The sequence below is a fragment of the Eublepharis macularius genome, chromosome 1 (genome assembly GCF_028583425.1).
Source record: "Eublepharis macularius isolate TG4126 chromosome 1, MPM_Emac_v1.0, whole genome shotgun sequence".
Taxonomy (NCBI): Eukaryota; Metazoa; Chordata; class Lepidosauria; order Squamata; family Eublepharidae; genus Eublepharis; species Eublepharis macularius.
Window position 1 is genome coordinate 165,159,618 of NC_072790.1, and position 515,721 is coordinate 165,675,338.

General features: G+C 42.2%; 3 protein-coding genes across 4 annotated transcripts; 2 read left to right on the plus strand and 1 right to left on the minus strand.

Moving 5' to 3' along the window:
* Positions 1–85,570: 85,570 nt before the first annotated feature.
* NLRC4 (NLR family CARD domain containing 4) lies at positions 85,571–113,138 on the minus strand. Its single transcript, XM_054972219.1, has 7 exons — positions 112,841–113,138; positions 108,716–110,728; positions 103,845–103,934; positions 103,069–103,239; positions 99,364–99,456; positions 97,014–97,181; positions 85,571–86,393 (listed from the first exon to the last, which is right to left on the minus strand). Exons 1-7 carry the CDS (start codon positions 113,136–113,138, stop codon positions 86,077–86,079), a joined length of 3,150 nt encoding a protein of 1,049 aa, XP_054828194.1. The 3' UTR covers positions 85,571–86,076.
* Positions 113,139–123,415: 10,277 nt separating this feature from the next.
* Positions 123,416–133,123, plus strand: YIPF4 (Yip1 domain family member 4). Its single transcript, XM_054976777.1, has 6 exons — positions 123,416–123,626; positions 126,474–126,636; positions 127,636–127,807; positions 128,854–128,931; positions 129,525–129,638; positions 132,182–133,123. The coding sequence occupies exons 1-6, from the start codon at positions 123,518–123,520 to the stop codon at positions 132,317–132,319; spliced, it is 774 nt and encodes a 257-aa protein (XP_054832752.1). The 5' UTR covers positions 123,416–123,517; the 3' UTR covers positions 132,320–133,123.
* A 6,524-nt stretch (positions 133,124–139,647) lies between these two features.
* On the plus strand, positions 139,648–469,866 carry BIRC6 (baculoviral IAP repeat containing 6). Of its 2 annotated transcripts, none has more exons than XM_054976787.1 (74): positions 139,648–139,964; positions 153,320–153,501; positions 160,021–160,158; positions 162,087–162,280; positions 162,569–162,680; positions 165,754–165,836; positions 169,714–169,936; positions 170,023–170,183; positions 174,045–174,103; positions 175,356–176,762; positions 180,206–180,355; positions 180,837–181,062; positions 182,699–182,859; positions 183,949–184,080; positions 186,730–186,861; positions 187,081–187,259; positions 208,439–208,569; positions 212,735–212,896; positions 212,980–213,111; positions 224,272–224,369; positions 224,538–224,685; positions 225,836–225,969; positions 233,771–233,917; positions 234,611–234,798; positions 235,915–236,229; positions 236,627–236,726; positions 237,691–237,905; positions 238,024–238,232; positions 238,447–238,793; positions 239,487–239,706; positions 241,221–241,354; positions 242,146–242,283; positions 254,339–254,466; positions 255,107–255,238; positions 256,996–257,211; positions 258,382–258,565; positions 259,302–259,457; positions 260,936–261,069; positions 264,256–264,409; positions 265,023–265,139; positions 284,268–284,422; positions 285,805–285,931; positions 306,625–306,735; positions 307,739–307,872; positions 308,228–308,355; positions 311,810–312,372; positions 315,769–315,944; positions 316,998–317,094; positions 317,782–317,976; positions 319,002–319,202; positions 331,301–331,580; positions 332,854–333,110; positions 333,378–333,486; positions 342,978–343,199; positions 343,457–344,237; positions 350,390–350,533; positions 353,898–354,027; positions 362,583–362,714; positions 363,424–363,591; positions 365,880–366,053; positions 366,800–366,996; positions 368,874–369,174; positions 371,321–371,538; positions 373,285–373,449; positions 374,198–374,366; positions 437,285–437,495; positions 448,655–448,800; positions 449,391–449,501; positions 451,768–451,985; positions 452,977–453,138; positions 454,074–454,151; positions 459,095–459,283; positions 465,658–465,792; positions 469,018–469,866. In XM_054976787.1, exons 1-74 carry the CDS (start codon positions 139,718–139,720, stop codon positions 469,195–469,197), a joined length of 14,589 nt encoding a protein of 4,862 aa, XP_054832762.1. In that variant the 5' UTR covers positions 139,648–139,717; the 3' UTR covers positions 469,198–469,866. The 2 variants fall into 2 exon arrangements, with proteins under 2 accessions (XP_054832762.1, XP_054832768.1); XM_054976793.1 differs by having other exon boundaries at positions 233,771–233,905.
* Positions 469,867–515,721: the final 45,855 nt, after the last annotated feature.

The window sequence follows — 515,721 nt, forward strand, 5'->3', positions numbered from 1 at the left end:
TAGTCCCAGGTCCCATCCCTGGAATTTCCACATAACAGGTTCAGGTAGTAGACAGTGTGAAAAACTTCTGCCTGAGACTTGGAAGACCCGCAGCCAATCAGATGAGACAGTACTGACCTTGTAGACCAATGGTCTGACTTGGTGCAAGGCAGCTTCATGGGATCATTTCAAGAAAGTAGGCCCTCGTAGATGATATGAGGCCATTGCTATCTACTCCTCCTTTAACTTAAAGGTTAAAGGAGATCTCAAGATAATAATAACTACAATAAATAACTGAGCTAAGCCCTGTTCCCACCTTTTAAAAAAAGTAAGTATGCTGGGCTCACCCAGGCCTGCCTCACGTATTTGTTATTATGGTATACCATCTCTCCAGAGATGTTGAAGGCAGAACCTGCTCACTCTTTTGAGTGGTTTAGAAAGTTGTAACCCCCAACTGTCTGAAATGAAGGGTTACAAAAACATACAGTTTCAAATAGTAAGGGGAGGAAAAGGATGATGAAGAAAACGGCACAACTCTTAAGAGCATATCTACACTACAAAATTACAGCAGTCATGGCTTCCTGTAAAGAATCCCAGTTTGGTGAGGTAGCTGAGGATTTTCGGTTAAAAATTCTGATCCCCTTGAACAATTACAAACCCCAGGGTTCCCTGAAATGCAATCTTAAACAAAGTCCCACCCATCTTAAATACACTGATGTCAATGGGCTTAGAAGGGTGTAATTCAGTTTAGGATGGCACTATAGATCTGTAGCCTCTCCGCTTGGAAATCAAAAAGAGTCCAGTAGCACCTTTAAGACTAACCAACTTTATGGTAGCATAAGCTTTCGAGAATCACAGTTCTCTTCGTCACATGCATCTGACGAACAGAACTGTGATTCTCGAAAGCTTATGCTACAATAAAGTTGGTTAGTCTTAAAGGTGCTGCTGGACTCTTTTTGATTTTGCTACTACAGACTAACACGGCTAACTCCTCTGCATCTATGATGCTTGGAAATAACGTTGATAAAAATGGGTTTTTAAAAATATATCTGAAGAAATAAGAACCTCAATGTAAAATACTGCTTGGTATTTCAGTGTTTTACATTACCAACGAAGAGCATTGTTTAACTATGGCCTTCACATTTTGAATAATGGCATTTTTTTTATTTGGGTGCACCAGGAGTGATCAACGATTAATTTGCTTCAAGAGGTCAACTGTATTATGTTTCATTGGTTTGTTTGATGGCCAAGCTGCAGTCTCTCCATGAAAGAAACAGCTCTTTTAAAAACAAATTGCAAAGCTCTGCAGAAATTTTCTTACCACTTTGAATGCTTATAGGCCCATGTAGTGGGCTACATGCTGACTTTGTATGTCAACTTCTAGTTCTAAAAGATTAATCTCCAATTAGCTAGTTTGTAGTTAAGCCTCTTTGGGAATTCTTGTGAGTACCCTTCAGCTGACAAAGCACTATTTTTCAATCAAGATTCAACGTTTTATGCAGCAACATATGAGCCACAGGTGCCCAACTCTATACTTTTTGGATGGAGATTGTAATAAAAGAGGTTTGATATTGTACAATAAGGAGCTTCGGCCAAGATTTATAATGTTCAAAATGATTGGATACATTTGCCATTGTTGTGTTTTTAAGGATCCCAAACGTTTGGGGGAGGTCTCATTTTTAGTGGAAATATTACCATAGTCTTTCACAACAAGAATAATGCCTGTCAAGTGGACCGATACTACTACTACTACTACTACTACTACTACTACTACAACAACAAGCGGAACTAATGCTGTCAGATATGGCTCACCTGAAGGAAGACCCACTCCTGTTAGTATGAATTCTATGGAGCTAAATTAGGAACTAAACTTGCAAAACAAATAAATTAAGAAATGTATTTAAGTCAAAACCTTTCAATAGTCAGAATAATATAACTAGATTTTTATAACTATACTCACAGGTGTAAACTAGAAGAGAAACTTGCAGCAAATAATATCTTTGAATTCAGTTAAGTAAATGTTTCCTTCTTGGTATCACTTCCGGATGAGTTAGGGTTTCTGGTGCCCTGGTGGGGGTGGGAAATCCCCCATTCCCAGCCTTCGCCCCCTGCCACCACTCATTGCCCAACCAGGAAGCCAGATCTCACCCGAGAGATGGAATGTGCAAACATGAGGAGAAACAGGTGAGGCCAGCTTGACCCCCTTCCTTGCACTGAAGGCACACTAAGAATCCTGATACAATAGGGCTTTCCTGGAGTTTCTGAATTAATCAACGCATCCCATCCTAGTGATCTCACTTTAACCACTTTCCTATTCTTAAGCAATTTAGAAGACTGATAGTCTCACCTATCCATCTCATGGCTCATCAATCATAATTTGATAACTTTACTGCCACCTGGGAAGACTTAATCAAATCTTCCTAATTCTTTGTTACACCCCAGAAACGGTTTACTGGCATATTGTCCCACTTTGGAGACTGCTAGCTCTTCATCTCACTACAGAGACAACTATGCAATCCTGTGTCCCACCCTGGGATCAACCTCTCAAACCTTTGTTCTTGGGGTAAAAGATGCAATTTTGCCCCAAGGTAGGCTCCATGATATAAAGTAGGCTTCCCTTCAGCCCCAAACTGTGTGCATACTTGGATCCAGCATTCCACCCTCGAACTCTGTTCAAGTCCTCCCACCTTGAAGCGCCAGCTGCTCAATGCTCCATCTCTCTCAGATGTCTGGATGGTAACTATCCCCCAACTTTTACTCCCTTTCCTAGTTAGCCTTGAATATGTGTTGCTTGTTGTGTGAATGTGCTGTGTGCACCTAATTTTTGTTATTATCAATAAAGATTCTCTGTTTGAAATATCTGCTTGTTTATTGAAAGAAGTTCCCTAGTTGGGACAATCCTCGTATACATAGACTAAGTTACCCCACCTCTTGCTGCCTTCTCCTTGTTGCTAATTCCTCCCAATTTGCAAGGAGGCTGCCTTTGAGTATCAGATTAAAATATCTTTTTTGTCATCCTATAAAACTCAGGGCATTCCATGATATTAAAATATGTGCTGCCAACCCCCCACCATTCCTATGTGAGAGACCTTAGGAGTCAAACAGACAAAGGAGTGAAGAAGGACCAGGGGCACACTGCTCAACCATCAGGGAGCAGAAAAAGAGAAGCCCTTCTAGGCACCAAACCTCCCTAAGCTCAAACCTTCCTCTGCTCAAACCTTCCTCTGCAGCTTTTCTGAGAGGGAGACTTGTTTATTCAATTGGATGTATGGGGGGGGGGAATCCCTCCGGGTTTCCGGGGGGGCTGAAAACAGGAGTTCCACACCTCTGCTGAGATCTCACAGCTCAGCCTTCCAGGAAGGGGTGGGGCATCTATACAAAGGGGGGTGGGCAATCCCCACGTCAGAAACCACGGCAGTGTTTCTTGCTGTCAGCTAGAATCAACTCTTTCCCACCTGTTTGTCCTCAGCCACCACCGATCTCCATTATTATCTATGGAGGAAACAATGGGGGCTATCGAGGGGGATGGGGTGGAATTTTGCAAAATAAATCTACAATTTTTTCAGGGGACCAACTGCTAACTGTCCTCTAAAGACCACCCAAGTTTCAGGGAGATTGGACCTTGGGAAGCCATTTTAGGGCCCCCCAAAGAAGGTGCTATCAGCTGCCCCATTTTTTCCTATTGTGAAGAGAAAATGACAGGAACTGGGAAACCTATGGATCATACCTTTTCCAGATATTCAATCTCCCCAAAACTTGGGGAGTCTTTGGAGGACAGTGAGGAGTAGATCTCCTGCAAATCTGGTGGATTTTGGACCTTGGGGAGGTCATTTTGAAGCCCCTCAAAGTAGGTGCCATCAGCCACCCTGTTTTTTACTATTGTGAAGAGAAAATGACAGGAACAGAGGAAACCCATGGATCATGCCTTTCCATGGTCAGTTCTTTTGAAAACATGGGGAGTCTTTAGGGGACAGAGAGGACTTGCTCCCCTGCAAATTTGGTGGATTTTGCTTGCAAAATGCCATCCCTATCTTCCTAGATAGCTCCCCTAGTTTTCCCCATATGGAATGATGGAAATTGAAAGTGAATTGCTCAGATGCTTAATTGTGTTGCCACAATCTTTCTTCCCACCTCCTCCTTATCCTGACTGAAGACGTTGCATGAAGAGGAGGAGGAAGTTTAGAGGGAAGGAGGGTGCAGGAAGGAGGAGTAGGGAGGCAGCAGCATCAATTAGAAAATGGGAGAATTTAAAACTTATCAGATAAAAAGTAAAATAGTTTGAGTGTAAGCCAGATCTAAGGACAAAAAGAGGGAAGAGAGAAGCAGAAGCCACTCAAAATTGACACTCTGCAATGGCAACTTGCTGATTATGACTATGGACACTCACAACCACAACTGCACCAGTTACCCAACATGTGCACGGACTAGGACTACAGGACATGTGTTTATCAGGGGTAAAATGGACACAGGCAGGAACAGATTATTCTAGACACTCACATTACCTTGTGTAATTCCCCTTGTCTAGTTTGGCTCTTAAAGTCTGGTTAGGTGACCAAGACCATGGATCTTAGACAAACTCAAAGGCAGAGTGGTGGAACAAAACCCAAGATGGAATAGGCATTTTCACAATACAGTCGTTCAACTTCTAACTAAAACAGAGATCAACAGCCAAAACAGTCAGTTGGTTCTGCTAAAAAAACCAGCATGGTTAAAAACACACACAATTCATTCCAAACCCCAGCTGGAGCCAGAACAGACTGTAAACAGTTCATAGGAAGAGAGAGTCCCTTACACAAAGGAAGAAGCTGAGAAATGAGCTGAAGCTAAATAAGAGAGAAATGAAAAACAAAACTGTCTATACATCATAGGTTTCTCCCCCCTTTGGGTTGGAAAATTTAGGCAAGTCACAGAGGAACCCACGGGCAATTACTGTATGTCAATACATGCTGTAATAGCAGCCTCGAATACTGCCCCCTCCAATGTGTTTTTGTATCAGAGGGCATTGGGGAGTTTTTATAAGATTATTCATTTTGGCAAACAATACATTTTAGAGGGTCAAATTTCAGGAGAGCCACATTGAGATACTACCCCAAGTCACATTGAAAACCAACCCCATTTTTACATAAAAGGCGAGCTTCTCAGAAATATACAATGGAGGCTGCTAAAACAATACATAGGTGAATACCTGATAAGCACTCAAAGGTGCAAAAGCAAGTTCTAAAATTCTTAAAGGAAACATCCACTCCACCATTATCCGAAGGCGGGAGCAAGTTCTGTAGATGCGGAGGAGCTGCATTTCATTGCTAACAGAGAGCTGAAAATATGTCCCGATTAATGTTTTGGAAACAGCTGCTGCTGAGATAAAGATGTTTTAAATGACACGGAAGTAAAAATGCCAGCAGATGGTAATATTGCAGCTATAGTGTGAAGGGGGAGGCACTTTGGTTCTAAGCTCGCAGCTCCATAAGAGCAGAGCAGCCCATGATATCACAACAAGACAAATAGCCCCCTGTAAAAGAGACTTTTATTGCATTACAGGACTGAACTTTAACTAATGATCTCAAAGCTGAAAGCATACATTTAAAAGAAAGCCGATATTTGATCTTTTCTTTTTAGTCTTCATTTCTTTTTAAAATAGAATTGCAACTGCCAAATTTTTATGGGGCTTTTGTAGGGTTTCTACTTGATGTCTAAATTCAGCTAATTTAATCCATTTAATAATCTTAGACAAAAACTCATTTAAAAGTAACATTTAAGATACATACTCAGTTTTACCAAGATTCAAATTAATAATATTGCTTCAAAAGTAAGCAAAATGCTCAAAAATTCTTTAGGAGTGTTACCTTTGCCCTCACTGTCTTATATAATCCCAAACCAATGAATTTCTTTTTATAAAGACACATTCCAATGCCTTAGCTATTAGTTTCTGCAGTCCTGCTGATTTATGCAGGACACCATTGATTAAGGCTCAGTGGAGGTGTGGGGGAGCAGCTGATCAGGCCACTCTACCCACGCCTTGCCCCTGCCGAGGAACGGGCAGATTATATAATCAGAGCAAGGTTGCTGGGTTTCACACAGCTTTTGATAAGCCTTTCCATTTGGAAGTGAATTGTACACAGCAATCAAATCTCCATTTTTTAAAAAAGTTCCAACATGGTTTCCCTTTAGAAGTACTCACAGTGAACCTGAAAGAAAACAGATCTGAATTAGTATGGACACCATGAAACAGGAATCATTACTAGAAGCTGATAATCCTGCAAATCTAGAAACTTTGTTAATTGTTGAAATATTGGAATAAGCTTTAAAGAACTGAAAAGAATATTAATTGTCCCAAAAGACCACATGGCTGTACTCGCTTCACAAGGCAATAAAGCCTCCTTAAAGAGCATTTAAGACTGCCAATCTATGTTCAAAGAACAATTTGTTCTATTGTTCACCAGCTGATCTGGCATCAGATAAACATCGTTAATATCATGAAATGAAGGCTTCAGTTTCCTCCCCCAGATTCTTTAGAGCTGAGTGAGGTATAGTATCCCGTGGAGACTGCTTTGGTGAACTGAGGTTGCCTAAAGCTCCAGAGGATCCTGGCACTAGAGGTGGGTGATGACTGACCCAAAGAGGGACCACTCATCGGACCATTTGGTCCTGGCAAATGTCGCCTCTGAACCTCAGTGTTAAGAAGCATTACATCAAATTCATGGTCACATGCACAGGTTATGGTAGTTGCAGGCAGGAAAAGGCAGCCTGTTCCACCCAGTAACTGAAATAAAGCAAGAGAGAGTCTGGATGTGCAGGGAGCCCATTGTTCTCTACACAGGCAGACACATCTCAATTAAACAAAGTCCTTGGTCCAATGTTCCTGAAGCAAGCATAACTTTACTTAAAACGGGGACCTAGGAGAAGGAGTTGCTGTCATTAAATAAAATAAACCCATAACAAAATAAAGAAAATAAAAAGTATTTCCTCCCTCCCCTCTAATTCCTTAAACTAAAAGTTGTGTTCAAACAAGAACACTGTGTGGAACAAAACCACAACAAAGCAAGAGAACTTAGTTCTAGAGTATCAGCCTTCCTCAACAGCAGGATCAGTAATAATCAATAAACCCTTAACCCAAAAACAAATGGTACATTCCACCAGAATCACCCAGGACTAAGCCAAAATAAAAGAAGTAAACCTAGCTTCCTAATTACAACCCTCAAACTTAAACAACTTTAGAGCAATAACTGCTTACTGTAATTCAAACAACCAATAACTTAATATCAAAACCAGAGTAAAAGCCCAATCCCTAGACATAAAACAACAAACGCTTCTCTGTATATCACTGGAGGGTCACTAAATTTTAGGGTTGACAATTCACTCAAGCCAGTGCAGGAAACCAGAAAGTTAGAGGGGAAAAGTCCTAGAATTTATTTTGCAGCTGCCATTCTATTATCCAGTAAGGGCTTTGCATCCCAATATCAACGCAGAAAAAACCTGATTCAGACAATGGGCAGGGCACCAATTGATAGGGAATTTTTTAAAAATACTCTGCTGCCAATCATAAATTTCCCTACTACCACTTACCCAAGACTCCAATAACCGTGATACAAAGAAATACGAGTTCTCACTCAGATGCATATCTCTTCTCTAGCTCATATGTATAAAGAATAGTTATATCAGAGAATCTTAAATACCTTTGCACTAATTGTTTACAGAATAAAAGACAAAGAAGTTAATACAAACATCTCTTCAGAATTACATTTTCCCAGAATATATGGCACCAGACAAGCCTGAGTGACAGGTCAGTCATACAAACATTTCAAAAGCTGGAGCCATACTTTGTTATGAGTTTGAAATACTTCTGGGAAGTAACACATCCAAAGCTGAAATCTTAGTTGCTGGAACTCACTCACTTGTTTTGAGCTCAAGCTAACCCTGCAGCTTAATCTCAACAGTGGGGGTGGGGGTGGGGGAGAGACTTTTGCCACTGAGGCAAGTTTTGCCCTTCTTGTGTGAATGTCTTGCATGAATAATGCTCACATATGGATTCTAGAAGAGGGGTCCAAGAAAAATCCCTTAACAAAAAGTTAGGTTTGCAGCTTAGGAGTCCTGCTTGGCAGAGCAGTCATCTTCAAAAGCCAGGTGGCTCAGAGTGCATCTGCCAATTCGTCTGGTGCATCAGCTGTGCCTGTTCCTGGTTTAGTCATATCTAACCACAGTGATCCATGTCTTAGTTACATCTTGAGTGAACTATTGCAATGCACTCTACTTGGAACTACCATTGAAGAGTGGAAGCTGAAGCTAGTGCAGAATACTGTGGTTAGACTGCTGGTCAAGGCCAGCTACCAGGAACATTACAGCAATTACACTGGCTACTAAATTGCTCCAGTGCCCAATTCAAGGTGTTGGTTCTAGCCTTTAAAGCCCTATGTGATTTAAAATCAGGGTATCTGAGGGGTCATCTTCTCCCAGTCTGGAAGTGAAGATCCCAGGGAGAGGCCCTCCTGGCTGTCCCATCAACCAAAGAAGCTTGGTGGTAAGTACATGACAGAGGGCCTTCTTGGTGGCAGTTCCACTACTATCTCCCCAAGGAAGTATGCTAGGCCTCCTTACTCTCAATCTTAAAGAGACAACTGAAGACTTTTATTTATAACAGCTTTTGTTTAGCCACTTTTTAATGTATCTGTGTTTTTAACTGTTTTGATGCATTTTATATTGTTTTTGTTTTATATTGTAAGCAGCTTTGAGTTCCTCTAAGGTGGAAAGGCAACTAATAAACAAACAAACAAACAAATAAATTATGCCAGAGTTAAAAAGTATAATTAATTAGAACTCTTGCTGTATGCAAGGATTCCATACCTCTGAAGGAACCAAAGTAAGTACAAAGTTCTGCCCTCACACAGAATGTCTAAAAGCAGTATACCTGTCTAAAGAAAGTTGACTGCTAATCAAGAAGAATATTACCTTCTACAATACCCTACACCCAGACAATGTATCACCCAAGGCAATGCCTTATAGAGTCCTACAAAATGTTGCAATAAATGCCTACATTACTGCCTTACAAATGCCTCTGACGGAAGCATTGGTGTCCATTGATGCACATCTGCTGGAAATGGACAAGAGAATCTTAATTTTGTGGTTAAATTCCATGATATGAAGTCAGAAAATCTGCACTATAGTTTTCTGAGTATGTTGGAAGCTTTTTGTGTACTCCAGAGACTAATTAAATGTGGTGGTTACAGACCCATTTTCCAGAATGCAGGCTACCACTAAACAAATATAAAGTATCGTTGGATTTCATGTGAAGGGGAAGTTCATTAACCTTTCCATTTCCCACCCTTTCCCTGATCAGATGTTTATCTCCTACATGGGCTCCAGGATCAGAAGTAAAATCTGTGAGAAAAGCACCTGGGGGAAGACGGTTTCATGGAAAGAAGTACAGACGGATGAAGGGTTCTGTACCCACTCCCATCCTATCCCTTATCTGCCTAAAATTGTACATTTCCCCTTCTTTTGCCCAGTTTGCCCTGCTCCCAGCTTTAGACTTATATGGCAAAATTCATAGAAAGGTCAGCACAAATATCACTTAGTCCCTAGGCCAAGAGAAATAAAACTTAACTGTATTTAGGATTCTGTGCCAGAAGCACAGAATAGCACTACTGAGCAGGCCTTCAGTTGAAATTATGTTATTGAACCAGAAGATAATTTTTAAAAATCTAACCTTTTGAAACTCAGCCACAAAATGATTGTAAATTGTCACCCGTTTCTTAGCCAATTTTTATTTTTGCTGCAATAGCAAGATGTCAGCGATACATCAGCTGGAATTTGACCACAGAACAAGGTTTCAGGTCTGTTGCCCACAGTCCCTCCATCTTTGAACACTTTGCAATCATTCCCCTGTGTATGTGTAACTTTTCACATAAGCTCATATCCGACTCCTGGGAAGGCAGCACTCTTATCTCGGATGGGTCACCACAGCGGCCTTGGGACGGTTCAGTCCAACTCTCCCTCTGACTATGCCCAGCTGGTTGGGCACTGAGGGTGGGGGGCTTACATGGAGGGACTGGAACTTTGTAGCAAACATTCCATACGTCATTCTCAACTAGAGTTCTGTGTACAGCCAGACGCTTTTAATTGCTTCTGTGTAACCTATGGACATATATACGCTTTAGTTATGATTTCTCAATAAAATACCTTCTCAAGAGAGCTTGGGTTTCTTGCTGCAAGGGGGGAGTTAGCTTCAACATATCCCGTTTTCCATAGACTGACATATTGTTGAGAATCAATCCTTTCTCCCTTCAACCTACACCACAGAGAGATGGCTACCGGATTTACACCGATCGAGTCATACGACCTGGGAGAGGAGGTGGAGGGCCTTTCCAATCAACCACCAGAGTCTTTAGACCCAATACCGCTGGGCAGAAGGCCATGGGCCAACTTAGGTGCGATCCCCAGGAGCAGGGCTTCACATCTGTCGTGGACATCCCTGCCTACCCCGAGACAGTGGGTCCCTAGGCCACGCGAGGAGAAGGAGTGGCGCAGAGGGACTCTGTTTGCACACTACTCTGCAGGGACGGGACTCAGTAGCAGTCTGGACCCCCAGCTACCCGCCATCCCCGAATCCTTGTCAGGGTGGGAAATGGGGGGAGACTATGCTTGGGAGTCACTCCAAATGTCTACAGCGGTGCTTCACACAGCCATGCTCAGCGACCTTCCCGATCTCTGGTGGGATGAGATGGCTGGGTGTTATGTGGAGGCGCAGGGAAGTGAGACAGCCGCCCCCCCACATGCCACCTGGAAAGAGTTGGGGACCACCACCTGGTGGGGTACAACACATGGGGGAACGTCTAGATGTCCTCATGGAACAAATTCAAATAACACGCTATGATATGCTAGCGGTAACCGGCCTTACTCAGGGATGGACAGACAGTGCCTGTGGACTGCCACAACCCCTGGATATCTGGGGCTTGGGACTGTACTCCGCTGCACGTGCTGCCCCATCAATCCCCCTGGACGTGGCGCAATCGGCTCCACGCGATGTACAAATACTGGAATTAGCCAGTGAAATCCGCGAAGAGCCCCAAGAGGGTAGTTCATCAGGATCGAGTGACTACCAGGATGCTTCTGGGACACCTGTTGGAGCGGGCACCACTCAAAATTCCAGAGCCCCAACAGAACCAGACTTCTCAGCTGAAGAGTGGGAGCAAGCGTGGAATTTACAACGTGCCTGGGAGGAGGAAATCCTCCAGGCCACAGCCCCTGCCCCGGAAGCTCCCGGCGGGGAGGAAGAACTTTTGGCCACACAGGCCAAAGAAGCTCGTTATGCTGCACTGGAGGCCCAAGTGCAGGCGATAAGGGGAGAGTTGGCGCACGCGGCACAGCTTATGGAACTCATGATGGCCCAGCCGGCGGGGCCACCAGCACCTCATTAGAGGAGGCTCCACCTGTCCCGCTGCCGCCGCCACCGCAGCCTGTGCCCGTGGTAGCCCAATCCATCACCACAGAGACTGAACCCATTCATCCTCCCATGGCACCAGCAACTTCCAGTGCAAGACAAACCGTAGGGCCCAGACAGGGACCACCCTTAATGCCAGCACGTGGACCTGGGCCCTACCAGGGACTGCCGAGACCCTGGGGGACGGGGTCATTTGCCCCATCTCTGCCATGGCGGTGCCCGACCGTGCCTCCAAGAACCATCCAAGGCAGAAGGACTCCAATCGCAGGCCCTCCTCCGCTGCCACAGCAGGCTGCACCATATGCCCCTTTGGTCGGAGGACCACCACCACCCAGACATGGAGAACGGGCCGATGTTCATCCCCCCTGAACGGGGCTACCCAGTGACTCCTGCCAATGCCTATCCAGATACTCGAGAGAGGCCTGTGGAAATCCTGATGGGATGGGTGAAACTAGAAGCCACCTTTGACGGAGAGCCGTGAAAACTGGGCTTTTTTATAGTTCAAGTGTTGCAATTCTTTAATGAGTGGGGCCACCTGTTCCCTTCCAAACAGACCCGCGTTATCCACCTGGGATCCCGACTGGAAAGGTTGGCAGCAGAATGGTACGTGACTCTTCATGATACCGGAGCCCCCGAGTTGTATGATTTGCAAGCCTTCCTTACTACATTATGAGCCCAGTATGAAGACCCCATGGAGGGGGAGAGAACACGCACTAGGCTCCGGGCCATTCGGCAAGGTTCTCGGCCAGTGAGGGACTACGCCACCGAGTTTTGCCAACTTTCCGCCAAGTGCCCAAGCTATCATGAGGAGGTCAAGATAGAACTGTTCAGAAATGGACTAAATCCCAAACTACTGGATCGGGCCCTGATGCAAGATGACCCGTCCACCCTCCTAGGCTGGATTCAACTGGCTTGTGAAGGCGAAAACCGCACCCAGGTAGTTCACCTAGTGAAGCAGCACCAACTCTCAGGAGCGAGGCGAACTTCCGGTTTATCCACCCGTGGCCGAACTACACCAGGAGGACCTGGACCCGGCAGGGAAATTAGAGACTCTTGTTGGAGGCAAGTCTTGTGTCTCCAGTGTGGGAATAGCGGACATTTCGCAGTGCAGTGTCCCCTGAAGGCCCCTCCGGATAGAGGAGCGCCCAGACCCATAACAGCGCCGCAAGCCCTGAAAGCGGAACGCAAGGTCCCCGTATGGCAAGGGAAGCCAGATACCAGCCTGGAAGCAGAGGAGTTGCCCACTGAACACATCTACTCCCCCCAAGAAGGTGACGTGCCCGCACTGTTGGGAAACATGGAGGACCTGCTGTAAAAGGGCCCCAGCAGCAGGTCACCAAGGAGTCCACCCCTTCCGAGGTGAGAGAAAGGGGGGCCATATTGTTCATGCCGGTAGTTCTTGTAAACCCAAAATGAGGGACTCATGTGCGAGTACAAGCCCTCATAGACTCCGGGTGTTCTCGAGATATCATCTCACCCGCCCTAGTAAACGGACTAGGCTTGAAAACCCATGAACTGGAGGATCCCATTGTTTTTGAGCAAATGGATGGGTCAAGCATGAGTCCTGCCCCCTTTGAAACCAAACCCGTGCCCACAGGAATGGGGAAGCACTGGGAGACCCGCCCCTATGTAGTCAGCAATGCAGCTAAATACCCTCTGATCCTGGGTAGCCACTGGCTAGGAGATCACAACCCCTACCTCAAATAGTCTGAGGGGGCTATCATATTCAAAGGAAGTCAGTGCGGTGCACATGTGTGGATGAGGGAGTGGGGCAGGACACCTCCCTCCCCTCTGAATGTCACCTTATTAGCCGAGGAGGAGGAGAAAACCATCCCCCGGGAGTACAGGAATCTCTGCCTAGCGTTCAGCGAAAAGGAAGCGGATGAGCTTCCCCCTCACCGCAACACTGACTGTACTATTGAACTAATTCCCAGGGAGAAGTTACCTAAAGGCAAACTATACTCAATAAGCCCAGCAGAGTGCCAGGAGCTGCGGAAGTTCATAGATAAAAATTTGGAGAGAGGGTTCATCAGGCCAGCTAGTTCCCCGCATGCTGCCCCCGTCCTGTTCGTCAAAAAGAAGGACGGAGGATTAAGACTGTGCACAGATTTTAGAGTCATCAATGTGGTATCCATGTCAAATGCCTACCCCTTCCCTTTGATTCAGGATCTACTAAGCATGGTAGCCCAAGGCAAAATCTTCTCAAAACTGGACTTGAAAGATGCCTATTTCCGCGTTGGGATACAGGAGGAGGATGAATGGAAGACCGCCTTTAACACGCCCTTAGGCCAATTAGAATGCCTAGTCATGCCTTTTGGCCTTAAAGGCACCCCAGCTATATACATGACACTCATTCATGAAGTACTACATGAGTACCTGTACAAAGGGGTGGCCGTATACCTTGATGACGTGCTTATTTACACAGCGGACAAGGAATCACATGTTGAACTAGTCCAGAAAGTGCTAAATGCCCTAATAAAGCATAAGTTGCCTGTAAAGTTGTCCAAATGTGAGTTACATAAGGAAGAATTGGATTATCTGGGTTATCGTATATCTAGTCAAGGACTGAAAATGGACCCAGCAAAGATCCAGGCACTGGAGGGGTGGGAAGCGCCCCAAACGAAGAGGCAACTGCAATCTTTTCTGGGATTTGCCAACTTCTATAGGCCGTTTATAGAAAACTTTGCCCAAATAGCCCTGCCTTTAACGGACTTACTAAAAACCAGGGGGAAAGGGGTGCAAGAGAAAAAAACCTGAGCCAAATTACATTGGACCGTAGAGTGTCAGCAGGCATTCGAAAAGCTGAAAAGTAAATTTGTCTCAGAGCCGGTGCTACAGCACCCAGACGAAAACCACAAATTTGTTGTGCAAGTGGATGCCAGCGACGCAGCAGTAGGGGGGGGGTGTTGCTACAACATGATGAAGAAGGCAAACTCCGCCCCTGTGCCTACTTATCCAAGAAGTTTACTGATGCGGAACGCAACTGGAGCGTATGGGAGAAGGAAACTTTTGCTGTTAAACTTGCTCTTACCACATGGAGGCAGTGGCTGGAGGGGGCCTGAAACCCGTTCAAGGTTTGGACTGATCATAAGAACCTAGAGGCTCTCCGCACCCGCCGGAAGCTAAATGCTAAACAACTCCGCTAGGCTGAGTTCTTCTCCAAGTTTGACTTCACACTCAAACGCCTTCCAGGGCGAACCAACTTCCTAGCAGATGCACTGTCAAGAATGCCCCAACATGACAGCCAGAGAGAAGAAGTTATTGACACAATGATTTCACCAACCCAACTGGGAGGGGCAGTGACAACCCGCAGTCAAACGGTGAGGCAGCAGCTCAACAAGAAACTCGATCTCTCATACTGGAAGGGGAGGGTAAAAGACGAAGTGGAAAAGGAGGGAGAGGGCGTGCCTCGAAACGAGCTTACACAAACAGATGCGGGTGAGTGGTACAAAGGCAACAAACTTTATATTCCACACAGTTTACGCAAGGAAATTCTTCAGCAGTACCATGACGCCAAAATAGCTGGTCACTTCGGCTACTTAAAAACACTTCACCTAATTCAGCGCCAGTTCTGGTGGCCCAACATGAGATGGGACGTCTCCCAATACGTGTCCACCTGCCCAGTCTGCATAATGGGAAAATCCAGAAGGGGAAAAACCCCAGGACTACTCCAACCATTAGAGACTCCCTCCAGGCCTTGGGCAGTAATCTCTATGGTCTTCATCATCAACCTACCCCCCTCCAAAGGGCACACGTGTGGTGGATCTGTTCTCCAAATAAGCACACTTCATCCCGTGCACCACCATCCCAACAGCCAAAAAACTAGCTAAACTGTTCATTAAACATGTAATGAGGCTCCACTCGTTTCCTCTTAAAGTGATCTCGGATCGGGGAATACAGTTTGTGGCCAACTTCTGGTGGGAGCTCCTCCATATTGCAGGCATTGAGCAAGGATTAAGCTCATCATCCTCAAACCAATGGACAAACTGAATGCACTAATCAAGTGCTGGAGCAATTTCTACGCTGCTACATCAACTACCAGCAAGACAACTGGGCAGACTTTCTCCATTTTGCTGAAAATGCGTACAATAATGCACTACATAGTTCTACAGGGGTTTCCCCCTTTAAAATAGTGCACGGATACGAGGGACAAGCCCTACCATTTGCCACAAAACCAGAGACTCATAAGACAGGAGACCTAGGAGAATGGTGGTCCTCCTTAACAGCTCAATGGATTATCATCTATGCAACTTTAAAGAAAGCCAAAGAGGATTTTAAAAAGTATGCAGATCGGCATCGCACCTAACAGTGGAACCTGCAACCCGGAGACAGTGTGTGTGTGTCCACTAAAAACTTCAAAAGTGACCAGCCATGCAAAAAACTAGGACTCAAATACATGGGTCCCTCCCCAGTCAAAAAGGTAATCAACGACATGACAGTAGAACTCGAATTACCAAAGAACCTATGCCAAATGCACCCAACCTTCCACTTCAGTCTGTTGAAGAAAGCTCCCCCTCCAAATGAGTGGCACCCCGAGAAAGGCATTCCACATCCTACCCTAGTTGATGGCCAAGTCCACTACGAAGTGGAAGAGATCGTGGACTCTAAATGGAGAAACAAAAAACTCTACTACTTAATTAGATGGAAAGACTTTGATGAGTGCTTCAGGGAGTGGGTTGAGCACTTCCACATTAATGTGCCTCGTCTTACAGCTAACTTCCACAAGAAATACCCCAACAAGCTGGGGCCTGGGTGAAGGGGGCCTTTGGGGGGGGCAAAATGTCAGGTCTGTTGCCCACAGTCCCTCCATTTTTGAACACTTTGCAATCATTCCCCTGTGTGTGTGTGTGTGTGTGTGTAACTTTTCACATAAGCTCATATCCGACTCCTGGGAAGGCAGCACTCTTATCTCGGATGGCTCACCACAGCAGCCTTGGGACGGTTCAGTCCAACTCTCCCACTGACTATGCCCAGCTGGTTGGGCACTGAGGGTGGGGGGCTTACAGGGAGGGACTGGAACTTTGTAGCAAACATTCCATACGTCATTCTCAACAAGAGTTCTGTGTACAGCCAGATGCTTTTAATTGCTTCTGTGTAACCTATGGACATAAATATGCTTTAGTGATGATTTCTCAATAAAAAACCTTGACTCAAGAGAGCTTGGATTTCTTGCTGCAAGGGGGGAGTCAGCTTCAACGTATCCTGTTTTCCATAGACTGACACAAGGCCTCTTCCAGTAAGTTACAAACACATAGTAGATATTTTTTCAGTTAAATGCTTCAAAATCTTATAAACAAAGTGATTAAAAATCTACTGGTGTTTGTATATCAGTTTTAAAAAATCTGCTTAGGATGGTAAGAGATCTCCTCATGGTGGGATAATATTTTTGTTATGGTCTTTAAGATGGTATCAGGCAACCCATATTTCCCTATCACTTGCATAACAGAAGTGCAGATATAAATTCACTCCTTACTGACTAGAACAACAAGAAGTGCTGTTGTAAAGCAACCAACAAAGAGCTTGACCCTTCTTATGTGAAAAATTCCCGATTGCAAGATTCTGGATATAAAACAGTAAAACAATGCCAGCACCTGAAACAGGAAATGTGAATTCCCTACACTTGAACAAAGTTATTATTAAACTGCCATTGCACTGCACCAATCAGTAAGGATAACTGTTAGAGCAAAACCAGAAAGTAAAATTCTGAGAGAACATATAATTCTTCAAGCTTGTGCATGTTCCATTTTTTGATCTTTGCCATAGAATTTTACTAGAAGTGACCTGAGAGGCATCAAAAATTCCAAAGTATCTCTTACTCTAAATTTTTCATAAATAATCCCAATGTAAGTGCGATTGAAATAAATAGATATAATTCAGAACAATTGTATTTGGAAAAAGAAAAAGAAAACAAAAGCCTCTTGTTCTTTAAGCAATTTATTTTACAGTTTAAACTGAGCCTCCTTTAAACAGCCTTTAAATCTGCCTCAATGGCAAGGTTATTTCAAAGTTTAAAAATACCTCTATCATTATTTATGTACTAAAAAGGTTTTTTTCCAGGATCGTATATTATGTTGGAGGTTGTTTCCCCAAGAGGTCTATGATTAACTGAAGTCTACGGCTACAGTTGGAAGGTCTGCAAGTCATACTGTGTATGTCAAACCTTTTAGGTCCCAGTCCTCTGAACACTGAAGACGTTACATGCCCTACAATGTCATTCCAGATATGTGGCATTGGACCCAGGGGACTATTCAGAGGGGTTAGCTGGAGCAGCTGTTGCTAGGAAACTATAGATACAGATTACAGTAATGACTTCTACAGAACTTAATCTCAAAGCATTTCCTTCCTCCAGCATTTTATTACCACTTTAGGGCTTGTCTGCTCAAACAGGTCTATTTCATAACATCACATACATATCCTATAAGCAGTAACTGTTTTGTCCCTCTTTGTTCATATAAATATCTTTTGAGTCATTTTAGATTCAGGTATCTTCTCCCTAAGTCTTGGCTCAGATGAAATCCAATGTGTTTCCATAGCTGGGAATCTAAAGATCACATCTCTGTGCTCTGTTAATATATGTTTCTTTGTTACAGTTGAATGAAAACAGCAGTTGTATCCATTGCCTTCCTAAAAATTACTTTATATAGGTTGAATGCAGGTCAGTAAATGGGAGGCTTCCTTCCACCTAAAACTATCTGAGAAAATAGGATATGATTAATCATGTACAAAGGGTAAGGATGCTTGGGAAGGGCACAAAGGATAAGGGTGTTTCAAGGGGGGAGAATAAGGGACTTTCAAAGGGAGAGGTGAGGGAAAGACTCTTTGAGAGACAGGGGGAAGAAAAAAAAAAGGCTGTCTGGGGAGCAAAACAACTGGATAGGGTGGGTGGGTAGGGGGCCAGTAACAGGGAAGGTTCCTGGGACAACTGTTAAGACAATTGCGTTCATAATCTGCAACATTTTGTTGTCCTCCTGCCCCCCTTTGTATTACTCCTATTTTAAGTCTCCTTCTTCACTACCTGCCAATTAGTCTCCAGGTCCAATTCAATTCAAGGTAGTGGTGCTTATATTTAAAGCCCTCTCAGACACGATGACCCGTGGCCCACACACCTGAAATACCCCCTCTTCCTGCAAGTTCCCACACAGCAGTTTCACTCTTTGCGGCAGGACATGTTGTCTGTGGACTGTTCAATGCTTGTGAAACACCCTCCTGGAAGAGGTCAGGGAAGCTTCCATTCTCCTAACTTTCTAACCATGTTATAAAGCTGAATTATTCCACAGAGCTCTGGGGGCAGCCTGAGTCTGAACCAATGAGAATATTTTTTTACAGCTGTGGTTTATTGTTGTTTTAACTTAGTTTTAATATATTTTACTTATCATCATCATTTTAATGTTTTTAATTTTGTGATTTTATATACATTTTTATTGTACTGTTGTTAAACACCTTGGGCCCTGCATTGCTCAAGAGACAGGTGGGGATATATGAATATTTTAATCAATCAATTGCCATTTCTTCTAAAGAACATATGAGTTGGTAGACTGACTGTCCCCCTTAACTCTACAGTTGTCAGATCCTTAACTGGAGATATGCCTGCTTCTTTAAAACTAGAAGATACAACTAAGAGAGTGTGGTTAATAGATCAAGATGAGTAGCCATGTTAGTGTGGTAGGGTATGAGCTAACAAACATTTGTGGTAGGGTATGAGCTTTTGTGAGTCACAGCTCACTTTTTCAGAACTGTGACTCATGAAAGCTCATACCCTACCACAAATATTGTTAATCTTATAGCTGCTACTGGACTCTTGCTCTTGTCTACCGCTAAGAGAATGTGGACTCTGCCCTACTGTTTCATGGTTCAAAAGCCATTGCCTGCTATTCTTTCTTGCACATTCTGTAAAAAATTAGATGCTTATTGTTTATTTATACCCTGATTTTCTTCCCAACAGGAAACCAAAGCAACTTACATTCTCCCATTCTCTATCTTATCTCTACATAAGAACCTTATGAGGAGTGCTAGTATTTATGTAGCAGTTAGAGTGTTGGGCTAGGGTCTAGATCAAGATGCATAGCTGTGTTAGTCTGTCTTTAGCAGTAGAAAAGAGCAAGAGTTCAGTAACACCTATAAGACTAACAAAATTTGTGGCAGAGTATGAGCTGTTGTGAGTCACAGCTCACATCTGAAAAAGTGAACTAGGACTAGGATCTGGAAGACTCAGGTTCTGTCATAGAAGTTTGCTGGGTGAACTTGGGCCAGTCATACTCTCTTAGCCTAACCAGTAGATAAATTTAAACAAACGAACAGAGTGTGACAGGTCCAAGGTCATCCATAGCCAGCATGCTTCCATGGCAAATTCAGGATTCATCCCCAGTTCTCCCAGATCCTAGACCAACACTCTAGTCACCATGCTTCACCAGGTCTCCTGAGATGTGAGAGCTAAGCAGATGGATAACCAGAGTGACTAGAAGTATGGGAGGTAGCAAGCATAGTAGTAGCATAGTCTCACAATATGAGCCTTTAAAGAGGCATATACCAACTCTGCATGTAGCTCTTGTAGAGTTGCCAGGTCCCCTAGAGCCCAAACTGGGGGACAGGGATCTGGCACCTTCATGAGTCCCGCACAGGGGCCTTCACTTCTTTGTCCCACCAGGAATGATATCATATCACAGGATTTGAGCTCTGTGGGGCTCCTAGTGCCATTCTCTGTGCCTTTTCCCCCTACCGGCCAGGTGAGAGGTGATGGGGGGGGGGTAGAGGCTGGGAGTGGGAATCCTCTGCCCTCGTGGGTGTTAGTCATAGAATCTTTAACATTCGGAGGTCTGGGCTCCTGCATCTTTGACTGCATGTAAATAGAAATTAAACAGATAAAGCTTTTCCTAGTATGCAGATTTGGAAAAGGTTTCATTGAAGAGTTTTTGTTTAGCACACACACTGATAACATGTGGCAACCCTATCACTGCACTATGCAGATATGGCAAGAAATTTATCTGCCACTGACACCCAGATGTGACCAGCATTCCCAGACATATGGGGGTTTTACAGAAACATGTGAACATTATTCATGTCAAGAAACTCACTTGCCTAGCTTGTTTCTTGGCCTATTCCCATACTTTGGTTCAGGCTTCTTGGCCTAGTTATAGTCAGTTCCCTGCTAGATAAGAGGATGAGATGATGCCACAGGTACAAGACCTTAGAAGCTTCAAGATCAAAACATTTGAGGGAGGATAGCACTTGCATTCCATCTCAGTAATGCATGGCATTATGGGAGTGGAATGATTAGTTTACCCCCCACACTTGTGAAGACAGGCAACTGTAGAGTGTGTCATGACAGATCAAACCCTTTCATGACTGGTCAAGCTGGTCAGGCTATACTGTGGAAACTTCAGTCTAGCTGACTCCCAGGTAACATCCAGTAAAGCCAGAGGCTTATTTTCTTCAGTCTCTATGCTAGGAATAGTGGGAAATGGTGGCAGGTCAGCCCCTCTGTGTTTAGGAATGCTCTGCTAGAACTTGGATTTTAACCCCCATTTCTGCTGACCATAACTGACCAGTGGGCCTCTTAATAATCCTTGACAGTATACAGTTGCTAAGGATGTTCAATAGATGAATGGATGTCCATAACTTCCATTAAATCTGTTTTGGTCCTTATTTGAGATCTTTTCAGTTCAGCTTCCTATTTTGACACTACCATTGCTAGAGCAGCTTGCCTTATGGACTGATCCTACACATACAAATTCAGAAACAAGCCACAGCAGATACAATGGAACTTACTCCCAGGTAAATCTGTGTATGATCATGGCTTTTTCCCAAGAATGTCTTCTTCAACCAGTCTAGTCAATTACATTTATTAACAAGAACAGTGCACAGTTCTAATTTTTTAAAATTAGCAGTTTTTAGCTTAATTTTCAAAAAAGAACTATATATCTCCATAGCTTTTTGGATCGAGAAAATACATGCTTATTTCAAAAAGTTCAATGAGATAGCTTTCTATTCCCACAGTCATCCAAACAACATCCCTCAGTTTTGTTTTGGAAATACTGCAGCATAATAAAGATATGACCATTGTAAATCACAAGGAGTATGTTTAATACAGCCCAAACTTGCAAGTAAAGTTTCTTGCCTTAGCTTAATGCCAAGAGGTTACTTGTGTCCAAGAAAATCAATTTATATGATTTCATTAAAAAAGCCTTTGTCCTTTTGTATTTCAATTAAAGGAAGTATTATAGTGCTAGCACACATGTGCTTTAAAGTGAAATGGCCTCCAGAAGGTAATAAGAGCAAATAGTGCAGGATGACCTGCTGTGGAGTGGGGATGTTCCAGCCCACGATTTCATCCGCATCCCTTCTGCCTGAGTAATTTTTAAGACACTAAAACCTTTGGGAATGGAAAATAATAAGTAGGCTCAATGGTGAGATATTTCTGGCCGCTGGAGCAGACCCTTTGTTTGAACTCTATGTATAAGAATCAACACTGGATGAAATGGAGATAAACATTTGCCAGCTGCAGCAAAAATAAAAAAATGTTAAAATTTGGGAACGGAATATTCTACAGGCTTTTCCACCCTAAAGAATCTAAATATCAGTTCCACCTCTAACTATCCATTTAGCCCTGCATAATCTAAAGGACCACTTTGTCCCATAGGAACCTGGCCAAGACCTAAAATCTTCTAAGGCCCTTCTTCAGTCGCTTCTGCTTTCAGCCATTAAGCAAGTGCCTGTTGGTTTGAGGGTTTTTGCTGTGATTTTGGAACATCTTCCCTAGAGAGACTCACTTGATTCTGCTAATACTATCTAGATAACCCATTCACTTGAGCTCTAAATAGTTACCAATTTTATGTCCATTTACACCTGCTGAAATGTGAGTGTATGATGTTGACTGTTTTTATTTTGGTTTGGAGGATGTGATTTTAATGTTTTGTAAACCAAGAGTAGTGGAGGGAGTTGTTTGATTTTTTTTGTGTACATGTGAAATTGAAACGTACGGTATGTTTTTTAAAATAAAGATTGGTATATGTTTCAGATCAACTTGCAGCATATCTTCATACTGGTTCAGTTGTACCTATTTCTCTCTGCTACTTCAGGGATCTCTAATCAGACCACAGCTACACAGATAAGGGAATCACATGGTGTTTGGCATCCATATTTGCATTGTTCATTGGTTGTTTTATGCTGCTCATCTGCATGGTTTTATATCTGGTAATCCACCCTGGGTCTCAGTAAGAAAAGCAGACTATAAACAAAGTAAAATAAAAATAAATTAATATTTTCTGTCAGTCATAGGCACAAAATACATACACAGAAGCATGTACATTTTCTTTCTCTTCTATGCCATTTCTCAGGTTTTGTACATAAATACTGATGCCCATTTTATTCATCATGCAGAAATATCCCTTCAACAAGTAAAGATGGAAAGTGAAGGTGTAATGGGAAGCAAAATGGAATCTTCTATTAACAATAGCTCACCAAGTTGAATGTTAAACTCCTGTGTACTACATGTAAAACTAGTGAACTGCACCAGAGAATAAATCTGTAACCATCTGTATGAATTATATACATCACTCCTGCTATTCTTTAATATATCTAGCATATTTATTGAAGGGGTATCCAAAGACATTTGGATATTCTCAAAGGTAGAACATGGCCCAGCTAGCAAATCGAAGGTATTTGAATTTGAAGTGTAAACTATATTCGCACAAATATTGTAGGAACCTATTGACTAGTGATTATGTCCAATGTGATTTTAATCCTTGGATAATAACATTTAGTTTGGCTCCAACATTGAACATTGAATGTATATTTAACCTTATATCCTTCACACTGGCAGATCTGCCTATTATCTCAAATGTACGGATGCAATTTAGCAGACTGTTATAGTATTTAATTTAAAATACATTTGTGAAAAAATGAGGGAATAAGATTGTTGTATTTTTGTAAACACATCAGTCACAAATTAATCTTCCTTTATTTTTCTGTGTGAAAACTCCTGCTTTATTACTCTAATGAGAGCCCTCGCTTTAGTTTTCAAAACAAAAATAACTTGATGTTCTGCCTCATGTTCAGCACCTTTCATAGACCTTTTCTTTCTTTTTCTCTCCCTCCTTCTTTTATACAATTTTAGGCTGTTCATACCTTCTCCTCATGTACATTGTGAATGGATGTAGGCAATTTTGATCATGGCCAATACCCCTAAATATCACACAATCAGCTGAAGTTGTACATAAAACTGTTCTCATGTAACCTCTGCATGTAAGGCCAAGCCATGCTTTTTGCATGGCTTCTCATCATGCAAACAAAACCTATGCCCAAGTATACATGCACAGGGCTCCCTCTGCTGCATTTACTGAACATGCAAGCAGAGTTACAGCATCAGAACAAGGTATGTACACATTTTTCAAACTCTGGAAACTGATCTCATCTTTCCCTGCCATTCTCCATGGCACAGTACTTTCCCCCTGCATTAGCCTATCCATCCAGCCATTGAGGAAAAGAAATTGTACTGGGGACAATGGTGAATTAGCATTTCTTTAAGTTATGGGGGGGGTGCTAAGTAAATTCCAAGAATGTTTATGTTGTTGTTGTCTGGAAAGGCTGTTAGATGGCAGAGTTTACCTCTTTCAAAAGTGAGAGACAAAAGTGCCAACCTGTCCCTGACCATCTTTCCCTTGAAACAATGGGAAAAAGTTATTCGTTTACAACAAGTAATAAGAGACCTATCTCAAATATGAATTAGTTGTTCAAACTAGGCAAAAATGATCCAGATTCCAATCTGAAATTAAAGGCACTAAAGACTGACAGCATGTTACATGCTAATAAATTTTAAAAAGTGACAAGGGGATAAATACTAGTATGAGTAAACATTCACATGACTCTTAAATCTCTCAGAGTTACAGCTGTAGACAGTGACCCTGATCCAGCTAACAAAAAATGCAAGAAAGGTCCCGGTTGTCAACTAGAAAGGAAAGCATTTCTTAGACAAGAATAGGAATGTCCTGGCTGCATTTCTGTTGCTCAGCTTCTGGATGACAGCCAGCTTTTAAGAGAGTGACTTTTGTAAAATTCCTGGAAAAGAGCCATCCTGTGACAGCATTAATGCCTGTCCATCTGGGAAACGACCTTAAAGTGCTGCAACCATACAAGCTGCTCATGTTATCTGCTGGAATTCTGCCCTGTCTGCAGTGAGTCTAATCTACATCTATGACTTTATCACCATGTTTGGACCACGAAAATATTAATAAAAGGTCTGTGTAAAATATATACCAAATGTACACTTTCGGGCATGATGAAATGGAGGAGGATAATAAATCCAGATTGCAATAGTTTTATATTGACGGAATTCTTTGGTATTCCCTTCTTTTTAAAAAATAAAAAAAAAATAAAAGAACCAGCATGGGAACTTCTTGTGTGTGTTACCGGAAGTGGTCTCCTTGCCAAAATATGATTTATGGGGGAATTAGCAAGAAAGGAAGACGGCTATATGAGAGGCGGTAACTGGGATCTGTCACCTTTGTATACCAGTCCCTTCCAACAATAGAACAGTGAGTCTGGTGCTTAATATCAAACAATAACTTTTATTGAACACAAGAACTTCATCCACATACAGACGAATTACTGGGGAAAATAATTACACACATGCACAGAGTCCTAGGAAATGTAGCCAGAGATTGGGAATAGAGAGAGAGAGGGAGTAAGTATATCTACCTGTCCTGGAGAGTAGTCCAGTCCACGGTGAGAAGAGAGAGAGAAACTTCAAACATCCAGCATCCTTGGCCAAGAGAGCAAGAGGCTTTACAGCAAACCTCAAGGGAACAGCACTTGTGGATCTGGAAACGTGTTCGATTTGAATGGGGCTAAGGGTCTGCTTTTATAGGTAAAATGTGCCCCAAGGTGGAGGAGAGTTCTTCTAGCAGTTAGGACAAAGACTCCAATGGTCAGTTCCTGGTTTAGACAAAAGGCTTGATTGCCTTGATGGATAGCTGCCGGGGTGTGTGAATGCAGATGCAAAACTAGTTCTAGCGCTGCACAAAAAGGAGTTTTCTGATGAAGTCCACCAGAGCTAGGTTAAGTACTTTTAGGGAGGGAACGCATTGTGCCAGGAATGACTGTCTATACTTATGAATGTCATTTGATTAGCTCCTCAATCAAGGACAGGAGATCTCATCATGAAAGGAGGGAAAGGAATGTGCTAATTGGGGATGACTCTGCGAGACCTTTGATGCACTGGACCCTTCTGGGGCTGGGATGGCAGTAAATCCAATCAAGCCGCAATAACTCCGCATTCCAGGGCAGCATTCCTTGCATGCCTGGTTCTCCCGGGTGGGATGTAGCAACAGCAGAGGTTATCTGGTGGCTATACAGTAGCCATTTTAAACTCCAGAGGCTTGTACACTTTTAATATTACACACAGCTATATGAAAACTGCTGTACAACTGGTGAAGGCTGGGCTGACTGTTTACATGTGTGCTCCCCCCTCAGATTCCGTTGTTTTATAAAAAAGATTAAAGGGTCTCAGCTATAATTTCAGAGAAAGTTTCTAGCTCTTCTGGTCATTGATATAACATTAACACTGGATTGCAGCACGAAGAATACTCACCAATACCAAACCAAATAAAAATAATAAAAACAGTGTGGATTGTTTGTTTTCAGATTTTTTCTTTTCTGATCCTATCATCTGATTTGTCATGGAATAGTTATTTTTCATTAACTACTTACTCCCAGATAAATATGCATGGAATCAGGCTACACAATAGCTTTAGTGAAATGTTTTCTATGCCTCAAGTTAACACAGCATGTTATCACATGAAGAAATTATTTAGTTGGAATATTTAACAAAGGTCTACCATATCAGCCACAATTGCAATATAGTTATGGGATGGAGCCATTTTTGTTGACACTGAAGCAATACTAAAATCTAAAAGGAATATGACAAAGGGAGCTTTGACTCTTGAAAGCTTATGCCCTGAAAATCTTGTCAGTCTTTAAGATACCTTTGGACTAAAATCTTACTGTAACACTAGAACTTGTTTCAGCTGGAAGAATAGTCCAGTCATACAGTCCACTGCTATCTGCACAGATCTGTTGCGTGACAAATTTCAGCATGGATGTCTGAGCTGTCTGTATTGTACTCCAATGTTCAGTGCATTAATACATGTTCACAAATTTGTGAATGGGGGAAAATTTTTAAAAAGTCATATTTCATTTCACATGTCTTAAAATTTAAAAACAATGCAGGTTAAGTGCTCAGATGCAAACTGTTTTGGGACATAATGTAAGTGCCATTGATACTATCCAGTTCTTGCGTTTTCTGTTCATATTGCCATCCAGATGAGAGGGTGACCTTTCCTATAACCAACTCCAATGTTTACTGTTAGTCATTAGATTACCTTTCAAGGATTCTCATCCAAGTATTGATCTGCTAAGCTTGTGCAAGCTAAAAATACTACAGCATTAAGTGGTATAAGATGCACAAGTTAGTAGAAACATGAACACTGTGTATTTGGGGAGGTCAAGCGGCAGCCCATCCAGTCATTAGAACCATAACATCTGGTTCCTAGTGAACTTACCCAAATTTACACAAGATGTGATAAATGCTATGAAAAAAATACATATTATCAAGTTATAAATGATGGAGTCTGTCCATGTTTGTTTGTTTGTTTGTTTGTTTGTTTGTTTGTTTGTTTGTTTGTTTGTTTGTTTGTTTGTTTGTTTGTTTGTTTGTTTGTTTGTTTGTTTGTTTGTTTGTTTGTTTGTTTGTAGCCTGCCTTCCTACCTGAGACTTAATGTTGCATATTCCTGAGATTTATATGCCTGAGTGCTCCACAGTTGGGGGTGCCCTTACTGCAATATAAAACTTGGCCATTAATTAGGAAGTCAGTTACGTAGCAAAACATACTTTGAGTTCTTATGCTGTAGGCTGTAGTGTGGCCTTCAAAGAACAGATATACTATCCCTGTCATATAGGATCATAGGGGAGAAATATAATACCCTAGATCTGAGCCAGAAACTATTTGTTTGCTGCTGTTGCTGTTCCCCAGTTGGGAGGGGGAAGAAGGGAATGGGAAATAAGTGGCCAATCCTTGCAGGAGCTCTCCTTCTCTAGCCAATGGGATTCTCTAGAAGAAGAGTGCCTTTTTAAAACTGTTCTGCAAGGAGTTAAATAGGCAGGCAGGCATCAGAGCAGCATCCATTTTGTTTGGTGTGTGCTCTGGCTGCCTGGAGAGAGCTGAGTTACTGCCTCCCTGCTGCTGGCTGTTGGCTCTCTTTCTGTTGACTGGCCTGGCCTGCTTTGGACTCATGGATTGGATCCTGTTGTTCAGTGGATTCCTCCTGTTTCCTCCTGCAACCTGCTGCTGCTGCACCTGGAGAACTTCTGCTGCTGTCTGGTTTGAGAGTCGTGGATTTTTTTTTTAATCTTTGAGGGGAGGGAGTTGGTCTACTGTCTGAGATGGATAGGGTTGGGGGTACAGGAGAAGGGTTTTTTACTTTGCATTTTAAAAACTGTTTTTTGGCTATGTGAGGGGTGCTTTGGTTGGGCTTTCGTGTGTGAGAGGCTTTGGTTTGAAGTTGGTTATATTTACAGTTCCTGTTGCTGCTTGTTCTTCTGGGGGGTGTCTTTTAGTTTTATTCTGTTGTGAGTGATTTGCTGTTTGGTATTTTATAGTTCCAGTTAATTTTATTAAATTCACCTGTTCTTGGGGGAGGGCACTGCTTTCCCCAGTTGTGGGTGAGCTTCTTTGGTGGGGGAGAGATACTGACACCACACGGCTGCCAGCTAGCCAGCAGGGGGGTCATCCTGCAACAACTTTTGGCACCCTCCCCAAGGTTTTCTATTAGGAAGGGACACCAAGCATCTCTGCTGGAGATGTTTGGTGTGCATGGTACTAGTATGCCAAGAGGGGGGATCCAGAGAGCATCTAGGCTCATCACTCAAAAGATTGCAGAGATGATTGCCTTAGACAGGCAGCCTTTCTCTGTAGAAGAGGACTTCATCTTCCGAGGACTGGTCCAGCTAGTCTGTCCTGCACACACCACATTGAGCAGGACTGTGGTGCCCTCTCTTTACAGGGCTGCCAAGGAGCATGTGAAGGCACAGTTGTCTCATGCCACTTGGAGAACTATGCACTTTATGTCAGACATTGGGATCTGCACTCAGTTGCAGTATGCATACTTCTTGCTTACTGCACATTGGTGGCAAACCGATGACCTTCATGGTGGGGTGGGACAACCAGCTCAAGCCGGGCCAGATGGGGGACCACTGGGCTTTCTACTGCAAGGCTTTGCTCCTTGCTGAGATTCATGACAAGGTGCACATAATGGAGAACATTCCTGTCGCCATCAAGAGGAAATTAGGTCAGATACGCATCACCACAGGATACATGGTGACCGATGGTGGTACAAACATGAAGGTAGCGGCAGTACAAATGGGCCTCAAGTGCATTTACTGTGTGAAGAAGCAAGTACTTCTTCACACAAACAGAAATTAACACATGGAATTCACTGCCACAGGAGGTGGTGGCAGTTTCAAGCATAGAGAGCTTCAAGAGGGGATTGGATAAACAAATGGAGCAGAGGTCCATCAGTGGCTATTAGCTATAATGTATAGCTGTAACTCTCTGTCTAGGGCAGTGATGGTCTGTATTCTTGGTGTTTGGGGGGACAATCAGTGGGAGGGCTTCTAGTGACCCTTCCCCACTGGCAGACCTCCTGACGACTCCTGGTTTTTTGGGCCACTGTGTGACATAGAGTGTTGGACTGAGTGGACCTTTGGCCTGATCCAACATGGCTTCTCTTACGTTCTTATGTTCTTATGTCCTGTGTGGCTTACAAACTTCACCTAGTGGTGAAGGATGTGCTTGGTCTGGACTCCTCCAAGGAACCTGCAGAGGACCTCACAACTTGTGAGTTCAGTGTCTCTTCCAAAACTGCCAGTGACGCACAAGTCACTTCTCACACAGCATCAAAACAACTCATCAACTGTACCAATAGCAGGACAGGACAGGTGTACTGGAGCATCGCCTGATCTCTGATGTTGTCACACGCTGGAACTCAACCCATGCATTTGGTGGAACCACAGACTGCCTTCACAGTGTGGTTCTCAGAGAGCAACTCTTTGAGGAGGGTGGGTGAGTTCAGCCCAGAGGATTGGCTCATCATTTCCCAGACAGTGGAGGTTCTGAGCCCCTTCAAGGAATTCACTGTCGTGGTCTTGTCTGACACGGTGACCTTGGGTCTGGTCATTCCTCTGGTGCATATGCTTCATAATGCTATGGCCTCCATCCTGGACCCAGACGCAGGATGTACAAACTTTGTTCCCGAAGTGTGTGTGCTTGTGAGAAGGCTGCAACAAGACATCATGTCTCAGCTGCAGCCTCTCACCGAGAAGGAGTTGTACATGTTGGTGACCATGTGCAACCCGCACATCAAGGACACTTTCACCAAGTGGGCTGAGAACTTTGCATTGCATTCACCTGGACCTCTAGAGAGTTGAGCTATTGGTCTTCCTGAAAGTGAACATGCCACTCTTCAATTTCCCAACCCTGGATTTCCAGAGAGAATGTGAGCCCACCTTGTGGCCTGTATCCTCTTGGAGTCCATGGAGGTGGAGAAAAATCTTTTCCCCAAGATTAAAAGTTAGGTAGAAAACCAGCAGGAGAAGGACAGTTGATGCAGTTGGCACAACAAATGCATAATCCAATTCCCACCCCCCATACACACATACACCGCAAAACCACCAGCCCACATTAGCACTAATTTCTGAAGATAATTGAAAAAAGAGGCCCCAGAAATATTGTTCTCTTGCCACTGGGATGGGAAGTGTCAGAGAGAGATGTTATGGAAAGTAGAGAAAAACACACCATGTATCACAGAGGGAAACCCACAGAAACATCCAAACAAAGCTACAGAATGCTGTTGTGTAATATAATGTATGTAATGCGTAGTTCTAATCTGAATTTAATTTTCCTCATTGCAGGGGTGGAAGGGATAGCCAACGATAAAAGGCTGCAGAGAGAGAGGACTACTTGAAGTTCTCAAGTACTTCAACTCTCACTTTCAGCCTGAGGTCACATGGGTGGGATCCATCTTATGCAAATGTGCTTGCTTGCCATTGCCTTGTGCTTGTGGCTGGGTACTGTTTGGTTCTGGTCTGTGGTGTTTCCCCACTGGCTGAATCCAGTGGCTGGCTGCTGTGAATGACACTGGTTCCTTTGGACTAAGTTGCAAGAGTGTCCCTTGCTGCAGTTTGGTTTGATTAGAATGGATGTGTTTCTATGGCGTGAAGTTGGTCCACTGGCTTGACTTTGGTTCTGGGGAGATTCTATTCCCTTGATTTATTATTTTATTAATTTATTTATGTCATTTATAGTCCGCCTTTCTCACTGAGACTCAAGGCGGATTACATAGTGTGAAATTAGTACAATCAGTATCAAGGACACTTCCATACTGTGTCAAGGACATTTCCATAAACAATGTCATAGGATTTTACAAAGACATAGCATTGGCAAGGATCCAATGTACAATGTCTTTCAAGATCTCTGCCTTCGCACAAGCATCAGTCTTGTCTGGCTTCAATTTCAATTTGTTATTTTTTAGCCATTTCACCATGGCTGTCAGGCAGCAATCTAAGATTTCTACTGCATCCTGTGGGGACCTGGATAGCGAGATATAGAGTTGAGTGTCATCTGCATATTGATGACACCCCACTCCATAGCTGTGAATGAGTTCTCCTAAAGATTTACATAGAGGTTGAATAACATGGGAGATAAGATTGCGCCCTGCAGAACCCCACAAGATAGTTTCCATTCTGGAGACAGCTGATATCATATGGCAACCCTTTGAGTCCGTTCCATGAGAAATGATTTAAACCAGTCCAGGGCATCATCCTTTGATGCCCACTTCTGTTTCTAAATGCCTCAACAGGATAGCATGGTCTACTGTGTCAAAGACTGCAGACTGATCCAGGAGGATTCTCTGGTGTGGTGTTGGTCCTCATAGGGAACAATGGAGACTGGCTGGTCAGCCTTGGTTCTGTTGCACTGTCTGGTGTGGAGCTTGCATTTGGGAGTGTGCCTCTAGCAATGGCAGCCTTGGTCCAAGTGTTTTTGCAGTGGAAGTCAACTTGGACTTTCCCCCCACAATAGCCACAAATGGAGTGGCTCGGAATCCAATATTTCTGAAATTGGGGGGGGGGGGTTGGAGGACAATCAGTAGTAGGTGCCCTGAAAAGTTGGTGGATTTTTCTTGCAAAATCCCCCACCCCCTGGATATCCCCCAGATAGTTTTCCTCATAGAAAATAATGGAGATTGGAGAGTGGCTGGGGGCACCTTCCTTGAGGAGACATAAAATGGCTCCCCGGGGTCTAATCTTTATGAAACTTGGAGAGTCTTTATAGGACAGTAAGAAGTAGCTTCCCTCCAAGTTTGGTGAAATTTGGTCAAAAATGACCCCCCCACACACACACGGCAACTGGATAAACCCAAATTAAATTTCCTTTAGGAAACAATAGCCAAATTTTATTGAATTTGCTCTGTATTACCAAACCAAATTAGAGAATCAATTTGGTATTCAGGGAATACCAATTTTTTTCTCCAGTTCAGTATCATCAAACCAAATTTACCAATTTTTGTTCTTTGCACACTCCTATACTCCACCCTTTCAAAAACAATCCTGCCTGCCCCCACAGCAAAAGGAAAAGTTATGGGGAAAACACAGGTCTGTTTGGGCAGAGTGTATATGGAAGTCAGACAATCATTCTGCCTGCCTACCTTGGGTGATGGAGAAGATTGGCAGTGAGAATTCTCTGTTTTGCAGCAGAACACTGAGCATCAAAAAGGAGGATTCAGATTTCCTCCTCATTGAAGGAACAAAACTACAAATCACAAGGAAACAGCAGAAACAGGCAACAGCAGAATGTGAAAGTAATAATTTATTGGCACTATAGAAAAAGAAAAAAGTGAACATGAAGCAGGATTGTTTTTAATGTTGCTGCACTACACTGGTTAGAGCACTCTGCTGTTTGGGACCAACCTTACCACTGCTGCCCCTTTGTCAGTCGGATTCCCTTCATAGCAGTATCCACTGATACTGACATTGCGCCAAACTCACACGAGAAAACGCGATATTTCGCGTTTTCCCCGTCGCGATCCGGAACATGGCAGCATGCAGCGCCTTCAGGTTAGTCGTCTGGAATCGGCCCTTCTATGGGATGCGTTGTTGTGTGCATGTTATTGTGCTTGAGAAAAAACTTAGTGATCGATGGTCTAGACTAAGAGCAGAGACTAATGTGGTTTTTGGTTAAGCCTCATTTCCCCAACCTACCTTGAAAAGAACAGTGTGTGTGTGTGCAGCTGCCCAACACACACTTTGATGCCTTCCCCAAGCTGTGTGTACTCGAACTTGGTGGATCAATGGTTTAGAGATTCTAAACAGCATGAGAGGAGTCACTCTAAACTAAGGCAACCTTCCTGCCTCGCCTCTCTCACTCAGCCTTTGGTGCCCCTGAAATTGTGCTCTTGTGTTTCAGTGGATCCAAAGGAACAGTGCAGGAAACAAATTGGGAGGAACAGTGTGGGGAACAAATGCCTCCCAATGCTGCACTGATAGAAGGGCCTTAGAATCCAAGCTCCTGCATTTTATTCCCCTTTGACCCTATTATTCAATTTTCTTTCTATATGCCAATCAATAGATTGCTGCTAACTGAGGGCACACCATGCTTTTAACAAAATGGGCTCTGGACAAGGAAGGCTTATTCCACAATAAATCTGTTAATCTTTAAAATGCCCCCTAGATTCCTTTTTCTTTTTATACTACAACTATTGTCATTTTTTTAAAAAAACACTTAAAGTGAAGGAAAGTTGTCAGCATAGGAGATAGCAACAAACTTTACTGTACATCCTGAGAATCAGTCTGCAGATCTCCACAATCTGCAAAAACAGGGTAAATAAAAGAAAACACACATGGGAAACCAGAACAGGAAACCCTCTCCCAACACCCAGTTTCTGTAGCCTAGCTCAGCTTATAACAGGGAAAGGGACCGTGTAACAGGAGCTGTTGCTGAAGACACATCTCTTTTACTTCACTGATAATATTATTTGTTAGTTGTTAATCGTGTTTGACTAAGATTCATAATGTGAGGCCCGCTCTCCCAAAGTTACCTTCTTGTTAGCCTCATGAAAAATAGCCACTGCAGATGCACTTTAAGAGCCAGTTGCCTCGCAACAAAAAGTCTATCCCCTGGGAGAATCCCCTGTTGCTCTAGCAACAGCCTTTTGACAGATGCTGTGAGCTCTAAGCAAAGCTGGTGCTGATGAGACTAGACCAAAGGCCTCTTTACTGATACTTCAAGCTATGCTATACAAACAGATTACTTCACCAGTAACACTTGCTTTTCTGTGAACTTGTGGTAAATTCACACTTCAGAGTGCATTTCTTAAATGTTATAAAGACCTCAGGTATACTAGTTAGAAAATTAAGTGCTTCTATCTGAAATCTTAAAACAAGATGGGAGTCAAGCAATTCACAAATCACTCTTTTCCCAGGAATGACAATGTATGTGAACTGTAGTACACAGAATATGTAAGGAATTAAGCCAGGAAGAAAACATCAATCTATCTTCTTCTTCTTTTGTATTTTCCACTGTGTAAAATGAGCCCCATAATTTTGTCTATGTTTAGTTCAACATTTAAAATATTGATAGTAAGCAGGCTAGGTGGCAGAGTATTGATTCAGCTTTTAGGACACTGTCCACCTATTTCAGCTCTGCGATAATTGCCATACTGATTTTCTTGTGGGTCAAATTAAACACTAGCGGCAGACACATTTGTTTAAACCCTGGTCTACCATAGTTATATATAACAAGGCAGGTGAGGGACTCAAAGTTTATTTCCTTGCATTTTGTTATCCTGGAAGATTTATTCCTGTGCCTTACTGTTTCTGCTATCATAAGTGAGCTTTGCTGAAAGAAAAGTGCTATTCAGCTCCCTTTAACTGCATTACCCTTTGCTTTAAAAATTGGGCCCCCTACATCTGTGGCTGGAGCAGAGGCAGGTTTAAACAAACAGCCCTGCTACTTGCAGTTTGGTGTCGTTGTGAGAGTGTTGAGCTTGCAGTTTGGTGTCGTTGAGAGTGTTGAGTTCCCCTCTGCCACAAATCAGAACTTGGTAGTTCTTTCTCAGTGTAACTTATCTCATAAGGTCGTTCCCTCCTCCTTTTTATTCTTACTACACTATGAGGTAGATTAGGCTGACAAAGTAGTTTTAGCCTGCAAGTGTTTTAATATCTGATAGGATGTATTTATTTACACAACATGTTTTAGATGGTTGTTGTGGGTTTTCCAGGCTGTATTGCCATGGTCTTGGCATTGTAGTTCCTGACGTTTCGCCAGCAGCTGTGGCTGGCATCTTCAGAGGTGTAGCACCAAAAGACAGAGCTCTCTCAGTGTCACAGTGGAAAAGATGTTTGCAGGTCATTTATATCTACTCAGGAGGGGTGGGGTTGAGCTGAGTCATCCTGTAAGAGTTTCCCAGGGTGTGGAATGCTAATGGTGGGAGGCTTCACTGTATCCTGAGGAGGTTCTTTTGCATATGGATTGGTGCTTGATGTGCTAATCTTCTCTGCAGGGCTATTGTCGGGTATAGAGTGTTTCCAATCACCACCCCCGACAGAAAAGAGGCATAATGAAAACATTAGTGGATCATGCAAGACGGATATGTGAGCTGCACTTTCTCAATGAGGAAATTAATCATCTAAACCACGCACTTCAGGCAAATGGCTACTCCAGAAATGAAATCCGAAGAGCAATCAAACCCAGGATGAATCAAACAACCAAGGAAAAACAGTCTCCTACAGGAAAAGTGTTTTTGCCATATATCAAAGGAATTACTGATCAGATGGGAAAGCTTATGAAAAAGCATAACCTTCAAGCAGTATTCAGACCCACCCGAAAAATACAACAGATGCTATGATCAGCAAAAGACAGTAGAGACCCCCTCACCTCTGCAGGAGTATACCGTATACCCTGCAGCTGTGGACAGGTTTACATCGGGACCACAAAGCGTAGCATCCAGACAAGAATAAAAGAACATGAAAGACACTGCAGACTTGGATAACCTGAAAAATCAGCAGTGGCTGAACATAGCCTAACTCAAACAGGGCACAGTATCTTATTCCAGGACACCAAAATACTGGACAACACTTCCAACTACTTTGTCAGACTGCACAAGGAAGCCATTGAAATTCACAAGCATAAGCAAAACTTCAACAGGAAAGAAGAAACCTTAAGAATGAACAGAGCATGGTTTCCAGTTCTGAAAAACACCAGGCTAACAAAACACTCTATATCCGACAATAGCCCTGCAGAGAAGATTAGCACATTAAACACCAATCCATATGCAAAAGAACCTCCTCAGGATACAGTGAAGCCTCCCACCATTAGCATTCCACACCCTGGGAAACTCTTACAGGATGACTCAGCTCAACCCCACCCCTCCTGAGTAAATATAAATGACCTGCCAACATCTTTTCCACACTGTGACACTGAGAGATCTCTGTCTTTTGGTGCTACACCTCTGAAGATGCCAGCCACAGCTTCTGGCAAAACGTCAGGAACTACAATGCCAAGACCACGGCAATACAGCCCGGAAAACCCACAACAACCATCGTTCTCCGGCCATGAAAGCCTTCGACAATACAACATGTTTTAGCTTCACCATTGATTTTGCTTAGAAGAAATTTATTTTGAATGTAAGCATCCCCGACCCTCTGTCTCCTAAAAACTGGTTAATATAGATTTATAGCATAAACAGTAATATTCTAGCATTAACATTAACATTAATTCTCCCTAGAAGCTAAAATAACAGAACTGAGGCTATCATACCTTGGTCACATGATGAGAAGACAAGATTCTCTACAAAATCCAATAATGCTAGGAAAAGTGGAAGACAGTAGGAAAAGAGGAAGACCTAAAACGAGATGGCTTGTCTCAATAAAAAAAGCCATGTCCTCCAGTTTGCAGGATGTGAGCAAGTTTGTTAATGATAAGACATTTTGGAGGTTTTTCATTCATAGGGTTGCCATAGGTCAGAGGCAACTTGACGGCACATAACACACACAAACTTTAACTGAACAACCAACTGAAACAAAGTAAATATATTGCTGTGCCTACATATAAGACAGCAATTTGATACATACTTACTTGAAGGTAAACCTTATTGAATTTGGTGGGAATTATTTCTGAGTAAACATCCTTAAGGTTAGGATGCATATTTACACAGTTTTAAAATTCAGCCAAATTTAAGAATTTCAGCTCCCCAAAAGAGAATTTCAAATATTGTATACGAAAATTTTGCAGCTATTTGTGGCTAAATGTAGTAATCCAACATGTCAAATGAAAATATAATCAGGAAGCATGTTAAAATCAATGCGATTCTAGACAAAGGTTTCCAGTAAAATTATCCTTTTCCATTTCAGGAGTTGGGGGCGAGGGCAGCAGGCTGGAGATTTCTTTGGAACTGTTCCAACCAGTTTAGTTTATAATTAGTTATGTTGGAGAGTCATCTGCAAAGAAATAGATACACAGCCTTCACTCACCATCACCTCAGTTCTTACTTTCACAGAGACCAGTCTACAAAGTTTTCCTCTTTAAAAAAAATTGGGTTCTCCTGATTTTAATGGTACAAAATTGGATTGAGTCCAAGTATTTGTTTAAATGAGGTGAGGATTAAGCTGATTGATACACTTTTCAATGTGCCCTATGGGCCTCACCTAACTTCCACTGAAGCCAAAGGGACTTTTTCCATTGACTTCACAGGGAGCTCTATCAAGTTTTGTTTGTCTGAGAAAAGCTAATGTGGAATTTAACTGAATAAACACTTTAGCAGTGAAGATTACAAAGTAACCTTTCACTTGGGCTTTTTCTTAAACAGAAGGGAGATGTTTTGCTGCCAGCCTGGGTGTTTATTTTCCAGTTTCCATAGAAAATAATTGGTCTTCTATTTTTTTCCTCTAGGAATAAATACCTTTATTCATGCTCCCCAAACTTAGCAGCATACACAGCCAAGAGTCATGCTGAGGCTCCATCCGTGCTGTCTGCTGCCCCAACTCACTGTGGACAGATAAGACTGTACCATTTTTATGTGGGCCTTTGAACTGTTGGATGGAAGTATCTTTCTGGCAGCACATTTGCCCATTGACTTCTGCTGTTCCAAACCAGAGACAGATTACTAAAAAGAGAATATTCATCTGCCATAAAGGCAACGAGCCCAGCAAAGACAGCACCCCCTGCAAGCTGTTATTATTTACAATTAATGACATAATCATTTTCCTTATCATCCTAACATCCATCATAATTCTGATTATTTCCATTTCCGTTTCATTTTAATTGATTGTGCATGCACACAAATATTTTCCACAAAGAGGGATCTAAGTACAGCCCAACTGGATGAAGAAATCAGTATACTGAATCCAGTATCCCTTACTGATATCGAGCTGCTACTGCCAAGGAAAAACAAGAGTTTTGTGGCACCTTAACAACTTAACAAATTTATAGTAGCATAACTTTTTGTGGCCGAGAACTCACTTCGTCAGATATTATTATTATTAATAATAATGATGATGATGATGTCATTTATAGTCTTCCTTTCTCACTGAGACTCAAGTCTCATACACAGTATGAGATTAGAACAATCTGTATCAAGTATATTTCAATACAGTATCAAGGACATTTCTATAAACAATGCCATAGGGTAAATAGATACAAATTTAAAAGACAAAGTATTAGCAAGAATCCAATACAGAGTAGAAAAAATACTGAAGCAGAACATAATCCATTCTAGGACTAACATTAGACAACATGGAGTGCTGGTGGTACATAGGAGTACATATTTAAAGCAACAGATAATATGTAAGGCAATATAGTGATGAATAGAGATGGGCACGAACCGCATTACGAACTTCAAAAACCCACAAAAATAGCGATCGCGCGATCGCAATCCAGCGGCTCGTGATCGTCCACGGCCAATGAACCAGCGTTCGGAAGAGGCCTGGTTCGGTGCGTTCAGCTATGGTTCGGGAAGCCAGACACTCAGGCGTCAGCAATCAATTCCCCTGGCAACGGAGCCAAGGGAATGTCTGAACTCTGTCTGCACTCTTTCTGTCGCCCTGGAAACCCGAATGGTTACCTTGATCGGCAGGTCTTCCTTCCAACCACGGAGCTGCAAAGCAGTTACAAGTTGGGAGGAGACACCCAGGGGAGAGGTGGGTACTGTCCCTAACTCATTAGTGAAGCATCTGAGACCCTGTCTCTACAATATAGCCCTCCCTTTTGAGTAAAAAGCCTTTTTGAATAGTTCGGTTTTGCATCATTTACAAAAAGCCAGGAGAGTGGAGCTCTTCTGACTTCCTCAGGCAGGTCATTCCACAGGATAGGGGTCACCACAAAGAAAGCCCATGTATAGGCTGCTGCTGACTTCACCCGTGTGCAACCTGGCACACAGATACATGCTGTAATAAATTTGTTGGTCTTAAGCTGCCACAAAATTCTTATTTGGTTTGTGCTGCAACAAACTAACATAGCTATCCTACTAGAATCTGGCTTGCAAGAAAATCTCCAAAAGAAAAATGAATTGCGTAATTCATTTTCTGCCATTTAGATTCTGGCATTCTGAGCTGTAAGTATAATTTCATTATATCTGGGCCTGTAGCCACATATATTGCTCCATATGCTCCACTCACCCAAGAAGTTTCAGAGCTACCAGCTCAACATCTCTTAATAATATCTGCCTGATTTACAAGCATCTTCCAGCACCCCTAGAGAGCAAGACTGCACTGCCACCCCAGTTAGCTACTTATCATTTTGGTGTTAGAGCCAGTTTGGTGGGAGAGCCGGTTTAGTGTAATGGTTAAGAGCAGCGAGACTCTAATCTGGAGAACCATGTTTGATTCCCCACTCCTCCACTTGAAGCCAGCTGGGTGACCTTGGGTCAGTCACAGCTCCCCCAGAGCTCTCGCAGCTCAACCCACCTCACAGAGTGATTGTTGTGGGGATAATAATAACATACTTTATAAACTGCTCTGAGTGGATGTTAAGTTGTCATGAAGGGCAGTATATAAATCAAATGTTATTATTATAATTACTCTTTGCCCATTCTGACTGTAAAACTGCTGCTTCGGCTGTCTTTGCACCCCCTTCTCTCAGCTGAATGTGAGTCCCTTTCCGAAAACCATCTCCTTACTATTAGCTCCCATTGATAAAAACAAACTGGCCAACCAGGGCAATTAATTATTAATCTGCCAAACAAAGGAATGGCCATTGCCAAGCAACTGTAACAATATTATCTCCCCCCAAAATTTCTGTAAGATGCTGTTAAGTTGGATTTTTTCAAATACAGAATTCTTTGTTTGGTTCAACACCTACTTCAGCTTTTTCCATGTTACCATGTTATAACTCTATTTACATTTTCCCCTCCCCCTTTTTTCCCTGCACAGTGATTGTTAGACCCTCAATGTTGAGCTACACCCATTATCCCCCTTTCACTCTATTCCCTCCCTCCCTTTCTTACCTTTTGCTGTGCAATGTTCAAAAGGTAACAAAAACTTTGTCTCAAACAGCTAAGTCTCTCTACATGAGACACCTCAGCACATGTTCGTCAGGTATAGGGAGACGCAATGTTAGCTGGGAAGTGTAACTTAAATAATGTTACACTGTATGGAAATGTTCCACTGTACGGAAGTGTAACTTAAAATGACAAAGCCAGAAGAGATCGCTCTTCAGAGGGTGCATTAATTTCATCTTTGCCTTCCTGAAGGCTCTTCACCTCTCTAGTCTAAAATTGTGTGGGGTCACAACCAGAGGGCAGCAAGGAATGGAAATGGGCTGGAGCTGCCTTCCATAGCTGGGCTTGGACCTGGAGAGGTTATAAGGGGCTGAAGTTTCCCTTCTGGCATTCCACAGCCCCTTCACACAACTCCGGTGTATAGCAAAGCCTTTGCGCTGCCACCGGCTCTGTCTTTTTAAACTACCCTTCCTGGCTAACATTGCATCTCCCAACACATGTTCTTCAAGTATCAGATATCTCCTGTATAGAGACTCAATGACTCACCTCTGCTTTCTAGAATCCTCATCAGAGAATCCCATCAGCAACCTGAACAGTACACCAGAGCTAGGGGACTTTCTGGAGGCCTTCAGAATAAGGGAAAGCATGGAGGCAGGTAAGTTGTCTTGCTAGTGGGTTGGTTTGCAAAAGTCCTTGCAAATTTTCTTCAACTATTGTCTGCATGAGAGTCTGGTAATTAATTACTAGGAATCTAAGATCCTAGTTTTCAGCAAAAGTATGAGATGGTCAATTAACAGGTTCAATGTTGAGCAAGTTAGGACCTTTCTTATTTGAGGTTTCTGTTTTCAGCAGATTTATCTTGGAATCCCCAATTTAAAATAGTGCTTAACAAAATAAAACCATGTGCAAACACTATGAACAGGTTTTTCTATAATATGAGTGGAGTATATTCCTGGGGCAGAGTGCCCTCAAGTCAGAGCAGACTTATGGCAACCCCTGGTGGAGTTTTCATGGCAAGAGACTAACAGAGATGGTTTGTTGTTGCCTGCCTCTGCAACCCTGGTCATTATTGGAGGTGTCCCATCCAATTACTAACCAAGGCCAACCCTGCTTCACTTTTGAGATCTGATGGGATCAGGCTCACCTAGAGGTATGCAAGTTTTTAAGTTGAAAGTGGCTCCTCTAAATTTTGACTAGCATTGATCAGTCAAATGGGTGAATCCTGTCTCGCAGAGCAGCTCAGAATTTGGGGGGGGGGAAATGTCCCCCTTTTTAGGTGGGTGCTGGCCATAAGCTCCCCAGTATGTCCAGATTCCTGAATTATGTTAAGAAGGATGGACACTTCGTCATACTACCAAAATGTCCCTCTTTGTCATTTGGGTGGCATTTTGAGACCAACATTGGTAAGTTGCAGCATTTTAGTGTCTGTTGTTAAATAGCAGGATAGTGTGTAAAAATAGTGTTTGATTGGTGATCCCCACACATTTGACCTCTAGGATAACTAGTGGTTTGATCCTGTTTGATATTCCCACCCTTCACCCAAGGCCACTGGCCACTTCGAATATAAACCTGTATGCGCACTGGAAATGATAATCCTCCTGGACTGTTTTTTTCCACTTCTAGCACTATACTTACCTACATCACTCCCCTGGCCAAACTATTGTTGATGTTTGTTATTTGTAGGGAAGACAACACAATTGTTACCCAATAAAGCATTTTTTCCCTCAAAGAAGTCAAAGGTAATGGATCACTGTTCTGTTGTGATCTCCCCTTGTCACGATCTCCCTTTTCTCATCCCTTTTCACAGAAAAAAGCAGGATACAATATGTTAGAAGTTGAAAAACGACATCAAACTTTATTTAAACTTGTGACACCATCAACAAGAAGGAGACTCAAATTAACTAAGCGCTCAAGGGCTCCACTTCCACCAACCGACATCAATGGGAGTTGAAATCTAAGAACTGGGCTATAGCATTTCTAACTTCCTGTCAAACCTCAAAGTGGTCCCTAACATTCCTGTCACATGGAACTGCATTAATGGGAACTATCACTGAATCAGGCTGTGGACAGTCCAGCAAAACAGCTTGACCTTTTCTCTTGCATATCTTGTGGAGGATGACACACACTATTACTACACTGGTCATATTCTCCTAGAAAACCATCAGTCTGGATGATAGACAATGCAACTGCATAATAAATACATACATATTATAATATTTCATACACAATGATTGATTACCCAATGACCAATAACAAATACATTCAAATTTATAATATCTCATAGACAATGGATGAACTATCAAAAAACAGATGGACCAAATGTGTTTCGGCCCCTAAAAGCCTTCCTTGGTGGTCAATGTAATATTATGCAAAAACACACATCCAAGAATGTAATATACCAATCATAATTATAAAAATTAAGAACCAAGGTGTTGCTGTCTACAACTTAAATAATGTGTGGTTACTTAAAGTTTATACATAAAACCATGGATAGACTCTCATGGTAACTTCACCCGCACATCAGAATGTTCTGCTCAATGTTATTCTGGTGTAGTACGCACTGTCACTGAATATGTGAAGACTCCATCAAAAGTTGCAATCAAATAGTTGAAGTTTCTCTCACATATATTACTACATCTCCCATAAGGCTTCATTAGCCAACACCTCATTGAGTAGGTGCCATCAAAGACTACTAGTGGCGGGATTGAGACACCGTCCAAAGTCAGTGTGGGATTTCCTGGCACAAAGACCCCTGTGTCCATAGCCATGCAGACAGTAGAGTTCGCAAAAACTAAGGTGTTGTGGTTTCTACCACTCCAACCAACCTCCACATCAATGAAATGACCAGAGTGGTCAACTATTCCCTGAAGCAGGATGGAGTATTTTTCCTGTTCTTGTATTCATTGATTCTCCCTCAGGGTGCCCACATCATGATGTGAATCTTCCACTGCACCCACACAGTGAGGAAACCCCAGATGCAAAAATCTGTCCATAATCTAAAAAGAGAAAAAATGTAGAGTAGTATGTTGTTCTACAAAAGGAAACATTACACAAGCACATTTCCATTAGAGATTAAGACAGCTACAGTACCATTAAAATATTAACTATTCAATGTATAGCAATAATAATAATAACAACAACAACAACAACATTCGATTTATATACCGCCCTTCAGGACAACTTAATGCCACTCAGAGCGGTTTACAAAGTGTTATTATTACCCCACAACAATCACCCTGTGAGGTGGGTGGGGCTGAGAGAGCTCCAGAGAACTGTGACTTGCCCAAGGTCACCCAGCTGGCTTTCGTGGAGGAGTGGGGAATCAAACCCGGCTCTCCAGATTAGAGTCCCGTGCTCTTAACCACTACACCAAACTGGCTCAATGTTACAATGGTATTCTTTTTAAACAGTTTTTTTGTAACCCAACACACAATCCAGAAGAGCACTAGAGGTAACAGGAATAAGAGGAAAAATGTAAGTAAGGGTGCCTTTTTCTGAGAGAAATTTTTATTTTATTAGCAAGATAAAAAGCCCAGTAAAAAGGGCAAAGAAATAAAAGAAAAAGTAAAGAAGAAAGAATACAGAAAAATGAGAGAAAGACAAAGATTAGAAATAACAAAAAAATATACATTTCATTTTCCGTTTCTCTCTACAACACCTAACATATTTTAACAAACATTATACTTTTATTTTAGGTATCTCCAAAATTTACCTTTTCCAATACTGCTCCCTTCTATTTATTTTTCCTAAATTTATCTTCTTAAAGATCAAACCCACAAATCATCAGTTCATTTTTCCTTGTCTCATGCAGAAAGTCAAGAAGGGGTTTCCATTTAACCATAAAAATAGACAATGTTTTATCTCTGATCAGAGCTGTACGTTTAGCCATCTCCGCTAACTCTCATTTTCATAATCCAGTCCTCGATTGAAGGCAATACTGTACTTTTCCATTTTTGCGCATATAAAAGCCTAGCCACCATAGTTATATATAGAAATAAAACACCTTGTTGATTTTCCAATTGTTTATCCATTAATTCCAACAAAAAGGCTTCTGGTTTAAATTGTATATTGATCTTCAACATTTTTTATATTATCATATGAATTTGTGACCAAATTATTTTAGCTTTAGAGTAAGTTCATCAAAGATGATAAAATGTTCATGTTGCTCACATTTCCAACATTTGTTTTACATGCCTTTACTCGTTTTTGCTAATTTGTCAGAAGACATATACCACTGATATATCATTTTACAGAAATTTTCTTCAAGTGTGGAACTCAAAGTAAATTTAAGCCCCTTTGCCCACATATTTTCCTGCTGGTTCATTGGTATATTATACTCACCGTTTTTAGTCCATTTAACCATTAAATCTTTCACAGATTCTTCTTTTTTCAAATTTCAATAGAAGTTTATACATTTTGGAAATAACATGTTTGTCATTTGTATAGAGCTCTTTTTCAAACTCTGTCTTTTTATAATCAAAACCCCATAATTTTTTATCTGATCTGAACCTTTCTAGAAGTTGAACATAGAAAAACCATTGGCATTTATAACCTTTAGCTATTAAATCCTCCCTTGTCTTCAATTTACAATCTCCTTGTGAGAATTCTAATAAGTCTCCATAAGTCAACCATCCCTGTTTGGTAGTCATCTCCCTTATATAAAATGCTTCCTGTGTTGAAATACAAAGCAGTGTCTTCTGTGATAATCTCGGTTTGTATTTATTCCAAATTCTCAAGATGGCTCTCCTAATATAATGATTTTTGAAATCTGCACTGAACTTTACTTTATCATACCACAAATAAGCATGCCATCCAAATCTCAGGTCATGATCTTCCAATTTTAAGATCCTCTGATTTCTCAGAAGCATCCATTCCTTTATCCACATTAGACATGTGGCATCATAAATACACCTTCAAGTCCGGTAAACCTAGGCCGCCTCTCTCCTTCTTATCTTGTAAAATGTTATATTTAACTCTTGGTTTTTTCTCTTGCCATATAAATGTTGAAAGATCCTTTTGTCACTGTTTAAATGGTACATCTGAAGTTAACACAGGTATTGTCTGAAAGAGGAAAAGCATTCTAGGTAAAACATTCATCTTAGTAACTGATATTCTCCCCAACAAGGACAACTGTACTCTGTCCCATCTTAACGTATCTTTTTTTATTTCTTCCCATGTCTTAACATAATTATTTTAAAATAGCATACAGTTCATCGCTGTCAGTGTGATACCTAAATATTTTACCTTTTTTTCAACCTTAAAACCTGTTATTTTCATCAATTCTTCCTGATTTTTAATATCCATATTTTTGTTAACATTTTTTTTTCTGTTCATTTGTTCTGAAACCCTCCACAGTACCAAACTCTCTCAGCTTCTCCATCAGTAATTCATTTCCCTCCAATGGGTCTTCCAGGATTAAAACTAAATCATCTGCAAAGGCTCTTAATTTGTATGGCTCTTTTTAAATTTTTACACCTCTAATCCTTTCCTCATGCCTAATGTCTGTATTCAGAACCTCCAACACCAAAATGAAAAGGACCGATGACAACGGACATCCTAGATGTGTTCCTTTTTTAATCTCACAAGGTTTAGTTAATTCTCCATTAATAATAATTTTGGCATTCTGTGAAGTGTAGATTGATTTAACCCATTTTATAAAATTCTCCCCAAAACTCATCTTTTCTAATTCTTCAAACAGGAAAATCCAGTTCAAATTGTGAAAGGTCTTATCAGCATCCAAGAAAATTAGACCTGCTTGTTTTGTTTTTAATATTTATTCTATTTACATCATAAAAAGGCATTTTGCACAAAAACAAATTTCAAAATAACGAGAAAAGAAGTAAAAAAAAATTATGACCATTTCATGGACCTTCAGAAGACCACCGCCCCCCCCAACACCTACACTGTGGCTTAAAATCAGTAATTGCTTGCCACTGTCAATTCATATTATCTATTTATCTTCACTATTTTAACTACTATATTGGAGCCAGAATAGATAAATATGTTTTCGCACAGGCCAATTTCCAACAACAATAGAATAACAATAAGCAATGTAACACTGTAGACAGCTGCTTGTTTTTCATTATGTTTATCCAAATATTCCACTAAGTCTAATACAGTTCTGACATTGTCTTTCAACTGTCTTTTGGGTAAAAAACCACTTTGATCTTCATGAATAAAGTCTTTGAGAACAAGTCTTTCTGCTAAAATTGTGATAAATAATTTATAGTTATTCAGCAATGATATAGGTCTATAATTTTTTGCTAATATCAAATCTTCCCTTCTTTAGGTATCAGTGTAACGTTAGCATCTTTCCAAGTCTCTAGCATCTTTCCTCCCAATAAAACTGAATTCATTTTATTTTGCAAGGGTACTAAAATCTCATCTTCAAAGCATTTATAATATCGACCAGATAGTCCATCAGGGCCTGGTGACTTCCCTGTTTTCATTTTTTTAATTGCTTCCACCACTTCTTGAATCATTATTGGACTGTTCATCACCTGATGTTGTTCCTCTGTAATTTTAGATAATTAATTTTGTTAAATAATCATTCAATTTCTTTAAAAAAATATCCTGTCTTATATACAAGTTTGAATAATACTTAAAAAGAGTCTTTTGGATGGCCCCATTTTCTGTTAGCATAGTATTCCCATCTTGCAATTTCAAGATCATTTTCTCTCTCTCTCATTTCTCAATCTATAGACCAACCACCTTCCCAGTTCATGAGCGAATTCGAAATTTTTCTGCTTAGCATAATTCAGTTTTTTCTCTAAACCCCTTACTGTTAACATTGGCCATTTCCACATGTCTTACATGCCGCCAGAACATTGCGCAAAACACCCAGAAGACAGCATCTTCTTGCGCAAAATCGCGCCAGGAATACGTGATTTCACGAAAAACTCCTGGATGACAGCTTCTTCCTGGTGCAATTTCGCACAAGAAGATGCTGTCTTCCAAGTGTTTTGCACAATGTTCTGGCAGCAGGTAAGACATGTGGAAACAACCAATGATAGCTGTTGTTGTAAACATTTTATCTCTTGTTGCACCTTAATATTTCCCAGTACAGTTTTTAATTCTTCCTCCTTTTTCATATTTCTTGTAAAATACCTTCCATTTTTCCTGCTTTCTCCCCTTTAATTCCATGTTATGACATATATATTGGCCTCTTATAAATGTTTTGCTTACATCCCAAACCATTCTCAAGTCTGTACCCTTGTACAAATTTAATTCAAATAATTTTTAGCCTTTTTTACAATAAACAACAATTGCCTCTTTCGGTAGTAAAGATTCATTTACTTGCCACCTAGATGTATTAGATTTGGTTCTATAACTTACTCTTATAGGATTATGGTCCGAAAAAGACTTAGGCAATATCTCCACTTTAACCATTTTAGTCACTAAATTTTTTGATTCCCAGACCACATCTATACGTGACAAAGATTTATGTCTCTCTGAGTAAAATGTATATTCTCTTGAATCCCCATTTTTTTGTCTCCAAACATCCAACAAACCCATATTATCAATCATGGCAAAACAAACCTTTCATAATTTGCCTTGAGTATCTTTTATGTTTTTTTCAGAGCACCTATCTATTTGTGGAGACACTACACCATTCCAATCACCCATCAGTCAACAATTTTCAAAGGCCAAATTAGCCAATTTTCCACAAAGATATTTGTAGAACCTCCCCTTCTCCTCATTTGGTGCATAGATTCCCACCATCATAATTTTACTCCCATTTAATGTCACCTCCACTGTAGGTTAGCTGGAGTTGGCACACCACCCAGTTTGCCTTGGCAACTCTTTACATTCCTAATTTCTGGTCAGTTGGCACACCACAACAGGAATCAGGGAGTAGTTATAATATGTTTTATCTTGTTCTCTCACCCTTCACAGAGCACAATATTCCCATACACTCTAAGTAATATTCTTACATGTCTTAAGGTCCACTGTGTTCCTTTCGCTATGCCTAATAGATAAGACAGAAGGCTGATCACAGCATATCTGTCCAGTGGCCTGTAACTGGTTCAGACCTAGTTTAGAACACACTACTATTGTTGTAACTATTGCTATAGACATATTTGGGCATTGCTCTTTTCCGGGTTCCTGAAAGCTTTCTCAATAAAACACTCGCCTCCATGTTGGAGGGACAGACTTTGCATCCAGATCTTGTCTTGTGTCGTTACTACATCTGGTGCCCGAACAGCCAGGGACCCTCCCCCATCTACCAGCGCCTGGAACAGGCCCCTTTGAGTGCACTCCGTCGTTTCTGCGCACTCCACCCCCACAAATCTACCATGGTTGTCAGATACAACAAGTTCTGGTTTCAGTGCTGGCTTTAGATACAATACCACCCCATTTTCCTTTTTGTTATCTGAAGAGACAGATTTCCCCCCCCAAAAATTTGTAATCTAAATACTTGATGTCTTTTTTTCTGATATGAGTTTCTTGTAAACAAATGATGTCTGCTCTCATTTTTTTCAGATAATGAAATATTTTCTGTCTTTTTTGAGGAGTATTCGTCCCATTTATAATCCACGATATGCATTTGTAATCCATACTTAGGTTTTAATTATTATCAGAGTCCATATATTCCTCGTCTTTCTGTTCCAATGAGGGCTGTTGTGGATCTTCTGAAGACTCTTCAAAATCTTTCTTGTATCTTTAAAAAAAAACTCTCTTGCTTTTGGAACTGAATTCAACCTAAATCTCTGTTGTTTGAAAGTGAAAATCACTCCTTCCAGCTTGTCCCATCTAAATGGGATTTTCTTCTGTTTCAATTTTTCAGGTAAGAATACATAGTCTCTTTGTTTCCTCAGGATTCTGAGTGGTATCTCCTTTAAGATAGTAACTGCAACTTCCTGTATTCTCAATTTCTTCCTATAATGTTGTTGTAGAACTTGATCTCTTATCGACTTTCTGACAAAATGCACTATGATCTTTCAGTAGCTTGTTGTGTGTCGCATATCTGGTGGGAACTCTGTATACTTTATCCAATTGCATGTCAACTCTTGGGATGTCCCACTGCAGAAATTCTGCCAAGGCCTCAACCACCCTGTATCAAATATCTTCATCTTGTGTCTTCTTAACTGCTCTTAGCCTTAGAACATATTCTTTCTCCCTTAGTGCCAATAAGGCTAAGTTATCTTGATGTTTCTCCGACTCTATCAAACGCTGCTGTTCTACTGTCCAAGATCTCCACTTGATTATTCAACTTTTTTACCTCCTCAGAGGTTTTTTTTAACAGCATCTTCAATATTTTTAATTTGCTCAGTTAAATCTGTTTTAAATTTCATAAAATTATATTCCATTCTCTTTTCAAATGAATCTAGTTTATCACCTAATTGATCAAGAAGTTTTTGCATCAAATCTGTGGATGTAGGAGTATCTATAGATGTAGACCACTTTCTTGTACCTTGAGACATTTTCCCTCTAGCTGGCTCTGTTTATCTGTGAATAAACTGTGAGGCCTTTTTATAGATAGTATGATTAACTTGCTGTAAACTTTCAGTTTTGTTCAGCATTAATCAGCTTCATTTACATTCCATGAGTTTTCAAGGTTATTGCTTCAACCTTAGCTTCTTCTACGCAATTTTTATTTAACCAGTCTGGCAAAAGCACTTTCTCCCAATCTATGTTCACAAATTACAGAGAAAAACAAACAATAAGCTTTTAATTCTCGGTCAGTTTAAAAGCTTCCTCCTAATGATGTGTTGTTATTCTTATCTCAGTTACAGGGTGGGGGAGAAAAAAGTCCAAGAAAGCAGAATATTGTCTCACCACACAGTAAATAATTGTGTCCTAGAGTTGGTTAATTCTTTGACGTTAGTAAATTTAAGACTTGAGAGTAGCTTGGCTTTGAACTCCAATTGCAGTGGTGAGTAGGTGTTTTCTCCACATCTCCAGTCAGGCCTAAATTTCCAGCCACCACCCAGGACAAACCTGGGCAGTAAGACCTTCAGCAAAGCTGTCAAATGGAGCGCAAGTGGATAAATTCACGATCCCGCTTTATCCAGAGTGATTTATCAGCTGAAGTTACATCTCCAGCCATTAATCAAAGTTGTGTTGTCTCTCCCAGCTGGGAAAGCTTCAAGCACCCATGCCCTCATGTCACGAGATCCAGGGGAGGGGTGTCTTGAGAGAAAAGATTGAATTAAGGAGAAACACTTCATAGATAAATGGATCACCATTTTATGGATTGCAATGTAACAACAACATTAATTGTAGGAAAACAATGAAAGAATTAAAAAAAGTTTGAGGAAAAGGGGAAGGGTTTAGTACCTTTCCAATTTCACTCTCAAGTAACATTGTTTTCCATAGCAGCTCCAACTTGAGGACAAAGTAGACTTCAAGCACTCTTTCTTCCACCATTAACAACCTCAAACTGTTGTTTGTAGGGGTGTGTGATTCAGTATATCTGGTCCAAATATATAGCTGGAAAAAACCTTATCAGTATCTTTGAGTGTATTCATGAATCTCAATCAAATTTAGGATTCTCAGATGTACCAGTATTGCCTTCTTGGTTAATTACAAATATATTCATAATTAGCCAAGTTTATTATTTCCTTTGGGGAAAACTTTCTGAGGGACTGAAGAGTCTGTTTTTAAGGAAAACTTCACCAAAATTTCAGCATAGTGAGGGCTGCCTGTCCTTTAAAGACTAGCTAAGCTTCAGGTGAATCGAACCAAGGGGTCTAATTCTATTGGCCCTGAACAAGTTTCCCCCAGCCATTCTCTATTGTCTGGAAATTTCATCTGGAAATTTTCAAGCACTGTTGGTGTCTAGTCCCAGATTTGGAGTACAAAGTTGTCCCACCAGTTGTTGCTTCTCAGATTAGACCCTGCAGTGACCGGAAACATGCACTCATGCAAGAGCATACCATCTCTGCCTTGCTCTGCGAGTGCTCTGGTTGCAGTTCACACGAATATGTGTTATTTTTTACCTGGAAGAGGTCTCAATGAGAGCACACTTTTTTGAACAAATCTGTCTCATAAACAGAGAGCAGGCATCCATGGTGCTCTTTAGATAGGTAAGGATGACCTGTATCAAGGAGATCACAACTGGGTTAGGAACCCTTATAATTAGTTATAAACTCTAAGCAGACACTCTGATACCAAAAAAACTCGAACCACTCCTGTGGAAGTCAGTGAGATGAACAGTTGCGCAGAAGTAATTTTTAAGTTTTCCTCCATAATTCCACAGCCAACCACCTCTCAATAACACCATCAAGTACAGGGGATTCCCAACATGGCAGGTGACTGAAGGGACTCATTTCTGTCCCTCTCATGCTGATTCTGCTCCCTGGGCTTTTTAAAAAAGCCAGGCGGATTGAAGAAATCAGCCGTGAACCTGTCTCTTGGTAAGAGACACCCTAGCGTGTCTCTTATCTTAGGAGCCCCATGGCGCAGAGTGTTAAGCTAAGACCTAAGAGACACCCTAGCATGTCTCTTATCTTAGGAGCCCTGTGGTGCAGATTGGTAAATTGTAGTACTGCAGCCCAAGCTCTGCTCACAACCGGAGTTCAATCCTGGCAGAAGCTGGAGTCAGCTCAAGGTTGACTCAGCCTTCCATCCTTCCAAGTTCGGTAAAATGAGTACCTAGTTTCCTGGGGGTAAAATGTAGATGACTGGGGAAGGCAATGGCAAACCACCCCATAACAAAAAGTCTGCCAAGAAAACATCATGATGCGATGTCCCCCCATGGGTCAGTAATGACTCCGTGCTTGCACAGAGGACTACCTACCATTACCTTTACCCTAGTATGCAGTGCCAGGTTGCTCTGGGGATTATTTGGTTCTTTTTAATTAGAGAGTTGGAAACTCCCTCCCCATCTCCCTGTGGATACAAGAAAAATCTTTTGTTGGAGCAGGATTGTACACGGCTGAAATGCCAAATAAGCCGACCCTGGGACTATCTGTAAATATTTCTTGGACTGTGCTAGGACCTTTTTACTTTCCTCTTTCTTTCCCCCCCCCCCTTCTTCAAAAAGAAACTGTGAACTCTGTTTTATCTCTGCTCAGGATGAAGGACACTTACTTTGTACCTCTTTCTACAAAAGAAACTGTGAACTGCAGTTTATCTTCGCTCTCTGACTAATGATGTCTGTCTAAAAGCTCTGCATTTCTCGCCAGAAGTAAGAACCAATTTCTTACACTTAGTTTTGGGGATTTAAAAATAACAAGGATGCTGACGCTTACTATTTTAATTGCATCTGGGAATTCAGGCAGTTTCTGGCTTTAATATACGTCCTGTCTCATTTTACTTTTCTTTTCTGCAAAGAAACAAAGACGGGGTAGCTGATTTTAAAGTGTTTTTATTATTAGACTAATTTTGGACTATAAACTATCTAAAATATACATTGTTGAATTAGAACGGTTGCTTTATAACTTTTTTTTTTGAGACAGTCCATGGTTTTGAGAGAGGAGAAAATATGGTTGAATATTGAACTCTTGAAATCTTATACTTTTAAGTCACAGGCTGACTGAGAATGATATTTCTGATACTTAATTACCACCTACTGGCCTGAAGAAGGAACTGACTTTCATTTTAAGGACAGATTTTTTGAGGTATTTAGTTGAAGAAGGAATTAAATTCAAGGAAATGGTTGCAGTTATGGAAAAGTTCAAAGTCAAACTAATCTCAGAAGATGTTATAGACATAATATCTCAAAAGTAATTCTTCACTTTCAAGTAAAATTGGAACCTTGTTTAAAGAAATAAAGCAAGAATATAAAAACATTTTAACCCAGTTGCAGCAAGGGGATGAGGAGAGTCAAGAATCAGTTCTGGAAGATAAGAAACCATCAATTCATTCACAACAAACAGACCAGGCCATGCAAGGATTTTCCATTGGATTATTCTCTGGATTGCAAAAAACAAACCAAGAAACTCAAGAAAGCAATGAAGCTATTCAAAGAATATAAGAAACAGCTGAAGGGATTCAGAGGGCTACAAGAGGAAAAATGAATTAGTACAAACATCACAAGTAAGCCCATTAACAAGAGCAGACTGGAGAAAGGGAAACTGGGAAATGGAATTCAGAAGCAATAACCTGGATTTTTGTGGAACACAACAAATTTTGGACCTCATGGACTTAAGAGACCCAGGAGTCCTGTTCTAATGTGATGATCCAATGATCATATGGCTTTTTGGAAGTTGATTAAATTACTGGAATTGATCCAAGGCACACAAGTAAGATGAAGGCATGAAGAAAAGGGATACAAATGGAGACTGAGTGGGAGATCTATTCTGAGGCTTTGTTACTAACAATTATTGTTGACTTATATGACTATGTTATCAAATTTTCTTCTCCTTTTTTAAAATACTATTCTTACTTCTGTGGGCTTGTATTTTCTTCTTTTTGTATGACTGGATGAATTTTTTAAATATATAATGGAAATTTATTAAATTTGGAATATATAAGTAGTACAAAATGCAGCTCTCCCAGCGCGGCAGAATGCCGCTCAAGCTGGGAGCCGTCCTTTGCGGCCCCGCCCTGGAGGAAAGGAGACAGGCTCCCTTCCCAGGCATCCTGGGCTTAGCTGGGGGGCGGAGCCAAGAGCCTGATCCAGGCGGCTCCGCTCTCTCCAGCTGCAGTCTCTTCGAGCGCTCGGTGAAGCAAGAGCTCTTTGCTCTGCCTTCCTTTGAGTGGTGAAGCTGAAGGGAGGAATGTGTGCTGAACAAGCATTGATGGCGGCAGTGGAGGCAGTTGGAAAGTGGCGATAGCAGTCAGCTCTTGGAGGCTGTTGGAGGCAGCTGGCACCTGCAGCTGCAGCGCACAATACAGGCCAGGGCTTCAGGGCCTTTTGGGGCTAGAGTAATTGAGCGGTTTAATTGAGCAGGCTGGTTGGGCACTGGGGTGGCGGGCAGCTAGGCTGTATCAGAGGGACTTTGGCCCAACTTGGGTGTGGTCACTCCCCTTAATAGTTGTCTTGGAGAGAGTGGGTGGTGAGAGCCCTCTCCCCACCCCCACTTACACATAAACCACTCTTCCTGCCATAAGCCTGTTTGTTTCCATTTAGCCTCCCCCCACCCCTGGCAAGAAGCAATATAAAGTAACTTAAAAACAGAGCCTGTGTTCTTCACTTTGGCTTACTGGTAAAGCGGCACCTAAGCCTATATTCCCTGTGACATTCCCCAAGGTTGGGGAACAGGGTCTGTCATTAGGGCGGTATGCTTGGGCGGCTACCATCAGGGAGGGCAGACGCCTGAGTGGATCCCCGGGAACAAGGCCTAACCTCATGCTTGGGCGGCTGGGGCGCAACAGGTGCTTGAGTGGGGATCCGAGGGCCTAGCTGGCCGGGTTGCAGCCATTCCTGAGATGGCCTACACCCGGGGCATTGGGGCTCGCCCAGACAGGCAAGGCGGTGGTCAGTGTGCTGACCCCAGGGCTTGACCTGTACCGCTTAGTTAGCTCTTGCCGTGCATTACCTTTATGGTCATTTTAATAAACGGCCCTTTATTCCAAGTCTGTGTCTGTCTCTTCCTTCCGGCTGGGGTTGCAATGCGGCTCTCCCAGCGCGGCAGAATGCCGCTCAAGCTGGGAGCCGTCCTTTGCGGCCCCGCCCTGGAGGAAAGGAGACAGGCTCCCTTCCCAGGCATCCTGGGCTTAGCTGGGGGGCGGAGCCAAGAGCCTGATCCAGGCGGCTCCGCTCTCTCCAGCTGCAGTCTCTTCGAGCGCTCGGCCCACCCACCTCACCCTGTTTTTAGTGCAGGAATAGCCGGCTGCTGGGTTCAGAGCCAGGTAGGAATTTTTACCTCTTTTCCCTGATTGGCTTTTGGGAAGGGGTTTTTTTTCGCCTACCTTGCACTAATTGCAGTGTTCTGAGTTATTGTTGGGTTGTGCTGTTTCGTTAGTAGTTGGCAGGAGATTTTGGGAATAGGGTGCGGGCCGGTGAGCCCCTGTGGCATTCCCCAAGGTTGGGGAACAGGGTCTGTCATTAGGGCGGTATGCTTGGGCGGCTACCGTCAGGGAGGGCAGACGCCTGAGTGGATCCCCGGGAACAAGGCCTAACCTCATGCTTGGGCGGCTGGGGCGCAACAGGTGCTTGAGTGGGGATCCGAGGGCCTAGCTGGCCGGGTTGCAGCCATTCCTGAGATGGCCTACACCCGGGGCATTGGGGCTCGCCCAGACAGGCAAGGTGGTGGTCAGTGTGCTGACCCCAGGGCTTGACCTGTACCGCTTAGTTAGCTCTTGCCGTGCATTACCTTTATGGTCATTTTAATAAACGGCCCTTTATTCCAAGTCTGTGTCTGTCTCTTCCTTCCAGCTGGGGTTGCAAATAGACTAATAGTTAAAAAAAACAGTTAAACTAGAAAGCTCAGATATTAAATTTTATCAGGCTGAGTAAAATGTTGAAAACAAAACGTTTATGGTATTACCCTGTTTTTGAAGCTTATATACTTCGGTATTTTTTAATCATTGTGATTTATATAATTAGGCCACAGAGGTTTCTAAATGTTTCTTTTTAAATTTTATTATTCTTACAATGGTCTTTTTATATGAATAGATGAATCTTTTATATATATAATAGGTCAATCTACCAAATTTAGAAGGTATAAATAATACTAAAAAGACAAACAGATAAGCTAAACAGTTAAACTAATAAACGAATATACCTAATATTGTGAGGTTGAACATAATGTGGTATATAAAATGTTTAAAGTCCCACCTTAGGTTGAATTCCCCCCTCATCCTAAAAATATGTTATTAGATTATCTAGAAGTACTATAATCCACTTACCTTTTCTTTTTTTTAATAACAGATTAATTGAAGGAGAGAATTTAAAGTATATTAAGTTTTGTTATATATTGTGCTTGTATTTCCTAACCAGCTTAAATCTATTTTGTATAAGTTTCTATGCACTTTCTATTTCTATTATTTTATTGTTTTTTTACTTTTTCTTTCTTAAATAATTTTTAAAAAACCACCATTAGTACAGAAGGAGGGAAAGCCAATCCAAATAACATCCCCAAAGACTGAATATCAACAAAAAGTGTCATAAGTAGAGTGTGCAGAAAAGCCCCTCGTACTGGTTTCTGTGTTTAAACTGTTGTCTGATGTGTTAGGCTGCAGTCTTGACTACTCCTAACCAGTCTGAAATTCCTAGTTCTTGTTGCACTGCCTGGGCTTCTTACCCAGTTCCAAATACTAGCTTACATCTACTTTGGCTTCCATCTTTACTCTTCTCCAACACTCCATCCAGCTCTGGTGTCTGTTTTGCTGAAATTGTACTTCACTTCTCATATGTTCAGCTGCCTGGGTTGGGAAATTCCTGAAGATTTGGGTGTGGAACCCAAGGAAGGTGGGGTCTGGGGAGGAGAGGAACCTCGGTGGGGTATAATGCCATAGAATTCACCCTCCAAATCATCCATTTCTCAAGTGAAACTGATCTCTGTAGGCTGGAGGTCATTTATAAATCCAGCAGATCTCCAAGCCCCACCAGAAGGCTGGCAACCCTAGACAAATCTGTTATAGAAATCTGTGATACCATGAGAAGGGACTTTTATTTGCTTAACATTTAGGTTAGCTCATGTATCAGCTGATCTTTTTTTTTTTTTTTGGCTAAACAGAGCTGCAAACTACTGGTTACGCTGCAGAAACTGGAGCAACCCAATAGGAGTACATGGCCACTTGGCGTTAAACACCAAATATTTTTAATGTGAAAAAGTAGTGCATTCTGCAACAGATGATCTATGACAAAAAGCTCCTAGCTCAAATAGAAAAGAGATTTATGTATCATTTAAAGCAAAAAATTAAAAATCAAAATGGTATCAGAAGGAAAAGGCTGCTACTGTTTGCCTTCAGGCTTTGAAGCAAAACAAAAGAAACTATATTTGTGGCTGGCAGCAAACCAAGCACTTATCTTTTTCTCAACATAAACTGAGAAAAAAGAATCTATAGTAAATGTTAGAACTAAAAAGAAAGGAAGAAAGTTTCAAAACAATGAGATATCAACTATGCTATCTTCTTCAAGTTACATTCACCTAATTGTTGTTAGATCTTTTTACCATAAAGATAGGTTAACGTAATGGATTTATGCTAGTGTTGCACCACAGTTGTGCCAAAGTCACATCATGCTTGCATCACACCACCAGTGCAAATGGCAAAAATAAACAGAGAATTAGGAGCTGAGGTAGAAGGAGGTTTAGTTGAAATAATGTGCTTACCTACATATTCTCCCACCCCCATGCCCAACATAGTTAAGCTCTCAGGGTGCAGTCAATAGGCAATTAAAATAAAGCTTCATGAACCTAAAAAAAATTAGCTGCTGTACATTTCAAAAGCTATTTATCCAAATATAATGGAGGAGATGAGAAACATATCTTCCTCAAGGCTTCTTGCACAAAGCATTCAATCAGTTGTCAAAGAAAACCAACTTTTTATTTCTGGTATATTTAGTTAGAGAGAGAAGGAATAAATTAAAAGAAATCAAGAATTATATCCACCAAACAGCTCATTTATTTCTGGTATGTGTTTTTTAATTTTAATTGCCTGTAAAACCAGGATTCTTTCTCTGCTATCTCTGGAATTTGGCAGGGATGATTCCTTGGTCGAGGAGTAAACAAATGAAAATGTCATCTAAATTGGATGGAAAACATAGATGCTGTAGCCAAAAATGAGCTTCCTTTAAAAGGCAATGGAAAACAAAATGATAATAAATTAATACAAAAACAAGTGAAAAAAATTAATGACATTTTAAAAACAAAAATGAAATTAAAACAAAATGAAAAGAATGCATACCTCTATTGAGAGAAACCATCTGTATGCTTGAACTTTACCTACCTTGACTAACAGCATTTTGCAGTGTGTGTGTGTGTGTGTGTGTGTAAAAGACAGTGTTAGCAATCAGACGCCCTCATGATATTAAGGAGGCTTATGAATAGAGCAATAAGCCCTCACTGTATGTGTTTTAAACACAGAAACACTGCCTAAGCCGGGCATAAAAATGGAATCCAGCTCACAGCCAGGGGATGGAAAATTACTAGCATGTGAGATGCCAGGAGAGGCCAGCTTTCAGCCCCTATGCCCCGGAGATGTGCAAAGATCCTAAGACAATAGGATCTTCCTGAAGTTCCTGAACTGATCACCTTAACACACCCTACCAATATTCCCTTATCCACTCTCCCATTTTCAGGCAATTCAGGACTCTGATAGCCTTACCCACATATCCATCATGGATCATCAATAGTTGCTGGTAACTTTAGTTTTACCCAAGGTTTTATATAAAAAAAAAAACAGTTTATTGTCTCACCCAGGAGACAGCTCACCAGTTCATTGTCCCACCCTAGAGACAACCTTTCAGTTCTTTGTCTCAACCCAGAGACAACCATTACGATATTGTTTTGGGGGCAGAAGACATAATCTTGTCTCACAATATGTTCCAGAGTAAATTGTACTACCCCTCCACCATAGTTGTGTGCTTGCCCTCGGATCCAGCATCCACCCTCAGACTTCTGTTCGAGCTCTTCTGCATTGATGCACTGGTTGCTCAATGCTTTCTCTCCTGGACGCCCTCTTCTGGATGGTAACTATCACCCAATCCCTCAAACTCTATCCAGTTTTCACTACTGCTTTCTAGTTAGCTCTGGGTGTATGTTGTGTGTGTTCTTGCATGCTATTGATTGTTATTATTTTCAATATCCCCCTTCTAATTGAACATCTGCCTTGTTATTGAAAGAGTTCTCTAGCAGGGACAATCTTCATATACATAAATGAAGATCTCACTAAGTTACCTGCCTCTCACTGCTTCTCCTTGCACATTAATTCCCCCAACTTGCAAAGAGACCTTCTCATTGGATAACAAGAGAGTCTCAAAATGTTTAGAGCAAGAAGGGTAGACTGTCTGTAGCAGTAGAAAAGAGCAAGAGACCAGTAGCACCTATAAGACTAACAAAATTTGTGGCATGATATAAGCCTTCATGAGTCACAGCTCACTTCTTCAGATACAGCTAGAATGTGAGTCCATCTGGCCTTATATCTTGGAGAGTGGAGTGATTTCAGATGTTGAATGACAAAAGATGGTGAATGACAATAGCAGTCATAACTGGATAGGGTGGGGTATGCAGAAGGGGAGCAGGTGTGGAGAAATCAGCATTAGTAATGAGGTAGGAAGCCTAGGTCTCGATTCAATTCCGGTGGATGCATTGTCCTGAGCTTCATTATCAGTTGTAATTTAGCAGTCTCTCTTTCTAATCTCCCTTTGAAATTCCTCTGCAGGATAACTGCTACTTTTAGATCAGCAACTGAATGTCCTAGAATGTTAAAATGTTCCACCACTGTTTTTTGAATGTTATGGTTTCTGATGTTAGATATATGTCCATGAATTCTTTGTTGAAGAGACTGGCCAGTTTGTCTCATGGAGATGGTGGAAAGACATTGCTGACGTGTGATAGCACAAATCACTTTCAAGGATGAGCAGGAGTACGAACCTGAGATGGTATGGCGGATGTTGTTGGGTCCACTGATGATGATGCTAGCATTCATATGGGAGCAAAGCTGGCATTTTGGTTTGTTGCAGGTTTTGGTACCAGAGTCCATGTTACTGTTAACTAGTTTATCATTGTGGGTGAATAATTATTTGCAGGCTATCTGTAAGCAAGAAAAGATCAGGTCCCCAGTGCTTGTATGAAGGAAGTGTCACTTCTGTTTAGGTGTCAATGCTTCTGTTGAGGGAGGGGTTGGATCCAGTCAGCTTTTTCACTGAGGGCCAAGCTACACATGACGAATGACACTTGAACGGCAAGTGGATTGAGTGGAGGGCATGTGAACAGGGAGAAATACACTTGCCGTTCAAGTGTCATTCGTCATGTGTAGCTTGGCCCTCAGTCTTGCCTACTTCCCCTCCACATGGCCCCAATTCCACATAGTTTTTGTACATGCAGATCCCATGATTCTCAGTATATCCTTTCTTGGTGGCACAAGAGGACCCTTCCTTCCTTTTTCACCAGCAGAAAAGCTCATTGGATCCAGCCTAGGGAATGGTTTTAGATTCAATGAAAGGAGCATCTATGAGTAAATGGTTTTCATCTAGATCCTAACAATCTCAGCATCTATTGGCTATTTGCAAACATTCCCTTTTGGAGCAAGTGCTTGTAGGTCATGAGCATGCCAACTTCAATCATATCTAGCTGATGCTAACTATCTAGACCAATTTCAGTCTGACTTCTGATCCAGTTTGGAAACCAAAGCTGCCTTGGTCAATTTGGTAGAAATACAAAATGATAATCAAACTGGTTGATTCTCCTAGGCGTCCCCTGGCTTTCAAATTCAATTCCTTTCATAGCTTTCTTCTGAACCAGCTGTCTGGAATTAGAAATGAGGTGTAGTTTGATTTTTCCTGTACAATATGTCATATCCAGAAGTGTCATTGGGGCACTGCTTTTCTGAATTATTGGGCTGCATAATGTTCCGTCTTGCCTCCCATGCAGATTAAAATCTACATTAAATTTCTAGAGCGGTCACTTGGGGATATGATATGAGTGTCATCAGTTTGCTCTATTTCCAGTTACCAGGTAAGGCTGAGGAGAGAGGGGGGTGGGGGGAGGGCATGAACAGATCAGATCTAAACTTTGAGGGAATCTCTTCTTTTAGAAGGAATTTTTAGGTGCAGATCACTTCAGATCTAGATTTAGTCACATGCTTCTTATTTCCCAATAATTTTTCAATTCCTTAGTTTCTATTTTTAGAGACAGAATGGAGACTAGATTATCTCTTGGTTTATTGTTTCTTTTTGCAGATACAAGACCTTTCTGAGGGACTGGTTCCTTCCTTGTCAAGGCACAGAAAAACATAAGTAATTTTGTAACAGCATTGTTACACTGTTTTGTAACAACTCCAGTTCCATATTGGCTAATTTTTGGTTTCCTGCTGTAAATTCACATACTTCTTCCTAAATTTTCAATATATTCTTCATGTTTATTTAATTTCTTTTCAAAACTCGAAAAAAAGAATAGTATATAATTTTCATCTAACTTTTTATTATTTTTATTATCTGCCCTCAATTATAAGCTAATCCTCTCACCCCCAGCTCCCCAGCTGCATTGTGGGGATAATAATAAGTAACTTGTTCACCACTCTGTATCAGATTTCTGCTTGTTTTCAAATTTCTATAATCCTTACCCGAATGTATTCGCTACCAAATGTTTATTGACAGTCCCAGCCATTGATTGACCTTCATTTTGTAATCTGCCTCGAGTTTCAGTGAGAAAGGTGTGTCCAGGGTCCAAGGCTCAGCCCCCAGACTTGCCAGAAAGAGGGAATGGGGGCCGAGAGGCGCACACACCTACCTGGGATACTGGTTCCAAGGCAGAGAGGCCAGAAGCCCCTTCCCATGCCACAGGGGGAGCCAGCAGCTACACATCCTCAAGGAACCAGCCAGGACCCAGGAGGCCAGGGCAGCTCCTGGCAAGCAGAGGCAGAAGCGGCCCTGCCACATCGCCTGGAAAGGCCCTGCCAGCCCCATCCTACAGGAAAGGATAGGAGAGCTGGGAGGAATGAGAGGAGGAACATCTCAGGGCATCTCCAGCTGGGAGGCAGCCCAGGAGTGGAAGAGAGCCAGGGAGAGAGGTAGGGAAGAATTTGGGAAAGTCCTATAAAGGCAGGCTCTGAAAAGAAGTCATGGTGGGTTGTGGAGGAGCATGGTAGAATTTAGGAGAGTGAGAGAGAAGCTGGCAGGAGGAAGATCGAGGGAGATGAAAGAGAAGAGGAAGAGTGAGCCTGGAGGAGGGTGGAGGTTTGGAAGACAAGAAGTAAAGGGAGGCAGCCGGGACTGTCAGGTTGAGCAGGTCTGTGAGTGGACTGAGAGGGAGCAAGGGTGGTATATACCCCCCCTCCTGCCACAGAGCGAGAGCCTGCACTGTCCCTGACGGCCTCCCAGAACCGAGGTCAGGCACGCCACGCTCATGGCAGAACCTGACAAAGTAGACTATAAATAGCATGAATAAAATAAAATAAAAATAAATAAATGTTGCAAGCCACTTTGAATTTGATTTGAATTAGGGATATAAATGTTTAGTGTGGTAGGTAGTAGGTAGTTATTAGTAGACTACACTGATGGAAGCTGTTTCAGAGTCACTCTCACTTTCCTGGACGACACTTGAAGGGGCAGCTTACATGCGATTAACTAGGAGAGCTATAGCTATTGCCACTGAGATAAAGGAGGAAAGGGATTTTCTGTCTTTACTAGAAGGCATCAAGAAGTAGTAAAGAAGACACTGAGCCACTCCAGCAGCACCATGTAAGCATATGGTGTGGATGCAGGTGATGACATCACTTGTCTGCTCTGAGTTCTACTATCCACTGAATACCTGTATGCTTGCATGGTACTGCAGCAACAGTGCTGATATCTTCATTGCTATCTCCTGATACCTTCTAGTAAAAGCACCATTTCCAGGGTGCTCAGTGATGGTAGTCCTCCTAATGAACCACATAAAAGTCACCCCTGCATCTCTTGTCATAAAGATTTCATATAGCAGGTTTGGGGGAAGACTTTTCTCTGCCTCATGCCCTGGAAATGACTTGCAGATTACAACAGACAGTACTGAGGTAGAAAGACTAGTGATATAAGGTATCTGGATATATTTAAAAATTTCATTAAGATTAAAAATGTGAACAAGATTCTTCTCCCCCCATTGCCCCTTGCTCAATAATCTTAAGTAATTGTAATCATATTCAAAGAGTCTTAACATATCCTGAATATCCTTTTGGTCATTCAGAAAATAAGTTTTATTGTACTTAAAGCTCTACAGAAAAATAGAAATCAAAGTTTTTTAATGTTTTGTTTTCTACTCAAACAGTAGATGTCCAGCTATTATTGTGGCCATATTTTTTTCCATAGTTGTTACTCATATGTCAGAAAAAATTATTTGAATCACTAAAACAACATGGCTTTCAGCTGGATTTAATTTTTCAAAGTGCTAGAAATAAACAGTAGCCACAGATGTCACAGAGATTTCTTTACATGGCATGTCACTTTGTCCTATAGCCTGAAGGCCAGGGGATGATATTTAGTTCCTTCATGTAGTTTGTCAATAGAAATGTCACAGCTGGCAGGGGATAAGGCTATAAAGAAGACAGAAGGGGTGTAATGTAATGCATCTTGCACTTTAATATAGGCCAAGGGATGGAAACAGAAGAAAGGAGTTGGTGTTTCATTGGCAATATGTATTTTCCATTAATCTATTCCTATCACTAGGCATGCTTAGGCAAGGCTGTCTAGTGTAACAGTCACCAAACATGACCACTGAGCATGATGTAGATTGTATGAAAATGTTGTTGGGATCCTCCCAGAGCCCTTGCAGTCTAAGGCTGACTAAAATAGTGAGCTGACTGAGTGACTGATGGATTATTGGGAGAAAGAGTCCCTTACAGTACAGGAGAATCAGGCAGCAGACCTGTGCAACTGTGTTTGATGAGGGTTTACTCCAAGTCCATACAGATAACTGGAAAGTCCAGTGGTGGAAAAGAAAAAAGACAATATTTCAATATTTAGTGTAAGGTATCAGAGTATCTAAGGCTAGAATGGAGTATTCTCACTTTTTTAAAAAATCACCGATGTTGTTACATCATCTCATTATTTTGATCAAATCAGGCTCAATTTACATTATTTTTCAATGTGGAAAATGTGGCTCAAGATTTTTTCACCCCAGGTGTACCGTGCTGAATCCAACCATACCTGGTGATAAAAAGGTTTAATATTGTAATTCTTTCCTATATGGACTTCCAGAGATGCTTCTCCCTATTGTTTGTAGCTTATTCAGAATATGGCAACTTGAACCACAATTACACACATCCTTCCTGCCCATTTTACATAGGCTTATACATTGGGGCACTGTTGGGATAAAGTGCCAAAACGGGTTTACAGCTGAACACCAAGAAGACAAAAGTAATATTTAAAAGCAAATGAGAATTAGTCATAAGTTAAACATCTTGAATATAAAAGTAAAAAGAAGTAGATTTTTGAGCATAAACATTTTTAATTTTTTTATTATGAGATACGCAATGACTTCCCTTATGTAATTTGATATATTATCCATTTGTTAAAATTATATTGGCTATGTAGAAGTGGCAAAAGTATGTAATATTGGATATGTAGCAATGATGAAACCAATAATATAGTTGCAAAAGATAAGTTATGAAATCTGTAACTTCAAATGTTGAATATAAACGTACCCTAATATAAGTATCATATCTCATAGATAGTGTCTTATAAAATTTAATGAAGGGGATGTTGGAGAGAAATACTTCTGTTTTATATATTCTGTTATATAAAATTATTTCTGATTTACACAATTATGCTACATGATCCCTTTTTTTCCTTTCTGTATCCCCTTTTATTATTTTGTGTTTTTTTAAAAAATAAAAAATATATTATTAAAAAAGACAAAAGTAATGAGTACCAAGGAATTACACAATTTTCAATTTGACACTGAAAAAACTGAAATTGTTAAAGATTTTCTATTCTTTGGTTCAGTCATCAACTAAATAGGAGACTGCAACCAAGAAATCAGAAGAAAATTGAGACATGAAGGAACTAGAAAAGATCCTTAAAAATAAGGATGTGTCGCTGCGGACCAAGATCAAGATAATTCATACCGTGGTATTCCCCATTACAATGTGTGGATATGAAAGTTGGACAATGAAGAATGCTGACAGGAAGAAAAATTATTAATTGATATGTGGTGTAGGAGAAAAGTTTTATGGATACGATGGATTGCCAAAAAGACAAATAAGTGTGTTGTTGGTGAAATAAAGCCTGAATTCTCCCTGGAAGTTAATATGATGAAACTGGGGCCATTGTACTTTGGTCACATCATGAGAAGATGAAACTCACTGGAAAAGACTATAATGCTAAGAAAGGAGGGATGCAGTAGGAAAAGAGTAAGACCCAACATGAGATGGCTTGACTCCATAAAGGAAGCCACAGCCTTCCGTTTGCAATACCTGAGTATGGCTGTCAATGATAGGACATTTTGAAGAGCATTCATGCATATGGTAGTCAGAAGTTAGAGCAACTTGAAAGCACATAACACACACACATACTCAAGATGCAGGCATTGGTAGGCCATGTGCTCATGCAGGCTGCAACTACACTTTGACTTTATATAAAGACAGAACTATATACTATAAGTGTTGTTCAGTGTATAAGTGGGCAGGAATTTGGATCAGGATCTGATGTTTAGTTGGGAAAGATTACAGCACCAATCCCTGATGCAGTGTCTATGAGTGTCATGGCATTCACCAATGTGTTTTCTGGTGAGCAATTTACTACTCTGTTTCTTGACTCCTTCCACACTCCTTATCCCTTTTCAAGTTCCTTTCTCTTTGCCTTCCTGCCTCATTCACACTCCTTTCAAGTTCCTTTTTTCATTGCCATGCAAATCAGAAGTCAGTGGGCTTAAAAGAATATAAAACTTCTTGGGATGGCATGGTTAGTCACTTTTCACATAAGCTTTCTCTGCTCCTCTTTCTCTCTTGAGTCTCTCTGCCTTAAACATCTGTACTACTCCAATTATCCAGGTAGCTTCAAGGTGTACTAAAGGCAATGGGAAGCTGGAGAGTCAATATCCAGATGCATCTCACAAAATCTGTACAGTATTGTAAAGAGTAAAGGGCAGTGAAGCTCACAGCTTGGCTTTGTTGGTCTTTGGGGAGTTGCTTAAAGCGACTTCATCACAACAACAGATCTACTAGGTGGATGTCTATAAATAGTGAAAATAAATACAAGAAGAGCCAATAGACATGAGGAAAGAGAAGGAGGAGGATGAGAAGGATGAAGGATTTAAGTTCTCTCTGTTTCAGTCAAAAAAACCCACCACAATTTCCCAGCACCGGCAACATCCAGAATGCCTTCACAGATCCTACCACCCCAAAGCTCCCTTCACTTTAGCTAGTTCCCTCTTCTAAGCTTTAAAAGGTGACTAGACAGAATAATATTCAAAGATGTAAGGCCCCTTGAGTGGATATGTAAAATTGTTAAGAGACAATACCTTTCCTTTTTGTCAAAGACGCTGCTTTACCTAAAGTGTGCCAGTTGAGTCCAAGCCCACAGGATCGATCCATTCAAAAATAGCAAACTTGGGCTATTACATTGTTACCTGAAAATGTTCTTGCCCTCAACCCCCTGCAAAAAAAAATAAAATCTTCCTTGCCACCCTCAATAGTTAATTTAATCAAAACTTTATTTTCAACATATTATGAGGGAGGGTGAGAACTCCCTGTGGGAGCCATTTTGTGATGACACCCACCCTTTCTCAAAATTCCAAAAGTGTCCATAGGCTCAACAAGGCTGGGGTCCTCCTGCGAGTTTATTTATTTGATTTATACCATGCCCTCCCCACAAATGGGCTCAGGGCGGCTAACAACATTCATAAAATACAGTGAATTAACCATAAAACTATAAAATCAATAATCTTAAGACAATCAATTAAAATAGTCCAGGCACAGGCTATTTAAATAAATAGTCTGTATATGGGCATATATATGGGCATAGCACATGGCCAAGGGCAGTTCCAGAAAAAATGGTGGTCTTAGGTTGAAGAAGGGGAACACCTGCTGACACTCAGCCAAAGGCCCAGTGGAACATCTCTGTTTTACAGGCCCTGCGGAACTGTAACAGGTCCCATGGGTCCCAGATCTCAAGCAAGAGATCTTTCCACCAGGCCAGGGCAGAAAAAGCCCTGGCCTGGTTAATGCCAGATGGATGTCCTTCGTGTTGGGGATCACCAGGAGTTGCATGTCTGTGGCGCGCATGAGAATATACTGTCACCCCCGTCCAGGGATTAAAATGACTATTTGTTGATGTGGAAACAACAGGTCAGTGATTATGATTTATTTCCTTTAGGTTCTAGCAATGGAAAAATACATGTGTTATGCACATGATTTGATTTTGTATTTCAGCGGAGAATCACGCCCCTGACGAAGCGAGGGGGACGAAATCTGTACCTTCAGCCGGCCCCAGATTGGGCGTGGTCTTTGGGTGCTTTGCTTTCTTCACCCGTTGGACACTAAGAAGAAACCTTTGAACATTGTTGCTTTACTTTCACAAAGAAAACAACATAATTCTGGACGTTGTTGTTTTTTCTACAAAGAAAATGCAAGGCAGGTTGAGCCTGCGGACTTTATGTTCAGTTAGGTCATCCTGTATTCTGATCAACTGTAAAAAATTACGTTATATTGTGATTTGACTGTAATGAATTTGATTTGACTGTAATGAATTGTAACGTATACTGATTCTAGAATAGTTTTCCTTATCATATTATTGCTGTGTGCTCCCGTGGGTTTACCCTTTGTTTGTGCTGCTGTTTCACAGGGGTAGTGTCATGGGCTGGGCCAGCCCAAGCAGGGTGGTTCAAGTCCAAACCTTAAGGCCAAAGTCAAAGGGGAGTTCCAAGAGCAAAAGCCAAGTCAAACCGGTGGTCAGAGCACGAGATAAAGCCAGGAGTGAGTCCAGAGTCCAAGAGCAAGGTCAGGCACAGTCCAAGGTCAGTCACCAATAGTGTCAGGTCCAAAAGCAGGCACGGGCAAGGTTCACGGAACACGGAGTGGTTGCAGTTAGTAGACACGTTGCTTCCACACCCAGCAGTTCCTCCAGACTGGCTCTTATAGCCAGGCGTAGTTTTCAGCCAGCTGCTGGGGCTCTATTCTGCCACTACTCATCATCACTCTCCAGCAGCTGGCGTTGGCTCAAGAGGCGAGCACTGCGCCGTCTCTCCTGCAGTTCCAGTCTCTGGCGCTGCCTGCGGCATTCCTTGGGCGTGGGTGAACCTGGGGGGGTGGAGGCTCTTGGCTGCGCTGCACCTGTAGAAGTCCCTGGCTGAGCTTCCTCTGTAGTATTGGAGCTAGAGGGTGCTGGTGCCTCAGCTGCTGGCTGTAAGCTCTGATCAGCCAGCAGCTGTTGCTCCTGATTGCTGGCTTCTGCTGAATCAGGGCTAGGGCTGGCTACACAGGGCTCCTCTTCTCCTGAGGAGTCCTGGCTGGCTACACGAGGCTCCTCTCCTCCAGAGGAGACCTCACTCTCAGACTGGGCCATGACAGGTAGCCTTCTTTCACACTATTGAGGAAACATGCAGGCCATTGGTACCTATGGTATCTACAATGAGACAAATAATGCCCTTGGACCATTTCAGGTAAAGAAAATGGCATGGGGGTGAAGTTTTAAACCCCCCCCCCTCTGTATGCCACATAATCTAAACAACAACATTCGATTTATATACCGCCCTTCAGGATGACTTAACACCCACTCAGAGCAGATTACAAAGTATGCCATTATTATCCCCACAACAACAAACACCCTATGAGGTGGGTGGGGCTGAGAGACCTCCTAGAAGCTGCGACTGACCCAAAGTCACCCAGCTGGCTTTAAGTGGAGGAGTGGGGAATCAAACCCAGTGCTCCAGAATAGAGTCCCACACTCTTAACCACTACACCAAACTGGCTCATCCCTTATGCACCTGCAAAATGAATTACAGGCATACAGCTAATCTTCAGAACCTGGTAAAGATGTGAGGAAAAAATGTGTAGTTAGGACCTCTATTGCTGACAATAATATTAATGCTGATAGCTGTTTCGGCTTTTTCATTGGCTTTATCTGTAGCAGGCTTTGTGCCACCTTTCAGAAAAGATCAGGAAATCATTTGCTCTGCTGGAACTTAAGAAGTCATGCAAGACAGAGAAATTTGGGAGACCCTCTTGCTGATTATATTATGATACTAGGTTTGGAACATTGCACCAGGAGGCATGATATTTTTCTGTGTGTGGCCTTTTAAAAATTCTGTTTTAATCAAGAGTAATGTTTTTGCTACAGACAATACCAATCATCAGTGACTCTAAGCAATTTGAAAAATGGCAGAGGAAAGTATCAGACTTTGTATGGGCAGGCAAGAAGCCTCGAGTGAAAATGAAAGTTTTACAAGATGCAAAAGAAAGAGGCGGAATGCAACTGCCCAATTTAAGACTTTACCATGACGCAATTTGCTTGGTGTGGTTGAAGGAGTGGATGACGCTAAAGAATAAGAAATTATTAGCCCTAGAGGGATATAAAAAGATATTTGGATGGCACGCATATTTATGGCATGATAAAGTAAAGGCGAACTCGATGTTCCTGCATCACTATATACGGAGAAGTTTATATATAATCTGGAAGAAGTACAGAATCTATCTGGAAGAAGGAACCCCCTTGTGGGTAGTTCTATACGAGGTGATAGATCCGAGAGCTGTTGATAATGAGCAACAATGTTTAACTTATAAAGAAATAACTAGAATGGAAGAATCCAAACTTAGAATAAAGACTCAGGAGGAACTATCACCTTATTACGATTGGTTCCAGTATAGACAGATCAGAGATTTATATAACTCGGACTCTGTAAAGGGAGGAATACGAACAGAAAACTCGGAACTAGAGCAGATCCTTCTTAAAGAGGATAAGAAAAGAATATCTAAGGTATACCAAGCACTGCTGAAATGGTATACTGAGGATGAAGTAGTTAAAGGACAAATGGTGAAATGGGCCATAAATTTCAACAAAGAAATAACAATGGAGGCATGGGAATACTTGTGGAAGACTACAATGAAAACAACGACATGCACTAGTATTAAAGAGAACATTTACAAAATGATTTACCGTTGGTACATGACACCAAAGAAGATTGCGCTAGGGAATTTGAACACTTCTAATAAATGCTGGAAATGCAGGAAGCATGAGGGCTCCCTCTACCATATGTGGTGGACGTGTGAGGTAGCTAGGCAGTACTGGGGGGAAATAATAAGAGAAATGAGTGAAATTTTACAATTTCAAATTAATAAGAACCCAGAACTCCTGCTACTAAACTTGGGAATGGAGGGAATTCCAGCCCATCATAGGACGTTGATATTTTACATGACGGCAGCAGCTAGACTTTTGTATGCGCAAAAATGGAAAATACAAGAAGTGCCAACCATTGAAGATTGGATCCACAAATTGCTGTATATGGCAGAAATGGACAAAATGACAAGAAAATTGAGAAACCTGGACTCAGGACAGTTTAACACAGACTGGGAGAAGCTGAAACAATATTTGGAGAAGAAATGGGAGGTGGGAGGAGAACTGTGGCAGTTTGAGAACTACTGAAGTACAATAAAATGGAGAGGGGGGTGACTTTACCGGGGAGGAGAAGAGGTAAAAGAGAATTTCTAAGCAGTTATGATATTAGATTGATATATATAGAATAATAAATAGAACATTGATAGAAAACAATTAATTATAAGGGTTAACTATAAGGATTGACTAACTAATAATATTTTCTTTTTGATTCCGTACAATGTACCAAACTGAATATGTTTATTTGAAGCTGTATATGAGTCAAATGGATTGATATCATATACAGACTTATGATTGAAGGGGAATAGAAATATTAATGTAAACAAATATAATTAAAATAGAAAGAAGAAGAAATAATGACATAGAATAAGAATAGAATAACATATAGAGTATAAGTTAAACTGATTGATTTATATGAATGTATGGTTTACATAGTTTATGATATATAGAAATGTTTGAAAGTGAAATAATGAAAAAAGGGATAAATTGTTTATCCATTATGGAAAAAGGGACTCATAGGCAGGGTACAGAGTATTAAAAATAGTTAAAGAAGTATTGCTTAGAATAAAGGGAGAATATATATTTGCTAGATAGAGGAATATATAAAGAGTAAGGGAAAAGGGATAAAGGGTTGGAAAACTGTTGGAAGTCAACAAAATGGGGGGGGGAAGGGAGGGGGTTAGAAATTGGGAAATGGGAATATTGACTGTAATGTGTAAACATTTGATCCTAACCCAATAAAAAATTTTTCAAAAAAAAAAAAATTCTGTTTTAAGATGTCAGGTTTTCTTACTGCTTATATATATGGTTTACTGAATAAAAATTAGTCACTATGCCACAAAAGTTCTTGGTATACTAGACAATTTTTTTGTATAAAGGTATTAGTAAAAGGCCTCATGGTTCAGTGAAAAAGTGATCCGCCCCCAAAAAAGTATTGAGTTACCCAAGGGCATATTTCCTGATTCTCTCTAGCCTACATATGTAGCAAATAGTGACACCCAGAGGCCGGTAAAATCACTGACAATATGTTCTAATTTTTGCCTGTACTACAACTACAGTGTTTCAAAGGTATTTTAATATGAGTCCCTTTCAGCCACAACGAAAGCCTATATTGCCATCACTCCAGCTCATATTTATGCTATGAGAAAGCTAATGTTTATCAACCCATTCCCATCATCTATAATGACAATCATTCTGTGTATGTGTGTGTGCACACAAGTGTACACACCTACATGCACACAGCTTTTCTTAAATGTTCCAAGTGTTTCACATACATCATCTGAGGTCTAATTCACTCATTGAGCACTTGCTGCCATATGTTCAGACTAAGGAAGCACAAAAACTTCTAGTTCCATAGCAACAAGAATGCATGTATTTGCAAATACATGTTAAGTCCTGTTAATACATACCTGCATACATATATACATATATACATGTGTGTACGTGTGTGTAAAATATTTGCTGGATGAAACATCCCTCAGTAAACCTTTACAATAACCATACTTATATTATTGTTCCTTTGCAGAAACAGGGTAATGATCACTCATCCTGTACAGAAACTTGCCTTCATCCATGTAAAGAAAATGGCTTTTCTGTTCAAACTGTGGTAGGGCTGAAGGTCCCTATACCCTCCCGGCGAGAGAGGAGGGACCTGGCACTTACCTTGTGCCACTGGCAAGGTCCTCTTCATTGTGCGCACACTCTGGCGCCTGCACAATGATGTTACTTCTGGAAGCAACATCATAGTGCCAGCCATAGGAGCACTCCCACATTCTGTGAGGGGCTGATTCGGCCCATTTGGAGCTGAAATTGGCCCCAAACGAAGCACAAGAAGACTCTCGCAGCTGGTGCGATGATGTCACTTCCGGAAGTGATTGCTGCCCCTTTTGGGAACATGCACACGGCATGTGTTCCTGAGATGCCTGTCGGTGGCAGGCAACCTCTGTGAGCTTGCCACCTCCCGCTGACTGATCGGCAGGCAAGCTGGCAAACCCCCAGGAGTTTGCCCACCATTGGCAGGCACCTGGAAACCCTAAACTGTGGCCATCTTAAAATCTTTTGTTCAAGGAAAGGCCTGAGAAAGTTAACAGAGCTTGCTCTAAGAGCGCGGGACTCTAATCTGGAGAGCCAGGTTTGATTCCCCACTCCTGCACGTGAAGCCAGCTGGGTAATCTTGGGCTAGACACTGTCCTCTGGAGCTCTCTCAGCCCCACCCACCTCACAGGGTGTTTTGTTGTGGGGATAATAATGGCATACTTTGTAAACTGCTCTGAATGGCCATTAAGTTCTCCTGAAGGGCGGTATATAAATCAAATGTGTTATTGCTAGCAGATTCAGTACACAACAACCTTGGAGATAAGGTATAACTTGTTAGCAGAGCCTCCATTGCACAGCTTTGAACCAATTAACATTCCTTAGCACTAAGTATAACTCACACCCGTGGGAAAGAGGCTGAACCAAGAATGCAGATTGGTTTCATTTCTGCCCGCTCACATGTTCATGCTAGCAACAGAGACATCAATTCTTGGGGTTCTGATTGGCTAAACAGGCCTGAGCCGATTGAGCCTCCCCCCCACCCCAAGAAAGTTAAGTTAGCAACTAGGGGTGTGCAGTTCGGGTTTCAGAAACCCGAAAAAAACCTGAAACAAACTTGTTTCGGGTTGTTTCAGGTTATCCGAAACGTTTTGGGAAACCCGAAACGTTTCGGGTAACCCGAAACAACAAAACCCGAAACATTTCGGGTTGTTTCGGGTTTTGTTTCGGGTTCCGAGAATCGCCATTTTGTTTTTGCTAGGCGTTTGCCTTTGCAAGCGTCTAGCAAAATCCTGCTGGAAGCTAAGGCTTCCTGCAGGCTCTTAGAAGAGGGGAGAGGGGGAGAAGGAGTGAGTGACTCACTCCTTCTTTCACCCCTCACCCCTCTTGCATAGGAGGGAATCCTTTGCTTTGCAAATGCAAGGTGCATTAGCATTGCACTTTGCATTTGCAAAGCAATGCCAGATTCCAGCCAAAATTAACAGGCAAGGGAGGGGGGACTTTAGGAGTCACCAATCCCACTGCTGCATCCTTCTGCCAGCCAATAGATTCAAATCTTTGGCTGAGGCTGCAGCAGGGGATTTAAATTTGGGGCAAGACTGGTCTAGAACAGTTCTGTTGCTGCTGCTGACCGAGAGAGGAGAGAGACTGCACCTGGAGGACATCTGCCTGGAGGATCAACTGTGCTGGACATCCTGAGAGGAGACCTGGTAGGCCTTTTTTAATTTTTGTAAATTTATTGATGCTGGGCAATGTGCTGCTGTGGCCTTCCTCTGCAAAAAGATGCTTCAGTTTAGTCTGTCTTGGCATGGCCTGGTGGGACAGGTTGGGCAGAAGAGGACAATGTTTGGGCGTGGGGGGGGTCAGCATTGGTGGTTGTGCTTGCCTTCTTTAATGTTTCCTTTGTCATGCTTGAGTGTGGGGTGGGCTTGATCTACTGTTTCCCAGGCCTAAAAAATGAGTGTGCCAGCTTTGGGCCTACACAGGCCAGAAGCCTGCTGCTCTGGCTTTGGTGCCTCTCTGCTGGCTGGCCTGGCACTCACAATTATGCTTCACAAACTGGATTGGTGTGGCTTGCTTTGCTGTTTCTGGTCCCCTTCATCCAATGCCTCCCACCAGGCTCTTAAACAAGTGTGCCAGCCTCTGGCCTACACACAGGCCTGCTGCTCTGGCTTTGGTGCTTTTGTGCTGGCTGGCCTGGCTCTCACAATTATGCTTCACAAACTGGATTGGTGTGGCTTGCTTTGCTGTTTCTGGTCCCCTTCATCCAATGCTTCCCACCAGGCTCTTAAACAAGTGTGCCAGCCTCTGGCCTACACACAGGCCTGCTGCTCTGGCTTTGGTGCTTTTGTGCTGGCTGGCCTGGCTCTCACAATTATGCTTCACAAACAGGTTGCTGACCGTTCGTGGACCTCTTCTGGACTGGACTGCACTTGGAGGACATCGGCCTGGAGACCTCTGCGTGTGGAGGATCAACTTTGCTGCTGGACATCTGGAGAGGAGGACTGGTAGGTTTTTTTTAAAAAAAATATTTTTTGAATTTATTGCTGCTGCTGTGGCAATCTGATAGCATATGCTTTAGTTTGGTCTTTATGGCTTGGGCTAGGGGGGCATTTTCTAGTTGGGCAAGAGGACATTGTTTGGGGGTTGGGGGGGTTCAGTATTGATTGTTGTGCTTGCTTTCTTTAATGTTTCCTTTGTTATGCTTGAGTGTGGGGTGGGCTTGATCTACTGTTTCCCAGGACTAAAAAATGAGTGTGCCAGCTTCGGGCCTACACACAGGCCTGCTCTGCAGGGTGGATGTGTTGTGTTTTACCACTGGTTGGCCCTAGCCTTTCGGGGGGGGAGGTTCTTGCTTGCCACCTGACTTTTAACTCTGGCACCGCTTCCTCACAATGGCTTCATGACTGTCTAGGCCCAAAGCGAATCGGGGCCTTGACTTTTGGGGGTTGTGTGTGCAACGTGTGTTATTGACTCTGTTAACATTCCACCTTTCTTGACAGCATCACGGAGGAGAGGAGGACCAGCTGCAAGACCGCGGGAACATCGCTGGACTGCAGGACTGGTGAGTGAGTCTGGGTTTACATTTGGGTGGGCTTAGGGGTGGGTTCTTGCTAGCTTGGGAGGGGGAGGCACATTTTCAGACCACCACATCCACACCGACACACCACAGAAACATTGTTCCCGCTAAATAGTGTCTTAGGTAGGTAGGCCAGTTGGTAGGTATTCAGTGGCTAATTGCCCTCAACGTAATTGATAGGGAAACCAAGCATAGTTTTTTAAAAAAAACTAAATAGGGACTCAGCAGGAAAAGCATTAGTGAGTGAGAGTTAGGGTTGAATTCTATATATATACGAATTTGGAATAGCTGTCAATAGGCTTCCCATTAGTGCCCCCTTAACTAGGGTTCCACTGCCCATCTCTGGCACCCGTGGTGGTGCCAGGCCGGCCCGGGCATACTAGTGTGTGAGTGTCTAAGGCTGTCACCTGTTATTGGGGTTTAGGGCCAGCTGTTTGGCAGGCACAGGTTCCCCGACATAAATAGGGTCGCTTAAAAAGGCACTTGATTGTTCATCTCCAAGTCACAGAGCCACTAGAAGCACAGATTTAGAGCAGGTAACTTAGGTCTCGAAAACAAAGTTGACCTTTGTTTTCCCTTGGTTTCTGAGTAGTTAGTGTAGCTTCCGTGAGGGGAAAGGATGGCAGAGAGGAAAGCAGAGAGGGGCCCCGGGGGAAAGGTTAGGGAGAAATCTAGATGGGAGGAGGGGAGGGAGAGGAGGACTGCTGCAGCAGTCCCCCCATCTGAGCGGAGGAGGCCCTCCCCTGCGCTGCTGCCGTTCACCAGCCTGGCTTCTGGTGACAGGAAGAGGGTTCGCAAGGCTCTCTTTCCTGAGGCAGCTGCTGGAGGGCCACCCCCAAACCGGGTGCGTGAGGCAGGGGCTGGCACTGGGCAGGGGCCTGCTGCTGAGGCTCCTCCTCCTCCTCCAGTGGTTGCAAGCCAGCTGCTGGAGGAGGGGCAGCATGTGGTGTCTCCTGGGATGGACGTGGGGCATGTGACTTTTCCATCCCTCACGATCACCCCAGGAACCCGGAGGATGTTGGAGGAACTGCCCGTGAGACCCCCCCTGGGGCGGTCCACCCCAGTTTCCTCTGAGTCCAGCAGCAGGCCTCTCGTGGCTGTGCAGGAGGAGAGGATGCAGGAGGAAGAGGCAGAGACTGTGGTGGAAGAGCCCACATCTCTGCCCCTTCAGCCTCGTCCATCCCCAACTGCCCGGCCGAGAGTGGGACACGGTGTGTCCAGCCAGAGCACCTCACAGGAGGTGCCTCAGGGTGGGCCTGAAAGTGCTTCTCCTGTGAAGCGTGGGCCGTCCTGTTACTCCGAAATCTGGAAGCACTTCCAGACAATGGAGGATCCCCGAGCAGCCCAGTGCCTGCATTGTAGGCAGCGCATCAGCTGTGGCAGAGATGTGCTGCATCTCTCCACGTCTGGAATGAGGACCCACGTGAAGAGGCACCACCAGGTGGTGCTTCTTTGGTGGAAAGTTCAAGTGGCGCCACACGGCCGCCAGCTATCCAGAAGGAGGAAGGCTCCTCTGGTGCTCTCCCCGCAAGGGTTCCTGTAGGGAAGGGACGCCAAGCCTCTCTCCCAGATATGCTTGGTAAGCAGGGCCTTAGTGTGCCCAGAGAGAGGATCCAGAGGGCGAGCCGGTGCCTCACACGCCACATCGTCAACATGGTAGTGGTGGATGGGAGACCGTTTTCCATAGTAGAAGACTTTGGCTTCTCAGGGCTGCTCCACGATTTCTTTCCCTGATACGCCATCCCTGCTCGCACGACATTGAGCAGATCGGTGGTGCCCTCGTTTTACAGGGCTGCCAGGGACCATGTGAAGGCACAGCTGTTCCGGGTTGCCGGGAGAACTGTGCACTTCACATCCGACATCTGGACCTGCCCAAGTGTGCAGCAAGTGTACCTCTCGCTTACTGCTCACTGGTGGGAACCTGAGGCGGTTCTGGGTGGGGGCCGGGGGGAGGTGCCTAGCACAGCTAGCCAGGGAAGGATGGGAGACCGCCGGGCCGGCTACTGCAAGGCCTTGCTTCACGCTGAGGTGCTCAACGTGTCCCACATGGCAGAGAACATCGCTGCCACCTTGAGGAGACAGTTGGAAGAGTGGGTAGGCCAGGGAGCCGCCACCGTGGGATGCATGGTGACGGACGGTGGCAAGAACATGAGGGCAGCAGTGCTTCTAGTGAGCCAAGAGTGCATCTACTGTGTGGCTCACAAACTTCACCTAGTGGTGAGAGATGCGCTGAGGTTGGGCTCCTCGAAGGAACCCCTTGATACCCGGACTCGTGAACTCCAGTTACTGATCCAGAAATGTCGGAGGCTCACGAGTCACTTCTTGCGCAGCGTGAAAACCACGCACGAACTGTGCCAAACACAGGTCAGGACAGGTGTGCCGGAGCACGCTCTGATCACTGACGTAAGCACTCGCTGGAACTCCACCTGCGCCATGCTTGAGCACTTGGTGGAGCAGCAGGCCGCACTCCACGCGTGGCTCTCCGAGAACCGCGGTGCGAGTCAGGTGGGTGAGTTCAGCCGGGAGGATTGGCTCACCGTCACCCAGACAGTGGAGGTCCTGAAGCCCTTCAAGGACTTCACTGTGGCGGTCTCGTCAGACACGGCGACCCTCGGTCTGGTCATTCCCCTGGTGCACACGCTCCAGAGGAATCTGGCCACCCTTGCAGACTGGGTTGCGCCCCGTGCTGACCTTGTTCCAGCGGTGCGCGCACTGGTGAGAAGGCTGCAGCATGGCATAGTTGCCAGGCTAACTCCTCTCACGCAGATCGAGTCATACATGTTGGCGACCATGTGTGACCCGAGCATAAAGGGCAATTTCGCCGAGCGGGACGGGAACCTCACCCAAGCCAGAAACGGGCTCTGCTCTTGGGTGAGACGCAGGCAGGCCGAGCAGGGACACCTGTCGACAGAGCGGACGCGAGAGGGGCCCTGCTGTGTGGGTCCCTCTGACGCCCCCTCTGCGCAGGCCCCCCCCCCACGGCCACCACCGGAGTGCCGATGGAGATGGAGCTGCTCCGGTGGGCCCTCGTCCCCTCTGGGGTCGTGAGGACCGTGAGAGAGGATCCGGTGGAGGCAATGGTCAGGGACTACCTCGCGGAGCCACTCTCCACCAATCCGCTCAGCTACTGGGCCAAGAAGGAGTCAGTCTGGCCAGACCTCTCCCTCGAGGCGCAGCGGCTGCTCTCATGCCCTCCGACGAGCATGGAGAGCGAACGTGTGTTTTCTCATGTGGGCGACATTGTCGGCCCACATCGCACTCGCCTTCTCCCATGGAGAGTCGAGCAGTTGACCTTCCTGAAGGTCAACTCTTGCCTCTTCGATTTCTCAGGGCTGGACTTCCAGAGTGACTGAGGTGAGCCTGCATCCTCTGCGAGTCCAATCCTTTGGAATCGCGCTCTCCCCTGCATAAAACCCTGTAGATGCAGTTAAAACCGGCCAGTAGAGGGAGGGTGGTTAGGAACCAGTGGCAAAAGGAATCCACCCAGAAATTTGAAAGCCCCCCCCCCAAGGGAATTCAAAACATCTCCCAGCACTGAGACAGACCCTGTGGGACCAAATTTATTCTGAAAAATAATGCCCCAGAAACATGGATTGCCACTGGAAGGAGAAATAGGTTAGATAGGGATTGCTTAGGTGGGGATTAGGGAATGGGAAAATGTCAGATCCTGCTGTTTGGAATGTTTAAAATGTTTTTCACAGTTGAAATCTTTGTTTAAAAAAAAAACCCAAAAAATTGAAATGTTTTTTAAGAGTTGATTTTCTTAAAAAAAAAAAAAACCAAAAAAAAGTTGTAATAATGTTTTTTCAAAGTTGAAATGTTCATTTATAAAAAAAAAACCCAAAAAAGTTGTAATAATGTTTTTTCAAAGTTGAAATGTTCATTTATAAAAAAAAAAACCCAAAAAGTTGTAATAATGTTTTTTCAAAGTTGAAATGTTACTGTTTGGTTTGCTTTGTGGGGGGGGGGGGAGAATACAGGAAGAGTTGGGGCTGGGCACCAGCCAATGATGATCTCTCGCAGATGTTTCCAGGTAAATGCTGAGGCTGGTGTGGGGGTGGGGGGAAACCTCTGCAACACTGCTCCAGAAATACCACTGTGCAGTGCCTTGGCAGTGCCCAGTCCAGCTTTTTGTGGCTGAACTGAAAGCATAGCCACAGGAAATGACATTGGTTCTGCTGGACCTTGTTGCAGTGGTTTCCCCCCATTAAGTTTGGTTATGGAGGGATGGTTGGGAGATGGGCTCACGCGCATAGAGATAAAGAAATTTTGAAACAGAAAAAGTCTTTGTGTGGTTTTTTGTTGTTATGGCGGAGGTGTTGAGCGGTTAAGCAAATAAGTTTTTTATTTCATGATAGTTGTGTTGTTTTCTGACCAAGACAATGCTGACCTGCCTGTGGGTGTGCCCTGCTACTGTGTAACCTAAATCTGTTCAAGAACGAAAGTGTTTTTGACCCATTTTGCCCTCCCGCTGTGTTATACACATCTTGTACAGACGTTTTGAAGCTTTGGTGATTGTCTGATATTTATTGAGTTGTGTTATGTTTGAGTAGTGTGACTCACTGCAAGCATGCTGTTATTATGCCCTTTTGTGCCCTACTGCTGTGTAAATTTAAGCAGTTCATGAGGAGTTTTTGAAAGGTCTTGTGGTTTTGTTGTATGAAGCTAGTAGTTATGTTAATTTTGTCTAGTGGACTTCTTTTTCCATGCCCTGTTGTGCCCTAGTACTATGTAACCTGAATCTGTTCAAAAATTTAGAGTTTGTAAAAAAAAAAAAAATTTTTTTTAAGATTCTCTGATGTGTAGTGAATTGTGTTGTCCTTTTGTGTGGGGGACGGTTAGTGTGATTTGCCGTGATGTGTTGACCTATTGTACTTTGAAAGTGATAAAATAAAGTTTTTTAAACTTGAATCATTGTGTGTGTGTGTGCTTCATTCTTTGATGTGAGGTTGGTTCCCAGCATAGGGAACAATGGGGCAGGCTGGCCAGCCTTCTCTGTAGGTGGTGGGGGTGTCAGGGGGTGGTTGTCTGTGTGTCAGGTGCTCTTTCCCAGGGACAAGTTGGCACTCAGAATTGTGCCCACCATTGTGGCACCCCTGGGCTGTGCGGAATTGCCCTGGGAAAGAGAGTTTAGAAGATCCCAGCATAGGGAACAAAGGGGGAGGGCTGGCCAGCCTGTTCCTGGGGTTATGGGTGTGGGGCTGCTGGGGGTGGATTTGGGTCTGTGAGGGGCTAATGTGGGGATTTGGGTCTGTGTGTGGCTGCTGGGGAGGAATTGGGTTTGTGTGGGGCTGTAGGGGGGACTTTGGGGGCTGAGAGCACCTACTTGGGGAGGCCATGAAATGGCCCCACCAAGTGGGAGCAGGCTGAGCCTTGGTGGGGGGTGGGAGTAGAGGTGGGAGAAGGGCCCCAGAGGGTTGGGGGGCATTTTGCGCGCAAAATGCCACCCCTGGAAAGACAAGCCTGCCTCTTCATTTTTTCCCCATAGGAAATAATGAAGAAGATTAGCAGCAGCAAGCTAAAAAGACCCTCACTTTTCCCTTTCTTAGGCGAGGATAGGGGGACCTGGTCCAATCGGTCTGAAACTTGGGGGGTTGTTATAGAGGAGTTAGAGGAAGGTCCCCTCCAATATTGGCTTGATTCGGTGGGAAAATGCCTCCCCCAGGCATCTGGGAAGACGGAGGCATTTTCCCATTGAAAACAACCCGAAACAACCCGAAACAACCCGAATCGATATCCGAAACGCTAAACCCGAAACGACTAGCCGTTTCGGGTTTTGCTGTATCCGAAACGGATTCTCGTTTTGGGTAAACCCGAAACGAGAAACCTGAAACGGTATGCCTTTGCACACCCCTATTAGCAACATGAAGCTAGGACTCCAAGGAGGACTCCAGAGACTATGGAGACTCAATAGAGTCCTGACGTCGTTTACAAGATGGCTGTTCCTTCGCAACCATCTCTTTGTCTGCTGTTATGGGTCTAACACCTAAGATACTGCTTGTCTCTATGCAAGAGACTCTGAAGTCATTTGCACCTATATGTTTGCCTTCTGAAACTACTGTAGATTGTGTAGTTAGAGCTTATTGCTATGTCTTTGTTATTTTATCCCCACAATCTTTTGACTATCTTGTCTTTTTGAATATATTTGCACTTAATAAATAATTAAATTTTTTCTCTGTTGTGGTTCCTGACTCCTAAACCTCAAAAGGCCGAAGCCGATGTCTTGATCTTGAACCACCTGCCAGGTAAAACTTTGTTGAGAAACTCTGTTTGCAAGTCACCCTTGCAGGGAAGACTTTATGTTTTAGTTCCCTAACAAGCCAGGAGGTCCTTTTACTCCTGTGCTTTGGGATAGACAAAAAGAATGGTGGCAGCTACCTAGGCAAATGTGGGAGCAGTCTCTCATTGGTATTTTTGTAAATCCTCTTTATACCAGAGCTGGAGGCTGGCGTGCATTCATCCCTGGCTTGGGTGAAGGTAGAGGGGTCCCGGTGTCTGTGATAGTCCATCCAATTATATAGCAGCTAATCTGAGTCTTGATGCAGTGACTTACCGGCCATTGCTGATTCATTCAATGCCATATTACACTACAGAATGAAAGGCCACATCCAGAGACCATGTAATGTGTATATAACTCCTAGGGATCCCCATTTTGCAGCCCACGGACAACTAAGTATTTTGTGTGTGTGTGTGTGTGTGTGCGCGCGCGCACCAAGGTATATTCATGCACCCCTGTATTGACCCTGCAAGTCTGTGGTTTTGAGCTCAAAGAATTTGTGATTCTAATCAGACAAACACATTAATATTTAGCCTGGTCAAGGTTAATAATCCACAGCAGACCAACATTAAATGAGTAGTGTGTGATCAGGGCTGGCGTGCATTGAGGCCAGGTAGGCAGTGGCCTCAGGGTGCGAGGGCACCGGAGGGGCACTGTAGGGGTGTCAGGGGTGGAGGCATGCTCCGCAGAGCTGGCGTGGCTGGGCTGCAGCTGCTGCAGCCAGCCAGCCCCGTGCCGCCACCGCCACCACACGCCCCCAGCCAGTTGCAGCAGCCACAAGCCGCTGCCGGGGCGGCATGCAGAGCGTGGAGCAGCCTCCGCCCGCCACCCCAGCCATCCGCCGGCCAATGCTCCCGGCCTGTGCTGCATGATGACATCATCGTGTGATGACATTATCACGCAGTCTGTGGTGCACGCACGCTGCACGCATGCTCATCGAGGGTTGGCTGCAGGCACCAGAAACCCTGGCGCCAGCAGTGTGTGTGATTTAAGGAGGCTCTTTCCTATAGGAAACATTTGCCATAATAAATATTTTATTTACTTACTTACTTCAATTATATCATGCACCTTTCTTGTTGAGTCTCAAGGAATATTACAATTTTTAATTAAAACTCACAATGCATAAAACAGTATAATAATACAACAGACAATGTAATAAAGTGGATTACAAAATTTAAAACAATGTAACACATCCAATATATTACTCTTGCCTGACTCTTAACAAATTACTATCCTACTTGAAACAGGAGTAACTCGATACAAGATTCTAAGTAGCCCATTGGGTGTGGTTCTATTTCTTCATTTAACACCCCCCTTCCCCCTACACTCAAACAAAACCATGTGCCCGTCCTCCTGTGAGGTAGGTTAGGAGTTCCTCAGTCCAAACACTCAGTCATAGTCAAACAGTCAATCATCCTGGATTACACTGCTGAACTCTACCTATTCTATGGTGCAATAATAACAGAAATGTAACCATTGCTATATAGTCCATCAGCTTTGCCTATCTGCTACCTTGTATTCTACAGCATACTTTTGTATTTGAATTTTAAATATTATGAAATGTCCCATATTGCTTTCCCTTCCTGTTATGAGGGCAGCTGAAATGAGGGAGCACTGTCTTCCTCTCACCACGGGCAAAGCTGACTGCAGCTTGATTGCTTTTCAGAGCAAAATTTCTCTGACTGCTGATTTGCCTCCGGCTGTGTTTCTCTGTGGTTATTTATTTATTTATTTTGGCCTGGTGAGTGATAGCTGGGGAGGGGGGGTGGCTTTGTTTCCTTTCTGGTTCTTTTTAAAAATCTTCTTTTGTTTTATTTTGTACTGTTTTGTTGGGATCTCGTGGCTTGTTTTATGATTTTTAATTTTAACTGCTTTAGACTTAAATCTTTAAAAGGTTCATGTGAGTGGATTTTGCTGGTTGTTGCTGTTTTTAAAAGTTTATCTTTTGGCATTATTCTGTTTTTACATTTATTCTGTCATTGTTTTAAAGATCTTTCTGGGTTGTGTTTTTGGGGGAAGTGATTTAGTGGAGTTGTGGGATGTTACTATTGGTTTTGAAAAAATGAATTGTTCTGAAGGAAATTTCTAGTTAGGTTTCAAGAACAGTTAACTGTAGGTAAGGATTTAGATGTTTTAGAAAATACAAAATAAATTTCAGCTTAGGGTTCAGTGGTCTAAAAAAATAATTAGACTTTTGTTAGGCTTCCAAAATAAGAAGAAGCCAGGTTTGTTTGTTTTTTAATTGGAGCTTAAGTTTACTATGCCCCGACCAGGATACCCCAGGCAAGCCAGATGTTGTCAGATCTCAGAAGCTAAGCAGGGTCAGCCTTGGTTAGTAATTGGATGGGAGACCTACAGCAAAGACCAGGTTTCAGAGGCAGGCAATGGCAAAGCACCTCTGTTAGTCTCTTGCCATGAAAACCCCACCAAGGGTTGCCATTAGGGTTGCCAGCCTCCAGGTAGTGGCTGGAGATCCCCCAGAATTACAACTGGTCTCCAGGCCACAGAGATCAGTTCACCTGGAGAAAATGGCTACTTTGTGGGGTAGACTCTATGAAATTATGTCATACCAAGGTCCTTTCCCTCCCCAAACACCACTTTCTCCAGGTTTCTCCAGGTTTCACTCCCCAGATCTCCAGGAATTTCCCAACTTGGAGCTGGCAACCCTAGTTGCCATAAGTCAGCTATGACTTGACAGCATCTTCACCATGAAGTTTACTGTAAGAAATTATCAGGTTGACCTGGGTTTCAAAACCATTGAAGTCAGGTGATTTTCTAAAAATAAGGTTTAGGCTGGCCTTTTACTCTTCATAAAATTGAAGTCAGATTTTCAGAAAAACTAGGGATTCGCTTAATTTGGAAGGAGAGGAAAAGGCTTTGCTTTTAGGCTAGGAAAATCTCTAGACTACAGAGATCACTTCTCCTGGAGAAAAATGGCAGCTTCAGACATCAAACTATATGGTATGCTATAGATTCTACGTGAAATCTGTCGCAAATTCTACATGCACCACCCCCAAATCTCCAGGAATTTCCCAACTCTATCTCCAGATGACCTGTCCTGCTAGCTTCATGTACTTTACATAACACAGAAGTCAAGATAAAACCTTGCAGTACTCTACAAACTAATAGCTTTGGGGTCAAGCAGATATCCTCAGTAGCATTTTCTGGAACTTACTTTCAAAGAATTTAATGAGTATAGCATTACACTTCTTAAGCCCAGTTAATATCACTCTTGTATGCCATTTGCCTGTTAGAGAAGTTAAGTGAGGAAATACACTGCACATTCCAAGACTTTATGTTGAGTAAATGTAATTGCTGTAAGCATATGTAGTAGCTCAAGGACAGGGTAAAATTACATTTGGTGTAATAATTTTGCTAATAGCTACAAACTGCTAAAAAGTTAACAATTACTTACTGTTTGGAATTTATACAAAAGGGCGATTTTTCTGTCAATCCCCATCTTGAAAGCAGATTAGCCACTTATTATGGGATAGTCATCTACAAATGTTATAGGCATTCATCTAATCTTATTAACAAGCCTCTAAGGGGCATTAAGAGTACTTTTATTACTCTTGTGGGAAATAGTCCAAATAAAACAAACTTCAAAGCTGCTTATCTCCATACAAAAGCAGTTGTTTATAACCAATGAGATTTGGGATTGAAGAATACAGATATCTAGCACTAATTCTGAAATAACTTGTCTCATTGGAACTTGGTTATGTGAGCAGAGTGAAATGTCATAATTGCCTCAAAATTACTATACGAACCTCCCCTCCACCTAGGGTTGCCAGTTCCAGGATGGGAAATTCTGGGAGATTTGGGGGATAGAGCCTAGAGAGGGTGGAGTTTAGGGAGAGGAGGGACCTCAGTAGGGTATAATGCCATAGAGTCTACCCTCCAAAGCAGCCATTTTCTCCAGGTGAACTGACATCTGTCAGCTGGAGATCAGTTGTAATTCTGGGAGATCTCCAACTACCACCTGGAGGCTGGCAACTCTATCTCCACCAGTTATGTTACAAGAGGTATTTGCTACCATTAAGAATCAGACAAGCCTTTATGTATATAAAAGAGGGTTGCCAGTAGAGTTGTCAGCCTACAGGTGACAGCTGGAGATCTCCCGGAATTACACTGATCCCCAGGCCAGAGATCAGTTCCCCTGCAGAAAATGGCTACTTTGTAAAGTGGACTCTATGGCATTATACCCTGCTGAGGCCCTTTAACTCTCCAAACCCCACCCTCTCCACCCCCAAAATCTCCAGAAATTTCACAACGTAAAGCTGGCAATCCTACTTTCAAAACAGGCATTTAAACCTATTGTCATTAAACAAACTATACAAAAAAGCAGGTTGAGAGCATTTACTGGTTTATTTTTCTTACTCGTTTTTTTAAAAAAGGAAATTTCTCTCTCCCTCATAATAGAGCCAAACTACAAGTGACGCCTGACACAGGTTGGACACTTGTCAGTTTCCCTCAAGTTTTGATTGGAAATGTAGGCAGCTTGGCAGAATGTTGGACAAGTGACAGTTGAAAAGTCCATTGGACAGCAGTCGGAGAGCCAAGCTGCAAGACCAGGATGCCTACATTTCCCATCAAAACTTGAGGGAAGCTGACAAGTGTCCGACCTGTATCAGGCATCACTTGTATCTTGGCTCATAGTCTATCTTTCATGTACCATAACCCATGTTGTTCCCCAGTGAAGAAATCATTCATTGTTCATCACTTAAAGCCTGAATCACGAAGATGTATCAGAAGGTCAACAGCCTAAAGTTGCCATATGCCCATTGGGGTGGGAAATCTCCCATCCCCCAACAGGCATTGCCTACTGGCATTCCAGCAACCAGCAAAAGAAAAAAAATTAAAATGCCATAAGCAATAGCATGATATCACTTGGTTTTACCATAGAGTTTCATGCAATTCCTAGAAAGGCATGGCATCACTTCTGGGTTTTCCTGGAAGTCATATCATTCATCACTAATGACCATCACCCTCGTATTCCCACCCCTCAGTTTCCCACTGATTGCCAGTTTGGGCCTGGCAACCCTGTATGACAAGTCTAAGTTGGGTTTACATGGATCAGAATGTTTATGCTCTAAAATGGTCTTGTTTCACTGTTTATGACTTTGGTCATAGAAACAGTAATTAAGAAGAACTGGCCTTGTTTAAGAAATGATAACTTGCAATTCATTTCTGCAACTGCTACTTGCATTGTTAATCTCTCCACGATCAGTGGCATCAAACTGCCAACCAGACAGGTTGATTTCTTGTAAAGAATCCAATTGGGTTATCATACGGCATAGTGACAGGACCAGCTTGGAAGAAGGATGAAAGGTTTGTTTTCTGCTGAAATCTAGAAATGTTAGTTTCTGGAGACTGGGTAGTACGTGTAGGATGGTAAGCCAGCCATCACTTGTCATGTAATTCTCTGCCATGTCCAGATGCTGGAGTTCTCTCAGGAATGCCTTCTCAAAAAAAGTACCTGTGGATATATTTTCAAAGTAGATTGTTTTCAACAGTTTCTTGTTAAACTTCCCAATCTAATGGTGAGAAAATAACTATTCAGGACAGCACATAATTTTATACTTCTGGATAAAAATGTGTTCCCACGCTAAAATCCAATGCTAAGATAAATCCAAGGCCAATATTCTACATCTCAGAAGAAATATTCTGAAAAAGCCTTTATTACATAAATTCAAAGGCCACAAATCAAAATAAAACTCCTCTTTGAGCCTCCAAGAACCATAGCAGTATAGGAAGAGCCTTGCTCTAGCTCCCAGTCTTTTAGTGAATTAAATCTTATAGCATTTAGAGCAGGGATCTCCAACACTGTGCCCATGGGTGCCATGGCACACACTGACACACTTCCTGGTGCCCACCAAATGTTTTTAAAAAGTGGATGGGGCCAGATGTGCAGGACCTCTGATTGACCATTGGAGATTTGATTGGCTGTGAACATTTTTAAAAACAGCTTTGGTAGCAGCTACCACCACAGCACAAGGATTTTCATTGTATCATTGAAGGTAAGCTTAGGGATCCCTGGTGCCCACAGGTTTACCTGCTTGCCTGTCAGTTGCTGGTGACCAGTAGGAGGTTTCTGGCTACCCGAAGATTGCCTTTCACCGGCAGGCACCCTAGGAATACATGCGGCACATGTGCTCCTAGCGGACATGACAACATCACTTCTGGAAGTGATATCATTGTACTGGCCATGGGAGTGGTCCTGAACTTTGTTTGAAGCTAATTTTGGCCCCAAAGGGAGTGCTCCCTCAGCCAGTATGACAACATCACTTCTGTAAATGATATTGTTGCATCCACTGGAAGTGTGCATACACTTTGCACACAGGCAAACAGAAGATTCCCGGTAAGTACCAGGGTCCCCCCACCGCCACCAGGACAGTATAGGGACTGGGAACCCTAGGTAAGTTGTTTGTGTGAAAGAAAATATTTTTGAACAATATGTCCATATTAAAAGGCATCCTGTTAAACAAAGCTTCTGCCTGAAATGATGAAGTTAAATTAAAGTTGTGTATAACCTCACTCCTTGATATTTTGTGGCTGCAGCAGCCATTTTGTGGTTGTGCCCATGACCCAATGTCAGAATTCTAAAGGTGACCACAGGTTCAAAAAGATTGGGGGCCCATAATTTAGAGCAAGGCCTTCTGAGTGGTGGTATCACAGTTATGAAGCAGCCTGTCTAGGAAGATCCACCAAACCACCTCATTGTTCAATCTCATATACTTGTGAAATATTCATTTCTCATGGATTTGAAAGTTAATATTAATCCTCCTGTACATGATTTCTTACTTTGTTATTTTCAGATTTTTAAGTTGGTCTTGTACTTTGTCTTTAGTATTTTATAGAAACAGTAATTAAAATTTGACATAGTCTAGCACACAGAAAATACTTATAGAAATGCATTTATATGAAATACTTTGATTATTATGATTAGATAGATTCATGGAGGATAGGTCCATCAATGGTTACTAGCTATGATGACTAATGGAAACTTCCATATTCAGGGGAAGCCAAAGTTTTACTGCTAGCAGATAGCATCTGGAGCAGGTCTAGGTTTCAGTACGCTGTTTGTTGGCCATCAACAGCAACTGCTTGCTCACTGCGATGATACTGGACCAGATGGCTCACTGGTCTCATACAGCAGGGCACTTCTTATGTTCTTATGCATTAAAGTATATGTCTACTACTGGGGTGGAGACAAAAGTTTACACCCAGTGACTAAAGCACACGCAGAACCCTATGCTTTGCTTCACAGAGATTCCTACAGTAGTGTGTAGCGTGGGTTGCCAGCGCCCAGGACAAGGCAAGTATTGCACTCTCTAACCCATGGACCATTAGCACTCCCTGAGTCTCTTCCACCAGTCCAGTATTGAACCCCTTACCCCCCCCACGCACTTGTATTTTAAGAAAAGACTGATGCCATTAAAGTAAAATGAATTTAATGCAATTATACTCAAATTTATACCTCTATAGAAATGCAACAAAGTACTCCTAATTTTAAGCAGTACACATTATATGGAGAACCAGCGTAACCTACCTCACTGGACTGTTGTGAAGGTTAAATAGAGGAGACAAATGTACACTGCTGTGCAGGGCTTTTTTCAGCTGGAAAGTGGTGGAACGGCATTCCGGTACCTCTAGAAAATGGTCACGTGGCTGGTGGCCCCACCCTGATTGCCAGACAGCAGGGAGTTTAGATTGCCCTCTGTGCCACTCATGAGCAGCACCGAGGGCAATTTTAACTTTAAAAAACATCCCTCCTTGCTCCAGCTGACTGGCACCAGTCAGCTGGGGCGAGTAGGGATTTTAGATCTCCAGAGGCACAGAGGGTGATTTAAACTCTCCCCGCTTATGAGAGTGCTCCCAAGGGATGACTGCACCCTGCGTGATGAGGTCACTTCCTGGAAGTGATGTCATCACACAGTCCCAGGAGTGCGCACATGCATATGGTACCAGAGGCACCACCTCCTGCCAAGAGTTGCCCCATGTGCTGGCAACCTACTCAGTTCTACCACCTCTTTTCCCAGAAAAAAAGGCCTGCTGCTGTGATATCCTTGGAAGAAGGGTGGCTAAAAATGTAGTAAATAAAATAAATTCTAGAGCACTATCACACATAGAACACTATGAAATCCCTTAAATGTGAGTTTGAAAGAGAAAATAAACTTACACTTGGTTTATATTTAGAAAAGAGTTCTTTTTTAGGAACTCAAAACTTTGATAGGAAAGGAAGACATATAGATCCTATCTACCTATCTAGTCTAAGGATGGACATGGATAGCAGGACAAGTCCTGCATCCATGGTGGAGTATGGAGAGAAGGGACAGAAGCGTGACCAAGCCAGGAAGAGAAGGATGTCATAAGAGAGGAAGTCCTGAGAATAGCAATCTATACATCAAAGGATAGCAGAGCATTAAACAGTAAACAGAAGCTCTGATACTGACCTCTCTATCTTTCTAACTTTTGGGTTTGTTCCTCTCTGAAACCTGAGGGAAGGGAAAACTCCATGGCACAGGGAGGTTCCTGTGCCACTGTCACCCACCTGCCCCGGCTGGGAGCCAGAGGGGGAGAGCATCGGGGTGGCAGTCATTGGGGGACCCTCCTGATCTTCTGCCCAGGACTCCGTAATTGCTAAGAGGGCCACTCACTCTGGCATCCAGAGTAGCTCTGCTGGAGCCAGGGCTTTCCTGCTACATGCGCAAAGAACCTCCGTGTTCAGGGGCAGTCAACCCCTGGAGGCACAGCAGTCATTATACCCTACGTTGTATGTTTGTATGTATACCATATTTGTATGTATGTTTTGTTCAGAGCATGCCTGTTCCTTTCCCTGCAGTGTTAGGAATATGGTGGACAAACTGATCCTCCCTAAAATGGAATGATTTTTGATTTACTATTTTAGTTGTTCTTACTTCCTTGAGTGATAAAGAAACAGTTCCACAATCCCTGTCCCTTTACTGATGGATTTCTTTTGAGACAGTTGAGAAATTCCTGGAGATATGTAGTGGCAAAAATTGATGTACAGGGGACAAAAACATTGGTGGTGGGTCTTTACACTCCAAATAAGAATAAAACTGGATTTTATTTAAAAAATTGGGGATTGTTTAACATATCTAACATATGAAAACTATTGTTTGATGGGGGATTGGAATGGAGTAATCGATCCAAAGATAGATAGATGCTCTGAGAAACATATTAAGATGACCCAGGGCAAACTACCTAAAGCCTTTTTTGATCTAATGGATAATTTGGATCTGATTAATTTGTGGAGACAGAAAAATGGTAACGCAAGAGAGTATACTTTTTTTCAGAAAGACACAGATCTTTCTCAAGAATAGATATGATTTGGATATCAATGGACATTGCCACCAAGGTGGTTAAAATAGAGGTCCTACCTAAGACATTTTCAGACCATAACCCACTATCTATGACTTATGGGGGGGAAAGGGGTACCTTTAGATGGAGATTAAATGAAGCTCTGTTACAAAATGAAGGGACTATCAAAGACGTTAAAAATAAACTAAAAGAATATTTTGAATTAAACTTAAACAAAAGTACAGATACGAGAATGGTCTGGGATGACAGTAAAGCATGTATTAGAGGTTGCCTAATTCAATATAATGCTCAACTGAGAAGAAAAAACCAAGAGAAAAAACAACATATTTTGGAAGAGATAAAGAGCAAAGAAGAACTCAAGAGAGCTCCTGGAAAAACTAATATATTGCAACATATTAAGATCTCACAACAACAACTATCAATGTTAATGTCAAGTGAAATGGAAATTAAATTGAATTATGCTAAACAAAGAACATTTGAATATGCAAATAAGCCGGGAAAATGGTTGGCTTATAAACTGAGAAAGGAGAGAGAAAAGAGAATGATATTGAAAATACAAGAGGCGGATGAGGCATTAACAGACACTGCAGATATACAAAAAGCATTTTATCAGTACTATACAAATCTGTATAAGAATTGTGATGTGTAAGTGGAAAAAATAGATGAATATATTAATAAACAGAAGTTACCTAAGATCACGGAACAACAAAGACAAATTATGAATGGACCTATAACAGTAAGAGAAGTGGGAGAAGCCATAAAAAAGAGTAAGTTGGGAAAAGCTCCTGGACCAAATGGCCTCCCAAGTAGCTACTATAAGTGTTATGAGGATGAACTTCTTCAGCCTTTACAAAAGATGATGAACTCTATTTTAGAGGGAGGGAAAATGCCGGACTCATGGAAGGACGCCAACATACCACTTATTCCAAAAGAGGGACAAGATCACACATTGACAAGAAACTACAGGCCAATATCATTATTAAATAATGATTATAAGCTGTTTGCATTGATCATGGCAGGAAGACTTAAAAGTATCCTATGGGACATTATTCATGAAGACCAAAGTGGATTCCTACCTAAGAGGCATCTAAAGGACAATGTAAGAACAGTATAGGACGTTCTAGTTGCTTTGATTTTCCTAGATGCCGAGAAGGCTTTTGACAACTTAAACTAGAAATTTTTGTTTAAGATATTGGAAGATATGGACTTTGACTTAGTCCATTTAATACAATTGTCCCCAATCTATACAACCCAGACTGCAAGGATAGTTGTGAATGGAGAGTTAACTAAACCATGTGGAATACAAAGAGGCACAAGACAAGGTTGCCCATTGTCACCTTTGTTATTTATACTGATGCTTGAAGTTTTGAATAGGAACATAAGAAAAGATGAGAGAATTCGAGGTGTTAAGGTGAAACAGGAGAACTACAAACTGAGAGCCTTTGCAGATGATTTGGTGTTGATTTTGGAGGAACCTTTGAAAGGAATTGAAATCCTAATGACAAAATTGAAAGAATTTGGTGTAGTGGCTGGTTTTAAGGTTAATAAGCAGAAAACCAGTCTTAACTAAAAATATGAAAATACAAGATCAAATGAAACTTGAGAGCATAACAGTGTTTAAAGTTGAGAAAAGGGTAAAATATTTGGGTATTACTTTGTCAAATATGTACTGTATGTTATTCCAAAATAATTATATTAAGACTTGGAAAGAAATTAAAAGGGATATGCTAAGATGGGATAAAACTCAATTATCACTGTTGGGAAGAATAGCTACAATTAAAATGAACGTCTTACCTAGAATGTTATTCCTATTTCAGACAATTCCGGTTTTGACAACAGAGACACCATTTAAGCAATGGCAGAAGGATATATAGAGATTTATATGGCAAGGCAAAAAGCCAAGGGTTAAATTTAAGGTTCTACAGGACGCAAAAGAAAGGGGAGGTTTGGGCCTCCCAGATTTGAGATTATATTTTGCGGCTAACTGTTCAGTTTGGATGAAGGAATGGATACTGTTAAAAAATAGAAGATTACTGGACCTGGAAGGGCATGATCTAAAATGTGGGTGGCATGGATATCTATGGTATGACAAAGTTAAAGCCAACGCAGAGTTTTATAATCATTATGTAAGGCGTGCAATCCTGAGAATATGGAATAAATACAAACTTAGGTTTTGTCCGAAAATACTTCTTTGGCTGTCATCACAGGAAGCTCATTTTAGAAGGGAAATTGTTAGTCCACTTAAATGGTTAACTTATCAGGATTTATTGGAATTCTCGCAGGACCAAGTTAAAATTAAATCAAGAGAGGACTTAGCAGCAGAAGGGCATGCCTGTCAGTGGTTTCCATATATGCAAATTTTGGAAAGATTCAAACTAGACTAGAGTCATTATGACTTTGAGAAATCTAACACTGAATTTGAAATAGCCCTTTGTACAAATGAAGAACATGTTATTTCTAAAGTGTATAAACTTCTGTTGAGGTTTGAGACAGAGGAAGAGCAAGTAAAAGAATGCATGATTAAGTGGGCAAAAAATTGTGGACATGATATATTAATGGAACAATGGGAAAATATGTGGATAAGGGGGCTGAAATTTTCATTAAGCTCCAGTAGTAAAGAAAATTTTTACAAAATGATGTATCATTGGTATATGACTCCTGAAAAATTGGCTAGAATGTATAAGGGGGCGTCAAATGTATGTTGGAAATGTGCTAAACAAGAAGGGACATTTTTTCCTATGTGGCGGACATGTAAGAAAGCAAAGAGTTTTTGGTTGCAGATACAATCATTGATTCAGAAGATTTTGAAGATTAAACTTCAGCTGAAACCAGAGACTTTTCTGTTGGGAATAATGGACAGCCAGTTGGAAAAAAGTTTTAGAACACTGTTTTTATTCTTTATTACAGCAGCAAGAGTACTTTATGTAGAAAAGTGGAAAACTACAACATTGCCTACAGTGGAGGAACGGTTGACAAAAGTTTTGGAGTTTGCGTTAATGGCAAAACTTACTGCATTGATTAGAGAAAGGACATTAGTTAACTTCTTGTCTGAATGGAAACCGCTAATAGACTTTTTGCATGAAATGGATAACAAAGATTTGATGACATCTGGATTTATGGATTAAGAAACAGGAACAAGAGAAAAAAGAGGGGTTTTGTGACTAACTTAGAATAAGTGGGACTCTAGAAATGATATATACGTGTGGCAGAGAAAATTGGAACTCAACTTGTAGTTTAATCTAGGTGTTTTTTTTTAATTTTCTTTTTTCTTTTCCTCTTAATTTTATAGATATATGTATTGTTAGTGTGTTATGTTTAGAAATGTGTTTTTTTTTGTTCTTTATGTTTGCTGTTTATTGTCTTGTGGTGTGTAGTTTATAGTTTAAATAAATAAAATTTTAACTGAGAAATTCCTGGAGTTTGTGGGAGAGACCTGGTAGTGGAGTGAGCTCAACAGTGTACAATGCCATAGAGTCTATGAGCCAAAGCAGCCAAGTAATCTCTGTGGCCTAGAGATCCATTGTAATTCCAGAAGATCTGCAGCCACCACCTGGAGTCTGGAACCCAGCAGGATGTGGATGAGGTGAAGAAGCACTTTGGTCCCATGGAACCAGGATTGCTGGCTGGCCTATCCTTCCCCTGGCCCTATGCATATTTTTTCACTCCCTGCCCATGTCTCCCTGCAGGGTTCGGTAAATGCTCATCTCCTCTCTCACACACACACATGCACAAGGGTGGCTGTGCATGCACGCTTTCAGCTTGGGGCGGGTGCAATGGGCGTCCCAGCCCAGCCATGGAGCTTCTGCTAGAGCAAGAGTTGCGACGCTTCCCCTTGACGATCTTGGCTCCTTCTCCTGCAGCTAGGAGCCCATTGGCTCCCACCGGGTGTCCGTCGCTGCTCCTGAGTGTGCCTGCAATCATGGTGCCCACGGGACTACATCTCCCAGCATGCTCCTGGCCCAGCTGTCCTTCCAGCCAATGGTAGCGAGCAGCCACGCACAGCACCCAATTAGGAGGCCGCAGTGAAGAGGAGGGCGGGCGTGCACTGTTTGCTGCTGATGTGCAGCAATCCAGTGTGAGTGGCTACTCGAGGAAGGGAGCCTGGATCATTGTGAGGAACAGTTATCCCCAATAGATACCAGCAACTTACCTTGGCTGCCCTGGGGAGGGTAGAGGTGGGGCTGGAGAAATTTTGCGCCCCTAAGAAGATTGCACCTGGGGCAACCGCCCCTCTTTCCCCCCTATGCAACACCACTGTCCTATAGCCCAATCATGAGCTCTGTACCTATTTATCCATAGATGAGGCAATATGGGCACAGCCTTAGAGTTAGAAGTGGGCCTATAGACCATCTATTCTAACTCTTTTCAGGAAATCCAAAACTAGAATATTCCCAACATATGGCTGTTTAGCTTCTGGCGGAAGTTCTCCAATAAAAAGAGCCCTCAACCTCCATGAATTGATTTAATTGTCTCCCCAATTTTACTGCTATGAAGTCTCTTCTAATGTTAAATCAAAATCCACCCTCCTGTAACTTAAGTCTGTTAGATCTGGTCTGTCTTCTGAAGCAGCAGAGAACAAGTCTTTGCCCACTTCCTTGTGACAGCTCATCAAGTATTTGAAAAGCATGACTGTCTCCCCCTCAGTCTTCCCTTCTCCAAGCTAAATGTACCCCAGTTCCTTCCACTTTTCCTTGTCGGGCTTGTTTTCCAGTCCCCTGACTATCTTCAATGCCCTCCTTTGAATTCATTCCAATTTGTCTAAATCTGATTAACTGACTGATTGATTGATATGTACCACACCTTTCCTCTTGGCTGCAGCTCCTTAATGTACAGCACCTAGAACTGGACACAATACTCCAGAACAGGTCTTACTAGTATAGAGTGGAACAAATACTTCTTATGGCTTGAATACAATGCATCTGTTAATGCAGCCTAAAATGGTATTGGCCTTTCAGGGGGGATCTGTATATCACGCTGGTGAATCATGTTCAGCTTGTGATCAAGTGCAATCTTTCTCACAGATTCTACCACCAAGTCAGGTATCTCCCATCCTATACATGAGCTTTTATTTTTATTTTTTTACTAAAGGCAGAACTTTGCCTTTGTTTCTGCTGCTTTTCATTTTGTTAGATACAGTCCAGCTTTCCAAGCTATCAAGGTCATTTTTAATTTTATTTCTGTCTTCTAAGGTGTTGGCTGTCCCTTCTAGCATTGTATCATCCACATGCCTTCATTAAAGACATTGAAAAATGTTGAAGAGTACCAGGAAAGAGCATTGCTGCGCCCCAGTCAAGACCACCTTCCACAATGATGAGGTATGATAGATACGCTCCTATAGTGCAGTTTTCCAGTCATCTGTGAATCCTGGCAGTACGATCATCTAGCTCATGTTTAACCACATTGCTAGCCAAAATATCACAGAAGACTTTGTCATATGCCTTGTTGAAATCAAGCTATGTTATGTATGTTCACAGTATTCCTATGACTAGTAACTAGAGATAGGCACAAACTAAAATACGAACCAAAATTAAGCACAAACCAGGCCGCTTCATGGTTCATGAACCGCGGTTTGTCAGATCCCATTTCTGATGCACCGCCATGAACTTTAGGCTGATTCGTTTAGTTCATTTTTTGGTTCGTGACTGCAGACAGCCTGGTGCCAATCAATCAGTTTCCTAGGCAACAGGGGATGGACTTCCTGCAGACATTCTGCTAACCCAGAAGTGACCTTCTGCTGACCCAGAAGTGATAATTTTCTGACCCAGATGTGACGTGGAAGGGGCAGGTTCGTGGAAGTTTGTGGTTCTTGAAGTCTGACAAACCACGAACTGCACGGTTCGGGTTTTTTCCGGTTCATGCCCATCTCTACTAGTAACGGATAAAAAGGCATCTTGCAGGAATTGTTCTTAATAAATTGATTCTGACTTCTAGTTATCACTGCATTGTTTTCAAGATGCTTACAGAATGACTGCTAGTTCAGAGTGATTGTTTAGACTGTAAGGAAGTGGTCTCAAGAGATCCATCAGAAAAGGGATAAGGAGGGACCACAGACTTCACTACTATTGTTGTAAATGGTGAGGGACCATAGACTTCAGTACTATTGCTACCAGTATGATCCTACTAGGTAGTTCCTATGTTGTTTAATATGTGTAATGGAATTTGCCTGTGCTCTGTTTCAACATTGCTAAATCTTCAAACCTTTCTTTCCATTCTTTCTCTTTAAATTTTGCAAATTCATGTTTATACCCATTACATGTATATTGAAACGTCTTTATATTGATTGTACTGACTCACACTATTTAATCCGCCTTGAGTCTCAGTAAGAAAGGTGGACTATAATTTTAATTAAATAAAAATAATTAATTAAATGTTAAATTAAAATAATTTAAAATGAAAAATAATTAAATTAAATTAAAATGGAATTAAATTTAAAATAAAAATTAAAAAATTAAAACAAATGAAAAATAAAAATAATCATCTTCATGAGTCTCTCAGGGCCAAACTAGACATGATGGTGTCCATGGGTTGAACCCATAGATGCCACTACCACTTTAAAGAGTAGTGAGGCAATTCAACTCTTGCACATTTTCAAGTGCTGAAACAGCCACAGGGGGAGGAGGGAACAAGTGCCTCAGCCTGCTGCACTGTGACCTGATCAGGATCAAGCATTTGCAGTATTTTTAAATTTTTAAATGACAGCAACAGCCATGAGTCAGTTTAGTTTGGCCCTTGTTTTACTTAACTGCATACTTACCAAGAATTCCAGCCTCAGAGTCTGTGATGGTCCATTTCTTCAAGCCAAGTTTTATCAGCTGAGGCTTTCTTTCTAGCTGTTCTAGCAGCTTGATGAGACAGGTATTTGCCTCATCCTCCCAGGGGAGCATTAGTACTTTCATCTTTGGTTGGATATTTAAGCTGTCAACTGAAAATTGTCTTGAATAAGTGTCACTGAAATTGTTATAGAGAAACTAAATAATACCTTTCAAAGTACCTCATCAACAAATGAATTACTAACAGTGGAATTACAGGACTTTTGTAGTGAAAAAAAACCCCTTCTAAAATGATTTGGCAAGTGGTTTAATGGCTAGGATCAAAGCATAACACAGGATACTTTCCCATATTGGGTTTTGTAAGCATCTCAGAGTTTTTTCATCTGTTGCAATATTTGCAGAACATGGGAGAGTAGCTTTCCATGTTACACTCTCCATTATTTTGAGCTTGATTTCAACTGCTAATGTAAAAAAGATATACGCTCATATCAAGTGATGAAACCAAAACAATTTCTGTGATCAGCCAAGAATAATCTCATGATGCCCACACCTATTATAAACTATGAGGGCACATGCAGAAATATTCATGGTAGTTACTCTGAGAGTTACATTTCCTTGAGAAGTGTTGACATGGAACAATTTTCAAAGACATGGTATGACATTTTTATCTCAGCTAGCAATTTAATGGTGAGCAATGCCACACTGGAAGTGAAATCAAAATGACCCATTCACCTTTGAAAATGATATCTCAGTTGGATTCTGCTGCCAGAAACAATTATCTCTCTCTGCCTCAACAGAAGACTGGCCTTGGAAACTGGAATTAAATGCAGACTTTTGCACTTGTGTTTTTCTAAGTATATTAAATCTTTTAAAAAGTTAAATATGCCATAAAATGTCTAGTGGGCAGAGGAACATATATATGTATTTTATCTTATATACTAATAGACAAGTGACCCTGATCTGTGGATACTTTGGATACTTAAATCCGGAGAGTGGAGCCATGAATGGACTTCCTACACAAATGAAAAATGCCCCAGGTTTGCAGAAAAACCTGAATTTAAAAAAAATACATTGGGAGGTTAAAAAACCCCAAAATGCTAAAAAGAGTGTCTGTAGCTTTAACCAGATACCCTCAGCAGCTGTTGCTAGGCAACCATAACAGTTTAGCCAGTATTCCAAGCTTGGTTCCTATCATAAAAGGCAGGGAAGCATGGAGGCAGGATTGTTTTGGCCTTTAAAAGAATATTCATTGGGGCAGGGCCAGAAGCAACCACCAGGCAACTTGATATCACATGATTTTCATAACTCACCCAGACCCAGCTACCTGCTACTTTTCAACACCTGCCACCTTATGAAAGCCAGTGTGGTGGTCAGAGTTTCAGACAAGGATCTGCGAGATCCAGGTTGGAATCCTCCACTCTAGTGTGGAAGCTCACTGGGTGACTTTGGGCCAGTCACACCATCTCAGCCTAACTTACCCTCACAAGGTTGTTGTAAGGATAATATGGAGACAAAGAGAGTGATGTAAGCTGCTTTGGGTTTCCATTGTAGAGAAAGGCAGTATTTAATGAAGTAGCTGCCTTGAAATTATGGAGGGTAGAAGCTGACAATATTTGATATCTGCTTTACATGCACATTTTCTTACATAGAAAGAACTTCTGTATAGAGAAATGCATTAAGCCCCAATGTCGGTCATTTTGCATTACAGACAAGCAGCATAAAAATGCGAGCTAAGATAATTGGATAGCCTTCAGTGTTTTTCTGCAAAGCCACTCATATTTTTCATTATCTCATAGAAGTGAAATTGTAGGACTTTCTCAGTGATGGTACCTACATTGTGGAGCACTCTTCCTAGTAGGAAGGCCCACAACACATTCTTTATATACAGAATTGTCCCTGGTTCAATCCCAGCTATCTCCAGTCAAGGATGGATTTGAGTTAGCAGAGCTGGAAAAACTTTTCTTGACACCAGCCCTGGATCAGAGTAAAAAATACTTAGCTAGACAAGTCAACAATATAAGACAGCTTCATATGCTTATAAGGAGGCTCAGCAGATAACTTCCTAAAATTTGTTTCACAGGCAGGTGTGACTCAAAGGCCTTTTCAGTCTTAGAATTTTGATTCTACTTTTAATTTTGACTCTGTAAATGGACATGAATATGTTTTTAGTAGAAAACTGATGCTTAAACTACATTTTCCTTAAAAAATTAATGAGATAGAATTTGATGCGCACTAAGGCATTTCAACATATCACAATGTAGTCCAAAGCACAATCTGGATAAAATGCCACAAGGAGTCTTCAGTTTTAACAATATACATAGTATCCTCTCTTACCCAGTTTGAGAAGAGCTTCTTTTCCTCCATTTCCTAAATAATTATCAGATAAATTAAGAGCATACAGGTTGTGTAAATCCCCAAGATTCTGGGCTATAAAACAAACAAATGCAAATGATTAATTCATTAACTTAAATTAATTGTAGTCATCTTTCATAAAATATGGGGAAATGTAAAAAACTTGAAAAAATCTTTACGGTTTAGCTATTTCTGAAATTAATCCTATATCTATGATCCTAATTACATACTTTTCCACAACCACATTATTTATTTATTTTATTTATTTATTTTATCACATTTCTAGACCGCCCTCCCCGTCAGACGGGCTCAGGGAGGTTTAACAACAGTTTAAAACAGTAAAAACATTATAAAAACATTAAAACATCATATCAAAACAATTAAAATTGGCAGGTATAAAATATTAAAATACTGCATTTTCCTGCACGAGTGGTGGAGGTCTTCAGTAGTATGGCCGGTGAAAGGACAGCCTAGCCCCCACCAAATGCCTGGCGGAACATCTCCGTCTTGCAGGCCCAGCGGAAAGATAACAAATCCTGCCAGGCCCTAGTTGCCTCAGACAGAGAGTTCCACCAGGTCGGAGCCAGGACAGAAAAGGCCCTGGCTCTGGTAGAGGCCAGGTGGACCGCTCTGGGGCCAGGGACCATCAGCAAGTTCTTAGTGGCTGATCGAAGCGACCTCCGGGGAACATATGGGGAGAGGCGGTCCCGAAGGTATGCTGGACCCAGTCCGCATAGGGCTTTATAGGTCAACACCAAAACCTTGAACCGGACCTGGTACTCAACCGGTAACCAGTGCAGCTGACGGAGGATAGGTGTTATATGAGCCATGATTGGTGCTCTGGCAACCACCCGTGCAGCTTTATTCTGAACCAGCTGCAGTTTCTGGATCAAGCCCAAGGGAAGCACTGCATAGAGCGAGTTGCAGTAGTTTAATCTGGAGGTGACCGTTGCCTGGATCACTGTTGTAAGGTCATGGGTCGATAAGTAGGGGACAAGTTGTCTTAGATAGAAGAATGAGGATCGAACAACTGCTGCGACCTGTGCCTCCATAGACAAGGAAGCATCCAGGACCACCCCCAGGCTCCTCACTCTCGACACTGGCGTAAGTGGCGCTCCATCGAGAGTGGGGAGCCGGAGTCCCGCACCCATGGACCCTAGACTCACATGCAGGACCTCTGTCTTCAAGGGATTCAGTCTCAGCCGACTCTGCTTCAACCATCCAGTCACAGCTCCGAAGGCACGTTCCAGGACATCTGGGGCAGAGTCAGGCCGGCTGTCCATCATCAAATACAATTGGGTGTCATCTGCATATTGATGGCACCCAAGTCTGAAACTCCGTACCAGCTGGGTGAGGGGGCACATATATACGTTAAATAGCAGGGGGGAGAGTATTGCCCCTTGAGGGACACCACACACCAATGGGTGGCGAGATGACAACTTCTCCCCTAGTGCCACCCTCTGTCCCCGACTGTGGAGAAAAGAGACAAACCACTGCAGAGCTGTCCCTCGAATCCCCACATCAGCAAGGCGGTGGATCAACAGGTCATGATCGACCGTGTCGAATGCTGCTGATAGGTCTAACAATATCAGCAGCGCCAACCCGCCTTGATCCAGCTGTCTATGGAGATCATCCATCAGGGCGACCAGCAATGTCTCCGTCCCATGTCCTGGACGGAAGACAGACTGGAAAGGATCTAGGGATGAGGAATCATTCAGGAAGACCTGCAGCTGCTCTACCACCGCCCGCTCAATCACCTTACCCAGAAACGGGAGGTTCGAAACTGGGTGGTAACTGACCAGGTCGGTAGGGTCCAAAGATGTTTTTTTCAGGAGAGGCCTAACCACAGCTTCCTTCAACACTTCCAGAAAGATCCCAGAGCTCAGAGACATGTTGACAATGGCCTCCAGGGCATCCCATAGCCCATCTACGCTGACCTTCACCAGCCACAAAGGGCATGGGTCCAAGGAGCATGTGGTAGGCCTAACTGTTTGCAGGATCCTGTCAATCTCATCCCCAGAGAGTGGACTGAAATGGTCTAATATCATCTCAGAAGGCGGCCAAGGGGCCTCCAGTTCGCACACTGTATCAACTGTGGCTGGGAGATTATGGCGGAGAGACAAGATTTTATCAGCAAAAAAGCTCCCCACAGCCTCACAGCTAATATCCGAATTTGAATTTTGACAGTCCCCTCCTGATAAGGAGACCAAAGACCGAACCACATTGAACAGTTTTGCTGGGCATGAGCTAGTTAATGCAATGGAGGCTGCATAAAACTCTTTATTTGTAGCCTTCACTGTCATCTCATAGGCCTTCATAAACATCCTATAAGATGCTCTTGCATCTTTGTCATGAGTTCGCCGCCACACACTGGTACATTCAGTACCAGTCAGTGGGGAAAGGACCGGTCTATGTGATAAAAGGTTTTCCTTATGATGTTAAAAACATCCTTGTGTGTCCAGGAAAATAATTGTGTGGACATCTTTACCTTGCAACGTAAAACCAAACACAGAGCATGTCATTCATTTTTACCCACTCACCCTACAAACCAGACTGTTGTAGTGGTAGTTAAGCTGCAGTCTGTCTGTCTGTCTTACAGGGTGGGGGAAGGATTTAGGTTGGGAAAACAATGTAGGAGACAAGGGCTAAAGACCCCCTCTTCCAGAACTGCTGGTTTATTCAAATTTAATCCCCCATGGCTGTATTAAAGAAAAAAATGGAGATCTAGAGAGCAATCTTAAGCAGATCTACCCAAAAACTTACTCGGGTCTATTCAGTAGGCTAGGGCTTATTCCCAGGAAAATGTTCTTAGGATTGAACTGCTCATCATGGCTCTTCCACATATGTGCAGTTTGGTCATATTTGCTCATATGTAACAACATCTGGGCAGGCTATAGCCCAGTAGTAAGTGGCAACAGTAGTAAGTGGCTACACTCAATTTTTTCAATGTTTTCCCTAGCTTTACTGATTCTTCTGTTTTCCCAGCTAGTTCTTGAGTTTTTTAAAACCAGTGTTGATTCCATCTGTCCTGCAACAGCTATGCCCCTATATCATCATTAGGTCTCTCACTAGAAACCAAATCCATCTACAAATCACTAGAGATGGGCACAAACTGAAATATGAACCAAAGTTTGTCACGAACCGAGTCGGTTCGTGGTTCGCGAACCAGCAGTTCATCGGAGCCCATTTCTGACAAACCTCCATGAACTTTAGGCCGGTTCATTTGGTTTGTTTTTGGTTCATCACTGCAGATAGCCTGGCATGGATCAATCAGTTTCCTAGGTAATGGAGGAATGGGCTTTCTGCAGACTTTTTGTTGCCCCAGAAGTGATGTTTTCATGAACCAAACGAACTGGTTTATGAACCGGGGCAAGTTTGTGAAAGTTCGTGGTTCAAGAAATGTGACAAACCACAAACCGCACAGTTCAGAATTTTCCCAGTTTGTGCCCATCTCTAAAAATCACTCAAATGTAATAGTCACTTCCCCAGAGGTCAACAGATACTGAAAGACCCATTTTGGCCATCTGAAATCCAAAATGAGAGGAATTAAATAAACTTGGATCCAATTTAACTGGGTTGTTTGGTTAGATTATACCATACTTTTACAAATACATTTATAGAATAAAATAAGCTTTTTATTAAAAAAATAAATTAAATTCAGGCAGAAAAGGTCATCATTTTACATACCAAGAAAGTTCACAGCAATCCCAGAAAGACCACAATTGACTAGATGGATTTCTTTCAAATCTTTGAGGCAGATAGGTATTAATTTTACTATGTATGTCATCCCATCCCCAAGGTCCAAAAGATTACTCAAATTCAAAATATCAATTTTTTTCAAATTCCTGAAGCCTTCAGCTATAAACAATAAGAAAAAAAAGTTAAATTTTTAATCTCTTATTTGATTAGAGTTTGTTTTGAACAAGGAGAAAATCAGATTTGATCATATGGCTGCCATTTTAATTTTTGTTCTGTCACTAAACATTAAGCCTGGTAGTTCTCTAAGATGGAAGAAGACCAGAAGAGAAACAAGCAAGCAGACATCTAGACTACTTTTTCATGTTCTGCCATATTCCACCACCATCTTGATACTGATGTCCCTATGTTCTCCCTACCTGCCCCAAAACTACCCAGCTATCCAGGTACCTAAACAAATATCCTTAACATGATCAAATTATAAACTCAACAGCAGTGAAAGCATACACAAGAACTGCACCCAAAGTTCTCAAATGGAGGAAGGGAGTTGCTATCATCAACAGTAATCCCTCTCCCAGCTTTCATTAATGCTATAAAGTCTCAAGGATGCATGTCAAAACTTACTATCAAATCTAGAATAAGCATACCTCTCTGAAATCAGTTTTTTTAATATACAGACACTTCACAAAGAATGTAATGGCTGCCATCTACATATTCAAAATTACTTGTTTGATCGTACAATGAATATTTAAAGAAAATGCAGGTACCTAATTTTTCGGCATTAGCCTCATTCATCTTGATGTTATCAAATACCAGCTTTTCCAGGTTGACCAGATCTGGTATTCCATCAATAAGCCCTCCAAACAAACAAAAAAAAACAGATTACATAACTTTATAATGCTACAGCACAACATATTGAGTATGTTGTATATGTTGCTACTTTTGTGACATTTTCCTCTTCTAATAAATACTGTCATGCAGCACATTCCTGAGACCTGTTGAAGTGGAGGTGGCTGGCCACCAGCTCAACAGCAGCACCTTTGGTCCAGTGCCTAAAGGAAGCCTGCAGATGCAAATGTCATGGCAGCAGAGCTGTGACCATGCCAGCATCCCCAGTAACAGCAGCATCATGCTCAAAAAATGTCACAAGGATGAAGCAATGTGGATGTGATGGATGGGGGAATCAACCATCCAGAGTGGTAGCCATGGGCAACAGGCCCTAGGGACATTCAAACGGAGGGAGGAGGGGCCAGGTTCGTGTGGGGAGCTGGATGCGGGCCCTAGGATGCAAGAAGGCCTTCCAAACAAACTGTCCCTCTAACCAGCTCCTCTTTCCCCCAGCCACCACATGGCCCACACCCAGAAGGTGGCCCTTCCTTCTGCCACCCTACCACTATAGGTGAAAATATTGCTTGATGACCTGGTAGGTACCAGATGGGAGGGCTATCAGGTGTACTGAATAGCTCTGATTAGGCTATATAGGTGAGAGGAAGCAAAGGAAGGCTTTGATGAGATTGGGCAAGGAGTTTTCTCTTCTTATCTCTGCATTTCTCTGGAGCATGGAGGGATAGTCAGTAGTCACCCACCTGACTCAAGTCATGATAACTTTCCAATCCTCCTACCCAGCTGGCAACTGCTCTGGACCAGGCAGTGCCTTTGACTTATGACATATGAAGAAGGGATTTATGATATCCATTCATCAACTGCCCTGTCAGCATGGAGAGGGCGTCTGACTGCTAACATCCCCATCTTGCAGAAAATGCTGCCATCCCTCCATTTTCTCACCATGGGTTTTTTCCAAGTAGTTGTGGCCAAAGTCCTAGCGAGAGGTGTCCTTGGCCTCAGCAAGCCACTGCCTCCACAGATTCCTGGTTGCAATGCTGCTACACCTACAGGTACGTGTGCATTTGCCCACAGAAGAGGTGGAACTGGCATATATCCATGCTGGGTTTGCTGTAGTTGCAGGCTTCCTGAATGTCATGACAGCCATTGGCTGCACCCACACTGTAGTTGTCATCCCTGGAGGAGCCACAGGACTACCAAGCAATACTAGGTTTACAGCTTGAATGCACAGGCCAGGTGCAACCAACAGGGCATCCCCATGGCCAAGTTCTCAGGCAATGTGCATGATGCACAGACCTTTGCCCCATCCATGCTCAACTGCCTGCTGGCTGCTTGGTCATTTCCCTGCCGAAGTGGGGCTGAGCAGGGTGGAGGCTTGATGGTTGTCCTCTGCACCACAGGTAACTGGGGCTGCCCCCTGCTCCCACTTGAGTGTCACCCACACAATAACCAGATCAGCAAGGGACATTGGCCCTGGCGCACCCTGCTCTCCATCCCTAGTAGGGTTGCCAACTTTGGGTGAGGAAATTCCTAGAGACCTGGAGGCAGAGCCTCAGGAGGTTGGAGTTTGGGGAGGGGAGAGGGAAGGGAGGAAGCTCAGCATGGATTGTATACCATATAGTCCACCCTCCAAAGCTGCCATTTTCTTTAGGGGAACTGATCTCTGTAGCCTTGAGATCAGTTGTAATTCTGGGAGATCTCCAGGCACCACCTGGAAGTTGACAGCCATACCCACCCACTCCCGTTGACTGGTCCACTGCATCCTATGGCCTGGACAGGGTGCGAGGATCTGAGTGGCCAGTTCCTCACACAACCATGCACTAACTGTGCCCCCATTCCTTTCCACAGGACCATTGTTTATAACAGTTCTGGTGGTTTAGCACTACATGGAGACTTGGCTGGATCAGGTGGTAACTATCGTGTAGCACCTAGAGATGGAGGTGAACGGCACAAGCCAACTCCAGCATGACTCAGAGCACTACCTGTGCAGCATACATGTGGCCAGCACAGGCCTGCTCCATGGTGGTTGGCCCATGGGCCTGGAGAACATCATGAGAGTATTTGCACCAGCTTGCCATGGGCATGGGCAGGCTGTCAGACCTCCTAGAGGCAGCAATGGGTGCAGAGTGCTGAAAGGAACAGTAGCCACCACTCCCATGATGCCAGAGGGCATACAGGTGGCCTGCACCACCACCACCTCTGACTTCTTCCCCTCTTATTGTGTTGTTCATGTACAAAGTTTACTGCTTTTTACATGCTACACCACAGAGGTTGCTGGAGTAAGTTTCTGCTGGATCTAGGGGATGGAGCACCTTAGGGATCTGATTAACTCTTGCCATGCCCCTTGGCCCACCCCCCACCCTTACCCACATAGGGGGGTTGCACTGGCAGCACTCTGGTGGGTGGCCATGGTTGCTCCTTGGTGCTTAGTAGAGTGGCACTTTGAGAAATGCCAGCATAGCTGCCAATCAGCTCTCTTCGTGCTTTCACTCCTCACCCACAATGTTCCACTTGTACTCAGTTTCTATATTGAACTGACACTCATCTTTCCGCATATGACCCTTAGCCCAAAGGAGAGAAGGAGTAAGGCTGGCTAGAGAAACTGGCAGGCTATGGAATTTGCTGATGGGCCACTACAAGGAGGATGTGCATGCTGCCGCCATTGCGGCTGAGCAACAGTTTCTGTTGTAAAGGAATTATAAAGAGGTTAAAACATACTCTGTCCTCACCCTCAACTCCCTACATGCCTCTTTTAGTTCAACAGTTCCAAATGCCTAAATTACCCCATCTTGCACTTTTAAAACATCCCACCTGTGCATGTTGATATGGTGCTAAAAATGACAGCAGCATGTATCAAAATTTGAAGTTCATGCCTCAGGTAGGTACGTGAAAGAGAGAAGCTACCACTCTCTTGGGGTGTGTGTGTGTGGAATACAAATATCCACTGCCCTCAAAGCAGAGATGTTTATTTTTCTCCAGCTTTCTAGTATTTTGACCTGCGCCCCCCAACACAAACATGGTTAGGGTGTACTGGTGTGGGGAGAGCTATATTTGCAAAGGGAGAGGGGAGATGAGAAAAAGCCATTGTCATTTTCTTCTCCCCTCCCACTCCAGACAAGTTGTCACTCTGATTTCAGCCTGAACTTGCTGCCATGAATAGTTCATTGGCTCCCAGAAGCCGGGGGGGGGGAGCAGCGGTAGCAGTTTTGATCAAAGGAGACATGTCAGTGGTGGCAACTACAGAGGTACATTTGGAGAACTCCCTTCACTCCATCATCACCTTAATTATGCCCCTGAAGTGTGTGGCAGCCACCTCCTCCACAAATATAACTGGCGCCAAGGAAGACACAGGAGGATGAGGACAGAGGGGAGGTGAAGGAGGAGGGTAGACAGCAGGAGTTCGGAGAGCCCCCCCAAAAGGTTCTGGTGCAGAGCTGCTGTAGCATAGAGGTTAAGTTTGTGGGCTGTGAGTTAACACTGGTGGTTTAAATCTCTCCACTGCCATGAGCTCAGCAAGTGGTCTTTGTAAGCCACACCTCTCAGCCCCAGCTCCCCAGCTGCAATGTGGGGATAATAATAACACAGACTATGTTCACCACTCTGAGTAGGCACTAATCTGTCTAGAAGACCAGTATATAAGTACACAGTTGTTGTTATTATGGTATATTGTACAGGTGCATACCAGATACCATCACAAAAAAAGCTCAGCTAAGCAGTAAAAGCAGCTGGAGTTTCAAGGAATGGTGGTTCACAGGATTATGTTTGGTAGTGATGGAGTGTTCATATATAAAATATTGGCTGTTTCCATACAGCTGGTCTTTCTCATCCTTGTCCCACTTATTGTGTGTGTTTTGCTGAGTCATTCTGAAAACTCAAACTCCACACACACACCCTCAAAAGCATTTACTTTGTGCTTTGTGGTTGCAGACTTGCAGGAGCCTCAGCAGCTCCTTTAAAAAGCAAGTTTGGAGGGAAGTTTGAGCACTTTTGTCAATGTTGCCCGCCTCCCTTTTCAAAATTTTTTTTTTGTTCTGAGCATGCATGATCACATGCTGAAAGCTTGAGGGGAGGAGCTGGGCAGCGATTGGAGGATTCTTTGGAGCCTTTTTAGCATTCACATACCCAAGAATGAAAAAACCCTCTCCATCAAGCTGCAGCAAAAGAAAAGACTGAGGAAAGTGCTTTAGCAGAAGAAACGCCTAAAAAACGGTCGGTGAATACCCTGCACCCATTTTGAAAACTGAGACATCTGGAGTCAAGAGGAAAAGCTGCCAGCTGTCCATTTAAGGGTGTATGGAAATAGTCATTGTTTAGCATAATGTGCATTTTCATTTGCTGCAAAAACTAACAGTTCCCTTTTGCCTCTATACAAACATCTTTAGTATTAATTATTTTTAAAAATGAGTGGTGTGTCTGGCCTAGATATCAGGTGGGGGGCCTGGCCAGAGCTCTGTTGCTGATGGGCGGAATTATGATAGCAGTATGATTGAGGAAGAAAGAAAGTCAAATTGGTAGACACAGATCCTGACATTCTATCACTAAATATAACTTAAAAGACAGTATCTTCTGATTGCTGCTGCTACAGATAGAACAAACATACCCTAGATAGTATAGGGGCTTCATCACAGAGGCTAGCAGAGGAGAAAGGGAATGGCACATCCCACATTGGCCTATCGCACAACTGTTAGTTTATCTCTTGCTAATAGCATATGGGGATGTGAAGCAGGATTCCTGACTGACTGATACCCTCTGGAGACTACAACATACAGGTCTGTCATAGTTATTGTCTACCTACCATTTAGACTTCCGTCCTGAAGATCTTTTATCTCGATGGTTTTCAGCATCTCCATTGCTGCTATTTGTTGCTCATCTTCTGTAGTAAGAGGTGTTGATTCCACAGTAAGATCCTGCATGTTCTTACAGCTTTTGAGGACTTCCTTCAGCTTTCCTGTGATGCCAGGGCTTTTGCTGATATGCAACCTGAGACTTGAGGCAGAGCAGCATATTTTTTCTAAATATTTGATATCACCTTTTTCTAACTTGTTGAAATCTTTAAGTGTAATTTCTAAAGATTGTAGCTTTCGTTCCCAGTTGAAAAATAAGGCTACAGCCTTTTCAGGGATTACTGTTTTCCATGGATTGGTTTTAAAGCATTCCTTTTTCTCATCTTCCACATCACCCCAAGAGTAACAGCCCAAAAAATCTAACTTGATGAGTTCTAATGCACTTACACAATTGGAGAAGTGTTCAAAAAAGCCACAGATATACACAGGAATGCACTGAGTGTTGATGTATAGACTTTTACCATGAAAGAATTCCTCAAACTCTTCACTCACAGTTGATTTGGAGATACTTTCATAAAGAAAGCTAGTGGCACATTCCACAAGTGAGTTCATAGAAGCTGCGCTCAAGTTTTCTTCTTCTTGTCCATTTCTTCCATTTTTCATGGGTTGCAGTCCTGATGACTGATTATTGAGAGAGCACAATTCAGAAAAACTGCCTTGTTTGTGAATGGCTGACAGGTACTTGATAATAGTTCTGGTGGCTTCTGTGGAAGATCCACATGTATAAAGGAGTAAATTGCGGTAAGTAGAAATAATATCTGGGATGTTATCAATTTTTTGAAGGTAACTAAGTCCTTTAGACATCTCCTCATCTTTATGTGATGTTAGTAGCCTGGAAAGTCTCCTGCCTGCAATGTATTCCTGAAAGGATTTATGAAAAAATCTATACACAGGCTTTAGTCTCTGTACTGTGTACTTATGCATGAGGCCTGTAGCTAGCAGGACTTTTTCTTGTATGTGGAAGAAATCCTCAGGGGGGAAATCAAATTTGTTGTCAAAAACTCCCTTTAAGGCCAAGTCTCCACAGTGGTTTATGCTCAGAAGAAAATCTTTATTACCAGTTTCTTTGATCTTGGGCTTGTTCCTCTCCAGCAATAAATCATAAAGTGTGGAGAATAGAGTTGTTTGTGTGTGTGGATTAAAAGTGGTTTCCCCCATTTGGATGGCACAAGCAATTATTACAAATAAAGGGGTCTTCATGAGGTTCCCAAACTGAGAGCCTGAATTTTGAAAAGTGGAATCTGTTGACTCTAGCTGAGACAACAGCCCCTCTGCTAACTTCTCTTCCAGTACATTTCTAACCAGTTGTCTTGCGCTTTCTTTTGTCAGATCACCTGTTTCAGCTATCAGGGATCCAACATACCTAACCCTGCTCATTGTTTCAGTTCTGGTAGTAACAATAACTGTGTTTTTGAATCTATGGTTTTCTTTGATCAGTGATTCTATTTCTTGGCAGCTCTGGGATATAAATTCATCATACCCATCTAACAAAAAGAGGGCTTTTTCTCGTAGTGAACTTAACATCCTCATAAAGTTAACTTTGCTTATTCTATAATTTTCTGTAAGAAGCTGTTCACACACTGTCTCATATAATCCAGCCCGTGCACCACTCAGATCAATAAAGAAAACAAGTTTGAATTTCTTTAAAGAAGGATGATCTCCATTTGCCCAGAGTAAAGCAATTCTCTTGAGAAGAGTAGTTTTTCCTTTTCCAGCTTCTCCTTCTATAATACAAGGATTTTCTAATTCATGTAAAAGTTCATTTAAATTCTTTTGTCCTTGCCTGGTGTTACGAGTATCTTTCTTCCAAAGCAAAGTATCAGTATAAGAAGTTGTCAAATCAAAAACTATGTCAATTTCCTCCCCCAGAGGATGAAATTTTTCAAATACTGCAGCCTGATAAAAATCGATTAAGTCTTGAGCCAAGCAATCTAAGTCTTCCTGTGTTACTTGCTCAGCAGCTTCTAAAAGAAACAATACAAGGAAATGTATTGTCATTAAACAACTACATAAGTGTTATACAAACTGGAATAAGCTAGAGAGGTCATTTGCACAGATTCCTTTAAGATTGTCATACTGCTTTTTAGGTCTCACCATTTCACCAAAGAACATGAACAATGGAGCCCATCAGCAATGGTTCTGATTACAGACTCTTCTCCTTACACCTTAAAAATTCCTCTCTACCAGCTTTGTGGGGAAAGGGAAAGAGACTACAGTTATAAAGCAATAAGCATTCAGAGACTAGGCACATTTAACCCTTTCCCAAACCCCAGTATCACCAGGATTCTGTTGCCTGGTATTTGGTTTCTTGTAAATGACACATGGGTAGAAGAACAGGTGCCCCTCCTCTCCTCCACACTGCAATTCCAATCAGGATTGGGCTCCTGTGGCATTTGTAAACTGAAGGTATTTTATCCCTAAAATTGCAGCGGCATACCCATGATGGACTTGGGGATGTTATCATGTCTAGTTGAGCCCACAGCACATTTCCTCTACTGCCATTTTGTGTCTGTTTTCAATATTTTTTTAAAAAATGCAGCTGATAGAAAATTCTGCTGGTGGGAAACTGAGATCTCACAGAATAGTAGTAAAGCAGTCCTGCTCTTGAAACCACTGGTCACTTTTCTACCAAGTGACACCAGTGTAATGTAGCATTTGCAGTGCCAGGTTGGGATGGGGAAAAACCTGGCTCAAATCCTCCACTCTGCTACAAAGTTCATTAGGTGACTTTGTGCACAAAAACATCTCTTTGCCTATTCTCTCTCTTGGAGTTGCTGTGAAGATAAAATGGGGAGGGAACAATGTATGTGATGAATCCCTTGGAGGAGGAGGATTGGGACAAACATGAAATAAAGTCATAAAGTGAAGAATGATTCTGGGGGAAATGAACTGGAGTACAAGGGGGAGGAGTCAATGGCCAAGAAGATAAGGTTTTGATCTAAATTTATCAAGTGATGTCCCTAACGTTTTAGCTTTGTGTTGAAAACCATCTTGTGTGCCATTTTAATGACAGAAAGGAGGCATATAGATTTTCCAGTGTAGGACAACTTAAAGAAGGAAAAAATGGAGCAAGAATCTCAACCAGAAAGTTCAATTGGGAACATAATCCATAAATTACGCAAGACTATTTTGATTTAAGTCGGCTGAGAATCAAATAAGTCACCTAAAAATATGCATGTGAATAAGTTAGAGCTGGATCAGATTCTATAGCTATTTCCTCATGTTAAAAATTCTGTGCACATAGAAAACTAATATATCAGGAAGAAGGCTACACTAGAACCCTCAGCCTCAACCTACAGGGAATAGTTAGCCCTAAATACTTTTGCTTGTGGATCAGATTTTGAAAGCTGGGGAGCACTAATATTTTTGCCCAAGACTACCTTGAAACAACAGGTTTGTAAAATATTAATTTATGAGCTTTGCTGAGCTTACATTCAAGGTTTTAAAAACTCCATATTCCTCCTGAATGTGTGTGTACACATGTGCAAAAACACACAAAATCTTTAAAAAATGTTATATTGCTTGCCTGTTATATCTTGCTACTTCATACATAGGTTTTAGCTGTTTCTCGATCATTGCTTGCCTCTTACATCTTGCTACTTCATACATTGGTTTTAGCTGTTTCTCTATCATTCATTTTTACATGGCTTGGATTCCACAGATTATTTTCATGAATTGATGGAATTTCTATCTGTGGAACATATTTTCTTCACTTCCCCCTCTTGCTGCAGGCCAACCCCCCTATGCGGCTTCTGGCGGGCATGGGACCCTCAGAAACAGCATGAGGGGGGGATCTGGAGCCTGCAATGATAGAAGGAGTCAGTAAAAATTGCCACCTTTCATTAGTCGAAAATCCCTAGCCCATATCTTGAAACTTGTGTAAAAGAACACACACACTAAGGCCACAATCCTACTTCAAAGTAACCCCAATTGAATTCAATGGGACTAGTTTCTGAGTAAACATGCTCAAGATTGAGTTGCATGACTATTGAAGCCTTTCACTATGGAGGCAAAATTTAGGAAGTTTTGAGTGCTATAGAATGGTTTGGAGAGAAATAAGGTTTAGTTCTACTTACGGTGTCCTTGTAGGTTCTGATAAAGAAAAGGATCTCTCTTCTTCAGTAATTGGACCAAAAGGTCACAGGCTCTTTCACCTTTTCTCAAAATGGAGTGGATTAAACTTCTTGAGGCATCCTGCCTAATCTTTTGGCAAATAACATCTGTCTCTTCATCAGACAAAACAGAACTTGCAAACAGATCATCTGCAATTTGCTTGATAGTTGGCATCCCCAATCCTTCAATAAGGTATACACTGTTACTCTTTATGAACTCCACTGGGAAAAAGAACCCTTTGGTTAGGGATAGTGCCCACATGTTTGTTTAACATGAAAATGGTGCAGCACCGGTTAGTTTCTTACCTTACAAGATTAAATAATACAAAGAGGGGGCCCACGACACTCACATTGGGGACCCCATCCTTTCCCCCTTCTTTGCTCGCGGGGCCACCTACTCTCTGTGCCACCCACAGACTGACCAGCCTGCTTGCTTGCAGCACTGCCACTCCTGCATGCCTGGTTCTGCTGCCACTTACCTAGGTTATATGGCATCCAATTGGGCAGTAGTGGCAGTGAGGAAGGGCTGTGTTTGGCATGTGTGGCAGGAGGTGCCTGACAGCAGAGGACGATGAGAAAGAAAAGCTGTTCCACCCACTTCACACTTCTCACAGGAAGCAATTGTACTAGGAATTGTATATTAGTTTAGTTTAATTCAGCTGAGTTTAGCAGAGTTACTCGGTCAGGGATGCTTGAACCCATCGTGCATAGATCTTCAGGCAATTAGATTGTAAAAAAGCCAGAACTTACATTTATTGAGATAGCTTCCTATTCACAGCATTTCTTGGAGAAGAAATAAAAATCCTAGTCTGAAAAGAACTTTCCCTAGTCACATGGCCAGTTTGTCCCGCATCATGTGTGCATGGATATACATGGTCAAGCCTCCGTGGCAGAAGAAAGACATAGGTGCGTAACCAGGAGGCATGCACATGATCATCATCCTTTGCTGATGACCTTATTTCCAGCATGACCTGGAAGTGACAGTATTGTTCTAGGGCCAATTCTTTAGCACGCAGTCAAAAACATAGCATTTAAACTGGCCACAACGCAACACTGTCACTTCTGGGTCATGCCAGAAGTGATGTAATTGGCCAGGGAAAAACCTTCAAACCCCACCCCCCTAAACACACACAATTTTGCTGGCCTACCTCCTCAGCTGGGGATCAGCATGCAGAGGCAGGGATTGATGGGAGATTGCCGGTTGAAAGCTTAGTTGGTCCCAAATCATATATGGTTCATTGATCAATACCAACACCTTGAAATGGGCCTGGAAACTAACTAGGAGACAGTATAGGTGGAACAAGAGTGGAGTGATATGGTCCCTCTATGGCTCACTCAAGTCAGCATTCTGGCTGCAGCAACTGTAGCTTCTGAACAGTTTTAAGGAGCAACCCCACATAGAGTGCATTGCAGTAGTCTAATCTAGATGTTACCAAGGCACGTACCACTGTGGAAAGATCTTTTTTGCCCAGGAAAGGCAGCAGCTGTCTCACCAGCTGAAGCTGGTGAAGGGCTCCTCTGGCTGTCACTGCTACCTGTTTACCTAGCAGAAAGTTTGGGTCCAGCCACACTCTCAAGATACGAATCTGCTCCTTTAGGAGGAGTGCAACCCCATCCAGAATAGGAGACACATTGATTTCTGGGTCAATCCTTCCGCCAACCAGTGGCACCTCCATTTTGTTAGGATTAAATTTTATCTTATAAGCCCTCATCTATCCCAAACCGTCTCCAAGCTCCAGTTCACAATTTTCCCACCCTCCTTGGGATCTGCTGGAAGTGCATGTTAAACCTATCATCTGCATATTGGTGACAATCCAGTCCAATTCTCCGGATCATCTCCACCAGCAGTTTCAGATAGGTGTTAAAAAGCATGGGGGACAAAATGGAAACCAATGGCCAAGGGACCAGAAGTCCCCCAGCATCACCATCTGAAACCTACCTTCCAGGTAGGGCTGAAACCATTGCAAAACAGTGCCTCTCAGTCCCAACCTCAAAAGGTAGTCTAGAAAGAAACCAAGACTGATGGTATCAAAAGCCACTGAGAGGTCCAGGAGGATCAACAAGGTTGCACTCCCCCATCCATCTTCCAGTACAGGTCATCCACCAGGACAACCAATGCTATTTCAGTCCAATGAGTAGGTCTGAAAACCACTCTCCTACCAGCAGATTTAAGCAACTAGAAGGGGTAAAGGTCATACAAGCACATGATAGACCTCAGACTTCCTAGAATCCTGTCTACATCCTCAGAGATAATAAACTGAAAAGTATATCTGATAGCATGTTGTGTTCAGATTGCAAACAACAACGAAATCCTACTCTTTTTCTATATTGTTGTGTACAAACATACAGAGGTGCTGAGAACCTCTACCAGCCCCCAGACAAGATTCCATCTGCCCCTGCAACACTGAGGACCAATTCAAACACCACTTGAAAACAAATCACAAGACTCCACCTCCATGGATTTCCTGAGTGACCAGGGCCACCAGAACCTTGTGTCCCTAGACAATCATAGGGCTAAACTAGACAATACCACACCCCAAGCCTGCCATGTGGGATACAGCGCCATTTTAGACCTTGTTTTTTAACTTTTCAAATGATGTGGGGTCATGATACTGCTGGGGTTTGTGGGGTTGATGAGATCCTATCACCCTCCACCATGGTACTTTCAAAAGCATGGCCTGCTCTTGAAAATGGTGTAGAGGGGGAAACAGGATCCCCTCATTGCCCTGTGCCACTGTACCCAGCAGGATTCAGGCCTTACAGTGTTTTGAAAAGTTAAAAAACAAGCTCTAAAATGGCACCGCATCCTTCTGGTAGACTTGGGGGTGCAGTTTCATCTAATAAAGACCTAAGACTGTGTGACAGCATAGGAATTTATAATGTTAATTTCTGATGAAAGGTAGTGCTTCAAAATCTACAATCTCAGAGCCAAGCTACAAGTGACGCCTGACACAGGTTGGACACTTGTCAGCTTCCCTCAAGTTTTGATGGGAAATGTAGGTGTCCTGGTCTTGCAGCTGTAATGGAGAGCCAAGCTGTAAGACCAGGACGCCTACATTTCCCATCAAAACTTGAGGTAAGTTGACAAGTGTCCAACCTGTGTAAGGCATCACTTGTAGCTTGGCTCTTAGTAAAGAGAAGCATAAGAGAAAACAAACCATCTTTTCTTTCAGGACAGTAAATGAATAAAGTGCTCTGGCACTTTGAATAGTGGAAGAGAGGAAGAATAATATAAATGAATAAAGATGGAATAATTAATACAATGTTCTCTATTGTATCTACATTTTGTAAAAATCAAATACTTACTTATTCTGATTTAAAGATTTTGAGTCAGAACATATTCAAGGGTATAACAGCTGGATTCCAACTTTGCATTATTTCTTCCTCTGAAACGGTGACCAGTTAGAGAATACTCATCAGAAACCCATATTTAAACCATCTAATGTACTTCTTTCTGAAAGTGAACTATTGCGTCACAGAAGAAGCAATATTATAAGAATTCCGTTTAACTGACAAATATTCATACTCCAGCTTTTTGTTATGAGGGTTAAGGATCTGATTGTGGATGGGTCTGTCACAAATGAACATCAATGTTCCTTAGCAGCTGTAGATATTTCACAGTGTGGAAAAACATCAGATTTGGACTTTCGAAGTCTGGGAAAGAGAAAAGCAAAGAGACAGTTATGGATGAGCTAAGAGAAGCCCCTTGGGGTATACTATCTCTCATTCTTCTGATGTGGGCTGTAAGATAACAGCTCACAGGTGCTGTGCTGCCCCACTAGTGTTTCCTCTCAGGTGTGCCCATTTGCTCTGCTTAAATACAGCAAACAGCAAGTCTGTAATCTAAAGGAAACAAAACCCATTAGCACTATCCCTGAAGAAGGGGGAGAGCACCTAACAGTATTTAGCAGGACATTTTAAATGGTACTAATTATATCCTGATAAATTTTTTCACTGGAAAAATATTTGTACTCCCATCTTTTCATTAGTCTTTGGAAAGTATGTATGCTTACAATACTGGAAGTAGTTGATAAGGCTGTAGCTTGAAAGGTAAAGGCTAGAGGAGCTGTGTAAGCAGCAGGAAGGCTGGTGGAAGCAATGGCAGTGCAAAGATAAAGGTCAGCAAGCTGCTGCCAGCCTGTCCAATACCTAAAACTCAGATACTAATCTCTCATTCCGTTATGGTTTACCCAAGATTTATTGCAGGGGCTGCCCGACTATGCCACATGCCACATTTCTCAGTTCTTCTAGTTCCCCAATGGCATTGCACAGGCCAGCCAAAGGAAAAGAATTCCCTTTTTGATATTTATGCCTTGATATGGAGGGAAGAAAATGAAACATCAGATCAAAAATAAGTGCAGTAAGATGAGGAAGTATACCGTGTGTGTGTGTGCACAATCATCTCTCTCCCACTCCTCCTTCCACAAGTCAAATTGTAAATACAAACATAACAGTAACTGCATAATATAAATTTGTTCAGAAAGCCATAATATAAATACTTCCAAATGATTGGCTAGGAAAGAAAGACAGACATGTTAGCAGGGCTTTTGTTTCAGGGAGAGCACGGGGGAACAGAGTTCCAGCATCTCTTGAAAATACTCGGCAATAGTGCTTGAAAATAATGATTTCAAAGAATCCCATGTGTTTCTTCCTCATTTCCCTGTTGAGAGTTCCACCACCTCTCTTCCCAGAAAAAAAACCCTGCATGTTAGAAAGAAATCAAAAGAAAGCAAAATTACCTCCTCCCAAATGGTATCAGGGGGGAAAATGTTATCAACAGGCAGCAGTTTTAGTTCCTTCTTGTGCTCTTTATACTTTTCAGTCACTTCCTGATTGCAACAACAATGAGTTGGGCAATATCCACTGTGAGCACTGTGTCGCTTTTGTGGTGGCGTATATCACAGGTGTCATTTCGTAGAAAAAGAGGTGCAGGAAATCATTAACATAACTCACTAGCATAACTCATTAACATATGCAATACCCCTTGACCAGGCCAAAATGGCCAGGATTCGGCTGCTGCCAGAGTGGGGAGTGTTCCCCCACCTGGCAGTGGCCCGATCAGGGCCGTTTTGGTCCCAATCCAGGTTGAAAGGGGCCCAAAATGGCTCAAAATGTCCATTTTGGGTACGTTTTGGCCTGGATCAGGTGCAAAAAGGCCCAGATCAGGTTGGTGCCAGGCAGAGGAGGGGTTCCCCGCCAGGCACTGATCCAATCCTAGCAGTTTTGGCCCTGATCCTGGACGAAATGGTCCCCAAATGGCCAAAAATGGCCACATGGGGCACGTCTGGGCCCGGATCGGGACTGAAATGGCAGGAACCGGATTGCTGTTGGGCAGGGGAGGCTTCCCCCACCCAGCGCTGACCTGAACCGGATGGATTTGGCCCTGATCCAGGCCATTTCGGCCCCGATCTACATTGAAATGGGCCCAAAATGGCCAAAAATTGCCATTTTGGCCCTGTTTTGGCCCAGATTGGGGCCTAAATGGCTGGGATCAGGTTAGTGCCAGGCAGGGGAGCATACCCCCACGTGGCACTGACCCGATCCAGGCCATTTTGGCCCTGCAAGAAAAATATATTCCTCTGTTCTTGTTCTCATTAATCAACTTTTTTACACATGACACTGAAAACACTGTAGAGCTTCTAATGTCATGTGTGCACTTTTAAATCTACTTATGTTATCTAGTCAGTGTAGGCTAGACATCTGCATTATAGATTTTTTTCTCCAACAAGCTTTGACAGATATCTGTGATGGACAGGTGGCTGTCTTGCCTTCTTTGAGTAATGTACCAATCTCCTGTAAGTTTTAAATGTATACAGCCATAGCGTTTAGAGGTATGCATTGAGGGAAAAAATGATTCTGTCTCAAATCCGGGGGTTTTGAATGAACTATTTACTATTATTGGTGTTTTCCAGGAGGGGCGTTGCCTGTTCATTTAAAATCTGTTTGATTTCTTTCATTATAATGAGTTTCAGCTCTGTTCCTTGCAGTTGAGTGTTGGCTGTACACATGCATACTGTTCTTTTTGAGGAGGGTGGAGAAACGAGACTCTGGAGCAGCTGTTTTTGCACTTAACCAAGAACCACATTGATCATTAGCCCCCTCCCTCTAAACCATCAATTCACCAAGTTTTTTCTCAAGTACAATACACAAACACACACACCCAACAATGGATCCCCAAAAAGGACTGTGTTGGCAGGTGCACACTATGGCGGGAAACTGGCAAAGTGATAGCAGGGCAGCAACAGCAGGCTGGCATCCAAGCAGGAGAGCGCTCCAATCAACACAACAACATTTTTAAAAATCCTCCTTTATGTTCTCTTTTTTCTTTTTCTAAGTGATGATAGTGCCAATAAATTATTACCTTTGCATCCTGCTGTTGCCTTTTGCTGCCATATTTCCTTGTGATTTGCAGTTTTATTCCCATGATGAGGCGAATCCTTCCTTTTGGTGCTCAGAGTTCCACTACAAAACAGGGTGTATGAGTTCTCATATTAATCACTGCCAGTTGCCATCACCCAAGTGCAGGTAGGCAGGTAGCATCACTGTCTGAATAATTCTCCTCTCTCCCCCAATAGACCTTTGTTTTTTCCATAAATTTCCATTTGTTGTGCACAGAAAGGATTGTTTTTGAAAGGGTGGAGTAGGCCAATGGCTCTCAGTGGGTTTGACTTAAGTTTGCTATGGAGAGAAGGCTGCTCAGGTGCTCGGGCTGCTTGCCGCTCTCCTAGGCCATGTTACACAGCTGTAGGAGGCCACCCAGGCTGCTGGCCACTCTCCTGGGTTGTGCTGTGCAGCCACAGGAGGCCACTGGGACACCTGGGCTTACTGGCCACTTCTCTGGGCCGGTGGCAGCACCTCTCAGCCAGAGGGAAGAGGGAAGGGAGAAATGGGGAGGGGTCAGGTGTCTGGTTTGGGGGGAACATTTTCCCCAGACAGTCCCCCAAAATACCGGACTGTCTGGGTGAAAACTGGATACCTGGCAACCCTACTCTAGGGTTGTCAGGCTATGCCTGGTAACTGGAAGGAGGGATGGGGACAAGGACAAAGGGGTGTGCACCTGACATCAGAGATGTTACTAATATCACTACATCACTTCTGGATATAAGCCAGAAAGTCTGTGACAGGGGTCACCAATATGATGCCTTTGGCTGGTATCCAGCACTCTGTCTTGAACCTTATACCCTTGACCTGCTTATGAGAGACTTATGGGCAAAGAAATGACAACTCCAATCTGGCTGCATTGCCCTTATATTTCATGCTGTTCTGCAGGGGGAATTTCTATGAATTCACTCCACGCTGTTTATATTACATCTCAGTGTCTATTTTGTGCTAGATTTATTTTTGTGCTGTGATTTATTTATTATATCAATGGAGTGCTGTTTATGAGATATATATAACTGAGGAAGACCTTTGGCAGAAACAAGTCTGGTTTTTGATTCTGCACATATGGAGATGAAATATACTAATATACCTGTATAAGAGTGATTTTATTATGCATATATATGTATTGTGTATTATGTCTATGTACAAGATTTTAGTACTTATATGTGTTGAACCATATTGTGGCTGTTTAAATCTAACTGCTTAATTAAATTATATACCGGTGTTTTAAATCTTTTTCTTACAATTAGTTATATTTTATTTTTTTCTTTTGTTCCAACCTCCTTGGTTACCCTTCACCTGCTGTCATTTTTACTGGCACCTGCAAAGTGTATTTAGAAAGTAAGCAGGGCCAGTGGGCTTTTGTCCAGCAGTGCTTGTGATTAGCCACTGCAGACCTAATTAGCTGAGTAGATTTTTTAAGTTGCTTTGAGCACAAAAATCTTTACTGCATTACTGACAGTAAGCTGCATGTAGAGAAGAAACTATATTAAAATATACATTCATTTAAAAAGACATCATGTTAAACAGAGCTTCTGCCTAAAATGTAGAAGAGTTATTAGAATTCTGCATAAGCTCACTCCTTGACATTTTGTGGTTTCTTCCACCTCTTGTGGCAGTCATATTGTGGATATTGTGGTTGGCTCTCCCTCCTGCCACAGCCATTTTGTGGTTGTGCCCCCACTAAAGCCATAGTAGAAGGCCACCCACCAATCATTGCTGATAAAAATGCTGCTGGCCTCTGTACTGGTCCATCACTTCTGGGTATAACATAGATTGATAATGGATTGTTGGTATAGTGCCTTATACAATAGCCACACATTGCTGATCAAATAGTAAAAAAAGTTTATTTAGGAACTACAAACTTGATAGTGGAGAGAGAGAGACAGCATATAGCTATCTACCTGACGAAGAGAGAGAAAGAGTTCTGAGAAGAAGCAAAATATTGCACTAAGAGTACCAGTCTGAAGACAAGGATGTGACACTTAATAGAGAGGTGCAGTCCTCACATCCCTATCTGACTAATCCTTGTTGCCCCCTGTAGGGTCTTCTTCTCTTTATCTTTGTACACCAGACATGGCTACTTCCAACATGGACAGCACTAGGAATCACCAGTAACTCTATAGTAAACACTATGGTTTTCTTGCTATTCATAGAGCTACCCATTGTCACTTTGGTGTTGTACCTGGAAGTGATATATTGATGTTGGAAATGTCACTGATGTCTCTCATATACATATCATGTCCCTGCCCCACAATCCTCCTGTTGGTTGCCAGGCTCTCCTTAAACCATAGATTCCTAGAGCTAGCTTTTGTCTCTTCCAGGTTGTACCTGGAAATTATGAGTGATGTTACTGTTTTTTGTTTTTCTCCCATTGCTGTTCCAAGTAGCAGCAGGCAACAGGGCTTGCTGGCAGGAGGCCACCTGCCATAGCCTATTTCCCACTGACACATAGCTTAAGTTCCTTAAATTGGTTGTGATTCTGGGAGGGTATCTCAAACTCAAGACAAAAAGTCCACTCATGTCTAAGGATACACATGCATGGGAGCACATTGGTAACACTTATTTATTGCTTCAGTTTGTATTTCAAACTTCTCTCATGTTAGGGAAGTTATAACTTCTGCTCTGGAGAAAATTACAACATGTTCTTGTTCCACTAGAGCAAAGGTGTATTTATCTAGAGCTAAATTATTGCAAACGGTTACATGCAGACATATTAAGTTAATTAAGCTTAAGGTATATAGTCTTCAACACACACACACACACTCCACCCCCCCAAACTGAAATAAGGAACTAGGCAGTTCAAACAGAAATTATGAGATAACTTCAGTCTTATCACTGGAATTGTTAGTTTATGCATTTATAATATTTTCATTTAACTTTACATTGTAAAAAACTTTCCAACGCCCATTTGCCTGCCATGAGTCCTGCTGCCACTGGCAGCAGATTTCCTGACCCTTCTGTCACTTCTTCCAGCTGCTGCTCAACTGGGTGGCAAGAGGAATGGGGGGCAGGTGATCAGCATCCCCAGTGTGATGATGCTATTTCCAGTGTGAGCACAGAGTAAAACCATAGAGTTTGGAGTGAATGTTAAAACCCCAGGCACAATGCCATCACTTCCCAGTTGCATTAGAAGTGACAATCACATTAGGATACCAATCACCTGCCCTCTCTACCATAAGTCCCCACTCCTCCTGTCTCCTGCCAGTTTCTAGGGTGTGCCTGGCAACCCAATGCTAGATCCAAAGGACCTTCTAGTCCAGCATCTTGTTTCCCACAAGTGTGAACCAGATGACCCTGGAAAGCCTACAAACTTGGCAGAGACTGCAAAACTTCTCCCATTGTTGTTTCTCAGACGGGTGCAGTTAGAGGTGATAGCAGTACTCTCTCTTCTAGCACAAGCAAGACTCTTCTGGCAAGTCACTTGGAAAATACTGAACCCTGAGCGTCAATCTATTCTTGGCTGCTCAGCATAATTATAGAGGGGTAGCAATGTTAGCCGGTTGGAGCAAAATAAAACAAAAGTCCAGGGGCACATGAAAGACTAATGACATGTATTTCATTATGAGGTTTCTCAGAGCTCACTTCACATATGAAGTGAGCGCCGACACATGAAATCTCATGTTGAAATAAATGTTAGTCTTTCAACCTTAACTTGTTTTATTTTCCTCAGCATAAGCCCAGCATCCTCTAGTGGCACTCTCCATATCCTGACTGTCCTTTAATGAAACAAAACAAATGATATTGCTACGTCTGTGATTCATCATCCCTTAAATCTTCTGGTTTATCAATCACTGATTTTTTTCAGGATCTCTTTTTCGAAGCAGGCAAGAAATCCAGAAATGGACAACTGATGTGAGAACATCAGGAGAGCGAAGAACCGAGGTCCGGAGAAGGTTACATTATTGTCGTTACATAACATAAACTAAGTTCGTTCAGCGCAGGACAGGAAAGGAACTGTTGCATTCCAAGGCGGACATAAACCACCCCCACAAATCCGTCTCCTTCTGCTTCAGTTCTAAGTCTTCGCCAATCACCAATTGCGATGACCCTCCGGACCAATGAGATTCTCCAGAGAGGCGGAAAAGGCGAGGGCAAGATGAAAGAGGTCACTGCCAGCCAATCGGTGAGGAGGAAAGCTGTCACCACAGTCGTGCTTGCCAGGGGGCGGAGGCTTCTTCGGGCAGCTGTTGACGGCTTTCCTGGCGGCTCTGCTCGGTTGTCTCGGCTGGGCCTTCGAGGCCCCAAGCGGGCGAGGCGATGCAGCCGCCGGGCTCCCAGCAGCCGCCGCCGCCGCCGCCGCCTCCTCCGCCGCTCTATGCTCCTAATAACGGGGACTTTACCTTCGTCTCCTCGGCCGACGCGGAAGGTAAGAGTGGGCGAGGGGCGAGCCCTGAGGCGCTCCGAAGAGGGGGAAGGCGGGGGTGGCCAACGCTGACAGCTCCGCGGCGGGTGTGGACCAGGAGGCCGTGTGAACGCCCCCAAGCTCTGTCGGCCACTCTGGTCTGCGTGGCAGAGGTACCTTCGCGTAGCCAGACGGATCTTTATTCCAGTGAGAGCTCAAGGAAGTGAGGAAGCCTTTTTATGGAGTCGGTCCTGATGGCGTAAAGCAGTTTACTAGTGCAATCCTATGCAGAATTATTTCAGCTCACTGAAATCGTTGCGTTCAGACGGGGGTTATTTTGCTTAAGGTTGTACTGTGAGTTAAGGAGACAGAGAAAAGGAACGAAGCGAATCCTGACCTAGTTTTTGTAAATACCTGCCGGGTTTCTGATCCTGGCTGTTGTGCGTTTTCTGTCACTCACGCACCTCAGTCCAACTTGTCATCGATTGTGAATGGGGCAAATGTGTGCTGATGTTGGAAACGCGTTTCTGACGTTGGTAAAGTATTGTCACACACACGTTCATTCAGTGATTGTGCGGGCGGGGGGTGGTCAGTTGAGTGGAATAAACATCCAAATAACCTTTCTTCCATTTTGTTAGATTGGGGATGGTCAGCTTCTCTGATCTTAAAAACTGCAGTTTATTCAAGACAATTGTCTGCCACATTCAGTGTAGCCAGGGCATGCATCATTATGTGCATCTGTTTCTACAAAATCTATGCAGTTTCTTTGTTTTCTGGTGACTGTGTGGCAGTACAATAATGTTTTCAGCACTGGAGAATATTTTTAGGACTTTTTTTTACTGCGAAGCTTAATGTAATTGTTGCATTACACAGTCTTCTTGTTAGTGACTCATAAGGCCAAGATACAGAGTGAATATACAATGCTTCAGCAGGCTAATGTTGCCACAGCTAGCCAAATTTAAGAAATGGCTGGTATCACCCAGTCTTCCAGAGTCAAGACTCTAAGCACCTCTTTGTTCACAAATTTTATGTTCTTTTGTGGGATTGGTTTACATTTAACTTTGGCTGGATCTTTTGTAGATCTCTGCTAATATTTACTTGAATTTAAGGGCACACCTAATACTTAAATATTATTTTTTGTTCTTGGTTCTTTTTTTTTTCTTGGTAGCTTCACCACACATCTTTCCTCTCTATTGTATATTTGTTTAAAATATTTATGCCTACATATCTCATCACTCAGAGACTCTTGAGGCAGTTAATTGATTTGTGATTTTAAAAAACCTTCCAGTTTCCAAGAGTTGAATTCTATCTACAAGGTGGTTTGTTCTTTCCTTTTCTTTGAACCTACTTTTTCCTGAAATGGAACGCAAAGCAGTTTCTTTTCTGATCTCAGCCTTGCTTTAAAAGATGGGGCATGTGGAACAGGGCTTCTGAAAACTACCTTTATTGGCAGGGAGGTTCATAGTGTGTGTGTGTGTGTGTGTGTGTGTGTGTGTGTGTGTGTGTAGGAACATACACAAGTTTCCAGGTGAGTTCCATCTGCAGAAGTAAGCTGTAGCCTATGAAATGCTTGTGCTGCTGTTAAATATTTAGTTTTTCACTATGCCAATAAGCGGCTCCTCACTAATGCTTCCTGCTGTGATTGGTAAAAGAGGTTGGAATACTCGTTCCTGGATCTAAGATTCATTGACCTCTTCCCGCTACTACTCTCTCTAATTTTAGTATATTCCAACTTAAGTATATTCTTTGAAGAACCTTGTTCTTACAAGAGCAAATTCATGGTGTTAAGAGTCCCTTGTAGTACCAGAGTAGGATCTGGGAAACCCAGGTTCAAATCTCTATTCCATCATGAAGCTTGCTGGGTGACCTTAGACCAGCCACTCTCTCAGGCTATCCTACTTTACAGGGTTGTTGTGAGGGTAAAATGAAGGAGGGGAGAGTGATGTACATCTCCCTGAGCTCCTTGGAAGAAGGGTGGGATAAAATATATTAAACAATTCACACACCAGATGAAAGCGATATGTATTTATCGTCTTTGACTTCGCTGACCTAGCTAAGCAGATCTGTGCTTCTGTAACCTCAGTAATGCATTATTTCATGACATTTTATGTGGGGCTACCCTTGAAAGTATCCTGGGAACTTAGCTGTGCTTATATACCACTCTTCTAGACAGATTATTGCCCTACTCAGAGCGGTGAACAGGTGTCATTATTATCCTCGCAATACAGCTGGGGAGCTGGGTTGAGAGGAGTGGCTTACTCAAGACCACATACTGAGTTCATGGCAGTAGTGGGATTTGAACCAACAGGGTGCTGATTTGCAACCCATCCACTTAACCACTGGGCTACAATTTCGAAACAGCTGACTTCCCTTTCTCTGTGTTTCCAGGCCTCATTCAAGGTTCTGGGTCTTAACTTTAAAGCATTTTACAACCTGGGACTCGCATACTTGTTGGGCTGCTTCTCTCTGTATCAGTGTGCCTGCTAACTAAAGTCCTTGTGAGACCTTGTGGAATGGCTTTTCAGAGTAGGACCACAGACCACCTTCTGTAGCAATTTTCCACAAAAGATGCAACTCTTCAAGAGGCATTTGTAGACTGATATTTATTGCAGGGGCAGGCTATTATTATTCATTGGCATTTGACAGCTTTGTTTTAATGTTTGTGGAGTTTTTTATTATATTGTGTATTAATCTTGATATTTGTAAGTCACATCAAATTTATGGAAAAACTTAACTTTGTTTGAATAAAATATACTAAAAATTGTAAGGCATGTTATGTCAGTAATATTTGTATAACTGTACATTCTACCTATACACTGGAAAACCATGCTTGTGGTTTCTTATAACTGTGTCTTTTGTTCCTTTCTTAAGATCTTAGTGGTTCAATAGCCTCTCATGATGTGAAGCTCAATCTTGGAGGAGGTAATGGAGAATTTATTAAAGAATCTACTGCAACTACATTCCTCAGACAAAGAGGATATGGCTGGCTTTTGGAAGTAGAAGATGATGACCCTGAAGATAATAAGCCACTCTTGTATGTAAATATTTGGAATCTGAAGCTCCTTATTAGCTTTTGAGTATGGTCCTTTTACATGAATAAAGTGGTGACATTGATTTAATTTATTCAAAATATTTCTATCCCACCTTACCTTCTTGGACTCAGGATGTTGAATAATGTAGTAAACCAAGTTGCAAAGATTTAAATAATAAGTTAATAATATTGCAATAAATTAAATACACAATTTTCCTCATTTTTATTTTCCCCATTTAAAAGCATTCAGACTTAAAACACATAAAAACCACTGTGTGAAAAGTTCCACTATTGCTCGCATTCAAACACAAGGTGTAGTTACTGAAATTTTTAGTTTCATTCAAGATAATTATTCACATGTAGGTAAAAACTGGTTTTCAGGTCAATATAATATTTTTTATGGTTTAGAAGTTACACAAAAAAGAGACAGAATATTAAATCCAGCTTACATGCTCACAGAATACAAATTCCATTTGATCTTGCATTTGAACTTATATGTGAAGGTCAACTTTTTAAATTGCAAGAAAGACAATACATCATATATGATAATTTGCTTTTACAAGATGCTTGAAGTCAGTGTTTCTGCATATATTGTCCTTGAATTGCAGGAAGAGAGCAACCCTGCTGCTTGGGTTAGCCAATACATTCTTGGTAACTATGGCTTGGTTATCAGGAGCCAAAGGTAGGAAGGGTCTTGCTGTTATTGAAAACTCTCAGTGCTTCTGTTTGTTCAGTGGCAGTTGACGTTGCCTTGTGCAGAGGGAAATCTTTTTGTTCTAACTGCTTTTTTTTGTATTCGTTCAATAATCCTTTGCTATGATGTCAAAGTAGAAGAAAAAACCCAGCAAGTCAGGTAGCTGCCACAGCCTTTTGAAACTGGGTCTCTTGTGGGGGGGGGGTATTGTGTTCAGAGTGGTACAGCTGTGTGTTATTTCACAAGCGAAGTGACTACTCTGTTCAGATTTCAGAAATACTGTGAAAGTTTTGTTTTTATAACTTTAGGGAGGAGCTAGACATTGATCTGAAGGATATATACTACAAAATTCGGTGTGTCTTGATGCCAATGCCTTCGCTTGGATTTAACAGACAAGTAGTAAGAGATAATCCTGACTTCTGGGGTCCACTGGCGGTTGTCCTATTCTTCTCAATGATCTCATTATATGGACAATTCAAGGTAGGTAAATGATTTTATCTTAAGAAAAATGCCAAGGTATGTTCTAATTTGCAGTTTTCATAAGTTTATATCTACATTTGATCCATGGTTGAATAATTTTTAAAAAGTCTCTTATCCCTGCCTCCATTTGTACTCATATTACTTTCATTTTTTGACCACGTGCTTCTTAAATGTATCCATTTTCTTTCCTGATTCAATGTGCTGTAGTCTCTAATCCAGGAAATCAGTTATGTTTGTTATATGGGTACAGAATTTCATCCCACATTATGAAAGCACCTATCTCTTCTCTCAACTTTTTATTGCATGTGATAGGCTCCTGTATCCCTGTCTTTCTTCTTACTTAAGGTCTGCAGACTTTTCCCCAAGTAAAGAAGCCATGAACTTTGTAAGCTGCGCGCTCTGAACCTGTTGTGTGCAACAGTTAGTGACTTCATTTTTAAATGTGTATCCCTATTTTCATCAAAAGATGTATCTAATTAGTTCAGCTGCAGTTGAATGTGCATTGTGAGGTGAATGAAGATACATGTTCAGCTGCACATCTGCAGTGACATTGATTATGCATGCAAAACTTCCTTGCTTGATCAAAATACTTTTCTGTATACTAAGCTGTTTGGTTTGAGGAAATGCATTATGATATAAAATTTATGGATTTGTAGCTTAATTTACTGCATTGTAAACAAGGCAGAAATCTCTGTGTGTTCACAAGGCTATCACAATGTTCCTTCCACATGTGGCTCCTTTGGGTGTTATGAAAATAGAGTTCTGCAAGGGCTTAGGGAGGCTTGCCTTGCTATTGCTCAAAATTGAAGGCATGTTGTACTTGCATTTGCAGATTTGCATTGTCAAACTGCAGACATGGAGTCTCCTTTAGAGAAGGAAATATGTTATCTTCACTATTTTCTTTTTTCCTTCACTCAAATATGTTTTTTAAGTTTAAAGTGGAGAGTTTATAGAAATTAGTCAAACTGTCATTCAGTAATTCCATCAAAATTAGTTCAATATGAAAAGATACTGTATTGACTATACCTTTTAAAAAAATTATTAAGGTTGTATCCTGGATTATAACTATTTGGATATTTGGATCCTTGACAATCTTCCTGTTGGCCAGAGTTCTTGGAGGAGAGGTAAGGACCTTATGAAATGAAACTTGATCTGTAAGAACCCAAATTAATTTCAGCTATTGCATTTTTACTGTTATATCTTTAATATAGCAACACTAGCAATTTTGAACCTGGATAGAATACAGCAGAGGTATGACCTTTCATTCAGGGTATAGAGAGCAACTATGATACAGGGGGTTAGTAAGTCAAACTACAGCTGGTCATGAAACTTGCTGGATGACTTTAGGCTAAGAGTGACTGGCTCAGCCTACCTCACAGCATTGTTGTGAGAATATAATGGTGAAGAATACAGGGAGGTTACATGTATGCCGTCCTGTGCTTCTTAGATGAAGGATGGGATATAAAAATACAGCAGATAAAAGCAAATATTAGATTGACAAAAGAAGGTTGTAGGGAAATAACAGACTGATGGAAATTAGATGGGGTGATGATGTTGATAAGATAATACTGTGACAGGATAGGAAGAGACCTGCTAAAGAAGAGAGACATAACAAAACGTTGGCTTTCTGGGCTCAAGGCTGAGCAGTCATTTGGAGTTTTTTGTTAACAGGCTGTGAATTGTTGTCAATGATGTCCTATTAACTTCAAATTTTCAGGTAGCATATGGCCAGGTTCTTGGAGTGATTGGATATTCCTTACTTCCTCTTATTGTAATAGCACCTGTTCTCTTGGTGGTTGGATCATTTGAAGTTGTTTCTACTTTAATAAAAGTAAGTTCAATGTTATGCTTGACAGGTGGTCAAAGTTGCATCTTAAAAACATACTGGTTTACATTTTAGTGGTTTAGTGCAGGTAGTGTTTTGTGATCTTCTCTTATATATAGTATTTGGCTATACAATACTGTCTTGCAACATAGATTGCACAACTTGTGTTTGTGTGTTGTATGTGCGTGTGTGTGTGTATAGAGAGAGAACCATTTGCAGGTGTTTGTGACAAAGCTGCATCATGATGATAGAGCGGTTCATCCAATGGCCTCAAGAAGAGAAGGAAGTTAATAAGAGAGAACAGAAGAAGGGAAGGCAAAACTGAGGGAGGAAATTTTGACCCATCTGGAGATATGTTTGAAACTGTTTGATGCCTTCTTCATTGTGAATAATGAGAATTTGTAGTGCTTATCAAACATGCTTTGATTTATAAAATATTCATTGTAGGCTAGACAATAGATATTGCAAGTTTCTGGAAGAGAGAGAGAGAGAGAGAGAGAAAGAGAGAGAGAGTGAAGCATTATTTTTAAAGATTAAAACTGTATGTAGCTCTATCCTACAGTTCAGGTTGAACAGTGTTATAAGTGCTTATTAATTAATTTATACTCTACACTTCTACCCAAAGTGACTGTTAAAATCTTCTTAAATTTTAACAGTGCAGTCCCATGAGCTTAGACAGGAGTAAGTCTGCATAAGATTGCACTGCAAGTATACTGTTAGTCAGGACAGAAGATCCGTGAAATTTATGGAAAATTAGACATGCAGAACATACTCTCTAAAAACCCTAATGAAGCCAGCAGCAAACCAATTTGCTGGGGATTCAAAGTAGCCTATTCTCTAACAATGCAATCCTAAACAAAGTTATGCCTTTTAAAGTCCCCTGAAATCAATATGCTTAACAAGATACAACTCTGTTTAGGATTGCACTGCTAATAGAACAATTTTACTCCTTAAATGGGAGTCCATAACAATGCATAACAAATTGTTTTTTAAACTAAGCTGACTTTTAAAAGTTAATGAATTGGATTTCTAGTGTTCAAAGAAAGTGAAAACAAACTATGTATACTTTCTTACTAAGTATATATAATCCATTATTGATGGATTGTAATACTTGACAGATGCCCTTAAGGGTCCCTTAGACATGGTGGATTAATTTGAATAAATGATTAAAGAGAAAAAATGGATGTGCATTTCGGGATCTCCTTGATCCTGTTGCCTGAGATACATGCTAGTCAGAGGGGAGTTCATACTATAATAGGAAGTTCTTAATAATAAATAAACTGCATGGTGTATTATTGTGTCATATTGTTTAATCTCAAAATAATTCCGTTTCCTTCTGTCTTAATGTAATGTAATGATTGTCTTAATGTAATGGACAATCATTATTTCAGATTGGGATGCATGTAGGATTTAACATGTTAGTGTAAAATACAAATTTCATTATAAGCCAGGTTATTTTAAGATTACTTTTACTGTTATTTAAATGTTTATACTCTTTAGAAAGCAGATACATTTTAATTGTTGCTTGATTTTTAAAGCTTACAATAACAATTAAGCTATACAACTTGTTTGGAGTTCTAAGATAATCATTTAAATTTGTGTTCTTTTCTCAAGCACATGAAGGAGAAACACAGAAGTTGGTAACCTCTGTTTCTAAAAAAAAAAAAAAAGACTTGTTCATTGTGAAAGACTGCCCAAAGTACTAGTATAGTCAAGTGGTGTAGTTCTCCCTGGACTCATGGGGAGGAAAATCCTTTCTCTCTTTGCGGTATCATGGCTATCTCTTCCTTCTCTGTGCTAGAGTTGTTAGGCTTCCCCTGAATGTCATGAGCAATCTTTGTGCTCCCCTGAGATCTTTTTTTTTCATTATTATTTTTTATTTTAAAAACTCCCCTGAGATCTTGGTGATTGATACCTCTTTTGGAGGATTTAAACCCCCTTCCTCCATTTTTATTACTGTTTTCCCCTCATCTGTATGGGATCTAATCATGCAGAGTTTTTGATCTAGACTTTAGGATAATAGTTCAGAATTAAATATATTGGTGATGCTATTTGCACATTTTCAAATTAAATGTTGTAAAAGTATTTGCAATCTGGTAACTATAAATGTTGTCATGATGCAAATGATAATATAACTTTATTTGCAGTATTTCTATCATATGATACCATTCCAGTGCATAAGATCACATGACAACTGTAACTGTCATATGATATGATGCTGGGATACATCATAAATCAGTTTTATCTTTATTATATTAATAGAACAGCAGTCAGGAGGCAACCATATGAATTGACTACATCTTCAACTGAATGTGAATTGGCCTGCCATTTCAGAAAATGAAGGGCAATTAATAATAAACCCTGCAAGAATGCCTTACTCACTGAATGTATGTGCATTTGCTGGGTTCCTCTGAATTCAGCAATCCTTGGTTTCAGATAATTGTAATAAATTTTAGAGTCTTCCCCTCTCCACAAGGATAAATGCCGGTCTGTTGGAGTATTTGGATACTAACTTCCTATGTAAAATAACATATTTTATTTCCTGTCAGCTTTTTGGAGTCTTTTGGGCTGCATACAGTGCTGCTTCGTTATTAGTTGGAGAAGAATTTAAGACCAAGAAGCCCCTCCTGATCTATCCTATCTTCTTATTGTACATTTATTTTTTGTCCTTATATACTGGGGTGTGACCTGCAGTATTGGACTGTGACAGAAACAATGTTTTGCTTACCGTGAAGACTGATGAAATGTCAGGTTACACAGCCCAAATGAAAGGAGAAGTGACTGCATCATCCTTGGTTGTCAAGGTTTCAAGAAGTGGTAATCTCAAATATATCTCTGTACATTATTTAAACAAGTTTAGTTATGTTAGAGATTTATAACAGTTTTAGGTTTTAAGACTTGTTAGAGTTTATTGAACAAGATAGTAACAACGCGTGTTTATAAGATGAAGTAGCAGAATTACAGCTTGTTACCTGTGCCAAAAGCACCAGGGCCAGATGATAGGTATTTTAAACAAAGAAAAATTCTGATTATTGATAAAAAGTTTGACAGTTCAATTTTTGCTTTCTGCACAGCAGATTCTGTAGACAGAATCAGTCTGTAGACAGAATTACACTTTAGTCTGAATAATCGAGACATGACTCTTAACATAGTACGTCATATACTTTTGATTTGGCTATTGCGATACAATTTGACTTTAAGAATACATTTTTACATTCATCATCTATACGTACCTTTAGGATCTTGTTAAAAGGTTTTATAGATTGCATAACAACTTGAAGATTCCAGTGTTGGAATTCATCCTTGCATTTAATCAGTAGTGTATGTGTGCAGTAGGACTACAATTTGTACAGTGTTGATTTTTAAAATCTCAGCAAGGTTTTCTCTTTTAAACTGCATCTTTGTACTGGTAATGAGGTGGGGAGAGAAGCTAAATGATTTTTTTGATTCCGAACAGTGTCTTAAAGTGGAATAAACAGTGCTTCTCTCAAGCTGTACTTGGTTTTTTAACACCTTATTTTGCTATTTTGATATACAATCTGAGGTGATATAACTATTTTGTAAAATTACACTCTAAGGGCTTGACTGAAGAATGATAGCATTTCAGTTTAGCTTAGCAATACACTCACTTTCATTTTGATGAATGTGTTATTCATGGTTTTGCTGAGGATATTGACTATATTAATTCATAGTAATCTAAATATATATCACAGCAGAAAGACTTGTGGAAATTAAAATAACTTGTTCAGAGTGCGTCAGCTATTCCAAATTAGTTGACCTAATGAGTCACATGCAAGAACAGGCTTCTACATTGATATTGTTTGCTGGATTGGGAACCGCTACTGTAAGTTGGATGTACATCAGATGGAGGTATAGTCAACACTGGATCAGTTTGAATGGTATGTGCCTTCTCATGTGCACTCCCATTCACATTCTTACATATCTTTAATTTCTTAACATCGTGCTTTCACATGACTAGAGCATGATTAGGCTCCTTGACTGTGAGGAAAGCTGAAAAAATGAACTTGATCTGCAAAACTGCTACTTACGTTACCAAGCTGGGGTTGCCAGGCCCCTTGACTCCTCGGGTGGGAGATTGGGAGCCTGGCACTTACCTTGCTGCACCCTGGGTCTTGGTTTTGCATGCCCAGTGCATGCGCATGCACGCTCCCAGCTTGCGTGATGATGTCACTTCCAAGAAGTGATGTCATCGCATGGGGTCAAAGGGCAGCTGGGAGCACTCCTGGGGGCTGGATTGGCCTGCTGCAGGGTATGATTTGGCTTGAAACGGGCCCACTGCAGTTCACTTCAGCCAGAATTGGGCTGCTGTGGGCATGGAGGGTGCGCTGTGCCACCTGGTGAGGTGTGCTGCACCACCTGGGGGGAGCACCCTGGGAAGCGCCCCCCCCCCGCTGGCCAAGTAAGTGGGCATGGGGGGGAAGGGTGGGAGCAGGGGATCTCCCACCCTGGGCAGGGGAATGGCACCCCTATACCAAACTGTCCTTTAGTTGAAAGAATAATAAGAAGCCAACTGCTAGGCACTAGACTGCCTGAAACTTGTTAAACAGAAATCTGTTTATTGAAAAACTTTGTTCTAATTGAATTTAATTCAAACGTACAACTTAAATAAAATTGTACAGTGCTTTCTAGCTTGATAATAAAGACATCTTGTACTAATAGATTCTATACATTTTATATTAGTAATCTAGGAGTTGCCTCTAGATTCAAGTTGGTTCTGCTGTGTTAATTCTTAGGAGTGGTAATTCTCTTTGTGAATAATTTTTCCTGTAGCAAACCATACCTCTTGGATTGTGATATCAGAATAATAGGAAGCTAACTGCTAGGCAGTTTCTTCCACAAACGAAGTTTAAATCTCAGTCTTAAACATTACCTTATTTCATTGGAATATATTTCCAAATTATTATTATTCAGGATTGTATCCTTTGTAGATCCAGTTCCTACAATAGAATTTTCTTTCACGAATATGTTCCTTCACATCACCTTAATGAATAAAACAGCGTAATGGGAAGGCTTCATGTAAGTGCTTACTGTGAAATTGCTTGAGGCAGGAACAGAATCTCAGCATATTTGCATCTGATTCATGAAATAATACATGTGTAAACGTTTTCCCTGTTAAATGATGCTTCAACTTACAAAACTTTTAAAGGTACACATCCCTAATTTAAAAAGCACCTTACCATTAATAAAATCCTGTGGTGATAGTTTTCAGAACCATGTATAAAATTAAGTGGCTACCTATTTGTAAGGGTGTGTGACTGTGCCCCTCTATTTAGTATGAAAAATCAATTGGCATATCTTTGTGGAATGGGGGTGGTGAAGGAGAAAGCGACTCGAAAAGTATGCAAAAATATTATAGCTGTTTAAGGTTTAAGTATTAGCCATGCACTTTAGTCAACAATTTAAGACTTGTACTAGAGCCTAGGAAAGAGATTCAAATACTATCCTTTTGCAATATATATAGCATAACTATAAAATAATAGTTTAAATTTTTCCACTGGTGGGGTAGAGGAGAGGTGTATTCATTTAACCAATCAATCCTATTTAAGAATTAAATATGATAATTATCTGGCTCCTTTAAAGCAATTGTTCTCTTCCCCCAGAAGATGGTTTCAGTCAGCGTATATTTGTAATATATTTGCTTTTAACATCTCAAGTTTTCATATATATATAAGCGCAGAACTGCATAATGTTTTGAAAGATTCCACCTCTCTGCATATGCTATGCAAAGAAAATTATATGTCCACTGTTATTGAATAGTTCCAATAAGTTCTTGTTCTTAGATTAAGCATGTATATAAATACAGCATAAAATGTATTTTATAAAAATCTGGAACATAAGTTTGTTTGCTGAATACATATAAAAGCTTCTTTATACTCACTAAACCAAGGGATAAGTATCTACATTTCGTATGCTTAATTTCTGTTTCTAATGTAAATAAATTTTCAGGTTTATTCAAAGTATAAAGTTTTGTCATACTTGAGAACATGTACCACTTCTATTACGCATCGAAGCAGTTACTTTGACATACAATTCTTCTTACCACAAGGGTACTGGTAAAACTTACTTGAGGATCATAATAAATGTTCCAGTTTACAGAGCCAACTCTGTAAATACGCTCTATGCTTATAGGAGCATTCAGGTGAAAGCCTCATAACTTCATTTTTTAAATGAGAACATTAATCCTGTAATGTTCTAAACTCTGTTTCATATTCCTGATATACATTGCAGATGTTCCTAAAGATTTACAGTTGATCATTGATGTGGGCAATGACATAGCTTTAAAGATACACAGTTGAAATAACTGAACTTTAAAGACCAACAGGATTTCATTCCAGGATAAAAGTTTGTAGATTAGAACCCATTTCTTCAGATGCAATGAGTAGATCCACATTATGTGGTCAACTTTTGTAGGGGGAATATAAACATACAAATAGCTTGGTCAGGACTTGTAGGAAATACTGGGTGAAATATAATTACATACAATTCAAATTTAATCAAGAAAAAGGCAATTTGTATTCAAACTAAGTTAGCTAACACCTGTTATAGGTAGGGAGTTTCATGTTTTACTAAGATAGTTAACACTTGTAATATGGAAGGAATCTGAAGTCTTTGTTCAAGTGAGGATGAAAGTAGTATGACTTTTCCAGTTGTCCAAAGACAAGGGAGGCAGTCCCTGATACAACAGGAGCACAAGAAGCTGAGACCCGCAAGGAGCCAATGAAATCAATTAAATAATTCAATGAATGCAACTTGAATATACACAAATGCTAGATATAATCAATAGAGATGTAAACAATGCAAATAGCAAACAGAAATGAATAAATAGTTCAAAGAGCTAATACAATGAAAGGTATTCTATAAAAAATCCACACAAGACCGCGTTCCCTCTACCAAATCTCTCAGTGGTGCGAGCAGTCTTTCCTTCAGAGTCCAAACGGTGAGTAAATTTCTCAATGGTGCTACACACTAAAGACCTCCGCCAAAGGGCAGGGATGGTGAGGGTCTGAAGCGACGAGCCGAGAGAGGTAAGAAGCCCCCAAAGGGGTATTGATTCTGATGGTGTGATGTAACAAGGTGGAGTGCTGGGAAGAACGGAGGACCCCGGAGGGCCCCCCCCCCCCGGCCCTACAAGCGACTGGTAAACTCAGCTTGTTTCATGCAATCCACTTCCTCGGGACGATGCACAAACCACCATAACATGTTTTTTCTCTACAAATAAAATAAAACACATTCTTACAGCCATGATTTCAATCTATAAGACATCAATATTGCCTTCTCTAGTAAAAGAGTCACTTGCCCAACTCTCATCAAAGGACAAAAACTTTTCATGCATGTATTTCAGCGCACAAATTTCAGGGAGCGGTCATGAGAAAAACGCCCCACACTCAACTATAAATACTCATCATGTAATAGGGAATTAAAGAGGTCAAAGCACACAATGCAGCTTCCCTGGAGGTTTAAAGAGAAAGTGACAGGTTGAAAACCTATTTGAGTCTCCCCACAACAGTATGAAATATACAATAATAAAATATACAATAATAAAGCTTGGCAGCATAAATATAAAACCAGTTATTGGTAATGCAGTGCACATATTGCGCTATCATTCAGCCTAAATAAACTGGTGGGCAGGGAGGCTGGTTAGATAGATGCAGAGTCAGGGAAGACACACGCACCTGGATGGAAAGCAGTAACAAGTGGTTAAACGTATTATAGTAATATGATACAGTAGTAGATTTTCAGTGCAATTCAAGGATGTTTTCCTGTGAGTAAGCCCCATTCAATAGACTTGCATAGGATTCTGAGTAGAACAGTTCACAATTTCTCTGTACATTAGCAACCATAGTTAACTTTTTTAAAGGAAAAGTAATGCACTAGATTCAAGTCTTTTAGGAGTGTACCATTAATACTTTTCAAAATATTGTACATGCTTCCTAAGTCCCTGTGACAGGCCTGCATTGTTTTTGTGATACTTGTTGGAGGCAAAGAGGTAATCCTACAATGCAGAATCTCAGCCACATGCATAGCCTCCCCATCAGTTTGAACTAACTTTCAGTTCTATTTCATTGCCTCCCAAACTTACCTATCACTAGGGTCACCAGCCTCCAGGTGGTAGCTGGAGATCTCCTGGAATTACAACTGATCTCCAAGGAACAGATCAGTCACCTGGAGAAAATGGCTGCCTTGGAAGGCTGAACTCTATGGCATTACACCCCAATGAGGCCCCACCCCACCCCTGGACCTGGCAACCCTACTTATGACTGTTCCTACTCTTCGTTGGAGATGTTACCTTTTCCAAACTGTAGTATATTTAAATATCTGGCAAGTATCTCTTTAATTATCTCCCACTGATGATGCATTGCCTAACCATTTTGAACTTTTAACAAAAAAGCCAAGAGCCCTAACAACATGAATGGAACTTACTCAGACCACATGAGATAAGATCTTTTATTGACAAAAGGGTTTTAAAAAATTGAAGCAAGCATTTGGGTAGTGCATACATTTGTAGTTATGTGCTCAGTTGATGTTAACTTTTCTGAATCTAGAGACAAAGTAGCAGAGAGCGATTTCTATCAAAATTCTATTACTCAGAAGTCTCACAGAGTTCAGTGGGATTCACTCCCTAGTAAATGTGCTTAAGATTGCAAGATACTAATAAGTGGGTGGTGAGTATAAATATGTAGTAACTTACTAAAACATTTATATTCCACCCTATCTCCACGGACTCAAGGCATCTAACAATGCAACACCAATTGCAAGGACAAAACAGTCCAAATTAACAGGAATAAAAATGTACAGAATTAACAATGCACCCAAAGCTGAAAGTTTACTATCTGCCAAATGCTCTCTAGAACTACCTTATCTGACACACCTTAAGGTGCCCTTTCTGGTAGGCCATTCCAAAAGCCTGGACCCACTACAGAAAAAAACCTGTGACCTAGCTGTTGTATGTAACTGGCAGAACCGAGTATGAGTTGGAAAAGTGTGAGGGCCCTAGGCCGTAAAGGGCTTTGCAAGTAATAACTGGAATTTTGAATTGGGCCCAGAAACAAATAGCCAGCCGGTGCTGTTGACGTATCACTGGAGAGATGTGTCCCAAGCGTCTGGCCCCAGAAAAGGTACTTTCTGCACCAACTAAAGCTTCAGAATTTTTTTCAAGGCAGCCTCTCCTAAATAAAGTTGTTTTAATATTATCCTTGAAGAAAGCTTTTAAAATAATAACACAAAGTGTAGCTTCCCATCTGCTGTCTCCAGTGCTATGCATTAAAACTGTTAATTGGAGACAGGGAGACAGATTTCTAAAATATGCTACGTTGGTAAATTCAGGCTAAATCTGATGGCACTGCATATAACATGGTATGTTTCGATGGTACACATGTAAATAACGGAGGCGAGGGGACGAGAACCGTTCTCCCTTTTGCCCTCAAAAGAAGCTCCTCCTGCTACTTCGTGATATTGATACAGGAGGACATTTTGTTTCTGGAGGCCAAACAAGTCAGAATAATCCAACAACACTCAGATGTGCAAAACAGCTCAGTCCCTCAGCCTAGCCCAGATCAAAACGGAGGCGCCGAAATCGCTAGGAGACGCTTCCTTTCATATGCCTTGGTGGCCCCTCCCACTCCAGCCCCTCTTTTTGTTCCTCTGGAAACCGCTCCTCCTCCGACTCGTAGCCTCCAGCCGGGCGGCAGAGCAACAAAGAGCTTGCCGGGAAAGCCTGCGTAAAGAGACCAAGGGGCGGAGTCTCCAGGGCTTGTGACGTAAACGAGAACAGCCCTTTCCCTTCCTGGGTGGGGAAGAGAAAAGTTTTAAAAACCCCGTCAGTCTTCCCCCTCCCCCATTTAAGTCTTTCGTTTCGAGGAAGTGTCGAAGCAAGCGGCTTCGGGGTCAGCGGTCCATATCCGGCGCGATTACGTCATTTCCCGCCTACGCCGGCGCTAGGCTCTCCCTTTCTCCTCTCTCTTTTTCCCTCCCCCTTTCTCCGGACCCGGATGCTGACTGGTGGCGGCAGCGGCGGCTCTTGGGACTGTCACTGAGCGGCTCCGCCGGGCCTCTTGTCCTGCGCGATGGCGGCGGAGGAGGCCGGCGGGGCGTCTTGCTCCTCGGCGCCGGACTCGCTGTCGGCGGGCCCTGGGCCGGGCCTCTGCGAGTGGCTGCTGTTACGGGACGGCTGTCTGCGTTGCGACGCCGACGGGCTCTGCAGCCTCTGTTACCACCCGGCGCTCAACGCCATCCTGGCCGTGACCGCCCGCGGCGCCATCAAAGTCATCGACGGCACCTCGGGAGCCACGCTGCAGGCCTCGGCGCTCAACGGTGAGGGGGAGCAGCCGGGTCAGGCCTAGAAGCAGGGCCGGGGAGCGGGAGGGAGTCAGGCCCAAGCCGGTGAGGATGAGAGGCTTTTGGGCGGGAGCTCTGTCAGGGCTTTCTAGGGCCTGGAAGTCCGCCTCTGGGCCTACAGAGCGCGAAGGTGAGCCGGTTTCCTTCTCCGCTGCTTTCAACTGGAGAGGAACTCGGCGAGAGACGCCGAACCGAAGGTGGTTGAGGTGCTCTTAAAGCGACTGGGGCGGGGGTAGGTAGGTAGGAAGGTGGAGTTGAGCGGCCAAAGTTGTCTGTCGTCATCTGGGCCTTCTTCTAAGGGTTGCTTCTCAGTTTTCTTGTTTAAATCTTTCACTTAAAAATTTATTAACCAGTGCTATTAAGTAGAAGGCCTTAGTTTTATACATACACAGAGAAAAGTATCACTAACGCCAGCTAAAAGCACTTCTGGGTAGGAAACAGCATACTCATGATTGATGTATATGCTGCTTACACGTGTATGTGTTTCTGTGCCTTTGCATGTTGTGTCACAATTGGTTGTGCCTTCCTACTGTATGGACAGTAATTACACAGATTGCAAGCTGTCTCTTACACAGAAGCCTCTTCCATACAGAAAGTGAGAGAGTTGATCTATGCACGCTTGAGAGCAAGTACAGGTGGAACTCAGTGAATCTGATATCTGAGTAGAACTACATAGTATGTATGTGCCAGTGAGCCTTGAGTAGTCTTACAAATGCTTCTTTAAAAGTGTATATCATTAATGTTAGCTTGTATTGATGTTTGTGATATGTATGCCTTTAATTGTACCTGTAATATAACTTGGCTTATGCTGATGCAGCAATGCCTGCCTAATAATCTTTCAAAGATGCTGCTTAGAAGTGCAGTACAATATATTAATTTGAGGGATAATAAAAACAAATGTGTTTCAATGATAGGCATAGAATGGTTGTTCAACAGTATATATTGCTGCTCTTGATCGTTGTTGAGTTCTTAAGATATTACTATTATATCATTTGACAGTTTTTTACATAGTAGCTGGAAAAGGACACAAATTTGCTTGTAGTAATACCATGAAAAATATTAAGTCTATAACTTACGTACTGCTTTTTTCCTTTTTGTTGTGCAAAATGTGATCATCTAGTGGCAGAACAAAGATCTTGATTGAGATAGTGTGATATTGATTGGTTGTCTTTATTTGAGATAACAGTGTCACTTTTCTTTATAAATGTATAGAGGTGAACACATTCAGCTTTGGAAATTGTTAGATTTCTGAATATATAATCAGGAACAGATTGGTAGTCACGAAAATTAAATTCTGAGGAAAAATAGAACAAATACGAACAAAAAAGTCCTTCAGGTTTAGCTAAGAAACATGAACAAAAATTTAAAGGATTGGAATTTTTTTACTTAAGGCAACTTTGCTGTAGCTTTGGTATAAGCGAATGTCACTTGTCACATATCTTTGAGGCAGAGAATTAAAAATCCAAATAGATCAAAATGACTTAATAATTAATAAAGATATAGTTCTCAGTTCCTGTGTAAAGAATGTAAAAGTACTGAGATCGTAATTGGTGGGCCGAAAGATGTATGTGAATGTTACCAAAGTTTTTTGTCCATGGTAATATCTTTAAAAAAACTTGGAAATATTTTTTCCAGATTTTATATATAGGTAATGGTTATGATTTATAAATCCTTAACAGTGTGTACTTTATTACACATTATAAAATTCATCCAATTTTTAAGCCCATTATTATTATTGCAGTTGATGTTGGTATGTTGTATTGGTGACTTCAGTCGACCATCGACAGTGTGAGCAATGACATTTGTAAACTTACTTATAGTTGTAATCATAAACAAATTTGCACTCATTTAAGAGAGACTCTGACATGGATAGCCCAGCCTAGCCTCATTTTGTTAGATCTTGGAAACTAAGCAGGGTCAGCCCTGGTTAGTACTTGGCTAGGACACCACCAAGGAAGTGTAGGGTTGCAATGCAGAGGCAGGCAATGGCAAATCATCTCTGAACATCTCTTGACTTGAAAATCCTATGGGATTGCCATAAGCCAGCTGCAACTTTATGACAAAAGAAAAAAACTCTTTAGGATTCTACTGTGCAAGTACAATATATATATATATATATATATATATATATATATATATATATATATATATATATATATATAAAAATAAAACACTCGATTTATATACCGCCTTTCAGGACAACTTAATGCCCACTCAGAGCGGTTTACAAAGTATGCCATTATTATCCCCACAACAAAACATCCTGTGAGGTGGGTGGAGCTGAGAGAGCTCCAGAGAACCGTGACTAGCCCAAGGTCACCCAGCTGGCTTCAAGTGGAGGAGTGGGAAATCAAACCCTGCTCTCCAGATTAGAGTCCCGTGCTCTTAACCACTACATCAAACTGGTTAATATTTTATATAAAATAAAATATTACATAAAATAAACCTCAAATGATGTCTAAAATAATTATAATTTAGCTAAAATTCTTTTGGGAACAACCAAGGCTAATTTCGTCCTTAAATTAATTGCTAAAAAGATAAAACTAGCCACCTTAACCTCTGGAATGGCATCAGCCAATAGAAAGTATATTCAATCCTTCTCTGTACCAGAAAAGTTAGTAAGAAGTGGGTACAGATAGACTCGTGATGACAGCAGTGTCCGTGCCAGCTGCCATCTTCCTTCCCACCAAGTGATTCCATTGTTAGATATCTATGTTCATATTTATTGTAATGTTTTCATTAAGAGATACTGTTGCTTTATTTGTAAATTGTGCTGGCAGTTATAAAGCAGTGTCAGCATCCATCTGGAATGCTTCAGAGATGAGTAGTATATAAATATTTAAAAATAAATAGCATAGATAATAGGAAGGACCCTAGTGGGTTTTCTTGTACATAAGCAACAATTTATTATCTTTCCGAGTTCATTAAATATATTGCTGGGCTTGGAGGGAGTTAAGCAAAAATGTAATTTGACATTTGTAACCATTGAAGTTGTTGAGAGGAAAGAACCTGGGCTGGGCGGGAGGGGAGACTTGTGATTTTCTCAGGTCTCTTCAGCAGAAATATGAATATTTTAGGTAGAAGTGTCTTGAAGTAAGTTGTAAAATTTGGCTGTCCATTCCTACTGTTTTCTTCTGTGTAGATGAAACTTGAACTTGAAACAGTACCATTGGGCCTTGGATGTAAAACTGCAGACTTTGACTCAGTTTAAGTTTAATTTAGAGTAATTTAAATGTTCCCATGAACCTCACTGGGTAACATATCTGAGCAGGAGTGCTCCTAATTATTTATTTAGATATTTCTACCCACTTTTCTTTGGGGAACCAAAGCAGCTGAGATAATTGTTCTCCCTTCCTCCATTCTGTTATCACAACATCCTTGTGAGGTAGGTTAGACCACCAAGCAAACTTCCATGGCAGAGAGGAGACAGAGAACATGCTCTCTCTGGTCCAGCATTCTAACCACTATACCACACTGCTTCTTCTACATGGTGTCAAGAAAAGATCAACATTTCTTACTTTAATTTCTTACTTTAGAACACCTTGGGTATTAACCCTTTCTTATCTCAAAATCCCAGCTCTCCATGCTATTCTTGAGGATCTCCTGTCTCCTAGGAGTAACTTTTGAGGGAGCTCAGTGGGCTCCAGTGTAAAGAAGAAGGCAGTAATATTCTATTTCACTAACAAAAGTCTTCTAATATTGGAAACAGACCTTGGATCCTACCTGTGTTCTATAAGAATATTTGAACTAGATTTGATTTTTCTTGTATTCCATCACATATGGTTTTGTATCAGTGTTATAATGGCATTCATTAGCAGGGTCTGAATACTTTCTCTGCTGGCATATCAGCCTGCATTATATGTACATCTAAACTGATGGTCCATATCCCTCTTTCTGGAAACAACCTCAAGCTGGGGACATAGTTTGCATACTACATTGATTTGGGGTTTGGCTGTGGGGACATGTCTGTTCATGCTTCTGCCCATACCTAAACCCAATATTAAATATATTGTTGCCTCTGTTAACTTAGTATATGGTGCAAAAAAGTGATATCTCAGGAAGGTTTAAATGTACTCTGATATTAACACTGCATGGTGTAAACCGAATACAATAACTAGAATTAAACTGTAAAGGAAATAACGCCATTGCACATAAAGAAATATCTTTGGAAATAATTTTATTATTGTTAAGTATATAGCTTAGTCATATGGGAATATGGAGCAGCTATTTAGTCCTAGTGTAGTTCTTGGATCACTTTGAAAGCCAAGTGAGATGTGATTAACCTGTGAACAATAAAAGGTAACTCTATGTTATGGGACTCCTGTGTAGGGGTGTGCGCTTTGGGTTTCCAATTAGGGATGCTGGCCCCGATTCGGAAATCCCTAATCAAAGCTTTCCGAAGCATTCAGGAAGCTATGGGGCTGAGTTTAAAGGGCCCTGCTGCTGCTTGCAAGCAGCGGCGGGGCCCTTTAAACATCATCCCAGCCCCCCCACCACCTACCTTGTCGGTGGCAGCGGTGGCTCCGGCTTCTCTGCTGCTGGCGTACTTGCAAGCAGCGGCGGGGCCCTTTAAACATCATCCCAGCCCCCCCCTACCTTGTCGGTGGCAGCGGTGGATCCGGCTTCTCTGCTGCCGCCTGAGCCTGCAGGGCGGTGGGGAAGACTGGAGCCACTTCTGGCCCTTCCTGCCCCTCAACTGGCTGCGGCGTACCGGCAGCCATTTGAGGGGCAGGAAGGGCCGGAGGAGGTGGAGAAAGCCCTTCCTGCCCCTCAAATGGCTGTCGTGGCGCCACCGTGCTGTGACCAGTTGAGGAGCAGGAAGGGCTGAAGGATGCGGCAGCGGCTCCAGCCTTCCCCACCGCCCTGCAGGCTCAGGCAGCAGTTCGGTGGCAGAGGAGCCAAACTGGCTGGCTCCAGGCCATCGCAGCCTTGTGCTACCACTGCTGCCACCGCCACTGCTGTCGTGGCGGCAGTGGCGGCAGCCCACCACCCAGCTGTCAAAGACCCTCCCGCCAGGTAAGGTGGTGGGTGGTTGGAGAGGTTGCCCCAGGGGAGGTGGGGGAGTTTTCCCCCCTCACTTCAGTATGCTCTGAATATTTATGGAGCATACCGAAGCAAGTAAAATACTTTAATTCCGAAGCTGCTTGCCGCTTCAGAATTAAGATGTTTCCGGATTTTCCCCCTGCTTTGGGTAAACCCGAAGCGGGCAACCCGAATCTCCTCCCCGTGCACACCCCTACTCCTGTGTGGGATTCCCACTTGAATCTGTTTTGTTAACGTTAGTGACATCTGTGAGTAGATGTTGGCGGAGATCTTCATAGATGAAATTTATTTTCCTGTATCATCGGGTTCCTGTCAATAGATTTCCTTTGTCACTAAATTGGGTAGCATTAGTCTTCATGCTAGGGAGGTATGGAAGGCAAAAAATAACCTGAAACTGCATCTGGATAAGGTGGAAATAACACTTGGTATTTTCAGTTTTGGATGGGTGTGTTTGCCTGTTGTGGGTGGAGTTACTTTGTGTGTGCTTTTTTTTTTTTTACTATTTGAGAATACTCCTGAGCCAGGATTGCTTGTAATACCTCAAGTGACACCTTTTATCTGTTATGCTTGGTATGCTGACTGCACTCTTCCTGGATAATGGCCATTACGCTACTAGTCTTGCTGCTTTCATAATCTCAAGGGCTAACTACTGCAATGTATTCTAAATGTGTTCTTTCTGTAAGAGAAACTGTCTGGGAGCATCATTTGGTACAGAATGCCACAGGTCCCTTCCTCTTAGTATCAGATACTGTAGCAGCCCTAAGAACTTCCAGTTACCATCAAAGCACAATTTAAGCTACTGGTTCTAGATAGCTGGCACATTGTCTCTCCGTATGAGTGCCCCTCCCGGTGTACAATCTTGTCACTGTCCATTAAGTCCTGACAGAGAGCAAACTCTTTTCAGTGGAAGAGGTAAGATCTTTTGGGTGAGAATGCTGAGCTTTATCAGTTGTGGTCTTCATGCCTTATAAATACTTCAGAGCTTATATGTTTTTAAGAAGTCTTTGAAGGAACTTATTTTGAGATCTTTTTACAATACTTTGTACCTACATCTGTCAACCAATAACTGTAATTGATCATCTCATTTTCAGCTAACTTGAGAAGTAGATTAAATTTATCTGCATACTGTCAAAGCTTCTGCAAAGTGACTGCAAGATACTAAAGGAACAGTGGGATAATTATGGTATAAGAAGCAGTGGCTTATTTGTGGAAATCATTGACAAGCATCCCTGTCTGTTTGCAAGCTTCTGTTGTCATATCACCTTTTCCCTGCATATCTGTTTCTCATTGTGTGAACTGCTACTGGCACATCCCCATCTTTTCCAGCCTGCCTATCAGACTAGTATGAATGGTGGTGGGCAGTGGCAGTTTATGTGCTGGGTAGTAGCTGTGCTGGGTCAGGAGAAAGAAGCAGCAGGTGATGGTGGGATGGGAGAGGTAGTTGCTGTTTCAGTAGCTATGTAGAAATAGGCACAGGAAGAAGGAGGTAGTAGTAGTAGAAAGGTCCCTTTCTTATCCCAAGCTCAGAAGGAGGGCAGGGAATCTTCCATATGGCAAGCACACTTTGTGCACCTCCAAGCTCAATGCAATGCAACTGATCCCTCATCCTTTTTTCTTATTTTAAAGTTAGGAAGAGAGACCAGTGATCCTCTCTGTATAGGGCTTTAGAGTAAGGGGCATAGTTCCAGCCTTTCCCTTTGTCAGCACAAATCCTCTGTGGGATCCAACCCAGTATTTTGTTCATTCGCATCATATAAAACACATTTCTGATCATGATTTGAATCTGGTTTCCTGATCATGGGAGCACATCCCATGTCAATACTAAAGTTGGTAGACAAATAAACAGTGTTTCTTACCAGTAACTGTTGTTCGTCGAGTATCTTCTGTGCAGACACACCTTGGGGCTGCGCGTGCGCAGGCCGGCTGCAGAAAGATTTGTCTAGCTATAGAACGCTGAAAAGGGGATGCTTGCCCGTTCCGCTCATGCGTGGTTCCGTTCCCGCCAAAATCGGCATACTTAAGGCGAGCGTCCCCCACATTCCCTCAGTTCACCTGAGCCGCCGGAGGCCAAGTAGTACCAAACAGAACTCACAGCGAGGAAGCAGGGAGACCCTTTCGGGGACCAGAGTAGCAAATGAATAATGCAGGGGATTTTCTACAAGGTGTTGTTGCATGCAAATAAAACAATAAAGCACGTCTTAAATCAAGAGTGTGCAAGGCTTGTTCCCCTGGGGAAGAGGGGTTAGGAAAAAATGTGGGGAGGGTAACCTTCTGCTGTAGGTGAAACTTAGTCACCACCTTTGGCAGGAATTCCAGGCTAGGGTGCAGAACAACCTTATCAGGGAAAAATTGCAGAAAAGGGGGATCAGCTCGAAAGGCAGAGATCTCCCCAACCCTTCTTGAGGAGGTAACAGCTACCAGAAAAACTACCTTTAATGTCACCAAGGCCAACGGGCAGGCAGCCAGAGGTTCAAATGGCGGAAGCATCAACTGGGCCAAGACTAGCGGTAAACTCCATTGGGGGACCGGGGGCACCCTGGGAGGGAAGGTTTTGAAGAGCCCTTTGAGAAACTGCTTGGTCAGATGATGGCTGAACACGGTTCTCCCATCAATCCGCTTATGAAAGGCGGAGATCACAGCCAGGTGGACCTTAACGCTGGTCACGGCCAGACCATTTAAGTGTAACCCCAAAAGATAATCAAAAATTAAAGGCAGAGGGCAAACAACTGGGGAAACTCCCATGGGAGCCAACCAGCGGGAAAACTGGGACCACTTGTGTTGGTAAGATAACCTAGTAGAGAGCTTTCGTGAGTTCAAAAGGATCCGCAAGACCTCCGCAGAGAAGGTCATTCCGGGGCCAGCAGGAGCCAGGCTGTCAACTTCAGTATCCCCACATTGTGGTGCCACACACCGTTCCGTACTAGGAGGTCCGGGACGAGCGGAAGGGGTAGGCAACATCCCTTTGAAAGGGAGAGCAGGAGGGGGAACCATTCCTGGCGAGGCCAATATGGAGCTACCAGGATGCAGTGGGTGCGGTAGGCCCGAATTCTGCAAAGGACCTTGTGAAGGAGTGGGGTGGGAGGGAAGGCGTAGAAGAAACCTGGGGACCAGGGTATCTGGAAGGCATCCCCTAGAGACTGAGGATCCACCCCAGCCCTGGTACAGAACAGCGGAGCCTGTTTGTTGAAGGCCGTAGCAAAGAGGTCGACCTCCGGAAACCTCCATCGGTGGAAAACTGGAAGGAGGTATTTGGACTGGAGGGACCATTCGTGTTGCGGAAGGAACACCCTGCTGAGGGTGTCCGCTGACACATTTAGCTTCCCTGTGATGTGAATAGCCCTGGGGTAGACATTGTTGTGGGCCGCCCAAGACCATAGTCTCGAGGCCTCCTCGCAGAGCCTGAGCGACACTGTTCCCCCTTGCTTGTTCACGTAGTAGCAGGCCGTTGTGTTGTCGGACAGGACCTGGACCTGTTTGTTCCGGAGCACATCTGTGAAGGAAGCAAGGGAGTAGCGGATTGCACGGAGTTCTAAGACATTGATGTGCAAGGAAGCCTCAGTGGGGGACCAAACATCCTGCACAGCCAGGGAACCACAGCGACCACCCCAGCCAAGGGTGGAAGCATCGGTGGAGACAGTAATGTCAGCCGCAAAAGTGCCAAAGGGGCAACCCCGGGATAGATTCTCAGGGAGGGACCACCAAACCAGAGACCGCAGGACACCCCTTGGGATGGGGAATTTCCGATGAGAGGACATCAGAAGCGGGTTAAAGCGGCGAAGGAACCAGGTCTGTAGAGGCTGCATACGGAGGCGTGCCAAAAACACTACAGCCGTGGTGGAGGCCATAAGGCTAAGGAGTGTCTGGATGAGTAAAGCCGTCTGGTAACAGTGAGACAGGAAAAAACGCACCATAGAAACCAGGCGGCTCAAACGGTCTGAGGGTAGGAACGCCCTCCCTAAAGAGGAGTCAAGGATTACCCCAATAAATCGGATGGTTGGGGCAGGCAAAAATATGGATTTGTCAAAATTAATAAGAAGGCCCAATCTGTTGAGTAGAGAGGTGACAAGGGAAAGCTGGTCCCTAAGTGCAGAGGCAGAAGGCCCAACCAGGAGCCAATCATCCAAATAGGGGTAAATGACACACCCCTCAGAGCGTAAAAACCCCACTACCGCTGCCATACACTTGGTAAATACACAGGGGGTGGAAGCCAACCCAAAAGGCAAAACTGTGTATTCATAGGCCACTGATCCACAGAAAAACCTGAGGTATTTTCTATGTTCCTCACGTATAGAGAGATGAAAATAGGCGTCCTTCAAGTCAATAATGGCCATCCAGACCCCTATTTCCAAGAGCTCTATAACCTTGGACAAGGTTAGCATCCTGAATTTTTGGGCCAAGAGATAGGAATTGAGGCCCCTTAGGCCCAGGATAGGACGGGAACCGCCATCCTTCTTATCCACTAGGAAATACCTAGAGTAGAGCCCATAGGGAGAGGTGGAAAGATCAACCACACGTACAGCACCCTTTAGAAGTAACTCCTTAACATTATTATTTAACAGAGAACCAGAAACGGGGGTATAACGAGGAGGCAAAGAGGGGGGGTGCAGGTGAACAACAATTTGTAGCCATGCTCCACAATAGATAACACCCAGGAGTCGTTAGTGATCGTCTGCCAAACGGGCAGGAATGGTTGGAGCCTCTCCCCAAACAAGGGGGTTTGATCAATGTCCTGGGAAACAGGCAGGGCAGCGTCCAGGCCTAGTCAGAAGAGCTGCTTCGGACCCGACGCAGGGCCCTTCGGGGAGTGTTGAGGTCCCTGTTTCCCCCGGTTCCGAGAAGACCTTTTAGCAGCACTCTTCTGTGAACCTGAGAAGGAGCGACGGCCGTAGTGAGTGGATGGATAGCGGCCTTGGCGCTGATGGTAGGGCTGGTAAGACTGATAGGACGCTTGGAAGGGCTGGAACCGAGGAGGACGATACCTCGAAGTTGGCTGGTCAGCAATCACACCGAGGGACTTGGCCGTCTGGTGATTCTTTTTCATGAGAGACATCCGTCTTCTCCGAAAATAAGAGGTTTCCTTCGAAGGGGAAATCCTTAATCTTCGCCCTCTTGTCCAGAGGTAGAGCCGTGGAACGGAGCCAAGCATGCCTTCGCAGGGCCACCGAGGAGGCCATGGAGCGAGCCGAGCAGTCAGCCACATCCTTTCCGGCAGTCATTTGTTGTTTTGCCAGCTTAACGGCCTCAGCCTGCAGAGCCTTGACTAAGGGCCGACGGCCAGCAGGGAGGTCCGCGATATAGGACGACAGCTGGTTCCAAAGGAAGAGATTGTACAATCCCATTATCGCTTGAAAATTGGCAATATGGAAGGCGAGGGATGCTGAGGAATAAACCTTGCATCTGAGGGCATCCAGCTCCCGACCCTCTCGATCTACTGGGGCGGATTGGGAGTTCCAACGGAACCGGGCGTTGACCTCTTTGGCGACCAGGGATGAAGGCTTTGGTGGGCAAAAAGAAAAGGGCAGTCCTCCTGCTTCAGCCGATAACATTTTTCCAGGTTCCAGGCGGTCGCCGGAACCGAGGACGGTGCCTGCCACAAAGCATGCGCAGCATCGAGGAGGTCCTCCACTGGAGGGAAAGCGACAGAGGCCGACGACCCAGAGGACAATGCCTGGAGGACCTTGCTCTTGTGTTTCGTGGCAGAAGTGGTGATGTCCAACTCCAAAGCCTCCGCCATTCGGACCATCTGCTCAGGGAGCATCCGGTGATCCTCGTTGGGAGAGGACGCTCTGGACTCACCAACAGTGTCACCCGGGGACGGATCCCACACTAGGTCGGAGGAGGTTTCCGATGGAGAAGCCAGGCCCTCCTCATCCTCGGAACCGGAGAACTCTGGTACCGTTGCACAGGCAGAGGGCATCGGTTCCATGCGCGAGACCGATGGTAACGTCGGGGGGACGACCGGTTGTCCTGGAAGCCTAACGGACGTTTCTGGTGCAGCAGCAAAGTAGGCAGATACCGGGGGAGCCAGGCCAGCGCGTTGGATAAGCGCTGCCGAAGACTGGAGCCAAGAGATGAAAGATGACCAGGTTGCGACATTACCTATGCCCGGGAAATTCTGCACCGGAGGCAGCCACGGAGTCGGAACCGAACAAGGATCCGGGACCTGCTGCTGGGGCCAGAAAGAAGACGGGACCGACGGGTCCGTGGAGGCAGGAGCGGATGGCAAGCCATGCCCGAAGGCCACGATCGGATCCGGGAGGCTCGGAACCGGGATGTAATCGTCCTCCACCATTGGAGGAGGTGTATGAGGCAGCGATGGGGTGTGCAAGGAATCACCCGGGGGAACCGAAAGAGCTGCTGGTGCCGGAGAGGGAGTCATCTCGTTTGTGATGTTTGGAGCGAGACTTTGCCTTTTTTGCCGGGGGTGCCGAAGCAGCCCGTTTCACTGCGGAGCGCTCCGAAACCGAGCGTTTCTTTGGGCGTGCAGCGCCCTCCGCTGCAGGAGCGGTAACAGCCACCCCAGTCGGTTTCGAGGGAGTTGGATCCGAGGAACCACGAGCCGGTTCTGATGACGGACCGGGGGCGGGAGAAGCGGCCGAACGAGGCGCATCCAGCTTACCCGCCTGGTCTTGGGGAAGAAGATTGGCTCCCCAAAGGAAGGCCTTCAGCCGAGCGGAACGGTCATGGCGAGCCTTCGGGGTAAAAGACTGGCAGATGGCCCAGCGCTGCACTATGTGTCCTTCCCCAAGACAGAGAAGACACAGATCGTGCCCATCCGAATGAGTCATTTTTGTGGAACGCTTCTGGCACTTTTTGAAGAGGGCTATAATTAAAGAACGAAGACAAGATGCTAGAAAGAACCAATTCCAACTGCGGCGAAAAAGGAACTGAGGGAATGTGGGGGACGCTCGCCTTAAGTATGCCGATTTTGGCGGGAACGGAACCACGCACGCGCGGAATGGGCAAGCGTCTCCTTTTCAGCGTTCTATAGCTAGACAGATCTTTCCACGGCCAGCCTGCGCACGCGCAGTCCCAATGTGGGGCTGCACAGAAGGACAACGACGAACAGAATTTACACACTGGGATCTGGCTCTTGAGAAGGAGTTTTATCTTCCCCAGTATCTCTGTTGGTTTCCTAAGCAGACTCCACCTCTCACTTTTAATAATTTGACTAGATAGCATTTAGAAAGTGTGTGGAACTTGATAAAGACAGAGTTTCAGTATGTCAGGAGAGAGTTGTGTGTGGTGTCTGAAAGGTATTCAAAGGTATTGGTGGCCGCTGGCCCCAAGGAGGCCCACCTGACCTCAACCAGAGCCAGGGCATTCTCGGTCCTAGCTCCAGCCTGGTGGAACTCTGTCCACTGAAACCAGGGCCTGGCAGTATGTGTTATCGTTTTGCCAGGCCTGTAAGACAGAGATGTTCTGCCAGGCATGTGGTTGAGGTCGGGCTTGACCTCCACCAGCTGAAAAAATGGAGAAGAATAAAGTCTGAATCCCTCCCTATTAGGGTTGTCCACCACCATATCTTGTCGAGCTATGTCTGCTCTCTGCTGCTATTGATTAATGCCATCTGAGTATATATATTTTATGTGTGAATGTTTTTTTTTTAAATCTGTTTATGGTTTTAGTTGTATAAATTAATCTTAATGTGTTTTTAAAATGTTGTAATCTGCCCCGAGCCCTTTGTGGGGAGGGCGGAATAGAAATCCAAAGAAATAAAAAATAAATTCAAGGACTGAATGAAACAAAGTATTGAAATAAGGCATATAAAATTTGTGCATGAGTTTAAAATGTTGTCAAGTCGTAGCTGACTTATGGCAACTCCATAGGGTTTTCAAGGTAAGAAATAAACTGAAGTGGTTTGCTGTTGCCTTCCTCTGTGTATTGCTTCTGGACTTCCTTGGTGGTCTCCTATCCAAGTGCTTACTAGGGCTGACCATGCTTAACTTCCAAGATCTGACAAGATCAGGCTAGTCTAAATCATCCAGGTCAGGGCAAAAGACCATCCAGGTGAAGGCTATAAAGATTAGTAACTATTCACATTTTCTAAAACATGGGTAGCGAAATTGTGGCACTTTTGCTTCATGGCAAAAGTTAGATAAGTTTGAGAACTAGAGACAAAACAACTCACTGAAGTGCTGGAAATTTCATATATGTCGTTGTGCACAGATAACCACTTTCACATTCTGGATTTCATTAGTGGTTACAATGTGATTTTACTACAGCTGCCAAAATTTAGCTGCACACAAAGTTACAGAACAACTTAATTTTTTTTTAATTCTGTACAGCTAAGCCGGGTAGACGAGTGAAATGTCAGTATATTTCTGCTGTGGATAAAGTCATCTTTGTGGATGATTATGCAGTTGGATGCAGGAAAGATCTGAATGGCATCTTGCTGTTAGACACTGCTCTGCAAACACCTGTTTCTAAGCAAGATGATGTGGTTCAGCTTGAATTGCCTGTTACAGAGGTAAGTTGTTCATTTGAGAACTGTTAATGTTATTGCTGGGTGGGAGTGTCCGCAATATCTTAATTGTGACTGACTTTTATTTCTAGTGCTTAAATTTTTTAACTGGCTATATCAGAACAAAAATATGTGCACGTTTTTCAGTCTGCTGCTGCTAGAGGAAAGAAGAACATTGTTTCTTAATTGTATATGCTCATTTCTGTGTAAGCTAATTTTTGAGGAACATTGAAGAAATGCAGATGGCACCAAATAACCTGCTGGCCGGCTTCTAAAGAAGGGAAAATTTAAATCAATACATTTAAAACCCAATTTTCTGAATTACCAAGAAAAAACTCTAACATTAAATTACAAATAAGGATACACATGGAGAGGATCCCATTAGAGATGGGCACAAACTGAAATATGAACCAAAGTTCATCATGAACTGGGCCGGTTAATGGTTCCCATACCAGTGGATCATCAGAGTGCATTTCTGATGAACCACGAAAAACTACTGTGATTGTTAGGGCAGTTCATTTTTCAGTTCGTCACTGCAGGCAGCTTGGAGCTCATGAATCTTTTCCCTAGGCAATGGGGAGGATGGACTCCTGCAGCCCTGGGAACACCAATGTCAGCCCTCCAAAGCTTGATAGGCAGCTCTGGCTACAACCAGAGAGCTCCCATTCTGCTCTATGAGAACAGAAGGAGTTAATTCCCAGCTCTCAGGTGAGTGGTTTCAGTTTCCAGCAGGCAGTTAGACAGCGAGGAACTGCTGTTGGATTTTCAGTCACAGAGGCAGAGCTAACTGAAGCTTGTGCTTGACATTCTGGTGCACATGCTTCTGTTCCACAGCCAGGCTCGGGCTAAGCCTAGTGGGTTACTCATCTGATGAGTCTTTTATTATTATTCTGAGCACCTCTCCTGTACGGTTGCCAGCTCCAGGTTGGAAAATTCCTGGAAATGTGGGGGGAGCCTGGAGAGGGTAGATTTGAGAAGGAGAGGGACTTCAGCAAGGTATAATGCCATAGAGTTAAGGTTGCCAGCTCCAGGTTGGGAAATTCCTAGAGATATGAGAGGAGAGCCTGGAGAGGCCAGGATTTGGGGAAGGGAGGGACCACAGCAGGGTATAATGCTATGGAGTCCACCCTCCAAAGCAGCCATTTTCTGAAGGAGCACTGATCTTTATGGTCTAGAGATCACTTGTAATTCTGGGAGATCTCCAGCCACCACCTGGAGGCTGGTAACTCTACATAGAGTCCACCTTCCAAAGTAACCATTTTCTCCAGGGGAACTGATCTCTGTCACCTGGAGATCAGTTATAATTCTGGGAGATCTCCAGCTACTACCTGGAGGCTGACAATCCTACTCTCCTGGTGCCAGCCTCAGAGGCCAAGCCTAGTGGGTTCCTTTGAGCACTCACAGAGTACTTAATCATACTTCTTATCAGTATCATTATTATTTAGATCACCTATCCCGGATGGGAAGGTGTCTGGGTGGGTCAGGGCTCTGGACCACCCCCTGCCCTTGCCAAGTGTGAATGCCCCCCCCCCACATGGAATTTTAGCCTCCTTCCTCATGGGTCCTCCCATCCCCTAGTCCACCAGTGCCTGCTGTCCCCTGGCTGCATCCCAGCAGAGGGACTTGGTTGTCCATAGCTGGGTTCATTCCAGGAGGATCTGAACCCCCCCTTTGGGAATTCCTTGCTACTAGACCATCTAGGGCCTCGACATCCCAACTGCTTGCTGATGCAGCCGCCCTCATTACCCCCCACACCCCATCCCCTATTTAACCCTTCCTCACGAGTCCCCTCAAGAATCGCTCACCTTGTTGCGGTGATGGGTTCCACTGGTGGAAGGCTTCCACTCTAGGCCACCCCGTTGGGGAGATGGATTCTGGTTGTCGCGGCTCTCACCCAGGACTCTCTGTCTCCCCCAAGAACTTTCTTTCTGCTCAAAGAAGATTTTTGTCTTGTCTTTCCATCCTTTCAAAGAACATTTCTTTTCAACAACTACACCTTTTACCCCAATAAGTTTTCTGTCCCCCCAAGGTCTCTCTCCCCCCCGCCAGGATTGACCTTCCCTCATGGATCACCTCTGTCCTTTCCTATACAAGAATATTCCTGTCTCTCCAAAGAACATCTGCTCCTTCCCACCAAGATTAACATCCTTTCATAGATTGTCTCTGTCCTCCTGTCCTTTAAAAGAATATTCCTGTCTCTCCAAGAATGTCTCCTTGACTGTCCCCTCAAAGAGTACTTCTGTCCCCGTTCCAGCCCCAGAGCAGTTTTTCTGCTCCCAGGAACCGTCATTCCACTTTGGGAACTGTCATTCCATTCTCAGAGGAAGAGTCTGTAACTCCATCCCACATTTTCATTGCAACTTTTGGGTGCTGCAGTGTATTTCAACGGAGCCAATAGAAGTCAGTTGATGTTCGTGGCTCCCATTATATCTACAGAACTTTCCTTGGGGTACCCAATTTGGGGGTCTATAACTCAGACATCCAAAATCCAGTCTTCACCAAACTTGGAGAACCTGCTGAAGAACTGTCGTTTACCAGCCATCCGCCCACTTGCCTGCCTTTTATACTGCTTCCCCTGCCTGACAGAATGATGTGGTAGTAAAAGCAAAGGATAGACTTCTGGAAGGCAGGGGGGAAAGGTGGCAGAGCTAGTTCCAAGGGAAAAGAGGCAGATTGACCTGTTGAGTCTCTGCTAAGAGAAGCCTGGGTGCCTTTTTTTTTTACCAAGTCATTTCATTATCAAATTGAAATATACTCACGTATTGACCCAGAGAGTCTCATCCCCCATCCCTGCTGGCTTTCCTAGCCACTCAGGTCCCCTAGAAGCCTCTATGAGCACTGGTCGTTTGTTTTGAAGCACCCTGGCTTCCTGGGTTCTTCTGAGTGTGTATACTTGGCAAGCAACACTGGACGCAGGCTAGTAAAATATATTATTGTAGTTTAATAAAGAAAGAACAGGCGCTTGTGCAAGACAAACTGTGCAGAGTGGTAAGTTGCAGTACTGCAGCTCAAGCTCTGTTCACAACCTGAGTTCGATCCTGGCGGAAGCCGGGTTCAAGTACCCGGCTCAAGGTTGACTCAGCCTTCCATCCTTCTGAGGTTCGTAAAATGAGTACCCAGTTTCCTGGGGGTAAAGTGTAGATGACTGGGGAAGGCAATGGCAAACCACCCTGTAAAAAGTCTACCAACAAAATGTCATGATGTGACGTCCCCCAATGGGTCAGTAATGACTTGGTGCTTGCACAAGGGACTACCTTTACCTCTTTTAAGAAACATTTAGGCAAGACAGAAAACAAATAACAGCTTGCTGATCTAAATATGTTCTAACTAGCTAAAAAACTACTGGCTATCTGGCTAAGCATTCTCTGAGTTGCTTCCAAAGCTGATTGATCTTACCAAAGTCTGTCCATGCCAGCTTATTCTAAGCATCCTAGAGGTGGCATGGAGCTCTGAGCAGCTCTCTTTCACATGGCAGATAGTTGGCGATGGCTACAGGGTAGTAAGACTGATAAAATGGCTAGAGGCAAAGAGGCTTCTTGAAATCTGGAGGGGCACCAATTAGGGCTCAGTTACTTAATTGGACATTACTACCCTGTGAAAATTTAGGGAGTATTACTATAGCTAAGATCAGCACCAGGCTCTTGCCTTCTCCAAGGCCACTCTTTCAAGAGAAGAACGCAGCCCAGATACAGCTAATTAACAGAGCTTGGGACTTTCCCAGCAACAGGCCTTGTAAGAGATCTGCAGGACATGAGGTCTGAACCAAAGTTTCAAACTTGGCATTCTGTATTAAGTGTTACAAGGCTTGGTCCTTTCAACTCAGTATCTGATCTTAGGAGCATAAAGCTAACTTAAGAAGTCTTGAAGTATTTCTAGAATTTGGCCATCCTTGGCTTTAGTAAGAGTCACAGGAGATAATTCCAGAGGTTTTCTTGCCCTTGTTGAAAGACACTTTAAGATCCATGGCACATCAGTCAGTGCAGTGCAGTTCTAGACAAAATGTAGGATTATTTAGGATTGTACATTGATGTACAGCAGACTGCTGTCTTAAAGGTATGGGGTGCCCAAATCCTTTAAGACTTTACACGTAAAAATAAATAAATGAGTCTAGAAGATTATAGGGAGTGATTAGACTCAATTCAGACCATTTCCTATCTGAGACTTGCAAGTGCCCTGGAGCATCACCAAATAATGTGTTTTGATACTTTCAAAATAGACCCTTTTATTTAGATGGGACTTTTGATGGTGCTTCTGGAATCTGGCAGGGTATTTGGTTGGTTTTTAGTTACTTTAACCCATTAATACTGTATTGAGGTGGTCTACAAATTAATTTTTAAAAAGCCCTTTCTCTCTACTCTTACTGTCTTGTTCTTTTCTTAATGCACCACAAATGTACCTGTTACTTTTTCACAGACATTAATGTGGTGTTCAGTAATTCAGTGTTTTCTCTAATGCCACTGTTCTTTCTATATAAATGAACAATTATTGCTGATAAGAAAGGCCATTTAAGCTTTTGGAGGTAGTTTTTTAAAAAAGTTTTTTTTTCTTCTGGCGCCCCCTTTCCCCCCCTGACAGAATCTCCTTCCTGATTGGAAGCTGCTGCTGTTGTTGCTATTGTTTATTTGTGAATGTCTTGCTGATTCTGCCTCTGGGAATTCAAGTGACTGGCAGCTTTGTGGAAGTCAAAAATAACCAGGGGTCATTTCGTAGAAAAAGAGCTGCAGGAACTCATTAGCATAACTCATTAGCATATACCACGCCCCTTGCCATCACCGGAAGTGTGTCATTGGCATAACTGATTTGCATATGCCACACCCCCTGCCATCACTGGGGGAGGCTTTATCACCTTCCAGAGTTCCCTTTTTCTCCCTCCAGAGGAATACAGATATGTATTCCTAGGGCCCTTCTGGAAGATGACAATCAACAGATAACAATCAAAAGATGACAAAAAATAACCTCAGATGAGAAAAGTTAATATACAGTGTAGTACACACTAAGGAACAACCCTGTTGTTGCAGTGGCAGAGATCAAACTGAGGGAGAGGTCCCTTCAGTGGGCTTAGACTGCAGTAACTCTGCTTAAAATTGCACTGTAAGTCACTTAATTCTACAATCCTCTCTAAGTGGCCACCTTGTGCATTTGCTAGGCCAGCACAGAGCTTTCTAACACAGTTCAGACCTCAACTGCATCTCCTGGGCAACTCAAGAAGGAAAATGGCAAGCTAGGCAGATAACCGAAGCAGTAGAGCTGAGCCTCAGATGAAATGAATTCGAGATCTGTGGATCTTTGTATTTATGATCTGTGGATTGATTTTTCTCTCTATGTATATATACCACCCCTCACTCACTCTCTCCCTCCAGTCCCCACCACCACCACACACATACTCTCTCTCTCTCTCTCTCTCTCCCCCCCCTCTACCACCCCCCACTCTTTCTCTCTCTCCCCCTCCAGTCTACACACTCTCTCTCACACATTCAGGAGTCAAAAATGAAAATAAAGCAAATGAAATCAAAGCAGTGTACCCTCCTTTAGAAATCCAGCCCCAGCAGCCTGGCTTTCAGGCACTCACTCACTCACTCACTCACTCACTCACTCACTCACTCACTCACTCACTCACTCACTCACTCAGGAGTCATGAATGAAAATAAAGCAAGTGAAATCAAAGCAGGTTACCCTCCTTTACACCAGCAGCCCGGCTTGCAGGCAGGCAATCACTCACTCAGGAGTCACGAATGAAAGTAAAGCAAGTGAAATCAAAGCAGCTTGTCCTCCTTTACACCAGCAGCCCGGCTTGCAGGCAGTCTCTCTCTCTCTCTCTCTCTCTCTCTCTCTCTCTCTCTCTCTCACTCACTCACTCACTCACTCACTCAGTCACGAGTCATGAATGAAACTAAAGCAAGTGAAATCAAAGCAACTTACCCTCCTTTACAAAGATAGCCCCAGCAGCCCGGCTGCTGCCTCCGCTTCCTGCTGCTAAAGAGACAGGCAGCAGGGAGGCAGCGTTGAGGAAAAGGAATCACATGGGCAAGGCCAAAACCCACGTGATCTCTCTTCAGAGCTACCGGAACACCGTTCTGGCGCGTTCCCTCTCCAAATGAGCCCTGGAAATAACTTATGTTTACGCTCCTCCCAGACTTTCTTTTGAATGACCTATTATTTCATTACTTGTAGTAAGCCCATATTGAGCTTGCCACAGTAAAATGACCCCCAGTGTTGGTTTCCCTTGAGCAGGTACACTTATTAGCAGTAGTTAACTTGTTGAACTGATTTTATCTGTTCAGCGGGCAAGGGAGAGGGAGCATGTTTGATCAGGTTATTCTCATAATTATTGCACTTGCTGTTATCTGATTATTTTGATGCATCACAATGTAGGTAGCTTGTGCCTCAAAGCATTTGTGAGGCATGGAGTATATAGCTTCCTCTTTATTAAATTGGATTCATTCCTAGAATCAGAATTGGTAAAGCTTTGCTAAAACTCTTTTCTGAGAATTCTGAGAAATGGCTAACTTGTTTTACATGTCTTAGGCTCAACAACTATTATCTGCTTGCATAGAGAAGGTAGATGTGTCAAGCACAGAAGGGTATGATTTGTTCCTTACACAACTGAAAGATGGCTTAAAAAATACCTCACATGAAACAGCAGCAAACCATAAAGTTGCAAAGGTAAGAAAAATTCCAAATGTTTCAGCACTAGAAGCATTCTGACTTGACTGTGTTCTGCGTTGGAAACTTCTTATGAGTTTCTTTTGCCATGTACAGTGAATAGCAAAAGAAACTCAGTTTGGTGTAGTGGTTAAGAGGGGCAGGACTCTAATCTGGAGAACTGAGTATGATTCCCCACTCCTCCACCTGAAGCCAGCTGGGTGACGTTGGGTAAGTCACAGTTCTTCTAGAGCTCTCTCAGACCCACCCACCTCACAGGGTGATTGTTGTGGACATAATAATACTTTGTAAACTGCTCTGAGTGGGCGTAAGTTGTCCTCAAAGGTGGTATATAAATCAAATGTTGTTATATTATTCAGGATTTATGCTCCGGGTCATAGAAGCAAGTGATAGATAACTTGACAGTTTTTAGCAAATTTTTCTGAGTGACTGATGCGATCTTGTGGACTTTATTGCTGGCAAATATATGGTGCCCATCATTGTTTAAATCCATCTAAGCAGCTGCCTGCATTTTACAATGTTGTTTTAAGCAATTGTATTTCTACAATGGACTACTTTTCTAACGTGTGAAAACTAATAACTACCATGCTGCTTTCTCTGGTTAACAGTATTTGCTTTTAAAAGTACAGATTTTAAATTCTTATAATGTTCACTCCCCCCATCAGACCTTTTACAGTGTTTTGTTAGGTTGGGCAGTTTTTTTGGACAGCTGCTAAATGAACCGTACCTGAACAGTTGCTGTATTAAAACTCCAACATTCCTGAGATGATGTACCTTCTTTGAGAAGCAATAGTTTTCAGCAGTCAGCATGAAAACTCATAGGTCTTTTTTGCATGGGTGATTTTTTCTGCTTTTGGCCCCATACCTCTTCCTAATTTTGGACTCTTAATTCCCTCTGCAGATTTAAGTGCAGTGTTTCAAGGGTTATCTTCTGAATTTTCTACCAGTGCTTTTTCTGCGTAGGCAGAAAATTTGAAAGAGAACCCTTGAAATGTTGCATTGAAATCTGAAGAGGAGAGTTAAGCATCCGGAATTAGGAAGAAAACTCAATGATGTATGGGCCCAAAAGTGGCAAAAATTGCCCATGCAAAAAAGGCAGTAGTCTGGATTAACACAAGTAAATGAAATTATACCGTTTTTTCCTCTTTGAGATTGTGGATCCCGGAACACGTGTGTACACTTAAAGGAATGGTTTTAGACAATGGTTTGAATCCAGAGATCTGTGAGTGGAACAGGCTTTCCTGGCCCACCTTTTCTCCAGTAGCAATTTCTGATAACTGAAAAACCACGTTTAAGGGTAGAGGACCTTCTGGAATGGCATGTGACTCAGCATAGGAAATAGTATCTGCGAGGGAGAAAAATGGTGAAAGTTTAATGCCCACGTGACAGTTAGATCCAAACCAATGCTGGTGTTTCAAATGTTGTGTTCCCATTATTTTTCAACTTTCTAATTTGCTTTCCCTGCAGGGTATTAGCCATTGGTATGAAATGTCTGAGGGGAAGTCAGTGTGGCTTCTATGACTAATCCATAATACCTCCTCTGTAGATTAGGGGAATTTTGCTGTTTAAGAGGTTATTACCTGTTTAACAAGTTTTGAGGATTCTCTTGTTGATGATGTGTGTTTGTGTAACAATATTGGCATCATTTATGCCCAAGAAAACAAAGCATGCACCATCTGTTTTATTGTGTAACTTACCACACTCACAGAAGGACATGGCAAGCTTTGAGTAAATTATATAATAATGTGATAAATTGTAGGTATTGGAAACACTCATCCTATATTGATAACCTTTACGTGTGTCTTGATATAAAGGTTGTATCCTAAGTGATGCATCACCAGTGGGCATGAGGCGGGTATCTTGTGTATCATTTGTACTTTAAAAACTTTCCATATTACAAGAGGCTGTTTTTTAATTTTCTTCTGTAGTGGGCAACAGTTATGTTTCATCTCCCTCATCATGTATTGAAATCTGTCGCCAGTGCCATTGTAAATGAACTCAAGAAGATAAATCAAAATATTGCTGCCTTACCTGTAGCCTCATCTGTGATGGATAGATTGTCTTACCTCTTACCCAGTGCACGACCTGAACTTGGTGTAGGGCCTGGTCGATCCGTGGATAGGTATGGAAAAGATAATTAATACTAAGAGGAAAAATTATTTTACAATCTTTCATTTGTTCATAATTTCTTAATCAGTTTTTTTTAGTATTAGTGGAATTTATAATAACTCTCAACTAAAGAAAAGTAAAAGTTTTAAGATTTCAAAACCTTTATTTAGAATATTTATATTCTGCCTTTCTTCTTAATTAAAAACATCAAAATGCCTTACAATATATAAAGCCTAATTTGTTGGTTCCTTGTGCTAGAGTCTGTGTTGAGTTATGATCCATTCATTTTTCTTTCTTGAAGGTCCTTAATGTATAGTGAGGCTAACAGACGGGAGACATTCACCTCATGGCCTCATGTAGGTTATAGGTGGGCACAGCCGGATCCTATGGCTCAAGCTGGGTTCTACCATCAGGTAAATCAATACCTTTTGTGAGTTACAAATAATACGCAATTATAAAAAAATACACTGCTTCTCCTGAAAGTTCAGATATGTTGTGTATTTCTGTTGATGCTGTTTTCATAGAAGTGGTAATGTCTTTGTCCTATGGTACCTTAGTAAATGCTTAGCAAGTTTACTTTTCTCCGATGGTGGCACATATTTTTAGTTGAAATTGGGTGCAAACATTTCTGTTGCAGCAGCACATGTCAGTTATTTCATCCATTTGGGTTTCAGCTCTTTCTTTGGTTTTACCTGCTGTTTGCTGCTGCTGACTAAAAAGGCCAGAAAGATCATAGCGGAGTACGTTAATCTAAATAATCTGAACTGAATCAATTCATCCATGATTAATATTTTGCCATGGAATTTAAACAAGCCGTTCTCATTAATGTTTTGTATACATAAGCTTTCATTTGTAATAAGGATTGAAAATGAGAGCTTGGCTTTGTTCAACTCTTTCTCTAGAGTGAGGTAGGCTGACTTGCTTATCAGATGATTGGAACATGGGCATTTGATGAAACCCACTTTAGTGCTTTCCAGCTGCAAAAGAATGCTATTGAGAAAGCAAATATGGTGCATAAAGTGTGCTTATTGTTGTCTCAGCTGGATGAGGGCAGGGTGATTCTTCTCCACATGGAAAAAGTTTTTGTCCAGAGGGAGAGGTGGTGTTCTTTCCCTCCACTCAGTTTGAATCCTGGACAGGCTAGTTGGAGTCGTGTCTTCAGGAGAGACTTGGGAAAAGCAGCTACTTTGGAGTAAGAGTTGTAGAGGTAGAAATGCTTCTTTTAATAAGAGCACAAAAGAGATTGAGAGATCGAGAAACATGAGACAGCCATCAAGAAATAAGAACAGCAGGTTTGTGCCATGTGAATGTTTAAAAATGAGCAAGGAGATGCTCACAGAAATGCTATTGTGTGGGTGGTTTGGAAAAGATGTTCACAGGGAATGCAGTGTTTTCATATATAATCTGCCTGAAAGTCATCCGACTGTAAACATGCATGCTAGTGGACTTTGTTTTAAAACCACTTACCACCCACTCCTATACTTACAGATGCTATTAGAGATATTAAACTTTTAAAAATCTGTTTTATTCACTTCTGCTCACCAATATAGCTGTCATATTACACTTCCATTTAAAATCTGTGCTGCTTGTCAACTGTGCAAATTAATCAACTTGTCTTCTTGTCTCCTGACTTGCCTGCATGTGATTGTTCATTTAGGGGATAAAATGTTTTAAAGCCTGCTCCTGCTGGGGTCTCATAGAGGTGATCTTTACTTGCCACAGGAGCCATGTGTGCTGTGTAAAACTAGTCTTAGGCCCATTCCATCACTTTTGATGATCCTGCCCCTCAGCAACATGTTATTAGGATAGAGACGTTTACTGCATTGGATGAATTGTGGGATATAAAATACCAATGTAGCCAAAAGCTTTATTTCTAATGCACTTGGAAGAACAACACATTCTTACCAAAAAGGACTGAACATATCTCTAGCTGTTTAATGGCGCTGAGGTTTCTGTTGGCAGCAAATGGAAAAATAAGAGACTTTCTTCTGTACAGAAATGATTTGACAGGATCTCAGGTTATTTGATTTAGAATAAAATAGCATCACAATCTGTGCATATTAGAGGGGGAAGAATGCACCCAATAGACAGTTAAGTTTGCTGTCTTAGAAATAAGTGGTTCCTCTTTTGGTTATTTTTGGGAAACACATCACATTTCCCAGAAACCACCAAGATTCTCACTAACTTTTCTTCAACTCTCCTGACTGAACGTTGTCCATGATTGCTTTTTTGGCAGTTAAATGGAGTTGTCTCCATTGTGCTTTGTGTTCCTGTCATTGACTTCCACTTATCCACTGTTCTACAGAGTATGCTGTTTAGCTGTATGTATGTTCTGTCACATTGCTAGACTAGCAGTTTGTTAATTTTCTTGCAAAGGTGCCCCTGGGATTAAGGTTTATATTTTGCTTTATTTTTGAAGACATTTGGTCTTTAACTCAAAACTCTATGAAATGTACTTGTCAACCCTAGGAGGTAAGTTGGGGAGAAGAAAAAAATTGTAGCACAATGACTTTGTCTGTTAAGTAATTTTGCGGAGTTCTACAAGTGTATAACCTTTTATGTATTTTTACCTTTGCAAAAATTGCATCACATGGTAGGCATGTTTGGGGTGGGGGAGAAACTGAAATATTTACATTTTGGCTTTAGGAGATTACTTAGCAATTCATGTGGAGGTCAAGGATGAGATTTCTTACCTCTTCTTGTAGATATAACTTCAAAACTAATGACAGTTTTATGTGTATCAGATCCCCTCAAGTGGGGGATTTTGAGATGGTTTGTTAGCAGCTGTCATAGAGTATGCTATTCTTAAGCTTCAGTTTATTGCACTTGAATATCAGAAAGCTCAATCTAGTGTTACACTATAGAGATTTTTCAAGCTGTGTTTCAGGGAACTTCAGGGTTGTTCAGGTTACCAGTAGTTCCTTGAGGAGAGGATGAGTAATAGTGGACAAGCTTCCCAGGCCACTACTAATGTTTTCCTGTAACATGCAGCCATTGGGTAGTGTTGAGTATATTCTAAGATACATGCAAGGCAAGTCACAGATCTGGCTAGTTAAGTTATTTAGTTTGGGTCTGCAATTAATCCCCAGAATTCTTTGCAATGTGCAGAGGGGTCATGTCAGATTAGCAGGAATTAATCGGGAAAGAAGTATCACCCATAGGTAGAAAGTTTGAAAACTATTCTGCTACCATATCAAGATTAAGCTTTCTCTATAGACCTTTCCTGCCCATTGAAATGCTGTGGTTTTAAAGTGAGCTCTAGGGTTTGTATGCACTCATTTGCATTTTTTATTTTCAAGGGTGATTTGCTGTGCTACACTCGGAATTGCTGTGTTTCTGAAATAAATTGGAGGTCTCTTTGGGCGCATCAGGTGCACCTATTTCCTTTGAATGCTGGTCAACATGATTTTTTAAAAATACACTAAACAACCCAAGTAAAAATGCTTACAGCTACATATAATTAATCATTTTGCCTTTTTTTCACAGCCTGCTTCATCAGGGGATGACCGAGCCATGTGTTTCACATGTAGTGTGTGTTTGGTGTGCTGGGAGCCAACAGATGAACCTTGGTGAGAATAAAATTCTTGAGGCATAGCTATACTGCTTTCTGTTTTCAATAAAGTGCTTTTAGATAAAATATTAACATGAAGAGATGTTTGGTGTAGTTATAATTAAGGTGTTTACGGTTGAACACTATTTTGCTTAAAAAACCTACTAAACAAAAGCTACTTTAATAACTTTTAAAATGGCCGTGATACAAACGTTTTTAAGTGCTTTCTGAAGATGCTTCAGAATACTTCTAGATATTCAGGAATGCAGTAGAATTCAGGTTTGACTGTATCTGGGCATCAAGGTTTCAACAATCAAAAAGTCAGAAACTAGATAGGCAGTATTGTGTTTAATGATCTTCATACTTTATTTCAGGCTTGGATCGGTGTTTCCAAGTGCACCATTTTATATTGTTACGTGTCGGTATCTGTATAGTGACATTCTGAATGTAAATCACAGCAGCACAGTATTTCTTCAGTTGTGCAGATCCAAAATGACGTTCTTTTGCACAGTCAGATGCTTCACATTTATCTTTTCTCCTCTTTTATGTTCTTATGCATATGTGCATAACAGAGCAAAGTTAAATACTTAGGTCCCATTCAGTGGATGTTAATGCTGCTTAATGTGTTCTGCTACCTTTCTTGTTGAAGCAGCTGTGTTTTCATCAGTTTTCCAGTGCCTACAGAGAAGAAGGGCTAAGCATCCCTAGAGCAGGGATCAGCTGTAAGGGGAGGGAGAGAAAAGCAAAACAGATATGCTGAAATGGAGAGGGGGAAATCAGATCATAACTTTTCTGATAACAGACTTCTTGGGTGTTGAACAGGGCATGATTGAGGAATAACAGGTGCCATTGACAGCAACTTCCCTCCCCATCCCCACCTGTTAAGGGGTAACTAAGCAAAGAACTGGAGCTGTTATTTTTGTCAGTTAGCCTCTTTGGGACTTGGTTGATATGTTAACCTTGGAAGTGGCTGTTATGCACCTTGCCCCTCCTCCTTGAGACCTTTGAAGAGATCCCCCTTTTAGTGTCATGCAGGAAGTCTATTCCTACATAATCTTGTACAGTGTTCCGAGCCTAATTCCGAAATGCTTGTGTCTATTTCTTTAACAAGTTTATATGAAAGTTCCTAAATATATATTTGGAAATCATTTTTAACCTTCAGGAAAGGGGGGGGAGCTCAGTGATAGAACGTTTGCTTTGCAAGCAGAAGGTCCCAGGTTCAATCCCCAGAAACTCCAGTTAAAAGTATCAGGTAGTAGGCAATTTATTTATTTTCATCATTTCTGTGCTACTTTTCTGCCCAGATAGGGTCCCCAATGCAGTGAACATTTAAGACATTAAAACAACATTTTAAATAGATTATATATAAAATATTTAAGCAATTCATTAAAAAGTATAAACACATACACATACATAACACAGCCAGGGAGAAGGAGTAATAGCAATTATTGGGGGTACACCAAACAAAAGAAAAAGGTCTTAACCCCTGATGGAAGATAATGATAAGGCAGGTGTTCCGTAATTTTGGTGTCACAACTAAGAAGGCCCTTTTCCAGGTTGCTACCCATGTAGCCTCAGATGGAAGAGGTACTCAAGGCAGAGACTCTACATATGACATGAATGCAAGGGTAGGTTCATATGGGAGAAGGCCATTTGGGTATGCTGACCCCAAACCATGTATGGCTTTAAAGGTCAATACTAGCACCTTGAATTGAGCCTGGAAGCAAATAGGGAGACAGTGTAGATGGAACATGGCAAAAGCGATATGGTCCCTGTGATCCACTCTAGTCAACATTCTGGCTACAGCATTCAGTACTAGCTTCTGAGCAGTCTTCGAGGGCAGCCCCATATAGAGCACATTGCAGTAATCTAATGTAACCACAGTTAACAAGATCTTTCCTGCTCAAGAAGGGCTGCAGCTGTCTCACCAGCTGAAGCTGGCAAAATGCACCCCTGCCACCTCTTTATCCAGTAGGAGGCCTGAGTCTAGGAGCAACTGCCAGCTACAAACCTGCTCTTTTAGAGGGGAGTCCAACCCCCTAGAATAGGAGATATTCCATTTCTTGGGTCAGACTTTCTCCTCACCCCTGGCACCTTCTGATTTGTCTGGATTAAGTTTCAGCGTGATAGTTGTCATCCATCTCTAGACTGCCTCCATGGTTTCCACTGTGATTTACAGGAAGCTCAAGATAGAGCTTAGTGTCACCTGCATGTTGGTGACAACTCAGCCCAGATCTCTGGATGGCCTTTCCTAGCATGTTTATGTAGATGTTGAAAAGTATAGGGGGTGGGTTAGAACCTTGTAGGACCCCATAGGCCAAGGGTCAAGAGGTGGAACAGCAATCCTTCAGCACCACACTCTGAACCCCACCTTCAAGTTAGGACCCTAACCACTGCAGAACAGTTCCTCCCAGTCCCAGCTCCAAAAGACAATCCAGAAAGATAACAGGATCAATATCAACAGTCATCAAGAGGTCCCTCAGGGGTATGAAGGCTGTTTTAGTCCCATGATCAGACCAGAAATCAGATTGGAAAAGGTCCAAAGAGTCTGCTTCATTCGGGAATCTCCGAAGTTGCCCAGCCATCATTTGTTCAGCCATATTCCTCAAGAATGGTACATTTGAGACTGACACTAAAAAAGGGAAGGAAAGAGGTCCTAGTAACTGGGGTTGGAGGGAAGGAATCAACAGGTAAAGACCACCATTTTAGACTGGGCAGTAATTATTCAACTCTCTTGGGTCCAAAGTAGGTTTCTTTAGAAGGAGGAGCGCAACTGCCTGTTTCAAGGGAAGGGCAACCACCCACTCTCAGGGAAGCATTTACTGCTGCCAGGCTGCCAACCTCCCAGCATTATTTAAGCAGCCAGGGCAGCAAGGGTCATGCAAGCAGATGGTAGGTCTCAAATTTCCAAGAATCCTGTCCACATCCCCAGACTGGATAAGATGAAAGAGATCCCACACAATTGGACAAATCAGCGTGGGATCTTGTCGCTGCTAATGTAGAGTCAAAGTGTGAATGGATGGAGGCAAGACTTGGATGGTTGGGAGACAGGAGGTGAACTGCTATTCAAGAAGCATTCAAGGATCTGGCACTTATTGAACTTGCAAAGATCTGGTGCTTAGCAGCTGGCATAGTCCGTTGTGAATTTGATTCATCGGGAAGCCTATCACTAATTAGAGGCAAATGGGCCTATGAGGCATTCCACAACACATCCATTTACAAAGTGAAACAAAGCATAGAACAGCATGCTTGGTAAAATCCAGTGGATTTTACCAGCATATCTTTAGATACAGTTTAGATATAGCACATCTTTAGATATAGTTAGATATCTATTGTTAGTTTTCCTGGGACTCTGCATCACTGAATTGTACCTTCCAACATTGCTGGTGTGCCAGGTAAGTTTCTTGATAGAAACACTACGAAGTCATTCAGTCAGAAGTTAAAGCCACAGGATATGTGTAGACACGAGTAAGCAATTGCTGCAGGATTGGGGAGGGGGAAGGGGCAGCCAGAGCTGGGAAGATGCATGAAATAGCTTTAATGTTAAAGCAGAGAAGGATCTGGGGAGAGAGGCAAACCTAGAGATCATGGTCAGGGGGAGACTCTTCTAGTTCCCTGAACTTCTCTTGTAATATGACACAGAAAAGAAAAAGATGCAGGAGGAGGAGCAGCTGCTGCTGCTCATGCATACACAAATGGGGACAGGGATAGCTTGGCAGGCCAGCCCAGCTGTGCAGCAGTCTCCCATGTGAGAAAGAGGGAAGGGGGACCTATGGCAATCTTGCTTGCAATTTTCCAAGCCTGGAGGTGGCCCAGATCCTAGTAAATGTTTGCAGGAAAATGTTAAGAGAAATGAGTGCTGTTGCATTTTAACACTTCTTTTCTATTCCTTTAAGGTCTGAACATGAGAGACATTCCCCAAATTGCCCATTTGTGAAAGGTGAACACACACAGAATGTGCCCCTCTCAGTCACGCTGGCAACAAGTCCAGCACAGTTTCCCTGTACAGATGGCACAGACAGAATAGTCTGCTTTGGATCTGGAAGCTGTCCTCACTTTTTAGCTGCTGCAACAAAACGAGGAAAGATCTGTATATGGGATGTTGCAAAACTTATGAAGGTATTTCCTTGTCTAAGAGTGAAGGTGCTGTTTGTGCTAAATGTGGATTTCAATCTAAATTTAAGTATGCTTTTGAATTTGTTTAGGTGCACTTAAAGTTTGAGATCAATGCTTATGATCCAGTGATTGTGCAGCAGCTTGTACTGTCTGGTGAGCAGAGCTCAGGGGTCGATTCGAGGAGGCCAACATTAACATGGATAGAAGATTCATCTAGTTGTTCAGATATACCAAAATTAGAAGGAGACAGGTATGCTTATGAAGCTTCCTCTTAGCACTGGATATGATCTAGGAAATGCAAGAATGTTTCACATTTTGTTGGAATATTGGTATACTTGTTTGCTCTTCATGAAAGTGATCATGGGTCATGAAACAGTGAAGTATGGCTTACCACTATTAGAGTTAGGGTTGCCAGGTCCCCCTACCCTCCTGGCAGGAAGTGGGAGACCTGGCACTTACCTCTCTGGCGCTGTTGTGAATGTATGCAAAGCATATGCATGCTCCTGGCCTGCACGATGATGTCACTTGGGAAGTGACGTCATTATGCAGGCCACATACTGCCCTAGGAGCGCTCCTGTGCTTTGCAGGGGGCTAAATTGGGCCCAATCTAATGAAGGGAGGGGCTGTCATTTTGCAAAGTAAAGGCAGTGTAGGCAGAAAGAATTCTGTAACTATTGACATTTGGTGCTGTGTAAATAGAGTGAAAAGAGAAAACCCAGCAAAATTCTCTTCTCTTGTGATATTTCTCCATTTCATACTTTCCACATAGTCACCAGCTGTACTTTACCTTCCCCAATAACTAAATTTAATCCCTGCAAGCTGTGTCAGTGTACTCCATGGGTCTCTTGCAAAGAGACCTGTATGAGGTCGGCCCTTTCCATAGCTAAATTGGTCCTTGAACATTTAAAAAAATTAAAAATTATTTTTCTCCATAAACATCATTGCCCAGCAACTCCAATCCTTGACCTACAGAGTAGTGTAACCCTAAGAAGAATTAAAGTTCATTAAAGCAGAATTAAATTCATTCAAGTTGAATTTGAGGTTATACAGTACAGTTACGGTTACAGTGTAAGTCTCAAATTTCCTCACTGAATTTCAGTGGCAAAAAACATTTAAACTTTAAAGTTTGGATTATTATTCATTGTTTGAAAAATAGGTGTTGTATAGGTGTGCTGGGCCATGGATTCCAAAATCTCATCCTAAAAGCGTTTCTGTACAGAATGAAAAAATGCTCAGTAAAATCAGTAATAGGAGTTTGTTAAATTAAAACCAACATGATTTTGTCATTTGCAGGACATTTAGTCATCTTATTATATAATTGAGTAAGCATGTTTCAGACAACTCACTTTATACCCTGGTGCACCACCAGAGGGTGCTGCCACAGAGGAAAGCCCAGGTAACTCATCATATCGCTCCAGAAAACATGCTGTGGTGGGAAGACCAGGCTGGGAACAGGAGCGGAGGAGGTGGCAAAGCCCTCCCTGTGCCTTCACCCAGCTGGTATTAGGTGTGGAGCAGGTGGCAATGCCCACCCCCACCTTAACCCAGCTGATATTAGGAGTAGAGCAGGTGGCAGTGCCCACCCCCTGCCTTAACCCAGCTGGTATTAGTAGTGGAGAAGGTGGCAGTGCCTGCCCGTCTTCATTGTTCAAATGGTCTCTCGCAAGCCTTAATCATAACTCCCATAACTTACCAACTCCCAGTTGGTAAGATCCGACGGCATTGCTTGGTCGGCTCTTACCAACTGGGAGTTATGATTAAGGCTTGTGAGAGACCATTTGTACAATCATGCCATGAAGAAGCTTGTTGTGTGAAACGGGAATTGAAAATCAGCTGGCATAAGACCCGTAGGCTGTTGTTCAAGATTTATTACAGCTCCTTTTCCATCTGGAGAATGGTCTGCTCTTTGAAAAGGACATACGGAAAACAAGCGTTTCACCAGTTGGGCTGTTTATAATTTGAATGTCTTGTTCTTGTTCATTGACTGAATTGACTGAATATGTATTGTGGTTTATGGCCTTGTATATTTTGTATGATTCACGTGTTACACTTTGCACTTTAAAATTTCTAAAAAATTCTAAAAGCCTGAAATGTACATAAAATTTTATATAAGTATTTAGATAATTATACTGCCTCCTTGTGGTAGTTGGTGTGTTTGCTTGGGTATTAAGAACAGAGCAGATGGCAATACCCGCCCCCTCTTCAGCCAGCTGGTATTAGGAGCAGAGCACGTGGCAATACCCGCCCCTCCTTCAGCCAGCTGGTATCAAGAGCAGAGCAGGTGGCAATTCCTGCCCCCCCCCGCCTTAGCCCAGCAGGTATTAGGAGTAGAGCAGGTGGCAGTGCCCATCCCCCACCTTAACACAGCGGATATTAGGAACGTAACAGGTGGCAATGCCCACCCTTGCCTTAACCCAGCTGGTATTAGGAGTGGAGCAGGTGACAATGCCCACCCCCCTTCACACAGCTGGGATCAGGAGCGGAGCAGGTGGCTATGCCCACTCTCCACCTTAACCCATTAGGAGCGGAGCAGGTGGCAGATGGCAATGCCCACGCCCTTCACCCAGTTGGGATCTTTTGTCAATGCCCACCCAGCACCTTCACCTGGGTGGGATTAGGCACAGAGCAGGAAGCAATTCCCTTCTTCCCTTCACCCAGCCAGGATAAGACGTGGAGCAAGTGGCAATGCCCACCCCCTTCAACCTACTGGAATAAGGCACTGAGCAGGCGGCAACACCCACCCCATCTTCACCCTGTCAGAATCAGGCACCAAGCAGGCAGCAATCTCCGCCCCCTCTTCAACCTGCTGGAATCAGGAGCAGAGAAGATGGCAATGCCCACACCCCCTTCACCCAGTTGGGATCAGGAGTGGAGCACATAGCAAAGCCTACATCCCGCCTTCGCCTGTTGGGATCAGGCGAGGAGCAGGAGGTAACACCTTCTCCTCCCTTCACCCAGCAAGTAACAGGTGGCAATGCCCAACCCCCTTCACCCAGCTGGGATCAGGCTTGGCTCCAGGGAAAAACACTGTGTTCCCATAATAATTCCAATACTCTCAAGTACAGATTTATAGAGCAGAAGGCAATGCCCATTTCCCCTTCACCTGGCTGGGATCAGGAGCGGAGCAGGTGCCAATGCCTGCCCCCCCTTTACCCGGCCTGTATCAGGCGTGCAGCAGGTAGCAAAGCCCACCACCCCTTCACATTGCTGAGATCAGGTGTGGAGCAGGTGGCAGTGTCCACCCCCTTCTTTCACTGGCCGGGATCAGTGACGGAGGAGAAGAGAATGCCTGCCTGCCCACTCTTGTCTTTCTAGAGCCCGTTGTGTTTTTTCCCACAACGGGCTTTGTTTCTAGTGTAGATATATTACATAAATTTCTTCCAGGCATATTTAGAAAGGGAGTTTACATTGCACAGTAAAGCTTTTATTATATCAAGACGGAATATAAGTTCAGTTTTGAAGGAGAATTGTGAGTTCTTGGCAAGACATTAGTTTGATAGAAAATTTTGAGGAAACTCCTACGAGTATTTTAAAGATTTTTGTTTTTTCTGCATTTATATTTCCAGTTAAATGTGTTGCCTGTCCAACATTTTAACTTTACAGAGTGCTTTATTGTTTTTATTTTGTTTCATTGTGTTAATAACCCTGCGAGTTAAGTTGCTGCTGCTCCCATTTTACTGATGGAAGTTAAGGTAAAGAATGGGATGCGGGGAAGACTCAAAATATGAGATTGGTTCCAAGCTCCAGTACCGCTTATGGCATCACTGCACTAACTCACCAACAGCTGTCATTAATTTCAGTTTTTAAAATCTCAATATACTAACTGTATGTCTTAACATCTGCTCCATGATAGTTCAAATTATTTTCTTTTTCATTGCCACTCATATTCTCTGTCCTCCCCCCACTTTTATTTTTTGTTTCTTCACTGGTAACTTTTTAATTCCTCAACAAAAGTGAACAGGTTTTCCAGGGGAGGGTGACATTGAAGGAAGTATAATTGTCATGGAATAAATGGAGGAAGCATTTATACATTAAGTGTCAAATATGTTATTGGTTACATTAAATTATTGCCTTATATTCACCATCTTTGTACTCTTTATCTTGCCTTTAGTGATGATTTACTGGAAGATTCAGACAGTGAAGAGCATTCCAGATCAGAATCAGTGACTGGTAGGAGCATAGTTTTGGCATATAAGGTTTTTAACAAAAATTCAGGGGTACTTGTTCAAATGACCAATTAGGCTTACATGTGTTCCTTCAAGTCTTTTGGAATTAAATTTTTAAAATTGGGGCCCATGAAACTGCAGAAGAAGCAGAGAAGGGTTGACTCATAGGAAACATATTCTGCTGTCCTAATTCCTTCTTCCCAATCCTTTCATTGGAGATTTGACAGTCCCCATTGTTGCAAAAAGGGTCCTTTACCTTGTTTTAGCCAGCTATGGCCTTTATCTGTTCTTTCCCTATTAGAAGGATTAACGCTATGTTTGCATTATTGAGGCCTATTAATATATTTGAAAATGACTATATATAGAACATTAAAGATGTATAATGCTTATTCTAGCTGACTAGACTGCGTTCCATTTATTCAATGTGTGTTTACTCTCTAAAGGTGCTGCTTCTGCCCAATACAGTTTGATAGACAGGTGTCTTAAATGAATGACTGAAGCTGTTCCTTGTATCAATTCTGTCTGTGGTGGGAGCCAGTAATGAGTTGCCCTTTCACTATCACCAAAAATGACCATTATGCATTGACTTCTCATGAAACAGTGCTGCAGATGTTTGGTGCTGTGGAGCAGAGAGATACCTGGCTCATATCAGTCATGTGTATATGAAATGAACGAAATGAAGCTTCCTTTCAATAGATACATTGTTTTCATCATATTGTGAGCAAAGCATTTAAATCTAGACAATCTCACCTTTTCCTAAACAGTAAGGGCCACTATACATATTACACTTTTACTACATTATTTAAATGTACATATGAAAATGTAAAATGTGAATGCAACCAGCTTGTGCTTGCAAATTTGTATCATACCAGTACACTTGTTAGTGATCCAGGATTCACTGGTAAATATACATTTCCCTAAAAGGAAGAGAGTATAGTTTAGTAGAGAAAAGCTTCTCTCCATTACATTGTCAGTTTTTCATTGTGGACGTCTTGTGGGGGTGGGGAGCAGAGGAAGAAAGCAGGTGACAGGCTTAGGCTGGGAGAATGCTTTAGGGAGATTAGTTCAGGTTTCAGTGTTAACTGTTGTTCGCTGCATTGATAAACCTGTATGGCAGGAAAGGCAGAGGCAGATATTTAAAAAATAAAAGTGCTATTATTACTTGATTGAAACTGTCATTTCAGCTTTTATTATAGGTATTTGAAGAACTTTTGGAAAGATTTGTTTTGCTAATGCTTATTTGCTGTATTCTCAAGGTCACACATCACAAAAGGAAGCCATGGAAGTAAGTCTTGATGTAACAGCACTCAGCATTCTTCAGCAACCAGAGAAGCTGCAGTGGGAAATAGTTGCAAACGTACTTGAAGATACAGTGAAAGATTTAGAAGAACTTGGGGCAAATCATTGCCTAGCCAACTGTAAGAGTGAAAAGATGAAGGAAAAGCACCTGGAACATCATAACATTCCCTTTCCTTGTTTATTAGCTGGAGGTTTATTAACATACAAATCGCCTGCTACCTCCCCTGTTAGTAGTCATTCTCAGAGGTCATTGGATGATTTAAACAGGACTCAAGGTGGCAATGTGTCAGACCAGGGATCAACTGACAATGAATCCTGTACTAATTCAGAACTGAATTCAGAACTGAATTCTCCTCTGGTAAAGAGGACTTTACCTATATTGCTACTGTATAGCATTAAGGAATCTGATGAAAAAGCAGGAAAAATCTTTTCACAGATGAACAATATCATGAGTAAAAGTTTACATGATGATGGTTTTACAGTTCCACAGATCATAGAGATGGAGCTGGATAGTCAGGAGCAGCTGCTGTTACAGGATCCACCTGTGACTTACATTCAGCAGTTTGCAGATGCAACAGCTAGCCTAACTTCTCCAGACTCTGACAAATGGAACTCTATGGTTCCCAAGCCTGGGACTTTGGTTCAGTGCCTACGACTGCCAAAGTTTGCAGAGGAAGAGAACCTTTGTGTAGATTCAATCACTCCTTGTGCAGACGGAGTTCATTTGTTGATAGGACTGCGGGCATGCCCTGTTGAATCCCTGAGTGCAATAAATCAAGTAGAGGCCTTGAATAATTTAAATAAATTAAACTCGGCACTATGTAACAGAAGGAAAGAGGAGCTAGATTCCAGCCTTGCTGTAGTGAATGGTGCAAATATCAGTATGATCCAGCATGAGTCACCAGCAGATGTGCAGATGCCTTTAATAATTCAGCCAGAACAACGTACTGTTAGTGGTGGTTACCTAGTACTTTACAAAATGAACTATGCCACTCGGATTGTTACTCTAGAAGAAGAACCTGTAAAAATTCAGCATATCAAAGACCCCCAGGACACCATTACCTCAATGATTTTGCTCCCACCGGACATATTGGATAATCGAGAAGATGACTGCGAGGAGCCTGCAGAGGAAATACAAATAACTTCTAAAAATGGTAGCGAAAGAGAGAGAAGACCAGAAATCTCTACTCTTGGGCACCTGGTAATAACCACTCAGGGAGGATTTGTAAAAATACTAGATCTTTCAAACTTTGAAATTCTGGCCAAAGTGGAGCCACCTAAAAAGGAGGGGACTGACGAACCAGATAAGTTTGTATCTGTAATATACTGCTCAGGCACTGATAGACTGTGTGCATGCACCAAAGGTAAGGACTTTGTTGAATTTGCAGTCAAATTTGTAAAGAAGAAATTCAGTCCATAATGTTATTGTAATATATTCTTTGAGACGTTAAAGTAGCTCTAATATGCTCTAGAGTGTTCATTTCCGTGTTGGATTTGAGTCCAGTGGCACCGTAGAGACCAACAAGATTTTCAGGGTGCAAACTTTTGAGAGTCAAAGCTCTCTTCTTCAAATAGTGGGGGAGCTAATTCCAGCCTTCAGGGAGCTTTGACTCTCAAAAGCTCATACCCTGAAAATCTTGATGGTTTCTAAATAAATGACATAAATAAATAAGGTGCCACTGGACTCAAATCCTCCTGTTCTACTGCAGACCAGTACTACTACCTACCTACCAGAAACAACCTTTCCATATTGTTAGTCATTCTTAGAAAGGATAAGGCTGAGTTCTGGCAGGTCAAGCCATTATTTGTGCTAACCTGCTATTTTTTGCCTTCATTTGGTATTTGCTTAGCACCAATTTCTGTAGCAGTGGCCTCTGCAGAAGGAGCAGTGGGTATAACCTTGATTTGTCAATTCAGACACCATGCCAAACCATGATTTGATGCCTTGTCTGAGCTGAGGTCTCTTTACTGTTAAAGGTGTTATGTGGGTTGGGATGGGAAACCTTTGACTTCCAAAGTTTATTAAAAAGAAATTTTGGCTGCAATCTGAAAATTCCCTAAGTGCATGTCCTGACATTTTGACAAATTACAGAGACTTCTTAAATTTCTCTGAATTTCACAAATTGTGTTTTTGAAACCATATTGTTTCTTCAGCATAACAATGACAGAACCTGTGCACATATAGAGCTAGCTGTCTGGTTTTTTTGTCTGTTTCCTGTTCATTAATTTCTAGTAGTGATCTCTTGACCTCTAGGAAGGGTAGAATTGGTTATTTGTATAGGAAATTGATGAAGAAATCTGAAGCTCCAAATAAAGTAATCCACAATGAAGTTCCTTGCTTGCTATATAGCTAACTTTACTGGATTGGCCGTTACCCAGGAAAAAAAATTGGTCAGGATGCTAATAACTATCAGGTTTTAAAGGCTTCCCTGATACTTCTCAGAAAACCAGAGGGATTATTAATATGCATGAGTTGATACACATGCATTTTATACTGTGCTGAAGAACAAGTGCACATGCAAATATAAGATGCATGCTTCTCTTTACAAATATGCAATCTGGGAATGGGAAAGGTTTATGCTTCTGTTTATATGTAATTTAACATGCAAAAGTGATTGATTGCATGTGATTCTTCATCTTACGGGCTTTTTAAAAAACACAAATTGTTGGCACGTGCCAGCCATCATATAATAAAAAAGCCCTTAGGTGCTTTTTTGACAAGGAAAAAATGAGTGGGAAGCCAGGTCTTTTGAGAAAAGATCTTGGAAAATGCAGTGGGAAAAACAGAGACTGGAGCTGCTGAGAGGACTATGGGAACAGAATTCCAGGGACCCGTTTATCTGGGCGAGTCATGTGATTTGTTTTCTTATGATTGGTCGGGTCTGGATGGTGCATGGGAGAGGCAGAGAAAATCTTGGATAGTTCAGTATTTTGGTAATCCTGCTATTGATTTCTGCAGAGCATTTGCAGATATAATTTTGAAGGTCTCAACAAAGATAGTACTGCATTGTAGTTTGAGCTTTGTTTCCGGTATACTTTTTAAAGGAATCCAACATATAACAGGTCAATATGAAATGTGAATGTGTACATTACTTTTCTTCCAGTTGTATTCTTTATGTACATGCCATGAGTTTAATTGAGGAATATACAATGAAAATTTGAGTGTGAAACAAAGTGATAACTAATTGTAATATACCACAATTTGGTATTTATGAACAGAATAGTATTAAAATGGGTTGTTATAAAGCCTTAAAATGGAACAATCTTGTTTTTTTACTAGGTGGGTTCCATGATTTTTTTCCCTGTAAAGTTTTCACTAATTATTTTACGACACATTGAAATTCGGAGTATGTGCAAAGTTTGCTGACTCTTTTCTGGTTGGCTTGCATTAAATTAACATCCGAGACATAGAAATCATGGTCTAAACCTACACAGAATAAATTGAATCCACCTAGTCTGAATCTAAAATTCTACTGATGGTAAAATCATGATAAATGAATTTTTGAAATGCTGTGCGATCTGGAGGTTCTGCTGTGCGTGCCCACATGAACATGAAAGCTTTTCAGTTCCCCTTGCATCTACAGAAATGTCCGGGGCAAACTCTGGAATGGGTTTTCCTGAGGCATTAGAGACTGTGACAGGCCAGAATAAATTAGCACATGGGTTCATTCTGCATATGAAGAAGTAACTTGAGCACATGCAGGCTCCTCTGTTATACTGACCTGCATATAAGTTGTGTTTCAGATCTGTCAATTAACAGTTGTTGTTCTGAGTTTTGAGTAGTTTTGAATTTAAGGATCTATATTCAGAATAAAACCAAGTGTGGTTCCTAAGATACTTATTAACAGTTATTGTATCACTGTGAGTATGCTTAAAGTGTAGAATGTCTTAAGTGTGATAGAGCAAGATGAAAGGCTTGAACAGTGTTCTGGAACTTCTAGGGAGAAAAAGTTGTTGCTACAACCTATTGGCTTAGAAAAAACCCAACCTGTATAAGAGCCCCTACTAGAATCCTAGTAATAGACTTCTTAACATTAGACTTTCAAAACAGAGAGATCTTCTATTAAGTATTCTCCTGATAAGGTTCAAATTGCTAACTGAACACTCCTTTCCTCTGTTCTCCCCCCCCCCCCCCCGCCCCAGGAAGCTCACTGTGAACATTAGCTGTAGCCATTCTTTAGAGTATGAGGAGGTACAAAAAGGGCCTCTAAGGTTATCAGGAATGAAATATTTTGGCTATGAAGAAGGATTTATTATTACTTGGAAAACTCTATTTTACCGAGCCACTGTAGGCAGTGGCTTAAGCTATTTTGATAATGATTGCACAAGTGGCTGGGATCTCAGTATAATTCACTGACAAGAGATTCGTTATGAGTCGTGTAGTCATCAGGAAGAATTTTAAGAACTCATAGGCTCCAAAGGAGCTTTGGTCTATATTCTTGCCAAGAAGATACTTTGAGCAGGAGGCTCAGTCTGATTCAGACTGAGAATTGGTTGAGAAATCCAAGTTGAGAATTGTGGCCGATTGGATGCCTTAGGGATATGATGGCATATCCTACAGTGGCTGGTAAATTTGGAGTATGTCTCTAAACTCACAGTTTCTGTTTATTATGAAAGAATTGCATTCATGAATTTAAAATGCATGTTACTTAGTTTCCTTCACTATCTTTGTCCGAACATATCACTAAATGCAGTAATCAGATATCTTTAGAAAAGGAATTATCATTGTTACTGAGTTTGAGATTAAGGTATGGTTGTTTAACATGGACTCTTCTGAATGTGTGCTTGAATTCACAACTATGTTTAGGTGGAGAACTTCATTTCCTGCAGATTGGAGGGACTTGTGATGATGTAGACGAAGCTGATATACTTGTGGATGCATCTCTCTCTAAAGTGGCAGAGCAGTTAACAGAAGGCTCCAAGCCTTTATCTAATCCTTCCAGTCCAGGCATTACAGGTACATTTCGAATACCTGTTTGGTATATAGCCATATTTTGAGCATGTTTTTGGTGTACTTTTAACATACTGTGTACTGTTAAGATAAAAGAACTTTGTATTTTGCACAAATACACAAATGCCAAATGAGTATTTTGTAATCAGAATAAACTAAATTACATTGCATACATTTATTTTGCAGAATTGTGCTTTTGAGGTTCAGGATTAGCAGAAAGAACAGCTCTGCTAAAATAGTGTAGTGCTTTAAAAGAGTTGACAGTTCTCAAGGTGTAATATATTGATGTCTTTTATTCCTAAGTAGAGAGCTACCTGTAACCTCTAATGCACAAGATCTTGCTATAATCAAATTTGATTTGTGTGTTAGTGTAACTGGGGCAAAATATCAACTGTGGCTGAATGGCCAACCAAGTTACATATCCTCGTGCTGATTATTAATTGCCCTAGTACACACTGAATTTCGTTTCTCTCTAATTCTAAAACAGGAGTTGATCTTCTGGTGGACCAGCCATTTTCCCTTGAAACTTTGACATCATTAGTGGAACTGACTCGTTTTGAGACTTTGACACCACGATTTTCTGCCACGGTTCCTCCATGCTGGGTTGAGGTCCAGCAGGAACAACAGCAAAGGCGGCATCCACAACATTTGCATCAGCAGCATCATGGGGATGCAGCCCAGCATACTAGAACTTGGAAATTACAAACAGACAGGTGAAAAATCAGTATATGTAACATAATACCTGAACCAACAGATTTCTTCATTTATTTAAAGTGGGATCTCCCACATTCTGTAATCCAAAGCTGTTGGTAATGAGGAAAGACTCCTGGTCTCGAAACTCACTTAGTGCTATCAGGTTTGGATGTTCCAGAGGACATTTTGTTTGAGAGAGTTCAGTTGTCAGTGCAGAACATTGAGAGTTATTTAACAGACATGTAAAGTTTAATGTAAAGGAAGATAACCATAGATCTTTTTTACAATTGAAATTGTACTATACTTGTTCCATTTATTAATTTTATTAGATCTGCCCTGAGCCTGTTGGTGTGGGGAGGGCGGAATATAAATCAAATATAAATAAATAAATAAATCTGTTCTACACATGCAGCAGAATGAGGTGATACTAGGGTGATAGAATGGACTGTACCCAGGACCGAGATTTAACATTCAGGGGATACAAGTAGACTTGGGGAGGGAAGGCTAGGGTTCCCAGGTCTCCATCATCTTAAATCCTGAGATTGGCTAGGGCCTGATGTCATAGGTGAAGTCCAGTGATGTCATGGGGTGGGGCCTGGGGATGTCACGTGGAAAACTGTATTAATAGTAATGCTTCCATGCACTGCTGAAAAGTGATGGGATGTTATTAAGCACTTTCAGTCATTTGGCCTTCTGGAAGGAAGAATTTCTTTTCCTTAGGGATTGGTTCTGGAATATAAACTTGTCTGAGCATTATGCCTCTTCAGTCCTTTAGCTTGAAATGTGCAGCTGGGGGATGGGTATGAGTGCCAAGGGCAAGAGCTTCATTTGTGACTAAAAAGCATTCTGCACATGCTCACACATACTCAAGGGACATGCATTCCTTTATACAGGCAAGTTACAGCAATGTGGTTTAAAACAAATGATTAAAACCAGGTACTGGGCTGAATGAGACTGGGCATTCATTTTTATTTATTTATTATTTCATTAGAATTGCACTTGAGGCCAGTTCTCCACAGCAAACCGTAGAGGCAATTCCTCCACTGTGTAATAATAGATATTATAAACCTCACTCAGTTATTTCCCCAGTATTTTCACTTGCTACTGTGGACATTAAAAAAGACAAACTATTGTCGAGCACAGCAACAAAACCCCAACTTCTAAATCAGTAGTTGATTTTTAACACCAGTGGGAAGTCCAGGGATAGACAACTTGATCTGAAGGAAAAAATACAACAAATATTTAGTTGAGACTGTCCTGGCCTAGGTTTGAAGAACTTAAGCAGACTCACCACTCCTACAGTAAACTGTTACTAAAGTGAAGGTATTCCCTTCCATTCTTGCACAAGGCTTGCTGACACTGAAGCCTTCTGGGTTAACCTATTAAAGAGTCAGCATACAGTAGAAACAAACAAGTTAGAAGTAAGGGGAGAAAAGCGCAGAGCAGATGAGAATGGTTTTGGTCAAGAATGGCTTAACTGACTCAATTCCAACCAGCTTGAAGCTTCAATTTCATTGTTCATTTCAGTCAGTGTGGACAGAAACTGCTTGCACATTTTGTCTCTGCAACAAAACATAAAAGGTTAACTTGAGTAACTTTAATAAAGTATGAAATGCATATTGGTGCTTATATGACTTTTTCCTCTTCCATTTGTAGCAACAGCTGGGATGAACATGTCTTTGAACTGGTTTTGCCAAAAGCCTGTATGGTTGGACATGTGGACTTCAAATTTGTTTTGAATTCAAACATCACAAACATTCCACAAATTCAAGTGACTTTGTTGAAAAATAAAGCTCCAGGCTTAGGGAAAGTCAGTGGTAAGTCAAGAATGAACGAATTGTTTATTTTAATGTTCTGTATTTAAAGGCAAAGGTGCTAAAATGTAAATATGAATGTAATATATTGGAAGTAGCTTAAATTTGAATTTTGTTCTATTTTCATCATTTGTCTTAAAACGAAGTTGGCTTTGAGAAAGTTCTTTGCTGCTGATCATACTGTAGAAAGTTTTATGTTGACTTGATATGTTTTAAAAACAAAATGGTAAAACCATTGGTAAACAGTTCAGGAGGCAGCAGTGTTCCTCCAGAATAGTATTAGATTATATTTTTTTTCATTTATAAGAGTAAGAGAATTAGGGGAACATGAGGCAAATGCTTACGAAGTTTGATTTGCTGCTCTGAAATGATTATATTTTTAACTATTTGCTGTTTGCAGCTTGTACCTGTCTTAATGTCCGTTGTACCAAAGGAACATTTGTAAAATGTAAAAAAGTCAGCTGAATGTAGTAGGTAATGTTAGAAGAAGCCAGACAACTCATCTTCTGCTACCTTAATCCGTAGTAAATAATTGGTTGCAGGCAGCTGCCTTGTTGTCATAATTGGTACTGGCAACAGGTCACATCCTCTGTAGCACTGGAAGTTGCATACCTATTTATATTCCTCCTAACAATAAAGAGTTCCTGCAGTGAAAGAGACAATGAGCCAGGTTCTGCTTTCATGTAATAGTGATACCTGGAGATGGGGATGGGGCAAGAACTAAAGACTGCAACCATGAGGAGCATCCCTGAGCATTTATTACTCAGGCACTAAAAATTGGCTTTGAAAGGATTTGGTAGAGATTTTTCTCTCCCCTCCCCCAATCTCTGCATAAAACACAAATAGACCTGTAATATTTGATCCTAACCCAAGAATTCAAAAAATTTTTTAGCCCTGGATGTCTTTTAGGAGCATAGTTACCAATCATATAGGGCAGGTTTCAAAAAGTAAAGTGTTTGTATAATGTATCTTAACAGTGTTGAGGAATAAAAATTATATTGAAAATACTTAATTTTAATATTAACGAATTTAATGGCAATTTAAGGAAATTTTGAAGACAGGTGTAAAAGTATGTCTCCTTGGATTCCGCAGAAGCAGCTGTGGATAGGCAAATAACTTTTCCTCTGTCTCCGGCTCATACTGTTGAAATGGAGAAGAATGGAAAACCAGGATTAGATGGTCTGAATGAAGAAATGCAAAATATGGATGTAGAAGAGTCACAATGTGAGTTACTCTGAAGTATAGCATTCGTTTAAAATTCATTTATCATCTACATGTTTGAGAGTTGGTATTTTGAAATAAATGTTTTAGCAGCAATTGTAGATAAAATTGGGAAGCTTAAATATCGTAAACTGTAGCTGCTAAGTGTTCTAGTATTTCTCATATTTACTTTCATTTATAAAACTTGGATCCTCCATGTTAGCCCAGTACTTAGTTCTGAAAGCAGCTTACATAAAAATGTCATTAAACGAAAAGAATTCCTCAGTAGAAGCACTGTTGTGTATCCTACCACTCTACTGAGCAAAGTTCAAAGCCTTCCCCGAGCCTAAGTGAGCCTTCCTCTGATGGAAGTTGGAGGAAGGCTCCTTAGGTTCAAGGAGATTCCTCCATTTAGGATTTGTGCCAGTAATGTCTAAAATCCAAACACACAGTAATACAGCAGAAATCATTATAATGTTCTCAGAGGACCTAAAGCCTTCTTAAGGCTTTTTTTTTTACCAACCTAAAAAAAAAGATTAAACTGTGCAAAAGACAGAGTTCCTCTACCAAGGAATGTTCTGAGCTGTTCTGCCTGATTTGCCATCACTAATGTTTGTGGCTAGGAGACGTAATTGGCCACTGCCCGGCGAGGGTCAAAATTCCATCAACAAGCCAAAGAGCATTGCAGCTGTTTGAATCAGTTCCCAGTCCTGCTGGTTCTGATCAATCAGACCAAGTGTCTCCAGGTTTACAAAAGAGTGGCAAAAGAAAGCAGAGTTTGGTTACAGAGGGACTGGAGAACTAGAAATTGTGTCACACTAATTGTGTACAGTTTTGTATCTTTCATAAAAATAATTGAGGGAAGAAAAGATTCACTTGATAGCATGACACAGTATAAATTCTTTTCACTAGTCCTGCCTTGCATGTCTGTTTTAAAGGCAGCCTCCTCCACCAACTCCTAGAGCTAGGAGCCAGCTGCTCCCCATTCATGGATTCTAGTGTTATCTTCTTTCTTAGTTTGTCTTGAGAATGAAGGAAAACACAGCTCTAACCAATCATACAACATGATTAGAGTGTAGTGTGTTTTCTTACTTGGTCTTGAACCTTGACAAAATTCTTATTTACATTCTGGTATTGGGATAAGGTATACACTGACAATCTGAACAGAGAACAAGATTCTGCGTTACAGATGGCCAGACTGCTGATAACCCAGGTTTCATTTTATAAACAACTTAAGGTAGATTAATTTTAGTAAATGCTTTTTAAAAATATGCATGGGTTTTGCCTAGATAAATTACAGTATAATGTTGAAATGAGAGAAACTTCATTTGAACTTGAGAATGCCAAAATTTTGAAATTGTTTGGTTAGATCCAGACTCAGTGTTCCACTCATGCAAGGCATTTTTGTCAATGGAACAGAAATTTCCATCTTCCCCACTAGGGGTGTGCACCTCAGCACAGGTTTGGGTTTCCCGCTTTGGTTTTACCAAAGGGGGGGGGAATCGGGTAAACCTGAATCCTAAAGTGGCAAGCCACTTTGGTTATTTAAACTGCTTCAGGATTATTAAGTAATATTTGGCCATTGTTTCCAATGGGAAGTGCCATTCCCAGCAATACAGGGACTGGAGGGGGCATCTTCTTACCTAATAATTCCAAAGTTTCTGGGGACCGTCTCTTAACCCTCCTCACGACCACCCAAGTTTCAGGAAGATTGAACTTTGCAGGGCCATGTAACAGCCTTCCAAAGAAGGTGCCCCTGTCCACCTCCAATCTCCATTATTCTTTATGGGGGTTCTAGGTGGCTAGAGGTGGCATTTTGCAAGCAAATTGCACCAAATTTGCAGGGGACCTACTCCTATGTATCCTCTCACGACCATCCAAGTTTCAGCAAAATTGGACTGGGGGGGGGCATTTTATAACCCTCCCAAAAGGTGCCCTATCCTCTAATGTAAATCCCTGCAGCATTTTTTTAAAAGCACACTCCTAGAGAATCACTGGAAGGAGAGCTGCTGCACGGATTGGCAACTCTCAGAGTCACCCCTCCTTTCCCTGATCCCTCCTCCCTGCCTCCCTTTCTGACTGTCACTCACTCCATCTCCAGCCCCCTCCCCCCTCCCATTGGGTAAAAAAAGGCACGAAAGCACTAGGAAGCACTTTTTCTCTTGCCTTTCCTTAAGGACGGCAAAGGAAAGAGTGCTGCTGTGCTGCCCGAAGCATTCCAAAGCTTCAGTAAGCTTTTCTTCAACATTTCTGAATCACTTCAGCTATGCTGAGGCTGATTTGGAAATGCCAAATCTTGGGTCAAAAATCCGAATCCTAAACCGGAAGCGCACACCCCTACTCCCCACTACGGCCTACTGATCTCCTGTCCTGCTGCTGGGAAAACTGCATGAGAGCAAATCGAGGCTCTGCAGCATGAAGAGGGAATTGGTAGAAATCACTCCACCCCTTCTGTTAATGGAAAATTTAATCTGGATCCAACCCACTAGCTTTCCTTTAATTTTTAGCAAAATATTGTATCTTCCACTGTAGAATTATGGTTTCAAAACCTAAATACAGTGGAAGATACGTATTTTGCTAATGATTCACTGTCAGAGACCTATTTGAACAGGTTGACTTTATGTACACTTGTGAATGGCCAATGAAACTTGACTTTTTCAAACTTTTTTAAAGGTCTTCGATTATGTTCCTTCTTAGAAGATCATAAAGAAGATATTCTTTGTGGTCCAGTATGGTTGGCTACTGGACTTGATCTTTCAGGGCATGCTGGAATGTTGACCCTAACAAGTCCAAAGCTTGTTAAAGGTAAAAATTTTCCTTGAATACTTTGAAATGAAACTGTAAACAGTGAGTTTCTTCCAGAACCTAATGGATACACATCTTCGTTCTTGAGATGACCCTAATCCAAGACTAAAATGTCTCTTAGAGGATCGTCTCAGTTGTGAATGGTTCAATACTATTTTTAAATACATATAAAATTAAGTTAAAGGCTTTTGTTTTTATATTTTGTGTGTTTTATTCTAGGTATGGCAGGTGGCAAATACCGTTCATTTTTAATCCACGTGAAAGCTGTGAATGACCGAGGAACGGAAGAGATGTGCAATGGTGGAATCTGGCCTGTTGTAAGGATACCATCTCTCAAGCCTCAAAATAACAAGGGTCATTCCCTTGCTTCGCTTCTGGCAAAAGTTGCAGCAGGCAAGGTATTTAAATAACATATCAAGAAAACATGATCAGAATTATGCTGCTCCTCGCCTGCTTGCAGAAATTCCTTTGGTTAGACAAAAAGTGTCAACTATGTCATTATAAATAGGACCCTGCTGTTATTTTAAAGCCAAGGATAAAGTTTAGAAGCTTTAGACTTTAATTAGAATTGTACTTGGAATTGACAAAATGTGTGTACTGTCTTGTTTATTCTTTGATTTTGAGTGCCCCTCAATCACTGTTGGAATGCTTTCTGTATCTTCGAAAGCTTTGTGAGCCAGCACCCATTGCTTTTTGATCTCTGAGAACTGGTGCTTTTGGCTTAATTTATTCAAACTAATCAAATCTCTTGGCAAGCTAATTTAAGATTTATGCTTGTTTCATTTTTAAAGTATGACATAAAATGGCTCCAACAAATAATTGGTTGTATCCAAAGATACCTGGATGCTAAAGTGCTGTAGAAAGCTCTTGTACTTGCTCCACAATTCCAGCTCAAGCTGCAAGCCCTCATTCTGTATCCTACGCTATTTATAAGTGTCAGAGAACCCTCAGGAGCAGCTTTTTAGGAAGCATGGCGTGAGCGGGGAAAGATCTGTTCATTAAGCTGAAATCCGTGACTCTTTGGGTCCAACCTTTTGACTTTCTGTTTTTTGAGACCTCTGTCACAATTTAATTATGAAAAGGAGCAAAAAAGAAAATATATGCAACTTGAACTCATTTGTTCACTGTCCGTCTTCTGTGCAGCCCCACATGGGACTGCGCCTGCGCAGGCCTGCCGACCGGATTTTTCTTTTCTAGCAAATGTCCACTGGGGGTGCCCGTCTGCCCAATGTGCCTGCGCGGCTTTTCCCGCCTGAGCGACATTGGGCGACATCGCCCCCTTCACCCTCAGTTTCTTCTTTGCTGCCGACCGGTGAAGATCTAGCTGTCCTCTGTGAAGAAACGCCATTTTGTGAAGAGATGGCTCGTTTTTTTTTCCCAAGGATGGCGGAGAAAGCGCTGTTTAAGCGCTGTTCGACCTGTTCGATGAAAATGACGAGAACGGATGGCCATTCCATTTGCCTCGAGTGCTTGGGTGAAGGACACATCATCGAGAAATGTGAGCATTGTCAACGGTTCACGCCTAAGGCCAGGGCTGAGAGGGCGGATCCGAAAGATGCCTCGGGCTCCACTTTGGATCGCAAACATCCCCCGAAGTCGGATCCGACTCGGAAGCGACGACACCGTTCCAAGTCTCCGTCGAGGTCGGAAACGCCCTCCATGCCGACTCCGAAGGTGCAGAGGGCTTCATCTGATCCGAACATCCCGACCGGATCGGCTCCAAAGTCGTCGGATCCGACACCGGAACCGACGCCATCAGTTCTGAAGCCTACGGAGTCAACTCGCCTTAGCCTCGGTCCGAAGACTAGTGCCAGGTCGGAATCCAAGGCTTCGGATCCGTTGCCTACCTTAGCATCACCGGATCCCGTGGACTGGAGTCGAAGCACCGACCGTGGCTTAGCCTCCCAGGGTGAGAAGAAGGCAAAAAAGAAGTCGAAGCACAGACAATCAACTTCCGTCCAAACTGATGAGGTGCTCTGGGAGAACCCAAGACTCCTTCACCGCACCTGTCTTCTCTGTTGTGCCATTCCTCTGCTGATGACGGTGACCTGCCCGACGCTCCGCCTCTTGTGGCCCATAAGTGGTCTGCTGGAGACTATACTGGTAGAGAGAATCTACCTTATCACTTGCCTAGGAGTGGATATGAATGGGAAGGCTCCCTTTATGCAAGGTCTCACCGATCCTATTCCCCATCTTTTGGCAGAGAGTATTGGGGTGACACTCGGAGTGAGTTCTCCTGCTATGGTTCTCCCGGACGGGGTTCACCTTACCTACAGCCTGGGTCTCGTCAAGATCCAAGCCCTAGCCCTCCTTCTGACCCATCGCCTGAGGACATCATTATTGGGACTGGTCATATTTCACCTTCGGAAGACTACCGGCTCTACACTGAGCAGATGGTCCGAATGGCCCGTTCTCTGGACATTGAGATTTCAGCTGTAGATCCGAAACCGAAGGATAAAATTCTGCAGTATGTCCAGTCTGGGAATCCTCCAACCATTGCATTCCCGTTCACTGAAGGTTTGGTGGAAATTGTTACCACAATCTGTGAAAAACCGGCATCCGTTTACCCGACATCTCGTAAACTAGAAGCTCTATATAAAACTAGAGATGACGTCTGTACGTATCTCTTTGCACATCCACCGCCTTCTTCTCTCATTACAGAGGAGATGCAGACCCGTCAGCGCCAAGGGTCCCATGCCGTACCCATCGACAAAGAAAGCAGGAAGCTGGATTCATTGGGCAAGAAATTATACTCGTCTGCTGCCCTGACGCTCAAAATTTCTAATTACTCGGCAATCATGGGAGCCTATCAGATTTTCCTGTGGAATCGACTTCCGGTTTGGGATTTATGGAGGTCTGACGCAGCTCCAATTGCGGAGCTGACCGGACTGCCGTTTTAACCGGCCGGTGGGGGCAAAATAGCCCGCGGCCGACTGCTCTCAGGCGGAGAGCAGGCAAAGAACGCTCAAGACCTCAGGGCGCGTTGATCTCGGGCGAGGGGGGGCTCTACGCAACGGGCCCCCTCACGACCCTTGAGGTCCCACCCTGTGACAGGTCGGCTACAATCTCTGCGGCAGTTTTGGGGCCAATTCGGCTGGCATAAGACCTACATACCCAAGCTTCGATTGGGGGAAGAAGTGGAGAGGAGAAGTTAAAATCGAAACAGTGATTACAACCCGAGAAAAGTGAATGAGAAGGTAAAGATCACTATCTTCCAATACGGGACAGATTGATAAAAACAGAGAGGAAAAAAAAGTAGATTTTTAAACTGCAACAGATTAATGAAAAGGAGGGGAAGACTCGGCAAGAGTTGCATTTGAAAAGAGGCTAAGTTTAAAGAAGTTATTAAAGAAATTGGACTATTGTTTTGAATACCTGTGGTTATGGAGCTGTGAGAAAAAGACACCATCGCGAGATCTGCTGTGGGAAGACGGGAGACAGGAAGTGCGTAACAACAATAGAGTGGCTGGAGAGAAGCGGCCCTTGCTGGAGGGCAGGAAGAAGGGAATCGCCATTTTTGAAAGGGGAAGGGTCGCGGCTTCAGCGGAAAAGGAAGTAGGCCATCTTGGATTATAAAATCATAGAGAGACCATAGAGAAAAGACGCCCGACATTTTGGACTCTTTAAAAACTAATTTATGCAAGAAGACCGGGACATTTGAAACAAAAAAGGTACTAAATTTAACGCCACGGAGTTAAGGAAGAGAGCGGACTCGTGGGAGCGAGCTAAAGCAAGCCCCACGATGTCGAAAAAAGAGTGGCAATTGGCAATAGAAAACCTGGACAAAAAACTTTTAGAGGTGATTAAAGAATTTAAAGACATGAAATTGGAGTTGATTAAAGAGGTTAAACAGACAGTAAAATCGGAGCTGTCAGAAGTAAAATCGGAGCTGTCAGAAGTGAAGAAAGGTATGGAAACAATACAAAATGAATTACAAGGAACGCAGCAGAGAGTTAAAACAGTAGAAGGAACGATGAAAAACTTAGCAGACACGCAACAAACAGAGATGAGACTGATGAGGGGAAGGATGGCGGTTGCGGAAAGTAGACACATGGAGAAGCAGCTCAGATTTCGCGGTTTGCCGGAGATAGAAGGAAAGACAGCGCAAGAACAGATGACTGAGGTGTTAGCTGAATACCTGGGGAAGGAGGAGGAGGAAGTTGTGGCTATCCTTGATGTGGCATATCGCGTGAATTCGAGAATTGCAACCCAGAGGAAAGTACCAAGAGATGTGATTGTGCAATTTACAACACGAAACATGAAAGAGAAGATTGTGACTAAACAGTTTCAAGATCCATTGGAGATCGATGGCAAGACAATTATCATAATGAAGGAATTACCCAGATCAGTGTTACTAGATCGGAAAAAATATAAAGCGCTAATCCAGATACTGAAGGACATGAAAATCAGGTACAGATGGGAGCTTCCAGAAGGTCTGTCCTTTGAATTTGGAGGTGCCAAAAAGCGCATTAGATCTGAGCGGGAAATGGAGCGATTTATAAGGGACAATGAAAAAGACTTACCAACAAGATTATGAGTATGGAGTGTAAAGTATTATCTTGGAATGTAAATGGACTAAACTCACCGAATAAGAGGAAAAATATTTTCCACTGGCTATTAAAACAAAAATGTGACATTGTTTGTTTGCAAGAGACTCATATTCGAAAGCAGGATGTAAAATATTTAAAATTCGAAAAATTGGGCAAGGATTTTGTAGCAGCCCCAACCAAGAAAAAAAGAGGAGTGGTGTTGTATGTAAAAGAGGAGCTACAGCCAAAATTTGTAATGAAAGATGTGGAAGCCAGATTTGTAGCAGTGGAATGTACTTGGAATTTAAAGAGAGTGTTGGTAGTCGGAGTTTATGCACCTAACGGTGCAAAAGAAAGCTTCTTTGAGGATTTGAGGAAGCATTTAGATGATCTTTCATATGACCAGATAATTCTTGCTGGAGACTTCAATGGAGTGACAGACTTGGAATTAGACAAAAAGACAACAACGGCACAAAAGAAAAGAGGATTATTACCAAAGCTATTTTTTGAGTTGATTCAACAAGAGACTCTCGAAGATGTATGGAGGAGAGAATATCCCAAAAGCAGACAGTTTACTTTTTATTCTGCAAGGCACTCTACATTATCAAGAATTGACATGATCTGGGCCTCAAAAGACTTAGCGTTATGGACTAAGGAGGTAGAAATAATGCCGATGGTAGGCTCAGATCACAACCCAATTATGTGGAAACTAGGGAAAAGGAGAAAAAGGAAAGCATGGAGAATAAATGAGGACTTGCTACAAGAAGGAGAGAACATGGAGATATTGAGAAGAGAGACAAAGTACTTCATACAATATAACGTGAACAAAGGAGTACCAACTGACAAAGTCTGGGATGCCTACAAGGCGGTTATGAGGGGCATACTAATGGACTTAAATGGTAGAGTAAGAAAGAAGAAAGAGGAGAAAAGACAAGAGATTGAGGAAAAAATAAAAGCCAAAGAAACACAGTTAAAAAAGAGACCAGGGAAAAAGAAAATATATCAGGAAATTAAAATACTCCAAGAACAGCTAACAGCAATGAGTAATAAAGAATTGGAGTGGAACCTTAAAAGACTGAATCAGAAGGCATTCGAAGGTGCAAATAAACCTGGGAAATACCTGGCATGGCAATTGAAGAAGAGAAGGGAAAGGAAAATAATAAATAAAATTTGTGAAGACAATAAAACGTATTTGGAACAGACTGCCATTAGTAGAGCCTTTTATAAATTCTACGCTAAGTTGTACAATAAGAAAGAAGTAAATAAAGAATCAATAGCGTCATATTTGGAGAAAACGAAACTTCCAGAAATCTCGGAAGTTTGGAGAAATAAATTGAACAGTGAAGTAACGGACGAGGAAATAAGTAAGGCAATACAATCTGCAAATCTAGGAAAGGCGCCAGGGCCAGATGGACTTACGGCTAAATTTTATAAGACAATGGTCAATGAACTGGCACCATTCCTAAAAGAGGTGATTAATGGAGTTTTAAGGGATCAAAGAATTCCAGACACCTGGAGTGAAGCGAACATATCATTGATCCCAAAAGAGGGCCAAGACTTGACTAACGTGAAAAATTACAGACCTATATCGTTACTTAATAATGACTATAAAATTTTTGCGAAGATATTGGCGGAGAGACTGAAGGGGTGGCTCTCGGAGGTTATAGAGGAGGAACAAGCAGGTTTTTTGCCAGACAGACAAATAAGAGACAATTTAAGGACAGTGATTAATGCTATTGAATATTATGACAAGCGTTGTGACAAAGAGGTTGGTTTCTTCTTTGTTGACGCTGAAAAGGCGTTTGACAATTTAAACTGGGACTTTATGTTTGCCACTATGGAAAAGCTACAATTGGGAGAAAGATTCATCAGAGCAGTTAAGGAAATTTACAGAGACCAGACTGCAGCAATTGTGGTGAATGATGAAGCGACCAAGAAATTGACTATAAGTAAAGGAACAAGACAAGGTTGCCCGTTGTCTCCACTGTTGTTCATTTTAGTATTGGAGATCCTTTTTTTTTTTTTTTTTGAAAATTTTTTATTGGGTTAGAATCCATTATTTCCACATTTACATTCAATTTTCCCCAATTTTTTCATCTCTAACCCCCTCCCTTTCCCCCCCCTTTTTGTTGACTTCCAACAGCTTTCCAACCCTTTGTCCCCTTTCCCTTACTTTTATTAGCTTCCTCTATCTAAAACAAATATATATTCTCCATTATTCTAAGCAGTACATCCTTAACTATTTTTAACATTATATGCCCAAACTGTAAGTCTTTGTTTCCATCTTAGATAAACAATTTATCCCAATTTTTCAATTTCAGATATTTCTATATATCATAAACCATATAGATCATACATTCGTTTATATCAAACAATTTGACTTATTCTCTATATATATTACTCATTCTATCTTTTTATAATAGTTCTATATATCTCTCCTCACGTAGTCAATCAATTTGACCCATCTATATCTTCAGACATTCAGTTTGGTACAAAACTTATCAGAAAAAAAGAAAATATTGTTAGTTAATCGCTCCTTATATTTAGTCCTTATAATTAATTATTTTCTCTATGTTCTGTTTGTTAACCTATATATATCTATATATATGTCAATCTATTAATCTGACTGCTTATTAATTCACATTTATCTCTTCTCCCCCCGGTAAAGTCTCCCCCCTCTACTTCAATACTTCAGTAGTTCTCAAACTGCCACAGTTTTCCTCCCACCTCCCATTTCTTCTCCAGGTATTGTTTCAGCTTCTCCCAGTCTGTGTTGAACTGCCCTGAGTCCAGATCTCTCAGTTTTCTTGTCATCTTGTCCATTTCAGCCATATACAGCAATTTGTAAGTCCAATCTTCAATAGTTGGCACTTCTTGTACTTTCCATTTTTGCGCATACAAAAGTCTAGCTGCTGCTGTCATATAAAATATCAACGTCCTGTGTTGGGCTGGAATTCCCTCCATTCCCAAGTTCAGTAGCAGGAGTTCTGGGTTCTTATTAATTTGAAATTGTAAAATTTCACTCATTTCTCTTATTATTTCCCCCCAGTACTGCCTGGCTACCTCACACGACCACCACATATGATAGAGGGAGCCCTCATGCTTCTTACATTTCCAGCATTTATTAGAAGTATTCAAATTCCCTAGCGCAATCTTCTTTGGTGTCATGTACCAACGATAGATCATTTTGTAAATGTTCTCTTTGATATTAATACATGTCGTTGTCTTCATTGTAGTTTTCCACAAGTATTCCCATGCCTCCATTGTTATTTCTTTATTAAAGTTTATAGCCCATTTCACCATTTGTGTTTTAACTATCTCATCCTCGGTATACCACTTCAACAGTACTTGGTATACCTTGGATATTCTTTTCTTATCTTCTTTAAGAAGGGTCTGCTCTAGTTCCGAATTCTCTATTCGTATACCTCCCTTTACAGAGTCCGAATTATATAAGTCTCTGATCTGTCTATACTGGAACCAATCGTAGTTAGGTGATAGTTCCTCTTGCGTCTTTATTCTAAGTTTGGATGCTTCAGTTTTAGTTATTTCTTTATACGTTAAACATTGTTGTTCATTATCAACAGCTCTCGGGTCTATCACCTCATATGGAACCACCCACAAAGGGGTTCCTTCTTGTAGATAAATTCTGTACTTCTTCCAGATTATGTATAGACTTCTCCGAACAAAGTGATGCGGGAACATCGAGTTGACCTTTACTTTGTCATGCCATAAATATGCGTGCCATCCAAATATTTTTTTATATCCCTCTAGGGCTAATAGTTTCTTGTTCTTTAATGTCATCCATTCTTTCAACCAAACTAGGCAGATTGCATCATGATAAAGTCTCAGATTGGGCAGTTGCATTCCGCCTCTTTCCTTTGCATCTTGTAAAACTTTCACTTTCACTCGAGGCTTCTTGCCTGCCCAAACAAAATCTGATATTTTCCTCTGCCATTTTTCAAATTGTTTGGAGTCTCTGATGATTGGTATTGTCTGTAGCAAAAACATTACTCTTGGTAACACATTCATCTTAACTGCTGCAATCCTGCCCAACCATGACAAATTCAATCTATTCCATTTAATCAAGTCTCTCTCTATCTGAGTCCATAGTTTTTCATAATTGTTTTTGAATAGATCTATGTTCTTTGCAGTTAATTCGACTCCCAAATATTTCACTTTACTTGTTACTTCACAATCCGTTGTTTCCATTAACAATTGTTGTTTCTGCTTAGTCATATTTTTGCATAATATCTTTGACTTCTTTTTGTTAATGAAGAAACCTGCCAAGTCTCCAAACTCCTTGATCTTATCTATCACTCTTGGCATGTTCTCCAATGGGTCCTCTACAATTAACATTATGTCATCCGCAAATGCTCTGACCTTGTATGAATAGTCCTTTATTTTTATTCCACGAATTTCATCATCTTGACGTATTTGTATCATCAGAATCTCCAATACTAAAATGAACAACAATGGAGATAACGGGCAACCTTGTCTTGTTCCTTTACTTATCGTCAATTTCTTGGTCAATTCATCATTCACCACGATTGCTGCAGTCTGGTCTCTATAAATTTCCTTAATTGCTCTGATGAATCTTTCTCCCAATTGTAGCTTTTCCATAGTGGCAAACATAAAGTCCCAGTTTAAATTGTCAAACGCTTTTTCAGCGTCTACAAAGAAGAAACCAACCTCTTTGTCACAACGCTTGTCATAATATTCAATAGCATTGATCACTGTCCTTAAGTTGTCTCTTATTTGTCTGTCTGGCAAAAAGCCTGCTTGTTCCTCCTCTATGACTTCCGAGAGCCACCCCTTCAATCTCTCCGCCAATATCTTCGCAAAAATTTTAGTCATTGTTGAGTAGCGATATAGGTCTATAATTTTTCACATTAGTCAGGTCTTGGCCCTCTTTTGGGATCAATGATATATTCGCTTCACTCCAAGTTTCTGGAATCCTTTGATCCCTTAAAACCCCATTCATCACCTCTTTTAGGAATGGTGCCAGTTCATTAGCCATTGTCTTATAGAATTTAGCCGTAAGTCCATCTGGCCCTGGCGCCTTTCCTAGATTTGCAGATTGTATTGCCTTACTTATTTCCTCGTCAGTTACTTCACTATTCAACTTATTTCTCCAAGCTTCCGAGATTTCTGGAAGTTTGGTTTTCTCCAAATATGACGCTATTGATTCTTTGTTTACTTCTTTTTTATTATACAGCTTAGCGTAAAATTTATAAAAGGCTCTACTAATGGTAGCCTGCTCCAAATACGTTTTGTTATCTTCGCAAATTTTATTTATTATCTTCTTTTCCCTTTTCTTCTTCAATTGCCATGCCAGGTACTTCCCAGGTTTATTAGCACCCTCAAACGCTTTTTGATTCAGTCTTTTGAGATTCCACTCCAATTCTTTATTGCTCATTGCTGTTAGCTGTTCTTGAAGTATTTTAATTTCCTGGTATACCTTCTTTTTCCTTGGTCTCTTTTTTAGCTGTATTTCTTTGGCTTTTATTTTCTCCTCAATCTCTTGTCTTTTCTCCTCTTTCTTCTTTCTTGCTCTACCATTTAAGTCCATTAGTATGCCCCTTACAACCGCCTTGTAAGCATCCCAAACTTTATTGGTTGGTACTTCTTTATTCACGTTGTATTGTATAAAAAACTTTGTCTCTCTTCTCAATATTTCCATATTCTCTCTTTCCTGTAACAAGTCCTCATTTATTCTCCATGCTTTCCTTTTTCTCTTTTTTCCAAATTTCCACATAATTGGGTTGTGATCTGAGCCTACCATAGGCATTATTTCTACCTCCTTAGTCCATAATGCTAAGTCTTTTGAGGCCCAGATCATATCAATTCTTGATAATGTAGAATGCCTTGCAGAATAAAAAGTAAACTGTCTGCTTTTAGGATATTCTCTCCTCCATACATCTTCAAGAGTCTCTTGTTGAATCAACTCAAAAAAAAGCTTTGGTAATAGTCCTCTTTTCTTTTGTGCCGTTGTAGTCTTTTTGTCTAGTTCCAAGTCTGTCACTCCATTGAAGTCTCCAGCAAGAATTATCTGGTCATATGCAAGATCGTCTAAATCCTTCCTTAAATCCTCAAAGAAGCTTTCTTTTGCACCGTTAGGTGCATAAAGTCCGACAACCAACACTCTCTTTAAATTCCAAATACATTCCACTGCTACAAATCTAGCTTCCACATCTCTCATAACAAATTTTGGCTGTAGCTCCTCTTTTATGTACAACACCACTCCTCTTTTTTTCTTGTTGGAGGCCGCTACAAATTCTTTGCCCAGTTTTCCAGATTTTAAATATTTTACATCCTGCTTTCTGATATGGGTCTCTTGCAAACAAACAATGTCACATTTTTGTTTTAGTAGCCAGTGAAAAGTATTTTTCCTCTTATTCGGTGAGTTTAGTCCATTTACATTCCAAGATAATACTTTACACTCCATACTCATGATCTTGTTGGTAAGTCTTTTTCATTGTCCTTAATAAATCGCTCCATCTCTCGCTCAGATCTGATGCGTTTTTTGGCCCCTCCAAACTCAAAGGACACTCCTTCCGGTAACTCCCATCTGTACCTGATTTTCATGTCCTTCAAAATCTGAATTAGCACTTTATATTTTTTCCGGTCCAGTAACACTGATCTGGGCAGTTCCTTCATTATAATAATCGTCTTGCCATCAATCTCCAATGGATCTTGAAACTGTTTTGTCACAATCCTCTCTTTCATATTTCGTGTTGTAAACTGCACAATCACATCTCTTGGTAGTTTCCTCTGGGTTGCTATTCTCGAATTCACACGGTATGCCACATCTAGGATAGCCACAACTTCCTCCTCCTCCTTCCCCAGGTACTCAGCCAACACCTCAGTCATCTGTTCTTGCGCTGACTTTCCTTCCACTTCTGGCAAGCCACGAAAACGTAGCTGCTTCTCCATATGTTTAGTTTCTGCAACTGACATTCTCCCCTTCACCAATCTCATCTCTGTTTGTTGCGTGTCTGCTAAATTCTCCATCGCGTCTTCTACTGTTTTAACTCTCTGCTGCGTTCCTTGTAATTCACTTCGTATTGTTTCCATACCTTTTTTCACTTCTGACAGCTCCGATTTTACTGTCTGTGTAACCTCTTTAACCTCTTTTATCAGCTCCAATTTCGTGTCCTTAAGTTCTTTAATCATATCTAAAAGTTTTTTGTCCAGGTTTTTATCCAGGTTTTCTATTGCCGATTGCCACTCTTTTTTTGACATCGTGGGGCTTGCTTTAGCTCGCTCCCACGAATCCGCTCTCTTCCTTAACTCCGTGGCGTAAAATTTAACGTTTTTCTATTTTAAATGTCCCGGTCTTCTTATAGAAATTAAATTTTAAAGAGTCCAAAATGTCGGGCGTCTTTTCTCTATGGTTTCTCTATGATTTTGTAATCCAAGATGGCCTACTTCCTCTTCCGCTGAAGCCGCGACCCTTCCCCTTTCAAAAATGGCGATTCCCTACTTCCTGCCCTCCAGCAAGGGCCGCTTCTCTCCAGCCACTCTATTGTTATTACGCACTTCCTGTCTCCCGTCTTCCCACAGCAGATCTCGCGATGGTGTCTTTTTCTCACAGCTCCAAAGCCACAGGTATTCAAAACAATAGTCCCATTTCTTTAATAACTTCTTTAAACTTAGTCTCTTTTTAAATTCAATTCCTGCCGAGTCTTCCCCTCCTTTTCACTAGTCTGTTGCAGTTTAAAAATCTACTTTTTTTCCTCTCTGTTTTTATCAATCTGTCCCGTCTCAGAAGATAATGATCTTTACCTTCTCTTCACTTTTCTCGGGTTGTAATCGCTGTTTCGATTTTAAGTTCTCCTCTCAGCTTCTTCCCCCAATCGAAGCTTGGGTATGTAGGTCTTATGCCAGCCGAATTGGCCCCAAAACTGCCGCAGAGATTATAGCCGACCCGTCGCAAGGTGGGACCTCAAGGATCGGGAGGGGACCCGTTGTGTAGAGCCCCCCCTCGTCCGAGATCTAGCTCACCCTAGGGTCTTGAGCGTTCTTTGCCTGCTCCCCGCCTGAGAGCAGTCGGCCGCGGGCTATTTTCACCCCGCCGGCCGGTTAAAACGGCAGTCCGGTCAGCTCCGCAAGTGGAGCTGCGTTAGACCTCCATGGATCCCAAACAGGAAGTCCAGTATTGGAGATCCTGATGATACAAATACGACAAGATGAAGAAATTCGAGGAATAAAAATAAAGGACTATTCATACAAGGTCAGAGCATTTGCGGATGATATAATGTTAATTGTAGAGGATCCATTGGAGAACATGCCAAAAGTGATAGATAAGATTAAGGAGTTTGGAGACTTGGCAGGTTTCTACATTAATAAAAAGAAGTCAAAGATACTATGCAAAAATATGACTAAGCAGAAACAACAATTATTAATGGAAATAACGGACTGTGAAGTAACAAGTAAGGTGAAATATCTGGGAATTGAACTGACTGCAAAGAACATAGATCTATTTAAAAACAATTATGAGAAACTATGGACTCAGATAGAGAGAGACTTGATTAAATGGAACAGGCTGAATCTGTCATGGTTGGGTAGGATTGCAGCAGTTAAGATGAATGTGTTACCAAGAGTAATGTTTTTGCTACAGACAATACCAATCATCAGAGACTCTAAACAATTTGAAAAATGGCAGAGGAAAATATCAGATTTTGTGTGGGCAGGCAAGAAGCCTCGAGTGAAAATGAAAGTTTTACAAGACGCAAAAGAAAGAGGCGGAATGCAACTGCCCAACTTGAGACTTTACCATGATGCAATCTGCCTAGTGTGGCTGAAAGAGTGGATGACGCTAAAGAACAAGAAATTACTAGCCCTAGAGGGATATAAAAAAATATTTGGATGGCATGCATACCTATGGCATGATAAAGTAAAGGTGAACTCGATGTTCCTGCACCATTATATACGGAGAAGTTTATATACAATCTGGAAGAAGTACAGAATTTACCTACAAGAAGGAACTCCTTTGTGGGTAGTTCCATATGAGGTGATAGATCCGAGAGTTGTTGATAATGAGCAACAATGTTTAACTTATAAAGAAATAACTAGAACTGAAGCATCCAAACTCAGAATGAAGACGCAGGAGGAACTATCACCTTATTATGACTGGTTCCAGTACAGACAGATCAGAGACTTATATAATTCGGACTCTGTAAAGGGAGGTATACGAATAGAGAACTCGGAACTAGAGCAGACCCTTTTTAAAGAGGACAAGAAAAGAATATCTAAGGTATACCAAGTACTGTTGAAATGGTATACTGAGGATGAGATAGTAAAAACACAAATGGTGAAATGGGCTATAAATTTTAATAAAGAAATAACAATGGAGGCATGGGAATACTTGTGGAAGACTACAATGAAGACAACGACATGTACTAGCATTAAAGAGAATATTTACAAAATGATTTATCGTTGGTACATGACACCAAAGAAGATTGCGCTAGGGAATTTGAATACTTCTAATAAATGCTGGAAATGTAGGAAGCATGAGGGTTCCCTCTATCATATGTGGTGGTCGTGTGAGGTAGCGAGGCAGTACTGGGGGGAAATAATAAGAGAAATGAGTGAAATTTTACAATTTCAAATCAATAAGAACCCAGAACTCCTGCTACTAAACCTGGGTATGGAGGGAATTCCAGCTCATCATAGGACGCTGATATTTTATATGACAGCAGCAGCTAGACTTTTGTATGCGCAAAAATGGAAAGTACAAGAAGTGCCAACTATCGAAGATTGGATCTACAAATTGCTGTACATGGCAGAAATGGACAAGATGACAAGAAAACTGAGAAATCTGGACTCAGGGCAGTTTAACATAGACTGGGAGAAGCTGAAACAATATCTGGAGAAGAAATGGGAGGTGGGAGGAGAACTGTGGCAGTTTGAGAACTACTGAAGTACAATAAAATGTAGAGGGGGGTGACTTTACCGGGGGGGAGAAGAGACAAACGTGAACTTCTAAGCAGTTAGATTAATAGATTGATATATATACAGATATATACAGACTAATAAACAGAATATTGATAGAAAATAACTAACCATAAGGGCTGATTATAAGGACTGACTAACTAATAATATTTTCTTTTTGGTAGGACTGGTATAATGTACCAAGCTGAATATGTTTATCTGAAGATATATATGAGTCAAATTGATTGATTATGTGATGATAGTTATATAGAATTATTATTGAAGGGAAACAGAAATATTAAAGTAATTATATATAACTAAAAGAATGAGTAACATATAGAGCATAAGTCAAATTGTTTGATTTAAACGATTGTATGATCTATATGGTTTATGATTTATAGAAATATTTGAAATCGGAATTATGGAAATTGGGATAAATTGTTTATCCAATATGGAAATAATGACTCATAGTTTGGGTATAGAGTATTAAAAATAGTTAAGAATGTATTGCTTAGAATAATTGGGAGATCATATATTTGTTAGATAGAGGAATTTAAAAGGAGTAAGGGAAAAGGGACAAAGGGTTGGAAAACTGTTGGAAGTCAACAAAAAAGGGGGGGGAAGGGAGGGGGTTAGAAATGGAAAATGGGAAAATTGATTGTAATGTATAAATAATTGATCCTAACCCAATAAAAACTTTTCTAAAAAAAAAAAAAAAATTTCCTGTGGAATCACATGGCGGTCTTCATGGAAAAGCTTCCTGCCGACGAGAAAGTATTGGCTAAAGTAATAATGGATGAGGCTCTATGACTGTCACGACAACAAATTAATGCTGGTCGCGACATGGTTGTCACATCTGCAAGAACATTGGCATCTTCGATCGTGCTTCGCAGACACTCGTGGCTCCACACAACTGCATTGCATGTCAAGACACGAAACAAAGTGGAGAATCTACCTTTTGTAGGTCAATCTCTATTTTCATCGAGAACGGATGAATACCTGTCGCAAAAACGTAAAGATCGGCTGACAGCCCTTTCCTACGGTATTCTCCCAACCAGGCAATTCACCGAGAATCGATTCCAGTATCATTCCTCGCAGGGTTATCGTGGTCGACAGCAGAGATACCAACCGTATCCACGTTATGGTTCCTACAGGCAATTCCAGCCCCCTGCGAGCTCTTTTCAGCGCAGGAGACCTAGCTACCGCCCACGTCACAATCAACAAGGCCCCGATGCCAAAGAGTCAGCAACTCAACCTAAACAGTTCTGACTAGAATTTGAACAATCTGTCGTGTTTGGAAACAGATTGGCTCAGTTTGCCTCGGCATGGGCAGAGATTACCAGTGATAGTTGGGTGCTTAACATTGTTACAGTTGGTTATAAAATTCAGTTTGATGTTTACCCAGTGTTGTCTCTTCCTGACCACGCAGTACAATCCTCTTCTGATAAGTTGCGGGCTGAGGTTGTAGCACTTCTGGAGAAGGGAGCCGTGCAGGAGGTACTCCCTCAGGACCCCCTCTTGGGTTTTTACTCTAGGATGTTCCTTGTAGACAAAAAGGATGGAGGTGTACGACCCATTTTAGACCTGAGATAATTGAATAAATTCGTTCTCGTTAAATGGTTTAGAATGCTTACCTTAAATACAGTCCTCCAGTTAATGCCCGAGGACATGTGGGTCGCCGTCCTGGATCTCAGGGACACATACTTCCATATTGCCATCCATCCTGATCATAAGAAATACCTTAGGTTCCTTTGTAACAGTAAGGCCTACCATTATCAGGTACTCCCTTTTGGACTGTCAACAGCCCCCCGAGTTTTTTCTAAATGAATGGCTGTTGTAGTTGCATATTTGAGAGAACAAGGTTGTACAATCTATCCCTATCTTGATGATTGGCTTTTGGCAGCACCCTCTGCTGATGCACTTCTGGCCCAAATTAATAAGGTGATGCTTACCTGCTCCCGGTTAGGGCTCTTGGTTAACCTCAAAAAATCTAATCTTACCCCATCCAGGAGAATACTGTTTATCGGTATGGATCTCGGTGGTGATGTAAATAGAGGTTTTCTGCCCAGGGAACGTGCATTAAAGATTGGCAGTTTGGTGAATCTCTTTTCGAGATGTAGGTTCCAGTCGGTGACTGCTATCCAGAGGCTGCTTGGCCTTATGGCCTCTTCTACAGCAGTTACCCCTATGGCCCGGTTGCATATGTGACCTCTCCAACTGTGGTTCCTCTCTGTTCATGATTTTGAACACGAATCCCAGAACAAGAGATATTCCATTCCTAGAGGGATTCTTTGTGCCTTACGATGGTGGCTTAGTGAAACTAATCTTCTTGGTGGTATTGCTTTTGGGTCCATCCAGACCAAGATCACGATCTCGACTGATGCCTCCACGATAGGATGGGGAGCCCAATGTGGGGCCCTGAGGGCACATGGGGTTTGGTCAGAGCAGGAAAGGGAAGATCACATTAACCTGCTAGAATTGAGAGCGGTCCGTTATGTCCTTATCGCGTTCGCAGACGCGCTGCAGCAGAAATCCGTTCAGGTACTCACGGACAATTGCACCACGATGTTCTATCTGAACAAGCAAGGGAGCACTACTTCCAAGGCCCTCTGCGACGAGGCCGTTCGGATTTGGGAATGGGCCATGGACAGAGGCGTGTTCATTCATGTGGTCCATATTCCTGGCACCACAAATGTGATCGCAGACAAACTGAGTCGTATGCGGTCCGACAATTACAAATGGACCATAGCAGACAACTACCTGAATGCCATCTTTTTGGACTGGGGGTTCCCAGACATAGACCTCTTTGCGTCGGAGGACAACAAGAAGGCCCCACGATTTTGCTCCAGGGGAGGCCTAGGTCGCCACTCCCTCGGGGACGCGTTTCAGATACGCTGGACAGGGCACCTGTTTTATGCCTTCCCTCCGTTCCCGCTGTTGTCTCGAATCGTCAGCAAAGTTCAGAGGGATGGGCCTCACATAATTCTAGTGGCGCCCTTTTGGCCCAGACAAGCTTGGTTCCAACATGTCATGCAGCTTTCACAGGGGTCATATTATCGGTTCACTCTGAACCCGGACCTTCTGTCCGACAAAGGGGTTTGGTATCACGACCTACCCAAACTGAACCTCACTGCTTGGCACATTCTGGGTCAGAAGGGATGTCTGACAGAGTAGCTGAGATTTTGCTGAATGCACGTGGGGACACTACTCACAGGTCATACTCTGCTAAATGGAAGCGTTTTGAAGCCTGGGCTAATGACAAAGGAGTGAATGTTTGGGATTGCCATTTGTCATCTGTGTTTGAGTTCCTTCTGTCTCTAAAGGACGGGGATCCAGAGGAGTTAGCCGTGTTAGTCTGTAGTAGCAAAATCAAAAAGAGTCCAGTAGCACCTTTAAGACTAACCAATTTTATTGTAGCATAAGCTTTCAAGAATCAAGTTCTCTTCGTCAGATGCCTGATCAAAACTGGGCAGATACAGAAGAGGAGGGGGGAAGAGAGAGAGAGAGGAAAGAAGGGAACATATATCACAAGGGGACAGAATGCAATTAGCGTGGAGGCAATCAAAACATTCCTTTGCTTGGAAATGTAAACATCTCCTTTTGGTGTGCATTCAGTTTGCCGTATTAGTTTGTAGCAGTGAAAGTATCCAATTACTATGTAGTATAAGCCTTCGATAACCACAGCTCTCCCTGCCAGCTGCATCTGACAAAGAGAACTGTGGTCCCCGAAAGCCCACACCAGGCGTCACTGGGCTCCCCCAGATCACGCCTCTGTAAAGAGAATCTGTTACCTGTGATAATGTGATAACCATTCATAGTCTCTATTCAGTCCCAGCTTGACAGAGTCAAATTTGCATATGAATTCCAATTCAGCAGCCTCCCTTTGGATTTTGTTTTTGAAAGGTTTCTGTTGAACCACAGCGACCTTTAAGTCTTTGGTGGAATGTCCTGGTAGATTGAAGTGTTCTCCCACTGGTTTTTGGACATTTCCATTTCTAATGTCAGATTTGTGTCCATTTATTCTTTTGCGTAGAGGTTGGCTGGTTTGTCCAATGTACAGAGCAGAAGGACATTGTTGGCACATGAGGGCATATATCAGATTGGAGGATGAGCAGCTGTAAGAGCCAGAGACAGTGTAGTTGATGCCATTGGGTCCTGTAATTGTATTCCCTGGGTAGATATAGGGGCAGAGCTGGCATCTGGGTCTGTTGCAGGGCCTGGTACCTGTGCTGGTGACTCTGCTGGCCGATTCATGATTGTAAGTGAGAAGTCGTTAAAGATTGCGGGGCTGTCTGTAGGCAAGGAAAGGTCTTCCACCCAAGACTTCTGAGAGAGAGGTATCATTTTCCAGGATGGGTTGTAGCTCACTGATGATACGTTGGATGGGTTTGAGCTGGGAGCTATAGGTGACAACCAGTGGTGTTCTGTTGTTAGTTCCTTTAGGTTTGTCCTGGAGCAGACTGTTTCTGGGTACTAGTCTAGCCCTGTTGATTTGTTTCTTCACTTCATTTGGTGGGTACTGTAGTCTCAAAAATGCTTGTTGTAAATCTCTTAAGTGTGAGTCTCGGTCGAGAGCATTGGAGCAGATACGGTTGTAACGTAAGGCTTGGCTGTAGACAATAGACCGAGTGGTATGTTTAGGGTGGAAGCTGGAGGCATGTAGATATGAGTATCGGTCTGTTGGTTTCCGGTATAAGGTGGTATTTATTCGTCCATTATGTAGTTGTACAGTGGTGTCCAGGAAGTGTACCTGTTGTGTAGAGTGGTCCAGGCTTAGGTTGATAGTAGGGTGAAAGTTATTGAAGTCCTGATGAAATCTCTCAAGGGCTTCCTTCCCATGGGTCCAAATGATGAAGATGTCATCCAGGAATCTTAAGTATAGTAGTGGTTCCAGTGGATGGGAGCTGAGGAAGCATTGCTCTAAGTCCGCCATGAATATGTTAGCATATTGTGGTGCCATGCGTGTGCCCATGGCTGTGCCATTAACCTGTAGATATAAGTTGTCACCAAATTCGAAGTAATTGTGAGTGAGTACGAAGTGACAAAGTTCAGTGGCGAGGTTTGCTGTGGTTTTGTCTGGGATAATATTCCGTATGGCTTGCAATCCATCTGCATGTGGGATATTGGTGTACAAGGCCTCCACATCCATGGTTGCTAGGATGGTGTCATCTGGTAGGTTGTCAATGGACTGTATTTTCCTGAGGAAGTCAGTGGTGTCCCGTAAGTAGCTGAGTGTTCTGGTGGCATAGGGTGGTGTTCTGGTGGCATAAAGGACGGGGGACTCTCTAATTCCTCTGTTAAGGTTTATCTAGCGGCCATTTCGGCCTTCCACCCTAAGGTAGATGGGAAAACAGTTTCCTCCCACATCCTCTTGAAATCCTTTTTTAAGGGGTTAAATAACATGTTTCCACAAGTTAAAGAAGTTGTTCCTCAGTGGTCACTGCAAGTAGTATTAGCGGGGCTTATGAAATCGCCCTTTGAACCGCTGGCTACTTGTGAATTAAAATGGCTGTTCTGTAAGGTGGTTTTCTTGATCGCTATTACCTCTGCCCGTAGAGTTAGCGAGTTGACGGCCCTAAGATCGGATCCTCCCTTTTTGAAGGTCCATCAAAATAAAGTGGTTCTGAGACCTGACCTTCGTTTTAGACCCAAAGTCTCTACTCAATTTCATACCTCACAAGACATTGTCCTGCCTATCTTTTTTCCTGACCCTGCTAATAATTCTGAAAGGGCCTTACATTCCTTGGATGTGAGAAGGGCTATTTTATTTTACCTTCAACGTACCTCACAGTTTAGATGTGCCAAACAACTATTCGTTTGCTACTATGGGCCCAGGAAGGGAAAAGCTGCTACAGCTCAGTCAATCTCTCGCTGGGTTACTCAGACTGTTAAGGCTTGCTACTTACATGCTAAATTACCATGTCCTTTGGAAGTGAAAGCTCATTCCACTATGGCGCAGGCTTCTTCTGCGGCCTTCCTTAGGGGAGTGCCCTTGCAGGGCTGCTACGTGGTTGTCTTTCGACACGTTCGCTAAGCATTATGCTTTAGATTTGTGGGAAAGGAAAGAGGCTGCTGTTGGTCAAGCAGTGCTTCAGTCTCTTTTTCAATGAGAACACATGCCCGCCTCTTGGGTAAGTGGCTTGTGAGTCTCCCATGTGGGGCTGCACAGAAGACGGACAGTGAAAACAGAGTTGCGCTTACCGTAACTACTGTTCATTGACGTCTTCTGTGCAGACACACAAACCCTCCCTCCTACCCCGCTGTGTTCTTTCTGATAATGAGAGGGCATTAGGCGGCAAAGGAGAAACTGAGGGTGAAGGGGGCGACATCGCCCAATGTCGCTCGGGCGGGAAAAGCCGCACAGGTGCATTGGGCAGACGGGCACCCCCTAGTGGACATTTGCTAGAAAAGAAAAATCCGGTTGGCAGGCCTGCGCAGGCGCAGTCCCATGTGTGTCTGCACAGAAGACGTCAATGAACAGTAGTTACGGTAAGCGCAACTTTGTTTTTTCTGGTGATTGACTTGTCCTTGTACACCAGTTTCATAGCAGTGTGTTGGATCTAGTAGAAAATCTTATGGAAAAAGAGGGTGGAACAGATCTTTCTTCATTTTTCCCTTTCCTTAGCAGCCTGCTTTTTTCCCTCCAGAATCATTTCTGAGGGTTGAGATACCCTTGTGAATGCCATGTACAGGGAACTGCAGGTGAAATAGCCATCTCTGCTAGCAGTGTGCTACTCTGTATTTTTGGTAGTGGTGGAGATACACAGCAGGCTGCTGAGGAGAGGGGCAGAGCAGATCTTGTTTACTGCCCAGCTCCTTTCATGAGCTTTTCCACATTACACTGGGTTGGATCCTACCAGCATTTCTGCTCATCTCAGTTGCTCTCCACACTGTAGTTGCCATCCTGTCTGGCCTTTATCCAAATGGGTGCCACAGTCCTCAACATAGCCTCTTCAGTGGTCAGAAGGGGCCCTCTCCTTCTCTTCTTTCCTCTGGAAAAGCTGGTAGGATATAGCCCAGTGTATGTAACTTAACATCTTAAATGTTCCTACTACATGATACAATTTTTGAAACAAATGAGTTTGTATTTTTTTTGTTCTTTTTCTAATTTGCAGGACAAGTCATCCAGTAAAACTGAAGCCAGCAATTCATCTCGGAAATCAGATAACCTCAGAGGATGTGATTTGCTTCAAGAAGTCTCTGTAACAATTAGAAGATTTAAAAAAACATCAGTTTCAAAGGAAAGGTTGGTTTATCACTTTGTAATCTTGCTTTATGAATATATAGTTGAACTTAGTTTTAAAATATAGCTGAAAGCAAATAGGATAAATATAGTTCAAATTCTTGCTTTCAATAGATAATGCTGTACAAGGGGTGGTGATACTGTGAAAATGTATTGAAAGTGTCTGAAATATTATTAGCCCTAATCAGTTTCTTTTTAAGTAAGCAAAAAAGCTTTTCAGCCTTCTTTATTTTATTTATATTTCAATTTATATACCGCCCATCCCCAGGGGCTCTGGGCGGTGAACAGTTAAAATCGATAAAAACAAGAACTAAAATCAATATACAAACAATAAAACAAATTAACAAAGTGCAGTGGTGGGGAGAACCCTCCCCCACCCCAAAGGTGGGAGGCCGACATGGCACCGCCACCTTCAATCACCGAATGCCTGGCGAAACAGCTCTGTCTTACAGGCCCGGCGGAACGATAATATGTCCCGCTGGGCCCGGGTTTCCATTGACAGAGCGTTCCACCAGGCTGGGGCCAGGACTGAAAAGGCCCTGGCCCTGGTTGAAGCGAGGCGGGCTTCCTTAGGGCCGGGGACCACAAGTAAATATTTATTCGCTGATCGAAGCGATCTCTGGGGAACGTACAGGGAGAGGCTTCTCTTTTAGTAACGTTGTAATCCTGTGTGCCCACCACTTGCCCCTTGGACCTGTGCCCATCATGGCTGGCAAAAAACAGGATGGTGATTGTATACGGGTTCCCCTGGTTGATATCATCAACTTGTCCCTGTGTTCTGAGACTTTCCCAGGAGTCTTTAAAGAGGCAGTGGTGAGACCTCTCTTGAAGAGACCACCTTTGTGAGGATGCTAGGAAACTCTCAAAAGACTTCACTTCAGGAGTTAAAGTTCTTTATTGGTATTGCCAGTTACATGCTCTCACACCATCCTTGCTAGAACGGACAGTTACAAAAAAGGTCAAAGCAGATAAAGTTTCCCTGTGGCTACCCCCTGCCCCTTCTACTAGTCTTCCAACTCTACAAACAGGCTAGGTGATTCATAGGCATTTCAAGGTCAGGTTCCCAGGCTAGGGAGAGATTACAGCAAGAATCAGCAATCACTTCCTGTTCTTTGTTTCCCAACCCCCAACAGCATCAGTTTTAGCTGCAGAAATATGACAGGTGATCCTGAGCATCTGACACATGGCTGGTGAAAACAGGTGGTAATGGTATACGGGTTATCCTGGTTGATATCATCAACTTGTCCCTGTTTTCTGGGACTCTCCCAGAAATCTTTAAAGAGGCATTGGTGAGACCTCTCTTGAAGAAACCATTTTTGGATCCTGTTAATTACTGCCCAGTTTTGAATCTCCCATTTCCAGGTAAGGTAATTGAGAGAATGGTAGCTGAGCATTCTTGGAGGACTCCTCTATCCTGGACCCATTCCAGTCCAGCTTCCACCCTGGCCATGGAACAGAGACGACATTAGTTGCCCTTACAGCTGACCTCTGTAAGGATTGGGGTGGGGTGGGTCAATGCTGCTGTTGCTGTTGCACTGCGGTTGCAGTGTTTGACACGGTCGATTATGATCTTCTGACCTACTGCCTCGTCAGAGTGGGGATATGTGGGACTGCCTTGCAGTTGTTAGTCTTGTTTCTCCACTGTTAGGGACAGAGGGTGGCACTTGGGGAGTAGATGTCACTGTTTTACCTACTGGTATGTGGCGTCCCTCAGGGGAGGATTATCTCCACAATGTTGTTTAACATCTACATGTGCCCCCTTGCTCAGTTTGTCCAGAGTTGTGGGCTAGGTTGTCACCAGTATGCTGATGACACCGAGCTATATCTATTGATGGATGACCGATCCGACATCACACCAGAGGCCCTGGCTAAGGATTTGGTTGCCGTGGCCACATGGTTGAAACAGAGTTGGCTGAAATTAAATCCTACGAAGACGGAAGCCCTGTACCTGGACTGTGGGACAGGGGTGGGTGGGAATCCAGCTCTCACCTCTTGATGGAGTGCCGTTAAGGCCTTCGCCAACGGCAAGGAGCTTGGGATGCCACACTTTCCATGGAGGCCCAGGTCTTGGTGGTTGCCAGGTCTGTTTCTTATCTTTGTCAGGTCAGGCAGCTTGCTCCCTACCTCTCGTTCTGTGACTTAGCTACAGTGATCAATGGAATGGTTACCTCCAGGCTGGATTACTGTAACTTACTCAATGCAGGGCTGTCCTTGGACCTGACCTGGAAATTGCAGCTGATCTAGAATGTAGCGGCATGTATCCTTATGGAGACACCACTTTGGGCACATATCCATCCAGTGCTGTGTCAGCTTCACTGGCTTCTGGCTGAGTTCCAGATCAGGTTCAAGGTTTTGGTCTTAACCTTCAAAGCCCTTAACAGACTGGGAACAACATACGTATGGGACCATCTCTCCCAATATGTCCCTTGGAGAACTCTTCACTCTTTTGATAACCATCTGCTGGTGTTCCCCAGCCCAAAGGACATTCGCCTGGCCTCAGCCAGAGCCAGGGCTTTTTCAGCTCTGCACCTGCCTGGTGGAACATGCTCCCTATGGAGAGGCAGGCCCTCCAGGACTTGTTACAGTTCTGCAGGGCTTGTAAAATGGAGATGTTCCACCAGCCTATGACTGAGGCGATATGTCCTCGTTTGCCTCCCTTGCCCCGCCTAGCCTGCCCAGATTTGTGATATATCCATCTATTTCTATTGATTAGCTCCTCTGCAGCTGCTTTATTCAGATGTGTTAGTTGGTGCCTTTTTCTTGTTTGTATTTATCTGATTTTTATGGTTTGCTGTTTTAATGTGATTTTATGCTATAACTTACATTTATGTAATGTTTGATACTGTTATAAACTGCCCTCAGTTTGCTCGCGAGGGTGGGCTATAAAGTGAACTAAATAAATAAATACAATTGCAGTGGAAGTGCCATTGTCAGGATGAAGCTGAAACATTTCCTGAATTAACCTAGATGTATTTGGGGTTATGCATCCATGTTCCTGGATCAGATCTGGGATTCTCTGATTTGATTTGGGAAAGCTGGTTTTAGCCAGATCAGCAAAAATACAGCTTTTCCCCCAGATCTGAGTTGCACACCCCTACTCCCTGGAGGCTAAAACTGCTTTTTTTAGATTAAGATCACGTGAAAGCAGTACAAAAGGAAATTTAGTGGGAAATGGCACTGTATTGACCCAGAGACTCACATCTGCCATCTCTGACAGCTGTGCAAGTCACTCAGGACCCCTAGGAGCCTTTAAGAGCTCTGGTTGTGTTTTTGAAGCACCCCAGCTTCCTGGGTTCTTTTAAGTGTGTGTACCTCCTTGGCAAGCAATACTGGACACAGGCAGGTAAAATATTATTGGAGTTTATTAAAACAGGAGCATATACAAAGCAAAAACCGCTCTTCAAAGCATTTAGGCAAGTCTTGAAAACAAATAAGACCTGCTGTTCTAGCTGCGTTCTGACTAACTAAAATATTACTGGCTAGTTGACTAAACATTCTCTGAGTTGGTTCCAAAGTTGGTTGATCTTACCAAATTCCGTCCATGCCAGCTTACTCTAGGCATCCTGGAAGTGTCATGGAGCTAAGAAGCTCTCTCTCACATTGCAGGTGGTTGACAATGGCTGCAAGGCAGAAACTGATAAACTGGCTTTTTGAAGAGGCTTCTTGAAATCTAGGAGCATCTGCCCACTCACAGGAACCAGTCAGGGCTCAGTTACTTAATTGGACATTACAACATGTGAAAGTTTAGGGAGTGTAGCTAGAGCTAAGCGCAGCACCAGGCTCCGGCCTTCTCAAGGCCGCTTTCTCATGGAAAGAAAGCAGTCCACAGGTGCAGTTAATTAACAGAGCTAGAGATTTTCCAATAAAGAGGCCTAGTAAGAAATTTGCAGGACAAGAGGCCTGAACCAAAGTGTCAAACTTAGCATTCTGTCTTAGGTGGTACAAGGCCTGATCTTTACAGGCACACACATATCAGCCCCTTTCAAAAGACTGTTCTTATGCCAAAACTAGGGTGTTTTTTGGGACCTTTCGAAGTAGCTGATGAGAAGTCTTAAATGGTGCATCCTCATCCCTTTTAGCCATGGCCTTGAATGTTGTAATATTAAAAAGCTGGGTTCTTAAGCACTGGCATTTTCAGCAATTAATTCTGTGTCTTTTTTCCCCCTAGAGTTCAGCGGTGTGCAATGTTACAGTTTGCAGAATTTCATGAAAGACTTCTTCGTAGTCTCTGCAAAAAGGCAGAAGATGGAGCTGTCACAGAACATTCTCAGAGTCTTGTATTAGATATTTTATGTTGGCTGGCAGGAGTTCAGTCCAATGGACCTGGCAGGTAAAAACTTTCTGTCCTGCCATTTGTTAGGGAATGTTATTTATCTAAATGGTTATACTTGAAAGTCAGAATTTGTTTTTCAGTTCAAAAGAAGCAAATGAGAGCTTGCTGACAAAAACAAGGATGTGTCTTTCCGATATAGTACGTGTTTGCTTCTTTGAAGCAGGTCGAAGCATAGCACACAAATGTGCACGGTTTCTGGCTCTTTGCATAAGGTTGGTAAAGATGTATTTCTTTTTGTATACATTTAATTGTGTTCTCATGATTGCCTTTAATTGTGTATGTCAGTTAACTTTGACATACTTGAATCTAGAAATCTTACAAAATAGTTAAATATTTTAGTAAGCTTATAAGGGAGAAATCCTCTTCTCCTAGTTCACTCATCTATGTACAAAACTTTGTAGCACAGCATTTTGCAAACTGTGGTCCAGGGTCCATGAGGGTACTCCTCATAGTCCACAAATCCTTTGTAAGGACAGAGGATGAATCAATCTGTCTCACTTCTGTCTAGCTAACATGAAAATAGAGTTTTCTCTTAGGTTTCTAGGATTGAGGGGTGGATTCTCTGCCTTAAGGGAAGGATATAAAATTGGCTTCCTCTCCTTTCAGCCACCATTACTTGCAATCACCTATATCGCTTAGAGCACCTGCCAGAATTGGGTCCAGACTAATATTTCTTCAGGCGCAAGGACTTCTACTCATAGAGTGTGATGTTACCTCATGCTTCCTTCCTTCTGTGGCAGCCGGAACCACCCCTCAAAATCCTGTTCCTGGGTTTCCCCTCTTCCCCCAGTAACAGAACTTTGGAGGGAATTTCAGGAGGGAGGAGGCAGTAAAATTATGCTGTACAAGAGAAAATTCTTGCAGCTGTGGAAGCATTAACCTGAGTCCAACCTAGTGATTAGTGACAGGGAACCCAGTAGCTTAGTGATAGGGGAATTTTTAATAGTACTCTGCTGCCAATTTATAAGTTCCCCTATTTCCACTTACCCACATATATTTCAAGACACCAAACACAGTGATTACAAAAGAAAAATGGGTTTATTATTTATAGAATAAGCTCATGACACGTATCTCTTTAAGGTCATATGTGTAAAGACCAGTCACATCAGAGAATCGTACATACCCTTAACGCTAATTGTTTACAGAATGAAAGCTCAAAAGGTTAATACAAACACTTTTTCAAAATTACATTTCCCAGGATACATGGCACCCAGCAACCCTGATTGACAGGACAATCAGATCTCACTGTAATATAAATACCTTAATGCTGAAGTCATACTTTTGTCATGGGTTCAAAATTCTTCTGGGAAGAAACACATTTGTTAAAATCTTTGTTGTGAAGTGAAAACAAGAAAAAATGTTTATAATTAAAAGGAACTTTCTCGCCTCACTTTAAGATTGAGCTGACCTGTAGTTCAGTCACAGAAGCCAAGAAGAAAGAATCTGCCACTGAGGCAAATTTGCCTCTCATGTGTGTGTCTTTTTTGCTTGAGTGAACTCACACTTAGATTCTTAAAAGATCCCCCCTTTGAGCATCATGCAAGCTCATAGAATATTTAAAAGTCATTATCACACTTCTGTGGAATGTCCAGAGACAGTTGGAAACATTTCTGTAATTTTCTACACAGCATAAGTGAACAACTGATGAAATACCAAAACCCCATAAGTAAAATCAACAGGCCTCTCTCCTTGTGATGACAAGACCCTTAAGACAGGCCCATGGCCATCTAGGAAGATCAGGCAGCCATGATCAAAGCAAATTATCGCACGTTCAAAGGATATAGTTGCTAGTGCTGTGGCTGAATCTTTAGTTACAATTTTAAACAGCATAGAGTCTTCAAAAAGCTGTTTCCCAACATCTTAGTTGTTTCTACACAGGGAATAAAAAGCCATAGGCCAAAGTCAATCCATACATTTTTGTTCATGTTAAAGCTGGCAGGTCTGTGTCCTCGCAGGCAGACCTGTAGTGTAAAGGCAACAATTGTGGCAACTCAGGCACTATCCAACTAGGTAGATTTAGTCAGGCCAGGTAATAATGTCCCTCCAAATTTTGGGCAAGGTTTCCACAAACCCAATAATGTCTTGATAATTAATAATGCTATCACTATAATTAGACATGGTTGTGTAGCTCATCCTGCATCCAAGGCAGTATATCTGAGACATCTGCCTGGAAACAAAAAAGATGACTAAAACCCAAATCCTTTAGAGAATTGCTCAAGTTTTCTACCAGATAGAGGACACAGTCATGTATGGTGTCTGAATATACAGTGACAACTATATGCTTGATGTGCTTGGCTACAACCTGGCTGATATAATCAGTGTCCAATGCAAACCAATTTTATAATACCATTATCCAAATTTAAGAATTTGCTCAAATGACAAATTGTCACAGCTAAGGCTGCATTAATATGATGATCTTCAAATCTTTAACTATGACTTTAAAAAGGTCTAACATTTGCTCATCTCAACATTTTGGTAGTGTCAATACAAAGGGCAAAAAGAACACAAGGCAGGGGCCATCCATATATCCTCTTCCAAATATAGGCAGACATGTCAATATTCTCTTAGACAAACTCATGGCACCTTGTGGGGTATGTTAAACCAAGAAGGGTGGATGCACCCCTGCCCGCCCTTTTGATACTACCATAAAGCTGAAGAAAGCCATCAGCCAGATTCTACACACACACAACAAAAAATCTAGGGCCATTGACCACAGTTCAGGTATTAACTTTAATCTGTGTAGGACATCTCTCATCAATATTGTTGTCCATTCTGGGTTTCTTGTTTTTCTTTCAAATGTACCTTTACTGGATGAAATCCCTCTATAAAACACCTCCAGAAAATATAAGGTCCAATAACTGCATTTTTAAAGTGGTGGATATTAACATGGTGAATTTTTAACAAAACCATGTCCTTTACATTTCAGAGGCACACAGTGCTAAATTATCATGTGGTGTGAATAAGGTGGTATAACGAATCTGTGACTCATCAGTTCCTTTCTTAAAGATGGTATACTCATCAAATAAGTCAGACAGATATTGAAAACCGTTGTGTATATAATAAGTACAGCTACGATGAGGACTTGTTCTTATCCAAACTTTGTGCCTCTTCCTAAAACTGCTAGGTGGAAGGCATGTTTTATTATAGCTATTAAAAGGACTCTCTCCACCAGGGAAACGCATAAGGAACTTCCAAAATATGAAAGGCACACTGTGCACCACCAAAGGGTTGACAAGCTGATTATATTACTCATCCTAAGGACGGGAAAGATAGAAACCAATAAAACCCTGGGTACTCAGGTGTAAGGGCATACCATTCCATCAAACCTCTAATGCCTGTAACCGTCAAAAGAGATGAAAAAATTTGACCAAACTCACCAGTAATGAATTGTACCATCCCTCTGGTCATATACACCACAAGGAGAGATTAGAACTTATTCATGAATGTGGTTGAAAAGGGCACTCAGCTGAATTACACATGTAGAAGCATCAGTTGACAATTTTGAAAGCATTATTCTATAAGGGAGATTTCAAATAGTATCAAAAATATCCATTAAGGGGGCGTGGCGTCGGCTCTGAACGGGATGGACGCACTGTGCTAAAGCTCCGTCTCGATCCCACCCCGGACCCCTAGTAAACCACGTTCTACTTCGTTTTGCTGTGCTTGAAATGAAGGGTAAGCAAGATCAGACATTCAAAAAACAAAATACCAAAGCAGTTAAAAGCTTACAAACATACTTCCCAAGTTCTCAGGCGGAGAGTGCTGAGGGAGAAACGGAGGGTGTGAGGGCCAATATGGCGGCCGCGGGAAGCTCGGCTGAGGCGCGAAAGCTACCGGCCGTATCCTATGATCCTGCCCTGAAAGCCTTGCTGAAAGAAGTTGAAACTAGCTTTGTAGATCGGCTATCACTTATGATGGAGCCAATTTCTAAACAAATTAACGACCTTAAATTGATAATGGATGCTGTAGCTCAGAGGACGGACCAAGCCCTGACTCAAACTGCGGCTTTAAAAGACGACGTTAGAATCCTCCAATCTGAGAACAGCAAAGTCCAAAATAAAATCCTGGACATTGAATTGCAGCTGCGGAGCTCCAATTTGAAATTCCGGGGGCTGGAGGAGGCTTTTACAGCAGATATAAACCTTACTAATTTTCTCTCGGAATGGCTGGCGAATGAGCTTCACCTGCATGAAGGATCACCCATAATCATTACTAAGGCATACAGAATTGGCGCCAAAAATAATGAGAGGAGGAATGGGCCGAGAGATGTGGTAGCAGTATTTGCTGACTGGAAAATTAGAAAGAAAATCCTTGAAACGGCCAGAATGAAACGATTTTTCACATGTAAAGGAGCAAAGATCAATGTATTCACGGACCTCCCATCTGAAGTACTGGAAAAAAGGCGGCAATTTAAAGCTATAACGGAAGGTTTCAGATCGGCCCAAATTGATTACAGCTGGACCCGATACTCCACACTCCGAGTTAATGTCAACAGCAAGGTTCACTTCATCTCGACGCCCGACGATGGTCTTCGTTTCCTACAGGAACTAGGCATTGAAAGCGCCATGGAAACCGAGGCGAACTCACTACGAAGGAAACGCAGCTTGCCTCTATCACCACAGAAAAACAGCAAAGTCTCCGTCCATGACACCTAGCTCAGAGGGAAGTTTTTTCTGAATGTCGTTCTCTTTTGTATCTGAAGTAGAATGTTTGAATCAGATAATACTCGCTTGCATTTAAAGGGTAACGGGGTGGGATTGAATAAGGAGCTTTTTGCTCTATTTAGCTCCTTTTTACAGGCAGTCCTTTCTTTTGGCTTGAAGCCGAAGCTCAGAAAAGTTCTTTTTACTCTGATCTTCTGAAGACTGTCTAGCAACGGGGTAACTAATACTTCCATTAGTGAAGTTTTGTTTGCTTCTCCTTTAATTACCTCATCAAATAAATAGCCCCTTCGGTAGTATTGGGATCGACCAGACGAGGGGGCACTTACAGCAGTTTTCTGGTATGCTAAGGATCTCACTTGCTGTACCGATTTAAAGGTGTAGCACGTTGAGTTGCTATTATACCTTTTCGTAGATAGTGCTTGTCACTACTCCTGGGTGGCAAAACTATACAGGGCAAAGCTAGGTGGCTTGCCCTTGATTGATTGACCTCACATGCCCAATATTGATTAGCCATACCACAAAATTCATTGAATATATAAGCTAAATTAATTACATATCAAGCAGAAGGGGGGGGAGGGAATAGGAAGCCTTACTAATAATTAATTTCAGTGTGATTGCCTCTTCTCGAGGACCATGATGGACCCTACATGCTTATATTACAATACTGCATAGATCCTATAAGTTAAAACCAGCATTTCTCTCCTTGATTAATTTCACACCAGTTGATTGATTACACACAAGGAATCTACAGGGCTTCCCCTATAACTATAGGGACAAGAAATTAGGGTTTCATCAATTACTTTTTTATTAACTTCTAATCAACTTAAACTATCCTGATTAAATAAGGGAGGGGGGAGGGGGGTTGCCTTCCATTGATTGAAGGAATTTGATTCACAGTTTGTACTTTTTGACTTGTTAGGGAACATAGGAAGCACTACTAATAATTAATACCTGAGTGATCACTTCTCATTGATTATCATTGTAGGCGCTGTATATATATATCTCTGTATTAACTTAATTGCTTAAAAAACCTCTGACAAACTTCCAATTAATTGTTTATAACCTATCAAATTGATTATTCATTAAGAGGTACACAGCTCTGCATATGACTACAGGAACAGGGAGTTGAAGTCTCATCAATTAACCCACTACTTCTCTCGAATCAACTTTACTTGTACTGATTGAATTAGGGGAAGGGGAGGGGGAAGGGGATTGTCTCATATTGGAAGTTTACACTTTATACCCCGCTGGACATCAATTATCTTGTGATTCTTCTCTCTTTAAAGGATTGGAAGGGTGCTTCTCTACAGGGATATAATATTACACAATAGAACTTAATGTATAATAGTTTGTCTTCATATTTGACGTGTTAATGGAACTTGATTGTTAAAACAGTAACCTATACTGGTTGCTGGCAACGCATTGTTCTAATTGTTTTTTCTTCTTTTGCTACACTGACCTACCTTATCACTGTATCGCGTTACTGCAGCAGGCGCGACCTGCTTGCTTTTGACACTCCACTAGTACCACTTTGACCAGCACGACTCCACACTTCGCCAACTGGGTAACTACTTAATTGGCAATGACTTCGCAAACAAGTTTACATATTGTCACCCAAAATTTAAGGGGGCTTAACAATCTCATAAAAAGGAAAAGGGTCTTATCAAAATTGGCAAAACTCAAGGCTGATGTTGCTATAATTCAAGAGACTCATCTGCATGCATTGCACGATGAAGAACTCAAGGCCCCCTGGATTAAAATGCAATTTCATGCGAAGGGATCCTCGAAGGCCCGAGGGGTGGCGATATTACTATCTAAAAATACTCAATTTGTACACAAAGCTAGTCTAAAGGACCCCAGAGGGAGATACTTGTTTATCAAAGGTCAGCTGACTGGTCAGATGGTCACAATGGCCTCAATTTACGCCCCTAACGCAAGCCAACTAGATTTCTTGACTGAAACTCTGCAAAAACTGCAAGATTTTCAGGAGGGACCAGTGATAGTAGGTGGGGATCTTAATTATATAGTGAACGGTGAATTAGATAAATCCTCATTTAACCACAATGCCACTAAGCCCAAAAGGAAACTCAGCTCGGCACCTTCTAACTCAAAGCTGCTGTCGATACTCAACCAATTTCACCTAACTGACATCTGGCGGGAGAAAAATAGTCTGATTAGGGATTACACCTACTACTCCTCCCGACACAACGTATACACGAGAATCGATTACATTCTTGTATCCACAGACCTCTCTGAACGGGTGAGCCACTCTGAGATTGGTAACATAGAATATTCAGATCACGCCTGGGTGAACTGTAGGGTATCCCTGGCTTCTGAATATCCTAAAGAAAAATACTGGACCTTTAATAAAAACCTCTTACTTAATGATAGCACCACCAAAACAATAGAACAATACATTAAACAATACTTGGATGAAAACCCAACAGGACAAACTTCATCCCAAACGGTGTGGGATGCACTTAAAGCAGTGCTACGGGGGAGGTTGATAGCGCTCTCGGCATCCCTGTATAAGACTAAAACACAGCAGAAACAGCTCTTGCTTGACAAAATTAACAACCTGGAGTGTCTACATAAAAGAAATGGCAGTAAAAAAGTATATAGGCAGCTGCTGCACGAGCGCAAAGCACTAGAGGCTCTTGAAACTCAACAGATCCAGAAAAACCTTTTATACTTAAAACAAAAATATTGGCACCACTCGCCCAAATCCTTGAGATACCTATCATGGAAGGTAAAAGACAAAAAGATTAATAGACATATCAGACTAATCAAAGACTCCAATAATCAAGTGCTCACTAGACCTGTGGAAATAGTAAATGCATTTAGAGATTTTTATGCCAAGTTGTACTCTTCGACCAAGCCAAACAAGGAGAAAATCAAACTATATCTGTCCAAACACAAAAATATTAAAAAACTGGCGGAGGCCCACAAAGTAATAATGGACAGCCCTATCACCAATGTCGAGCTTCTTGACTCCATCAAAGGCCTGAAACGTAATAAAGCCTCGGGGCCGGATGGCTTCCCGGCAGAATTCTATCAGAAATTTGCGGCAGCAGTGCACCAACCTTTGCTTTCAGCCTGCAACGACATTTTTGCACTAGGAACCCTACCCGGGACGTGGTCGGAAGCCAACATTACATTAATACCCAAGGAGGGCAAGGACCTCTCAAACCCTGGCTCATATCGGCCCATATCGCTTCTAAACGCGGATTACAAAATCTTTACCTCAATTCTGGCGAAACGGCTGAACTCCTTTATAGGGGAATATATTTGTAGGGACCAAATTGGCTTTATCCCCAACAGAGATATCTCAGAGAACATCTACAAAGCCTTAAATATATTGTCTTATAGCAAACATTACGATCAACACCTACTGTTCCTTTCTCTAGATTTAGAAAAGGCATTTGACTCTCTTGAAATCACTTACCTGCAAGAGCTTCTGTCCCACATGGATTTTGGTCCTGACTTCCGACACGTGATTGAGGCCATATACGACCGTCCCCGGGCAACTATTAAAACCAATGGTGTCTCCTCGCACACGCTGACCCTTTGTAGGGGCACGCGACAAGGCTGCCCGCTGTCTCCCATCCTCTTTGCTTTAGCAATTGAGCCCCTTGCTGAAGCCATAAGGTCCAACGAGCAAATCCAAGGTATACATATTAATAATACCACTTTTAAACTATGCCTCTTCGCAGATGACATTTTGCTGTTTATCTCCCACCCTCTGGACTCTCTAAAACAACTTCATAAAGAACTAGCTCAGTTTGAACTGATTTCAGGGCTAAAAGTTAACCAAAATAAGTCAAGTCTTCTCCCCGTTAATTTGCCTGACCCCTTGAGCGATAAGATCAGACGGCTCTTCCCATATCAATGGGCTCAGTCCCACTTGCATTCCCTGGGCATAAATATCCCCCAAAACCCGGACCACCTGCTCCGACTTAATCACCTGTTGATAATGAAAGGAATTAAAGACACTTTATTCAAATGGAACAAGCAAACATTATCTTGGTTCGAAAGATACAACTTGGTTAAATCCTTCATCCTTCCACAGCTAATATTTCTTTTCCGAACGGTCCCAATAGATATTCCTCATCACTTACTGGCCCAGTGGCAAACATCCCTTACTAGGTTTCTTTGGGATCATAAGCGTCCCAGAATAGCTTTTAAGATCCTAAGGGCCAAACGCTCCAGGGGGGGATTTAATTTCCCTGATATCGGTATGTACTATACGGCAGCTAGACTGACGGACATAGCTCAAATCCTGCACCATAACATGCACCTTGACTGGATGGAAGTGCTGCGCCCACATCACCGAACTCAAACGATTGGTGAATTATTCTGGACCAATATTGCCCACCGCCCCCCTACGCCAAATGGGAACATCTTCCTCAAGGCCCTTTTGAAGCTCTGGGATAAACATAGGTCCAAACTGCTACCTGAAATCTCTCGACTCTCACTAATGACCGCACATGACGGGGTACCACCTCAACTCACTGGTACTGGCGCAGCAGCCTGGGAGTGCCTTAGGAACAAAAGGCTGACAGATATAACCTCTAAAACTGGCATCTTGGATAAAACAGAACTAGCCCGCAAAATAGGTAGAGAGGTTCCGTGGTACTTCTACTTTCAGTTAACCTACTTTGTAAGAAGCCTGAACATGAGGCGAGTTTTATCAAAATCTATGACGGAATTTGAGCGGATTCTTGAAGCCGACTCTCTCTCCCGCAAAGGACTCTTGTCCAAAATCTACAACATGCTGATAAACTCCCATACTGAACAGAATATGACATTAAAAGGCAAATGGCAACAAGATTGCGAGGTCGATATCTCACAGTCTGACTGGGAGCGGGTCTGGTCCTCCAAATTGTTAAACACCCCGGTCATCAACTCCAAACTACAAAATTATAAAATCCTCCACAGGTGGTATCTTACCCCACACCAGTTGGCTAGAATAGACCACAAAAGATCCCCTCTTTGCTGGAAAGGGTGCGGTGAGCAGGGAACGTTTATTCACGTATGGTGGAGATGCCAATCCATACAAGGATTTTGGTGCCTTGTTCTCAACGAGATCAAAATCATCACTTCCCACGTTATTCCTCCTAGCCCTGAGTTAATCTTTCTGGATATCTGGACTGATTCCACTATACCTCGCCAAAGAAGGGACCTAATTCGCACACTCCTGATCGCAGCCAAAAATGCGATTGCAACTAAATGGAAGTCACCAGTCCCCCCAAATTTGCACATGTGGTATAGGATGGTGTGGGACCACCTTATAATGGAAAAAATATCTGACAGATTGCGACTCTCTACAAACCCATTGAAACCATCTGACTTTGCTGCCAAGTGGTTCCCCTTCTTGGACCACCTCACCAAAAATGAGTTCTTATCATCTCAGCTGCCCTTTCAAGCGATCATAAACCCAGAAGTGTGAATGGTCAAGGAGCCATTGTGGTACTGGGATAGTTATGCTATATTGCCCGTGAAATACAGTTCAACAAATGTCTTTTATTGTATGCTTGCAGACTAGTTAAAGTATGACACCTAAGGTATATGTATTGGAAACCTCTTCTTATGTTCCAGTTGTATTATGGAAATCGTTTTGTGTATTGTTTTATGATATATATTCCTACAGTTGATGTTGTTATGCCTTACTGTTAATAAAGTTTAAAAAATTTTTTTAAAAAAATATCCATTAAGTGCTTCATGACCAGAGGGAGGGATTTGTTGATCCTAATTTTATTCAATCATATACATTTTGTTTTAGCAATCTTGGGTCAATATCCCTATTTTCCTCCCCTTTTTTCTGTCTATCAATCCCACTCATTCTGAATGGTATAAAGTAGAAATCCTCTGTTTTATAATAAATAAGGGAGCATAAACCCAGTGATGCTGAAAAGTCTAAAACCAGTTATAAAATGTCTTTTGCTGTCATCATATAAAACTCATGTTAAATCTGTGCTAGAAACTTCTTCCTTTTCCCATGTGAAAGATCCATGGGCTGAACAAATTTAATTCAAGGCCTCTAATTGGTTGAGTGGCACCAAGAAGGTGCTGTCCTAATTTAGTTGACATAATTATTTTTGCTATAAAATTTGCTATAAAACTGGCTGTTACAATGCAAAGGATTTCACTGTAAGGATAGACACAGTCTGTACTCACAGACAATAATAACCAGTGGCAGTTTTCAGTTAGATTTTATAATATTGATCTACTTCTGTTTCTAGAAGTTTTTCCCGGCCTTTCCCCATCTCTGTTCTTCTGGCCCCTAGCTAGATAGTTATTAACTAGTTTCTTACTGTCTCAAGCACAAGGTTCCTTCCAATCAAGGATCAGAACTTGGGTTAGGCTTTTTGAATTGATGCTACCATCTGAGACTGTCTGAGACCAGACTTTGGAGAGTGCAAACATTTTACTTGTTTTTAAACTGTAGTTGATGTGGTTCTCACTGCATTGTTTTGAGATCAGAGAAATCTTTGAGGCATGTGCAGCTTGCCATTTAGACTTTTAAAAGGGGGGCCTCTCTGAGGTATGTTGGGCACTTGTAAGGGAGGAGGGGACACCTTGAGGGTTCATGAAAATTTTAAAATCAAAATGCAGTCCTCTTGTTGCTGCAGAATTTTTGCCTTAATTGGCCATTTGTACACATTACTATAGCATGATCATAAAATGGAATTCATCGTATTTTTTTAGCAATGGGAAATTTGAACCAAGTCAACAAGGATTTGGCTCAGTTCTACTGAAGGCTTTGCTTGACAATATATCCTATTTGCCTGCAGCTGCAACTGGAGGTAAGTTTGTTTTTTCTTACTCGGTTTAGGGATGTGTGTGGGTGGGGGTGCAGGTAGAAGTGCATGCATATGCCTCTCCTTTTCAGCCCACCCAGCCTCTTTCTATAAAAATATATTCAAAAGTTGTTTTAGTGGTTACTTAAAACTGAAACATGGTAATTTTTCTAGGTTCAGTGTACTGGTATTTTGTATTGCTGAATTACGTAAAGGATGAAGATTTAGCTGGCTGCAGTACTGCTTGTGCATCTCTGCTAACTGCAGTATCCAGACAGTTACAAAATCGGTTAACACCCATGGAAGCTTTACTTCAAACAAGGTAATAGAAGAAACATGTATACCATGTATACATTTATCAGAATGCAAAAATAGTTTGATTACTAGTATAATCTCCAATTATATTATTCATATGTACATGCATTGTTTGATGATTTTCATCCACCCTTCTCACTGTATTTCCCCCATATTCTTTCTATTCCTGTGATTGGAATAAGGAGCTTCCTTCTGTCAGGATCATGGCCATGTTTTTCACCTTTATCATGAGAAAAGCGAGAGCCTCTGGTCTTTCTAGGGGTGTGCACCGGGGAAATATTCGGTTTTCCCGCTTCAGGTTTACCCGAAGTAGGAAAAAGATTCGGAATAACCCAAAACCCAAAGCGACAAGCTGCTTCGGGTTCAGGTTATCGGAAATTGATTCGGTATGCTTCGAAATGATTCAGAGCATACCGAAGTGAGACCCCCACCTCTGCCCTGAGCACCCCAACCCCACTTACCTTTCCCGAAGGCTGCAGCTGGTGCCTCTGCCGCCCGAACCACTGCTTTGACCGCCCAGGCGGCCAGCAGGGCGGTGGGGAAGGCTGCAGCTGGCACCTCCGCTGCCCACTCTGCTACTTCGGCCACCCTGGCAGCCAGCAGAGCAGCAGGGAAGGCTGCCGCCAGCGCTGCTGCTTCCACTGCCTCCCGGATGTCACAGGTAAGTGGGGTGGTGGTGGGAGGGAGCCCTTTAAAAAGGCCCTGAAGCTTCCCAAAGTGATCCGAATCACTTTGGGAAGCTTTGATTTGGTATTTCTGAATTGGGGCCATTATACTGACCCTGATTCGTAAATACCGAATCTTTACGAATCGGGCTAGGTTCGGGGTTTTTTTCCAAACTGGGAACTCGAAGCACACGCCCCCTAGTATTCACTAATAATAATAAGAGCCCTAGTGGATCAGGCCAGTAGTCCCATCTAGTCCAGCACCCTGTCTCACCCAGTGGCCAACCAGTTATTCTGGAGGGCCAACAACAGGTTATGGAGGCTGAAGCCTTCCTCTTACATTGCCTCCTGGCACTGGTTTACTACCTCTGAATGTGAAGGTTCCTTTTAATTGCCATGGCTGGTAGCCACTGGTAGATCTATGAGTCTTACCCTAGACATAGGGTACGCCTTTCCTCATGACAATTAAAGTACTGACTTACCCTTTTTCAGGTATGGATTATATAGTTCACCCTTTGACCCAGTGCTCTTTGATTTGGAAATGAGTGGCTCTTCTTGTAAGAATATATACAACAGCAGCATTGGCGTGCAGTCAGATGAGATTGACTTATCTGATGTCCTCTCAGGTATGCACACATACATCAAAATACCTTCTGCCTCTCTATGCATAACCTGTCAATTAAAAAGATCAATATTGTAGTCTTTTTGTAAATTTTTTCACAGCCCTTTTTTACAGTATGATTGAAAATTCCAAAATTGCTTAATTACATTTGTCAAACGGTTCAATTTTGCTTACGATTCAAATGTATATACTAACTTTTAAAGCTCATTTCACTTGAACATGTGGTGTTCAGAACTCTGTCATGATACTGTGTAATTGGATATATCAAATACATTAGTATTTAGTAGGGGTGTGCACGGCCAGGGTGATTTGGGTTTCCCGATTCGGTTTACCTGAATTCGGGGGGGGGGGGGATTCAGAATAAAGGAATCCGAATAACCGATTCGGAGAGATTCAGGTTTGTGTCATAAAGATTCGGCCGTTATTGTCAATGGGGAACATGCTCCAGGCTTTCTGGGATCCTGCAGGGGGCATTTTCTTTACAATTCAAACCAAACTTAGTGGGAACCTTCTCCTGACTCTCCTCTAATGACCCCTCAAGTTTCAGAACGGTTGGACTTTGGGGGGGCCATGTTATGTCCCCAAAGAAGGTGCCCCTATCCTCCTCTACTCTCCATTATTCCCTATGGGAAAAAAACAAGGGGGTTTCTAGGTGGCAGGGGGTGGCATTTTGCAAGCAAAGTGCACCCAATTTTCAGGGGACCTGCTCCTACCTCTCCTCCCAAACTCCCAAATTTCAAGGAGATTGCACTTTGGGGGGCCATGTTATGGTCCGCCAAAAATGTGCCCCTATCCTACTCCATTCTCCATTATTCCCTATGGGGAAAAACAAGGGGGCTTTCTAGGTGGCTTGGACCACCTAGAAAGCACACCAGAACCACAGACACGCACCCCCAAGTTCCCCACCACCCCCAGAGCAGGCTGGCCAGCTACTCCCCATTGTTCCCTATGATGGGAACTTACCTTCACACTAGAGAATAACACACACACACACACACTGCATCAAGTTCAAAAAAATTTATTTTTTAGCTTTCATGGCATTAAAGGCACATGATACTAGTGTCACATCACAACAGTCTCCTAGACAGTAGTACCACAACTATCCTCACACCGGATAATAAAACCCCCCACATCGAATTACTTGCAAAAACATTTTATTTCTTGACTTTAAGTTACACAGCATGGAAGGCACATCACAACATATCACAGCAGTTTCCTAGACAGCAGTAACATAACTATCCTCACACCAGGGAATCAAACGCATACACACACTCAATTGCTTGCAAAAACACTTTATTTCTTGGAGTTCCTGGGCTGTGGGTGGGAGACAGCATACAACTACAACAATACATTTATAATCCCCCTTCAACATAACCATAGTGACTCCAAGGGAACCAAACCAATGTCACACATCCATACCATCCAAACCAAACAACTGGAGGAAACTTTTGCGACTTAGTCCAGCAGAACCATTGTCATTTCCTGCAGCTGGGCTCTCAGTTCATCCACTGGGGAAACACCACAGAGTAGAATACTACCTAGCCACAAGCACAACACAATGGAATTTGCGGAGCACGGTTGTGGAGCCCCCCCCCCCTTCCCGGCCAGCTTCAGGCTGAACTGGAAAACACCTGTGAGGCAGTGTTGGGATGTATCCATCATCATCAACTGGCACCCACACACACCATTCCTACTAACCACACTCCTCCCACCCCGTCAGTATGTATGAACATTTTAAGTTAACTTTAACAGCAACATTTTACAACATTCTCCTCAGCAGCATAGCTAAGTTTGGCTGCTACTCTTGAGTTTCTTGCTGTGTTAGTGTGAGTCCCTAACCTAACCTAACCAGCCCCTATCTAACCTGTCTCTCCCTCCAGTGGCAATCAATATGTCTGGGGCCTGTTATCAATGATCAGAATCAATTTGTTCCCACAGGGTCTGTGACAGTTTTGGATTACTTTTCCCCCCCTGTTGGGCGGGGGAGGCCAAATTGCAGGGTGCATTCCCTTTGCCACTGAGGTCCACACTCCTCCTGCTTGATTTCTTTCTACTTCTAAGTTTACTATAGGGAAGAGCGCGATTCCCCAGGTCCTGGACTCGCTGAGGATGCAGGCCACAAGGAGGGCTCACCTCATTCACTCTGGAAGTCCACTCCTGAGAAATCGAAGAGCCGAGAGTTGACCTTCAGGAAGACCAACTGCTCAACTCTTCATGGGAGAAGGCGAGAGCGATGTGGGCTGACAATGTCGCCCGCATAAGAAAAGACGCGCTCGCTTTCCACGCTCGTTGGAGGGCATGAGAGGAGCCGCTGCCCCTCAAGGGAGAGGTCCGGCCAGACCACCTCCTTCCTGGCCCAGTAGCTCAGTGGATTGGTGGACAGGAACTCGCAGGGCTCCGCAAGGTAGTCCCTGACCACTGCCTCCGCCGAATCCTCTCTCACACGACTCACGATCCCAGAGGGGCCGAGGGGCCACCGGAGCATCTCCATCTCCATGGATATCCTGGCGGTGGCTGCAGGGGAAGCTTGCTCAGAAGGGGCATGAGAGGGACCCGCAGGGCTGGGCCCCTCGCCCATTCTCTCTGATGACAGGTAGCCCCTCTTTGTCTGTGCACAGAGGGCATCTCTGACTTGGGTGAGGTTCCTGTCCCGCTCGGCAAAAGTGCCCTTAATACGCGGGTCACACATGGTCGCCAACATGTAGGACTCCTTCTGCGTGAGAGTTGTTCGCTTGGCAGCTATGCCCTGCTGCAGCCTTCTCACGAGCACACGCACCGCTGGAACAATGTCTGCACGTGATGCGTCTGTGTCCACAAAGGAGGCCAATGAACTCTGGAGCGTGTGCACCAGAGGAATGACCAGACCCAGGGTTGCCGTGTCAGACGAGACCGCTACAGTGAAGTCCTTGAAGGGCTTCAGGACCTCCACTGTCTGGGAGACAGTGAGCCAATCCTCCTGGCTGAACTCACCCTCCTGCCTCCAAGCGTCGCTCTCTGAGAGCCACGCCTCGAGGGCGGCCTGTTGCTCCACCAAGCGCTCCAGCATGGCACAGGTGGAGTTCCAGCGAGTGACTGTGTCAATGATCAGGACATGTTCCGGCACGCCTGCCTTAGCTTGCTTCTAGTGCAGTTTGTGAATGGACTTCGCACTGCAAGAGAAGTGCCTCATCAGCCTCCAACATTTCTGGAAATGATACTGGAGGTCATGAGTTGCGGGGTCCTGAGGTTCCGGGGAGGAGTCCATCCCAAGCGCAGCTTTCACCACTAGGTGAAGTTTGTGAGCCGCACAGTAAATGAACTCGAGGCTCACCTGCTGTGCCACTGCCCTCATGTTTTGGCCACCATCCATCACCATGAAATGCATGGTGAGGGTGCCCTCGCCTATCCAGCCGTCCAACTCCCTCCTCAAGATGGCCGCAGTATACTCCACCATGTGCAACACATTGAGAACCTCGGCCTGGAGCAAGGCGTTGTGGTAGCTGGTCCAGCGGTCTCCCATCCGTCCCTGCCTAACACTGGACACCTCATCCCCACCCTGAAGGTCTTCAGGTTGCCACCAGTGAGCAGTAAGCAAAAGGTACACATGCTGCATACTAGAGCAGGTCCAGATGTCGGAATGGAAGTGCACAGTTCTCCCGCCAGCTCTCCGGGACAACTATGCCTTCATGTGGTCCCTGGCAGTCCTGAAAAATGAAGGCACTACTGTCCTGCTCAACATCGTGCGGGTAGGGATCATGTACCAGGGATAGGCATCACGGAGCAGCCCCTGGAAGCCGAAGTGGTCAACTAAGGAGAACAGCTGACCATCTTCTGCTATCATGTGAACGATGTGGTGCGTGACGCACTGGGTCGCCTTTAGATCCCTCCTCTGGGTACATTAGCGTCCTGTGTACCAACCATCTCCGTCAGAGAGGCTTGACGTTCCTGCCCTACAGGAGAGCACCAGAGGAGCCTGCCTCCTTCTGGATAGCTGGCACCTGTGTGGTGCCACTTGAGGTGTCCCCCCAAAGAAGCACCATCTGGGGTTGCTTCTTTAGGTGGTTCCACATTCCAGACGTGGAGAGATGGTTCACATCCCAAATGATCCGTTGCCTACAATGCCAGCACTTGGCAAACTGGGGGTTCTCTGTTCTCTGGAAGTGACTCCAGATATCGGGGGTAATGAGCGCCCCATGCCGCACACAGGAGGCGCTTACATGCCTCCCAGTAGATACCTCCTGTGAGGTGCTCATGCCAGATACACTGTGTCCCACTCTTGGCTGGGCAGTTGGAGATGGATGAGGATGAAGGGGCAGAGATGTGGGCTCTTCCACCACAGTCTCTTCCTCTTCCTCCAGCGCTCTCTCCTCCTGCACAGCCCTGAGAGGCCTGCTGCTGGCCTCAGAGAAATCAGGGGAGGACCGCTCAGCAGGGGGTTCCACCTGCAGTTCCTCCAACATCCGCTGGGTCCCTGGCGTGAGTGGGAATGCAGGAAAAATCATGTGTCCCATGTCCATCCCAGGAGACACCACATGCTGCCCCTCCTCCAGCAGCTGGGTCTCAACCACTGGAGGAGGGGGAGCCTCAGCAGCAGGTCTCCACCTAGTGCCAGTCCCTGCCTCAGACACCTGGGTTGGGGGTGGCCCTCCAGCAGCTGCCTCAGGAAAGAGGGCCTTGTGAACCCTCTTCCTGTTACCAGTAGCTAGGCTGGTGAATGGCAGCAGCGCTGTGGAGGGCCACCTCCACACCTCCACTCAGATGGGGGGATAGCTACAGCACTCCCCCACCCCCTCCCCTCCACCCCTCTAGACTTACTGCTAGCCTTTCCTCTGGGGCCCCTCTCAGCTTTCCTATTCTTTCCCCTTCTTGAACCTACACTAACTATGTGTTTTTAAGTTTCTATAAAAGAACCTCAAATTTACGTTTTAGTTTCAAAACATATGTACTTATTTTTTAAATCTATGTTTCTTGTGGCTCTGTTACTACTGGAGATGGCCAGTCAAGTATCTTTTTAAACGGCCCTATTTTGTTTTGGGAACCTAATCCTACACACCAAACAGCTGAATTCCTCTTCAGGAATCAAGCTGGCCCTAAACCCCAATATAAAGGAAAGCCTATCGCAAAAAACGTGCTTGGCCTGGCTCCAAGGGGGCCACAGGTGGGCAGGGAAACCCTAGTTAAGGGAGTACTATTGGGCAGTCTATTTATATTTGAACAGAACCCAACCTAACACTGATTCTTCTCCTACAGAAGCCTATTTAATGGGGAAAACTAGCCTTCGTTTCTTAACAATTTATTTTAGCGGGCAATATTATTCAATGACAGCAGCCTACCACTAGCCTATCTAACTCACAACTCCACTATTTAAATCAAAACTAATTTCTCTGAGGAAACCAAAGTAAACTTACCAAACACTGCTATAACTGCTAACACAACCACCCAGCAAACAGAACAACAACAACAGTAGCAATTAGCAAACAACAAACCTTAACTGTAAAGCACCAACTGTAAGGAACACCAACTCAAACAAGAGTTGTAAAATCTGCAACACAACAACTAACAACAGTAAAAACCACCTAAACCCCCAAGCCAGCCCCCTCTGAACCCCAACTCCCCTACACACACACACACACACACACACACACACAGAGCAAAAAAGCAATAACCAAATTAAATTGTAATTAAAAACTCAGGCCCAACCACTTAAACACAGCAATTTAAACCAGAATCCCCAAGCAAGCCCCCTCTTAATCACGCTTACAACTCCCCAGCAGAGAGAGACACACACACACTTACACAGCAAAGAAGCAATAACCAAATAAAATTAAAAACTCAGGCCCAACCTCTTAAACACAGCAATTAAAATCAGAACCCCCGAGCAAGGCTTCACCTGAACCCTACCTAGACCTCCCCAACACACACTCACAGTTAAAAACAATACCACTTACCCAACACTAGTAACAGGGAAAAAATTTAAAACACCAACTAGGAACTTTTAAAGAGCAAAAAACAGGAACAGGTTCCCCCGCACACACACCAGCAACTAGAAAAAAATTTAAAACTACAACAGGAAACTTTTAAACTGCAAAAAATTTGAACAGTTCCTCCCTCTCCCCCCTCCCAACAATAGCAGTGAAAAATTTAAAACACCAACTAGGAACTTTTAAAGGGTAAAAAACTGGAAGAGTCCCCCCCCCAAACAACAGCAGGAAAAAGTGAACTTGAAAACAACACACACAACTCAAAACAGGAACAATATCCCCCTGTGCCCCCACCCACACCAACAGCAGGAAAAAAAGTTAAACCCTCACCAAATTTAAAACTGCAAGTAAAGACCAGCCTCTCCCCCAAACAAATGCCCCAGCCAGAAGCTGCTTACACCAACAAAGGCCCTCACTCACTCTCTCTCACACACACATACACACACACAAAGATGCAAGAATCCCTCCCCCCAGTAAAGATTAATTTAAATTAACTTTTTAAAAATGATCCCTTCCCCTCCCACCCAGACAACCAACCCCACCCTCAGAAAACCCTGTGAGTCACTGACTCTCTCACCAGTCCTGCAGTCTAGCGATGGTCAGGCAGGCAAGAATCCTCCTGGTGAAGTCCTCTCCTCCTCAGTGAAGCAGGCCAGCCAAAATGGAGACAGAGTCTCTGCCAGCAGCAGTGGGAGTTTCTCTCAAAGTCTCTCTAGGCCAGGAACAGAATGGAAGTTGGCCCAAAGGCCAGCCTCTAATTTAAATCCCCTGCTGCATCTCCTTCCAGAGAATCCATTGGCTGGAAGGAGAATGCAGCAGTGGGATTGGACACTCCTAACTCCCCCCTCCCTTCCGTGATCTCCCTCCCTCCTCTCCCTTGAACTCACTCACCCCTCCTCACCCCTTCCATGCTATAAATTAGGCAGGAATCTCACAAACTTTCCTGGCTGCTTGCATTGCATTGTAAACAGCCAGCAAAGTTCTGAAGCAAATTCAAGTTTCCCGCCTGTTTTTACAAGATGAGAGGTGGAAGGAGGAGGTTGTAGTGAGTCACTCACTCCTTCTCCCCCCTTCCCTCTCCTAAGAAAGTGCGAGAAGCTTAATTTAGCTTCAGAACTTTGCCAGATGTTTGCAAATGCAAACAGCTGGCAAAGTACTGCTCCCAGCTGCCGATCCAAATCGCTTTGGAAAGCGTTGCTTCGGCATTTCTGAATTGGTGCCAGCATGCTGGCCCCGATTCGGAAATGCCGAATCATTCCAAATCGGGCCCAATTTGTGTTAAAAACCCAAATCGGATACCTGAAGCGCACATCTCTAGTATTTAGTAATCAACAGTGTACAATTATACTGTGCCAGTTTGAAACCCAGGTAAAGAAACAGGTAGAGAATTCTGTAAGAATGCTGACATTTAACAACATTTGACATTCGATTTATATACCGCCCTTCAGGACAACTTAACGACCGCTCAGAGCAGTTTACAAAGTATGTCATTATTATCCCCAAAACAATAATCACCCTGTGAGGTGGATGGGGCTGAGAGCTCTGAGAGAGCTGTGACTGACCCAAGGTCACCCAGCTGGCTTCAAGTGGAGGGGGGTGGAATCAAACCCAGTTCTCCAGATTAGTCCCATGCTCTTATCCACCTCACCAAACGTTTTCTTAATCTGTTACCTAGTATCATTCAGTTTGAACCTGGTAACTGAAAGTCAGCGTTGGTGTTAAGGGATCGTATTCCAGACTGAACGGTTTAAGAGAGTACACCTGGACTGTATCAGTTACAATTGCTTAATTTTAATTTACAGGTTGTCATGAAAGTAAACGAAGGATTTTTTTTTTTTAATTCAGGGAATGGGAAGATAAGTAGTTGTGCAGCTGCTGAAGGCAGTTTTACTTCTCTCACTGGTCTCCTGGAAGTTGAGCCATTGCACTTTACCTGTGTTTCGACTAGTGATGGAACCAGGATAGAAAGGGACGATGCAAGTACGTTTACTGGTATATACAACATTTTATTACTTCTTCATAAAACAGCCAAGCTACAGCATTGTGCCAGTAAAACCTTTTGACTGAATAAAGGATGAATTAATGTAAGGATTAATTAATTTGAGCTTCTAAATAAGCTTTAAAAATGAGGCAAAACTAAGTCTCTTAAACTCAGAAACATTTAAAGTTTAGTCAGCTATAAGATAAAAATGTAGATATTGAATATTAGTACTTTAATTTCCTTGTTTGCTTTTCAAATTGTATTGGAACATTAACTGCCTAAAATGTATATCTTATGATGATGAAAGTAAATCATGTGAGAAAAGGAACTAACCAGACTAATGTCTGTTTATGAGTATGCTTTCCTATTTAGTATTTGAGAACCAATGTTTTGGTTCTCAAAACATTTGGTTTCGTAGTGGTTTGAATGTTGAGCTAGGCCTGGGGAGACCCTTGTTTAAATCCTACTGTGCCACGGTTCTCACATTTGGATGTTGGGCCCGTCATTCTCTTTCAGCCTACCATATCTCCTAGGATTATTGTGGGGATAAAATGGAGGGAGACAATTAATGCTAGCCTGAGCTCCTTGGAGAAAGGGTAGGCTAAAAAAGTAATAAAGTAATATTGCAAAAATGTGACATTTATTGGAATACTTGGTGTGCTGGTTTTCTACATACATGTTTTTGTTTTTTTGTTTCATGCCAGTGAGTACCTTCGGGGTTACCCCATCAGTAGGTGGCCTCTCATCTGGGACAGTTGGGGAAGCCTCGACAGCACTGAGTTCAGCGGCCCAGGTAGCTTTGCAGTCTCTCTCTCATGCAATGGCCTCAGCCGAGCAACAGCTCCAGGTGCTACAAGAGAAACAGCAGCAGCTTTTGAAGCTTCAGCAACAGGTTGGAGGCCATCTCTTTCATGATGTCTCTAAACTTCAAAAGCTGAGAAAGTAGTTATCAAAAAAAAGTCTCACAAAAAGAGTGCATCTTTAGGAGCTAAAGAGGGCCATTTCATACACTAAAAACTCCTACACAGAAAATGCACATGATCAACCCATGGGTTGTACTTGAAGCCCTATACAGAAGGGACTTCATCCCTAGGCATTAGTTTAGAAAAAAAACATGCTCTTAATCTATCTGAAGATGGAAAATGCAACCGACTTTATTTTTCTTTTTAAAAAACCCAGTCTGCTCTTCAGTCACAGTCACCCAGCAGGAACAACCTAGGACTCAAAAAAGGAGGCATTCATTAATGGTTCCTGTTCTTCCAGGTTTATGTTTTTCCTACAGCCCACTTGGGACAACTTACTTGCATTTAGACTAGTATTCTACCCACATCTAAACTGCGTAGTTTTTGCTTTTTAGATCAATCCACAATCAATTCAGGTACTTTAAGGCTGAGGCTATAGTTTTAATTAGATTTTTGTGATTTCAGTGTAGTTTACTTCCAAGGTAGTCTTTGAGCCAGTTCACATCTTTGCCTATAGGGCTGGCATATGCACAGTGGGGTATCACAGCAGTTGATGGCATACAATATGTTAAATTGAACGTGGAATGGGAGGGATAACACTTGATGCCCCAATGTGTGTATGCAAGGGACCCTAGATATGTGAATATACAACCTACCCTTTAATCCTCCTCTAATCTTAAACATATTTAAGAATACATTCTATTGAGTGCAGCTGGTCTCCGTGTAAATTGTATAGAACTGATAGACCAATTGGCTTAAATTGGACCACTTTTGCCTACATGGTTTGCATCAAGCTGTCTTTTGTTTTCAAATGTAGTTCTTACAAATTTGCTTGTTTCCCCTTACACTGTCAGCTTTTTTGGCTATCTTGCGAGTACTTTCCGTAGAAAAATTTGTTGTGACTTTAAATGAAAGCTGAGGCTATTTGCTTGTATTTTCTTTATTTTTGTTCCGTTCATGCTGCTTGTTGCTTAATACTTTATTGCTAATGCCTTTCCAGGCAGCACTGGCCTACTGTACATATGCTGCTTTTATTTTCCCTGCAGAAAGCAAAGCTGGAAGCAAAACTACACCAGACAACAGCAGCAGCTGTTGCAGCAGCATCAGCAGTTGGTCCTGTTCACAACTCTGTGCCTTCCAACTCAGTAGCAGCCCCAGGGTTCTTCATTCATCCGTCGGATGTCATCCCACCCACTCCTAAAACAACCCCCTTGTTCATGACTCCACCTCTAACGCCACCTAATGAAGCAGTTTCTGCTGCTATTAATGCAGAGCTTGCACAACTTTTTCCGGGCTCAGTCATTGATCATCCACCAGTTATCCTTTCTGCACACAACAAAAATGCAAACAAGTCCAGAACGGTAACTAAATAGAAGAGCTTTCATGACATTCCAGTCTCATTAACGTTAATGACAGGAACTACCTTGAGTGATTGTTAGCTTGCCTATTTATCTGAGTATATACAGTGTGTTTTGACAGGTAGTGTTCCTGCTATCGAACCCTTTCTTGACCATACAATATCCCCAGACTTATTTAGCCAAAATTCTTTATAAGGAAGCTTTATTGCAAATAGATAACTCATTACTGCTTTGATATTTTCCATTGAAATGCTAGTAACCTAATCCATATACAGTGTAATTGATGTTGACTGATTTCATCTTGAGTTTTCAAAGGCTGCCACTTTTCTTTTGCATGTGCAATAAACTACTGACAAATACTATATATGAGATTATATATTGGTTAATTTTTTCCTTTTAGAATTCTCTTGGGACAGGATTGGCTCTCGCAATATCTCATGCTTCACATTTTCTGCAGCCTCCACCTCATCAATCCATCATTATAGAACGAATGCATTCTGGTAGGTTTTCCTGGTTGTTATGAACTGACCTAGTTAAGAGCCCAAATGACTGGGATTGGAAAGAGCTGTTCTAAGAAAATGGCCAAGGGTGTAGAATTCTGGACTCTTACCTATCCATAAGCTGCATTTGAAAGCCCTTTTAGCTTCAAAACAGTTTGCTGTGTGGAATGGAGATTTACTGATCAAAAAACAGAATCCGAAAAGTCCTTTGTGGAACTAGTGCAGTTCTTCATATTCCAGCTAGTGTTTGTTGCAGAGTCTAATCAATGAAAATATTAAGTAGAGAGAAATTGTGCAAGAGCAGACACAGAACCTCCAGTTACGTATTTTATCATTAGCTACTGGACTATCCATCCTGTGAACCCACATGTAATTTATGTTTGTCTTTACACAATAACTCAATTTAGATAGTCCTTCAAACCATGACTTGGAGGATTGAGAGCAAACTATGGGCGTGTGTTGCTCCCTCTTCATATATGACTTCTCTCTGTTTAGTGCTAGCTATATAAATCAACAAGCCGTGGTTAGTGCTTGCCCACTAAGCCAGACTCAGAAATACTTTCCAGCCACAATTCTGATTTTGGTTGCAAGGTAAGGAAGCCATTTGTCCACCATTCATGATTTTCCAGGCAATGTCTTGGAGAATTATCTGGACAATAGTGTAGTGATTAACATGTTAGACTTGGACATAGGAGACGTGGGTTCATAATGCTACTTGGCCTTGCAACTCACTAGGTGACCTTGGGCCAGTGTTCCCTGTTACCCTGACGTGTCTCACAGGATGGTTTGATGGATATAATGGAGGAGGTTCCTTGGAGGAAGGGCAGTTTGAAAATGTATAGATATCTGAATAATTACACCATGTTATAAATGTTTTGACTTTGTGAATAGAACTACTCCTCTAGTACTTTGGGTTTGTTATATTTAGTGATGTTTCATCAGGCCTAATTTTTTATTTCTCAAGGTGCAAGGAGATTTGTAACCCTAGACTTTGGCAGACCTATATTGTTGACAGACGTACTGATTCCAACTTGTGGAGATCTAGCTTCCTTGTCAATTGATATTTGGACACTTGGTGAAGAAATTGATGGAAGAAGACTGGTGGTGGCTACAGATATTAGTACCCATTCTCTCATTCTGCATGATTTAATTCCACCTCCAGTTTGCAGATTCATGAAGGTAAAAATCTTTTTTTTAAGTTTCCTTCTGAGTTGCATATGCAAAACTTTGTTGACTGTTCCTCATTCTTTAAGGCAATTTGAATTAGGGGTAAAAGCTGTATTTTCTTTCTTTTCAGATCACAGTCATTGGCCGTTATGGGAGCACAAATGCCAGAGCCAAAATCCCTTTAGGATTTTACTATGGTCATACATATATCTTGCCACTGGAAAGTGAATTGAAGATTATGCATGATCCTTTGCGAGGAGAAGTTGAATCTGCAAATCAGCCAGACATTGATCAACACTTGGCCATGATGGTTGCTTTGCAGGAAGACATACAGTGCAGGTCTGATGAAGTGTTGGAAAGCTGGATTAATTTTCTTACACTGCAGTAAAACGCAACATTCAAAACTTTTGTTTTTTTCACACACACACCTCCTTTCCTTGCTCTGGTTAAAACATTGAAAGGCATGCATGTGTGTGTTAATTTTTAGGTGGTATGTTTCTTAATAGTGAATTTTAAGCCTAAATGTGTGCTGTGTTTTTCCTGACTTTTGCAGGTATAATTTAGCCTGCCATAGGCTTGAAACACTTCTGCAAAGCATTGACCTTCCTCCACTGAACAGTGCTAATAATGCTCAGTATTTTTTACGAAAGCCTGATAAAGCTGTAGAGGAAGACAGTAGAGTATTTTCTGCTTATCAAGACTGTATTCAGCTCCAGCTCCAGCTCAATTTGGCTCATCATGCTGTACAGAGGCTTAAAGTAGCTTTAGGTGCAAGCAGGAAAATTCTGAAAGAACAAACTGATTCCAAAGAGTTGATTCAGATGTCATCCACAGAGCAATTGCGCACAATTATCCGATACCTGTTGGATACCTTATTGAGCTTGCTCCATTCTTCTAATGGTTGGTGGTTTGCTTACTTTTATCTGAAATTACATTTGCTTGCTGTTTCAGTGCCAGTGTTACGAATGTATCACTTATTTTAGTGAGCTAGGGACTACAGACTACACAGTGCTAATTGTTCTTGCACAGTAATTTAAAATCCAAAGTAAACAGATGAGGCAAAGGTGAAAAGAGGTTGTGCGTCATTAAACAATAGAGAGCAGTATATATGCAAAGCTATCAGAAGGTACAATCAAGGCTTAATCTGAAAGCTTTGGTTGTCTTGTACTTTAGCTTGCAAAGCACCCAGGGTCCTCTTACATTTGCAGTATTGGTAGAACTTGGGCATCCTTGCATCATATAAAAGCAACTATGTGAAAAATGTCCAAGCAGTCGCTTCCTTAACTAAAAGATCAGCCCCCAAGCCAGATTCCTAACCACCATTGCTTCTTATGCCTAAATACTGCTTAGCTACAGTGCAGGAATTTGTCAAAACAAATGTGGATGGATGTGCCTGTTGAAGTGTTTTCTTCATAGGTGTTAGTGTGCTTTTATGTATTAAGGGAGAACACTTATGAATGAGATTAATACAATTTTGAGCAGAGTCATCAGTAATATATACCTTGATTAGAAACAGTTTTTACCTAATCCACATTGTGTTTAAATACAGACCTTTTGGGCACTTTAATTTAGTTCTTTTTGATTTTTTCAAAGGGCATTCTGTTCCTGTGGTTCTGCAAAGTACATTTCATGCTCAAGCTTGTGAAGAATTGTTCAAACATTTGTGTATCAGTGGAACTCCAAAGATACGCTTGCATACAGGCCTTCTCCTTGTTCAGCTGTGTGGAGGCGAAAGATGGTGGGGACAGTTTCTTTCAAATGTTCTGCAGGAATTGTACAATTCTGAGCAACTTCTAATTTTTCCACAGGACAGGTATTTTTAAGATGAAATTTCTTTGCTGTTTTGCAGCTCCATTACAGACTGATTTGATTGGGAAAGTGCTATTTCATCTGTCATTTGGAAAGGTTCTGAACATCACTGAAATTTAGAAGGAGTAGGTAGAAAGCATGTTAGATTTTAGAATTCTTTCAGAATCAAACATAGATCCAGTTGTAATTAAGGTAGGGATCATCTTCCATTGGTTTTGATTTTTTGAATATGGGTCTTCTTGATTTATGGATGTTTCCATCATAAGGGCTTTAAAATCTCTGACCTCATATGTTTATGTCAGATAATGATTTAATTTATGAGGCAGCACAGTGGAGGGGGAGAAATAGTTACTGAGTACTTCAGTTTGCTGAAAGTGCTTATTTTCCTAGTTATCTAGTTCTTTCCAGTTCAGCAATGTAGATTTGTCTATCTGGATTTTGCTGCCTTACAAATATAGGAAAATTAGAATTACATATAAATAGGTGTGTGCACGGCCGAAAGATTCGGGTTTCCCGTTTTGGGGAAAAAAATTGGGAACTTGCTGCTTCGGGAGTTGGGTATTTAAATCGCTTCAGTGTGCTTTATAAAGATTCAGAGCAAACTGAAGTGAGGGGGAAGCTTTGTCTCACCCACCCCCAGCCCCCTGCTCCCCCACTTACCTGGAAGACAAGCAGTAGCCAGCTGGCCAGCAGGGAAGGCCTGAGCTGCCTCCTCTGGCCCTTACTGCCCCTCACATGGCTGCCGGCGCGGAGCCAGTTAGTCTGCCGCCGCACCACCGCCTCCAGGGCTCGCAGCGGCCAGCTGGCTGGTGGGGAAGGCTGGAGCTGCCTCCTCCAGCTGTTCCTGCCCCTCATATGGCCACCGTGGTGGCCATTTGAGGGGTAGGAAGGGCCTCCTCTGCTGTCATGGCGACCATTTGAGGGGCAGGACGGCCCAGAGCCGGCTCCTCTGCCACTGTGCTGCCACCTCTGGGACCTGCAGCGGCCAGATGGCTGGCGGGGAAGGCCAGAGTTGCCTCCGTGTGGCCACACCGCTATCGGGCCTGCAATAGCCAGGTGGGCAGTGGGGAAGGCTGAAACCACTGCCACCTCCGGGGCCAGCAGCGGCCAAGAGGCTGGCGCTGCCACCTCCACCACTGTAGCGGCCCTTCCAACCCAGGTAAGTGGGAGGGGGTGGGGGTTGGGGGCTGGGATGGGGGGCTGAGGGTGGGGATGTTGGGCAAAGTTTAAAGGGCCCTGCCGCTTGCAAGCGGCAGGGAATGAGCCCTTTAAACTTCAACTAGCAGGCATGGGAGAAATCCCCCCTGCCTGCCAACTGAACCCAGCCCCGGTCCCGAAGCAACCCGAATGCTTCGGGCAGCTTTTATTCAGGATTTCCAAATCGAGGCCACCATGCTGGCTGCTGTTTGTAAATCTTGAATCTTTACAGATGGGGTGTGATTCGGGTATTTTTCCCAAATCAGAAAACCAAAGTGCACACCCCTACATATAACTTCATATTCTATGTTTTATATTTAGGGTCTTCATGTTGCTTTCTTGCATTGGCCAAAGATCGCTTAGCAATACTGGTGTCTTAGAAAGTTTACTGAATCTCTTGGATAATCTGTTGTCACCTCTTCAACCTCAGTTACCTATGCACAGATGCACTGAAGGTAAAGTTGTTGTAGTTTTCTGTAGTTATCTCCAAGTTGGCTTTCTTATTAAACCTGTGCTTTGCTGAGGGGTAAGCAGGTTAAGCCTGTGCAAACTTTATGATCTCTACTTAATTCGTGTGTATGCTTTGAATAGTGTTTAAAATATATAATGTGATAAACATGCAAAACTTACATGTTCTTAGTTGCGTCTTGTTTTTAATAGAATTTGACTGTAACTGTTGAATTCCATTGCATTGATAGGGTTTCCAAGAAGCTTCTGAGCCTGTAGAAAATACTTTAGCATGTACATAGAGGAAGGGAGTTTGGCATTCAATGAGGATGTCAGCAGAAATTGGAAAAAAATCAGCATTCTGGGCTTTTCAGAAACTTTAGATTTGAGCCACCTGAGCTAAATACTCATTTTACTATTTTAAATGCCTTCCTAAATAACTGAGCTTGCACCTTTTCCACACACTTCAACGACTATAGTAATTGGGCAGTCATAACCTAGTTAACTCTTGTGTCTTATGTCTTCATTCTGCTTTGAATATGCTGTTGTGAGTTCCCTTGGGAAAAAAGCATATAACAACATTGCCTTAGCCTTATTTTGTTCCCTTACATAACAGGATGTCCTCACTGAGGATTTTATACCCAGTGGAGGTGAAAGGGTGAAGGGGAGGGTTGAACCGTTGATTAAATTGTTTCTCTTACAGTGTGTGTGTGTGTGTAAGATTCATAGCAAAGCATTTTTTTAATTTTCAAACCTTTCTTTAATCTAAAACCAAATAATCAAACTGTCTTGTTTGAAGGTGTTCTAGACATTCCTATGATTAGTTGGGTTGTAATGCTGGTGTCCAGGCTGTTGGACTATGTGGCAACTGTGGAAGATGACTCAGCAACAGCCAAAAAGCCTTTGAATGGAAAAGACAGGGAAAGATGCTTGACAGGTGCAGTATAAAATATTTGAAATAGTAAAGTTTTCTTTCATTATCTGGAGGCAGATACAGTCATATCGTGGTGTGATGTGTCCTAGTTGCTCTTTTTAAGCAAGACCGAAAATAGTATATTGTCTCTTACCCTATTTAAACTTGTATCCTAACATTTTGGGTAACAATGTTACAAAACAAGCGTTAAATGTTTCATATACAAGTGTGCATGTATATGTATTTGAAACTGTTAAACCCTGAATGCCAAATCTCAGACCAAGGGAAGAGTCCGTGCTGGTGGCATAATCCATATCTTCTCCGGTGGTCCTAGGAGTGGGGCAGTCCTTACTTTTGGGATATAGCTCCTCCTCTCTGAAGGCAGGGTCAGTCAGCTGATTTTGATCCTGGAGGGGAGGGGCTTGTCCCTGGAGTCACCAGTCTTTCTGGCCCTGCCATCCGAGCAGGACGTCTTCAGCAACGCTCTGCAGAGCGCAGTGATCCTGGTGAAGAAGAAATTGCCAGAGATGAGCCGGGCGTGGTGGTGCGTGCCTGTAATCCCAGTACTCAGGGAGGCCGAGGCCACAGGCAGTGAGGAGCTCACAGGGGAAAGGAAAGGCCCTACCGCCTACCCCACCCCCATTTCGCTCAGAGCGACAGCGAGCATTAGAGCCGACGGCCCTAGGTTGCTCCTAGGTTCCACGGCCACAACCGCAAAACTCCACCAAGGTTCCCCACCTTCAGGTTGGAAGGAACCCCACCCCCTCAGATGGCCAAAGGGTGCAGTGTTTGAGTCTGCAGTAGCCTGTTGTAGAGACCGATATTATCGGGAACTCCCTCAGGCTTAGAAGGAGCAGCCTCCAGCAGCAGCAGAGGATCTGCTTCAACCCCGGCAGCCCCGACTGAACCGCAGTAAGACTGATCCTGTGGGTAATGGGGGCAGCGAAAGGAAGGAGGGAGGAGAAAAGAGTAGCAGAAGCCTCAGAGCCAGCTCGCCCTAAATAAAAGGGAGCCCTTCTTTATTTCTCTTTCCTTTCAGCCGGGTCTTGTGAGGTACGCTTTCACTTTCATTTCTCCTTTTGGAGGGAAAATTTCTGTGGGCAGAAATTTCTGTGGGCAGCCCAAAGGCAGACCTAGCCACCTCACAGGCCTCAAAGAGCGTAAGCCTGCGGCCTAGACTTTCCAAACTCCCAGGCCTCACCCCCTTTTAGGCCTTTTCAACAGGCCAGTGAAAGAGAAATGTCCAAGGGCCTGGATGGCAGAATGTCAGGAAAGGCAGGCCTAGCCATCTCCCAGGCCTCTAAAAGTGCAAGCCTGCGGCCTAGACTTTCCAAACTCCCAGGCCTCAGCCTCTTCTAGGCCTCTCAATAGGCCAGTGAAAGAAAAAAAAAGCCCAAGGGCCTGGACCTATCAGGAAAGAAGGCCTGGAAAATTTTCTGCTGGTGGTAGGTCAGCAAAGGCAGGCCTAGCCTCCTTCCAGGCCTCAGAGAGTGCAAGCCTGCGGCCTAAACTTGCCCAATTCCCAGGCCTCGGCCTACTCCCGGGCATCTCAAGAGACTAGTGAAAGGGAGAAGGTCTGGGGTTTGCATCCACCAGGCAAGGAAGCTTGAAATGAGTTGCTGTAATGTTGTGGTTAAGTGCTGGGCCATGAATCATTACCCTGCTGGTTCGGGTCCCATAATTACTTGAACTCGGTGGCTGACCTTGGGTAAAAGTCTCAATTACCTAGCAATTCTGGGGGAATAATGATGATTCTGACCTTATCACAGCCCCTGACTGTAATATCACAGTCCAGGCAAGCCAGACCTCATCAGATCTCAGTACCTCAGCAGGGTTGGCTTTGGTTAGCAATTGGATGGGAGACCTCCAAAAAAGACCAGTGTTGCAGAGGCAACTATGACGGGATGACATTTTCCACCACTAAGGAGAAAGAAATCACATGCCCCCTATTTACATAGTCGCAGCCGTAGTTACTATTTAACAAATGAGCTGGCATGGCCCAGGATGAAGTAAGGAATTCAAAGAGGTCCTGAAGGCACACCAATAAATAGTCTAGCAGCTAGACTGTCAGATGGGCAAGGGAGGCATTCCAGTATGGGGGTCTGACTCCAGATAGGTAAAGGGGTGCCCCCTCTCCAGATTAAAGAGGAGGCAAGGGCCATTAAGAGCACAGATCTCGGTTAAGCCTTCAACCTGAGGACCCTGAGCTATCAGGTCTTCCTCAGGAGCTGTATCCTAGAAAGCTCCCTAAGGTGATGAGGATCCTGGAGTCTTCTCCCTTAAGGACTAACAGGTTGGAGACAATCCTCCCTAGAATCAGGAATAATCCCATCAGGGATTCCCTTCCAGTAGTCTCACATACTTGTAGAAGTCTAAGAGGGACACTTTGGCAAAACTAACTACTCTTTCCTCCCCCCCCCCCCAAGTCTTATACATTAGTTACAGGGGTTACTGAGAGGATCAAGCTGCCATTGGTGGGTGATCTGCTAACCAGCCATGCAATCTAATCCTGTGCTGCCCGTTGACAAGGAAGGATTACCTAGGATTCCAGCCTCAGCTGGTTTGAACTGGCTGTGCACAGAAAAGTGGAAGTTTCCGCTACATCCTTCAGAGCATTGGTGACAGCTCCTCTCCTTCCTAGAGTTACATTCTCTCAGGTCTCAGACCTGGCTGCAGTTAGCAGTAAACCCCTGCCAAAGAGCAAAACTAAGAAAATAGCCCCGGCAATATGCTATGCTGTGGTTAACAAGGACTATGGTTTTCAGGCAACCAGGCACAACACTTAGCTTAGAAATTGGAACGTGGACCATTTGCCCCAAAGCCAAAGTAACCGTGGTTCCTTTCAAAGATATCAACCTGTCTGGAGAAACTCCAAATAAAGGAAAGCAGACCAGACATCGAGAGGAGGGTATTACCTTCTCCCTCAACAAATCTGATCAGAATACTAAAGAGCTAAAGAAGGGAACTAAATGTGTCTACACCGAGGCAGCAGGCGCGATGGTGTTTGGGGGATGCTTACAATATTTGACAAACCCTTAGCAGTTAATAATAAGAAACAGGCGGATACTGTGATCAGTGGAATTCAATTCTGTGCCACCTGGTCCCTTTTCCTCTAGATCCAAAGGAATTTGGTCAAATAAAATTTGTCATGACTGCCATTCAGAAGGGAGATGGTCTGGCTTCCATCAATCTCTCAGAGGCACTTCCACCATTGGGCCTTTCCTTTGAGCTGAAAACGCCACCTATGGTGTTCTTCAGAATCCTAGTATCACTGATAGCATAGCTAGGCCATGGAGAGTGGCTCCTTTCCCATATCCAAACGACATCTTGATCTGCGCACTTCAGGAATGCCTGTTGCCATATCATGGGGTGTTAGATCACAAGATAGTTGAATTGCCAGAGATCCTCAAACAGGAAAACAACCAGTGGCTGTACCTCACTCAGTCACACGTTGGTGTCCCACTCAAGGAACCAGAGAGAACAGTGATGACTATGGACATGTCTTTGGGGATGGGGATCCCACACCCAAGGAAGAATGGCATAGGGCATCTGGCTGAAGGACAAATGATCAACAGGGTAAACCTTTTGGAACTCGAAGCCATCAGACACGGTATGGTGGAATCTCAGAATCTTCCCACAGGTCACTATATGTTTATACAGAGGACAACTCTGAGGCGGACTGGCTAAGCCAGAGAGTGATGAACCAAGCAGAATGGATGCTATCCAGACCAACTGGTCTACCACAGTTTTCAACAAGGCACAAGGAGAAGAAACCCTCAAACCATAGGAATAGATGATGTGAGCAGCAAGCTGCCTTCACACGTCCTGTATGTCTTCCAAAGTACAGCTATTGCACAGAGCTGTTCAGAAGATCACACAGTAAAGTGTAGAAGTGATGCTAATAGCAACCTTCAGGTCCAGAAAGACATGGTCTCAAAACCTGAAGAATCTTTCAAGCATGGATCCCTGGCACCTCCACTGCAGGAGGGCCCATTGATGCAGGGATCAATACGACACTCCTAACCAGCTCTGACAAGCCTCACAGTGTGGAGGTCGAACACAAACAGCTAATAGGGTTGGACTAAACAGAAGGCATGATTGGTACTATGCTAATCTCCAGGAAGAGTTCCACAGAGTTTATAAAAATTCCTGCCAAGTTCCCAGAAGAGTGCATGGATAGAGTCATGTAATCTTTTGTGGCTAATTAGGGAGTTACTATCCTTTCTTCAAGAGGGGTTGAAGAAAAGTCTTAATACCAACACCCTTAGACAACAGGTAGTGATCAATTAGGGGTTCTAGGAAGGGACATTCCCTTATATATCACCTTCATGGCAGTGGATTCTAAAAGGGGACCTCATTGTAGAATCTTCCAAGGATTTGCTGGTTTTTCCCACATGAAATCTTAATCTGGTATTGAGAGCATTATACAAAACATGCCTTGAGCCTATGAACTCATGTTCCCTAAAGGAACTGACCTTTAAAACCATCTTTCAGATGAGAATAAAATCAGCTAGACAAGTGTCGGAATGGCAGGCACTAGCAGTAGATAGAGAGCCATGCCCTTTCCTCCAAGATGGTAGAGCAAATTATGAACAAAAACAACTTTCTTCCAAAGGTGAACTTCCATGTTTTCATAGGACAGGAGAGATAGTACTTAACTCCTTCTAATCTAATCCAAAGCACAGGAAGAAAATGAATAAATAAATCTCACTACCTTGATATATGTAGAGATGTGAGATTCCACTTGGGCAGGACTAAACAGTGTTTCCGAAGTCTGGGACGCTAGTTGTGTGTTTGCAGGGGGCCCTTCTTGGGACCCAGAGTGTCCTTTTCTTGGCTAAGTAGGTAAAGCAGAGAGAACATTATTCTGGCATGTCAAGCCAGAGGTCTGGAGATGCCCATAGATGTCAGGGCGCACTCACTAAGGGAAACTGCGACACAGGCAACCTATAAATCCTTTAGTCATTAGAAATGATCGATCAGGTGGTCTTCCCAATAATTGTCTAAGATAAGTTGTCTTCCCCAGAGACAACCTTTAGCAGGAGGGTACTAATACACACCCTCTAGGCCTGGAAGCCGGACTACCCATCCTGGGGTACACTGCTCTTGTATGTCCCAAAAGTAAGGACTGCCCCACTCCTAGGACCACTGGAGAATGGAAGATTTGTATTCACTTACCGTGAAGCTTCCTTTCTCAGTGGTCCAGGAGTGGGGCAGTCCTGCCCACCCAAGTTTCTTGCAGGGCAGCTTCTAGGATTGGATGAAGAGTTAGGAAGGTGGTCTTCCTCCCAGTGGATTCAAGGGAGGGATCTTTCTATTAAAAAAAAAAATGAGGGGAGTTATTTTCCCTTCTGGTATCATGATGGGGAGTCAGGGCTTGGGAACAGACTGGTGATTCCAGGGACAAGTCCCTCCCCTCCAGAATCAAAATCAGCTGACTGACCCTGCCTTCGGAGAGGAGGAGCTATATCCCAAAAGTAAGGACTGCCCCACTCCTGGACCACCGAGAAAGGAAGCTTCACGGTAAGTGAATACAAATCTTCCATTCTCGATGGTGGATACTAGGGATGTGCAGGGCTAGGGTGATTCAGTTTTCCCGATTCAGATTACCCAAATCGGGGAAATTTGGAATAAAGGAAATTCCGCTTCGGAATTACTGCTTCAGAAAGATTCGGGTTTGCTTTGGAAATATTCAGCCGTTATTTTCTATGGGGAACATGCTCCCGGCGTTCCAGAAGCCTGAGGGGGGCCATTTTGTTTACAAAGTAAACCAAACTTGGTGGGGACCTTCTCCTAACTCTTCTCTAACGACCTCCAAGTTTCAAAACAATTGTACTTTGGGCGGCCATGTTATGCCCCCCCCCCCCAAAGAGGGTGCCCCTATCCTTCTCCACTCTCCATTATTCCCTATGGGGAAAAACAAGGGGGCTTTCTAGGTGGCTTAGGGTGGCATTTTGCAAGCAAAATATACCTAGTTTTCAGTGGACCTGCTCCTACCTCTCCTACCATGCCCTCCCCAAGTTTCAGGGAGATAGCACTTTGGGGGGGGCATGTTATGGCCCCTCAATTGTGGTTCTCCCAGCGCACCATTTATTTCTACTGTGGGGAAGATTCACACACAGCAGAAATAGATGGATTGTGGCTGTCAGTGACCACAGCAACAGTCTGGCTACTTCACACAAGCAGCCCTTCAGAACCACACCTCCCCCCCCCCACCCAAAAAAAAACTAACCACCCCTACAGTAACTGGCCAGCCGCTGTCCATTGGTTCCTGTTGTGGGAAAATCCAGACTCCCACAACAGGAACACATGGAGTGTGGCATCTATGGCCACAGGCATAATTCCCCTTTCAATCTACCTCCCAGCAGCTCCTCATACCCACAGAGATGCACCCCCAAATTCCCCACCACCTCCAGAGCAGGCTGGCCAGCCACTCCCCATTGTTCCCTATGATGGGAAATTTTAAGCGGGGCTGGCCTAAATGTGTTTTAATTGAGTTGTCCTGTTCTGAGTTAAATTATTCAATATGTTTATATTTTATATTCTTATTGTTTTATATTTGTATGTTTTATTTTTGCTGTACACCGCCCTGAGTCCTTCGGGAGATGGGCGGTATAAAAATTCAATTAAAGTTAAAGTTAAACTGTCTTTCCCAGGGGCAATTATGCACAGGCCAGGGTTGCCACAGTGGAGGGCACACTCCTAAGTGCAAGGTCACCCCTGGGAAAGCACACCTGGACCACAGACACGCACCCTCAATTTCCCTACCACCCCCAGAGCTGGCTGGCCAGCCACTCTCCATTGTTGCCTATGAGGACACGCCTTCAAACCAGAGAATCAAACACACACACTGAAATAAGTTTTTTTAAATTTATTTTTTTGGTTTAAGTTACAGCATTAAAGGCTCGTGACACTAGTGTCACATCACAACAGTCTCCTAGACAGTACCACAACTATCCTCACACCAGAGAATCACAAACACACACATTGAATTACTTGCAAAAACATTTTATTTCTTGGCTTTAAGTTACACATCATGGAAGGCACATCACAGCATATCACAACAGTCTCCTAGACAGTAATACCACAACTATCCTCACACCAGAGAATCACACACACATAATTACTTGCAAAAACACTTTATTTCTTGGAGTTCCTGGGCTGAGGGTAGGAGGCAGCATACAACAACAGCAGCACATTTATAACACCCCCCCCCCAACATAACCATAGTGATTCCAAGGGAACCAAACCACAGTGTCACACATCCATTTCACCCAAACCAAAGTGAACTGGGGGGAACTCTTGCAACTTAGTCCAGCAGAACCATTGTCATTTCCTGCAGCTGGGCTCTCAGTTCATCCAGTGGGGAAACACTGCAGAGCAGAACAGTACCTAGCCACAAGCACAACACAGTGGCATTCGCGGAGCACGGTTGCTGAGGTTCCCCCCCCCCCCCTCCACACACCAGCTACAGGCTAAACTGGAAACTTGCTTGCAAGGCAGTGTTGGGATGTAGCCGTCATCAGCTGGCGTCCACCCACACCATTCCTACTAACCCCACTCCTCCCACCCCGTCAGTATGAATGAACATTTTAAGTTAACAGCAACAACATTTTACAACATTCTCAGCAGCATAGCTAAGTTTGGCTGCTACTCTTGAGTTTCTTGCTGTGTTAGTGTGAGTCCCTAACCTAACCAGCCCCTATCTAACCTGTCTCTCCCTCCAGTGGCAATCAATATTTCTGGGGCCTGTTATCAATGATCAGAATCAATTTGTTCCCACAGGGTCTGTGACAGTTTTGGATTGGTTTTTTCCCCCTGTTGGGGGAGGGGGGAGGCCAACTTGCAGGGTGTGTTCCCTTTGCCACTGCGTTCCACACTACTCCTGCTTGATTTCTTTCTACTTCTAAGTTTATTGTAGGGAAGAGCGCGATTCCCCAGGTCCTGGACTCACTGAGGATGCAGGCCACAAGGAGGGCTCACCTCATCCACTCTGGAAGTCCACTCCTGAGAAATTGAAGAGCCGAGAGTTGACCTTCAGGAAGACCAACTGCTCAACTCTCTATGGGAGAAGGCGAGAGCAATGTGGGCTGACAATGTCGCCCGCATAAGAAAAGACGCACTCGTTCTCCACGCTCATCAGAGGGCATGAGAGGAGCCACTGCCCCTCGAGGGAGAGGTCCGGCCAGACCACCTCCTTCTTGGCCCAGTAGCTCAGTGGATCGGTGGACAGGAACTCGCAGGGCTCCGCAAGGTAGTCCCTGACCACTGCCTCTGCCCAATCCTCTCTCACATGACTTATGATCCCAGAGGACTGAGGGCCTGCCGGAGCATCTCCATCTCCATGGACATCCCAACGGTGGCCGCCGGGGGAGTTTGCTCAAAAGGGGCGCAAGAGGGACCCGCAGGGCTGGGCCCCTTGCCTGTCACCTCTGATGACAGGCGGCCCTTCTTGGCCTGCCTACGCCTCACCCGTGCACAGAGGGCATCTTTGGCTTGGGTGAGGTTCCTGTCCCCGCTCGGTGAAAGTGCCCTTAAAGCGCGGGTCGCACATGGTCGCCAACATGTAGGACTCCTTCTGCGTGAGAGTTGTTCGCTTGGCAGCTATGCCCTGCTGCAGCCTTCTCACGAGCATGCGCACCGGTGGAACTATGTCTGCACGTGATGCGTCTGTGTCCACAAAGGAGGCCAATGAACTCTGGAGCGTGTGCACCAGAGGAATGACCAGACCCATGGTCGCCGTGTCAGATGAGACCACTACAGTGAAGTCCTTGAAGGGCTTTAGGACCTCCACTGTCTGGGAGACGGTGAGCCAATCCTCCTGGCTGAACTCACCCTCCTGCCTACAAGTGTTGCTCTCTGAGAGCCATGCCTCAAGGGCGGCCTGTTGCTCCACCAAGCGCTCCAGCACGGCACAGGTGGAGTCCCAGTGAGTGACTATGTCAGTGATCAGGACATGCTCCGGCACGCCTGCCCCGGCCTGCTTCTGGTGCAGTTCATGAGTGGACTTCACACTGCGCAAGAAGTGACCCATGGGCTTCCGACATTTCTGGAGGAGATACTGGCCACCATCCATCACCATGAATCGCATGGTGAGGGTGCCCTCACCTACCCAGCCGTCCAACTCCTTCCTCAATGTGGCCGCGATGTTTTCCGCAGTGTGCGACACATCGAGAACCTCGGCCTGGAGCGAGGCCTTGCGGTAGCTGGCCCAGCGGTCTCCCATCCATCCCTGCCTAACACTGGACACCTCACCCCCACCTTGAAGGTCCTCCGGTTGCCACCAGTGAGCAGTAAGCAAGAGGTATGCATGCTGCACACTAGAACAGGTCCAGATGTCCGAGGTGAAGTGCACAGTTCTCCACACAGCACAGGACAACTGTGCCTTCATGTGGTCCCTGGCAGCCCTGAAAAACGAGGGTACCACGGTCCTTCTCAATGTCGTACGAGCAGTGATCGAGTACCAGGGATAGGCATCACAGAGCAGCCCCTGGAAGCTGACGTGGTCAACTAAGGAGAACGACTGACCATCATCATCATCATCATCAATAACAATAATAACAAGAACAACATTTGATTTATATACTGCCCTTCTGGACAAATTAATGGCCACTCAGAGCGGTTTACAAAGTATGCCATTATTATTCCCACAACAAAGCACCCTGTGAGGTGGGTGGAGCTGAGAGAGCTCCAGAGAGCCATGACTAGCCCAAGGTCACCCAGCTGGCTTCAAGTGGAGTAGTTGAGAATCAAACCTGGCTCTCCAGATTAGAGTCCAGCGCTCTTAACCACTGCAATAAACTGTTGACGATGTGGCGTGTGACGCACCGGGTCACCTTCTGGATCCCCCCTCTGGGCACACTAGCACCCTCTGTACCAAGCATCTCCGTCAGAGAGGCTTGGCGTCCCTGCCCTACAGAAACCTGTGAGGGGAGAGCACCAGAGAAACCTGCCTCCTGGCTAGCTGGCATCTATGTGGTGCCACTTGAAGTGTCCCCCTGAAGAAGCACCGCCTGGTGTTGCCTCTTCAGGTGGTTCCGCATTCGAGACGTGGAGAGATGGTTTACATCCAGGGGTCCTCCCTTCTCTGGAAGTGACTCCAGATATCAGAGGTAATGGCTGCCCGGTGCCGCACAGGGGAGGCGCTTATGGGCCCCCCAGGAGACACCTCCTGTGAGGTGCTTGGGCCAGACACACCATGTTCCACTCTCTGCTGGGCAGTTGGAGATGGATGAGGATGAAGGGGCAGAGATGTGGGCTCTTCCACCACAGTCCCTTCCTCCAGCACCCTCTCCTGCACAGTGGGGAGGACCGCCTAGCAGGCGTGTTCTTTCCCCTGTACGCTAACTACTTGTTAGGTTTTTGAAAAAGAACCACACATTTACAATTTAGTTTCAAAACCTATCTATTTCTAAATCTGTGTTTCTTGTGGCTCTATTACTACTCTATTACTACTGGAGATGGTCAGTTAAATATCTTTTTAAACGCCCGTATTTATTTTGGGAAACCTAAATGTACCAAACAGCTGAATTCCTCAGCAGGAAAAAGTGAACTTTAAAACAACACACACAACTAAAAACAGGAACAATATACCCACACCCACACCAACAGCAGGAAAAAAGTTAAACCTTCCAAAAATGTAAAACTGCAAATAAACACCAGCCTTCCCCTCAAACAAATGCCTCAGCCAGAAGCTGCTCACACCAACAAAGGCCCTCCCCCCTACACACAAAGAAGCAAGAATTTCTCCCCCCCAATAAAGATGATTTTCTATTAACTTTTTAAAAACAATCCCTCCCTTCTCCCCCACCCAGACAACCAAAAAAAAATCCCCCCCCCCCGAGAAAACCCTGTGAGTCTCTGACTCTCTCACCAGTCTTGTAGTCCAGCAGTGATAGGCAGGCAGGCGGGATTCTCCATATGAAAGTGAAGTCCTTTCCTCCTCAGTGAAGCAGGCCAGTCAAAATGGAGATAGTCTCTACCAGCAGCAATGGGAGTCTCTCTAGGCCAGGAACAGAATGGAAGCTGGCCCAATTCTTCTTCCAGAGAATCCATTGGCTGGAAGAAGAATGCAGCAGTGGGATTGGACACTCCTAACTCCCCTTCCCTTCCCTGATCCCCCTCCCTCCTCCCCCTTGAATTCACTCCTCCTCACCCCTCCCAACCTGTAAATTAGGAGGGAATCTCTGACTTTGCTGGCTGCTTGCATTGCATTGCATTGCATTGCATTGCATTGCAAACAGCCAGCAAACTAAATTCAAGCTTCCTGTCTTTTTTTGCAAGATGAGAGGAGTTAGGAGGAGGTTATAGTGAGTCACTCACTCCTTCTCCCCCCTCCCCTCTCCTAAGAAAGCGCAGGAAGCTTAAATTTCCTGCAGAACTTTGCTGGCTGTTTCCAAATGCAAGCAGCCAGCAAAGGGCTGCTGCCCGCTGCTCCAAAGCTTTCCAAAGCGACCCAAATTGCTTCAGAAAGCTTTGCTTCGGTATTTCCGAATCAGGGCCAGCATGCAATACCAAATCTTTCCGAATCGGATAGCCGAAGCGCACATCCCTAGTGAATACACCTGCATTTAATGGCATCCTTACCACATCCTTCCTTGCCAGAGTTGTGCCCACATAATGCAGAGTGCACTGTGATACATTTGGCCATTTCTTCTAATGGCAAGGCCTTCTGCAGTTCTCTTGTCCAGAATCTCTGACTCCAGTTTTCCCTAAGGTTGTTCATGCAGGTTTTGTATGCTTATGTAGTTTTATTGTTAGCCAGGTAAATTATGTTGTAGTTGACTAAGATCAGAGGGGAAAAGAGAGAAAAACCCCATTCCTCCTACTTAATGAGGACAGTGTATGCTCTAGACTTTAGGAGCAGCTAACTGAATATATTTATGTGGATTAATGTTAATTCTAAATATTTCTTGCAGTATATATGCAAATACATAATCCATGCAGTTATATGATTTGAGCATTTAAGAGCCTTTAATCTTTCTGTGCAAGAAATGCATATGCAGTCTTATGTTTGTATGTTGAAAGTTGTTGGGTTTTTTAATCAAATGGTAAAATTGTTAACTTTCTTTTTTCTTAGGCAATCAATGGAGTTTCATTAATAATAATCTGCATACACAGAGCCTTAATAGGTCTTCAAAAGGCAACAGTAGTTTAGATAGATTATATTCCAGAAAGATCAGGAAGCAACTTGTTCATCACAAACAGGTAATTTCTGGCTTACTGTGGTGGTTTAATTTTCCAAGTCTTTTGTGGTTTTGATTCTTGCTTTCATACATGTAGGATAACCTGAGTGTACTGAGGTGACAAATTGGAGGAAATTCCAGGTGCCTGGCTTCCCACAGCAACCATGAACCTAGCTAAAAGCATACAAGTGTGGCAGATATAGACAATATAATAATTGCAGACAAGGGACCTGAGGAGATCCTATGTGTGCCATGATGGCTGAAGTAGCAAATTTCTACCTTCTGGGTAGAAGAGGAGCTGACATGATGAGTCTGACACTCAGGGCAAGAAGCATGACAAAAATGTTGAGGAGCCACTGAAATAAAAGTGGCAGTAATTTAACTTCTGTACCTAACCGACTAGGAGGCTTGACCTTGTGGTCAAACAGACAGCATTTGATCTATTATTCACAATTTGTGAAAGTTTACCAGTTTCTGGAAACTTAAATCTTTTTATTTAAAACTGGCTTTGTAATTCAGTTCTGTTGGCAGCCTGTTAAAGTTTTGTTGATATGAAAACTAAATTTTAAAAAAGAATTTAACATTACCATCATATGAAGTGCATATCTATTCTGCATCTTGTTGCTTACATTTTATATACTTCTGTTAACATTTTCTTTTAGCAACTTAACTTACTAAAAGCAAAACAGAAGGCTTTGGTGGAACAGATGGAAAAAGAGAAAATACAAAGCAACAAAGGATCATCCTATAAACTTTTAGTAGAACAGGCAAAACTAAAACAAGCCACGTCAAAGGTATGATGTTCTGCAATTATATTTATTGTCTTGTGCAGAAAGACCTATTTCTGCAAATTCAAAATACGTTCTGGGTTCATTTTTTTTTACAAAAAATGGTTTCATTCTGCCTCCTAAGTTCTGATTTGTTCGCTAATTCATTCACCTGATGTGTTATTTGGTTTTGAAACTTCTCCTCAGTTGATTGAATTAATAGGCACCTGTTAGTTCCTCACAGTAAAATTATCTGGGATATTTATCTAGTGTGGCATTATGCTAAATATCCCACAGTACTATTTATGAATCTGCTTGTAGAACATTGCTAATATACTGTATGTAACAAAAGTGGTATTAAAGGGTTCTAATAATTCTTCCTCCTTATTTTTGATTATTTAAAAAAATAGCAGTTCAGGGTTGAGAGCTAAAAGAAATACAAATTTTTGTGTGTGTGCTGGGCTGGAGGAGATTTATTTGAAGAAAATTTGTCAAATGGTAACTCCGGTCTCACATAGCATAGCAAACTGCTTTTGTAGGGCCTGTTTAAGATATGGCAAGGTTCACAACTGCTTCAAGTATGTTGAAATCCCTCCAAGTACCACCTTCAACATGCCTAAAGTAGCTCTTGGATTCTAACCTAATAGTATTAGTTAATTATCTAGTGAATATTAAAAAATCCTGCATTTTCCCAGAGTTTTGCAAATTTGCTGATTGTTTCCTTAAGTCATGTAAACTGAAATTTAAGGATGCATACTTTGCTCTTCTGAACAGGGTCTTTTGAATCAACAGCTGCCCGCACACGTGCTTTCTCTGTGGTAGCCCCCACCTTATGGAATGGACTGCCTGAGGTGGTCAGGAAAGCCCCTGCTATTCTGTCTTTCCACAGACTGTGCAAAACTGAATTATTCAGGAGGGCCTTCTATCCAGATTAAAAAACTGTCTCATAAGAAATAGCTCAGATACCTTAGTACGGACGAAGACTGAATGCTTCACTATTGGGTACAGTCTTCTTACACAGTTATGTTCCTAATGACGAGTTTCCACACTGCTAAACATGCCATGAAATTAGTTATGCTTTGTTTCAGATAATTTCTACCTTGGTGATCGGCTTACACTTGCTTAAAAAAAAATTCTGCTACCATACCCTACTGTATCTGTTTCCCTGAATGTCCAAACTGTTCTTCACTATTATATGTTGCTCAATGAATATCCTAGCTGTCAATTATATTGTACCGTCACTTACACTGTTGTTATCCACCTTAGATCGCAGTGAGAAAGGCAGACTATAAATAAATAAAATTAGGCGTGTAATTGAACAATTCTCTCCACCACCACCTGACTCTCTCCTTATGCCCAAGGTGTACCTAGAATATTGGACAAGTCTGATATTACCACTTTAATATATTCTTTATGACAAACTGGTTAGGTCAAACATAGCTTTGTTGCCTAAACCAGTGGTCTTTAACCTTTCCAAACCCAGGACCCACTGAGCAAGCATGGAAAGAGAAGCAAAGAGGCATGGCACCTCATGTTTTCTTTGTAGCAGATCTTTTCAAAAGACAGCAAAAAGGGTTCACAACATAACTTGTAGTCGAAGACTTATGGACTAAAGAACAGTACAGCTCTTGCATGTTAGAGATATTATTGATTTTCCACTATCTACTTTCTTTATGCATTCTACATTATTCAGACTGAAGGTTTATTTTGTTTTATGAACTCTGTGTATGTTAGTGATGAGCTGAAAATTACAGCAACACGTTCTGTGCTTTTGACTTACGCAGCACTTCAAGGATCTGATTCGTTTACGTCGGACTGCAGAATGGCCTCGTTCTACGTTAGATACAGAAGTGTCAACTACAAAAGAAACTCCAGAAATTGAACCCCTGCCATTTACATTGGCACATGAACGTTGTATCTCAGTAGTGCAAAAGTTGGCACTTTTTCTGTTGTCGATGGATTTTACTTGCCATGCAGATCTGCTGCTCTTTGTGTGTAAGGTACACGTTATAATATATGATCACTAGTAGCACTGGGGAAACATCAGTATATCCAGTCCTAAGATATACACATCTGGCAGGCTGGATTGATGGCTGTCATGGAATTCCTTTTCAGTATCTGCCTGATATTCTCTGGTAAAAGTATATAAATGAGATGTGTTTTCGATTTGAACAAGGAAGACCTGACTTTAAATCCTGAAATGCGTATTAAACTTACTGCACATTTGTGGCCCAGCTGAGATCTCTCATCTTAATAAACCTAGGTAGTTCGAGGATAGTGTTAGGTAGGTAAGAGATACAGAAAATGGACAGGATACAAGTAGGGTGATGGGATCTGACTAAAGTTTTGAAAATAATTTTGTGTTCTTAATATTTGCTGTAGCAGAATTTTCTGATGTTCCAAATATAAATCCTTTGAATTTTAAATGCCAGTCTGCTTTTTTATATGGCAGAAGGAAAAACCAAAACTGATGAGAATCTAAGAGACAGTTGTGTTTGCATACTTGAACCAAACATGGGCCATTTCCACATATCCTAAAAAGTCCCACTCACTGAACGCTAGCAGCTTTTTTGCAGGATTTCTGATGTCTCTGTTTGCAAAATGGATGCAGGCAGTTTTCACAATGCCATGAAAATGGAAGCAAAATTGCCTGCATCTGTTTTGGAAATGGAGAAATCAGAAATCCTGAAAAAAAGCCGCCAGTGTTCAGTGAGGATGTGTGGAAATGGCCAAGGATGATTTGTTGAATATGTTCATATCAAGTCACTTGCCTTCTCAACTTCATCTGTAAAATATGCTTGCCTTTGATCTTGTTTCTCCGATGCTGGAGTTGAAGAATTTTTGGAGTCTTCTAAACACTGCCGTTTCTAAGCTGAAGTTGGAAATAGAAAGCAGAAATAGGAAGAAAAATTGAAAGAAACCTCACTCAGCTTAGGCTAGGAAATAATCACAAGTGTTAAAATCTGTACCATGGAATAGAAAGATTTCTTTGCTTACTCTTATTTATTTCCTTTCTATATTTATTTATATATTTAGAGCCATACTAGGATATATAATTCCTCATTAGACATTCAATCCCTTATTTTCCTCTGTGTTGAATCCTATGTGGTAATAAACTCTTCCAGAGAGAATTATGTAGACAGCTTTTCATTTTTGAAATTCCATTTCAGGTTCTTGCTAGAATTGCCAATGCAACAAGGCCTACAATTCATTTGTGCGAAATTGTGAATGAAGCTCAGCTGGAAAGGCTGCTGTTGCTTCTGGTTGGGACGGATTTTAACAGAGGAGATATCTCTTGGGGAGGAGCCTGGGCTCAGTATTCTCTGACATGTATGCTGCAAGATATTCTAGCAGGTTTGTTAAAACTTTGTTTCTATGCCAAGTGCTAACTGTGCCCACAGTACAGAGGAGGGGTAATAGAGATCCAGCGCACTGAAGAGGCGGGTGTAAACAGGCAGCAGCTTCTGCCCCTACGCCATTCACACTGTCAGCCCAGCAGTGTGATGTTATCCAAGTCATCCTTAATCTACCCTAGTCTCGTGGTTGAGAGCAGGAGTTGTTGGTTAGCAAACAGTCAACTCTTAGCCATAATTGGTGGTGGAGTGTACTCATGTCATAGCTGACTTATGATGACCCCAGTAAGGTTTTCATAGCAAGAGACTAACAGAGGTGGTTTGCCATCGCCTGCCTCTGCAGCCCCTGTCTTTGTTGGAGGTCTCCCATCCAATTACTAACTAAGGCCGACCCTGTTTAGCTTCTGAATTCTGACAAGATCAGGATCACCTGGGCTATCCAGGTCAAGGCTTGCCTGAATTACTGTTTACTATGCTACAACAAAAATCTGTATTTGTTGTTGCAAGCTTTCTAAAACTGGTACTGGATACCCATGTTTTAACACCTGCACTTGAAATTTGTAATGTGTGACCCATATTTTCAGAATGGGCTCAGTATCTTCTGGCCTGCTAGTGCTTGAATTATCAAACACTCTTAGTTTAAAAGAAGGGATTAAGTACTTGAAAATATTCAGGCAATTCAAATCAATTCTTTTTCTGGTCATTTTGGTAAATGAGTTGGGTTCTGTGACACATAGGAGAACTGTTGGCTCCAATAGCTGCTGAAGCCATGGAAGAAGCTGCAATTGGAGAAGAGGCAGGAGCTTCAGCCGTGGATGCTGATGATTCTCTTCAGCAGTCTGCAGCTCAGTTAGTGGAAACTATCGATGAACCTTTGGCACATGATATTACAGGTAAGAAAAGATACTGTGTAGGCAGGAACTGGATGTTTTTCTAAACTGCAGCTGTACTTCAATTCAGCTGTTGTTTTCAGAAAGTTGAGGGAGAAACACTTCATGTTAATACTGTTTCTGATGACTAAAGTGGCTCTTCCAATTTAACAGTATTTTGTGTTTTCCAAGAAAACAGTTTAATAGAAAGTAGAAAACATATTAAAGGTGTGTGTACTTGGATTCATACGTTCTGTGAGTTAGTTAATAAAGATTTCACCTTGTTCCATTGGTTCTCAAACTGGGTTTGGACTCTAATATGGATCCTTACTGTGTTTGCCAGGTGAATTGTAAGGCTACGAGGGAGTAGGTGGAACAGGGGTGAGCTGAGAAGGAGAGACTCTGGGAGGCCTAATGGCAGATTTGTGATGTGAGAAATGGCCATGAAATACTGCTTGTTGCTCAATAATGCTATTAATGTTATTAATACTAAAGGGGGGAGGTAAATGTGTACATTAGAGATGGGCACGAACCGGGAAAATTCCAATCTGTGCGGTTTGTGGTTCATCATGTTTCAAGAACCATGAACTTTCACAAATCTGCCCCGGTTTGTGAACCAGTTTGTTCGGTTTGTAAAAATGTCACTTCTGGGTCAGCAGAAGGTCTGCAGAGAGCCCATTCCCCCCATTGCCAAGGAAACTGATTTATCGGCGCCAGGCTGTCTGCAGTGACAAAGTGAAATACAAACCAAACAAACTGGGCTAAAATTTGTCACGGTACGTGAGAAATGAGCTCCCATGAACCGTCAGTTCGCGAACCACGAACTGGCCTGGTTCGTGATGAACTTCGGTTCATATTTCAGTTCGTGCCCGCTTCTAGTGTACAGTATTTGCTCATGTGAAATTGCTACATTTTATGTTGAGGAAGGAGAAAGTCATATGGAGTTGTTGCGCAGGTGGCTTCTGAAAAACACAGTATGTTTAGAAGTGTGTTCCACTTTAAAAAAAAATATGTGAAAACCATTTTAACCCATATAGTGGTCTTTTTAGATAGGTATATTTTCTTTTACAGCAATGTCTGATGTGATCTGCATTTGAAAATTTACACTTTAAATCGCTGGTGCAGTAAAATAGGCTGTTTTACCTGTTTTTTGTGTCTCATATAATATTAAACATTAAAGGCTCAGTCAGTTCTGTCATGACCATTCTCTGAAATATTCCACTAAGATGTAATAGAGCTCAGTTTATCTCCCTCCTTGAACGTGAGTCTCATGTTTGTTGATGGAGCAAAGTAGTGACAGCTGAGTGGGGGTGCAAGCAGGGAATTTTTTTCACTTTACCAGCATGGCATGCTGAGTGCCTTGGGTGGGGGGTGCCATTCTTTTATTCCATATGGTAACTATATATAACATTAAACTTGACCTGTAATTAGAGGTTGTCAGTTTTATCTATTGTGGGCTTTTACATTATTTGGCAGTATTAAGCTCTTTAAATCACCTAAAGGTACTCCACCTCTATCATCTTTGGAAAAAGATAAAGACATTGATCTTGATTTACTCCAAGACCTGATGGAAGTTGATATTGATCCTTTAGATATTGATTTGGAAAAAGATCCTCTCGCAGCAAAAGTCTTCAAGGTATGGAACACGTGAGTTTTCAAAATAGCTCCTACCAATAAGAGTGTGGGTTTTTTCCAAATTTTTTTTTGCTATCTCTGTCTTGCTTGTATGATACCAAATGCTGTGTTTTGCATGTGGAAATTATGAGTCACATGTTTCCATTTGTAAATAGATATGTCACATAACATTCCATTCTCCTACTTGTCTCTGTCCAGGGGTTCAAATATTGGAATAACTTCCGTCTACTAGGAGGCAAGTCTTTTTTAAACAAATATTTGACCAGCAGTGGACTAGAAGCATTTTTCATTCCCTGTCCAGAGGCCTTCTTCCATTCTTAAAAATAAACTTGTCAAGCTAACTATTTACATAGAGGTTGAGTAACCATGTTATTCAACCTCTCTGTAAAGCCTTTAGGAGAACTCATTCACAGCTATGGAGTTGGATGTCACCAATATGCAGATGACACCCAACTCTATATTTCACTATCCAGATCCCCTTAGGATGCAGTAGAAATCTTGGATTGCTGTCTGGCAGCAGTTGTGAAATGGCTACAAACGAACAAATTGAAATTGAACCAGACAAGACGGAAGTGATGCTTGTCAGGAAGGCACAGATCTTGAAAGACATCGTACTCCCCACTTTCGATGGAGTCCGTCTGACTCTTGCAGATGTGATTAAGAGCCTAGGGGTTATATTGGATCTAGTGTTACTGCTAGAGATGGGCACGAACCTGAATATGAACCATATTCCGTGAACAAGTGGTTCGTGGAAGCTAGTTTCCATGATCTTCCACGAACTCGTCTACTGGTTCGTTTGGTTCGTTTTAAAACAGCAACGCCCCTTTCCCTGCCAATGCAAAGCGTCAGGGAAAGGGGCATTTAAACCCGTGGATCAGCTGCTTGTCAGGGAGATCCCCCAGCAGGGCTTGGCTGCCCGGCCAGGAGTTCCCGGCCAGCCAGCCAAGCCCCACCCGCTCTTTAAATGGCTCCGAGCGGTGGGGAAATGGTCATTTAAAGCGCGGGTGGGGTTTTGGCTGGTTGGCCAGGAACTCCTGGCCAGCCAACCATGCCTCACCTGCTCTTTAAGTGGGCCCTATTTAAAGAGCCAAGCCTTACCCGCTCTTTAAATGGTCATTTAAGTGGTCAAATGGTCTGAGCAGCGGGGAAATGGCCATTTAAACTGTGGGGCTTGGCTGGCCGGCCGGGAGCTCCTGGCTGGCCAGCCAAGCCCCACCTGCAGTTTAAATGGCCATTTCCCCGCTGCTTGTCGGGAATCTCCCTGACAAGCAGCTGATCCGGGGGTTTAAATGCCCCTTTCCCTGCCACTGCTAAGTGGTCGGAAAGGTCATTTAAACCCAACGAACCAAAAACTGGTTTGTGAACTTGCCCAAGTTTGTGGTTTCTAGTTCGTGAAAATACCATGAACCGCACTGTTCAGTTTTTTTGCAGTTCATGCCCATGTCTAGTTACAACTAGAAAAACAAGTTAAGGCAGCTGCAAAAAATGCCTTTTACAACCTCACTCTAGCCTGGAAAATAGCTTCTTTCCTTGACATGGCCAGTCTGGCCACCTGGATCCATGCTATGGTAACATCAAGAGTTAACTATTGTAATGCGCTATACATAGGTCTCCCATCCAAATTAACTAGGAGACTCCAATTGGTGCAAAATGCTATCAGGAGTGAGCAAGAGCATGAACATTACCCCCATTCTGCAGTCACTCCTTTAGCTCCCTATCAGCCATTGTGCTCAGTTCAGGGTATTTGTTATCACATACAAAACTCTTCACGGCCTTGGCTTGGCATACCTATGGGACTGCCTCCCTCCCTATGTTCCTCCACAACAACTTTGCTCATCTGAACAGGATCTCCTGCAGGTGCCACGCTGCACATGGGTGAAATCAACAGTAGTCCATACACAGCCTTTTTCTATGGTGGCCCTACCCTATGGAACGGCCTGCCTGAGTAGATCAGGAGAGCCCCCACTCTCTTAGTTTTCTGCAAATGATGCGAAACCAAATTATTCAAAAAGGCTTTTGTATTGTAGGGAGGGAGTCTCAGATGCTTTGCTAATGAGTTAAGGACCATAGACTTCACCACTATGTTGCCTTATGTACTACTAGTTGTTTTAAATATTTGCTCCTATGAGCTACTTGTGCTTCATGTGGTCTAATGTCAACCCTAGAATTATGTTCTGTTTCAGCATTTCTTCAACTCTGTATTGGATTCTTACTAACACTATACTATGTCTTTGTAAAATTGTGTTTATTTGCCCTATGGCATTGTTTATGGAAATGTCCTTGAAATTGACTGTACTAATCTCACACTGTATAATCCACCTTGAGTCTCAGTGAGAAAGGCGGACTATAAATGGCATACATAAATAATAACTACTATGGGAGAATTTGCAGTAGTCCTGGGCATATATAATTTTCCCATTCTTTAGGAATCACAACTTTACATGCATCATGGGTTATGAGCTTCCTCCCACTTTTGTCCCATCTGAGTTTTCCTCCTTTGTTTGTTTTAACAGTTGGTATTTTTCTTTCGTCACTATTTATGATTATTGCTAACTAAATTCCCTTGTAACCAGGGGTCTGTGCACCCATTTCAAGCTCTGGTAACAAAGGCAATTGTGGTTGATGTAATACTTTATTATAAAGCAGACTCCAGGAAGAAGTGGGAATTTTTGTGAGAGTGGAAAGGAAGCAAGTGAACTCATGGCACACTCCTAGGAGACTGGAAATATTATGGCTGCTGCAGCAGGCCAGTGTAGTATGTGATACATTTGTGAACATAGTGGTAACAGAGCTTGTTATGTAATGCTTCTTGACTAACAATGCTGAGCTCATTTTTTGTTTGTTTAAATAGCTGCTGAATCAGTGGGTTGAGTTTCAGGCTGGGTGTACATTTAAAGCAGTTTGCATGTCACCTTCCTCATGATGTGCTGTTAAGTTTTGCTCGGCCTGCATCCTGGCATGTCAGTGTAGCTGTACAAATTGGGATTTAATATAAAAACTATTTGGAAATAATTTCTTTCTTTATCTGCAACCCTGCATTACTTTGCAGCAGATTGTCATTACAATGTATTGTGACTTCTAAATACATAATTACAATTATACATTGTAACCGTAGAAAAAAATCAAGGTTTTATATGTAGGATTGAAGACAAATAACTACATATTTTGTTTTTTTCACTTGATAAAGCCTATAAGCAGCACATGGTATGACTACTGGGGTGCAGACTATGGTACATACAATTACAACCCTTACATTGGAGGTGTTGGGATATCTGTGGCAAAACCACCAGTTACGGCTGAGAAGAATGGATCACAAACTGTGAGCGTATCAGTCTCTCAAGGTAAGTAGTTAGGAATGTACTTGTTCTGAAAAATCAGTTTGGGCAAGAGCCATTTTAGATACATCCAAGCTATATCTCAGGCTGCTTTTGAACATTGCTCTAAGTTTCAAAAGCAATGTGAATTATATAGAAGAAGGGGCAATTGTGTTTAGGAAACTCAAATCTAATGCCCTGCTGGACACTCAGAACTAATCGTATGGTTCTTTGGATTTTGGCCACATTCCAAAAGCACAGTTGTAATCAGAAATGCTTGATTAAAGTGGTGTTTGATCCACAAGTTCAAATCATGAAATATATCTTGTTACCGCAGTTAACATCTGTAGGTGGTAGCCAGTTAAGATGACGTATGACTTAATTTTTTAATTCACAAGTTGTTTTTATTCCTGATTTTTGCAAATATTTATGCATTCAACAAATTTCTGTCAGTTCATTGCAACAGATGGCCTTTACCACAATTAGCAGTGACATCTAGTCGATGCTGTAATTCATTTTGATTTGAATGCTTCGTAAGGTGCATCTCTTAAAGATTTGAAAAATATTTGGTGTTTGAATACAGATTACTACTGTTATTTGATGTAGTTTTAAAAGCTGACTTTTATATTGGTTTCCAAAGCTTTAGATGCTCGTTTAGAGGTTGGACTTGAGCAACAAGCAGAACTGATGCTGAAAATGATGTCTACTTTGGAAGCTGATTCCATTCTGCAAGCTTTAACCAACACATCTCCTACATGTAATTTTGCACAGTTAAACCTAAACATCTCTGAATGTAATGGTAATATTTTCCTTCCTAACAAAGATGCTCTAAAGTTTTACGTACATAATATGACTGCCCAGCAGAGCACATCTAAACTTCCTAGTCTTATATACCAATTTAAAATTGACCCTTCAAGTGGTGAGAGACACAAGTCATATAGAATAGAATAAGAATGGTATGAGTATATTCAGTAAAGAAAAAAACATGCCGAGCAAGAGAATGTTTATTCTCCTTTTTTCAGGTTAGACCTCCTTTTTAGCAAAGGTTTGAATTGCCCATTTAAAGAACCAGGTTCTTCTGCTTGTTAGTCATTAGGGAGCTGCTTCTCTCAGTCACGTCCCCACTCGTTTTGCTGCCCAAACGAGCACACAACTACCCAGGAGGAGCAACCCCTTCCTCTCAGTTTTCTCTTAACGAGAAGAAGAACTTTGTGAACTATGTTGTTAATAACTCTCATCTACTGTTTTCCGGCTTGATTTTGACCTCAGACTGTCTGTGACTCCCGTTTGCAGCTTGTGATTCGGCTTGTGTGCTTTTCGAACGAATTTGACCCAGCTTGTTTGACCTTCTGAACCTATTACAATTCCTCAAAATGTCTCAGAGGGCACTTTTCAAGAGGTGCATTAGATGTTGTACTAAGAGCCAAGCTACAAGTGACGCTTGACACGAGGTGACATAAGTCATGTTCCCAAAAATTTTGATGGGAAGTGTAGGTGTCTTTTCTGACTACTACAGCTCAGCTCCTTCTCAGCTACTGGGGGCTGGAGTTTACCAAGGGAATTCACATAGAGTTGCACAGTTGGAGGGAGAGTGCCTGCATAGAGATTGCTAGTATTTACAACATAGGTTTATTACAAGGAAAACTTGCTGGCGGCAGGATGCAGAGAGCTCACCTTCTGCCAGCCCAAGGAAGTCTCTAGCAGTTACCACTAGGTGTGTGCAGGGCCAGGGATATTCGGGTTTCCCAATTTGGAATACCCAAATCGGGGGGGAAATTCGGAATAAAGGGAATTCCAAAATGGCAAGCCGCTTCGGAATACCTGATTTGGAAAGATTCGGCCGTTATTTTCTATGGGGAAAAAGCTCCCGGCTTTCCGGGAGCCGGGGGGGGGGGCATTTTCTTTAGGAAGCAAACCACACTTGGTGGGGACCTTCTCCTAACTCTCCTCTAACAACCTCCCCCAAGTTTCAGAAATTTGGACTTTGGGGGGCCATGTTATGGCCCCCCAAAGAAGGTACCCCCATCTTCCTCCACTCCATTATTCCCTATGGGGAAAAACAAGTTATCTTTCTAGTTGGCTTGGGGTGACATTTTGCAAGCAAAATGCACCCAATTTTCAGGGGGCCTTCTCCTTCCTGCCCTCCCACCCTCCCCCAAGTTTCAGGGAGATTGCACTTTGGGGAGGCTATGTTACGGCCCCTCAAAGAAGGCACCCCTATCCTCCCTCTATTCTCTACGGGGGGAAAACAAAGGCCTTTTCTCAAGGTGGCTTTGGGTGGCATTTTGCAGGCAAAATGCACCCAATTTTCAGGGGACCTTATCCTACCATGCCCTCCCCCAAGTTTCAGAGAGATTGCACTTTGGGGGGCCACATCATGTCCCCCCAAATGTGGTTCTCCCACCACCACACCATTCAATTTCTTTCTACTGTGGGGAAGACTACCACACAGCAGAAACACATGGATTGGGGCTGCCAATGGCCACAGCCACAGTCTGGCTACACCACACACACCCCAAGCCACCCATGAGAAGAACCACACTTACACCCCGCCAAAACCTAACCACCCCTAAAACCTAACCACCCCCGCAGTACCTGGCCAGCCACTCTCCATTGGTTCTTGTTATGGGAAAATCCAGACTCCCACAGTAGGAACACATGGATTGTGGCACCTATGGCCATAGGCATAATCCCCCTTTAAATCTACCCCCAAACAGACTCAAAGACACGCTCCCCCAAGTTCCCTGCCATCCCAAGAGCAGGTTGGCCAGCCACTCCCCATTGTTCCCTATGATGGGAACTTTTAAACTGTCTTTCCCAGGCCAATTATGCACAGGCCAGGGGTGCCACAGTGGAGGGCACACTCTTGAGTGCAAGCTCGTCCCTGGGAAAGCACTCCTGAATCACAAACACCCTCCCCAAAGTTCCCCCACTACCCCCAGAGAGGGCTGGCCAGCCACTCCCCATTGTTCCCTATGATGGGAACTAACCTTCACACCAGAGAATAACACACAAATACACGTTGAATAAACTTCCAAAAAATTTATTTCTTAACTTTCAGTTACAGTTACAAAGGCACACTAGTGTGACACATCACAGCAGTCTCCCACACAATAGGACCTTAGCTTACTTCAGATCAGAGAATCACAGAAACACAATTTCTTGCAAAAACACTTTATTTCTGTCCTGGCTTTAAATTACACAGCATGAAGGCGCAACACAGGACATCACAACAGTCTCCCACACAATAGTACCTCAGCTTACTTCAGATTGGAGAAACTGTCAGTTATAAGGTCCTTATACTATGGTAGGCAAACCTCTGTACCCCCACGTCAAGCCCACTGAAGTTATTGGTTGAAAGGCTATAGTCCAGAAAATAAGTATTGTCCACACTAGAGGGGAAAATACATGAAGACAGTAAATCTAAACAAATCTGGCATACACCTGTGTCCAAGGCCGTGGTGCTGACTGAGACAGTCTCAGAAGTGATAAGATAACAAGTGTCCCCCAAGCCTTTGAAAGGAAGTTAGGTTAAAACAACTCCAATATAACATCAAGGCACAGCAAAGTCATTTGGCAATCAATGCACAGCTGTGGTATACTCAATGGCATGAATGGGGCCCATTCATGACAGGATCACAAAAACACACACACACAGTTCCTTGCAAAAACACTTTATTTCTTGGCACAGCAGGAAGGCAAGCATCCATTCTTCCCAAACCAAAATGAAAGGGGGGACACTCTTGCAATTTAGTCCAACAGAACCATTGTCATTTCCTGCAGCTGAGCTTTCAGTTCAGCCAGTGGGGAAACACCACAGAGCAGAACAGTACCTAGCCACAAGCACAACACAATGGCATTTGCGGGACACAGTTGCAGACGTTCCCCCCCTCCCCCTGCTAGCTTCAGGCTGTACTTGAAAACACCTGTGAGACACAGTGATGTAGCCTTCATCATCAGCTGGCCCCCACCCGCATCATCCCTACCTGCCCCACTCCTCCCCCACCCCTTTCACATGAACATTTTAACAACATGCAACAACATTAAAAAACATCAAAGAACATTAAACCACAGTAAACAGCAGCAAAGTCTCCCTAACATAACCAGTCCCTGTCTAACCTATCTCTCCCTCCAGTGGCAATCAACATTTCTGTGGCATTTTATTAATTATCAGAACAAATTTGTTCCCACAGGGTCTGTGACAGTTTTGTGTCAATTTTTTAATTCCTGGTTGGGGGCGGGGAGCCTAATTGCAGGGTGCATTCCCTTTGCCACTGAGTTCCACCCTCCTTCTGCCGGCTGTTTTTAACTACTTTTACAAGTTTACTGTAGGGATGAGTGCGATTCCCCAGGACCTAGACTCACAGAGGATGCAGGCCACAAGGAGGGTTTACTTCATTCACTCTGGAAGTCCACTCCTGAGAAATCGAAGAGATGAGAGTTGACCTTCAGGAAGACCAACTGCTCAACTCTCCGTGGGAGAAGGCGAGAACAGTGTGGGCTGACAATGTCATCTGCATAAGAAAAGACGCACTCGCTCTCCATGCTCATCAGAGGGCATGAGACGAGACGCTGTGCCTGGAAGGAGAGGTCCAGCCAGATCGCCTCCTTGGCCCAGTAGCCCAGCGGATCGATGGACAGCAACTCACAGGGCTCTGCAAGTTAGTCTCTGACCTCCTCCGCCGAATCCTCTCTCACACGATTCATGATCCCACAGGGGCCGAGGACCCGCCGGAGCATCTCCATCTACATGGACATTCCGGTGGTGGCCGCCAGGGGAGCCTGCTCAGAATGGGCGTGAGAGGGACCCACAGGGCTGGGTCCCCTGCCTATACCCTCTGATGACTGGCATCCCCTCTTGGCCTGCCTGCACCGCACCCGCGTACAGAGGGCATCTCTGGCTTGGGTGAGGTTCCTGTCCCGCTTGACGCAAGTGCCCTTAATGTGGTGCCGCTTGAACTCTCCCCTTGAAGAAGCACTGCCTGGTGTTGCTTCTTCAAGTGGTTCCTCGTTCCAGACGTGGAGAGATGGTTCACATCCCTGCCACGGCTGATGCGCTGCCTACAATGCCGGCACTGGACAAACCGGGGGTCGTCTGTTCTCTAGAAGTGATTCCAGATATCGGAGGTATTGGGGGCCACACGCCGCACACAGGAGGCGTTTGGGGGCCACCCAACAGACACCTCCTGTGAGGTGCTCGGGCCAGACACACTGTGTCCCACTCTCAGCTGGGCAGTTGGGGATGGCAGAGAATGAGGGGGCTGAGATGTGGGCTCTTCCACCACAGTCTCTTCCTCCAGCATCCTCTTCTCCTGCACAGCCGTGAGAGGCCTGCTGCTGGCCTCAGAGAAAACAGGGGAGGACCGCCCAGCAGGGGGTTCCTCCTGCAGTTCCTCCAACATCCACCAGGTTCCTGGGGTGAGTGGGAACGCAGAAAAAGTCATGTGTCCCATGTCCATCCCAGGAGACACCACATTCTGCACCTCCTCCAGCAGCTGGGTCTCAACCACTGGAGGAGGTGGAGCCTCAGCAGCAGGCCCCCACCCAGTGCCAGCCCCTCCCTCAGACACCTGGGTTGGGGGTGGCCCTCCAGTAGCTGCCTCAGGAAAGAGGGCCTTGTGAACCCTCTTCCTGTCACCAGAAGCCAGGCTGGTGAACAGCAGCAGCGTAGGGGAGGGCCGCAGCTCAGATGGGGGGACAGCTGCAGTACTCCCCCTCCTCCTCCCCTCCACCCCTCTAGACTTACCACTTGCCTTTCCCCCAGGGCCCCTCTCAGCTTTCCTATCAGCCATTCCTTAAACCTAAGCTAATACCTGATTAATAAAAACCCCAAAGTTACAAAGTTTTTTCAAATATCTAATCTATCTACCTATTTTTAAGTCTTTTTTTCTTGTGGCCCTATTACTATTGGAGATGGTCTGTTAAATGTCTTTTTAAACAACCCTGTTTATTTTTGGGAACCTAAACCTACCAAACAGCTAAATTCCTCTTCAGGAATCAAGCTTGCCCTAAACCCCAATATAAAGGAAGGCCTATCACACAACTTCTATGTCCTTCCAGGCTCCAAGGGTGCCAGAGATGGACAGGAAAACCCTACTTAAAGAGGAACTACTAATGGGCAGCCTATTTGTGTGTGTGTGTGTGTGTGTAATTTGAACAAAACCTAAGTCTACCTATATCTTCTCCTACTGAAGCCTACTTATTGGGGAAAACTAATCATCGTTCCCTAACATTTCAGAGGGCAATATAAGTCAATGACAGCATTGCATAAGTCAATGACAGCAGCCTACTACAACTAGCCTACCTAACTCCACACCATTTAAATCTAAAGTACTTATGAGGAAACAAAATTTAACAAACACTGCTATAACTGCACAAACAACAACCCAACAAGACCAACAACAGTAGCAATTAGCAAACAACAAACCTTAACTGTAAAACTCAAACTATGATGAACACCAACTCAAACAAGTTTAAAATTTGCAATACAAGAACTAACAACAGTTTAAACCACCTAAACCCCCAAGCCAGTCCCCTCTGAACCCCAACTCCCCTACACACACACACACACTTAAAAACAGCACCTCCCCCCCCCACTCAAGCCCTTAACCCTTTAAACCTTTCACTCACACAAACACACACACAGAGCAAAGAAGCGATAAGCAAGTTTAATTGAAATTAAAAACTCAGGCCCAACCACTTAAATACACAGCAAATAAAAATCACAACCCACAAGCAAGCCCCCACCTGAACCCTACCTACAACTCACACACACGCGCGCGCACACACACACACACACTTAAAAACAATACCAGTTCCCTCCCCCCCAAAACAGCTGGAACAGAACTGAAACACTCAACAATAAACTTTAAAACCAATTCAAACAAGGAACAATTCTCCCCACCCTCACCAAAAGCAGAAATGAAACTTCAAACTCCCAACAGTGAATTTTCTAACTCCTAACAGCAAACTTCTGAAACAACAGGAAAATTCCCTCCCCCCAGTCAAGCCCCTAACCCTTTACACCAACACCTGGAAAATAAAAGCCCAAGCTATAAACTATAAAGTTTAAACCTTTAACACCATACCAGATCCCCCCCCCAAACTAATGCCCCATCCAGAAGCTGCTAACACACCAACAAAGGCCCTCCCACACAGACACACAAAAAGATGCGAGAATCCCTCCCCCCCAAAAATAAAGATTAATTTAAATCAACTTTTTAAAAACAATCCCTCCCCTTCCCCCCCACCCATCCAAACAACAAAAAACATCCCCCCCAGAGAAAACCTTGTGAGTCAATCACTCTCTTACCAGTCCTGCAGTCCAGCAATGGGCAGGCAGGCAGGCAGGAATCCTCCAGGTGAAGTCCTCCAGCAGGGCAGCCAAAATGGAGACAGAGAGGCTCTACCAGCAACAGTGGGAGTCTTTCCAGTCTCACTAGGCCACAGGAACTTATTGGAGCTGGCCCAAAGGCCAGCTTCTAATTTAAATCCCCTGCTGCATCTCCTTCTAGAGAATCCATTGACTGGAAGGAGAATGCAGCTGTGGGATTGGACACTCCTAACTCCCCTCTCCCTTCCCTGAACCCCTCCCTCCTCCCCGTTGCACTTATTCACCCCTCCTCACCCCTCCCAACCCGTAAATTAGGCAGGAATCTCAGCAGACTTTGCAGGCTGCTGGCATTGCATTGCATTGCAAACAGCCAGCAAAGTTCTGAAGCTTATTCAAGCTTCCCGCCTTTTTTACAAGATGGGAGTGGTTAGGAGGAGGTTGGATTGAGTCACTCACTCCTTCTCCCCCCTCCTCTCTCCTAAGAAAGTGCGGGAGGCTTGAATTAGCTACAGAACTTTGCTGGCTGTTTGCAAATGCAAACAGCTGGCAAAGTAATGCTCCCGGCTGCCCCGAAGCTTTCTGAAGTGTTCCGAATCGCTTTGTTTATTTAGAAAATTTTATTGGTGAGTATACTTTTCAAATTCAATACATACATTCCCTCAATATCTAATTAACCCTATCCCCCACCCTTTTCCTCCCCCCTCTCTGTCGACTTCCAACAGCTTTCCAACCCTTACCCCCTCTTATTACTTGATAATTCCCTTAGTCTAAGCACATTCTAATTTTTTTTTCCAGGTATTCTATCATATATATCAAATATCCTATCAATATAGCATGCTTCTATCAATTATACTATCAAATATTCTATCAGTATAATATACATCTATCAATTATACTATCAATATAGTATAAATCTTATACCCCTCAATATAGCAGACCAGTATAATATAATATAATATAATATAATATAATATAATATAATATAATATAATATAATATAATATAATATAATATAATATAATATAATATAATATAATATAATATAATATATAACAAAAGTCTTAGTTTAAACATATTCTATTTCTTTTAAACATATATTCTATCAAATATACTATTGTCATTATAATATGTATTAACACCCCTACTGTGCACCCTGCCACCAATGTGACATCGCACACAGCACCATACTGCACATTCATTATATAATATACAATCTGATCTACCAACATAATAGTATATATAGTATGCCCCATCAGTATATTTGTTTAACTATTCCCTTATTCATATACTCTGATAAAGGTATTACTTATCGTAACCTCCTTATTTTATTCTTTAAAAAAATCAGTTCTAAATTTCACCCCTCTTCTGCTATATTATAATCCAAGCTTAGATTAAAATAGATATAAATTCTTAATGGTAAAGTCACTTCTCTCTTCTGTTTAAAATGTCTTATTTCAAAAGTTCTCGAACTTTGGAAAGCTTTGTGTCGATATTTCCAAAGAAATACCAAATCTTTCCAAATCGGGCACGATTCAGGTTTTTAACCCGAATCGGATTCCCGAAGTGCACACCCCTAGTTACCACCACTCCATGCCCTCTTACGCCGTTTCATCGACGGCTGGCAAAGCTTCTGGTAGCCTGGAAAGTTGGGAGCGCTTCTGCCGGCGGTAGCACAGTAAGCTTCCCATGCCTCGCATGTCCTGTGCTTGCTTCACCTGCCAGCGGCAGCAGTACACCCCTTCGGGCCTCTGTGGCTCCGCTCCCGCCCTGTCTCAGAATGGAGATCCGCATGAGATCTAGCAGGAGGTGGGGTGGGGCGGCTGAGGAAGCTACCCACGCCTTGCATGCCCCGGCTCTCTTCCCGAGCCTCACACGCCCTTGTCTCTCTCTTTCAGCTCTCCAGCACCTCTCCTGCCACCCACATGCCTGCCTCTGTCTGCTGGTGCCTGGCTCTCTGGACACCCCCTGGCAGACGTGGGGCGTGCGAGGCGCCAGAATGTCCAGGATGGTAAAAGCGCTAGAATTGGCTATGTATTCATTGTATCCCAAAACGAAGGATAAGCTCCTCAAATACAATCTGGTACAGAGACAGATTGACAGCCTATTTCCCTGAGTTAGGAAACAATAACATCTGACTCTTGGGTCTTAGCCATAGTGAGAAATGGCTATGGGTTTGAGTTCACTGAATTGCCAAGGTGTATATTGCTTGCTGCAGCTGTAAATAATTCCCTATGCGAATTAGCTGAGGAAATCTAGTCCTTCCTAGAAAAAGGGGACGTTCAGGAGGCTCAGGGCACTGATACCAAATGCAGTTTCTTCTCCAGGTTTCTCTTAGTCCCTAAAAATGGTGAGGGCCTTCACCCTGTACTAGATCTTAGAGATCTAAATCTATATCTCAAATTTAGGATAGTAACTCTGTCATCTGTGCTGCCTTTCTTGGAGGCTAACAGCTGATTTGCTGTTTTCTCCCTCCCCTTTTTTTTAATTTAAGAATTTTATTTAAAGAAAAGAAATAGAATAAAGTAAGTGCATAGTATAAAAGTTATACATATTCTAAATTACACTAGTGGCCAAAATTGTGGAAACCTTTTGGAAAAAGTGTATTTTTGAGGTTTGATGGCTCATAACACCACTTTTTTTTGGAGTAATACCATAAAATTATACATCAATGGAAAGATAATTTAATCAAGAATGTAATGCAATAACTTTTATGAAGGAAAATTTTTTAGAACAGTAGTTATAAAGAAGAAAATTTAAACACATAGAAAAAATGAGTTATACAACAATTCTCACCATGTCAGTTAATACTTGGTTGGGTAACCTTTTACTTTAATTACGGCCTTAGAACGCCTTCCCATGGAGTGAACCAAGTTTTTTAGTTCTGCAGCTGTTATAATGTGAAACCGTGATTGAGTTATTGCTTCCATTAATTGCGGTTTGTTGCTGGGTTGCTTGTCACTAACCAGTTTCTTTAGTCAGCTCCATAGATTTTCGATGGGGTTAAGGTCTGGGCTATTCCCAGGCCATTCCAACAGTGGAATATGACTATCTTGAAACCACTTTTTGCTCACAGCAGCAACATGACATGGAGATGAATCTTGTTGAAATATAAATGCTTCATTATCTTGGAAAAGATCACATGTGGAAGGCTTCAGTTTGGGCTCAAGTATTTCATTTATGTATTTTTGGGCATTTATATTGCCATTTATCATGCAAATTCTGCCCACACCTTTTGATGTCATACAACCCCATATCATAACACTAACTGGGTGTTTCACGGTAGGTGTAATGCAATCAGGATGCAAATCTTCTCCGATTCTTCTTCTCACGTATTTTATGCCATGACTACCAAACAGGGAGATTTTGGTCTCGTCACTCCAAATAACACTGTCCCATTTTTTCGCTGTCCAGTTAACATGGGTTTTAGCCCAGTTTAATCTTTTCAACCTTTGTTTGAGAGATAACAATGGGTTTTTTTTGTGGAATTCTAGCATTAAGACCAAATTCCTCCAGGCTGCGCCAAACAGTCCTTGCACTCAACTTCACATTGAATTGTGCCATTTCATTCTGTATACACCCCGATGATTTTCTTCTGTCACCTAAGGTGCAGTCTCTCAATTCTTCTATCATCCCTTGTGTGCATCTTTTACCAGTCTGGTTTTGTAGTGACTGAGTTGCCTTATACCTCTTGAAAAATTTAGAAATGCCACCTTTGGTTAAGTTCCCACCAATTTTTCTTCTAATTTCTTCATAACTGTAGCCCTGTTCACTTAATAGTGCTATTTTACATCGCTTTCTGGGTGACCAGTCAACTCTTTGTGCCATTTCTTTAATTGTATTACGTTGAATGGCTACATTCAAATGAAGGAAAGCTACTTCATATCAACCTTAGCAAGTTGTGCTTCCTTTTCCTGGTTATTTGGCTATAACATTTGCTAGAATACAGATAAATGAACAACCTTTGTTGCATTACATTCTTGATTAAATTATCTTTCCATTGATATATAATTTTATGGTATTACTCCAAAAACGGTGTTATGGGCCATCAAACCTCAAAAATGCACTTTTCAAAAGGTTTCCACAGTTTTGGCCACTAATGTAAACTATAATTTGAGAGTTATACATCTTATACAACCACTAAATATATAAACGATACATTTGTAAAAGTCTTTGGAATAAAACAAGCAGTACCTTTAAATTTCTTTAAGCTAATAAAGTAATTATTACATATTTGGCTTCCCTGAGCCTAGATACATAACATTTCTCCTTCACTCTTCTTCACTTCCCTCCCTCTAAGCTACTGTATCAATTAATTTAGCCTAGATAAGCAGAGAAATCCTTCCATTTTTTCTATAAGTCGACTATTGGCCTATTTTATAGGTAAGTAGTTAGTTTGGCCATTGAAGCATATTCATAAACTTTATCTCTCCACTCTGGGAGACCAGGACAAGCATTGGTTTTCCATTTTCCCGCGAATAATACTCTTGCTGCTGTCACCATATAACAGAAGAGATCTCCTTGTTCTTTTCTCAGATTTGTTCGTAAAATATTTAAGAGCATGCTTTTCGGATCTAATTCAGATCTGAGTTTGAGAATCTTTTGCATCTCTTCATGTATTTTTATCCAGTATTTTCATGATTCCTTACAAGTCCACCTCATATGGTAAAATGTTGCATGCATATTCTGACGCATTTCCATATCTCCATTAGGAAGGATCACAGAAAATACTTGTTTTCAATACCAGAACAGTCCAATCCTAAGCAAAGTTACTCCAGTCTAAGCCCATTGAAATCAATGGGCTTAGACTAGTGTAATTCTGCTTAAAATATTCTGAAAGTGTTTCAGTACATGGTGTTGCCCTTTGGTCTTTCAGTGGCACCCAGGTGGTTCATCAAGTATATGTCACCAGTAGAAACTCACCTTAGATCTTGGAGATGTTCCCTTTTCCCATATCTAAATGATTGGCTCATCACTGCTCTATCTAGGGATCAGCTAACAAATGATATTAATCTGATTGTGAAGCATGCCCAAGGTTGGGATTAGTGATTAATATGAAAAAGTTAAGGTTGGAACCTATTGGAAAAGTGATCTACATTGATACTATCTCAGACTCCGTAAGTTTCAGGGTCTCCCTGCCTTTAGATAAGACACAAGCAATTAAATTGATGATAGTCATGTTTTCAAGAAAACACTTTCAAACCATTTGGAAAATACAGAGGTTACTGAGGCTTATGGCAGCTACCACAGCAATAGTACCCTGGGCCAGGCTGAATATGGGTACCTTGCAGAACTGGTTTGTGAGGAAATTTGAAGCATCCTCACACTCCCTAATCACAAACTCTCTATCCTGAGACAAGTCCTCAAGTCTCTGGAATGATGGGATGGGGAAAGCATCCTATTTAGAGGTATCCCTTTTGGCACAAAACAACATCAAATCACTTTAACAACACCTTGCCACAATGTGCATCCCAGCCATTCGTTACATGGCTGGGATGCGCATTGTGGCAAGGTTGCAATACAAAATGTATGGTCTGATAGGGAAAAATCATTGCATATTAATGTACTGGAACTCAGAATCATACGTTATGCTCTTCTCACAATCACAGCTATGCTCTGGGACAAAGACAATTCAGATCCAAACAGACAATGCCATGGCAATGTACTACCTCAACAAGAAGGGAGTCTTGGCATCGTTAACCCTTTGTGCAGAGGCTACTGCCATCACGTTTCTGTGTGTGCTATCCATATTACTAGCTTGGACAATACCAGAGCAGATGTGATAAGCAAGGTTCTGAGTTCCAATCATGAATGGAATATGAATGATGCTTACCAAAGTCCAATATTCTTGCAATGAGGTATTTCAGATGTGGATCTGTTCGCAATGGTAGCGGATGCTCTGTGGCAGGAAGCAGTCCCCTCTCTATCAAGGATGCATTCCAACATGTACAGGCAGGCCACCTATTTTATGCATTTCCAACAGTTCTCTTGGTACCTAGAGTTGTCTGCCAAATAGATGGTAGAGAGTGCCCTCAAATCATAGCTGACTTATGGCGACCCCTGGTGGAGTTTTCATGGCAAGAGACTAACAGAGGTGGTTTGCTATTGCCTACCTCTGCAACCCTGGTTTTTGTTGAAGGTCTCCAATTACTAACCAAGACCGACCATGCTTAGCTTCTGAGATCTGATAAGATCAGGCTCACCTGGACTATCCAGATCAAGGCGATCTGCCAAATCACAGAGTTAGAAGAGGCCATACAGACCTTCTAGTCCAACCCCCTGCCCAATGCAAGATGAGCCTAAAGCATCCCTGACAAACATTCATCCAGCCTCTTCTTGAAAACTGCCAGTGAAGGATAGCTCACCACCTCCCTAGGCAGCTGATTCCACCTTTGAACTACTCTGACCATGAAATAGTTTTTCCTAATATCCAGCCGGTACCTTTCTGCATGTAATTTAAGCTCGTTGCTTCAAGTCCTAACCTCTGCTGCCAACTGGAACAGCTCCTTGCCCTCCTCCAAGGACAAACTTTCAAATATTTAAAGAGAGCAATTATGTCCCCTCTCAATCTCCTCTTCTCCAAACTAAACATTCCCAAGGCCCTCAGCCTTTCCTCGTAGGGCTCAATCTCCAGACCCCTGATCATTCTCCTCGCTCTCTGCTGCACCCTCTCAATTTTGTCCACATCCTTTTTGAAGTGAGGCCTCCAGAACTGCACACAGTACTCCAGGTGCGGCTTGACCAAGGTAGTATAGTGAAGAACTATGACCTGCAATTTCGATGCAGTGGCCCTTTTGATACAACCCAAGACTGAGTTTGCCTTTTTTGCCACCGCATCACACTGACTGCTCATATTTAGTTCACAGTCCACTTTTACTCCAAGATTTATTTCTCATACACTACTACCCAGAAGTGTACCCCCCATCCTATATTTGTGCTTCGTATTTTTGTGGCCCAGATGTAATATTGTGCACTTATCTATGTTGAATTGCATCCTGTTCACAACTGCCCACTTCTCCAGAGTATTCATGTCTTGTTGAATTTTAACTCTTATCTTCTTGGGTGTTTGTCACTCCTCCCAATTTGGTATCAGCAAATTTAATGAGTAGCCCCTTTACTCCTTCATCCAGATCATTGATAAAAATATTGAAAAGTACCGGGCCCAAAACTGAGCCCTGTGGCACCCCACTGGACACCTCCTTCCAGTCTGATGAAACGCCATTGACCACCACTCTTTGGGTGCAGTCCTCTAACCAGTTTCCTATCCACCAAACTGTCCTATAGTCCAGTCCGCAGTCTTCCAGTTTACCTATTAGAATGTCATGGGGAAGCTTATCAGAAGCTTTACTGAAATCCAGGTAAATCACATCAACAGAGTTCCCACGACCCAGTAAGCTTGTTGGACTGACAAAATCTGTTGGGGACAAAACCATGTTGACTTCCCCGGATCACTAAGCAGTCCTTCAGATGCTTACAGATCAATCCCTTTAAAATCTTCTCTAATATCTTCCCAGCAACTGAAGTCAGACTGACCAGCCTGTAGTTTCCCGGGTTGTCCTTCTTCCTTTTCTTAAAGATTGGGATAACATTAGCTCTTCTTCAATCTTCTGGCACATCCCCAGTCCTCCAGGAGGTATTGAACATGTTGGACACAGGCTCTGCAAGTTCTCTAGAAAGTTCTTTGAGCACTCTTGGGTGCACACCATCCGACCCAGGGGATTTGTATTCGTCCAGTGCAGCCAGGTGCATCTCCACTACATCTCTGTCAATGTCAACTAGCCCCCCAATTGTCCTGTCATGTCTACTACCATCTCTAGATGGGCTCAAGTTCTTCAGGGAGAAAACAGAGGCAAAAAAGTCATTAAGCCTGTCTGCTTTTTCTCTGTCCTCCATCGGAGTTTCTCCTTCCACTCCCAACAGCAGTCCCATTGCCTCTATTACCTTGCCTTTGCTTCTCACATATCTGTAGAAGTTTTTCTTATTGTAGTGAGCCCCCCTGGCCAGACCAAGCTCATACTGAGGTTTGGCTTCTCCGGTGGCTGATTTGCAGTACTAGTAACCCTCCTGTATTCCTCTTTAGAGGTCTGTCCTCTCCATTTCCTCTCCATTTCCTTTTTCTCCCTTAGCTTATTCTGGAGCTTCTCTAAGGACACTTATCCTGTGGTCCCAGAACCCAAAGCGCTCCTGCTGGCACCACCACCTCAGCCAATGATTCACCTCAAATATGGTCTGCTCCCTTGCATTTTATATAGAAGAGAATACCACCTGTGCCGCCACTGTCTTCAACTGCCTTCCAAGAGCTTTATAGTCCTCTTTAATTCTTTTGATGGTATTCGCAGCCGTGTCATTCGTTCCCACTTGAACCAGCACAAACAGGTACTGATCAGTTGGTCTGATCAGTTTCGACAGTCGATCTGTAATGTCCTGAATTCTGGTTCCCGGCAAGCAACACGTATCTCGGTGTAGGGGATCTGGCCTGGACACATGACATTCCATACCCCTGAACAGAGAGTCCCCAATGACCAGTATCTTCCATTTTCTTCCACTTCCGTGTGGCCACATACCCTCTTCACTCCCTCCTCAGGTTTATGTGGTTCTCCTTCCACTCTCGTCTCCATCACCATCTCAAGCACCTCAAAACGATTCTTGAGCTCCAGTGGACCAGAGCGTCGCCTTAGTCCACGTCTTCCGGTTTGTACTGCAGAACTGAGAGGAGGCTCAGAAGGGAGATTGACTCTTCCTTCTTCTCTTGGGCTTATTTCTTCATGCTTGTGCAGAGCCCCCAGGCTCTTCTCAATAAAATTCGCCTCTTGATTTCCTGAACGGTGGTGATCCTCTCCTCCAGGCTCTGAATCTTCTCCTCCAAAAGCATGACCAGCATTCACTTCTGACAAGTGAAGTCTGTCTTCTCTTCCGAGAGGAAATCAAACATGACACACTCCATGCAGGTGACTGGAAAGGGGCCTTCTGTCAACATCTTCTGTCAAGTATATTCCAAGAGTGCTCTTCTAGCTGCAGGTCCCTTTCCTTCTCCTTCTCAGAGCCCAGATGGCTGTGATGTGCCTCTGGTGAGGAGGAGCCTAATTAAATCAAGGTTCAGTCAGTAGAGGGTGGGACCAGCAGTTAGCCCCAGGCAAAAAACACACTCTCCAATTAGTAACAATCCCCCTCTGCAATCAGCTCCAACTCAGGCAAAAAAGACAAACAGAAACACTTACTCCAACTGGCACCACTTTACAGTAGGCTCTACCCACTCACAGAGCCCCAAACACTGTCCTCCCACACGGTAACCTCAGCAAATCCCCCCAGAAGTTAAGGTAGGCAACAGAAAAAGACTCGCCACTCTAGAGGATTGCATCCTCATAGTCCCTTTTTCGTCCAGACATATTTGGTTTCTGAAGTTACTCACTCTGTCCAAACAGAAGTACATTCCACTTCCCCAGACACCAGACATGATTCATTTGGGAACACTATTTCACCACAACCCGAGCTCCATGCATTTAACAGCCTGGCGCATTCGATTCACAGAGACCTTGAGTTTTTCTGTGTAGGTGCAACTCTTGAACACTAGGAGAGCTTCAGCTAGGAGATCTTACAATTCCAAATGGAAACGCTTCACAGAGTAACACCACTACTGCAGAGGGTTGCTCTTTGCCTTTGATCTTTGAACACACCCTGAAGTCGCAAGGTTTGGCTGCTACATCTCTTAAAGTATATCTGGCAGCCATTTCTGCCTTCCATGTACAGATCGAAGGCAAGTCTGTATTCTTCCATCAAAAAGCCCACCAATTCCTCAAAGGAATGTTCAGTCTTTATCCCCCCAAATCCCCACTGATCCCACGGTGGTCCCTGTCATTAGTGCTCTCACACCTTATATTGCCACCCTTTGAGCCCCTAGCCACTTGCATATTTGAGTTACTATCACTGAAAGTGAGTTTTTTGGTGGCTATCACGTCAACCAGAAGGGTGAGTATGTTGTCAGCACTTAGGACTGACCTACCATTTCTCAACTTTCATGAGAATAGGGTGGTCCTCTGTCCAAGCCTCCAGTTCCTACCAAAGTGTCTGTCCCCCTTTCACCTGTCTGAGGATATCAACCTGCCTGTATTTTTTCCAAGCCCACAATCGAGGGCAGAAAGCGCTATGCTCATTAGATGTCAAAAGATCGTTGTTGTTTTATTTGTATAGAACAAAATAGTTTCATTCAGATCTGCATTTATTTGTGTCGTTCAGGGCCTCAAATTAGGGCAAAAGGGCTTCAGCCCAGACCATTTCAAGATGGATTGTTTCTGCCATTCAGTTGACATAACACCAAGCAGCTGTCCACAGTCCTCTGCACCTGAGGGTTCATTCTACCAGATCTCAGGCATCCTCTTCAGCCTTTATGCAAGGTTTGCTGATAGCAGACATTTGCAAGGCAGCTACTTGGTCGTCATCAGACATCTTCGTCAAACACTGTGCTAGAGATGTTAACTCTGCACAAGATGTGGAAATACCTAGAGCAGTACTACACTCTGTTTTTGGCTAAAAATAAAAGAGAGAAGGGATTATGAGGCAATGCAACATTTAAGTTTTATATGTGATTATAGCTTTCTTCACACATTTCCAGGTGCCTGTTCAGTTAGATATTCATTAATATGCTACTGTTCTTCATATTGATGTTAATTAAATATGCCTTGAGAGATTCACCCCGCCTCCTCTTTTTGTATAGCTTGGTAATCTCCCAGTGTGGGACTGCACAGAAGAACAACGATGAAAACAGGGTTGTACTTAGCTGTAACCATTGTTCATCAAGTTCTTCTGTGCAGTCACACATCCACTCCCTCCTGGCTCACTGTGAACTCTCTGGCAAGGTCCAGTATGAAGTAATGGTGACTCAGAAGAACTGAGAGGAAGAGATCACTCTTCCCAGGTAGTCATGTGCTCGTTTGGGCGGGAAAATGAACGGGGATGTGACTGGGAGAAATGGCCCCCTAATGGAGCTCTATGGAAGTGACAGAAACTTCTGCAGTCGGCAGGCCTACACATGTGCAGTCCTAATGTGTGCCTGCACAGAATAACTTGATGAACATTGGCTACAGGTGAGTACAACTCTGTTTTCCTTGTGCTTGTTTAGGGTGAGCAGGAAACAAGGGAAAGGGGACTAACTCTCCTCTCAGCCCCAGCTCCCCAGCTGTATTATGGGGATAATAATAACACTTACTTGTTCACCACTCTGGGTGAGGCACTAATCTGTTTAGAAGAGCTGTCTAGAAGCACGTTGTTGTTATTAACAATTCATTGGGTAGAAGAAATGAAAAGAGCTAAGTAGCAAGAAAAAAATGAGTACTGAAGGACAATTTTAGTCAGGTCTTGTTTTCATTGTTTTCAAAAGCCAGGACGTGTTTCTTCTGAGTCTTGACTTAAGGGTTGACTTTCAGTGAGCCACTTCCAAGATGTTTGGCAAATGTATTTCTTTTACTGATTAAATTTCAGAAAATTTCAGAGTACTCTCATATTAGAGTAAGACCAGAAGCTTTCTTCTGGAGATATTCGTAGAAAATATATCAAAGCAAGCTGCTCCCTGAAAAATCCAATTTTATTTATGTTGTTCATAGTTTGCCTTTCTCACTGAAACTCAAAGTGAATTTACACAATGTGAGTCAGTACAGTCAATTTTAAAGACCTTTCAATAAACAATGTAATATGGTATATAAATACAAATTTTTGCAAGGGTTTAATACTAGCAAGAATCTAATACAGTTGAAGAAATGCTAAAACAGAGCATAAGCAATTCTGACTTATTAAACATATATGCTATTAAGTAAGATCATACTTACAGCAACAGAGAGTACATTGTAGTAGCTTCAGGGGGTAGCCCTGTTTGTAGTAGAAAAGCAGGTTTCGGGTACAGGTGCTACTGGACCCAAATCTTGCTCTACATTGAAGTAGTCCCAGTCACTTTATTATCCATATCTTTAAGACCTCTTCCTTATAGTACAACCCTCCTATCTGAATTAAAAGCCCTCTTGAATAATTCATTATGCATTGTTTGCAGAAAACAAGGAGAGTGTGATCTTTCCTGATCTCTTTAGGTAGGCCATTCCATGGGGGGCGGGGGCGTGGCATCACAGAGAATGCACGTGTATGGGCAACTGTTGATTTTGCCCATGTGCAAGGTGGCACCTGTTCAGATGAGCAAAGCTGCTGTGGCAGAACACAGGGATAGAGGCAGTCCAGTAGATACGCCAGACCAAGGCCATGAACAGCTTTGTATGCGATAACCAGTACCTTGAACTGAGCTGGGTAGCTGATGGACTGACTGCAGAATAGTCCATGCTTCTCCTAGCTCCCAATAATAAACAAGCTGCAGCACTCTGCACCAATTGGAGTATCTGAATTAACTTAGAGGGGAGACCCATTTACAGTACATTACAGTAGTCAAGTCTCAATGTTACCATGGCATGGATCCATGTGGACAGATTGGTTGTGTCAAGTTCATCACCGAGTTCAGTGATGTAGAATGAAGAGCTGCAACTTCCATTTGATAACTGAAAAATATCTTGGCTTTTTTAGTAACTCAGTCTCCTAGTGGAACAGATGACTCACTGCTACGGGGGCTGCATGCAGCAAATCAGAACAATCAATTTATTATCCAGCTGTCCTCCATACCAATGTTAAGTGCATGTTTCAACAAACTCTTCTCCATGCTACAAGTCCATCATGTTCAGGTAAGTAATTATCAGTCTTGCAGATGGTAGCACTTCTTTGCTGCATTGGCCTCTGAGCATGGGGGAATATACCCTAGCAGGGCAATTACCATTCATTAAACAACTGTGTACCATGACTTTTAGTAGGTAGTCCTAAGGAAAAGCATTTAGCATAACAGTGGGTGGCATTAGAATAGTAATTCTAATACATAGAGTACAATGTTTTGAGGTGAATTTCCAAACTATATAGTTGTGTTGTACTTCCTAGGTGTTTGAAAGGTGTACTGTAGGTTTATTTTTGGAACAAAAAATATTATTCTAAAGCCAGTGTAACCAAATCAGAGAGCAGTGCTAACCCAGAGAATAGCTTTTACTATCTTACTATTAACAAAGAAAAATGCTTATAGAGTGTAACAGAAGACAAAACATTAAAAACATAATGTAATTTTAAAGAAAAATAGAAGTTAATAATTTTCATGGCATGTTTTATGTAGCAGGCTTATGTATGTATGCTATGGTGAGAGTGGAAACATAATGTATTGTGTAATAAAAGCTGTTTATATTTTTAAAATGTATGTGCTGCATCTGCTGGAGATAAAGAAGTTACTGACACCAATAAAAGTAATCCTAATTAAAATATGAGCCTACATACAATGTGCAAAACCATTAACTTAATAAAGTCCTACAATGAAAGAGATACTGAGATGAACACTACTACCAGCTAGCCTAATTCTCTAAAACTCAACTTGGGTAGGCTTTATGTTTCTTTCTAATTCACAAGAGAGGGATACAACCAGACCATCTTATAATTCATTGCAGAGACTTAATACAAATACCATAGTGGCCTTGCCTCTCTCTACAGATGTTTTTATTACTTCACTAATGGGGGTTCTCAACAGGGCCCAGCATACAGATGTCACTTGGGGATGGGGAAAATGGAAAGGACATGTATAATTACAGTTGGATGTCTACAGATGGTTGATAGGTATTCCAGTTTGGTGTTCAGATAGGAACTTATAATATCAGAAATCAAATAATACTTTGCTGCTATTTATTATCCCTTTGGTGTAGACGCGATACATTACAACATAGAATAAATAACATTTGGATGAAGTTTCAAGCAGTTTATTGCCTTTCTTGGGTTCTCAACTGCCAGCAGGGGTTCAGAAGTAAAGCACATACTTTGCAAGCAGACGTTCCAGGATCAACCTCTGGCAATCCAGTTAAAAGGTTCAAGTAGCAGGTGCTAAGAAGACCTTTCCTTGCTGAGTTCCTGGAGATCCACTGTCAGTCATAGGCAGTATTGAGCTAGAAGGGCTTAATGTAATGGTGCTTCATATGTTTAGTTTAATTATTAATCTGCTCTGATAATTTATTTAACACTGCCTGTCAATTTCCTTTAGCTTGAGTCCCTTCTACAGTTATGGCTCACATTAAGCCTGAATTCTGGGACCACTGGGACTAAAGACAACTGCAGTGATATTTTCTTGTACAATGCCAATCGGACACCTGTCATTCCTTTAAATCAAGGTGAGCTCTCATCAGTACTTGTATGCTTCTGCACAAAGTTTCAGCTGGGATTTTAAAATATAGAGGTATTCTTTGTTAAAGTCAGTAGTAAATTTTTTCTTGTATTAAGAGGCATATAGATTAGTTCAGTGCTAAATTACATGATATTGAATCTACCTTATGTGTAAATATATCAATGTTGCAGAGGGATTAGCTAAAAGGAGAGCACAGAGGGGTTATATGGGAGAAGGGATGGCAAAACCCTTGGAATAAGATTTCTACTGGACTGGTTGAAGGGAACTGCTGTGAAACCACAACCTCACTTCCCAGTTCTGGGTGCTGACCACAGCCACTCCAGCAATCAGACAGACTGGACACATTCCACTTATTGGTGAGACTGAAAGCTCTCCCTTTTCCAAAGGCCAGGCTTTCCAATCTTGGGTTCATTTCTGAGGTGTACCCACATACAAAACGTGAATTCTAAGCCCAGCTTAGTAAAATATAAGTTTATTAATTAAGGAGTGTCTCCAAAAACATGAGGCACTTATACTCAGGCAACAGGCATTAAAACAAGAAATCCTTACTGTTGCTAAATATTAAAACTGCCTATCTAAAACATAAGAGCTAACTACCTAAGCATCTCTAAGCAGTTTCCGTTATTGCATATCTCACTCATCCATCACAAAGTGAGTTATCTTTCTGGTACCTGGTCAATTCAGAATAAGGACATGCTAAGGATAACAAAACAACACATTCAGTTTCTCTCTTGCATACTTGCATCATTATCATGAACACGGAGTGAACAGAGAAGCCATCATTTTAGGCCTCAGTGAATCACCCAGCAACTCAGGAACCAATCAGGGCTAAGCCATTAATTGGCATTACAGTTGTGTGAAAACTAGGGAGTTAAGCACAGAGCTTTCTGAAAACACTCTCTTCAAGGTCAAATCTCTAGGGAATTTAGAGATTTCCACAGGTGTTCCCAATCAGCTCAGACAAACACGTTCCTGTGCTAAGCCACAAACCTTACAACACTTATAACCTAAACTAAAATTCAGCCATTTTCTTTCAAAGATCTAGTCTCAGGTTAGCAACTTCTATACACCCTCCCATGCAGAAGGAGCGTGGAGACAACTGTCTTACCTGTCTGTGCCTAAACTGCAACAGGATATTAGCATCAAAAGAAGTTGCAATCATAACAGCTTCTAAAACATAGAGGTAGCATAGTTCAGCTGCAACAGTCATATAAAACACAGGATTACATAAAAGCAATTCAAAAGCTCAGAATACAGATCAGAATTACAAACAGCATACATAACCTCAATCAGAATCATTGTGATGCCTTGAGAGGGAGTCTGCTAAGATGTGATCCCTCCCTTTAATATGGGTAACATCAAATGACAGATCATGTAAAGACAGCCCGCCTCAGTATTCTGGAGTTAGTATCTATTATTCTTTTCTGTGAATGAATGTGAGAGGGCTATGGTCTGTTTCAAGGTAAAAGTGAGTACATCTTAGTTAAGTTTTGAATTTGTTTAAACCCCAAACAACTCCCAAAGCTTCTTGCTCTCTGGGGAGCAATTTATGACTCTGATACACCAGTGGATGAAGACAACCATCTTGATCTTTCTGCAACAGCATAACACCGAGGCCAAAGTGACTAGCATCCGTATGTACGATGAAGAGTCAAGTGTAGTCAGGTGGTTTAAGAATTGAGGCTTGAGCAAGTTTTTCTTTAAGAGACTCAGAGGCCCTCTGGCACTCAGTTGACCAAGGCATATTGACAGACACACTCGTTTTGCACAGATCTGTGAGAGATGCTTCCAAATTACTATAATTTGGAATAAACCTTCTATAAAATCCACATGCCCCAAGAAAACTAAGAACTTGTTTGTTTGTCACTGGGGTAGGCCAATTGACAATTGTGTCAACCTTTGCAACATAAGGAGAAATCTTCCCTCCTCTGATCTGATGGCCTAAATATACAATTTGCAACTTGATGCTTTGAAGGCTTGATGGTCAGCCCTGCTTCTTGAATTCTTAATTGTAACATAATCCTCGAGTGTTGTAAATGTTCTTGCCAACTGGAACTAATCAAAGTAATATGTTGGTATGACACAGCACAGTCCACACCTTGGAGCACATGGTTCATTAATCTTTAGAACACCTTGCTGGCTGAGTTGATGCCAAATGGAAGGGTTAAAACAAAACTGCCCCATGATGCAGGAAAAAGATGTTCCGTGTCTAGCTCTTTCAGTTAATGGTAGTTGCAAATACCCACTGGTAAGTAGGGACGTGCACAGGAAAAAAATTCAGCTGTTTTGGTTCAATAATATTGAACTGGAAAAAACATTCGGTATTCCCCAGATACCAAATGCATTCTCCAGTTTAGTTCAGCAATAGAAAGCAAATTCGGTAAATATTTGGCCATTGTCTCCAATAGGAAATATGATTTGGGGCTATCTGGGGACCTGAGGGGGGCATTTTTGGATTAAATTTTACCAAATTTGCTGGGGACATACTCCAAACTGTCCTCTAATTACCCCCCCCCCCAAGTTTCATGAAGATTGGACCCACTCCATTTGTTTCTATTTTGAGAAAAAACTCCAAGGTGACTCCCACTGCAGAAACACATGGACCAAGGCTGACATGGCCAGAGGCACACTCCCAAATACAACCTCCACACTAGACTATCCAACAGAAACAAACTGAAGCCCCCCCCCCAAACCAAACACCTGCTAAGCAGGCTGACCAGTCACTATTGTTCTCAATGATGAGAACTTTTACAAGTTCTTTCCTGGAGGCGTATATGCACAGGGCAAGGATGCCACAGCCAGGGCACACTCCCAAATGCAAGCTTATCCCTGGGGAAGCCCAACAGAACCATACTGACAGCTTCCCCCCTAACCCCAGCGCCCCCTGACAAGGTTGACCAGCCACTCCCCATGATTCCCTATGAAGTCCCAACACCACACCAGAGAATCACCCAAACCAAAATGAAGCAAAGTACAGTCTTGCAACTAGAAGCAAACTGAAGGAAGGGAATGAAACCTCCTCCCCCACCCCCCAACCAAACTGAGGCAAGGGGAACAACTTTCCACCAGAGAATCACCCAAACCAGACTGAAGCAAAGAGGGACAGTCGTGCAACCAGAAGTACAATCAAGCAAGGGAATGGAACCCCACCCAACAACAAAACTGAACCTAGGGAATGGACCTACCCAGAACCTAACTGAAACAAGGGGAACATCTTCGCACACAAAACTGATGCAAAGGGACCTAATAGAGAATCATATCCATTCCACCTAAACCAAACTGCAGAAAAGGACGCTCTTGCAGTTGAGCCCAAAAGAACCAGTGTCATTCACAGCAGCCAGGCGCTGGGTTCATCCAGTGAGGAAACACCACAAAACAGAACCAAGCAGTACCCAGCTGCAAGCACAAAACAATGGCATTTGCTGAGCACAGCTGCAAAAGATGGATCCCATGCCCCCCTAGCGGCCATCTGGCTGAAACTGTCTGTGAGACACTTCGGAAACCCAGTTAATTCTCTGTACAGTAGCAGCCTTCATCATCAGCCACTGTTCCTTCTTCCCACCCCTGCAATGAGGACAGTGCAGTTAGTTAACAGTAGAACAACTTTTTCAGTTCCATATATGCCAAATAATACAGTTTTACATGCTAAGTTACAAATTGCATCAGTTTTGGAAGGGGAAGGGGCATTTCCTTTCCTCAGTTTACTTCCAGTTATAAGACTGTACAGTTACAAATTAACTCATCCCTGCAGTCAGGAAACTGAACAGTAGAACAACATAATAGAAAAACATAACATCAGCTATACCATCCCTCCCACCTCTGCAGTGAGGAAAGTTAAGTTAATATTACAACAACATAACAGTACATTATATGGTTCACAATCCCTCCCATCCCTACAGTGAGTAAAGTTCAGTTTAGTTAATATTAGCATCATTTGGGTGTTTCTCTGGGTTTCCTGTGTGACACATGGTATGGGACATTCTCTCCTTTCCTTAACATCTCTCTCTGACTCTTCCCATCCCAGTGGCAAGACTACAGTGTTTTTGGGGCCTCTGTTCTAAATTACTTGCAAATTTTGTGCTAACATGGACTGCAGGTTTTGCAGTGTGGGGAAGAAGGCAAATTTCAGTCTGCATTTGTTGTGCCAACTGAATGAACTATCCTTCTCTTGCTGATTTTCTACCTAACTTTTACGTCATGGGAAGAGTGTTTTCCCTCAGCTCATAGACTCCCAGAGGATGCAGGCCACAAGGAAGGTTCACCTCATTCACTCGGGAAGTCCAGAGTTGAAAAACTGAAGAGTCACATGTTGACCTTCAGGAAGACCAACTGTTTTAAAATCTGCTTACCTTGTTTAAAAGCTTGCTTTTTGCTGAGCCCACTTGTGTGGGGAGGGCGGACTATAAATTGAAGAAAAATTAAATTGTGTCTCTGGACCTGGAGAAGGACACAGAAATCTCTTTTTAATTGCCCTGTTTAATTTTGTGGTGGCACTGCATTAGCAAGCAGCTGAATTCATCTTCAGCTGTTCCTGAACCCAAATCTACAGGAAAGACTATAACAAGAAGCCTACTTCTAATGTGCCTGACCCAGCTCCAAGGGAGCCAGAGGTGGGCAGGGAAATCCTACGTAAGTGCACTAATGGGCGGCCTATTTATCTATAGAATTTTACTAGAACCTGAACTCTTTCTTCCTAATTCCTACACAAAACAATTTAGTTTTAGCTAGTTTATAACAAGACCCACAACTAGCCTACTTTAAAAACACTTTTTAAAACTTTGTAACACTTCGAAAAGGAAACCCAAAGTACACAACCCAAATACCACTAGGTAAAAGTGAACCCCTACAAACACCCCCCCACCAGTGAACAAATATCTACAGAGAACAAGCCAGATCTCTATGCCAACAGAAGTCAGAAACACCAACTAGTAAAGAAACAGCAGCCAACAACGGGGGAAGACAGCCCCCTCTCCCAAAGAACAAGGAAAAATTAACACAGAGCACAAGAACAGGGGAAAACACAATGCCCCCCTCCAAAAAATTTTTGAATAAGGAACTATAAAACAGCAAAAGAAGCACCCCCCACAAAGAACAACAAAATAACAATCAGTAAAAGTCAAACCAATTAAAGCACCTCACTCACAGAAAAGACCAACCAAAGCACCCCACACACAGCAAAAAAAAATTCAGCAAGAAAACCAAATTACAAAAAGAACAAGCAGCAAATATTAAACAAAAAATTAATTAAAAAAAACCAGTAGAGATGTGCAATAGGCAAGCCTCCAATTTAACTCCTTGCAGCAGTTTTAAAAAGGTACTCTCCTTTTTGAGAATCCCATTAGCCAGAGAAGGAGAGCTGCTGCAAGGATTGGCCACTCATACTCCCCCTCCCTTCTCTGTTCCCCCTTCTGCCTCTGACTCACTCCAACTCCTTCCTCCCCCTTCCCATCAGGTTAAAAAAGGCAAGAAGCAAGAAACATTGCTGCCACGTATCCCACAGTTTACCAGATTTTACCAAATAAATTTGGTAAACTTCAATTCAATGTTGCCAGATTGATTCAGCAATACTGGATTTAATTTGGTAATACTGAATTGGGTAAAATTTGGTAATTTTTACAGAATCCCGAAGCCAAATTGCACATCTCTACTGGTAAGATCAAAGGTGGTGATGTACTTGGCATGTGCCAATCTTTCCAAAATCTTCTCAGTATTAGGTGAGGGGTATTGATTGGTCTTACACAGGTTGTTTAACTGTATAAAGTCCACACGTAAACGATACTGGAGGAGGGGGGCGGTCATCCTCATGTAGCTTTTTCTTGGGAACAAATAACAAGGTTGCTGCTCCACTCAGATATACAAGGTTTAATGATGCCCATTTGCAACATCTTGTCAATCTCCTGTCTCACTATCCCACACATCAGATCTTGGATTGGATAGGGATTAGATTTAATGGATGGATGATCTCCAGTATCTAAATCATGATTGATCAAGTTGGTCCTCCCAAGACAATTAGTATACAATGCAGCAAAATCTTACAAAACATCCTTCTTTCCCTCTGTATTGTTAGTTAATGTAGATAATAATAATAAAAAAATCTTACAAAACATCCATTAACTATTCATGCTGTTGGTTAGTTAAGGTTTCAATATACATTTGAGCTAGCTTATCTGGATGTTCAGTATCTGTTAGCAAATCAGGAATATCAGTCATCTTCTGGCCAGGCCTCAGTTGACATCTGTTGCACCTCACGAGTAACAAATTTCTTTAGGTGGTTGCTGTTAGCAAACGAGGCCTCTTTCAGGGTCTCTAATTTTATAATTGCTCTCTCTTCAGCTTTAAACGACCCGGTCCAGTGCAGGTCTAACTTCTCGATACTCTTAAGACTTAGCAACAAGGCTAGATCTCCTTCTTGCAATGCTCTTGGCCTTGCAGTCTTATCAAAATAAACCTTTTCCTTTTGTCTGGCATTAGTCAGAGCCTCATGAGCTATCTGACATGCTCTTTGTAAGGTTTAGTGCACATTAGCAAGATAATACATCACAGGCTGAGGGATTTTAGGATTCCTGATTCCCTTCCAACTTGCTTTTAACCATTTCAGGATGCCAGGCAACTTTCTGCCAAACACAGGCTCATTAGGTGACAGACCTCCAAGAGAGGGGTGAATGGCTTCCCAGTAAGCACTAACCAAGAAGAGCAAAGCATCCCAATCTCTGTGATGTTCCATGCAAAAGGCTTTCATCATCCTAGATCAAGTCCCTCCCCACTTCTCATGGGGAGGGACTTTAACTAGGAAGTCCCACTTCCATGAGACTAGGGATGATGAGCTGTACTAAGTCTCTGAGTTACCCATGCTATTTCATGAAGCTTCTGCATTAGTGTACGCACAAATGATGTTCCTCTGTCACTCACAGTGAATTGTGGAAAACCATAAGTGAAGAATTCTAAAAATGCTCTGGCAACATTTGTTGCAGTTACGCTTCTTGGGGGAATAGCTGCAGTAAAGCAGGTTGCTTTGTCAATGATCACCAACTCAAATCTCTTCCCAGACTTGATAGGAGTGAAGGGTCCTTGGATATCTATTTGAATCTCAGAGACCAGTGTTTGAGCTATAGGAACTTTTTACAGTGGCACTCTAATATTGTTGGAGGCATATCCAACCTTTTGGCAGGTAACACAGATGGTAATATAATTCTTTACATCTTTGGAAATCCAAGGCCAGTAGAATACTGAACTGATCTTAGCAAGAGTTCTCTTGAGCCCTAAATGTCCAGATAAAGGCACATCATGACTTCTCACCTGAACATCTCAGGAACCATTTGCTTTTCCAGATGTAAAACAGAACCTCTCCTTTTAGGAACACATTCTCTGTATAAAAAATTATTGTCCCAGTATATTTTGCTCTCTCCAGATTTATTCAGCAAAGGATTAACTTCCTTTGCTGCTTCTCTGCATTCTTGCAAAGTCGAGCAGGTTCTCAACTGCTGTTTGTAACTCACAAGATCAAGTTTCACCAGCAGCTCACTTTGACCATCGACAGAAAAGGGGTGTGCATCCAAGTCATGGCTTGACTTCTCCCCCCTGCGCTGTCTACTCTCCCCTTTCTTTTTTGACTGCTCAGAAGGGAAGTGTCAGCATGGCGAGGAGGAGCTGCATTTCAGAAGTTTTCACTTGGCTTCTTATTCTCACTTGCAGCTCTTGGGATTCAGCCTTCTCCTTAACTATTTTGTATTTAACGTCCCTGCCCAAAAGAAATGGAGGATCACAGCCTTTGTGAACTAAAAGTGGGATTGTATTAATCCAATCTCCCATTGTGACTTTGGCAAAAGTAATAAGCTGTTTGTCGTTGTTCTTCTATGCAGTCCCACATTGGGACTGCGCACATGCAGGCCAGCCACAGAGAGATTTTTCTATCTTAAAATCTGTTAAGGGGGGCGCTCACCTGTACTGTGCAGGCGCAGTAGTGTTCCCACCAAAAGGCAGTTGCTAGGGTGCATGTCCCCAGATTCCCTCAGTTCTTTTTTCACCGCCGTAGAGAGAAGTTCTTCCTAGCTCTTCTCCCTTACCACGGTTTCTTCACTCATGTATCTCTCAATCTCATGTTTCAAGAATCATTTAAAGAAAGAAAAATGTTCACAAGGTGAAATAAAAATGCTTCACACTGATGAGTGTGATCTTTTATCTGCTGCCCACAACGTATTGGCTGTACGAGAGAACGTTCCCTCAGGCTCATTTACCCGGCAATAAAGCCATCTGCCACCAATTGGATTCATGCCAAAACGCCTGACGTGACGGAGCTTCTTGGCCTAAAACAGCATTATGAAACAAAGTTTCCTCAGGCTCGTTTAACTGGCAATAAAGTTATCTGCTGCAATGGAGCCACCAGCCCAATCTAAACCACAGCCATTGGTTCCAAGGGGCCAGGTCTTTGGATCTGAACAAACATTAACCATCTGTTTTGACTTTTTCTGTTGGATTCCCATTCAATGACGAGCAATACCCTTTCTGGTTGCTCACCCGAACGCAGGAAATGTCACTTACTGGAGCCAACCGTCCGGATCACCTCCAAACTGCCTATTAAAAGGCAAAAAGCAAACTTAATGAACAAAAACAGTCGGCTTCTGGTACTTGGAGTAGTAGCCACTTACTGGTCCAAGCTCTGCCTATTATTATACAGGAGGAGGTTATTAATCCACCTCAAATTCCTCTACTACCTCACACTGCACCTTTCCATGGAGATGAGGAGGATTACAGTTCATTAGATGGCTTTTGCTGTTTCTAGCTAACCACAGAACCAGCAGTTGTTCTACAATAACCTAGAGGCCTCCCCGAGACATGGTCCATGAACAACTGCCCTCTGTCTTCTAGCCCCACAGGCAGAAGCCTCCTCACCGGACCTGCTTTCAGGTGCGCCTAGGTCTGCAGTTCCAATGCCGGCAACTGTAAATAGCTGGCAGGACCTTATAAATGATACAATCTGCCCCCACATTATCACAGCTACAGGGGTCTTAACTGGTTCTGATTTCATTGGCTGCAAGTTGTTCATTAGCACCCATCCCACTGGTTTCAGCACCACAGCCAGTTTCAACCTCTTTGGTTCCAACAACTGGGAGCTTCATCTGTCCCAACTCATTGGTTCCGATCCCAATCTTCTGCCATTTTGGATTCAAATGATGATGAGGATTTGATCTCACATTCCAATGCTATGTGTGAGCTAGCCTCAGCACCTCCACCAAGGAGCCTATAGGTGATATTATGTCTTTTTCCCCAAACGAAGAGTATTGTTTATTCTTGGTACAGATAAAATGTGTGGCCAGGGCACTGGAGTTGGGTGTTTCAAATTTCTACTGCAAAGCCCGAAAGTGAGGTGTTTTAGCAGGCTTGTATTTTGAATCCTGCTTTCATAGCTACCCCACCAATGAATGAATTCTTTATTACAGCACTTAGCCAGTACATTTACCATAAAAATGTTAGTGCACATTTTACTAGCTACCCCACCAGTGGAGGACTTATTAGACATTGTTCACACCACAGGGGTGGGGACTCCATCCTCCAATCCTGCTATTTCTCTAAAGTTTGAAAAATGTTACAAGCCCAAGCAGCAGGTTTTTGCCCCTCTCTCTTTAACTGCTCTCACCCTTTTTTCTTTGGTGGCCAAGGGTGTGCAAGCCCGATATCTTCATGGCTTCTTATTGGCCCCAGCTGACAGAGAGGGCAGATAACTGGATGTACTGGCTACAAAATTTACTCACCAGCAGATCTCAATTTTAAAATAACAACCTTTCAAGCCATCAGGAGCTCCTACAATTTACTTTCTCTGGGTGACACCCTCCATTTATATGTGAGTTCTCCCTGATAAATAGCAGAGTCCTTGTGTGGGTTCTTCAAAGGGAGGTTACTAAATTAGTCAAATAACAAGTGATGGGGAAATCATGAAGCGGATCGCTCAGCCAGAACCTTGGGTTCTGCTATTCTTACCAGGCATCGCACCTGGTTGCATTCAGCATCTCTTCTTCAGTATAAAAGGAGCAAGAACGAGGATTTTTTTTTCCTTCAAAGGCATATTGTTGTTTTGGGGAAAGCTGACAACTCCTTGAGCCCAATTAAGTAAGGTTGCCAGACCAGAAAGTCTCTTGGTTCCTTTGCCTCTTCTCAGTCACAACAACCAAGGTCCTTGAACTTACTGGCTTCATCCCAGAAGGTATTCCTACCATCAACCTTCTTGTCAAAAGCCCTATCTGCCAGCTTAACGCCATACTATCAGGAGGGTGTCAAGGCCAAAAGCAATACTAACCCAGCTGCATTCTTGCAAGCATGCACCTCAGGGGCATGATGCTGAGTCAAACACTCCTGTGTTCTTTCTGGACAGATTGTAGCTCTTTGTTTTTCTATGGGATTCTGTCACTAATGGCTCTTGAGTACTTACTATAGTTAGACAAGGTTATTACTTATATTTTCTGAGTAACCACCATTGTCTGTGCTCCTCTGGTGCAGAATCCTGTTCTGCTCTCAAGGAGGCTATTAATGGTTTGTTGGCTGAGGGAGCCATCTGCAGTTTCTCTAATGATTCCCTTGGTGTTCCTGGTAGAAAAGAAAGGCTGAGGTTTTCAGGCCCACCTTAACCTTAATAAGTTTAGTAAAGTTTTTTGCAGTGCATACTTCTGCATCTCTATACACCCTGATCACAGGAGCTCTCGTCATTTTATATGTAGAGGTGAATATTTCAATGCACAAGTACCTCCTTTTAGCTTGGCTTCTGCGCCTTGTGTATTTACCAAGTGTAGAGTAGTAGTAGTTGCACCCCTCCTATCCAAGGGCTGCTTTGGGTGCCCCTTCTTGGATGATTGGTTTCTGTTAGTGGAATCTGCACCACTATTTGATTATCATACTCATATTTGTTTCAACAAAAGGTTTGCATTAACTGTACTTTTCCCAATGCTGCTTCTGAAGCAGAATTTTCCTTACACAAGTTGGATGTGGTAAGGTCTTTAGTGTTTCACTTAGACATAACAAAGGGTTTTTACAAATACAGAACCTTTTTTAAGCGTTACTTTGGACTTCGTAAGAGTTTGCTGGCATCCTCTCCAACTTTACCTAGATGGATAGTGGTAGCTATTAAACTGCTACAGGAAGGCAAAGTCCCCTTGCCCTATGGTGATCAGAATGCATTTGACTAGGGCACAAGCCTCATCCACAGCACAATGAGTCCCTCTTCGAGACATCTGTTAGGCTCCCACATTGTCCTAAGCTGACACCTTTGTTAAGCCCTACTCTATCGACAAAAATGCCAGAGGGGAGTCAGCAGTGGAAACAGCTGTCCTCTATTCCTTGTTTGGCAGATCCCCTCACACCCTCCTCCATTGAGGAGTAGCTCACTATAATCCCAATGTGGGACTGCACAGAAGAACAACAATGAAAACAGGGTTGCACTTACGTGTAACTGTTGTTCATCAAGTATTTTCTGTGCAGGCTCTAACGGCCTGAAGAAGAACAATTGGTTGAAACGAGTAAAAGCGAGAAATACCGGTGCAGCTCATCGCCGTGATTATAACTCTTGCCGTGGACATTCTTTTCGGCTGCTAACACTGTCAAACTGCCGTGATTATAACTCTTGCCGTGGACATTCTTTTTGGCTGCTAACACTGTCAAACTTGGACACTTTGCCTAGGATTATGCCATGTATATAGCTAATAGTGAATTCACCCCATAACAGCAGAACTTACACTGAATGGAAACTTTATATTGAATGTTCAATTGGTAGTATAACAGTTCACTGTTTGGGCTTTATCATATTGTAAATTTGGGACTGTATGATATAGTTTTTGATTCTGCACTGCATAAAACGCATGTTGTTGTGACTTCCTTGAGCCTGTGTGCTCTTTGGTTTTGGTTGGAACGTGTTGGGAAGTTGTTCCCTTCTGTTGGTTAAATGATAATCTCCAACTGTAGCTTCAAAAAGACCAAAAACAAAGCAACATCCTCTCCTGCTTTTAACTCAGAGAATTTTAGATTACACACACTATCTTCTTGGTTTTGCATAAATTGTTTGTGCATTAATGTCATTTGCTGTCTATTCTGTCCAAGCAGATGAGTCATTAAGGCACACAATTGTTGCACAGGATCCTGACCTGCTGGAACAGCTTGCAGAGCTTGCTGGTCCCTTAAGCCGTGTTAGCAGCAGTGGTCTCTTGCACAGCTGGTTGTGAATTTCCAAATGTGTTGATTCCAACAGTTGATGATGGAACAATATTTCAAGACGGTAACTGAACATGTGGAGAATACACAGAGTCTCCTTGTCAGATTAGTAATCCATATTGCCACAAACTTGTCTCTGTTTCCAAATGCAACACTCTTCTCCTGAGAGCAGATTCATTGTAATCCAATGGGCTTGTACTGAAACCCCATAAATTTTCCTCAACATAGGAATGCAACCTTGAGGGAAAGTTGGTGTGCAACTCATCTTGTGGCCAGCCAACTGGATGGGTCAAGTCCATATCATAAACAGAGAGATATGGAAGAGAAGCCAGTGAAGCATCTCTACCTTGACTCATCTTGCTAGCAAAACAACAAACTTTTTTGCCTGTTAAGCTTTATCACAGAACACAGCTCATCATAGTACAAACTTCCAGAATATCCCAACTCTGCCACCATGCAGGAAGCCACAACCCCACCTCCCAGTTCTGAGCTCTGACCACAGCCACTACAGCAAGCAGAGAGGAAGGATGCATTCCAGTTATTTATGAGACAGAGAGCTTTTCCTTTTTCAAAGGCCATGCTTTCTGATCTCCAGTTCATTGTACCCACGCACAAAACATAAATTCCAGACTTTAGCCTAATAAAAGATAAATTTATTAATTAAGGAGTATCTCCACAAAACATGAAGCATTCTATTAAGGCAAAAAGCAATAAAACAAGAAATCCTTACTGTTGCTAAATACTAAAAATTGTCTATATAAAACTTAAAAGCTAGCTACCAAAGTATTTCTGAGGGGTTTCCATTGTTGCATATCTCACCCATCTGTCACACAGTGATCCATCCCTCTTGGTCAATTCAGCATAAAGACATGATAAGGATAATAAAATAACATTCAGCTTTCAGCTTCCGTCTCTCTGATCTAGTGAGTGAACTGAGAAGCCATCTTTTCAGACCTCAGTGAATCACCTGCCAATACAGGAACCAATCAAGGCCTAGCTGTTAATTGGCATTACAGCTGAGTGAAAAACTAGACAGTTAGACATAGAGCTCTCTGAGAACAAGCTCTTCAAAGTCGAATCTCTAGAGAACTTAGAGATCATTCTGCAGGTGTTCCCAGTCAACTCAGGCAAACACATTCCTTTGCTAGGCCTTACAACCTGAACCTAAGTTCAGCCATTTTCTTTGAAGGCCTAGTCTCAGGCTAGTAAATTCCATATAGGAACTATAACAGAAATGCCCAATACTTTGTCTTGCTGTTCTTTACACAGAGGCCATATGGCTGCATTGGCTTGCATTCATCTCAGGGATCTTTAGAATAAGAAGCAGGCATTGATAATATTTGCAGATAACGTGACATACTAGGTTCTGTTTATGTACACTTCCTGTATACTTCCTATCATGTGATCTGTCATGGATGGGGTAAGTGTCTGCATATGACAGCCGTGCATGCAAATATCTATTCACTGTCCGTCTTCTGTGCAGCCCCACATGGGACTGCGCCTGCGCAGGCCTGCCGACCGGATTTTTCTTTTCTAGCAAACGTCCACTAGGGGGCGCACGTCCAATCCAATGCGCATGCGCAGCCGTTTCCCGCCCGAGCGACATTGGGCGACGTCGCCCCCTTTCCCCTCAGTTTCTTCTTTGCCGCCGACCAGTAAAGACCTAGCTAGTCCACTGTGAGGAAACTTTTTTCTGTGTGAGGAGAATGTCGGAGAAGTCGCTGTTCTACCTGCTCCACAAAGATGACGAGAACGGACGGTCACTCCGTTTGCCTCGAGTGCCTGGGCGAGGGGCACATCGTCGGAAAATGTGAGCACTGCCAACGGTTCACCCCGAAGGCTAGGGCTGAGAGGGCGAATAGGCTGAATGCTCTGCTGTGGAGAAGGGCGATGCGGGCGTCGGGGGCCCCTGGTACCCCGGGGGGGCCGCCACCGGCTGGTGGGACGACTGAAGCCCCTACTGAGATGGGATCTGTCCAAAGGGCCGCCTCCACTTCGTGTTCCCGCTTGCCGGATCGCCGACAAGCCCAGCACCCGACCCCGGATCCGAAGGAGGCTGCGAGTTCCGCGTCGGGCCGCAAGCACTCAACTCCGAAGTCGGATCCGACTCGGAAGCGGCACCGTTCCAGGTCCCCGTCGAGGTCGGAACCGACCGCCACACCGGCTCCGAAGGTGCCGAGGACTTCATCGGATCCGAACATCCCGGCTGGGTCAGTTCCCAAGCCGTCGGATCCGACTTCGACTCCGACGTCATCGGCTCCGAAGCCCACTGAATCGGCTCGCACCGGCCTTGTTCCGAAGACGGGCTCTCGATCGGATCCGAAGGTATCGGATCCGTTGCCCATATCGCCGGCTCCGATTGACCGGAACCGAAGCTCCGATCCGACTTCAGCCGCCAAGGGCGAAAAGAAGTCGAAGAAAAAATCAAAGCACAGGCAGTCGACATCGGTCCAAACGGATGAGGTCCTCTGGGAGAAGCCCTCGACCCCGTCACCGCACTTGTCACCTCCGTTGCACTGCTCCACTGATGACGATGGTGACCTGCCCGACGCTCCACCTCGGGTTGCCCAGACGTGGCATGCCGGTGACTATATGGACAGGGAGGACCGGCCTTATCACCTTCCTCGGAGTGGCTATGACAGAGAGGGCTCCCTGTATGCCAGCTCTCCATCGTTTGGCAGGGAGTATTGGGGTGACACTCGGAGTGAGTTCTCCCACTATGGTTCTCCCAGGCGCGTCTCACCTTACCAACGTGCAGAGCCTTATCAGTGCCCGAGTCCCAGCCCTCCTTCTGACCCGTCACCAGATGACATCATCATTGGGACTGGTCGTGTGTCACCCTCTGAGGACTACCGGCTCTATTCTGAGCAGATGGTCAGAATGGCCCGTTCTCTCGACATCGAGATATCGGCTGTAGATCCTAAGCCAAAGGACAAAATTCTACAATATGTCCAGTCTGGGAACCCTCCAACTATTGCTTTCCCATTCACCGAAGGCTTGGTGGAAATCATTCACGACATCTGTGAGAAACCGGCCTCTGTGTACCCGACATCCCGCAAGCTGGAGGCCCTGTACAAGACGCGGGATGACGTTTGTGCATACCTCTTTGCACATCCACCTCCTTCTTCCCTCATTACAGAGGAAATGCAGACCCGTCAACGCCAGGGTTCTTATGCTGTGCCCATTGACAAGGAGAGCAGGAAGCTGGATTTGTTGGGAAAGAAATTATACTCCTCTGCTGCCCTGACGCTGAAGATCTCCAACTATTCAGCCATCATGGGGGCGTATCAAATATTCCTCTGGAACCGTATGGCGGCCTTTATGGAGAAGCTCCCTGCAGACCAGAGGGTATTGGCAAAGGTGGTTCTTGATGAAGCCTTGCGCCTGTCACGACAACAAATAAATGCTGGTCGCGACACAGTTGACACCTCTGCGAGAGCGTTAGCTTCCTCCATCGTCCTCTGCAGACACTCGTGGCTCCGCACGACTGCTCTGCCCGTCGAGACGCGAAACAAGGTGGAAAATCTGCCCTTTGAGGGTCAATCCCTGTTTTCGTCTAAAACGGATGACTACCTGTCGCAGAAGCGCAAAGATCGGATGACAGCCCGTTCCTACAGCATTCTCCCGACCAGGCCATCCACCGAGAATCGGTTCCAGTATCGCCCTTCACAGGGCTATCGTGGACGGCAACAGCGATACCAGCCGTATCCACGTTATGGGTCCTACAGGCAATTCCAGCCGCCTGCAAGTTCCTTTCAGCGCCGGAGGCCTAGCTACCGCCCTCGTCGCGGTCCACAAGCCCACGATGCCAAAGAGTCAGCAACACAGCCAAAGCAGTTCTGACTAGAATTCGAACAGTCTGTCGTGTTTGGGAACAGATTGGTTCAGTTTGCCTCTGCATGGGCAGAAATTACATCCGATAGTTGGGTTCTTAAAATCGTTAATGTTGGATATAAAATTCAGTTTGATGTTTACCCAGTGTTGTCTCTTCCTGACCACTCATTACAATCCTCTTCTGATAACTTACAGGCTGAGGTTATAGCGCTACTGGAGAAGGGGGCTGTGAAGGAGGTGCTCCCTCAGAACCCCCTCTTAGGTTTTTACTCCAGGATGTTCCTGGTAGACAAAACGGATGGAGGGGTACGACCCATCTTAGACCTACGGGAACTGAATAAATTCGTTCTTGTCAAGCGGTTCAGGATGCTTACCTTGAACACAGTCCTCCAGTTAATGCCTGAGGACATGTGGTTCGCTGTCCTGGACCTCAAGGATGCATATTTCCATATTGCCATCCATCCTGATCATAGGAAGTACCTTAGGTTTCTATGTAACAATAAAGCCTACCATTACCAGGTGCTTCCCTTTGGTCTCTCAACAGCCCCACGAGTTTTTTCTAAATGTCTGGCTGTGGTAGTGGCTTATTTGAGGGAACGGGGTTGTACCGTCTACCCCTACTTTGACGATTGGCTTCTAGCAGCACCCTCTCCTGATGCACTCCTGGCCCAGATTCATACGGTGATGCTCACCTGCTCCCGATTAGGGCTTTTGGTTAACTTACAAAAGTCTAACCTTACCCCGTCCAGGAGAATACTGTTTATCGGTATGGAATTGGATGGTGGCGTAAACAGAGGTTTTCTACCCAGGGAGCGTGCTTTAAAGATTGGCAGGATGGTGAACCTTTTTTCTAAGTGCAGGTTCCAATCCGTAACAGCGATCCAGAGGCTACTGGGCCTCATGGCCTCTTCTACAGCTGTCACCCCTATGGCCCGGTTGCACATGCGACCTCTCCAGCTGTGGTTCCTATCGGTTCATGATTTTGAACACGAGTCCCAGAATAAACGATATTCCATCCCCAGAGGGATTAACCGGGCCTTACGATGGTGGCTTGATGAGGCTAACCTTCTTGGGGGTATTGCTTTTGGGTCCATCCAAACCGAGATCACAATCTCGACTGATGCCTCCACGGTAGGATGGGGAGCCCAGTGTGGTGCCCTGAGGGCACATGGGGTTTGGTCAGAGCAGGAAAGGAAAGATCATATTAACCTGCTAGAATTGAGAGCGGTCCGTTATGCCCTTATCGCGTTCGCAGACACGCTGCAGCAGAAAGCAGTTCAGGTGCTCACAGACAATTGCACCACGATGTTCTACCTGAACAAACAAGGGGGCACTACATCCAAGGCCCTCTGCGACGAGGCCGTTCGGATCTGGAACTGGGCCATGGACAGAGGCGTGTTCATTCAGGCGGTCCATATTCCTGGCACCACCAATGTCGTCGCGGAAAAGCTGAGTCGGATGCGATTCGACAACTACGAATGGACCGTAGCAGACAATTACCTGAACACCATCTTTTTGGACTGAGGGTTCCCAGACGTAGATCTCTTTGCGGCAGAGGCCAACAAGAAGGCCCCGCAATTCTGTTCCAGGGGAGGGCTAGGTCACCGCTCCCTGGGGGACGCGTTCCAGATACGCTGGACAGGGCACCTGTTTTATGCCTTCCCTCCGTTCCCACTGCTGTCTTGGGTCGTCAGCAAAATCCAGAGGGATGGGCCGCACTTAATTCTAGTGGCGCCCTTCTGGCCCAGACAAGCGTGGTTCCAACATGTCATGCAGCTTTCGCAGGGGTCATATTATCGGTTCGCACTGAACCTGGACCTTCTGTCCGACAAAGGGGTTTGGTATCACGACCTACCCAAACTCAACCTCACTGCTTGGCGCATTTGGGGACGGAGGGGATGTCTGACAGGGTAGCTGAAATTTTGCTGAATGCGCATAGGGACACCACTCGCAGGTCATACGCAGCTAAATGGAAGCGTTTTGAGGCCTGGGCTGCTGACAACGAAGTTAATGTTTGGGATTGCCAGTTGTCTTCTGTGTTTGAGTTCCTCCTGTCCCTAAAGGACGGGGGACTCTCTAATTCTTCTATTAAAGTTTATTTGGCTGCCATTTCAGCCTTCCACCCTAAAATAGATGGGAAGACGGTGTTCTCCCACAGTTTGTCGAAGTCTTTTTTGAAAGGGTTGTATAATATGTTCCCGCAGGTCAAGGAAATTGTTCCCCAATGGTCACTGCAAGTTGTACTGATGGGGCTTATGAACTCACCCTTCGAACCACTGGCTACCTGTGATTTAAAATGGTTGTTCTGTAAGGTGGCCTTCCTGATCGCCATTACATCTGCCCGCAGAGTTAGCGAGCTTGCTGCCCTGAGGTGGGATCCTCCCTTTTTGAAGGTCCATCAAAATAAGGTGGTTCTCAAGCCTGACCTTCGTTTTAGACCTAAAGTCTCCACTCAGTTTCACACTTCACAGGACATTGTCCTACCTATATTTTTTTCCTGATCCTTCCGGTGGCCCTGAAAGGGCCTTACATTCCCTGGATGTGAGAAGGGCTATTTTATTTTACCTACAACGTACGTCACAGTTTAGGAGTGCCAAACAACTGTTTGTGTGCTATTATGGGCCCAGAAAGGGAAAGGCTGCTACAGCCCAGTCAATTTCTCGCTGGGTTACTCAGACTGTTAGGGCCTGCTACTCGCATGCTAAGTTACCTTGCCCTTTGGAACTGAAAGCTCATTCCACCAGAGCACAGGCTGCGTCTATGGCCTTCCTTAGGGGCGTGCCCTTGCAGGACATCTGCAGGGCTGCAACGTGGTCGTCTTCTGACACGTTCGCTAAACATTACGCACTAGATGTGTGGGAAAGGAAAGAGGCTGCTGTTGGTCAAGCAGTGCTTCAGTCTCTTTTTCGGTGAGAACACATGCCCGCCTCCTGGGTAAGTGGCTTGTGAGTCTCCCATGTGGGGCTGCACAGAAGACGGACAGTGAAAACAGAGTTGCGCTTACCGTAACTACTGTTCATTGACGTCTTCTGTGCAGACACACAACCCTCCCTCCTACCCCGCTGTGTTCTTCCAGATAATGTGAAGGCATTCGGCGGCAAAAGGAGAAACTGAGGGGAAAGGGGGCGACGTCGCCCAATGTCGCTCGGGCGGGAAACGGCTGCGCATGCGCATTGGATCGGACGTGCGCCCCCTAGTGGACGTTTGCTAGAAAAGAAAAATCCGGTCGGCAGGCCTGCACAGGCGCAGTCCCATGTGTGTCTGCACAGAAGACGTCAATGAACAGTAGTTACGGTAAGCGCAACTCTGTTTTCCAGCTGATAAATAAGTCCCTTCCAGCAGGGTGCTAATTGGATGGGAAATACAGAGACTTGCCCATATATTTGTGCTTGCTGCACATATTCTCCTGTGGCATGGGATTGAAAATCAGTGTAATGTAATGACTAGAGTGTTGTACTAGGTCAGGGCAGACTTGGATTCAAATCTCCTTTGAGACATGATGCTCATTGTAAGATCTTAGATCAATCACTTTATTTTGGTGCCTTTCATACTGTCTGAGCATACCTCACAGGATTGTTTCAAAGATAAAATGACAAGGGCAAAACAACCATGTATACCATCTCTAGCTTCTTGGAGGCACAGCGGAAATGAATTAGATCCCAAGGAAAGGAATTCTTGTATCTGTGTGTGTAATTATGGCCCTAAGTGGAATGGTGAATATGTACTTCTCCACCTTCCCAGTGGGAGGAAGCTTTCTCTTTGCCAGATGAGAGAGAGCATGTTTTAGGCATTGGCTTCTTACCTCATCTTCATTCTTGAAACAAACATGGGGCCAGAACTAGTTTTCTTGCCTGGAGGTTGTGCAAATAGATTAGTAAATATGCTTAATGTTGTGTTTACATTATTCCTTACTAATTTTATTTCAGTAGTGGATCTTGGATCTAAATATGCCCCATAAAAGGCCAAGAATGTTTTAATCTTGTGCCTGAAAGTTGTTTCTTTCAGTGAGCCTGCTTGCCTGTTCCCTAAGTAAGGAGATCGTTCACATGTCATCAAATTACTACATAGGATTATACTCCTATGTAGAAAATTGCTTACTTCCTGCATGTAGATCCTAACAACTTATGAACATGTTGACATCATGTACAGAGGTCCTAAGTGACCTTCAAAAAAGGGTATATTAGAGTATATAGAACCAGTTCTATATGGTCTCACTGCTGGCTTGAGAACACACTGAAACATCTTCTAAGAAAGGTGAAAGATACAACAATGAACGATTGCATTATTGCCCTAGCTTTCATCCAAATGGCAAAGCTTGATCCTTAGGGCCAGATACTGTCAGCTGCTCTGGAAGACATCTGTTGTTGTATTCTGTTAAGTATTGGTGAACTTGTGTACTTTTCATCTCCCATTGCTCAAATCTGTTTAATCTCCTGCACATGTGCTTGTTACTAGCATTGTTCATTTACTGAATGCATTATTCTGCTTGGGAGATTATGAGAGCCAGATCTCTCACATAGTAACATTTTCCAACCTTTCCCTTTCTAAAAAGTATTATTTCCTTTCTAAATAACTGTAATTTACAATAATACAAAAAATTACAACTTTCACCCATGATATGCAGTGTTTTTTAACTCAGTGTGTTTATTGCAGCATCAGTAACTAGCTTCCTGACTGTCCTGGCATGGTATCCTAATACCCTACTGCGAACATGGTGCCTTGTACTTCATAGTTTAACCCTCATGACGAACATGCAGTTCAACTGTAAGTTTCTTACATTTATGAATATTGCACTTATGAAGCCTTAAGTTTAAGTTTATCACCTAATTTTTTTAATCGTAATTTATTTACATTACGTTGGTTCAGTTTGGAATAACAGCAGAAGACATTCCAGAAACTATCCCTCACATCCTTTCAAGTCTACTTTGCCAAACTTTTAACAGAAGCAAAATGCTTCTTCACCCTGATACCAGTTGTATATGCTGGCAATAACTTGAACAAATGGATGTTGTACAATAAAAGTAGATTTGCTGAGAAGCTAAAATTTAGTTATTGGTTATTCTTAACTTATATTGTATATAGCAAAATAATGATCGCTTCTTTATTTCTTGCGGAAAGGATATATGGGGATGGCTGTTGTGGGTTTTCCGGGCTGTATTGCCGTGGTCTTGGCATTGTAGTTCCTGACGTTTTGCCAGCAGCTGTGGCTGGCATCTTCAGAGGTGTAGCACCAAAAGACAGAGATCTCTCAGTGTGATATCTCACTGAGAGATCTCTGTCTTTTGGTGCTACACCTCTGAAGATGCCAGCCACAGCTGCTGGCGAAACGTCAGGAACTACAATGCCAAGACCACGGCAATACAGCCCGGAAAACCCACAACAGCCATCGTTCTCCGTCCGTGAAAGCCTTCGACGATATATGGGGATCTTAATATTGTGACTTTTTCGGATTTGACTAGCTCTAGGGTCTAGCCGAGATCTTGACTAAGTTATCCGCTTAATCTGTCTTCCCTCAGGAGCAGTCAGCTTCCAAGCAAATCATAATAAAGAATGAAACAGGAAATATTAAAGCTTGCACAGGTTGTGAAATAGGCTGAAACAGGAACAAAACATAAAAATTCAGTATTTCCCAAACAGAATCTATACCTTTGGGGGTAATGTAATATAAAGATACAGTGTGTTTCTGTAGTGTATGCAAAAATATAATTGTCTTGCAACTCTCTCTCTCTCTCTCTCTCTCTCTCTCTCTCTCTCTTTTGGCTTAAAGCTGGTCCCAGCAGTGCCATTACAGCTCAGGAAAGTACTGCCCAGCTGTTGGTGTCAGATCCCAACCTTGTTCAAGTTTTAGTAAAATTTCTTTCTGGAACAAATCCTCATGGAACAAATCAACACAGTCCACAGGTAATGTTATTAAGTGCAATAACGGGCATAAGGTATTACTACTTCCCATAAGTTACCTAGTATGTAAATGGTTATCTACAAGGCCATATGGCGTGTCAGGGTGTCTCAAGTTGTTGTGAATATTGCAGTATTGTACTACATTGAAGGAAATTACAGGACTAGACTGTAGGTTTAAGTAACACAGCAATCCTAAACATCCATACCTAAAACTCAGTCTTACTGTAACCAGCAGAACATACTTCTGAATAAACATGCTCTTATTGCATCTTATCACCAGGTCAAAAGGATTATTCTAGAAAAGGTAACTCACTAGTGATTCAGATACTTCCTTAATTATTTCTTTTTATCTCCCCAGGTTGGCCCTACAGCCACTCAAGCTATGCAAGAATTTCTTACTCGTTTACAAGTGCATCTTTCTTCAACATGCCCTCAGATGTTCAGTGAATTTTTATTAAAATTAATACATATTCTTTCAACAGAGAGGTAAACTTTTATGTATATGTGTGTGTGTGTGTGTGTGTGTGTATATATATATATATATATATATATATATATATATATATATATATATATACTCATAGCCTACGAATTACATTGGAGATGCATAGAAATATTGAGAAGTTACAAACAGTATGAGAGGGGAAAAGCATTTTTTTCCCTACAGAGACACCATGGAAAATGTTAGACTGGTTCCAGATATAATGCTAGAAATGGCTTGGATTATACTAGTAATGTCATATTTTCTAAGAGTGCCTATATGTAAAACAGACTTACAGGTGAAGTATTGCAAAATACATAAGGGTGAGTGGAAGGAATGGGCTAGTTTGCATGCACAAATGAGAAAATGCTGTTGTGAAAAATCAAGTTCTTATTTGGGTGTTCATGTATATCAACGCAAAGAGCCCAAAGAGGTATCTATAGTAGAGATGGGCACGAAACAGGGAAAAAAACAATCCCTGAGTTTCGTGGTTCATCACGTTCCATGAACTTTCACAAAATTGTCCCGTTTCATGAAATGATTCATTATGTTTGTGATTCATCAGATCCTGGGGCCCTACAGCGGCCACCTTCATACCCAGAGATGCTAAACTCGCAGGGAGACTTCAATAGGCTCTCCTCCAGCCACCCTCTAAGTAACTCTCTTCAGGCTCTCTTTGCTGACTTTTCCCTCAAGTCCTCCTGGCCTCCTGCTTCCTGCCGCTGCTGGAAGAAAAGTCAAGCGGAGTGGATCTGCTTGGATTTTTCTCTCTTCAGGTTCTCTTTGCTGACATTTCTTTCCTGTCCTCCTGCTTCTCTGCCATCCCTCCTCCGCCTGCCTCCAAGTTCTCAAAGGAAAAGCAGAGCAGATCTGCTCAGGATCCGTTCCAGGGAGCTTGGGGGTGGGTGGGAAGGCAAGTCAGAGCAGCAGGAGGACGGGAGGTAGTGAGTCAGGGAAGGTTTCCTGAAGCTGACGAGCAGTAGTAGAAGGAGCTGCTGAAGCTGCTACCACTGCTGCTACTCCACCATCCCATCCTTAAAAATGGAGAAGGGAAGCAGAGAGGGGAAGGAGTTTCTGACTACAGTTCCCAGGTAAACTTGTGCAGACCCGCAATGCTTAGCTCTCAGGTTGGCAGGGAGAACTGCCAATCAAGGTTATGTGGGCTAATATTGGGGTTTCCAAAAGGTCTGCAGACATTCCAGGCCTATGTTGCTTAGGGAATCAATGGATCGGCACCAGCCTGCCTGGCTTCACGAAGCATTCAGAAATCGAACGAATTGGCCCCAAAAGTTGTGGATTTCGTAAAAAACGCAGCCCCACGAAACACGTTTTCGCGATACACGAATTGGTCCGATTCGTCATGAAATTTGATTTATATTTCAATTTGTGCCCATGTCTAATCTGTAGGCAGGGTTCCAGTGATAGAGAACAGCAGTGAAACAGGCAAGATTAGGGACTAGAGGAGGTAATCTTAGGTTTATGGAGGATTAAATATGGTACTTGTAAAAAAATGTTTAAGATTTCTGTGGTCTTGCCCTTCTGCATATGGCCTCTAGCTGCTGATAAAGTCTTTGTTCCAAGCTTCTCCCTGTAGTGGGGTGGGTTGTTAACCATACCGAACTGAAGGAGATTGCTGTAGTGAACTGCTAGTGGGGATGAACTGCTAGTGGAGAATGAGCAGTCCTTTGCAGTGCAATCTTAAACAGAGTTACTCCAGTCTAAGCTCATTGGGGTTTTTTTTGCAAGTTTTTTTATTTTTTTTAATTACTAGTACTACAAAAGGGAAAAAATAGGGACAGGGAGAAGGGGAAGAAACAACACATAACAACACAAACACTACATCTACAAGTAATGCATTCCCTTCATACTGCAATTATTTAACATTAGAACTTTGTAAAATGCTGTTAGATTGGTAGATCTTATAAAATACAAACTACAATCAGGATTAGGTCTTCTTCCCCCCTCTGGGTCTTGGTCGCAATTCTCTCTGAACAGCTACAGTCACTGTGCTCGTTCCCTCCTCCCCTCCCCCTTCAGGCTTAAAGTCCTCTTCTTCTTGCTGGAAATCTTGATGTTTACGCACAAAGTCCCTTAGCTGATCTTCTGATGTTATCTTGTGAGCTTGATCTTTGTAGCTAAACCAAATACCTTCCGGAAATAACCGTTTGTACTTTATTTCATGTTTCCTCAGAAGAGCTGCAAACCTTTTATATTTAAATCTTCTTTTCCAAGCTAAAAATGGAACGTCCTTCAATATCTTAACCTTATTGCCCAGAAAGTCCAAGTCCGCATTATATGAATTATATAGAATGGTGTCCCGGATCTTCTTAGATGAAAAGTCAATAATAATCTCGCGCGGCAGCTGACGCTTCGTTGCATATTTTGAAGAAGCCCGACGGACTTCCAAAATGGCGCTTTTTAACTCTTCTTTAGTTACCTTCGCGGGTATCGCTAAAAGTTCCAACACCAAATCCTTTAAATTCCCATTTTCCTCCTCCACATTCTGGAGACGCAATATTGTCTGAGCACGGTCCACTTGCAACCCGATCAGTTGGTTCTCCAACAGCTTTAGGTCTTTGTTTGTTGCCCTCATGAGTACTGTGTTTTCCCGAGCAGACTTTTCCGCCCCCCCCCCCGGTGCTTCCTTAATGGTTTTCACTTCACTCTCAATTAAGCTAACCCTTTGATCAGTTTCGTTTAACTTGTCAACAAAGGGCTTTATTGCTTCGACGACAGACCGCTTTACTAGCTCCTCCAGAGACTCTCCTTTTCCTTGCAAAGCAGCCGAGATAGATTTGCCCATAGCGGGGCTCTGCTTTTTCGTCGCCATCTTAGGGGGGAATCCGCCAGCCAAGTTTCGATACTCAGTGAGGGGGAAGAAATCCGAGCCTTCTTAGCTTCAAATCCCACCAATCCTTCGCATACTCTTGTAGTAACAGAAGGGATTCGCTACTTACAGGTGTACACCTTAGATCTGCTTTTTGCCGTTCTCCATGGCCCGGCAGCGCACGAAGTGCTGCGCAAGTCTGCCGGCTTCCATAGGAGCAAACGGGAAATTTACCCCCCCCCCATCGATTTCGGGGGGGTTCTTCCCGTCGCGCTCCGGACCCTGACACCCTCACTGGGAGTCTTGGGGGCTAACCTTTGCAGGTCAGCCGCCCGGTCAGGCTGCTCGGGCGCTTCCTCCCGGACCTGCGGAGAGGAGCGTCCGACATGGCCGAGAAAACGAAACCGAATCCAGTCTAAGCTCATTGTTGTAGATGATAAAGAAATACAGCTACTCATTTTAAAATTATACTGTTCTTTTAAATCAATAAAGGGATGGTCAAGGTGGCTTGCAACCAAGAAAACAGTACACATTTTCAAAGCACTGAACAGACAATAGTATTGTTACATAAACATTTGTGTTATATGCAAATCTGTCAAAATCCTTAATGTTTTCATTTAATTCGCCTTTAGGGGAGCGTTCCAAACTGGCCAGGGACCTCTGGATGCACAAGTGAAGCTTTTGGAATTTACCCTTGAACAGAATTTTGAAGTTGTCTCAGTTAGCACAATTTCTGCTGTTATTGAATCCATCACCTTTTTGGTTCACCATTACATTACATGTGCTGACAAAGTGATGTCTCGCAGTGGTTCTGACAGCTCAGTGGGTGCTCGGGCATGTTTTGGAGGACTTTTTGCCAATATCATCCGGCCTGGGGATGCCAAAGCAGTGTGTGGGGAGATGACAAGGGATCAGCTCATGTTTGATTTGCTCAAGTTGGTCAACATTCTGGTGCAGCTGCCACTTTCAAGCAACAGAGAATATAGTGCCCGGGCTCAGGTGACCAGCAGCACAATGGACAGTGTTTCTGATGAAGAAAAGGTTTCAGGTGGAAAAGACAGTAATGGAAACAATGGCAGTACTCAGGGCTCAACAGCATATGTGGCTGACCTAGTCTTGGCTAACCAACAAATAATGAGCCAAATTCTGTCTGCTCTGGGTCAGTGTAACAGCAGTGCTATGGCAATGATAATTGGTGAGTGTTTTGAGAGTTGCTTATATTTTCAGTTGCTTATACTTCTATCCTGTTCTTTATGCAAAATTCTTAGAGAGACTTACATATGCTTCTCTAGCAGCCAATCCTGGCCTAGTACAAGCTAAACCAGCTTGTATTTGTAGGTGCTAAGGTTGTAGTTTTTAATTTCTTATATGTATTTCTACTGTCTTCATATAACTGGAATGCCTATTCGATTAGAAATATGTTCTCATAAATATATGCCTCATAGGTAGTTGGGCTTTTTCTCCCTTAGCTGTATAACATATGAGTAAGAATATGACGCTTCCAGCAAGAATTACTTGAATTTATAGCTAAATGGGCTAAACTGTGCTGAAGTTGTAATATGCAGATTGGATCCTTTTATCACATCTGGTGGCAATTCCCTGTTGTAAAGAATTTTCAGAGCAAAGAAGACATGGTAGTGAAGAATGAAATTTAAAAATTCAAGTGAACTTAAAATAACTTTGTCAGGATGGCTCCCAAGGGAAGTGAATAAGGAAAATGAATACTTTATAAATAGTCTGCTTACAGCAGCAAAAATTTCAGTAGCACAGAACTGGACACAGAAAGCACTACCAAAAACTGAAGTTGGGTTAAATAAAATTTGGTTTATTATAACATAACAGCATAAAAACCATCTGTGAGAATGGAAGCTTTATTCCCCAGAATATCTTATTTTGAAATTGTGACCTTTCAGTTCTATATTGGAACAAGATAAAATCAGAAGGTTCTTTAAAGCAAGACTTTTTATTATGTGCCTAATTTTTGGCGTTACAAAAGAGTAACAGATGATTCTATATGAAATTTTGAGTGGGATTTTTGTGAACATTCATAGTATATATTGTTGTTTTCCATTTCCCCAGAAGGTCGAACCAGAACTAATGGGTTGAAATTAAATCAAGAGTTTTCTGCTAAACATTAGGAAGAACTTCCTGGCAGAGTGGTCCCTCAGTGGAACAGGCTTTCTCGGAAGGTGGTGGCCTCTCCTCCTTTGGAAGTTTTTAAGCAGAGGCTAGATGGCCATATGACTGCAATACTGATTCTGTGAACCTAGGCAGATCATTTGAGGGAGGGCAGGAAAGGTTACATTAGTGCTTAGTTCTTGTGGCCTTTTCTTACATGCCCAGGGTAATGCCAGTTGCCACCTTGTGGTCAGGTAGCAATTTTCCCCAGGCCAGTTCGGCTAGGGATCCTGACAGTGTTTTGCCATCTTCTGGGCATGGGCCCAACAGAAGGAAAACATATACAATTCCAAGAAAGTTAATTAATTTTTATCACAGTTTTAAAGTGCTCATAAAGTGTAAGAACAATAAATATCCTAATAAATACAATAAATATAATCATCAATGTACAAATAGAGAATCATAGAGAATCTTATAGAGAGAATGAATACTTACACAATGTTACTACAAATCTCATAATCTCTATACACCATAAAATGCAATGCAATTTAACATTTTACTATAAATTGCTCCAAGTTGGTTGAACAGATGAATGCTGCTATTTACAAAAGGCATCAAAAGGTAAGTATCCAAATTTCAAGTCCACAATTAGGAATTTTCTTTCCTTCTTCTCAGGTTCACAAGAGTAAAGATATAAAGATCTAGAATTAAGAATAAAATAATGGATGCCCTCTTGGTTCCTCATTTTTTAGACAAGCACATGGGTAATAAATAATGTCTTTAAGTTTTCTGTATTAGCTGTAGTTAGACCATCTGATGGAATAGACATACAGAGAAAACTACAAAAAGAATCAGAGTGGATTTATGTAACTAACTCTTTAACACCTAATGATCTGAATAACAACATGCTTTCTATAAGGGTGTATATCTCTTCAAGTAGAGAAGAGTACTTCCATGCATGTGGATATATGATGAGTATATGATATAATGTGCCCTTTGTGGAGTACCCACCCACCATTGAAAATATACACCATTTGGTTTCCAAGAATTACCTGGCAAAATGCTGTTTGTAAGTAATACCATTGAGATTCTTTAAGAATACATTAATGTGAGTTGATTGTAATGTATTTAATATATTTATTGTGATATTTTACAGTAATTTTATTAATAATATTGAGCCTTTGAAAAAGTTGGCAATATGAAACGGGATGAATAATGCTGGCAAACGCCCTTAGGCTCCATCTCTTCACATCATTCTGCTTTAAGAAGTCAGACGTCATATCTTTACTCATGTGAACTTGAGAAGAAGGAAAGAAAATTCCTAATTGTGGACTTGAAATTTGGATACTTATCTTTTGATACCTTTTGTAAATAGCGGCATTCATCTGTTCAACCAACTTGGAGCAATTTATAGTAAAATGTTACATTGCATTGCATTTTATGGTGTGTACAGGTTATGAGATTTGTAGTAACATTGTATAAGTATTCTCTCTATAAGATAACATTGTGATTTTCTATTTGTACATAGATGATTATATTTATTGTTTTTATTAGGATTTTTATTAGGATAGTTATCATTCATGCACTTTATGAGCACTTTAAAACTATGATTAAAAAATTAATTAACCCTCTGTTAGACTTTTGCCTTCTAGTTGTTAAGTTGTTTCCGGAGGAGCCCCTTTGTTTACTTAATCTTCTGGGCATGGAGCAAGGGTCACGGGTGTGTGGAGAAGGGTAGGTAGTTGTGAATTTCCTGCATTGTGCAGGGGGTTGGACTAGATGACCCTGGAGATCCCTTCCAAATCTATGATTCTATATTTTTAAAAGTAACACGTCTGAAGATCTTGTTAAACTTTCCATGTTGATATTTCTGTGAAATTTCCTTCCATTTGTCTGTATACCTTTCAAATTATAAAATTAACCTTTTTGTTCTTGCTACTTCCTGAATTTAAATCCAGATAAGCCCAAGTTCCTCTTTCCTGGCTCTTTTTTAAAAAATCTCAGGCTTCAGCAGAATAATTTCCAAATACGTCCTCCAAGAGGGATGATGTTTGGTATCTCAGGAGATTATCATGTTCATAGGTTGTGCTGTACTGCCGGAGCAGTAAGCAAGGACAAAAAAAAACTTTATAGGAGAAAGAAGTACTCCTGCAATTTTATGACTTTATTTTGGCAGTGTGAGCATGAGAAGAAAGATCTGTTGCTTTTGCTATTTATTTGAAAGCACAAAGGAGTAAAAAGCTGGCTAACTACAATAGAAGAGCTAACCAGTACGTCTGTGTACTTTTTATTCATAGTAGCCAAATACACAGAAATTAAACTTACTGTTATGCCTGCAGTTTCTTCTTCAACAGCATACACAAGTTTACTGTTCTTTGAAAAGATTAAATGAAACCAAACTGTTTCTGATGTATATTGTGTGTACTCACACATTTCTCTTTGGCTGATGTGAATATGCTGTTGCTCTTCTTAGGTGCGAGTGGTTTACATCTTACAAAACATGAGAATTTTCATGGGGGATTGGATGCCATATCGGTTGGAGATGGATTATTTACTATATTAACAACACTCAGTAAAAAAGCCACTACAGTGCAAGTGATGCTTCAGCCAATTCTCACCTACATGGCCTGTGGATATATGGGAAGACAAGTAAGTGTTCATAACATTACTACATGGATTGATTTCATTGTACATATTGCTGTCCTCGCTGCAGACATGTGTGTGTGCTATTATACTCTATATGGACTGCTAGCACCTCTCCCCGGGCTACAGAGCATTGCACAGATAAAAATCCCTCCCTCCCTTGTGGGATGCATGATGCGTACCTGAGTGACAGGCTGTGGAAAAGCCAGCTGTATTGTATGCTGGGCATCCACTGGCCCAGGTACTCGATCTGTTCTCATCTGGGCTTACAAGGGAAGTATTGCTATCCCTTATACAGGGAAGAATCAGTCTTTGGAATGACTCACTGGCTTGGTTTTGCGCATGAGCAATCACTGTCTTTGTGCTGAAAATTAAGTCTAACAGATTGGTCAATCCAATTTTAGGAATGCTTTTGCCATCCCTGCCACATCAAGCATGACTAGCTGACTTTGAGTCATCTTAATCTGTTTTCTTTGTGAGCACCTTTTCTCTGCTTGAAGCACACTAATGACTGGGTTACATAGTATGATCTGTTGTTGGATGTGGGGAAATGGATAGGTGACAGATGGATAATCTTAACTCTTTAAAATTACTGGCCTAGTTGGTCTTTCATTTCTTTCCAATTATTCCTCCACATTAACCCTAGCTATTGAAAATAGAGAACCTAAACCTTGACTACTATGAAAAGTATTACTTCATTTCTGGGCTTGTTTGATGTCATTGTAGTTTTATTTGACAAGTAGTAATTTTAAAAGATGCTATAGGTAAGACTGGTAAAGGTATTATCAAATCTGCTTATTTCATGATACAGCTTAACTGCTGCAGTGCTAACCAATTCATTTGTTGTCACAAGTTGGTTGATAAAGCGTAAAAAGGAGTTGAATGCGCCATTATACACAGCTTACTGTTTGGAGTGACAAACAAAGTGGGCCTGCATAGTTCCTTTTTGTATGAATAAATAGACTATATAAAGAAATGTATTGTTTCAGAAATTGTCAGCCTTTTGTTAACAAATCAAGCTAATATAATCATGTGTTTAATTCCATGTGTTTTCTGTAGGGTTCTCTTGCTACTTGCCAGTTGTCTGAGCCCCTGTTGTGGTTCATCTTAAGAGTTCTGGATACCAGCGAGGCACTGAAGGCTTTTCATGATATGGGTAAGAATGCTTTTTCCATCTCCAGGATTAAAAAAAAAATGAGGGTTAAGATCTGAACAGCCCAGTAGATTAGTGGAATGTTCTTCCACATGCAATGTGTGGAAATGCAACCAGCAATGCCTGTAGTTTTGGAGAGTCTGCTGCTCCTTCAGGAGCAGCTTTTCTTCTGGGAGAGGAGCTCAGAGCCCCCCTACAAAGTGTAAACCCTGCATCTTAGCCCAAGAAATTAGCATACTAACATTGACAGCCAGTTATAGCACCAAATTTGTACAGCTAAGGCATGTCTCTCCTAATGTATTTATTCATTCTACAAATTTTATCCCACCTTTCTGCCCTCTTGGGCTACCAAGGCAGCTAACAAATTAATATGTTCATAATAACATGACGTTTTAAAACCAACCCTCCAAACCCCATATCATTAAACAATTAAAACCAGAGCTAAAATAAATACAAAGACATTGAGACACTGCGCCAGAAGGAAGGGTCACTGAGTGAAAGCCAAACAAAACCACAAGTCTTCACCCACTGATAGAAGATGGCAACAGAAGAAGGCCAGTGAATCTCTCTAAGGAGAGTGCCCAAGTTTGGGTGCCATGACTGAGAAGGCCTTAATTAAAAGAAGAGGAGCCTAACTCCTGTTTCCCATGTCATTGGCCTAAACGTTCATTAGCTTTGTTTTGCTTATAGGTGGTGTTCAGCTGATTTGCAATAACATGGTGACCAGTACAAGAGCCATCGTGAACACAGCAAGAAGCATGGTTTCAACTATTATGAAATTTCTCGACTCTGGCCCTAGTAAGGCCACGGACAGTAGTTTGAAAGCAAGAGTTCTAGCTTCAGAACCTGATAATGCAGAAGGAATCCACAATTTTGCACCATTGGGTATGTTATACATCAACATGGTGGTAAGAAACACGTGGCATAGAAACTTCTGAATCACATTAGACTTAGTTTATTTGATTAGTAATTTCTAACATTTACCAATAAATCTGACTTGCATATCAGCAGTTGTAAAAGGTGATGTATTAAGAAGCCATGGCTGAATAGCAGCACAAATGATATTGGGGGAGAGGTGCAAAAAATTTCACTTACAAAAATATTTACAACTCTTAAAGCAAGATAAACTTAATGTTATTTTATTATTCCAGTGACTGAAAAACCTTTCAGGCTGTTTTTGTTTCTGTTTCAAATCATGCTGTCTTGCAGTGTACATTTGTATGAAGCTGTATATTGTTGTGTGTAAGGTTATTAAAAGCAACCTGGCCAGGGGTTTGTGTTAAATTTAGTGTTTCATAAGCTTGCAGAGTTTGCTTACTGCTAAGCAACAAAAAGTGAAGTTATTTGACAAGAGATTAAAACTAGAATCATTCTAGTTTGCTTCATGGTTGGTTAAAGAAAGATTGTAGATGTGAACTTTATTTAATAGGTAGTGTCCCTGATTTTCTTAATGATGGGTATGCAGTTAGGGTCAGTCATGGAATTGGACTCTTCCCACACATCCCAGCCCTCTGTTCCGTAGTTCTGATTCCCACTGCCCTTCTTTCACCAGCAGTAGCCATGGTTACATTAGCATTAACGTTAGCCATAGTTAAGGCTAATTGAGGATCGAAACACATTTCAAACTGATTTCCGCAATGAAGAAATGAAGACATATGGAAAGTCTTGGCAGAGGATAGACCTGCTGGTATTCAGGCAGATCAAAAGCATGCTTCACATCTGTGTATAAAAAAGTAGGAAAATATATTTTAACAAGGATCTTGTCAAATCTACCCCTTTCCACCAAGAAACCCCCAACAGCACAACAAACACACAGAGAGAGTGCTAAAAAAAAAAGTTGCATGTTCATCAGATATCATCCACTGTTGAAATCCTTTCACAACTATCTTAAAAGCAATTTTTATTTGAAGGTTCAATTACATCAAGCAGCCCTACAGCCCAGCCTGCCGAAGTATTGTTACAGGCAACCCCCCCTCACAGAAGAGCTCGGTCAGCTGCGTGGTCTTACATCTTTTTGCCTGAAGAAGCCTGGTGTGACCTTACAATTCATCTCCCTGCTGCTGTACTGTTAAAAGAAATACACATTCAGCCTCATCTTGCATCTCTTGCAAGTAAGTATAACTTAAAGTACATTTCACTTACCTTGTAAGGGATAGAAGAAACTGAATTTTAGGTAATAAATTAAAAATAAGAGTGCTGTTTATACTGTGATATGCAGCCAGGGCTGGTCATACACCTCACTGGGTTGAATCCTCCTGACTCAGTTTTCCACAAGAAAAAAATTCTGCCTATTCCATGTTTCCCCTGCAGACCTCCCTTAAGTTGATCTTCAGTGTCCCGTCTCCTCTAGGAGCAGCATTTTGTGGAGGTCAGTGGGCTGCAGTGAAAGTGAGGAGACAGGAACTTTTGGTGTCACTGATGGATCATTTAGTCTGTGTGCAACCCATGGCACGGAATGCTGAAACAGTTACAGATTTTTTCTTTTTTATATGAGTTAAGTGTAATTTATATTTTGAATGAAATGGACAGATATATGTCTGATACAGCTCTGGAAGCTCAGGTGGCCTTAAGGTATGGCTTTCTTGTCTTCCATGACATTTTAATCTTTGATCTTCATCTCATATTTTGTCTTGATTTCTCTTTACTAATCAGTTTTTCATAATATTCTGAATACTAAGCACGGACCTTCAGTTGGCTGGTATGGAATTAGAATCTGAGAAGAACGCTGTGAAACAACTAGTTTTGTATATTGGGCTCAGCGGAATGAATTCAGCATTGAGGAAGTGAGAAGTTTCTGTGTACAGAAGCAGGAATTCAGTGGTTCTGTAACTGTGTATGGGTATATTATTTTAACTAATACCCAGATCACATTTCCAGGACAGTACGAATTACCTCTTAGTTAGCTAAGATGTACATTAGAAGTTACTACAGATTATTTGATGTATTGGGAGTTTTCCAGAAAATTAAAGGATGAAGTGATTTAGCATGTGTTTGACATATGTAGTAAATAAACTTAAGAAGAACCTGGTGAGGTATATGACCAGCCCAGGCTTATTTTTGTCCCAGTAGCAACAAATGCATTGGAATATTTGATTTCTAATACAGTTCTGACATTGTCTTTCAACTGTCTTTCGGGTAAGACACCACTTTGATCTTCATGAATAAAGTGTTTGAGAATATACTTAAGTCTTTCTGCTAAAATCGTGGTAAATAATTTATAGTCATTATTCAGCCATCATATAGGTCTATAATTTTTTGCTAATGTCAAGTCTTGCCTTCTTTAGGTATCAGTGAAATGTTAGCATCTTTCCTAGTCTCTGGCATCTTTCCTCCCAATAAAATTGAATTCATTGTATTTTGCAAGGGTACTAAAATCTCATCTTCAAAGCATTTATAATATCGGCCAGATAGTCCATCAGGGCCTGGTGACTTCCCCGTTTTCATCTTTTTAATTGCTTCCACCACTTCTTGAATCACTATTGGTCTGTTCATCACCTGATGTTGTTCCTCCGTAATTTTAGGTAGCTTCTGTTTTATTAAGTAATTTAATTTATTTAAAGAAATATCTTCTCTTCTGTACAAGTTTGAGTAATACTTAAAAAGAGTCTTTTGGCCCCATTTTCTGTTAGCATAGTATTCTCATCTTACAATTTTAAGATCTTTTTTTCCTCTCTCTCTTTTCTCAGTCTATAGACCAACCACCTTCCCAGTTCATTAGCAAATTCAAAATTTCTCTGCTTAGCATAATTTGGGTTTTTTTCTAAATCCCTTACTGTTAACATTGATAGCTGTTGTTGCAAGCATTTTGTCTCTTGTTGCACCTTAATATTCCCTGGCACAGTTTTTAATTCTTGCTCCTTTTTTTAATTTCTTGTAGAATACCTTGCATCTTTCCTGCTTTTTCCCCTTTAATTCCAAGGTATGATATATAAAGTGGCCTCTTATAAATGCTTTGCTTGCATCCCAAACCATTCTCAAGTCTGTACCCTTGTTCAAATTTAATTCAAAAAAATCTTTCAGCCTTTTTTACAATCATCAACAATTGCCTCTTTCTGTAGTAAAGATTCATTTAGTTGCCACCTAAATGTATTAGATTTGGTTCTATAACTTACTCTTATAGGATTATGGTCTGAAAAAGACTTAGGCAATATCTCCACTTTAACCATTTTAGTCACTAAATTTTTTGATTCCCAGACCACATCTATACGTGACAAAGATTTATGTCTCTCTGAGTAAAATGTCTATTCTCTTGAATCCCCATTTTTTTTGTCTCCAAACATCCACCAAGCCCATATTATCAATCATGTCAAAACAAACCTTTGGTAATTTGTCTTGAGTATCTTTTATGTTTTTTTCAGAGCACCAATCTATTTGTGGAGAAACTACACCATTCCAACCACCCATCAGCCAACAGTTTTCATAGGACAAATCAGCCAGTTTTTCCCAAAGATATTTGTAGAACCTCCCCTTCTAGTCATTTGGTGCATAGATTCCCATCATCAAAATATTACTCCTATTTAATGTCACCTCCACCCTCACAAATCTACCTTGGTTGTCAGATATAACAAGTTCTGGGTTCAGTGCTGGCATTAGATATAATACCACCCCATTTTTCTTTTTGTTATCTGAAGAGACAAATCCCCCCGCCCCCAAATTTTGTAATCCAAATACTTAATGTCTTTTTTTCTGATATGAGTTCCTTGTAAGCAAATCATGTCAGCTCTCAATTTTTTCAGATAATGAAATTTTTTCTGTCTTTTGAGGAGCGTTCACCCCATTTATATTCCACGTTATGCATTTGTAATCCATACTTGTGTTTTAATTATCAGAGTCCATATCTTCCTTGTCTTTCTGTTCCCAGGAAGGCTGTTGTGGATCTTCTGAAGACTCTTCTGAATCTTTCTCGTATCTTTCAAAAAAAATCTCTTGCTTTTGGAACCAAATTCAACCTAAATCTCTGTTGTTTGAAAGTGAAAATCACTCCTTCCAGGACCTTCCGGTTTGGGATCCATGAAGGTCTAATGCAGCTCTTAAGAGTTGAGCTGTCTGTGCCGCTGTTTTGAAGGCTGGAGGGGCGCAAATTGCCCGCAGCCACCTGTTCTCAGGCGGAGAACAGGCGAGAACGCTCGAGAACCTGAGGGCGCGTTGATCTCGGGTGAGGGGGGGGTTCTACACAACGAACTCCCACCCACCCTTGAGGTCCCACCCGAAGAAAGGTTGCTAAGATCTCTGCAGTGGCTCTGGAGTCAAATTTTGGCATAAGACCTACATGCCCAAGCTTCAGTAAAACAGCAAAGGGGCTGGATTCGATCAGATAACAGAAGCAGCGACTACAACCCAAGAAAAACACTAAAGGAGGTAAAGATCGCTATCTCTCAGTACGGGACAGATTTTAAAAAGAAATAAGAGGCAAAAGTGGATTTAAGAACTGCAACAGACTAGTTATATAAGGGGGAAGATTCCGGCAAGAAAAAATTTGAAAAAGTAAATTTGTAAGGAGAAGCTAGCGCGGAAATTGGATTATTGTTTACATACCTGTGGCGGGGAAGAGATAGTAGACTGTGAGAAAGCTTAAAAATCGCGAGAACTGCTGTGCAACGGAGAGGAACAGGAAGTGCGTCAGAACCATAAAGAGACAGAAGAGAAGGGCCCTCTTCTTAAACGCCGGAAGTAGGGCAACACCATTTTGAAAGAGGGCAACTGGCGACTTCAATGAAAAAGGAAGTAGGCCATCTTTAAAGAAGGTAAGGGCGAGCGCTTCAGTACAAAACCATAGAGAAAAAACGCCCGACATTTTGGATAGTTTAAAACAGCGCTTGAGAAAAATAAACTGCAATCGGACTTTTAAAAATAAAAGAAAGTAAAAAAGTAGCGTCACGGATTTAAGGAAAAGGGCAGACTCATGGGAGTGAAGCAGAGTTAGCCCCACAATGTCGAAGAAAGAGTGCCAAACTACGATGGAAAATTTGGACAAAAACGTTTCAGAGGGAAATAAAGAGCTTAAGGATATGATGCTAGAGATGGTGAAAGAATTAAAAGACTTTAAAGAGACGCTTAAATTGGAGATGGCAGAACTGACAAAAGGTATGGATAAAATACAAAATGACCTACAAGCTACACAGCAGAGAGTCAACACAGTAGAGGAAACGGTGGAAACTTTAACAGACGTGCAAAAGACTGAAATGAGAGGGATGAGAGACAGAATGGCCGTTGCAGAAAGTAAACAGATGGAAAAACAACTCAGATTTCGTTTGGTCCCAGAAGTAGAGGGAAAATCAGCCCAAGAACAGATTACAGAAATTTTGGCAGAATACCTGGGGAAAGAAGAGGAAGAAATTGCAGCTTTCTTGGACGTGGTGTATAGAATCAATTCCAGATTTGCAGCTCAGAGGAAGTTATCAATCCTGAAAGAGTTGCCCAGATCGGTGCTGTTCGAGCGGAAGAAGTATAGAGAACTGGTTCAGATGTTAAAGGAGCTGAAAATCAGATATAGATGGGAAATACCAGAAGGACTGACATTTGAGTTTGGTGGAGTTAGAAAGAGCATCAGATCTGGCCATGAGATGGAGACTTTTATTAGGGAAAATGAAAAGGACTTACCAAAAACTATAAGAAAGTGATCATGGAATGTAAAGTTATATCTTGGAATGTTAATGGACTAAATTCACCTTGTAAACGTAAAGCTACTTTCCGCTGGCTAGCAAAACAAAAATGCAATATAGTTTGTCTGCAAGAGACACATATTAGAAAGCAGGACGAAAAATATTTGAAATTTGTTAAATTGGGAAAAGAATTTGTTGCCGCCTCTAAAAAGAAAAAGAGGGGAGATGTATTGTACATAAAAGAAGAACTGCAGCCCAGACTAGTTTTAAAAGATGCAGAAGCCAGATATTTAGCAGTGGAAATTATTTGGAATTCTAAGAAAATATTGATGATCGGGATCTATGCACCTAACGGTGCAAAAGAAAAAAATTTTAAGGACTTAGAGAAACAATTAGATGAATTGACCTATGATCACATAATCTTGGCGGGTGACTTCAATGGAGTTACAAACCTGGATGAGGACAAGCAGTCTAAAGCTGCTCACAAAAAAAGGACTATTACCAAAGGCGTTTTTTATGCTTAAGGAACAAGAAAGTTTAGAAGATGTGTGGAGGAGACAATACCCTAAGAATAGACAATATACATTTTACTCTGCAAGACATTTCACATTATCAAGAATAGATACGATCTGGGCCTCTAAAGAACTGACATTATGGACTAGAGAGGTGGAGATAATGCCAAAGGTAGGCTCAGATCATAACCCAATTATGTGGAGATTTGGGAAAAATATTAAAAGAAAAGGATGGAGAATAAATGAGGACTTGTTACAAATAGAAGAAAATATTGCGTTGCTGCGAAGGGAGACCAAATTTTTCATACAATATAACCTGAACAAAGAAGTACCGACCAATAAAGTATGGGACACATATAAAGCTGTGATAAGAGGCATACTAATAGACCTGAATGCAAGAACTAGGAGGAAAAAGGAGGAAAAGAGATCTGAAATTTTGGATAAAATAAAAGCCAAAGAGATACAACTTAAGAAAAGACCGGGGGGGGGGGGGGAAGACATATCAGGATATTAAAATTCTGCAGGAACAATTGATAGCAATGGACAATAAAGAATTAGAGTGGAATTTAAAGAGGATGAATCAGAGGTCGTTTGAAGGTGCCAATAAACCTGGGAAATATTTGGCGTGGCAACTAAAAAAAAGGAAGGAGAAGAAAATCATAAGTAAAATTCTAGAAGATGATAAGGTGCTTATGGACCAAGCGGCTATTAGTAGAGCCTTTTTAAAGTTTTATGCAAAATTGTACCCAAAAAAAGTGAGTAAAGATTTAATAGCGGAATACCTAGAGAAGATAAAAATTCCGACAATTCCTGAAAAATGGAAAGAGACATTAAATAAGGAAGTGACGGAAGAAGAAATAAAAGAAGCTATACAATCAACGAAGATAGGAAAGGTGCCAGGACCAGATGGATTAACGGCAAAGTTTTATAAAGTGATGGCTAATGAACTGGCGCCATTCCTGAAAGAGGCAATGAATGGAGCGATGCAAGATCAAAGGATTCCTGACTCATGGAACGAAGCCAATATATCGCTGCTACTGAAGGAAGGTCAGGATTTGACTAATGTTAAAAATTACAGACCAATTTCGTTGTTGAATAATGACTATAAAATATTTGCAAAGGTGTTGTTGGCAGAGAGGTTGAAAGGATGGATGTCGGAATTCATTGCTGAAGAACAGGCGGGATTTTTACCCAACAGACAAATTAAAGACAATTTGAGGACAGTAATAAACGCTATTGAATACTGTGACAAGCACTGTGACAGAGAGGTTGGTTTTTTCTTCGTAGACGTGGAAAAAGCATTTGACAATCTGAACTGGGATTTTATGTTTGCTACCATGGAAAAGCTGCAAATGGGAGAAAAGTTCATACAAGCGGTCAAGGAAATTTATAGAGACCAGAGTGCAGCAATCATAGTGAATGAGGATTTGACAAAAAAAATGAAAATCAGCAAAGGAACTAGACAGGGATGCCCGTTGTCTCCATTGTTGTTTATTTTGATTTTGGAAATATTGATGATTCAAATACGTGAAGATGGCACAATCCGAGGTATGAAAATAAAAGAGTTTTCTTACAAGGTCAGAGCTTTTGCGGATGACATAATGTTAATAGTAGAGGATCCAATTGAAAATATGCCAAAGGTAATAGAGAAAATAAAAGAGTTTGGAGATTTGGCTGGATTTTACGTGAACAAAAAGAAGTCAAAGATTTTATGTAAGAATATGACTAAACAGAAGCAGCAAGAGCTAACGGAGATAACAGACTGTGAGGTGACTAATAAACTAAAATATCTTGGCATTGAGCTGACTGTGAAAAATATAGATCTGTTCAAAAACAATTATGAGAAACTGTGGATACAAATAGAGAGAGACTTAATAAAATGGAACAAACTGAATTTATCATGGCTGGGAAAAATTGCAGCAGTAAAAATGAACGTCTTACCACGTGTGATGTTCTTGTTGCAAACTATACCAATTATCCGAGACTCCAAACAATTTGATAAATGGCAAAGGAAAATCTCAGATTTTGTGTGAGCAGGCAAGAAACCACGAGTGAAAATGAAGGTTTTACAAGATGTGAAGGAAAGAGGTGGCTTGCAACTGCCCAACATAAGACTGTATCATGAGGCAGTATGTCTTGTATGGTTGAAAGACTGGATAACGTTAAAAAACCGTAAGTTGCTGGCCCTGGAGGGACATAAAAAAATATTTGGATGGCATGCATACATGTGGTATGACAAAGTAAAAGTGGACTCTATGTTTTTGCATCACTATATTCGGAGAAGCCTCTTCACGGTCTGGAAGAAATACAAGTTGTATATGGAAGATGGAATTCCTTCATGGGTGGTTCCGTATGAAGTAATAGATCCGAGAACTGTCGATAACGAACAGCAATGTCTAACCTACAAGGAGATTACACAAATACAACATTCAAAGCTGAGAATAAAGACAGAAGAAGAATTGTCTCCTTGTTATGGATGGTTCCAGTACAGACAGATCAGAGACCTTTATAATGCGGACTGCCAGAGAGGAGGAATAAGATTGGAAAATTCGGAGTTAGAGGAAGTGATACTACAAGAAGGCAAGAAAGAAATATCCAAGATTTACAAATTACTTTTAAAATGGTTTACGGTGGACGAAACAGTAAAAGTCCAGATGGTGAAGTGGGCAATAAACTTTCATAAAGAAATAACAATGAAGGCATGGGAGTACCTATGGAAAAATACAGTGAAGATTTCAACTTGTATGAACATTAAAGAGAATGTGTACAAAATGATTTACAGATGGTATTTAACACCAAAGAAAATTGCGCTAGGAAATACTAACATGTCAGACAAATGCTGGAAATGTAAAAAGCATGAAGGATCATTTTATCATATGTGGTGGACGTGTGAAGTAGCTAAACAGTACTGGGGAGAAATAATTGAAGCAATAAATGAGATTTTACAAATACAAATAAACAAGAACCCAGAATTGTTGCTACTGAACTTGGGAATGGAGGCAGTTCCAATGCAGCATAGAACATTGTTATTTTATATGACAGCAGCGGCAAGACTTTTGTACGCGCAGAAATGGAAGACGCAAGAAATACCAACTGTAGAAGACTGGATTTATAAATTGCTGTACATGGCAGAAATGGACAAAATGACAAGGAAACTTAAAGATCTTGACCTAGGACAATATATTGTTGATTGGGGGAAACTGAAACAATTTTTGGAAAAAAAGTGGGATGTAAAAGGAGAACTGTGGCAGTTTGAAATTTTTTTAAAAAACAATGTCGCAATGAGAAGAGAGAAGGGATCTTACTATTTAGAGGGAATGTAATTATAATCTAAGCTAATATAATATTTAAGGGAATTGTACATTGAATATATGAGATAATGAGAAGGGGTAAATAGATATCTCAATGAGGTATACTATATATGATATATAACATAAAATAACGGGTTAGTGGATCAGACTTTACATTATAACATATTATGTGGTTATGCTATGTGGTGTTGTGTGCTGTGCTACATTGGTGGCATAGCATACAATATATATATAATATATTACTATAATATATACTATATTGATAGTGTATTTGATCGAGTATATGCCTAAAAGAAAAGAAATAGAATAAGTGTAAAGTAAGAGAGAGTGCGATCCCTGCTATATATTATACTATATTGTTATATTATATTGATATGAGATATACTATATTGATAGTATGTTTGATAGAGTTTATGTAAAAGAATAAGAATGTGCTTAGAGCAAGAGATATTATGATTCAAAGTTGGTAGGAAAATATAAATGAAATAGATTTAAGTAATAAGAAGGGTTAAGGGTTGGAAAGCTGTTGGAAGTCAATAGGGAGGGGGGAGGAAAAGGGTGGGGGACAGAGTAAGGGGGAAAATGGGATTATATGTGTTAAATTTGGAAATTTTTCTTTTGTTTTTCCACTCACCAATAACATTTTATTTAAAAAAAAGAAAGAAAATCACTCCTTCCAGCTTGTCCCATCTAAATGGGATTTTCTTCTGTTTCAGTTTTTCAGTTAAGAATACATAGTCTCTTTGTTTCCTCAGGATTCTGACTGGTATCTCTTTTAAGATAATAACTACATGTTCCTGTATTTTCAATTTCTTCTTATGGTGTTGTTGTAGAACTTGATCTCTTATCGATTTTCTAATGAAATGCACTATATCTTTCAGTAGCTTGTTGTGTATCGCATATCTGGTGGAAACTCTGTATACTTTATACAATTTCATGTCAACTGTTGGGATGTCCCACTGCAGAAATTCTGCCTAGGCCTCTACCACCTTGTATCAAATATCTTCATCTTGTGTCTCCTTAATTCCTCTTAGCCTCAGAGCTTATTCTTGTCCCCTTAGTTCCAATAAGGCTAAGTTATCTTGATGTTTCTCCAACACTTTATCAAACGCTGCTGTTCTACTATCCAAGATGTCCACTTGATTATTCAACTTCTTTACCTCCTCAGAGGTTTTTTTAACAGCACCTTCAATATTTTTAATTTGCTCAGTTAAATCTGTTTTAAATTTCATAAAATTGTCTTCCGTTCTCTTTTCAAATGATTCTAATTTATCACCTAATTCATCAAAAAAAATTGCATCAAATCTGTGGATGTAGACCACATTCTTGTACTTTGAGACATTTTTCCACTAGGTGGCTCTGTTTCTCTACTAATAATCTGTGAGGCATTTTTACAGATAATATGGTTAACTTTCAGTTTTGTTCAGCGTTGTTCACCTTTGTTTACAGCTTTGTTTATGTTCCACGAGTTTCAAAGTCATTGCTCCAACCTTAGCTGCTTCTACGCATTTTTATTTTAACCAGTCCAGCAAAACACTTTCTCCCAATTTAGGTTTACAAATTACAGGGGGAAAAAAACAGTAAGCCTTTTGATTCCCCTTAGTCAGTTAAATCTTTCTTTTTCATATGTAGTTTAAGAGCTACCTGCTAATGATGTATTTTTCTTATCTCAGTTACGAGGAAAAAAAGAAAAAGAGAAAAAAGTCCAGGAAAGCAGAATATTATCTCACCACATAGTAAATAATTGTGTTGTAGAGTTGGTTAATTCTTTGAAGTTAGATTTAAGATTTGAGGGTTGCTTGCCTTTGAACTCCAATCACAGTTGTGAGTTGGTGTTTTCTCCACGTCTCCGGCCAGCCTCCAAATTCCAGACACTACCCAGGATAAACCTGGACAGTAAGACCTTCAGCAGAGCTGTCAAAAGGAGCACGTGTAGATGAACTCACGATCCCTCTTTATCCAGAGCGATTTGTCAGCTGGAGTTGCATCTCCAGCTGTGAATCAAAGCTGCATTGTCTCTCCCAGCTGGGAAAGCTTCAGACAGCCATGCCCTCAAGTCACATGTCTCTCAAATTGTTTTCAAACAATTCCAAGATTTATGTGGAAGTAATTTTATTGGAATAGTATTTATAAAAATTAAAGGCAGTGTAACATGCACTTCCTTTGCATTGTTCAAATTTTAAGGAAAAAACAGAAGATGCTGAACTGTTGACAGATTGATTTTAGCACACATAACTGTGCATGGTGATACACTGTGGACATGGTTGTTGACTTAGCTATTTCAATCAGATTTGATTCTCTTCCGCTAAGGTCACTGAGGAACCTCACTCTCACTATCATTCTCCATAGCATTGCTTGTTAGTTCCATATTTCATTTGTGGTTGCAATATCCCTTCGATGATGTGAGAAAGCATATAAATAAGAAATTTACTTTGGTTTTGATTTGACCTGAACTCAGGTGAATTCATAACTTGATTCTTTTATATGCATTATTATATATTTGTAGTTTTTATCCCCTGCCCTCACTTTACAAATGGGTAAAACATACATATACTGTTTCTTAGGGGTGGGCACTAAAAAAAAAATCAGGAAATCTGGATCTGGGTTTCAGTGATCCCCAAAAAACTGGGATCCCTGAAATCTGGGAAAAATTCTTTGAACTGGTTCAGCAAGATTAGAGAATCCCAGATTTATCTGGCAATTATTGTCTATGAGGAAAACTGTGAGGGGCTGAGGGGGACATTTTTCAAACAAACCCCACTAAATTTGCAGGGAACCCACTCCTGACTGTCCACTAAAGACTTCAAATGTTTCAGAAAGATTGGACCCTGGGGTCCAGTTCGATGGGGCCATAAAAAGGTGCCCCCAGCCACTCTGCATTGTTTCCTATGGGGGGAACATTTTCAAGCAGACTCTCAGGCAGAAACACACAGGAGCAAAGCAGCCACTGGCACACTACCAAATACAAGTTCAACCCAGAGAAAGCACAACAGAACCAAACTAAAGCAAGCGAATGAAATCCCCCCGAACCAAAGTGAAGCAGGAGGACATAAACATCACTCCAGAAAATCATGTCAAAACAGCAAATTCTACCCAGACCAAACTGAAGTAAGGGACATGTTGAAACTTAGCCCAACTGAACCAGTGTCATTCAGAGAAGCCAGGTAAACAAGGAGAGTTCTTACATGGATTGGCTATTCATTCCCCTCCCACCTGCCTCAGTCCCTCCCCTCTTGGGGGAAAAAAAACATGGGAAATGCCAGGAAAACAGCCAGCTAAGTTGCTGAACCCATGTTTCCTGGATTTACCAGGATATCTGGAGATCTTGATCCAGGGGCTAGATTGGATCCAGGATTCTCTAATTTTTAAACTGGATTTAGCTGCATCGGCAAAATCCAGGACCTGGATCTCACATTCCTACTCTTTGCTCCTCAGTTGCTAGGGATAATAACTGAAAAACATGAATGATAACTTTGAAAATGCCAAGCTTGCCTTATATTGTATTGGTAATGGCATCCATTCAATGTTGTTAATGTTTTGAAACAGTGAGTCTTTAAAAATGGACAGTTTTCCTTGGAAAAACAGAGCACTGGAAAATTGCTTGTTCTTGTAAAAGTGTTTAACATATCATCATCTTGTTTTAAGCTAGATTGTTGTAGTAGTGTGCCCAGCATGTTCTCTTTTGTTTTCATACATTAAATATTGTTACTTTTAAAAGATCTCTGCCTTCAAGTCATAACTAAGAGCTAACCTGTGTGTGTACACACCTATTTTGTTTCTACAGCTTGCCCTTCATCAGTATCTGTTGAAATAAGTGCAGACGGGATGAACATGTTGCCCTTGTCTACACCTGTTATCACAAGTGGTCTTACCTACATAAAAATTCAGCTTGTAAAAGCTGAAGTTGCCTCATCAGTTTGTCTTCGCCTTCACCGTCCTCGAGATGCTAGCACGTTAGGCCTCTCTCAGATTAAATTACTCGGGCTCACAGCCTTTGGTAACACCTCATCTGCAACAGTCAACAATCCATTCCTTCCTTCTGAAGATCAGGTATCCAAAACAAGGTATGTGTTGCCAGAAAGGCTAAAATAACCTGCTGTGCTTATGTATCATATTTTATAAGACTTAATTTCTAGGTACCTCCTGTACTTGCCCAGAATGTATACAAGTGGTGTGCTGCTACTGATGTGTACAAGTGGTATGCACCTGTTTCTTTTAAGGTAAAGATTACAGTAGTAAAGTAACAAGAAAAATTCAAGGAGGAAAGATTCAGCAAAACTGTTCATGGGCTTAAGCTCTGCTACCATTTTGGCAAAAGGGATCTGGGCCCAGAACTGGGACTGTGAGCAGAGGTGCAATTAGTACCTGAGGAAAGAGTACTTAATATGTGTTGAATGCAGTAAGCTGAATATTTCACTTAAGCTGATGTGCATTTTTGTATTTATTCAAAATCTATTCATAAACATTCTTATGGAATAGATTTGTTTCTTCACTGTACACCCGTGTCTTCATAAGCAAGCTTGTTTTACTTTACTGGAGGTGTATGGCCTGCAGGAACAGACTTGCAATACCATCCTGTGTCCTGTTCCCATAGCACTCCTCTTTTTCTAAGTTGTACCTTATTAAAAAGTACTTAAGTTTTTTTCCTGTGATATTATCATAGGTTTGTGCCAGCTAACATCTCGCAATGTCCTGCATCACAGCTATTGTTCCCTAATTCCTTGTCCTTAATTCTGGGCTGTATCTGTATGTGAAAATCCTCACATACACCAGATCTCAACTGTTTTGCAGTTCTGTGGGTTATCTTCTAAGTTTTCTCAGTTTTTGCATTAACCTCTGCAAAACCTCTGCAAAGTGTCTGCAATGCCTGTGTTACGTGCATAAAGATGCTTTACAAATCCAAACCTAAGCTCAACTCAACCCTAAGAGAAAAATGTGCATAGACATAGGAAATCTAGAGAAGCTGCAGGGACAGTTGAAATAGATCAGAAGAGGAGAAAACCAAACTGCATCTGTTGTGCTGTTGTGTAATGTGAGTAAAATTTGAGTTGGTTGGACGTATTGCACATTTAAACATTGGGGCTGGATACACAGGTTCTGTTCTGCTGATGATGGAAGCTTCCACTGGTTTGAGAGGACGGTTACACTGTGGAACTGGAACTGGAACTGGAACCAGTTCCACATTTTTTTTTAAAGGGAAGTTTAAGAATTCAAGAAACCTATTTGGCAATCACTGGCTCTGGATTCTTATATGTTCATGTTCAACTGTGAAAATGCCTGTATGAATAGTAAGACTGTGGCAACTATAACCTTGATTTAGTTTCCTTTATTTTTCAGCATTGGATGGTTAAGGTTATTGCATCATTGTCTCACTCACATAAGTGATTTAGAAGGAATGATGGCTAGCGCTGCAGCACCCACTGCCAATCTTTTGCAAACTTGTGCTGCGCTGTTGATGTCTCCATACTGTGGCATGCATTCTCCAAACATTGAGGCTGTGCTTGTAAAAATTGGACTTCAGTCCACCAGGATAGGTTTGAAGCTGATAGACATTCTTTTAAGAAACTGCTCTGCATCAGGAAGTGATCCTACAGGTATGAACATAGCTTGCTATGTGTCTAGTTTTAAGCAATAATCATATTGGTAAACAGTCTTAGTGTTGCTATGTAGAAAGAGATGCATTGTCTCAGAAGAATTAAATGCATTTAGAAATAGTGAGCATTTCTTTGTCACTATGATTAAGATTTAATTCTTAAATGAAGGTTAGTGATTTTTTCCCCCCAAGCAGCTAAAAAGCATTTACTGACACATTTCTCCACTCACCCTTAATCAAGCTTTTACTTTCTTTTCCACGTGGGAAGACTTGAATAGTCCTTTGCTTTTTGGAAGATTAAATGGCTTATCATCAGACTCCACAATTGATATTCTTTATCAGCTTGGGACTACTCAGGACGCTGGAACAAAAGATAGGTAAATATTTTGCTTTTTTTCTAGACACACGCAAATGAAATCCACAGTGTATTAAGAAGCTGTAGTATCTGTGTAATCTCAAAGCTGTAGTATCTGTGTAATCTCAATTAGGGATGTGCATTAAAAAAAAAATTGGTATTTTTTGTTCCAGAATTGGGCAGGCCAGAAATATCTGTATTCCCTTATGTTTGGGTCCTTCCATACCAGTTTGGTATTTGGATCAAGTTTTTTTTCAGGATTTTGAAATTAACTGGGTCCTTAATTCCTATGAAGGAATCTTTACAGGAGGTTTTATCATGCAAAGTACCCCAGACTTGCAGCAGAGTGGCTGCTGCCTGCCCATTAAAGACCTCCCCCCCCCCAAGTTTCAAGAGGTCCCTAGAAGTCCGTTCTAACCCTATGATTGTGTGATTGAGTCAAGGGTCCTGTTCTGTAGGCCCTCAAACAAGATGTTCATTGTTGGTCTTCTGTGCAGTCCCACTGATTAGAGGGTTTTTTTGTAGCTTTTGACCACTAGAGGGTAGCTTGCTCTCTCTAAGACTGCAGGTACGACTGTTTTCCTGCCCAAACAGCCCTCTTCTGGAAGGTGCGACACCCTCTACCCTCAGTTCCTTTTCATGGCCGGTAAGAAAGGTTCAGTAGTGTTCTTGTCTTCGATAACGGAAAACAAGGCCCTTTCTTTTCATCTACAGAAAGAGAGATTTGTGAGTTTAAAATGGCCGAGCAGTCTCTCTTCAAACAATGCACGCAATGCAATTTAAAAATACCAAGACTGATGAACATACACTTTGTTTGCTTTGTCTTGGTGAGAAGCATAACGTTCATCTACGGTCTTCCTGTGCAGTCCCACATGGGACTGCGCACGCGCAGGCCTGCCGATACCGGAGATTTTAATAGCTAAAAACCACCAGGGGGCGCTCCCGCCTCCCAGCGCGCATGCGCGGCTGCTTTCCCGCCGAAACGGCTCTTAAGAGGCGGAGCGCCCCCCACATACCCTCAGTTTCTCTTTCGCCGCCGATCGTTGAGGTTTACAGCTTTCTTCGTTCGCGATGTCTGAGAAGGCCTTGTTTAAGCGTTGCGAGACCTGCAATCGTAAGATGACAAGGTCGGATGGTCATTCCGTTTGCTTATATTGCCTTGGAGAAACACACAACACTCAGGCGTGCAAGCATTGCCGCGCGTTTACCTCCAAGGCCAGGGCGGAACGGGCGGATCGTTTGCATGCCTTCCTCTGGCAGCGTGCGATGTCGGTCGAGGACCCTCCACCGAAGTCTTCGTCTGCTCCGTCTGCGTCCTCTCGTCCTCCTGTGGCGTCGGGTTCCAAGACTCCTCGTTCACAACCGTCTCCGAGTCGCTCAGAGTCGAGGCCCGAGAGGATCCCTTCGGGTCGGAGTTTGTCGGAACCGACCGCTTCGGTTCCGAGACATTTGGCAAGTCGACCTCCTTCGATCTCGTCGGCTGTCCAGGCTTCACCTGCCCATGGAGCCCATAGGAGTTCGACCCCGTCGGTTCCGAGGTCGACTCCTCCAACTCATACAACCTCTACGGTTCCGACGACTTCGGATCCCTCTGCAAGGTCGAAGACCGTTCCTGAAAAGAAGAAGAAAAAGCATAAGCATTCCAGTAAGCATGATAAGGCAGTGTTGGAAGGTTTACTCACCTCTCCCCCGTCGGTTCCGATCAACTCCACTCCTGTCCAAGTGGAGCAGCAGGCAGAAGCGAGTGATCGTCCGCAGTCCAAGACTCCTCCGGACCGGGAGGCTCAGGAGGACGACGTCATACTCCTCGAGAAGCCTCTTACACCTTCGGGTCGGGCCCGATCGGCCTCCTACGAATCAGGCTCGGTTCGGTCGGTTCGGAGTCGACAGAGTCGGTCTACCCGTCGCTCTAGCTGTCGGAGCCCGCCGCGGTCCTACCGGAGCCGATCCAGGGAGAGTCGAGTCGGTTCCGATGTTGGATATGACCCGTCCCGCCTCCCGTCGGATCGGGTCTCTCCGCGGCCCCGGGCCCGCTACAGTGTTTCTCCTTTGTCGGAGTCACCTGAAAGGGAAATTGGGCCATCTGATGAGGCTTCGCCCACTGATGATTTTCGGGCCTATAACGAGTTGCTCCAAAGAATGGCGAAAGCCTTGGACCTTGAAGTGACTTCCACTGAATCTAAATTTACTGATAAGATATTGCAACATATCTATTCGGGATCTACTCCCTCGATTGCCTTTCCCCTTATAGAGGGGTTTGCTGATCTTTGGAAGAAACTGCAGTCTCGACCTGCGTCTGCTACCGCCACTAACCGGAAGGTGGAGAGCTTGTACAGGACCAAAGATGATGCTCATCCGTTCCTGGCCGTTCACCCTCCTCCATCCTCTCTTGTCACTGAGGAGATGCAAGCTCGGCCTCACCAGGGCTCTCTGTCGGCTCCCACTGACAAGGATAGTAGAAAGATCGATGCCTTGGGCAGGAAGTTGTATACTTCAGCTACGTTTGGCATCAAAGTGGCGAATTATGCCGCGATGATGGCGGCCTATCAACTGTTTTTATGGAAGAAGGTGGCGTCTTTTCTTCCTAAGATTCCCGAAGACCAGCGCACCTTGCTTCGGGTCATTCAGGAGGAGGCTGTCCGCCTATCCAGACACCAGATCAATGTTGGGCGGAGTATGGCTGACACCGCATCTAGATCGCTCCTCTCCTCGGTGGTACTGCGCAGGTACGCCTGGCTTCGCACGACCGCCCTCCCAGTGGAGACGAGGAACAGGGTTGAGGACCTGCCGTTCGAGGGCACCACCCTGTTCTCAGAGAAAACTGACGAGTTCCTCTCTAAGAAGAGGACCGACCGTCTGACAGCCCGCTCGTATGGGGTTCTACACCAGCCGTCGCAGCAGTCTTCTCGCCCATACTATCGTTCCTTCCAGCGTGGCAGACAACACCGCTATCAGCCCTATCAAGGGTATGCTTACCAGCCGCGCAGGAACTACCAGAGCCCACAATCTGCCTTTCCCAGACGGAGGCAGGGCCAACGTCCCAAGCCTGGTTCCCAACAGCATCAGGCCAAGGACCAGGACCAATTGCATAAGCAATTCTGACAATCACAGGGACCTGACCCCACATTTGGGGACAGGCTTAATGCTTTCTTGGATGCATGGTGTTCAATTTGTTCCGATGTTTGGGTTTTGTCTATTATCCAGTTTGGTTATAAAGTTGAATTTCTTGGTTTACCGTACCTACGTCTCCCTGTGTTTTCTTCTGACCCCCCTCGTTCAGAGATCCTGGGGGAGCTCTCAGCCCTCTTGCAGAAAGGGGCTATAGAGGAGGTTCCGGTTGCTTCAGCTGGTTTGGGGTTCTATTCCAACCTGTTTCTAGTGGAGAAGAAGGATGGTGGGCTTCGGCCTATCCTGGATCTCAGGGGATTGAATAAATTTATACGAGTTCGTAAATTCAAAATGGTTACTTTACAAATGGTTTTGACTTTGTTGCCCTGACAGTCGTGGTTTGCAGTCCTGGATCTGAAGGATGCGTATTTTCATATTTCAATTTTCCCTGAGCACAGAAAGTTTTTACGTTTTGTCTATGGTCAACGTGTTTTTCAATACAATGTTTTGCCCTTTGGGTTGGCCACTGCACCTAGAGTGTTCACTAAGTGTGTGGCAGTGGTGGTGGCTCATTTACACCTCCAGGGCTGCCAAATCTTTCCTTATCTGGATGACTGGCTCTTGGTTGGTGATTCTGCTGAATCTGTGTCTAATCAGGTGTATCTCACTTTAAATTTATGTTTACGCCTGGGTCTTTTTGTTAATCAGAAGAAATCCAAGTTGACCCCTGTGCGCTCCATCCAATTTATTGGAGTAATTTTGGATGGTGTTAGGGATGCAGGCTTCTTACCTACAGAGCGTGCTTCAAAAATTAAGAGGCTTATTTCGACCCTTCAGAGGTGTCGTTTCCAATCTGTTCGCTTTATCCAGACCCTCTTGGGTTGCATGGCTTCTACTACAGCAGTGGTTCCACTGGCCAGGTTATTTATGTGACCCTTCCAATTGTGGTTCAATTCAGTGTTCTCACCGGCCCGTGATTCTCAAAATAGGAGACTTTCCGTCTCTAGGGGGGTGGTGTCCTCCCTGGAGTGGTGGCTGGATGATGCTAATTTATTTAAAGGGATGGAGTTTGGTTTTCAACAAACTCATCTGTCAGTTACTTCAGATGCTTCCCTTTTCGGTTGGGGGGCTCACTGTGCTGGCTTTTATGCCCATGGGTTATGGTCTGAGTCTGAACGTGAGGAACATATTAATATTCTTGAGTTACGGGCAGTTTTATATGCATTGATCTCCTTTTCAGATGTCGTGCGGAACAAGTCCGTTCAAGTCCTGACAGACAACACGACGGCAATGTTTTACATCAACAAGCAAGGTGGCACGGCGTCTGTGGCTCTCTGCACAGAGGCGATGAGACTCTGGAAGTGGGCCATAGATCATGCTGTGTGGCTGCATGCAGTTCACATCCCGGGGGTACAGAATTCCATGGCGGACCACCTGAGCAGACTCCACAGGGAAAACTACGAGTGGTCCCTCCAGGACAAGTATCTCGCCCCTATCTTCTCGGAATGGGGGACTCCAGAGTTGGACCTCTTTGCGACAGTGGAAAATTGCAAGGTCCTAGCTTATTGTTCCAGAGAGGAGTAGGCCCAGAATCAAGTGGGGACGCGTTTCAATTAAGTTGGTCAGGTCCCCTGTGTTATGCCTTTCCTCCGTTCCCGCTTCTGGCATGGGTCCTCAGCAAGATCCAGAGGGACAGGGCGTCCGTCATCCTGGTGACCCCGTATTGGCCGAGGCAACCCTGGTTTCACTCCCTTCTGAGTCTGCAGACTCAATCAATCCGTCTCCCGGTGGTTCCCGATCTCCTGACCTGCGGGGGGGTTCTTCACCACGACATCAGGAGACTCAAACTCACAGCGTGGTTGATCAGGCCGGGGCTGCCTTCTCCGAGGCTGTGACTAATGTTCTCTTAAATGCTAGACGTTTGTCTACCAGGCAGTCTTATGCCCTTAAGTGGGACAAATTTTCTGTGTGGTGTAGTCGCAGGGGTTTGGATCCTTTTGAGTCCACCCTTTCTGATATTTTGGACTTTTTGTGGGAGGTGAAACAGGAGGGTTTGGCCAACTCCTCAGTCAAGGTTTATCTGGCAGCCATCTCTGCTTTTCACCCTCCAGTGGATAGAAAATCTGTTTTTTCCCACTATTCTGCTAAATTATTTTTACGGGGGTTGAATAATTTGTTTCCCCCTGTGCGGGCTTTGGTCCCTCAGTGGTCATTGCCCCTGGTTCTGACTCGTTTGATGTCTAAGCCTTTTGAACCCTTGGCTTCCTGTCCACTCCGTTTTTTGTCCATGAAAGTGGCCTTTTTGGTTGCGGCTACTTCAGCCAGGAGGGTTGGGGAGCTAGCGGCGTTATCCTGCGAGCCCCCTTATTTGAAATTCCACCCTGAGAAGGTCGTTCTTCGTACAAAGGTCGAATTTTTGCCTAAAGTGGTATCTTGTTTTCATTTGTCTCAAGAATTGGTTCTACCAGTTTTCTTTCCAACTCCGGCTTCTGAGGCAGAGACGGCCCTTCATTCTTTGTATGTTCGCAGGGCCATTTTATTTTATTTGGATAGGGTGAAACCGTTTAGGATTGACTCTAATTTATTTGTTTGTTTTGCTGGACAGAATAAGGGTAACCGGGCCTCGTCTCAGACTATCTCTAGATGGGTGGTCCAGGCTATACTGACTTGTTATTCTGCTGCTAACTTACCTTGTCCTTTGGAAGTGCATGCCCACTCCACCAGGTCCCAGGCGTCGTCAGCGGCTCTCTTCAGGGGTGTTCCACTCCAGGACATCTGCAGAGCGGCGACGTGGGCCTCGGCGGATACTTTTGTGAAGCATTATGCGCTGGACATCCTAGATAGAAAGGAGACAGCGGTGGGCACAGCTGTTCTGCACTCCATCTTTGAGTGATGCCTTGGCGTCACCTCCACCCAGGTATTTAGCTTTGGAATCTTCCCATGTGGGACTGCACAGGAAGACCGTAGATGAAAAACAGGTTTTACTTACCATAACTGTTGTTCATCTAGGTCTTCCGTGCAGGCACACATGCCCTCCCTCCTTCCCCGCTAACTCTCTTGGTACTTACCTTGCAGGGGGCGGCGAAAGAGGAACTGAGGGTATGTGGGGGGCGCTCCACCTCTTAAGAGCCGTTTCGGCGGGAAAGCGGCCGCGCATGCGCGCTGGGAGGCGGGAGCGCCCCCTGGTGGTTTTTAGCTATTAAAATCTCCGGTATCGGCAGGCCTGCGTGTGCGCAGTCCCATGTGTGCCTGCACGGAAGACCTAGATGAACAACAGTTATGGTAAGTAAAACCTGTTTTTAATGCTTGTAAGCATTTCCAGTGTTTCACACCGAAAGCTCAGGCAGAGAGGGCTACTTGCCTGTGGGAAAGGGCCCTTTCAGCTACAACCAGCCAGACTACAATGGTTGCTAAGTTGTCTGTGATAGCAGAACTAGACAAGCACGAGGAACCAACCACCACTCCAGCTCCAGTTATTAGAGATCCGAGCCCATCAGAGTTGATGACTTCTCGGAACCAACATCCTTCGCTGACACACGAGGCATCAAGCTTATCAGATCCAACTCGGAGCAGACATCACTCAGGATCAAGATCACCTGCTCATTCAGATCCAACCAGATCATGTCAGATACGACACTCAACGTCAAGAGATTCGACTGCGACGCTGAGGCCTTCTGAAACAGCTACTCGTTTGGATCCAAGCTCTTGTGAGGCCCCAATGGCGGAAGAAGCAGTTGTGGAACCTTCTAAGAAAAAGGCGCATTCCAAGTCAAAACACACACCTAAGAGAAAAGACATCTAAGAAAGAGTTTAGAGAACCACTTCTTTCAGATGTGGAAATAATCAAGCCCCCATGTACACCTTCAATGTGCTTGAGATTTCCTTCTGTCTACACTTTGGAGGAGGAGGGAGAGATCATCAGAGAGTCTGAAGTTCACCAGGGTCAAAGATATGACACCTAGCACAGGCAATGCTGCTCCCATAAGTGCCCCTCATGGTTCTACCCTCTTTTTCCCACCTCTTTTTTTGTCCATCCAGGAAATGCCCTTTGACTATGGAGTAGATCTGGGAGAGCCCTATCAAACGGAGTCATTTGGCCCTACCAGGGAATGTTTTGATAACCCTCAGAGATGACAACACCAAATCCTGAAGTCAACCATGTCTTTTCATTGGCGACCTTCAGTGTTAAAATAGCAAACCATGTGGCCATAATGGCTGCATGCCAAATTTTTCTTTGTAACAAAGTGGCTACTTTCAATGAACACCTACCAGATGAACAGAGATCCTTAGAGGAGATATAGAGGAAGAGTAACTGTGGTTTTCCTAGCAACAGATCAATGCAGGGAGGAACATCGCAGAGACCTCTATTAGGAGCCTAGCATCAGCAATCGTAGTGAGAAGGCACATGTTGCTTAGGTCAACTATGTTACCAGTGGAAACCCACAACAGGGTAGAAGACCTCCCCTTCGAAGGACACTCCTTTTTTTTCAAAGATAACAGATGAGTACTTAAAAAAGGAAGGACAGACAAACAGCGTGATTCTATGGTATCCTGCCATCAAACCAACAAGGATGCAGCAAGCCCCAGTTTCGGTGACAGCTGTACTATAGAAATCACTATTCCCTCAGTTCTCTTTTTGCTGCCGCAGAGAGAGAATTTCCGTTGCTGTTTTCTCTCTAACTAACATTTATTTGATAAGAGCTTTTGTGAGTTCAACTTATGCTTTCAGATATCTGTGTCTTTCACAGCCTGTAACTAGTGTATGTGACCAGTCTGTTCCTTTATTCTTGAACTGGAGTGCCCTAGTCCATGCTAGGACTTATTGTCAGTCCAGGTAGACAAACACTCTATGGGGTGACAGGTTTGCTGTCTAATCCTATAAATTCATTTGTCTATCCTCAGTGATTATTTACTCTACGAAAGTAAAAAATACTCTACAAGATGAAGTAAAAATTCAGTGGTCTGCTGCCATGTCCACCACTCAGTTTCCTTCAATTCTTTTTCAAATCTGTGTTGCTTTATGGGCCCAAACGGTCTTCCCCACCTCTCCTCTCAGGGAAGGTTGCCTGTCCTCCCATTAATTGAACTATTCAGTTCAGTATTTTCCCCTGAGACAGAGAAAACTGTGTTATTTTTTAGTGTTCCTTACTTGTTAAGGAGGACAGATGGAAAAGCCTATTTTAGGTCCAGGTCATCTAATTTTGTGTATTGTAGTCTTTATAGTTGTGTTCGGCTGTGTTCTTTATATATCTCTCTACCCTTCCTGCAGAGTCTCTCTGCTGTTGGGGGAGCAGATTGCTAGTAGCAGAATTTGAAAACCTTGGATGATTGTAAAATGCATGATAACTTGGGTATCCCACTTGGTGCAATATGGTTTTTTTCTCTACTCTGTTGATGGTTGGTTATTGGACCTTTCCTAAGCAGTCCCCTTTTTTGTCCTACTATTTGAAAAAGAGTTTCCTTTGCCTTTTCAGTCTTAGTCAATCCACATTTTACTAAGATTGTTCAATGTTTTCACTTTCACAATTGCAGTTCTGTGTTCTTACATACCTGCATGTGTCACCCTGGCAGAATTTGATCTTCGGTTTAAGTTTCACACTTCAAGGGATATCCAGATTGGTTTTCTTCTTTCCTAGATAGAACATATGTGCATCTTTCTCATGCTTTCAGTGCTCTGTTCTTCCCTGAAAGCTCTTGTGATGCTGTGGCTCCAAGAGTTAGTGCCATCTCAGGGGCCACCCCTCCAGTATAGGGGCCCTGCTATGATAGTGTGTCTCCAGGTGACTCTGGTATTCTGCAAAATGACTTTGTCATACTCCCACTACTTTCACTGAGAGTACTAGACATATCTTTCTTTGTCTTTGTTTCACTGCAAATGCTCCATGTCATTGCAATGTGTTGCAGTTATGTTTTCCTCAACTAACCGATACCATCTCCTCTAAGTGGGTAAGAGTCTCTACTCAGGCTATTGCAGGACTTGGATCCTGCATCTTGTGCTATTGATTATGTTTGGGACTCAGTCACTCTAAACTTTTCCTTATTAGATCTCCAAAGACATTCAAAGCAGGGAACGTAACCCCTTATTAACTTTTTGCACCTCTCTAGTGCTTGCTGTGGAATGAGGACATTGTGGATTCTAACCTGTCCCCCCCATTCATAGTGTTTCACAATATTAATATGTCCAATGCCCTTGCCAGGATTCCCTGTGCAGGAGTTGGTTTTCAACCCTCATGTCTCACAACTCTATCAGTTGTATTGGTACAAGAGAGACCTAGGCTGGTGGGTGAGAAGGAGAAAAGGAGTAAAGTGTACATCGGTGAGAATTTTTTGTCCCAATCTTCTCTAATACACAGAACAATATAAGAGATTTTACCTTGAACAATACTGTCTGTGTTCATCTCCTAGAATTCAAGCCCTGTTGAAATGGGTCAGTGATTCAGCAAGAGTAGCCGCTATGAAAAAAAGTGGCCGAATCAACTACATCTGTCCAAACAGCTCTACCAGAGAGTATGGTCTTCTGATGCCATCTCCTTCCCATTTGCACTGTGTAGCAGCAATTTTATGGCATAGCTATGAATTGCTTGTAGAATATGATTTACCGGCATTGCTGAACAGAGAGCTCTTTGAGTAAGTAACTTAAGAATTTGTGCTAAATATAGCAAATTATATTTGTTGGGTGTTTCCCTGGTCTTCCAGCATGCCCAGAATGCATTGCAGCTATCTTATACATGAGTTCTATGGCATTAATAGACAGTATTACTCTATTAATATATCCTGAAGCTTATGTTTGCTATATTAAATAGTATTGTGTAGTATGTATATGATTTTTAAATTAGCTAGGAGAAATGAGTGCGTGATCTCATTAATTTTTCTCTCATCCTCAGGTCTCTCTTTAATTGGTCCATGTCTCTTCCTTGCAATATGGTTTTGAAGAAAGCTGTTGACAGTCTGCTTTGTTCAATATGCCACATTCACCCAAATTATTTTTCCCTACTCATGGGCTGGATGGGTATTACTCCTCCACCTGTACAGTTGCAACATAGACTGTCTATGACAGATGACAGCAAAAAACAGGACCTAAGTTCATCTCTAACAGATGACTCTAAAAATGCACAAGCACCTCTTGCACTAACAGAGTCTCACCTGGCCACCCTTGCTGCCTCGTCACAGTCTCCTGAAGCTATTAAACAGTTGCTGGACTCAGGTTTGCCCTCTCTACTTGTAAGAAGCCTTGCTAGTTTTTGTTTTAACCATACCTCTGCCTATGACTGCAATACTCAGTCAACAGATTATTCTCAAGACAGGCTCAGAAGACATCATGTTCCACAGCACTTTAATAAGATGCCCATCACAGTGGACTTAGTTGCTCCTGTTCTCAGGTTTTTGACGGAAGTTGGGAACAGCCACCTTATGAAGGACTGGTTGGGTGGCTCTGAAGTCAACCCACTGTGGACAGCACTTTTATTTCTCCTGTGCCATTCTGGTGCTACTTCTGGAGGACATGGTATGGCAACACAACAGACAAGTGCTAAGCCTACTTTACTTTCTTCAGCTTCAGGAACAGGCTTGACCACTCAGCAAAGGACTGCTATTGAAAATGCAACAGTTGCATTCTTCTTGCAGTGCATCTCTTGCCATCCTAATAACCAGAGACTGATGGCTCAGGTAAGAAAAGAATTGACCTATTATGCAGGTAGTATTGCTTGCTTGTTTGGATTTGTATGACTGGGAAAATGTTGATGAGCTGGAGCCTTGCATGTTATACTTTCAATCTGGGATTGCATGCACCTCTCACCTCATGCATATAATACCAGTAAAAAAGTAACTCCAATAACACAGAATGTACAAAGAGAGGTAGGTGTTAAGGAAAAATTTTCTTAAAGGTACTCTACATTCAGATTGCGTTTCCCAACAGCCATCACTCAGAAGTAATCAAGACACAAAAATAGTGATCCATAAAGATTAATGAGTTTTATTTACAATAAAAACCAGATGCAGTGCCATGTTCTGACACATGCATAAAAATTAGCCATAGTAGAGAATCTTACATACTTTCCAAAGTTAATTGTTTACAGAAAAGAGATGAAATTGTTATACAAAACTAGATACAAACAATTCTTCAGAATCAAATTCTTCAGGAGTCATGACACAAAACAAGTCTGATTGACAAGACAGTAAACTCTCTCTGTAATACAAACATGCTCCATGTCTGGTGCCACAAAGGAATTTTGGGTGTCTTCCCAAGAGGTGCTGCTTATCCAAGCTAAATTCTTGAGTACAAAGTCAAAACAAGAGAGATACTGTCCTTACAACAGGGCTTTCTAACCCTAGTTAACCGCAGTGTCGGAAGGAATCTTCTGAGAAGAAAATACTTTTGCCTTCTGTGCGACAGGTCAGTAAATGCTCATACATAGGTCTTTTAGAATAGGGGTCATAGAAATTCCCTAACAGCAGGCATGCTAATTAGAAATGGGCATGAAACGGGGGGGGGGGGAACGAACCCTGAGTTTTGTGGTTCGTTGCGTTTCACGAATCACAAACCACAAACTTTCACAAAATTGTTCCATTTCGTGAAACAATTTGTCAGGTTCATGATTCATCAGATCCTGGGGCCCTACAACAGCACCCTTTATATCCAGAGATGCCAAACCCGCAGGGAGATTTCAGCAAACTCTCCTCCAGCCACCTTCCAAGTTTGGTGAAGATTTGCAATACGTTGATTGAGAAGCAGTCAACAGACCAGACCGTCTCCCTTCTGTCCTCCTGTGTGCCATGGGCTCAGGGGTGGTGGGTGGCCCACAGCACCCTCATCTTGTACCCTAACAGGCACCCCCCAATTCCACTAGATGGGTTCTGTCAATAGCTGCCCCCTCCTCACGAGCAGAACAGGAGCTCTCTGGTTGGCATACAGACCTGCCTAACAGGGTTGGGAGGGATGAAATTGGTGTTCCCATGGCTACAGAAGGCCCATCTGCCCCCTGCTCGTAGCTCTCATAGAACAGAATAGGAGAGCCTAAACAGTTAACTATACAGAATAGGAGCTCTCAGGTTGGCAGGGAGAGCTGCCTATCAAGGTTATGTGGGCTGAGATTGGAGTTTCCATGGCAACAAAAGGTCTGCAGACATTCCAGGCCTATGTTGCCTAGGGAATCAATGGATTGGCGCCAGCCTGTCTGGCGTCACACAACTTTCATGAATCAGCCACAAAAGTCATGGATTTTGTTAAAAACGCAGCACCGATAAAACACGTTTTCGTGATACACAAATTGGCTCAATTCATCATGAAATTTGATTCGTGCCCATGTCTAATGCTGATTAGCCAGAGAGAGTTTCCTCCTCACAAACAGGATTCTAAATCTGGATTAAATCCTAGATTTGAATCTCTGTTTCTGGGGTGGGGGGTAACTATCTCTAGTTAGTTAATATGCCTGCATTTGTATGCCATAGGTAACTGAAATTACTTTCTATCTAGGATGCTCCACATGAAAAGGGAGGAGCAAGGCACACATGAGGTTCATGAACAACCGCAGTTTAATGTCAACTTAATGTCTGAGTGCAGTCAGTGTAGATTCCTTTTGTAGCATGGATAGCTCTGTTATGTGTGACAGCTTGGAATCTTCCAGGAATAAGCACAAGTTCATTTTATGCAGCGGACTGGGACCAACATACCTGCAGGACTGCCTCTCACCATATATTCCCCAGAGGGCACTTCTCTCGGCTGATAAACTTCTTCTGGTGATCCCTGGCCCCAAGGACATTCTCCTAACCTCAGGCTGGTGAAACTCTCTCCATCGAGACAAGGGCCTGTGGTACTTGTTACAGTTCCACCGGACCTGTAAGACAGAGCTGTTGCACCAGGCCTATGATAGTGGTTGAGGTTTGGACGAACTGCCCGGTTGGCCTCTCTGCTGTGGCCTTTGGTCTGCCTATTTGTTAACACACTTGGCTACCTAGCTGCCCTACCCCCATGATACTGAGTGGGAGCTACTCTCTCATAAACAACATATGCTGCGTTTTAGATAGGTAGTTTTAAATTTGAATTGAAATTGTTATTTTATCTCATTGTGTATTATTGTTCTAATTTATTATATTATGATAATGTTGTGATCTGCCCTGAGTCCGCTTGCAGGGAGGACAGGCAACAAATCCAATAAATTAAATTAAATTATGCAGTATAGTGGTGCCAGCCAGATCACAAGCAGTGTGCAAGAGCAATGTTACACTTTGAACTCAGCTGGCTTCCCCTGTATGAAATGAGCATGTGTTTTGCAGAGGATTCTGGAACGCACTCCCACTTGGAGTACTTAATTTCTGCCTGCCATCTCTTTACTCCTCCCCGCTTCTGCAGCTCTGCTCACTGAAGAAGGGCAAGTAATAGCAAATGCTGAGGATGGATTTAAGAAGAGATATAGAGCTCTATTTTAGAGAAAATAGGAACTCAGTTACAGAAGAAGTGCTCTGGGATGCTGCTAAAGCAGTCATAAGAGGAGTTTATATTGCTAAAGAAATTAGAATTAGAAGGGAAAACAATAAGGAAAGAAGCAGGAAAGTAAGTGAAATTATACAAAAACAAAAAGAATTGCAGGAAAATTACAGTAGACAGACTCAAGAACTCCTAAAAAAACTTAAAAAAGAACTAGAGAATTTAGACTCTTTATCTATGTGGAAGAAAGAAATATTAGTGAAAAATGAATATCACAGAATCAATATAAATACAATGAAAAGAATGGCCAATTACTTAAAGACAAGGAAGGAAAAGCAAAACATTGGATGCATCAAGGGGGATGGGGATAAACAGCTTTTTAAGAATACTCAGATAAGAGAGGAATTTGCTAGATTTTATCAACAGTTATTTAAATCTGGAGAAAATCAAAAATTTGATGAACGGTTAGAAAACAATTTAACGACAGAACAGAGGGAGAGCCTGAATAAAGATATCACACAACAGGAAATAGCAGAAGTATTAAAGGGTCTAAAAAATAGAAAATCCCCTGGTTTAGACGGATTTACTGCAGAATATTATAAAGAAATGGCGGAGTTACTGATACCAGAAATGCAAAGATTATTTAACTATATATTAAAAGAAGGTAAAATGCCAGATTCATGGAAGAAAGCTGAGATCCTTCCAATTCTAAAACCCCAGAGAGACCCTTTAGATACAAATTCTTATAGGCCAATTAGTTTATTGAATCAAGATTACAAAATATTCGCAAAAGTTCTAGCTAATAGACTGGAAAAACATTTACCAAAACTAGTTAAGGAAGATCAATATGGTTTTGTCAAGAATAGATCTATAGCCCATCCATTGAGAAATATATTAAATGTTTTGTTTGGTAAAGAAAAGAAAACCCTAGCTCTGCTAAAATTAGATGTTTATAAGGCGTTTGACACCTTAAATCATAATTATTTAATGCAGGTATTGGAGAAATTTGGTTTTACTGGACCGTTCCTAAATACTATAAGGGAAATTTATAGGGGTGGTAAAGCAGTTATTAGAATAAACGATAGACATACTAGAGAAATTTCAATCCAGAGAGGAGTAAAGCAAGGTTGCCCATTATCCCCGATGCTATTTGCATTAGCAATGGAACCCCTAGCAGACAGGATTCGAAATAGTGGTAGAATTCAGGGATTTCAAATAGGTAAGGAAGAACTTAAGTTAAATCTTTTTGCAGATGATATTCTGCTGACAATAAGTAATCCACTACAGGCAATAAGAGAACTGCTAGTTATTTTAGAAGATTTCAAGTCAAGCTCGGGGCTTGGTGTCAATATTAAGAAATCTGAAATAATGTTTCTTAACGTAGATAGGGAAACTAAAAGAGAGATATTAGTTCTAACGGGGATGAATTCAGGAGTAAGTAAAATTAAATATTTAGGAGTATATCTTACTAGAAACATAGAGAAGCTACAAAAAATCAATTATAATAAGGTCTGGACAAAGATAACAAAGAAATTGAAGGATTGGAAGAATAAACATTTGAGTATTTTAGGGAAAATTAGAGCAGTTAAAATGTTTATATTACCCAAGATGTTATATCTACTTCAGGTACTCCCAATAGAACTGGACCAGAAAGATATAGGGAAATGGGATGAAAATATTAAAAATTGGGTGTTCGGCCGGAAAAAAGCAAGAATCTCAAAAAAATTGGTATATATGCCCCAAGATGATTTAGGATGGGGACTCCCACATTTGCAAGCTTATTATGATGCATTTCAGTTGAAAGCATTGATGGAGCTAGAATGGAGGAAAGGGGATAAGTGGGTAAGATTAGAATCTGCAGTCAATAAGGGAGCAGGTAGTTATGGAATTTATACTAGAGATCTGCAAAAGGAGATAAGACAAGCAAAAGGCCCAAGAAAAATAGTCTTGATTGCTTGGAAGAGGTGGAAAACGGCTATGATGCCACAGAACTCAAAATGGACTCCACTTAAGTATATCTGGGAGAAGGAGATGAACCCGAAATTTTGGGAAGATCTTAAGGCGGAAGGTATAACTAGAGTGAAGGACATGTACAATGGTCAAGGGGATTTGTTACCACTTCAGGAATTGAATCAAAAATTGGGGGAAAGATATTGGTTAAATTTAATGGGGTTACACCAGTTAATTAAACAAGACAAATATAAACAAGCTATTAAAAGGGAAGACAATAATATAGAACACGCATTATATGTGGATGAAATAAAGAAAGGGCTGGCAGGGAAAATTTACCTTGAATTGGTGAGGGATAAGGAGTTTATGTTTAGAACTCTAAAAAATAAATGGAATAAAGAAAAACAAATAACTTCTGAGGAGGTTAATAAGTTAATGGTGAATTTGAAGGCAATTAAGCTTGAAAAGTATAGAGAACTTGAAAGGAAGATTATCATGAAGTGGTATAGAACTCCTGCCCAATTGGCATACATGCTTAAAGGGATGAAACCTAACTGCTGGCACTGCAATGCAAAAGAAGGGTGGTACTCCCACCTATGGTGGGAGTGTCCAAAGGTCATAGATTTCTGGGACAAGGTACGGGGAAAAATAGCATTGGTATGTAAGGTCAACCTCAATATAGATGTAGATCTAATATTCATGGGTGTATTGGGAAACACTAGAATTGAGAAACAAAACCAGGATATTTTCAAAGCGATGATACTAGCTGCACATGCAGTGATTGCATACGGTTGGAAGGAGAAGTTAAAATGGACCTTAGAAAGATGGAATGATTACTTGTATGAATATATTCAATCGGATATGTTGGAATGTTTAAAAAAAGATAAGGCATGGGTTGGGAAAATGGAGGAGATAAAAGAGAAATGGTCTGTATATTTTCAATGGGTATATAATGGAGAAGCCAATACAACTATATTTGGAAAATTGAAAAAAATGTGCTCGTGGCTAAAAATTTAATTTGTAGTTATAGGATGGTCACCTTGCGGGGGGGAGGGTTATAAAAGGGGTAAAAGATGTATCATAGGAGAACTGTGACTGTATTGAAATGTAATAATAAGTGACGCATCAATAAAAAAAAAATAGCAAATGCTGAGGAAGACCAGGTGACACCCCACTTCCATTGGCCAGATAAAGCCCCTGTTACCAGCTGCCAAATCCTTTATTCAAATGTAAATGTTTAGAACTGAAAAAGGTAGCAAGTGTTTGTAACATTTATTTTGCTATTCCAAATTATTCATATGACCACTTAGCATCATTTGAAACAAGCTGAAGATGCTTGCTTTTAAGATTAATAGAACACTAATCTCCTGACCACAGTTAAAAATTATGCAGAAGTGTAGTAGTTCATAACTTTCAATTGAGATTTTCTTTATTCCTTCTGTAGGTTCTCTGTGACCTCTTCCACTCCTCTCCTCAAAGAAGCAATCTCCCAACATCTGGGAACATTTCAGGGTTTATTAGACGACTATTTTTGCAGTTGATGCTAGAAGATGAAAAAGTGACAATGTTCCTTCAGTCACCATGCCCAGTAAGCCTTCTTTTATTTCACTCTGTTCCACTGCTGGGGACCCTCTTTATATCCAGACTCTTAATATTTTCTCCCATTTTATACTATTTATACTATTTTTCCCTGACCAGAACTTATTCTTAAAATACTGTTTGAATTATTTCCAGTCCTGATGATGTAGATAATTTAGAAAAACATTATTCAACTACAGCAGTGTGATAATGTCTAGTCCAGTAAATGAAAAATAACCTCTGAAGGGACATTTTTCTTTCAGTTGAGTTTCTTGTATTGAGTCTTCTTGTCTTGGTTAGAAATGTCGTACTGTACTTTTTGAATATTCTGATTTCTTTGAAAAGTTAACAGGTGGTAATCGAAAATGTTGCAACTTGCTACTGTTTTGTGTTCTGATACATGTAAAGAACTAAGAGTCTCTTTATAGTATATTAACAGTGTTAATAGATAAATTAATTAAAACAAGCCACTAAAAATAAACTGACACCATTAAAACAATGCATTTTATGCATAACAGCATAAAATATGCATCAATAAGTCTAAAATCATATAGATAAAATGACCCTCAGGCCAGAAATAGACTATAAATTATTTGAGATAAAACCCCTTAGTTAAAAGCCTGGGTAAAAATGAATGATTCAGCTTGGTGCCTAAAAGAAAGTAAGATGAGCACCAGGCGAGCCTCATGACAGAGCCCATTTCATCCATGAGGCAATCCAGCTAAAAATTCCCTTCAGTCATCACCCACCTTACTTCTTCAGACTGAGATACAGAGAACAAGGCTTTAGAAGAGGATTTTAACTGGTAGGCTGTAGACATGGACACGAATCGAAATACGAATCAAATTTCGTGATGAATCAGGCCGATTCTTGTTTCGTAAAACACGTTTCGTGAGGCTGTAGTTTTCACAAAATTCATGACTTTGGGGGCTGATTCGTTTGATTCGTGAATGATTCGTGATGCCAGACAGGCTGGTACCAATCCATTGATTCCCTAGGCAACATAGGCCCGGAATGTCTGCAGACCTTTTGTTGCCATTGGAAACCCCAATCTTAGCCCACATAACCTTGATAGGCAGCTCTCCCTGCCAACTGGAGAGCTTCCATTTTGCCCTATACAGCAAGGAGCAGGGGGGTTAATTCCCTAGGCAACTGAGATGGACCTACTGTAGCCATGGGAACACCAATCTCATCCCTCCAAACCCTATTAGGCAGGTCTGTCTGCCAACCAGTGACCTCCTGTTCTGCTCTATGTGAGCATTTCTTATATAAGGCACAGCTCTTTGCCTCGTGCTTTTCAGTTCCAGTAGACAGAGGGAGAGGGAGGACCTGTTGCTGGGATTTGGAGTGAGAGAGTGGAATTGGGAGTAGTTGGCTGGATTTGCTGCTGCTTTGGAAGAGACTAAAAAGCCTTTTTCTTATTTTCAGCTCTTGGCCTTGCTGGGAAGGCCATTGGGTGAGGATGCTTTCTTTCCTCCACCGCACCCAACCCCAGTCTTAGGGCATTGCCTGGCTCTGGGGCCTAGCTTGTCTGAGACCTTTTTTTTTCTTTAATTTTCTTTGCTTATATTCTTATTTAGAGCATTTGTTCTGGTTGGCTTGTTGGGTGAGGGTGGGCGGACGAGAGCCTGCTGAAGTCTCCCTGCGAGTTTGGCATCTCTGGCTATGAAGGGGGCCATTGAAGTGCACTGGGGTCTGACGAATCACAAAACTAACAAATCATTTCACGAAACGGGACAATTTCTTGAAATTGTCGAAGGCTTTCACGGCCGGAGAACGATGGTTGTTGTGGGTTTTCCGGGCTGTATTGCCGTGGTCTTGGCATTGTAGTTCCTGACGTTTCGCCAGCAGCTGTGGCTGGCATCTTCAGAGACACTTTTGGTGCTACACCTCTGAAGATTCCAGCCACAGCTGCTGGCGAAACGTCAGGAACTACAATGCCAAGACCACGGCAATACAGCCCGGAAAACCCACAACAACCATCAATTTCTTGAAAGTTTGTGATTCGTGGAATGTGACGAAACACTTGTTTCGTTTCCCCCCCTCCCATTTTGTGCCCATCTCTAGGCTGGATAATATGGGTGGAGGCAGTCCTTCAAGAACCCTGACTCCAAATTATTTAAGACTTTAAAGGTAAGAGCAAGCGCTTTGAATTGTGCCTGGAAACAGCCAGTGCATATCTTTTAGCACAGAAGTGATCTGATTTCTGTAGCCATTCCCAGATATTAACCAGTGTAATACAGTGTTTAGAGTGTTAGACTAGAATCTGGAAAGCCCTGATTCAAATCCCACTCTGGCTTGAAAGCTTGTTGGGTGGCCTTAGGCCAGTCACACACTCTCAGGCTAACTTATATCACAGGTAGATGAGGATAAAATGGAGAAGAGGAAAATATTTATAAGCCACTTTGGGTCCCTTTAGAGAAGGCATAGTGGGGTATAAATAAATATATACATAAATAAATAAACTGTTCTCAAAAGTTCATCTTCGTTCTTCTGTGCAGTCCCATATGGGACTGCGCACATGCAGGCCTGCCAACCAGAGTTTTTATCGCTTCCATAAAGCTCCACTAGGGGGTGGCTTCTCCCAGTCACATCTTAGCCCGTTTTCCTTCCTAAACGGTTACCTGACTATGTGGGAGGAGCAACCCCTTCCTCTCAGTTTTCTCTTAGCCACCGTGATGAGAAGAACCTCGCTATGAGCTCTGTTAATTTTTAACATCAAACATTTTATTTGAACAGGAAATTAATAAATTTTGGAAAATCTTCACTCCTCTTTATGTCTTGTGTGTTTTGAGGAGGTTTTGAATCGACTAGTTTGACTTTCGCATGTCATAACTGCCGCTCCTCAGATTACCTCAGAGTGTATAGTTTTCATGAGGCATGCTGGATATGGTGCTAAGATGGTTACCCCATGAAAAGTACATTGCAGTAATTGTCCATGTAGACATTTTAATTCCAGAATATTTATTTTGTTCAAAAAATGAACAGCTCTGGTAGACACAGTTTTACAACAGTGCCCCCCTCCCCCGTTATAGTTACATACCAAATACTTCCATGCCAAACTGTGAAGAATTTCTTCAGCTTACTTCAACTTTATTCAGTATTCCTTGCCAAAGGTCCTCTCTTACGTGTTCTCCCTAGCTTGTAGCCGAGAATTAGTCTTAAAGCTGAACACCAATTGTGACTGGGCAGCAGATAACACAACCATGTGAATGTAACAGCAAACCGCGGTTTGCTAGGAAACTGTTTTCTTAGATGCATTTAATTTGATGTCTTTTATTTTTAGGTCTAGAGCTTCATTTGGAATAATTTGAAACACAGTAGTTGAACTATTTCTAAATGTTTAAAATAACTCTACTTTCCCCCTCTTCTAGCTATACAAGGGTAGAATTAATGCTACAAGCCATGTAATTCAACATCCAATGTATGGTGCAGGACATAAATTCCGCACTCTTCTGTTACCAGTCTCAACAACATTGGCAGAAGTTCTTGATCGTGTGTCAGGCAAGTTCTATATAATTTTTTTAATTGGCCTTTCATTATATTCAGTAGAAATTTAGATTTAGGTTGCATGCACAACAGTTAAAACAACTTCACTTGGGCTCTCTCTGTCTCTCTCTCTCTCTCTCTTTCTCTCTCTGTTTATATTTTTAAATTGGGAGGGGGTACAGAACTCTCCTTCTCCTCCTCATGTAGAAATTAGCATGCACATATTAACATGTATTTTGAGACCTGATTTATGGATTACTCCTCATATGGAGTTGGCTTGATATACATCTCCATGATGTATGTCCCATATTTATCCTGTACACACACACACACACACACCATTTTTAAGAAATGAACTTCATAATGGGAAATGATGGTTTTAGTTGGGTTTGTAAAACTTGGTTTGTGAGAAACCTGGTTTTAAGCATACATGAGCAAGCCATTTTTAAAGTATCTTTCTTGCTTCTCCAGCTAGTCTGGCTGCAACACACAGGCTTCTCTATATGGATACTTCAGGAGCTGGGCTTAGCTTAGCTAACTAAATAATAGCTTCCCTGTGAATTTGAACCCAGATTAAAGCAGTAAACAGTGATTAAATATATATGCAGTCTGACATATAGTTTGCACAGAAACAACTGTTTCTGGAAGCGTGTGGTGACACCATGGAAAATTCATGCTGTATATTACAGCGGAAACAAGGGGAAGACACTGTGCAGATTCTGTTTGCTGACAGTATGTAGATGGACCAGCTTTCCATTTTAAGTATCATTCCATGATAAAATACGTATTTTCTCAATTTTGTTATACAATCACCTCTCAATAACCTAATGAAACTAACTTTAAACTCAAGAAAGGCTTGTGCCTTAATTGGAATAATAAGCTTGTTCATCGTCGTGTCTTCTGTGCAGCCCCACATGGGAACCATGCAAGCACAGGCCAGCTGTGGATGTATCAAAGCTCCAAAAGGCATGAGACGCTCGTGCAGACTTTTTGCACGCTTTTTGAGTAGACGTAGCTATAAAGGGCAGGGCGAATGGATCCCTCCCTCAATTCTTCTTTAGCCGCCGCTGAAGAAGGACATGCTTCAAGCTCCTCCTCAAATTCAAGAAAGAAAGCAAGCGAGAAGATGACTTTGAAGGCACTCTTCACAAAGTGTCTAAAGTGTGGATCCAAGATGGCCCAATCTGATGGGCATGAGAAATGCCTAATGTGGCTGGGAGAGGCACACGATATCGAGTGGTGTAGTGTGTGCAAGCAATTTACGCTGAAAGCCCGACATGAACGGGCACTGCACCTAAAAGCAGCATTATGGGAGTCAGCCCTGAAAGATGTCTCCGATTCTGAACTGATGAAAACCACTAAAAAAGGACTGCAGCACCCAGAACAGGCCTCCTCGGTACCTAACCTATTACTTCGGCTCCAAATACCAATAATTAGAAACAGTCTGTTCCTTCTCCCTCTGAGGTGGAGGACATCTTGGGTGATTCCCACTATCCAATCAGAGAGGCAGAAACTAATTTTCTTCCTCTTCCTGTCTGGCATTTGGGACACCCTCTCTTCAGTTCTGTTCCTGCCTCCAGGGAGAGCAGTCTAGTAGCAGACCACCTCTGCTACTTTCTTATTAGGACTTCAGTTTCACTTTCACTTTCCCATTCCTACTCCTTTGCTCTTCTCTTCCTCTTAGCTTTCTTTTGTCTTTCAAACTCTGTTGACTTAAACTTTCATAGCTCCTCCCTATCTTCTTGCTGTCCTCTCCTGTCTCTTACTACTCTCCCTGGCTGACTGAGATGATCACAGCAGCCATTTGGGGCAGCCGCTTACAAAATGGACACCAGGGATTCTGAGGATAGTTTCCTAGATGACAGAGAGAAATGCTCCCCAGTATTCACATCAAACGTGATGAGGATTGATGAATCTGGCACCGACATGCTTCCTGGCTTGTACGTGCTCCCAGCAATGAGTCAGCACCAACATGCCTCCGTGGCTTGTGCTGTCTTCTGGCTACAAGTTGGCCTTAGAGTCACAGAAGAGCTTCAAACGGCCTGTCCCACTAAGCGGGAGCCAGAAGCAACTACACACTCCTCTACTGCAGCTGAAGTTGGCATGTTACCTCAGCCCAGGCTTTTGGCAGGAAAAGACACCAAGAATCTCCTCAGCTCTGGAGCCACAGTGAATGTGCCCATGCCAGCCTCCTGGCTGGAGATTCCACAGCAGGCTATTTCCCTTTGGTTCTAGCTCTGCCTTTACAACAGGACTCGCCCCGTCGAATGGGTAACGTATGAAGGGCACAAACCTGCCTGTATCTTTGAACTTTTTAACTTCCTAAGACTAACCATGACGGAGGAAATATATAATCTCTGCTGGGCTGAAACCTCTGTTAATAGAGATGTGGCATCTACCTCCTCCTCTTCTTCCTCCACAGGAGAGGCTGTGGCTCAGTGGAATAGCTTCTGCTTTGCATGCAGAAGGATCCAGATTAATTCCTCATTAACTCAAGTTAAAAAGATCAGGTAGACAGTGAGAAAAACCTCTTCCTGAGACCCTGGAGACCTTCTGCCAGTCTGACCCTGATGGACTGATGGTCTGAGTCAGAGTAAGGCAGCTTGTAATGTTTAACAGGCAGGGCTCCCCACTGAGCAGAGCTATCACCCTTGGAGAGCATCTATAATAAGGAGAAGGAAGAATTCCTTCAGATGTGGAAGAGAAGGAAATAACCATGCCAGAACAGTCAGCCCAGCTGTCTGAATCTGAGGCCTACCTGTATTTACTACCTAAGACATTCTCAGCCTTAGGGCTGCAGGAATTACCCTCAGGGGAGGAGGACCCTTAGACAGGGAATACCAAATCCATACCCAGGGAAATGAGTCTCTTCCTAGGGAAGGCTCCTCAGAAAAGGTCCTCCTATTTCCAGAATATTTGGGGAGACACCTCAAGGCTGAGTGGTCTAAACCATCAGCCAATAAGCAATCCCTGAATGTGGTCAAAAACCTTTATTCACTAACTTTCTTTGCTAATGAGATGTTGCCGGTACCTGTGGTTGATTCTCCAGTGGCTACACTTCAGTCATCTGGGCTCCTGTCAGAGGACGGGCAAGGATCAGTCAGCGATAACATAGACAAGAAGATAGAGGCCATGCTGAAGAGAGCTCACAGGGCCATGGCCATACCTATTAAGGCTACAGCCATTGCATCCATTGCCTGCAGAGCGTCAGCAGTATGTATCAGAAAACTGATCCAACTTCTCTCATACAACAATAGGTAAACCCCTCCCCCTGAAGGGGCAAATAGAATTTTGAAGGCCAGTACCTTCAGGCAGATACTATCCTGGATGCATTTACCTTTTCTTCCAGGGCTGTGGTCTCAGCAGCAGTAACAAGTAGGCACCCTTAACTAAGAGTGTGGCCAGCAGATTTACACTCTAAAAATATCGTCCTGGCTTACCCCTTTCAGAGAGAGAAGCTATTTGGGGATCTCCTGGGAAAGATCTGGGTTGAGACCAAGGACAAAAGAAAGTGTTCCCAAAAAAACTCAAACTGAGAGGCGATCCCTTTGCCCTCAGCCATTTTATTCACAATGCACTCTACTAAGGTCCAGATAGGATCCCATGCGACCATCCTAGGGTTAATCTGGACAGCCCTTTAATAAGGGGGGTCCTTTCAAGAACCTGCTTATAGTATAGTGGTTAAGTAACTTAACTAAGATGCAGTACTCTGCTGGTTCAAATCTCACTACTGCCATGAGCTTACCACATGGCCTCTGGTAAACTATTCCTCTCAGTCTCAGCTCCCCAGCTATATTGTAGGGATAATGCTTACTTTGTCCCAAGATCAAACAGACAGTTCTCCACATGTTGAAAGAGATCCAACCTTGATACCAAGATCTCTAAGACAGGCCTCACAAGCTGTCCCTGTGAGAGGCCAACTACTCTTTAGCAGCAAGCCTAGGTCGACACGCAGGCAGATGTCTGGACCTTAGAAATAATCTCACAAGGCTATTCCATACAATTCAAAAGCTACCCACCAGAACGTTTTGTCATCCCTCCCCTACGCAAAATCTTAACCCAAGAGTTAATCCTACACCTTCTGGGCATTCAAGCAGTGGAGCATGTTCCCCACATTGAAAGAGGACCGGGGGGTCTACTCAATCTACTTGGGGACTGGAGGGCATTATTAGACCTCAAGTTTTTGAACAAGTTTATCAAATTGTGTCACTTCTGAATAGAGACTCTGAGCTCAGTCACAAAAGCCATTCAACCAGAATAATACATGAGAATAATACATGACATCTACAGATCTCACTGAGGTGTACCTCCATGTACCAATTCTGACATCCCATCAACAATACCTAAGATTTTGCATGAAAAGGGAAAAAATCAATTGGCAGTTCTGAGCCATCCTTTTCAGCCTGTCCACTGCGCCAAGAGTGTTCACAAAGCTCCTGAATCAACCCCATTGTATGTCTCAGAGAGAGAGGTATTTATGTTCACTTGTACCCAGACGATCTCCTGATCATATCAAGCACAAAAGAAAAAACTCACCATGACACTCAGTTCACCGTTCAGTTCCTACAAAGCTGGAACACCTGGGTATGATCATAATCACGAAAGAGTGTTCTCTATTCCTCACCAAAGAAAATGTCAGGAAGACCAAATGGCTGGCCAAGACTGTCATCAGAGTACAAAATCAGTTCTCACGACACTACCCAAACTGATGGGTTTACTAGTGGCCAAAAACAATACGATACCTTGGGGTCATCTACATGCAAGACTATTTCAGACCTTTCTCAGATCTTATTAACAACAGATCATAGATGAAACAGATCTTCCCACTCAGGTACCACTTCAGATCAAAAACAGGCTGAGCCAAGGTCACCAACCCAATGCAAAGCAAAGGATACCTGAACCCTTGAGAACAACATATACTTACAGATGCAAGCATCACAAGTTAGGCACATCTTCCTATCAGTGTCTTGGAAATGTGAGCGTTTTGTCTGGCCCTGTTCCAATTCAGAGCTCAGATAGTGAACTCACACATCCTGATCTGTATGGACAAGGTCGCAGACAAGACATATATAAACAAGCAGAGGGGATCCAAGACCTCAAGGTGGCATAAGGAGGCAACAAAGATACTTAACTGGGAGGAAGGTCACCTAGCCTAAATCATAACTGAACACATCAAAGGCATATCCAATGTCCAGGCAGACTGGCGGGGCAGGTAGACCATTCAACAAGGGAATCGTCCCTTAAGAAAGATCTCATCCAATGGATAACATCGCACTTCGCAACACCTCTCATGGACCTGCTTGCGTCCCAACACAACCATCAACTACCAGGGTACATGACAAGGTTTGTTCCACCCACAAATAGATGCCCTGACATCACAGTGGCCAATAGGCCTCCTCTGTGCATTGCCACCCTTACCAGTGATACCCAAACTCCTGAGAAAGATGAAGGAACAGGGAGCAAAGTGCTAGTGGTTGCCTCTTGGTGGCCCCACAGACTATGCTTTTCCACACTGCAACAGACAGTAATATCTCCACCTCTCATCCTACTGACCTCTTTGGTCATGTTACAGCAAGGACTGATTTGGCACTCTCATTTAGACTCTCTCTGCTTAACCGTATAGAAATAGAAAGGAACACGTTCCTAAAATGGGGATATTTCCGAGAGGTGGCCGACACTCTCCTAGCATCTAGAAGACAATTCACAGTCAGAATTTACAACTCCTCTTGGAAAGCCCTCACTCAGTGGGGCAGGAGGAAAACTCTGGACATTTTACACAGCCCTGACCAAACATCCATTTGAACTGGTCAAGGATGGTCTCTTGAGAAGGCTGAGTATGAAGACCATCTTCCTCATTGTGGTCACATTTGCCAGAATCTCAGAACTAAGCGCACCATCAGTCAGACGTGAACTCTGTATCTTTCACAACGATAAGGTGATACTTCATACTGTCCTCACCTTTCTTCCAAAAGTCTATTCCAAATTCCATAGGTTGCAAGAGATAACGCTACCATATTTCTACCTCTACCCTAAATATCCTAGGGAGAGGCTCTGACACAACCTAGACGTCAGAAGGACACTCAAGGCCTATCTGCTTCAAACAGTGCAAATCAGAAAGTCGGACTTACTGTTCATTAATATATCTTCCCTCAATTTGGGGAAGAAAATGCCTTCAGCAGCCGTAGGTGCCAATAGCAAAACATACACTATCGAAGTTTACAAAACTCTCATTGTAGAGGTTCTGAATGGAATAACAACTCACTCTGTGAGGAGCACTGCTACCAATGCAGCATTACACAGGAACATTTCTGTAGAAGAAGTCTGCAAGGAAGCAACATGGTCATCAGTCTTGCCCTTGGTGAGACACTACAAATTAAATCTATATGGTTCAGCGGAAACCACCTGCGGTAGAAAAGTACTCCAGTGCATTATCTCAGACAAAGACCACATCCCACCCAGAAAGTGGAAATTACTTTGGGAGCACCCAAGAGGTCCTCCGCCTCAGAGCGAGAACAGACCTTTGGACACTTACCATGAAGGGTCCTTCTTCTCTGAGGAAAGGAGGACATCTTGCTCTCCCTGGGTCTTCGTCGTCCTCTACCTTGCTGCCTCATTCTTCTACCTCCTTTGGGTTATGCTTTATTTACAGTACCTGTTAACACAACAGGTGTTTTTTTTTCTCAGTATTGACAGTTGCTGAATGATAAATTCAGTGTTACTGCTTTGTGGAGTCACCTGAACTGAAGAGAGGGTGTCCCACACACCAGACAGGAAGAGGGGGAAAATTAATTCCTGCCTCCCTGATTGGATGGTGGGAATCACCAAAGATGTCCTCCTTTCCTCAGAGGAGAAGGACCCTTCACGGTAAGTGTCCAAAGGTCCGTTCTACTTCAGCTCCAAGCGCCAACAGTATGAATCAGTCACTTCATAAAGATTCCAGCCCATCCCGATCTTCACCTGAGCCACCATCGAAAAAAGCCAAGCTAAAGTCGAGGCATACTGAACAGTGCCCAACTCCGAAATTGCAAAAGAAAAAGTGGTCCTCAGTTTCAGCTCCATTTGCCTCCGTGGCATCCAGCCCACCTGTGGCTCCAAGAACACCCTCTCCAACCCCGAGACCACCTTCCCTAATGTAACCTGCACAGAAGGAAGACTCTTCCGTGGTTCCAGCTGACACCGAGAGTTGTCTAGAGGTCGTTAGAAGTCACAGATGTCCTTGGGTTCCATACACCTATGAGTCTCCTTACCATTATTCCGCCTACAGCATGGAAGACTCTCTGGGTCTCTACCCGCCACCTCACTACTATCGGCATGATGATTACTACTCTTCGGAACCTTGCCCTTCGGTTGTGAAGACAAGACCTCCCTCGGTTCCTCCTATGATTCCTGAAGACATCAAGACTGCAGAACCAACACTTGATCCACCAACGCATCCTGAGGATAGTTCCAACTCCGGTTCCAACTTGGCATCCACACCATCCCCTCCCAAGTGTATCATGGAGGGCTCTGCTGTGTCTCCCCCTGAAGACCTTCACCTCTACTCTGAACAACTAGTCAGAATGGCAAGGTCATTCGAAATTGAAGTGACTTGTTCAGCTCCAACTTCCTGGGTTTGTCTCCCATGTGGGACTGCACAGAAGACATGATGATGAAAACAGGGATGCACCTACCTGTAAATGTTGTTCATCGAGTGTTCTGCTATGCAGGCACACATCCCTCCCTCCTTTCCCCTCCATGTGCTCTTTAAATATGCTAATTTATCCTTCACCGGTGGCTTATTGAACTGAGGGAGGGATCTGCTTGCCCCACCTTTTATAGCTGCGCCCACCCAAAAAGCACACGAAAAGGCCAGGCAAGCGTCTTGCACCTTGTGGAGCTTTGATACATCTGCGGCTGACCTACACATGTGCAGTTCCCATGTGTGCTTGCATAGAAGAACACTCGATGAGCAACAGTTACAGGTAGGTGCAACCCTGTTTTCTATATAATAAAATGCTCCTTTCAAAGTGCTTTACTTCAGTGTCCATAAATCTTGACTGGCCAGATGTTTTAATATTTTGAATGCCTAGATGTCGCTTAAGGTACTCCCATTTAGAAAATGGCATAAATATGGATATCATGGGCCTGAGTCATACATTGTTATCAGTGACTCAGAGGAATGGCTGTTCCCAGGTCACTGAACTGTCCCTAAAGGAAATAGATTTGATTGAGTGATTGACATATGAAGTAACCATGTCATCAGCCCCAAATCATGGTCCTGTATAGATATTCAGCCTGCACAACATTGAACCAGACCATTGCAGCACCATGTTGTACAAGCCCCAGCCTTGTTTAATTTATACCAGGGTCTAAACATTTGGATCCAACTCACAGGCCCAGTCCACACAGCTGTCTGTCAGCTATACACTGCAGTTTTGCACCGCTATGTAAATGTGGTGTCCAGTATGGAAATGATGGGTGAACCAGCTTATACTGGTGCAATCCTTATTTTATAGCGTTCACACAAATTGGACATGTATTCAAATAGTGATTTTATTTAGCATCATTTCATGTAAAATTTTGTTCTTCAGATACTCCTAGTATAACTGCAAAATTAATTAGTGAACAAAAAGAAGACAAAGAAAAAAAGAACTATGAAGAAAAAGAAAAAGTTAAAGCAGAAAATGGGTTTCAGGACAATTACAGTGTTGTTGTTGCTTCTGGTATGTGTTCACTTTGATTTAATTCAAATCTTAAATCTTTGATTTAAAGCATTCAGGTATCTTGAGGAAGGTGATGGAGAATTGGCCTAAGGGTAAACAGAATGGGGTCCCATTGTATGCGAGTTAAGTGGCAAAAAAAAAAAAAATCTAATAACATTCCTTGTACCTCCACCTTGCCTTTGCACTAAGTAGCCAGAACACTGGGAAACAGTAGTATGCAATGCATTGAAATAAAATGATGAATGCAGTATATAACTCGGGATGATTATAACAAGACAAAGGGCTTGGCTTTATCAGTGCAGAATTGCACACAGCCCACCATCTTTTAAAAAACATTCTTAGTCAAACATTGGTCCAGAAGAAATTGTATTTGTACCCAGAACTTACATGCATATGGACTTGGGTGGCCAACCTCCAAGTGGGACCTGGAGATCTCCTGAATTGCAGCTGATCCCCAGATCCATTCCTCTGGAGAAAATGGCTGCTTTGGAGGGTGGATTCTATTGCAGTATACCCTGCTGCGGTCCCTCTCCAGGCTCCACCCCAAAATCTTCAAGATTTTCCCAACCTGTAGTTGGCAACCCTAATAGGACTGTCACATGGTTTAAAATCTCTTCAAGCTTGAGACTGTACCATGTAGAATTCTGTGTGAATAAAGCGCTTTTATGTGTATATTTGATATTACTGTTCTTAAAATATTATTTAATAGGTTTGAAGTCACAGTCAAAAAGGGCTGTGTCCTCTACGCCTCCTCGTCCACCAACTAGACGAGGCAGAGTAATGGCAGATAAAGTAGGCGGTTCCTCTACAGGAGGCGATGCATCCAGCAAAACTATTAGTGTTCCTGTTTTTCACCTTTACCATAAATTACTACCAGGTAATTGCACGGGGAGGGGTGGGGGGTGAGACATGTTTGTTTTCTGACATGGTTTAAATCTCCTGAAGCAAATAAAATGCTGATGGCTCCATCCATGTATTTATTCTACCCACTCTGTACAATGGAGTGAAAATTCATTGACTGCATTTTGAAAGTGAAGTGACAGTTTGCTAGCTTGAAATAACATTATGTTCTGTTACTGTCTGTTAACCAATATGGTGGGCGGGTGGAAGAAAAAGATACATCTACCTCTAGATTACCAATATACTGCCTCCTACTTCTTTGGATGTGTTTAAATGTGACTAATTTAATCCATAATTAATATCATATGATAATATGGTATTGGAGAGTTTAATGTGTTCACTGTTATAAAGGTTAACTCAATATTCCTATTCCTAGTCCTATTGTAACTGAGAAATTGTTTTTGTCCAAATACAGTTAGGGGTGTGCAAAAGAAATAAAATCAGGTTTCCCACTTCGGAAAACCTGAAGCAGAAAAAAGGCGGTAATAAGGGGTTCCCAAAGTGGCAAGTTGCTTCGGGAATCCCTTGTTTGACCCACTTTGGTGCGCTCAGTAAAGATTTGGAGCACACTGACAAACAACACTCCCCTCCCCCCCCGCTTATTTCAAGTGATGGGAGGGGAAGGAGGAAACCCCCCCTTCCCCTTCCATCGGGTGAAATAAGATGCGAGGGGGGGGGGGTTCAGATCCTACCGAGCAGATCAGCTGCTTGGTGGGGTTTGGACATCCCTTTAAACTCCACATTAAGTGAAGTGCGGAAGGGCCCTTTCCAGCCAGCTGGAAGAAGGGGGGAGATTTTGAAGGGAAGAAGGTTCCCCGCGTGGCTTGCAAGCGGCATGGGGAACCTCCCCCCCCTTCCTGCAACAGCTGGAAAGGAGAAGACTTTGAAGGGAAGGAGGTTCCCTGCACCACTTGCAAGCAACATGGGGAGCCTCCTTCCCTTCAAAGACTCCCCTGCTCTCCTGCAGGCTGCATTCAGCCGCTTGTCAGGGAAACCCCTGACAAGCGGCTGAGTCGGGAGTGAAATGCCTCTCTCCCTGCTGCTGAGCAGCAACAGGGAGAAGGGCATTTAACCCCGGCAGGCTGTGCTCAGCCGCTTGTCAGGGAAACTCCTGACAAGTGGCTGAGTCGGGGATTTAAATGTCCCTCTTCCTGCCGCTGTACAGCAGCACGGAGAAGGAAATTTAAACCCCAGCAGGCTGTACTCAGCTGCTTGTTGGAAACCCCGACAAAAGCTAATCGGTGGTTTAAATGTCCCTCTCCCTCCTGCTGCACAGTGGCATGGAGAGGGATGTTTCTTCAACCCCTTGCCCCGAATCTTCCCAAAGCTACACAAATAGCTTCAGGAATCTTTGATTTGGGGTTTCCACAATGGCCTGGGTATGCTGGGGCTGTTTCGGAGATCCCAAATCTTTGCGAATCGGGTCCGACTCAGGTATTTTTCCCGAATCAGAAACCCGAAGCACACATCCCTAAATACACTTTCTTTTATTTACTGCAAGTTGTTTTCAGTTTCAACCCCCCCCCCCCGCCTCTCAAAATTAAGAAGTGCTAAGATAACACAGGGTGTAGCAGTTTGCTATTCTCTGTCTTAAGTATATTTGAAATTTTGGCATTTATACTTCTAAATTCCATAAGTATCTGTTACATATATCAGTTTCCCCCAAATCTTGGGTTTTTTGGAGAAGAAAAACTTTTCCTGTGGCTTCAACATTTCTAGAAATTTTGAATCTTTAGTAAAATTTCATCATTAAACGTGTTTAATTTGAGTTATTTTTAAGTCTTGTGAAATTGTGCTTTCTTTATGCTTTATCTATAATTTGTTTTATTTACATATTGGCCACTGGCTTGGCACCCCTAGTGTAGCTTTTGTTTTCTGTGTATCTAATAAGTTTTAACATTTAGTTTTTCTTAAAATTTACATTTAAGCTAAGTTACGTATGTTAAAATTTGTTTTCAAAATAATCTTATGTAAATTGAAAGTAAATATGTGTGTGTGTGTGTGTGTGTGTGTGTGTGTGTGTGTGTGTGTGTACTTTCTAAAGATGTGTTTACTAAAAGTGGTTTGCAAAATTACATGTAGAAAAATAAACAAAATTGGATTCCATGTTTCATTCTGTGTATAATATTTGTGGCATCAGTTTTTAGAACAGTTTACAAAGATCCCTTAAAATAATTGAACAATGGTACATTCACCTTAACAATTATTAAGTATTAATTTCTCACATGGCTACCTGCTGGAAGTAACCTAGTTAATGTTCTTTAGGTCAACCTCTGCCACCTGAGATGACACTTGCACAACTGCTGACTTTGCTGTATGATCGCAAACTTCCTCAAGGATATCGATCCATAGACTTGGCAGTTAAACTTGGCTCCAAAGTGATCTCAGACCCAAGCCTTTCAAAAACAGATTCATTTAAGCGCCTCCATACTGAAAAGGGTATACATACAATTGTCTCTCTGCTCTGGGTTTTATTGTTGATTTTCTTTAGCCTGTTTAGGATTTTACAATTTTTTTTCTCGTTATTTGTAAATGAGAATATACATACTTTAAATATCTATGAAAATTTTAAAAATGGCTACGTTGGGGATTGACAAATCCAAGGCACCAGGTGGTCATGGTTCCTTGAAATTTTACTGTAGTGCCTAGTATTTTTAGCAATGACTTTATAGTAGTGTCTTTCAGTCAGCTTGGAAATGCCAAGTTTATTTGTCATTTCACATCAGAATATACTTGGTTGTATGGCATAAAAATGCACATGCATGAAGTTCTTACACATGCATATAGCATGCACTTAAGAAATAAACATTTGAACTTCATGTGTGCTTGCTTTCTCCTCTGCTCAGAAACAGACAGCTTTTAGAGACTTCATGTACAGAGTCAAGGATACACAGTTTTGTGTCAGGATTCTTGTTCTTTAGTTGGGCAAGGAATTCCACTATTTTTCAGGCACATCCTGGGATGGTAAGCCCCCCACAGCTTGCCCAGCTTGCATGGCATATGTAATTATGCTAGAGTTTGTCTCAGAGGGACAGGCCTACCACCATCCCTCTCCTGTGTGCATTTATTTTTTATTTAAGAGCTCTTCATTTTTAGATTACTTTGGGCATGTGTTTAATATTTAAATATATTATTTCACTGAGCAATGTAGATTTTTTTCTGTTGGGTTTTTGGTCTGCATATAGAGCATACTGATTTATTGGGATCTTGTACTGAAGATGAAGCAGTCACATCAGGTGAAGAATGCATGGATGCAGTCCTGGATGAATCCTTTCTTGAAGTGTGTCCTATTCAGTCTCCATTGCAAGTTTTTGCCGGAATGGGTGGGTTGGCCCTCATTGCAGAAAGACTTCCTATGCTGTACCCAGATGTAATCCAACAAGTAAGTAAAAGAATATGTGTGTGTGTGAAGCTGGCTTAATCATAGGTTGGTGGTAGAGAGTGCCCTCAAGTCATAGCTGTCAGGTTACACATTTTTAAATGACTGCAGCTTTAATGTATTGAACTTTGGCTGCATTATGCTCAGTGGCTTTTTATGTTCTATTTTTTTGTTTAAAGTTCTATATAGTTCTAACATTTTAAAAACACCATATCAATAAGTGTGACACAGTATTTTAAACTGTCCTCTTTAAAGACGCTAGTGATTTTCAGAACTTTGCTTGAATGAAACTTAGCTAAGACAGAGATACGTGAGAGGTTATGTGCACAGTGAGTGTCTTAGAGTATTTGCTTCAGGTTTATTAGAGTATTACTGAAGGTAAATGATACAGTGAACTTGCTGAAACTAAAGAAGTCATTACCTAGGTGGGAGACTGCTTGGGAACCCTGAGCATGCCACCATGAGCTGCAGGATGGAAGAAAGAAACCGTCTCTGGTTCTTTAAAATGAGAATTATGATGAACTGTAGCGCATTGAAAATATTGCATGCTAGGTAGTCTATTGCCATGTGCCTAACAAGACAGCATACAGTGTGCAGCAAGTCTTGGGATGAATCATTAGGTCAGTGATTCGCAGCTTCTTCAGAAGCACTGATGGGTATAAAGCCCAGAAAGAATGTAAAATATAAATGGGGGAGAGGGGTGCACAGTAACTTTTTGATGTCAGTAGGAAGGCAGGAAGCTAGTCTACTTTGGCATTGCAGGCTGGTTGCATCACACAGCTTGTGATTGAAACAGCTGGTTGGAAGGCAGCACAAGATAGAGGCCTGGCCAATTTAATGTTGCTTTGTGGGCAGGGAGGCAGAATGGGGTGAGTATGTAGACATGTATATATGCCAGTCAAACAGCAGGCAACAAACAGAGAAAGGGAAGCATTTGAATGTCTCAAATGATTACTCAGAAAGAAGTTCTTCATACATCATCCAGCAGTCTTTCTCAAACTTCTGTCACTGCATTTTGACAAGCTTTTGTCTCTAGTATTGGAACTTGGTGTCAGAGAAAGAATGCATGAGGATGCAAGTGTGTAGACGAGTACACAAAACAGAGTGAAAGTGCAGGATTCTCTTTCATTCAGCTCATATCCACGCTGTGTACAGATACTACATTCGGCAAGCACAAATGCATATTTAATCTCTTGAAACAGAATTTAATCAGAATCTGTGTAAAAGTGGGGCAAGACTAGTTTGAGGACACTGGCTCTGCAAATTGTTCTTCATGTGTTGATGTGTCACTGCAGTACTTTTCACTGGAAAATGGTTGGCATTCTACATTTGCCCATGTGGACTGGTCCCAACTAGGGCTGAAAGCAGAAATCATCTCTGTAGGATTGACATACAGCTAAAATCCAAAAATGAGGCAATCTAGTCTATCTAAAAATTTATTCTAAGCCTGGAAAATATGTTCTATATCAGTATAAGAAGTTTGTTTTACATTTTTGTTTTATTTAAGAGTGTTTTAAGTGGTGATTAGTTAATATATAAGATAGTGTTAAAATTAATTATTCATTAATTTTAATACTGGAAGTAATTATTCTTGGAAAATCCTCACTCCTAAACTCTTTTCCTACAATAGATTTTAAAAAGTATAACTGTTTATATATAATTATTTAATCATTTCCTTACATGACAAACTTTGTCATAATCTGCCTGTCTAAATTCATCTGAGTTACAGTTTGAGAATGTTGAAGTATTTTTGTTATTTCATTATCAAGAATATTTTAAATGATTACTCTAGGACTATTTAGTGACAATATGTGTAACAAAAAGTACTCTAAAAGGCTACTTCAGAGAACAGTATTAAGCATCTTCTTTTCTTTCTGAAGGTGAGTGCTCCCGTGGTTACATCCACCACCCAGGAGAAGCAGAAGGACAGTGATCAGTTTGAATGGGTTACCATTGAACAGTCGGGAGAACTGGTTTATGAAGCCCCTGAAACAATTGCCGCAGAACCACCACCAATCAAATCAACAGTCCAAACTATGTCTCCCATACCTGCTCATTCTTTGGCTGCTTTTGGATTATTTCTTCGCCTCCCAGGCTATGCTGAGGTGCTACTTAAAGAGAGGAAACATGCCCAGTGTCTGCTTAGATTGGTGTTGGGAGTTACAGATGATGGTGAAGGAAGTATGTACTGTAACTACTAAGTATATTTGGGGACTACCACTAAATATTTATTTTGAGTATACAAGTTCGGAAGTATTTGACAAGACATAGAACTGGCTTTTGTGGAATTCCTGATCTCTTCTGGCTTTAGAACCAAAGTATATGAAAGAAAAAAATGGTCCTTATGGACAGATCTTTTGATTCTTCCTTCATTGCTTAGGATAAATATTGATCAGGACTACCAGAATTAATTTTAATTTTTTAAAATTTCGAACATTGTTTCCAGGGCTTCCAGTGGAACCTTGATCAACTGCAATAACTTTTTTGCTCAGGTACACTAGTTTTGAGGTAGTCACTGTCCTTTCTTGTTAAATAAACCAGATCTTGATGGCCTTGCAGAGATTAAATATTATGCATTGGCTTATTTCTTATTTTTTATTGCTCTCACCTGGATCTACCCAAGTTTAGACAGGCTGTCAGAACCAATAAGAAAGGGTAAAATAATCTTAGCTGGCATCTGGATTGTTTTGCTTTTGCTTCCCTCTCCCTAGGTTTGTGTTGCAACTTTTCTTATGTTATGCACAGGGTGGGAGACAATTGAGCCCACAAGGTTACCAGTTTCTGGGTAGATAACCTTTATAATTGGTGTGAATAGGCAATCCTTGGTTACAATCAAAACATTTCCTTCCTTCTTGACCACTGTCATTCTGCTTTTTGCTAATCTCCTTTTATACGATGTGAAAATGTTGATGCATATCATATAAATTCTCTTTGAATAACTTCTAAATTTGTATTACCGGTAAATGGGAATCTTTTTCCATCTTCTTACAATTTTTCTGATGTGTGAACGTGGGTCTGTAAGGACAATGGTTCAATATTTGTGTTTCCCATGCATGTCAATGTTGTTTGTATTTCAACGTGTTGGATATGCATATTTGGAAAGGTTTGCATTTCCTTGGTAGAATGAGAATCAAGCAAATCTAATTTTTTAAAAAATGTTAACTGTTGTACTTCAGAATCAGAAATAATAGAAAAGATGTGACATGAATTGGTCTGATTGAAGACCTATCGAAACAGTATCAATAAATAACAGTATTTTCCAAGTACCTTGACTTCTCTGCAGATAAATCAATTATCATCCCAAATTCAAGTTGCATAATATTCTGGATAGTCTCAGTGCTATTGTGATATTTTCCCAGTCTCTAAACCATTGCTAAGTGGCCAGGAGAGCTCTTAGGTTCATACATTCTTTCTCCTTCCTGCATGAATCCTGCCCTTTCCCTTTTCAGTGTTAAGTACTGTGTGATGTTGCATCTAAACAGAAGTACTGCAGTCATGGTTATCTTTAGGTTTTGCAAAGCAGATGGTTTTAACTCTAGTTTAAAGCTGTACAAGATTATTATTAAACTCTGAATAGATGTAATACCATAGTTATTTCCCAAAAAAGAGCAGGGAATTTGCTGGGAGAGGGGACATGCAAGCCTACAGGGTATTTTGTATGCCAGCATACAAAGTGTTCTTCATATTCAATGGTGGAAGTTTTGATACACTTCCATGATGGTTTCAGTGTATTCCTTTCAAGCAGGAACAAATCTTTTGTGTTAAGGCTGATAATTTATACAGGAAGAGTCTGTTTGTTCCAGTTGTGTTTATAAAATGAAGATACAGAAATACAGCCTGTAATGCCTCTTAAGTTCCCTTACATTAATAGAATTTGAAATCTAGAAAGGAATATGTTGAACTTTCTGTAGTGAGGCAAACTTCATAAACTACTCTGAAAGTTTAGAACATATTATCCAGATCATAATACTGTGAAAGAATGGAGTAAGAGTGAGCCACTGTTTAGTGCATTCATTACAAACAGTAAGTTTATTAAAATCTAGAAGGAACAAGCTTCAAATCAAATAACAAATAATTCAGTAGGGTTAATGAATAAGCTTTCCATATTATTGTGTCCTTTTTAAGAACATTAATATTGTGTTCTGAATCAAGTCCATACTGGAAGTTGAATCGTGTATCTATAGTCATTCTTACCTGCATGTAGAAAGAAGTTTCAAATAAAAAGAAATAATTTTTAAAAGCCGAAGGTATTTGTAATGTATTTGAAGCTGCAGCATACTAACTCCTTATGTGATGAATACTCAACGTGTATTTTTTCTTCATCTAGGTCACATTCTACAATCTCCTTCAGCTAATGTGCTGCCAACCCTTCCATTTCACGTGCTGCGCAGTTTGTTTAGTACCACTCCTTTGACTACTGACGATGGAGTCCTCCTTAGGAGGATGGCACTAGAAATTGGAGCAATACATCTCATCCTTGCCTGTCTGTCAGCTCTTAGTCACCATGCTCCAAGAGTCCCCAATTCTAGTCCCAACCAAGCAGAGGTCAGTTATCTTTCAGATTCATTAGCTTAGTAATATAGTTTCTAAAATTAGAAGAGTGTCACTTTTGAGCAAGCCCCTGTCTTCCTCTTCCCCACTGTTAAGCTGCTAATATCAGATTTTTAGTACTAACATATTACTCAAATGCACCCTTGCCTTATGGAAATTAGTTTTAGAAGATACTGCCTTTAGGCTATGACACAAGTGGAAAATGCATTCTATAAACAGCCTTCTGTTTCTAACAATATATAGGTACTATACAGGCGTACTTTGTATAAGTCTTTAGTGAAACATAATATATGTATAAGAATACTGCATTGGGCTTCAAAATGCTGCCCATTACTTAAAATAATACTTGTTTTGTTCAGTGGTCCAGAAGAGTTGAATGGATAGAACAGATGATACAGAAATAGCCTCTCACAGTAATGTTCTCACTGGAGGATTATTTTACTAAATGAAGCTGTCAACAGGAAGCATTCTCAGCAGGTTCTTTGAACCTTATTGCAATTCTTACTTTATCCCTTGTCACCATATATAATGTTTGAGCCGTCTATCATATCCTGAAGTGCCTGTCCCAGCTTCCTTAAATCTCTAACCAATGTTTTTTGGCCCAATCTTAAGAAATCTGTTCGACTACAATTTTTGTAGATGATGTTTGCATAGGCACTGTGTGCTTTACAATGAGCATAGTGGCCTGAAACTAGTTGACTAGATGCCAGCTTTGGCTTTGTTCCAAGAATGAAGAATCAATCCAAGAAAGTGGTCCAACTTTTTTATCAGTTATATGCTATGCAACATGCTGGTTGTTTTAGCCTGTGACCATAATGAGACAGTTCAGATGTTATGAACCTAATCTTCCAAATTCTTTGTTGGAGCCTGAATAAATACACTGTAGGTTTGCAGCTAAATGGGCTATATGAACACTTTCATAAAACTGATTAAGACAACTCTCCAATCTGTTTCAAAATGTTGGACTGGATCCAAACTATCACCAGTGGAATGCAGCTGGCAAATTGGGACTTCCCTGTCATCATCCTCCCCCCATTCCTACTGCAGCCTCTGGAGCTCTCCCTGAAATTTTGTTTGGGAGGGTCAGGGGACCTTCAGGAACAGTGGTTTGGGGAGGGGCTAAGTGGGAGTCTGCAGTATGAAGGGGAAAGTGCTAAAATCACCCCTCCCCCAACGATTAGCAGTTGACACTGGTGATTCTGATGCAGAATTTTGCTTCATTCATTGCTTTTTGCCATTTCAAATTTTTAAATCAATTTCTGTGAAAAAATAAAATCCAAAAATGCATTTAGTTCCTTAACCAGAAAAGGGAATTTAACAAAGTATGTACAGATCTCCAAATTGTGGTTCCAGAATTTGGGTTTACCATGAACTCCAGATCCACCTGTTTTATGCTAAGTACAGCTTGACCTGAACAAGAAAGCAGATACAGTTTTTGCACATTGCATGTAATCCATAATGCACTGTGACTATTAAGTGAGACTTAGCATGAAATCTACAGTTCTCTCTAGTTGTATGGTCCTTTCAAAGAAGCAGGGTGCTTAGCTTGTTCTATCAGGTCTCATCACATAATTTGGCACTGAGGATGAGAGTTGAACATGTCTGTCTTGCAACATTGTTTATTACTTAGCATTCATGATGACTCAAGAAGTCTATTTCATAGGATATACATCTACTTCTGACTCAAAAATATTAAAACTAAGCTAATCCCAGTCAGATGACCTGTATTCATTTTATTAGCCACAGGTGTCTAGCACACATAATAGTGCTGCAACTGAAGAACAGCAGCTTTACTGGGCTAAAGGCACTGGATTTGGAACTGGTTCCACCGCTTCTGGATGGGATGTAGAACAAGCTTTGACCAAACAAAGGCTGGAGGAAGAGCATGTCACTTGTCTGTTACAGGTACTGTACAATATTCATTCAGACTACCAACATTGGTTTTAATTACAAGTTGAGTAAATTTTTAGTCCATAGACTACTTAGTTGTAAAATAGCTTATTGTCCCCTGGCATTGTGTTCTGTCTGGTTGTCAGGTACTTGCCTCAGTGGTGTTCAGAGTATCTTTTTTTGTGTCACTGGGCTTCATTGTGGCTTTTCTTTCAGACGGAAGCCCCTTTTGCTGCATGACAAGCCACTTTTGAAAGTTTAAAAAGTAATTCCTGATACAACACAGGGACCTGTTTTTTGTGGGTGAGAGGAGTAAAATTTACAGCATTTGGGGGAATGACATGTTCAGCATTTGCTGGTTGTGTGTGCGTATGTATATGCTGTTGTTTCATTGCTGAAAAAAAAGCCAAAGTTCTGGTGGTTCTTGGATGTTTTTTGAGATTGCTTTCACAGTGTGAACTACCAATTTACAGTTTTAATTAAATCAGATGTTGTTTTTAAGTTTCTTTTTGCAGTACCAATTCTTAAATATCATCTTTACAACTGTCTAATAAAGGAGGATACTTGCAAAGTTTGTTCAATTTTTAAATGTTTGGCTTAGTAACTGAAAAGTTTTTACAATTTTAGTTTCAGATATTTGGCATGCTTCATGAAGAAAGCTTGAATAATAATCTATCACCTCATTTTCTGCAATCACTTATGTATGGACAATAGATGTTTTCACTATTAATATAATTTTGATATGTGACTTTCAAACTTTCAGGTTTTGGCTAGCTACATAAATTCTGCAGGCAGCACATCAAATGGAGACATCCAATCCAGTCATGAAAGCAGAGGACAAAACAGCAATGCCCTTCCATCTGTTCTGCTAGAACTACTTAGTCAATCGTGTCTTATTCCGGCAATGTCATCTTATCTCCGTAATGATTCAGGTAGTGTGTTGTTCTTTGTTCTCTAAAACTGCAGGTTGTAAAATTAGAAATTTATGCAAGTTGGTTCAAAAAAGTCCGCCAAGTTCAAACGTAACATTTAAAGTTTGTGTAAGAAATTTTAGAAGCTTGAAGCAAAATGTCTTTGACTGAAGGGAAGAAAGATAAATATGATTTTGATAGTAGCGCTCTTTTCTATCTTTGAAACTATTATGTAAAATGATCACGTGTACCATTCAAGATTATGCAGTGGTAAGCACAGAAAACATCCGGGAGTACTGCATATTAAGTACTAAGTGGTAGCAGGATCCAGTCTCTAGCCTAGAATTGCTGTAGAATAAGGAAGGCTCTGTCAGAAGGTTATATATTTGCTGCCCTGCAAGTCTGTTCTTGAAGACTGGGCACCTTTTAGATACTGTCCAACTATGCAAGAAGTTGCAGTTAGAAATAAAAACGGGAAAGTTTCTCTCTATGCACCAAGGCTCTTTAGCATAGGGTTATTTTGGTTATTACTTGTGTGTTTAAAAGAGAATAAATTTAAAAAATTTCTCATGAGATAAAGCATTCAGCTGCTGTCTTTATATTTGTATATATATGTTAATTCTACAGCTGCTTTATAGAGATAGGACTGATTTGTCAGTTGCAACTCAGTAAACTTGAAATCAGTTACAAGTTCGCAGATGTTTAAGCCACTGTTGGGCAAATAAAGTCTGCAAGGCGCTTGAGGGCATTCAGAAGTGTTGAGGGATGCAGTCTGACAGAGTGGAGGAGGGAGATAGGGAAGGGTACGCCAACCTATCCTGTACTCACTAGATAATTTCATGCTTATGTTTTAGCATCATCTTAATGTGAGTTTCACAGTCTTTATAACATATTAATCTGATGTATGCATGTGCAGATGGTTTTGATTTGAATTGGTTTTCAGTGTTGATGTGATGGATGGTACTACTATTTATTCAACTTAGTGTTACTGTATTGCTTCAATTGTAGTTTGTAGAGAGGTGAGATATAAATGTTTTGAATAAATAACTAGTGTGTAACAATTGGAGCTTTAGCAGCTTCTAGGAAGGGACTAACAAGCCATTCTCAGCTTTGGGGTAGAGTGAGATGAAAATCTAATTAAGTAAAATATTTGTACCGTAAAGGTCTGTTCAAAGCTAGAAGTACTAATTGGCCTTGCTATTAATGGCCTTCTTCAGGAAGGTTTTTCTACTGCCTATCCCAAGCAAAGCTAGCGGTGTGCATCAGTTCAGATAAGTTTTTGTGCGCCCAGAAAATACTGGTTCACGCTCAGAATCCTCTAATGCTAGAGCCAAATTCAGCCAGCATACATAGCTCTAATCTTTTATTTACATTATTTTCTAGCCTTCTTTTATCCCGAAGAGAACCAGTTTTCTGCTGAGTCTAGTAGCCTTGATTATATTCATTCACTTCAGAACAGAACTTGTCATTGAATCATATGTACCTAGCATCAACATTCTCTGCTTATGTACAATCATAATAGTGTGTTTTGCTGTTTTTGAGGCTGACTGTTAAGGATCCGGAAAACTTTTTGTCTTCTCCTGAGCCTTTTGCCAAGAATCTCTACCTGCTTTTAAAATTTATTTATGTTTGTGTGCTTATTTGCTGCAGTTTTCTTTCAGTTTTTTTTCAGTTTGCTCCATGCTTCACTTGTAATTGTTACAGAATACTTAACACTAGTGTATTTTAGCCAAAAGCATTTGCAGTTAGTCCCTAATCAGTATGTTTCAAGAGTGTGTCCCATTTCCACTTTATGCCTGGCAGTGATAAATATTTCACTTAAAGTGAGTAATCTATCTAATATACAATCTTGAGCTTCTGCTATATGTTACAGTCTGATCCTAAAGCATGTTGCCTTTGTTTCTCACATAATTGGCAATTAAGCATGCTTCCGGTTACAGCATTTTTGTTTTCCCCTTTGTACGCTCTATTAAAGAAGGCTGTTCAGAGTCCAGTCAGCAGTTTTGCATCAGTTTAAAAGACTCTACTTTTAAAGTTTATATATTTTTGTATCTGATATATATGGCTTTAAATAAAATTTTAATGGGATTTTACTGTATCAGAAACACATTTTGATAGGATTAATTAACCCATGCAGATTTTCTTCCACATGCTGCATCCTCTTGCTATTTCAGTTTTTTAAAACTCCATTATTTTCTACATTTATTTTGCATTCAGATGCTATTCATAAAAAAGTAAAAATGCAGTTACAGTGGCATTATTTTGAATGTTCATAACTGATACCATTTACATTTACATTGCTTCTATTACAAGTATCTTTTCTGAGACATCTTACTGTTTTGGATCCAGAAAAATGCAAGCAGAATTCTGCTTGTGGAATGAATCTTTGCTACCTTGCCTGTCCTGCTGCAGCCCCCTAAAAAGTTGCTGTGGCTTGGGAAACATCAGTAATGGCATGAGACACAAAACTGCAGGAATTTGCGCAAAAGAATCACCCCCAACCCTTGTGCAGAAAGGCTCCACTCATGCAAGAACTGGAAGGACAACCAGTTTCTCCTTCCCACTACAGCTCCCTGCATGGCATCTGATGCCATTCCCAAGAATTCCCTAACCCTCCAATGTCTTTGGCTGGCACAGAAGATTGCAACAGGAAAGGAATGGTAGTGTTTGTCTGATTCCAAACCACTGTACTTAATGAGTGTCTGTTAGTCACATCTGCATCAGATGAGCAGGCTACATTTAATGCCCACACTACTGTGGTTAAAAAAATTTATCTGAAAGAACTGCCTTTGGTTAACTTAGCATAGCAACCCAGTTGCTTAAAAAAAATTACAATTTCTGGTCTGTAGCTGGCATCAGTTTATTGCAGCAATAATTTCTAAATGCCTGCCCAGTAAAGTGATGGGCCATTTCTATAAATAGCTTAATCGATTAATTGAACAAATTAATCAAAGTCTGTTTTCCTAAATTATAAATTAGCATTATTATTCATTCCTTCTTGTTTAGTTGTAGGGCACTGTTCTTTTTAAGTTCAGCTGAAATATCCTAAAAGATCCCCATGTTTAACATGTGTGTTCCATTTATTTGGTGTCACTAGTTCAACCGACATGCTAACCAGAACACATTTACAATGCTTTCATTTCATCTACAAGTTTCTGACACAATGTCCAGATAAATGGTCACATGTTTTTACTACTACTGTTTAAACTGAGGAAAATATGTCCTATTCATAGGGCTTAACAAAAGCAGTGAATGTGGATGCTGTATATATTGAAACTGCAGTGAGAATTGTGGAAGTTTGAAAATTGCTACTTTTGCGTTGCAGATGCCTTTACACGAGTTTCTTGCTAGTAATAATAGTGGAGTTCTGGCACAGAAGAGAAAGGGAATAGCTATTGTCATATCTTGGCAACTCCTATTTTAAACTTAACATTTGTTTCTTTAGAAACATAACACTACCTTCATTCTGAAGTCAAATCATGTCACTCCATTTTGCTTTGGAACTCCATTCAGATCTGTATAGCCCTAAATGATCCAAGTTACATACAAGCAGGCACCTTCCGTTATGTGCCACACCAAACCTTCTTTATCGTATTGATAAATTTCACCAAACATACCTTTTTTGCTCTAATTTAGAATGTATTTAAATTTCTTTCTTAAAATGGATATCCACAAGACTTGGTAAAATAAAAAGCTTCTTTTAATTGTAGAAAATGCATTTCAAATATGGAAATTTCTGCTAAAAGTTTAGTTGCTGAAGAAGAAATCAGATTATAGTGATAGAAATAGACTGCTGTACCCTATCTGATTAAACTTCATATAGCAGTATCCATTCTTCCTGTGTATTGCTATCTATCTTGACAGATGTTAGCTCTTTAAAAACTCTCAGATTAATACAAGAATCAATTTAATAAATATAAATATGTGTGTACATCTTTTTATAGGTCTCAGTCAAACCCATGTCAAACAGCTTGCATCTTTGGGGCAGGGGAGTAATACACCAGCAGAAAATGGCTGTTTTTATGTCCTGCTTGTGAGGTTCCTGAGGGTATCTGGTTAACTCCTGTGGGAAACAAAATTCTATAATAGTGGATCTTTGATGTAATCCAGGAGTATTCTTTTTAATTGCACAAAACAGCAATATTTCTGAAGAGGTGGCTAAGAAATATTCTAAATTCTTGGGCTAATCTATGTTTTAATTAAAAAATTAGCCTTTCAGTTATGCTGTCTTAAACCTCTAATACTGGGATCATAAAATTTTAATGCTGGTACATACCAGCACATTTCCTTAGGGAAATTTCTAATCTATTTCTTTGTGTGCCCTTAATCTTTTTGTTCATATCTTCACCGTATCCCGAAAGATCTAGATGTAACTTGAAGCCAACACCATTTCAAGAAGCTCTGCATCTAACCCACAGTGCAGGCTTGAACAGAACTCGCCATAATGTCTTGAGCAATTTTCCTGTGTTAAAACATTTTTTAATTTTTTCTACTATCCAGCCTGAGGAAAAGTTCTGGTGAACTTGAAAACTTACAAATTGTTACATATAATTTGATTAGTCCTAATAAAAGGTGCTTTGTGTTCTGGGGTTTTAGATTTCATCATTTCCTGCCTTTTGTGTTTCTGATTTCATATTATTTACTATATCTAATAGTAGGAAAGTTTTACAGATACTGTGGAATGCCAAAAAGACAAATAAGTAAGTTTTTGATCAAATCAAGCCTGAATCTCCCCTAGTAGCTAAAATGATTGAACCAAAGTAATTGTACTTTGGTCGCATCATGAGAGGACTAGACTTGCTTGAAAAAATAATTCTACGAAAAATTGAAGGCAGTACAAAGAGAGGAAGACCAGCATGAGATGGATTGAATCAGACCTGAGCAAAGTCATTAATGATAGGACCTTTCGGAGGTCATTAATTCATAGGGTCGCCATAAGTTGTGAAGCAAATTGATGGCATAAGTTGATGGCACATGTTAATAGTAGTGCATTGCCTGTGCCAACTATAAAAGCCGCGAAACCTACCCATCCACAGATAGGCTAGGGGTATCTGCTCAGAGGACTCCCCAGTTATGCAGAAAAGGTATGGCTTTGAAAATTAGCCAAGAAAAAAAGAGGAGGAATCCAAAACTAGTTCAAGGACTGACATAGAATGCTGATAGCAGCCGAGTCAGGCAAAAAGGGGAAAGTAGAAAGAAATGAGGAAATTGGCTTGCTGAAGCCCATAGAAGCATAAAGTTATGCTGTCGTATCCTCAGCTTCTTCAGTTTATATTTATTTATTTGGGAAATTTATATGCCTACCTGTTCTTCATTTCTAACACACCGCTGTGTTGCATTCTTGTGTTCTTATGCTCATTTCTTTTATTCTGATTAGAATTGATCTCTTCTGGACTCTTTCTGTTCACCTTCTGTTGTGTCTTCTTCCAGGGGCTTCTTCTCTCTTCTCTTTTCCTGACATAATGCCAAACGGGCCTCTCTATTATATGCCAAGGAAGTAAAGTTCCTCAATCCCTTTATATCGCCAAGCCCCTGGCTAATGTCCCAAACAATAGCTGTTAGCAATAAATGGTTGAAATTAATGTGTAGTCTATTGAATAGAAAAATGGGCTTGAATCTGGTACACTTGTGGCCAGCCCACCTCAGTCTCCAGATTTCAGGTCCTCATCTGTAAATGATTTACCTCATGCCTTTGTAATGAAAATGCTATGTAAAAGTTTACATAGTAGTAGAGGATATCTGCCTTATTATATTTCCATACCTACACTTTATTCTAATATTGCTTTTTTAAAAAAAACACTTAAAATAAGCTCCTGGTTTGTGTTTAAATACACTGGTTTCAAAGGTAATCTGCATTCAGATGTGATTTTTTTTTTAGAAGTTGAAGCAGAAGCACCAAAGTTCCAATTGGAAACCTTTTAAAGCATCTGCAAGTAGAAGAGAACATAGCAGTATAAAACATAGCTTTTGAAAAAAAACCTTGGCTTTGCAAGTAGAATCAGAAAAATTAGAGTTGTTTACATATTTACCAGAGCATAGGTTTGTATGCTTCCTCAAAAGTGTCAAATACTTTTTTGAGTAAATGTGTACAAATAGATGGATAATAGGATTGTAAATAAATGTGTTAGAGATAATACAGAATCTGAGCCATGAATGATAAACAACTTGGAACCAGAATAATACTAAAATGGCTTAAGTTTTTTTTCTCAACCTTTAGGCCATAACTTCCAGTATGTTTCTTTTCTAAATCAACATTCATGCCAAATGTCATGTTAGGTTAATATTTAATAATATAGAACTCATTTTTTAAATACTAGTTTTCAGTATTTGTTTTACAAGTTATTGAAAGGCAAAAGTATCTGACAAAACTATTAGCAGCATGAGACTTAAAGGTGTTGCAGAAGATAGTCAATTAAAATTTTATTTGCTCATAATACAGTACTTAACAGTGCTCTTCTTTCTATACTTAACTATACAATTTTGTAAATTTTAACTCCTATTGATGGTTTAAAAATGAACTAGGTTCCTTTCCCTCTCTAGTTGTCGTCTATACAGAGGTACATAGTCAGAAATCCAAAAGCATAAAGGAGATCAAGAAAATAAAACTTTTTGTAGGAAGATCTTATGGGCACCATTATCTATTGTGTTTTGATTTGTTTATATTAATATTTTGCATATTCATTGGCAGCAAATACCATATGCATTTTCATCAATGAGAAGTTGAATATGCATTTTCATCGGAGCTTCATCAGTGAGAAGTTGAATATTTAACTTCATTTACATAATTAAACGCAGCTGGGATCGCATTTTGCGGTCACTGGTACAGTGCCTCTAACTAGGCACTTCACTCTGGAATGTGTTTGATCTTTTGAGGCTCTGTGTCCTGTTGAGTAGTGTTCAAAAATCTGTCTTGCCATTGCTGGTCTCTTCCACTGTATGCTCAGAGTTATGGTAAAAACATCAAAGTGTTGTGTAGATGTACACAAAAACAATCACAAATAGGTTCAGTACTGTTCCAATTATTCCCAACAGAGCTAAAACAGATTCTTCCTTTTCTTCACTCTCTTCCTGCTTTTTTACATCTTCTAGTGTAGTGATGGCAGAGCTCCTCATTTTTCCTGCAACTATCTTCACCAGTGTTCCGGCATCTGGCTGAAAAGAACAAAAAAATTAATTCAAACTACTTAGAGTATATTGCAGAGAGATTTAAATTTGTGGGATTTGGTTTAAATAACCAGTTTCATTAATATTTTTGCAACCCGTATCCTATTTTAACAACACTGCATTTCCTGTGTTAAAACAAAGTTGATACAAAATACGGCTCAAAGAACAGCCATGTTGAGATGCCAAAAGTACCCAGATGTTTATGATGGAATATTGAAGGTAACTGAGGTGCACATTCTCATCTGATAGTCATGAATTGGTTGGTCTTCCATATGAGTCTGTGTGTCTGTACATCCATAACTCTGTGAGAAAGATAATACCCCTAACTGTTGAATATTTGTATAATATATGAAAATTTACAAAATGCAGTCCTGGAAGGAAACATTTTAGCTATACAGTTGTTCAAATGCAGTATATCTACAGAAAGTAGTATATCAGCAGCTGTAAGTGGTTTTAAAATCTTGCTGTTAATATGATTTATCAACCCTTCTGTGAGTATACATTCTCTCTTTTGTGGCATCAAAATACAACAGCATTTGCATCAAATATGTAGACAGTTTACTTGAATATTGGTATAGGGTGCTTGTTGTCTGCTGCATTTAAACATTGCCAATGAAAAATTCTGTTCATAAATCTAATCAGAATTTAACATCTAGCAGACGTGCTAGTTTACATACTTAACATTCAGAAAGGCATTATATGTTACGGCAGTTTTCTTATCACCTGAAGTATCATGGGATTTGGCTTTCTTTTGCTTGTTATAAAAACAGAATGCTAGTAGAAATCACAATTAATAAATTGTTTTTGCATAAAGACTTGTTTAAAGCTTGTCTTACCCTACATTGCATCAGGAATAAAATCTCATCAGACATGCTGCTTACTCCTCACTGCAGTGGAGAAACAGCCTTATCTTCATGGAGGGCTGTTCTGTTCACTCAGAGCAGAGATTGTATACATGCATGAACAATTCCTTGATGAATTAAGATGAGGACGCAGTAACGGTTACAAAATCTTCCAACAGATGCAGGCCTTATTTCGGTTATCCACTGAAATGATTAATCGTTGGGAAACAAAGCCCTGCTCTGCATATCCGAAGCATGTTTGTATGTTTGTTCTCTTTTTAAGTCTTTCTTTCTTCCATAAGATGAGACATTTTCTGTGCTGACATTGAATATGCCATTCAGTCTTGCAGGTAAAAATCTGGTGCTTCTCCAGTGTATGTAGCTGTTTCCCAAGACATTCCAGTTAAATTATCATTTAACATGCTCTGCATCTTGTGAACCCTGAAGAAGATATTTTTCTCATGTCGGTGTGTTGTAAATCCAGATGGTAGCAGAGTTCATTTGTTAATAATTTTCTCCAGAAAAAGCACCGTTCTTTGTGTGTGTGCACGCTGTGGGGTTAGGAGTGTTGTACACCTACATTCAAAACATCTGACAAATGATTCCAAAGCAGTCTTTGGAGCGTTGCATAACTTAGCAGCCAGTCAAATATGAGGAGTGGAATGACAGTCACTTCAGTTGCACACTGTAGTGAGTGCTGACATTGATTAAACATACAGTTGGCACTTGCTGAATAAAGAACAAGCTACAAGTCACCCTTGCAGACACTGAGTTGCATAACAATTTGCAATGCTGCTGCTGTTTCATTGTCAGGCTAAGCACATTTTAACCCAGTGACAACTGTGAAAGTGTGCTGAATAGAATAAAGCCAAGTTAAGTGTGTGTTGGGTTTTTCTGACAAAGGGCTGAGTGACAAATAGTAACCTAAAGAATTTGAGCTGAAACAGAGTTGCTGGGAGTTAGTGTTTTTATTCCATTCTGTTGCTTTTTGTAGGCTGGTTCAGGATGGAAAATTACCTTTTTAATATTCATCTTTTTTTTAAAAGAAATGTTCCCAGTCTACTATTGCAGGAGTTAATAATTTGAAATCCTTCAGTATATGAATTACAATATGGGTGGTTGCATGTTGTTGTGCTGAACTTATGCAACACTTGCTCAGATAACAGCTGAGTAATTACAATTACCTTTTGCAACTGTTTGTCACGGAAAGGTATTTCATTATTCACTTACAAATACATAGTGTCATATTAAGGCAGTGTTTACGAACATCATCGATGATGCTTAAATGGGTTCTACTTTTTACAGGTGCATACTTTCTGTGGACATTGTTTTAATTTCCAAAATATCATTTTATTACCTCCTCCTAGGTAAATATTGTATGTACTTGGATTTTCTTTTTAAAGGCAATACTAGCCTTAAAAAGGTATATGCACATTTTAAATACAGCTGCAATTTAAGATTTGTTAAGGAGTGTTATAAATAATACATTGGAGATGTCATATTTTCAGTTGGTGTTAGTAATAGTAGTCTCCTTTAATGTAAAGTAGTATATTACAAATATTAATGAAATTATTGCTACTTAACTTCACTTGGGATTAATATATTAAGACATATTTTTCTGAAAGCAATGAGGTGATATTGAGACAGACTTTAAATGAGTCATACCTTGCTACTGTTTAAAGCAAAGATGCTTAATAATTTTGGACCAAATGCTGAAGTTGTCCCCAGTTTGATCTGTATGTGATTTATAGCTGTAAAATAAAACTATGAAAAATGTATGTAATTTTCAGAAGCAAAATATTACCAAAAATAGAGATATTTGGTTAATTTGCCAGAAACCATATTTTTGCTAGAAGCCATGTGTTTTTATAACAACTAAACAAATGCATCCAGCCTCACCAGGATCTCTTGTACCTAGATGATTGTATGCTTTATCAGAATGGTCAGTTTAGTAATTCATCATTTGGTAAGCTTGAAATAATGGTGCTACTTTCACCATTAAGAATTAATGCTAAATCATCAATATATCTAATTCTCTACATGGCCCAATCTGTGGATATCTGGAGGGCCTAAATCCCCACTCTACTAAGAAAACTCACCGAGTGACCTTGGACCAGTCATACGCATTCAGTCTAACCCATCTCATAAGATGGTTTGGAGGATATAATGGAGGAGAGGAGAATGATGTGAACTGCTTTAGGTCTGCATCGTAGAGAAGAGGATGGAGGGAGATGAAGATACTAGACAGATTTTTTTCTACAAACCTGAGAAAAGCCCCACATTTTCAGGAAAAAAATTATAATGCTGAGTGAAAAAACAGAGGGGTTAAAAACCCCAAATAATATAGGCAGTACCTGTAGCTATAAAAAACAAATGCCTTCTGAGACTTCAGTGGCCATTGTTAAGCAACAACAGTAATGCCAGGGTTCAAGCCCTGGCTTATGTTAGTAAAAAGCTGGGGCGGGGTCAGGGTCCTTTTCATGGTTAGTTTGGGCCCTTGAGGGAGAATTGATTGGGGCCAAACCCAGCAGCAACCACCAGGTGACTTGCTACCACATGACTTCTGTGACTCAAAGACCCTGTTGATTGATGGTTGTTGTAGATTTTCCGGGCTGTATTGCCGTGGTCTTGGCATTGTAGTTCCTGACGTTTCGCCAGCAGCTGTGACTGGCATCTTCAGAGGTGTAGCACCGAAAGACAGGGATCTCTCAGTGTCGAACTGAGTTTGACACAGATCCCTGTCTTTTGGTGCTACACCTCTGAAGATGCCAGTCACAGCTGCTGGCGAAACGTCAGCAACTACAATGCCAAGACCACGGCAATACGGCCCGGAAAATCCACAACCACCATCGTTCTCCGGCCATGAAAGCCTCCGACAATATATCGAACACCTCTATGGGGAGGAAACATTCCAACACAGTTTGACACTGAGAGATCCCTGTCTTTCGGTGCTACACCTCTGAAGATGCCAGTCACAGCTGCTGGCGAAACATCAGGAACTACAATGCCAAGACCACGGCAGTGCAGCCTGGAAAATCCACAATAACCATTGTTCTCCGACCGTGAAAGTCTCCGACAATATACCCTGTTGATTGTTACTGTTCAACAAAGTCAGTATGGTGTAATGGTTATAGTTTCAGACTAGGATCTAGGAGACCTGTATTCAAATCCCCATTCTGCCAAGGAAGTACACTGAGTAACCTTGGGTCAGTCACACACATTCATCTTAACCCTACCTTGCATGGTGGTTGTGAGGATAAAATAGAGCAGAGGAGAATTATGTAAGCTGTTTTGGGTCTGCATTGTAGAGAAAGGTGGAGTTTAAATGAAGTAAACAAATAATAAATATAGCTGAAGATAGGGGGCGTATAAAAGGAAGGTTGTTTTGTAGGTAAGACAGAGAGAAAAAAGCAGAGAAAGGGAAGGGTTATGGGGACTGCCAGGAGGAGGGGAAAAGGAAATACTGTGCAGAGGGATGATACAAGGAAAAGTGAGGTCTCTCCCACAAGTCTTTGCAGGTTCCCCACCTTGCAAGTGGCCCTGGCCTGGTGGCCAGCACTGTGCAACTCAGCCAGAGTTTTCCTGGGGAGAGACTTCCAGAGGAAGGGAAGAGGGATAACTGAAATGAGGGATGGGGGGGGGGTGGAGATAAATGCAAATTGGCTGGAGGGTGGGAATGAGAGAAGGAAGCAAGAAAAGAGTGAGACTGTGGGAGACTTCAGGAAAGGGAAATATTAAATAGTGAGGGAGGGAAAATGCCCCCCAGAAGGTCTTGCAGAACCACCTCTTCTATTTACTGATTTGCTATGACCATATAAAAACATTGTTACATAAAGTATCTCTTTGCTCCCTTTCTGTTTGCAGTGACTTTTTGGCAGCAGCTTGTAGAATCTCAAGCTACATGGCATGCAAGATGTGTATTTACAATAGACATGGGCACGAAACAAAATATAAATCAATTTTCATAACGAATTAGGCCGATTTGTCTCGCGAAAACACGTTTTGTGGGGCCACAGTTTTCATGAAATTCACGACTTTTGGCCCGATTCATTTGATTCATGAACTATTCGTGATGCCAGACATTCTGGCGCCAATCCATTGATTCCCTAGGCAACATAGGCCCATTGTTGCCATTAGAAACCCCAATCTTAGCCCACATAATCTTGATAGGCAGCTCTGCTTGCCAACTGGAGAGCTTCCATTCTGCCCTATACAGCGATGGCAGGCAAGGGTCTGCCCCCTGCCTGCCTGGGGCACCCTGTCCTTCCTAGATGGAAGTGCACCCTGTCCCTCCTGGGTGGAGGGCATCTGCCGGTGCCACCAGGTCCATGGGTGGTTTTGTTGGCCACCGCTCCTCAACATGAGAGACGGGCACTTATCCACTGCGTTGCTCTGCTGTCCCCATCCGGGGGACTTAGTCTCTTTCTCCTCGACCCAGGGGAGGGCATCTGCTGGTGCCGCCACATCCAATTGGTGGGTTTTGTTGGTGGCTTCCACTCCTCAATGTTGGGGGTGGACATCAATACAATGTGATGCCCTGCTGTTCCCTTCCAGGGGATGTAGTCTTTCCTTCCCTGACCTAGGGGAGGGCATCCACCAGCGCTGCCACATCCAGCAAGTGGGTGGTTTCAGCAGCCACTGCTCTTCAACACAAAGGACGAGCGTCAATCCACTACATTACTCTGCCATCCCCATCTGGGGAACTTAGTCTTACCCTCCCCGACCATAGGAAGGAGGAGGGGCCATAGGCAAAACCCATTGGTCAGATGCGGTGACCACCCATTGGGGCACAAGGGGGTACTGAGGGCCACCCCTTACCTCCTATGGTTTTGGCACTCCAGGGGACAGGGGTGAGGCAGTCCGGACTGTAGACCGTCTCCTGAATTCGCAAGGAGGGGGCTGCCACCGACAAAACCCATCTGAAGGAAGCAGTGGGCACCCGTTGAGGCAGGGGTGGCAGCACCGGGGAGAAGGGCGTGGCCACCTACAGAACCCATCTTTCAGAAATGGTGGGCACCCGCTGGGGCAGAGGGGGGTGCTGCGGGCCACCCCCACCCCCCGAGCCCGTAGCACCGGGGGGGGACAGAAGGGAGACAATCCGGTGCATCAACCACCTCCCAGGCCTGTGGGGAGGGGGTATCCCCTAACAGAACCCATCTGAAGTAATTGGTGGGTGCCCGTTAAAGCTCATTTCAGGATGAATGGCAAGGTTTTGGAGAAACATCCAGCTCCTCCACATCCCAAACTCTTGGACTGTCCATGCCTGCAATCCACCCTTCATCCCGTCTTCCCAACCCAGCGCCACTGTGGCTGGTAATCTTTCATCGTCCTCCTGACCCAGCACGTCTCGGTCCCCGTTTCAGTCAAGCACTCTGGCAGCACTTCCCACCCTTCCTGTTGACCACTCTCAGTCATTGTTTTGCAATCTTGGCCAAACTGGGAGGGTGGGTGGAAGAGAGCGTACTGAAGTCTCCCTGCGAGTTTGGCATCTCTGGGTATGAAAGGGCCGTTGAAGTGCCCTGGGTTCTGACAAATCACGAAAAGATGAATCGTATCGCGAAACGAGACAATTTCATGAAAGTTCGTGTTTCATGATTCATGGAAAGTGATGAAACGCGAAACTCGTTTTTTTTCTCATTTCGTGCCCATCTCTAATTTACAAGATGAAAAGCTACACTGTTGCAGACTGAATTGTTCAACTAAGTTGTCTGTGCTGTCAATTACAGTTCTTGTGAGTAATCATCTGTATTTTTGTGAGTTTTGCACAAAAATGTCACAGACTAGGCCTTTTAACTTGTTGTTAATTTTTTTCTTGCTCCTTTTCTCTTTCTGCCTGATAATTCACTCATACATCTAATAAAGAGGGCCAAAACCATGAAAACTTGTGCTACAGTATAAGAATCTTATTTTGGATTTTCCTAAAGCATATCATGAAACTCCTGTTTCTGTATTTCAGATATACTGCAACTCAACTACACATCAGTGTGTCTTAGTTCTTGTTTCCAAAGCACTTAGACCAATTATCAGCTTGTTCAAATTTCTGCTTTTGATGACATAAGAATCTTCTTTCTAGTGGAATAGACCTACAAATAAGAAAATATGACTGTCCGAAGTGAGATATTCTCTAGCGCAATTACATTTGCCTTCCTCCAGGTCATATGTTCCCAAGTGCATGGTGCCCTGCTTTTCAGTTTATCTTTTAATTTAAGAATGGTGTTACTGGTTTCTGACAAAACATTGAATGGTGACATTATTAAATGTACAACTGCTGTTTAGCATTAGAGAAGACTTAAAACGTCACCTTGTTTTAACTGTTGGTGCTCAAAAAAGATTGGTTAAATCCTACGTGTACTATTGAATGAAACTGGTGAAAGCCCAGCATACCCATCATTCAAAGAACAAATAGCCCCTAAAACAGCATTTAACAGCCAAAGGTAGAGCTTTTAAGTTTCAGTTGCATTCTTGTGACACTTCAAGGTATACTATACAGTTGGAACACTGATAAAACCCACTATGAAGTGGGCAAAAGCACTCTGTACAGGATATTAAGGAGCCCAGTTAGTTTGGTTCATGAAATTGAAAAAGAAATTAATTAGCATTACAAAAAAGCATTCTCTATATCAGTGTATTTATAACACTGGGTTGCTAGGGCCACTTACCCTCCCGGCAGGAGGGGAGGATCCAACATTCATCTTTTTATAGACGCAGGAGTGTGCATACACCCGTTGGGGGCCCAGATTGGCTTGCAATGAAGCATGTCACCCCCCAGAACACACCCAGCAGGCTTGTTTCTCCCCCCCCCCCCAGCCAAATGAGAGGAGAGGGGGAGCGGGAAATCCCCCGCCCCTGGGATCCCTATATAACACAGAAATGAATTTGAGATCCAAACCAAAAATATTTGGGGGGATGCTTTAAGACTCTGTAAATAAGATCCAGCCATATTGTTCAGGAGGATCCAGATACCCTCAGCATCATCTTTTCAGGGAAGGAGATAGGGAAAGGGTAAGAAGATAATAAAGCGAATGTTAAATGTTATTATTATATTGTACAAACTGTTCCATTCACAGGAGTTTGCATCTAACGATATATTTCCAGTAATACAAAATTATTGTGAGATGAAAAGCATGCATATAGCAATTGGTGCAGGTATTTATCTTAAATATTTATATTAAATCAGGTATTTCTAACATTTTTGGCAATGTTCTGTGAAATACATATATAAAAAATAGTATGGTTTCATTAAGTGTAAAATGCAGGGAATTTAAATATCACATTCCAAAACGATACATACTTTCCATTGGACCTTACAAGGCACTCTCTTAATTAATATGAAACTGCATGTTTTTCATTTTATAGTTGGGTTAAAAATGGGAGTATTTGAAGAACAACTTAATATGGGTGGTTTCAATAAGTACTAACATTGCATATTCAATGGTGCAAATGCTCAAGGATGATGCTCATTTGTTCTTTTTCTTTCTTTTTTTTTTAACTATGGATTGGTATATATTCCTATATTGTTGCAGTGTTGGAAGTGAACTTTGAAACTGAGGGTTAAAAAAAAGCCTGCATAGTTCCATTTATGTCTTGCAGCGTTTGAGGGAGTATAGAATCTCAAAGAAACTGCTACTTACATTTACTATGACAATTCACTCAAATCCTTGAAATGAATCTGACAATGTCTATTAAGGAGAAAAATGCAAGCAGAAAAAGAGGAGTTTGCTAGGTCTCATTAGTATACATGGGAAATATATGTACAAGCAAGCCCTGAGAACATAATTTTGGTTGCTGCCCTTCCACAGTAATGTTGCCTTGGCTGCAAGAAGCAAATTATTACCAGAGACCCCAAAAGAGACAGTCTCTTCTTTTGGACTAGGCTGGTTTCTCTTTACCTTCACTTCTTATATTGTTCCTCAGTAGCTGTTTACAGACAGACTTGATTAGTAAGTTGGGTAGAAATAAGAATGTTTAGGGGAGAACTTAATTTTCCCCTTCACACTACTACAGAGTGCTGTGGTGTCTTTGAACTCATCAAAAATGCCAGATCATAGCAACATCAGTAGCTCCAGATAATGTACAAAACCAAAATCTGTGTAATATCTTTGATTAGGACCAAACAGTGTGCAAGCTTTCAGGTTCTTCAAAACTCTTTATAAGGTTGCATGTTACAACAGTAATATGAGAGTGGGCACAAAAAACTCACAATCCAAGATCTTGTTTTGCAAAATGCTGAGCAGAGTTGTGCAGATTTAAAATACTGCTGTCAAGTTGAATCCTTTGCCGGAGGAAGTGGTAAAAATGAAGTCAGTCCATTGAAAATAGAAAAATCAGCATCAGGAATGATTTTTGAAAGCAAATATTGGCATGAATTCAAAGGGCTAATGCATAAAGGTTTTCATTTTCTGGCTTTCAGAAGCAACTCCATACACATATAACTCCTGAAAAAGCCATTCCTCAGGTTGAGGTCAAAGTCAACATTTCATTATACAAGAGAGGTTTCTAGGAAGTAAAATCAGTGAACCCTCACATATGTAAATGGTTGCACTTAGCACACGTGCAGGGCCCCCACATGGGGAGGAGTGGTACACTTGACTGGGGCCCAAAGGGGTCCAGCACAGCCTGCAATCCTTTTTACCATGAGGAAAAAATGTAATATAAACTGTAGCTCATATTTATATAAACTTATTTCCTTGTATTTGTTGTCTAGATCTTGTGAGATTTTCTGAAGCCATGCAGTGTTAGAGCAGCAGTTGCAGGCAACATGCTGAACTGGTCTTCCCGAGTCTGTTATGCCAAGTCTAAGACTTCCTTTCGCACAGGGAGGAGGGAGGGACACCTGGACGGGAAAGGCAAAGAAAAGCACTGTAAGACAGTGGGAGCAAGTACTACTATTACTTCTGGTAGGATTTGCAGCTCTAAAATATATGTAAGTGCCTAGTTCCAAGGAATAAAAGGACAGCTAAAGAAAGATGGGGAGATGGAAGAGAAGCTCAATGAGTTGTTTGCATCTGTGTTCATTGTGGAAATGTGTAGCATGTACCCTCACGACATCCACAGTTTTCAGGAAGGGAGTCTGAATAACTCAGTCAAATTGAGGTGAAGAGAGATGATGTTTTAGACCTGTTGGGGAAATCAGGCAACAAAACCATAACTAGAGGCAGATGAACAAAATCAAGATGAAAATGATATCAGTATTAAGACCGAGCCTGTGACAACTAATTTTCGGTGAAGTGTTCGTAGCCCTACAGATTCTTTGCAAATTGCCAGTGACAGGAAGAAGCTGAAAGAAGGTTCAGCAAGCTAGCAAACTGTAGGTTTCTACAGTGGGGCAAGAACAGTTAAGCTGTGTAGCCATCTTGTCTATCAAGAGCAAACTTGCTAAAGAAATTGACTTTAGAGTGCTAATTCATGATTTTGCAATGAAAAAAGCCAGAAAAATAAAGGTTTATAGTTAATTGGCCTACGTTTTACAGCCATGTTGGTCCATTAGAATTTTTTTAAAGGCATTGAAATGATAACCCCTTTATAGTGACCAAGAAAATAAAAGTAGTTAGCAAACAGGGGCGTAGACTTTGCAATTTCCCGGGGGGGGGGGCTGGGGCCGGGCCAGAGGCATTGCTATGCCAGTGACATCACAGGGAGGAGCCAATGACATCACAGGGAGGGGCTTCCATTGCCACCATTTGGAGGCGGGGCCATGGGAGATTTAGGGAGGGGCTCCGCACAAATTTAGGGGGACCCAGGCACCCATGGGGACCCCTCTAAAAATGCCCCTGAGCTGGGCCAAACCTAGGAAAATATGGGAGTTAGTCAGTGGTTATAGTGCTATCTCAGCGATCTCTTGCTGTGTCCTGTTTTTGAAATTCACTTTTAGGATAGTCACTTTATGATCTATAATGATATATACCATGTGTATAGGACAAACGAACGGTCACAAATTTGACACTAAGAAAGGCAACACAGAAAAGCCCGTAAGGGAACATTTTTAAAGTTTTCCTGGACATTCATTTACAGGAGTCTTGATTCTGCCTTATTCACAAGCAGGGGTCATTTCGTAGAAAAAGAGCTGGAGGAAGTCATTAGCTTAACTCATTAGCATAACTCATTAGCATATGCCACACCTCTTGCCATCACCGGAAGTGTGTCATTAGTATAACCGATTTGTATATGCCACACCCCCTGATATCACCTATTGTGGCTGTTTTGAACCGAATCCTGGCCATTCAGGGCTGAAATTGGGCCCAAAATGGCAAAAAGGGGCTGAAAATGGCTGAAAAGCCTACCCTTTTTTCTAAAACGTGATGATGGGTGGCTGGAGCGTGCTGGCTGGTGTGAGTGTATAAGTTTTAAAAGGGAAGCAGTTTTAGAAAAAAATTAGTTTTAAAAAAGTCAGAGTTTATTATAGAAACTCCATACTTTGATAGGAAAGTGAAGAGAGCTTCCTACCTACAGATCTGTTCTGCAGGAGGAAGTCCTCATGAGTAGATATGGACATGGAACAAAAAAACAACAAACCAGCAGGTTCGTGATTCATGGGTTTCACGAACCATGGAACTGGACCAGTTACGAACTAGTTCATGGGATTTAAGTGCCCCTTTCCGGTCTTAACAGCAGCAGAGAAAGGGGCATTTAACAGTTTAAAGGGCCCTTTCCTGCCTTGCAAGCGGCAGGTCCCTTTAAACTATCAGCTGGCAGGCGGGAACAGGGGGGATCCCCCTCCTGCCGCAGCCTGGCAGCTGATAGTTTAAATGGACCTGCCTGGCAGGGCCCTTTAAACTGCCCAAACCCCAGCCCTCCTACCGCCCCAGCCCTGCAGTGCAGCATCCTTTCTCTTCTCCCAGGAGGGGCAGGAAGGCCATTTTTGGTCTCTTCCACCTCCCTGGGGGCCTGCAGGGCGACAGAAGAGGCTGAACATGGCCTTCCTGCCCCTCAAATGGCTGCCGCGGCAGCCATTTGAAGGGCAGGAAGGCCGTTTTCAGCCTCTTGAAGGGCAGGAAGGCCACTGGGGTTTGGGCAGTTTAAAGGGCCCTGCCCGGCAGGTCCCTTTAAACTATCAGCTGGCAGGCAGTGGGGGGGGGACCTGCTGCAGCAGGGCCATTAAAGGGGCAGTTTAAATGGCCATTTAACTGGGGAAATGGCCATTTAAACTGCCCCTGTAAATATGACCCAACAAACCAGCACACAGTTCGTGGAAGTTCCGTGGAAAGGAGCTTTCATGAACCCTGGTGTGCGAACCCCTAACCAGCCTGGTTCGTGGGGTTTTTTGGGTCGTATTTAGGTTCATGCCCATCTCTACTCCTGAGTAGTAATCTACACATCAAAGGGCAGTAAAGGAATAAACCGTAAACAGACGCTCTGACCTGTCTATCTTTCTAACTCTGGTTTCTCCCCCTCTGAAACCTGAGGAATGGGACAGCATTAGAAGTGGGATCTTCTAACATTCCCTGAATGTAAATTGTAGCCAAGCACTTATATTGCACTTATATCCAACAGAGGTCTTGCAATCTGACTGTTGCTACATTGAAAATGGGTGGAGCCAGCCAGGGTTAAGGGCTAAGCTAATTAGTGTGTCATAGTCAAAGGTATTTTAAGGCAGTGTATAAATTCTTTTTTATATAAAATTTATTTTTATAAATTTAAACAGAACAGAAAAAAAATAAAAACAATAGCATAATTTTAATTATGTCCAAAGAAAAAGAGTAAACATAATGTAACAAACAATATAAATAACTCAGGTTTTTTATATCCAGCACATATCAATCCTTGAATGTGTTTGGTGTCTGTCCGAAAAGAAAGTATAGTCTCCAATATTCAGATTTTTGATCCTACAAGAATCTTCCAATTGTAACATTTCCATATAATTAAACACATTTTGGAGAAGATGGGGGGAAGTGAAGAGAGGGGAGAGACTTCTGAGGTAAATGCTCTCTGGATTTATGGCTGTCAAAATCTCACATGCACTCTGGTCCTTTCTTTTATTTATGTAAACCGCTTCAGTCGCCCACAATGTAAAAGAGACACAAGCTTGGTTGATAGTTTGCAGCTTTGTGTTCCCTTTGTAGGATCAAAAATCTTTTAGACATTTAACCCACTGAAGCCATCATATACTATTTAAGATATTACTTCAAAAAATAGTTTCTTGATAGGAGGGGAGAAAGCACATTTTGGGGAAGTTTGCCTTCTTTGTTTTTGTTTTTTCCACCTATCTTTTTCTTAGATCCATTACCCCATTCATGTCTCCGAAGATCATTATCTTCTTGAAAATTGAAAATGGATTGGAAAACATTTTCATAAAAACTTTCTCTAGCTTTTTTTGGTGCATATATTGTTGCTAGTGTGTAAATCTTGCCTTCCAGGAGCCTGATTTTAAAAATCAAATACCTTCTATCAGAGTCTCTTAATACTTCTGTAACATTTATTTGTAAATTGTTTATACAAACCGCAATACCTTTTAAAAATGATAAATTCTTAATAAACACACTAATACATACAAGTGATAGATTTCTATTTTTACTGTTTTTAAATTTGTATTGTGACGGCCTTTGGCCATATACAATTAAACCTTCTTACAGTACAAGCAAAAAAACAGGAACAAAGCCCCAAAGAATCATAGAAATTATAATATGATATAACAGGAAGGGGGGGGGACAATCCTGTGCTTCATCAGCTATTGTAACTGAGACCCTCATGTGAGATCTGAGAGGGCTTGAGACCCTTAGCCCCCATGTAGTTCACTGGCTGCCCGGGGGAGCTCAGCCCCCCCTGGCCAAATCTGGGGGGGGCTCGAGCCCCTCAGCCCCCCCGTAGTTTACACCTATGTTAGCAAACATGTAAGACTCAGGCTGAGTATTGTTATTAAAGAAAAGACTGACATTTTTCAGAAACATAGAATATGTAACAGTAATTTCAGAATTAAAACAAACTTTTTTCATAGTTCATCAGATTGTGTGTATAGGATGAGGGATTGTGTCATCAGCATAGAAGGAGGGCCTATATTACTAGTTCATACTGAACACGCAAAAAATAACCCTGAACATGTGAAACAAATGTTTCAGCAATGGTCACAACTACAGAGGCTGCTTAAGAACTATTCTACTAGGAAGGTAATGCTGTTCTCTTTCTTTGGTAGAGGGATGTGTGTGTATGTAAGTGTAATTTATTCACAATCTGCTGCTGTGCGTTGCAGCCTTAGAGCAGCAGGCTTCAGACTTTCCTGCTGCTTCCCAGATCTTGGAAATAGCATAGTACAGAAAGCTGGAAAAGCTGAGCATGTATCAAAAGTTCTCCCATATATTGGTTTTGTGTGATTATGACTCATTTTGGTTGAGGTTAACAAGTGCACTACCATGTCATTTTATTGTTCAGTTCCCATTTGGGATCAATAGACGTTTAAATAATGTATGAGGTTTGTTCAAATTTCTGGAAAATGTAAAGGTTTGTTCAGGTTCTTTTTTTAATTCCTTTGCAAAGCTTCCCTCATATTTAAAGTCATCCTTCACAACTAGCAGGCTGCGAGTGTTGCATTTACAAAGATAAATTTGTTCATTGAACATTTTTAGTTGCTTCTACAGCATAAAATGTTTGACCATTAGATTCAGTTTTGATACAGTTGTTTATATTGAAGCACAAAACTCAGCTATAAATGCAAAGAGCTGAATAAATGTTCTTATACAATGGATTAAGACTGCATTTTCTTTAATGAAATGCTTAACATTTTGATAGAATTGTAAAAATGGTGGTATGATAATTGCCAGTATTATAGCTTCCCATAATACAGCCCCTGCCATGAACAGTTATGAGAAAAGGTTCAGGGCTGAAAAGAAGAGGTGGGTGGCATAGGCAGAATTCACTCCCAAGTGTCATGGGCCAAACTAGGCACCATAATACATACATGGTTACACTTGAAAACTGAACCTATTATAATCCAATTTTGTCTTTCTTTGTGTTGTAACATCACTATTTCCTACCACTAGCTTTCAATTATATGCTGTGTAGGCATGGAAGTTTTGGACAAGAGCCTTCTCCCATTTATCATAAAAGCTTGTTTAGCTTTTAAAATGAGCCTAAGGGTATAAGCACAGAAGTTTGAGCCCTAGCATAGCTAATGGAAATAGCTGCTCTTAAAAAAAGGCTTTAGTAGATAGCCTATTCAGTCCAGTTCTTTTACTTATAACTTACTTTTAGGTATGAATTAGTGGTGCTGTTTAATATCCTGTATTGCCTGGTTTTCCCTTATAGTCACATATGCTCTGTTCATGCTGTTCTTTGCAAATACATTTCGGTGCAAACAAAAGGGTTTTTTTATTGTCCTCTGTAGCCGATTAAGCTATACTTGGAATGTTAAATGATTTGGAAAAAGAATTTAGTGCTGTTCAATATTATCTATTTAATGGTCCATTAGGTTTGGTTATTCTTAGTTTGGAGTAACCTGGAACAGTAAGGGAGAGCAAAGGAATCTTCAAGATGCTTCCTTTTAATGCATAGTTTTAAGCAGCGCTGCTGTTCAAGAGACATTTGTAATATACATGTGTCAAAAATGATACAAATATCAAAGATTACATGGAGCGTTGTCAGGGCTGCAGTGAATGACGAAATGGCTATGTAAGGCAATACTATAAATATTTGCATTGATTGTTTTTAATATATGGTTTTGGTTCAGGTTTTCCATGATTCCATATACAGCAATTCCTGTATATGTTTGCTGGCAAACTTTTAAAATTACTGGTAATGCTTTTAAAATAGGTTGTATTTCTGTACTGGGATAAAAATATCATGGGTGTTGTTTCTCCAGGATAGGAGCTGAACCTGTTAAATACAGGTTAAAAATCCATTGTGATACACTGTGCTGCCAGGGAAAAAGGGAGAAGTGCTTGCATGTTTGCCAAACATAACCATCTCTTGTTTTTGATTTTCTTAGCTTACAGTTTGTATGTTGTAGTATTTGAGACTATACCATAACCCCCCTAGTCCCTCCAGCTAAAATGTTAAAACTCAGAAGCTTAGGATAGTAATGATTGTGCTCAGGGCCGGTGCCAGGGTTTCTGGCGCCTGAGGCGAGATACCTACTTGTGCCCCCCCCCCCAGTAATCAATTTTAAAAAACAGAAGAAATGTAGGGAAAAAGAAAAGCACAAAACTTGCAACTTTTTACATTTTTAATTTAATTTTTATTTCTTAATTTAAATTTTAAATTTTATTTTTTTAAATAAGTGTGAGAATAACAACAGTCTTTGTTTTTCTTATTGTGAGCCAAAAATCTATTTTGTAAGTAGAAACAGCAACTTGCATTAAAGTTTTGAGCACACCTCCTTTTGTGTGTGTGTGTGTAAAAAAGTTTCCCTCTCTCTTCCCACCTCTCTCTGAATCCAGAGCCTCTTGGCAGTAGAAGGAGGGCTTCTCTTACAGAGCCCGCTTGGAGGAGAGAGATGTTTGGAAGGGGTACTGAACTGAAGCCTTCTCTTTCTCTCCGACCTTAAAATATTGATCACCTTTGTCAGAGATCCCTTTCGGGAACTACCCTCCATACTCATCCTTCTCCCCCACCCCTTGGGTTTGAAGTGAACGGCAGCTGACAGCTAAGCATGTGGTGTATAAATATTGAAATAAACTATTGAGGGAGAGAGGGAAGGTGGGGTGATATATGGAAACTAGAGGATGAGAGAAGTGAGGTGATAAAGAGGGGGCACAGTGTGGGGCGCTGCTCTGCTGAAGGAGGGAGCAGCATAGAGATCGGAGAATAGGAAGGGAGGGAGAACGAAAGGGAGAAGGGGTAAGGAAAGTAATAGAATTTAAAACAACTTTAAACCCAACAGTAATTTGCTCCTACCTGTGGCACAGGGACTGAAAGGGAATTGCGTGTGTCTCACCTCACTTCCTCCTTCCTCTGCGGCAGTGCACACACAACCAGCCAATCTTTCCACCAAAAGCTGCTCCCCACCCAAAAAAGCCAGAGGAAAGGTGAGAAGTAGAATTGATGCCAGCCAGGGAGGGGGAAAGGGATGTACTGAAAGGAATGACAGGATTGCCCATTGGAAATAAATAGGAGAGGCTTGAAGGCCCATTGGAGAAAATGAGAGCCGGGAATGCCAATTTACTTGCATGGGCTCCATTGAAATGCATTACAACACAAAAAAAGAGCAAGAGTCCAGTAGTGAAGAAGTGAGCTGTGGCTCACAAAAGCTCATACCCTACCACAAATTTTGTTAGTCTTATAGGTGCTACTGGACTCTTGCTTTTTTCTACTGCTACAGACAAACATGGCTACCCATCATGATCTATCAACACAGGCCCCAGAGTGGAATGACAGTCCCTGAGTGAAGAATCAGTGGTCTGGGACTGGAATGGCAGTGGGTGTGAAATGACAGGGGATGTCATTCCAGTCCCAAAGCCCTGACCCTATTCCCAGGAGCAGTAGTTCCACTCTTCGACCTGTCATTCCAGTCCCTGAGCACAGGTTCTGTTCCTAGGGGCTGTCATTCCAGTCCAAGAACACTTCTGCTACTCTCAGGGGCTGCCATTCCACTGTACAACCTGTCATTCCTTCCCAGAGCACAGATTCTGCTCCGAGGGGCTGTCATTGCAGTCTGGGAGTTGTCATTCCAGTCCCAGAACGCTTCTTCTATTCCCAGGGGTTGTCATTGCACTGCACTCTGGGGGCTGTCCTTCCAGTCCCAGAGCACTGAGCCTATTCCAACATGCATCTGACGAAGAGAACTCTGGTTCTCGAAAGCTTGTGCTACAGTAAAGTTGGTTAAGGTGCTACTGGACTCTTTACTATTCTGCTACTACACACTTAACAGGGCTACTCCTCTGGATCTATTCCAAGGACTGTCATTCCACTCTGAAACCTGTCCTTCTGGTCCCGGAGCACAAACTCTAAATCTAAGGACCGTCATTGCACTCTGGGGGCTGTCGTTCCAATCCCAGAGTATTCTATCTGGTCCCAGAGACCTTTTTGGAAAATCCATTCCACAGTTTCTTTGCAACTTTTTTTGTGTTGTGATGCATTTCAATGGAGCCCAGGCAAGTAAATTGGCATGGCATCCCCGGCTCCTATTATCTCCAATGGGCCTTCAAGCATTTCCTTTTATTTCCAATGAGCAATCCTCCTGTCATTCCTTTTAGTACATGGGTTGGGGGAGCAAGAATGAAAGGAGGGAGTAAGGGGAAGAAAAGGTCAGATGGGAACTCGCTGCTCCCCAGCTGAGCCAGCTAGCGTGTCTCTTACTTGCTCGAGCATGGAAGCTTCACCCAAGGGTTAAATTGAGAGAGAGAGGAGCAGGGGGAGGCCAGAGAGAGTAATGTCCCGGCTGATGGGCTGAACTCGAAGCTCTGCTTTGGGCAGTTCACTGCCCTCATGTCTGGTGGTGGGAGGGCTGGAGAGGCAGGCAGGCAGGTGCCGCTGGCTGAGTGGGAAGGCAGGGCTGCCCTTCTGCGCTCCAGAAGAAATGCCCTGCACCAAGAGAGGAGAATTCCTGCACGAGCACACGGGAGCACACTGGGCCCCTTCAGAGGTCAGCACTCGAGGCAGCCGCCAGCCCCTCCTCTGTTTACACACCAGGCCTGAATGTGCTGTATTTGCATGAATACATATTTTAATGCAGGCTTAGATTCAGTGCAGCAGTGTTAAGGCAACTGGTAACACTGTGACACTGAGAGATCTCTGTCTTTTGGTGCTACACCTCTGAAGATGCCAGCCACAGCTGCTGGTGAAACGTCAGGAACTACAATGCCAAGACCACGGCAATACAGCCCGGAAAACCCACAACAACCAACTGGTAACAGTTTTCTGATGCTGATATCTGTAACAAATGCCCTCTCGGGTTTTGATTCTCCGATTTAAATATTGAGGACTTGGAGCCATGAATATTAGTAATGTTTCTCACTATCATGTCTTCACCACGAAATGGATATATTCAAATCTGCTAATGTTTGTTTGCTTGCATGCTTAAACACATTTCAATGTGTTTTTAGATTTCCTTGAGTATAAATGAAAATCACAGTTACACAGTAATTTAGACAGGCCACAAAGGAGGGCATGTTCTCATGGTTATGTTCTTCAACCAAAGGGTTCCTTCCTTCTGGAAGAACACATAAGTCTGACAGAGTCTTGGTATATTGTTGAAGGCTTTCATGGCCGGAGAACAATGGTTGTTGTGGATTTTCCGGGCTGTATAGCCATGGTCTTGGCATTGTAGTTCCTGACGTTTCGCCAGCAGCTGTGGCTGGCATCTTCAGAGGTGTAGCACCAAAAGATAGAGATCTCTCAGTGTCACTGAGAGACTGTGACACTGAGAGATCTCTTTCTTTTGGTGCTACACCTCTGAAGATGCCAGCCACAGCTGCTGGTAAAACATCAGGAACTACAATGCCAAGACCACGGCTATACAGCCCGGAAAATCTACAACAACCAGTGTCTTGGTAGTTCAGATAAAGTTTGGAGTACATTATTTAAAGCATAAACCAGAAAATAGAACAAAGAATAAAACAGAAAATAGTTCCCATGTTTATGGCATCAGGTTACATCCTAGTTTGGAATACATGAGTCTACCGTCAGGTTGTATATTAAAATTTTACGAGTGAGAGACTCATAAGGACTTGCGGGGGCAGCATTTCATTCTCCCTTGTGTCCTGTTTTCCACACTATTTCCTCTTTCCACCTTTTTAGCAATCTCCATATCCTTACTTTCACTGCTTCCTTTTCTCCTTCTTACCAACCCACCTACCTTTTATCTGTTCCTCATTTTCAGCTATATTTATTATTTCATTCATACCCCTCCTATTTCCACAGTGGGGATCCAAAGCAGCTTGAATCATTCTACTCTCCTTCATTTTATCCTCACAAGAACCCTGTGAAGTAATTTAAGCTGAAAATGTGTCACTGGCCCAAGATCATCCAATAAGCCTGGTCTCCCAGATTCTAGTCTGAAACTCCAGCCAATACACCACACTGGTTTTCATGGGATGGCTGCTGTTGAGCAGTACCAAGCAGCTAGGCTTGAGTGAGTCACGCAGATCACATAGTAGCAAGTTGCTTGGTGGTTGCTGCTGAACCGGGCCCCAGTGAATCCTTCCTCAAAGGCCAAAACAGACCTGGAAAGGGCCCTGCTCAATTCCTCTACTTTTTACTGACAGAAACCAAGGCATGAAGGCTGGTAATACTGTGTGGCTGCCTAGTAACAGCCACTGAGGGCATTTGTTTCTTAAAGCTATAGGTGCTGCTTCTATTATTGGGGAGTTAACCCCCTATTGCATTATTTTTTTAATTAGATTTCAAATTTTTCTGCAACCCTGTGGCATTTTCCAGGTCTGTTTATGGCTCCAGATTCTGGATTTATGTATCCACAGATATAGCCACATTGAGAATTAGATTTATTGATATGAACATGCAGGCAACTATCCTGACTCCTGACACTTTTCTAAGTCCTTCTGTATCCCTTTTCCAGGACCCCTTTCATAGAATCATAGAGTTGGAAGGGGCCATACAGACAATCTAGTCCAACCCCCTGCCCAGTGCAGGATCAGCCTAAAGCATCTCTGACAAATATTCATCCAGCCTCTCCTTGAAAACTGTCAGTGAAGGGGAGCTCACCACCTCCCTAGGCAGCTGATTCCACTTTTGAACTACTCTGACCATGAAAAAGTTTTTCCTAATATCCAGCCGGTACCTTTGTGCATGTAATTTAAGCCCATTGTTTCAGGTCCTACCCTCTGCTGCCAACTGGAACAGCTCCCTGCCCTCCTCCAAATGACAGCCTTTCAAATACTTAAAAGAGAGCAATCGTGTCCCCCCTCAATCTCCTCCAAACGAAACATTCCCAAGGCCCTCAGCCTTTCCTCGTAGGGCTCAGTCTCCAGACCCCTGATCATCCTTGTTGCTCTCCTCTGTACCTTCTCAATTTTGTCCACATTCTTTTTGAAGTGAGGCCTCCATAACAGCACACAATACTCCAGGTGCAGCCTGACCAAGGCAGTATAGAGAGGGGCTATGACCTCCTGAGCTTTCGACTCTATGGCCCCTTTGATACAACCCAGGGTTGAATTGGCCTTTTTTGCCACCGCATCACACTGACTGCTCATATTTAGTTTACAGTCCACTCTTACCCCAAGATCTCTTTCACATATACTACTGCCCAGAAGTGTATCCCCCATCCAGTATTTGTGCTTCCCATTTCTGTGGCCCAGATGTAATACTGTGCACTTGTCTTTGTTGAATTGCATCCTATTCACAGCTGCCCACTTCTCCAGAGAATTCAGGTATTGTTGAATTTTAATTCTATCTTCTTGGGTGTTTGCTACTCCTCCCAATTTGGTATCATCAGCAAATTTAATGAGCAGCCCTTCCACTCCTTCAACCAGATCATTGATCAAAATATTGAAAAGTACCAGGTCCAAAACTGAGCCCTGCAGCACCCCACTGGACACCTCCTCCAATCTGATGAAACGCCGTTGACCACCACTCTTTGTGTGCGGTCCTCTAACCAGTTCCCTATCCACCAAACTGTCCTATAGTCCAGTCCACAGTATTCCAGTTTGCCCATCAGAATGTCATGGGGGACCTTATCAAAAGCTTTGCTGAAATCCAGATAAATCATGTTAACAGAGTTCCCCCGATCCAGTAAGCTGGTCACTCGATCAAAGAAGGAAACCAGGTTGGTCTGGCAAGATCTGTTAGGGACAAAACCATGCTGACTTCCCCGGATCACTGAGCGGTCCTTCAGATGCTTACAGATTGATCCCTTTAAAATCTGTTCTAATATCTTCCCAGCCACAGAAGTCAGATTGACTGGCCTGTAGTTTCCCGGGTCATCCTTCTTCCCTTTCTTAAAGATTGGGATAACATTCACTCTTTTCCAGTCTTGTGGCACATCCCAAGTCTTCCAGGAGGGCTTGAAGATGATGGACAGGGTTTCTGCAAGTTCTCTATAAAGTTCTTTCAGCACTCTTGGGTGCACCCCATCTGGCCCAGGGGATTTGTATTCATCCAGTGCAGCCAGATGCCTCTCCACAACCTTTCTGTCAATGTCAACTAGCCACCTAGGTGTCCTGTCACATTTTCTACTATCTCTAGATGTGCCTGAGTTCTTCAGGGAGAAAACAGAGGCAAAAAAGTCAGTAAGCCTGTCTGCTTCTTCTCTGTCCTGCATCAGAGTTTCTCCATTTACTCCCAACAGTGGTCCAATTGCCTCTTTTACCTTGTATTTGCTTCTCACATATCTGTAGAAGTTTTTCTTATTGTAGCTAGCCCTCCTGGCCAGACCCAGCTCATACTGAGCTTTGGCCTCTCTGATGGCTGATCTGCAGTACCTAGTAACCCTCATATTCTCCTCTTTAGCAGTCTGTCCTTCTCTCCATTTCCTGAACATTTCCTTTTTCTCCCTTAGCTTATTGTGGAGCTCTCTGTACATCCACATCGGTTTCTTGGAGCCCTTACCATGTTTCCGTCTTGCTGGGATAGTGAGGGCTTGAGCTTGCAAAAGCTTATGTTTGAGAAAAGCCCACCCTTCACTCGCTCCTTTCCCTTCCAGCACACTCCCCCACGGAATGACTCTCATCAAACCTCTGAGTTCGTCGAAGTTGGCCCTACGAAAATCTAACCTACGTGTCTGGCTACAAACTTCCTTGGCCCCCCACAGCAACTGGAATTCAAGGAGGACATGGTCACTTCCCCCTAAGGTCCCCACCACCTTCACTTCATCTACCAATTCTTCCCTGTTGGTTAATATCAAGTCTAGTACGGCCAAGCCCCTTGTAGCTTTCTCCACCTTTTGAAAAAGGAAGTTATCGGCCAGGCCGGTCAGGAAATTGCGTGATTCATGACGCTTTGCTGAGCCTGCCTCCCAGCACACATCAGGGAAGTTGAAGTCACCCATAATTACAAGGTTCTGATGTCTGGATACTCTACCAATCTATTCAAAGAGGGCAGCATCCATTTCTTCTCGCTGGTCAGGTGATCTGTAGCAGACTCCAACAATAATACCCTTTGTCCTTCCTCCCCTTATTTCTACCCATATGCTTTCCACTGGGCTGTCCACCCCATTCTCCATAACTTCTTGACAATCAAGCCCTCTCCTCACATACAACACCACTCCACCTCCTCTTCTACCCTTCTGTTTTTTCTTGAACAACTCATACCTATCCACTAGCACAGGGGTAGGCAAATTGCGGCCCGCGGGCCACATGCGGCCCGCTACAAGAGTTTTTTGTGGCCCGCCAAGACAGTCAGAAAAATCCGCCTTGAACCGAGATTTCCTTCCCGTGCGCGACTGAAGATTCGTCTCGTATTTTCCACTAGGACGGCTACGTCAATACATATGTGCAGTGTAGATACGCACTTTTCCGGTTGATCTGGTTAATTTCAATTTTGTATTGTCGAAGGCTTTCACAGCCGGAGAACGATGGTTGTTGTGGGTTTTCCGGGCTGTATTGCCGTGGTCTTGGCATTGTAGTTCCTGACGTTTCACCAGCAGCTGTGGCTGGTGACACTGAGAGATCTCTGTCTTTTGGTGCTACACCTCTGAAGATGCCAGCCACAGCTGCTGGTGAAACGTCAGGAACTACAATGCCAAGACCATGGCAGTACAGCCCGGAAAACCCACAACAATCATCAATTTCAATTTTGTCTTTGCAACAGTAAATCTATAAATTTCCAACTTTAGTGAAACCATGAACCCTCCGAAAAAACGTAAAATCAGTGATGAATGTCGTGTGTTTAATGAAGAATGGACAAACAAATATTTCTTTGGTAATACAGGGAATAAAGCAGTGTGTTTACTGTGTCATGAAACGATAGCCGTATTTAAGGAGTACAATCTGAAACAACACCACGAAACAAAACATAGCGAATTTGGCTGCAAACTTTCCACGGAAGAACGCAAAATAAAAGCTGCGGAGTGTGTGAAAAAGCTGAAGAAGCAACAAACATTATTTACAAAGCAATCAACACTTCAAAATTGCGCTACAGAAGCAAGTTTCATGGTAGCCTACAACCTTGCTAAACGCAACAAGCCTTTTTCGGATGGGGAGTTTATTAAGCAGTGTATGGTAGAGTGTGCAAGCGTATTGTGTCCTGATGTGAGAAGCAAATTTGAAAGCATTTCATTGTCAAGAAGGACTATAGTGCGGCGCATTGACTCAATTAGTGACGAACTCACAGAACAGCTGAAGACTGCGAGCAAAGATTTTGTTTGGTTTTCTTTGGCACTGGACGAGAGCACAGATACCGAAGTCACTGCACAATTACTCATCTTTATCCGTGGAATTAATGAAAATTTCATCATCACAGAGGAATTACTTGGCCTAGAATCAATGAAAGATAGAACCACTGGTCAGGACTTGCTTGAGTTGCTGTGAATTGTGTGGAGAAAAGTGGTTTGTCCTGAAACAAAATGGCAAGCATTACAACAGATGGGGCCAGAGCTTTCAGTGGAAAAAATGTAGGTATGGTTAAGCTTTTAAAAAACAAGTTACAAGCACAAGACACAGACAGTGATATCTTGTCTTTTCATTGCATTTTGCATCAGGAGAGCCTTTGTAAAGCTGCACTGGACTTAAAGCATGTGGTAGATCCTATTGTTAGTGTGGTGAACACAATCAGAGCAAGGGCACTCCGCCATCAACAGTTCAAATCTTTGCTTGAGTATGTGGAGGCAGAGTATGAAGACGTAATTTACCACAACAGTGTGAGGGGGTTGAGCCTGGGCAAAGTGATAAAAAGAGTCTGGGCATTGCAGAATGAAATCCTCTTATTTCTGGACACGAAGGAGATATCTCATGATTTCGTTACAAAAATGGGATGTGAGTGGAGATATGAGATGATATTTGCAGCTGATGAATTTGAGAAATTGAATGAACTGAATGTGACATTGCAGGGAAAGGGGTTGTTTGCACATGAAATGTGGAAGCATGTAAAATCATTCAAAGCAAAACTAGGTCTATTTGCAAGGCAAGCAGGTGAAGGCAATTTTTGTCACTTCCCTTTATTAGGAAAACAGAAAGCGCCTGAAAGTGTTTCTGCTAAGATTAGGGATCATCTGCAGAGTTTGGAGGACGAGGTCACAAGAAGATTTCAGGACTTCAAGAAAATTGAGCCTAAATTCAGTTTGCTCTCTTATCCCATCACTGCTGATATTGATACAGCACCTGAGGAGCTGCAGCTTGAACTTATTGACATGCAGTCAGATCACACTGTGAAAGAAATGTTTAATGCTGTGACATTAGTTGACTTTTACAAATCTTTTGTCTGCTGAAAAATTTCCACGTATGAAGAAATTTGCTGGGAAAATGTTCTCTATATTTGGGTTCTCTGTATATATTTGTGAGCAAAGTTTTTCTTGCATGAAGATCAGCAAGAGTAAATATAGATGCTCTTTGACAGACATTAACTTGCAGGTTGTGATGAGAATCCCAACAAGCAATCTCACTCCTGATTTCAAAAAAATTGTAGAAAAGTGTGATAGGGTACATTTGTCTCATTAAACTGATTCTAAAATTAAATGTGCTTGCAGCTATAGATGATATGAAATTAGCACAATAAATAAATTGAATAAAACTACCACTATTTTATTTAATTTATATTTATTGATTTTTATGATACAATTTATACCTTTTCTGAAATGCAAAGTTAACTAATGAATGCAATCATTTTAAAAGGTGCGTCCCTCTGCTAACCTCCGCTCCCACAAAGTGGCCCCCGAGCCAAAACAATTGCCCACCCCTGCACTAGCACATTCCAGTCATGGGAATCATCCCACCAAGTCTCAGTAATTCTTACTATATCGTAGCCCTCTGTTTGCAATAGAAGCTCAAGCCCTTCTTTCTTATTACCCATACTTTGGGCATTGGTATATAGACACTTGTAGCCTTGTACGTTTGACCTGTCCTACCCCGGTGGGTCCCCGCTGTTTTCACTTCATCATTGAAATCATTGAAACAGCAACCAGCAGCAAACAGCAATTCACTCAGCCCCCAACAGAACCACTCTCTAGCAAGCTACACAGAACCCACTCACCCTCAGCTTCTCACACAGTAGCTAGGAAAGGCAAAAGGCAAAAAGACAAAAAACCCTTATCTTCTAGCAGCAGCTCACCACCATGCGCTCTTGCCTCAGCCCAGGTGATTCTGCTCTTCGTTTGTCCTCTTTCACTTATTCTCAGTCACTTCATTATTTTCCTTTGTCACTGTTAACATTCCTTCTGCTCCTCTTTCTTGATTAACTCTATCCTTCACTCCTACTCCATGCTGTGTCTCCATTTACCTTTAAAGTGTGTAAACCACGAAAGGATGATAGAGATAGGATAGTGGCAGCAGTCAGAGATAGGGAGGAGGGAGGGCAGAATCAAACTCTTAACTGCAGTTTAAAGGGTAACAAGCTCTTAAGGTCATCATTTGACTCTGCCTGTAGCCATTGGAGGAGGTATTTGCTTGAAACTATTTTGCCACAACTCCTCCTCTACACTAGCATAAAGCAGAGCAGAGGAACCCATCACTACAAGGAAAGTTAAGAAAAGGAAAAGATGAGTTAAAGGAAAGAGGATACAAATGAGACAGCATAAATCCTCCAGTCAAAGAAATCCACCCCACTATCCTAAGCCCTGGCATCATCCAAAATTCTCTCCCTTTCCCTTCTCACTAACACACAAGCACATACCATAGGCATTTGAAGCAAATGCTTTTTACACAGCATTGGCTTCGACTGGATTCCCCCATCAGAGTCCTCAAACCCACAAAGACTTTCACATGATAAGATCAACAATCCACCATAGTCTTCAACTAGGAAAAGTCTTGCAACTTTACTCCTTCCTGTAAGGTTTTTTGGGGGGGGGTGATACCCTTCAAAATCTCAAATCATCATTTTTTTCCTCTGACACCTTCATTTAATTGAAATTTTATTTTTAAAGACTACATGGTTATGATCCCACATGGCATCCATTTTGTGTGACACTCACTGCCCTTTCTCAAAATTCCAAAGGTACTTGTAAACCTAACAAGGCTGGGGGGCCTTGTCTTCAATAATTGGGTAGGTTTCTGTGGTGTAAGAGAAATACTGAGGCCAGCAAGGTTTACTGGTTAGTATGTTGGACTGGTATCTGGGAGACCAAGGATGTATGTGTGTTTTATGTGCCGTCAAGTCGTCTCCAACCTATGGCGACCCTATAAATGAAAGACCTCCAAAACGTCCTATCTTTAACAGACTTGCTCAGATCCTGCAAACTGGAGGACGTGGGTTCTTTTATCGAGTCAAGCCATCTCATTTTAGGTCTTCCTCCTTTCCTGCTGCCTTCCACTTTTCCTAGCATTACTGACTTTTCCAAAGAATCTTGTCTTCTCATGATGTGACGAAAGTACGATAGACTTAGTCTTGTCATTTTAGGTTCTAAGAATTCAGGCTTGATTTGATCTACTACCCACTTATTTGCCTTTTTGGCTGTCCATGGTTTTGGCAAAACTCTCCTCCAGCACCACATTTCAAATGAATCAATTTTCTTTCTGTCAGCTTTCTTTACCATCCAACTTTCACATCCATACATGGCAATGGGGAATACCATAGTTTGGATTATCTTGATCTTGGTTCCCAGAGAGACATCTTTATCTTTAAGAATTTTATCTAGCTGCCTCACAGCTGCTCTTCCAAGTCTCAGTCTTCTTCTAATTTCACTGCAGTCTCCCTGTTGGTTGATGATTGAGCCACAGAATAGAAAATCTTGAACAACTTCAATTTCCTCATTCTCAACTTTAAAATTGTGTAATTCCTCAGTAGTCATTACTTTTGTGTTCTTGATGTTCAGTTGTAATCCTGCTTTGGCGCTTTCTCCTTTAACCTTCATCAGTAGTCGTTTCAAGTCTTTGCTATTTTCTGCTAGTAATGTGGTGTCATCTGTGTATCTCAAATTGTTAATGTTCCTCCCACCAGTTTTCACTCCACCTTCTTCTAGATCTAATCCAGCTTTCCTTATGATATACTCCGCATAGAGGTTGAAGAGGTAGAGAGATAATATGCATCCTTGTCTGACACCCTTGCCAATTGGAAACTATTCCATTTCTGTCCTGACAGTAGTCTCTTGTCCAGAGTATAGGTTGCACATCAAAACAATCAGATATTGTGGCACCCACATTTATTCTAAGGCTCTCCATACTTTTCATGATCCACACAGTAAAAAGCTTTGCTGTAATCTATAAAACACAGGCTGATTTTCTTCTGAAATTCGCTGGTATGTTCCATTAGCCACTGTAAACTGGCAGTGTGATCTCTGGTGCCTTTTCCTTTTCTGAATGCAGCTTGAACATCTGGCATTTCTCGTTCCATATATGGTAAGAGTCTTTGCTGTATAATTTTGAGCATCACTTTGCTTGCATGGGAAATTAACGCGATTGTCCAATCGTTGCTGCACTCCTTGGCATCCCTTTTTTTAAATTGAAATGTAGATTGAGCATATCCAGTCTGTGGGCCATTGTTTTGTTTTCCATGTTTGTTGACATATTCTGGTTAAGGTGCTTTGCTTCTCCCAATTGCTTTGAGTGCAGCTTTGACTTCACTTTCTAGGATTTCTGGTTCTTCATCAAAAGATTCTTCGTCATCCTTCCATCTCTTTTGTATTGTTCTTCAGTGTATTGTTTCCTTTTTTCCTTTAATTTGTCCTGATCAGATACTGTATTTCCATGTGGATCTTTCAGCATCCCAAGACGTGACTTGAATTTCCCTTTGATTTCTCGGATCTTTTGGAACAAGTCTCTTATTCTTCCTTTTTTGTTGTTCTATTTCTTTACACTGGTTATTATAATAGATTTCTTTGTCTCTGCGTGCAAACCACTGAAAAGCTGCATTTAGAATTTTAACCCTACTTCCGTTTCCTTTTGCTTTTGCTTCTCATCTATCTTTAGCAATTTTAAAAGTTTCCTGAGTCATCCATTTAGGCTTCTCCTTTCTTTGGCTACAGGAATAGTCTTTGCACATTCTTCCTTGATAATATCTCTGGTTTCAGTCCACAGTTGTTCTGGCTCATGATCAATTAAACTTAGTATTGCAAATCTGTTCCTTACCTGGTCTTTAAATTCTTCAGGAATATTATTTAGATTGTATTTTGGCACTATGATTCTGTTAGTGTTTCTCTTCAGCTTTATTCTAATTTTTGATACTAGCAACTCATGATCTGTATCGCAATCAGCTCCTGGTCTTTTTTTCTCTGAGAGAATAGAGCTTCTCCATCTTCTGCTTCCAATTATATAATATATTTGGTTTCTGTATTGGTCACCCGGTGATTTCCATGTATACAATCGTCTTTTTGGTTGTGTCAGTTCCTGGTAGTTAAGTCCCCAAGTTCTCCACAATTAACACACAGGTGTTCCAGTTGAAGTAACTTTATTAGAGATCCATTCAGTACAAGGTACATAGACAGTGGAAATTGGCAGAAGTGACATAGATGGGGCTAGCAATGTTAGTTATAGGGAATATTCTCGCCTTTGGGATATGGACCGTTAACAGGGGCAGGGTTGGAGTGAGACACCACTTCCAATAAGTCTCTAAACAGGGGGATGGGGTAAGCATTGGACATCAACACCGCATTGATCCCCCTATAATCAGTACACAGTCTGAACACCCCCCCGCCCGTTCTTTTGCAGAACAGCACCGGTGCAGCATGAGGGGAGCTTAATCCCTTTCTCATGTGGGTAGCCCGCTCTGAATCCATGGAGCTTGAGTTGAAGGTCATTCAGTACAAGGTACATAGACAGTGGAAATTGGCAGAAGTGACATAGATGGGGCTAGCAATGTTAGTTATAGGGAATATTCTCGCCTTTGGGATATGGACCGTTAACAGGTGTGGGGTTGGAGTGAGACATTTAGAGCAGGCAGTGAGAAAGATGGACTTATCTTTGGTTCTCATGAAGAGCACACCACGAGCCAGCTTCGGCTGGCTGTCAAGGACACGCTCAGTGGAGCAAGAAAGAGAAAGTAAACATTTGCATGATAACCCACTGGCATGGAGCAATAAAGAACTTCCCACACTCTCAGAAGCCAGAGGCAGAACCCATATACATTCATGTCAGATATGCAGGAGGCATATATGACATACTGCCCTCCCCAAGAGAGTCCTCCCATCTTCACAAAGGACCAGACTTATTTGGATAAGCCTTATGAAATTTACATATCAGTTTAGGATCATTTTCATCTGAGGCTTTTACCCACTCCCTTTGTCCTTCATCAAAGTGCTCCCAGCGAATTAAGTAAAACAATTCTCCCTGTTTTAGCTTAGAGTCCAGGATGTCTTTCACTTTGTAGCGCAGTTGCCCATCCACTTGGGGGGGAGGGGCGGAGAGTTCCTCAATCCTGATGCCATCTGTCAGGAGGGGGCACTTTCTTCAGGAGGCTGAAATGGAATACAGGGTGGACATTTTTTAAGTTCTTGGGTAGATTCACCTCTACAGTTACTTCATTTATCTTTTTTACTGGAAAGGGTCCCAGAAATTTCCACCCCAGTTTTTTGCTGTGTTGCCCCCCCCTCCTTAGATTTTTAGTAGAAACGTACACATAGTCCCCTGGTTGTAGTTTCCATGGAGCAGATCGTTTTTTATCAGCTTGTCTTTTGTAATCCTCTTTGGCTTTTTCCAAAGTTTATTAAATTACTTCCCATTGAGTCTTTAAGGTAGACCACCACTCTCTTAGGTCCCTTGGTGCGTCGTGACTTGGGGTCTTTACAAAGGCATTGCTTTGCCCTCATAACCATGTACTACCATAAAGGGGGAGGCTCCTGTGGAGCTGTGTATTGTGTTGTTATAACAATATTCAGCAAAACTCAGAAAATCAGTCCAATCGTCTTGTTGTTATTAATGTAGCACCTTAAAAATTGTTCTAACACTTGGTTAACTCTTTCGATTTGCCCATTGGTCTCAGGATGATGGGCGGAGCTAAGTCCTTGTTCAATTTCAGCCAGTTTCAATAGCTCCCGCCAGAAGTTGGCAACAAACTGGACTCCACGGTTTGATATCACTTTGTCCGGAAACGAGTGTAGCCTGAATATCTGTTGTATGAAAAGGTTGGCTAATTTCTTGGCAGTTGGGATTTTGGAGCACGGAATGAAATGGGCTTGTTTAGAAAATAAATCAACCACCACTAGAACTACAGTCTTCCTTTTGGAGAGGGGAAGGTCAGTTATAAAGTCCATCGAGATCACCGACCATGGCCAAAGGGGTGTTTCCAGGGGCCAGAGGAAGCCTGTTAGTTTTCCCCCTCTGATTTTCCCCATCAGGCACACTTGGCCAGTAGATACATATTGAGATATGTCTTTTCTCATGTTTGGCCACCAAAATTGTCTTTGTACCAAATGCAATGTCTTTAAATAGCCAAAGTGGTCAGCTAGTTTAGAATCATGGCAGTGTTTCAGAACCCCCCCACTCAAACTAGCTGGCACATATAGTTTGCCATGATGGTACCAGCCGCCTCCCTCTCCCTTTTGCAGTTTGTTCTTGGGCAAGGCATCCCCCTTCTTTTCTGCCTCTTGTTTCGCTTTCTCCTCCCAGTCCATGACTGAAGGCTTAGGTTTCACTGGCTTTGCATGGCTCTGGGTGGTTACTGCCCCCCCCAATTGAGCCAGAGAGAACGTTGTGTCTACTACGTCTTCTCTCTGGCTTTCATGTTGGGGCATGCACACAAGGGCGTCTGCCAGGAAGTTAGATTTGCCAGGGAGGTACTTCAGCATGAAATTAAATTTGGAGAAGAACTCCGCCCACCAGAGGTGCATGGCGCCTAATTTTTGCGGGGTGCGCAACGCTTCTAAATGTTTATGATCAGTCCAAATTTCAAATGGCACCTTTGCCCCCCTCCAGCCAATGTCTCCAAGTACATAATGCCAGTTTAACTGCTGAAGCTTCTTTGTCCAGTGTCGTTCGGCCTCCAAGAATTTTTTTGATACATAGGCACAGGGGTGCAGTTTCCCTGCCTCATCTGCTTGCAAGATAACTCGCCCCATGGCAGCGTCACTAGCATCTACCTGTACAATGAACTTTCAATTCTCATTGGGTTGGCATAGGACAGGTTCTGAAGTGAATAAAGTCTTTGAATCCTCAAAAGCTTCTTGGCACTCGGCAGTCCAATTTAATTTAGCACTGAGCTTCACCCCTTATGGTCTTTTACCCTTGGTCTTCAATAAATCAATTAAGGGTAAGGAGATTTGAACAAGGTTTTTTATGATGAGTCTATAGAAGTTGGCGAACCCCAGGAATGATTGTAACTGTCTCCTGGTTTTGTGGGGGGGGGGGATCCCACCCCACCACCGCTTGAATTTTTGCAGGGTCCATTTTTAACCCTTGCTTTGATATTCTATATCCCAGGAAATCCAATTCTTCTTTATGGAACTCACATTTAGACAATTTCACCAGCAGGTGGTTGTCCCAGAGAGTTTTTAGTACCTGACGTACTAGTTTTACATGGGACTCATAATCTTCCAAATAAATCAACACGTTATCAAGATAAACAACCATGGCCTTATACAAATGTTTGTGTAGGACTTTATTAATTAGATTCATAAACACCCCCAGAGCCCCTTGTAATACGAAAGGCATTACTTTGTATTCAAATTGCCCCAAAGGGGTATTAAAAGCAGGCTTCCATTCATCCCCCTCCTTTATTCTCACTCAGAAATGCGCGTCTCGTAAATCCAGTTTCAAAAAGATTTTCCCTTGAGACACCACTTCCATTAAGTCTCTAAACAGGGGGATGGGGTAAGCATTGGACATCAACACCGCATTGATCCCCCTATAATCAGTACACAGTCTGAACACCCCCCCCCGTTCTTTTTGCAGAACAGCACCGGTGCAGCATGAGGGGAGCTTAATCCCTTTCTCATGTGGGTAGCCCCCTCCGAATCCATGGAGCTTGAGTTGAAGGTCATTCAGTACAAGGTACATAGACAGTGGAAATTGGCAGAAGTGACATAGATGGGGCTAGCAATGTTAGTTATAGGGAATATTCTCGCCTTTGGGATATGGACCGTTAACAGGTGTGGGGTTGGAGTGAGACATTTAGAGCAGGCAGTGAGAAAGATGGACTTATCTTTGGTTCTCAGGAAGAGCACACCACGAGCCAGCTTCGGCTGGCTGTCAAGGACACTGGCTCAGTGGAGCGAGAAAGAGAAAGTAAGCATTTGCATGATAACCCACTGGCATGGAGCAATAAAGAACTTCCCACACTATCAGAAGCCAGAGGCAGAACCCATATACATTCATGGCAGATATGCAGGAGGCATATCTGACAGGTTGCCTGAAGCATGTATTAGCAATGAACAAGTTGTTGGCTTCACAAAATTCTGTGAGCCGCTCTCCTGTTTCATTTCGTGATCCTAGTCCAAATTTTCCAAGTATGTTTGACTGCTTTATCACGTACTATTGCATTCCAGTCGCCTATGTTTATCAGCATATCTTGTTTAGGTGCATGATCAATTTCTTCTTGGACACTTGCGTAAAAGTTTTCAATTTTGTTCCTCCTCAGCAACCATAGTTGGAGCGTAAACTTGAATGATGGTTATGTTAACAGGCTTTCCCTGAAGTCTGATTGATATTACTTGGTCAGACTACGTTTTAGCTCTTAACTGCTTGTGCTATGTCTCATCTTACAATTAGAGCAATACTGTTTCTTTTGAGTTCATTTCTGCAGTAAAACACTGTGATTTTCTGACTGAAAATGTCCTGAGTCAGTCTATATTAGTTCACTCACACCCAGGACTGCAATGTTTAAACGTTCCATTTCTTGTTTTACAATTTCTAGCTTACCTGTTTTCATACTTCTCATGTTCCATGTTTTTATTATGTGTTGCACAGCTTTGAACATTCCTTTTGCATCTATTCATGTCTGCAACTGGACGTCCTTTCAGCTTTAATCCAGTTCCATCATTAAGAATAGCGCTATTCGTACTTGTCCTCGGCTCTTCCACAGTAGCCAATTGAGTGCCATCTGACCTGGGGGTCCTGTCTTCCAGCACTATATCTTTTTTCATTTTGGATTGTCTCATCATAGGGTTTTCAAGGTAAAAGATTAGCAGAAGTGATTTACCATTGCCTTCTTCCGCTTCGCAATACTAACCATGGTTAGTTGAAGTAATGCTGCCATTATCTGTGAAAGATCCTCCACCAGTGTCACTTTCCACTACTGCTGCTGCCCAGTAGCTAACCTTCAAAAATTCCTCCGCACCCATTGCCACTGGAACATTCAGTTCACTTCTGCTAATGTGACCGTTGATTCTTGAAGGGGGTGGATGCATCTTAGTCTGGTGTCTCAACTTTGACCATTCTGCCTTGAGTGACTCTTCCAGAAGATTAGACTCTTGACCAAGCCTGTGCTCCTGACGGTATTGTTCTCAGCTTCACTGACACTCAAACCGCCTCACCGCATTAAGTTGTGTATCCAAGAGGGAGAGACCAAGGATACCAATAATAATAACAATGACATTCGATTTATATACCGCCCTTCAGGGCAACTTAATGCCCACTCAGAACAGTTTACAAAGAATGTTATTATCCCCACAACAATCACCCTGTGAGGTGGGTGGGACTAAGAGAGCTCTGGAAGAGCTGTGACTGACCCAAGGTCACCGAGCTGGCTTCAAGCGGAGGAGTGGGGAATCAAACCCAGTTCTCCAGATTAGAGTCCTGCTGCTCTTAACCACTACACCAAACTGGCTCCAAGGTCCTCACTACAGGACCATGGGCCAGTTACACACACTCAGCCTAACCTACCTCACAGAGTGGTTGTGAGGATAAAATGGTGAAGAGAAGAATGATGTGAGCCACTTAGGCTCCCCATTGGGGAGAGAAGTGGAGTATAAATTAAGTAAATATCTGCTTGTTTTCATGCACTTAGCTGAAAGTTTTTAGTTTATTTAGGTTGCCTCTCTTCTTGGTGTTTATCACCTAATTTAATGCAGAGTTGCCTTCATGATGCATTTCTCAATAATGCATTATAAAAGTCAAGATTTACATGTTCTAAATGATCACCAAATAGTCAAAAAACACAAAGCAGGAGAAGTTTTAAAAATTATTTTATTAGTGCAAAAGCATTAAAAAATAAATAATCAGGAAAGAAATGGGGGGAAAGAAAGAGAGCAATGCTGGTTACAAAAACACTATTGGCAAATCTATACATAGGCATCTTCCAAATATCTAAAAATGTCCATGTGCAGTTGCCTTCTATATGCTATACATTCAAATGTTGATAAGTTTATGAGGTCTTCATCCAGTGATTTACAGAAGGTGGGATTTTGCCTTTCCAGTGTTGAAATATAAGTCTTTTAGCAACTGTAAAGGCACAGAGGGTCCATTTCCATTGACCATCAGTTAGATTCCAAGAGACAGGCAAGTAGTTAAATGGTGCATTAACATCTTCAAAAATAAATGAGTTTTCTAACACAAAATGAATATAGAATCATATAGAATCATAGGGTTGGAAAGGACCTCCAGGGTCATCTAGTCCAACCCCCTACACAATGCAGGAAATTCACAATTACCGTTCCCCCATGCACACACACACACAGTGACCCATGCTCAGAAGATGGCAAAACACTCATGATCCATAGCCAACTGGTCTGGGGAAAATTGCTACCTGACCCCAAAGTGGCATTACCCTGGGCATGTAAGAAAGGGCCACGAAAACGAAGCACTGATATAACCCTTCCTACCCTCCCTCACATGATCTGCCTGGGTTCACAGAATTGGCATTGGTGTCAGATGGCCATTTAGCCTCTGCTTAAAAACCTCCAAAGGAGAGCCTACTACCTCATGAGGAAACCTGTTCCACTGAAGGACTGCTCTGTCAGAAAGTTCTTCCTAATGTTTAGCCAAAAACTCTTTTGATTTAATTTCAGCCCATTTGTTCTGGTCTGACCTTCTGGGGCAGCGGAAAACAACTCTGCGCTATCCTGTATATGACAGCCCTTCAGGTACTTGAAGATGGTTATCATATCATCTCTCAGTCATCTCCTCTCCAGGCTAAACATACTGAGCTCCTTCAACCTTTCCTCATAGAACTTGTCCTTCAGGCCCCTCACTATCTTTGTTGCCCTTCTCTGGACATGTTCCAGCTTGTCTATATCCTTCTTAAATTGTAGTACTCTAGATGAGCTCCAATCAGAGCCGACTAGAGCGATACCATCACTTCACATGATCTGGACGCTGTGCTTCTCTTAATACAGCCCAAAATCACATTTTCCTTTTTAGCTACCACATCACACTGCTGACATGTTCCATGTGTGGTCTGCTAAGATGCCCTAGATCCTTTTCACACATAACTACTTCCAGGACAAGTCTCTCTATAATTATACATTTGATTTTCCTATCTAAATGCAGAAATATGACTAATAACTTCCTCTCAAAAGGGCTGAATGACTAAACCTGACCAAAACATATGCTTAAGAGATGCATTTTGTGAATTACACCGGCAACAGTTAGGCACAGTGCTTTAAAGCTTTAGTAAAAAGACGCTGTGGAGTGCAATATGCCCTAAAAATATTTTTTTGCTGAATGTCGCAAATTAAGATCCATAGTAGTAACAGTAGTAAGATCTTATCCCATTGCTTTAGTAAAATTGGACATTCCACATCATTATTCCATTCTTCATCGTCATGTCTTCTGTGCAGTCCCACATGGAAACTGCACATGCACAGGCCAGCTGCGGATGTTCCAAAGCTCCTATAGATGTGAGACACTCGCCTAGCCTTTTTGCTCACTTTTCCCCTAGGCGCGGCTATAAAATGTGGGGTGAGAGGCTCCCTCCTTCAATTCTTCTTTAGCCACCACTGAAGAAGGATGCATTCTTCGCTCCGCTCTTCGATTCCAGTGATAGATGCAAATTCGGGCCTTCAACTCCATGGCTTCGAAGGTACTTTTCAAGAAATGTTCATGTTATGGAACCATGATGGCCCAATTGGATGGGCATGACAAACGTCTGCTGTGTCTGGGTGAGGGCCATGACACCTTGCAGTGTGCGGTCTGTAAACAGTTTACACCCAAGGCACACTATGAAAGCAGCTCTTTGAAAGTCATTGCAATTGAAAGCAGCTCTTTGAAAGTCAGCCCTGTAGGGTGCTACCGGCTTTGAGAATAATAATGCTGCATATAAAGGACTGCAGTGCCTAGAACAGCCTCCTCAGTTCCTCCAGCATCTCGGTGCCTGTTGCCGCTGAAAGGGACCAGTCAGTTCCTGTAGCTCACTTGACAGTTCCACCTCGGTTCCAGTCAGAGTCGCCTTCGAAAAAGGCTAAGCTCCAAAGTCAAAACTAAATCATCTGTGAAGGCTCTTAATTTTTATGACTTTTTTTATTTTAACCCCCTTGATCCTTTCCTCTTGTCTAATGTCTCTATTCACCGTTCTAAGGAACAGTGACAATGGACATCCTTGATGTGTTCCCTTCTGTATCTCACATGGTTTGATTTTGGCATTCTGTGGAATATAAATTGATTTTACCCATTTTATAAAGTTCTCCCCAAAATTCATCTTTTCTAAAACTTTAAACAAAAAAACCCAGTTCAAATTGTCAAAGGCCTTTTCAGCATCCAAGAAAATTAGAGCCACTTGTTTTTCACAATGTTTATCCAAGAATTCCACTATATCTTACACAGTTCTAACATTGTCTTTCAACTGTCATTTGGGTAAAAAACCCAGTACAAAAGTGAAAGTACATTTTTTCAACAGATAATGGAGAGGCCCACTGCCCCTCCTGCAAATAATATTAGCAGTTAAGACACTCAGATGATCCACACAGAATATAGCATATAACTCTGGCAAACAGCATTGACCAGTACAAAATGCTGAATACAATCATGGCAGGTATGCTGGCATACATGACATCATTATTCAGCAGTGATATAGGTCCTTCTTTAGGTATCAATGTAATGTTAGCATCTTTCCGAGTCTCTGGCATCTTGCCTCCCAATAAAATTGAGTTCATTGTATTTTGCAAGGGTACTAAAATCTCATCTTCAAAGCATTTATAATACCGACCAGATAGTCTGTCTGGGCTTGGTGTCTTCCCCATTTTGGTCCTTTTAATTGCTTCCACTACCTCTTGAATCATTATAGGGCCATTTATCACCTGATGCAGTTCTTCCATAATTTTAGGTAAATTCTGTTTTATGAAATAATCCTTCATTTTCTTTGAAGAGAAATCATGCCTTCCGTACAAGTTTGAATAATATTTAATTTTTTTAAAAAAATTATTGGATGGGTTCACAAACATACACAAAAATCATTAACATTATTTACCCCATAACAATTTCCCCATCCTTCCCCCCCCCTTTTCTAGTGACTCCCAGCAGTTTCCCATACCCAACTTAATCTAAGAAGTATATCATATAGATTCTTAAAGTCTATATTGTATATCTATATTATGCATACTAATCAAATCTCTTTACTCATCTTAACTATCTACACTTAGTATATTATCTTATTTAAAAATATAAAAATTATATAAGTATATAATAAGTACTACTAAATATACTAACTAAAAAAAAGATACATATGTGTAACATACTATTCCTTAAATACCTATTACTATAACACTATAACTCCATACTAATCCAATAAAATACAATAAAATATACCCCCTTTTGACCTTAAGTAAGTTTCTATCTCCCCTTTAATTCTCCAAAGACCACAGTTTCCCCTTCATGTCCCACTTTTTCTCCACATATTTCTTGAATTTTTCCCAGCTTAATGTATAATCCAATTCTTCTTGTTTTTTCAATTTCTTTGTTAGTTTGTCCATTTCTGCCATATTCAGAACTTTCAAAATCCAATCTTCCATAGATGGTATCTCCTGAATCTTCCACAACTGTGCATAACATATTCTGGCCGCCGTGATCATATAAAACACCATAACTCTGTCCATTTTATCAAAATCTTCTAGGTTCATACATAATAACAGCAATTCCTGGGTTTTATTTATATTCCTTTGTAAAATATCTGACATAACTTTTACTATATCCCCTCAGAACTGCTTAGCCTTATCACAAGTCCACCACATATGATAGAATGAACCTTCATGCTGCTTACATTTCCAACATTTATCAGACATCTGGCTATTACCATTGGCCAACTTCTTCGGTGTTAAATACCATCTATACAACATTTTATATACATTTTCACGCACAGTGGTACATGCTGAAATTTTAACTACATTTTTCCACACCTTTTCCCAAGCTTCCATTGAAATTTCCCTATTACAATTTATTGCCCATTTGACCATCTGAACTTTAACAACCTCCTCCTCCATAAACCATTTCAGTAATATCTTATATATTTTAGAAATTATTTTCTTCCCCCCCCTGAAGCAAACAGTTCTCAGTCTCAGAATTTTGTAATCTAAAACCATTTTTCCTTTTGTCTTTCTCATATAAGTCTTTTATCTGCATATATTGAAACCATCCATATTGGAATGGCAATTCATCATTGCCTTTAAGCAAATAATTGTTCTGCTTTATCTCAAGAATCTCTTTATATGTCAACCAGTCTTCCCCTGCATATTCTGTTCTTGGATTTACTACTTCCGCAGGGATAATCCACATTGGTATAGACTCTTCCATATATTTCTTATATTTGTTCCATACAGCAAACAAACTTCTTCTTACGTAATGATGTAAAAACATAGAGTCTGCTTTTACTTTGTCATACCATAGATATGCATGCCATCCAAATAGTTTATTGTATCCTTCCAGTGCTAATAACTTCAAATGCTTCAATGACAACCATTCCCTTAACCAGTCCAAGCATACCGCATCATGATATAATCTAAAATTTGGTAATTGTAGACCTCCTCTTTCTTTTGCATCATAAAGTACTTTCATTTTAACTCTGGGTTTCTTTACAGCCCAAACAAAATTTAAAATCATTCTCTGCCACTTTTCAAATTGTTTACTATCCTTAACAACAGGTATTGTCTGTAATAAAAGCATAATTCTTGGAAGAACATTCATCTTAATTACTGCAATGCGACCTAACCATGACAAGTTCATTTTGTTCCATCTGATCATACCTTTATCTATTTGTTGCCATAACTTGTCATAATTATTCTTATATAAATCAATATTTTTCGCAGTAACTTCTACTCCCAAGTATTTGACTTTGTTCACTACTTCACATTCCACCTTATCCATCAACTCCTTTTGTTGTTGTTTAGTCATATTTTTACACAGTATTTTGGACTTCACCTTATTTATTACAAATCCCGCTAAATCTCCAAAGTCTTTCATTTTCTTCATCAATTTTGGCATGCACTCTATTGGATCCTCCACTATCACCATTATATCATCAGCAAAAGCTCTCACTTTATATTCAAATCCTTTTGTCCTCAGTCCTCTTATTGAATTATCTTATTTGCCTAAGTAAGATCTCCAATACCATTACAAACAGAAGTGGGGAAAGCGGACACCCTTGTCTTGTTCCTTTCCTTATTTCCAACTTTTTCGTCACATCTGAATTGACAACTATATTTGCAGATTGGTTTTTATATATTGCCTTTATTGCTTGTATAAACTTCTCTCCCATCTGCATCTTCTCCATTGTTGCAAACATAAAATCCCAGTTCAAATTGTCAAACGCTTTCTCCGCATCCACAAAGAAAAAGCCAACCTGCTTCCCTGGATTTTTATCATAATACTCAATGGCATTCAGCAACACTCGTAGGTTATTTTTTATTTGCCTTTCCGGTAAAAAGCCAGCTTGGTCTTCATCTATGAATTCCACTAACCAAGCCTTAAGTCTTTCCGCTAATATCTTTGCAAATATTTTATAGTCATTATTAGTTAGAGATATTGGTCTGTAATTCTTAACGTTACTTAAGTCTAATGTCTCCTTCGGTATCAATGTAATACTAGCCTCATTCCATGTATCTGGCATCTCGACCCCTTCCAATATTCCATTCATCATCTTTTGCATCATTTGTTTCAAATCCTCCGCCATCACTTTATAAAATTTTGCTGTAATTCCATCTGGTCCCGGAGCTTTGCCAACTGTAGTAGCTTGTATTGCTTGTAGCACTTCCATTATTGTTATCTCAGCACTAAGCTTCTCTTTCAGCTTCTCCGGCACCTTTGGTAAATCAATAATATCAAAGTAGTCTCTTATCTTTTCATAATCCACTATTTTTTCTGATATAGCTTGGCATAGTATTTATAGAATGCTCTCTCAATCAACCCTTGATCATATAATTCCTTCCCCTCTTCTATAATTCTGCTTATTGTCCTTTTCTCTCTCTTTTTCTTTAATTGCCACGCCAAATATATCCCTGGTTTATTAGCTCCTTCAAATGATTTTTGCTTCATTTTCTTCAACTCCTACTCCACTTCTTTATTTTCCATAGCCCTAATTTGTTCTTGCAGTAACTTTATTTCATACAACAGTTTCTTTTTACCTGGCCTCTTTTTCAGTTTTTGTTCTACTTGAATAATTTTTTCCTGGATCTCTTTTAATTTCACTTCTTTTTTCCTCTTCTCTCTACCATTTAAGTCCATCAACACACCTCTAATTACAGCTTTATAAGTGTCCCAGACCATGTGCATTGACACCCCTTTATCCACATTACACTGAATAAAGAACTTCGTTTCTTTTCTAAGCACCTCAATACATTCTGGGTCACTCAAAAGATCCTCATTAATTCTCCATCTCCGTTTCTTATGTCTCATTCCAAATCTCCACATCACAGGATTATGATCCGAGCTAACTTTCGATAATATATCAGTCTCTTTTGTAAACGCTACCAGTTCTCTAGATGCCCAGATCATATCAGTTCTGGAAAAAGATTGGTGACTAGTTGAAAAAAACATATACTGCTTCGCTTTAGGATTATATTTTCTCCAAACATCATCTAAGTTTTCTTGTTCCTGAATTTCAAAAAAGGACTTTGGTAATTTCCCCATCCTTGCTTTACTTGTTGATGAACTTTTATCCAGTTGCAAATCTAACACTCCATTAAAGTCTCCAGCTATAATTACCTGATCATAAGTCCATTGCTCCATTTGTTCTCGTAAATCTTTAAAGAATATATCCTTAGAGCCATTTGGCGCATATATTCCGAGTACCAAAGTTTTTTTTGCATTACATGAAAATTCCACAGCCAGGTATCTTCCATTTTTATCAGACACTATTAATTTACGTTGCAATTCTTCTTTTATATATATAACAATTCCCCTCTTTTTTTGCTTTGTTGCCGAAACAAATTGCTTTCCTAACTTTTTGTTAATTAAATATTTAACATCTTGATCCCTGATATGAGTCTCTTGTAGACAAACCAAATTACTTCTTTGTTTAGATAACCAATGTAACACAGCTTTTCGTTTAGAGGGTGAATTAAGTCCATTAACATTCCATGAAATTAATTTGTACTCCATAATTATAATCTGGATGAGCTAGGAAAGTCTTTTCCATTCTCCATCAGAAATACATCCATTGCATATTTTGATTTAATCACTTGTCTCCCTGATTGGAATTCAAAAGTCACTCCTTCTGGCAGCTCCCATCTATATCTAATTTCAGCTGCCCTCAGCTTCTGTGTCAAATCTCTATACTTTGTCCGATCCTGGAGCACTTTACGTGGTACTTCTTTCATGATTCGAATCCGAGTCCCAGCTATTTTCAGTGGAGTTTCAAAGTGTCTTCTAATAATTTCCTCCTTCATTCTCCTTGTGGTTAATTGGACAATAATATCTCTTGGTAAGTTCTTTTGTTCTGCATATTTTGAATTGACTCTATACACGATATCCAAATGGGTCATCATTTCCTCCTCTGTTTGTCCCCAAAATTTTGCCAATATTTCAGCTACTTGTTTAAGAGCAGATCCATCCATTTTTTCCGGGACCGCCCTCATACGAATTTGTCTGTCCATTGCTTTGCATTCCATCATCACCGTTCTTTCGCCCATAGCCACAGTGTCTGTCTGTATAGCCTCCGTTTTTTTCTCCCCATCCTGCACCATCTGTTGCGTTTCTTGCACCTTTTGTTGGGTATTCTGTAAATCTGTTTTTATTGCCTCCATCTCTTTTTTAACTTCCGTAATCTCCGACTTAATCGCTTCTTTCATTTCCGTCATTAAGCTTTGCTGTAATTGTTGTATCATCTCCCGAATCTCTTTATTTCCCTCTGTTATTTTCTTATCCAAATTCTCAATGGCAACCTGCCAGTCCTTTTCTTTTTTGGAGGCCATCGGACTTGCCTTGGGTCCCCACGAATCAGCTCTCTTTCTTAACTCCGTCTTCTTTTTAATTCAAGTTTCTATTTTTATATATCAAAATTTTAAAACGTTTGCCCTCAGTTAAAATGGCGATTGAGGCTTCCCTTACCCTTAAAATGTCGGGCGATGTTTCTCTATGATATAAAATGTCGGGTGATCTTTCTCTATGGTAATACTGTCACATCGATGGTCTTCCCTTACTTTCAATGGTGAATCCTTTGCTTCGGTTTCCTTTCCCTTACTTCCAATGGTGGGTACTTCACTTCCTCTTCCAACTTTATTTTTCTTCCGGGTCTTCCTGGTCTTCCTGACCTCCCTCTCTGCGCTCTCTCTATCTCCTCTCCTCTACTTCCTGTCTTGTGTCCCGCCTTCCGATTCCCACGATCCGCCCACCGCGTCGCTATCTCCCCAACCACAGGTATGCAAAACAATATTCTTCTTAGCTTTTTAAAACTTTTTCTCACTGTCACAACTCAAATTAAACTGCTCAGTCTTTTAGTATACTTTTTCAGCTTGGTAACTCAGTCTTTTGTTCTTTTAAAAGTTCGGTCTTTATCCAGTAAAACAGTCCGTTGGGGGAGATAGTAATCTTAACTTAACATAAACTTCTTGGGATGTACTCACTGTTTCAAACGTCCAATTCTGTTCAATTCCGTTCCCGAGGCTTGGGGAACAACGAGCCTATGTCAATTTAATGACTCCCAAAGCTGCTGCAGAGGTTTTGGCTGCCCTTCTCCAAGGAGTATCTCAAGGCTTGGGAGGAAAGCCCTTAATTCAGAGCCTCCCACCCGCCGAGACCCTTCACTCTCAGGGCTACAAGCGTTCCTGCCGGATTTCTGACTGAAATCCGGAGGCTGTGGGCGATCTGAGTGCCCCACCAGCCCGAAAAACAGCACCTCGGTTGATCCGGAGTTCCGAATCACGTCGGTCTTGCCATTATCCCAACTGGAAGTCCCCAGTTTGAATAATATTTAAAAAGAGTCTTTTGGATGGCCCCATTATCTGTTAGCATAATATTCCCATCTTGCAATTTTAAAATCATTTTCTTCTCTCTCTCTTCTCAATTTGTAAGCCAACCATCTTCCTGGTTTATTGGCTAATTTGAAATTTCTCTAACATAATTCAATTTTTTCTCTAAGTCTCTTACTGTTAACATTGATAGCTGTTGTTGCAGATATTTTATCTCTTGCTGCACCTTAACATTCCCTGGCACATTTTTAACTCTTCCTCCTTTTTTTTAATTTCCTGCAAAATATTTTGCATTTTTTCCTGCTCCTTCCTCTTTAATTCTGAATTATGACGTATAAAGTGCCCTCTTATAAATGCTTTGCTTGCATCCCAAACCATTCTCAAATCTCTGCCCTTTTTCAAGTTTATTTTAAAAAATTCAACCTTTTTTTACAATCAACAATTGCCTATTTATGTAATAAAGATTCATTTAGTTGCCCCGTAAATGTATTAGGTTTGGTCTTATAATTTACTCTTACAGGACTGTGGTCGGAAAAAGACTTCAGTAATATCTCCACTTTAGTTATTTTTGTCACCAAATTTTTCGATACCCAGACGATGTCAATATGTGATAAAGATTTGTGTCTCTCCAAGTAGAATGTGTATTCTCTTGAATCCCCATTTTTTTGACATCCACCAAACCCATATTATCAAACATGTCAAAACAAACCTTTGGTTATTTACCTTGAGCATCCTTTATGTTTTTATTAGAGCATCTATCTATTTGTGGAGAAACAACACCATTCCGGAGGTCATGCATCTGATGAAGAGAACTGTGATTCTCGAAAGCTTATGCTACAATAAAATTGGTTAGTCTTAAAGGTGCTACTGGACTCTTTTTGATTTTTCAACACCATTCCGATCACCCATCAACCACCAATTTTCATAAGGCAGATCAGACAATTTTTCACAAAGGTATTTGTAGAACCTCCCCTTCTCTTCGTTTGGTGCATAGATTCCCACCATCAAGATTTTACTCCCATTTAATGTAACCTCAACCCCCACAAATCTATCATTGTTATGAGAAATAACAAGTTGTGGTTTCAGTACAGGCTTCAAATACAATACCACCCCATTTTTTTATTACCTGCAGAGACAATTTTTTCACCCAAAATTTTGTAGTCCAAATATTTGATATCTTTTTTTCTAATAAGAGTTTCTTGTAAGCAAATGATATCAACTTTCAGTTTTTTCAGATAATGAAATATTTTCCGTCTTTTTTGAGGAGCATTCGCTCCATTTATATTCCACGTTATAGCTTTGTAATCCATACTTGGGTTTTAATTATTATCAGAGTCCATCCCATCTTATTTTTTCTGTCGCAGTGAAAGTTGTGGAGCTTCTGGAGCTTCTTCTAGGTCTTCCTTGTATCTTTCTAGAAATTCTCTTGCCTTTGGAATTGAATTCAACCTAAATCTCTGTTGTTTAAAGGTAAAAATCACTACTTCCAGTCTATCCCATCTGAAATGGATTTTCTTCTGTTTCAGCATTTCAGTTAAGAAGGCGTAGTCTCTGCGTTTCTCAAAATTCTGAGTGGTATGTCCTTTAGTACGATAACTGGCGCTTCCTGTATAATCAATTTTTTCTTATAATGTTCTTGTAAAGCTTGGTATTTTATCGACTTTCTGACAAAATGCACCATGATATCCTTCGGGAGCTTATTCTGTATCGTATATCTTATATACGTATATATCTTATATACTTTATGCAGTTCCATTTCTACTCTTGGGATGTCCCACTGCATAAATTCCACCAGGAATTTCTCTTGGGATGTCCCACTGCATAAATTCCTCTACTACCATGTATCAAACATTTTCATCTCATGTCTCCTCCACGTCTCTCAGCCGAAGCATGTCTTCTTTCTCCCTTTGTTCCAATAAGGCTAAATTGTCTTGGTGTTTCTCACATTCTTTGTCAAGTACTGCTGTTTTGCTATCCAAAATCTGCACTTGGTTATTCAGCTTCTTTACTTCCTTAGAGGTTTTTTAAACAGCTCCTTCAACATTTTTAATTTGCTCAGTAAAGTCTGTTTTGAATTTTGTAAAATTATCTTACATTTTCTTCTCAAATGAATCTAGTTTATCACTTAGTTGAGCCACAAGTTTCCACATCAGATCTATGGGCGTCAAGCTTTCTATTGAATCTAATCTTTTTCTTTATGTTAAGTCATGGAACATGGGATTAATGGACAAACAGTAGGAAAATCAGCATGGGGTTTTATTTTTTTATATGACTACAGCAGCTAGGCTTTTATATGCGCAAAAATGGAAACGCTCAGAATTGCCTTCAATTGAAGATTGGATTATGAAAATGACGGAACTAGCGGAGATAACTAAACTTACAGCTTTGATCAGAGATAAAACTTTGTCTCCTTTTTTGGCTAACTGGAATCCCCTTATTGACTTTTTGTGTGAAATAAGGAAAAATATTTAATGATTTGTGGCTTTGATTTTTTTGGATTTTTAAGAAGAATTTTGAAGAGATCCAATTTTAAGTGCAATGTTTGTTTAAAAAGATAAGTGTTGTAGAGAAGAATGGAAATGAAATATGTATTGTTTTCTTTTATTTCTAAGTTCTGTTTTTTCTTCTTTTTCTTGTACACTTTTTACTATTCTTTATTTTTCTTTCTGCCCTTTTTACTGGGCTTTTAATTCTATGAATAGAATAAAAGAATTGTAAAAAGAAAAAGGCTAAGCTCAAAGTGAAGCATACTGATAAATTATCAACTTCAAAGCTACAGAAGAAGAAAAGGGCCACCTCTTTGGCTCCAACTGCATTAGTGACATCAAGTCCACCCAGGGTTCTGAAAACTCCTCCTCCACACTGGAGACAGTGTCGCACTTCAGCACCATGCTTCTCAGTGGGCAAGATACCAGATATTGTAGAATTATCAACAGCCATTTCTCCATTGCCACCTTCCCCTATGTGGCCTGTGGAAAGACGGAAGACTTCTTTGGAGCCATCTAAGAATGACAGTCGTTTGGAACTGGCTCCACACCATAGACGCCCTCAGCTCCATTACTCTCCATCAAGTTCCCTTATCATTACTACGCTTACAAGTTAGAAAGGTCTCTGGACCTGTACTTGCCTCCTCATTACTTCTGTGACAAAGATACTTATATCCCCATTCACTCAGAACCAAGAAGAGTAGTAAGGCCAAACCTGCATCAGAACCTTCTCCACCAGAGTTTCTAACAGAGAACACTGCTGTATCTCCAAGTGAGGATATCTGCATATATACTGAACAAATAATCCAGATGGTGAGATCCCTGGAAATTGAGCTTACCTGCTTTGCTCCGACCTTTTTGGATGTGGTTGTCAAGGTCCTCCACTTGAAAGCAGCCAGAACAGTGGCAATCCCAGTCATCAAGGTATGCTACACGTGACAAACGATGTATGGTCGAGGGTGGCTTCGCCTCCAGTGATATCTAAGAAGCTGCATATAATATAAGATGAAAACAAGAAGGTTCAGGTTTTCTATTTACTCACCGTTCCATGAATTCTGTTGTCACCAAGACCCTGCAAGGCATGGGCCTCCAAAAAAAGTTGGGCCATTCAGCTCTGATAGATAAAGAGGGCAGGAAAATAGACATACTGGGCAGAAAGGTTTGAGCTTCTGCAGTCTTAAACTTTAGAATTGGCAATTATGAGGCTATTATTACCTGATATCAGCTTTTCTTATGGGAAGATTGACTCATACCTAAGCCTAATCCCAAATGATATACAAAGGCTGGCAAAAAATTCTTCAAGGAAAGGCTTTAAGGTTCTCCAAACAGCAAATTAATATAGCCAATTTTTAAGATGCACCTAGCCGCCATTTCTGCCTACCATGATAATATACATGAGAAATTTCTCTTTTCCCAGCCACAATACAAGTCCTTTCTAAGAGGTTTAGGAAATCTCTACCCTCCAGCATCCAGGCCAATTCCCCAGTGGATTCTCTCCTTGGTTCTCGCACTCATGCATAAATCTTTCGAGCCCCTAGCTGCCTGCTCCTTGGATGTTCTGACAGCAAAACAGCCTTTCTGGTGGCAATAACTTTTGCTAGGAGGGAGTGTGAATTGCAAGCCCTGAGACATGACCCTCCTTCATTACAATGTTTGCAGATAAGGTTGTCTTCCATCTGAGCCTCTCTTTTCTGCCAAAGATTGTCTCTGCTTTTCATTTAAACAAGGACATTGTCTTACTTGTATTTTTTCCCTACTCCTTTGACTGATACAGAGAGACTTTTACACACACTTGATGTTAAATGTGCTTTGTGCATCTACTTCGACAGGACAGCTCCTTTCCGAAGAATTCTAATCTATTTATCTCATTTAAAGGGCCCGAAAAAGGTCTGAAGGTCCTCTCACAGACTATTTCAAATTGGATAGTTTGGCTCACTAAGGATTGTTATCATCAGTCTAAACAACCATGTCCACTGCAAGTTACAGCACACTCTATAAGAGCACAATCCACTTTGTCAGCTTTTAATTTTGGCATCCCTATAGTGGAACTGTGTAAGACTGCTGCTTGGTCTACACCGTCCACATTCATCAAGCATTATGCCAATGACAAACTCCAGAAGGGATGCAGCTGTTAACAAGGCAGTCCTGAAGAGTCTTTTCCGTTGAAGAGCTACATGCCCGCCTCCTTGGGTAAGTTAGCTCGGTAATCTCCCACATGGGACTGCACAAAAGACACAACACTGAAAACAGGGTTGCGCTTGCCTGTAACTGTTGTTCATAAAGTGTTCTGTGCAGGCACATATCCCTCCCTCCTTCCCTGTCACGTACTCTTTATTATTATTTTTCTTCTACACCAGCGGCTTAGAAAACTGAAGGAAGAAGCTGCTCATCCTGCCTTTTATAGCCACGCCTAAGAGAAAAGCGTGCAAAAAGACTAGGCGAACATCTTGAGTGTTTAGGAGCTGTACATACGCAGTTTCCATGTCCTCAATAAAGAATAGTTAAAGGTTAGTGCAACCCTGTTATCTCTAAGATTCTGTGTATCATTTATTATCTCAAATATTTATATACAAATATTGTAAATTTCACTTTCTGTATTGATTCAATAAGAATCTCCGAAAATGGGGGAGATTCTGAAGCACTCAGAGCTGCCAGACCATATGGACTCCAACAAATGTTGCAATTGTAAATACTGCCTTTCGGTAGAAGTTGAAAAATCATATTTAGACCTCAGCTGAAAAAATGATCAGAATTTATCATCATTACTTATTAATTGATCTAAAGTAAAAAATTCCATTATCTATTCAAGCCTTCCATTAAAAAAAAATTCCCAATTTTGGATTTTACCATAATGTTAGTTTAGCATATGAGAACAGGTCTCATTGTCATGATATTATACACCATACTTCTTTTGCTGCAGAAATTGTTGGAGGAACAAAACCCATTTTAACATAAGTAGACCCTAATGCATTCCACTTAAAAAGTAGTTCCAAAAAAGAGGCCTCCAAAAGAGCCCAAGGTGAATACTCCAAGTGAGGGGAGAGATCCCAATAATTTGTACTTGCTAACAAATATGCCTGACTAGCAACAAAGCTCGTTGTGGGGGGGGGAAATACAATAGGCTCTAGAAAGGGGAGGGCAGCCAGATGAAGGCAGGGGGATGGGCATGGCCACCTCCTCTGCACCTGATCCCGGCTGGGTGATGAGCATTGCCACTTGCTTTGCTCCTCATCCCAGCTGGGTGAAGGCAGGGGGCGGGCATTGCCACTTGCTCTGCTCCTGATCCCAGCTGGGTGAAGGCAGGGGGCAGCCATTGCCCTCTGTTCTGGATCCCAGATGGGTGAATGGAGGGGCAGGCATTTCCACTTGCTCCCTGCCTGATTTCAACCTGGACTTCCCGCAGTGGCATGTTCTCTGGAGGTTTGGCTGCCTCATCTAGGCTTCCCTCAACAGCAGCACCCTCTGGAGGCATACCAGGGTAGGAAGTGAGTTGTCTCGAATACGCTTAGCCTTTTATATAATAGGATGATAAGTACTAAGGTCCAGAAGATCAAACCATCCTTCATTAATTGAAAGTCGTATCCTCTTTTTTAAAAATCTTGGGTGGTGTTTAACCTCACATAAATTTGAAACAAAGTATTAATTTTATGAATATATCTACAAATATAAAAAGGGAATGCGTGTATAACATAATTTTTTTAAAATTTTATTGGTGAGTACATAATTAATACACACATTCTCCATCTTACCTAAATTATATCAACCCCCACCCTTTCCCTCCCCCCTCCTTATAGACTTCCAACAGCTTTCCAACCCTTAACCTATCTTATTACTCAACTTATTTTCAGCTATATTCTTCTAAATCATATATATATTATATCTCTTACTCTAAGCATATTCAGATTCTTTTTGTATATACTATATCAAATCCACTAATATATCCATTCTCTACCTCACTATTTAAACTGTATATTTTTAATAAAGTTTCCTTAATAATAATACTAGCTTAGATTAATTAATAGCTAAATTTTTCCATTAATGGTAAAGTTACTTCTCTCTTCTGTTTATAAAATCACAGATTAGTAGTTCTCAAACTGCCACAATCCTCCTTTCACATCCCATTTTTTTTCTAAGTATTGTTTCAATTTCCCCCAATCTGCAATATATTCTCCTGGATCAAGATCTTCCAGTTTTCTTGTCATTTTGTCCATTTCTGCCATGTACAGGAATTTGTATATCCAATCTTCTGTAGTTGGTATTTCTTGCACTTTCCATTTCTACGCGTATAAAAGTCTTGCTGCTGTAGTCATATAAAATAACAATGTTCTGTGCTGCATTGGAACATCTTCCATTCCCAAGTTCAGTAGCAACAATTCTGGGTTCTTATTTATTTGGGTTTGCAGAACCTCATTAATTACTTCAATTATATCTCCCCAGTATTGCTTAGCTACTTCACAAGTCCACCACATATGATATAGTGATCCTTCATGCTTTTTACATTTCCAGCATTTATCTGACATATTAGTGTTTCCTAGCGCAATTTTCTTTGGTGTTAAATACCACCTATACATCATTTTATATACATTCTCTTTGATATTGGTACAAGTTGAAATCTTCAATGTATTTTTCCACAAATGCTCCCAAGATTCCATTGTTATCTCTTTATGAAAATTTATTGCCCATTTCACCATCTGGACTTTGACTGTCTCATCTTCCGTATGCCATTTTAGAAGTATTTTATAAATTTTTGAAATTTCTTTGTTACCTTCTTGTAAAATCACTTCTTCTAGTTCCGAGTTTTTCAGTCTTATTTATAACATATATAATTTAATGCAGAATTGCCCTCATGATGCATTTCTAAATTATGCACCTTAAAAGTGTATCTGAAGTCAAGATTTCCATGCTCTAAATAATCACTAATTAGTTAAAAAACACAAAGCAGGGGAGGTAACTGAGATCTGGACTAGTGCAGGTTTGACATTGAGAGTATTGAGTTTGAGGACTGTCTTGCTTCAAAAACTTCTATATTAATCCAGCAGTTTTCATTCTGACATTTGCAGGTGTAGCAGGCAGAACCATGAAGAGGGAGACAGATTAATAAGCAACAGATGTGGACAAGGATGCTATGTTTATCTTAGAGAGCTGTCATTTAGCAATAATGATTCTACCAGAAACAGTATCTTAGATATGAAGAGCCTCATGTAATTTAAAAAGTATCATAAATCACATGTAAATAGAATGAAAACGTTTAGAAAGTCATCTACTTTCAAAGGGCATGGAGAAGCTGTCAACTGAAGTCAGTGCAATATGCATTCTTTTGAGAACTTCAAGGGCAGATGCAAGGAAAATAAAGACAAATGTAGTTTCAAATAAAGGTTCTTTGTGGTGGTCACAGGTAAAACATCAAGTTCTCCAGAGTAGCAGCCTATGAAGCATAAAAAGTGGTTCCCCATGTGCAGATAGGGGTATTGTTTCCCAAACATAATGAACTTGATACTCTGCATGCAAAATACTTCAGCCAACAAGAAAGAACTTGCTCTGGTTTATCATGGTGAACAAGTACCATTTGGTGAACAAGCACAAAAAAAGACAAATGTTTGCAGAGGTAAGGGAGATTAAACTAATGTTTTTCCCTCCCAGAAAACACCTTTCACTCTGGGAACGTTGGTGGCTGTGTATAGGTACAACCATGATTGGAACTGTGGCATAGTTAATGTTTGGAAAATTTGCTTTGAAGTGGTGGTAGTGGTGGTGAGCTTGTTTTGTTGCTGTTACTGCCATAGAGTAGGCACTGGCAGTACAATATGCTTTCACGTATGTTCAGTCACACTTGCTTCAGCCTACACCCCTGTGATGACGATACAGCATGCTCTGACACCAGTGTAAATGTGATGGATAAACCGATAGTAGGATTGAGATGGGCGTGTCATTCATTGTGAATAAAAGGATTAGTGATATAAAATGGTATCTGAAGAACTGCTGGCTGTATATAAGCTTGAAGGGGGAAATGTGCTCCCCTTAAAAATGTGAGTTATTGGGCTTCTCTTTCCCATTGATAAGAAAGGCAGAAATATGTTATGAACCCATTCACCTTTAAATATTTTGAATTAGAACAGTGTCTGTGTCTGCAGTGTTGTTAAAAATAGCATGTCCTAGGGAAAGAGTCAGCTGTGAAACTTCTGAGTATGAATACATTTTCTAGACTTATTTAATGGAATGAATTGTAACTGAAATGACATTGAATCTTTTTAGTGAGCCGTTTAAATTATCTGTGACTTGTTTTCTTAAAACTATCTGCAGTTCAGTATTTTGTAATAGTAGTGGTTCATGTTTGATTGCAGTGTTCATGAATGCCTTCCAGTTCTTATTTGAATTTTATTGATAAAATAGTTTTCATTTAAAAGTTTTGTTTTCTGTGACTAAAGCCAATATCCATGTGTGTGAAGATGTGTTACAAATACACATCGGTGGAAGTCCGCTGGACTTATAATAAGAAATAATTGTGTGTGAGAATGGGGATTTATTAGTACTTTCTTTGTCCTTAAATTAAGTATAATATACTTTTTTCTTTCTAATGAGCACTGTGTTCACTTGCTAGTTAAAACCCTGTAATCTTTAAAAGTATTGTAAAATGGTTAGTTTGAGTTCTGTACTCCAACAAAATATACATAAATATCAGGAGTGTGCATAAAAGAAAAAACAAACCAAAATTACACACAGAACTTGCTGGTTCAGTTTGTTAAAGCAGCTTCCAGAATGCAGAACCAAATCCAGGAAAATAAATTCAAACGAGTCTCTCCTGCTAAAAAATGTGTTTCATTTCGTGCCTTCCAGCAGTTTTCCTGAACAGCTTCAATCAGATCCCAAGGGGAGAGTGATCTTATGTTATTAATTAACTTTGTTGGCTGCAGGGGGAATGCAACCAACGCACGTGGTGTGAGTGTACTTCCCTGCCAATCTAGTCCTCACAAGGGGAGACACCTCCTCTCCTGTCAGCTTTGGAAACATTTGGAAGAAATAGGCTGTATTGCAATTTGAAAGAGATTTCCCTGGGAATAAGCACTATTGAATTACATCTGAGTAGACCTATTTAGGATTGCCTCCATAGTCTTTTGGCGCTCTCTTTTTTCTGAGTTAATTAGCAAACATGTAACTCCTCCCTTTCAAAAACAATCCTGCCTGCCCCCACAGCAAAAGGAAAACAGATTTGCTTGGGCAGCTGCAGGGGGAGGAGGAATTCAGCCAATCGTTCTATCCAGTCAAACCAAAACGGGGGAAAAAATGGATCAGTTCCAAGCTGGAATCAGCTGAACTGAAACAAACTAGTAATGAAACAAGATGATTCCTGAATTCCTGGAGCCAGAGCTGAAACAGAAACTTCCTTGATGCACACCCCTAAGGAATATTTTTTCGAATCGGCCAACTCCTTAACACAACTAATAGTATATCTACAACTGCTCAAATCGAACAGTTCATCCTTTATATGAAGGAAATGCTTCTGGTCAGTCCACAGAACTGAATTGTAAGATTGAATTTCAGATTCATGTTAAGAATGTCAAGTATTAGGAATGCCAAGGTTTTATTTCACCTTGGTCTACCTCATCTGATTTGGCCATTAGTGTTCAAATACATAATATGTTTATATAACAGGTTCAAAAAATAAATTTTGTTTTTAGAATTGGTTAAAAGGAATCCATCAAGGTATCCTTATAGATGCCTACCCAATCTTGTCTTGGAAATTTCTAGGCATGGATATTCCAGTGTTCTTAGACAGCATATTCTGTTGGTAGTCAGTGGTTACCCTATCAGACTACAATTTGAGAACCATATTCAAATCCCCACTGTACTTGAACTTACCATGTTATTTAAGCTATACCTCGTACCATGTGATTTCTATTCTTCATCATAACTTTAGCCATCACCTGGAGGTTGCCAGCCTCCAGGAGAAGGCTGGAAATCTCCCCAAATTACAACTGATTTCCAGGCCATAGAGATCAGTTCCCCTGGAGAAAACAGCTGTTTTGGAGCATGAACTCTATGGCATTATACCCTGCTGAGGTCTCTTCCCTTCCCAAACCCTGCCCTCTCCAGGCGCCACCACCCAAATCTCCAGGGATTTCCAAGCCTGAAGCTGGCAACCCTATAAACTGCTATTCACTAAATCCACAGTGACATATCAGTATCCTTCAGCTAAGGTGCCCAAAAGTAAACACAGTATTAACAGTAAGATCTTGGTATCACTCAGTGGAACAGCACAGATTCCCAAGTCTTTTGAATGGTACTTTTGTTAATGCAGCCTAAAATGCCATGAACCATTTGAGTAATATATTGTCGATTCACAAGTATCCATTTTAAAATCCATCTTGGATGTGCTGCTCTTAATTAGTTTCTCCTGTTCTTATATTGGTGCATGTGGTGATCCTCCATCACTTTCTTTACAAGTTTGAATAGCAGCATCCACCTAATAGTCTAAGGAATGACTCAGCAAAAACAACAACACAATTAGAAGTTCTATTATGGATTTTCAGTTTTAGTTTTTTCTTCGTTTATTTAAGCTGGTATTATAGCTTTAAAGTTTGTGTGTGTGAGAGAGAGAGAGTGTGAGAGAGAGAGAGAGATGAATTAATTTCCAATTGCAGTGATTTGAAAGGACTTCTTTAATAAATGATACGAGCTTTACTGGAATTGGTATGAGATCTACTAGTATTACCAAGTACAGATTTCCCCTGGTTCTGGGAGAAATTGGCCAAGAATTCAACACTTGTGCAAAAATAAACAAGTGACTTTGGATGTGAACTTTATTTTTATGTTCAGGTAAATTTTATTTTGATTTGATATTTGAAATAAAAGACTAGATAATACAAAAAAGACAAGTGTGTCACTTGTTTTTCTTATGATGCATGTGTATCAGCTCTTTACAAATAAATTTTCTTGACAATAATTTAGCAGTAATTGAAATGTGCTCTCCTCTATCAACTTTTTCTGCACTGTAAATGTTTTTATAGGTATGAGTTGCTCAGAATTTGCAAAGTTAATTTAGGGGTTCCTCCATGGAACATCAGGAAACACTGACCTAGTATGACAGAAACAAACAATTATATCCAAGTGATATTTTAAAAGCATCCTTTTTTTAACAAAGTAAAATACAAAACCACACCATTTTTCTGTGAGAATATTACTGCTAACCTTTGCATTGAAAAAGTGTGTACTTGTGCCTACAGTGTAAGGATCTCTTTAGATAGCTCTAGATGAGTAAAGCTTTTTTTCTTTCTTGCATAGTTTTAGATATGGCCAGGCATGTTCCTCTCTACAGAGCTCTGTTAGAGCTTCTCCGTGCTATTGCCTCATGCACATCTATGGTACCATTGTTGCTACCCTTATCTGGGGACAGTGGAGAAGATGAAGATGAGCAGCTGGAATCTCAGGCTTCCGTTGGTACTCTGTTGGCTAAAATGAAGACATGTGTGGATACCTACACTAATCGACTAAGGTATGTCATTCTAGAATTTTAAGGGCTACTACTATACTAGGCAAGCCAGATCTCATCAGATCTCAGAAGCTAAATAGGATTGGCACTGGTTAATACTTGAATGGGAGACCACCAAGGAAGACTAGGGTCTCTGTGGAGAGGCAGGCAATGGCAAACCACCTCTGCTAGTCTCTTCTCTCCTAGCAGGGGTCACCTTAAGTCAGCTATGACTTGACATCATTTTACGCACACTGACACAACACCACACTGTGACCTCACTGAGGTGTTAATTTTTTTTCTAGACTGTACCACTTCAGACTGCAGGTAGAAAATTGCATAACTGAATATTCCTCCTTTTTCTTCAAGTTATCTGTTTTGCTTTGAGACTCCTAGGCTAGAACCTTTTTCACTAACATCTGGTGTTCTATGTGAATGTTTTTTTCCTATGCAGGAGCGTTCAGTCATACGAGCTGCAATCTGCAATCTGCAGTGGTTCCATCCATTCACAAATTTACTGCCTTGTTCAAAGACTTGTTCAAAGATTCTTTCCCAGGTGTCCAAATGTCTGTACATCTGCTTTAATATTGCCTCCTGATTAGAAAGTATCTTCCATCTTCTGACTCTACCAGGGGGAGGGCCTTTCTGCTCTCTTATACCGGCCTGTTCTTTTGGGCAGGAAACAAAACAAAAATCTTGGTTTTGGAAAGCTCCTCTAAGCTCCATCTTCAGCTCCATTTTCTTTCCACTTCTAAGGGGCTGGAGTAGGGAGACACTAAAAAAGGAGATTCTGAAGGAATAGTCTTGAAGACTTCTCATTATGTGGCCTGTTTGTCATTCCCTGTTAAGTCAGTGCAGGAGCAGATTTTCTTGACTCATCCTTTTAAGACTTTCTGACTCCCCATTCCATGAAGTAGAATGATATAGGAGCCAATAGCTGGGGACACTTCATGTTGTTTGGTGCGGTCTCTTTTGTCTCATCCTGTGTCCCCTCCAGAAAGCCTGAAAAAGAGCGAGAAAGTGGTGATTGTCACAGAAGAGGTATCATGTTTGCCCTCACACCATAGCTAATGGCAAGGCTTTTGAGGCAGCCATTAAGCCAACACTACTTTTGATTTCGTTTGCATCCTCTTCTTCTGGCAGGAGTCGGGTTGCTGAGAAAGTTCAGCCATATATATGCTGATGCTCAGGCAATCACAATGGCTCTTTCATCCTTCAAGGACAGAATCTAGAACAAGGCTCGATTGGCAGACAGTATTACAGTCCAACTGGATGTTTCATCTGTATTTCAGCAGATTATAAATTTGAGAAGTTTACTGAAAAATCTCTTTGAAAAGCAAGAAAAAGGTCAAATGGAGATGGTCATCTTTTGCTATCGAAATCCCTAGTACATAGGCCCAGTACTCCTACTACCCCTGGCCAGAGAAACTTGTTTAAGCCTTTTCCTCTGTTTCTGCATTGGCTGAACTTTATTTTGAGTCCAGTGAAATTAACCCTGGAGGTCACCTCTAGCTGAGCAGACCCTCATTTCCATACAACATATTGTTGACTGATGAGTAGAGTAAATCTCCTATCTCAGGATCCAGTAACATCCACAGCCAGATCTGCTGCTGCTGTCAGTATTATTATTTATACTACTTCCTTACTGTTGGTTCCTGCTGGAGAGGATTGCAGGATCTCAGTACTTAGAATGGGAGGCTAGAGGCAGACCATCAGGTATGCAGGGCCCAAGTTATTTAGGCCTTTACTGGTCAATACTAAAACCTTTCATTAGACCCAAAAACAAATTAGCAGCCAAGATAGTTTGAGAAATTCTGGCTTTATATGATTACTGTGGCAGGTCTTTCTTGTGGCAAGGACTCTTGCTGCTGCAGTTTGGACCAATTAAAGTTTTCAAACTGTCTTCAGGAAGAGCCCCATGAAGAGTGCATTACAATAGGTTAACCTGGATGTTACAAAAGCCTTGGGGCTTTTATGCCAGGCAACTGAGGATGTAAATCTGGAAAATGTAGAGGCACATTGAGATTCTTCTGTAATGTATTTTCTGAATAAAAGCACTCACATCTGCTATAACTTAGATGCCACATTTGCTTCATTTCACTTTCAGTGCTGATGGAGAGCAGTGGGGCCTACTTGTAGGGATGAGGGATGACTTTCAGTTGGTGAGGTCTGATTAAATGGGCAGATTGCTTAGAAGTATGCAGTCACCCACGTTTAGCCTTGACCTTTCCCTTCATGGCTGATAGTGTCAAATTTTATTAATGTGAATACTGAATGTAGTTTAACATCTCTCTGCAAGTGGGTGTACTTCCAACCACTTTGAAAGAAGTGGTGGTAAGACCACTCCTGCAGAAGATGGCCACCATTCCATTCTTGGGCAAGGTGCTCAAGCAGGCACCTTTAAATGGAGAAGACAGATTGTGTAGGATTGTATCAATCCAGATTCAGGCCTAGGCTGGGGACAGGAACAGCCTTGATCTCCCTGACTTATGCTTATTGCTAGGAAAATGGTGGGATGGGCAATGGCTCAGTGGCAGAGAATGTGTTTGCCATGCAAAACGTCCCAGGTTAAATCCCCAGCATCTCCAGTTAAAAGGATCAGGTAGTAGGTGATGTGAAAGATCTCTGCCTGAGACCCTGGAGAACCACTGCTGGTTTGAATAGGCAGTATGACATTGATGGACCAATGGTCTGGTTCAGTGTAAGGCTTCGTGTGCTTCTATTGATTCTCCTTGACCTCTTACAGGCTTTCAATACCATGAGCCCATGGAGAAGCCAGCTGGGTTTTTCAAAAAGTATTTCAGAATAATAGTAACGACAACAATATTCGATTTATGTACCACCCTTCTGGACAACTTAATACCCACTCAGAGTGGTTTACAAATTATATTATTATTATCCCCACAACAATCACCCTGTGAGGTGGGTGGGGCTGAGAGAGCTCTGAGACACCTGAGACTGACCCAAGGTCACCCAGTTGACTTCAAGTGGAGGATTGGTGAATCAAACCTGGTTCTCCAGATTAGAGTCCTGCCACTCTTAACCACTACACCAAACTGGCTCTAATGTAAAGTTCATCTTCATGGCATCTGCACAGTCCCACATTTGGACTGTTCATACACACCCCAGCCATGGAGAAGATTTCCAGAGCTTTCTAGAAGACAAAAGAGCACCTTTCCCCCTAGCCCTTTGCTTGACAAACTGCCCTCAGACCTGCATGCCGTCCCTGGCCTGTGCTCCCCCATTTACTCACAGACCTTCCCACCATCTTTGCTCACAATCACCTATGCTGCCTACAGCCCTTCTGTGATTACACAAAGCAGTATGTGGCTCTGGGAGTTTTGCATCCATAGCTGCCAGAAGGCCTACTGCCACTGTGCACCCTCTGCATGCCCTTCCTTGGTGGTGCTGGGAAGCATGTTCAGCCAGGAGCACTAGTGGCACTTGCAGAGTGCTTGTAAGCAGAGGGATGGGCTGTTGTGAGCTCTGCCAGAAGTCTTGACCCCTAACAGCTACCCCACATCAGAGTATGCTGGTGCTGACCCTCATGTTCATGAATAATGATAAGTATATTTTTATGTTAATATAATATATTCATTTTTGAAGATGAATATAACTGATAAACTGCATCTTTATTGTATGTGTGTATCCTATACTCACCAAGAACTGTAGAAGAGAAATTCCATTCCTTGTTGATCTACCCAGTTGCTGTTGATTCACCTTCCTGTTTGCCATTGTCTCCCCTCTACATAGAGTACCTGAAATAAATAATACTTAAAGGAAAAAGAAAAAGTTGGGGGAGGAATCAGGAGGAATGTTCGGGGAGGAATGAATATTGGCTGAATAATGAGTTCCACACAAATGGAGGTTAAAAATAAGAGGTCAACAGTATTGAAAGGCTCAAAGATCAAGAAGAGGAGCAGAATATGACAAGTGGGGAACCTGCAGCAACATGGAAAAGTCACTTCATTTTCCCCTGTATCCCCTTCCACCCACTGTTTTTGTTTCTCCTCCTGGCAGGCCCCATATCCTCTTCCTTTACCCTGCTTCCTTCTGTCCTTCCCATTCACCAAACCAGTCTTTCTTTGAACTGCCCCCCCCCTCAGCTGTAATTTTTTCATTTATACCCCACCTTTCTCCCCCATGGGAACACATTGCAGCATACATCATCCTCCTCTCCTCCATTTTACCATTTTACCCTCACAACGACCACCCTGGAAAGTAGATTAGGCTCTGTGTGTGTGAATGGACCAAAGTCACCCAGCAAGCTTTCATGGCAGAGTGGGGATTTGATCTTCCAGGTTCTAGTCTGAAACTCTAACCACTATATCAGACTGGCTCTCAGCTTTCACTTTTTCTCTTCCCCTGGCATCTTCATACTGGGAAAAGTCTGGACAATTTGCAAAACTCATGCAATAGCAAGTCTCTCAGGTAAGATACCCAGCCATTGCCAGGCCCAGCCAAGTTGTGTGGAGGCTGCTGCTGAGCCTGGGCAAATTGTGTGGCATTATGTCATCTAGTAGCCATCACCATACCATGCAAATTTAATGGTAGCAAGTTGGAGCCAGTGGTTGCTGCTGGGCCTGACCCAGTGAGTCCTCCCTCCAGAGCAGGAGGAATTGGGGAGCAGGGATGGACTGAGAGGCCAAAATAGTGCTAAAAGGTGTATCCACACTGCTTTTTACTGATAGAAATCCCAGTTTGAAGGCTGGCAGTATTGTTGTGGTTGCTTAGTAACACCCACAATGGCCTCAGATCTCAGAGGGCCTTCATTTCTTAAATGTACAGATGCCACTTTTTTAGATTTCACATTTTTCTACAAACCACAGATGGGGTCACATTGAGAATTAGATATATTGATCACTTTTGTTTAGACAAATGTTTCGTAAAGGAGTTTCTGCTGAATACTAATTATGGAAATCAGATTGAATTTTTTAATGTAACTTTTTCATCCTTACCAAACACTTGAGAAAAAAATAATAGGATGCATTGTAATAGAAAAAACAGAGCGATTGTAATTTTGTGCCCAGTGGTATGTTTAATCAGTTATAACTTGCCCTGAAGTCTGTTTTTAGGACTAAAATGATATTTGGGGATTCTAATCATTCCTGGGATTCTTGTATATATCGGTGTTGGCAGATCCCAATTAATCCTGGAAATATTCAGGATTAACCATGCCTGCTATTTCAAAGGTCACAGTGACTTATTCTACTTACTTTTGTATGTTTCTCAGGCAAAAAAGGAGGGAGGAGGGAGGTGATTCTCACAGGTGAATGATATTGCTTATTAAAGGGAGCTCAATTGTCTGTCCAATCACAGTGATTCACTCATGTGATCTGTGAGAGAACTGTTATTATTGTACAGACAGCCAAGCTCTCCCTAATAAGTGATGCCATTTACCTGAGAGAATTGCCTCCCTCTCCCCTCCTTTTTTTTGCCTGGGAAGCTTGCAGATGGGGAAAAAACAAGCTGCTGCAACTGGCTACAGCTTTAGGGCCTTCTGCTGCCTGCTGTCAGGTAAATTCTGTTGGGATTCTCTGTTTTGTCATTGCTTCTGTTGCGATTTATTGGTTCTTTGGGTCAATAGTTGCTGTTGTGTGTTTAGCTAAGGCTTCTTTGCCCTGGAGAAAGCATTTGATTTTTTGCTCCATAGGAAACAATGAAAAGTAGTTCAGGGCACCTTGTTCAGGGACCCATAGAATTGGACCTCTTGACCTAATATTCTTGAAACTTGGCAAGTTTTTAGTGAACCTGCAGCCCTCCGTCCGCTGAAGTTTTCATATAATTTGCTTCAAAAATGGCCCTTCTAGCCCTCTGGAAATATTCCCCCATAGGGAATAATGGACCTGGTTAATTTTAGAATGCCGAAAACTCTTCAATCTGAATACAAAGCCAGTATCTAAGTACCTAGATATCAGGAATACCAATATTTATGGCTTTCCTGATACCCAAATCCAAAAAAATGTATTTTTAGTGCACATCCCTAGTATCTATACATTTAGTAAGAGGGTCTGATTTTATTCTCCTTTTCCACTATGACTTATCAAAGGCAAACAAGAAACAGTTATTACTTAGATCCATCACGTGACCTTCAGGATAGAAGGTACAGGAAAGAAAATAGTCCCAAAGAATCATTGATGAGGACAGTCATGTAACTAATCAGAGTAGATGTTAAAATCCCCCTAAATAATAGGAATAGAAGAACAAAGTAGAGTTCAAAATCAGAGTAGGTAGACAGTGCCCAAAAGAGATAGTAAATCATAACAAGAACATTAACAGGGAAAAATAAACATAGTATAATATTCAAAAATATGGTAAAGAAAATAAGGTGATGAAAAAATGGCCACATGACAATAGTTGAAAGTCCACCCAACTCATTAAACAAGGTGAAGGGGAGACACCTAGTGAAAGGCAGCAGGTACCAGAATGAATGAGTCAGATGGTAAGGTCAGAGTTGGAGCCAAATAAGAAAACCAAGATCAAAGAAATTGCCTTATTGACAAATAGTAGAGATGGGCACGAGCCGAGAATATGGTGGTTTGTGGTTCGTGACATTGCACGAACCACGAACTTGCCCGGTTCATGAACTGGTTTGTTAGGTTTGTCAGTTCGTAGAACAGCCCCCTTGACAGTCAGAGGCCATAGAATGGCCCCCTTAACAGTCAGAGATGCCAAACTCACAGGAAGTCTTTGGTAGGCTCTCCTCCAGCCACCGTCCAAGTTTGGCAAAGATTGGTTTTCGGATGTCCGTGTTATAGACCCCCATAGTGGGTACCCCAGGAAAGTTCCATTAGATATCATGGGAACCACAAATGCCAATTGACTTGCATTGGCTCCATTGCAATATATTGCAGCACCAAAAAGTTGCAATGAAAACGTGGGATGGAGTTAGAGAATCTTCCTCTGAGAACAAAATGATGACTCCCCAGAGTGGAATGACAGTCCCTGGGACCAGCTAAACTGCTCTGGGCCTGGAATGGGGACAGAAGTATTCTTTGAGGGGACGGTCAAGAAGATGTTCTTGGGGAGGCAGGAATATTCTTTTAAAGGACAGGAGGACAGAGACAATATATGAGAGGAGATTAATCTTAGGGAGAAGAAGTAGATGTTCTTTGGAGAGACAGGAATATTATTGTACAGGAAGGGACAGAATCGATCCATGAGGGGAAGTTAATCTTAGGGGGAAGGAGACCTTGAGGGAATAGAAATCTTCCCAGCAGGGAAGGCAAGGAACAAAGAGCCTGGAAGCCAGAAAGGAAAAGCTTTTTAATGTGGAAACAGACCCTGGGTGAGAGTTGCCACAGCCGCACTCTATCTCCCCAATGGGGAGAGCAAGTGGGTGCTGGAAGCAGATTCTTGGAGGGAGAAAAATCATTATGAGGAGGCAGACGTGGGCATGGGGAGACTAAAAGACAGGATTCTGAGGGGGGGGCACAGACAGGATTCTTGAGGGGATAGATGTGGAAAGGAGGCTGAAAGTGAGGATTTGGTGGGGGACAAAAATTTGGAGGAGGCAGATATGGACAGCCAGGCATCAGCAGGTCTCCATTGAACGTTAGCATTGCATTCCATAATGAAAAGCTCCACCAATGGAAGCAGGACCTGTGCAAGGAGGTTCAGAAGCTGAGGTAGTTGCTGTTTCATGAAGTGGGTGTTGCTGTTGTACTATGAGGTCGATTGTGTGCTATGAGGTGGATATTAGGTCATGCAGGGAGGCAGGCAGACATAGACAGGGAAGGGTGGAAGTGATGATTCCTGGGGGGGACGAAAAAGCATAGGCGGGAGGTATCCATATGTGGGAAAGAATCAGCCACAGCCAAAAATCCCACTATCCCTGGGAGAGAGCGGATTTCTGGGTGTCAGCACCCAGAATCCATCTCCCCTACAGGGTGACCGAGAGGGAAGCCTTCCACCAGCAGACCCATGGAGAAGGAGGTTAAAATGCCCCTTTTGGAAGGGGAGTGCATTCGCTACTGGCAAGGAGATTAAAATTCCCCATGTGGGGGGATGCCCTCATACCTAAGTGTTCTGTGAGTCCTCACAGAAACCCACCAGGGTTGGCCCCGTTGGCCCCTGAGGCTTGCAGTGGAGGTTAAAATTCCTCATGTAGAGGGTGCACTTGCACCAAAGTGTTTTAAGAGTCCTCACAGGAACCCTCAGAGGACAAAGAAGCCCATCCCCTTGAGGTAAGATCGGTGACTGCCAAATCCATCTCCCCAACGGGGTGACCAAGCGGGAAGCCTTCCAGCAGCAGAATCCATCTCCTTAATGGGGTAGGCAAGGAGAGGCTGGATGCAAGGAAGGCCATGGAAGGTAGGAACAGCTAGCCACACCCAGAAACCTAATGGAAGAAGCAGACCCTGAGTGGGAATTGCCACAACAGCCAGAGTCTATCTCCTCAACAGGGTGGCCGAGAGGGAAGCCTTCTCCAGTGGAATCCATCTCCGCAACAGGAGGTTGAAATTCCCCTTGCAGGGGAGGCGCACTCACACCTGGCGTGGACAGGAGGTGGTCCACAAGGTGGTTGAAATTCCCCTTGCGGGGGGGGGGGTGCACTCACACCTGGCATGGACAGGAGGTGGGCCACAAGGCGGTTGAAATTCCCCTTGCGGGGGGGGGGGGTGCACTCACACCTGGCATGGACAGGAAGTGGGCCACAAGGTGGTTACAGCGCCCCTTGTGTGTGTGTGGGGGGGGGTGCATTTACACCGTGCAAGGACAAGGGGTGGTCCAGAGCCCTGACCCACTCAGACACCTTTCCATCCGGAAGAAGAAAAGCCTTTTAATGTGGAACCAGATCCTGGGTGGGAGTTGCCACAACAACCAGAAACCATCTCCCCAGCAGAATGGCCAAGAGGGAAGCCTTCCCCCAGTGGAATTGATCTCTGCAAAAGGAGGTTAAAATTCCCCTTACAGGGGGGTGCATTTGCACCTGGCGTGGACAGGAGGTGGGCCACAGCACTGTCCCACCAAGACACTTAGCTCCTGAGTCTGGCAGTGGCACAGAGTGGGGGTGGGCTCGGAGCCTGGCTCTGGACAACAGAGTCCCTCTGCTGGGATGCTGTCATGGTGCGGCAGGCACTGCCAGACTAGGGGACGGGAGGACCTATGGGAAAAGTGGTTGAAATTCTCCTTGCCGGGGGAGTGGTATATTCACATCTGGTGTGGACAGGAGCTGGTCCACAAGGCGGTTGAAATTCCCCTTGCAGGGGGGGGGTGCATTCGCACCTGGCAAGGAACCACTAGGCTTGGCCCCAGAGACTGGGACCACCCAGGCACCTTTCCAGCCGGGACAGGTGCTCTAAAGAAGAGTCCTCAGCTAAGGAATCCACTAGGCTTGGCCCCTGAGCCTGGCAGTGGCACAGAAGCAGGTGCTTCCAAGCTCTGAAGCACCAGAATTTCAATCACAAGCTTCAAATATTTATTTATTTATTTATTTTATCACATTTATAGACCGCCCTCCCCGTCAGACGGGCTCAGGGAGGTTTAACAACAGTTTTTATAATGTTTTTACTGTTTTAAACATTAAAACATTATATCAAAACAATTAAAATTGGTGGGTATAAAATATTAAAATACAGCATTTTCCTGCATGGGTAGTGGAAGGTCTTCAGTGGTATGGCCAGTGAGAGGACAGCCTAGCCCCCACCAAATGCCTGGCGGAACATCTCTGTCTTGCAGGCCCGGCGGAAAGATAACAAATCCTGCCGGGCCCTAGTTTCCTCAGACAGAGAGTTCCACCAGGTCGGAGCCAGGACCGAAAAGACCCTGGCTGTGGTAGAGGCCAGGCGGACCTCCCTGGGCCCAGGGACCATCATCAAGTGCTTAGTGGCTGATCGAAGCGACCTCCAGGGAACATATGGGGGGAGGTGGTCCCGAAGGTATGCTGGGCCCAATCCGCATAGGGCTTTATAGGTCAACACCAAAACCTTGAACCGGACCCGGTACTCAACTGGTAACCAGTGCAGCTGATGGAGGATAGGTGTTATATGAGCCATGATTGGTGCTCTGGCAGCCACTCGTGCAGCTGCATTCTGAACCAGCTGCAGTTTCCGGATCAAGCCCAAGGGAAGCCCTGCATAGAGCGAGTTGGAGTAGTCTAATACCTCACTCTGTGACTGAGAATCCAACAGCAGTTTCTCCCTATCTAACTGCCTGGTGGAAAATGAAACCACTTGCCTGAGAGCTGGGGGTTATATATCCTTCTGCTCTCATAGAGCAGAATGGGAGCTCTCTGGTTGGCAGCCAGAGCTGTCTGTCAAGCTTTGGAGGGCTGACATAGGTGTTCCCAGAGCTGCAGAAGGTCTGCAGAAGTCCATTCCCCCCCCCATTGCCTTGGGAATAGATTGATTGATGCCAGGCTGTCTGCAATGATGAATCAAAAAACAAACAAACCCGCCCAAAATCACAGTGGTTTGTCGTGGTTCATCAGAAATGTGCTCTGACGAACTGCTGGATCGCAAACCACAAACTGGCCCAGTCCATGACAAACTCGTGCCCACCCCTAACAAATAGCCCACCCGGCCCGTGCCCACCCCTAACAATTAGCGAAATGACATTTCAGCAAAGCACAAGAAAACAAAATGGATGATAGAATTCTACTTTCTGAAACTAAATTGGGAAGTAGGAATAGAGCTTCCCTATGCCCCCTGCAAGTACAAATAATAATTAACAATATATCAGAGATTTCTTCCTCTATACCTATTATTTGGACAGGAGGATCCCACATCTAAGGGATTCGGCATTTGATTGAAAGGGGGGTTACATCCAGAAATGTGTTCCCTATTAAAACTGATCTAAATGTCAGTGAGTTAATCTATATCCAGACTAATATATTCACTGGAAAAGAATTTCCAGTCACATCCTACCTCACTTGTCAGGCAGCAGCTCTACATGTCCCCTCAAATCCTGTTTCAGGGGTTCCCTTTCCCCCAACAGCAGAACTTCAGGGACATTTGGAGTGCTGGGGGGGGGGGAGTCACAGTGAGCAGAAATCTTTGTACCTGAAAAAATATCTAGCCTAGATTTAACAAAAGAATCCAACTTGGGCTTTTAAAACCTCACTGATGCAACTCAGACTCCTTTAAAAATATCTGCTTGTCGTTATCATGGCCTTTGGAGGGGTACTTTGAATTTTAATTGTTGGTTTTCTTAATGTATGAGATCACTTTACTATTTTACAGGTCCAAAAAGGATAAAGCTAAAACTGGAGTGAAATCAGATTCTTCAGATCAAGAACCAGAGGGACTGACGCTTTTGGTGCCAGATATCCAAAGGACTGCTGAGATAGTTTATGCTGCTACAACAAGCTTACGCCAAGCAAACCATGGTAACGTATTTCAGTGACATGGTTATTGTTATGGCAAACATAACTATCGGTGTAAATTGGTAGTAGGCGCCATCCAAGAACAGATGTGAAGGCATTTTCCCATTCAGGAATACATTACATCCTCACTTTTGCACAGCCACTCTTCTACAAATCTCCACAGATACCAGTATTTCCTCTTCCACGTGCATATAGCCTTACTTTTTCTTCCTGTATGGACTAAAATGGTTATAACTTATAGGGCAACCCCTGGTAGGATGCTAAGAGAGAGAGAACCCAAATTGCTTTCTCTTTTCATTAGAGAAATAATACTTATTGTTACATTGACGTAGCAATAAGCTGCAGCTAGACCAAGGTAGGCCCATATTAAGTGTGGGCCAAGGTCAGGTTGCCAGGAGAGTCCCTACCCCAAGATAGAAAAATGTCTTTCAATTCAGTGGAATCCTATATTTGGTCTAAAATGTAAGCATGTACTTTTAACTTACTCGATTTTGCATTACTGTCATACAGCAAGGGCAAGTTGAATATAAATCTTTGTCTCGTCTAATCCTTTTTAATATGGTGTGCTGTTTTCTTAAAACTGTTAATAACAGAAAGAAAATTGGCTGAATATTCTAAAAAAGCTGCAGTGAAGCCCAAGCCATTGTCTGTATTAAGATCCCTTGAAGAAAAATATGTGGTTGTAATGAAAAAACTACAGTTTGGTAAGTTTGTTTGATTCTGTGAAATCAACTTTAACCTTCAAGAAAGTTGTCTCATAAATCACTGTTCCAGGAGTAGCTTCAGGAATGCATAGATATGACAAGTAGTTCCAGAAAATTTTCCATTGAAAGGCTACTCAAGATATTTTCTGCTTCCAAGGGGGATAATAATATTCAGTATATTTTCAACACTGGGGATTTAGCTTGTAAAAAATGGATATTTATAAATAATTCTCTACCATTCTCTTTATATTAACTTTGTATAATAAAACCAGTGACCAGTAGGGGTGTGCACTGGGGAAAAATTCGGGTTTACCCGAAGCAGGGGAAAAAATCCGGAATAACCCTAAACGTGAAGTGGCAAGCTGCTTCAGGTTCAGATATTTAAGCTGCTTCAGAATGCTCCGTAAATATTCTGACAAACAAACAACAAGCTTGATACCCAGTAAGCAAATGCAAAAACAGTGTACACCCCACCCGGATATCCACTAATACTTAAGCAACAATGTTAAAGGCATACAGCACAAATTCATGAACATGAAAAAGTGTATTCAATCAATGTTATAGACAAGCAATAGTTAAAGTATATTCAATCAGTCATACAAGTCAACAGTAGTTCTTTACAATACAGAGACCTGCACAAAACTCCCCAGAAAATGTCCAAATCTGAGGGCACATAACGATGATGTAAGTTGTGTCTTCTGGCCAATAAGTCATTCCATGTAGAGGCTCCTGTGAATTCTTGAAGAGTCTCACAAACAACCTAAGTTCCTTCAGAACCCCAACATCAGACTCAAAGGTCAAAGGGGACCATAGACCCCACTGTGTTTCTTCTCCATAGATGCTGCTAAGAACAAGATAAGTGCTCCAAGGGCTAGACAAGATAAAGGGGGTGTACCAACGAGTGTTTCTTCTGCTTTTCCTTTTACATGGGTGTTTCAAAAAAAAAATTTCCCTACAGTGGCTGATATCCTCGGAGCAAGGGGTCCAACTGAAAAAATTTTCAGAACTACTGTTGACTTGTATGACTGATTGAATATACTTTAACTATTGCTTGTCTATAACATTGATTGAATACACTTTTTCATGTTCATGAATTTGTTCCGTAAATATTCTGAGCACACCAAAGATCAAAGCAGGCTTTTTCATTGGATGAGAGGGGGGGAGAGTGAGTTGCCTCTTCCCCCCCTCCCATCCGGTGAAAAAGATGTTGGGAGCTTTGAAAACTCAAAGCAGCTCTGCAAAGAGCTGATTTGAGCTTTTAAAACTTCCGTGCTGGCTTTTTCATCCAATGGGAGGGAGGAAGAGGAAACTCCCTCTTCCCCCCTCCCATTCGGTGAAAAAGATGTCGGGAGCTTTGAAAGCAGCAGCAGCACTTTTCTTGCATTTGCAAAGGGAAAGGAAAGTGCTGCTGCTGTTCTGCACAAAGCTTTGCTTTGGGCTTCCCTAATTGGCTCAGCAATGCTGGGGCCAATTCGGGAATCCCCGAATCTATACAAATCACACCCTATTCAGGTTAATAACCTGAATAGGAAATCTGAAGCGCACACCCCTAGTGACCAGTAGAAAAATAGATGAACAGAAAAGAAAACGAGGACATGTTGAAGCTGAGCTAGCAATCCTTTATAACTGTCTCTCTGAAAGTCCTTTCGTTTATTATTATATTTGCTTATTTTGTTCAGCCAAAAAAACCCTCAATGTAGTTATCGTAATAGCAGCAGAAGACTGAAACACTTCACACAGTCTCTCAGTTCTACATTAAAAGCTGCTGAGTTTGGATCATATGAAATGACTGTTTCTATATATTTGAAAGACAAAATAATTGGCATGGTTTCAGTTCAGCTGTAAGTACCTGCCAAGCGAATCAGATTTATTCTGCCAGTGAAAAGGATAGAAAACGCTCTGTTCAAGAGATCTGGTAAAAGCCTTAACCTTCTGTCCATAAAATATAATATGGTAATTCGTTCACGACTCTTTCTCTTGTAGCCACATCTTCATAACCAGAACGTAATTACACATTATTACCGTTTTGCTCTTGAATGAGTAAAATCAACAGTGCCCCTGTAAGCAACAATTGTAAGCCATTTTATAGTGATGTGATGAAGAGGAGTTTGGTTCTGCACAGAGCCATTGAGTCCATTGTTTTGGTTTTTGGAAAATAGGATGGAACGGGTATATACTGATTATGGTGTTAATTTCATTACTTTACACGTTTATAGGTACACTTTCACCTGCTACCTTGAAATGTAACACTTGTCACTCTCTCTAGATACTTTTGAAATGGTTTCAGAAGATGATGATGGAAAACTGGTTTTTAAAGTAAATTACCACTACATGTCTCAGGTGAAAAATGCCAGTGATGCAAACAGTGCTGCTAGAGCCCGACGTCTTGCTCAAGAAGCTGTAACACTTTCTACATCACTGCCACTTTCCTCTTCATCCAGTGTCTTTGTCCGCTGTGATGAGGAGAGACTAGACATCATGAAGGTAAATGGAAGTTGGCTACGTGTCAATCATGCTAATTAACTATGATTAATGCTTATATTGCTCGCTTTATTCTGCTTTTGTGGGACAGGGAACTCCAGGGCACCAAAGCACTATCCCTTGACTATTGGCTATGCTATTTCATCACTTGAAACTTTTCCAAGGAGCTATCTTGGACCTGTGAGGGCTCATCTAGATTCATCCCTGTGGTTTTCACCCTGTCTTTGTCACCTTTGTCACCTTAAGAGCTAATATCCTGCTCAGCAACTAGTTTGGCTAGTTACTGTGAGAACAGTATGGGGATGGAGGGAAGACACCATCCTTGTGAAGTAGCCTCCTGGCAGACTACCTTAAAACAGCTGCTGCTTCCCCTTTTGATGCTAGATAGACAGCTCTGGAGGCCAGATTTGGCCTGTGGACTATAGAGTAGACTGTTCCTTCTGTTTCAAAACTGAAGTTTACTGTACCCCTTTACCAATTCCAGAATTGTGGGATATATGCAATCCTATTTATTTACTTAATTTATACCCCACCTTACTCCCCAATGGAGGGACCCAAAGCAGTTTACATCATTTCCCTCTCCATTTTATCCACACAGTGACCGTGTGAGGTAGGTTAGGCTGACCAAGAATGACTGGCCTAAGCTCACCCAGCAAGCTTATGTACAGAGCCATGTTTTAGGATTCAAGGAAGAACCGGGACAGGTAGCAGTGGCCTGATGGAGAAGAAGAAATGAGGAGAAAATCTTTTGAGGTTTTTGGGTAGAGACACCATCTGTACACTTGAAGAGAGTTGATTTGCCTTGAAGGCTGAGTGCTGTTGGATTGTGGAACCAAGCAGACAAAAAGGCAAACGAAAGAACAGAGATTATCTTGAGTTCAGTAGCTGAATCTTATTGCTATAGAAAGAGGCTTCTATGTGGATGCCTACAGTTTTAGCTTCTTGTATACAGAGAACTTTTTCAGGCTTCTAATTATAATTTTATTATTTTAAGGTTCTGATAACTGGCCCAGCAGACACACCTTATGCAAATGGCTGCTTTGAATTTGATGTTTATTTTCCACAAGATTATCCTAATTCACCTCCACTTGTGAATCTGGAGACAACTGGAGGTCATAGTGTGAGATTCAATCCAAACCTTTACAATGATGGCAAGGTAAGCGTTTGGGTTTTATGTCATTGCAGAAGATGTAGTGAAAGCAAATTATGTGGCAATCTTGGATGAAGTGATTTAGTTTGGTAACAATAAAATATTACTTTTTCAAACCAATCTGTTGTACTGTACCAGTTACTGGCAATGTCAGACAAAAGCCTATTAACAGTTACAAGCATATTAAAATGCTCGGATCTTGCAAGGACAACCTGTACATGACAACAGACTTGCATGTGCATATTTTTTAAGTGGAATCTTTTTTTTTATTACCTACATTAACTAACAATACAGAGGGAAAGAAGGGGGGCAGGGGAAGGAAAGAAAAAAAAACAGCAACATATAACAACACTACACTACAAATAATGCTTTCCCTTCATACTGCCATTATTAAAAAATTAAAACTTTGTAAGATATTGATGGAGTGGTTGACCTTGCAAAATACAGATTACAATCCAAATTAAGTCTTCCTCCCCCCCCCCCCGGGCCTCGGACGCAGTTCTCTCTGAGCAACTGCAACCGCAGTGCTCGTCCCCCCCCCCCCCTTCAGACTTCAAATCCTTTTCTTCTTGCTTGGTGTCTTGCTGAAATTCTTGATTTTTGTCCTCAAAATCCCTTAGTTGATCTTGTGATATTATCTTGTAAGCTTGATCTTTGTAACTAAACCAGATACCTTCCGGAAATAGCCATTTATACTTTATTCCACGTTCCCTCAGAAGAGCTGCGAACTTTTTATACTTAAATCTTCTTTTCCGAACTAAAAATGGGACATCCTTCAGTATCTTAACTTTATTACCCAGAAAGTCCAGATCCGCATTGTATGAGTTGTATAGGATAGTGTCTCGGATCCTCTTATTTATTTTTTTAAGTGGAATCTTAATGTATTGTTTTTGATCCTGTGCTGAAGGATTTATTTAACTGTTCAAAACTTTTATTTTTAGGTCTGTTTAAGTATACTTAACACCTGGCATGGAAGACCAGAAGAGAAATGGAATCCCCAGACATCAAGCTTTTTACAAGTATGCGATTTTTCTTCTTCAGCAAATGGGTATGTGGGTGGGTGTGAGAGAGAAAAGGGGAGGGGGCTGAAGCTCATGGGAAGAACATCTTCTTAGCATGTAGGAAGTCCCAGGTTCAATCCCTGTACCTCCAGTCAGGATCAGGTAGTAGGTGATGCAAAAGACTTCTGCCTGAGATCTTAGAGAGCTGCTGCCAGTCAGAATAGACAATACTGGCACTGATGGACCAGTGGTCTGATTCAGTAAAAGGCAGCTTCATATATGCTCATATATGATAGAGAAAATTGGATTATAATAGAGAAAAACAAAAAAAATGTCTCAGAACAAAAGCCACTACTGTCCCCTTGTTTTCAGCACTGTACTACATCTTCTAATACAAATTTAAAACAAAAATATGGGGGAGGTCCAATAAGCCACTTAAGGAACGTCTGAATATACTTTTCAAAAAGTCGGAGATTGGTCTGAAGCATTTCAAGGTGTTTTGTAGAGTTGTTAAGGAATCCTGTCATCCTGGCCCTATATAGTCTATTCTATATCTTTTGTTTGTTTGTTTTTGAGCTCTCGTGGTACAGTCCAATTTAGGTATATTTAAGGAAGATGTTATAGTAACGTTACCAATTTTATGGTATGTTAAAATAGTAAAAAGTTCACTATAGCTAGTAAAATTGAAATCAGAAGGTCTTGTTTTTTCCTCTTTTTATAAATACTGATAATTATCTAATGTTTGAAATGTAAAATCCTCTGAGTAGTTCTTACTCATCACTGATAATATTAGTTGCTAAATACTCATTGTGATGCTTGCCTAAGATTAATTTCTTTTATATAAATATTGTCATTCAGTTCAACTGCTACTACTATTGGGTACCATATTAATGTGCTTGTAATCATTCAGTTATATTTAGCAAATACAGTCCTGGCAAATAAAATATTTAAATGAATTTGCCTGAACCTCAAGAGCAAAGCCTTTATGAATTAAGTGGGATTTATCATATTGTCCATTAACTTCTGGAAATGACAAGAATCTTGTTCTGTTGCCATGGCATAAGTATAATGGTTTGTTGGCATGTTTTCTTTGGGGGAAAATATTAATGCACAAATTGCATTAATCTTTGCCATTGTATCCCCTTTTAAAGTATGTGTTCTTTGCGAATAAAGCAGCACAGCCCTGGAATGCTTAAGGGCACTTGTTAAAAGCTTTTACTGTGAATGTCAGGTTATAGAATTCATGATTCAGGCCAGGCATGCTACATATAAGAGATATTATTCCTAGTCTTTTGCCAATTGCCACTTTAGTAGGAGATTCTTAAGATAACTGAGGTGATATTTTGCATTCATTGGATAAAAGAAAAGTATTTAGAAACTATATGGAGAAAAATTCTGTATCTAGGGGTAATTTAGCAAGCCAAGTGAATTTACATTTAATACAGCAGATAAAAAAAATAAACGAAAAGGTTGCTGGACAAGAAAACACTGAATTGCTCACATTTTAAAGGAGAAGTTATCGTGATCCCTTGTACTTTTTGACTCATCTCTGCCAGTTCAGTTCTCTTGATGTCCAAGTTCATTATTTATCATACGCCGACATAACTGCAGTTGAGATCAAATCACTTGAGAGGAATGAAGATAGAAATCCAAATAGTGGATACAAATATGAGTTATTTTAGTAAACATTTAAATCACCAGGCTGCCTGAGGCTTGAGGTCTGTTTTGGAGAATAGGAAGTGTCCATATATTTTTGCCTGTTGCTTTTGGACTCAGTCCAGCTGGCCATAAGGTGCTGGAAGCAATGGGAAGCCCCTGACGTAAAACTTTGAGGGACTTCGGGAAGGGAAATGGGGCCTGAAATGAAGGTAGCTGTGCTTAAACTCTGTCCACTACAGTTGTTAAAGCTGCTTTGATTTTTTTTAAACCTGTTTTGATATTCAGCAACTGTTCCAAATTGTTGTTGCTGCTGTGTGCCTTATATAAGAAATTGTTTAGGGAGAGCACTAGAATTTGTGTTGCCAAAAAGTTTACCACAGAATTATCTAATTAGAATTTTGAAATTGACCGTAGAGTGGAAAACCAGTTAAATAAACTGGTTTTACATGCTTTGGAGTGTTTGTGCTTGTTAAAAACTCCTTTCTCCTGTGTCTTGGTAAATTAGAAATTTTTTTTCCATTTTGCTGATCTTATTTTTAGTGCTGTACAGCTGTACAGCTTTCAGTTGCAACATGGGGGGTTGGGAGCTATCCCTATGATAACAGGTAAAACAAAAGAAAAGAAATGTAGGTTAATCCAATCGCTTTGTGAACCTGAGAATCTGATTGCACACAAGAATCACAGATTCAAGGTTTTGTCACAGAAATTGTGATGAAAAAAACAAGCCAGTAAAGAGCAGCTTGTATCTTCTGTAGAAGGAACTGCTTGAACAAAAATTTGAAAATGTGCTGAATGTGATATTCTTAGGGCTGCTTTAAATTGGCAGTCTCTCCACCACCCCATCTCAATCCTTTTTTCTTATTCTGATTTTGTTTTGATAGCTGTTGGAGCAAGTTTGTATCTTATTTCTGTAATTTACTGGTTTTGGGGGTCAGAAACTTCTCTGAAATTGATCTTAATCTATGATCTGCTCTTGCCTCATTTGGAATTTGTTTTAAGTATAGGATACCTACCACTTAGGCACAGGAAATATTTAAATCACTTAGTGGGTAATGAGGCAATTAGTCCTCTAATTTCAGCTTCAGAGACTGGTGCCCATTCTGGCAGGTCCAGAGGATCCTGATGTACAACCTGTTGGCAATTCCTAGTTCCCTCTAGTTGGGGATATTGAGGCCCAAAGACTTTATTAAAGTAAGAAGACCAGACATGGCCTGGAATAAATTAATCAATATGGCAGTTAAAGGGAATTTCTTTAGAAAGCAACCAAGTCCCAGAATCTCGAGTCATTTCTTTCAGATACTGCACAATCTAACTCATTCCAAAGAAATTTAGCGTGTTCTAATTTCTTATGTTTAATTAGAGCTTTGTTAAATTGCCTATCTGAGCCCTATCCCTATTATGCCTGGCCTGTCTCATAGTGTGGAGGAATTATTTTTTAAGCGCTCTGCATTCGTGGTCAAACCAGCCACTTTGAGCATGTAATATCGGGAATCACTTAGTGTTTCACAGCTGTATAATCTCTAACGCAGCACAGTTCAGCATACAAACTGTCACCTCTGAAAATGGACTATGTAATAATGAATACTATCAGCATTTTCTGTAAAGTGCTTCAGTGCAGGTAGAAAATGAAAAGTAATAGAATTTCTTCCGTAGTTTAGATATTTGTTGAAAATTTGATTTCATTTGCAGAGCCTAATTCTGTCCTCAGTGCAAAGGTGCCTCTTATAGACACAGCTGCTGCTCATTGGTTGCATGCAATACCCTGTTTTTTCTTCCTTCTTCTGGTTCAAAGGATATAATATTTTCCCTATACTTAGAACCACAATAAACTGTTGCTTGGTTAAGGCCCATGGCATCACAGATAAGCAGTGCATCCTTTCTCATCTGCCTAAACCATTTTATAACTGTCTTAAAGGGTTTTTTAAAAAAAAAACTTTCATAAAGGCTAAACTCTTGAATCTTGTACTGCTCAAACACCAGGAGTATACATACAGTAGAAAACAGAATCAAGATTCAGAATGATCTTGACAGGCTGGAAAACTGGGCTAAAACTAACAAAATGAATTTCTACAGAAATAAATGGAAAGTTCTCCATTTAGGTGGGAAATATCAAAGGCATAATTATAGGATGAAGGAGACTTATCTTGGCAGTAGTATATGTGGAAAAGAATCTAGGGGTCTTAGTAGATCATACACTGAACATGAGTCATCAGTATCATGTGGTAGCTAAAAAAGCAAATTTCATTTTAGGCTATATCAACAGAAGTGTAATGTCCAGTTCACACAAATTGATGGTATCACTTTACCCTGTTCTGGTTAGAGCTCATTTGGAGTTCTGTGTTAATTTTGGGCATCTCACTCAGTTTAAGAAGGAAGTTGACAAGCTGGAGCATATCCAAGGGAAGGCAACAAAGATGATGAGGGTTCTGGAGACCAAGTCCTATGAGGAAAGGTTGAAGGAGCTGGGTATGTTCAGCCTGGAAAGGAAACAACTGAAAGATGATATGGTAGCCATCTTCAAGTATTTGAAGGCTGTCATATAGAGGATGGAGTGGAGTTGTTTTCTGTTGTTCCAGAGGGTGGGACCAGAACCAACGGGTTAAAATTAAGAGTTTCCTGCTAAACATTAGGAAGAACTTCCTGACAGAGAAGTTCCTCAATGGAACAGACTTCCTTGGGAGATGGTAGGTGGGGGGGGGGGGGGGTTAACAGGAGTCTAGATGGCCATCTGACAGAAATGCTGATTCTAAGGACTTAGTATGAAATTTAGGCAGATCAAGAGGGAGGGGGCAGGACAGGATAGCCAGTACTAGGCTCTTGGCCCATTCGTATATGCCCAGAGTAATGCCGATCACCATCTTAGGCTCTGGAAGGAATTTTTCACCAGCCCAGATAGGCCAGGGACCCTGGAGGTTTTTTAGCTTCCTCAGGCCATAAAGCAGCAGTCACTGAGGGAATGGGGAGAGTAGCTGTGAATTTACTGCGTTGTACTGAGGGTTGGACTAGATAACCCTTGGGACCCCTTTGAGCTCTATGTTTCTATGTTCTATGCTTCTTTGTCCTTCAGAAAAAAATGGGGTAAAACCCCTACCCCACAGCAGGTTTTTTTGAGTTCACTTATTTTTTTATCCTCTTTGACAAACGTATTCAACTCTGTGCAATTCTAGTGGAATTCTTTAACATGCCTTACAACCCATTCCTTCAAATACTGTTGAGATCTATTATGTTTGGACACAGCATCAAGCTTTGTAATGTATTTCTTTTTACTGTTTACATAAACTCTGGATGACTTTTCTCCACAGGTGTTGGTGTCTGTGCAGTCTCTCATATTAGTTGCAGAGCCCTATTTCAATGAGCCAGGATACGAACGATCTAGAGGGACTCCTAGTGGCACACAGAGTTCCAGAGAATATGATGGAAATATACGACAAGCAACAGTCAAATGGGCTATGCTTGAACAAATCAGAAATCCCTCTCCATGTTTTAAAGAGGTTTGTATTTTGTAGGACAGTTTGACTTGCATGCTTGTGACTTAACTTTTTCAGGATGAAGGAACCCTGAACCATTTCTATTAACTTTAGATTTAAACTGAACTTGGGATGGCCAAAGTCTGTTATGATTAAGTCCTATACTCAGCAGAAAAAAATGATTGATTGATAAAGATTTTAGGTAGAAATCTACCTAAGGCCTTAAGCACTTCACATTGGAAATGGAAGCGTTCTGCTTTTTGGAGTATTATTGTTTCACTGGGTTGGATCCAGCAATGTGCTTAAGCAAAGAATCTTGGATTTTTCTAGCTTTCCATTCCCCACAGCATCTGTCACTGGCCCTGGATAAGTTAATCCTTGGCTTCAGAAACCTAAGTGGATGTGCTGCAGTGAGGAGAGGGTGAGGAGCTCTGCTGATGGAAGGCAGGAAAGGCCTCTCACTGCAACCCACTAACCCTCATGTGTCCCAGAAGCCTGGGAATCAACTTTCCGAGGGCCAGAAATGGCTGTTAGGAGAAGGTCTGTGACCCTCAGCACCAAATTGTGCGACAAATAAGTATGCAGAAAATACCTTTATGGCTTTATGGCAAACAAGTGGTGTTGTTGCTGTGGCTGTTGTTATGCCTTTCCCACTGGGATCCAAGGCAGATTACACAGTGTGAGTGAAAATACAATATAATCAAAAAGTTAGGACATTCTCTGAGCAAAATATAACAGTGAACAACAATTATGACAATCGGGGAAAGATACAATAGGATATAGTAGCAGAAGATTTGGAAGAACAAGCATAAAGCCAAGCATAGAGGTGAAATTTTTCTGAAACATAATTAATTTACATGGCATGTTTTAGCGAATAGCCTCTGCCCCTACCACTGTATCTCTCTGAGCTACTTCTTATGACACACCCCTCTAATCTGGATGGAAAGCCCTCCTAAATAATTCAGTTTTGCATAGTTTGCAGAAAATCAGGAAAGTGGGAGCTTTCCTGGCCTCCTCAGGTAAGTCTTTTCTTAAGGTGGGAGCTACTGCAGAGAAAGCAGCTGTTGATTTTGTCCAACTGGAGGGTGGTATCTGCAGAAGGCCTTGTTCAGATGAGTGAAGCTGCTGTGGCAGAACATAGGGGTGCTTGCACAGATATGAGGAGCTGTGACAATGAAGGGCTTTAAATGTGATAGTCATGATGACCTTTGTAGAGTGCATTACAGTAGTCTAGTCTCAGTGTTACTGTGACAGGAATCCAGGTGGCCACATCAGCTCTGTCAAGATAAAGATCCATCTTCCAGGCCAGTCTGAGTTGTGAGAAGGCCTTTTTTGTTACTGTATTTACTTGTTTTTCTAGCAGCAGCACAAGATCCAGTATAAGCCCTAAGCTCTCTTAACTGTGCCAGACAAGCTCAGCTGAACCCCATCAAAAGTTGGAAGCACAATGTCCTTCAAGTACTCTGCTTTTCCAACCAGTATCACTTACGTCTTGTCTGGGTTCATTTCAATTTGTTTGCTTTCAGCCATTTGACAACAGCTGACCAGCAGCGGCTCAGTACCTCTATTGGGATTTGGATAATGAGATATAGAGCTGGGTGTCATCAGCATATTGATGACATCCATAGCTGGGAATGAGTTCTCTTAAAAAGCTTTACGTGGAGATTGAATTACATGGGGGTAAGTGGAACCCCACATGATAATTCCCACATGGAGGATAGCTGGTCTCCAATAGCAACCATTTGAGTATGTCTCATGAGGAACAATTGAATCAGGTGCAAATTTGTTAAATCTATATTCTGATTGCAGCTTATATCTTTTTTTTCCCTTGAAACATAGATGTCTATAGGGAGAAGTCTCTCCAAAAAGAAATTTACAATGCTAGAAAAATCTGAAAGGAAAAGAAAAATACTGTTTCTGTAACTACTGACAATTTATCTAGATCCCCCTTTATTTCAGCATTTTAATTAAGATGTCATCTGACCATGATCTACTTTCTTCCTAGTGATATGTAATACTGCTAATAAATTGGTTAATAATGAAGCCAAGCAAGAGTTACATTTGTCATAAAATTTCTCTGATAATTCCATGCTTCTAATTGACTACAAAGGTGTGTGTGTAAGAACTTAAGGCTGTTTTCTAGTAGGAAACATAATATCTTGGCCAGAATGGATTTAAAAATTATTATAAGAGGAATTAATTCATTTTAATTATGTGGACATATCCAGGAAAATTTCCTGAATATCCTGATTTTTAAATCTTGATCCAAGATGCTATATTGCTGCTCACACATTTTTTTACCTATTTTTAAACCTGTTATGTAAAATGACGAAAGCTGCTGCAGCAACTTTTACCTATACATTTTATTAATAGGCTAGTATTATACCAAGTGGAACAGTATGTTGTACAGTACCCAAAGTAAGTGCCCTAAGAACATATCTGTGTCTATCCATCCATGTCTGAATATTGTATTAGTATTCAAAACTAGTATTCAGAGATTACATTGAAAGGGTCTCTATTTTATGGCTAGAGGCTAGTACAAGAATACCAATCGTGTTTTTTGCTGAAGAAGTAATTAGACCATGCTGTTCACTGCCACTCCCTTGTGATTTCCTCTTTGCACTTGGGTGTGGCATTGCCTGAGGCATTTGTCATTTTAGGGGTTGTCAATGGGAGCTGAATCATTGTTTTAGATTAAAAGTGTCAGTGTTATACTAACAACACCTTTGACCACCCTTAGTGGCACAGCAAGGGCTTGCCAAAGGCCCTATCTTCTTCCTTTAATGCTATAAAGATAGTCTGATGAAATCCATATTTGGCTCTTAGTTTCCATGTATTGTCTCTTGGCTCAGGGTTGACTTTGCAAGCTGTGATTTGGGGCAGTAGATGATGCTTACCCCTAGGCTTGTTCAAGACCCCAGCAACAAATTATCTTGTCTTTTCCATCATCTGTTTGCCATCTCTGTGCGCTACTGCAGGGGTCCCCAACCCGCAAGCCGTGGACCGGTACCAGTCTGTGGCCTGTTAGCAACCGGGCCGCACTAGCAGCATAGTGTGGTCTACTCTATGGCAGCCCCGGTGAAGGGGCAGGAAGGTGAGCAGTGAGGCAGCCTGCTTCCCCGCCTGCCATGCTGTTGAGGCGCCCAGCAGTGCTGGCGAAGGGATGGGAAGGCGAGCGGTGAGGCAGCCCACTTCCATGCCTGCCGTGCCACCAGGGTGCCCAGCAGCGCTGGTGAAGGGGCGAGAAGGTGAACGGCGAGGCAGCCCTCTTCCTCGCTTGCCTCCCCGCCTGCCATGCCACTGGGGCGCCCGGGAGGACAGGCAAAGGGGCAGGAAGGTGAGCGGCGAGGCAGCCTGCTTTCCCGCCTGCCATGCCATTGCATCATTATATAATATGATGATGATGTAATAATAATAATGTAATAATAGAAATAAAGTGCGCAATTGTATGATCCCGAAACCATCTCCCCCCCCCCCCCCCGGGGTCCATGGAAAAATTGTCTTCCACAAAACCGGTACCTGGTGCCAAAAAGGTTGGGGACCACTGTGTTACTGAATAGCACATAATCTAATTCTTTTGGTCATTCAGTAAAGCCTAGGCAACTCTGTTGAGTATTCTGGGACATAAGGCAAGTCCCCTCTCCTATTGTTTATAAGATATTTATCTTTTTAAAATACTAAAATGCTCAATTAATAGATATTATGTAGGATGTCATGAGACTGTAAAGTCACAATGCATAATATTCCTAGTCCAAACTAGGCTACTCTTCAAAGATTATGCCATCTTTTACAAAGATGCATTAGAGTTCACTTTTAACCAGCATTTTAATTCTAGGTTTGTATTAACAGTGGCTAAATAAACATCTGTACAAATCTTTATACTAGTAAAAGGCAAAGGGAGTTTACATCACGGAGAGGCTTGGTGGGATAGTGCCCTTTATCCTGTGTCCTGTCCCCAGTTACCCATGGTTACTGTCCACTGGCACATAAAGATCAATGGTTTCATTCAATATAAGGCAGTCTTGTGTTCAGTTACCAAAACTCATGTAAAGCAGCTTAATGTTCTTGGTTAGATGATATTTTTAACGGTTTAAATTGAGTGTGTTGGTTAGTTTGATTTAATGATATTGCTGTGTCATCATGAAAATTAAATTCTCAAAAATTAGAAAGTAACTGTTCATTATTAGTTTTTTCCCAAAATAAGTAAAGGTATGACTTTGGAACACTTACATTTGGTTGATTATTATAGAAAAGCAAATCTATAATAATATTAATGTGGTCTTCTCTAGAGCTGGTATCATAGGCAATGTTTATTTCTGTGTTGGATGGCTATGATTATTCTTTTTTTTTAATTTTGCCAAAATGCCACAATTTTAATACAATTCAAATCTAATCAAATTTTTCTTTTGATATTCTGGGGATTATGCCATTTACATGTGATATTTATTTTTTATTTGAAGTGACTATAATGGCGAGTTTTTGTCCAAGGACATTTCATCCCTTGCAAGCTTCGCTATATATTAGCTTATTTTATTTCTGAAGTTCAAGGCAGGTCTCAGAAAAGAGAGCATGCTTTGCCCGTTCTTTCAATTTGTTCACACTTTGTGGAGGATCACCCATTGTTAAAGCTTTTCTGACGTGTATGACAGCAGTGGATCCTACATCAAAGAAGAAAAGGTAGAGAAATGAGGGGGCGTCTTCCCTCATGTACTTAGCCATTACTTGTAACCAAATATGATGTTTTAAATCTCCCTTATAATAGATTTGCTGGGAGTGCCAGTTGCTTTCATAGTTTGAAAGCAATAATGAAATAATTTGGGAAGGGCATATCTTTTTACACACAGTTTATTTATACTATTTTATTTATTTTTCCTTATTTATAGTCCGCCTTTCTCACTGAGACTCAAGGCGGATTACACAGTTTAAGTCAGATGGGACAGTCATTAAAATAATACAATATGGCAGGGGTCATTTCGTAGAAAAAGAGCTGGAGGAACTCGTTAGCATAACTCATTAGCATAACTCATTTGCATATGCCACACCCCCTGACATAACCTATCCTAGCTGCTTGGGACCCAATCCTGGCCATTCAGGGCCAAAATTGGGCCCAAAATGGCAAAAAGGGGCTCAGGATCAGGCTGCTGCTGAGTGGGAGAGTGATCCACCACCTGTCAGAGGCCCGATCTGGGCCGTTTCGGCCCCAATTCAGGCTGAAACGGGCCCAAAGTGGCCGAGGGTCAGGTGGGCGGGGCCACCTGAAGTGACCTCTTTGGGGAACTGCCGGAACTGCGCTCATGTGCGTTCCCCCTCAAAATGAGCCCTACAATAGGGTAAGGATTGCAGAAATTTGAAAACAAGCAGAAACCTGGTACAGAGCTAAAAACAATGCTACTTATTATAGTTTAGCAGCTTATTCTCAATGGTAGACAAAATTCTTTGAAATCAGTCAGCATTTATTCAGAGAGAATATATTCATTACAAAATTGCATTAATATTAGACTTCAAATGCAGTACTTAAAAGCATATAGTTACTGAAATATGAGTGATTATAAAAAGGTAAAGGTAAGTCCCTTGTGCATGCACCAAGTCATTATTGACCCATGGGGGGGAGCGTCGCATCACAACATTTTCTTGGCAGACTTTGTTAGAGTGGTTTGCCATTGCCTTCCCCAGTCATCTACACTTTACCCCCAGGAAACTGGGTACTCGTTTTATCAACCTTGGAGGATGGAAGGCTGAGTCAACCTTGAGCCGACTACCTGAACCTGGCTTCCACCAGGATTGAACTCAGGTCGTGAGCAAAACTTGGGCTGCAGTACTGCAGCTTACCACTCTGCGCCACAAGGCTCTTATATTATGCTATTATAAAAATGCAGAAGTTTCAATGCTTATTCTCATTATTAAAAAAAAATTGGAGTACTATAAAATATTCAGGCATACAGTTTCAGGTATTGGAAGCAGTTGCCTAAAACATACACCTTACTCTACCTTTAGGCCAACTTATGAAACTCACAAACGGGCTACTTAAATAAAATTTTAGGGAATCTAGATTTCAAGATCCCAGGTCTGTGTTTGCATCTTAGGTCATAGAAGGGGTTCTGTACTTGAGTGAAGTTTTGGTTGAGATAAAAGATTGAAGAATAAAATATTTAAAATAATTTCCTGAGGAAATCATTGATAAAGGTTGCAGTGCTCTAAAACAAAACCACTGAATTATTTCATATTCAGGCTCTGGTGGTTGCAGAACGAAACCATGTGTCGTGCTTATCATTTATGCATGAAGGGAATAAATACAGTGACATTCCTGTTGGTTTCTTAGCACAGGCTGTACAGTTTGGATAATTTGAAAGCTGAAGATTGCTCCTTTTCCACCTCCAATCTTTTCTTTATTCTCACAGGTCATCCATAAACATTTCTACTTGAAGAGAGTAGAGATCATGGCCCAGTGTGAAGAGTGGATAGCAGACATACAGCAGTATAGCAGTGACAAACGGGTAGGCAGGACTATGTCTCATCATGCTGCAGCTCTAAAGGTGAGTCCTTTGATGGGATTGCTTGTTTAATACAGATTTGTCTTCAATAAAACCTGTTGCATGCTTGAATACAAACTTACTCTAAAGTAGGTGGTGAATGGAGATTTTAAAAGCTTGGTACAAGAAGCACTAAAGGTGGCTGTACCTCAGAGTCCAATCATTTTTTAAATAGACAAACTTTCCTTCCTCCCTCCTCCACAATTGTGCCACTTCTTACTCTTAAAATATTAAAATGTATCAGTGTCAGGTCATATAGCTACATGTGAAAGCAGTAACTGCCTCTCAGAACATATATGACACGACGTTGCATTGCAGGTTTCCTTGCCCCAGTAAATAGCGGCCAGTTCATCAATGTCAGTATAAAATTTCCAGAGACTTTGAAGCCATGAGGGGATTGGGGGAGGGGGGGGAATTCCAAAATATGCAATATTTACTTCTTTATATTCTACTGTGGTTGATATAGCAGTAAAGTACAAAGCAAATAATAAACAAAAGCAATAACTTGGTAATTCCTGCCTTTGGCCTATTCTAGGTATACCATGCCCTAGACTTTCAGATTTCTGGAAGACTTTTATTTAAACAATAAAAATATCCTGAAATTATGTCATATATGCCTATGGTAAACACAAGATTTATTTTTAGCGGTGTGCACCAAAAAAAAAATTCAGTAAATCTGGAGGGTTTTTTCCAAATCTGAGAAAAAATTCAAAATCCCCCAAATTCTGAATTGATTCTGTAATTCGGTTCGGGTATTTCAGAAAAATTTAGCCATTGTTTTCTATGGGAAAATCACTCTGAAGATGGTAATCATATATTGAGAGATGGTCTATTAAGAATATGGTTTCAATGTAGAAATAGAGTAAGTCCACCAATCTCAACACTGACATCCCTGGTCGATGTTTATTGTGATAATAACACAAGAAAGAAATTTGACCATATTACTTAGGAGCATATGATGGATAAACAAGGAAAAATAAAATCTTGGCAAGTGGTTCAAGAAGAAGGAAAAATACACCAGTCAGTAGGAAAATTTATGGACAAAAGAAATTAGGTTTGCTGAATGTCATATATTAAGGGAGAACTGGTACAAAATGTTTTTAGATGGCATATTAGCCCTTGCAAACAGAAGCAAACTGAAGCAAGGGAATGCCTTGTGCTTGTGGTTGGGTACTGCTTTGTTCTGTTCTGTTTCCCCACTGGCTGAACCCAGTGTCTGGCTGCTGTGAATGACACTGTTTCTGTTGAACTAAGTTGCAACAGTGTCGCTTGCTTCAGTTTGGCTTGAGTGGAATGGTTCTGATTTTCTGATGTGGTGCTGGTCCCCTTCCCTTCAGTTTGACTCTATTGGGTTTTCTCTGGGATGAGCTCAGCTTGCATTTGGGAGTGTGCCTTGCCCTTGGCAGCCTTGCCCCAGTATGGTTCTACAATGGGAGTCAGATTTAACTTTTTCCCATAGGAAACAGTGGAGTGGCTGCAGGCATCTTGTTCAGGGGTTCATAAAATTGGCCCCCAGGATCCAGTCTTCATGAAAATGGAGGATCTTTAGAGGACAATCAGGAGTAGGTTCCCACCAAATTTGGTAAAGTTTGGTTGAAAAATAACCGCTGCAGCCCACCAGGTATCTCCCAGAGTGATTTTCTCCTAGAAAAAATGGCTGAATTTTACAGCATTTTTTTTTTTGAAAATTTGGTAAAAATTCAGGATATCAAATTTTGATTTGGAATACCCAAATTTTACCAAATAGCCAGAATTTGATATTTTAATCCAAATCAAACTGCACACCCCTATTTATTATTACCTAATGCTGTAAATAGTCTTACTCAAAATGTGCAGTAGGAAGACTTTTATGTAAGTAAAACTTCATAATGAGTATTTCACTCATTCCCTGAAATTCCTACTTTTTTCCATTGGGAAATTTGGGGGGGGGGTCTGTTTCCCTCCCCCAGGCCTTCACATCTCTAATCCTTATAACATAGCTTAGTAAATATTGCGAGAGAGAGAGAAAGGGCTGTGTCTGCCTCTTTCAGTGGTCATGTCATTCATAGTGTATAGTTTTAGCCTTGGTTGTCAGTCTAGTTGTATTTCTTAGTTTCTCAGTTAACATTACTTGAAACTGTAAAATTTAAAACTCCACCAACCCTCTAGCTTAACCCTACACACCACATTAAAATGTCTTAACACTTGTGAATGGTTTCTTGTGTGGTCTTATGTCGACTTGCATAGTGGATGGAACAATCAAGAGTAATGTTCTTGACATTTTTGAGACAAGACTGGAATCACACATGAATGTTTATTACTTTGCAGAATCAAGTGGTAACTTCCATGTGTGATTGAGTTAGTCTTAGAAATCAAACCACAATCTTCACATAATGTTTTGCAATGCAATTTTAGACATTCAGTTGTAGTGAGAGAGTTATATACATATTTGATCAGACCCATAGTTGAAGAGGTGATCCATAAGACTTGATGTGAGTCCAGGTTATATCTCAAAGGTTAAGGTGCTCCCCTGTAGAAAGTAAGGCTCTTGCCATTGTTTCAGTAGCCCACTCACACTGGAAGATGGATCTCTGTTTCTTCATATTGTTTCTTTACTTGGATTTCTATCTTGCACCGTCTAAAGTCTTAGGGTCATGATTCTAGTACCTCAGAAACCAACAGCAAGTATACCTGTAGCATTTATTAGTCTAAAAAAATTGTCATCCCAAATCAGATGAAATTAAAATCTTTAAAGTTCTTTTTTTCTTTTCCATTCTCACCTCCCCAAGAATATCAACATAATCTGAGGTCATTGAAATATAGGCAAAACTCAGAAAGTTCTTAAACATGGAGCCTGCAACCAGTCATCAAGATGGTACAATAACCAGTAGGATAAAATTTACTCTAATTCATTATTTGTATGGATTTAAATGTGTGTGCCGCATGGTGAACTTGCCAAGCAGACCCACTGTTCTCCATTCTGGCTCTTGCTTTGTGGTATGAACAGAATGCTGTACATAATTGCTCACTTAATTAAGAATTTCCCTGCAGGTTGAAACTTCTCCTAGTCCTCAGAGATAGTGGTGAAAAGCACACACCTTTGACTTTTACCATCAGGTGAAGCCTATAAAGCTCTTATTATGAATGGGCTTCATTTTTGTCTGTACAAAGTATCACAATATGACACCCTCCAGCCCCCCAAAAATAGTTAAGAAAGATAACTCACCATTATCTTGTATGTGTGTACAGCGTCACACAGCTCAACTGAGGGAAGAACTTCAGAAACTACCCTGCCCAGAAGGCTTGGACCCAGATGTTGATGATGCAGCCGAGAAATGTAGTGCCATGACCAGTGCTGAGGACACTCCATTACATGATCAAGTCAAACCAAGCAGCAGTAAAGACCTCCAGAGTGACTTCAAATTATGAGCTGCGTTGACATGGACTTAAATAGACACACAAGGCTTTGAAGCACAAGCCAAATATGTCAATATTTGTATCTAAGAAGCTAATTATGTAATAGGTAATGAAATTGAAACTATACTATGCCCTTCAGGATATACAGTTTAATTCAAGATGATCTTTTATTTACCTGTACAAGAGTGTAAACTTTTTTGTGCTTTTATTTTCCAATTGTGAGAACCACTGATTGGTATGTTTAAAAAGTTATGTATACAAGAATGGATAAATCACTGATATATAAGGGAAACTACCTTAGGAAAGAATGTTTACTGAATGTTTATTTTTTTTTTTTACTTGTAGAGTGAGGGCGGTTGTAACAAAGAATATATATTGGTCATTCTTACAGCTACTATTTAAAGTCGAACAGTTTTCACTGAATTTGATAGATTTTACGTTTGGCCATATCTCCATTCTCATATTTGATTTCTAAAGAAAAACCTCCTGTATACTTCAATAAAGGTCAAATGGACATGCTCCTCCTTATGATTTACTGGTACCTTTTTTAAAATCTGCCATAAATTCATTATAGCTGGAGACTTGCACTTGTATGACTGAATTTATTACAGTCAACGTATTTAATTTTATGCTTACTAATTCTAAAATGCGGATGAAATAAATGCACCTGGTTTTACCTCAGTCAAAATGTGGACTGCTGAATTCATCTTTCTAAGCTCTGCGTTAATAGCTGGGTCATTTCCACGCAAGAACAGAAGCAACGTTTCTTCACAAAGTATTATATGATACATTTAAAGATAACTCCACTGGGAGTTGTTACCTTCTGGCACTTCCTAATAAGTAACAAGTATTCATGCATATTAAAATATGGAATGTTTGATTACTGCATGATTTGTACCTAGAGCAATATGACAATTTTTCATTGGTACTTGCATACAAAATGTACACAAACAGCATTGAAAAATTTTGAAGGTTTCTTTCCTGATTTTTAAGGGCTGCTTCTAACTTGTTTGTGTAGCTCAAGCCAAGAAAAAGAGAAGAGGGAGTTTCTTTCATAAGTATTCATTTTGATGAGTTTGATGTAGTGCTCCAATAAAGTGATTGGGCTGTTCTCTCCTGCATCTCTCCAGGTACCAGCTGGTTTGGGTGGGAATTTGGATTCTTCTCTTTCTATGTGGAGCTAAAGCATATAGGCGTATGGATCCTCCTGCATATAGATGAAAGGATGGCTCATAGCTACTATAAACTTAGCAGGGATTCAATTTGTGTAATATTTGAAAAATGAATATGGATTTGCATTGGAAACAGAAGCAGAAACTCATTTGTTGGCAGGTTTTTAAAAAATATTCCTTTTGAACCTCTGCAGTGGCTGTTACAGTGTGCGTTGCTTCCTAGTAGTGCCTACAATAGAAACTACTTTTACAAAATTTGGGAGTCGTGGTTGTAGCAGCAGAAAGATTTGTACCGGGACACATACACACTGCACATGGCCACAGCAACTTAGATAAAACTGCTAACTTGAAGTATTGCAGAGAGCAAACTTTCCTTCTCTCTTGCATATGGAAGAGAAAGCTCAATCTGTGCTGAAAAGTCTGAGGGATCATTTTAACAAACCTGGCAAAAAAAAAACCCACACTCATTTTGTCAAGCATTGCCCTCATTCAAAATGGTCTTTTTTTTTTATAAAAATTTTTTATTGGATTAGACACACATAAAATTTATTACAATCACATGCCCTTAAATTTTCCAATTCTAACCCCCTCCCTTCCCCCCCCCTTTTGTTGACTTCCAACAGTTTTCCAACCCCTTATCTATTCTCCCTCTACTCATTTCAAACTTATTATGCTTATTGTAATATACTTTCAAACTCTTCTAAGCTTATCTGTAGTAACATAGTGCTATCTCTAATTCCCTTCCCAAATGGGTAAAAGTATAACACTCTTAACTTATCTTCTTCAATAATAATAATAATAATCATTTTGATAGTCTGTACTCTATCTTACTCTTTCTAATTACTTCAAAATGGGACAAACAATTTGTCCCTCCTTATGCATAACTTCAAATACTTCTATAAACATTGCATACATTTATTATAAATCAATCAGTTTGACTTATACTCTATATGTTGCTCTTTACTTTCTTTTACATATCTTGTCCATTTTAATTAACTAATTTCTCCATTATAAAACTATCCAACAAAAATAAACAATTCATGTACACGTTCAGCATAAGTCTATCAATTAGACCCACATTCTGTATGCTAATGTATATTCATTCTCCATTGTACAGTTATCTACTAGCATAAAAAATTAATTAAATTCTATCCTTATAATCCTTATGATAATAACACTATTGATACCCAACTATTCATACTGATCAAATAAAATAATTGCTTAAATTTTTTCACTTAACTCTCTCCCCCCGGTATAGTCACTCCCCTCTCCTTTTGTTATATTTCAGTAATTTTCGAACTGCCACAGTCCTCCCACCTCCCATTTTTTCACCAAATATCGTTTCAGCTTCTCCCAGTCCATGTTAAACTGTCCCGGGTCAAGGTCTCTCAATTTTCTTGTCATTTTATCCATCTCCGCCATGTACAGCAATTTATAAATCCAGTCCTCAATAGTTGGCACTTCTTGTACTTTCCATTTCTGCGCATACAAAAGTCTAGCTGCTGCTGTCATGTAAAATAACAATGTCCTGTATTGTGCTGGAATGTCTTCCATTCCCAAGTTCAGTAGCAGGAGTTCTGGGTTCTTATTAACTTGAAATTGTAAAATCTCACTCATTACTCTTATTATTTCCCCCCAGTACTGCCTAGCTACCTCACAAGTCCACCACATGTGATACAAAGATCCCTCGTGCTTTTTACATTTCCAGCATTTATTAGACATGTTCAAATTCCCTAGCGCAATTTTCTTTGGTGTCAAATACCAACGGTAAATCATTTTGTAGAGATTCTCTTTGATACCGGTGCATGTCATAATCTTCAATGTATTTTTCCACAAATGTTCCCACGCCTCCATTGTTATTTCTTTATTAAAGTTTATAGCCCACTTCACCATTTGCACTTCAACTACTTCATCTTCCGTGTACCATTTTAACAGTACTTTGTAAATCTTAGAGATTTCCTTTTTTTCTTCTTGTAAAATTACTTTCTCTAAGTCTGAATTCTCCATTCTTATCCCTCCCTTCACACAGTCCGAGTAGTAAAGATCTCTAACTTGTCTATATTGAAACCAGTCATAATTTGGAGACAGCTCTTGTTGCGTCTTTATTCTTGTTTTAGAAGGTTCTATTCGCGTTATCTCCTTATACGTTAAGCACTGTTGTTCATTGTCAACCGTTCTCGGATCTATTACTTCATATGGAACCACCCAGGAGGGAATTCCTTCTTGTAGGTAATCTTTGTACTTCTTCCAAGTTGTGAAGAGGCTTCTCCGAATGTAATGGTGCAGAAACATAGAATCTGCTTTTACTTTGTCATACCATAGGTATGCATGCCATCCAAATAATTTTTTATATCCCTCTAAGGCCAGCAATTTGCGATTTTTCAGCTTCATCCAATCTTTCAACCATACCAAACAAATTGCATCGTAATAAAGTCTCAAATTGGGCAGTTGCATTCCACCTCTTTCCTCCCTCATTCAAAATGGTCTTTGTGGCATCATCAGCTAAACCAAATCTGATTGTTAACAACACTTGTTATCAGAGTTAATCCAGAGTGAGGGCAGTGCTTTCTATTTTCAGACTAGTGTCATGCTGTCATTGCATTCACAATTCTTTCAATTGGAAGAAAAGGCAAAAACAGCTCAGTGAAGCAGCAGCTCCAGCCAGGTGACAAGCACAATCAGGAAAGGAGGAGGGAGGTGTATATACAACATTTCTCTCACACACAAACAACCTCCCCTGAAAGCCTTCTTTAAACACTGAAAACACATGAATATTACGCAAGCCCTACTTCTTACCCACTGGAGATTTTCCAGAGAAGCAATTGCTACACCACATGCCATTTAAGGAAGAAAGCACAGCACAGGCAACCGGGCATTTTACAGAAAATACACACACTTCAGTAGAGCGTGTGTAAGTAGATCCTAAGTCTGGAGTTTGGTTAGCAGTTAGTGTTATACTGAATTGTACAACATTAATGGGCCCTATAACAGCTTTGGTGGCTGTAGGCAATCTAAAGATGGGGAAATATCACTGCCTGACAGGCTGACGGAAGGAAATTGGTGCTGATATAGATGAGACTTTCATAAATGGACTCTTTTATGCTCAGGTGGCTGCAAATGCAGTTGGTCTGTGTTCTTGCAAAAAAGATAGCAAAGCAGGGGAAACTTGGAAAAGTGGATGATTAGGGGAAAATTATGTGCAGATGCTGCAAAGAAAAGTACTCCCATTTAGAAACAGGGCTTTTTTTCTGCTGGAATGCAGTGGAACTCAGTTCTGGCACCTCTCAGTGCCAGGAGCTGGAGGAGGCGGCGGCGGTGGGTGGGCACCTGCACGGCCTCTCTGCCAGGCCCGCCAAGCAGCCTCTCTGTCCTGACACTGGGAGATGGAGGTGGCAGGCGGACATCTGCGCAGTTGCTGCAGTTACAGGAGCTGGAGGAGGAGGCGGCGGCGGGCAGGTGGCCGAGCACAGGCAGGCAGTCAGCTAGCTACATGGTGTGCCCTGCCCTCGGCTGGCTTATGTTGTTCACACTTGTCTAGGGTTGCCAGCTCCAGGTAGGGAAATTCCTGAAGATTTGGGGGCTGGCACCTAGAGAGGGTGCAGGTTGAGGGTGTCTGCTTCCAGCTCCTGAAACTCAAGCTGTATTCTGCCCCCCATCAAGTCTGCCCCACATTATTACCCTGGTATAAATGTTAAGGAAGTTAGGTTCTTGTTTCTTAACACTTTCAATGCTGTATCCAACTTCTGGTTGTGTTCAAATTTCTGCAACCCATTCCCTATTGTATTATTTATTGAATGCCCCATTCTGTTGATTGTATTGACTTACACTGTGAAATGTGCCTTGAGTCTCAATGAGAAAGGCTGACTATAAAAAGTGCAAACAAAATAAAATAAATAGCAACCCTGCAAGTTTTTTAAGGCAAGAGATGTGCAGAGGTGCTTTGACATTGCCTGCCTCTGCAAAACAACCCTGGAGGGATCACCTACTTAGCTTTCAAGATCTAAGATCAGGCTAGTCTGGGTTGTCTTGGTCTGGGCTCAAGTGGTATACTGCCCCTATATGTGGAGCATCCAGTTAACTCTTATGCTAAAATAACTATCAATAGACCTTTCATCCACACATTTCTCTAATCCTTTTTAAAGTCCCTATTACCCCCTAGCAGTTGCTACATCATATATGGCAGTGAATTCCATAATATCCAGAGGAGTTAGCAGTGCTAGTCTGTAGTTGCAAAATGGTAAAAAGTCCAGTAACACCTTTAAGACTAATCAACTTTATTGAGGAATAAGCTTTCAAGAACCACATGCATAAGTGGGTGTCATCAACATATTGATGGCACCTGATACCAATGCCTCAGACATTCAAAATTCAAAAGTCTTTCAATGAAATGGATTCTCGTTTTGGAAGAGGCTTGCTCAAAACTTGCAAGTTGCTGCTCACAAAGTAGATTTCATGCTCACAACACTGCACCGCTTAGAGGGAACATTGCTGCCAGGTAAGGGGCGGGGAGGCGAGTAGGCCCAAATCATGGGAGCGCTCCTGGGGGTGGCCACACGCTGCGTGATGTCACTTCCCAGAAGTTATGTCATCACTTGATCCCGGGGCACCACCTCCTGCTGGGAGTTGCCGCAGGTGCTGGCAACCCACACTACACCACTGAGTTCCACCACTTCTTTTCCCAGAAAAAAGCCCCATGAAAGTAAATGCAGAGCAAAGGATCTGTGGCTATAAGTGTTTTGAAAAATGAACATATGGTATAAATATGTAAATGATCTAACAATGATCCCCTTTTTTAACCCAACAGTATGGTTCAAGTGAATTTGCATTAGGTACTTCTATGCCACTTGGTATGTGTGGGGAAGCCACATGAACTCCGGCTATAGAGTTCAATGCAATCACACAGGATTTGACATTGTGCAGACACAAGGATCCCTTTCACTCTATCTTGGGTCAAATGGCAGAAGATGACACGACAGTGGTTACATTGTTTACTTCAGCGTACATTTATAAAAACATTAAGAATGTCCTCTTTTAATGAGTTCTAGACAGTTCAGCATATGAATTGTACACTTGTGTGCGTAGAAGTCTACAATTCATGTAAAATATTTCATTGGCCTAAGTATTAATGTGTGGGATGTGCTTGTTAGGCATAGCTGTCAAAATATTTACAAGCCTGTCTCTGCTGCCTCATGAGTCCCTTGCACTCCAGAATCCAGTGTCTTAAGGCTGCGATTGTGACCAGTGTCAGGGAGGCCCTGGAAATCAAAACAAGGGAGAAGACTGCAGGACATTCCTTTCCATAGACTCCTCTTCCTAGGAGTTGCATGCACTTGCAGCTGGGGATTTGACGTCCCTTGGGACAGACAGTTACACAATATATCAGAGCTGAGGAGGGAAGGAGGACGGGGCTCAGTTTTCCAAGCCATTGCAATTCACATCACTGTGTTGCCACTCGAGAAAGACAATGCAGAAAATCATATGGGAAACTGGTAGGTGGCAAATAACACTTCTTGACTTAGAAAATTGGGTTGAGAAATGTTTCCAAAAAACTGCCCCCTACTATCTGGTATCAAGTTAATAGTATAAATAAGACAGCATAAGGGGCATTATTGCAGGCTGCTTAAGTTTGTTCTTTTCCATGATGTTTTATGTAAAATGTTCTATGTCGCAGGTTCTGAAATCTTCCTCTAATCTAGAGCTACAGCCACACAGATGGTTACAATGATGGCCGTAGGCCTTCTATTCAGAGAAAGGATCTTTGAAGCCAAAAAGTGACAGCATACATTTAAAATAATTGTGCAGAAATGTTCATTAGATAATTGGAAATTTGGGGAAACGATACTGGCCAAGCAATGAAATTGTGAAGCCTCTAAAGGGCATTCTTGCCTAAACTATCATGAAGTCTGAGAATGAAACAACCACTGTGAAAGGAATTGAGGGAAATGGAGGTCAGTTGTTTTCACTGGCATGCAGAAACTTAGTAAAAAAAACTAGGGAATTATATTTGGGGGCAAGAGATATTGGTATGTAAGAGGTCCTTTCACAAGCAGAGGTCCTGTTGCACTGAAAACAACCATGCTTTGATATTTCTGGATGAGCAGATGTGAGGAATAACCAGCCAAGATTTTCTGAGGTGCTGATGGTCAAATCCTCTGAAACAACACCTTTTTGCATATGTCTGGATTTGATCAGCAACTGCTGTTCTTACTAGAGTTCGTTGACATCCAATAGAATAGCTATGTTTGTTTTTCCTTTGTTCACCTGGAGGATTCTTCCTTAAAGTCTATCACCTTCCATTTTCCACAGATTTGTCTTGTCCCTTTATGAGAAAAGGTTGATCTGTGTCAGCTAGGACTTTTATTATAGTTGGTAAGCCACTGTATTTGAGAATCCTGAGCATACAGTAATTGATTATACCCAGCCTTCAAAATAGTGGTCAATTGAATCACCTTAGTGCTGTTTATATTGACACATAACTGATACCAGAATCATCCTTCAGTGGTGTTTTTATTATTGTGAGTGCTTGATTTTTCAGCCACTTTCTCTGCCATGTGGCCTTTCATAAATGCCTTTTGTAGCAGCTGAGTTTTTTGGCATCACCATCATATAACATCAAGTACCCTTGTAAAGGATTATGGCTAAGGTAGAATGAACCAATTCAAGAGTGAAATATGTCATTTAGCAAATCTTTGTCATGGAAGCATCCTGCAGATGAGATCATCTGTTCCCTGCAGTGATGACTGTGTCTCATGTTCATGCTATCTGCAAGTTACTCTCATTGTTTGACTGATGTAGAATCTGTATTGTAGGAAAGTCCAAAAGGGGCTTACAAAGCCATAAAATTAATATGCCAAAAGTAACTTGATGGGAAGCAGCTAGGACCTGTCGTCTTCGGAGGGGTTTATAGCTGATTGGATCTGCTCTAGTTCCCAGGCTATAGGATTGTGCAGTGATGGATCTCAGGATGGCTGAAAGAGCTGTACACAGTTTGGCATGCCTATAATAGGCACAAATGTGGCAGGCTAGGAACATGTCACTGCAGCATCACACAGGCCCATGATAAGTGTTTCTCCTGGGCAGTTCTGACTGATTACAATGTGGTGCAGCTTTTGGGGAGGCGAAGATGAAATTAACAAACCACCTGAGGAGTGATCTCTACCCTCTCTGTCTTTTTAAACTACACTTCCCAGCTAATATTGCATCTCCCTACACTTGAGCATCCCCATGTAAAATGTCTTGTGTAAAGAGACGCTGAAAAGTTTGTGTGTTTCATTTCAGTTCTTATCATGCAGTAGTGGCAGCAGGCAGGCAGGCAGGCATTGGGCTGGCAGCATCTTGTTTTCCTTATTGGCATTGTCTACCAATCAGATCCCAAGGGGAGAGAGCCAATGTCATGCTCCAGCACGGCACTCGGGGAGCAGGCTGAGGCCAGGCAAGGTTGCTCACCTAGGTGAGGGCTAGCTATTACAATGTCCGTTCAGGCAAAGTCCAAAGTCAACAGTCCAGGTCAAATCCAGTCAAGGCAGTCCAAACAAGGGTCAGGCAGGTGCAGTGTCCAAAAGCAAGCTGAGGTCGAAGTCGGGAATCAGTCCAAGGGGGGAACAAGGTTCAAAGGAGGTGGGAAGGTTTCCAGGCATGAGGCTCCAGTTGCAGAGTGGATGACGACCGAAGTTGTTTCCACACTGCTGAGTTTAGCGTCTGTTCTTATACTCTGCCTTGTTTAAGAAGCGGACAGGCCAGGTGTTTCCTCATCCATTGAATGCCCTGCCTCATCATCCTGAATCAGCTCCAGCTGCCTCTGCACTTGTCGCCGGGCGCTGCAACGCCATTGCCAAACTGCCTCCTGCACCCAGCCCTTCCTCCGGGCTGCTGGATCTGATGGCTCCCCCCCCCCCACTAGCAGCCGGGGTTGTTTTTGCTTTGCTCACTCCCTTAGCCCCAGCGTCTTCCCTAGGAGGCACAGGCTGTACCTCTGGCTGCTGCATGGCCAGCTCCGCTGGTACCTCTTCATCCCCCACTGCCGATTCCACCGATTCCAGGGCTGGATTTGCCTGCCCAACGCAGTCCTCCTCCTCCGACGAGGACTCAGGACTCGCTGGCAGGTGGCAAGAACTCGGTCCGGGGCTGGGTCATGACAGCCAATAAGTTGTATTATACCACCTAACTAACTCTGTTAGAGGGAAGAGGGAATGTGTGCAACGTACATTAGTGCATTTTTCCCCCTGTGCTACCCAGGCAATGGCATTATCTTCTTGCCAACTGGGGCCTTGCAAGGGGAGAAGTACTATCAGCTTTGCAAACATTCATTTAACTCCATTGGTGGGATTTGGACAGGTGGAGTAAGGTTAATATACTCAAAATAAATATTGTACCTTGAATGATGTCTGTTTTACATGAACCACAGTTCTCTTCGTCAGATGCACTGTGAACTGTGGTTCTCGAAAGGTTATGCTACAATAAAGTTGGTTAGTCTTAAAGGTGCTACTGGACTCTTTTTGATTTTGCTACTACAGACTAACACGGCTAACTCCTCTGCATCTGTTTTACATGCAATCCATTTTCATCTACCTTGTAGATATATTCTTAAAATTAATACTTCATTTCAGAAATTTATGTGGGATTCATCACTGCCTCAGACTTCTTTAAAGAGGGTACAACTTGCAATTAATGAAGAAGGATTTGGTTATCTTGATCTTCATAAGGCACATTTGTTAAGTTGTACCATTTTTTAGATTCACTCATCTCAGTTAGATTATCCATCTTGGGCTGTCTTGGGGGTTTTGTGTTTGGAGCCCCTTTTAAAATGGAATGCATTAGGATCTACTTATGTTAAAATGGATTCGGTTCCTCCTGCAATCTCTGCAGTTAGAGAAGTATGATGTATAATACCATGACAATATCAGTTTGACCCATTCTCACATGCTAAACATTATGGGCCAATCTAGATTTTAAAATAGGGAGGATTTTTTTATGGATGGTTTGAACAAAGAGGGTAATTTTTACTTTAGATCAATTGATAGGTTACGATGATGAGTTCTTGTCTTTTTTTCAGCCGAGGGCTAGGTATGATTTGCCTACTATTACTCAATGGCAATATTTACAATTGCAGCATCTGCCAGTGTTAAATATGGCCCTGCAGCTTTGAGTGCTTCAAAATCTCTTCCACTTTTTGAAACACAGAAAATGAAACCTACTATATGTATGTACTTGATGTTGGTTAATAAATATATGCAGAGTCTCAAGTGAAATAGTGAGTTCATTTCTGCCAAAGCAATGGGACATGGCTTTCAGCTTTATATCTGCTGCTTCTATGCATCTTAAGCTGCCACTTATTCAACAAAAATTATGTTTAGAGAATACCTGACACCACAGCACCTTTTTAATAAAAGATTAAGCACAATGTTCAATTGTTGTCATTGTAACTTACACGTTGCAACTCTTAAGCATATGCTTTGGACATGTCCAGTTATTCGGTCCTTTGGGGAGGAAGACATTACTCATACTAATTTTGTATTCGATTACTATTTTTGAGAATGTTTATCTACTTGTAAATTATTTGCCTGTCTCATGAAACCTAACTAATAGTCAGTGAAAATTGACCCTCCCTTACAATTGCTAAAAGGTATATTGTCTTGACTATATACTGCGTTGGTCAGGCCCCACCCCAAATATTGTGTGCAGTTCTGGAGGCCTCTTTTCTGAAACAGGTGCAGAAAGGAGCAACCAGGATAACCAGGGGCCTGGAGACAAGCCCTATGAGGAAAGGCTGAGGGACCTGGGAATGTTCCATTTGGAGAAGAGGAGGTTGAGGGGAACCATGATTGCTCTCTTTAAGTATTTTAAAAGGCTGTCACTTAGAGGTGGGAAGGGAGCTGTTCCTGTTGGCAACAGAGGATAGGACTTGAAACAATGGATTTAAACTACAGGAGAGAAGGTACTGGCTGGACATTAGGAAAACAATCTTCACATTAAGAGTAATTCAGCAGCGGAATTGGCTGCCTAGGGATGTGGTGGGTTCCCCCTCATTGCCAGTCTTCAAGGAGCAGCTGGACGAATACTTGTCAGGGCTGCTTTAAGCTGTTCCTGCATTGGGCAGGGGGTTGGCCTACATGGTCTGTAAGACCCCTTCCAACTCTATGATTTTATGACATGGGCCAGTGAGAGATATAAGCCCATGCTGCAGTGTTGTATCATCTGAGCCACATACGCCTTGGCTAAGGTTTATATAGTGCTGGAAGTGGCACTGATTGGCTGTTAAGGAAGGATATAGTTGGCAAGCATGAAGCTGTAATTTGGCTGTGTCATTAATTTATATGAAGACATCATGACATTTGCCTCTAACTTCATCATTTAGTTCAGAAATTGAGGGATCTCAGGTAACAGGTGTTAGGAAAGGCTTTCCTATGCCTGGGACTCTGAGAGCTACTGCCAATCAGAGTACATGATAGAGAAATACGTGAACCAATTGCTCAACTCAGTATTAGGCAGCCTTACATGTTGCCTCATCTCTTTCAGAAGCCTCATTAGCCTCTGAAAGAGATGTGGCAGCCATAAAGCCTAAACCAGAGAATCATAGAGCCAAGCTACAAGTAACGCCTGACACAGACTTGTCAGCTTCCCTCAAGTTTTGATGGGAAATGTAAGCATCTGGTCTTGCAGCTTGGCTCTCCATTTAATTGAAGTTTGCAGAGTGGCAGTCTATGGGAGGGAGAACATGTGGTTGGGAGGGGAGTGCAGGCGTCGGGGTCTTTCCAGGAGCCCCCCTTCCCCTCTGCTGGGTCTGTGGGGGCGGTTTCTGTAAACTTCAATTAAATAGAGAGCCAAGCTGTAAGACCAGGACGCCTATATTTCCCATCAAACTTGAGGGAAGCTGACAAGTATCCAACCTGTGTCAGGCGTCACTTGTAGCTTGGATCATAGTGTTAGTTTCTTCTCTTTACCCAGAAATTCTTAAGGTGGCAATTCATACAAAACAAAATAAAAAGCAAATGGGCTGCTACATTAGGCAATCAATCATATGAATTTATTGCTAATTTACACCTTAAATTTAAAGCAACAGTCACATATATTATAACCTATCACGTCTATTAGTTGTAAATTAGTCAACATCATTCTGTCCAGTCCCTCACAAATCATATTCAACACATTTAACATTGAATTACACACTGTTCTTAATATGCAATAACCATCTAACTCTCCACCATCACCACCAGATGTACAAAAAAAGCTGTCTTGGAGGTGCACTGTATTGGGACCCTTAATGTGATCATCTGGAGTACAACTTTGGTACATTTTCTGAGGACTGCTGATGTAAGCAGCAAACTCCAATTAAGATCTAGCTTGGCCACTGTTCCAGAGACAAATTTCTACAACGTTCATTCATGTAAAAAGTGATATCCAAAAAGAAAACAGTAAGGAGAAACATTCATGCACATTCATCCACTCTTACTTTCAAGACATGTTTTTCTACCTGCAAGCAATAAATACTGCACTAATCAGTCTGTACAACTACAGTTCTATTACTGGCGGGTTGGGTAGCTAAATGACAGAGCATCTGTGTTGAATGCAGAAGCCCCAGGCTCAATCTCCAGCATCTCCAGTTTAAAAACAGCAGGTAGTAATACTGATCTTGACTTACCAAAGGACTTACTCAATATAAGTCAGCTTCAATGTGTTCATGTGCGTTGACTGGCCGTTTTCATGCCTTCATTAAGTATAGACCTGATCGAGCAAAAGTAATTTGCCTCTTTTCATTTATTTTTATTTACTGTCTTCTAGTTTACTTCTTGTTCATTTTTATTTACTCAAATATTTAGAACCCATCCTTTTCCACCATCTACATTGGCTCAAGGTGGTTTACAAAACTGCTAACAAACAATGGTTGTTGTGGGTTTTCCGGGCTGTATTGCCGTGGTCTTGGCATTGTAGTTCCTGACGTTTCGCCAGCAGCTGTGGCTGGCATCTTCAGAGGTGTAGCACCAAAAGTCTTTTGGTGCTACACCTCTGAAGATGCCAGCCGCAGCTGCTGGCGAAACGTCAGGAACTACAATGCCAAGACCACGGCAATACAGCCCGGAAAACCCACAACAACCATCGTTCTCCGGCCGTGAAAGCTTTCGACAATACTGCTAACAAACACTTTACAAGCAATTAAAATATAATAGTAAAAATTAAAACACAACCTGCCCAATCTACAATTGCCCCAAACACTAGTAGCAGTAGTAAAAAAAGGCATCTATGTCAATAAAATACCCCTTTAAACAAGCAAAAAAAACAAAGGCTTTAGAAAGCCTCTGAAACTAAACTTGTGTAAAAGCCCTCCTGACCTCTTCTGCTAATATGGATGCTGATTCCTGCAATGTGTAAAGCTTAGCCCAACTAACTGCTCACTGTTTTAGAACTTGGTCATCAACATTTACAGTATTAGCTGTGTATGTGTTATGTGCCATCAAGTCATCTCCGACCTATGGCGACCCTATGAATGAAAGACCTCCAAATGTCTTATCATTAACAGACCTGCTCAGATCCTGCAAACTGGAGGGTGTGGCTTCTTTTATTGAGTCAAACTATTTTATTTTAGGTCTTCCTCTTTTGCTTCTGCCTTCCACTTTTCCTAGCATTATTGACTTTTCCAGAGAATCTTGTCTTCTCATGATGAAAGCCTCAGTTAGGCTTGATTTGATCTAGTACCCACTTATTTGTCTTTTTGGCCATCGATGGTATCCACAAAACTCCTCCAGTACCACCTTTCAAATGAATCAATTTTCTTCCTGTCAGCTTTCTTCACTGTCCAGATTTCACATCCATACATAGTAATGAGGACTACCATAATTTGGATTATCTTGATCTTCTTTTCTAGTTTCCTCACAACTGTTCTTCCAAGTCTCAGTCTTCTGATTTCTTCATTGCCGTCTCCCTTTTGGTTGATGATTGAGCCAAGGAATAGAAAATCGGGAACAATTTCCATTGCCTCATTGTAAACTTTAAAATTGTGTAATTCCTCAGTAGTCATTACTTTTGTCTTCTTGATGTTCAGCTGTAATCCTGCTTTCGTGTTTTCTCCTTTAACCTTCATCAGTAATTGTTGCAAGTCTTCACTATATTCTGCCAGTAACATGGTGTCATCTGCATATCTCAAATTGTTATTCACTCCACCTTCTTCTAGAGCTAATCCAGCTTTCCTTATGATATACTCTGTGTAGAGGTTAAGCAGGTAGAGAGATGAGATAACCCTATAACCCTTCTGCTTTAGTCTATACTTGAAGAACTGATTCTGTTCTCTATTTTAAAAAACAGGCACAACCTACATGTTGATTTCTGTGCTTTCAAAGACAGGGGAGTGGGGAGAGACTCCCTCAGTAAGTTCCACTTTACCTTCCAATTTCCAGACAGATGCATCTCCCTGATGTCTTGTAGACATAATGTGCTGAACTGTAGTTGGCAATACAATCAAGTATTAAACATGACCAAAGGGAGCACTTCTGCCCAACTAGAGCATGTCTCTGTTCTGCTTTGGGCCACTGCAGAAGTTGTTTCACTGCATTACAGACAGTAGATACATTCTGAGATAATGGATGCAGCTTGCCTTTCAACCATATTCTCACTGTGTGTGGAAATACAGTTTTATTAGTAACACATATATTGCTAGAAATTATGGATTTTCCCACCTGTCCCTCCTGCAGTGCTCATCCTGGGGACTGAATTGGAACTCTCAGGAACAGCACAGGGAGCAATCTTAGGGGGAGAGAGTCTGTAGCGGAAGAAGGAAAATAACAGAAATGTCCTCTTCTTTCACTGGCAATTTCCATTTCCGTTCCAGGGGTTATGAAACAATTGCATCTCATTACCACTTTGTTGTGGCTGGGGAGGTACTGACTCAGAATTGATCCATTTGTTTTGGGTTGTTTTGTTTCATGAGTTTCGGCCCCTTACACACGTGTTGACCATGCATGAGCAAACACACACTCTTCTTTTCAAGAGGATGACACTCTGAGGCAGCTGTTTTGGATGCAACAGCACCAAAATTGCAGAAACACAGTCCTCTCTCTAAACCATTGACCCATCAAGTTTGAGAGCATGCAACAACACAGTTCTGTGTTTATGGACCCCAAGGAATGGGGAAGGCACTTGTCAAGGCGAGTGTTGGGCAGCTGTACACATACGCACCCACTGTTCTTTTTGCATTGTCCAAAAACTCATCAAGCCAATGAGTTTATCCTCAAGCACATGAAAACTCACACAATGTACCACAAAGAAGGTGGGTATTGGCAGTGGCTGGATGCGCACAATAGGAAACAAGCATGGTGCACAGAGTACTGCATTGCCAACTGCACAGCTAATTTTTAAAAAAATCCTGCTTTAGTAACAAACCCAACATATTTTACCTTTGAGTCTTGCTGTTAATGCTGCATTTTCCTGTGCCTTGTAGTTTCATTTCCACAATGAGGGGCCATTTGGGTGACTTCTCCTGCAACTTCCAGCCACTGGCCTGTCCTTGCACTGTGCATAAAAGCGTGCAGAAAGGGAGGGCTAGGGTTTTTCCTAGAAGTAGAGGAGGATGGCCCTCTTTTTTCTCTATTTTTTCTAGTAAAAATGGAAGACTGAACAGGTTGTTGGCTGCCAGTATCTTTTTCTAACTAAAACCATTAACCCAGAATTGAATGAAAAGGAAAAATGAGAAAATGGGATCACAGAAGGACTGAACGAGAGACACCCATTGTTATGCCCCAAAATAAAAAAATCTGACCACATCAGTCCTTCCATGTTAAATATTGATCTGGAAAGATTTGGGGTGCATGCAAATGTGCTATAAACACCTGCTACCTCCCTATCGTTTAATGCTGGGTTAACAGTTTTAATCAGAAAATCCCCAAAAGCCAGAGGGCTTTCTGGGCAGGATGAAATTCCTCCTGGTGCTCCTTGATTCACTATCTTTGGAGGACTTCTTAAGTCACAGTGAGTAGCCCTGGCACGATGGCACCTAAGCACTAGCAGAAGGATTGGCATGAACCAGTTCCACATGCCTGGGATCTACTGGATCTCTTTTAATAATTGCTTTTTCCTTCCAATTTTCACCCTGATCTGCATAACATGAGCCATTGTGGCAGCTGGGAACTCAGAGGCTGCAAAAGACCCCTCCCTCCTCAAACCCACATGTGCATCCCTGTGTGGATGTTGCTGGGCCAGTCTTTCCTTGCATTGTGCATAAAAGCACACAGAATCAGATGGTAATAGAAAAGGTGACACTGGCGCAATGGCACCATGCCATCTGCTGCTCTTCTCCCCGATGTAAAGCAACCTTTGATCACTATGAGCCACTGTAGATTCAGTTGTGTTAGAAGCATGTGGCAAATGGTTCTCATCCACATATACCACATTGTGTACCCTCACTCTGCATTCTTGAGGATTGAAAATTCTGTATCCTTTTCCACCAGTAAGATATCCCACAATTAGTCCAACTTCAGTTCGAAGATCTAGTTTTCTTCTTTTCTCCTTTGGTATTTAGGTATAGGCTTTGGAACCAAAAGCTTTGATGTGCTTTAGAGCTCACTTCTTGCCAAACCAAGTTTCAAATGGAATGATGTCCGTCACCTTTGAAGGTACTCTGTTATGTAAATAGACAGCTGTGTTCATAGCTTCAGCCCATAATTCATTGAGCAGTCCAGAATGTATCAGCATAGACCTGCACATATCCTGTATAATCCTGTTCAGTTTCTCAGAACATTCATTTTGTTGTGGCGATTGAGGTACAGTTACTTTATGCTCAATGCCCTCAAGTTCCAAAAATCTTTGGTATTCTGTATTGCAATATTCTCCACCATCATCAGTGTGTAGACTCTGGGGTGCTTTGCCAAACTTATTCTTAACTGTGGCAACAAAGCATTTGAATTTTTCAAGTGGTTCATATTTCCTCTTCATCAGATATACAAAGCTGTATTTGGTTTTGCTTTCAGTCAATGTTGCAAAATACTTATTCCTGCCAAAAGATGGTGGTAGTGGGCCAATGAGGTCAGAGTATACAGTCTCTAGAAACTCCTCATCATGAGTCGTGGACTTCCCTGTGTAGCTTGGGCCACTCCCCTTTGCTTTAAGACGTGTCACATCTTTCTTTTGCCTTGTCACAACCAGAAATTCCACAGTCTTTCAACAACTTCTCAACTCTTTGCACACTACAGTGTCCTAATTTGACATGCCATGAATACAGACATCTATGGTGATTATAAACACCTTGACTAGTTTGACAAATTTGTCCTTTACTATTGTCTACAACTTCTGAGTCTTCACTAACATCCACAAGACAGTGAAATCCATTTCTCTCTTCCACCACAAACTTAATGCCAGATTTTTCACCAACAATCATACTTCCACCCAGTTTTTTCTTGAGAATCACCATATGATTATTTTCTACAAGTCTGTTAGTTGAAATCAAATTATCTGCTGCTTCAGGAATCAGGGCTACAGTCACTATATCTCCAGGGGTAGTAACAATTTTAATTGGCACTGTTCCAATCCCTTCTACATGAAGTGATTCTTTATTAGCTTGTAGAAGTCTGGGCCTATTCCAGTATCAAGTTCACAAAAAGATTCATGATATTTGCAAATGTTCATGCATGAACCACTGACAAGCATGAACAGTTTCTTACTTTCAACATCCTGATTATCATAAATTCTTAGCATATGATTGCTTTCAGCACGGGCAGTGCAATCCTAAGGGGGGATGGGGAAAGTGAATAGGAACCAAACTATTTTTTTTTTAAATAAACTTTTTATTAACTTTAAAAAAACAACATACAATGCGTAAACAGGAAAACAAATTACACAATATTAAAGTCAACTATAATACAAGAAAAAACAAATAGCTTATAATATACTACCAGTTTTCAAATATAATATTAACAAAGGAAAAAGAAAATTTGCTTAGAGAATTGCAATATACCTAAGCAGAGAGGGAGGTTCTTTACAGTTTGTATGAAACCCAACATATTGCTCAGAAACACCATGAGACAAACAATAAGTGCTTTGGAGGGTGTATATCATTGGTTAATAAGTAGTCAAAGAAAGGGAGCCATTTTGTCATAAAATCAGTTTCTTTTGGAAAATGCTGAGATATATAAATAGAATCATAAACTTTCTCCTGGATATAATAATCCCAGACTCTGGAAAACCAACTGTCGATAGATGGGATCTTGGGGGACTTCCAGTTAGCTGCCAAAAGGGATTTTCCGACCATTAGGAGGTCATTAATTAATTCTTTCCTAATGCTTGGGATATCTATGTTGTCCCATTGATTTAGAAAAATTAGCTTAATATCAAAGGGTATTTCATAACCTGTTATTTCTTTTATATTCTTTAAAATCTCTATCCAATAGTTTTTAACTAGGGGACAATTCCACCAGCAATGATCGAAAGAACCTATCAAATTACATCTTTTCCAACAATAAGGTGACTGAGTTTGTGAAAATAATGAGAGTCTCTTTGGTGTTAAATAACATCTGTGGATAATTTTATAAGCTTGAATTCTGTTGTTTATTATGCGAGAATCTCTTATATTAGAAGACCAAATTTTTTCCCATTGGTCTGGGGGAATTACAGATCCACAATCGGTTTGCCAGTCTAGCTGATATTTCTGAGGTTTTAATTCAAAGGTATTAAGAAGCAAATTATAAAGTTTGGATATCAAACCTTTTTGCGTCCAATCTGTTTGATTTAAGAGCTGTTCAAATTCTGTCATAGGGTTACTAAGGATTTGTTTAATTCCAATTTGATACATCATGTGAGAAAGTTGAAGATAAGTAAACCATTGCATTTTTTGTTGTAATTTATGTTCTAAGTCTTGTTTACCTAAAAAACCTGTACTTGTGGATATATCAATTAAACGAGTTAAATTCTGTTGTTGCCAGAAAGACATAAAAGAATTAGATTGGCCTGGGGGAAACCATGTTTGTCCTAAAAAGGATGAAAACCGGGATAATTTTGGCAAAATCTTTTTTTTGTATTGAGACCATATGCTCAGTATATCCACTAAAAAAGGATTATTTATCAATTTGCATAAATGATCATTTTTAACATTCCATATTAAATTCTGTATTACAAGAGGTGCATAATTAGGATGTATCGTTGTAACCCAATTCAAAGAAGTTGGGGTTCGTAAAATCTGGACTACATTCAATAACCTGGTAGCTACTTGGTATGTGTTAAGGTCTGGGTAATTAAAACCCCCTTTCCCATATTTCAGTCGGAGTGTGGTAAAAGCAATTCTCTGTTTTTTATAGTTCCATAAAAATTTATTTAACAAACTTTGCCAATTTTTCATCGTTTTCTGCGGGATCTTGAGTGGAATTGCTCTCATAAGAAATAAAAGTTTTGGCAGAATAAATGTTTTAATTATATGATACCTTTCAAACCAAGAGAGATTTAATTTGTTCCATTTGCCTAAGTTCAATTTTATTTGTTCCATAACTGCATTATGATTTAGTTTAAACAGTTGCTTCAAATCTGTAGAGATATTAATGCCCAAATATTTTATGTATTTAGAGACCCAACGATAATTACAGATTTTTTTTAGATGGGTAATTGAATCTTTTTGAATATAGACTGGGAGCAATTGAGATGATAGGAACCAAACTAAGGCTTGTGTTGGCGGAACTGGCTCCTACATGGGCGTAAATGGCCTTCTGTCAGCAGTGGCACGAGGCGCACTACCGCTGCCAGGCTGGCGCCGGCGCGAGCAAGAGGCAGCTGGGCAGAGGTGGAGAAGTGGCGTAGGGCCCCGCGTCAGTGCAGGAGGGGGAGGGGCGGAGGGCAAGGCCGGAGTTAGTTTGCTCCCGAAGCCCTTCCAGAAGCAGGAACGCCCACAGCGGCGCAAAAGAGCTACGTCACGAAAAAACAAGGCATAGCCCATAGGTGCCCATTGAACGGCGAAAACTCAGCCCCTCCTCTGAGCACCCAGCCCCACCCCCGTGGCCTGAAGGAGCATTGGATGGGAACTATCATGGGGGCTAATCTACATGAGCTCCCGGTGTGGACGAGCCCTCCTCCCCACACCCAATCACTTGCAGATGCACCCTATAAAACATCCGGCCAGCGCTGCCTACGCTCTCAGGTAAGTGAGCACATGGCTGAAAGCTCTGCCCATTTGCTGTGTGCCATGTGCACTTTGAACATGAGGCGGGAGAGAGGGTGCCCACGGTAGTAGGCACTGAGTGCACTTTTGGGACTTTGTGAGAAAAGCGGGAGAACTTTGCACTCGCTGAAGGGAAGAATGGCAAAGTCCAGAATGTCTGGCTAACTAACAATAGCCACTCATGTTTCCTTGCAGGTTATCCAACTCTGAAGTTCCATCTCAGTAAGGGGCAAGGTAGCACTTACTGGTAAGAAGGAGATGGGGCAATGGCTAAGCCAGCTCGCTGATTTGTGCTGGCCTCCCCATCACCTGAACCTGCCTGACCGCTAGCCATGGCGGGGAAGAGGATGGTGGTGGCAGCCCCTGCCTGACCCAAAGGCAGTTGCCCAGAAAACTACTCTTGACCAGGTGTTTGTAACTACCTGTTAACTTTCTCCCTTAAAGGTAAAATCACCCCAAGGCAGAGCGCTTCCTCGCCAGAGGGTCTCGCATCAGCCAGTCACTGCCGCTGCCACTGCTGCTCTTTACTATGTGCATCTTCTCAGATGTTGGAGTGTGGTCTTTGCCTCAACCGTGGACCGAGGCAAAGCCCACACGTGTGTCTTTCTCTTGAAGGCACGTCCTGAGCATGTCTGCTTCTCCCCCACCCCCAATCCTCCGCAAGTGACAGTCGGAGCCAGCCCAGGAACCAATATCTCACAGCAGTCCACATCTCAGCCTCACCCCTGGAAGCAAGGAGCAGGGCTGCGTGAAATGCTTTGGCTCCCTTTCCAACCTAGAAACAATGGCACTTTTTCCAGTTCAATAAAACGAGTTGAAAAACAAACTCCTGGGTTTGCATGCCTGACTTGACATTGTCATCATTAGCCCCTCCCTCAACACCCTGTCACACATTTCCACTCACACATCCCCACAAATGTATCAAGCAGACCCCGTTCAGCCTCCCTGCCCCCTTCCTCCCCCCAATGTAACTTCAGGCAAAGGGGTGGGAATTGAACTGTGGCCCATGTATGTCTGCAGGGATGGGGGGGAGACACTGAGGACTTTCATTCTCTGATAGGCTGAGCGGCTGGCATCTGATAAGCCAGGAAGAGGTCAGTCGGTGCAGGTGGAAAGCTGCTGCCAGGGGGTGGGAGTTGGGTTTGCGGAAGCAGGGATGGGCTTGGCATGGGGAGGGTCTGTCAGTTCACTCTGGAGGGGCATCTCCCCAGTACTGGGACATGGCTGTCAAGGTCCGGGCCCCGCTCTACAAAGATGCAGTGATGTGTTCAAGTTGTGCGGCAGCAAGTCTGAGCGTGCTTTTAATTTCCCTCATTTCCAAACAGCCTCCGGGCCTCCCACATGGTTCCCAATGGGCATTCCTGTCACTCATTGCCGGCCCCACCTCCCCCCACCTGCTTCTCTGGAACCCGGGGACTACTTTGGTTACCAGTCTCCAGGTGGTAGCTGGAGATCTCCCAGACTTACAACTGCTGTCCAGGCAACAGAGATCAGCTCCCTACTGTCTGACCCTACTTTTCAGGGAGGGGGAACCTATTTCTTGCGGTGGTAGCGGGTATTTGCAGGCACACCAAGCTGCAGCCACCGGCCTGGCCCTCATCGGAAATGGGGGCTGGATGGGCGACAGGAGGGGGTGTTCAATCTGGACCTTCACTGTCACCTCTGCTCCCCTCCCTGGCAGTGATGCCTGCCCTCTGATGGGGGTCTATTGGCGGCGGCAGCAGGGATCGCGGCCTCCCCACTGGCTGCGCCGCTGCTTTCCCCTCGCCTGGATGTGAGGGGAGGGGTGTGGCCATTGGCTGGTGTGAGCGGGATTGTCAGGGGAATGGTAGGCGGGACCTCCCAGGGGCTGCTGCATTTCACCTTGCCATGCTTGGGCGCCGGCGGAACTATCCTGCAAAAGTCCATAGGGTGCCATCGAGCACCGACCCATTTACACTGCCGCATGAGCAACGGCGCTGCCTGGGGGGTTAGGATTGCACTGTGAGTATATCTGCCATTGCCTCTCATTGCATTAAAGTAATTTCCTCAGGTATGAGGTCTGAAATGCCTTCTGCTGCTAAAATTTTCTCTGCTGCTGTAAATTTCTTCGCCAGCAGGTGGCACTCTTTCATACTAAGCATGTAAGCCAGTAGGATTCTGCGCCCTCTTTGATTCACAGTCTCTGGAGAAATTATTTCCCCCACATGAGAAGCAATTAATCCTTCAATTTTTGTATCCATGCTTCAAACTCAAAACAGCCATTCTATTAGACACATTCTTTGAGTCATCAGCTTCACACAAATCAGTTTCCTCTCGTAAAACTGACAACAAATCTTCAAGTGATAAACCATTTTCATGCCTCAGATAAAGTACAAGACCCTTGTAACTGGGGAGACCTTTTAAAATTGCTGCAATAACATCTTTGTCTTCTGGCACTTTCCCCAAATCTTTCAATTGATTATAGATTCCCATGAGCCTTTTCAATTGACTGGACAATGAATCACTTTCTCTCATTTTAAAATCATACAGTTGTCTCTTTAAGTACAAAATTTTACTTGATGTCTGCCCTTCATATTTTTTTAAAAAAAGTTCAAGCATGGCCTTTGCAGTTTCCAGGGTATGCAAGTTAGGCGCTTCATGGCAAATTACTGAGTTCATAATTAGAGATTTTGCCAAGCCATCTTGCTTAAGAAAATCAATCATTTCTTCCCCATTTGCTGGGATTTCTTTGGTTAACACTTCTGATGCTCCATGCATTTGTAACTGATTTTTCAGTGCACTATGGCACCAGCTAAAGCTGTTCTGGTTTAAAAAGGCAAACTAATTCCCCCTGGGCTAGAGTCATTGGGCTTCCATGTACTTATGACCCTCTGGTTTGAAGAACTGGGAGTGCTCGTGGAGTTTTAGGCAGAATTATTTCAGGCAGGCTAAATCAGGCACATGCAGGGCTAAAGGCTTCTTTCTAGCAGGCTCAGCTGGAATAGATCGGGTTGTGTTGGCTGCCGGGCTTCTGTGTCTCATTTGCACCTTTTGTATTCGAGGGAGAGAAAAACTTCAAAAGGTTTCTGCTGCTGCAGCTTGTGCAAAATGCAAACCAGCTGTTAGGCAAAAGCTCTCATTGACCTGGGGTGTCCTTTTTCTGATAACAATTTTGCAGACTGCAGGAAAAAAGTGGATGTTTTAAAATCCTAGCCTCTCTGTCTAATTAGCTTAGCTTCTCTCCAAAGATCCATTAAGTCATTCAAAAATCATTAGCTAACATTGCAAAACATCCCAAACATTGCTCTGCTAATTTTGTTGCAACCATCCTCTGCTACCAATTTTGTTGGGGGGAAGTGGGTTAAAATAGATTAAAAATCAGAGTTGCAATAAAACATTTACTTCTAAAGAAAAAAGGTACACAGGATTCCTACAAAACAAAGAACTCTATTTCCTACATCTTGACTCTACAAAGACCATACGAGTAAAATGGAGATTCTGCTTCTTCTTGATTCTAAGAGAGGAAGTCACCTGACCTATTAACCAATAGTAGTTTCTCAGTTTCCCGGGGCTTTCAGATAGATAAGGCTATTGGCTCTCTGCCAGGTTTCCTTCCAGGTCAATACAAACAGGAAGTACATTGAGTAAGCACATTAACCCCATAATGACTGAATGTCAGACCTTGCAACCTATATTCCAACAAGAGCAACATTGGATCCAATATTACTCTCCATTTTTCACTGTGTCAGAGAAGTGAGGTCTCGTGCAATCAGTTTGTATTGGTGGCAACCCACACAATCGGTCTTCCTTATTAGCATCACTTTGTCTTTCCTTGATTTAGTTCACCTTGTTCTCCCTTAGCCAATTGGCCACCACTTCCAGGCACTGACTGAGTAACTTTGGTGGCTTAGTTAAAGAGATAGTTGGATTCATCCACATACTGATGATAGCCAGCCAATAGACTCCAAATGATCTTCACCAAAATACACACATAGATATTAAAAAGCATTGGTGAAAGGAATCACAGCGGGTCATGTTTCAGTGACATGACTGCCTGTCACCAACAGCCAAATTTGATTTAAAAATCACAGTCAATTGTTGACTTGTTGTGAGATAGCAAACCATCTTCTTCATAGTCAACAAATTCCTTCAAGAACCAACTACACATTGCCAAGAAACAGCAAGTACAACGGCTGCATTTGTATCAAGAGCACCCATTAGACATGCCTGTGTCAAGTGAGATCCAGCATGGTGTAATGGTTAGAGTGTCAGACAAGGATCTGGGAGACAATGGCTATGAAGCTTGTTAGAAGGTCTTGACCTTTCATTCTCTCAACCTAACCAACCATACAGGCTTGTTGTGAACATTAAATAGAATATGTTCCCCGTGGGGAGAAAAGCAGGGTATAAATATCAAAATTAATAAAATAAATAGTAGAAGACTTACTGTCAACTTTCAAAAATCCTTTAACTTGACATCTCCAGGTTTGTATCCCTCAAGTACAGAGTGACATTCATCCCTTCACTTACACCTCAGATGTTTTACTTTCCCTCTCTTAGTTCAGAATAGACATGGGCACGAACGGAGGGGGGGGGACTGAACACCCTGCACTGGATGAATACAAATCCCCTGGGCTGGATGGGATGCACCCAAGAGTGCTGAAAGAACTTTATAGAGAACTTGCAGAAACCCTGTCCATCATCTTCAAGCCCTCCTGGAAGACTGGGGATGTGCCACAAGATTGGAGAAGAGCTAATGTTATCCCAATCTTTAAGAAAGGGAAGAAGGATGACCCACAAAACTACAGGCTTGTCAGTCTGATTTCTGTGGCTGGGAAGATATTAGAACAGATTTTAAAGGGATCAATCTGTAAGCATCTGAAGGACCGCTCAGTGATCCGGGGAAGTCAGCATGATTTTGTCCCTAACAGATCTTGCCAGACCAACCTGGTTTCCTTCTCTGATCGAATGACCAGCTTACTGGATCGGGGGAACTCTGTTGACATGATTTATCTGGATTTCAGCAAAGCTTTTGATAAGGTCCCCCATGACATTCTGATGGGCAAACTGGAAGACTGTAGACTGGACTATAGGACAGTTTGGTGGATTGGGAACTGGTTAGAGGATCGCACCTGAAGAGTGGTGGTGAATGGCATTTCATCAGATTGGAGGGAGGTGTCCAGTGGGGTGCTGCAGGGCTCGGTTTTAAGCCTGGTACTTTTCAATATTTTTATCAATGATCTGGATGAAGGAGTGGAAGGGCTGCTCATTAAATTTGCTGATGATACCAAATTGGGAGGAGTAGCAAACACCCAAGAAGATAGAATTAAAATTCAATAATACCTGAATTCTCTGGAGAAGTGGGCAGCTGTGAATAGGATGCAATTCAACAAAGACAAGTGCACAGTATTACATTTGGGCCACAAAAATGGGAAGCACAAATACTGGATGGGGGATACACTTCTGGGCAGTAGTATATGTGAAACAGTTCTTGGGGTAAGAGTGGACTGTAAACTAAATATGAGCAGTCAGTGTGATGCGGTGGCAAAAAAGGCCCATTCAATCCTGGATTGTATCAAAGGGGCCATAGTGTCGAAAGCTCAGGAGGTCATAGCCCCTCTCTATACTGCCTTGGTCAGGCTGCACCTGGAGTATTGTGTGCAGTTCTGGAGGCCTCACTTCAAAAAAGATGTGAAGAAAATCGAGAGGGTGCAGAGGAGAGCGACAAGGATGATCAGGGGTCTGGAGACTGAGCCCTACGAGGAAAGGCTGAGGGCCTTGGGAATGTTTCGTTTGGAGAAGAGGAGAATGAGTGGGGACATGATTGCTCTCTTTAAGTATTTGAAAGGCTGTCATTTGGAGGAGGGCAGGGAGCTGTTCCAGTTGGCAGCAGAGGGTAGGACCCGAAACAATGGGCTTAAATTACATGCACAAAGGTACCGGCTGGATATTAGGAAAAACTTTTTCACGGTCAGAGTAGTTTAAAAGTGGAATCAGCTGCCTAGGGAGGTGGTGAACTCCCTTTCACTGACAGTTTTCAAGAAGATGCTGGATGAATATTTGTCAGGGATGCTTTAGGCTGATCCTGCACTGGGCAGGGAGTTGGACTAGATGGTCTGTATGGCCCCTTACAACTCTATGATTCTATGATCGTAGAGTGCCCACGAACTTGGGTATGCTCACCGAGTTTTTATTCCTTTAAACTGCAGATCTTCGTGACAAATCTCACAGTGCTTTTGAAACCACGATCTGTTGAAAATCCATTTACCTCGTGGCATGAAGAACTATTGTTTGAAAAAAGCATGCCCAAAGCCACCCTACCCAGCTGGCATTTGTTAAATCACTTTTTTGATCCCTGATTTATAAGGGGAAAGGCAAATATTTTCTGTCTAGGAATGCTCCACAGTAAGTTAAAGGTCAAATTTGACAAATGTTGTATTCAACAGCAAGTATACCACAGTGGTTAATCCAGTCCCATTTCTTGTACCACAGTTGGGCAAGTTCTATGACTTCACACAATACAGTCTCCACCTGTCTTTCCTGTAGGGTTACCATTCCCCCGCTTGGGGCAGGGGATCCCCCGATCCCACCCTTCCCCCTGCGCCCACTTACCTGGCCAGTGGGGGGGGCGCTCCTTGGAGCGCCCCCTCCCCGGGTGGCGCAGCATGCCCCTGGGTGCAGGGCGGACTCCCGCGCTGTGAAAGTGGGCAGCAGCGGTGGCAGAGAGAAAGCAGGTGGCGGTTGCAAGAGCACGACGCTCTCACCATTGCTGCTGCGGCTGCCACAGCCCGCTCTCTCGCTGCAGCCGCTCCAGCCCTTGTGCAGCTGGCAACAGTATGGACAAGGGGCACAGTGGTGGCGGTGGTGAGAGAGTGAGCTGCAGTGGCCATGGCCTGCTCTCTCTTGCTGCCACTGCCACGACCATTGTCCCTGCCAGCACTGGCTGCACAGGGGCGGCCGCGGTTGTGGCGAGAGAGCAGGCCATGGCTGCTGCAGCTTGCTCTCTCGCCGTGGCCGCCACTGCCCCTGTGCTGCCCACGCTGGCAGGGACAAGGGACGCAGTGGCAGCAACAGAGAGAGAGCTGCCCACTCTCTCTGCCTTCCCCGGCGCATGTGATGTCATCACGCGGGGCACCTTTGACCCTGCATGATGATGGCACTCCCAGAAGTAACATCATCACGCACACCGGGAGTGAGCGAGCGAGCATACATGCTTTGCGCGCACGGTCGCAACAGCAAGAACACAGAGAGGGTAGGAGCCAGCATCCCAGTCTCCTGCTAGGAGACTAGAGGGACCTGGCAACCCTACTTTCCTGTATCCTTGATTAGGCTGGGTTAGCCCTGGATATCTTTTGTTTCAAAGTCTTCCTGTGAGTCATGTCAGATGATCCTAAATATTACTAAACAAGCTATGTTGAAGGGTGGGATCATATTGCAACCCTCCTCTCTCCTTAAGGTGATTTTTAAAAATTCATTCATGGTGAATGGTTCAACACATACTGAAGACCCTGGCAACTCCAAAGAAGTGAAAGCTACTCTGCCTTCCCATTGAATTCATTTCACAGGAACATGTCAATACAGAACTAATGTAATATAATGGCTACAGTGTTGAATATGACTTTGAAAACCCAGATTCAAAACCCTACTTGGCTATAGAACTCAGCACAATGGCATTGGCCATCACCATCACTGAGCAAAGCAATGCTAAAGCTTGAAGGAAAACTTGGGAATTATTAGTCTCTATACAGCACATTTCAAGTGTTCAAGATTCAGTTGATTAGAGAAGAAAAAGGAGTAGTTTGCTGAGTTTGTGGATGGGCTTGTAAGGTGAAATGCAAGCCAAGGACTTCCTTGTTCCAAGCTAACATTCTTAGCAAACACAACATCAACGACATACAGAATGCATTCATTCTAGTAAGCAATCATGACAAAATAGTGAGGGACAATCCTCTTCTGGACGATTATTCAAATCAGAACCCAAAGATCCTTGGGGTAACTGGAAGAGAAAAAAATCTTGTACAGGAGGAGGGTTTTCTAAATGTAATCTTGAATCTAAAAGCACATTGAATATTGTTTTATGCATTTTCTATCTCTGGCCATACTTCTTCACTTAGGGAATGAGCTTGTCTCTGTGTTAAAACATCCTTCACATATCGTATAAAAATAGGTTAATTAATTAAAAGGGGAAAGTGGGGAGAATGTAAAAAGACAGGGCACTTAAATGGTTAGCTATATTCATGCACCTTTTTTCTTTACAGTAAAGTCATTAATCACCATAAACTCATTTTGCTTAAAAGCAGTAGTAATAGATTGTTCCATGTAAATCACTTTATTGTCCTGTCTGATGTCAGATCACCTAAATAGACATGCTAATAAATTTTCCCTATGAGAACACTATTTGCTTTGAAGGTTAGCTGGGATGGGGTATGTTTTGTGCCAATAGCTGGCAAGAGCTGTATGCCTTAATTTCTGCAAAATTATACATCCAAGGGTTATCAAAATGGGTCATGCTCTCTCTCTCTCTCTCTCTCTCTCTCTCTCTCTCACACACACACACACACACACACACCGTCTGAATAGACAAAGTCACAACATAAGACCTGGAACAAGATGTTCCCAGAACACATCAACCACTTTAAATAAAACACAGAGACCTTCTGATCCAATATAACTCATTCAACACTACTCTAGAGCAGCTCCCTTGAATAAATGAGGGGGACCCACAAGCTGCTTAGTAAATTGCACCAAAATTGTTTCAAAACTTTTGTAAATCTGAATCAGAACACAATCAGCAGCAATTTTACTTTGGCAAAGGCTAGTAGATCTTTTATACCCTAAGCAGGATGAATGACTGCCAGAACTGTGTCCTCTGTGCTAAAGATGTGAAGGACTTAGCAGGATGGTGCCCTGGATTGCAGGTTGCAGCCATATGTTGTGGGACTTTTGGCTGATTCTAAGATGTGTTTTAGAAGGCGGCAAAAGTGTGGTATACAGAGTTGACTGTTAGTTAATACTTTAGTGAGCTGTTTATAAAGATGTTGTCTATAAACATTTCTTTCTCCTAAGAAAAAATAAGCCTTCATAGCTGGAATTAGATGTAATGTTTATCACGGAATTGTCAACCAAGGTCAGTAACTTAATGTCAAGTTCTCTGTAATGTGTAATGGAAGAAATGCATGACATGACATCATCACATGATGGGGAGCAGTGGCAGAGAAAGGTATGATGGAGAGAGGAGGGAGAAATTGGCAGAGCTCTACAATTTGGGACAGAATGCCTGTTTCAAGCCCTATGGAGTGTCAACTCACATTTCTATTCTCGTAGTGCAATCTTAAACAGATTTTACACCCTTCTAAGCCCCTTGAAGTCAATAGGCTTAGAAGGGTTTAACTCTGCTTAGGATTGCAATATCAGTGTCACTGCCAAGACAGCCAAGGTCTTGTACAAGTTTTTGCAGGAGAATTCCCTGGTGGGCTGTACCCAATGTTTTTAGTGGAACTATTTTCAAGCAGAGCTTGAAGGGGGAAAGGAAAATCTAATTGCAAGAAATTAATCTTAAATCAAGGTGGCAGCTGCTGCAGTCCAATGCCATTTCTATCTTTTTGTTTTAGAACAGCAACTGGGTCTGCAAGCTTTTGTTCTATATGGTGACAAAAAGTAATGGACTTTGAAATTCACAGGACAACCCATTTGCCACAGCAATACAAAGATGGAAAGCTATTTGAAATCCAATTAACTAGAGCAATATAAAACTAGTTCTCCTGCATACTACAAGCTAGGGCACATTTTTATGCTCTACATTTTCCTCTGATTTGATCATTTTCTGTCAATTTCGCTGATGTTCAGCTAGAGAAAAACAGTCTAAAGAACCTAGAAAGGTTTCAGGGGAGTGTCAAAAGAGGGGTTGGTCTCAAAAGGCAAACTGTGTCAAGACAAGCCAAAAGAATGGGAATCTACTTAACCATAGAGAAAGGCAATTAAAAGAACATAAGGGTGGAAGTTTTCAAATCTCTCAAAAGAGAGAAAAGGATGCAATTGATTATTGTAGCCATCATGCAAAAAACACACGGCAATGATTTTAAACCATAGGCAAGTAGGTTAAGATTAAACAGAAGAATGCATAAGAGCAATTCTGTAAAGGAACCAATTGCCTTCAGTGGAGACTTTTAAGAAAAGATTGGACAAGCTGCTATTGATGATGATTCAGGACTAGGTTCATCATTGAGTCTTCTGTGCAGTCCCACATGGGAACTGTGCATGCACACGCCAGCTGCAGACATTCTAAAGTTCATGGCTGTGCAAGGTGCTCTCCTGCCCTTTGGTGCAGTTTCCCATCAAAAGTGCCTATAAAATGGAGGAGACTGAGTATTTCCCTCCTTAGTTCTTTATTTGCCATTGCTGAAGAACGACGACTCTTTCTTCTTGTTGGTTCCTGACAAGATTCCAAAGATTTAATGGCTTGTTGCCTCTGTAAGAACCACCTTATGCTCTGGTGGTCTGTCTTCCTTGGCCTTGTGGCTTTGAAGGCTCAGAATGGTCCAAGATAAAAGAGTTCGGAGATCTGGCTGGATTTTATGTTAATAAGAAGAAATCAAAGATACTATGCAAGAATATGACTAAACAAAAGCAACAAGAGTTAATGGAACTTATTGATTGTGAAGTAACACAAAGTTAAATATCTTGGAATTGAGATAACTGCGAAAAATATTGATTTATTTAAGAACAACTATGAAAAGCTATGGCAACAGATTGATAGAGACTTGATTAAATGGAATAAATTAAATCTGTCATGGCTGGGAAGAATAGCGGCAGTTAAGATGAATGTGTTACCACGGATTATGTTCCTATTACAAACAATTCCAATTATTAGAGATACCAAACAATTTGAAAAATGGCAGAGGAAGATCTCTGACTTTGTGTGGGCAAGCAAGAAACCTCGAGTAAAAATGAAAGTTCTGTGTGACGCTAAAGAAAGAGGTGGACTGCAGTTGCCGAATATTAGATTATATCATGAAGCAATATGTTTGGTTTGGCTAAAAGAGTGGATGTCACTGAAAGACCGCAAACTCTTAACATTGGAAGGTTATAAGAAGTTGTTTGGATGGCATGCTTATTTGTGGCAGGATAAAATAAAAGCTGACTCTATGTTTTTGCACCATTATATTAGAAGGAGCCTCTTCACGGTCTGGAAAAAATATAAAAAATATCTGGGTGAAGGTATCCCCTCTTGGGTGTTACCGTTTGAAGTGATTGATCCGAGAGCTATTTATAATGAAGAACAATGTTTACCATATAAAGAGATATTGATTATGGAACAAAAAATGATAAGAATCAAAACGGAGGAAGAGTTATCCTCCTGTTATGGATGGTTCCAATATAGACAGATTAGAGACCTTTACAACTCGGATTGTTCAAAAGGAGGAATCAAACGGAAAAACTCAGAGTTGGAAGAGACTATACTACAAGAAAGTAAAAAGAAGATATCTAAAATTTATAAAATACTTTTGAAGTGGTATACAGAGGATGAGACAGTCAAAGTACAGATGGTGAAGTGGGCAATTAACTGTCACAAAGAAATAACAATGGAGTCATGGGAACATTTATGGAAAACTACATTGAAGATTTCAACTTGTACCAGTATTAAAGAGAATGTCTATAAGATGATTCATAGATGGTATTTAACGCCTAAGAAAATTGCGCTTGGAAATGCAAATATGTCAGATAAATGCTGGAAATGTAAAAAGCATGAAGGATCATTGTATCATATGTGGTGGACGTGTGAAGTAGCTAGACAGTACTGGGGAGATATTTTAGAAGTAATAAATGAGATTTTGCAGACCCAAATAAAGAAGAACCCAGAGCTATTGCTACTGAATTTAACTATGGAAGATGTTCCTATGCAATACAGAACATTACTATTCTACATGACGACGGCAGCAAGACTTTTATATGTGCAGAAATGGAAGGTGCAAGAAATACCAACTATTGAAGACTGGATGTATAAATTGCTGTACATGGCAGAAATGGACAAAATGACAAGAAAGCTGAGATATCAGAACCTGGCAGAATTCTTTACTGATTGGGGAAGACTGAAAACATATTTAGAAAAGAAGTGGGACGTGAAAGGGGAACTATGGCAATTCGAAAATTATTAGAATGGGTTTTTTATTATTATTATTGGAAGAGATGGAATCTTTACCATATGGAGCGAAGTATTAGCTAATTGTTAGCTTAAATTTAAGTAGATTTGGAGTTAATAGATATTGGTAAAATTAATAAAGTAGGTATTTTATTTAATTGTTAGCTTAAATTTAAATATATCTGAAGTTAACAGATAGTAATAGATAACAGATTTTAAGTTAATAATAATAGATCTGAAGCTAACAGATAGAGTTTAGCTTAACAAAGCAGAATGTAAACATGATATAATGAGTTATAGAAAAATGGGATAGATTAGGAATAGATTAAGATATAGGGTTGGAAAGCTGTTGGAAGTCCTGAAAAAGGGGGGAGGGAAAGGGTGGGGGGAAATGATATTGAGATGTTATTTGAAAGTTGTATGTATTAATATTCTCACCTAATATATTTTTTTAAAGGCTCAGAATGGCCCTGTTGGACTTGCACAACTCCTGCCTGCTTTGCCTCTTCAAGTTACATGATGCCACAAGGTGTTTAGTCTGAAAACAGTTTGTGCCAAAGTCTTGTAACTAAATACCTCATCTTAAAACTGCTTTGCGAGACTGCCCTAAAAGGCATGGATCCATCTACAACTCCAACTTGAGATAAATTCCCAAGAGGCCTGTATGTGCCTTCTCTGTTCCACCAGTTCCAACTGCTACTACTTCTTGGTTCCAGCCTTGACCTTGATTTCATCAGCTTCAAGATTGGTTCCACAGTTGCATTTTTTCCCATTTTTCCCACAGTTGTAGTTCCCATGCGTGCCTTCAATGAAGAAAAGTCAATGAACAGGTTACAGATAACCATGTTATATTCTACCACCAACTGAGTGGTGGTTGTCTGCATGATCTACCACCAAAAGTCAAGCATATAGAGTCCTTCAGGTGTATTTATTTGTTTTATTAAATTTGTAGCCTGCTCTCCCTGTAAGTGGTCTCAGAGAGGATAACAACATATAATCACACATATAAAACAGCCATAGTATAGAATAAAATCAAGCAAGACTACAATTTCAAGAAAACAATTCAAGATCCAGCACTCAATATTGCAGAACCCAGAAACATTCAAACCCCATGGGATGTGGGTGACAAGCTGTTTTAAACAAAGAGTCGATTCATGAGAGGAGCTCCTCTCCTAAGTTTGACACCTTTGATATCTGAAGTTGGAAGAATTTCAAAGAACAATTCTGCAAGATTGTAAATTATTCTGTCCCGCTGTTCAGCCTCTCTTTGAAGAGCCTGGCTTGGCCACTTGCATGTGCCACTTAAAGGAAAATCAAAGCCTGTTGACAAGGCAGGTCCATCCTACCTCCCAGGGTGATAGCTGAGTTTCTGCTTGGGAGATTCACCAAGGGATAAAGAGTCCCCCCCTCCTATATGGGTAGAGAGAAGCTGTTTGGATTTTGAAGCTGTCTAAGAAGAAGAAGCTTTGCAGAGTTATAAGGGTGTACTGCTGAGTTTGGGAGATGGATACTAATTTAAGACTAGCACTGTGGGTCTGTGTACCTGTTTATTTCCAACCTGCTCTACCAGTATATGTAAAAATTTGTTTATTTTTACTTATACTGGTAGAGAAGGTTGGAAACAAACAAATGTTACAAATGTCAGGTTCTGCCAAGGGTGCCACCCTGTGAGACGCCAGCATGCCTGACTTCAGTCTTAAAGGACCTTCAGGGAATCTGCGGGATCCCGCTCTGTGGAAGGAGGGGGGTATACCTCACCCTCACACCCTCTCAGTCCACTTACAGATCCCTTCAACCTGACATCGTCCCGGCTGCCATCCATGACAGCTGTCCCCATCCAGCTGTCAGTCTTACTCCTCCCCTCCCCCTCCCCCTCCCCCTCCCCCTCTTCATCCTCAGCTTCTTTCCTCCACCTCCTCTCCGCTGTTCTCTCATTCTTTCTGTCTCTCCTCCACTTCACCACACTCCTACACAACAACCCACCCCACCCTGTGGGTGGACTTCACTTATATCCTTTCCCTCATTCCTGGCCCCACCTGCCAGCCACACCCCTCTTTTGCCCTTTAGCATTGGCCTTGGCTGCCTCAAGCAGCTGCACCTGGGGTAGCTAGTTTGGCTGCTTTGGGCAGCTACAGCTGTGCTCTCTTGGCTGGCTGCCAAGCCTCCTCTGTTCAGAGCTTCCTGCAGTCTCAGCTGGTCTCTATTATTCCCTTCCTCCCTGTTTGCAGGTTGGGGCATGGCCCTGTGCTGCTTCTGTTGCCCTGCCAGTAAGGTTGCTGTCTAGCTGGCTGATGGCTGGCTGTCCCTATCTCTTGTGCCTTCTCCATCTGCCCTGGTTCCCTCCTGGCTGTCCTTACTCCCCCTGTCGGGGCTCTTAGTATCCCACTGGAGGGTGGGGCTAGCTGGCTTCCCCCTGTCCTGTTTGACTCTCTGGGGCTTGGCTGTTCCTTCTCTTTTCTCTGTTGCTGGGCATGGCAGGTCCGTAGTGTCTGAACAGCTGAGCAGTGGTCATCTGGCTGTCTCCCCTCCCCTCCTCCTGCTAAGTCTGAGGGCAGAGCCTCAGACCCCAGACAACAAATATATTCTAAGAATCCATTATTCTTCCTCTCCAAAGAAGGAACAATTTTTGATTGAGGAACAATTTTTGAGAGCCTGAAAAGTAGTAGAGTTTTTAGATGAAATTTTCCAATACAGATTTTTCCAAGGACATAGACTTTACTAATATACATCACTAAAATACTTCAATGGCTATTAAAAGAGAAATGGCATTAGCTTTATTTAAAGATCAAACTAATTTTATTTTCTCTTGTTCTCAAATCTATTTACAGATGTTTGGAATTCAGTCGTGCCTACAAATATTATAGAAGTTATTTGTAGAGATAACGAAGGATTAATATTTGTGGGCCCTTATCCTTTTTGCGTGAGTCAAGCTATTCTCCCAATACATTGAAAAGAAAGAACCAATCTTTTATTTGCTAATGAAATGTAAATATAATTAAAGTGAGTAAGTTCCAACACCAGCTTGTTCATATAACTTTCAAACACCCTACCACAAAGTTCTGATAATACTCAGCATATTCTCTGACTTTGTATTAACTATCAAAGATTAAGTAATTTTCAGCTGCAAGTTGAATTGTTAATTCCTTTTCTTTTTGTAGGGAAAGTTGTACCATTTAATTGATCAAAGCAGAAACTTTGGTTTCTACAAAGATTTACTTATCACTATATATTTGTTTTTTTAACAAAAACATACTTTTCCATGTCTCTCTTCAAATGTTGCAGCATATTTATGTTCTCCTACCTGAGATGGCTTCCATATAGGAAATTAAACATGCAGTGGCTCATAGGATGTTTCACTCTCAATGTTTTAAAATGGAACAAATGCTACCTATTCCTGTTTCAGTATTTATGTTCTCCATTGTTGTTATAACAAGGTAGAATTAATAATACAGAAATGTTATGTGCTTTGGAATCTGAGGCCAATCAGTTTTTGTGATTTTCTGTTAACCACGTGAATTGAGAATGATATTTAGTTAGGCAGAAAGCCTTCACTCTCTGTCCAGGACTTTGGCTGGATCATTTCCCAGAGATGAAATAGCTCCTTTCCAGTCTATACTTTAGAAGATACTTGGGTTGTGCTTGGACCTAGGGGATTACTCCCAGCATTGTACTGAATAAGATTATGATGCAAGTACTGTATTAAATTCCCTTCTTGGATGCATATCGTAATATGGAGGGGAGGGGGGTTGAGTATGTCAGTGAAGCTGAAACCCATACTGTCAGTTTAGACTTAGAGTCGAAACTCATAGCAGAGTCACTCAAGGCAGAATGGTCAATGCTGAAACACCAGACTAAGATGCATCTACCCCCTTCAGGAATCAATGGTCACATCAGCAAAAGAGAATTGACAGTTCCAGTGGTGATAGGTGCAGAGAAATCCATGAAGGCTAGCTACTGGGCAGCAGCAGTAGTGGAAGGTGACACTGGTGGCGTATCTTTCACAGACAATGGCAGGGACACTTCATCTAACACTAGTTAGTACTGCACAGAAGGCGGCAATGGTAGACTACTTCTGATGATCTCTTACCTTGAGAACACTATGATGAGACAACCTGCAGGGACCTGCCACCTCACCTCCCAGTTCTGGGCACAGCCGCTCCAGTATCCAGGTAGGCAGGACGCGGTTCCAGTTATTTACGAGACTGAAAACTCTTCCTTTCCCAAAGGAAGGCTTTCCAATCATGGGTTCGTTACTGGGGTATACCAATGACACACAGGACTTGAATTCCAGACTCAGCTTAGTAAAAGATACGTTTATTAATTAAGGAGTGTCTTCAAAAGCATGAAGCACTTGTACCCAGGCAACAGGCATAAAATAAGAAATTCTTACTTTTGCTAAATATTAAAACTGCCTGTTTAGTTTCTCTCTTACACACTTGCACTGTGATGAACTGACCAAACTGAGAAACCATCTTTTCAGGTCTCAGTGAATTATCTAGAAACTCAGGAACCAATCAGGGCTAAGCTGTTAATTGGCATTACAGCTGTGTAAAAAACTAGGAAGTTGAGCTCAGAGCACTCCAAGAGCAGTATCTTCAAGATCAATCTATAGGGAACTTAGAGACTTTTCCACAGGTGTTCCTAAATCAGTTCTGGCAAACAAATTCCTGTGCTAGGCCACAAACCTTACAACAATTAAAACCTGAACCTAAGATCAGCCATTTTCTCTAAAGATCTAGTCTCAGGTTAGCAACTTTCATACACAACCTAAAACAAAAGAAGATATAGACCTGAAAGACAGGACTACCAGGTCGGATGGCACTCAATTAGCTACTGGGGAAGAGCAGGGGACAAGCATGAATGGTGCTGTTCTTAATGACACAATATGATTAAACCCTGCCAGGGTACTACCAAAATTAAATGAATGATCAGCAATGTAAATTGAATTATATCAATATGTCATTCATTTTACTACATTAATACAGATTATAGTGCAAAGTGCAAAAAGTGCTATTATAAATTCCTATGACCAGGGGTGGTTTTTGAGCCGGAATGCCCCTGAATGGCGTTTCAGCAGCTCTTTAAAATACCCACGACTCGTGTCACGTGGGTATTTTTAAAATGGCCTATTTGGGCCATTTTGGGCCCAGATCGGGCCCAAAACAGCCTGGATTGGGCCGCTGCCAGGTGGGAGAGGGTTCCTCTGCCCAGCACCGACCTGGTTCTGGCTGTTTCGTCCTCAATCTGGGCTGTTTTGGGCCCTAAATAGGCTCAAAATGGCCAAAATGGCACCAAAACGGCCTGGATCGGGGATGAAATGGCCCAGTGCTGGGTGGGGGAGGGTTCCCCCACCTGACAGCAGCACAATCTGGGCCATTTGGGGCCCATTTAGGGCCCCAAACAGCCAGGATTGGGGCCAAAATGGCCAGGATAGAGCCACTGCTGGGTGGGAGAGGGTTCTTTCTCCTGGCAGCGGCCCATTCCAGGCCAGTTCAGCCCCGATCCGGGCCATTTCGGGGCCGCTCTGGTCATTTTGGGCCTATTTAGGGCCCAAAAAAGCCAAGATTGGGGCCTAAAGGGCTGGGGCTGAAACAGACCCGGATCGGGCAAGTGCCAGGTAGGGGAACCCTCCCCATCCAGCAGTGGCCTGATTCGGGCCGTTTCTGGCCCAATCCTGGCCTTTTGAGGCCTGAATTGGGCCCAAAATGGCCAATAGGAGCCCAAAATGGCAAGGATCAAGCCCAAAATGGCCGGGATCTGGTCTCTGCCGGGTGGGGGAACAATCCTCCGCCCAGCAGCTGCCTGATCCTGGCCATTTTAGGCCCCTTTTGGACATTTTTGGGCCCAAATCAGGCCAAAAATGTCTAGGATCGGCCCCAAAATGGCCAGGATCAGGCTGCTGCCCAGCAGGGGGAGTGCTCTCCCATTTGGCAGCAGCCCATTCCAGGCCATTTCTGGCCCATTTTGGCCCAGAACAGCCTGGATCGGGCCCTAAACGGCCAGGTTCAGGCTTCTTCCCTGTGGCGGAGTGCTCTTCCATGTGGGAACAGTCTGTTCCTGGCTGATCCAGGCCATTTTGGGCCCATTTGGGCCCAATTTCAGCCCATAATGGCCCAGATCTGGCCACTGCCAGGTGGGGGAGTGCTCCCTCATGGCGGAGCAGCCCATTCAGAGCCGAATTGGACCCCCCCCCATGGATTACAGGAGTGTTCCTGGGGCAGCCACGCCTGCACGATGACATCACTTCCTTGAAGTGATGTTATCGTGTAGTCCCAGGAGCGCGTGCACACTGCATGCGTGCATGTATTGAGACGCACACCACCTCCTCCCGGGAGTTGCCCCAGGTGAGAGTTCCCCCACCTCTTTCCCCAGAACAAAAGCCCTGCCTATGACATATCCCTTTACACTGTAGAAAATTATGTAGTCATCTCCATTTATACAATAAAGAATAATAATGTTACACATACATATATATGATGGCTGCAGAAATAAACAATCCTTAAGTAACCCTAAGATTGGGTTACTTATAGGCTGTGGGTTACTTTCCAAGTACGTCGGAGTGGATGTTCTTCTCAAAACTGTGAAGCAGAATGCCAGTGCACGAAAAGTCCACTAGGCAGAATGCCAATGCAAGGAAAGTCAAATAAACTTCCAATATCTCTTCACACGTAGGATCAGTGATGGAAAAAAGGGGCACAACAGCACAGCAAAGGGCCTTGCCCAATGAGATGCCAGCAGGAGTAACTCATTTTACATGTTATCTTTGTTAAGGACTAATATTTGATCCTGTTAATAAAAATAAATTTTAATATCCCTGTGTCATACTCATATACTAATAAGCATTTAACATACAATAATAAAAGACTGGGTAAGTAGTACTTACTCATTCTTAATCACAACCATCATGCAATCAAATGCTTCTCTCAAAGATGGCCAAGCACCATACTCAGAACCATGCTAATTGAACATTTAAAGTGAAATCAATCCCAGAGAACTAAACCTCTTAAAGGGGCAGTGCCAATTTTTACTCAGTCTCTAGCATCTCAAATGAATGATCCCATTCATTATTAAGTGCAGTGGGTGTCAAGGTCCCCAATTTGAATATCCACAATACCTCCTTTTGTAATAAATCCCTCTGTTCATCATATTTCTCTCTCTTGTTGGTTACATATAACACAGTGAATTGGAAATCCCTCTCATTCTCATATTTGTTAGCAAAGTGCTGAGCCAATAGGGCTTCAAAATGCTTACTTCATATTCTAGATAGATGTTCCTGAATTCTTATCATTAGAGGTCTTACTGTACTGCCCACATATAGTAAAGGGCAAGTGCACTCCACCACATATCCAACGCCAGCCATGCTGCATGTAGAAAAAGCCTTAAGGTAAATGCAGGTGCCTGTGTCTCCTCTTTTAAATACCTTGCAAGCAGAAGCCAAAGTGCAAGCATTACTGGCCACAAGGATAATGGCTGACCTTGTGTTTACCAGAGCTGATTGGGAACACCTGTGGAACAGTTTCTAAGTTCCCTAGAGATTTGACCTTGAAGAGACTGTTCTCAAGGGAGTTAAGCTCTGTGCTTAACGCCTGAGGTTTCACACAGCTGTAATGCCAATTAATGGCTTAGCCCTGATTGGTTCCTGAGTTGTTGGGTAATTCACCGAGGCCTGAAATGATGGCTTCTCTGTTCACTCTGTGTTCATGATGATGATGCAAGTATGCAAGAGAGAAACTGAATGTGTTGTTTTGTCATCTTTAGCATGTCCTTATTCTGAATTGACCAGGTACTAGTAAGATGGCTCACTTTGTGATGGATGGATGCGATATGCAATAATAGAAACCACTTACGAGATGCTTAGGTATGCTCTTAAGGTATGTTTAGAGATATGCATACGTTTTAGATAAGCATTTTTTAAGAGTGGACTGTAAACTAAATATGAGCAGTCAGTGTGATGCAGTGGCAAAAAAGGCCAATTCAATCCTGGGTTGTATCAAAGGGGCCATAGCATCAAAATCACAGGAAGTCATAGCCCCTCTCTATACTGCCTTGGTCAGGCTGCACCTGGAGTATTGTGTGCAGTTCTGGAGGCCTCACTTCAAAAAGGATGTGGACAAAATCGAGAGGGTACAGAGGAAAGCGTTGAGGATGATCAGGAGTCTGGAGACTGAGCCCTATGAGGAAAGGCTGAGGGCCTTGGGAATGTTTAGTTTGGAGGAGATTGAGGGGGGAAACGATTGCTCTCTTTAAATATTTGGAGGAGGGCAGGGAGCTGTTCCAGTTGGCAGCAGAGGGTAGGACCCAAAACAATGGGCTTAAATGACATGCACAAAGGTCCCGGCTGGATATTAGGAAGAACTTTTTCACGGTCAGAGTAGTTCAAAAGTGGAATCAGCTGCCTAGGGAGGTAGAGAGCTCCCCTTCACTGGCAGTTTTCAAGAAGAGACTGGATGAATATTTGTCAGGGATGCTTTAGGCTGATCCTGCACTGGGAAGGGGGTTGGACTAGATGGTCTGTATGGCCCCTTCCAACTCTATGATTCTATGAACATTTAGCAACAGTAAGGATTTCTTTTTTTAATGCCTGTTGCCTGACTAAGAGTGCTTCATGCTTCTTGGAGACACTCCTTGATTAATAAACTTATTTTTAGTAAGCTGAGTCTGGAATTCAAATCTTGTGTGTGGGTACAACCCAGAAATAAACCTGAGATCTGAAAGGGAGAACATTCAGTCTCATAAATAACTGGAACTGCATCCTACCTGCCTGGTTGCTGGAATGGCTGTGGGTAGTGCTCAGAACTGGGTGGTGAGGTTGTTGGTTCCTGCAAGATCCAAAGAAAGGCTTGGGCCACAAAGGACTTGTTTGCAAGGGGGTCCTAAAGAACAAAGGAACAGTGCGATCCAAATGGACAAAGGACAGTTCTTTTGGAGTTACCTGTATACTTTTAGAGTTCATGTGGCATGTAAATTAAGCTGATTAATATGGATGCTTTATACATGCCTCTTTTCTTAATTTGGAGCAGGATTGGACATAGGTATACTTAATATGTAGTGTGTAAGTTCAAAGGCTTTTGATTTAGGATACATACTGTTTTGCTGAGGACACTGTGTCTGTGTGCTAAGGTGTTTTGAGGTCCCTTATTTGCATTATCTTACTTAGTAACACTGAGGTGTTGAAAAGATGCAGTTACTTCAAAAAACCCTTTTAAATGGAGGATCTACATCCTGATTTCTCTGGGAACAGGGAGGAGACTTATGCATAGATTAGTGTCTCTTCGTGATGTTATTTGAGATGGACTCTGCTATCTTTTACTACAGTTTAATGTGAAAAGAGACAGAATAGCAATTAAAGCTGTAGGTTCTTTCCTTTGGTAGGACTTGGGAAGAGTAATTACCTTTTAAAATAATTGACACAGCATTGTGAACCCTGATCTTTTAAAACACAGCAGGGTGCCTGGTTCACTTTTAGATAGAAAAGCCTCTAGATTGAATAGAGGCTTGTTTTGGCTGGTGTGTGTGTCTTCCCTGCCTTCCCTGGGTCTGCTGGATTCTGCTGAGTTAGTAGAGGCTTGTGTTGGCTGGCATATGTTTTCCCTCCCTTTCCCCTTGCTCCTATGGTTGCTGAGTTCACCTGGCTTGAGCTGGGGGTGGGGCTTGCAACTGCAGAGCTCTAGAAATTGCCTCGCACAGGAGTGAACAAACAGGACAAGCAAACAGGAAGTTTTATCTGGGAGTTTGGTGGAAAAGTCAGACCAACTTCTTATATGTATCCAAGCAATATGGCTGGTGAAGGATCTGAAGTAGTGACCTGCAAAGTCTGTACCATGTTTGTCTTCTTACCAAAGGATAATGGTAATTACACTTGTAGTAATGGAGAATATACAAGGGCTTGAGGCATGCTTATCCACATTCCAGCTTATCAGGGAGGGTGAAGAGTTCATAGGAAAAACATTAAGCACTTTTGGGAGGACAACAGGAGGAAGAAGAAAAGGTATCTCAGAAAAAAGAAGAGCACTAAATACAGGAAGAGAGCAAGTGGAAGAAGATGACCCACAGGAGCAGGAAAACCAGGAAACATTCTTCTGATCCTTTATTACTGAGCAGTTGGTTCCAGGTCCTCCCCATAGAGAATGACTCTGGACTAGTGGAACAAGAATTACTATCCAAGGCTCCACAGAGTAAAAAAGAGGTTTCTAAGGCCTCTGTGGATGAGCTTCCCCCCCCCCGCCCAATTTGTGAGTAGCTATAAGAATTAGTGGTAGGTATTGTTGGATACAATTGCTTTCACTGGGAGTAAAGAGCCTTGTTCATTATGGTCTTTTCATGTATATTTTTGTACGTTTCAGACATTTAGCTCTTCCGAAATAGTGGAAAGTGGTACTTTATTGATTTGTATAGGCACGGTAAGATTTTTCTTTGTTTACTGTGACATTAATGTAATTCTGAATGTGATTCTAATGATTGTCATCTTATTGTAGATTTTGCCTGCTGTGCTTGCTTATTGTGGAGAGTCTGGGTTACTCTTGGAGTTCTTCCAAGTTTACTCCCTTTGCAGTTCAATTCCTTCTATAGAATCTGACTGCACACACTGCATATGGTATATAACTATGTAATAACTATTTGGAAGCAAGATATTATATACCTGATGAAGATGTCTTTTTGAAATGGGCAAGTTACCCGCTACCTGTAGTGGAATTTGATTTTATGTATCCTGCTTTTTATCTTCCTTGTTTTAGTGTATTAAACACTCTTTTTCATAGCAACATTCATTGACATTTAACTCTTCATTAGCTATACTCATCAGCAGATATTATATAATGGAGATTTAGCACAGCTATTTCTTATACCCTTGTAAGATTTTGGTGGGTTGTGCCTTTCCTCTGGGCATACAGCAGAGGTCACTAGGGGTGTGCAGTTCGGGTTTTGGAAAACCCAAAAAACCCGAATCACCCCGATTCGGGTTGATTCGGAGAAACCCGAATCAATTCGGAGGAACCCGAATCAATTCGGGTTTTCCGAATCACTGTAACCTGAATCGATTCGGGTTGATTCGGGTTTTTCAATGGGAAAATGCCTCCGTCTTCCCGGACGCCTGGGGGAGGCATTTTCCCACTGAATCACCCCTCTAACAACCCCCCAAGTTTCAGACCGATTGGACTTTGGGGGGCCATGTTATGGCCCCCCAAACCAGGTCCCCCTATCCTCTCCTAAAAAAGCCATAGCTTTAGGTTGCTGCTGCTGATCTTCATTCATTTTTTCCTATGGGGAAAAAATGAAGAGGCAGGCTTCCTTTGCCAGGGGTGGCATTTCGTTCTGAAACTTGGGGGGTTGTTAGATGGGAGTTATAGGAAGGCCCCCACCAAATTTGGGGTGATTCGGTGGGAAAATGCCTCCCCCAGGCTTCAGAGAAGCCTGGGGGGGCTTTTTCCCATTGAAAAAAACCCCCGAATCAACCGGAATCAATCCGAATCGGTAAACCCGAATTGGCTGGGCGATTCAGGTTTCTGCTAAACCCGAATTGGCCTCTCGATTCGGGTTTAGCAGATTCGGAAAACACGAATCAGGGTGCCTTTGCACACCCCTAGAGGTCACTGAAGGAGGTGAGGTGGGATGAATTTTCTGCATTGTGCAAGGTGCTGGACCTAGATGAGCTTTGGGGTTCCTTTCAGCTCAATGTTTCTATGCCTCTGCAACCCTGGTCTTCACTGGAGGTCTCCCATCCAATTACTAACCAAGGCTGACACAGATTAGCTTCTGAGAACTGATAAGATCAAGCACAACTGAGCTATCCAGGCCAGGGCAGGGTGCCAGCTATGGAGACAAATATTATGTTGTTTTTGCTCACAAGCCAATAAAATGGTAGCTATGATGTCACACCTCTTCCAGAAGGCCCTCCAAACCTCTGAGCTGCTTGACATGCAACATACCACAGTCCCTTCAGGAGGCAGTGAGCCCATGGAGTAGATGAGGCCTGGGACTGGGCCAGGCAGGATGGACTACCTGGGGCCCACCCTGTCACAGAATGAAAGCAGTACACAACCATGAAGAAACCATAAACTTTTCTCTGAACATGGGAACACCAATATGGCAACAGTACAAGAAACCATGACAAACCAATGAAAGAGGGGCATCCCAGGGGAATGGTGAACCAGACCCCTATTGGTCCAGGCATGGCAGCTGCTGCCTCTCCCATCACCTTTTGCCAAGTGGTGCACCAAGGAGGTCCAAGAGCCTGCCCATGGCCCTGGCAAGCTGGTACAGATACCTCCTTATGTCCTCAAGGCCTATGGGCCAACTGCCATGTGTCAGGCCCATGATGGCTGCCAGGAGGCTGCACGTGTCACTTTGTCATGCATGACAACTTGGATGCTGACTACCTCCTTCTCTGGGTGCTGCTGGATGGTTGCCCTCCTGGTTCAGCTGTGCCTTCATCTGGTGCAGAACTGCCAGAATGGCAATGAACAAAGTGTCTGTGTGGAAGAGTGGGGGAATGGTGGTAGCATGCTCAGCCGCAGGACTACTGGCCCCACCCCCTTATCCAGGACACAGGATGCATCTGGCCACTGGTTGCGGCACAAGGCCATATGGCAACCCGCACATGTATTGATGGATGGGCCAGGGCCACCCTCCTCTGGTGGCCACACGGGGCATACATGCCCTCTACAAAACAGACCAAGTGTGCATCCCATTGTGGTCTGAGTTAGGGTGTTGTAGTTTATTTGTTCATCAACCTTTATTATTCTCTTTAATCTACAAAGTTTGAATGCCAGTTTACTAAACCTTTTTAATAAAGTTCTTTATTATTCTGCCTGGGTCTTCACACCTCATTCGGTCACATAATAAATAAAACCTACTGGGGAAAAGTAAACAAAAGGGGTCAGTCGGGTGCTCTCAGCCCTTCTGAGGAAACTTGTACCAGAGTGATAGCAGCCTACAGATAGCTTCCCTGGTCCTCAAGCAGCTGTGACAGAGATGTAAGCAGAAATCACCATTATTCTGCTTCAAGAAAGAAATTACATCAGAGAAGAATTTGTCTCCATCACTGGGGGCAGACTAAATTAAGTACAATCTCTAACACACGAGATTCTGTTCAAACCTGAGTCTGAGATTCTGTTCAAACCTATCATAACAATCTCTGCATATTGAATAGCATAATTTTAAATAAGAGTGCATAATTTGTCTAAGAAGGCAGTACACCATTGCCTTATGCACAAAACACCCAAAGCAATTACGAGTGAATACTAAAGAATTCCAGAGCTTAATGTCAGAATAGCAGCAAATTTCAGGCAAGCTGTAATCATGTCTAATAGTGGAAAGGACATTGAGCTCTCCTCATTTACCAAAAGCCCTGACGACCTTTATGAAGGGCAGTCTTGGAAAAGAGACTGTGACCTCCTTTGTGTTCAAGATTCTTTTCTTCTCCCGCCCCCAATGAATATATGGCTCATTAGTCAATGTTATAAGACAACCAACCTTGAGATGCACACATTTAGAATGGAGTTAAAACTATCAGCAAAAGAAGGCCCTTGACGTCATCTTGATCTTCTTCAGTCCACTGAAAGGGCAAATAAACATTTTGATTGATGGGGCAGTTGAATGTCAATAAAACTAGCCTGGTGCCAGCGCTTGTAATTTGTAACCTTACCTCCTCAGATCACTTGGGTTCAGAGGTTGATAGTAGACATAGTCTGGTTTGAGGAGAATCTCATTATGTACATTGAAACAAGCTTTCTCAATGCATGGTTTGAAACCCAAGCCTGGATGCTCACAGTCCCGGAAAGGTCACATTGTCAGATATACTTTTGCATGAAATCTACTGAAAGGAGCTTGGCATGTATGGATGATTCTTTCCTATATGCTTGGCCTCTGACTACTAGCTGAATACAGAGAGATGCAGATAGTCTCTGCTACGCATTTGCAGAAGCACCTGGTGGTGGGAATCTCCCCCTCCCCCTCTCTGAAGCAAAATCTCAGCTGATGGAAGAGAAATCAAGGGAACAGAATTTCTTCCCCTCCCCACCCCTGCTGCAGCCCAAGAGGTCTCATGAAAGCTGAGGGACGGAAACAGCATGAGAAAGGAAGGCAGAAATCTGCAGTAAAAGGGGAACCCTTCCCCCCTCTGTCAGTGAAAATTTTGTGACGGA

Excerpts from the sequence above, each read along its gene's own strand:
- NLRC4 (XM_054972219.1), bottom strand. The coding sequence starts at position 113,138 with ATGTGGGCACTATCCCTAACCAAAGGGTTCTTTTTCCCAGTGGAGTTC. Across the intron at positions 110,729-112,840 it reads TCAGAACCTACAAGGACACC|AAGCTGCTGAGCAAGTAACA; the intron begins GTAAGTAGAACT and ends TGTTTCTTTTAG. Across the intron at positions 97,182-99,363 it reads AGAAGCTCTTCTCAAACTGG|TTGACAGCTTAAATATCCAA; the intron begins GTAAGAGAGGAT and ends GACAATTTTCAG.
- YIPF4 (XM_054976777.1), top strand. The coding sequence starts at position 123,518 with ATGCAGCCGCCGGGCTCCCAGCAGCCGCCGCCGCCGCCGCCGCCTCCT. Across the intron at positions 126,637-127,635 it reads GAAGATAATAAGCCACTCTT|GGAGGAGCTAGACATTGATC; the intron begins GTATGTAAATAT and ends TTATAACTTTAG. Across the intron at positions 129,639-132,181 it reads TTGTTTCTACTTTAATAAAA|CTTTTTGGAGTCTTTTGGGC; the intron begins GTAAGTTCAATG and ends ATTTCCTGTCAG.
- BIRC6 (XM_054976787.1), top strand. The coding sequence starts at position 139,718 with ATGGCGGCGGAGGAGGCCGGCGGGGCGTCTTGCTCCTCGGCGCCGGAC. Across the intron at positions 170,184-174,044 it reads CCAAAATTAGAAGGAGACAG|TGATGATTTACTGGAAGATT; the intron begins GTATGCTTATGA and ends TCTTGCCTTTAG. Across the intron at positions 180,356-180,836 it reads TTCCAGTCCAGGCATTACAG|GAGTTGATCTTCTGGTGGAC; the intron begins GTACATTTCGAA and ends ATTCTAAAACAG.